Raw genomic sequence first — 524,694 nt, 5'->3', positions numbered from 1 at the left:
TGACCTGCTGCTCATGCTGTTGGTGATACAGCCCAGGACACAGGTGGTTTCTGGGCTCAAGCGCACGCTGAAGCCGGCTCATGTTCCCACTCCCAGGTCCTTCTCTTCAGGCTGCTCTGAATCACTTCTCTGCGCAGCCTGCAGCTGTGCCTGGCATTGCCCTGACCCAGGGGCAGGAGCCTGCACTCGGCCTTGTTGAACTTCATGAGGTTGGCCACCTCTCCAGCATGTCCAGGTCCCTCTGGATGCCATCCCTTCCCTCCAGCGCATCGACTGCGCCACACCGCTCGCTGTCGTCAGCAAACTTGCTGAGGGTGCTCGATCCCACTGTCTGTGTCACCGACAAAGATGTTGAACAGGGTCTGCCCCAACACCGACCCCTGAGGGACACCATTCATCACAGGTCTCCAGCTGGACATTCAGCCATTGACCGCGACTCTCTGCACGCAGTCATCCAGCCAATTCCTTGTCCACCGTATGCGTGTCCACCCAGCAAATTCATCTCTCCCGTTTAGAGACAAGGACGTTGTGTGGGAGGATGTTAAATGAAATTTATTTGCTCCAGAGAGCACGAATGCGGCGGGAAGGGCCGCGGGCAGCTGGTCACTTGCAGGTGGAGGGCAGGCCCCGGAGGTGGTAGATCCAGGAGCCCCCAGGGCAAGAGACCACCAGCCTGCTGCTGACAGGAGCCTGGCCCCCCGTGAAAGAGACGATGATGGTGGTGCTGCTCTTGGCGCGCAGCATCTCGGGGGCCCTGACGGTGAAGGCCGGGTGCTTTACTGCATACCAGAACGCCGTGGCCTTTGGGAAGATGTTCCTGAAGGAGACGGAGGTGGTGCCACCGGATGAGGAAGGGGCCCTGGGGTGCAGGGGGCAGCGCAAGGCTGATGACTGGGATGCAGTACTGCCCACCCAATGCGGAGCTGAGCTGCAGCGTGGCCTTGGCTTCTCCCAGGTGGCAGGGCTCAAAGGTCACTTCCACGTTCAGGTCTGAGCCCCCAGTGCCGGCAGGTGCCGCACTGATGGATTTTGCCATCTGGAAGTTGGCACGGTCGGTCTGCGCAGGGGAGACAAGAGACCATGGAGGGTGGGTCACAACAGCAGAGCCAGCACCTCGGGAAGAACACGATGGTCCCCTGGCCCTGGCCTCTCCCACCCACACCACACCCCTGGTGAGTGCCTGCCCTGAATGGGCACGAGAACTGTGCAAACGTGCCCAGCAGGGACAACCCTGCACCCAAGCCCCAAGACGCCTGACTGCCAGACCTGGGCTGCAAGGGGGAAACAAGCCCAGCCACCACAAAACCCAGCTTCCAACAGAGAGCACAGGACACCTTCAGCTTGGACAGGACCTCTGAAGGTCATCTCGTCCAACCTCCTGCCCAAAGCAGGGGGAGCTACGAGGGTCATGCCACGAGGGTCAGCACGCTGGCCCAGCTCACGTACCTGATGCTTCTTGCTCTCAGAGCTCATGCTTAGGGGTCTGTAGGTGACCTGGTAGGCCTTTTCTTTTTGCCTGGCCTCCAGACGGATAAATTCAGGCCCTTTCCAGTATTTCCCCTCAATGATGGGCTGCAGGGTCCAGGCCTCGCTGCTCAGGTTGGACAGGAGGATGGTCTGGCTCTGCCTCTCACGCACATTGCAGCTGAAAGTCAGGGTCTGGAGCAGAAGAGCACAGAGGCTGCTGGCTCACACCCACAACCCTTCCCACTCTTCTCACGCTGGCTCTACATCAGCACCTGGAGCACAGGGAGCAGCCTTCCCTTGTCACGTGCAAAAATTACACTTTGGCCATAGCTTTTGGAGTAAATCGAGCTGCTTGTTGTTGAAGAAGGGAGCAGAACAAGCCTTTTGCATGCTGGCTGAAAGGAAACGGGGAGTCCTGAAAGGAAACTCCAGTGCAAGGACAAGATCTGCAGCCACACAGCCCCTTCCTTCATGGGCAGGATGAAGAGGAGCTCCACGCTCTCTTTGGGAGCAAGAGCCAACAGCTGCCCAGTTGCCCGCTCCCAGGGGTTGGATGCAGATGCCTTGCCCCTTCCTACTGCTGAATGCCCTCCCCTGGCCCGGCAGGGGGGAGAAGTGTGGCTGCGGGTGCAGTGCTGGCATCCAGCGGGGTGGCTCTGTGGGGAGGGTCTCAGAAGAGCCCGGCAGGGTGTTCCCATGGCACGAGTGCTGCAGTGCAGAGCCACGACAGCCCAGCTGCTCACTGGAGGAGCGGCACCTTGAACAGGGGAGAAAGGCAACGACAGGGCTCAGGAATTCTGGCAATCCTGCCCAGCACTTTCTCTCTGGGATACCCCGGCACGAGCGAGTCTGTGCTCACAAGTGTCCTTCAGTTCCTGCCCTGGGAGAGATGTGGTGCAAATGCTGGCTCCAGGGGCCCATCCTGTCCCTGCTGCGTTACCTCTTTGGGGCTGGGGGCCTCCACGCAGGATCCTGACAGCGTAAGCCGCAGCGCCTCACTGCCCTGGATGAAGCACCGCAGCCCCTCGCACTGGACAGCCTGGCTCAGCTTCGAGGGGCGGAAGGTTACAATGAATGGGACATCCATCCCTGGGCTGATGTAACCCTTCGTGGGGCTGATGGAAAAGTCCGGCTTGAAGCTCTCCACGTCCCACGTAAACCTTGCCCAGGAAAGCACAAGCACAGGAAAGAAGGATTAGCCACGGGGAGCTCTGAAGCAGGGTAAGTCTCAGTGTGAGGCTCTAAGTCTCTTGCGGGCTTTCCCACCACATGTCAGGCCTGATGCTGAGCCACCTGGCAATAAGGCTTCAGGCTGGGCAGGACCCACTGCACCCATCCCTAAAGAAGCTTTGGCGTGTACCCCCTTGCTAACTGCTAGGGCCTGACTGCACGGCCACGGCTGCACGACTCTCCACCGGGATGGAGAAGCAGAGAGGAACTATCTGGGCACACTACGGCCCCACACAACCCTCATCCAAGCTCTCAGCCCTCAGAGGGGGCGGGCTTCTGCTTTACCTGACTCCTGTGTCGCCCACATTCCGCATGGCCACGCGCCGGCACGTGTAGCTCTGCTGCACCACGGCTCCAAAGCTGAGCTGCTCCTGGTCCAAGCTCACGAGGCTGCCCTGGCAGGAGCCCCGCACCACAAAGAGCCAGCCCGCGGCACTCCAGCAGCACTTCCCCGCTGGACGGCTGGATGCGGCGCTTCGGGGAGAAGGTCACCTGCATTTTGCAGCTGTCTCCTCTGGGCTTCAGCTTTAGCTCCTTGCTGGGCTTCAAGCACAGAACCTATCCCAAGAAATGAGGGGAGACTATTTCATTCTGTCCCCACCAACACTGCCCCAGTCCCACTCATTCCATCCCAAGCATTCCTAGCTAATACCAAAGGTGTTTTCTGCCATGTGTCCACCCGGTCACGCTGAGCTCAACTCTGTCTTCTAAAGCTTTCATGGAAGTTCCAACAGAGCTGTAAATCTCCCTCTTGCAAGATTCACCTCCCTCACCTTCCCACACCTAAAAATACATGGCTGCATCCTGATGTATGTGTCTAAAACAGCTTAGAGGAATTGTGCCGCCTTCTCCCTTGTGGCTCTCCGGGACTCCTGGCACACAGCTCAGCTGAAGCATTCACACTGCAAGCAGCTGCTGGCAGAGCAGCGCCAGCAGGGAAGCCAGGGCAGGCACGGGCAGCCAGGGCAGCCCCCAGCTCTCATTAGCTACTAGCTCCCACCCACAGCTCCTCACCGCCCCCTGCAGGCACACCGAAGTGCTCTGCGGAGAAGGAACGGGCCTTACCCCAGCCTCCTGCAACTCTGGCACGGTGGATGTGACTCTGAGCTGAAAGGCCAGAGGGGCTGCACTCTTGCTGGCTATGGTGACGATCTTCTTCACCGTCTGCCCAATGCAGACGTTTCCTAGCTTCACCACCTTTCCTGGTGGATCCACAACGTCAACCTGAGGCGGTAGGGACTGGTATCAAGCAAAAGGAAAGAAGGAGAAAAGGTTTTCTGCCACTCTCCTGGCAGAAACCCAAACCATGGTAGGCTGGGGAAGAGATGAGGAAATGAGAAAAACATGCTGCTTGCCACCTGGAGTTTTAGCGTTTAGATTTCATCTCACCTTCACTTTTAAGCCTCTTCCTTGGGCCTCACCAGTCAGCTTCTCAGCCGGGGCACACGGGGGCAGCAACAAGCTGTTGTGGCTGTTGTCATCTTTCGGTGTCCGTAGGAGCTGTGCGCAGAGGAAAGAGAAACCATAGACAGGATGAGTTTCTTGACCCTCACCACGTGAACAGACTCCCCAGCCAAGCCATTCCCTCCCACATTCTTTCCCCGCAATGGCAGCGATTATCCAAGTCCCTCGGCAGCCTGCCAGCAGAGCTGGCTAACCCTGCAATGCCACCAGGCTATGCCCTGTGCACTGCCCTCGTCTCCCTGGCACAAGCCTGGGAATGCTGGAGCGCTGGGAATCTACAGGAGTGTGCACAGACCTTCCCTCTCACCTGCTCCTCAGCAAGGCGCTGCTGGTCAAACTCCAGCGAGTAAACCTCACAGGGGGTCTTCACCGCCACTGTCCCCTCTTCCCCATGGCTCTGTGGCAGCAGCGGTCCCAGCTCGAGCTCTGCGGGGCTGAACTCCAGCCGTGGCTCCAGACCACGTCCCAAGACCCGCACCCGGAGGCGTTGGCTGCTCTGGCAGATCTGGATCTGCAGCTCGCCCCGGTAGCGCTTCTGCAAACAAGCAGCACAGAAAGGTCCTCCGTGAAGCCCCAGGTCACAGCGCCTCCAAGTCAACAATCGCCCCAGGGTCATCAGGGGTCTTGTCAGCACCTCTAAGCTGAACCCAGAACAGGTATTAGAGCAGGGGCTACAGCATCTGCATGGCTCGGAGTAACTGCGGTGAGTCCTGCTGTGGAGTGCAACTGGAGAGTTGGCTACCAGGTGGATCTAAAATGCGCCGTCAGAGGTTTTCACCTAGTCACGGGGGAGTGCAACGCTCATGAGAAAGGTCTGCTTTCTCAGACACAGTCCTGGCACTGCAGCACCAGGCAAACATCAGCTGTGTGAAAGAGGCAGCTGAGCTCTCACTGGACACAAATAAGGATCGTCTTCTCTGCTCAGTGCTCGGCTCTGGTCAAAGGCAGACACGAGACGGTGAAATCTCCACGAGCAATTGAAAGATCCCTGGGACTGTCCCCTGGCATGGAAGCACTTGCGTCCATCCTGTCACACGCTGCCAGTTTCCAAGTCACGGTGGCCACATGCAAACTGCCTTTGGCAATGCTCCATCATTTAAGCTGACTCCCGAACTGCGTGGGAACGTGCAGGGGAAACTGAGGCACGGTGGGCACAGGGCTGGCAGAAAGCTCCACGCGGAGGCAGAGCTCAACCCCCGCTCCCTCTGCTGGCCTCCCCTTACCACACTGCCCTGCCAGAACTCCTGGGGGTGACACCCTCCAATCTCACCTCTTCCGTGGGTGAAAAACGGACTTGGACATGGCACTGCTGTCCTGGGGCGAGCGTTCCAGCTGACGGCAGCACCTCGAAGCCACAGGGCACGGACTTCATCTCCTCGAGCAGCTTCTGATGCTCGCTCGCTGGCAGATGTTTGTCCACCTGCGCACAGAAACCAGTCGCGTGAGGTCTCCTTGGTCTGGGAGGACAGAGCCTCGGCTCCTGCAGTGCTCCGAGATGCTGGCACGGTGCAGGGAGCACCCTCATCCCACCCAGACGTGGCCACCACTGCCTAGAACTGGAGGGCAAACATGTTGGCAGGGCAGGCAGATGGGGAGGCAGTGTCCTCAGAGGAGGAGGAATGGGTGAAGATGGCAGGCAAGTGAAGCATCAGCTAGTGAACAGGCCCAGGTGAACCAGCCTTGCTCTGTACCCTCAAAAGCTTCCTCAAGCCAGCTGCAGCCCAAGTGCTCAGGCAGCCAGAGGGGCAGGAAAGGCAAGAGAGGCAAAGACAACCCACCCGAGAAGCTGCGTGTTACACCTTGTCCGTGCTTTACCTCCTTAACAGGCTCATTCACGCTGATGGACCATTGACAGGGGACCTGGAACGTGTTGTGGAGCTGGACGGTTTCTTCCTGGCACTGCCCACACTGGACAGCGGAGAACTCCAGCCTGTCCCTGGAGAGGCTGAGGGACGGCTCAGCCACGATGGCACGGAGGCGGACCTGCAATGAGTCTCTCTCCAGTCATGGAAAACCAGCCTTCTCATTGAGCAGATCACATAAGCCATAAACGTACTGCTGACGTGTACATCCCTTGGTGCAAAGGCAACGGAGACCTCAAGGCTTGCAGCTAAACTCCAAGGTGGGTCATTTCCCTTAAATTTGCTAGAGATGACAGAGCACAAGATCTTCAGTCTGAAAGCTGCTCTCAGCCACTGAAGCAGCCTAAGGTGCCTGAATCCTGGCTCAAATTTTGGATGAGGTCTCACTGCCATCCCATTCTACTCTGCACACAAGCGAGGAGAGAGCCACTCAACAAAGACTCATCTTGGAGGCAAATGGTCTACAGGGGCCTGGTGCTCCTTCACTAAAGCTGTGTTGCAAGTGCTGGCAAAGCCAGGGCAGGAAAGCTTATTCCTTCACTGCTTTGTCTCTTCCAGGATCAGGAAGCCAGAGCCCTGGTCTCGGACAGGAGGCCACCAGGAACCGCAGGGACAGCGGCATGTGCCAGCACTGCCCTCTTGAGCCCTCCAGAACTACATGAGATCCGAGCGGGCTGGAAGAGTGTTTGTACCTCCTCTGCGGGAACAGGAGCAGGAGGAAGGAGCTGTACCTGAGATGTCACAGTAGACTGTCTCTTGGTAGACTCTGGCTTCTTTGGGCTTAAAGATCACATTGATTTCAAGCGAAGAATTTGGCAAGATATCTCCCTCCTGAAACAGAAGTGACAGCAAACCTTTTTATCTTCAAACATCACATTCTTGTTTGCGCTACAGCCCTGTAAGCCTTTCTTTAGAGCATCAGCAAAGAGCGAGGAGCAAGCAACACTTGTCAACAGAATTTATAGGAGAGCTTGGAAGCAGCTGCAGAAACACCTTCCAAGTCCCTCGCCTTTACTGGCACCCGCAAGGAGCATTTTGCTACCCTCAGAAGAGATGGAGCTCTTGCTCAGGGATTTAAGTCTGGGCCACGCTACCAGTTTCTGCAACTGTCTGCTGCTTCCTCTGGGTCTTCTCTCTCTGCTGCTCTCCCAGAGGATCCTGGCACTGGTGCTCAGTCCCAGGAAGCCTTGTCGCACATTTCAGGAGGCATCCCTGGTTTCTATAGGCTCTCACTTCCTGCAACTGGTTTAAGCAAAGGCACCTCTTACAGCCCTTCAGCCCCTAGCATTACAAATACAGTTGACGTAAGTAGCTACACCTCTGGCAACTGTAAGAAGGCTCTACAGGAATTAAATATTTAGCTTACGGAAGCAGATGAAAAGAGCAGAGTCATTTTTCTATCAGCACAGCCAGGCTTTGATTCCGCTCTGCTGCTGGGTATTCTCAGGAATTTGTCCAGAACAGCCTCGAACTGCGTGGAGCCTCCAGCACTCGTGCAGCATAAATATTCTCTAGCTACGGTTCTTCCCACTGACATAGCACTTACAGCTTAGAGGACAGCCCCCACAAAAATTAAGGAACTAGAACACGGGAAGTTATTGGCCTGCAGCTGCAAGGAATTCCCTAATGCACAACCTGCTCTGAGTCAGGAGAACACAGGGAAGGACAGGTATGTAAGCGGCGAGGAGAAGCAGACAGGCCAACCCAATATGGGTGATAAGCAACTTCTACTTTATTTGTGATGCAGTTCACATATATAGAGGAGTGGTATTCAGCCACTCCTCCTTGGCACAACAGTATTGGTTAGCCCCACACAGCTTCCTCCACGTTCTCCTCCCATGTCCTGTCTCCGGTTACCTGTGGGGGCCACCCCCTGGCCTTGCCCGCACAGTCCTCCAGGGCTCTATGGTCCTGCTCTTAGAGTCATTCTGCAACAATTCCCCCCTTTTTCTTTGTGCGAGCAAGGGATTGTGGGTTATTCCGTTCACCTGTTGTATCACACAACTATAAGCAAGTCTAATAGCTACGATGATTAACCTAACAATGATACAAAAGTGCAATACTTTAAACAGCAGTGTTTGACTCAACCTGTAATGCCCGGTGAAGACAACCATCTAGTTATTCTTAGGATATTGCTCATTTACTATTGCCGGGTAAGCTGAGCCAGGGTTCTCAGCTGTGCGTGCATCGAATTAGCATAATCAGAGAGACTCATACAGCACATTCCATCAAATTCTTCACATCCATGTCCCTGTTCCAACAACAAAAGGTTCTGCAGTGTTGCATGTCTTACAGAGTCAACATTAAAACAAATCAGAAATTGCCTTTGATGTAGAATTGTCTGCTTAGCAACTCAGCAACCCAGTCTGCTTAGTTGAGCCAAGGCCCCGGCTGAAGCACTTACAGTGATTTGGCATATTATGATTGGATACATGTTTTGAAGACCCTTAGTGACTAACATATAATTGGTTAAACACAGGTGTGAGAACTCAACCTTGAAAGCTTGCCAACAGTCCAGAGTTCTCATTAACTTGGGGAATTCCAGTCTCTTATCTTGCTTGCTTAAGCTTCTTCGGGCCTCTCATGGCCTTGCTGTATCTTTCAGGACTATTCAGAGTTCATGTACCAATTATGCGTTCTCCCGTGAGAACACTGTCTCCACATCTTCCCCCTTTATGTTTTATATATGGTTTGGGTGTCCCTGCTGGAGCAGGGGATCTGGGCTAGATTATATCTCCAACATATGCCAACTAGAGGCTGCCTGGGCCTGCCCCTTTTTTCTGCTGTATGGCTCTCTGATAACAGGCTGTATAGCTCTCTGATCCTTCCCATCAAGGTCTGGCATGGCATGTGTCCCCACCGCTCCACGCCTGCTGGGTTGCAGCCAGCAGCGGAGCTAAAGGTTCTTCTTGGTGGCAAACACAGAAGCCAACCCAGTCTTGCCCTTGATTGTGGTAGCAGGCATTTGGTCAGCCTCAGTCCTTGCACCTTGTTGTCAATGCACAGTTTCACCTGCTTCATCCAGTAACAAGTCGCTACTACAGCAAGGCACGCACAAATTTACATTAGCAGAGTAACTATTACAGGGTGCAGCGGCATGTTGAAGATGCTGATGGCAGTGAAGGACTAGCCAAAGAAATTTCTTACCAGTGGAATTCTCCCCCCCTCTTAATTTGTTCCATCACCTGCTTTATAGCACTACCATTGTATTAAAATCTTTCTAGCTTTTGCCTTAGCATTTTCTAGCAGCTACTGCAAATTTCCATACTCTAACATCTCTTTTACAAGTGACAAATCTATACAATACAAGGTGCAATTTCTTATTAACAACTAGCTAGTAAATACAGGTGGTTTTATACACAAAATCACAGCCTCTAATAATAGCTACTTTACAAGCACACATATTCAGGATGTTACTTTTCAGTTGCCCCCAAGTGATGTTTTGCAGTTATTTGTTCTTTCTCTTCCTCTATCTCATTCTGCTTGGGGTAATCACGGTCAGCTCCTGTAGCTGAGGCATCAGGTTTATCCATTCGTCCGTCAAGCTCATGGCAGGGCTTCACAAACTTTGCAGGCAGTCGCCATGGACCTGTAGGCAGGAGGACACAAATGTACCCCCTCCCCCAGGTTATCAGTTCTTCAGTTCTTGAGAAGTAGACAGGTTAGGTGCAGCATCATTACTCTCTCTCCCCCCCTTTTTTTTTTTTTTAGTCCCTGCAAAAGCCATCATTACTCCCACTACAGTGGCCCTGTGGAGACTAACAGCAAACCAGCTCCGAGAAGCATCACTGCAGCGCGAGGTGGCAGGCTCAACCTTAGCGGGCGTCCCCGCAGAGGCTCTGCCTCCCCCACATCGTATGAGGCTTGGGCTTTTATACTGACCAAAATGCACACTCATTCCAACACAGGTGGCCAGCCTGTGCTGGAAGAAGTGGCCAGCAGTATCTACAAAGGTCTCCAAGGGTTGATAGAAACCTGGACATACTTATATTTACCAACTTCTAGTACATGAGTATCACAGAGAAACTGTATGGGCTCCCCCTGTCACTTGCAAGAAAAAATCATAACATATACAGCTTGAGTGTAAGAGGATTTTAACGCATACGCGGTCACTGTTTGTCAGGCCTCCTTAACTATTTTGAGATCAAGAGCTTCCCACTCTTTAGCCCCCTGCTGTGTGGTAAACACAGGATATGCAAAGATGCCCATTGCAGAAAATTCCCCAGTAATGATCGCATCCTTGGTTACCCATTGTTACAACTGAGCGTCTCCAGGGCCAGTGAGTCTGAGCAGACCGACCCGGGAGACGAAGAGTCAGGGTCTGGAAGCAGAAGATATAAATCTGGCTCGGATTCAGGGGATTCGGGGGCTGATCCTGCGCCGAACTCAGGGTCTCCGTTGCTCGCAGCTGTGTGTTTCTCATCAGATGTCTCTCGTTCGGTATGTAGCCATCTGCAGACCTGGCTCCTCCGTGACTGAGTTAAAATTTTTTTTCATTCTAGGGCGTAGTGGGTTGGAGAGGTTCGCAGTTCCTTTAAATCTCCCGCTAGCGCATGATCCCTATTTTCTACTGCGTGCTTCAAAATGGCGCCGCAATCGATCCGGCGCCGAGGCACCGCCCTCTTTCTTTCGGATTCCTCGACATTTATCATGCGTATACCTTCTAATGTACTTTCTCTGTCCTTTTCAAAGTCCCTACTTTCGGAACTGGGGTGGTGGGGGAGCAGGGGGTTACACTTCCTCCGCGGCACCTTCTGATGGAGGGGGAGAAAAGGAAGGGTGGGAAACCCTGTGCTCCCGCGAGTTGGGGGGAACGAGTTGTAATCTTCCCCCGGTTTCAACCGACCGGAGACGTCTGTTCCTAGTTTCTCCGTTGCTACCGCGGCAGGTTTCTTTTCCGCCTTGTAACTTTTTATGCAATTTATCACTTCTCTCCAAGGTTTACCGAGTTTCTTTGCCGTTCTATCATCATTAAGCATTGAGTCAAATAACTCATCGCCAAACTTTCGCCACTCACTCTCCTCAAATACTGTATTAGGATCTGCAAAAAATCCGTTAGCCTCCCCTACAGCCACCAGACCCGCTAGCTGCTTTAGAGTTTCAGGCTTAATTCCCCACTTTTCTAAAAAGCGCTGTAATAAGTCCAGGGCTACCTCTCGGTCCATTTTCATGGCGGCTTTTTCCGGATCGTCTTCTCCTGGATCGTCCTGTAACCTCGGTCTCCGGATGGGCCTCCCGACGCAGCAGTGTCTGGTTCGCCCCAGCGGCGGATTCCTTTTGGTTAGTCCAAGCACCCAGGTCCGTCACGCCACCGCAGCAGCATTGCCCGCGCTTCCCGGCCGCTGCCGCCGGCGCCGCTCACTCGCCGTTCCGGGTCCCTGTTAGCCGGGGCCCTGTATCCGGGTCCCCGTTAAACCGGTGCCCTGTATCCGGGTCCCCGCTAGTCGGGGCCCCGTATTCCGGGTCCCCGCTAGTCGGGGCCCTGTATTCCGGGTCCCCGCTAGTCGGGGCCCTGTATTCCGGGTCCCCGCTAGTCGGGGCCCTGTAATCCGGGTCCCCAGTGACTGGGGCCCTGTATCCGGGTCCCCGCTAGTTGGGGCCCTGTAGTCCGCGTCCCTGTTCGGGCGCCATTTGTAAGCGGCGAGGAGAAGCAGACAGGCCAATCCAATATGGGTGATAAGCAACTTCTACTTTATTTGTGACGGAGTTCACATATATAGAGGAGTGGTATTCAGCCACTCCTCCTTGGCACAACAGTATTGGTTAGCCCCACACAGCTTCCTCCAGGTTCTCCTCCCATGTCTGGTCTCCGGTTACCTGTGGGGGCCACCCCCTGCCTTGCTCACACAGTCCTCCAGGGCTCTATGGTCCTGCTCTTAGAGTCATTCTGCAACACAGGTAGAGAAGAACCCTTTCAAACACCAACCGACCAGGAACTGGAAAAGTCTGAAAGAATGAAGTCACTTGGATTCGTCTCAAAACCTAGAGAAACTCTCCATGTGGGACAGGAGACACTGCCCATGACACAAAGCCCTTGCTCTCCCGGCCTCCTCCCATTCCTGCATCCCCATTCCTCTTGCCAGGGCAGCTGGAGCTGGCTCAGTGCCTCAAGGCATCTGACTCTGCGTTTGATCCCGGCCCCACATAACCCAAACTTAACATCACAACGGTGAGCTGCCACTGCACCAAAAAGTACAGCTTCAGCAAGAACCCGCAGAACACTGCAAAGGTGCATCTCAAACAGTGAGGAGTGCAAAGGAGTCCTGGCAGGGTTACTCAGAGTGGCCAGGTCCCTGGGGGCATACCATGCTCCGTACCAAGACCACACTGATTGCTGGGATCGTTCTGTACACACTCTTTAACTAGTGCAGGAGGGAGCTTAGAGCTTTGGGCACGTGCCATTTCTTCCTTTACAAGCTAATCAGAGGAGGGCGCAGCACACAAACCCCCTTGCCAGGGATGATGTCTTGCCATCCACCAAGCCCCAGGAAGCCATCCAGTGATGCATCACGATCCTCACAAGGCACACATCTCCATACATCCAAGGTGCTGCTGGGTCCCAAGGCACAGCAAATGAAACTCCTCTAAGGCACCTGAGGAACAAGCTTATGGACTAGCACTAAAGCCTCTCCTTTTCCAGGGATCAGCACAGCTCTCAGGAACAATCCTAATACAGCACCCCTACTGGAGCCTTGCATTCATATCCTCGCTCCCAAGAGAACCGACCCAGCAGTTAACAGGCTCAGGTCTCTTGAGCTCCTGACAGGAAATCACCATCCGGCGGGATTCAGTGTTTTGGGGTGGAAATTTCTGGCAGTCCATCCACAGAGACCTTCCGTGCATTGGCAGTGAAGCTGTAAGCCAGAGCGTTTGACTCTGATGGCGGAAGGCCAGGAGAAATCATCACTTTATCCTACTATTATTATTATCCTATTTATCCTACTATTCCATGGCCAAACCACAGTCTTTAAAGACAGAACTATACTGGGAAACCCTTCGTCACTTCTCTCTTCATTACTGCGCTATGTCAGACTATAAAAGCAGAACGTTATTGCTCTTGGGAAATTCAAATAGGCTGTTGAAGAGGTTCTTCACATGCCTGCTACTCCCCAGGAAAAAGAACTGCTGGATAAAAGGATGTGCTTCATCACCCACCCTTGCACACTGCTGATACATGCGGATGAGCCTCGGGACACCTCAGGAGCCAGCGCTCTGCCCCCGACAGCGGGTTCTCTATAGGATGGCAGCTGAGGCAGAGTACAGAAAACTACCATGGATGCTACCCAGGGCAGCAATAAAGCTCTGCAGTGCTCTCAACGTGACACTGCAACACTCCAGGCTTCGCGTCAGGCTCAGGCTGCAACCGGCAGGGGGCCTAAAACACAGACGGTGGCTGCATGCTGATACAGCACAAACCCCTCAGCTCTTGTACCCCGGCTTTGCTGCAGCATAAAGCAACGTCACACAGGAGGGGCTGGCACACCACGACTCACAGCTACAGAAGTGATCCCTGTGCAAGAGCCAACGCTAAATACACACAGATCCTATTGCTCCTTCCTCAGCCCCTAAATGGTGAGAATCTGCGAGACTCCCACCAGGCTGCGTAAGAAGAAGCTGGCCTTGAAAAGCTGCCCACCACCAGCTGGGGTTGGCCAAGTCACTTGCTTTGCTTTGCAGAGGTGGAAGGTGAGCCACGGAAACCAAGCCAGTGCTCACAGCAGACAAAACCCAAAGACAGTGCTGGCAAAGGCAGTACCGAAATGACATCCAGAGCTCATCCTGTTAGCTCAGGGCACTCACGAGAAAGGCAGTGCCAAAGCCAACATCTGCCTCTTTCCATAAATGACTGAACTCTCAGCTCCCACTGAAAATGGGGCCTTTGCCAAAACCTGAAGGGCTCTGCAGGATCCTCTCGTTTGGATGGGGACCGGCTGGGCTCCTAGCTGAGGTGGAGATCTGCAGGAGCCAACAACGCCGCTACCTCCTGGCCCAGCCTCTGGATCAACAACAGCACCAGTTTCGCAACCTGGACGTCTGGAAGACCACCTCCACCAGCTCAAAGTTAGCACATGGCACTGGGGAGTCACTGACAGGCAATCCCAGGGCATGGTGTCTTGCCAAGGTCAGTGCCATGGTAATAAATCCTTGTCCTCCCTTTCCTCCGGTTTCCATTTCCAAGGAGTCAGCTCCCACGTGTCGCAATGTGACTACTCACAGCTAAGCTGTGGTGGGGAGGATGCAGCACAAAGCAAGGACTTTGTCCTGTGGTAGCCACCTGAGCTTCCACCACAGCTGCTTCTGCTGACATCTCGTGGGTATTTGCAGAAAGAAATTAAATACAACGTGAGATGTGCTCGGAAAGTCAGAGCTGCACACCAGCTCCTTCCCCACGGGCCTGGAAGCTGCTCCAAATGTTCCTGGTCACATGGCAAGTCCTAAGGCACTGCCTCCTCTCTCCTGTTCTGATCTGCAGCCGGGACTTAACACTAGATACGCTGAAGTGACCTGCTGCAGCTCCTGCAGATAGCAACACCTGAAATACAGGCAGCTGATGCTACACTTAGCAAAGCTTCTGCACAAGCCCTGCAAAGCCATCCTGCCCAGAACGCACTTTCAACACCACTATCCCTCCGCCAGTTTCCTAACCTCTGCAAGCAATCACTTCCTCCAGTCCCTTGTCACCAGGGTTTGATGATTTCTAGAGGGTGCTCCCAGAAACCATGGGCAATAGGTGCCAACCAGAGAGCAGCCGCTTCTGGCCAGGAGGTCCGAGGCAGCAAGGTCCCACCTCTGGGGGGCCCTCCCCAGCAGATTCAAGGGCAGTGCAAGAAGGGTACTGGTCCAAGCTCAAAGTTACAGGGCCATCGACAGACAACACGCTGTGGAAGTCAGTGGCAGGGGATTTTCAGATTCTACGTGTGTAAAAGAGGAGAAACTACTGTCAATTGGAGTAAAGACACTCACATGCCAGGGGGAAGGCAGACACCAGCGAGACTCTCAATGGGGAAAGGACTGTTCCATAAATAATGGAATTCATGGAAATCAAGAGACTGATAACACTGCACAAGACAGCAGGGGAGAGACCCGTGTAGGAGCCTGCTTTGATTCAGCCCTAGAGCAACTGTGTAACAGGAACACGGCCATTTAGGACAGGTTTCCACTCACAGCTTGGGGCCAAGCTACGCTTCATGTCTCTACAGCATCACATCTTGATGTGGACAGGAGTCAGCCAGAATTCCAGACCTCCCCTTAATGCACCTCAGGGGCTCAAGAGCAGGTTAAGCTCATTGTGGAGACACAGTGACTGTAATGAAGCAGGAGCCCTGGGGCACACTCCAGAACCGGAACCAGCTCTGACACACCACAGGACGCTCTGAATGCTCAGCTGAGCAGCTCCCACTCTCCCCAATATCCCTGCTGCTCTGACATAGTCTCTTGGTCACATTGTGCTGCTGCCAGCTACAGTGGTGGGAAACCACACTTGTGCTGCCACTGGTGGCTCTCAGCCTTACACGGCCTGCAGGAACAACCAAGAAGAGAACAGCAGCCCCTTCCTCGGAAAACAAAACAAATAAACTAGTTTCACCCACTGTAAAAGAAAGAAGCGGTTGGGATTATTCCAGGCTTTACTCCGAGATGAGAAGGGATGTTGCACTGCTCAGACAGCAGGCATTCTTCATCTCAGACCATGCAAACACTCAGAACGACGGCTCTGGCTGATTGAAGGACATGGGGGTTTTGCTTGCATCACCAGGAAAGGGAGCACTTTTCTCTACCTATCTGCAGTAGAACTCAAAAAGCCTGTTTAAACCTGCCAGCCTCGTGTCCAGGCTCACAGACGACACTGGAAGGGAGACTCAGATGTGGAATACATCCAGGTTTTAGGAAGGGATTGCTGTTCCCATGATTAAACCTGGGCTCAATTTGGCCTCCTTTCCACAGGGGACCATTTCGTTCTGCAGGTCAGTGTGTGAACTAACAGTGCACCAGTGTCCTTTCTTCACCCCCATGCGTGAAGTGGAAATGCGTCCTTACAGAGAATAACTGATACCTCTAAACGCTGTGAGGACACTCACAAAGTGCCCTTAATTCACAGCCCTTGCAGTAGAGCCCAGCCTGGGGTCGGCTCTTGCTGCTGTTCAGAAATGCTTTTGCAACAAGCGCCCCCAGCCTCACCAGAAACCTGATGTCTCCTCTCCTGGCACATCAAGCAGCTGACGTGGGATCTGCCAAGGGACCTCATTCAGAGATGAGAAGGAGGAGGAGCAGGAAGGGAGGTTCTCAGCCATCACTTACCATGGGCACAATGGTGAAAGTATCATTGCAGAAAGGCATGGAGCCTCCCTGCACCTCTGTCCCCTGGTTCTGGGAGGTGCAGATGGGAAGGGAAGGCTGTTCTCCGAGAGGGGGGACTACCCCGTGCTCCTTAGGAACACCAACCAGCTTGTCCTCTTCCTGCCTCTGCAGCCTGTGCCATGGGAGAGACGAACCAAGCAGATAAGTGAATAAGCAGCAGATTTGCAGAGCCTGTCGTGTCAGTGCACGAGCAGCAAAGCACTTGGGGAGGAAGAGCAGCAGCTCAGCACGGGGCTGACCCTGAGACACGGGCTCCCACATGGATCCCATTATTCCCCTCGTTCCCAGCACAGCAGGGAGTTTTACTCCTCACTGACAAGCTAACACGAGGTTTCTTAAAGCTGGCAGCCCTCCAGAAAAAGCCTCCTGCACTGGGAGGGGAGAAGCAACTGGGTTTCAGCTGCACGTTACCAGCATCACACTTTCCCCCTTCCATTTTGCAGCCACAGGGATGAGGAGACAGTATCTGCACTGCCTTCCACCAGAGGATCCCGGTGCACTTCCAAAGCAAATCAATGGATTTGGGAACCCCATCACTTCAGTGACATGAATGGGTTTCTGTGCATGAAAACAGAGGTGCCAAGAGAGGAAGGGTCTTTGCCCAGCATCACCCAGTAAAGAAGTCAGGACCAGCATATCTGAATGCAAACCCTATGTTGAGCCTTGAACCACCTCATCTTTTCCCTCATTTCGGCCTCCTCTGCAGAGCTGCGATGCAGTTAACCTCTCCCTCTCCCTTTATTGGTGCTTGCAGCAGAGATCACTTTAGTGTTTAAAGAGCACAAGCGGGAGATGTAGAGGGGAGCACTGCTGCAGAGCGGTTGCTCCTTGCTGGCACACTGCTGTCCCCCCTTCACGCTCCAGTCCCCTGGCCGTGAAGAACCAGCGGGTGACAGCACTGGGGGCCCAGGGGAAGGCTCCATGTGCAGCAAATCGAGGCAACGCCGTATGAACGATCATCACCCAGCTAAATCCAAACACAAAGAGAAAGGGAACAGGCAAGGACGTTACTTGCTGCGCACACACAGAGCCTCGCGCACATGCTGTGCATGACGAGGGCTTCCGCACCCTGGGATGAGCAGCCCTCAACTCAAGCTCCATCAGCAGGCTATAATTACATCCCCAAAAGTGCTGCAGGAGGGACACCTTCTAATGAGCCATGTCTTTTGGGGTCACATCCCAACACAGGCTCCTGCACCGCCTCCTCTCAGGAAAAGGTCCTCTCTCCTCTGAGATCTCAAAAGCTTCTCTGACAGCAGGACAGTGGCCTTGGAGCTACGACCATCCCCAAGACTGCCAGGAAGGAAGAACAAAGCGTCGTGGTCAAAGTCTAGGACAGAGACCGGCACGAGAGCAGATCTCATGTAAAAAATCAGGTTGAAGTGAACTGTGGGGAAAGCTGGTGGCTTCCGAGGGGGCAGAGGATCGCCCAGGGTCCAGTCCGAGACAGGCAGGTGGGGAGAGATGCTAAAGAAATCGTCCAGGGAAGTATCAAGGGAAGGTCATGAGATTTTCTTTTAACTCAGTGCGTTTGCACAGAACTCGCACACTCTCTCATTGAAAACAGACAACTGTGGAAAACTGGTTCTGGCCTTCAGGGCATTTCTGACCTAACTACGCTGAACTTGATGTGCTCAAAGCCCTTGAAAAGTGCTGCAGTTCAAGGCAGTTTCCTGATCAGCTCTGGGTTCAGACTAACTCCTCTATGCCTGCACCCATCCGAGCCTGAAAGGTCGCGCAGGGATTCCCCAAGTCACATAAGCTTTTAAGTGTCATTTCCAATTCATCCCCCCAGGCTGTGAGTGTTTCTCTGCTGCCTGAAATGGGAATTTCAAAGCTTCACCAGATACACTCTTGGAAGAACGTGCCCCATCTCTCACCACCAGGACGACACAGGTTGCTGAAGCCCAAAAGCACTTCCAAGTCCTGGCTGCCCTCCCTTCCCTGCAGAGCCCTCCCCCTCCACATCTGCCCAGCCTATGAGGAAGGGGAGAAACATCTCGTTGGGCCAGAAACCAGGACACTGAAAGGCAATTCTCCAGCCTACAGCAGGACGGCCTCCACCTTCTGGGCCAACCAAGCACTCTACCCTGCGTGTGACTGGAAAAGGAGCCTGCAAGCTTATCAAAGAAGAAACTGCTTGACTATCACAATAGTTGTGCCACCTGCAGCTCTTCAGTGCTACTGCTCAGTGCAGTCCCAGGTCCCGAGCGCTGACCCCTTCCTCAGCCTCACGGACCCTCCGTAGTGCACGGATCTCTGAATTTGCGGCTCCCAAATGTGAATTTGCCCTCTGAGGCAGCCCAGTGATTGCAACCAACCTTCTCTCCCCAAAACATCATCCTCAGCTGTAGCACGGGTGGGACTGGAATGGCAAGGGTTAAGCTCCACACTGTGCGTGGGTTCATGTGCCCTAATCCGTTCAAAAGCCCCAACAGCCCTCTGAGGCCATGTGTTAGTTTTCCCCTGGGGCATCTATCTTTCTGAGATGAATCTCTCGAACAAACCTCAGCTTCTGCCGCTCCTCCTCTTCCTGATCAACAAAACGCTTCCACTGGAAGTGGGCCGTGATGGCACTCTGATTGCGGATCACCAGGGATCTTTGGTTTGACAGCGTGAGGGAAGTCTTCTCAACTGTCAAGGAGCTCTTGTCAAGCCTGATGTTGACATTTACAGCCGTTCCACAAAGGCTTTTGTGAACATCTTCACCTGGAACAAAGCAAAGGCAAGTCTCGGCTCATCTCACTTGCTGATGGAAGTACAAGGAACAGAGCAATCTGCAGGCAACAGAAGGAAGAGCCGCAGCTTTGAACTGCATCAGCAGTTCCCCGGATCAGGACATTTATCATAACCTGACAGCTGCACGCGGTACAGCATGAGGATGTCCTGGCACCGCCTTAGGCACCTTATTTTGGGGGGATGTTTGTGGAGATTTATCCCCAAGGTGACAGCATTTACAGTGAGACTTTTCAGATGTGCCCGGGTGCCTTTGGGCTGCCATCCCACTCAGGTCACAGGGAATTCTACATCCAAGTCACTCAGTGACGCTGAGGAGCCTCACCTCAGTCAACCCTTGCCCCGGGTCTCCTGCAGGCAGGAGATGCCCCCAGTGTCGTGTCATCCTCGTCTCCTGGTCCTGAAATATTGGGCATAGCTCTGATCTCAGAACCCAAGCGGGAGCATTTGAAATGAAATGGAGAAGGGCAGAAAGAACAACGGAAAGTACAGAGCAGCTTCTGTGCTGAGCATCCGAGGGTGCTACTGGGCCCTCGGATCCATCTGCCAACTCCTTCTTTTGCTCCTGCTACTATCACAGCCAAGTGCCTCACCACTGCCAGCCCATTCTTCCTTGTCAAACGTGCTGCTGTTACCACTTCACCACTGGAGAAGTGAGTCCCTTCGCTAGGGTAAGTGTCCTCTGGAAAGCTGGAGACTTCCGGCACCAGAGCAACATGCACAGCAGCACAGCCATTTCAAAGCGTTTCCCCAAGGTGGTGTTCGCAACCTACCTTCAGACATCATTACAACCGCACATGACTGACTCCAGCCCTAGCAGCAGCTCGTTCATAAACCTCACCATTAAATAACTGCTGCTAACAAGAGGGTTTCTACAGAATCATTCCCAGGCTACAGCAAAGCTCAGAGCACCCTAATGGCTACCGCTGCCACAGTTACTGCTCCTCATGGTCGCAAGTCCTCAGCATGGCCCAGCTCTCAGCAGAGCACCCATTGTACCCATGCAGCACATCACAAGAAGAGGGTCTCTACCTCAAAGGCCTTGCCAGGAACTGTAACACAACAGATCGGGATGAAAAGCAATGACAGGTCAGGAGAGCTCTATGGGACAGGCTGCAGGCTCTTCAGACAGCTCTCTTGCACGTTAAAAGCCATCTCCTTTTCAATCAGGCTCCTTGCTATGCGTCCTTCTGCAATGGAGCACGCAGAATATTCGCCATCGCCCCCTGTGCACCGTGCTTAAGAAGATCTGCCTGCCTTGTTACAGGCTGAAATATTCCAGCACGGGAATATCTGGCAGCCAGCATGGAAGCTTTGCTCTACCCGGCGTGAAGGAGCCTTGCAGAAGGGATTCAACGGGACAATGAAGCCATCAGATGATGGCAGACAGCGCAGACCCCGCTCTGTTTGGAAAGACACACAGAGGGTGCACCACGCACTCACCTGTGTCATAGTGAACAATCATGGGACTGGAATAAACACCGGTCTTTGGCGGGTGAAATTCCACTGTGACTTGCATCGCTTCTCCAACGCCAAGAGTCCCAATGGAAGGATCCACAGAGAACGGGCTGCAAGGCAAAGAGAGAGATCGGGACTGTACGGGAGATCTGGGCCCTCCGTTAATTTTGCAGGCTGTTTCACTTCAGCTCACTTGTGCAAGCAAGGAGCAAGCAAACCACAGTCGGTACAAGAAAACCAGAACATCCGGGATCAGAAACAGAGCGGGTGACTCTCCCTGCTGAAGAGAACCAGACTTCAGAAGATCCCGTGGTATAACATGACCTCAGCCCCCCATACTCTGCACCCAGTTCTCAGCTCTTCACCTCTGCACACGTGCAATCCAGTTACTCAGAATTCTACTTTTTTGTGTAGTTCACTTAAAACTGTTGCAATGCTTCCCATTTCTTTATTGCAAATCGGGACTGAAATAGTTCATTGCTGAAGTTCGGGAACTCTTAAAACCCTTGTCAAGGAGCTCTCAACACACGCTCTATCACCCAATAGAGCAGCTGGCAAGTGCATTGCAAATAGATGCTACACTTCACTGGGTATTTATTGAGGTGGTGACAACTAGGCCTGGAAATCCCAGAAGGAAACTGTACAGTGATTTACAAGTTCCTGCCCATGTAGCTCCCTCCACAGGGAAAAGCAGCAGCCTGCTTAAATAGCATCCTAGAAGCCTGCTTAAACAGCCTTGCCAGCCTTTGGCAGAAGCTCCTCTCAGACCCTCGTGCTTCACTGGAGACAAGTTTAAAGTCTTCTCCTGAATCCCGTTTCCTGGAGAAGAAACTGAAGTAGCTCAGGTGCACCAAGTCAGACACAGCAGGTCTTTGCTGCGTTCTTAACCTCAGCCCATGTCCAGCACCTCAGATGCTCTGCCTCCTTTTTCTCACTGTTTACAACTCCATGACCACGCAACAGTGTCTGCACAAGAGATGAGCTCCTTTACCTCAGAGTGGTGATGCTGTAGCAAGCCTCCCGCTTCCCCACGTTGCGCACCAGCAGAGTTTTCTGGGTCCTGAACCTGACTGGACAGTCGGAGAAGTTCAGCTGATCAGGGAAGTCCAGGGTGGCTCGGGCACCTACGGCTCGGATAGGCACAAAGAACTTCTCCCTCTCTGTGATGATGGTAAGCTCGTCAAAGTAATCCTGCAGGGAAAGAAACAATCTCAGCACAGTGCGTTCAGCACCATGCCCATGGCAGAAGAAGAACTGCTGCTTTCTGTGACTCTCACAGTAGCACTCGCACTTTTTACCTTCATGGCCTTTCATTACAGATTATTTCACAAGCAGGGGCAGCCAGGGACCATGGGGCAGATCTTCTTTAGTTTTCTATAGGCATGCTGCTTGAGGATAGGTCAGAGCATTCAACTACATTTAAGCAGCAGACAGAAGGTGAGTAAAAGGCCATGCACAGGTAGCAGACTCTCAGTCCTGAAGCCAACAGACATTACGCTAAATATTCCACCACCGAAGGAGAAAACAGCCTGAAACAGGCAAGAGCCTCCTGCCTACGGAAGCACAACCTTCACCACCGGGAAAGAGTCTCCCTCAGGTCTAGATCCAGTGCAACCCCACTGAACCCAGGCCAGTTCTTCAAAACCCACACCAGATGCCTGGTTTGGAATCCAGCCCTGCACGTTCACCTTCCCCTCAAGGCGCCATCTCTCAGGACCTCCAGTCTCACCTTGTTCTCATCAGGTCTGAAAAGGATGCGGTAGGTTGAAGACATGCCCGGTGCTACCTTATAGTCCTCATCACTCGGGCAGATCAACTCGAAGTACGGAGAGTTCCCCAGGATGACGTTCAGCAGACGAGGAACCTGCAGGAAAAACACAGAACTATGATTTTGTCGCTTGTGGAAACATGAGAAGGGACCCGGACAGGCCACGTGACTTCCTTCCTTACCACCTTTCCAAAACACTTTTAGCTCTGAAGGTACACGCACGTAACACACAAGGGAGGACTTGAATCCCTTCTGCTGAGCTACATGGCTGCAGGACAGAGGCTGTAGGAACAACATGCCCTGCTGTGAAGGAAGCAGGAAGGAGATGCACTACCTCAAGTCATCTGCGTATTCAACAAGCCCAAAGAACATGCTTGCTTCTGCCTGCACACATCCATGCAATCATGCCTCTGGAGGGGGAATGTATTATCTGAAGGCAAACCAGCGTGTGTTATGTGCAGGGGGAAGAAAGTCACTTCTGACACACCAGGGTGGAGTGGGGTGGTCAAGCTGCGGTGCTAGTCGTGAGGGTGGACCAGCAAGAGAAGGAGACCACGAACACTCTGCCCTTCCTGAAAATAAAAGCTTACCTCAAGAGCAAAAGGACGAGCACAGGAACACAAAAGAACAACCCCAGGAAGAAGCAGATGGCTAAGAGAATTTAAAGGGGGCTGAAAAGCAGCAAGGGAGATCCATAATACAAGGAAAGGCTGGTGCAGAGATGAGAACACCCAACGTGCTTGTATGATGGAAAGCCAGACAACCCCCCCAGGCTGTGCCTATCAGTTATGGTCCTCAAAGGCACTTTCTGCTTTGAGATACGTGACCAGCACTGCCTCACAGCGTGGCATCATTACTGAAAGCCACCCTGATCTCCCTGGAGGCTCTTGCTGCCTGGTGACTGCAGCCAGGCCTCTGCCAGTGCAGGAGAGCCACATTTCTGGGTATCCCTCCTCATAGCCGGGCCTTCCTGCAGGCATTCTGCTGCAAGTGTCTGTCCTCTGGGATGCCACAGGCACGGAGACAGCAAACAGGCATGCTCTAGCACACAGGCAGCAACCCCGCAGCACCCAATCTCATCTCAGAGAGTATAACAGGGAGAGTTTGAATGACAGGCAGCTCCACTGATGAACACACGAGGCTTGCGCAAAACGGAGGTTCATTCTGCACCCCGGCCCAAGCGTGATAACCCATGGCCAAGGCAGCCCTGAATGCTCTAAACACCCTTTGCTCCCAGCAATGCCCTAGGGCAGCAAGCTCCAGGAGCCCATTTCCCACTGCAGCCACACGTTCTGGTCACCGAGTCCCTTGGTACGTGAGCCCAGGTGGCAAAGATCTTCAGCAAGAGCCACCCAGGACACCTCTGAGGGTGGGGAGGAGCAGCCTGAAGACAGGAAAGCAATTCGACAGCAAGTAGGCAAGAGCAGTAAGCATAGAGTGAAGCACTTCCATATCGGAGTGCTTACAGAGCACCTACTGGGCTCGATTACACTTTGCCTTTGTTACACTTTGCTGCTAGCTGCAGTTTTAGGGAGCAGACAACTTCAGCGACCATGCAGGATACATCAGTAGGATTCAGAGGAGTCTGGGAAACTCGCGAGACAGAGCACAATGTTCCTTTTCTCCAGGACATGACCAAAACCCAGCAAAATTAGAACATTATAAGCTCTCTTGGGATTATCATCTCTATCTTTGTGCATTGAAATATGCCAAGGGCTTTCCTTAGAGCTGAGCTTCCTTTTACACCAGGGCTGTCCAGTGCCTGAGGTCGTACTAGCTTGACAACTAATTCATTTTGGGTAAAATCAACAGTTCACACACTGCCTCCCCTTCACAGGGCATAGAAATCCCAAGCTGCAGCTGTACCAGCCTATTACGTTTTATTGGGAATGGCACCAACATCCATGCGGATGTTGTTGTCCACTTGGGAAGCACGAATAGAGCAAATTCACCGTTTGCCTCTTTGCTGGTACTTGGCAAAGGCAAACATTCTGAGGTGCTGCATGGATGAGGGAGCAGCTGAAGCCAAAAGACACACTGGGAATGAAGCAGAGCAGTAGGAAAAGAGAAACCGAGGCCCATTTTAATAAGCAAAGGGCACACCTACAGCAAAGATTGCCCAAAGTCACTGTGAACCACACCAGTGGTGTCCCTTGGGCACAGGTATCCGCACTGCAACTTCCCACTATTCCCAAGCTACACCAGGAATGACACACAACTCTCTGGGAGTAACTGAGGGACCGTACCTTCATCCTTCCTTGCCAAAGGGTCTTCCATGCTCTACCATGTCCCTGTAAAACCTGTTATCTCAGGAGATACTTTTGACTTCTCTTGCTCTTCTTCCCCCTACATTAAGGCCTGACAGTGTCACTCCTTTTGTCCCCTTCTTTCTTTCTCCCAACAGGGAGATTTGAGGAGGGGGTTAATTCACCCGCACACTTCCACCTCCCCCCCCGTGCCCTCTTCTCACGCACACATCTTGCTCTTTCTTACACAACAGGATCTTGAATTACGCCTGTTTCTGACCTTTCTCTGCTTCCCGCACACTTCCTGTTACGTACCAAGAGAATCCCTGTGCGGAAGAAAGTGCTCCGGGACAGGACATTGAACTCAGCCCCTTTTCCTCCCTCCTGTCTTTTCCCACCAGCTTGCTCTTGGCACATGCCTCACTGGAGCAAATGTTTCCCCAGCTGAAATTAAGAAGGTCTCCATTTCCCCCTTTACAGCAGAGCAGAACAAAATTGCTGACATTTCTCAACTTCTCCCTGATCAAGTTTCTCAAGAAATCTCCAAAGGATCACAATCTTTCCAGTTCAAGTTGGAGACCTTCAGGAGCACATTACCCTGCCCGTGCTGGGATTCTCCAAAGGGAAAGCACAGCCACGCTGGCTTAGAAGCGCCTGAGCAGAACTGAGCTAAGCTTAGCAGGAGCCTCAAGTGTCACCTCAAGTCCTCCCCTTTAACTGCTCCTGCTAAGCCAGCCTCTTTCCACTGCTCTTCCAAAACACCCAGCCTGGAGTGCTAATGCCAGCAGTTACAACTTACTCCAGCACAAAGCGGAGATGACTCAGCCCCTGTGCTTTGACAGGGAGCTGCACACAGGTGGCTGAACAGGCTGAGAGAGGGAAACATGCCCTGCCAGAAACCAAGATTAACCAAGGAGCCACCGGGACATGGTGCACACTCGAGGTAAAGCATGACAGCAGGCAAGAAGTGCACAGCCCCTGACATTCCCATCAGTCCAGGGCTTTCAAGGGGAAGCATGCCGGCTCAAAAAGCTCCTTTGGCTTAGATACCACCACTGCACGGCCAAAACCAGCAGGAGAATCCCCAGCACGGGAACATTTCCCCATCTTGCAGAATAACGCTGGTGAGACATTGGATTCTGCATGCGCTGTGCTGCAGCGGGTAACTTGCTCTGCTGCACACCATGTGAATTCCACTGCTCTTCTCCTCCAGCCCAGCGCTCAACCTCCACAGCCCAGCACTTACCCTGTCCACGTTCCTCAGAGCTAGCGCCGCTATGTAGAACTGGTGGGGAACGTAGTTCTCAAACACCACCTCGGATGGGAAAGGCTGGAACAACCTCTGGTCCAGGTCAACTGCTGAGAACTGCAGATGCAAGACAGAGCAGAGAGAGCTTCAGCTGCTGGCAGAAAGATTAACGAATGAAGATCCCACACTGATCTCCAGTAAATACAGTCTCTTGGAGAGTACATCTGCCCAGCTCACACTAGGAGATGGGAGCTCACCCACCTCTGCTCTCAGCTGAGCAAAGGTTTCTGGACCATGTTGAGCAGCCTCAAGCTAAGAAGCTCTTTTGGAGGCTGTTTCTCCAGGTTGCCTTCTCCAAAAGGCAAAGCAGCGCTCACCTCCAGCAGAGCCCTCTGCTAAGGTGCTCACTCAGCTCCAGACACTTGCTGGAACAGCCACGAGCACTCAGGGAGCAAGCAAAACCCACGAGTTTCCATGAGCCTCCACAGGAAACAATTTGCGGGTGAACTTCCCTCTGAGACAGCGAGACTGAGCCCCACACAGCCCAAATGTCTTTTTTTTTGACGTAGAGCCCAGAAACCAGTTGGAAGACACCAGTACCAGGAAGGAAAGGCCAACAAGAAAGTAACAGGGCAGCTGGGAAACAGACAAATGAGGTGAATGCTGGATGGGGATGAAGTTCAGCTCTTTCCCCTGCGTTACTGGGCAACTGGAGCTAGACTGCAATTCGTATCCCCTTTCCCCATGAGCTTTCAGCTTCACTGTATTCTATTACTGCTGGTTTATTTAATACCACTGCAGAAGCGGCTCTGAAAAATACACACAAAGACCAAACGCTGACCCAGCAGAGGCATTACTCGGACATAATTCCTCCCTGCTTGGTCTCCCCTCTCCCAGCTGCACTGCTGCCACTCGAGAGACACAGGCAGGTCTCCTGCTTCTCCACAAAAGCCACGGTCAGGCTGAGGCCAGTAGCTGTAGCACTGCCAGTTATTTGGGCGCCCGTCTTACGTGTTCCCACCTCGTGTGCTGTCTGGGGCAACCCTTAACTGATGTGCTACAGGTCTCTTGCTGGCAGCTTTCTGCTCAACAGCCTACCTCAGTCATGCACCCACCTGCACTGTGTGTTAGACTGAGCACTCCTGCAAGAAAAGCAGCTTTAAACATCCATCTAAGAGAACACTGATCCAGGTAAAGCGCATCCACTCTCCTCTGCCCAGGGCGATTCCCCTGGGTAGCCAGCAGCCTGAAAACTCAAACACCCTGGAAGGGTCCCACGCCTTCTTCCCACCCAAGGCATTAACGCAATTGGGTTTGTTACAGCTTAAGTAATTGCCACAGGCCCTCAGCCTCCAAAGGCCAGCACTGCCACCACTGAGGGAGTCCTGTGACCCCAAGCACGGGGCAGTTGACTACACCAAAGCAAGAGGTGGCTGTTTGAAGAGCAGGGTGAGGAACAGCAGCTCCTGCCCTTGTGTCCTGCCCCAGCCCTCCCCCAGTAGCGTGATTTAGCGACGGTAGCTCAACTCCAGCAAAACCCACCAACTGCAGCAGAGCTTCCATTGGCTTCGTGCAGATCAGGACTTCAATGGCTCACTGGAGAAACATGGTTTGCCTTTCCCCCAGCAGAAAGAAGTCCACCACCACCAGTTGGAAATGACAACAGGACCTAATCACCAAGCTGCTTGGGTGAGCTGGAGGCAAGCCTGCCCCGAGCACGTGCCCTCTTCAAATGTCACATCAAACAGCAAGGAAAAGGGCAGGGAACGGCTACCTTTTGATGGGAGACTTCACCCATGCCCCGAAGCTGGGTAGTCCGGGGCCGCCTCATCTCCCGAGGGCTGGCCAGCCTCTGCTTGGTGGTGAGAGACTCTTCTGCCTCTCTGACCACCTTCGGATTACGAGATGCTACCACTCTGCTCTGGAATCCATCCGCCCTTCTGGAGGACCTCGTGGGCCGGGGGGTCTTGCCACTGGCCATGGCGCAGAGGTCACCTGGAAGAAGCAACAGTTGGACAATCCACAACCCCAGAAGCTTAAAAACCTAGACCCATGGAACCCTGGAACCCCACAACCTTAGGCCCTTAAAACTCACCCAGTTCCAACCCCCTGCCACGGGCAGGGACACCTTCCACTAGACCAGCTTGCTCCAAGCCCCTGTGTCCAACCTGGCCTTGAACACTGCCAGGGATGGGGCAGCCCCAGCTTCTCTGGGCAACCTGTGCCAGGGCCTCGCCATTCCTGGCACAGCCAAAGGACACAGCTGTGTCTCCAGCCTCTGGCATCCTTCCTAAGCAGAGAACACCGGGCCTCCCCACCCTCACTCATCATTAGACCATATTTGGGCTCCATTCATAGACGTAAAACCCCACAGCAAACAGCCCCTGAGCCAGAAGAGCCTTTTGCTGTGGGTGCAGTCCCATGAGCCACAGAGACACTCCAGGGGCTGCTAGCACTTCTCACCCTTTCTGCAAGGAGCCTGCTGATTAAGAACTAGAGTTTCTCAAGGCTACTTTGCCTGCTTGAAGGTACGAAGATTATCTGGCAAAAACGGCTCCTTCCAGGCATGGAATCACCCCACTGCCCAAGAGCATTTCTCCATGCAGAAGGACGCCCTAATTTTCACTTGTTAACACCCAAACTCGAGGCTCCCTACAGGCATTCCAGGCTGCCACAGCAGGAAAAAAAGCAGGAAACCATCAAAGGCACATGAGCAATTAGCTCAAATCTAAGTAAAATCCAGGATGATATTCCCTCCTGCTTCCCTGTGTTCCACATCACCTCTGTTGCGTGCACTTGCTGTACACAGCAAGACAGCATCTAGGCAAAGATGGCCATTCCCTGCCCCTCGACTGTTCCCCACACCCGGCGAGGAAGGCAGTCACTACATTCCTTTACTCCCAAGGCAGCTACAGCACTGCACGTGTTTGTGGTGCTGGGCCCTTCCCAGCTTCAGGAAACAAGGCTACCGTTTCCTTTTGTTCTTGCAAGAAACACCAGAGCTCTGCACTGCCCTATGGACAGGAGGACCTGCTGCAGCAAGAGCTGGGATTTAAAGCTGGAAATAAGTACTTTTCAGGGGAGAAACCTAATGGGGACGATCCAACATTAATCTGGATTTCAGTGGTTTATTACCGGGTCTTAAGAACAACTGGCTTATTCGCTCCAATTCTCCAAGCTGTGATTTCACTTCACTTGAAACGAATCCTGTCGTCACCCCCATCAACGCTTATTTCCAGAGGGCTTCCAACCTCCACACCCCAGCCAGCCCAGCAGCTTCCCCCCGAGCCCTGGAGCAAGGCTCTTCCACAGCCCCAGAGCCCGCAGGGACCAGCCTCCCCGAGGAGCAGGAAAGGAGCACAACGGAGCAATCGGGCACATCTCCCTGCAGGGGCAGGACAAAGCAGCAAGCAGGACACAGCACCCCTCCAGCCCACCACCCCGTGGCTCCCTGCTCCCCACCTCAGACAGCCAAGGCTCCCTTTGCTGCAGGACCTACGGCCTAGCTCCAAGTCTCTACCAACACTGCAAGTTGCACGGCAATTGCAGAGCCCCTTCAAGCCCTTCTACCTGCCCAGCCCTGCTCTTAGGCCAGGGATGTTTAAATCCTGCCGGCTGTCACACAACTGCCCCATTCCTGCTGCCAACGGAGCTGCCTCCTCCCTGCTGCCCAGGGCCAGACGCTACCTGAGGACGGGTGATTCACGCTTCTCCTGGAGGATTCCTCCGTGCAGGGCCCAGCCTTGGCTCCTGAATGCCCTCACGCTGCTCGGCAGCCGTGGGCAGCTGGAGGGACACGAGCTGCCCAGGGACGCCTCGGTGTGGCTGTTGCCCACCAGCACAGCAGGTAACTGCTGCTGGGCTGCCAACAGCCAGGGGAACGCGGGCAGCAAAGGACAGGGCTGGCACCTGGGCTGCCCAGCCCCTCTGCTCAACGCTCTGGCTTTGCCAGGTAGGGCAGGGTTTCACCCGCGCCTCGAGGAAGCAGAGCTCTAAGCCTGACAGTAGCTCAAGCCTGCTCCTGTCTCAGCGGCTGAGCAACTCCTGCTCTGACTGGGCCACGGCTGCTGCTGGCACTTAACAGCAGCAGCTCCCCTCTACGTCACAATAGGCGAGCTCCACACGCGCCATAAAGAAGGTGCTCACCCCCCTGGCACCACTTCCACACCAAGTCCGCCACCACTTGTGCCTCTGGGATTTCTCCAGCTCCAGGCTGGGGTGGAGACTGTGCTTCCTGCCTTGAGCTCTCCCGGTATCACTGTTGGCCGCCTTGTCTCTCCTCTGGTGGGCTCCACGGCCACTGCAGGGCCTTGCTAAAGTTACAGCCTTGCAGATCCCTGCAGCCCCCCTACGCCTTCAATGTCTCCCCCGCAGCGAAGGGCTGCAGCAGGATTAAAGTGCACCTTACAGCAGCACTTGTTCACGCTCCGTGAGCGTCAGGTAACTTGGTTTATACACTGCAGATGAGCCAATAATTACTCTGCTTCAGGAGTACAGAAAAAAGACTCCCCACTGACTACGAAGCAACGATTTAATTCCTACTTCGCTGGCCCCGGAGGAGCCCAGTCACACCAGGACCAAGGCCAGGCTGCCGTTGGGGTGAACCCTGCTGCTGTCCCTGGTGAGCACCCATCGATGAGTTTGCACCCAGTAAGCCTGCGCACACGGGCACACGCACCAGCCAAGGCCACCCAACTTCCCGGGGCATCTCAGCTGCCAGGAGCTTCACACATTTTCAGCACAGCATTTGCCAGAAACCAAAGCTTCCTGTGAGACTCTCGGCCACAGGCAAAGGAAATCCTCACATCTGCTTGGCGGGGAACGTGGAGCCCTCGGTTTGAAACCAACACTCATCATCTGGGGGTTTACAACCCACTCAGGCAGGATATGAGCCCCGAGCGCTAACCGGCCCTCCAGGCAGCCAGCCTGTGGAAAGACTCCGAAACATGCCCCGCATGATGTCCAGCCACGAATCCAGGTGGAAACTGGGGAGCTCAGGCAAAGACACCTCAGGTGTGACACCCTTGTGTGCTGAAGGCACCAAGACAGAAGCTCTGGAAGTAAAGGAAACCTGTTACAAAAGCCCTACCACAGCTGAGATAACTAATAGGAGCCCAGTATTAGAGCTTCCTGCTATTTCTTTGATAACCTTCAACTGCCAGCCGACGCTGAGACAGCCCAAGCTCCCTTCAAGGGTCTGCTGGAGGCTCCCCAGCTCCACATGGCATCATTCACAACTGTGCCTCCTGCCTTCAGTCCTTACACTACTACTGTCCCTTTCCCACCTGCCTCTCCCAGCATCTGCTCTCTGGATCCTGACTTCGCAGCTCCCTTTTAACCTCTTGTTTTCTGGCATCTGGATGTCGTTTCAGAGACTCAAAGAGGGAAAAGACCCTTACGACCAAGTCTCACCCAGTGTTGTGGTTTAAGGACAGACGGTAAGTCAGACCCATGCAGCCGCTCACTCACTGACCCCCATCCCAGCTCAGGCTCTCCTGGGCCCCAGCTCCTTCGCACCCAGCACTGCCAAGTCCACCACTAAACCCTGGAGCACCGCATCTAGAGGTCTTTTGAATGCCCCCAGGGATGGTGACTCCACCACAGCCTTGGGCAGCCTGTTTAGGCCTTGACAGCCCTTTCTGGGAAGAAATTTCCCCTCATAGCCAATCCAAGGTTTTCTTTTCCCTTCACACTATGAAACCATTTAACCCAGCAGCTGCAACCCTTCGTGTAAATTTCAGAACATTCAAGAAGTTACTCACAGTTTGGGGGGAATCTCTGACACGAGCAGGGCAGCAACCGAGGCTGTGACTGCCAGGAGACAATGCACACAAAGATGGGTGCATTCAGGACGGAGGTTCGGGCCCAATTCAGCAAGGTACTGGCACCACGTCTCAGTTTAAACAAGAAAGGGGACAGATGTCAGGGGCACTGAGAACTCTGTGCTTACAAAATGGTTCAACAGTCGTTCCTGGGGCTGACACTGCCTTCATCCTAACTGCCTTGGCCTCGTGTCTCCACTGGCAGCTAAAAACCATCTAAGTCACCACGATACTGAGGACAGAAACATCCTACAGTACCCCTAACACTGCAGGACCAGGGCTTAGTCAAAGTCACGCAGGCAGAGCAGGGCTCAGTCTCTCTTCCCTCACACCCAGCTCTTCTCCCCCTCCTGCCAGGGCCTTCTCCATGCCACCCAGCACCACGGGACACCACAGGCTAGGGAGTACAGGGTCCTCCTCTCCTCCTCCCGACATACAGAGCTTCCTTCAGAGCTTGAGCACATGGCAGCTCTTTACTTCCTGCCATCACACACATTTGAAACCATGGTTACACCCCAGCCAGCACCCACAGCCCAGCAAAATCCTCCCATGGTCAGCTCCAAGGACCACACAAAGTGCCACAAGCGCTCCTTTCCCCCACCTTCTCCTGACCAAGACAAAAAACAGCCCTCACGTGCTTTACCTGGTCCACGACAGCTTGGTTGGCATTTGCAGCTTCAGACATCCCGTGGCAGCTCCATTTGCAGCAGGACTGCTCTCCTTGGCTCCTGCCTTCGCAGCAAGCTGCTCATCCACAGCAGGGCTACTACTTGTGCTGCGGGGCACCTTCAAACACCAGCATGTGCTTCTGTGATTGGAAGCAAGAGAGAGAAAGATCAGACCAGGAGACACAGGGAAGGGACAAGCCCAGCCCGGGACGTGCCTTTCAACCTGAGCCCACAGGAGCACCGGGCACAAGCCCAGCAGCTACCAAGCCCCACAGGCTCTTCAGAAGCTGTGAAAGGAGCAGCTTGGCTTATTTCTCACTTGTGAAGCACTGCAGGGACAGGCCCATCTCTTGCTGCTGCCAGGCAGCTGGGGCAGCTCCCTGCAGCACACACGCTGTGCTGAGAGCTGCTGGGCAGGCTGCAGGCACCAGCCCTGCTGTGCAAGGAGCTTCCAAACTGAAGCAGGCACCAAGAAATAAAAGCAAAGCTGAATGTGGCTTTACCTGCTGAGGGCAGGTGCCTTCACAGGCCCATTACAACCACGCGACAGCCACAACCCTCTCAACTCAAGCAAAACCCCAAAGCAATCGCTGCTCTGCTGAAGAAGGGACCACTGCACTGCCTTTTGCTTAGCCAGCTCTTTGACTGCATTTGTACCTGAAAGTCTTTTGCCAAAAGGACTGGGAGTTTTGTCAAAGAACAGCCCTGCAGAGGCTCTCCTGGGCTGGAACCCGAGCCAGGGCTTGGATTTTTAAACAGGGCAGCCAGTGCATCCCTTACAAGAGCGCTGGGAGTTGGCAGCACTGGGATCTGAACCCCCACCATCCCTTCAGAAGAGGTGTCCCCCGCTGGCACTACAACTGTCAGTCCCTATGCACTAATGCTCCGAGAAAGAGACAGCTCATTTCCTCTGCCCTTGCTTGGCACATCAATACTTAAGCGACAGATGCCTCTAAGACAGGCAGTTAAGATGACACCGCTCCCTTGAGGAGAAACAAGGAGAAAGAGAGAAAATGTAGGGCAATATACCTTCCAAAGAGTAAAAGAATAAAGGCTTCACAAAACCCATCTGTGTTGTAGACATTTGTACAGATGTGACTGTACTTGGAATGGCAGAACAGGCAAATCCATGGCACATGGAGAACAGAGAAGCTTTGGAGCAAACTCTTTAGGGCCAGCAGAGCACACCTCCTCCCGGGGGTGGACAGCTCTAATTGCCACATTGCTTCCCGGGAATGACAGGGGGAGAGAGTCAGCACAGCTGCAAAAAGTCAGTGAGACGTCTCCAAGGGGGAAAAAAGGAAAGGGAAGATAACCAAGAGCTTTTTACCATGTTATTTGTGACAAGAGCCATCAAAACATGAGTCGGTGATGGACAGCTGGGGAGAACAGTCAGGATTCCACAAAACAGTTCAGACAGCTGGAAACCAGGCTGAAAATTAACATCTGCCAAAAGAAAAATGTAGCGTTTCGCTCTGCCCTAGAGCTACCTCTAGGCAAACATATCATCCTGCTGCCCAGACCCAGACCAAGAGCATTCCTTCCCCAAAGGAGACTGTCTGGCCCCTGAGGCAGGGTGAGGATGGGACACCACCGTCCCTTTTCCAGCTCACACTTGTGTATGCTGGGATGGCAGTAGCTCATGGGCTTGGCAGAGCCACAGCAGAAGGGAAATCCGAAACTCAGTCACACCCACCTTCCTCTCCTGCTCTGCTGTTACAGAGGTATTCCGAGCTCTGAAAATAACTCCACACGACTCCACCTCTGTGCCACTGATCCCGTTCTCAGTGGGGTTTGCTCCTTCCTTAAGGAGCAAGGAAAGGGCAGGGGGCAGACTGAGCCAACTGTTTCCCTTCTGTGGGGAGCATTTGCTCAGCCCTCCAGCACTGGGAGGCAAATTATCCTCTGGTGCAAGGGCACAGAGCTCAGCACGGTTCTGCCAGCAGACAGCTCGACCCAGGGCTCCCTCTTGATTCCTGCTTTCTAACAAGCATCCCATTGCTGAGCCAGGAGTCCAATGAGGGGCACCCGCCAGGTGAGGAGACCAATGCTCCCACTCCCTCCTCCTGCAGACCTAACACCTAGGAGAAAGAAGATCTGGGAGTCACCAGCCATAACATCTCATGTACTCCTTACAGGTGCCACTCTTCTTTCCCCCATGTCATTATGGTCCAGGAACACAACAATTACAGCCCCCGCTGTGGGTACATTCTCCACAAGGTTTGCAGTGAGCTCTGAGGCAGACCTCCATCTCAACAGAGCCAGCTTTGAGATCTGCAGCCCAAAGCTCAGCAGGCAGTGGGCACATCAAACCTTGACAAAACGTCTGTTATAAATTCGGACCACAACGGATCATAATCCAATTGAAATTTTATTAATTATAGCAAGTAGAATATGAGCAAAGACAGCGCTGGACGACAGGGGAGTCTGCGCTCCGACAACTGCCGTACTGAACAGTTCTAACAGTCCCTTTTTATCAGTCCTCCAGTTCCGCATTCGTATCTTCAACGGAGTACTCTGCGCATGCCCCAGTTGCTTGAGGCTGAAGGCTTGAAGTCCTCCTCGGTTACCTTTAGATATCCTTTTCCATATATGGTCTTCAACTTGCTGTGCAATAATTTTTAGAATTGTTTTGCAAAAGCCCTTAGTAAGCGTCTTGCGGTTTGTAAATAATTTTGGTGTCAACTTATGCAAGTAAAGCACTTAAGCAAAGCAATAGTTGCCCCCACCCATATGTCTGCCAGTTTTTTTTTTTAGAACATCTTGCAGATATTTCCTCAAAACTTGCAGATGTTTCCTCAAAACTTGCGCAAGCGGTGTCTGGTTTAATCTGCACAAGCGACCACGGTTATCTTTTCTTTTGTTGTCTAATCTTTACATCAGGCTTAGCATAAATCTTAATAAACAATACCATAGTCCCTAGTTTTTCACACGTCCTTCTTCCCTCACAAGCCACCCAGGACACAGGTTTCCAGGCCCTCTGCCCTGGGCCCAGAAATTCGGTTTGCCTCAGAGGTCTGAGATACCTGATGGTGTCAGTTAACAAACTGCTCCCTCTCCTGGCTTCACAGCGCTCCTGTTGTCTGAGTATTGCCTCCAAAGGTTCCCAGTTCCCCGACACAGCAAGGCCACCCCAGCCTTTAAACATCAGGCAACATGATTAGACATTAGGAGGAAGTTCTTCCCTGTGAGGGTGCTGAGGCCCTGGCACAGGGTGCCCAGAGAAGCTGTGCCTGCCCCATCCCTGGCAGTGTTCAAGGCCAGCTTGGACAGGGCTTGGAGCAACCTGCTCTAGTGGAAGGTGTCCCTGCCCGTGGTGGAGGTTGGAACTGGATGAGCTTTGAGGTCCCTTCCAACCCAAACCAGTCTGGGACTCCATGATTCTATGTTTACCTGACGCTAAGGTACAGATCAAACCCTGCAGTTTGTGGTGCTGCTGGAAGCTGGGGGCTCCAGATCAGGTAGGTGTGCATTTAGACAAATCCCTTCTCCAGCACAGCCTCATCCCACCTGCCACAGCTCCCCACACACGGACCACTGAGCCTGAAGGCACATTCTTCACTGCACTCCAAGCCCCAAGCTCCAGAAGTTCCATTCTCCCCTTTCTCCAAGCATCCATGTGCCCAGGCACTTGGCGGCCCCCAGCACCTGAAACTGTCATTATCCACTCTAACTAACTGTTGGGCACTGGGCTCACATCTGGTTTAGAGCCTTCTCCTTTCCCCCAGCTTGCTACAGCCACTCTTCTAGCTTCCCTACAGAACAAAGTTCAGGCAAAAGCACACAGCTTTGACCATTTTCTTCTGCAGGGAAGCTGCACCTCAGATCCAGGCGTGACCCCACATCTTTACAAGACCAGCTGTGCTGTGACAGTCCAGAACTAGGCGTCTGTACCACACTAACCCACTGCGTGTCTAGGCCCCAGTCAGTACCCCCAACACACGGTAAGAACAGACAACTCTTCAATAAGCACATTTCCCATTTCTTCTTAGCAAGGAGCAGTGTGCTTTACACAGCGTTTTCCAGACAGCTCACTACAGCAGACCAGGGGCCTACACTTCCCTCACTTCCCAGTCCTTGCTGCCAAATCATGCTGGGAACAGATTTCCTGGGTCAGAAACACCAGAGCCAGGTAAGATCCACTTGCTTCTCATGTCCTGCCTCGTAACTCCTTGTGCAAGGACTGCACAGTTAAAACCAGGTTTGTGGCATGGGATGTCCCACCTGGGCACATAGGCAGGTGAGCAGCAGAGGCTATTCCCTGTTTCCAGAGCTGAGCAGGTATCAGGCAAAAAGCATCATAGTAGCATAAAAGAGACAATTCCATGCCCCAGCATGAGCTCAGATGAAGACATCATCAACCATGTTACCATGAAGGAGCACGAAAGTTGAGCAGACCAACTTCAGACAAAAGGCCAAGATTAGAAAGGAGCACTCTAGGGAGTGACCCTGGCTGTAGTGAGGGAAGAAAAAAATAGTCAACAGCATAACACCTCTTCCATTAAGTTTCCAGAAATCCTCAACAGCGGATAAATATTCCACTAACTAAAAGCTTTTCTACACAATTACCTCTGCAGCTTGCGGCAATGCAGCTGCACACAGGAGTATCTGCACACTCCGTGTGGCCACACTTGTAGCTGAAAGCCTTGCATCCCTCTCTCTTCAATGCTGCTCAAACATTTTGACTGCCCAGCCCTAAACTCTGCTCCTGCAATAACCGCCCACAGTGTCAAACTGCAGTTTCAGGCATATCCCATTACCTGCTGAGGGTGCCATCCTAAAAGTTCGACTTTTCACACTTTAGCTTTGCCCGCTAAGAAACAACAGGATGGAGAGGAACGTGTGCAGGCCCTTCAGAAACACACACAACCCAAATGCACAAGGATAGCACAGCGTGGACACATGGCAGATGGAGAGACAGAAGCTGTCTCTGGGCTTGCCAGCTGCCAATTCAACACCTGGGAATGACAAAGTAAAGGCAATTCTGCCTACTTTTAAAATACCAAGAAATGCCCGCTCACGTGCCTGAAGTTCAGAGTGGGAAATCCCTTCATAACGCAAAATTCACCTTCATGACCTCGCGGTGGCCCTGTCTGACCCACCTGCAAACAGATCACCATGATTCTGAGAGACCTCAGCTGCTTTACCCACGAGACTCAACACCTGATAAATCCTTCACTGCCAGTGCTCCTGCTGCCTCCTCCAATCCATTACATTGTCATCATCACCTTCAGATGCCTGCTGCTCACCAAGCTCAACTAAGGATGAAGGAAAACAGGACAGTGACAACAGCAACCAGAGCAGGGTATTAAACAGCTGACAGCAGAGCTCTGGAACACAAGTGACAGACAGCGAGGCATTACTGTGCACAAGCTTTCATACTGCAAATGCACTGCATACAGGGCAACAATCTGCTTCCAGCTCTGGGAAGCCCAATCCCCTCTGCAGGCGCAGCGCTGCTCACACTGCAAGCTTCCTTCCCTAAGTTTTAAGGACAGAGGAGCTCCACCTTGATCCAGCCCCAGCCCATCCAGGAGCTGTACTGCCCTGTTCAGCTGTTCTCTCTGCTACGGAGCAGTCTCAGTATCGAGGCACAAAAACCAAGATCACACCTATGCACGCAAGCTTGGGTGCAAGGCATCCAGACCTACTATTCCAAGAAAGTCTGTCATTCTCAGAGAGCTTCCAATAAGCATTAAGAACAGGTGTGCTGCCACTTTCCCTGCTTAGAGGAATCCTTCCCATCCCCACTGTCTGGTTCACTCAGAAAATACCTGCCCTGCAACAACCCCTCCTTATTACCTTCCTTCTCCAGCACTGCCAGGTCCAGGTTGGACATCATTTCTCTCCAGTCAGGACTTGTTGTTTTCTTTCACTTTTTACATTCTCTACTTGCTGTGGTACTCTCTGCTTTTAGGCTGGTGTTTTCAAATTCTTCCCAGCACTTATGGGCACTAAGTAAAAGAAAAACCAAACCAAACGGGTCCTTTAATTGTAACACAAACAGCCAGGAAAAGTCCAGTGCTGAAAACAAGTGAGGAAGATTTCAAAGGCTGCTTTTCTGCAATGCAGGCAGATTCCTCAAAAATAGCACAGCACAGCCATGGAGGGTCCCAATGAAACGTGCAAAACTCTAATTCACGCCTTGCTTCTTTTTAACCCTCAGCTTCACAGGAAGATCAGAATTCGTCTCCATGCCCACCACACCTCCTCAACAGAAGCTTTCAGATACATGTACCTCTTCCACTTGGTTTGCCAGCAAGACCATAGGCAAGCAGCGCCACTGCATGCTACTCTGCTACACTGGGTCAGACGTTACCAAACTCATCTGTCCATGTTTCTAAGCCCATTCTATACCGCAAGGACCTGGGAAGATTTCCTGGTACAGACAGAGCTCCTCTGCAATTAATCCATCTTGCATCAACACAGGCTAGGCCTTAACATTTCAGTACAACCAAGACTTCACATGTTGGCCCCAATCCAGAACCTTCTGCTTCCTACCTCACGTGCGCCGGAATCCAACAAAGCAGTATGGTTCAGTTCATTTTTTCTGCTCCATACACCTCCTCAGGCAAAAGAAACAGGCTCCTGAAGTTGAAATGGAGCCTCTGAAGTTTCTGCAGCGCTTCACTTCCCAAAAAGACAATATTTATATCCACTAGCACTTGCTGCCTCTTTTCTCCTCCATTTCATCACCAGATGCGTTTTGGTACATCTGCTCTATTAGTGAAAACTGATTTACACAAGACAAAAAAGAATCCTTAATACAACACTGCAGTGGAAACCAGTGACATCTAAAATTGCACCAACACCTCCCAAAATTCTCGTATCCCATTTTCTTACCTTTGCTGCTTGAAAAGTGTTTTGCTCTGTTCAGATCCGCAGGGCATGTCTATAGCTGAAAACAAGACAGCCCAGCCTGACTCTCCTAACTCGCTCCTGGCTCCTGCCATCCATGAGGAACACGGTGGGGCTGAGAGGAAGGCAGATGCTCTTTGGTTGTTTGTTTTCATGATCTGACCATCTCTCAGGCTCTTCTTCACGAGACCAAGGAGTGGTGATGGAGTTTGGCTTCTGACCTCAGCTGCCCTTCCAGCGCTCAGCAAGGCATCAACCAGCAAGTGACTGGTAAAGCGAAGCACCACAACAGGTCTGGGGACAAAGCAGCTTCGCCACTGTGCACCACCACCACCACCACCACAGGCATCCTCTTCCAGCAGAGAGTTACTGGCCTCTGGCTCTGGGGTTTGCCTGCTGCTGGTAACCCAGTGGTAACTTCAGCTCAGAGAGTTACTCAGCAATCCTTGCCTTCCATTCTCCCAGTATTGGGAAGAACTTGGCATCTTTCAGACACAGCCCAGAAGGGCTTGGGGTGGGAAGGGGAGGGAAGAGAAGATAATACAGAGAGAACAGCCTCAATCTGTACTACCTCTGGAAACAAGACAAAACCCTCCTGCAAACTACAGAGGAGGTTCTGTCCATGTTTTTCCCAGTTCCTCCCAGATCCCAACACCTCTCTGAGACCTTGCTGCCTGTTGTGCCCAAACCTTGCCCTCCCAATCCTCTGCAGGATACACCTGCCACAAAGGTTGTCTCAGTCCCCATATCTTAATTCCAGCTTCAGTTTAATCTCTGTGGTGAAAAGCCACAGAAGCAGACTCCTTAAAACCCCATCTGCCTCCAGGGAGGGAAAATAGGTGTACAAGTTGCTCTAAGAGCAGATGGTGTCTAAAGAAAATGACGGTAAGTAAGCTTCAGGGTTGCAGCTTCCCAAGGGACTGCTTCACCCCAGTAGCAGACCTCTAGGCCAATGCACCAGTTAGTAAAATTCTAAGTCCCACCACCTTTCATTAGTTGCTATTTACCAAATCACTACTTCCACTCATGCTCCCGAGACTGTATTTTACTACAGACCTTCCACAAAACTAGTCACAGAATCACCAGCCAAAACACTTATACAAATATATACTTACGGGCCTCTAACCCCCTCTTGTGGAATGGAAACGGAGCCTATTTGGGGTTTATTCAGTGCCAGTGCTATTAACTGTGGCTCTTAGGCATAACTGGACCTCTCTATAAATCTAAATTTCATTAATTGCCCCAAATCCATTCCTTAGCTTTATAGTTAAGGCCACAGCACTGACAGTTGCTAACACCCAGCCTATCTTGGTATTTCAGTGCAAAGTGCAAGCTCAGCCTAGTTGAGGACCGGCCTCCCCAGTGCTCCCACACAGCAAAGGTTAAGTTTTTGAACCAGCTCCCCTCTGGCTCCCAATGAGTCAGCTGGCTCCAGTCCCATCCAGTCTGTGCTAACACCCAAAGCCAGGGCTCTTTCCACATGCAACAGCAAGCCTCTGCTGCTGAACATCACCATTTCCACCAGCCAGGATCCTACAGCCCTGCCAGTCCCAGCTGCGCCAGTCCCAGACACCTCCCGTGCCACTGATGGATGCCACACAGGGCTCTCCACGCTGTCTACGCAGCTTGCAGCCTCGTTTCCTCAGCCTACATAGCTGGGTACCACCAGTGCTGGGGCAGTAACACACGCCGGGAGCCCCGGCTGCTCAGAAGGCTCCTGTGGTTCAGATGTCCTCAGCAGTCCTGCCCCATACCCGCACTCCTCAATTGAAAACTCATCTCCCAGGCAGCATCATTATCTGAGGGAACGTGTAGCTACTCAGCAGCCACCTTGGGGTTCAGTTGAATTGTGACCCCAAGACAGATTTCATTACATTTCCACTCAAGGGCGTCGAGTTGTGCTCTGTCATCAACCTGGGGCACTCAACTCATTCTAAAGCAAGGATTTAATCACCTTAACTCTCTAGAGACCTACATTAAGGCACTTCACCACAGTCCCTTTGTTCCTTAGTCTTAACTGAGCTTTCATTACCAACTGGCTACTGGGTCATAGTTTTGATGCACAGGTATCTGACAGCTTAAGACCTTGGGGTACCTCCGTATGAGCTTTCATGGGTATGGGGCAGCATTTGTCCAGTCACCTCTTCACTACACAGACCATGACCTCTAGCTGCAGCAACAACTAAGATTTGAATATCGAGTCTCTTTCTCCCTGCTGTCCCCCACTCTAGACAAATCAACTCACCAACAAGTAACAGTCCTTCTCCCTGCTCTCCCTCGCTTGAGGCAAATCAGTTCTTTACCAAGCGACAGTCACCCTCATTTAGTAAAGCCCTACGAAGAGGCACTTTCATAAACAAGTTCAAGCTGCCATATGGCAGAAAAACAGCGTTTCAATAAACAGTTTCATACGATCGCTGTAATAATGACCTAGTTCAAGTGGGACTTGCATTACGGGTTAAACTTCACCTCCCCAGTCTTGCTGGGGGACACTGAGGATGTGACACAACCCAGAACAAAAGAATTTGCCAAATATCTGTTCAGGCAGGGAGAGCTGGTTTGCTTTGCGCTCAGGGACTTGGCTTAGCTTTCAACACCAGCTACTTCAACTCAGAAACTGGCAGCCACGCCAGCATATTAAGCTCTATCCAAATTCAGGTACGACACACAAGCAACATCATGCCACGTCTAAATTGACTTTAAGGCCTGAAAAAGCTACATACGCAGTTTTCTAAAGTCTGTAGCAGCAAAAGGAAGACACCCATGTTTCCTCTTTACTTTTTCATCTGCCGTATCATGTTTTCAGATAAACTCTTCTGATACTGTTATACTGGAAATACAACTATGTCATAGACCTTTTTATGAGTCTGAATACAATCCCAAGCATTTACATTTCCCTGTAATTCAGTAAAACCACATTAAATAATAATTTCCACCAAAATCAACCTGACAATTCTTCTAACAGGCTCGTCCATCCCTGCCCCCCATTCCAAAGACCATTCGCTTCCAAAGCCCTCATGTCCCCTAAAGTACGTTTGGACATTAACAACCAAAGCTTAGTCTAGAGCTCCACTAAAAGCAAGTGAGACAACACCGTCCCACATTTCATCCCACATTCCACACCACTTATAGTTTAAACATGTCCCCACCAAACATCCACTGCTATAAGGGTCAGTAAGGAGCGTTTCTTGTGTCGTTGCTTACCTCTCAGACACAGAATGATCTTCCCCAGCTCTTTAATTTGGAGTTCACTTCCAAAAACAAAGGCAATGAAAAAAACACCAACCATTAGCATTAATAATTGCAATCAAAATCATTTAGCAGTCTCAACACAAATGGGAGAGCCAAGCCAAAGACAACCAGCTGGAACCCATGTCAGTATAGCAGAGCCAACCCTGAGGAATAAGGCTCACTTATTCTCGTCTTAAAGCTTATTTTCAGCTTTTTCTTAATTGCACCATTCAGTGAAGGCAAGCACTTAGTATAGAAAAACATTTGGATAAGGATTAAGAACAGACTCAGTGACAAAAAGACAGTGTATAACAGCCGTGTCCTACCAGAGTGCCTGTCACAGCCAGGAGAAACTGAAGATCCTTAGGACAAAAATCTTCGCTGGTCAAGAAGGCCACAGCAACCATGCAAGGGGACACAGACTGCAAGGCTCGGTGGCAAGGCCAAGGGCACTGTGTGCAGGCTTCCAACACACTGCTGTGACGATGTTTGCAACTGGAGTCTCTCTGTGAGCTGGTAAACTGCAAAGGGAAAGAAAGTTAAAGCAAGTGAGAATCAAACACCACCCCCACTGAGCAGGCTGCTCCTGTGCCCCTCTATCCTTCCCTCGGTAAGGATGGAGCAAAATGGAAAGATGATGAAACCCTGGCACAAAAATACAACAACGACAAAAATTAAACCTCCCCAGATTTCTCTCTGCTGTGTTTCATTGTCTTGTTCCATATTTGGTAAAGAAACGTGTAAATGGCAACATTTAAAACTTTAAAGACTTTATTTCTTCCAAATATTTATTTCCTTTTCTTTTTAAAAAAATGATCTTCCATTACTCACTTGCAGGATAAATGAAAATAAGCAATAGCCACATATATCCAGCATCCTTCATCTCCTTAGAAAAACATCTCCATCTTTCAAAACAAAAGCACGCAAGGATTAGCTACGGAGCAAAAGCTTCAGTGCTCTACAATGAGGGGATTCCATGCTGGAAACATGAATATACCCATCTATACAGGAAAAGCAGCATACAACTGGTGAGCTCTCTGTTCAGGTGCTTATGCCTCAAAGCCTTTTTTTAAGGAATTTTTAGCAAGGAAGGGCTGGCAAATCCCATCAACTGCATGTTACATGAGCCTCTCCAGGCTGGTGGAAAAGCTTCCTGCATTTAAATGTCTCCTACAGGTTCTGCTTGTTCTGAGCGTCTACAGGCAATGGCTAATTCTTTGAGCAAATGTCCTTCTGAAGACTTCGGAGCCACAAGGAGTCACAAGAGAGGGGTCGATGGCAATCCGAACCATGGCCTAAGGAGGAACAGCACCAGGCTGAGCATTCTTCTGGCATCAACAGCTCCACCTGCTCTGTCTGTCAAGCGACTGAAGTGCACGAAGAGCTGCAACTGAGGAGATCAGCACGGAATTCATGAAAACAGTTGCAAGAAGGAGATGGAGCAACAAGTACCACATTTTGGCAAGAAGTTTCCATCTCAGTCCCCACTCATCAAAGTGCTAAAAAAAGAGACTGAGATTCAAAGGCTACTAGGTGAAATTCAGAGGCGCTTGTTTAAAAATGAGGAATGGGGACAAGTACTGATAAACACCGTTTCATACCACCCAAAAGGGTTAAGACCAATTGCACAGGATTCCCTCAGCTTCACCATTAAGAAGTAAAACTACTGTAAATTAAAGGGATGTCAAAAGGCAGCTTTGAGAGATGGTAACAGGAGGCTCTGAGGCTTCAGCCTACTGATCAACCCTTCCTTCCAGTGAATCAAGGATTCAATGCTCTTCTGTATCCTAAAGCACCCAGTTTAGCGGTCAGAAATCAAGGCGGGGTTTTCTTTTCTGCTGCCTTCTCCGTGGGCAATACTAATCCCTTCCCATTAAGTCCCAAGTTGGTTTCCCAACAGAATACAATTCTGCTACATATTCTACATTTACAACTAGTAGTTTGATAGATCCATCTTAAATCAAGACAAAGAGACACCAGTTAGTGCCGTCTTAACAGACGACCGGACTTCATAGGACGAATCTCTGTTTTGTAGAAATTCAACTGGAAAGCCAGTGGCAAGATCACAAACAATCTGCGCACAGCCAAATGAATCTAAATACGACACAAAATCAGTGAAAATAAGCAGCACATCTCTTAGCTTTAATGGAACTCAGAAAAAAATCCCCACAGCATTTTCACTCAGAGGAGCACCCAATTCATCCAAGCCTCAGGCAACTGATTTCAAAATGTTACGCTGGCTCCAAAAAAGTTTCAGAAATATCATGCACCTCACAGCTGATCACCAGGCCTACATATCTGTCCTTCACTGGAAACCTGCAACAGCAGGGCTGCAAAACTAAACTGACCTCAAGTTGCATGACTCTCGGGAACATCATAACCAACTTATTCCCTCCACCCCCTTTATTTCCCACAGTGTGCAACCTGAAAGCTCCCAGTTATGAAAACCAATACCCAGTTCATCTTCCAACAGGTCAAAAAAATCAACTAAAAACAGGCAGGATATTGAGACATTTCATTGGGTTCCACCCAAATCAAATTGGTCAAAACCTGACAGCCTCAATGAAGGCAGGAATCATCAGATGCTCTCCACTAAGTTTAATATGCTCTTCCCGCTCTTTCTTACATATCCCAAAAGTCACAACAGAAATTAAGTGTCACTTCCCTCCAAAACCTGTAGTCAAAAGACAGACAGGACAAGGAAGGATTCTCACCATTAAATGGACAAGTGTCATTCCTAACTTTGAAACTCCTGCCATTAAGTCAGCAATAATAATAAGACTCTCCAAATCACATCCTTTATTATTAACAGAAGGAGCAGCTGCTATCAAAGCATTTCTCTCATCATCTCACTGTGTCTGCCAACAAAAAAGCTCCAGCATGTATCAGGCATCAGGACCCAATAGGACATGGATTTCCTTCAGTTTAGAGACCTGCCTTTGCAGAAGGGCTCGCACACATTTTTGGGGGGATACCTCCAAACAGCTGGATTACAGTTCCCCACTAACTCAGTCCATGGGATCTTGAAGTACACAATCCTAACTCACCCCAAAGTTCTGTGACCATCTAAAAGCTTTTCTCCTAAAAAGATTATGAAGACAGGGGGACTGATACCAAGGCAAACAACGGGACAGAAGGAACCTCAAGGAAGTCTACAGAGTTTGTCAGATGTACAGAACAGATCAAGGAAAGTCTGAAACAATAAATGCATTTTCTCTCTCACGGTCCACCAGTCACCTCAGGGTTTTACTTCACCTATAAAATAACTTTTAAAAAATATTAACCTTAGTGAGGAAAAAAAAAACAAGGTAAGTACCTGCTAGAGGAGACGCTTCTGCCCACTCACAGCTCCGTGGAGGAATACCACAGTGTAACCACAGCCAATGCACTCAAAACACCTCATCTCCCCAGCTTTAAGAAACGGCTTTCCAAATGCCAAAGCTCAGTGGGACTCCCAGAAGTGTTAATCGCCTCCGAACAATGGCAGAGACATAGAGGTGCCTGTGGTAGACAATCCCCTTACCATACTTTCTGTTTCAGATAACGCAGGCTTTTACAGGCGATCTTTGACACTCTCTCATCATCTATTCTTCTGCAGTTTCTTCCCCCTTAGTTTGTTTTTTAGCCTTTCTTTTTTATTCTTCAGTGAAATGCACCTGCGGCACTGCTTGCATTCTTCCATTTACAGGTTCAAAAACTGATTCACAGGAAAAGCTCTCACTGCATGTATCTCCCAGCCTGCAACCTCTGTTTCTCACCTGCCTGGTCAGACAGAGAAAGCACAACTCAGCTCACAGCAAAAAAAGCAAAGTAATTTTAATTAATTAAAATGGACCATGGCCAACCCCAGAAGCTTTTGTGTAGGGCAGCTTCTACTTACAGGCAAACATAAAAAGCAAGATTTTCAGACAATGTTATGAATGAATCAGACCTGAGACACCAACTCATTCACCTCTCAAGTTCTTCAATGAAAAATGAACTGTTAAAGGCATTAAACTCTGCCCCAACCAAAGCGGCAGGAAAGGCAATTCAATGGGCACCACCTCCAGACAAAGCATGTTTTCAGCAGTGCCTTTAATCCCTTACCAGAGATCAACTATCCTTCAAGCTGCCACATTCTATAATGACAAGTGCTTCCAGAAGGTGGCTGGTAACTCATCAGGAGACTACATTTTCATTCTTTTGACGGTTCTCTACAGGATCATGCACATAATGACAGCAAATCCATGTCTCCTTTAAACATCATTTCTCCCCAAGCAGGTTTTTCCATATATGCTACAAACTCAAAACTGTTAAGATACACAACTTAGGCCTCAAAACTTAGCTCTCAAAGGAGCAATGTCGAAAATAAAACTGCAACAGTCAGTTACCAATTTCATCATTTTTATCTTTAAGGGGAACCTACTGCCGGCAACATGGACAGTGGGATCGAGCATGCCCTTTGCAAGTTTGCTGACAACGCCAAGCTGTGTGGTCTGGTTGGCAGACTGGAGGGAAGGGATGGCATCCAGAGGGACCTTGAGAGCTGGGCCAATGCCAGCCTCACAAAGTTCAACAAAGCCAAGCACAAGGTCCTACACCTGGGTCAGGGCAATCACAGACAGAGATACAGGTTGGGCAGAGAAGTGATTCGGAGCAGCCTGAGAAGAAGGACCTGGGGGTGTTAGTCAAATATAAATGGAACACGAGCTGGCTTCAGTGTGCACTCGCAGCCCAGAAACCGAACCACATCCCGGGCTGCAGCAATAGAAGCGTGACCAGCAGGCTGCAGGAGGTGATTCTGACCCCCTGCTCTCATGAGACCCCACTTGGCGTACTGCATACAGTTCTGGTGTCCTCAGCATAAGGACATAGAGCTTTTGGAGCCAGTCCAGAGGAGGACCATGAGGACGCTACGGGGGATAAAGTACTTCCTGTATGAAGACAGGCTGAGACAGCTGGGGCTGTTCAGCTTGGAAAAGAGAAGGCTGTGTGAAGACCTCATAGCAGCCTTCCAGTATCTGAAGGGGGCCTACAAGGATGCTGGAGAGGGACTCTTCATCAGGGACTGCAGCGATAGAACAAGGGGTAATGGGTTTAAATAGAAACAGAGGAACTTTAGGTTAGATAAAAGGAAGAAGTTCTCTACTGTGAGGGTGGTGAGGCACTGAAACAGGTTGCCTAAAGGGTGGTAAATGCTCCATCCCTGGCATTGTTCAAGGCCAGGCTGGATAGAAGTCTGCTCTGAGGTGTCCCTGCCCATGGAACTAGATGATATTAAGGTCCTTTCCAACCCTAACTATTCTATGATTCTACGATTCTATGATTCTATGAAGTCTTCACCATACTTTCCCAAAGACAGTTATCACAAACTCCTTCAGCTTATTGTTCCTCCAATGGTACCCAAAGCATTTCTTGATACACAGAAACACGCATGATCACATTTTCAGCCTGAAAAACATTTGCAGCTTCTTGTTAATAGACAGATGGAAGTCTTCTTTGCTCAGGCATCTCAAACTATTCTAAGGAGTCTGAAATTATTAGAATAATTATTCTAAAAAGCCACACAAAACCACACCACTCAGCGTTCTGGCCCAAACCTCATGTTTCAGATCCTACAAACCCTGGAAAAGTACCTATGTGTCAAAACCCCCACGGTTTGCTGGATCAATAGAAGAGGGCTAACGTCACAAAACAGGGTCCCCCATCATCTGGCCTGATGTTACAGGTATAATGCACCACCACACCTACCATCACAGAATCACAGAATCACAGAATTATAAAATTATAGAATGGTTAGGGTTGGAAAGGACCTTAAGATCATCCAGTTCCAACCCCACTGACATGGACAGGGATGCCTGACACTAGACCATGTCACCAAAGGCTCTGTCCGACCTGGCCTTGAACAATGCCAGGGATGGAGCATTTACTGTTTCTCTGGGCAACCTGTTTTAGTGTATCACCACGCTCACAGGAAAGAACCACTTCCTTGTATCTTACCTGAACTTCTGTTTTAGTTTGAACCCATTACTCCTTGTCCTGTCACTACAGTCAATTCTGAATTAGATGGCACACAAAGAAACTTGCTCAGAGAGAGCCGGGACAGAAAAGAAACAGTTTCTCCACTTTATTCATTGTCCCTCCCATGTCCCCTACATTTGAGATTAAGCCTCAGGTTTCTGTACAACAGGCAAATGTGGTGCAAGTGGGACTGATAGCTCAAAACATCCCCCCAGCACTAACATCACACCAGGGGTTTTTGCAGTAACATCACCTTCACATTCACAATGTTTTTAACACCTTCTACCTGCCTGTGAAAGAAGGTCTAGCAGCAGCAACTTGCTCAATTCTAGAGCTATTTTAAAGTGAAACATCACTAGTCATTTGCTGCTGCTTAGCTTCCACAATCAAGTGAAGCTGTCTCTTGGCAATGGCTGTGTTTAAATCCCACAAGAACTCCAACAGCTTGCCCTGGAGGAGAACCTCCATGGGCACAAACTGCAAAACTTGCTGGGGAGAGTCTGTGTCAAGCAAAGAGCTCATTAGCTCCTTCAGATGCTGCAGGTATAGGACAACGGGATTTGGGAGGCCTCGGTAACCAATGCACAGCAAAGCAGCGCTGCTCCTCAAGGGCTCAGGGCAGGCTGGACAAGTGAATGTGATGCGTCTGAAGCAGCAGTGCAATATAAATACCAGGCCAGCTGTGAAGCGTGTAAAACAAGAAAGAATAGGCAAAATCAATGCATCTCCCACTGTCAGCTGATCCAACGAATGCAGAACACAGTCCAAAAGCTGCTGCTGGTACTTTGGTTCTCCATCATAAAGCAAAGAGAGGCTGAATGTCAGCAGTGTGGATGAGTCCAGGAGCTTTGTTTCTATGTTGGGCGGGCTCTCAATATCACAGAGGGATGAGAAGTCTACCACAAGGCACGTGAACTGGTCACCACATCTTCCCTTTAGGACTTCCTGGCGACATCTGGAGAGATCAGACACTTCTGCCAGTATCAGTTCCCCAGGAAGCACTTCACACGACTGACACGTCTGCAGTATCTTTCTGCTCTTCATACTCCCCCCCATCAATGTGTTCAGCGCTTCATTCAGATTTTCCAAGACTTGACTATCACAGAATGGGGAACATTTTATCACTGGTAATCTTTTTCCTTCCAAAACATACCACAAGCTACACTCGAGGTCAGAAGACAATCCTTCCAAGACACACATTTTCCCAGCAGTATTTAAACTATGCTCTTCAGCCCAGTGATTAAAATAGCCCTTTGCCACTTTATCATTCCACGTGAGGGTTTCCAGCATCCTCCTTTCATTGTACGTACTAAAATATTTGCTTCTTTGCCCAAACCATTTTGTATTCATGCTGCAACCAGTCCGAGATTTCCTGACAAGCCAGTTCTTTCTGGAAATGGGTTTCAGACAAAGTCTCTGCATGAAGAACTCCACTGCACAATCTCTTAACTTGTTCAGTTTTGTCTGCTCCGCTTCTCCCATGCACTCAAAGAGACGGATGTTCTGAGAGATAGTTTCTACCTGGCACTTGTGGAAGAACATGCAACACTCTTCATGTAGTTTAAGAAAAGACTCTGGCAGCACATGCTGGGGGAAAAGTGCTTTGTTGACCATTTCTGTTCCAAAGTTCTGTATCATCTTAGAAAGCAGCGGATGGATGCTCTCTCTGCCCATGTAACGAAGACAAATCACATAGGCCTCCGAGTTGCCAGCTTTGCTAGTGGCTGGCTTAAAGACATGGACCTCCTCAAAAGAGCAGTTCAGCAGAAAGAGCAGATTGATAGAACAGTGTTCAAACAGCGTGAACATTTTCAAAACAAAGGACCCTCCAGTGCCCAGGATCATTAAAGCACTGACTGTTTCACAGTAATGAAGGGGTGAGACAAGAGCCTCCTGTTCTCCCGGATTCCCCTGGCAATCAAAGCTGCCATCAGCAGTCACCAAGTGAACTATGGCCATGTTACTTATAAAGTTCTGAAGTCCTGTTAGGTGTTTCAGTGTCATCACGTCACCAGTGTTATCTGGGCCAAAGTACCACCAAGGCAAGGTATTTGCTATGAGACGGTCGTCCATTATCATCATAAGAGTGTCATTGGCTTCATGATATGGGTTTAGAGTGTTCGCTACCCAATTCCAGTCACATTGGACATGGTGGGATTTCAAGTAGTGGTTGAGGCTGGCTATGAAAGCTCCAGGTGCTTCACAGAGGTGGACAGTATTCAGTTCTCTGTCCTGAAGAGCTTCTTCAGGGAGAAGAGGAAAACTGCACAGGATCTCATGGAACTTGCACCACGCCTGGGTACACAGCTCAGCATTCACCCATTTCTTCACATGAGGAATTATTTTCCCTGCTTTATTGGTAAACGAGGTGTGCTGATGCCATTCATCCAGGTTCTTATCACTGAGTTGATTCTTCACGTCATTCATGGAGATCTTCAGAGCCAGAAGTGAGTCGAATTCCTTGTGATCACTTGTAAAAGCATTGCTGGGATCTGGAAGCTGCCACTCATTATTCACTGGCTTAGTGTAAGTAAACTTCTTTGCAAAGAGCTTCTCAATTTCAGACAGAATTTCAGGACTGAACTTGTCAAGGTTTGTAGTCCGGTTAACATAAGACTTCTTACATTTGTTCATTCTTGGATCGATTCAAGACCTGGAGAACAGCACAGAAGAATAAACACTGTCATGCCAGTCACATATGTATGTAAATAGGCAAAGCTCTTCTTAAACAATAAAGATCTCTCCTGCTTAACCTCTGTATTGCAGAACATGAGAAACTCTTCACAGAATCGTGTATGGGTGAAGAAAGTAAATGAGGGTTCTCCTGAATGAGGCTATCTGGAGATCAGGAGATTCACGGGTTCAATCACCCTTCATGCTATTTACATAACAAGTGAAGAAGAGTTAGCTGCTGCTTTGGCTCTTCACTGATCTCAGAATGCTCTGCTCACTCTGTAGGTCTGAACACTTAAATCCAAGTCTCTTAGTCACAAAAGAAACCATACCACAAGCCATACAAATTAAACAAGTGCCCAAAAAATCTTTTCATCTGATTATGCAAGTATTTATCCAGGAGTTCAAAGTAAGGAGACCAGAGAGCCACAAGGCAAGGGAGCTTGGAAAGGGAGCCCAGCTTCTCCTCCTCTTTACCAACTGCTATCCCTCATACCTCTTCCACAAAACCCAGCGTGATGCAGAGCGAGCCCCTCACCAGCACCCAGGCCCTTTGCTTAGGAGACCCTGGTGAGAGGTTGAAACCCAGCCTGCAAGCAAAACCCTGTTTCTGTGCTCAGCAGTACAGCCTTACTTCCCCTACTGGAAAACAGAAATAAATCCAAAGCAAGAAGAGACTTTGTTGCATCCACAGTCAATCTTAAATCATGCTTTATATTAAAGGAGGAAGTAGTGCGAAGTGTTGTGCTTTGAGTGCATACACGCAGGTATCAGAAGCACACTCTGCACAAAGCTAAGGAGCTCTGTAGCCATCCGCTCCAGCACACAAGCAGAAGTTAGGTTCACTAACCAGAAATCTGCCTGCAATCTATTCAAAACTAAGACGCTCATTTAAGTAAAACAATTTAATCAAAATTACCACAAGAGACGGGGATCACAGAATTGTTTAGGATGAAGACCTTTGAAACCACAGAGTCCAACAGTTACACTGGAATTCTTTGTTTTCTGAGACTTTTATTATGGATTTTTCAAGCAGCTTCAAATGGTCTAGCAGAAAGCAACCACTCAAGCCACACAATAACTGAGCAACTTCTCAACAGACACCAACTTCTCTCACATGTAGTTACAAGGTGCGCAGACACCACCGAAACTCAGGAATCATCCTTGTCACCAGAGACACAATGACAGAGAACTGCCTGTCAGGACTTAACAGTGATTGTGTTTACTTCTACATCATTTTACAACCTACAAAGGTGTAAGCCTCCAACAACAGAAAATACAACCTGCTCCTTTGTGGGGCTGACACTGGAAAATCCCTCAGCATATTATTTTAACCACCCGTCTGCCTCAGAAGCAAATAACAATCTTCAGTGTTACAGTTCAATGTAATAGAATACTGGACTAAAATTGAAACAGTTGAGAAACTTTGGAAGCAAACAGAACAAACAATAGTCAACTGAAACACTTTTCCCCTTGAAACTATGTAGCACCTCAGGCAGCAGCAACAGGGCGACAACAGCTCCTCTCATAAGCACCAGGTCTCCGACGGCTGAAGTTTCACCTCCAATTTCCACAATTCCACTTACTTTCAATGAGCATACTTAGTTTCACTTTCCTTTACAGATATTCTGCAGCTTTAATTTCGTCCTTTCTCACAAGCTGTGCTGAGGGGACGAGGAAAGCTGAGGGAAACACTTAAGACTGCTGTGCCCTAAACCAGTTTTAAGTCGTTTTTAAACACGATCCCAGAGTTCACACCAGCAAACCCCTGAACAAGCCATCACCCAAAGCACGACAAGGAAAAAGCGATAGCCTGTTTTTTCCGGTTTACAGTTATTTCAGCCCCCACCGCCTGACTCGAGCCGCTGAAGGGCGCCTCCGGGCTCTTCCCGCCCCGCAGCTCCTCACACATTCCCGGGGACTGCACACCAGCTCCCGCTCGGAGCTGCCGCGCAGCCAGACCCGGCACACGCGGGGATCGCAGAGCCCCGGAGAAACACGCCCTCCGAGCCAGCCGCAGCGGCCCAGCCGCCTGCCTCCGCCCCAGCCTCTCGCACAGCCGCGGCCTCTCTGCACCGCCCGCTTTCTACGCGAGACCGCGGCTCCCGCGCGGCGCAGATACGCCCCAGCTCTTACCCGGCGGGCTGCGGCGGAAAGCAAGGCAGGCCCCGCCCCCGGACCCTCGCCTCGGTGGGGCGCCGGAGGCAGGTGTCACGTGACAGGATGCGTGCTGCTGAGTTCGTGTAGGACGTAGGGAGAGGGTTCCGCGGGGAAGGCCCAGAGCCTTACCGTGCGAAGAGACGGCTCCTGGGGCCGGGCAGGAAGCACGGCAGCCGTTTCATTCGCAGGAGCAAGGAGGCTGTTTTTCACCAGGAAACCCTGCTCACCTGAGTGGGTTGTGCGAGAAGGGAGCAGAGGAGCTGCCTCCATCGGTAGTGCGGCCCAGTAGGGACGATAAGCATTCGTAGACGTTATTCAGCTAGCACTTACCACATGATCATTCATACATACATACATGATCAGGTTGCTCAGAGAAAAAATAGGAGGAGCACCATCCTGCTCCAACCCTTCGGAGAGGAAGGGCTGGGGCTCAGGGCCTTGCATCCTTTTGCCTGCAGACGTGGGACATGAGCCCTGCAGAGCCAGACACAGCTGACCTAGGAGCGTGGCCAGGGCAAAGCACCATCCTCGCGCAGCACTGCAGATGCCACATCTCACACACACTCCCTAGGCCAGCCTTTGTCTCTGGAGGCATCAGTGATGCTCCTCCAGAGTTTGCTTTGGTCTCTCTAACCCACAGGCAGACACTTCAGAAGTCTCTTGCACTTGATAACCCTTTCTAAATCCCCAGGAGACTCATTACACCCACCTTGGCTTGGCAGGAGACAAATACTAGTTGAAATACTAACGGAGCAGTAATGAGTGGAATCAAGTGAGCATTGCAGCATCCCTGGAAACGCACTTTCTAGACAGCAAAACAGTATCTAATCTGCAAGCAGAGGCAGGAAGGTCAAAGCAAATTAATTATTACAGCAGACAGCAGGTGTGAGCTGCTATTGAGATTTTAAACATTGCAGGGATTTTCCTGTGCATAGGTTAGAGAATGAGGCACTTGCCAGCCCTTTTGGAAACAAACAGCCAGCAATATAGCATGAGTTAGCATAAATCCTTTCACTTCAGTGCCAGGCTTTCTGCTATTGACTTCTGTACTGTCACAAATTTCTTCTTGATGATGCTCAATCCAGCCCTAAATCCAGAGTAACCTTAGCATAAAAATTCATTGCCATGAATACAAGGGAGCCCCAAACTGATATAACAAGGGGATTTTTTTCTAGAAGCTCAGTAATTGGCAAAGAAATCTTTTCCATCTTAAGGACATAATAACAGATAGGTAAATAATCTTTTCTTCTGTTGTAGGCAGAGAATTCCTAAGTTAAAGTCTTAACTGAGAATATAAAACTATAAACAGACAAGTTCCCACACATGCACTTTTAAGCTACTTGCTTGTTTTCCAAAATGAAGCAGTAACTGCTACAAAATAGAAAGAGTCTTAAACAGAAAGAAAACTACTTCTATGAATAAGTACAGGACTAAAACTTTTTAAATCCCCTAGGGGGTGATATTTTTAAACTTAAAATTGCCATACTCACCCTATTCAATAACATTACAAAAAGATACTGGCTACCTCACAGCAAAAAGTTTTACCCGTGGAGGGAAGTTTTACATGTAAATCTGCAATGCCTCTTCACCCTTGGATTGGCCTGTTTGAAAATCACCTCCCAGTCAATCAACATCTTTGGCTACTTAGGGATAGGAGGCAGAGTGGGGACAAATTAGTTAAAGCAGCTGAGTAGTCTGTGGGTAGTTGAGGGTTTTCCAGTGCATGATGTGGTTTCTTTGATTGTACTGGGTGTAAAGTAGTTGTATTGCTAAAATGTTTAGCTTAAGAGGATTTGAAGTTAATGTGTATTTCATTCTGTAATGCTTGCTTTTTGTCTTTGTAGTAAAAGCCTGGCCACATCTTTCCTTTACTTCTGGCTCTCTGATATCTCCAGTGATGCTCTGGTGTTTCAATTACTTTTCTTTTCTTATTCCTGCTACACAGCAGTTGCAAAACTTGTACTGAGTCCTGTGGAAAACAGGCTATTTAAATCATTGTGTTTAAGAGATGGATTTTTGTAATCTCCTCTTAAACACGTAACTCACCTTTTTATGTTCTGTTGGGTTCTTAAGTGTTTGATTATTATCAGTAAGGGAGCAACAACAATTAAGCATGTAGGGGAAAGCTATATGTAAGGAATACTCTTACCTTTTAGCATTACCCTGCTAAGCTTTTACTATAGCTTATAGCTTCTCAGTGTCGTAGTCTTCTGCGTTACTGAAGATAAGGCTTCCCCAAAATACAGGGGAGAACAACCCATCACTGGTCACGCAACACTGCAAGATTCCTAGCTAAAAGAAATGTAATCTAATAGCAGGCTTCAGAAAAACATATTTTTTTCCTGAAATTAAACCTTCAACTCAGCTTGTGAGCTTCAGTTTCCTCCTTGATTTTCCTAAATCTTCATGTTAAAGCAGAAGTCCAAGTAGATATGTCAAAATGCTGGTTATTGTCTTTTCTGTCAGTATGAGACACTCAAAATGGGAACACAGCACTTTCTTCCTGGATTAGTCCTGCTTTTGTGGAACTAATCTGTTGGTTGATAGATAGCTGAATTTTTCCCTCGCACATCATGAGATGTGTGCACAGCTGTGGCATTATTATAAGCTTCAAACAGAAGCATCTGTCTTTAAAGGAACATTGTGCAGGTAAACATTGGAAGCTAATTAAGAGCAAAGTAATCTCGTTCAGGCCTCTGACTTTTTTTTTTTTTTTTTGTAATTAAAATAGCAGAATGCATATGCAGTAAAAGCATGCTATGTGATGGAGCTGTGGAGTTGCTGGTGTGTTCAGGAGCTCTTTTCATCATACTGGCTATGCAGGAAGTCTGCTGGGAGGACTATGCTGAGCCCTGGCAGAATTCTGTGTAGAATTCATAGATGCTACAAGGCTACAATCTGTACTTCTCACGCTGCTTCTAAAGATAAACCCCAGAAATGTGTAATTTTGCATCAGATCTCACCATAATTTTTGTTATCATTGTGAAGGATGCAAGAAACATTGGTCTCCTAAAGACAGGCAGGTAACAGCCTTTTTTACTTTTTGTGAAAGTGCAGCTGGAGTGCCAAGGGAAAGGAGACATTTAGAGATTTACAGAGATTCTCTTAGTTTATAGCTTCTCTACAGGGATTTGCAAAGGCCCATCACAAATCCCACCTTGCTTCAGCCTTCTTGAGATGTCTAGAGGGTCTTGCTGCACACTTACCTATCAGGCTGGCTATGCCAGCATGTTTTTAAAGCTCATTAGAGGCAGCTCTAGAAGAATACTCTGGATTAAAACTGAAAGGCCACCAAGGAGCTTCTGTGTTGGGGTTAAATTACGATATGGGTAATCTGAGTCTGTGCCAGCAGGAGGCAGCCATCCAAATGGGACAGTGAAGTTAATGCTGCTGGTTTGCCTAGAACCAGTTGCACAGATAGCTGAGTCCTCTCCTGCAACGGAGAGGGAGTACTATTATGGAGCCATTGCTGTCTCACATCCTTTGACCCCCATCAGGGGCCATGTCTCACATCTTATATACATCTCAGCTGTATCAAGGAACGTGTATGTGGTGCATGACACTGGGAGGGCCAATTGTCCTTAATGCAGTGGCTTCGTGAGACTCTAGGGACTAGTCCATAAGGGCTGTTGTTCTGCGTCTGGCCCACTGTCCAAAGTCAGGCAGGCTTGCCTTTCCCTTTCCTCACTGGAGGAATTGAAGCCAGTCTGTTACAGTGAAAGTGAGTTGTGAGACTTCAGTAAACAATTTCTAATGTAGGCAACTAGTACAATGATCTGCAGGTGTCTAATTGTTGCTTCTCAAAGCAAAAATCACTGAAATGGAAATGAAAAGGAAACCCTATAGACTATTCAGTACTGGAGCATTATTGCACCAGAAATGGGATAATGAGACAGTATTGATCCTATAGGAACAGCATAAATACACCACGATGGACTGTGGCTACAAGTGATAGTTTGTTCACCTCCAGAAGGCAGTGCTTTCCAAAAAGGGGATCTGTGGATATGGGAACATGGTCCTGGAGACAGGTGAAAGGTCTGGCCTCAAGCTCCACTGCGTGAAAGATACCTTAGAATGTCTCTGCTCTTTTCCTAATCACTGTGGTATCATTTGTTCACAGATGTAGTCAGGTTGCTTTCTCTTTCTGCCCAAGTCTTACAAAGGTGGGGAGTTGTTACAGAGATGGCATACAATTTGTGAATGCTAGGTCTACTTCCCTGCCAGTGAACCTGAGGCATCCCTTTACTTGAACTGATCTCCACCCTAAAAGCCTTTTTCCCCACTGCCTTTATGGAAGGGCTTTTCAGGATTGCACATTTTGGGTAGCTAGAAGTTTTTTTATGGTGTCTAGCTTGCATGAGAACCCATCTCCCCAATTCTCTGGTGCCTATCTTAAGTTTCTGTATTTCTCCTGCCTCCATGGCGACATTTTCAGGCTGTCATTGGAGCATTGCTTAGTTTTCATTTTCCTCAGCTAACCATGACAAGTTTTCTGAATATCTTGTTTTCTGTTTCTTGTTCATCCTTTCTCTGCATTCACTATGGCCAGAGGTCTCTTTCCTGCAGCTGTGTTACAAGCAGCACTCACATCACTTCAGGCAGATGTTCCTAAAGATACCCATTAAAGCAATCTCTGGGAAATAACTTCTGGTGTATAATTTTATTTTAGTTACCTAGTAATACTCCTGTGGCTATTAAAGATAAGTTTCCAAATTGCTGTGAAAATCCTGATGTTTCTTTAGAGTGTGTTCAGTAATTAAATCAAACCTTGAACCTGCACTTTAGGCAATCAGCAGAAAAGCAAAACCTTCCTCCAAAACAGAGGCAGAATCTTGGCTTGTCTAAGTACAGAATTCAGGGAGGTGCCCCAGACAGAGATGGTGAGCACTGCACCCATGAGAGCATGGTGATGCCTGTCGAGTATGGGGGCATGCTTTCTCCTGTACTAGGCTGAATTGAGTTTTGTAGACACCCTGTTTATCTCTCTGCAGCTGTTCCCTTTCCCAACAGGGTGATGTGCAGTACATGTGAAAAGACTACAAGATAATTTGATTCTGTGATAATGTGAGCACACAGGGAAGTGGAAGGCTTACCCTAAATCATTAACTGTGTCGATGAAGTGCTTGCAAAATACTTCATAACACTTGAGACAGAAATAACTGTAAGAATGTAAAATGTTGTTATAAAAGTCTTTCAAGTGACTGTATCTGCATCCTGTAGCAGTTGAAGTTCTAGCTGTAGAAACATGATTTGAATGACACCCAAGTCAATAATATCAGGTTTATAGATAAGTTTGCTGCAGACATACAGACAGTAAGAGGTGACTGAGTTTGTTTCAGGATGGAAGACTGTCAGTACTGTTTCTTAAGGACTATGCAATCTATTTGGTAACTTATTTGTTTTGCTGGATCTGCTTTGTGGAGTACTCTCCACAGTATTATTGGCATGAATGCCCTCAGTGCTCAAGTTAATCTTTCTAGTAGGAACCTTTATCTAGTACTTGTTCAGCCAGTGCAGCATTGCAGGTTAAAACTCAAGTAACTTTTGTTGCTGATAAATAACAGACACTGCAGAAAGACTGATAAAATGGCCCCTTTTTGGTAATCCTGTTTTCTGTGTAAATTGAAACTAGGGAGGAGATTGAGATGAGAACAAATTGGGAAGAACTTTCAGGCTGTCTGATCTCTCCTGTCTGCTTTGCAAAAAAAAGAATCAGATTAATGAATGTAATCAGATTAAGGCTAAACAAGGGAGCATATCTGGGGGGCATCAGAACTCTGCTGATACCAAAGAACTGTATGGAAAAATCAGTGTTAAGGGCCTAACATTGCTCTATCATTTAATTTAATGGCTTTCAAAGAAGTCCTGAGTGCTGGCAAGAGGGACATGCTTTTCCAGAGGGCAGAAAACCTTGAGGGAGCTGGGAAGTGGTTCTGAGATCCTGGCTTTAAGCAGGTGTTGTTGGGGTGACAGCAACTTTGGCACATTGGCTCATGTAGAAAGGTAAGAGGTAGGGGTCATCTTTGGACACAGGATTTGATGCAGTTAAATCTACCCTAAACATCTCTCAGCCTGCTGTGTTTTGTATAGAAAAACGATGCTGAAGGAAAAGGAGAATGTTCATGTTGCAGCAGGCAGAGATGGACATGAGTGAGGTTCAGAAAGACAGGAATGAGAGAATGATAAAAAAAGGGTATATCTGAAAAAGAAGGGGAAACGTAGAAACAGAATGAGAGAGAGGGCATAGAAAGGAAAATGATTCATAGAGCAGTAGTAGACCCTCTGATTTTCACTGCCCACAGCAAACTGAAAGCAAAATGCACCGTGCCAGAGTGGCAGTGTACCGCTGGTTCCTGCAGTTTCAGCACTGCTACCTGCTGATCTTTGTGGAAAAGGCATTGTAAGTTTTCCAAGAGAAAGTAAATAAGAAGCAGAAATGCAAACATGAGGGGGAAAAGGAGAAGCTCAACAACTTGATGGGAAAGTGCACTTAAGGTTTCTATTTAAATCCGATTTCTACTTCTTTGGTGCCAGTTGTATCTTTCAGCAAATACCTGTGGTGCGCAGAATTTGGTGTTTAAATCCTGCTGGTTACCACCAGTGCTGGCATTGAGAGGTTCCTCAATGTGTGGATTTTTGTTTTCCAATATGAAGTATATCTCTCAAAATACCCAGGTTTTTCTTGCTGCATTTATTGCCTTGTTTGTATTTTAAGTTCTCTGAGAGAGTTTTCTGGGGCAGCCAAGGGGATGTTTGATGTGGTCTTAAAGACTAACAAGCAAACATGAATGAAAGTAATAAGAAATACTGAGATGTGAAACTGGTGCTGCCTGATTTTGTAATTCTTTTTTTTTAATGTCTGGCTGATTTGCCCTAAGAATTGTCAAGTTCTAATTGAGGTTTTCTTGCTGCTTGGGATGTCTATAAATTCTAGCCACATGTGTCCCTTCTGCATCTAGTAAACTGTGAGTGCAATATGTAGCTGTAGCCTTTTACCTGGGGCATGTAAAGTCTGTTTACTCATCACTGATTTTCTTGAAATTATTTTGGCATTGATTGTCTTGGAAACATCTGTGGCTGTGTAAAATGTGCTTCACATCAGCTGTCAGGATCGGCTGCTGTTGCACAGACAGACCCATATGACAAGGGTGTTTCAAGTTTTGTTTCCATAAGAAATAATGTGAGGACTAGAGAGGCAGATAGTGGGGCCCCTGATATTTTTTTTCCTGTCTTCCATAATGCAGTCAGCTGAACAAAGATTTAGCATATCTCATTACAATATTTTCTTTTGTGATGGGTAAGGCAAATAAATGTGAGGGAGGGGGAACCAAATGGGGGAAGCTAATAGGACATTACCTGTTGTTACCATGTGAGAATGGGAAGATGTGAGCTATGGAAGTGTCTCAGTGCAGTAGTAGCAGGTACAGGTTATCAGGCAGAGCTCTCACCATGCTCCCAGAGGTTTGACTTGCAAAGGAGCAGGTGACTCCTGTTGCAGCCTGGTTCCTAGTTGATGCAAGCATATTCTAATCTATGCAGACCCACTGTCAGCTGCTCTTCTCTGGGTGGCTGCTGGAAAGTTGTGTGTGTGCACATGTGAACTTTCCAGTCTTAATCTACATTATAAAACATGTGCGTGTGTGTAGGCTTTCTGCAGAGCTCTGGAACATATGTGTCATGAGCAGTGAAACCAGAAAAGCAGATGTCCTGAACATGCCCCTCCTACCCGGGGATTAGAGACGATCAGGGTAAAGCAGAGAGAAGCTGGGACACACCTCCCTGCCTCACCACCAGAGACAGCAGCAGTTCGTGCAGGTTCAATGGGCTTCTGCTCTTTGGTCAAATAAACCCCTGCAGCTCTAGCCAGCAACTATCCCCTTCTTTTGGTTAACCAGGAAGGAGGAGGATGGCCTATGCTGAGGAAGACAGGTAAGGTGCTGTGAAACGGGATGCAGAGACATCCAAGCTGGAAGGGGCTGATGAAATTACATCACTTTTTCTTGCCTTGTTTTCCTCTTCTTCCTATTGGGCACTCAATAAATGTCAGACAAGGCTGCTCAGAAGTAAACATCTTATTGCTGAGGAGGAGCCTGGCTGTCTGCCTGTGTCAGGTGCTGGTATTATGCAATACAGCGCAGAGCAGGTGACCCTGGGAGAAGGTTACGGCCCAGAAGAGGTAGATGTGGTGGTGTGGAGAGACATACACTGCACATATGTATGGTGGTGTGCCCCTCTGAAACATAATGCTTGCTTTCTTTGTTTGGATATGTCTGCTTTTTACATGGATTTGCTTTCAGCCATCCTGGAAGCATAATGAGGGTGGGGTTTTATATGCCATAAAAGATCTGTCATTGGTGACAGTCGTGTGTTTTGCAGCAGATGTGTTTCTGCAGTGGATGACAGCAATCACAATAAAGGGGATTGTGTTTTCAGCTCATCCTGTGATTTAATCCAAACTGAGCACTGTTATTAGGTGTGCATTATTGGAAACAGGGGAGCTATAGGGAGCTTTGTGCTACATGTATTAATTCAGTCTGCCAAAAAGCTTGCATAAACTTCAGATTCTTGCAGTTCCAGGCTAAACATTGCATTTGATGTCTCACAGGTCAAACTTTTCCTCTGTTCCTCTAGAGCAGCAGGTATCTTTTCACATTCAGGAATTCTCTGTGCCTGCCAGTTCCTTTGATGCTGTGCATCTGGTAGATTTCTGAAAACTAAACAGTGCAAGCAGGACACTGAAGATGAATTTTGACATCACTGTGCTCTCAGCACTGTTGTACCCAAAGTTTTTGGGATGGAGAGGGCTCTGCAAGGCCCCTGCCTGCCTGCTGAAGCTCCTTTCAGGCAGGGAGGGTGACACAGAGCTGCAGATCTACTGCTTTGGTTAAGAAATATTTTAACATCATCTGTTTAGAAGGGAAAGATATTTCCCTGAAACCTAGCACAGCTCAGTCAATCCCAATGTCTTCAGCAGGCATTGAATGGGATTCATCCCACACTTCTAAAATTTATGGGGATACAGGAATAATATCTCTAATGTTATTTTGCAAAGGTGTATGCACCTTAAAAAATACTGATCAAGAGGAAGAGCAGATCCTGGTGACCTCATTCAGTTCTCATGCCTGCTGCAGGTACATCAAAAGCTCAGATGTTACATTTAAATTCTCTTGGTTCCCTCTAATTTCTAAGTAAGGCTGAAAGTTACTCAGCAGTGAAATTGGTGGGAATCATTCATTCATGTATGTAAAGCTCTTTTAGAGCTTTTATCTGGGAGGAAGGGATAATATAGTCAGTTAAGTGCAGGCTGTACTAATATCACTTCCATAGCTTTTGCTTATTTCAGGAGCTGCTCATACACTTGGCAAACTCAACAGCATGTTATGCTAAATAAACTTCCTCATTTCCAGCCTTTTCTTTTGACAAGTATTTCAGCTAAGTGTGACTCTTCATTTTGTGATGCCTATGGAAGTTATTTCTTCTCACTGGATTGCAGGTTTATGACATACTCAGGTATTTTTGATATTGTAGTTTGTAACAGGGAGCATAAGTTTGATGTATCAGGCATTGGAAAGGCCTAACAGCAGGAGACAGACAGCTAGGAGATGAAAAAACACTTAGCTAGAAGATGCCCGTGCAATAACTACCTGCCTTGTCAGTATAAAGAAATTAAAAAAGTAGAATTGAGGTCCTTTTTTTGAATAGCTGTTATATCAGTCAGAGGAACCAGCAGCACATTGACAGTCAGATCCTCTCCATCAGTGGTCTGAGACCTCCTGGGGTGTGGAGCAGCACTTTGACAGCTTTTCTGTAGGTGCTGTAGACAGCAGAATCGCAACACAACCAAGGTTTGCACCTCTGGAAACAAACTTGATTCCAAAAATAAGAAACATTCATGAAGTGACAGTTTGTCAGCATCTCCAGTCAATTTTACATTACCTTCAGCCTTGAAGTATCCAATTCTCTCACCCCTTAATAAACAGATCAGGTTTTTGTACAGAGAAAATTCTGCCCCTACCTGTGTTGCTTCACTCTGACCATATAGAGTCATGAGTTCTACTCATCAGTGGTAATGATTGAGTCACTAACAAGAAACGCTGTCGCTGCCCTTGCTTTTGAGGAGAGTTTGCAATCAAGCTTGGTGTTGCCTTTTGGAAAGTACCTATGTTTTTCTGTTGGAAACAGGATTATGGGATTATTCTGCTATTGACTGTGTTTCAAAACTGACTAATGCATCTGATGCATACTGGACTGACAGGCCTAAAAATTGAAGTTGTCTCCCTTGGCTGTGCAATGCCAACTTCTATCCTGCTTTCTAGCAGTGTGCCTCAGTGCTGGAAAAGACAATTTTTTTGCCAATGTGTTTGAGCAGTCCCCCTCTTAAATCAGACAGGAGCAGGAGCACAAATTTCTGGTTTTCACTTGTGTTAACGAAAGCTGATCTCATTGATCCTCTTGACCCACTACCCATCCTGTGGGAGAGGATGAATAAAATCTATTCAGCCTTCTGTACTGAAACCACAAGGGTTTGAGAAGGTGAATATTTGACATGTGGTACCAGTCCGGAAAGAAAGCACTATAGAATGAAATTAGTAAAGAGGATTCAAATGCTTGCCTGTGTCCAGGAGTAAAATATGAGATTAAAAGTGAAACCTCTTCAGTGATAGCAATGAAGCCCCTATTATTTTAATCTCAGTGAAACTTCTTTTTCCTTGCATCTTTCTAGGACTCTTACCCTTTGAAGCTTGTTCTTTGGATGGGTTGATAGACTCATTGACCTGTTCTCCTTCTGCAGAAACAGCTATGAGATGTGTAAGGAAACAGCAGATTGGTTGCATGCCCGCACTGCCCACTGCCCAAAGACTGCCATCATCTGTGGATCTGGACTGGGAGGCCTGGCTGATGTGTTGGATAACAAGACAGTCTTTCTGTATGAGGACATCCCTCACTTCCCACAGAGCACAGGTTAGTACATTCCAGGGTATCAGAATCCCATGCATCAGCAGCCTGCAACAGCCCTACAGAAAGATTAGTCAACATGCACCACTTGGCATTGGTCTGCAAACCAGCCTCTGGTGAAATGTGTGTTCACAGTAAAAAAGTAAATTAGAATACGTATTCCTGTGCTATGCTATTTAGTTGACATTCAGCTCTTAGCCCTGCTGTAATGCATAATCATCAACTGACAAATGCTTCTAAAGTCAAAGACCTTGCGACCCGTAACTGAAATGGCAATATTAATTTCCAGTTGCAGGGCATCTTGGCAGATTGGTGTTTGGGGAGCTGAATGGACAGCCCTGTGTCTGTATGCAGGGACGTTTCCACTGTTATGAAGGATACTCTGTCAGCATGGTGAGTTCTCCTTGAAATCACCCACACAGGGGGAGGTGTGCTGTAAAAGATGCAAAAGGGACTGCTTGCTTTGATATCTAGCTGCAGGAGGTTACCTCTTGCAGTGAACTTACATTGCTCTTGTAATTGTGCTTAGATTTGAGATTTCTCCCCCCCCCAAAAAAGAAGTAAAACTGGGAGCTCAAACCAAGAGGTAGGCAGCTTCTGCTAGGTGAAGGTGATGTGCAGCCATGCAGAGTGGCTAGCCCTGCTGTACTTTAGGGGAAAATGGCATATCAGACAAGGCAGATTAATATACACAATAATCTTGTTTTACTGGCTGATAGTTCTGTTTGTTGTTTTATTTTGGTAGCTTTGAGATTTTACTTGTGGCTGAAGTCAGTTTGCATTCAGATCTAAACTGTAATACTTGGCACTGCTCAGCTTCTTGGCAGGGTGGAGAAACTATTTTAAATGCACTTGACACAAATCTAGGTTTACCAAGACACGTTTGTCTATTAAAATTAACTAATTTCTTGAAGAAGGGATGTCCATAGTTAGGAAATATTTCTGCTCACAGCTCCATTAGCATTTCAGAGGTAGCAGATACCCCTGATTTCTTCTTGATTCCTTGAAATCAAGCTTCTCTTTTTTTTTTCCAGTTCCCAATTGTTTCTTAATTTTGGATATGCATTTTATTCACTCATGTGAATAAAATGAAATTAATAAAAACTATATGGTGCTATAAAATGGCATCAGTGCTGTAAAAAGCTGGTTAATCAATTACCTTCAAAGTATTGAGCTGTAGTGTTGAGTTTAACTACTTATGCACAAGTCCATGTGCATAAGTAGTTACTTCAGTCACCACAGTGGATTGATTTCTGCAAGACCTTGGCAGCAAGGAAAAACTATCTGCATATTAGGGTTTTAGTTTGGTTTGGTTTTTTGTGTGATGTTTATTTGACCACAATGAAACTCTAGGAAATATGGGCTTGAATTTTAATGGTTTTCATTTAAAAAACAGGTTTTAGTATGTTTAAAAACACTAAAATTCTTTCTATTAAAATTAGAGGAATATTTAAAATTGCAGAAAGTTTTGTCTTCTTGTAGCCTTATGTAGAGCCTTCTCTGCATTATGAATGCTATCCACAACTTGTGATAATGCTGATGTAGCAGTAGCTGTCTAGTAATTGTGATACTCATGGTATATATGCCTCTGGCTCGTGCAGGTTACTTTTCCCATCAGGGTCTTGTTTCTCCTCGGGGTGGAGATCTTGATTGTCACAAATGCTGCTGGGGGACTGAATCCCAACTTCCAAGTGGGGGATATCATGTTCATTAGAGATCACATCAGCATGTTTGGCTTGGGAGGGCAGAATCCACTGCGTGGGCCAAATGATGAGAGGTAAGAAGGCATCAGCTCTACTACCAACTAATCCTTTCTTCCTCTGGCTGCAGGCTAGGACTGCCAGCTGTGTCTGCTGGCAAGTGTTTACTGAGAGGTAGAGTGTGGCTCCGGGTACACACAAGGGAAAAGTTAAAGCAGAAGCAGTAGGTTTGTGTGCTGTATCACCTCCCCTGTCTTCCACAAGCACCCTTCCTTGCTGTTGCTTACTCTTGCAAGCCTCTAACGAATTTATAAGCAAGCCTCCAGAAGGTTTTGTTTTACAAAAGAAGGCTTGTGATCCCTCTCCTGACATGGCCAGCCATACCATCTGCTGTAGAGACCTGCTTCTTTCTCTTCTTGTCAGTCCCCCTGTGTGCCAATTCCTCATAATTGAGCAGTCTGAACTGCAGTTTCCAGCCTGCATTTATCAACAGCCATTTCTGGTGTGATGGAACTGATACAAGAAAGGCCAGGCAGTAAGCTGACCTCAGAGCAAAGATAAAAATTCTAGACATCCTGATAACCACCTTCGTAGCCAGGTCATTAAACTGGTGTGCCTTTGTTAACATATATTCACTGAAGGCATCGGTCTGAGAGGCGGTTGTCTTGTCAGCTTCGTAAGGGACCTCTAGATCTGAGATTGACCTGCTGCTGGTTCAGCTGGGAAATCAGGTTTCCTATAGTAGCTGTGTAGTAGGATCTTTACCCTGTGGATGGGGCACAGAGGCTCTTTTGGCACATCCTCACCCCTGGACTGGTGTTGCCACCAGAAAAGTTGCTTAGAGCAGAAGGTTGGACTAGATGACCTTGAGGTCTTTGCCAGAATTAATCTGTAATCCTAAAATCTCTTTCAAAGGCACCTTTCAGACTGGCAGGGTGGAAGGCAACCAGTACCCTCAAGGTCATAGCAGTGCTGGGGGACAGATGGACCAGTGTTTACAAAAAAAAGCCCGTTGGCACTTTAATGGGGCTAAAAAGAGCATCAGGACGCATCCACTGGAGACTCAGGCTGAGGAAAGGAGAGCACATCAAATGTCAGGGTTGTCAAAATGTAAGCAGTAAAGAGCCAAGGCTGTCAAGAGCCTTATGGAAGGAAAGAAAGAGGCTGGACTGTGAAAAGTTGGTAAGAATAGCAAGAATTATTTCCTAACAAGCTGGCAGGAGAGAAGCCAGATGGAAGCCAGGTTTGTGAAGTCAGAGGATGGGTGAAGGAGGTGGTAGTTTATGAAAAAAGAGTGAGCTTAAATAACAATATGGTTAAATCTGTTATTGGGTTACTGCCTTCATTTGTAAAAAGAACATATTTACAGGACAGGCATCTGGAACTTCCTGGTTTCTCTCCAAAAACTTCTGTCCAAGAACAAGGTGATCTGCGTAGCTTCCTTTTACAATCAGTTTTCTGGATGTAATGCCAGAGCTGGTTCCTATTTCTGAAGAAATAGGAAAGGTGCTAGCAGCTGCCTCAGAGATAAACACTGTTCTGTGATTCAGATGTCAAGAGAACAGTACCCATCTGAAGAGGATTACCTTTACATCTTCATAGGTATTGGTGTGGTTTGAAGGAAAGAATGATAAAAAGCACAGAGGCCACATGGAGGAGTTTTTAAAGCTGTCTGGACTTGCATAATTGATGTGGAACAGAAGGAGAAATACCAATCAGTTGCACCTGGACAGCATTCAAAGGAAGCGTAGCTGTGGTGTTGCCTCTCCAAAGCAGCTTCCTGGTGAAGACTGCAGTGCTCTGGAAGGTGACTTTCGTCCTGCTGACCAAAATAGGCAAAAGGTCTTTGTGAATCAGCTTTCAAAGTATTGCAGAGCTTTAGCAGAGCAAACTTCTCCTAAAATCCAGTCCAGCTCAGCTACAAGGAAGGGTTTAAGCCCAACAGAGTAAAATCAGACACAGTATGAAGTGGAAAGGGAATGTACCACAAGAATCTGAGGACTGACTTCAATGAGTTGGAGATTGGCTTCTGCATTGCTGGCCTTCCTTCAGGAAAGAGAAGCTATTTTCATGGTTATAAGTAGTCACTGCCTCAGACCAAATGGGAAAGTTTTATTTTGTTTATGTAATACTTAATTCATATAAATATAAAATAAGCCACCTTACTGCTCTAAACATTCAGCTGGAAAAATATGGAAACAGCAGGAGATTTAATAGCCCAGATGAGTGACTGGTCCACTCCTATGGAACTGGGTTGGTGAACATGGCTGGGAGCTTATTTTCTAGATTTCCTCAGGAGCAGCATGTCAGTCTTCTACTCTGGGGCTGGCACGTGCAATGTAAGACCTACAGGATGGATGCATACTCTGGATGGGCATCTCAAATGGGCAATTTAATTGTACTTTCATCCTAAAGAAGCTTCCAAGCTTGTGCTTGGTGTGATTTTGTTATGCCAGTAATCAAATGCAGAAGTGGATGCTCTTTCCTGGGATGTATTTTCTGGCTATGAAACTTGGTTCATCTTCCTAAGAGAATCTTTCCTTGAAGTCCCTTCAAACTGGTCTAATGTAAACAGTAAAGTGGAAAGATCTAAATCTCATCTGATTTATCCAGTGCATCCAATTCTTTGTTTCAAGCATACGGCTGTCAGTGTGGGGACAGGACAGCCCTTGCTGCTATGGTACAGACCATCCCTGCTGTGAGCCTGGTTATGTAGCTGCCTGCTGCCATGAGCCCTAATTGTGGTAACTGATACTCCATCAGGCCCTGCTCAAACCCTCTCACTGGGCTGTTTTTTGTACCTTGGTGCTACAGTGACCCTATCTGCAAGCTCTTGTGCAGGAGAAGCAAAGAGCAGCATCTGTCTGATGAGCAAGGTTTAAAAGCCACCATGGGCAGTTACTGGGGAGACAGAACTAGCTGTCAGTGCTCCCTGGAGATGGAAGTCTCTTGGAAGACTATTCCAGCAGGGTTGGTGCAGTAGGAAAGCAGTGCCAGACCTTCCAACAGTCATAACCTCTGCACATTGAGTGTTTTGAGTTATTAGATCTAGGAGGAATGCCATGATGGCAGAATTACCTGATGGTGAGGCTGGAATGAGAGATTGCATCCATGGCAGGTCTGTCCTTTACATTTCCCACTTCTCTAAAGGATGAGCATCCAGGATCTCTGATGGAGGGAAGGTAGCAGTAGCAATATCTCATGGCTACGCCCTTTCCTGATTTGCAGGTTTGGAGTGAGGTTTCCCTGCATGTCAGATGCTTACGAACAAGACCTGCTTGGCCTGGCAGTAGAGAGTGCTCAGGAGCTGGGCTTTGTGAGCTTCACCCGAGAAGGAGTGTACTGCCAGCTGGCTGGTCCCTCCTATGAAACCATTGCTGAGTGCCGTGTGCTGCAGGCCTTGGGAGCAGATGCTGTAGGTAAGATGCCTGGGCTGGGAAGTTTGGTTGGGCACATGGATTGAACAATTCTGCTCAACACTGAGTTTCTTCAGTCTTTGACTTTCTAAGTCTCCTGGGCCCAGAGAATGAGCTCCGTGTTTCTGCTTAGTTTTGCAGTGTCTTAGTGCAGCTTCTCGGGTGGATCTGCAGAAAGCCCCTATGCTTATGGCTGCCCAGGTCAGGGATCTGAGAATGATGTTTTATTTCCCATGCTCAGATGGCTTAACTTCAGCAGGACTGAGTGGGCCCCATCTGAAATAGTCATATTCTTTTTTTTTTTTTTAATCCTGATACTGAAGATTTTCACTGTCTCCCTTCCCTACAAAGCAACCCTCTGCAGCCTTGGAGAGATCTTGGTTTTGTGGAAATCCTGCCTCATTCTGCTCCTTTTCTCTCCTACCATAGGCATGAGCACAATCCCAGAAGTAATTGTAGCCAGGCACTGCGGCCTCCGTGTTCTTGGGATCTCCCTCATCACAAACAAGGTGGTGATGAGCTACAACAGTCAAGAGAAAGCCAACCATGAGGAAGTGCTGCGCATCTCGGTGGTCCGGGCTGAAGCCTTGAAGAAACTGGTCACGCACCTCCTTGGCAAACTGGGGGAAAGCACAAACCCTTTGTGACCTCCACCCTTTTGTTGCTTGTATCCTAATGTGTGAACACTAACAAATGGTGTTGGTGAGATTGTTGTCTGATGTTGAATAGACCTGCTGATTTTTGTACCTGTGCTTTAGCTGTTCAGGTGCAGAGGCTTGCTTTGCATTTTGCCAGACTGATCCCCTTGTTAGTAGCCAGTGACCAAAATGGCTTTCTGGGACAGAAAGAGTTGGACCTCTGTCAGATTCCCAAGTCCACATCAGCAATGAGTCCCTTGGTGCTGTGAGCTCCATCTCCCCCATCATTTTGCTGCAGAGCTGTTTGTGTTTCTTGCCCATGGTACCGCCTCTCTCAGCGCAGCATCTTCCTTGCCTGAGTGTTCGCTCCCCCTATGTCATGGGCTGGATTGAGAGCTGGTCACAAGGCTTGGTGCTGCTGCGTATGTTTCAGTAGGGCCTGATCTGAAGCCAGTGGAAGACCACAGAAAGACTGAGTTTTGGGTGAGGACCTGGATACAAGCCATGCTGTAAAGCAGGTGAAGGATGCCGCATAGGGATTCTTCTATCAGTGACTGCAGCAACAGGACAAGGGTTAATATATTTACACTTAAACGGGGGAAGTTCAAGTTAGATATAAGGAAAAAAAGTTCTTTACTGTGAGGGTGGTGGGGCCCTGGCACGGGTTGCCCAGAGAAGTGGTGAATACCCCATCTTTGGCAGTGTTCAAGTCCAGGCTGGTGACATGGTCAAGTGTGAGGCATCCCTGCCCATGGCAGGGGATTGGAACTAGGTGATCTCAAGGTCCTTTCCAGACCAAACCATTCTATGATTCTATAATCACAGATGATTTTTCCAGCTTGGGAAAACACTGCATCCCCACGTGCGGGTTGGTGTTTCCTTTCCCTCCCAGAAGGCCTCCCCTAAAAGCCCTCTTTTTACCCTCTTTTTGGCTCTTCATCACTGGTTGACAGAGCCTGCTGCCAGCATCCCCTCACACCTCTCTGCTCTATTTTGGGCCTTGTTGCCCCTTTTTAAAGGGGGTGAAAGCAGCATGACTTATCCATGCACCATATAAAATTAGCCAAGCTGGAAAGAGGATCCAGGTCCAGCTTGGCCTGGTTTTGTTCCTTCTGTTTCTGAATGACTTGGAGACCAGCCGCTTGGACCGCTTGCACTGGGTACCAGTTACATTTTGGTGTCTCAAAGAAGAGATCAGTTTGATCCAGTGTTTCACCCCAGCTTTGCCCTGCTGCAGTACCTGAAGCACCAGATTTGTGTTGGAACACCAATTGTTTATGGGGTTTAGTGATGTGAGATTACAGTGGGGATTATTTTGGAACAGGTATGATACCTTTCTGACTATCCCACTCCCCTTACGTGGAGAAGTTGAGCCTAGCAGAGAGTAAAAGAAAAGCAGGAGAGGCCACCATGATCTTTTTTACCAGTGTGGTGGTGGTCTATCAAGGAAAGGTGAATAGCACCAGGACGGTGTGTTATACATTGTTGCCCAAAGGTCAAGCTGAGCTGTGGATGCAGCTGGATGTAAAACAGCAACTATAATTATTAGGTAACCTTTTCCCCTTCATTTATCTTGGAGCTCTCTGTAAAGCCCATCACTGTCATAGTTAAATGTTTTCAGCTGACACAGTGGTCTGAACTGAAGACACCTAACTGGTCATGGGGAGCTCCAGTCTGCCTTCCTAAATTTAGCTGATCAGTTGTTTACCACCGATACTTTGCTCTCCATCGCAGCCTTCAGACTTCTGTGACATTTCTTTAGGACATTGTGGCCTGGTGAGTTTTTATTCCAGATGGGTATTTGCTTGAAGCCCTTATGCTGCAATTAGTAGCGTGAGCTGTTGTATTAACAATGCAGATGTTGCCTCCAGGAGGAATAGAGTTGTGCTATGCATGTTTTTTCTTAAATGGTAGCACCTCAGGTACAGGAGAAACCTTGGATTGGCCACTCTATTCCCTTCTCTCCTGGGCAGGGCTACCTGTGCTCAGACCCAACAAGAATCTGCCCAGACTAGTCTTGAGGACTTGTGAAGGGGAAGTGTTCCTTGCCTGTGCTCTACTCACTAGCCAAGTAGCTTGATCAGCAGCTCCTAGCACTTGGAGGAACCCTCTGACACAGCAACTCTTCCTATTTGGTGGGTTTGACTGTCAAGGCAGTCTCAGGGCCCAGACCTTTGGTGGTAGTATGTGAAGGGAAAGAAAGTCCACCTCCTTTTTCCATGAAGCTTTTCAGATCTATCAGCTCTGAAGTGCTCCTCAATAGTGGCTGTGAAAGCAGTGAAATATGAAAAATGGCAGATGTGCAGAGCAAGAAGGAACCACTTCTACCTGCTCCCTTTTCAGACTTGTTCCCAGTATGGACTTGTTACAGAATAGAGAGAGAGCAAGTAATTTCCTGTTCCTAGAAAATGGTGCTTCATATTCATTTAATACTTGGTAGATACAGAGTCTCTGAAGGCTGAGTGGAAAGCAGCTGTGCAGCTAGAGAGCAGGCAGAGTAGCTGAGGCTGGGATTTGAGCAGCCTCCATTCATTACCCAGTCAGGCTGGACTGCAACGTGAAGGGAAGCATCCAAAACATCTGCTTTTGCACTGATGAGGAGCTCAGCACCTGCTTTTGGTCTGCTGGATCTGCTCCAGCTGTGCCAGAGGCAGTGTGGAACCCATACCATACAACTTAAATACAGCTGAAAACTTGACCTGAACATTGCCCTGTGATGAAATCTTTGGCAAATTGTGTCTGGTTTAAAACCTATTTTGTAAATAGCATTTCAACTCTTAAACACTTAAGGGCTCTTCTTTCTGCTGTGCAAGAGCAACTTGTACAGTTCAAACTCTGCATGAACATCTTGATTTTATCCCTATAAATGAAACGGAAGATGCCCTGGGCACTTTGGAAGGCGTCTTGCCATGGTTTAGGGGGAGAGAGGGGTCATCTGGCTTTGGAGATACTCCTAATCCAACTGTTAGTTGTTTTTTACTGCTAATGCGTTTCAAATGCTGACATACAGTGATGCCAGGGAGAAGGAGAAACTGGGAGGAAATAAAACCTGCTGTGCTCCTGAAACTGTTTTTGTTTGCTATGCCAATACCTTGGAAGGAAGGATTTCCTTGGCTATACACCTGTATCCACACACCACCCTCACCCGCCCCCCTCCCCCCCCCGCCCCGTGCTGAAAGGCAGCCCTGAGGGACTAGGGCTCAAAGTTCAGCATCAGCAGGACCAGCATTTCCCTAGTGCTTTGCACAGGTATTTCTTACTGATCCCACTAAGCCAAGGAACTCTTGGAAAAAAAAAAACCTGGAGGACCAAAGGATTACAACTAATTCTTTAGCAGCTGAAAGGTGCGATGGGCTGTGGCAGTGCCAGTGCAGCTGGTCATCTGTGCTGGAGGCAGGACACAGTTTCTTTGGTGCTGTGCCTTTTATTTTCTGACAGCATCCGTGGCTGAAATTAGTAGATTTTGAGACAACCTCAGTTTTTTTTTCATTCCTGTATTCTGTGACATTTATCTACTGCTGAAATTCAAGTTGTTGTGGTCATAGGAGTAAGTTGGAAGATTCAAACAAAGCTAAAAAAAAGTGGAAAGTGCAGAAAGAATCCCAAATTACATGACTGATCCTGGTACTGTGGGTACCAATAAGCTCAGGTGCTGCCTGCTTAGTGAATGCCAACACTGTAGGCACTCCCTTGATGCCGTACCCATGGCAGGGGGATCCGTGAAAGCCTTGTTGAGTGTGATCAGAGCTGGCACAGCTCCACCTTCTCTCTCTCTCTCGCAGCCATGGTTCTATGAGCCACCCCTTTCCTTTTCCTTGCTCATCAACCCACAGAAAATTTCTCAGGTCATGGGGTCCTGCTGCTTCCAGTCCCTGGAGAAGATGGAGATGTTCTAGTGATGCCCTTGTCTGTGATTCACATAAAAGGATGATGGCAAGAGGAAAAACATCTGATCCAACCCTTGGCTGGACGATATCATAAAATCACCAAATAAATGAGGTTGGAGAAGACCTTTAAGATCACCAAGTCGAACCATTCCCCAGCACTGCCAAGGCCACCACTAAGCCATGTCACAAAGGGCCTCATCTGCATGGTTTGTAAGCACTTCCAGGGAAGGTGACTCCACCACTGCCCTGTGCAGCCTGTTGCGATGCCTGAACACCCTTACGGGAGAAATTGTTCCTTGTCTCCAGTCTAAACCTCCCCTGGTGCAACTTGAGGCTGTTTCCTTTTGTCCTACCCCTTGTTACGTCAGAGAAGAGACTGACCCCCACCTCATTACAGCCTCCTTTCAGGCAGTTGTACAGAGCTGTAAGGTCCCCCCTAAGCCTTCTCCAGACTAAATCCCCCCAGGTCCCTCATCCATGTGTTTTTAAGCAAAAATCTGCCGTTATCTGAGAAACAACCCTGCAATCTCCCTAGAAGGTGTGACCATGAGATCCATCCCATTTCCTTTGCACTCATTTCTACATAAAGGCAAAAGAGAAAGCTTTTAAAAATGGTGTTATATTTCTCACCTCAGCAACTGAACATATGCTAAGCTTCAAGTAACCAAAATTTCCTTAGAGGTTTCTCTTTACTGAAAACCTGCAGTTGAATCAAGGAGTTTTTCCTATGGTGGTGAGATGTTTTGGGTTTGGGGTTATTTTTTGTTCTTTTCAAAAGCTTAAGATTTTCACTGCTGGTATTTCATATGCTGGAAAGAATTAAGCTCCTCCCTGCCATGCTGAATAGGCAGGGCAAGGGGGAGCAATGCAGGGCACAGCAGTGAGATGGTCTCGGTTTGTTCCCGAATTAAAGCCTGACACTGAAAGCAGTGAAATAGTCTATTCTTTCCAATATCTGATGGCACTTGCAGCTAGGAGCTGGTTTAAGAGCCAGGACACAGGTGAAGGCCAGATGAAACCATCCAGCCTGTTCTTTAGCAGAGGGAACATCCCCTCCTGCCCCTGGCTATGCCTGGACACCCATGCAGGGAGATGGCAGGCTTCTAGGTGCCAAATTGAAGCAACTTCGGGTCTTCATCAGCAGAATTGGGTGTCCTGGAGCAGCGTGATTGTGATGGGCTGTTGATCCAGACAGACCCCTGCTGTGGGTTGGGGCTCTGCTCCCTGCAGACTGGGTGATGGACCAGTAATGGGGACCCCTCTGCCCCTTCTCTCCCCTGCCCAAGCACAACTGGGGAGATGTCCTTAAACCCTGCAGTAGCAGTGAGTGTCTACCCTCAGCTCCAGGAAAACTTTGCTCTGGAGGGAGTGGGACAGCAAAGAAATGGGTTCTGCTGGGGAAAATCATGCTCCAATAATAAGAAAAAGAAGATCTGGGGGCTCATCTCCATGCCAGACTTCAGTAAATGTCAGCTGAATGTCTAGTACACCCTTTGAGCGTCCCTGTGTGTGCTTGAAGGCTGTGCTGTGCAGGAAGAAGGAGCCATCCCATTGCTCTTTGTCCCAGCATAGCTCTCCTCCCATACCCAGAATCAGGCATCCTGCCCTGCTGCAGCTTCCTATGGTGTTAGACTGAGGCTTGGGGCCACCTCCGTGGCAGTAAGCCCTTCCACTCTCCAAGCCTGCTCCCTCTGACACTAAGGGGGCACCGAGCACCCCTTTTTCTCCCAGCCAAGAGGCACCAGCGCTGGTACTACAGCAGCTGCCTGCTGCCAATTACATACCTGCATCCAATTACACCCCTGAAGCACATTGCCAGAGCCTTCACACTGGATCTGGATTTATCAGTTCCACACACGCTCATCCCGCCCCGCCCCCCCCCCCCAGTCATGGCAATGCTTGCCTTGGGCAGGCTGCACTGGAGCCGGTGACAAACCTCAAATGTGGCTGTTTGCTTGGGCCTGGAAATTTCCCTGCCATCTGGGAAAACTTGGGAAAAGAAATTCCCCCAATGAACTGGGAGCCAGGGTGAGAAATGTCCCTTTTTTGGGCTGAGCATTGCTCCCATCCCTCCAAGGAGACACCCTCCAATAGAAATGGCAAAACCTTGATCTGAGTGCTCCTTGGGTTTTCCTCCAAACGATGGGGGAATGTCCTGGGGGTGGTGTCCTAGTTCTGTGTCCTTGCCCCAGCCATGGGTTGGGGTTGACAGCCCTGCTGTGGCCATCGCATGGCCCCTTGGTGGCACTGCCTCTGACCGGCTCATCCTGCTGGGACCAGCAGATCATGTTCTATGAAGCTGCAGTCAGAAGTCCAGGGGGACAGTGACAAGGCACACAGATGCAGTGGCGCAGGGCACAGATGTGGTGGCAGGGGTAGGGCTGGATGATGGGCGTGAGGACTGGGTGATACGGGCAGGGCTGGTGGTTTAGGAAGGGATGCAGGGACTTGGGAAAGAGATGGAGTGACAGGCACCAGCAGGAGGCAGCAGGGTAGGGTGACAAGGCAGGGCTAGGTGTCAATAGAGGGGTAGGTGACATCGAGCAGAGCAGGTGACATAGGACAGGGGTAGGTGAGAAGGCAGGGCAGGGAGCCGGCTGCTAACACTGTGAACTGTGCTGTCCCGGTGTCCCGATACCCGCCCCCGTGGTGGTGCCGGTGTTCCGGTCCCGTCTACCCCGCGAGGTTCTGTTGTCCCACTGTCCCGGTGTTTGTCGTCCCTCTGCGCCGCGGTGCTGATGTTCGGTGTCTGGGTGTCCCGGCGCCCCAGTGTCCTGTCAAGTCCCCCCTCACCGTCCCGGTGTCCTCGTCTCGGTCCCCCTTCCCTCCCCTCTGTCCTGGTTTCCGGGTATTCCTGTGTCCCGCTGTCCCGGTAAGTCCCGGTACGTCGCGGTCCCCCTCCCCACTGTCTCTCTGTTCCGCCGTACCGGCCCCCCCGCGCTGTCCCGCTGTCTCTGTCTAGGTCCTGTTGTCCCCCTCCCCTCGCCGCTGTCTTGGTGTGTCCCGGTGTGTTCCCGGTCCTCTCTCCCCTCCTCTTCTGTCCCGGTGTCCCTCTGTCCCGGAGCGCCCCGGTGTGTCCCTTCCCATCCCGCTGTCCCGCTCCCCCCCAACCCTGTCCCCCTGCCCTTCCGCTGTCCCGGCTCAGCGCGCCCCCTGGCGGTGGTGGGCGGCGGCGGCGGTTATAAAAGGCGGAGGCGGGCAGGGGCGGCTGCGGCGGCAGCGGCGCGGCGGCAGCGGGAGATGGCCGGCCCGCAGCAGGCCCTGCACCTCCACCTGGCCGAGCTCACCGCGTCCCAGTTCCTCGACGTCTGGCGACACTTCGACGCAGACGGTCAGTCCCGGGGCGCGGGGGAACCGCCGTTACCCGCCCCGGCCCGGAGAGCACCGGGCTGAGCATCCCCCTTAGCGCGGGCGCGGGCCGACACGATGTGTAGTCCCAGGTTACCCCGTCGGGGGTAGTTCAGAGGGGCAGAGCCCGCGGAGCCTCCGGGAGCAGCCACGTCGAGGGGAGCTCCGGGATCGGGGAGGCTATCGGCATCCCCCGGGACCGCCCCGTCGGGGAGGGATGCAGAGCTCCGGCACCGGGCCCTGCGAGAGGCCCCCGCCCGTGGGCCCCTGAGCCCGGGGGTGCCACAGGTCCGTCGCACATCCCCCAAGAGCCGGGGTTCGCTCGGGGTTGGTGTCACCTCTGCGTGCTGGTCGGGGGGTTCTGCCCTTCCAGGGGTGCCCCCCCCCGCTTCCGCGGAGCCCTGTCCTTGGCACCTGGGGTGCCTGGAGGTGGGGGTGGGGGTAGGGAATAACAGCGCGGCTACCATCGTGGTCCTGGCCCCCTCCCCTGTCCTGAAGGATGGGAGTGACAGAGGGTCTGGGTGAGGAGCGGCCACCCCATGGCTGGAGAGCACCGTCCCCCTCATCCAGCTCCACAAAACCTCTTCCCGGGGAGGCTGTGGCAGCGGCCATATCCCCAGGGGGGATGTCACCTCCCCAGGGAGTCGCAGCTGGGCATGCCACCTCCCGGTTCCCATTGCTGCCAGCCCCCAAAAGAGGGGGAGGGGGGCAGAAATACCAAAAGCAGCATCGTTTTGGTGGGAAATTAGTTTATTCCAGTGCTCTGGTGCCATGAAGGAGACTTATCCCGCTGGGACGAACAGCCCAGGGGAAAGCTCCTTCCCCATGTCCTTATCCCTGGGGAGGGTTTGGGTACCAAAATCCTCCTGGGAACTGCATCACGCAGCACCCCTGGCTGTGCTGCTGGAGCCAAAGCTCATCCTGTGTTCAATGCCCTTCCGGCCGCCCTGTCGGGTCCCTCCTGCAGCCTCGGGGACCTGGGCATGGCTGTCCCTGACACCGCTGGAGCTGGCACTGCAGCAGGTTAGGGCTTAAGGATGGTGGGACGGTGGCAGCCAGTGGGAATCGGCAGCTCCTGGAGTATGTGTCCGGCTGCCTTCCTGCAGCGTGTCCCTCAGAGGTGCTCTGTCATCTCCAAAACAGAGGCAGGCATGGACCCAGCTTGGCATGTGTCCCACGGCAAGGCGGGTGCCCAGGTGAGGAGGGTCTCGGGAGCCACAGGAGATGGTGGTCTTGGTGAGGGTGATGCTCTGCAACACCGGGTGGGAGCTCCAGCAGCCCAAGCTGCTTTCCTCTGCCAATGGGAAGGGGATGATAGAGGGACCCGGTGTTCATTCCCCTGCTGAAGGGGCTCTCACTCAAACACTTCCCTGTACTTAAGCTCCGATAGGGCTTTCACTTCCTTCCTGTAAGGCTCCAGAAGTGTCCCCTTGGGTGCCTTTGCTGGCAGGGAGTCTCCACAGTGCAGCTGCATGGACCAGACATAGCTCTCCAGAGAGGATTTTCCATGCACCCTGCCACTCCACAGACATGGGTCAGACCTGTCCAAGCTGCTGCTTGGAGGAAATCCAGCTGCCTGCCGTGGCTTTTCTTGATGTTATCCTTCTTCCCAGCACTGAACTGAAAGGAGCTTGTGACTCTCCCACACCTGCAGAAGCAAAGCAGAAAGCCGAGCCCCACTGCAGTTCACACCAGCACCCAGCATTGCCCGAGCCCCTCATCCTCTCCTGGGAGGGATGTTGCTTATTTGTCAGGATGCAGTCATCAAGAGGAAGGTGTCCTGGGACTTCCCGAGGCGCTTCCAGATGGGATGTGGATGGGTTGGTCCTAGACACTGCATTGCAGAGGGAAGAAGGGTGCTGGGGAGCCTGAGGGTGTTGACGCTCAAGGTGAATGAAGAGATTTAGTTAAACCACATGGTTAAAGCAGCAGATGCAGAAAACACACCGAACACTGGGATGGAGATGGGAACAGGGACAAAGTCCCCTGTGCCCTTCAACTGGGTGTGGGGAACATGTCAAGAGCTGTGTCCCCTCGAATGGGGCTCTCTGCAAATTCAGCCACCACCATGTTTCTACCACACTAGGCACTAGCTTCTTTGCTGCCTCAATCACCGTGAAGCCATGTCCCCTTGCAGAGGGGAAGAAGCGCTGCATCCTCCTGAAACATCCTTCTGACACCAGAGGAATATTACTGTATTCTTTTCCTTCCCCAGGAAATGGCTACATTGAAGGCAAAGAACTGGAAAACTTCTTCCAGGAGCTGGAAAGCGCAAGGAAGGGGGCGGGAGTGGTAAGGGCCTCTCCTGGTTTTGCTTTCTCCCTCCCCTGTTCCCTCTTTCCTGAAGGTTCAGGCTCCCATCAGTCCCATCTACTCTGGGAACGGCACCTAGGAGAGGGATCGGGGCCCCTCCAGGAGGAAATAGGGGCAAACACCAGCATAGGGAGGGGGATAAATGCTCCCATCTCTGCTCCTTGCTGTCAGGACTCAAAGAACGACAACTTGAGTGACAAGATGAAGGAGTTCATGCACAAGTACGACAGAAATGCTGACGGCAAAATTGAGATGGCAGAGGTGAGGGGAGCTGGTCTCATGACCCATGGGGTGCTTGTGTCCCCTCCCCCCCCGATGCTTGTACCCCCCAGATGCTTTTATCCCCCCCCAGTGCTCGTATCTCCTGTGATGATGCTCGTGTTCACTGCAGCTGGCCCAGATCCTGCCCACGGAGGAAAATTTCCTGCTGTGTTTCCGCCAACATGTGGGCTCCAGCTTGGAGTTCATGGAGGTGAGCAGGGCAGGCTGTGCCAGGGTTCACTGTGGGATCCACTTCCCTGATGCAACTGGGAGGAGGTATTGCCCAAACCTCTCCCAGTCTACCCCAGAATCTTGGCTTTAAGTCAGCACTGGGAGGTGGTGCTGGTTTGGGGAGCGTGGTGAGTTTTCCCTGTCCTCATCGTCCCGTCAGCACTCCTCAGGGCACCTGGGACCTCATCCCAGTCTTCAGGAGGGGTGACCTGCAAGGATTTGGAGCTGTTTCTTTAAACTTCCAATCTGGGGTGGTTGGTCCTTAGCACCCAAGGGATGTGCTGAAGCAGACAACACTGCTCTGGGCCACCCCAAAACCTCACTCTGCCCTTACATGGGGTAATCCCATCTGCAGGGTGGGAGAGAAGTTGCCCATGGTGACTGAAATGTGGCTGGGGTTTGGAGTGGGATGAGCAGCATCCCAGGAGGCGAGAGCTTGTGCTTGGAAAATGAAACCAGGGTGGAGGTGATGGCTAAAAGAGGAGCACCCAATGGCATGGAGGGAGTTAAGTGGGTGCTATTGTTTAATTGGGGGCTGCAATTAAATATTAAAGACTGGTCTTCCATGCTGGGGTGAGGATAATAGCACTTGAACTCTTGGCATGGCTGTGGACAAAAGTATCCAGCTCCGATGTGGCACTGGTGAGACCACCACCAGCCAAGAGCTGACTCCAGCTCTGCCCGGGTGGTGAGAGAAGCTCCAAGTGGGGCTTAGCGGGGTTCGCATGTGTTGGTGGGGAACATGGGACACAAGCCCACAACAGCATTGGAGATGGTTCCTTCACAGGCTTGGCGCAGGTACGACACAGACCGCAGCGGCTACATCGAAGCCAATGAGCTCAAGGTGGGCTATGGGCAGGAGGTGGGCTGAGCTGGGTCCCTTGTGGTGGGATATCACTGCTGGGACCACTGGGGATGGGGACAGCCAGCACAGCCCTCTCCCTTCAGAGCTTCCTGTCAGACCTGCTGAAGAAGGCAAATTGCCCCTGTGACGAGCCCAAGCTGCAGGAGTACACACAGACCATTGTAAGTGGGACCTCATCCCAGGGGACCACAGCTCTCCTGACACAGGGTGGGTGCCCCCCAGGGGTCTTGGCACCACACAATGTGTGGGGTGAAGGGGAGGAGGAGGCAATGGTGACCAGGTGCTGCTTGTGTCCCGGCAGCTGCGGATGTTTGACATGAATGGCGACGGGAAGCTGGGCCTCTCGGAGATGTCACGGTAAGGTCATGGGTGACAAAAAGGAAGTGGTGGTGAAGAAAAGACACCCTGAAACACTCACAGTGGGAGCTCCAGCTTCCGAGGAGAACAGTTTTCCTCTTTAATTTGCTCATGTTTTGGAGTGAAGAGTCATGGAACACTAGAACAGTTTGGGTTGGAATGGACCTTCAAAGCTCATCTAGTCCAACCTCCTGCAGGAAGCAGGGACACATTCAACAACTAGACCAAGCTGCCCAGAGCTACGTCCAGCCTGGCCTGGGATGTCTCCAGGGATGAGGCATCCACCACCTCTCTGGGCAACCTGGGCCAGTGTTTTATCACCTGCAATGCACAAAATTTCTTCCTCACATCCAGCATGAATCTCCCTCTTTTAATTTAAAACCATCATCCCTCAACCTATCCAAAACACATTTGGGTTTTAAAAGTCTTTTCCTGGCTGCTTCCTGCTTATCCCTGAACCCTCTTGTCTTTCAGACTTCTGCCTGTGCAAGAAAACTTCCTTCTGAAGTTTCAGGTAAAATAAAATTAATAAAAATATAATATTAATGACATTAATTATAGTAATAATAATAAATTAAATCCTGTTCCCTGCTTGCACCTCATCCCTCCCTCATGCCCTGGTGTCCCATGCTGCTTCCCAGGGGGTGAAGCTGTCCTCGGAGGAGTTCAATGCCATCTTTGCCTTCTATGACAAGGTAGGGGGCTGGATCCCAGGAAACTGCCCCAAATAAATACAACTTGGGGAAAAAAAAACATGTGTTTTCAGTTGGGTCAATTCCCTGCTTCGATGTGGGGTGTGAGTGCTGGTTAATGGTCTGGGGGTGAACCCTGCACCCATGCCCAGGGTGGTGGGGCTTGCTCGTGTCCTTCTCCCTCCTGATGTCCCTCCCTCCTTATCCAGGATGGAAGTGGCTTCATTGATGAGAACGAGCTGGATGCACTTTTGAAAGACCTGTATGAGAAGAATAAGAAAGTAAGTGGAGGACAGAGCCCAGGTGGCCCCCCCTCCCCCCACCCATGCTCCCCAGTACATCTTCTTCCAGCAGCATTTGGAGAGGTTTAGACTGGAGATTAGGAACAATTTCTTCCCCAAAGGGTGTTCAAGCATTGGAACAGGCTGCCCAGGGCAGTGGTGGAGTCACCATCCCTGGAAGCGGTCACAAACTGTGTAGACGAGGTCCTCAGCGGCATGGTTTAGTGGTGGCCTTGGCAGTGCTGGGGAACAGTTGGACTTGAAGATCTTAAAGGTCTTTTCCAACCTGGCTGATTTTATGGTTTTATTATCTCCCACCTGCTGTATCCACACTGCCCAGTGACCAGGAGAGATGCTTGGTGATCACAAGCTGGGGGTGCTCCCCAGGGAGAAACAGGGTCCCCAGCTCCCACCACCTCCCTCCTCTCCTCCTCTGCAGGAGATGAGCATCCAGCATCTCACCAACTACAGGAAGAGCATCATGAACCTGTCTGACGCCGGAAAGCTCTACCGCAAGGAACTGGAGATTGTGCTTTGCAGCGAGCCCCCTGTGTAGGACCATGTAGAAACATCCCACCCCATCCCACCCTACCCCACATGCCTCCTCCTCCCCACAACCAAGCACAACAGGGGAACACCCATCACTGCAGTGCTCCCTCAGCAGCTCTTGAGGTTGTTGTAGGTCACTAAAGCCCTAATTCTGGGGGGAAACTTAATTTCATCCCATTATCCTAGTTGGCATCATGATCTATATTATTTTGGGGGATTGTTTTCATTGTTTTGGTCTTTTGTTGGTTTTCTCTGGTTGACCAAAGAGAGTTTACAAATAAAGTTAAGTACTGGTACAGCAAAGCCTTCTCCTGCTGCAGCAATGGGGCTGGGGGGAACAGGAGAGGTGGGTCCTGTACCCTGACCCCCTACCTGGATGATGGGTGGGAGAGTCCACAAGGCTTGTGGCCCCTCCCAGTATGGCCCAGTGTCGTGGTTTAAACCCAGTCAGGTAACTTGTTCGCTCACTCCCCCCCTTCTTTCCCTCCCCCTACTCCCGGAGGGATGGAGAGGAGAATCAAAAAGAATGCAACTCCCACAGGTTGAGATAAAAACAGTTTAGTAACTAAGGTATAACACACATCACTACTGCTACTACCAATAATAACAATGAGAAAGGAAATAACAAGGGAAGAGAATACAACACCTCACCACCAACCAACCAATAACTCGCCCCCCAGCCCAACCAAGCACCAACCGATACCTCCTCCAACCCTGCAGTCCCCCAGCCCTTTCGGCTAACTCCCAGTTACATCCTGGGCATGACGTGCTGTGGTATGGAATACCTCTTTGGTCAGTTTGGGTCAGGTGTCCTGTCTCTGCCTCCTCCTGGCTTCCCCTCCTCCCTGGCAGAGCATGAGGCTCACAAAGTCCTTGGCCAAACCAAAACATCCTTGTTATCAGCTCTGTTCCCAGGCCGAAAGTCAAAACACTGCACTGCACCAGCTACCAAGAAGGAGAAACATGACTGCTACTGCTGAACCCAGGACACCCAGTTAAGCCCTGTACAGCCCAGGATAGTGCAGTGCAGTCCTATATGGTGCGGTGCAATCCTGTATGGCCATGTATTACCCAGTACAACTCTATAACAGTGCAGGATAACCCAGTTCAGGTCTGTACAGCCCAGTATGGTGCAGTGCAGTCCTATATGGCCATGTATAACCCACTACAGCTCTGTACAGCCCATTATGGTCCAGTTCAGCCCGGTATAGCCCAGTGTGGTGCTGTACAGTCATGTACAAGCACATATGGTACAGTAAAACCCTATGCAGTCCAATATGGCTCAGTACAGTCCTGTACAGCCCAGTTTGGGTCAACACAGGCCCATATTATGCTATGTAGTCCTATACAGTGAAGTGCAGCCCCATGGAGCAATACACCTGCACAGCCCCAATAGTCTTGCATATAGTCCTGCACAGCCCTGTGAAATACGAACTCACTCCTCTAAACGAAATATCAGAGTTTTATTGAGGGGCAAGGTCAACGAAGCAAAACCCCCAGCGCTGGGCGCATGACCGTAGCCAGAGGCACAAGCGATTAGCATTTGTTACAGGTTTATATACTTTCCCTATTGCATTAGTGACATGCATATTCATAATTCCCACGTATAGGCAGGGAATATTATAACTAACTCCCGGAACTTCCTATCATAAGCCTCCTCCTCTTGGCGTCTGCAACTGCTCTCCGGTGACTGTGGGCGGGGGTCTTGAGGATGACGTAAGCAGCCTTCCTCGCGGCGTACTTTTCACCTTTGGCACAGTCGGACGCCCCAGTAACCACACAACTGGCTGAAACCAGCCATATCTGTAATTCTTCTGACAGCTGGCAAAGATTTAAAACAGCGTGACCTTCCTGCAAAATTGATTGCAGGATAGGCAGACGAGGAGCATCCCAAGCTAGCAGATGTTTGGGAGGCTCTATCTCTTAACTGATAACTAGAAGGATGGTGTGAAATAACTCATTCATGTTTAGTGGGGCCGCTAAATCCCGTTGTCTCATCACAGGCTTACAACACAAACATTCCTCTTTAAGGCTAAAGATACTTTCAAAGACTAGTGTGAAACAATTAACTCATGTTTAGGGGGGCCACTACATTCCACAGACTTACAACATAAACACTGCTCTCTTTCCACAACCTAAGTTAAGCTAAAAAGTGCTTTAACTCTATGTTCTCCAGGCACTAGATTTTCTTATATCGAGTCTTCCTGGCCCGTCCCCTCCTTCCTTTTGCCTTTACAAATTCTTTTGCTATGTGACTCCGTTTTGCTCAACAGTTCTGGCCCTTTTTAACTTGTTGTCTAATCTTGTGTCTTTAGCGAGCTTTGTTTCTGTTATTGTAAACTGGTACAGTTATATCCACATAACCACACCTATGATTTGCGAAAACCAATACATTTATGCGTTTATCACAGCCCCATATGGCCAGGTACAGCCCAGGATGGCCCACTACAGCAATATGGCTCAGTAGAGTCCCATGCAGTCCAGTATACTGAAGTGCAATACAGTACAGCCAGCACAGCCCTGTATGGTCCTGTACCTGCACCACTCGTCTGGGGCTGTACAGTCCTATACATGTGAGCACAGCCCACTACAGTGCTGTACAGCCCAATATGGTTCAGTACAGACTTCCATATCACAGCCCAGTACACCCCACTGCAGCCCAGCACAGCCCAGTACAGTCCAGCACACTCCAGTACACTTCAGCACACTCCAGTACAGCTCCATACACCCCAGTGCATCCCAGTACACCCCAGTACAGCACAGTACAGTCCAGTACACCTCAGAACAGCCCAATACCCCCCAGTGCAGCCCAATAGAGCCCAACACACTCCAGTACAGGCCAGTGAAGATCAGCATAGCCCAATACAGCCCGGTACACTCCAGTACAGTCCAATACAGCCCAGTATAGGCCACCGCAGCGCAACACCGGACGGCAAGGCTGCAGAGAGCCCTCCCGTCTGCCAGGGGGCGCATATCGGCACAGCAGAAGGTAGGGCGGCGCATGCGCGGGGCGGGGCGCGGGGCCGCAGCCGTCGTGTGAGGTGTCCGCTTGCCAGCCAGCCCGTTCGCCGCCATGGCTCTGCTGTGCACCGGCCGGCTGCTTGCCTCCCCGCGCCTCGCCGCCGCTGCTACCCGCGCCAGGTGAGGGCTGAGGGGAGGCCCAGCCTCTGGAGCCATCCTGCGATGCCGGTGGAGGGGCTTTCCCGCCGCCGTACTTCGCGCTGTGAGGCGGCAACATGGGGGGAGGGGGGAGGGGGGCGGGGGGGGGAGTGAAGTGGGGAGGGACTGTGAGCCCTTCGCGAGGGGGAAGCATGTCCCTCTGCGGAGCCTGTAGGCGCCGCGGCGAGGACCGGGGGTTGCCGGGGTGACGGCGCAGGGATTGGCTCGGGAGCGCGGCCTCCTCGCGATCTGATTGGCTGCGGCCGCGACAGACGCCTGCAGCCTGCCCTTGAGGAGCCACCGTGGAGGGCGCGTGGGCGGGGGGGAACTGTGACCCGAGAAGGGGGCCCGGGTGCGCCCTGTGCACTGAGAAATGGGGCTGGGGGGTGTGCAGTGGGGCATGAAGGGCCTCATGCGCTGCAAAATGGGGCTGGGTTGCTGTTACCTTGCGTGCACCGTACAGTGGGCGCAAAGGGACCTTATGCACCATGCAGTAGGGCTGGGGTACCGCTGCTAGAGACATGCTTTTAGGTGTGCAAGCCCTGGTGTGAACAGGATGGGAGTAAGGATGTTCCTGTGGTCAGCTCTGGGCTGCACTGTGTCTGAAGCCAGGGAGGAATGGGCAGGAGGATGTAGGGTGCAGCTGGAGCCCTGAGGAGAGCCCAGAACAGCCCCACACAGCACAGCTGACCCCAGACACACAGACCACTGACTGGTAACACCACTGTGACCAGTGTGGAGAAATCTGGGCAAGAGCCTTGCTGCATGTCTGCAGAACCCTTTGACTCCTGGACCACACTGGCTCTGAAAACTCTTAAGGAACAACTCCCAGCCCTTGTCAGAGCAGGAAAGTGGTGGGTTATTTTCCATTCCAGTAAATAAGGCTTTTAGCTATTGATTAACCCTGTTCTGTCAAGCACAGTCCCTCACTGCCTTGTGAGACAAATACTCTCAGTGCCTGCTTCTTCTACAGCGGCCTCTTCTCACTGGATATGGAAGACAGCTGCCTAGAACGTGTTTTTTGCCCCTTGAACTGTAGCAGGCCTGTGAGAGGTGTGCAAGATCACTGGCAATAGCTTTGCTTTTCTCAAGCTTGTTACACAGCAAAATATAAATTAACAAATTGAGGTCACCTAAAAGACATGTGAACTATCCGTTTTTTACTTAAAGAACCTTTGTGCACAGCCACTGTTGTTCCCAAAGAGTGGCTCATCATCCCTGGACAGGGAATGCCAGGCAGTGATTAGCAGTTTCTGTGTGCTTATCTTCAGCAGCTTTGGTGCTCTGTGCTGGAAATAGTCTTTCTGAAATCAGGATGGAGGTGAAGAGGTACTGACCAAATGATTAAAGGCTCCCTTGACACACAGATGCTAATGAAGGTGATAACTCACCTGCTGCTCTGGTGTATCACTAGACAGCTATTTTAAATGCTTTTCCTGGTGGGAAGCTTATCACAACTCACTGGGGCAATGAATATTTAGGCTTGAAAGGACCTTAGGAGCCAGCTAGCAGCCTGTTGGCTTTGTACTTGTGTAAATATTTGTGTTAGCTGTGGTATCCAGAGAGTCGCCTTTGGCCCCTTACTGCTCTGCTCTGGCTTGTAGAACTGCTGTAGGGGTTTTGGAGGAGGTTTGAAATCCAGTATCTTACCTGGCTGTACCACAGGGAATGTGGACTGGCCTCTTCCCAATGGAAACCTTCACTGGGCTTCTGAACACTTGTGTAGTTGCTCTCTGGGTTTGGCTTGAGTCTGTAAGCATGCCCGTGGGTCTCTGCAGCTCAGGCCATAAGTTCCACATACATTTTTGAAGGGTGTTACTGTTTTTTGCAGTTCCTGGTACATTTTCCTGCCCTCTCTGTCTCATCTGTCACAATGTGCTTGCAGCTGGGCATTAAACTGGCTCAGAAGATAATCCTGGCTGATGAGTACAGAGAGTACTTGAATACCAGCTCTCATCAGCATCTAAACTCCGACTTGGGCCACCTCTGTTCTGGTCCTGTATATGGAGGATGTGCGTTCTTTGCCCTATACCTAGGATCCCTCAGCTCAGACTTCCCTCTGGTTAGTTTTATGCACTGGAATACCTCCAGCCTGGTAGAGAAGACGTGCAGTTTATAACTTTGACCTTTATTTAAGACCAGTGCTCTTTTAATTGCTCAAAGTAAAATATAACACGGTGGTAACATAGGGGTAGCAGTGTGTCAGGACTTGTGGCTTTGGATCCGTGGTAGATCCCTTTTCCCAAACCTCTATCTGGAAAGGTTTGCCTCTGTGATCTTCTGGGTGTCCTGATGTGTGTGGACATCTCAGTCTGGGCTTTCTTCCCCTGTCTCCTTGAAAGCTCACTGCCTTGGAAACAGCAGTCTTTCTTCAGCCTTCATCTGAAAACCTCCAGGCTGAGAAGGGGAAAATCAAGTCCTAAACCTCACCCTTCGCTGCCTTAAGCTAATGGAAAGACCAGCTCAGAACAGAAGTACTTAACTCAGTAGTGCTATAGCTTAGGTAAATGCCCACAGGATCAGCAGTAGTTGTAGCAGTATATTAGAGCCCAGTGACATGCTTAAGTTTTTGAAAGATTGGGCTCTAAATACCCCAAACACTGTAAGCTGCTTAGTGACAAGCTGAGCAGAAAGAAAGTGCTGCCCCACCTCCAGAGCAGCAGCAGTTTGAAATGGATGGCCAGGCTCCTGCATGCCTCAATACCAAAATAATCCTAGACGAGGTAAACTGCAGTGGGATGTGCTCCTGTGCAGTGTGTTTCTCTTTCCTCACCTCTCCATTGCCAGGAAGGTGTTGGGAGAGGTTTTCCAAACCTGCTGCCTGAACCTGCAGCAGCATTTTGCCCTGTGCGCTGTTCAAGTTGGCTCCCCAGGCTGCTCCCTTCCCGCTGGCTGCAGCCCATCTTCCTTTCTGAGGAGTGTTGTTGGCACGACTGACTCATCCTCCTTTCTAAGTTGATCCTGTACTTTACTGGAGAGGTAATTAAGACTTGTTAGTGGTCTAGAAATGCTAAGCACATCTTCCATTTTTAAACTACCCATGATGGTTCAGCCTCGTATGTATTTGCTGCTCTTTTTGCCTGTCAAGAGGAGAAATGGAGGCTTTATTTTGAAATATTGTACTGATGGAAGAGCAGCTACGTCTAAAGAGAGCAAATGATGTTAGAAGCTCCGTGAGATGTGATCTACATACATGACAGTGCAAAGTATGTTTAGTGAATAGTTAGCTAGAGCAAGTCCAGAGGAGACCACAGAGAGCTGCAAGGGCTGGGGCAGCTCTTCTCTGGAGATGGGCTGAGAGAGCTGGGCTGGTTCAGCCTGGAGAAGGCTCCTTAAGGGGAGACCGTAGAGCAGCTCCAGTGCCTAAAGGGGCTACAAGAAGCCTGAAGAGGGGCTTTGGACAAGGGCCTGTAGGGACAGGACAAGGGGGAATGGCTTTAACCTGACAGAGGGGAGATTGAGATGAGCTCTTGGGAAGAAGTTCTTCCCTGTGAGGGTGCTGAGGCCCTGGCACAGGTTGCCCAGAGAAGCTGGGGCTGCCCCATCACTGGCAGTGTTCAAGGCCAGGTTGGACAGGGCTTGGAGCAACCTGGTCTCATGAAAGGTGTCCCTGCCTGTGGCAGGGGGTTGGAACTGGATGACTTTTAAGGTCCTTTCCAACGCAAAACATTCTGGGATTCTGTGAACAAGTCGGGTCTAAATAGACCCAAAATTGGGATAGATTAGAGGGAGAAAATGATTTTGTGAGTTCTGCTGATCACATTAGTGCTTCCTTAGCCTGTTTGGCTCTACTGACCCTGGTGTCTCCAGGCTGCCAGCCTTGCCTGAGGCAGGATCCAGTTCCAGGACTGCATTCCGAAGTTGAAAAGGTTGTTATCTTCAGGTGAGGTAGGTGGCCTCCTCCAGGCTTCAAAGCTTTGTGAAGCTGGTATGTGGAGCCATCAGACTATGAGTTTTTCCTTCAGCAGTTAAGACTAAATCCTGCCCCAGAGGAGATAAACCCAGCCTACCTTTTGCTGGGTGCTTTGTGCCCTGCTGAGCTCAGGCGTCTGCATAGGTCGGGATGCTCCCAGGATGTGCAGTTATTGTCTTTAGTAATCCTACGTTCAGGAGGGGGCTGTCTGTCAGGCAGGTTACAAACTACTGCAGTGCTTCTCTTGCACTATCTACAAGCCTGCAAGGCCAGGAAATGGGACTTTGGCTGTGGCCAAAGAGAGAAGAACAGGTTTCTTTTTATAGCATGGTCTGGTCTGCCCTTGACATTAAGAGAGCCTCTCCATCTTCAGGATGTCCTACCAACAGGACGGAGGCAGGTGGTTTGTAGAGCAGGTGCTGTAGAGTGGGGCACAAAGCTTCTCCTTGGCAGCAAGGGAAGGGGCCTTCACATCGAGTTTCACTTGTCACACCAGGAAGAAAGTGTTCTCTGATTTCCATGAAAAACAGCATCTGGCAGAGTTTGTAGGGCAGGGAAGGGTAATGTCTGCATTGGCTCAGCCGATGTTGCAGGAAGAGCAGATTAGTCTTCATTTACATGAGCCCTTCCAGGAGTTGGGAAGCAGCCCTGTATTGGTGCAAAGGCTTCTGTTTCCTGGGGCCTTCCTGATGTCAGCACATGAGACAAACAGAATGTCTACATGTTAATGACTTGCAGGGAGTCAGTTAATCTTCAGGCACAGTGAACTAAAGCTCTTTGACCATTCTGCAACATAAAATGCAGTGCCAGCTCATGGAGCACAAAGGATTGGTTCTTTTTTGCCTTGGATATTTCTCTTAGCACTTCTTGTTCCTCTTCCAGGGGTTTAAAATGAAGATTTCTCTCTAGCCATGTTGATGCACATCCCTGGCCAATTCTCAAGCCTGATTCTTAGCTTCTTTTCCTTTGCCTTCAGCTCGTGGTGGTCCCATGTGGAGATGGGTCCCCCCGACCCCATCCTGGGTGTGACAGAAGCTTTCAAGCGTGACACTAACTCCAAGAAGATGAACCTGGGAGTGGGGGCTTACCGGGATGACAGCGGGAAGCCGTATGTCCTGAACTGTGTTCGCAAGGTGAGCCTGGTGCTGCTGTTGGGCAGGGCCACACCCAGGTCTTGGACACCTAGGGTTGTCAGGGAGGGGGAAGGCTTCTTAGCAGGGGTTGCCTGTTGGCCCTTAGAATAAGCTTTGTCTCTAACAGAGCAGGACAGTGTTCCTGGATGTCTTCCTTAGCAGTCCTAATGCTTTTGAGATACAGCAGAGCTGTTAAGTAGTGGGGGATAAAACAGGGAACACATGGCCTGTTCCCATCCAGGTAAATCTGTTTGTTGCTGATGTCCATGAGTCCTCCAATCCAGCTGTCCTCTGAACTTCAGTGTTTCTTCAATAGGCTGGTGTTCCCTGGGCCAGCCCACATGGTAGGAAAGAGCTGACACACTGTCCCCTCTGTGGGTTAGTCTTAGAAATTCTGCTGAGTCAGTGTTAGCAGTTTCTCTGTAAGCCAGGCTAAAACTCCAGCTCAGGGAGCTGGATGGGGACACTGCCCTTGAGGGGATTCCGGAGCCTTTCAGGGCTGCCAGCGAGGAAGGGAGGATGTGCTGTTGATGTTCCTCATCACTGTCAGGTTTAAAGCCATCCCTTGCCCTTGCTCTCCTCATGTCAGCATGTACTGCAGCTGGGTCACAACCAGAGAACCTTGATCGTGGCACAGGAACAGTTTCCTGGTGGTATGTGAATGTTGCCAGTGCCTGTTCCACTGCTCTGGGAGCACAAATAGGGTTCCCAAAGTGCTCCAGATATCTCTATTGCTCTATTTTTCCTGAGCATTGCTCCTTGTGGCTGTTCTTGCCTCCACTCTCTGATATTTGTTAGGTAGGGACTTGGACTGTTTTCTGAACAGTCTGTTGTCGTCTTCCTGCAGGACAATTCCTGCTTGGGCAAAGAAACATGTTCCTTGTGTAGCAGCATTGACTTGTGACGGGCTTGAAGTGATGCTCTCCTCTGGTGTTGGGTTTCTGGGCTCTGCTATACTGACAGTGGCACCCACTGATGGCTCTGGTAGCCACTGGGCACCTTGCCCCATGGTGAAAGGGCTTAATCTGAAATGCTTACTCCTGCCCTGTGCTTGGAACCAGCCCTGATCTCTGAAGGGAAGGTCCTGTAAAACAACCTTAGCACCTTTTGAGCTAGCAGATATGAAGTAATCTTGAGCTGTCCACCATCCTCCCCACAGTGATGCCTTCCTTGCTGACTTATGTGTCCTCCTTCCCAGGCAGAGGCCATGATAGCATCCAAGAAGATGGACAAGGAGTACTTGCCCATTGCGGGGCTTGCAGATTTCACTCGGGCATCTGCAGAACTGGCTCTGGGTGAAAACAGTGAGGTTCTCAAGAGTGGCCGGGTAAGGAGCAGGATGGGAAGCAGGGGTTGGCAGCACCTTCTGATGTATGGTTGGTTAAGTAGGTTCCCAGCAAATGTGGAAGAACCAGCAGGGTACTTATGCCTCTGAGCTGCAGGCTGGCTAGCCTGGATAAGTAAATGCTTCCTCTGAAAGCTGAAGTGGGAAACAGCCCTTTCCAAGGAGGGAATTTGACCTTGTCCCAGCTCCCTGCCTTGCAACTGGAGTTGCTGACCCGTGTGGTCCCCTCCAGCCCCATGTCCCTGTTCTGGTGTGCTTCTGCCAATGCTGATGTAGTGAGTGGCCTTTCTCTGTATCATACCATGGCTGCTCACACTTGGGTACTTGTTTATTCCTTTGCAGTATGTCACTGTTCAGGGTATTTCTGGGACTGGATCTCTGCGGATTGGAGCCAGCTTTTTGGTGAGTCCCTGGCTGGTGCAGGAGAGAAGGGACCAGAGCTGAATCTTTGGGGTTTTCTAACAGTCTGAAGCTGTTCAACATGTTTCAACACTTTATGTCTTTGTCTTGATCAGCAACGGTTCTTCAAGTCGAGCCGTGATGTGTACCTACCCAAACCGTCCTGGGGCAATCACACACCTATTTTCCGTGATGCTGGCTTGCAACTGCAGGCTTACCGCTACTATGACCCCAAGACATGCAGCCTTGACTTCTCTGGAGCCATGGATGACATTTCTGTGAGTTGCCTTTCATGCCTGGAAGCAGGGATGAGATGTGAGAAGATGGGCGATCTTCTTGCTTTAGCCTGTGATGTGTGAAGGCCCCAGATCAAGGCTAGAAGCCCTGCAGAGCTCATATCGGCTGTCTGGGGCAAGAGTCTCATCTCGGCTGCTGAGGAGAGTGCTCAGATGTCATTAATAATTCATGTTTTCTAATATCTTCCTTAGAAAATTCCAGAGAAAAGCATCATCCTCTTGCATGCTTGTGCTCACAACCCCACTGGGGTGGATCCTCGGCAGGAGCAATGGAAGGAGGTGGCGGCTCTGGTGAAGGTGAGCAGTACAGCGTCCCATGGGTACTGTGCTGTTCCTGGGAACACCATCTCTGGGTCATTGCTGTGCTAAAGGTTATTCCTTTCCGTGAAGCCAGGATGGGTGTCCTGTTCCTGTTCTGAAGACAGGGGCCACACAAATACAGCCATATACTTTCTAGCTGACCATCAGACTTTCTGCTGACACCTTCCCAGGTAGGGAGACCTGAAAGGAGAGCAGCAGGGTTGAAGGAGTGAGCTGTGAGAGCTGGAGGGGTGCTCCCAGTGCTGATGTATTAAAACTGCTGCAAGATCTTTCATATGCTTGGTATCCTCTCACAAGGTTCAGCTGAAAACAGATGGGGCTGGTTCTACCTTCATCATTCTCCTCCTCCCTGCTGCTTCCCCAAGCTGTAGCCAGTGAAATTTGGCTTTGGGATGCCTGCCTTAGTCACAGCCTGAGCACTGGTCAATATCAGTGGCCTACAGATGGCCTACAGATGGCTGCAGGTCTCCTGACAGAGGGGCAGTGTGGCTGGGTTGTCTGCCTGGAGGCAGTGGAAGGGCTGGCATCTGCCTAGAGAGTTCCCGCCTGGTTTCTGTGGAAACTGATAGTACAGGAGACACAGAAATGGAATAATTTATCACTACTGAATCTGCTTCTGTCTCCTGGGCCAGACTACACATCCCATAAATGCACCAGGAGGGTCTTTACCTGCTGTTTTGGTGCATGATGGGTAGCTGTGGATTTTGGGCTGCTTTCCCTGTGGCAAAGGGGAATGGCTCTACTTCTGGAGTTGCAGTGAGCAGGCTGATGCCTGCATGGCTCTTTTCAGCCTGCTGCCCTGCTCCCTGGAGGGGTGTCCAGCTCCTCTGATGCTCTCTCCCCTCTCTGCTGCAGAAACGAAACCTCCTTGTGTACTTTGACATGGCCTACCAAGGGTTTGCCAGTGGGGACATCAACCGGGATGCCTGGGCTGTGCGCTACTTCATCGACCAGGGCATCAACGTCCTCATATCACAGTCCTATGCCAAGAACATGGGGCTGTATGGTGAGTAGGGCAGTTGGCATGGAGATGGCTTCACCTAGGCTGGCTCTGGGGTTTAGCAGCCACTGTCCTTCTGCTGCCCATGTTATTCTGCAGTAGTGATCACGGCACAGGAGATCACCTGCTGGGAGCTGGTGAAGGCCCTGCTGGAGAACAGGGCTCTACTAAAGCTGGGTGGCACTTGGATAAGTCCTACCCCAGCCCTGAGTATCTAAGGGCTGAGTCTGAGACCTGATCACCTTCTTTCAGGAGAGCGTGCAGGTGCCTTCACAATGATCTGCAGCAATGCAGAGGAAGCCAAGAGGGTTGAGTCACAGCTGAAGATCCTCATCCGTCCCATGTACTCCAACCCACCCCTGAATGGAGCCCGCATTGCCTCCATCATTCTCAACACCCCTGACATACGGAAGGAGTGGTAAGAGGGAGCCCCTAATGCTCACAGCAGCAAGATGTGAGGTCTCTGTGGCATCCCTGTGCTGTGCTTACTCCCTGCTGCTGTCCTGGGCAGCTCTAAGCTTCAGGGTTGCAATCAGAACCAGGGGTCCAGTCAGAACCATGTGCTGCCCCTTTCCTCTGGAGACATTGCTGCTCATGTCTTGGCATCAGCTGGGATTGGTCCTGCCTGACACAAACAGGTTTATCTTGTGTTGCCAAGTCAGAAAAAAGGAGGGGATAAAGCTCCCCTAGGATTGAGAGCTGCAGGAGCTGCCTATCCAAGCAGTGGAAAGGACTGAGGCATTGGGGGAAGTGGAAGCATAAGCCCCTGGGAACAAGACCCGGGAATGTAACCCTCATGCCCTAAGCCTGCTTCCTGGTGTCATGCTTTCTGGTGTCATTCTGTTGGTGTCAGTCCCTGTGGGCAGCTGGCCTGGCAGAACAAAGGCTGGCAGTGTGCTGTGGCCTCACTGGTAGCAGGGTTCCATTGACAGGCTGATGCTTGTGCCTGATCCAGGGATAAGCAGAGATGTCTCCTAGCTGTGCTGCCTTGGAGCAGGGAATGTCTGCTTGCCCTGGATGTATCCCTGCACTCTGTCAGCAGGTGCTATTTTATATGGGTTTGGGCAGTGCTGCCATCCGGCCTCCTGCTGACCCATACCTTTCAAAAGAGAGATGCCTAAACTCCATTGTCCAACAGCTATGGAGTAAATAATAAATAGCAGTCATCTTCAGGTAGCAGGAGAAGGAAGCAGCTCCCCAGCTGGAGCTGCAGGCTCACAATCCCTGGTCTTGGCTCATCTGCAACCCTGAATGAGGTCTCTCCAGGTGAAGAGAGCTGATTCCCTGTAGTTGGGAATGGGGGGCGGTGTGGGTGCATCCCAGCCCTGCTCTGAGCTGTTCCTGGGTTGGCTTTTCAGGCTCGTGGAGGTGAAGGGCATGGCTGACCGAATCATCAGCATGCGGACTCAGCTGGTGTCCAACCTCAAGAAAGAGGGATCCTCCCACAACTGGCAGCATATCACTGACCAGATTGGCATGTTCTGCTTCACGGGGCTGAAGCCTGAGCAGGTAAATGTAGTTCCTGTGGACTCAAGGTGTCGTTTGCAGTCCTTGTCAGTAAGATCTAGACTACAGGTGCCAGACTGAGCTCTGATAGGCGGTTGTTCCTCCAGGAGGAACATCCTCCAAGCCCTTGGCATTGGAGTGTCATGGGGACCCAGGTCGTGCTCTGTTCCTTGCTGTGCTTGTGCAGGTTGAAAGCAAACAGCCTGCTTATTTGTCAAAGGAGGCAGTCACGTGGTGCCACTCTGAGGTGACCTTAAAGTCAGCTCAAGTGAGGTGACTGTCCTGGCTGAATGTCTGCAGCATTCATGTGTTGCCGAAGAGTTGAGCAGCATCTCTCCTGGTTTACAGGGCTTGATGCTGGCTTCCCATTAGAGTCATAGAATCACAGAATGGTTTGCGTTGGAAGGGATCTTCAAAGTTCATCTAGTCCAACCCTCCTGCAATGAGCAGGGACATCTTCAACTAGATCAGGTTGCCCAGAACCACATCCAGCCTGGCCTTGAATGTTTCAGTTATTGTGCATTCCACCACCTCTCTGGGCAACTATAGTAGCTCCAAGCAGGTGGATGCCATGTCTGCTGGCACACAGGCTGAGCTCAGTTCTGGCAAGCTTTGTGAGTTTGCCTTCTGTTGACACTGTGGAGGTTGGCCTGTGGTTTGACCTGTGCTCTTTCACCCTAGGTGGAGCGGCTGATCAAGGAGTTCTCCATCTATATGACAAAAGATGGGCGAATCTCTGTGGCAGGAGTTACGTCGGGCAACGTAGGGTACCTGGCTCATGCCATTCATCAAGTCACAAAGTAAAGACGCAGGTGTGCCCTGGAGCTGGGGGCTTTCCCTTCCCTACCAGTCAAAGATGGGGAGGGAAAGAAAAGAAGCAGAATACTTTCAAGCACAGCACTCAACGCCGCTGCTGAATGTATCTTGTAGATAAGTTGTTGTAGAAGCCTAGTGAAAACCACCCTGCAGTGTGGAGCAGGGATGTCGTTGCTGGCTCCTGCTTGTCACAGCCGTTTTCCCCTGCTGTCCATCAGCCCCAGCACCCTCACAAGCTGGAGGAAGCTGCAGCTTCACACTGCCATCCTACCAGCAGAGGCATCAGAGGCTCCCCCATGCTCAGTTCCCCAGGAGAAGGCTTTGTGAGGCAGCAGGAAGGGGATATGGGAGGCTGAGTGGAAGGGCTGCTCAGACCTGCTTCTCTGACCTCCTCACAGTCCCTGCTGCCCGCAAGCTTCATCCTCCTTTATCCCCCTTCATCCTCTTCACCCAGGGCTGGGCAGCACCAAAGCTCTGAGGACTGCTTGTTATCAAAATCTGCTCAGTCGCTACTTTGCTTTCCATCTGGGAATCAGGTGTAACTCACAGAGGTATTGGTGTGTGGGGCAGAGCAGCATCCCTCCTCTAAATCTGCCCAGTTCTGACTTCAGTCATGTACCCTGAGGTGAAACACTTGCTCATCCTCTATTCCCAGTAAGAACTTTCTCTGAAAGCCACTGTCAGTCTCTGCCTCTCCCATTTCTGTCCCAACCCCAGCAGCCCTCCCTGAAGAGCAGAGGCCTTTGGTGGGCCCCAGAGCCATGAACCAAGGGGTCCACCTTCATGGTGGGGTGTGGGATGTCCCTCTTCTCTGCTTGGATCGGTCAAACTGCTGGTGACACTATAAAACGGGAGGGAAAGATCCTGAGTGAGTGAGGTCTGAGAGCTGACAACTTGAAAACCATGCTGTCCTAAGCTGAGTGTCCCTCAGGCCTGGTGCCTGGACTCTATGATTTTTAATTCAAATAAACTGATGCATGGGTGTATTGAGCTGGGGACTTTATCCTGTCATCGCACAGTGGGATCCTGTCCCTGCCACACACCAGATGTTCCCTCTCAGGGGCATGCCAGTGCAGAGGATCTGGTCTGGCCAATGAAACACTCATTTCCTGAGGATCCCATGTGTGCCCTGAGAGCATGGGGTGGGTGGGCTGTGAGTGCCCAGGGTGGGAATTGGTGTCACAGAGTGGAAGTTGAAGTCTACAGGTTTGCATGTAAGTGGTGTATGTGAGTTCCCAAAGGCTTTCAACGCTGCACTTGGCCATGGAGCACGATGGAGTTTCTCATTCATCTGAGGCTGAAATATGGGGGATAAACTCTGTGTCTGTCTTAGATTTTTCCATCGACTGGCACCTTTCCCCTTTGCACTAGGGTCTTGTGGCTGCCCCATCCCTGGCACTGTTCAAGGCCAGGCTGGGCAGGGCTTGCAGCAGCCTGATCTAGCGGAAGGTGTCTGTGCCCATGGCAGGGAGTTGGAACCGCAAGCATTCCTTAGAATGGCAGCATGATTCAGCGGAGCAGTCCTCATTCCTGCCCAGAGCCGTCGTGTTCTCACAGCCGAGCCGAGGGGAGCCACTCCCACATCACGAGATGCGCCGGAGCCTCCCGTCTCTCTGGTCGGTTTGAGGACGGTTTACACAGCCCCGTGCCCTCTGCTTGCTCCGATTCGTGCAATAAACTGCTTTCCGTGCCGCTGCCGTAGCTAACGATGTTCATGCTGATGGTGTCCCCGGTGCCGCGGCCTCCCTTTGTTGCACCGACCCCTCGCATCTCGCTCATGCCCTGAGCAGCGCTGCCTCCCCGTAGGCCTGCCGCCGCTTCCCGGTGCGGGCGGAGCCGCAGCTCCAATCCCCGGCGTGCCGCGGGAGGGGCGGGGTTGGCGCTGCGCTGCCGCTGAGCTGGGAGCGGGGTCGGAGCGGAGCGGTCGGTGAGCGGGGCCGGTGCGCGGGGGGAACAGGAGCGGGGGGTGCGGGGAGCACAGCGACCCGCTGCGGCATTCGCGGGGTGTCCCCCACCGGCTCAGGGACCCGCCGCTCCCGGCGCGGGGCCGATGGGGAGCTGCGGAGTCACCCTCTGGACGGCACTGGCTTGCAGGGTCGGGGTGTACCGGGGTCGTCGCCTACCCACGGGGGTGGCGACTCTGCCCCACAGGTCTGCGGGGTTCCGCCCCCCCCTTCCCCGAAGGCTTTGAAGAGGATTCCCGGCACTAGCATGGTGTTTGAGAAGCCTAGAGGCAAAAGGCGGGCTGGTCTGGAGGGTTTTTTGGAGACGTCTGGAGGAAAAAAGGAGATTTCCCTCAGCTGCTTTGGTCCGCCCTGCCAGGCTGTGAGGGTTGTCTCCAGCTGGGAGGCGTTCGGACAGGCTCAGGGCCGCCCAACCCCGGAGGACTGCGGTGCTGAAAACACCAGGTCGTCAGGTCCAAAAGCTCCCAAAGACGCCTCATGCTGGTGGGAGCATGGTGTGCGCTGAAAGAGGCCAGCCTTTTTTTCGGTGACACGGTGTTTATGCTGCAGGCCTGGTTTGTCCAGTTGAGTTCAGCCTTGACCTTTATCCAGGAGCACGTGCACTGCGGCTCTTGCAGTGCTTGCAGGAATTGGGGTTGGAAATGGGGAAGCAAGAGCTGTGACGCTGGGTCTTGTGCCTGCAGGAAGGTGAGTCCTGCTGCAAGGCTGCAGCTGCCAGGCCCCACAGCCACAGCTCAGTCTCCATGCCATCTGGTGGCAACGATTTCCTCACCCTGCATTCGGGGAATGAGAGGTGAGTTCTTCTGTATCTCTGCTGGCGTGAGGACACCTGCGTGCTGTGACACTGAGCTGAGACCCAGGGAACTCACTTCCACTGTGCACCTGATGCTCAGGTTGTCCCTTGCTAACGTACTTTAACACTTACCATGTCTTTTGCCTCTAGAAGCAGTGAAGTACCTCACACAGCTGCTGCACCCAACCTGTCCATTCACTGCCTTCCCCACCTGATGGAGCTGGCACTGGCACAGGACCCTCCTCAAGGCAGACAGTTGAGCCTGGTGCAGGAGCGCTAGTGGGACGTGGACGGTGGTGTGTGTGCCACCCTGGGAGGGACAATGGCTCAGGGCACCAGGAGCATCAACAGTGACTACAACGATTGGGAGTGGAGCACTGATGCTGGGGAACGGGCCAGGCTCCTGCAGAGCCCCAGCGTGGAGACGGTGCCAAAGAGTGGAGAGAGCCAAGGGAATGGTCTGGGGCCCACGTCAGCTTTGGGAGCTGTCTTCATTGTGGTCAATGCTGCCCTTGGGGCTGGGCTGCTCAACTTCCCTGCTGCCTTCAGCATGGCCGGTGGTGTGGCAGCAGGCATCGCGCTGCAGATGGTGAGAGGTGGGGAAGGGACAGTCCCCTGTCCCACCCTGAGAGGGGCCTGGCGTGCCATGTGGAGCCCCAGAAGGGGCTGGGGAAGGGCCTGGCTCCTGGGAAGAAGAGCTGTGGGGTGATGTGCAGCAGAGATGCTCAGTATGTCAGGGGTGGCTGCCTGGTGTGGCTTTGGGACCTTATCACACTGTTGCCTCAGTGTCCCCTCCTTGTCTTCCCCACTGCAGTGCATGCTGATCTTCATCATTGGAGGCTTGGTCATCCTGGCATACTGCTCGCAGGCCAGCAACGAGCACACCTACCAGGAGGTGGTGTGGGCTGTCTGCGGGAAGGTGCCTGGTGTGCTGTGTGAAGTGGCCATCGCTGTCTACACCTTCGGCACCTGCATTGCTTTCCTCATCATCATTGGAGACCAGGAGGACAAGAGTAAGTGTGTCCCTTGGGGGAACAAATCCAACCACTTGCTGTCCCTTCAGCTGGAAGGAGACAACCTGATCGCTCCGGTTGTCCCCACAGTCGTTGCTGCTCTAGTGACAGAGCCCAAGGAAGCTGGGAGCAGCCACTGGTACACGGACCGCAAGTTCACCATCAGCATCACGGCCTTCCTCCTCATTCTGCCCCTCTCCATCCCCAAGGAGATCGGTTTCCAAAAATATGCCAGGTGGGTGGGGAGAGCCCTCTGGGGCTGGGGTCGGCCAACATCCATCTAAGCACCATCCCAGGGGATCAGGAGTGGAAATGCTGTGGTTCTAGTGCTATATCTGCCTGCCACAAGCCCCTGAGGAGCTGGACATCTCCTTCACATTCTTGTCCCTCTGTTTCCCAATCTGGGAAGTACAGAAGCTGCTGAGTACTGTGTGGCCACACTGTCGTATATCCGGGCATTGTGTCCCTCCTTTCTGCTCACTAGAGGATGCAGGGGGAGCTGCTTTCAGCTGCCTTGTATCCTGTCTTTGGAGGTGGCTATCCAGCAGAAAGCAGAGCCAGTAAGGGTCCCCAGGATGGGGGTCTGCAGGCCAGCCCCACCAAGCATCTCGGTGTAACCTGGCTGCTGGAGCTGGACCAGGACTACCGAGGAGTGTCACTTCTTTAACACTCATCTCTTTCTCCTGCCCCAAACCTAGCAAGCCCATCCCCTTGCTGGCAAGTCTCCTGCTCCCAGCACAGTGGGCTTGTATCAGCATCTGCTCTGGGGACAGGGGTGATGTTGGTTGGCATATTCCCATGGGAAGGGAGATCAGGGCTGGTGCTGATGGGAGGGCTGGGGTGGCTGTGCAGGGAAGAAGATGAGGCTGGAGATGCTGGGACAAGACTCTCCATGGAGCAGGGAGGGAGCATGCTGACAGCCTCCTGTCCCCTCTCGCAGCTCTCTAAGCGTGATTGGCACCTGGTATGTCACGGCAGTCATTATCATCAAGTACATCTGGCCCGACAAGGAGCTGGTGCCTGTGGAGATTCCCACCAGGTGAGCACAAGGAACACAGTGGTGACGGTGGCCATCACAGCACTGCAGAGCCAGGCAGGGGTGCAGGAGCGAGGGCTGCAGAGGCTGGTGACAAATCCTTTGCAAGTCCCATCCCTGCACCTGGGGATGCTGCACATTGCTGCTAGAAGCTCCCAAGTGGTTGCCTCACTGGGTGCTTCAGAGGAGGTGATGGAGGAGGAAGAGTCCTCTTGGAGATCTCCAAAGCTCCATCACAGGTTTTGAGGAGCACAGATTGACTTTTAGCTCTGGTGCAGCTGGGTCCAGAGTTCTCTGTTCAGTGCTTGTGCCCAACAACAATGGCTGTGCCTATTTTAGGATGATTTTGGTTATTCCCTTGGTCACCATAGACCCTGTGGTTTGTCCCCTCCTTTCTGGTGTGGGGACATTTCTGGACCCAGTGCAGGCAGTGGGAATTTTAGGGCAGGCAAAGTTCAGACCAATTCTTGGCACTGCCCAAATAGTTCCTTGTTTATTTACTGATACTTTTATTTTTGTGAGTCCTCAGTTTTCACTGGTTCTCTCAGTGAAAGGTCTTGGTCTGCAGGGAGTGCCAAGTCATCCTGGCAGGCGGGGACGCAGTAACAGAGCCCATCACAGAGCACCCCCAGTAAAGAAAAGGCTCAGGGGGGATATTGTCACTCTCTGCAATTATCTGAGAGGAGGATGGGGCAAGGAGGTGGCGGGTCTCTGCTCCCAAGGAACAAGAGGTAACAGCCTCAAGCTGCACCAGGGGAAGTTTACACTGGATATTAGGGACAATTTCTTCCCCAAAGGGCGCTCAGGCATTGGAACAGGCTGCCCAGGGCAGTGGTGGAGCCACCATCCCTGGAAGTGTTCACACACCGTGCAGATGAGGCCCTCAGTGCTATGGTTCAGTGGTGGCCTTGGCAGTGCTGGGGAATGGTCGGACTTGATCTTGAAGGTCTTTTCCAACCTGGCTGATTCTGTGATTCCATGATCCTGCCCTGGGGCACTGGGGAGGGCCCTTGTCTGACTGGTGAGTGTTTCCCTCCCACCAGCCCCTCCACTTGGACTGCTGTCTTCAATGCTGTGCCCACCATCTGCTTTGGGTTCCAGGTAAGGCCACAAGCCTGGTGCTCCCCTTCCCACCCCATGGCTGTCTGTCTCACCACAAGTGAGATCCTGTGTGGCACCCCATGACTCTGGCTCAGCCCATGTCCCCGCTCTCTCTCCATGTCCCCTGCAGTGCCACGTGAGCAGCGTGCCTGTCTTTAACAGCATGAAGCAGCCAGAGGTAAAGACCTGGGGGGCAGTGGTGACAGTGGCCATGGTGATCGCCCTCTTTGTCTACACGGGCACTGGTAAGTGAGGGAGTGCTCTGAGAGTGTGGCATGGTCCTCAGAGGGGCTGTAAGCTTCTGGAGGCAGGGAGATTGAGATGAGCTCTTAGAAAAAGAACTCTTCTTCCCTGTGTGGGTGGCAAGGCACTGGCGCAGGTGGCAAGGCACTGGCTCAGGCTCCCCAGAGAAGCTGCAACTGCCTCATCCCTGGCAGTGTTCAAGGCCAGGTTGGATGGGGCTTGGAGCAACCTGCTCTAGTGGAGGGTGTCCCTGCCCATGGCAGGGGTTGGAACTGGATGAGCTTTGAGGTCCCTCCCAATACAAAACATTCTATGATTCTACGACCCTTTGGTCAAGCAGAGGGACAAAGCAGAAATGGAGGGGAGTCCATCTACAATATACCCTGTTCCAAATTCATCCAAGTCTTGTCCCTCAAACATACATGCAGGAGGCTTGTCCCCAACCCCCGCTGACTGTTCCCTTCCCATCAGGTGTCTGTGGCTTCCTGACCTTTGGAGCTGGTGTGGAGCAGGATGTCTTGATGTCCTACCCCTCCAACGACATCCCTGTTGCCCTTGCCCGGGCCTTCATCATCCTCTGTGTGCTGACTTCCTATCCCATCCTGCATTTCTGTGGCCGGTGAGTGCCGAGAGAAAGAAAGTGGCTGGTGGAGGCAGGAGGGGAAGCATGGAGAACTCCCCTGCCATGGGTCTGTGCCCACAGGGCTGTCTTGGAGGGTCTCTGGCTCCGCTACACCGGGGTGACGGTGGAGGAGGATGTGGTTCGGGAGCGGAGGAGGCGCCTGCTTCAGACCATCAGCTGGTTCCTCCTGACACTCCTCCTGGCTCTCTTCATCCCTGACATTGGAAAAGTCATCTCTGTCACTGGAGGCTTGGCTGCCTGCTTCATTTTTGTCTTCCCAGGTAGAGCACCTGGGGATGCTAGGGGGCCAGCAGAGGTCTCCTGGCCTTGTGTCTTGGGGAGGGAGGGAGCAGGATGGAGACGCAGGAACCACGAGGTCTTTAAAGAAAGACAGAACTGTGGTGTCAGGTCGGTTAGCAGCCCAAATATTTTGCCCAAAGTCTCTGCTCTGTAATGTGCAGTGTGGCTCTCTGGCTTGTAGGGTGTCTGCTCAGTCCTCAGCTGGGTCTCATTTGACTCCCCTGCCTTTCAGGGCTCTGCCTGATTCAAGCCAAGCTCTCTGAGATCCAAGAAACCAGAGCAATCAGGTAAACAAAACATGCTTCCTCTCTCTTCTATTCCCTCTTGGATATTGGGGTGAAGGTCCCATGTAAACAAGGCCTGTCCTGTGTTTACAGCTGGTGGGCCCAGGTCAGCTATGGGGTGTTCATGGTCACCTTCGGAGCCTTCATCTTTGGACAGATTACTGCCAACACCATCTTCATGGATCTCACAGCCTGACAACTCCTCCACGTTCAACCACACTGCTGCTGCTGAGGGGATGCATATTTCCCCTAGGACCAAAGGGAAATTAGAAGAAAACAGGTTATCATGTTGGGAATATCCAAGAGGAACATTGTAATCTGGGGCTTGGCTGACAGAGCCCTGTAGTAGTCTGCATCTCGTCATCTTACGATACCAGGCTGTCAGACTCCTCCTCTCAGGCCTCACTCCCTGGTGAAGCCAGAGCATCACTACAAGGAGACCTGTAGTCAAGATCAAGCCCTTTCTGCCCCTTTGGGGTAGATATCACTACCTGAGACATCACTAAGGGGTCACGGTTGGGGTTTGCAAGGCATGCTGCTCTCCTCCGTGTATCCCCATGCTGATGAGGCTCCTCTCCACAGCTTCAACTCCTCCCAGCACTGGAGGGAGACTGTGTGTCTTCATAAAGGGAGCTAGTAGCCATGTTTGTCAGACAGGGCACCACTCCCTAGTCCTCTTGTGTCAGTGCTTGGTCTGAACTCTGCTTTCCTGTGGCCCACCTTGCCCGTCTCCTGCCCTTATTCTTACATCTCCCTCCTCCTGGCTGCACTTTCTGTTACTAAGTGGGATGTTGCCTTCAGCCTGCATCTTTCTTGGAGGATCAGTACAATCCTGGACATGCCAGTGCAATGTTCTCCTTGCCAGGGGTTGCTCACTTGCTGGAGAAGGTGCTGTTGCTGTATGGACCTACTAAAGATACTATGCAAGAGCAAAAGCTCTTCACCAGATTTCCAATCCTGTTCTTCCAGGAGTTGTCCAGGGAATGGAACTGGGCCATATGTAGGTTTTAAGGGATGCTTTGGGGATAAAGCATTCAGTATTAATTCATTTTATATCATTCCCTTGGTGGTTTACACTCTCTGTGGCTGGTGTTGCTCTGAGCTGTCCCTCTGTTGCCTGTCTGGATGATAGTTTCACATCTGCTTTTGCTGAGTTGAGCAGTTCCTCCAGCTGAAGATTCAGCTGGTGGAGTTAAACCTCAACAGCAAACCATTCTTTTTCAGTCTTTAAGTTTCCTTGTTCCTTGCTTGGCTTCTAAAACCGTGGGGGAGGGAGGAATTCACGTATATCTATTGCTGCATCTGTGATGAGGTCCAGCCCATCTTAGTGCAAAACCTGGCTTGGCCCCTCCTAGGAGAAAGAGGAAGAAAAGCCCCAAGCACAGCATGAATGTTTGAGGGATGCTGTGAAGGCTGCAAGCTTCTTGTCACCCAACACCACCAAGTCCTCCTCTGGGCTGCTCTCAATCCAGTCTCCCTCAGCCTGTGTTTGTGCTTGGGATTGCCCCGACTCAGTGTATGATTGTGCACTTGGCCTTGTTGAACTCCATGAGGTTTGCACTGTCCCATCTCTCCAGCCTGACCAGGTCTCTCTGGATGGCAAAATAAGAGGATGAGCACCCCACCTGCAGACTACTCCTCCTGGTCAGGGGGAGCAGAGCGCCACCTCCCATAGAGCCCAGCAGCAGCTGCCAGTGCAGAGGTGCTTTTCAATGCCCATCCTCTATCAAGATAGAGTGGTGTTTGTTAGCCGGTGGGTCCTGTGGCTCTGGTTTTCGGTCCCATGTCTGAAGTGGAGTCCCACAACTTCGGTTGTCACCCTGGGAGCCACTGGACTCCTCAGTCCCTCTGAGGAGTCCGTGTGGCTGGGGGCAGAGGGGTAGGGAGGTGCTGTGGCTGTTTCCCTGCCTTACTGCTCCCCTTGCTGTTTACAAATGATGGCATTTTTAAATGTATTTTATATGTGCAGAAAGCAGAGGGACCTCAACTCAATAAACAGGATGTTGTGGTGCACCAGGTGGGCATGAGGTGGTTTCTGTGGGGCTGCGGAAGGGAGAAAGAATCACAGAATCCCAGCCTGGTTTGTGTGGAACTGCTCACCCAGTTCCAACCCCCTTCCACAGGAGGGACACTTTCTGTTAGACCAGGTTGCTCCAAGCCTCATCCAGCCTGGCCTTGAACACTGCCAGGGATGGGGCAGCCACAGCTTCTCTGGGCAACCTGTGCCAGGGTCTCACCACCCTCACAGGGAAGAACTTCTGCGTAAGAGCTCATCTCAGTTTCCCCTCTGTCAGGTTAAAGCCATTCCCCCTTGTCCTGTCCCTACAGACCCTTGTCCCAAGCCCCTCTCCAGGTTTCTTGTATCCCCTTCAGGCACTGGAGCTGCTCAAAGGTCTCCCCTTAAGGAGCCTTCTCTTCTCCAGGCTGAACCAGCCCAGCTCTCTCAGCCTGTCTCCAGAGCAGAGCTGCTCCAGCCCTCACAGCATCTCCATGGCGTCCTCTGAACTCACTCCAACAGCTCCACGTCCCTCTTGTGGTGTTGCCCCAGAGCTGGACACAGGAGTGCGGGCGAGGGGGGGGGGGGGGGGGGGGATTTCCCCCGAAAAGGAGCAGAGGGGGAGAATCCCCCTCCCTCCACCTCCTGATCATGCTCTGGGGGTGCAGCCCCGCACACGGGGGGGTTCTGCACCGCAAGTTAAAGTTGTGTCGGTTGCTGACTCGGATCTGCGTGAGAAGGAGCACGGTTACACCTGAGTTCTCTTTTGGGGGAAGGGATAATACCCCACCGACAGCTTTATCTGTCACCAGGGCGCGCCCAGCGGAAGTGGCGCTGCCACAACCGGTTTCTCCCCAGTTAATGCTCAGCCGGGTCCTCAGGGGGGTGCGGAACGGCGGGGACAGAGTCCAGCAGGGGGCGGGCAAGTGCCGGCGCCGGGCTAGAGGGAGGCTGGGAGCGGGCGGGGGGAGCAGGTGTCGATGTGAGCGCGCCAAGCCCCGCCCCTCGCTGCATAGGCCACGCCCCTTCCCATTAGCCGAGCCCGCCCCCCCCCCCCCCCCCAATCGAGCGGAGCCGTGCCGCGCCCGCTCCTCTTCTCAGGGCCGAGGAGTCGAGCCGCGCCGCCTGCCAATGCGCCGTGCGCAGCCTCCCGGCCACGGACTATGAAGGCAGCGTAGGTCCGATATCGCCGCGCTGGGCCCAGTCCGGCCCGGCCTGGCCTAGCGCGGCCGTCGGTAGCGTGGTGGTGGTGGGGGTCAGCCTCGAACCGGCGTCAATATGGCAGGAGGTGGCGGCGCCCCCTGCTGGGCGGGCGGGCGCCCCCCGCCTTTCTTGGTGCTGCTGGTGCTGCTGCTGACGGCGGCTGGAGAGGACATCGATGCGGAGGTGAGAGGGGTGCGGGGGGATCCCATGGGATACCCCATTCCTGCCGGTATCCTGCCTGCATCCCTGCCTGCACCTGTAAATGACGGCGCTGTCTGCCCGCGCCGTCAGGGGCAGGCAGCGCCGTCATCCGCAGGTGCAGGCAGGGAAGGATGGAAGGAGGTTTGTCCGGGTCACCCCGGAGGCAGCGGGCAGCATCCGACAAGGGAGAGGAAGAGCTTTGTGCCGCTGTAGGGGGAAGGGGGTGAAAGGGCCTTTGATAAAAGTCAGTGCTCTGCCACCCCGCCTGGGGATGGGGGTAAAATAATGAATGAGTAAAAGATTATATTAAAAAAAATCAGAATTAAAGCATTCAAGATTAAAAAGAATAAATCAGGAAACGAGAAATTTAAGCAGGATTTAGAAAAAATAACAAAAATATTTTAATATTAAAAAGGGGGGAAAAAAGGAAAAATACCATAATTGGGAAAAAAAAGGAAAAAATGTAAGAATGAAAAGTGATATTTTTATTAAAAACAATAAATTTGAAAATGAAAAATAAAGTGGGATTTAGGAAAAATATTTTAAAATAATTAAAAGAGGAAAAAAGGGAAAATTTGGAAAAAAAAAAATACAAGAATTAAAATTGATGTTTTTAAAAGAGACACTAAAGCAGGCAGGAGGAGGCAGGGGTTGTGCAGGAAGGAAGAGTCCAGACCAATCTGTCCCACATAATAGAGGGGCATTCTGGGTTGACCTGGGGGTTCTGGCCACTGCCAGCTGCCTTCTGCACCCCCCCGAGACTGGAGGATCTCCAGTATGGAGGATCTCCCCCACTATGATATGGAACAGGGGGGGCTCTTCCCTGTTTCCCAGCTGCTGCTTGCATGCTCTGGCTTGCCTGTGCTGCCTGCCTGGGTGCAGGCACAGATGTTCCGTGATGGGGGGATAGCGCTGGGCGGGAATGGGTCAGGTGCTGCCCCACCAGGGTCTGAAGGAGCTGTGTGTCCCCATGTCCCCCCCTTCCTGCTCACTTCCTGGCGCAGGCATGGCTACGGCTCTATGGGTACCTGCCACAGCCCAGCCGGCACATGTCCACCATGCGCTCGGCTCAGACCTTCTCTGCGGCCCTCACCGAGATGCAGAAGTTCTACGGCATCACCATCACCGGTGTCCTGGATGAGGAGACCAAGGCGTGAGTTTCTCCATGTCCTCCTGCTCTGTCAGCAGGCAGCTCTGCTCCAGGCCGTTTGGCTCTTTCCCAGAGCATTGCCTGCCTCTGGAAATGTGGGTGCTGTCTCCTGTGGGAACTGGGACAGTTTTGGGGGCTGCTCCCCTGCAGCCAGGACCCACCCTTGCCCTCCATGGCCACGGTGGGCTCACCCTGGCTCGATGTTCTCCTGGCAGGTGGATGAAACGTCCCCGCTGTGGGGTCCCGGACCAGTTTGGAGCGCGGATGAAGTCCAACATGCGGCGAAAGCGGTACGCACTGACAGGGCGGCGCTGGAGCCAGAGTCATCTCACCTTCAGGTACCAAACATTTCCAGGCAGGGCTTCCCACTCCCCCAGCCCGTGGGATGCCATGGACCCCCTCCGGGAGTGAGCACTGTCCCGCGCCACCCCACAGTGAGCTCTGTACCCCCAGCATCCAAAACTACACGGAGAAGCTGGGTCGGTACCACTCATACGAGGCTGTCCGCCGAGCATTCCGGGTGTGGGAGCAAGCCACGCCGCTGGTTTTCCGGGAGGTGCCCTATGAGGACATCCGGCAGAAGCGGAAGAAGGAGGCCGACATCATGGTGCTCTTCGCCTCCGGCTTCCATGGAGACAGCTCCCCCTTTGATGGTGTCGGGGGGTTTTTGGCTCACGCCTACTTTCCCGGCCCTGGCATGGGGGGGGACACGCATTTTGACTTGGATGAGCCCTGGACGCTGGAGAACACAGATGTATCTGGTGAGCTGAGGGCCAAGGAGGTGGTGAAAGCAACCGGAGGAGCCTGTTTGAGGGCAGGGGGATGTATGCCCTGGTATGGGCAGGAGTGGCAGGAGAACAGCTCCCACCAGAGCACCCTCATCGCAAGGTGCTGGGGCCAAGGACCCACCCCACACCTTGTGTCCTCCACCTCATGTTGCTGATGTTGCCTTTCTCTTTAGGAAACAACCTTTTCTTGGTGGCCGTGCACGAGCTGGGGCACTCGCTGGGCTTGGAGCACTCCAGCAACCCCAGCGCAATCATGGCCCCCTTTTACCAGTGGATGGACACAGAGAACTTCCAGCTGCCCGAGGATGACCTCAAGGGCATCCAGCAGCTCTACGGTGAGGAGCTGGGTGGGGGTCGGCTCAGGGGTGGGATGCTGGGCACATGTGTGGAGAAACTGAGGCAGGATGCTGCTGGTCTGCATCACCCCAACCCTTCTTTCACCCACCCCATCCAGGTACCACGGACGGGCACCCTCAGCCCACCAAACCTTTGCCCACCGTGACGCCCCGGAGACCTGGCAGGCCAGACCAGAGACCCCCCAGGCTGCCCCCCCCAGGGAAACCGGACCGACCCCCCAGGCCTGGCAGCCCGGACCGGCCTGACCAGTACGGCCCTGACATCTGTGATGGGAACTTCGACACGGTGGCGGTCCTGCGTGGGGAGATGTTTGTATTCAAGGTACCTGTCAGGACCCCCTACTTCTCCCTCCCCTGGGGATGTTGGGGATACCTGGGTGGGACAAAGCCCCTGGCAAGATGCCTGGTCCTGGGGCTGGCCCCTGTGTCCTCCCCGTTCTCTGCCAACACACTTGTTTCCTACCAGGGTCGGTGGTTCTGGAGAGTCCGGCACAACCGGGTGCTGGACAACTACCCCATGCCCATCGGGCACTTCTGGCGGGGCCTCCCTGGGGACATCGATGCCGCCTACGAGAGGCACGATGGGAGGTTCGTCTTCTTTAAAGGTGAGCAGGGGAGCGGTGTGGGAAGGCCAAGGTGGAGAGGGGGTGAACCCAGTGCTCCCCGTCCCCAGGCTGCTTAGAGCTGGTTCTCTTCACCCCATCCTGATCCACATACCCAGCCAGAGCTGCTGCCTGGTCCTAGAGAGTGGCCACAGGCATCGTATTCCCATCCATATCTCTGTGTGTACCTACAGGTCACTGCTGTCTCACTCCTCCCTTTTCCATCTCCTCCCAATCCAGGTGACCAGTACTGGCTCTTCCGAGAAGCCAACCTGGAGCCTGGGTACCCACAGCCCCTGGTCACCTATGGACAGGGCATCCCCTATGCCAGCATTGACACAGCTGTGTGGTGGGAACCCACAGGCCACACCTTCTTCTTCCGTGGGGACAGGTCAGTGTCTGTGGGGTCTTCCCTGCTCTGCTGGGTCCAGGCCCCAGCAGGGGTGCTCATGGCAGGTATTGCAGAGCCCTGTGCTTCTGCCCGGCTCACCACCAACCTCCCCAGATACTGGCGCTTTAATGAGGACACCCGCGCTGTGGATCCCGGGTACCCGAAGCCCATCTCTGTCTGGGTGGGCATACCTCCCTCACCCAAGGGCGCCTTCCTCAGCCCGGATGCCTGTAAGTAGAGGAGAAGAGGGGTGGGATGGGACCAGAGGGGATGTGGTCACCCCTTTGGTGGCCTGACCTCGAGAGTTGGAGGCTTGGGAGGGTGCCTGGGAATCAGCAGTGAAGCCCTTGCAGAAGGGTTTCACTGGTATCAGAGCAAAACCTGCTGTCCTGGGCATCTGCAGGGGTGAACCTGCCCTGAACCTGCTTAGTTAGCCCTCATCTTCATCTTCTTCCCCCTCCCAGCCTCCACCTACTTCTACAGAGGCACAAAGTACTGGAAATTTGATAATGAGCGGCTCAAGACGGAACCAGGTTATCCCAAATCCATCCTGCGGGACTTCATGGGCTGTCACACGGAGCTGGTCCCAGACCCCCATCCCCACTGGCCCAACAGGGACCAACCCCCCTTCAACCCTGATGGGGACAGGCAGGCCGAAGGTGACGAGGAGGAGGAGGAGGAGGAGGAAGAGGATTATGGTGAGGGTGGCCACCAGCCGGGTAGGGACGTGGATGTGGTGGTGCAGATTGACGAGTACACACGCACCATGAGTGTGGTCATGGTGCTGGTGCTGCTGGTGCTGCTGCTCTGCATCCTCGGCCTCATCTACGTCATTGTCCAGATGCAGAGGAAGGGCACACCGCGGATGCTCTTGTACTGCAAGCGCTCCCTGCAGGAGTGGGTCTGACCCTGCTCCTCCCCAGACCTCCCTACCACCATGGTGCTAACGACGAACCTGACCTACCCTCCCCTTGTCCGCCCCCATGGCCTTGGTCCCGCTGCCCCTTTGTTGCTTGTGCTCCTCCAGCCTCACAAAAGGGGATGTGTCATGTCCTCCTTCAGGTTGGGAACAGGGGATGGTCATGGTGGGGCTGGAGGCCATCCACTTGCCTGTGCCCCTGCCCCAGGCTGTGCCCCTCAGGTTGCCCCTGTCATGCTGTGGCTGTGCCGCATGGGGGGAGCAGGCTGGGGCTGATGACACGTGCTGGCAGGTCTCAGCTGCCAGTACTGCACTGGCCAGGAAGCGCGAGGGGAGGGGGGATGCCGAGCTCGTGGACATGTTTCTTCTTGAACCATGGGGATACAGGAATGTGCCTAAAGATGTCGTGAGGGGGCAAGATGCCACCTTTGCAGCTCCTCTTTGGGCTCAGCTCATCCTGGGCCCTGCCAGGACACAGGGTCCTGTGGGCATGGCCGCCTTGTACGTGTATTAAATGGGTTGGGTGCGTGGAGAGCTGTGGTGCGTCCTTTCTGGGGGACAAACAGATTCGGGGGCAATGTAGGGCCTGCCTGGGGCCTGGGACAGAGGCCAGTGGTGTCCTTGCAGCAGCACCCACTCTGGAGCTGCCACTCCTGGGGCAGTCGGTGGAAGCAGTTTCCCCAGCGGGGAACAGAGCTGCCTTTCAGCAGCTCCCACGGCAGCGGGAATGTTGCTGGAACACAGCTCTCCTTGTTCTCACCCGGCTGGGTGCCCCAGCCCCGGGGTGGCCAGGGCCATTCCCTGCGCAGTGCATGGTGCACGGTCCCTTCTCAAGCGATTTCACTGGGTGCTTCGGCTCCTGGGCCCTGCAGCTGTGGATACTGGGAATGAGCAGTGGAGTGGGAAAGATCAGACCAAGTGGGAGGCGGGGGTAGGGAGTTGGCTTTATCCAGGGAAAAACGTTGCTCAGCTTAGCAGGGTGGAAAACTGAACTGCAGGGGCCTGTGGTGGTGGTGATGGAGATCTGCTTCCCTGGTTCTGCTGGTGCTCAGCAGGGTGGTGAGCCAGGGCTGGGGCTCTGGAGCCATGGGGCAGCTGTGGGGTGGGCAGTTGATACATGGGTGGTGTGGGTCTGACCCATGGAGGGGGTGTGTCTCCTGATGGGACTGGATTCCAGTCACCATCCTCTTTCTCAGGCTTCTTCAGCTTTACCCTCAGCAGGATGGAGCCAGCACCCAGGCCTAGCCTCACCTCCCCATGCAGCTTGGTGCAAGAACCTGACATGGCTTTGCCCAGAGAAGCTGTGGCTGCCCCATCCCTCGCAGTGTTCAAGGCCAGCTTGGATGGGGCTTGGAGCAAGCTGCTCTAGTGGAAGGTGTCCCTGCCTGTGGCAGGGGGTTGGAACTGGATGAGCTTTAAGGTCCCTTCCAACCCAAACCAGGCTGGGATTCTGTGACCTACTCCCCCCCCACCCCTGGGGTTCTGGCTGCTCCTCTGCCATCCCCACACTGCGAGCCCTCATGCAAAAGGATCCTCCCCTTCGAGGGTGAGATGAATCCTTTGTACCCCTCTCCATCCTTCGCCCTCCATGATCCAGAGCTGCTGGCTCAGTGCCCAACTGAGCTACAGCCACTTCCCAGCACTATTACCCTGAGCCACTCATCAACTGCTAATCACTTTAAAAGGAAAGGATCAATCCCGCCTCCTGCCCTTCCCGGAGCTGCTGGCACTGGGGGCATCCCATGGCCTGGGCCACACATCTGCTGCCCTGGCCACCATCCTTTCCCACCCTGGGCAGCAATTCCAGCCACTAGCAGACTCCCTGGGAAACACGCTTGGCTTTGACTTGGCACATCACTGCAGTCAAGCGAGAGGCGAAATCAGGGACAGAAAAACCCTGAAGAATTGTGGGGGAGGTCTCCAGGTCTCCATCTGGATTGTGTTCCATCAGCCTGGCTGTATTGCTTCACATTCCTTGGCTTTAATACATTCCAATTCAGTTTTGACCATTCTGCCCCTGTTCATGCCATGTGGGTTACACACCAATAGCCCTGCCATGGGGCAGGCCCACAGCCAGCACGGGAAGCAACCAGACAGCACGGACCTGGCCACAAGGTAAAGCCAGAGGAAAGCATGGCCGGGATTAGACGCTCCCACCCCCCTCACTGGAGCTCAAGTGCATTTCCCACAGCACATGCATTTCCCATACTAGATGCACTTCCCAAGGCAGATGCATTTCCGGCAACAGCTCTATTTCCCACGGCAGCTGTGTTCTGCCTGCCTCCTGGGCGTGCTGGGGCTCAGCAGGTTGCAGGGCTCACAGGGGAAGCCGGCCGAGGGTGCCCTGGGCCACATGTGGCAACCCCCTGCCTGGGCAGGGGTTGGGAGCAATTCTCCAGGGGGTAATCAGCAGCACTGGGAGCAGAGGCCTAGGCTGCTGGGGTTGGATGAGTGGGGACATCACTTCCCAGCCCCCTCCTGCTTTTGTCCGGATGCTGCTGCAGTGCCAGGAGCTTCGGGGCCATCTGGAATCACTCATGGACAGCGGCGAGGGATCCCGCGGGAGATAGCCCAGCGCTGTGACAGCGCTGGAGGCTCCTGCTCTGCCTGCAGCAGGGGTACCTCTGACACCCATGGGTGCAGCATCCCAGAGGGCAGGGATGCACCTGCAGCAGGGCACAGCACTTTTGGTGGCTCAGGGGCATGCAAGTCCCTCTCAGCGTGGCCCTGGCAGCCCTATCAGATCCACCCCCAGCTCCCAGCTTCTCAAAAATAGGCTGCAGAAGCCCAACCTGGAAAAGACCCTTGGAAAAGAGCGAGGGGCTTCCAGGCAGAATGAGGCTCCACACACCACTGGAGCATGAGTGATGGGGTGACCAGGGCTGGCAGGGGCTCTCTCTGCCTGCTTGGTCCCATCACAGGAGAAAATGCACTTCCTTCTGCCTCCTCCTCTTCCTCTGCAAGCCAGGGCACAATCCCTGTGTGCATTTGAGGAGAGGACCCGGAAAGCAAGGAGGAAGCCAGGTTCTGTGCAGAGGAAGTACGGGCTGGGCTACGCCAAGCAGCGACCGGCAGCTTCAAGGCCGGAGGAAACGCCACTGGGGATGGAGCAAAGAGCAGTGGGGCCCTGGCAGGGCTCAGACCTGCTGCCTGTGCCCGCTGCAGCACAACCAAGGTGCTGCTGGGCAGGGGCCGGTATCAGCACAGCCCTGATGTGGGGGAACATGACTGCCACCAAGCCTGGCACACGGAACCTGGCACATGTGTGCTCTGCTCGTGCCAGTCACCTCCCTGTGCAACCCTGGGGCAGCCACCAGCCTCCTTCTCTTGTCCCACAGGGAGGAAAGTAATTTCTGGGGCCTCAGGGCCAGCACAGGATGTGACAGTGGAGCAGATGCTCTGCAGGTCTGCTTCAGTAAAGCACAGCATCCATCATCTTACCTCTAGTGGCTCTGAGTCTTTCCCCACCCCATCCCAGGGCACCCCTCAGCACACAGCCGCTCCTTTATCCACATAAAACCTGGTTTGAGTGAACCTGTTTTGCAGGCTGTCAGGGGAAGCTTCACCTCTCTCCTGCAGGCACCAGATTATCCCTCCTGCATGCAGAAGGGGAAAAAGTCCCCACTATGGTCACTCTTTTCCTGGGCAGTGGCCAATGGCAAAACTCAAACTCAGTATTTTCCCTTGCCTCCAGCAGTGCCTGCACCACACAGAGGATCAGCATCAACCTGGAGGTGCAGTCCCTCAACACAGATGACTACATCTGTCCCCAGCCATCCATGGAGATGCAGGAAGGGAGGCAGAGAGGGCAAGGAGCAGTTGGGCTCAGATTTTTTTGATCCTTGCCTATTACCTCTGTGATCAAAGCTCTGTGCTTTGTGTCAGGATCCACTTAGTAGGAAGGAGAGACAAAGAGGGAGAGAACAGCCACATGCAGGGACAGGAGCCTGTATCAAGGCCTGACAGCTTCTGCCCCAGCATGGAGCAAACAGATGGGAAGCTCTCCAGGAAAACCCTGTGTCTGCTCCCTGCCACCTGCACAGCAGAGCCACCAGTGCCGAAGGATGCCCCAGCCTTGGATCACCCTGCACAGCGCCCATCAGCTGCCCCAGGTTGGTCTGCGCCCATGCCTTGCTCCGAGGTCCTGCAGCAGCCCAGATTTCAAAGAGAAGATTTGCCTTTGATGTAGAAAGCGGGCTTCCAGCACTTAGGTCCTGATCAAAGTGCTTAAGTGAAGGACCTTGCCCCACCCAATGGAATAGGAAGGTGAAGAGCCAGCAAAGGCAAGGAAAATACACCTTTGGGCAGGCCCCAGGTTGAATCCAGTGCTCCCCACAAAGAAAGATTCCTTTCTCTCCCACTAGACATGAGCTGCAATAAGGTCACAGGCAGGAAGGAAAGAGCGGGCAACCCACAGAAAGGTGAACAAGTTGATATTTAAGACTTGTTCCCTATAGGCTGCCTGCACCCAACCAGGATTGCCCCTCTGCTCACCCCATACCACACTTGGGCAGGCCCAGAGCATACAGGCAGCCTCCCACCTCCGCACCCACGTCCTTCCTGCTCCCCCCACTCTTCCCATGAAGGAGGATGCTGTGTCTCAGTCAGGGCAAGAGCCATGACCAAAGCAGCAAGAAACAGGGTGCTTCATCGCAGGAATTCTGCTTGTGCTCATTTACTCTGGAAATGGCTGTGGACAGGATGCCTGTGACTTTCTGGCCTCTCCACCAAGCAGCATCCTTTTCTCCCACAGGAAGAGCATCCAAACTTCACTCACCTTCAGCAAGATAGTTAAAGTTTTGATGGCAGATGGCAAATAGGAGAGGAAGATTTCTTTATGAGCCATCATATAAAACCACCACAATCTGGCCCTGAACAAAAGAGCCAATATGTGATGATGGTCCACTTTGTGCAGCAAGTAAACAGGAAGGTTCGGTATTTTGTTTCCCATTGAAAAATAGACAGAGGGTCCCCACGGATGCAAGGGTTTGTGGCTAGGAGTTTACTCCAGCAAATCCGCTGGCACAGCTCCTAGAGGCTGGGCAGGAATTGGCAGTAGGGCTCATCTAATCTCTCCATGGAGGCAGCCAGCTCAGGGCCCCCGAGAGCACAGTCCCTCTTTAACGCATTAAGGTCACTCGTTCAGAGCAAGGCCAGCTCCTCAGGGACAAGGAGTGACTCCAGCGGGGCGGGAAAAGGCAGCGGCAGCTCCTGGCGAGTGCTTGGCCACCACTGACTGCCAGGAACACCCGCTTCTGAGCAAGGGCTTGTGGGAAAGGCTGCTGGGATCTAATGTATTCCCTCAGCAGCTCCCTCAGCCCTGGCAAGCTTTGCAAATGTGGCAGGAAAACCTTGCCATGGGCTTCATTAAGACCAATCCTTGGCCCACAGCACCACGCAATTCCACTTAACTTAATCTCAAATCCAGCCAAGCCTTGACAGATGTCAAAGCCCACGTGGGCTTCCCTGTCTTGGCTCCTTAGAGCCACCATGCTACTCAGCTGCTATAAAAATTGGAAGGGTCTCCTCCAGCAAGCCTTCTGCAACTGCAATCCAGCATCACATGGCAGCACATCCAGGTCAAAGCCCACTAGCTTTAAAGGTGCCACAGAGATAAAGCAGGGTCCGTACAGAGGAGCTGCTGATTGTAAGGGTACAGACATACCAAAACTTTAAACCAGGTGGAGAGTCAGTGGTCAGGATTAAGCCCAGATGTCCCACAACAGGCTCTCTTGCTCCTGAGAGAGACTAGCTTTGTCTTATGGACAATAGTGACAGTGAAGTCTTCCCAAATAACTGCACAGCCCAGCACCAGGGAAGGATCAGGACCTGCCTTCGGTACCTACCCCTAAGAGTAGCTGGGGGAGCCTCGTCCAGGGACGAAAGGCACCAGCTGCTCCCAGACTCTCTGTTACTGGAGGAGGGCTGCAGCTTCCCCTCTGAAAGCCTTTCCACAACAAAGGCAGATTGGTTTGAGGCAGGGAAGGGCAGCTTCAGCACAGGAAAAGACTTCCGCTCCTGTTATGCTGCTTTGCTAAATCTCCCCTTTGATCCCTGGGGAAAAGGACAATTTGGCAGCTGGAAGACTATTGTGAGCCTCTTGCTATAAGTAGCTGCAAAAGGCTTGGATGAGAGCTGGGCTGAGTTGGTTAACTACACAGCCAGCAGAGCTGTGCCCTAATAGGCAGATTAAGACCAATTTGTCACTGCTGCGACAACAGCTTCAAGAAGGGAATGAAAAACCCATTCCCATGGATTAGAAGTTAACGGCATGAGTTTTTGTCATAGGTAGAGTCCCACAATTTTCAAGACAGATTCTTCCTCCTCTGTGGAAACCTTATTATTTTTCCTCTCTCTAGGTTGCTGCTGTTCATGTCTGTGCCATCCCTTGAACAGTGAGGGTGCCAATCAAAGTCACATTCAGAGGCAAATTCTAACATCTGGGTTCCTAAAGAAATTCTTCAGCACTTTCTGAAGGGCTAATATGTGCAACTTAAAGGATCCATCAAAAGAGAAAAAAGCCAGAAGCAGACTTAGAGTCCAGTGTTTAATAACTTTCCAAGAGTCGAGTATTACAACCATATTGAGAGCACATATAAAACAAGAGATGGAAAACAATGGAATTTAAAAAAAAAAAAATAACATTGGTGTCTTCAAGAGGGCACACTTAACCCCATAATTCCTGCTGAATCTCCTCCTTGGAGGCACAGTGGCCACTTGGAGCAACCCCTCTGTGCAACACAAGATCAGTAACAGGCCACTTGCAGTGTTGGAGCTCAGCACTTTAGGAACAGCTGAGAAAACTCTGATTCTGTACAATCCACACACCAAAAAGTAGTCCCAGAGCTGTTACATGGTTAACTGTGTGCTGTCCAGAAGAGGGATACCAGCTGAATCAAAGTTACCGTAGGCAAGGTGAGCTGATCTAAAACTTGGTCTCAGTAGGGCCTTCTCTTCCACCTGCTTTTGTTTTGGGACTGACCCCAAACATTTCTCACATCTCTTCCCAACGTGGTCTTATTGCTGGACAGAGCAGGGAGAAGAAAGGAGACACTTAGCAGACTTGGCAACACCAAGACAATGCTACTGGGAGGGCCCCAAGCACTCGCCAAACACTCCTGGGAGGCTGCACTGCCAACAGGGCAGTGACAGGCTCCCCAAAGGGGTGACGTACAGTCACAGTGTTAACTCCCTTCTACCTCCCACTGAGACCAGCATCCAACATCCTCCCTCAGCTCCTTGAAATTCTGTTCAGAAATCTTCTCTGCTAAAAGCAGCACCTGCACTGGGACAAGCTGGTCTTGGCAAAGAGAGTGCTTCCTCACAGTCCTCGAGAGTGCTGCCAATATGCCAGGGACTCCTCTCCCATCACCAGTGGGGCACAGCTTGGCCTCTCCTGCTGGGCAGCCACAACCTTGCTTATTCCCTTCCCTCTTAGCACCACCATCTGCACTCAGTAGGGAAGAGATGAGAGGGGAGTAATGTGAGACACAAACAGCATCTCTCTTGGAATAAAAGTGTGGAGCTGCAGCTAGCTCTGAAGAGCAAAGCTGCTGTGCTGAGTCACCAGTGAAAGCTCTGAAGAGGTGCTGGGAGGCTGCCACCCTGCCCAGAGCCCTCCAGCATGAAAAGGAAGGACATGGGGAGCAGCTGCACAGCTCACCCTACTCCTAGATGGGAATGACGTCTATGTGCTTTGACAGGAAAGTCACTCAGCGAGGCACGCCGACACATGGCTCACCCTGCCAGCAGTGACGGTCCTCCTGGGCTGATGGCTAAAGCTGTAAGGGTTCAGCTGCTAGAAGGAACTCTGGATTGCGGAGGCAGTGGGAGGAGGAATAGGAATGCTAGCCTGGCCCAGCTGGTGCTCCCACCCTGCCTGCACAGGGCTAGCTCACCTTGGCCTTGTTCTGGACTGGCAGATACAGCTTGAACTCAGCTGGGAGCTCGTCCTCCGAGTACAGCCGGTCAGAGAAGTACACCCGTCGGATGCGACAGTTGGCGTGGATCTGAGAGTCAAAACAGAGTCAGTCCATTTTCCATGTGGTATCTCCACATCCAGCTGTGTTGTGATGCAACAGCCTGGGTTCCTTGGTTCAACAGATGGAGAAGAGACCTCACTGCCTCTCTCTGAATCTGACAGGGCATCACAGAAGAAACAGTGGCCCATGCCCCCTATTTTGCGCTAGATGATCTCCAGTGATGGAAACTGGCTCAAGAGATTTGGCCAAGCTCTGGCATCTCTTCAAATTGATATCTGCCTTAGTTGCTTAGAGGGTCCTTTGCTGTGAACCCACCTCTGCTTCTCTCCTGACAGCAGGATTTGCCAGAACACTCCTAGCCTCCGCTTGCTGCATTTTTAACACTCTCTCCTCACGGCCTCCCTGAGGTCAGGAATGAGATTGTCCAGTCTGTACTGCCTCCACGATCAGCTGGCAGCAAAGGAGTCACTCCAGTCCTCCTCATGGCTATGTGAGAGGACAGGCATTTCACAGACTGCCTGTCCATCTCAGAACTGCAGCAGTCCCACCACACTAAGAACAGACACATGCTGCACATGGGCATTCCTCAAAGTAATGCATACCTCTGGACACAGGGAACATGAATCCCTAGCCTATGGAACTTCATGCCCTCAGCAGGAACAAACATTGTGTCGGCTCTTGTCCAGGGTGCTCAGTGAAGGCTCCATACACACTAGGAAATAAACTTGACCAGGGATACCTACAGCCTGTGACACTCTGGTTCTATACCAGCCAGGCTCCCACTCCTCCAGTGGCTGTCTGGATAGTAAGGCAGCACACAGCTAATTCCCAGCAGACCTTCCCCCAGCAGGATACGTTGCACACTGCTGTGAACTTTAGGTGGACTGCCACTCCTACCCTAACCAACATCCAGCAAGAAAAACAAGATGGAAATGGGCTTCTTCATCCCAGTCTAGTCCAGTGAAGTGACACAGCACCAAGACCTCCGCTGCCTCAGTCAGGTCTTTGCTTCCTTCCCACACTGTTTTGTAAAGAGTACGACTGACAAAGGATCAGGTCAGGGCTAAGCCCAGATTCCCAACCTACAGCAAGGCAGCAAGACTACCAACCATGGGTGTGTGTGGGCAGGCCATGCCTCTGCTCACCTGAACTCTTAGGGTCTCAATGTAGTTTGTCCCATAGGCCCGGCGTGTGAAGTCTGACAAGTTGAACTGGATTTGGTTCCAGCCATCATCCAGCCGCATGGGCATGGTGCAGATGAAGGGCTTCACCCGGGTTGTGCTCTGGTAGTTACTTGCTCGGAAACGTCGGCGAACATTCTTATCATCCAGGACCTGGGGTGAGGAAGTGAGGCTGCTGAACCTGGCAGCTGGGCCCCCAGCTCCCCAAGACAACAGCTCTTCCAGACTCAGGCTCTGCCCATCTCAGAGGGGGCTCTCCCCCACCTTCATGTCACAGCAGAAGTATTTTCAACTCACAACAGACCCTTTTTCAGTAATAGCAGCAACATGCTTGAGAGCTGAGTGATGTCCCCATAGCAGATCTAACACAACAGAAGAACATGGAACTGCTCAAGTGAGTCCAGAGGAGGCTACAAAGATGCTCCAAACACTGGAGCAGCTCTGCTCTGGAGACAGGCTGAGAGAGCTGGGCTGGTTCAGCCTGGAGAAGAGAACGTTCCAGGAGACCATAGAGCAGCTTCCAGTGCCTAAAGGTGCTACAAGAAATCAGGAGAGGGGCTTTGGACAAGGACCTGTAGGGACAGGACAATGGGGAATGGCTTTAACCTGACAGAGGGGACACTGAGACAAGATCTTAGGAAGAAATTCTTCTCTGTGAGGGTGGTGAGGCCTTTGCACAGGCTGCTCAGAGAAGCTGTGGCTGCTCCATCCCTAGCAGCGCCTAAGCCCAGGTTGGATGGGGCTTGGAGCAACCTCGTCTAGTGGAAGGTGTCCCTGCCCGTGGCAGGGGGTTGGAACTGGATCAGCTTTAACCCAAATTATTCCATGATACTATGATCACATGGTCAAGGAAGCAAAACTGTTTTGGAGACTACTCGCTGTCTTGATTGAGCTCCAGAGTAAGACTGCAGCCTTCTGGCACCTTCCTCGCCTATCCCTGGATGGGCCTCCCCACTGCATGTTCCTCACCTGCACTTCAAATGTGAAGTATTTCTTCAGGTTCTTGATGATCATCACTAGGAAAGGTAGTTTGATGCCTAGGGTCTTCTTTGGGTCCGCAGGGCATGTGATGTAGGTCGTACTGAGAGGACAGAAAAACGCTTTAGGATCTCACACAGCACAAAGCACACAGCCCAAGTCACTCCCTTGACCTAATGCAATCTTGGAGGGCAGGCAAAAAGAGATAAGATCTCAGCAAGAACCAGCGCTTCCTTTAATGGGAGGCAGAGCTTCAGAGGTAGCTGCACGGAAAGCGAGATAAAAGGCTCAAAGAATGCATTTCAAATCCCACTTTTCTCACCCAGGGCATGAACCACCTTCCTGGACAGCTTCACCTCCCCAGTTTCACAGCCATGTCAGTGCTGTTTCTTAATGCAACCTTCTCCTCCCCTTGACTGAACAGGTAGAGCCCTCCAGAGCACAGCAGAGGCCCCGTGTGCCCTATGAGTCTGGGAACACAGAAGTGGTGAGCCCTAGCTGCGCACATCACTCCTGGCAAACTCTGCATCAACACGTCTCGGGAGGAAGGGAAGCACAGTCTCAGCCTGGCTGCATAAGAGGAGCCTCCACTGCCCTTATAAGGAGCTCCCTGCTCCAATGGCCCCTGGAGAAGCCCTGGAGAGGCTGAACCCACTGGCAGAGCTGGAGTCACTCTCCCCAGCTGATGAAGACGAGGAGCGAAGCACCACAAGCAACTCCCCTCATACATCTGCCTTTGATATTCCTGCTGTCACATGGGGAGAGCAGCAGAGCAGGCCTAAGACAATAAAAGATGCAGCATGCAGAGTGCTGCTTTCTCAGTAATTGGCAGCACTGACAGGGGACTGGGATTCAAATACAGCCTTTTCCCCCCTGCCAAGTGATGGAAAAATAATGGGATTTTGTTTTTATTATTTTTCCCTTAGCCCCACTGAGGATGACAGAGAGCTCTCCAAGCACATCCAGGGAAAGGCACTCTGGTACAGTGTGGTACAGTGCCTTACACAGAAGGGTAGCAGGCATCTGACCCCAGAAACTATTCTTCAATTTATTGAGAAAGAGACAGAAGTCAAGTCTGAAGGAGATGTCTGCTGGGCACCACCATCTTTCACTCTGCTCCAGGGCCAAGCCCCCAGGGCACATTAGGGCAAAATAAGATGCCTTCTCCTACCTGACGTTAGTTCCTTCAATCTCCAGCACCAAGGACTGAATGTCATTGTCAGTGATTCGTTTGATGTGGCCATTGCGCACCTGGAAGAAATCAGGGCAAACAGCACAGGTTTCCTTTACTTGAGAGGGAAACAAGAGGCACCCAGAGCTCCACTGAGAGAGGGAAACATCCCAGGAGGACCCATCTATGTTCACTTGGCTCCCATTGTTTTGGCCATCCCTGTTTCCAAGGCTTTGCTCACTGCCTCAGAGTGCCAGGACTCCAAGCAAGAGTTTAGGTCCCAGCTTGCTGCATGGAGATAAAGTCCAAGACTTTGGTCTATCCAGACATGCTACAGTGAACACCACTGACTCCAGCCTCATGTTAGATGCCCAAATAAACAAACATTAAAGTGTCAGAGGAAGATCAAACTAGAGTGGGATAAAGCGTAAAAATAAGTAAAAGCAATACAGAAGCAAAGGGAGTCACTAGAAGCCATGGGTCACCAAGGGGGTCTTGGTCCATACTGCTGGCATGCTTGGCTGCCTCTGTGGAAGAGCAGAGCCAGATGAAAGCCTGGCTAGAATTCATCATAGTTCTAGCACATACAAGTGCAGAAGCATCGTCTGCTCTGCTGAGGGGCACAGGCATTTGGCTACTTGGATGCAGCCAGCTGCCCACAAAGTTCAGGGAGGCCAGGACTAACACAAATTCATTTTTCTCCACAAGCAATGTGGCTGAATCCCAGCGGCTGAGGATTTATTGTTTTAATGAAGCACCTCACTTCCCCTCGAATTTATCTCCATTTAAAAGCACTTTTGCTAATTAAGCCCTCTGCTCTTTCCCAGTGCTAGATCAGCAAATGGTAATGCTCCTTCCGGCTCCATGAATTAACTTCTGCAGTACCTATCACCACTGCTAATCCATAGGATGCATTAAATTTCTAATGGGATGGTTTGAGTGATAAGGTACAAAATGATTTAAAGGTTTAACAATTCATCTTCACATTTCAGTTCTTCAGAGGGATGTACGTGGGCGATACTGCACAAATCTGCTGGAAGAAAGAGATAAGCCCTGTGAGCAGCCCACAACCCAACCTGTCTCTACATGTGCTGCTGCTAAGGATGAGAGTCAGCTGAGCATGCCAAGCTGCTCTTAACACTGCCTCAAGCGCGACAGATACTTCCAGAAAACATTAAGCTCACAGGGAGGATCCTTAGGATAACCAGATCCCTCCTTTGTAACAAAAGCAACTCCCAGGGATTTATAGGTCTGTTGAGGAGAACACCCCCACACCCCAGCGCTGCATCCTGAGCGTGAGCAGCAGGTGAGGGACGGGATCCTGCCCCTATGCTCCTCTCTGGGGAGATCCCCCTGCCCCCGCAGTCCTGCATCCAGCTCTGGGGCAACAACACAAGACAGACGTGGAGCTGTGCACAGAAATGCTGCAAGGGCTGGAGCAGCTCTGCTCTGGAGACAGGCTGAGAGAGCTGGGCTGGTTCAGCCTGGAGAAAGCTCCTTAAAGGGAGACCTTAGAGCAGCTCCAGTGCCTAAAGGTGCTACAAGAAACCTGGAGAGGGGCCTTGGACAAGGGCCTGGCAGTGTTCAAGGCCAGGCTGGACAGGGCCTGGAGCAACCTGCTCTAGTGGAAGGTGTCCCTGTCTGTGGCAGGGGGTTGGAACTGGATGGGCTTTAAGGTCCCTTCCAACCCAAACCAGGCTGTGATTCTGTGATCCTGTGAAACACCCCAGCTCAGCCTCTCGGCTCCCTCTGGAGCCCAGGTCTGTGACACACGCTGAGCTAACCTGTCTGCTGCAGGAACCACCTCCCTGACAGGGCCACACTTGGTCACAGCCAGAGGAGCACTTTATCTTCCTCCTCTAGCTCTGGCATCCCTTCTCAGTGAGCTCTCACAGCAAAAGGCAATGTCCAGCTCCATCAGGCAGAGCTGCCAGCCCTGCGCAGTACAGGGTATGAGGGACAGTCATGACATGCTCACAGTGTCTACTCAGCAAGAGCTCCTGGTCTTCAGCGGCTTCCTCCTACCTCATGGAAACTCAGAGAGAAAAGGCTGCAGAAAAATTTAGAAGTCTAAGTGAAAGATTCTGCATTTCTACTTGGCCAATATTCTCTAGCCATCCTAGGCCTAAGAAGCTGTATTTCTGAAGCTGGAAAAAAGGGTAACAGACTTCACAGAAAATAAAAGTACTTCAAATGCCTAATAGCCTCTGAATCAGGATAACTGGGAAGTTACCCACTGTCTAAAGACAAACTGAAAAAGCATTTTTTTGCAGACACAAAGCTCAAACCTTGAAGAGTTTGGAGAGAGCAGCAGCTTCAGACATTTGTGTCTGAAGACATACATTTCTGGCGGCTGCTGTTGGTGCTAGCAACACGCGTCACATATAACAAAGGCCAGAGGAAGAGCAGCGAGGAGCCATCCTCCCCAGGCCCAGCCACCCACCCCAGTGGACGGGACACCACAGTCCAAGGCCGACCTCTGGAGGCTCACTCCTGCATTGCTGCCAGCAACCCCAGTTAAGAGATTGCAGAATACCAGACTGGTTTGGGTTGGAAGGGTCCTTAAAGCTCATCCAGTTCCAACCCCCTGCCACGGGCAGGGACACCTTCCACTAGACCAGGCTGCTCCAAGACCCATCCAAACTGGCCTTGAACACTGCCAGGGATGGGGCAGCCACAGCTTCTCTGGGTAAGCTGTGCCAGTGCCTCAGCAACCTCACACGGAAGAACTTCTTCCCAAGATCTCATCTCAATCTCCCCTCTGTCAGGTTAAAGCCATTCCCCTTGTCCTGTCCCTACAGGCCCTTGTCCACGGCCCCTCTCCAGGTTTCTTGTAGCCCCTTTAGGCACTGGAGCTGCTTTAAGGTTTCCCTTTAAGGAACTTTATCCAGGCTGAACCAGCCCAGCTCTCTCAGCCTGTCTCCAAAGCAGAGCTGCTCCAGCCCTCACAGCATCTCTGTGGCCTCCTCTGCACTCACTCCAACAGCTCCACATCCCTCTTCTATTGTTGTCCCACAGCAGGACACAGGACTGCAGTGGGGGTCTCCCCAGAGTGCAGCAGAGGGGCAGAATCCCCTCCCTTGACCTGCTGCTCATACTCTGGGGATGCAGCCCAGCACACGGGCGTAGTTCTGGGCTCAAGCACACACTGAAGCCGGGTCATGGGGAGCTTCTTATCTTCCAGCACCCCAAGTCCTTCTCCTCAGGGCTGCTCCATTCAGTGTATGCCCAGCCTGTGTTTATGTCAGCAACAGCAAGCTGAAACAGGGCCAGTGCCATCACCCAGACTACTGTAGGCATGGGTACAGCGCTTCACTCAGGACAGGCCAGCACTTCTCAAAGCCACTGCTGCATCCAGAATAGGCACAAGGCTCTTTGTGCCAACCTCTGTCCCCCAGGGAGGGAGAAGGGGCATAACAAGAGGCAAAAGCAGGAGCTACCTGGCTCTGCTGTAGCACTTGATGCACACAGGTTCAGGAATGAGCAAGCAGCATGGCCTGTGTTTTCATGATGCAGAGATCTGGGGCAGCCCAGACAAGGATGCTGTGTGAAAGAACTACAGTCAGACGAAAGCTGCAAGACAGACCCTGCCACAGCATTTCAGGTACTTGATCCTGGCCATGCTCATCAGGGAAACTGCTATCTACATCCTGGTGATGTTTGATATTCAGGCAGGTGAACACTAGCTGACCCTGAATTCTCCCCATAGCATCAGAAATTGCTGATGACACCGCACATCAACACGCCAGCAGAATGAACATGGAGAAATCAGCAAGAGGATCAATGGGATTGACAAGTTCCATCCAAATGCTCCCCCTCTTTTCTCTGCAGAAAAGTCTGCAAGTCCCCTGGAGACTGGTCAGTGTGTTACCAAGCACTGTGGAGGGGACCATGGTGACAGGATGTGGAAGGAATTACAGAGGACTCAGAACAACACAGTGCTGGAAGGCAAACAGCAACCACCTTGCACACAGGTCTCCGTAACAGACACTGAAGGCAGGACAAGAGAGCACAGCCCAGCAGCTACTGGTTCTCTGCACACAAGGCTGGAGGAGGAACCTCTGCCTGCAGAAAGAGTGGGACAGTCACCACACTCTTCCCAAGGCCTGGACACTTCAGTCCTGCAAGAATCCCCCGGGACAGCATCCCTCCTGCTGCTGCAAACACACCAAAGGTGTCAGAATAGGAATGCCCAAGCTATTACAAACCCACCAACCCAACTCCTTTAAATGGAAAAGTGAGGTAAAAGAGCAAGCCGTGCCAATATCTACAGGCAAACTCATCAAAAAGCCCACTCTGGTTTCACACCACACTTTTGTGAGCATGGCAGTCCTCACAACAAGCTTGCCTAAGCTGGCTGTGCTTCTTCAGGCTGTGAGTGAGGAAGACTACCACATGAAAGCCCTACAGCAGGCAGTGGAAACAGCCTGCACACCCAGCTGCTGCTTGAGGACCTTTCTGACTGTCTTTTTGACCAACCCAGGAACTACTGCACCAGAGCAGAGTGTTGCCCATGTCCACCCTGCAAGCAGAACTCCTGCTGGCAACCCCACCAGCTGCACATCGCAGCCACGTCACCCTGCACAGCACAATTCATTTTGGAAGGTACCTCAGAAAGGTACCCAGATTGCTCACGGCCTCATCCAGTCTGGAGGCACACTACATCGCTTTCGTCTAAGAGTCTTTAATGCATCCCATCCTCACACCACCCAAATAAGCTGCTGGCACTCTTTTAAAGTCCCCAATATTGGTGCAAAAGCCCTACTGCATGCACATGCACCCAGCCAGGCTATGACAGGCAGCCCAGCTCTTTACAGAGCTGCATGGGTACCCCACTGATGGGAAATGGGGTGGGTCTGCGCTGCCTGTCCCCTATTCCATGACCTGTAAATGCTCCCATGAGCCCATCGAGGTCAAACAACATGGCTGCCTGCTGAATTGCCTCAAAAGCCTTCACTCCTGCTGAAATCACAAGAAATTCAGGTCAGGTTCAAGCAGAGGTAACTAAACACAGCTCATCATCTCAGAGAGGAAAGCTTCCTCTCAGAAGGTGCAAGAAGCACTTTGCAGAATCCCTTTTAGGCAGCAACACAGCCATGGGTGGTTTGTGAAGGGGAGGAAGCAACAGGTCTCATCACCTCCAAACTTCCTGATCAGGGCTCCCCGATGTGAGATACCCCAGGAAAGGCAGGGGACCCTCAACAGAACCCCTTTAGAACCAGACAGAAAGTGAAAAAACAAATAGCTGAAACACTCATGACTTCTCATACACCCCAAAAGCCACCACACAACCCACCTCTGAATGCCTTTAGTAAGCCTGTTTAAAGTGTGTCAAGCAGGAGAGCAGAGCCCCATGGCAGTTACATCCAGCTTCCTGGGGAAGCCGCTGCATAGAATCATAGAACAGTTTGGGCTGGAAGATGGTAAGGGTTTAGGGTTAAGGGTTAGGGTTTAGGGGTATGGGCCAGAGATCAGTCCACCATCTAGTCCAACCCCTGCAACACACAAGTTCATCTTCATCTAGATCAGGCTGATGAGATCCACATCCAGGCTGCTCTTTAATGTCTCCATCAGTGGTGCATCCACCATCTCTCTGGGCAACCTGGGTCAGGGCCTCACCACCCTCAATGTAAAGAATCTCTTCCTGATGTCCAGCCTGAATTCCCTCTTTCAGTTTAACACCACCACCTCTCATCCTGTCACACAAGCCCTGCTAAAAAGCCTCGCCCCATCTTTCCTACAGGCCCCTTTTAAGAATGGAAGGCTGCAATAAGGTCTCCCCAGAGCCTTCTCCAGGCTGAACAAGCCCAATTGTCTCAGCCTGTCTCCAGAGCAGAACTGCTCCAGCCCTCGGACCCCGGCCTGGCTGCTGCCCTGGCAGCGCTCTGCTCAACAACGGCAGAAGACCCCGTGACGCGGACACATTCTCCTCCACAACCAACAGCCCGGGGGTCCCGGTCACCTCGCACTGGCGGCTCAGGCACCGGCGGCCACCCGAGCGCGGCCCCATCAGCTACAGTGCCAGGCACGCCCTGGGAGGCTGCTCCCGCGGCCCCACCTCACCTTCTTGTCCCAGATCTGGAGCGGCTTGCTGCCGATGCTGTACAGCACCGAGAGGAACCCGCTCTGGAACGTGTTCTTGAACATGGCAGGGCCGCACCAGCCGGCGGTACTTCACACACAGCGCCGTTACCGCAGATCCCTCCGCACCGCCGATCTGCACTTCCCGCTCTCAGCGCCGCCGTCACCACGGAACTACTTCTCGTGCCGTAGTCCTGCCGCTGGGTCTACTTCCGCTGAGTGGCCGGGGTTTGTGGGAGCGCGGTGCCATGGCAACGGCGGCGGGTGTGGGCCGGTGGCGGCAGTCAGCCGCGCGAGGAGGGCGTGGGTTGCGCCCGAGCAGAGCCGGCTGGTCCGCAGCGGCTCGCTGGGCCCAGCGCCTGGCCCCGCCTTGGAACAGCGGCGGGCACGGTCCTGCCGAGGGCTGGGTACCCCCCCGGGCGGGACCGTGCAGGCACCGCTCTGACCCTCCCCTCATACGCTCGGCAAAGGGCAGCCCCGTTGGAGGTCATACGGCCGTAGCTGTGGGAACGGCTGGTGCTGCATCCACTGAGCACTTGGGGCATGGGTGCGTTTTGTCCCTGCACGTGGAAGGAGTTGGAACCGGATGAGTTTTAAGGTTTCTCCCAACCCAAACCAGTCTGGGATTCTGTGGCTTTTAAAACGTCCCAGTTCTCCCCCTGCAGTTCACAACTATAAGACAGAAGGCAACGTTCTGGTTTTCTGTTCCTGCCGCTACACTTGCTCCTGGAGTGTTTCTCAGTTCTAGTTCTCCTGGTTTCTCCTAGGAGCCTCTGTGTCTCTCCATGCTGGTTTTAAAGGACTGGAGCACCCAGATGGTGTTTGCTCCACTTTGCTGCTTCCTTTATCCCCAGACTTGCTCCCAAGCTTCACTTGCCCAATGAGTGCCATCCATCCATCCTTGGAGCAGCAAATGCACATCAGCAGGTACACATGCTCTTTGGAAGCCTGTGTGACCATTACTGCCAGCATCTCCATTAAAACATGTGTGACACATGCTCATGGCTTAGCCCTGTGCCTGTGGATCTACAGTTTCGGGTAGCAGTACCACAGTGCGAGTACCTCCTGGCACTCCCAAGCTGTTTCCTTTCCTGGGTCTTCCACACCATGGCCAGGCCCTTTCATGTAGTTCTGTGGCCAAGAGAACACAAACACCTTTGGTGGGAGTGGGAATGAAGAATGTTTCAGTCACACAACAGGAGTGGCACATCCCACTCTTTGTCGAGCCATTTCCCACCGTGCTGGTGCCCTGTGGCTGGAGCTGGCTTGCAGCCCTGTGCTCCAAGCGGCACTAACAGGTGCACCAGTGCCAAAGGCTGCTGCCTCATTACGTCAGAAACCTCTGGGAATCAGCCTTTCCAGCGGAGCCTCCTGCGCATTGGCTGGCACATGCCTCATGCTGAGTGGCACCGTGGCATTTCCACAGCATTTGAGAACTGGGCTGCATCCCCAGAGTGTGAGCAGGAGGTCAAGGGAGGGGATTCTGCCCCTATGCTCCTCTCTGGGGAGACCCCCACTGCAGTCCTGCATCCAGCTCTGGGGCAACAATGCAAGAGGGACATGGAGCTGCTGGAGTGAGTCCAGAGGAGGCCACAGAGATGTTGCAAGGGCTGGAGCAGCTCTGCTATGGAGGCAGGCTGAGAGAGCTGGGCTGGTTCAGCCTGGAGAAGGCTCCTTAAGGGGAGACCTTAAAGCAGCTCCAGTGCCTAAAGGGGCTACAAGAAACCTGGAGAGAGGCTTTGGACAAGGGCTTGTAGGGGGAATAGCTTTAACCTGACAGAGGGGAGATTGAGATGAGCTCTTCAGAAGAAGTTCTTCCCTATGAAGGTGGTGAGGCCCTGGCACAGGTTGCCCAGAGAGGCTGTGGCTGCCCCATCTCTGGCAGCGTTCAAGGCCAGTTTGGACGGGGCTTGGAGCAACCTGGTCTAGTGGAAGGTGTCCCTGTCCATGGCGGGGGGTTGGAACTGGATGAGCTTTAAGGTCCCTTTCAACTCAAACCAGGCCAGGATGCTGTGGTTCTATCTCCAGATGTAATGCGCAAGGACAGTGTTGGCAAATGCTCACCTGCACCACTCACAGGCTTTTTGGAAGGACGCACGCTGCTAGGACTGGCTGCAACCAGTACCAAGTGATTCTGTTACCAGCAGGTGCACATGGGTTTTCGCACTCAAGCTCCCTTCCCTGGGACCAGCAGCAGTGATCTCTGCCAGGCTTGCCCCAGAGGTACCTTTAGCCTGGGCAGCTTCAGTATAAGGGAAAACTGTAGGGAAAAGCACACAGGCAGTGAAGGAATGGGATAGTGGAATTGACCACAAATAGTCATACAGAGTCCAGCTGAAGGTTTTTAGATCAGAGTTTGAAGTGTCCCATTAACATCTAAGAGCAAAGCACAGCTCAGACAACCACTAGGATCGCAGTCAGGCTCTCACAGAGCTGCCAGTGAAGCACCATGTCTGTGGGGGTGCTCCTGCAATGAAGAGGCCCATGGGCAGGAGCTCCAGGCTCAGTGCTTTGCAGTGGTGGTGCTATGAAGGAGAAGGGGAGTCTCAGCCCAAGAAAGAGGAAGAGATGGAAGCTACTGCAGTGCAAACACAGCCATGCCCAAGCTCCATGGGCTGAGTAAAGCAGGCACCAGCATCAGCACTCAGGCACCTCCAGAAGAGCGTGGGGGCCTTATGAGTGATACCCAAAAGGTGGCAACAGGCTCCTTTGCCCATGGTGATCTTGTGTACAACTAGTTCCTCCTGCTCTCCTCAGCCAACCTGTCCTAGCAGGTCCCAGCATTCCCCAGTGTGCCTGGTCCTGCCCCACAACTCTCTCCCCACTGAATACTACTCCTCATGCTTCTTTTAAAACTTTTATTCCACAATATAGAATTCTTTTAATTATAATCTAGGGCCATGTCCATTGTGACAGTATAGCCCCTGCCACCTCTGTGCCCTGCCAGGGACAGGCGTGAGCTGGCTGACCATGGTCTACCAGAGGTTTAGGGGAACAGCCAGAATGGATTAAGAAACAATAAACCAACTGCTTTGCACACCCTTCATTCATATATCCATGTTTTCTGGGTCAGAAAAGTTCCACAAGGAACCAGAGGCAGAAAAACCACTCAAACTGCAAGAAAGGGCTGTGGTCAGAGGTGGGTGGCAGCTCTCAGCCCTGCCCACACTACACAGTTGGCCTGCCATCACTCTATACATGCTGACAGGACCTTTGGTTTGGTTCTCATTCTGCTATAGAAAATTGGGAGCAACAGCAGTGGACCTGAGGAGACGTTGGAGGAGAGAAGTGTGAGCATCCAGAGCACTGCCACTTGACATAGCTCCTCCAGCACCAGGGGATAAGGAGACAGCTGGGCAAGGTGCCCCATGTCCTGCTACCTGGCCACCCTCTGCATGTCCCTCACAGAATCCTCCCCTGCTATGTAAGGGATGGGAGGGGAGAGGAGAAGGCAGGGTCCAACAAGGCAAGGGGAGACATGGTCCAGCAAAGTGGCACTCTTTTCTCTCCAACCTCCTGAGTTGTCTCTGTCCACTGCCACGAGCATCTCCTCTAGTCCCACTAAAAGCTCTCATCATGCCATAGCACAGTTGCAACAGGCACAGACAAGCTAAGGAAGTTGCTTCCTGCATCTCTCTCCCACCACTTCTCTCAGTGCCTGCTATGGGTCTGGTTTTGAGCCTTTCCTCCTACCAGGTGTTTGGCCAAACCTGCGCTCTACCAGTTGAAAAGCCAGGCCAGGACTCTCCCAGCTTTCTCCAGGAGAAAGCATATGAAGACACATGTTCCCCAGTCTTCTGAGGACATGACATGATCTGCTCCAGTTCCTGGCTGTCCTACAGGCAGGATGACACTCTGCTGAGGTCCAGAGGAGAACAGTTTCCTGCCCCAAGTGCTGGGTGTGAAAAACAGGCTTTAGCTGCAGGCTTGTCCAGACTGCCGTTGGGGTCAGGAGACCCCACAACCCTCCTCAGCCCCAGGCTATGCCTACTCAGCTCCTATGTCTCCCTCAGGATGAATCTGTTGCAGCTCATCCTACTCCAGAGCTGAAGTAGGATATGAGGAGATAAAGGACAGGTTGATCCAGCCTCTCTGGTTACTGCAACCAGGGAAAGCCGTTTACCCACTCCACCGTCTGGGAAGAGCATCTCTTTCTCTGCTTGAGGGCACCAGGGGAGATTTGCTGAGTCAGGTTTGCAGAACTGAGACTTCCTGAAGCACCACCATGAAACTTCACCATCAGGTTTGTCACTGTCAAGCACTTGAATACAATAATGATCTCTTGTGTGTTGGCCCTCTCTGGAAGCTGGGAATGCCAACACAAAAGAGCTGGAAAACAAGCAGGCTCCTCCCACAACTTGGACAGGAGAGGAGAAACACCCAATCCTGCCTCTCCTCAATGGAGCAATTCAATATATGTTTTAAATCAGTGCACAAATTGATGTTAAAACCCCAAACCAACCCCACTGGCATTAGCACAGCTTAAGGGCACCCCCACGCCCTCACGCCAGGCAGCTTGTAAGGAGGGCAGATGAAAGAACAGGGCTGGAAACACCAAAGCCTTCAGCAGCATCTGCAGACTTCACGTCAGTGAGGGCCCCGTGGGGTGGCAGCACCAGAGCTGCTACTCAGCCCAGACACTGACAGCTGACTAAGCTCCTGCACTGGCCACAGCCTGGATGAAAGGAAAGAAGAGCTCCTTCCAGCTCAGCATATCCTCAGGAAGAGCCATCCACCCAGACTGAGAGGAGACAAGCATGAGGGTCCGCACATGAAGAGACCCCAGCTTCTAGCCAAGTGTCAGTTACTGACCAGCCATGGAACAGAGAGAGATCAGTACCTGAGGCACCAGCTGCTTGAACCCAATGTACCAAAGAGCTGACCCCAAACCCTTGCACCTCCTCTGCATCACCGTTCAAAGAGAGACAACCTGACAGCACGAAGAACTGCAACCAAAGACTAACTGACCCCAAAATACTCAGACAAGAGAGGCTGGAAGAGCCAACCAGGCCTCCTCAAGCAGTCCATGCCTTCAGCTCTCACTCTTTATGGCTATTCCATAGACTGGAGACTACAGACGTTCAGATGTGAAGATATTTATTGGTTTCAGTGAATTATACAAATGGATTGACCTGCTATTGATGCCAACAGAACTTTACTGGAATATGGAATGTAAACAGATGTTTCAAATAGAAACATTGCAACCTTATAAAAAAATCAACTCTTTCGACAATGCCGCAGAGGGAAATTCTGTGTTTAGGTGCTGGTGGGAAAACACTATCTCCAGCTTCTAGGTTTGAGTGTCACCAGAGCCACTTGATGAAGTCACACACAGAACAAGTAGAGGAGGCAACTGTGAACTGTGGGGCTATAAAGCCATTGAGGGATCTGATGGAAGAACCCACAAGATGAACCCCCCACCCACCGCACAGGATTGGCACCCCAGAATTCAACAAATGGCTGGCTTGGTTAAAACAGGAGGTGGGATCCCAAGTCCTGGATCAGCAGCTGCACAAGCCCCTCACCAACAGACCACACTGCTGCTTGCTGATCCTTCCCCCTCCCCGCACTCTCCTCTCCTGGCCTCATCCTGCGGTGCTGGATTGAACTGCTCCAGAGCTGCGCTCTGGCACAAGTCTGCATCTGGCACAAATTCTCATGGGAGCCACGTCATGAGGTACGTGGTTGCACACCTAGCACAGAGAAATTTTACAACACTGACTTTCCTGAGCTTGGTGGGAAAGTCTGGACAGTCCCTCCCCTCTCCTGCCTCAAGAGCAGCCCTCAGGTTCACAAGTTTCCAAAGCAGGTCTATTGCATTTCTTCTCAGAGAGCCTTTGTCAAACACACCTGGAGGGGGGATCTCACCTCTCCCCAGCAACTTGGATCAGTGCCTTCTTTTTAATGCTCCAAACCAACCCTGAGATGCTGCTGGGTTTGTGGGGCTGGGTTTTGTTGAAGCTCCCCCCGGCTGCCACAGTATTCACAACTGAAACTGGAATTCAAGGACCAAATTCAAGCCCCAAGGGAGCAGTAGGACTTCGACCTCCAAACAAGAGTTGCACCTGCTGACCCCAAGCCTGAATTTGGCTCATCCAGTCTACAAGTCAGAAAGGCATGTTGAGAAAGAGGCATGCTAAGGGCTGATGGTGGAACAACCAATTTGTCCGCACCAGCGCGGTGGGGAAGGCTGGACTGAGAAGGAGGAGAAGGATCCATAGAGATGTGAATAAGAATCAGTTGTGTTGAGCCCTGGGGATATCACTACATGTTTAGCTCTTGCAAGACCTTCTGCCCAGGGCTTTGGTACCACAAGTTTAGAGTTACATTAGCCACAACCACCAGAGAGGAACTGAGGTTTATGACCCCCCCCGCAAGGTTAGGTTTCTGCAAGTATAAAGGGGAGGGGAAGGAGGGAGGGTCCTTGGTTCTTTTCCCTTCACCGTGTGACTGGAAGTTTTGCTTTTATTTGTAAACATCTTGAATTACCCGTTGTTTTCCAGACTTCATCGTGCTGATGTCAGGCCACTGGAGAGCACAGCATTTTCTGAGCTGGGCTGGGACTGCTCCTTCACCACTGGATCTGCAGATCAGGACCAGGCAGGAAGGGGAAACAGCATTTAATAAAGCGGAAGCTCCACCCTGGCAAACCCTTCCAAGAGAAACTGCCCTCAAAACCCACAGAGCTGCCAAGGCTTTCACAGAGCAGGGAGCTGGAATGTGCCCCACAGAGATAAAGACCCCTCTCCATCCCAGCTTCCCCACACTCACAGAAATAGGGGTGCTCCATCGCCTCCTTGGCAGTCAGCCTCTGTTGATGGTCATATCTCAGCAGCTTGTCCAGGAGGTCTAGAACTTCAGGACTGACCAGGTGTCTGTTCTCGCTGTGGATAAAGTTCTCCCAGCGCTTTCGGGAATGCCTGCAAAGGGACCAGCAGTCACTGCCCAGCTCCCACCAGCACACCCCTGCCACCACTATCCACCTCTGAGAAGACTCTGCTACAGCTCTTCCCTGCACAAGCAAGCACATGCCAAAGGGTGAGAACCCTCTTCTTTAGGTACACCATCATGTGGATGCCCTACATCTGCAGAAGGCCCAATACTGCATGTTCTCTTCTGTCTACAGGGCCTAAACAACAGTATGAAGCAGGCAGGGTGACACCACTGGAACCAGAAGTGCTTTGCCTGCCAGCCACCTCGTTGGGAGCTGTCCTTGTTATGCTATACCCACCTCTTGTCCTCTTCAGAAACCTCAGCTGCGAGATGTTTAGCCCCTCAGCCTACATTCAACCCCAGCATCTACATCTCCATTTCTAGGATGTCAATGAGCAGGAGAAGGGAGTAACAGGGAATGGCTTGTGGATCATGGGAGAGGCAAAAGCAAAAAATCTGCATTTCAGTGACCTTCTAAGATAACATAAGCAGCCAGACAGAGGCCAGCAGGCAGCACTGTGACCCTGAAGATCAAAAGAGGCCTTTGCTGAGAGTCCTTCAAGGGGATGGACATCAGTTTATTTCTCTCTGTGTTACAAAGGAAAAAAGCAGCATTTCACTTCTCTACTTACTGGCCCAGGATATCATTGAAGTGTGGGTCCAGTTCTATGTGGTACTTCTTGAGATAACCATACAGCTCATCTGTGCCCAGGACCTTTGCAATGCGAACCAGCTGGAACAAAAGATAGGGTGAGAGGGAGCAGCACAGGCCACCATTCTTTTGCAGAAGCAGAGCCACCTAAATCTAAGGAGCTCTCCTCTGGAAACATCCCAGATGGAAGGAATATCTCCCTTGAATCTTGTTTTTGCAACATGTGCAGAAAACAAGTCTCTTACAGAAGCCAGTGAAGCATAATCCCACATGGCTTAACTAAGCATGCAGCAACATCCTCCCAGCCTGGTGGTCTGATCCCCAGAACCTCCCCACTGTACACACAGAAATGAGGTGCTGACAAATATCTCATGGAATAAGCCAGGTAGCAAAGTCCTTACTTGGTCATAATTGTCCTGCCCGTGGAAGAAAGGCTCCTTTCGGAAGATCATGCTTGCCAGCATACAACCCAAACTCCACATGTCTAAGCTGTAGTCATACATCTGAGTGGAAAAAAAGAAGCTGTGAGAAGACGCATGCTCACAATCCAGTTCTCCAGCTGCACAGGCAATCTCAGCCTTTTCATTTCACAGCCAGCCTCTTCCCCACCCAGGCAATTCCCTGGCAGGCACAACCAGACACCCCAAAGGTGGTCAAAGTGCAGCCACAAGTGGTATCACTGGCTAGAAAGGAGGAGGCAGATTCTTACTTGGTAGTCCACAAGCAGCTCTGGTCCTTTGAAGTACCTAGAGGCCACGCGAACATTGTATTCCTGAGCTGGGTGGTAGAATTCAGCCAAACCCCAGTCTATGAGCCGCAGCTGAACATGCAATAAAGAGACACAAAGTCAGGAGTCCCAATACGAGCCAGTTAGGTGAAGCCGCACTGGCCATCCCTCTCAATGCTGCAATGCTTGTGTGGAGCCTGGGATTCAGGCAGGTGCTCTGAGGACAGGAAATCTCTCAGCAGAGCTCTGATCAGGCTCTTCCCCCTCTCACCAGCTGCCGGGGCAAAGCCAAGGTTTGAGAGCTTCTATGCCGGAGTTCAAGCACACTGGTACTGCTGGGCATCTGGGTCCTCACCAGCACCACCAACCACAGCGGACAGGGAACAGGCAAAAGCCAGATGTCTTATCCTGCCATTTAGAGGGGCTGGCCCAAAGGCAGTGTTGATCCTAACAATGGGCTGAAAGCAAGAAACAAGGTAGGAGGGGGGCCCATCAAGCCAGACCATATCCTTCAAATTACTGCAAGACAGGTCTAGTAAGGGATGCACCCTTCATAAACCTCAACTTGTTTGTACAGCCACCACTGTACTACAAGAGGAGCTTATGTCCCCTAGGGAAAAACATTCACATTGATTTCAGACAAGGCCACCCTCCTTCTGCAGCCTCCCCTTGTGGAGACTGATGGCCCAGACCTGCTCCTCTCAGCAAAGAGAGGAGTTTTTGTGTGTGTCTGCTTGGCTTGGGTGATGAACAGCCTCCAAGCCATGGACTCCCACTGTGGTCTCCCTGTGGGACTTTGGTGATCTCCTTCTGTGAACAGTGGAGGGGAGGCGGTAAAGAAATGTTACGGGCTAAGTCCAGCTGCCCAGGCTACAGGTACAGAGGTGGCAGAGTTTCCAGTTTCCCTGGAAAACCTCTGCTTGTGAGCCCTGGTGCTACAGTACCTTCTTCTGTTGGTGGTCTATCATGACGTTGTGGGGCTTGACATCCCTGTGCATGATCCCCATGCTGTGGCAGTAATCCAGGGCCTGGCAGACACAAGCACATACACCAGACAAGTCTGTAACCACGGGCACAGCAGTAGAACAGTCAGTTCTCAGCCAGCAGCACAACTGCCCCATGCACAGCAAGTGCTTGCAACCCTAGCACAAAAAACTGGCATCTTCACCTCTTATGTTGTATGTGAGGAATTGACAAGCTGGCAACAAGACTATTGTTCTTGTGTCCTACTGCAGTCTCAGCTCCTGGAACTGTGCTCCCTACACAGTCCTTGAAGGACACAATGCAGAGAGGCATCCCAGTGCTTCAGCGGTCCTGCTCTATTCCCCAGAAGAGATCATTCTTACATTAACAGACTTTTATGGCCTTCAAGTGGCGCTTTCTACCTATCCCACAAAACACACTTAAGCTATAAAGTCAACTCTGCCCTGCTCCTTTAAGCCAAACTTGGCTTACAAAAGGCAAGCGACAGCACGTGAGGGCGAACAAAGCTGCCCAAAGCTTCAAGGCAGGAGAACACATGAGCTCTCCAGCTCCATGACCTTGCATCATTCACCTCCCTGCAGCTGTTACATTGAGCAAAGGGGTGAGAATGTTGTTTTCCCATCTCCAAGGGGGAGGGACACCCATCCATCAACATCTATCAGATGCTCTGAGATCTCAGCAGCACAGAAGGAGGGTACAGCCTACAGTCATTCAATATCCAAGTCATCAGTGCCAGGGATGTAACATTGCCCTTGGGCCCCAGCTGCAGTGGGAAGCAGAGGAGGCAGCAGCTTCTATCACGGCAAGGCCTCAGGGATATCCCTGCACTGACATGTGGCCTCACAGCTAACAGGAATCACAGCAAATGGCTATCCTGGGATCTCCAATACAGGAAATCTGTAACAGGTTGGACAAACTGCTTCTGGACAAGCTGTTCTAGTGTCTTGCTTGTCTCAGGACTGGATCATCTAAACCTCATGACCCTTCCCAATCTAATCGGGGGGGATTAGAGTGGGACCTCAGTGGGAAGGTCCTTCCCTTGCAGAGAGGTACAGCAAGCTCAGGCATGCAGAGAAGAAAGCTTTCCTCAAGGCCACTTAGTCTACTGCAGGAAATCTCCTGCAGTCACCAAGCCCTGAAGCACAAAAGGCTTTCCTTAGCCTGTCCTACGTATTTTCAGAGGCAGGGGGCCTGCAAAGTGTGAGCCCAAAGTCCCAAGGCGCTGCTGGGACTTGACACAGCCCAGCTGCTGCTCCATCAGGTCAACACAGAACAGCCCTGGGATCAGGTGAAAACTGCAAGCTCTCCCTATGTCCTGCTGCCTCCCAAGGCCTGTGGCTGAAGACCCCAGAGGGGCACTGCTGCAGACCTGCAGCCATGCGGCTCCGTGAGCATTTCCACTGAGAGCTGCAAACCAGGCTAGTCAAGAGGAAGTATTTAGGGCAGTCCTTGCCCTTTGTCAGAGGGGCAGAGAAAACTTTGGACGGGAGGTCTCAAAGCAGAATACCAGCGTTGTATCAACACATAACAGCCAGCATAACCAGAAGCTTTGTTCCCCAAAACCACATTCATGGGGTTCTGTGACCACAACACAGAACTGTCTTGAAGTGCCCTAGATAGCCCTCAACAGAGACACAGGAATCTAAACACCAAGTGGGCAGAAGTCACTTTCTATTTGAATACTGTGGCAGAAGCAAGCCTGGAGCTGGCAATCAATTCATTCTGCTCTCCCCAGCATGCCCAGGAGTCCCCAGTTCTCCAGCCCTGCAAACACTTCACAATGGTTGCACTGGGTCTGGCTGGAAGTGAGATGATTTTCTTCACAGCAGCCCAGTGGTGCTAGAGACATAGGGTCCAAGCACAGCCCTAGCTGGTATCTAATAATCACAAATGCTTCACAGGAGAGGAAGAGACTCCAGAGAATCGGACATTTTTGGAAGTGGCCAAAGGTTCCCAGTTAGGCTGTAATACCTCACAGCAATAAGTCACATAACCATATCTTTTCCCAAACCTTCCCAGGTTATGAGACATGGATTGTGCATTGAACATGAAAGGTAAATGCTTAGTAGCAGTGTCCCATGAGCCCTGCTACTGCCTCTCTCATTCCTGGCGCCCCTATCCAGATTGCTACACACAGTGCTACTCACCTTCAGCAGCTCATACATATAAAACCGAATATCATAGTCTGTCAGGATCTGGTACAGTTGCTGAAACAGATTTGGGGAGGGAGGAAGGAAAAAAAAAAAGAAACAAAAGTGAATACTTGAGATTAATAAATACAAGATATTTGGGTTAGTTTTATGTCCTGCACCCCACCTGCCTTCAATCACTGACCCCATTCCAGATCCCTCGTGAGTGCTGAAGCTCCCAAGGGCTTGTCCTCATCTCAGACCTGCCAGGTCTACATGCTAGGGAGTCCAAACAGAATGTGAGAGCTCCCATGAAATACTACCAGGATCATTCAGCCCTGCCATGACTTCTTTCCAGCAGAAGGCAGGCAGGCTGCCTGTTCAAGGAGGAAAGAGCAAGCCCTTCAGAGCATGCTGGGTTGGCACAGATGCTCTCAACTCTCAGTTCACATGCAAAGTTACCATGATGACTTTACAACATCAGTAACTCCATTCAGAGGAAGCAGGCTGGGAATACATGGGCAGTATTTCCAAGTGCTGAAGGTGGGGAAGGGAGAGGAAAATATTAACCTAAAGGAACATGGGGTGGGGAAGCACAAAAGGTAGAGGCAGCCTCAGGGGCTCCCCTCTATCCAAGGATAAAAGGTATTGCAACTCAACAGCACAGAAATGCTTCTGGGGCGAAGAAGAGCTCAGCTTGGGGTCTCAAGGAAGTGCTTGCTGGAAGCACATGTTTGCCGCTATCCTCCTCTGCTCTGTGTCCTTCTGCAGCTACTCCTGCACTTTAACCTGCATCATGTTGCCAGTACTGTCAGTGGAGACCCCATCACCCTGATGCTCCCATGCCAAGTCATAACTGGCTCCAGGTTTGCCAGCTGCTCTGTCACTGGCAGCAGTGCCAGCCTGAACGCTGGACTGTGCTCTCACTCAGGAGGGGCAAGGTGAGATGCCAGCACAGGGCAAGGAAGGACAGTCACAGGGCTGCTGCAGGACCAGACCTCTTTGCCCTTCTTAACAGACAGGGATCATCCCACAGCTCAGTCAAATCACTGGCTGCACTGGAGCCAGCTGCCATCATGGCACCATTTGGCAGTTTCAGGAAAAATCCCAGAGCAAGGGACTGAAATTTACATTCCAAGAAAGTAGCTCTGGCCCTGGATCCCCTCCAGGTCCATGCTGAGATCCCAAGGATCCTGCCTAACTGTCCTGGGTTCAGCAGTAGCAGTCATTTTTTCTCCTTCTTAGTAGCTGATGCAGTGCTGTGGTTTTGACTTTCAGCCTGGGAACAACGCTGATAACACCAATGTTTTTAGTTGCTGCTCAGTAATGTTTACTCTGACCAAGGACTTTGTGAGCCTCATGCTCTGCCAGGGAGGAGGGGAAGCCGGGAGGAAGCAGAGACAGGACCCCTGACCCAAACTGGCCAGGGGGTGTTCCATACCACAGCACATCATGCTCAGTATATAAACTGGGGGGAGTTATCTGGAAGGGCAAGGTCACTGCTGGGGTCAGGCTGGGTATCAGTTGGCATGTGGTGAGCAGTTGTATTCTCTTCCCTTGTTATTTCCCTTATCATTACTACGGTTGGTGGTAGCAGCAGAGTTTTGTGTTATACCTTAGTTACTGGACTGCTCTTATCTCAACCCGTGGGAGTTACATTCGATTCTCTTCCCCATCCCTCTGGGAGTGGGGGGAGGAAGAAGGGTAGGGAGTGAGCAAGTAGCTGCGTGTTTCTGGGTTACCAGCTGGGCTTAAACCATAAAGACATAGCCACAAGCTATAGCAAGGACAGATTTCCTGACCTGGGTGTGCATGGCTGTGATGCATGACACAGGGCCAGAAGAGGACAACTGAACCCTTCCAGGACTTTAAATGACTTGCTCAGGTAACAAGCACTACAGGGAGACAGATGCTTAAAACATGTTCAGCTTCACCTGGCAACACCAACGCACCTAAGGAAGGAGTAAGGCTGAAGAGGCAGTGGCAGAGCAAGGCCAGATGCCATTTTCCCCATTCCCTGGCTCCTTTGCCTCTTGCTGCCTGTAAACAGGGAGGGACGGAAGGGAACTCACTGATGCCTTTCTTCCCAGGCCCATGATGCTGTCACTTCTCCAACTCACAGCCTTCAGCAGGGGCAGCTGTTGGACAACCAACTTTAAACAGGCCTCCCTGGAAGAGCTGCCTGTGAAACCCAGCACCTCTGATCTGCACGCTGTGCAGACAGCATGATTAGCAGCAGTCAGGCTCCGTGTGCTGTGGGGAACAGCCTTGAACGCACAAGGCTCTGAAGGACAGAGCCAAGGTTTCCACTGCAAGTAGGTCCCACACAGCAGCTGCCCCAAGGCTTTGACAGTGGGCTCCAAGTCCCCTTTGCCAAGACTAGCAGGACAGAGCAGATGCCTCCTGTACAGACACGTCCCATTCTCTGCTCCTACAGCTGGCTCTTTGGAGCAAAATTACCAGAAACATCACTATGGGCATCACTCAGACCCAGCTCAAACATCTGGCCAAGTAGCTGCCAGCACTCAGGATGACACAACGTTTCTCCAAACAGAGCAGGAAGAAAGGCTAAACTCACCCAACAGGCAGCCTCTACTCTCCAGCTTTCGGTGATATTTTGGCACACATCACGTAACTAATTGTAGACTGATGCCACTAGTGCCTGAGGAGGCAGAGACATGCTTCCCCTCTCTGTGGGGCTGACAGAAGTTAAAACCTTTATTCTCTGTGAGTGAGCAAACAGCTGACTATGTGCAGTGAGCAGCATCTGCAAAGCAACAGGGTGGCTGCAAGGAGCTGTCAAAGAGAGATAATGCTTTGAGGTAAAGCATCCCAGGATCCCAAAGCATTCCAGCCACAGCAGCTACCCAAGGGAGGAGAAACTCTCATACTGCTGCATCAACTCTTTTTTGACTAACCTTGGATATACAAGGATAAAGCACACACTTCCCCCACAGGAATTTGGCCTGATAATTTCCCGAGTTGCAGGGAATGTGGAAGATTTGACTCAAAACCCCGCTTGTCCTCACAACTCCAACAGGCTGAACATCCTGAAACAACCTTTCATCACTCACTTTTTTTGCCCATCTCCTTCAGCCGCAAACCTGCTAGCATGCTTTAAGACCAAAACAGAAAACCCAGTACAAAACTGCTCCTGAAGACCTGGTTCTGCTCCCTTCTTTCCCAAGGGAATTGCCTCTTTGGGACAATGGAAGGTGCAGTACCTGGTATGCTAATAGACTGCGCAAAACATGAGAACTGCTGGTGGTTGAAGAACAGACATCTCATTGCTAGTTTAAAACCAATTAGCCAAAGACATTTAATTTCACTGATGGTTACTCAATTGACTGCATGGTCCTGCAGTGCAGCTCTCATTTAAAGCAGATGACTGTGGGATAGCTTGAGTGCTACCAGATGACAAGTAATAGAGCAGGTCTGAAGAGAAGCACTAGCCCTGCACACAAGCTGCTGTCCCCACGCTGCAGCATACACATTTAGTGTAGCTCCAACTCTTATCCCCTGCAAGTACAGAACTATCACTTTCAGACAGGAGCCAGTCAGGCAACTTAAGAAAATGTAATCAGCTATGAGGAGGTATCTCATAAGTCTGCTGTTTATACTACCATTTAAAAATAGCCAAACCATGTGTAATACAAGCTGGTGCTTCTGATCCAGAATCATCCCCAGCCATGGCTTAGGGCCCACAGAACTGCAGTGTCTGTCCATGCACAGAGAGCTGAGGAAACCCAGCGGTCGTTTTTCTGAGTGCCCAGACATGAACAATGTCACACCATCTGAATGGGCAAAGGGGTGAAGTATCACCATAGAATCATAGAATGGTTTGAGCTGGAAAGGATCTTGAGATTATGCAGTTTCAACCCCACTGCCATGGGTAGGGATGCCTCATGGGTCACCATGTCACCCAAGGCTCCGTCCAACCTGGCCTCAAGCATTGCCAGGGATAGGGCATTTACCAGTAAGCAAAAAATAGTAACATTGAAGGAAAGAAACTGCTAGACAGGAGACAACTGAGGAGACATGCAAGCTTGTGAGCAACTACTGGCAACAGGACGGAGAAAACCACAATCCTGTATAGCAGTCAGAAACCTGCTGCACACAAGCTGCCCTGCAAACCCCATCATGCACCCTGAAGAGGATCTGCCAGTGAGATGCAGGGTACTCGTCAGTACTGCTGAATCCAGAAGTTAATGCAGAGATGGGCAGATAAGCAGCAGCCACCTCAGAACAAAGACAAGAGGTCCCTGTTGCCAGGATTAGCTGCTGTGGCACTTCAGCAGAATTTGGCTGCTCAGGGAGATCACGACTGTGGAGCAGAAGGGACAATGCCTGGAGCTGCGTATTTTCCAGATCCTTCATGTATAGAGGTATACTGTAAGCCAAGAACTTCAACACAAGACCTCTCATTTACCCTATGTGCTTTCTGCTTGGCAAGGGAACTTCAGAGCACGAGAAGAGACAGCTTGGGAGTCTCTACAGAAGATGTCCACAGGTACCCATAAGCAGCAGCCACTCTGTAATCTGCCAGTTAGCTGTAGCCCCAAGAACCTACACCAAAGAGGCAGCAGAGGCTATGTGAGTGTAGCTTCAATAACCCACACCTCCCATATACAGCTAGTGAAGTTGAGGATACAAATAAGCTCTGAGCATGAACAGCCACAATGTCTGCCCTGGGGGACACGTGTGCATTCCGAAGACAAGTTATTCCTGCTTTGTACCAATCAGCATCAAAAGCATCAGTACCTTCTGTCTTAGACTTGCACAACTATGAATGTGGACTTCCTTGAAGAGCCAGGCTCTCTCCCAAAAGCCCAGAAATGATCTGCTGCAAACTCATAGAGCTGTTTCTAATGCAATAGCCAGAGCAGAGCACTGTTACTTCTGCTGAGGCCACACCAGTGGTGCCTTACTGACTGCAACAGTGCCCATGACAGCTCTCAGCATGGCTGCGACAGCTGAACTACTGTGGACACCCAGCCCTGCATTTTGCAGTTCAGAGTCCCTGCTGGCCATCAGCCTCAAGTTACTACTTACCACTCCAATCTGTGAACGTATTTCGGTTATTGGGTGATATCTTTGATGATAATTTCTTCCTCTAAGGACATTACAGAGTGACGGAAACACATTTTGACTAGGAGACATGCAAAGCACTCCTCAGCAAGGTGTGCTGCTGCCCTAGCAACCTGTTTATCTCAAGCCATGTATGCAAAAATTAAAATACATATATTTTTAAATAGCAAGTTAAATTATGAACAGTCCCTGGGTTGCCAGAAGCATAGGGACATGCTCCCAACATACATGCTCCACTGGAACAGCCCAGCTGATGTCAGTGAAGACCAGGCAAATCAAACCTGCTTTAATTAGCCTTGAAAATCACCACGGAGCACTCTCCTCATAGCTGTTTATTTGATGGAGGCAACATTCATCTCCCTGCCTAAAGCTGTCAGGGCAGATGCTTCTGCAGTAAGTCTCTACATGAGATTAAGCAGCACTAAGACTACCACAGTCAGCAAGGCTGCACTCTGGCTATGCGCAGGGTCCCACCCAGCAGAATCTAGCCCAATCCCAGAGGGACAAGCATCAACATGTACTGCTTTGCAGCATGAAGGGCTGCAGTTGAGATGGTCCATAGGCCAGCTACAAGCTGCCTTATTTCCACCAACACCAACCAAGGGTCCTTCCCTGGGTGTTTGGTCTATCTGCTGAAGCTGCATCCTACAAGGCATGTACCTACGGAATACTCTGGCACAGGCAGGAAGCAAAAAGCACTGTCCCACAACATGGGATGAAAGAGATCTCTGAACAGTGGGTGGAACAGGACGGGAAGACTGATGGCTTTCTAATGGCAACTGGTCAATTAATTCTCCACCACTGACTTAGTGACTTAAAGATTCACATGGAGGAAGCAAAGATACCATTAAAATAGGTACAGCTGCTAATTAGATATTCTTTTTGTGGTTCAGCTCACTGCTGTCAGCCAGAAGCATTTCAGTCACACAGGCAGTGGTAGCTGCACTCAGACAGAAGGACCCACTTCATTTTGGGAAGGAGTTATACCCCTTGGAACTCCCCAGAAATCAGAAGAGCCATGGAATATGCTGCAGGCTCAGGCAAGCAGAAAAGCTCGTAAGATGTATTCAAGACAGCTCAGTCTGCTGCTACCAGACCCACAAGCACTGGGAGCTGTTCTCTCCAGCCTCTGCACCTACAGTCCTCAGGTCTGAAAGATTCCAGCACAAACTGGTGTCACCTGCTGCATCAACTGCCCTGCTGTAAATAGAGCAGCACAGGGATTAACTTGAGCTGAATATATAGCACAGCAGTAATTACTAAATTGAGAGGGGAGTAAGAATATCTAACCTGTTGAACTTACTGCTTCAAGTTGAGAGGAGATTCAGCACAAGCTTTTTATTCCTTTCCATCTAGAACCTGTTTAGAGGTTTCTGATTTACAGGGAGAAAGGAAGGTAAAGCTGACAATGAAATCCAGTGAAAATCCAAACTCCCTGCAGAGTTCCCAAGGAGTAACCAGCAGCCCAGGATCACAGCACTCAAGAGAAATGGGAAGCCTCCCCTCTCCACATGCAGGCAGACTCACCTTGAAATCTGTGTTATTGATGTACTCAAACACCAGAGCAGGGGTCTTTGACTGCAAGAGAGAGAGAGTCATGGTTTAAACACCCTCTTAACCTTCCTTTGCTCCAAGAAACCCAAGGAAACTTTTGTTTCCTGCCCAACCCTTACTGCAGAGAGTAGGATGGAAGCAGAACAGTGAGAAAAAACACAGCCCTGCTCCCCACAGCAGGCAGAAATCCACTGAGACCCCCCACACCAACCACAAACATGTCCAGTGCTGCTCTTCCTCCTGTCCCAGAGCAGAGACAGCAGAGACAGAGGCAAGGCAAAGTGTGTTGCAGGCCACCACAAAAGGCTGGTCACCCAGGACTGCCAACGATACAGCAGTGTCATTTCCTCTCCATGGCTGCCAGCAGGCTGGAGTCACAGACCTCAGCCAGCTGCTACTCAGATAAACTTCCCAGGAATAGGGTAACTGTGGCAATGCAGACAAAGGATATGACTCTAGTCACTGGGCTGGACAGCAACCAGAAGGATGGAAAGTGCTTAATATCCAATAGCCCGAGGATACTCTTATGTTCCGGATGCCAGACAGAAGCCGCAAGGCCACAGGCTCTGCTTTCTTACAGAACATCTGTAGGGCTACAAAACTTCTCCCCTCATGGAAAACTCAAAGAAGGGATTTAAAAGAGTCTGGGAACATGGAAAGGAATATGAACCCATCCAAACCAGCCCACCTCAGGAGACCCTGATGAGCTGGTCACCACTCATCCCTGGCTGCACAAAGACACAGGCAGCACCTAATCCGAGCTGACAGCAAGAGCTAAGGGGCAGCCCCTCATGCCTGAAGCTGATGGGAAGGCAACACACAGGCACCTACCACTGGATCCTTGACAGTGTCAACCAGATTAATGATGTTGGTGCCACCACGTAGATTCTCCAGGATCTTAACCTCACGTTTTATCTTCTTTTTCTTCACTGGCTTAAATAGACAAAAGAAATTAGAAGTGAGAGCTCTTTCAGAAATGAACATAAGATTTCTGCCACTGTTTTTGACTGGATCCTGTCACCTCCCCTCCTCTCTCTGCTCCCACCCCCATCTTTAGCATGAATTGGACTTCCATCATCAATGAAAGCTTTCTGCTCATCAGGGGAAAATCAAACCACTCCAGACAAATGTACCTGTGACTCCAGTAACTGTGGTTAAAAGCATCCTAGACTCCTCCATGGAAATCACAGCACACTCATTCTGTGTTACTCATCTAGAACCACAGGACAAGCACAGTGGACCTCATATCTCATCTTTTGTTTACCAGCACAAACCAGTTTTTCACTCTTTAATCCCAAACCATTTTCCAACAATTTCTTTAATCCCATGGAACAACAACCTGAGAGTCTCCAAACTAAGACCTCTAGTAAGTTCAGATACTGCTATACCTATGTGCAACCACCCCAAGAGCATACACCAAACTGCTTAGCATGCCATAGCATCCATATGCTAGGATTAGTTTTAAAACCTACAGACATTTGAAACAGTTTTGACTCCTCAAATCTGCACAGACCCAGGAACTCCCTTTACAAAGTTAACTTTTTTCTGGTCATCACCCTGCACAGAGTGACAAAGACCAGCTGCTCCCAAGGCAGGGCATCCACTCCCAGTACAGCTCTAGCTCTGTGCCTGCTTGGAAGGAAAGGCAGCTTAGAGCAGCTAATATGTGAGTCTTAGTTACTGAGTGGTGTGGCCATCACTGGTTGCAAGTCACTGGGTCTAGCAGCCCTTCACTGCAGAGCTGAAACATCCCCTCCTGCACAGCCGCTACCACTGCAGATCCATCCTGCAGGAACTGGGAAAGCCACAGCTCTATCTCTGAGGTTTGCTGATGAAAACCTTCCTCTCCAGATATTTTGGTTTCCAAAATATTCACCATCCAGCACGGAGTCTGCTGTGTGAGGACGGGAGTAACAGGGAAAAGCAAAGAGGTACCAGGCACCTTACTGAAGTGATATACATTATCAGATGTGTCTACACGAAGGACAAGGAACCACAAGAGCAAAACAGCTTGTGCTCACCACCTCACCTCTGCTGCAGCCTCCCACTTCAATAAGGGAGGCACAGTGACAATGGGGCAACTCACAGTCCCACCACAGGCAAATCCAAGGCAAGCCTTGGTTTCAGACCCTTCACAGGAATGTACAAGCAGATGGGAGAAGGAACAGAAGCTTTTTATATAGTGGGAAATAGGGTGTTTATCTAAGTGATAAAACATGCTGTCTTTCTAGGCTCTTTCAGGTGGCTGAAACGTTCAGATTTGAATCCTGCCCTTCTCCTCTTCCAAGTTAAAAGGCATGAGCTAGACTTTCAAGCCAAAAGATGAGAATCTCAGCCTGAAGCAAAGTGCCAAAAATAACATCGATGCCAGCATGGGGAGCATGAGCACCTCATAAAGCCACTGTGGAAAACAGCAGCAAGGCCACCAGCTGTCAGCCACAGATGGGGTGACACAGGGCAGAGTGTGCTGTGAGTAACCAACAGCCCAGGGCAGGACCCAGGCATGGCTGGAGTCAGTGGGAAGACAAGCAGACAGGGAGAAGCAGCCAGAGCAGGGGAACAGAAATCAGAAGTGAGAGGACAAGGGAGAATGGCTTCAACCTGACAGAGAGGAGATTGAGATGAGATATCAGGAAGTTCTTCCCTGGGAGGGGATAGGTTGCCCAGAGAAGCTGTGGCTTCCCCATCCCTGGCAGTGTTCAAGGCCAGCTTGGACAGGACTTGGAGCAAGCTGCTCTAGTGGAAGGTGTCCTTGCCCATGGCAGGAGGTTGGAACTGAATGAGCTTTAGGTCCCCTTACAACCCAAACCATTTTTCAACTCTAGGATTTCTGAACCAAGAGGAAGATGCTTCATTAGGGACTAATTTAATTTATGTCAGCACAGGGACAGACACCATCCTTGCATCGCTCACATGCACTGATCTTACCAGAAGGCCAAGATGAAATTAGAGGATGTAATTCAGTTACTCTGCTCACCCAGCAAGGCAGATGCACACACAAGCTGTTTTCCAAGGAACTTCAAAGAGGGAAGTAGAGTCACTGCTGTTCTGAAGGGGCTCACCGAATGGCCTGGCTATCAACAGACATGCCTCACAGCCTCTCTGCTGTGACACCTGCATCAGGAGCTGAAACTGCCTAGAACAGCCAGGAAGACCCAAAGCCCACTTTGAAAAACATTTTCCTTTGTACTTCAGTTATTACAAGAGCCTTCTGCATCAGCTGGTAGGGGAGGATATCTCTCTGAGAGTTCCCTTTCTCCTTCCATAGCAACCACCACTCCCACTGGGCAGAAGATGCTGTCTTCCAGTCACTTCCCCATGTTTCCACCTTTTTCAGGACAAGAAAGTGATGCCCTATGAGATCTCCTACCAGAAACCTACCCCTACCCACAACACATTTATTAAAAGACTCAAGCAGACAGCATCATCACGTTTTGGAAAAAAGGAGAGAAGAAAGTTGGTCTTTTTTCCAATGAAATGCCTGCAGATCATCCCCAACATCACTGAGGGAAAACTCTCCAGCAAATTCTGTCTCAGCAAGAGGGCGAGTTCAAAGTTGCTCACTGTTTGCATGTTTTCCTGCTTAGCGGCAGTAGCACAGAGCTCAGGCTCAGTTGTCTGCACAAATGTACAGTGCCTCCTCAGTGGTGTGAGCCCTGGGCAAGGTGGGAGCACGGGAAGCCCTGCTCATGGCTCAGGGGTAAGCAGTGCATCCTGACAGAGCTCTCCCCGGCTGCAGCCAGTGCTCAGGATGAGGTGTTCTGCACTTAGCAAATAGGGATGAGGTGGGCACAGATAAACGCCATGGGCTGAAGCAAAGTCAGCTGAGAGGAAAAGCTATTGCCTGGGAATTTCCTCAGGGAGCAATAAAGTGGAATGGAGGATTTCCCCAATTTAGATCTGCAGAAGAAAACAGTGGTGATTGCTGGCCTCCCCCTGCCCCAGCTTTCACCCACCAGCCTACCCAGCCACAGGCCACCTCCTACCCAAGTGTTGTCCCACCACTGCTTCAGCCACAACTGCAGACACTACTACCCAAAACCCAAAAACTGGGGCTCAGGTTTTGTCTGGCAACTGATTCCAAGGCCAAGCTCTTGCATCTGGCAAGTCAAACACGATGCCAGCACATGGCCAGTACTTCACTGGAGCTAACTGTTCACAACCAAAGAAACTCTGGTAGCTCCCCTCCTGTCCCCAGACACCAGCATTGCTGAAGCCACAGGCAATCAGCAGCATATCCTCCAAGCACCAGGATTAAGCCTGTGTTGCTACAACTGTCTCTCAGTCACCTGATCTGTGTCTCCAAGGATGTTGACTCCAAACACACATGGATTAAATGTGAACTGAAGCTATAATGGCCTCCAACCATCTGCCTCTCCCAGCAGGGGTAACTTCCAGAACATCAGCCCTTGCAGCCAGAGTATTTTTAACAGTACTCATTTAAGGCTATTTTATTAAACCAGGCTATGAACAGCAGCATTTCAGGTTGTGTTTCATACACAGTTCAGTCCCCCTGCCCTGGGAGGAGGATTTCCAGCACAGAAATGGAGCAGACACCTAGACAAAATAAATTGCTCCCAAGTTTGATCTGTCTGTTTGCAAAGCAACATTTTATACCGGGGCAGGCACCAACTCCATCTGTTCTCATGGCAGAGGCATTTCAAAGCTTGCCTCCATGCTGGGATTCTCTAGTGACCAGTATGAGTCAAACCCTCACTGCAGCCCTTCTTTCAAGACAGGCTCCAGCAGTGTCCCTCTGCTTCATGCAAACACCCATTTCCATGGAATGTGTAGAAACTTGACAGCCTGGAGACTTCTGCTGCATTTGGTTGAAATTGGCCAACCAGTGCAAAAACTACTTGGGGGGGAAGGAGGGGAAGAAAAGCTGACAGACAGCAGGATTGCATAAGGCTTGTTTCCATAGGAAACGAGGCTAAAAGACATGTCTCAGTTTAACCGTGTCTACACTGGGAGGGGCTTAATTACTTCAACTGCAGCAGTACCCTCAGAAGAACATCACTGTCTAGCACAAGCCAGTTTCCCAGGAAATTGCTTCCTTCCTCAGACAAACTGGAAGTGAGGTGACTGTGGATAATGAAGACAAACATACAGCTCATGGCTGTCCACTGTGCAGAGGGACAAGGTGACCTCCAGCCATAGGAGGATGATCTCTGCTGGACACAGCGGGTCTCACTCAGCTGTCCCCTACCAGCTTCCCTTTGCTGCAGGTTTCCTACTGTACCACCCCAAAGAATCCCATGAGGGGGCCTCAATCCACTACAAGGTCAGGCATAGCAGGCAGTGACAGCAGCCAGTCCTATCCCAGCTACCTCTGACCAAAGCTTGGGAGGCACCATGTGATGCCATCCCTCTGCAGAAAATGAGGAATGGAGTCAGTTGTTGCTTTGCAGCCAGGTAGATGCAAAAGAAAACACCTTTCTCTGACTCAGAGATCAGATCCCAGGTCATTTTCCATTAGATCATGTAAACTTGTAAGCAGGGAAGGAGTCCAGCTGCAACAAACACCAACTGGGAGAATTAACATTGTTTGCTAAAATAAACCTTTAAATACAAGGCTACAACCATCACTTCCTGTCTCCAAGTAATAAACAGCTGCCCAGTTAATAGTCTTTTTTTACTTGGTTTCTAAAGCAAAGGAAGTACTCTCTTTTATCAAATGCTTCAGTTCCAACCTTCCCCAGTGTTTCCAAACTTAAGAGAGAAAAGTAGTCACCAAGAAGACCTGTGAAATACGAGTAAAATCCAAAGCATAAAAATTATTTTACATTAGCCAAAGGCACAGCTGAGGAGCACACTGTTCTGAAGGAGTCACCAAAGGCACTGGGTTCTGACCAGCAGGTACTCTGAAAAAGAACTGGGTTCACCCAGTAGGGAAGAAGGTTTAGCAGCCTAAAGATACAAATCCACCACAAACTAAAGTCATTTATTCCACCACCCCATAAAGAAAAAGATCTATTTGCTCATCAAACCTGAATAGCCCAGAAACACCACGGTGCTTTCAGTGAATGAGCAGGGAAATCTAAATACACAATGTCCAGGAACAGCAAAAGGTTGGAGCAGCATCCTTATGACAGGATTTAAACATTTAAAAGCTGGCACTAGAAGCTCATTCGTCTCTAGCAAGTATTATCGAAAGGATCACAATAATCAGCCTATAAAGCCTGATGCCAATTGCTCAATAGGAAAATTGGCTTCAGAGCAGAATTGCTTCTTTTGCCAACCATCATCTGGGAAACCAAATAATTGTAGTCAAAAGAGCTACAAAACAAAGAGTCTACTTGTGTTAATACTCTGTCAGTTGTTTGCATCTTACAACTTCCATTATGGGAACTCAAAACTTGCCTGAGCTGCTCTTGAATTTTAGAAAAGAGGAGGAAGATGAAACCTACCCTAAAATTACTAAAGCACTTCTGATTTTTATTTAAATTTGGTGCACTACACCAGGAAGTGTTTTGAGGGTAGCATCGTTCCTTCCTTCAGAATGCCTTCCCTCCCTCCACAGCACATCCCAAAACAGCCCTCTGGGGCTTCAGGTCTGCCCACATTGTATCAAGACTTCCAGTCAGCTAAAAGGGTGCACAGGACCAAGCCTCAATTTCCATCACCACCGTTACAAGCCATGAGAATCATTCATGCAGGCTCTGCCCTAGGCCACTTTGAACAGCCACAGCACTGTAACTCACCCTCCTCTTCGCTGGAGCTGCAGCTTTGCAGCTCACCAGTCTCTTGGTGGTAGAACACCACCATGAAAGTTACCAGCTGCATCTCCAGGCCTCTGCAAGACACTCAGTACCACCTCAGTAGGTCTCAGCTACAAACAAGGCTGGACTCCAGCAGCCGACCGTGCAAAGCCCAGTGTGGACAACTGGTGTTTAAAACTGAAGAGCTGCCTACCATGCTCTCTTGCAAAAGGACTCAAGACTGCCAGAGGAGAAAGTGAGCCAGAGAGTGTGGATTCAGTGCATGCAAACGCAGGAGGAGCAAGAGATGAACAGCTAGAGCAGGAGCAGGCATCAAACAGCTTTGACAGAAGGAAGGTCACTGATGAAGTCAAAGCTCCAGCCTGAGGGACCAACACCAACCAGTCCTATTTCCTTGCGCAATCCCTTCTGCACACCAGCGCAGGAGTCATTTTAACCCCCATCTAGAACATGCTGATGCATGTGGGCCCTAAAGCTTTTACAGATATAACATAATTTACCAGAGCCACAGGGATACTTCACCCAAACGGTTTTCTACATACTAGAACAACAATTTGAGTTCAGCACTGGAAGGATCTTGCAGCAGTGCCTGGTATGAGCAGCAGCTCTGGAGGGTTCACAGAGCCCAGAAAGGGGGAACAGGGGAAAACCAAAGTCAAACAAACCAGAGTGCACTTGTGAAACCACGTACATGGTTGAAAGTTCCAGCTTGTGGACTCAGCACAGAGGGACAAAAGCCACCAAAGGAGAAAGGGACTATTTCATCATGCTGCAGAACCTCCATTTCACTGATTTCTCTCCTTGTAACTGCATTCTTGCCCTAAGCTCTGCATGGGTGTTATGCAGACAGTAAGACAAGCAGGCAAAACAGTCTGTATGTGATGGGTTTAATGCTTTGACACACATGTGCAACAGGAAAGCAGGAGGACTACTGCACAGAGCTGACAATATGGATGCTATCATCTCCATCTTGAGCGGATACTCAGATCCCAGAATCAGAGAATTGTTTAAGTTGAAAAACACCTTTAAGATCATCCAGTCCAACCACTTACGCAGCACTGCCAAGGCCACCATTAATCCATGTCCCTAAGTGGGACTTCTACATGTCTTTCTAAAGATAGTGGTATTCGGTACAAGAAGGATGTGAAGGATGCTGAGGTACAGCTGAAACTTACCAACAGCCACAGCTGTAGGTAACTTTAACAGCAGCGCTCTTACCACAGAGAATCACCCATAACAGTTGCAGCAGTGTGGAAAGCTTATGTTTGGCTTTTAGAGTGGCAACTTGGAGCACTGATCACATCCCCCAGGAAGCCTGTTACTCCAGAATAGAGGATTCACCTCTAAGGCACTTTGAAGCTGCATTAGCAGAAAAGCAAAATGAGAAGTTCATCAAAGAGACAGCTCAAAGGTCGCAGACTGACCTCAGCAGTCCACCAAAACTCTAAATCTATGTGATTGGATATGAATGAGCAGAGCTGTGCTTTAGATACCTGCTAAAGCACTGAACCAGCTTTAGCAGGGGGTTGGACTAGATGATCTTCAGAGGTCACTTCCAACCACAACCATTCTGTGACTGGTTATAGATGATATATGGCTCACTGGAAACAAACATGACTTGAACGTCCTTCGTATATGCTGAGGAACATCAGACCCCGTCCTGGGAGTCAAACCTTAGCATCAAATTAAAGCTAGACACAAAAGCACATACAGGACATGTTCACATACTCCCTCTTCCTGGGCTGACCTACCCCTAAGCATGCAGGAAGCATGCCCACAGCTGAACCCAGGCCAGCCAGATCAAAAAGCCCACAAGGGACTTCTACACCGGCCACAGACTGGGGGAGCACCACTGCTGGCTAATATTGCCTATGAGAAGTAGGAAGGTCTGTACAGCGCAGATTCCTCCACTACTTTAAAGATAACTTCAGCCCCACAGCTTTTTTGGCTGAATCTTTGCTCCCCAAACAGGTTTCAAAGGTGTGGTGCTGCTCTCTGCCTCACTTCTCAAGACCAAAGCTTTTTGGAGGACACTTGGCAGTGGGTCTGTGTGGCATACCAGGGCTCCTGCCCTGCTGATTTGCACTCACTGTCCTACACAGTATATCCTGATGGGCTGCTGCAGTGGGGTGAGAAACAACCTGCATGTTTGGTTTGCCTTCTTCTAAAAGGACTGCAGAATTTTCCTGGGAAAAAAGTGACACCAGAAGCATCATATATGCAAAGAAAGAAACTTGACCCATGAAGTGGTAATTTCAGTGTCACCTGCATGATCTTCATTCTGCTGCTTTGTTGACATGTTTATAACCACAACTAGTTGCATGACCACATCCTATTTTCCTGCAAAATTAGGCCTGGTCCTGCACTTGGGGTAGCAGAACTCAAAGGCAATTTAGGGTACTGGCCAGGAAAATGGGCAAGCCCAAAAGGCCTGAGGCACTGTACTACCAGTCAGAGCCATTAGCTCACTGTCCTTGACCAATGCTAAAGTCTTCATAGGGCTCTTAAACAACCAAGGTAAGTGGCTGGCAGAAGAGGAAGAGTTACCTCCTTCATGCAGCACTAGACTAGGACATACGCTGTAGCTTCAGCTTTGCTGATGATAAGGGACTTGCCCAAGGTCACACAGGAAATCTCTGTGGCTCAGTTCTGCATCAGAGAAAGATGATAAAATTTCCTGACCTCTCTGGAGGATGGTACAAGATGTTCAGGTAGCACAAGAAGGGAGGAAAAGCAGGGGAAGTACTTGTTACATGCTAACTTGAGCTTGGCAATGATAAGATGCTTCAAAGAGCAAGACTGGCAAGAGAGACCAGTCACCTCCCATGAGGCACAGATATTAAAACAGTGACTCTTGCTAAAAAACACTCAATAGTTCTCTCAAAAAAAACTTAAACAGAAAGGAGCAACTGTAGTAGAGTCATATCCATCGCCCAGAAACAGTCTTCCCCTTTGTCCCTGCTCTAGAGCCACACAAAACCCCAAAGACTTTTGGTTGCATTTCCCACCTCAGAGGATCCAGCCCGAATTCAGAAGAAGAGAGACCCAGCCTCTTTGCTAAGGCTCCACTGTAGATACATGCAATTACATTCACAATTAAGTTTGAGTCTAGCTGCAGGAAACCAGAGGCACTTTCCACAGATAAGAGCAATGTTACTGCCACACTTCACCGGCTTTTGTAACGTACACACCACAGTGCTCTGAAACTCACTTTTCACTGACCCACTTTCCACTGAGAAGGAAGTTCACCCGATTTATCTGGACTTTCTGCTTTTCCTTGCTCACTCTCAGGAATGCTGTCTGCATGTTAATGCAAGTGAGGGGAGCCAGGGGAACTGTTGGCAACACCATCCACTTCAGATCTGGGGCAATACGCAGTATTAAGACAACACATTCAGGCCCTAAGGAGAAGGAGCACCCAAACACCCTCAGATGACTCTTGCCAGCTGACTCCCAGTCCAACACTGAAGAGCTCCCTAGACATGACAGAGTTTGGCTGCTGCTGCAGGGAGAGAAGCATTGCTCTAGGGGAGGCTCTTTAGGCTGGAAAGAAGCAAGGAGATTCCTGACAACTTTACCCTCAGTCTCTTCCCAGCCTTGTGATGCCTTTCTACATGGGACAAGACCTAGGATCTCAACAAACCACAGCAATAGTGAAGAGACCACCAGGAGCTTGCAGAAGAGCAGCATGCAGAAGAGCAGTTTCCTCAGCCTAGCCACAAGCCATCCTGCCATAAAACCCAGCTCTGCACTACCTTTGACTACTTTCTCAGAGAAGAAACTCCCACCGGCCCCTACTTTAAACAAAGAAACTAACCTTCAAACCACATAAAGCATCCAAAGGAGGAGAAGGCCCTAACAGCATGCCAGAGGTACTCAGCTTAGCGAGGAGATGTAAGCCTCACTTCACTGCCCTGATGTCAGGCTCAGCCACAGGGGGTCTTTCAAAAAATTTCACCTGGGCATCACCTTGATCGCAGCCAAAGCAGGTGTGTGCACCTCCTCCCAGAGACAGGCAGGAGGTCAAACCTTCGCTAGGAGTGGTGGCTGCACAGCCCATGACAAGGTTTCTGGGAAACCAAGGAAGATCCCAAAGAAGGCACTGTGAGTGGGGTATCAGCAGTGACAGCCAGCTGCACTATATGGTGGATCTAGCAAGTGCCTTAAGGCTACAAACCTGCAGAGTTGTGTCCCAGGTAGCTGCAAAGGCAGGTTAAGCTCAGCACCTCCTGCACACTGCGGATCAACATGTGCCCAAATTCTTAGCACATCCATGGTCAGACACCAGCTTCCATGTGCTCTTTGAGGAACAAGTGACAAGTGCTGTTGGTCCAACAGGTGACAGCCAAGCCAAAAACAAAAGCACCTCCACACTAACCTTTTCTTTCGTCTTTAACATCCTTGTTCATCCCCAGATCACCAACACAGACTGCTGCTAGTATAGTTACCACAGCTCGCTGTGAGCCTGCTGCTTCAACTAAGGCATGCCTTGCAGTGGCTGAGCCATGCTTTTAGCCAATGCAAACTACAACCTGTTAAAGCTGCAGGAAGGTCGTCACAGCCCGATACACCAGAACACAGGTCACTGGTGCTGCCAAACTCCACATGGCCTCTTTCAGTCTCCTCAAGCATCTAAGGCAAGTTTTGGCCTGTCTGGTGAAGTTCTTTTCAACATCAGATCCTCCAAAGAACTCTACATTTTGGCTTTTTTGGCTCCTGAGCATCCCACACACTGGCTCTGAAAAGGTCCCATGCCAGCTATCTAGACATTAACAGAAGGAATCCCCACTCCATGTTTTGCATTCCTGTTAACAAGTCAGTTCCTGGGCTGTTTTAAACCATCATTGCCAGACACAGTTTACCAAACAGAGGCAGCACTTGCAGTGCTGTTTAAATGTCAAGACTCAAAGCTCTCCTCCTCCAGAGGGGCTCTCAGCCCAGAGCTATGCTGGACAGGAGAGGGGAACACACCTAAACATCACTATAGCATGCAGGATGCCAAACCCACTTCCAAACCCACCACCCCAACATCCTTAATGTGAAAACAAGAGGTTTTGTGTGAACGAAGAGACCCAGCAGTCCTGTGGCCCTGCCAACCCTGCTCCTCTTCCCCTCGCTTCCAGCCATCTTTAGCCCCTACACCACCAACGGGACACTCACCTTAAGAATCTTCACGACGACCCTCTCGTTGTTGGTGATGTTGATGGCCTCAAAGACCTCACTGTACTTGCCCCGCCCGAGCTTGCGAACCAGCTGGTAGTCGTCCTGATTGCTGCGGGCACCAACAGGAGAGATGGAGGGAACGGTAACTGATGGGACAGCAGGCCGGGGCTGGGGGGGGCTCTCCCGGCTACCCCTTAGTCCCCCGGGGACACCCCAAACGGGGGGGGAGGGAATCGGCCACGGAACCCTCTCGGTGGGCTGAGGCCCACAGGAGGGTGCGGAGCGCGGGGGGAAAGGGATGGCAGAAAAGGGTCCCCGCGGGGCGCTTTACCCCCAGCTCGGGACGTGCGCCTCGTAGTCCCAGTACTCGCGGCTCCTCAGGCTGTTAACCTCGGCGTACACCCGCGCCCGGCTGCCGGCGGCCGGGCCGGGCATGGCGACGCCGGGCGGCGGTCGCAGGAGGAGAAGGAGGACGCGGGGCCGGCACGGTAGGCCGGCGAGGCGGAGCGCGGCGCGCAGGGGGGCGGCAGCGGGAGGTAGCAGGGCCAGACCGGAGCGGGGCAACACGGCGCTGCCCGCGGCGGGGCAGGGCAGGGCAGGGCAGGGCGGGGCGGGGCGGGACCGGCCCGGGGGCGGCGGGCTCGGGGCCCGCACGGAGCTCGCCGAGGCCCAGGCCCGGTGCCGGCAGCTGCAGCCTGGGCCGGCCCCGTGCGCCGCGCGGCCAACCCGGAAAACGCGCCTTCGCGAGAGGTCTGCACAACCGTCCGCCGCGCAGCGCCCCCCGGCGGCCCGGAGGTCCAGCCCGCCCAGCCGCCCGTCACAGCCCCTGTCGCGCCATGGCAGCCGTCAGTCACCCGTCTGGACCCTGCCATCCCTCCTGTTACCCCCGCTCATCCCCTGTCAGACTCCTCCGGTCCCCATCACGGCTCCGTCACTCCTGCACCGGCCACACCCTGCTCAGCCGCTCGTCACCTCCTGTCACTCTCAGGGCAGGACCTGGGGCACGGGGGAGGGGGCGGGGGATGCACACCATGCTCCTCTGGAGATGCTGCACAGACCCACAGGGTGAGTTGAGGCTGCTCCAAACGCTGCCCCTGCAGGGCCACCCAGAGCAGGCACCCTGCACCGTGTCATGGGGTCACAGAACCCCAAACTGTTTTCGGCTGGAAGGGACCTTAAAAGCTCACCCACTTCCAACAGCCTGCCATGGGCAGGGACACCTTCCAGTAGACCAGGTTACTCTAAGCCCCTGTGTCCAACCCGGCCTTGAACACTGCCAGGGATGGGGCGGCAGCCACAGCCTCTCTGGGCAACCTGTGCCAGGGCCTCAACACCCTCACAGGGAAGAACTTCTGCCTAAGAGCTCATCTCAATCTCCCCCTCTGTCAGGTTAAAACCATTCCTTTGTCCTGTTCCTACAGGCCTTTGTCCAAAGCCCCTCTCCAGCGGTTTTTGTCTGTACAGAAAGATCCAGCTGTTGGTCAGTCTGATTCCCAGGGCAAAGTAAATGAAAATACGTTTTTGGCCATTAAAACCAGCTGGAGCAGCTGGACAGAGCTATAAACTTCTTAAAACCTGCACCCCACTTCCTGCAGCTGCAAAACCTCTGGCAAAACATTGCGGAACCCTCCAGTTATGCCACCCCTGCCCACCATCCCACCTGGGCACTCAGGTGCGTCTCCTCATCCCATTGAATGATGAAATACTGGCTGTCTCAGGTTGGAGCATTCCAGACTCTGGGCCCATGAAGGGACCTGAGTTTATAATCTCTGTGGTCTTACTCAGCTACCTCACACTAGCAACTGCTTTTAACACAGCTTTTTATTCATGACCCCATGTCATGAATTAAACCCCATGTTAAGCCCCATGAAACCCCCTGTTAAGCTTTTTCATGGGAACCCCATCCCACCCTGCATACAAAGAGGACATCCAGGCTGTGTCACATATGTGCTATCCTCTTCCTCCTCATCTCAAAATGCTTGATTTCTGGCATGGAGTTGTGTATGTTACGAAGATCCTTCAATGAGGGGTGTTCATCCCTGCACAAAACGAGGCTGGGAAGCATCCCATGGTTCCTCCCATGGACTAGATGTGGTTATGACTCAAAATGTTTTGCAATCAACTTTTGACATCTTCTGGCCAGAAATAGGACTGTCATTGCCAGAACATCCATTTTTCTCTGTATATAGAATTAGGTTGACTTGCATCCCTCACCCCAGAAAAGCTGTGGAGATGCATGATGGGCGACATCATCAGCTTGCAGGGGAAGAGGTGCACATCTAAAAAGACCTGCCACCCATCACTGTTGGTCCTGAGCATCCAGCACAGGGAAGTCCGAGACACATTACTGGGCCATGGCCTGGATCCAGCAACAGGAACACTTAGAAATGATATTCCACACCCTCCCAAAGCTCATAAAATTAGACATACTGTGGGGGCAGCTGCCTTCAGGACTGGTGCTGCTGTTACCCCTGGTTTTACAACCAGATCATGATAAAGCAGAATCTGTAAGAATGCTACAGCATCCACAGCAGAAAAACCCCCACCGAGGTGCAGATGCATCCCGACTGTGAGCTGGAGGCTCTCAGTGGCCTGTGCCTTCCCAGAGCAGGGCTGCTTTGCTGGAGGTTTGGTGGTTGGAGAGGGAAGCTGGCCCATGCGGGGACCAGCGGTGAGATGCGGGGTCAGCAGTGGTCTGGAGATCCCATCCCCAGGAGCGGGTGACAGTTCCATGGACCTGAATGTCAACAGGATGCTCATACACACAGCTCAGATGGTGCCTGTGCACTTCCCTCAGTTGGAATAGCCATGCAGCTTTCTGCCTCCTGTTTGGTGATTACAGCCTGACCTTCAGGGTGGGGATCATCACCTGGCATACACACAGCTATGGGTTTAGGATTTTGTTTGTTTTGATTTTTTTCCTGGCTGCAGAGAACCTAATCTGCCTGGAAAAACAAGGCAATTTTTCATTATTTCATTATTTACTTTGAGTGTGTTGAGGTGCTGGCACAGGTTGCCCAGAGAAGCTGTGAAGGCTCCATCCCTGGCAGTGTTCAAGGCCAGCTTGGACGGGGTCTGGAACAACCTGGTCTGGTAGAAGGTGTCCCTGCCCATGGCAAAGGGTTGGAACTGGATGAGCTTTGAGGTCGTTTCCAACCCAAACCAGTCTGTGATTCCACGATTCTATGTTGCTGCCTTCTGCAGGGGATGCGTGGTGCTGCAGAGCTATCTCGGGAGCTGAGCTCCTGCATCACCACCTGAGACCAAGCTGAAGGAGCAGAGGGATGGCTTTGGAGGTGGCTGGGAGGTGCTGCTGCACCCCCTGATGCTATTCTCATGTTCCAGATGAAGCTGCAGGATGTCATGGAAACATACATGTCTCTGATGAAAGACATCTCCCAGATGAAGGAGCTGCTGGTCAAAATTGAGAGACACTGCTCTCATGGAGGAGGTGAGACAGCAATTTGGGAGGCCCTGAGGCTTCACCTGGGAGGACTCTTCTGAGGTATTTTTGTGGTGTGGTGGATACTGATGCCCATTTGAGGCCCAGCAATGAGCTGTGTGCCTTTCTGGGTCTGAGCAAGTCCCAGGGCTCCTGCTGTGCTTGTGAGCATGGGCAGGTTTGCAGAACAGGCCATGTTGTGGATTTTGGTCCTGGCTCCACAGGGACTGCCACTGGCTTCTTCAAATTCTGTTTCCTTGAACTTTTCATCAGCAGTGTTGTCCCCAGGGAGCAGTGGCACTGCTGTCACACCAGCCTGGGGACACATTGCCTGGAAGAGATGTGGCAGGTACAACTATCCCGATGGAGTCCTGACAAAGCCCTGACAAATGAGGAAGCTGGGTCCTGAGCCCACTGGGGTTATGTGACTATTTCTGACCACAGACTGGACTAGGGTATAAATGGAGCTCTACCAGACAGCTGTTTGGAGTTGTTCCTCATTGAAGCAACAGGTCTGCAGTAAGGGATGCTGTCCAAGGAAGCAATTTTGAGATTGAGAGCCATCCATTTTTAGGTGAGGGATTGCACATTTTGGATCATTGGCCATAAACTTTAAGAATCAGCAATGCAGTGACAAATCCATGTGATTTCCTGAAGCTGCAGTTGCTGTTGGTGGAGCTTTAATTGAGTTTGAGCAATAAATGCCGTTTAGCCTCAATTTATTGGTTGCATGGCAGAGGGAATCACACCTTTGGGCAGCAGGTTCAAGGGGCTCCCTAGCAGTTCTGCCTGGCAGGGATGAAGGCACTGGAGATTGATTCCACTGCTCCGCTGCAGGGCCAGGAGGTTAATTTATCCTGCCTGCGAGCCTGCTTCCTGGAGGACTGGCCACCAGCTGGCAAAGGGACTATTCCCTAGGATCATCTTACCCTCTGTCCCTACTCCTCCAGTAGCAACGAGCCAAAGCTGAGAGTGTGGCAACTGTGGAAGCAGCTCTCAGACCAAAGCATTACGCCTGTGCTGAGCTATGTGCAGAAGGAGATGGCAGTTTCTGAGCTGAAAACAGCCTCAAGACCTGGGAGAGGAAGGTGGCACTTGCTGAAGCTGGGCTAGGTGTGCAGGAGCCTGAACGTGTTCCAGCTGGGTGCTGGTGGTGCAACGTCTGTGCCTGCACACCCTGGGCACCAGCGCGCTCACTCCAGACCAGCAGGCATCCGTGCAGGAGTCCTCGCACTGCGGTTTCACCGGTGCTGGCAGAGCTGGAAGCTCTTCCTGTTTATGGAGGAGTGATCGCTCTGTGCCCAGAGGTTGGAGGCTGAATTTCAATGACTGAGCTCAGGGCACAAGCCGAGGCAAGGACACAGCTTGTAATTTGACAGGAAGCGCCATCTGGCTGTTGCTGTGCTGAAACCTGATGTATATTAGGAGAAGGGAACCTATGGCATCCCAGTAATTTCAGGTTTGCATATGCAACCTGCACCGGGGTCTTTTCCAGTGCCCCAACAGCTCCACAGTGCTTGTAGTCCTCTTTGATGACCTCAGACATTTCTTACTCACATGTATCTTGACTCCTCCCTGATAAGGACAGGCTGGCCAAGATACAATCATGGTTGCATGGTGAGGTTGCAAGAATGTCTTTGACTCTTCTACTGCCCAACTCCTGCAGCCTGGGAGGAGATGGAGAGATAACACAGAGGAGCACAGCCAAAGCCTGCAGGTAGCAGGACATGTCTGTATCTTTGCCCCACGTGCACAGCAGTGTGAGGAGAAAAGTGGAGGGATTGTGTGGGATGAATAGTGAGGTCCTGTTCCTTGATACCCTGTGGTCCTCAAGTGGAAATGGCTTAGCTGTGGCTGGGACAGGGAAGGCCAGCCCAGCACTCAGCACCTTAGCACACAAAACTGCAAGGCATAGGGCTTCTGTAATCCTGCCTTTCTCAGAGGTTAGAACTGTGTGGATTTGGGCTTGACCCAGTGCTCTGAGCTCAGAAACAGGGGTCTGGCTGAAGGACAGCGGGCTGTCTTTGCACAAGCAGATTCCCTCTCACACAGCTGCTCCCCTTGGCCAGGAGAACCAGGCTCTGGCTTGCATGCAGCAGTGCCCAGGGTCCTGCCAGCCTTACAAGCTGAAGAGCAGCGGGGGCTTAGGGGACTAAGGAATAAACCTGTAGCTGTCCCTGAGGTAAGGGTGAGCCTTCTGGCCCCTCTCAGGCAGAACACATCCAACACCCCTCTGTCATGCAAGGACCTGTAGGTTTCTCTACAGTGCTGCTGTCTGGGGTCTCCAGACTTCCTGTGGCATTCAGGGGAGCTCTCCTTAGCATGCCACAGCAAGCACCCTTCTCAGAGAGGAGCAGGAAGATGGAGGAGCATCCAGTACAGCATCTCAGCCCAGGCTACATGCAGCTTTCTCCACAACATATCACTGCTGTCTGAACATATTAAGGCCTTTTCATTTCTCCTCTTGAAGATGTCCCTGCAAAGCTACTGCAGAGCATAGAACCACATCAAGAGGCCTGGTAATGAGCACTAGGCTTGTTTGATGCTGCAAGGTGGGCAGAAGAAGTTGCAGAAGCCAATCCTATAGGAAAGTTTGCTGTCAAGTGTCTGAATGTAGCACCCTACAAGCTGCAATGATATGAAACCACTTCTGCATTAAATAATAAAGAGACCTGTAGCTGTGTTGTGAGATCATCTCACAATAGAGGGGAGATCATCTGTTGTGAGACCAATCTCACAGAGGGGAGATCTGAGGCAGAAGTTCTTCCCTGTGAGGGTGCTGAGGCCCTGGCACAGGGTGTCCACAGAAGCTGTGGCTGCCCCATCCCTGGGAGTGTTCAAGGCCAGGTTGGACAGGGCTTGGAGCAACCTGCTGTAGTGGAAGGTGGCCCTGCCTGTGGTGGAGAGTTGGAACTGGATGAGCTTTAAGGTCCCTTCCAACCCAAACCAGCCTGGGATTCGGTAATGCTCTGGTGATCAAATCTGACATGTTCACACAAACTGTCCTTTCTGTCTGGGCAAGTCCTGGTAATCAATGTGGGAGGAACCAGAGGCGATTCCCTGGGAGACATGGGAGTGCAACATCTCCGGCTGTGTACTGGCCACAGAAGAGAGCAAAGCAATGTGAGCATACAGGGCAAATCATTTCAACATGACATGCATGAACCAACCAGACCTTCTGATCACAAAAGGATACTTCATTTACCTAAGGAAACAACAAGATGGGAGCTGTTACCCCTTTCCCATGCAGCTGGTGCAAGTATAAGTGTCTTTTGGACTTTTGTCCCCAAGCCCGGTTCCCTGTTGTGAAGCATGTCTCTTCAGTCCTCTCCTTAGTATTGTGCTTCTTTTGTGTTTTCAGGTCACAACACTCCCCTTGCTGCCAGACTTAGCACAAAGGTCCTGATCGGCCAGATGTCCAACAGGAACAATGCACCTTGTCTTTGCTGAGAAACACTGAGAGAAAACAGCTTTTGACCACTGGTGCCTTCAAGTCTTACAGGATTACTCACTGGTGGTTTAAATCCTGCCTTGGAGACAAAGGAAGGCAGAAGGCAGAGGGCAACTAGGTTTGGGGCAGGTCAGATGACAAAGTCTCGAAGCTGAGTCCTTCTAGTGGTAGTAGTCCTGGTATGTATGATGTCCTGGAAGTACAGCAGAACCTTTAGCAGAGGGTCCAGGGCACGGCTGATCCCACACAAGAATGTCACTGTAGCTATCAAAAGGCCATTTCCGTAGGCAGAACAGTGGCATCTGTCAGGAAAAGCAAACAGCAGTTAACAGGAAAAGTCTGGTCAGTCGGTAATGCCATTCTCTAAGGGATGTGCATGCCCTTAAATGGAGGATAGATCCATACTGAATTAACTTCTCTATTGTAAGGATGATGACTCGATTTATTTCTAAAGGGTGCCCTTGCCAAAGGACTCTGTGCCTGTATGCTTCATAATAAAACAATTTAAAACCCTGTTAATGCTGAAATCTTACCAGGCTAGCACAGGAAGGATAAAGAAAGGGTCTTCCCACAGAGCCAAGAGCTGCCAAGTTTACAGTCACCATGGGAATGGAAAGTTTTAAATTATTTTTAAAGGTTGGAAGAGATTTAATGGGAAGGATTACAGAGGACCACAGGTTTTGCGCTCAGAAATCACTGCTGTTTGATCATTACCTGAGGAAATCTGCCTGAGGAAATCTGCCTCCTGACAATGCTCAAAAGCTTTCAAAGTAGTGGCAGGCTCATTGTGGATCATGTGGCTTAGTTTGCCCTCATTGTGCTGGTTACAAACCCCTTCCAGCTCTGGTCTCACTTGCTGAGACTGGAAGTCCAGGTACAAATGTCTCTGACCTGTGTTTTCTCACCATCTCTAGATGTTCAGCAAAGCCTCCAAAGCCTCAGGAGTTACCTTCCTGATGGATTTACAAACAAGGGATGCTGGATGCTTGACTGGCTTTTGTGACAGAAATGAAGGATGCTCTTCATGACACAGTAGGAATTACACTGCCATGGACCCTGAATCTAGAACACAGCCTTGCCTGGTTTATCCATGTTGGAAAATCAGAATTGACAGTTTTAACTGCCAGCCTAAAACTACAATCTTTGTACCTTTAATTGTTAAATACCATTAACATAACAGTAGCAAGAGCTCTCATCAGTGCCCTGATGGATTTCTGTTTGCCGGCACATTCTGCATTTTAATGCCAATCTTCCCATACCTGAAAAAGCAGAGCAGTAAACATCCTAAATGGAGCATCTTCAATGAGATGCCAGTTAATGGAAAAGACAGGATCAAGAGCCTGACATGCACTGTTCTGTATGTTTATGTCTTGTACTGGCTCTGTACAACAGCAGGTAGAGGTATAGTTGAGTGAGCATGAAGGACCCAAAACTAGTGTGACTTAGTTGACTGGTTTTCTTCATAGTGGTGAGAAACTTAAGGTAAGGGAATTCAAAATGGAATTCCTGACTGAATTACCCCTTTTTTAGTTTAAAAACATTACCCCTTATGCTATCGCAATGGGAATACTTGAGATTCACAGCTTCTGCCAGGCCAGCAGTCTATGGCACCATTCCCACCAGCCAGGACCTCTGTCCTAATTATGATTTTTCCAGTTTTGATCATCTGTTTTCCTGAAGGTCCCATCTCTTTGATCTTAACAGCAAGGGTTGGGAGCATGCGAAGAGAAGTCTCCTTAACACTCCAGTCCCTGCCTTTTATCGGAGCACCACTGGCTTCTCAGGGCTTCCCCAGAGCAATAGCTGGAATTCACAAAGCAACATTCTTGATTTAAGTGGTAGTGTAATCTGTGCTACAAATTCTTCTCTCCTAGGAGGAGACACCATGCAGACCAATGGCTCTTACAGTTTGTGCCTTCATCCCTGCCTACATCCAGCTATCCTGCCTTATCTATGTGAGGATGTAAAAGCACGCTAAAATTTTCTGGTGTGGGAACTGGGCTGTTCTGCCATCTCCAAAGCTGCAGGACACCTGAAGACACTGACCTGAAAACCTGACATCCAATGGCTAATGCAGTAGTTGGCACTGCAGAACAGGGTCATACTTAATGGCCTGGGACAGAAAGCTGGACCTGAGCCAAGATGCAGCACAGAGATACTTTTATGAACAACTCTGCCCACTGGGTACTGGGCACTTTGCAGTGGGAGGCAGACCCTGCACAGCCTATCCACATTTGTGGAATTGCCACAGTGCCACTTGCCTCCAAGCACACTTACCTTTTACCTGACCCCACGCTCTTTCCCAGACACCATTTCCAAGGTCGTGGGAAACTAAAAATTCTCTTCAAAGGTCAGCTAAAGGTCTCTCCTCTAATCATGGAATTTTCTGGCTTAATCCAAAGCTTACTTTGAACCCCAGCTAACAGACTGTCAGCATGGGCAGAAGGTCAAGAGCTGCAAGCACTCAAGCTACTAATGCAGTGGGGACCTGGGCATTAATACAAGTGTGCTGCTGTGCTAATCTAATCAGTTTGTGAAGCTTGAGTGTTATTTTGCAATGTGACTCCCCTCACTAGAGCTCAGATCAGTATTTCAAACCATTTGCTAGCTGACTCACAACCTCAAACCTTACTGCTTTGGTCTAGCTGCCGGTCTGGGCACAAGGCACACAGCGTAGTTGGGGATCTGTAAGCAACTTGAGCAAATCTCAAAATCTTGTCTGCTTAACATAAACCTATGAGCTTATGTGAAGGAGAGGGCATGGCTATCACCAGGACAATGGCTGCTGTGATTTACCCTGCAGAAACACACAGGGAAAAAGAATGAAGTCACTTGTCGTAACTGTGCTGCAGTAAGGGCTTATAGACGTGTCTGTTTACAGAGCTCAGAAAAATGGGAGGAAGCTTGATAAATTGTTCCCAGTGCTCTGCTAGTCATTAACATGAGGAGGAGGACTTGGGGGTGCTGGTGGATGAAAGACTGGACATGAGCAGGCAATGTTAATGGTTCAAACTGAAACAGGGGAAGTTCAGGTTGGATATAAGGAAGAAGTTCTTTACTGTGAGGGTGGTGAGGCACTGGAATGGGCTGCCCAAAGAACATCAGGATTAATCTTACAAAGCAAGCTAATGCAGTTTGTACCAATCAGCCCTGCAAAGCCAAAGGAGTCACTCCAGATGCACACACAGATGTGTGAGGGAAGCATCTTGCACAGCAGCTGAGGTGACTTGTGGAAACACAGCTTATTTCTACAGCCATCACTGAGTGATGGAGCTGGGGAGGATGCTGCTCTGAACTGCTGCCTGCAATGGAGTCTAAGCCTTCACACACTGCCCAGACCTGCATGCTTCAATACAGGATCTGTTTTAACACATCCTTTGCATCTTTTACTCTGCACACATCAGAGGAGGAGGACTTAAAAAATGGGCTTCTCAAATCAGGGTCTCTGTCCATACTGAGGGCACTGAAAACATGAACTTGCTTCTGATCTTCAGGAGTGCTGAATACTTATTTGATGCCATGAAAATATCTGAGGCCATTTATTTGGCTTCAATGTATCGGACTCAGGAACCTGATTTTATGAACTGCATTGGAAAGTTCAGCAAAGCTCTTATCCCCACAAGATTGAGACAAGGGTCCTCCACAAAATGCTTATGACTTTGTAGGGCATGAGTCATGGTCAGAGTATCATAGATGCTGCCATTCCTGCCCTCTTCACTTAAAGGGCTTGGTATTTACATTGCTGCCTTCTCAACACTGCCCAAGCAGTAAGTATCATGCCAGCAAACCTGACTTGCGCACCTACTGTTGGGCACTGCATGACCGTGCCTCTCTCCTGGAGGTTTCTGGACTAAACAACATCACTCTTTACCTTTCTAGATCTGCATGTGATGATGAACAGCTTCCCAGAGGCACTGACAGGAAAAAGACATATTCTGATATTTATAGATGTCAATAAGGTCTAGTTTCCAGCTGAAATAGTAAGCAGTGGTTTGGAATCTGTCTACTTCCTAGACAGATGTTCATGGCTTGGGCTTCCTGGACCTTCCCAAGATTTTAGGGTGAAGGAGAAAGGCTAGTGTTGTATGATGTATTCCCTGATGGGCACTACTAACTCCCAGACTGTTTCTTGTAGCAGGACTCCCATCATCGAGCCCTCATTAGGGAAGGACCGAGATTTAGATTACATGGGCTCCAGTGATATTTCTGAAGAGCTTATTCCCCACACTACAAACCACATGCTTATAGAAACTTTGATGCTTTTAAATTAACAGTTATTTCATTTCTGTCAACACCCTCCTGTTCCTTTGAGACTATGCTGAAATATAAAGCTTGCTTATTAATCACTTCAAGATTTAATTACAATGCCTCCAAGTGAAATTTCAAGCCAGCCAAACTTTCAGAGCCACAGAAGAGACAGACAGGCATACCCATAGCAACTTATTACTTAGAAAAAGATTATTATGAACATGATTAATGTTACTGATTTCCCAGTGGCATTATTTCATCTGTCAGATACAGAGCGTGTTAACTAGAGTGTGCAGAAGCCAGTGTTGTACCTGTTGAGCCATCTGTGGGCTGGTGTATTCCACCCAAACCACAACTGCAAGAGTCAGTCTGTATTTCTGCAAGCACAGGAGGAGGAAAGACAGACATCATCATATAGCTCCAAAGAAAACATGCACCCATCCTGCTGGATGGACATCCTTCCTTGTGGTTGAGGTACAGGTACATTAAAAATCAAATTGCCTATGGGCTAGTAATCACAGCACAGCTGGAAGCCAGAAATGAAGGCAACGTTTGCTGTTTGTTGGAAACCACAGCAACTGGAATGTCAGGCTTACTACAGCAGTATCCCATATTTTTTCCTGATTTAGAGCTTAGAGACCATGACCTCAAACACAATATGAGTATTGATGTGGTAAATCACCTAGCTTAAACCTGATAAATAATTCTTGGCCCTTCTACAGCTATGAAAGTGTATCGTTAGTTATTGAAGTGTTACTCAAGTCCTGGGAGCAGAGCAAAAGTCCCTAAACTCAGCAACTTTAGATTTCAGCAAAATTAGGAGCTGGGGGTATTATGGGGAATAGCTGCCAGCTTTAGATACTTCCCAGGAGGACAAAAGTAAGCACCTCTCTTCAGCCTCTACCCTGACCTGTAATGCTCATTCAGTGCCACTACTGCAGAGCTGGAGGTTTCAGTCTCACATCGATGGCACCAAGTCCCCATTTCCCTTTGAAAGCTGTGGCAGTGTGAGAGGACCAGAATGGCTGGTCAGAGTGATGGATGTCTGCTAGACAAGAGCGACAAGCACACTTTGCCTTGTCATTGACTTCACCAGAACATAGAAATTTCATCTTCCTCACAATGCTCTCACTGTTGGAAGAGGATGAAGCATCCAAAAAAAGCATCTCCTGATTATACGCGGGTGACTGTAATCTTGCTGTTCTCTTAGATGTTGTGTCTGTGTCACAAACTTACATTTAGTTTATGCTGTCTTAATAACTGGCAGGCAGGAATCAGAAGCCTGTGACATGTTTTTGTCTTGTATTATTTACTGGCTTCTTTAAAGCCCCAGCTCTGGAGCCAGGTTTCAGTAGAGGAAAAAAAACTAGTACTTACTGCAAACTTAAAAATTGGTAAGAACTAGGTATCAGAAGAATATTAAAAAAATTTTAAAAATTTTAAAAAATCTAAGATCTGCTGAAAAAAATCTAAGACTTCCAAGTCAGCTTCATGACTTTTAGGGCCCAGTTCGTTATTTTCTAAAATAAATTGTTGTCAAAGCTGTAATTTAGCTCATAAAAATGTTTGCTGTTCTACGACAGTAATGCATCCTGGGGTTAATGAACTCTTATCACCTACCGTGTCTCAGTTGTTTTAAAGATCAGTGACTGGCAACCAGGTGGAGAGCAGTCTGTTCGCGAGCATCCCTGAAGAGCAGACACTGAACATTTGAATCCTTGGGGCTGAGAGGAGATAGAGCAAGGACACAGAGCTCCTCACTGCACTTGTAAAAATGAGAGAACAACAATGACAATAATAAGGAACAACAAACCCTGGAGAAGAGGAGGCTCCATAAGACCTTAGAGCAGCTTCAGGTGCCTAAAGGGGCTACAAGAAAGCTGGAGAGGGGCTTTGGACAAGGGTCAAAGGGGCAGAACAAGGGGGAATGGCTTTAACCTGACAGAGGGGGAGATTGAGATGAGATCTTGGGCAGAAGTTCTTCCCTGTGAGGGTGCTGAGGCCCTGGCACAGGTTGCCCAGAGAAGCTGTGGATACCCCATCCCTGGCAGTGTTCAAGGCCAGGTTGGATGGGGCTTGGAGCAACCTGGTCTAGTGGAAGGTGTCCCTGCCTGTGGCAGGGGATGGAACTGGATGAGCTTTGAGGTCCCTTCCAAAACAAACCAGACTGGGATTCTAGACACAACCTAAAATGTGGGGTGTAGCATCCCACTGACACTTGCTGCCTTGTTTTCCCCCATCCCACATTTTCCCCATGCCACTGCCACCACCATTGGGATCTGACCCACGCCCTGCCCTCATCTATGAACTGCTGCATGTGCAGTTGGATTTTATTTTTCACATAAAGTAATACTGCAATATCAACATTAACAAGTTCAAATGTGTTTTACTAATTTTTAATGATGTTTAAATGCAATGGGCTGTGTTCTTGACTAACATGGCAGTTGTTGAGGGATCAAAATTTATTTTATAAATATCATGTCTTCCATAAATATCTCTCTGTATATATATGTGGTCAAACTCCAGCCCTTCAATATGTTGCAGATCCTGTTTCCCTTTTAGGTCAATATATGTTCCTGTTCTCTCTGGAAACCACGTTATAACTTCTGAGACATCAGCATTTAACATTCAAATGTAATTTTTTTCAGTAGAATAATTAGTGATATATATGGTAAATACTTATATAAAGAATGTGTAAATACATAATATATATACATATATAAATAGATATATATAAACTAGATGTGTTGGGGGAGGGGGGCATCATTCCATTCCAACACACCCAGTCAGTTGCCAGCACCTATAATAAATGCTTGGAGCAATGTAGAGATATCCCAGCCGCTCCAGCCAATGAGCCGGCTTCAGTTGTAGCTCGGCTCAGATGCCTCTATACAAATGCCCATAGCACGGGGAACAAACAAGAGGAATTAGAGATGTATGCACATCTACGGGAGTATGATATAATAGACATCACAGAAACATGGTGGGATGGCTCCTATGACTGGTTACAGGCTCTTTAGAAAAGACCGGCCTGGCAGGCGGGGAGGGGGAGTTGCCCTTTATGTTAGGGATAGGCTTGAGAGTATGAAACTCTTGGGACAGGTGAGCAGTGAACAGAGAGTTTGTGGGTCAGGGTTAAAGGGAATATAGCTATGGGAGACATTACTGTGGGGATCTGTTAGAGACCGCCTGATCAAGGAGAACCTGCGGATGAAGCACTCCATAGACAGATAGGAAAAGCCTCACACTCGCCCTTGTTCTCATGGGTGACTTCAACCACCCTGACATCTGTTGGAAGGACAGTACGGCCCGGCACAAGCAATCCAGGAGGTTCCTCGATTGTGTAGAAGACAACTTCCTTCTGCAAGTAATAGAGGAGCCAACAAGGAGAGGTGCCGGGCTTGACCTCGTGCTCACCAACAGGGAAGGGCTGGTTGGAAATGTGACTCTCAAGGGCAGCCTTGGATGCAGCGACCATGAGATGGTCGAATTTGAGATCCTCAGGACAGTGAGAAGAGCGTGTAGCAAGCTCACTGCCCTGGGCTTCAAAAGAGCAGACTTTGGCCTCTTCAGGAACCTGCTTAGGACGGTTCCATGGGATACAGCCCTAGAGGGCAGAGGGGTCCAAGGCTGTTGGTTGATATTCAAGGATTACCTGCTACAAGCTCAGGAATGTTGCATCCCAACCAGAAGGAAGTGCAGCAGGAGGGCCAGGAGACCTCCTTGGGTGGATAAGGAGCTCCTGAGGAAAATTCAAGTGAAAAAAGAGGCTTATAAAAGGTGGAAGCAAGGACAGGCGGCCTGGGAAGAGTACAGGGATGTTGTCTGGGAAGCTAGGGACCAGGTTAGGAAAGATAAGGCCCAGTTAGAATTAAACTTAGCTAGAGGTATTAAAGATAACAGGAAGGGATTCTACAAGTACATAGTAAATAAAAAACAGACTAGGGAGAATGTAGGCCCCCTCAGGAAGCTCTCAGAAGAACTGGCTACACGGGATTTGGAGAAGGCTGAGGTTCTGAATGACTTCTTTGCCTCGGTCTTCACTGGCAAAGGCTCTGACCAAACCACCCAAGTCTTGGAAGGCAGATGAATGCAGGGACTGTGACAATGAAGACCTTGCGCCCACTGTAGGAGAGGAACTGGTTCGAGACCATCTTAAAAATCTGAATGTGCACAAGTCCATGGGTCCTGATGAGATCCATCCACGGGTCCTGAAGGAGCTGGCAAATGAAGTTGCGAAGCCGCTGGCCATCAGATTTGAGAAATCATGGCAGTCAGGTGAAGTTCCCGACGACTGGAAAAAGGGAAATATAACCCCCATTGTCAAGAAGGGGAAAATGGATGACCGGGGGAATTACAGACCAGTCAGTCTCACCTCTGTGCCTGGCAAAATCTTGGAGCAGATTCTCCTGGAAGGCATGCTAAGGCACATGAAAATCAACAAGGCGCTTGGTGACAGCCAGCATGGCTTCACTAAGGGGAAATCCTGCCTGACCAATTTGGTGGCCTTCTATGATGGGGCTATGGAACTGATGGACAGGGGTAGAGCAGTTGACGTCACCTACCTGGACTTGTGTAAAGCGTTCGACACTGTCCCACACGCCATCCTTGTCTCTAAACTGGAGAGACATCAATTTGATGGATGGACTACTCGGTGGATAAAGAACTGGCTGGATGGCCGCACACAAAGAGTTGTGGTCAATGGTTCAGTGTCCAGCTGGAGACCAGTAACGAGTGGCATCCCTCAGGGATCGGTGTTGGGACAGGTTTTGTTCAACATCTTCGTTGCTGACATGGACAGTGGGATTGAGTGCGCCCTCAGCAAGTTTGCCAATGACACCAAGCTGTGTGGTTCGGTTGATACCCTAGAGGGAAGGAATGCCATCCAGAGGGACCTTGACATGCTTGTGAGGTGGGCTGATGCCAACCTCATGAAGTTTAACCATGCCAAGTGCAAGGTCCTACACCTGGGTGGGAGCAATCCCAGGCACAGCTACAGGTTGGACAGAGAAGAGATTCAGAGCGGCCCTGTGGAGAAGGACTTGGGGGTGTTGGTTGATGAGAAAATGAACATGGGCCTGCTTCAGTGTGCGCTCGCAGCCCAGAAAGCCAACCGTATCCTGGGCTGCATCAAAAGGAGCGTGACAGCAGGTCGAAGGAGGTGATCCTGCCCCTCTACTCTGCTCTTGTGAGACCTCACCTGGAGTATTGTGTGCAGTCCTGGTGTCCTCAACATAAAAAGGACATGGAACTGTTGGAACAAGTCCAGAGAAGGGCCACAAGGATGATCAGGGGACTGGAGCACCTCCCATATGAAGACAGGCTGAGGAAGTTGGGGCTGTTCAGCCTGGAGAAGAGAAGGCTGTGTGGAGAGCTCATAGCAGCCTTCCAGTATCTGAAGGGGGCCTATAGGGATGCTGGAGAGGGACTCTTCATTAGAGACTGTAGTGATAGGACAAGGGATAACGGGTTAAAACTTAAACAGGGGAAGTTTAGGTTGGATGTAAGAAGGAAATTCTTTCCTGTTAGGGTGGTGAGGCACTGGAACAGGTTGCCCAGGGAGGTTGTGAATGCTCCATCCCTGGCAGTGTTCAAGACCAGGTTGGACGAGGCCTTGGGTGATATGATTTAGCATAAGGTGTCCCTGCCCACGGCAGGGGGGTTGGAACTAGATGATCTTAAGGTCCTTTCCAGCCCTAACTATTCTATGATTCTATGATTCTATATACATATGCCTATATATACATACATATACATATGTCTATATATACATGTGCAAATGGTATCAACATATATTAATGGGGATTTACTGGCTAAAGTATGAAGGTATAATGAATTCATCTACCTCTAAAGAAGATCCAACCATTCATTTGAGAATTAAATAAACCTTTCAAGATCACACAGACAACAAGGGTAATGACAACAGATTTTGGAGGAAGTGTTGTCCCACGTTTTTAAAACTCTCTATCAGAATTGGTTTTCCCCTCAACATGCAAGCTTCTGAATGACCTCAGCTCTAGTCAAGGAAGCAACAGTTGGACATACACTCGTTTAGCTGCTGACTCCTTGTCATCTGTTAGTGGCACCAAAATATCTGGCTTTTCTTAGCCAATTGCACTGAAAAGGGAGCTCCCATTATAGGAAACCCAGGAAAGGGTAAACTGTAACTTCATTTAGAGTCTTCTGGCAACTTTTCTCACAGATATACCTCCTTGTATGGGGATGTTAATGGAAACAGGAAACAAGAGGCTAAAATAGTATTAGATGCAGCAGTACACACTCAGCTAAAATAGGTAAAGAGTTGATACTTTTGGATCATGTCCAGACCTTACTTGCATAAATCAAGTGTCTGTTTCTGAGGTAACAGTATTGAAAGCAAAACTTTATGCTTACTCTTAATGTGAACAATGTATATTAGTTGCAGTCATTTATCCCACAATAGGTATGAAGCCGCTTTCACCCTGTCAGTGACGTTTACTGCCTTCTCTCCAACCGTGTAAATGGCAACCCTCAATGTGAGATACACAAGGTGTACGGTTTTGTTTTCTGAAAGCCTCTGGAAAGATGTGAAAGACACTAGTCCAGGTAAAATTGCCGGACTCCAAATTGCAGCAATTCTGGAGTGAAAGTACCACTTAAAAATAAATGAGCCAGATGAAATGATTTGCCTTTTACAGGAAAAGCAGGTAAGAAACAATATTTCCCTTTTGGTTCAGTTCCACTCCTTCTGCATAGCTTGAATATAATCTGGTATAAATGTGCCCTTTCCAGAGAAATGGTTGCTATAGAGAGATTTACCTTGGCTTGATTTGAAGTATCCATTTGCAGGCCAAGCACAATAAGAATCTTTTAAATATGACATTAGTATGAAAGATGACAAATAAAAACTGTTCAGATATAAATACATTCACAGGCCAATAGAGGGCGAGGTCGTACGAGTAGATTACAAAACTGTATGGGTCTGTGGTGCGTAATGAGATAACTTCAAGGGAACAGGGCTAACTATGATAGCTTTGGTCTTTGGCACCTTCTCCAGGCATGAAGGAGAAGGGGTGTTCTGAGATGATGGCAAATGTGTATGCAGTTTTTCATTCCAAACAGAAAAGCCCTCAATAAGTGAACTGGATAATGGCAAAGATGTCTACCCAGGCTCTCTACTACATAAATGCTAATGCACTAATCACAGCATTACCTCCAAGGAGAGTTATCAACATGAACCTTGCCCACATTAAAAGTGGTAACACTTCAATTATCATTAACTATACCAGTAATACTCTCCTAGAATGAACACTGTTACACAAGACTAAAGATACTACTTGTATACTAGTAGCGGTGACAAAAGCAGAGGAACACAAGAAACAATATAAAACCCATTTTCTAAATGGAACAGGAACAGGAAAAGCAAACGGAGGCATTGGGCCTCTGGGCTTTAAACTCAGGCTTCCAGGGAATTCACAGTCATTCCCCTGACACCTCTGCATTTGACAGGATTTGCCCAGGTGATATTTTGAACCCTCTATTGAGAGACTGCCCATGCTCGGATAATGACCTGAGCATGTACAGAAGACACCTTCTGTGTGGGAGTCATGCAGCCATGTAAGTGTGGCAATTAATCATGGAATAATTTGGAGGTCACTGGCCTCGGTATCATACCCAAAAGAGGCAAACTTTGAAGTTAGAGCCAGTCTGAGCCAAACGGTGACATTGGCTTGAGCTCAGCGCTGTGTAATGCAGGATTAACACGAACTGAGGCATGTCTGGCAGGCTTTGGGTATGGCTGGGGCTGGCAGGTAGCTGTCTGCACCTCGCAGTATTGGTATACCTGCAATCTCCTACGAATACCCTGAAAGGGTTTGCAGTTTTCTGCTCCTAGGCTAAACAGGGAAAGAACTTGGCATTGGGAAAGAGAAAAAGTAACACAACCAAAACCAAACATCTTTTAAACACAAGTCACATGTTACCCCTCTGAGAAAGTGGTAAATATGGACCTGTTGGAGAGGGTGCAGAGAGGGGCCACAAAAATGATCAGAGGGTTGGACCACCTCTGCTCTGGAGAGAGGTTGACAGAGCTGGGCTTGTTCAGCCTGGAGAAGAGAAGGCTCCAGGAAGACCTTATTGCAGCCTTTCAGTTCTTAAAAGGGGCCTATAAGAAAGATGGGGAGAGACTTTTTAGCAGGGCCTGTTGTGACAGGACAAGGGGTAATGGTTTTAAACTAAAACAGGGAGATTCAGAGTGGATGTGAGGAAGAAATTCTTTACACTGAGGTGGTAAAACACTGGCCCAGGTTGCCCAGAGAGGTGGTGGATGCACCATTCCTGGAGACATTTCAGGCCAGGCTGGGTGTGGTTTTGGGCAACCTGATCTACTTGAAGGTGTCCCTGCTCATGGAAAGGGGTTGGACTAGATGAGCTTAGAAGGTCCTTTCCAACCCAAACTGTTCCTAGATTTCTTGATTCTGTGTTCTAAGGCACTAGAGGCTAATGCCATGACCAACTACCAGTTTGGAAAATGACTTTAGCAGGTACTGTTAGATCCTATGATAACTTGGCACAAACAAAAGAAGTGAAAGATGTCATTAAAAGGTTAAATGTCATGAAACTGTAAGGAAGCAAAGAAGGAGAGATACTGAAGAATTGCCATTACCAGAAGAATGATAAGCATCATCTAGTTTTTCAGCAGAAACATGGGAGCAGGAAAATCCTTCAGATAAGGGGAAAATGCCACCAAAATCAAACTGACATTAAGAAGGGTGCTTCCCTTTGCAGGGCTGGGCAGGATTCTCCACTGAAAGCCTCATGCACAGTAAAGGAAGAAACTGAGGCATTGTTAAAGAAAGAGCTAGGTAAACTGCAGACAGAAAATATCTGCCATACTGTCACTGTAGAACTAATAGTTCAAGAAAGCAACAAATGGTAAAAGCCACTCCTGACAACCCTCAGAAGGAAGAGTATTCCATATCTTTCCTATTACAATCTATTCTGGACCATGCTGAAGCATTATATTCGGGCAAGGAAAACAACATGCAGTCAAGATGCACTTTGCAGAGTTAAAGTAAACATGCACTTCGGTGGATACTATAAGACAAACACTGATGTGAGACAAGGTCCTCTCACTTCTTCTGCCTGATGCCATCATTGGCTCAGAATACCCATCAATGGATGCAGCAGCATGGGGCTCAACCTTCATGCAATGAAAGATCTGGGTTTTGTTGGTATGATTCACAGTACATGCCCAGCTTGAAAGGCAGGCAGCAGCAAAGGAAAACAGATGAAACACAGTTGTGACAACATGTGTATAATGACAGTCTCAGCTCCTTTGAATTCCATCTGCGTATCAGGGCACACAAATGCAAATAATTCTCACATCTTGAAAGTGGTGTACAAGGTAGCAGGGTAAAAATATAGAAGCCAAAGGTGGCATCTGCTTCCCCAAGTTTAACAAGACTTGTTCACTGAAGGTCTACAGCCCTCCAAGGCAAACCTTTAGTGCCAGTCATCTTCACATCTGGGTGTAAAAGCTGGGAGCTTTTACCTTAAGAGTAAGGACAAATGTGTCAGGGTCTATCCAGTCACCTATAAATGAGTCCTCCCAGTGAGTAGTGTTTCACATTGCAACGGGGATAGCAGGTGATGGAGGCTTATCCAGGGAAGCTGCCACATAAGAAGTCAGTGTTTGGCAGCCCCACATGCAGTCTGGATGCTGTCCTATACACCCTCACAGCTAGGCACGACAAAATGAGCCATTCTGCAGTACATAAGCATTAAGGTAGTCGCAGAGGTGATTAGGAGACTAAAGTGGTCAAATCAGCCATTAATTTCCTCAGCTGTTAGATGCTGAGAAATGAATCCCAGCAGTTGTTCTATGTGACAACTGAATCCCTGGATTTTAGCATTAAACAAAACAACAAAGCCTGGTTGAAATAGAACCAGCATTAGATGAAAGAGAAATATCTCCAAAGAACACCAGAAGATACTTCAAATGCCTTCATTGATTCCCTCACACTAAAGTCACCATGTCCTGATATATCATTACATATATTATTATATATCAATATATATCATTATATATTACATCCGCTCATTCACTCTATTTTGTGTTTAGATATCACAAAGACCACAGTGTCTTCAAGTGTAATTAACTGACACTCAGTTTGCTTATGCTTCAGCCACCCCTAGAAGTCTGGGAGGCTGGCACGCATCCCAGCACATTACTCCTCTAACACAAGATGTCAACATCTCAGTGCAACGACTCTTCTCACTGTCAATGTTTCAGAGCACTCGCCGTGTACAGTGCCTGCACTGACAATGGCCAGTGGATCTGGGATGAGCTGCTAGACCAGGGAGCTTAATTTGATGTAATGATATCATTGTGCCTGCAGTGTGAATTTGTTGGGAAATTCAGGTATAGTGTGGGGACTCCCAGACTTGTAGTCTGAGAGGAAAGAAAGGAAATACCACATCATTTTCTTACATAAAGTCTAGTGAAAAATCAATCTGCATCCCTTGACAAAGTTGTAGCTGGGAAATAGATGGGGGTCATTGCGTTGTTGAAATCCACATAGATAAACCAATCTTAAGCAGAGCCTTGGGCTTTATGAAGACCATTCCCAGCCCTGAGGCACGTACATCCTCTTGTGACTGCACAGAACCATGACCAGCAGCAAATCCCTAACAGAAGTTAACCTTGCATAAAAACAAAAGCAAGGACTTTAAGCTTCCCTTCAGAACTAATAATGTGGTAGTAAACAGAATGAAATGCAGATGATGCCAAGTGTAGAACCAAAACATTGATGGAGTGATATTGAACAACATGAGTAGAGAAAATAGTATCTACGCTGTATTGACATAGGGTGATTGCTGGCTTGTTGAAGTCAGTGAAAATGTTCTTGATATTAAAGGGTGGAGCAGTGAAGGATCTGTTCTCTATTTTTGCGTCTTCTAGTTGCCACTCATCAGATTTATAATCTTCATCCAAGGACAAAGCTGAAAGAGCTTCATAAGCCCAAATTGCACTGCATGGCAGATAAAGTTCGCTGCATCTGTAAACTGGACTGCCTTTCTGCTGCCTTGTCATGTTTAGTACAGAAGCTTTTGCAATATGTGAAGGTATAGCACCCCAAAGCCTCATACGAAAAAGCTGATAGGGTGTTTGTTCAGTGGAAAATAGCAGACACACAGCTCAAATCTCATAAATGAGAGAACCCATCAAAAAGAGTTTCTTAGGTAAATACATCCTATTAGCAGGGTTTTACCACTGTGCTGGTAGATCACAGAGCACTCTCACAGCTCTGCAATGTGCAGGCACTATTACTAGTCCTCTAAAAACCAGACTGGCTGGATTGAGACATGCATCACACATGAAACTGATGATCAAGAGTTTGGGTCTTTTTAATAAACAGATAGAGTTAATGTTAGACTTAATGTTAGGTTTAGGAACATAAATTAATACCCTGACTTTCAGAACACAAAAAACTCTACAGCACCCAAGGAGTCCAAGTGAAGGGATTTTTTAAAGTTACAAATTAATTTTATCAGCCACCAAAAAATCACACTCAAATGATCTCAAAATTAAATTATTCTATGATTCTGTAGTTCTGAAAAGGGATGATATAAAAATGTGTTTGAACACATTTCCAGGAGCTTCATGTGCCCTGAACTACTGACTATCCCAAATACTGCTGATTTTATAAAGATGCTTTCCATTTGAAATGTTTTTTCTATGCCTCCATTGCCTATTGAAAGACACAGACACACAAGACAGACTGGACAGGAGGAAACAGCAGCACTTCTTGTTCCTGAAGTTCTGTCAAATATACAACATCAAGTTTGACAGTGACCTATGGCAATCTTAGGTCACTTTTAAAACAGTAATTTCCAATGAGGGTTTGACTTTGAAGGAATAATGTCACATCTAAGATATTTTGAAAGCAATAGTTGTTCCTTTGATGGATGCAGAATCTACCCACTTGCAAGCCTATCTCAGCAACTTGATGGAGGGTTTGTTCTAAAATCCTACTCTACTGACAGAGAAGGCGTAACTGCTGTAGAAGAACAAGTAGTCAGTTACCTTTTACTTTCAGGTTCACTGCATACATGATCTGCTCTGATTGTCCTCTTCCATTCCTCTGGAGCAATTTCTGGAATCTTCTGTTGCAAACAAAAAGCATAAAGGGGATCATGATCAGGTGAATCAAAGGCCACAAACCGCATTCCCTAACCAAGAATGGCTGATCCTGTGCCAGTCAACTTCTCATAAAGTGATGGTATCAGCATGATGGTATCAGCATGAATATTTTATCCCCGTCTGCTTTTGCTTTGATCCCTGGGCAGTCTTCAACAGACTGGGTCAGGGATCCTTTCCCACTGTCTTCTGGGATTTAATGGGCCCTTCCAGCATCCCCGACTGTGCACACAGAGTCTCTGTGCTTAACCCCCTGGGAACTGGGACATGCTGCTGTCCCCTGCTGTAAAGCAGGACACAGATTCCTAATTGTGTTTTGGTGTTTGACTAAGAGCTGCTCCTCAGCGTCACTGTCTCTTGTATCTGAGATTTCATCTTTGAGCTAGGCACTTGGGCACTCTTTTGGCTTCTGGCATAAATGACTTCTTCAGGGCCACATGCAGAAAACATGGGAAGCCTGGATCCAACATTGTGATTCTAGAGCTAATTTAAAAGGAGATCCTGTCATGAAAAACTCCACTCTGCGATTATATGCCTACCATACTGGTAGGGCAACCAGAAAGAAGGATTTTCTTGCAAGATTATGTACTACACTGAAAAATAATCATATGTTCTAAGAAGAGAATTTAAAAAGCAAAATAAAATGGGAATGTTTTTACACTGAATTAGTTATCCAGCTTAAAACAGGCACGTAGTGCATACACTTCACCTAACGTTTAGTTACATGATCCCATGTCTGTCTTCCATAGAAGCTCTGCTTCTCTCAGTCCACAAGGAAGAGATGCAGAGGAAACTGCTCTGACTTACCAGATTGGATGAGTCCTACCAGTTCTAAGTCCAGAGCACAGAATGAATCAAAGAGCCTTTTTCAAGCTCTGCCAGAAAGAACGGTGGGAACAAACAATGCTCAGGAGGAAATTGAGCCTGAACGCTGAGGAGGAATATTATTAAGTTAAGAAGAAAAGTAAACAGAGAGGTTTGGAGGAGAGAGGGGAAGGAATGTATGCATTAACTTGCCCCATCACCGTAGGGTTTGTCCATTCGTAGGCATTTGGACCAGAGTCCTCCTCCCATCAGAGTCAATTGTAAACCCTCTCTTTGATGCACTAAGGCAGGGTCTGGCCCTGCATAGCAATTAATGCCTTCAAATGTGCAAGTAATTAATCCTTCCAGTCTTGGTGAGCAAGAGATGTCTACATGGCTCAAAGACTCTTTACTGACACAGAAACTGAAAAAGCAAGAAGTGATGTTCTCAAAGTCACAAAGTACATCCTTGGCAGAACTGGGAAAGATTCAGAGAAGCATAGGGTGCAGAAATGCCAGTTCTGTGCTCAGGTCACACATAAAAAGATCATAATTTTCAATATCTGATGCCAGTCACACTGACAGAGGAGCTATGGACTGACTTTCCTGGCAGTTCCTCTGATAGACTTGGTGCTCCCCTTCCTATGCCATAGATCCACATGATAGTAGGAAAGCAGTTTCAGGGTAATGATGACACACACAAGGGGTCAGCAGCCATCCAACTAAAAGTAAGGAGAGAAAAAAACATTAAAACGGAGCAGGACCTAACACACCAAGTTACCACAGCTTCCTAAGTGTGGACAGTATAAGAAACTCCTCTCTGTTTGCTAATCAGATAGCAGATATCTCTGTATATACAGCCTGATAGATGCATCCAAAATAGCCATCTATCAATGGCCATCTTGTTTAAAATGAGATGCAATGACACACAACTGTGCTTTCTGTGCTTGTATGACTGTATTTTATTTTTATATATACTGGGAACTAAACTCAGTCAAGTTGCATGTCAACATAGATATAGTGTCTGCCATGGTGGGTCCTCCTAGAACTGAAAGGATGGGAGCAGTCAACCTCATCCCAGTCTGAATTTGTTCAGCAGTGAGATACAGGGACCTTAATGTGATACATACTCTGCACTGGAAAGGGCAAATGGGACATATTGTCAGCTAGTACGTCAGTAACACCACCGATAAGTGATCATTTGGCAACAAACGAGCACATAGAAGAGCATGCCAGAAGAGCTGTCATCTGCCACTGGATTTAGAATAGGAAGTAACTGTGGTAGGGTCTGTTTGTACTTTTCACTAGCAGCCAGTATAGATAGTTAAAACCATAGAACACAGGAGAAAGAAACCCCTTCACTCTAATACATTTCTCTCTTCCCAATCATCAACTTTACAATTTAAATGGTGCCATTAAACCTTTCTTGCACAAAGCAAGCCCTACACAACAGCCCATACGGCTGGGAAACTTGGAAAATTACTTCATTCACTATCATCTATTATTCCACTTCACTGAATGCCAGTCATGTCCATCTCATCCCTCTGTTGGGTGGGCACACAGAAACAAAGAAACTGCAAGATCATAGAATTACAGACTGGTTTGGGCTGGAAGGGACCTTAAAGCTCATCTAGTTCTAACCCCCTGCCACTAGAGCAGGTTGCTCCAAGCCCCGCCCAAACTGGCCTTGAACACTGCCAGGGATGGGGCAGCCACAGCTTCTCTGGGCAACCTGTGCCAGGGCCTCAGCACCCTCACAGGGAAGAACTTATTCCTAAAATCTCATCTCAATCTCCCCTCTGTCAGGTTAAAGCCATTCCCCCTTGTCCTGTCCCTACAGGCCCTTGTCCAAAGCCCCTCTCCAGCTTTCTTGTAGTGCCTTTAGGCACTGGAGCTGCTGTAAGGCCTCCCCTTAAAGAGCCTTCTCTTCTCCAGGCTGAACCAGCCCAGCTCTCTCAGCCTGTCTCCAGAGCAGAGCTGCTCCAGCCCTTGCAGCACCTCTGTGGTCTCCTCTGGACTTGTACCAACAGCTCCATGCCCCTCTTGTGTTGTTGCCCCCAGAGCTGGATGCAGAAGATGTTCTTAGTCTACTCTTAAGTAGCCCACCCTAGATACAGAAACACAGTAGCATAGACGTTCGGAGAAAGAATCCCATTTGCTGCAACCTCCTGAAGTTTGCAGTGATTTAGGAGTTGTTTCAGCAGAGGGAGCCATTGCAGTACACACCACGAACTGTGAAATAGGCCAGTTCAAGGGTAAAAACCTTTTTGCCTCCTATAAGCATATTTTCAAAAGAATCCTTGGCTGTATCCAGGCAAACGTGTGCCATCCAGGCAACTACATGCACTTACAGCAAATGCACTGGCTTGCCCTGAATATCCTATGATCGATCTTTAAACCTACAGAATCATTAGTAATTACATTTTAGTATCATAGCCTAAGCTTACAGTTTTAACATGCATTAGAAAGCTGGCAGGTCCTCAAGTCATGCCCACTCAGTAATTCTGCTACATAAGGACCAGCCTTTTCCATGATAATCAGCTGGTTCCCCTTACTGGTGCCCAAATCCATTATTTTAAAGGCCAGATGTCACGACCACAGAAATGGCTGTGCCTGCTGAATTGTTATGTTGCAGGATAACCCTGGGTGATGGAACAAGGCTTTCAGAGTATTTACACACACACATATTAAGGAAAGTACTACAAAAAGAGAATACCACAATGTAGGTTTCCAGAAATATATTCACTTATGAGTATGGCTCTTTAGAGGTTCTAGGAAGACAGTTATAATCATAAATTTAGGCATAAGCCAATGAGCATTTCATGGTACAATTAGAATTCAAGATAAATGGATTAATAATCCCCTGCCCAAGGATCTAAGTAAGAAGAAACTGCATTCAATCAAAGGCTTCTGTTGACATTATACATTACTAAAGGGGAATTGGGATTTTGTATCTGCTTAGTATGCAAACTCATTACCATGTTCCCTGATGGAAGCTACACACATATACAAGCGGCAGAAATTATTACACTTAATACAGAAAGACAGAATGCCTTCAGGAACTGGTGCCTTGTGTTTTGCATGCTGCATAAGACAGTCTCACAAGCCACACCAGAGTAACTTTGCAAGTCTGCCCCATATACTTTTAAATGCTTTGTAATTTGGAGTTAAAGATCTCTGACAGTGACAATCACACAAATTCTAGGACATGTGGCCATTGTATTCCTGGTCTGATTGTAAATCAGGGTAATAATTCTAGCCCAAAACAAATCTCTCACCTGGAGTTACAGCCTGGATTCTACAGACCACCACAGCAGGGAATATGACACTGAAAGCAAGTTAAGAGGCTGCACCACCAAGTCTATGCTTTCAGCACCATGAAACTACAAAAGACACAAATAGTAGGTTATTAGATTATACAGCTTAGCCTTATGAGTAATATGATCATTAGTTTAGAATTTAGTGAAACTGATTAAATTTAAGTGAAATCGAGAGCTCACAGAAGAGCTAGATAGAGACCAAAGTCAGGCACGCAAGGAACTTCTGCCATGCATTTCCACTACAGGCTGAAGGTTGAGCTTCCACTACATCACTCAGTCCCAGCCTCCAAATCAATGTCTTTTCATTGCAGTAATTCCTGTGGCAGTTTTGGATTGAAGCCGCTATTGAAATTGAGGCCACAAAATCCTTCCTATTGGGGAATAAATCTAAATTTAGACTCATCTTCAAATGAATGTATGAAGCTGATCTACCTCACTGCATTACTAATGTTCTTTACAAATATATCATGTCTTGAAGGCATTTTGTTTCCCTCATTGTCTATTTGGCAAAGAGTTGGATTCAATGCTAATTTAGATGCAGTATTTTTAAGGTGTCATTCCTAATCAGCTCTGCAGAAGCAGCTAACTGTTCTGGTGTGTGCAGTCAGAGAGAACTGTGACGAAGACATTACCTCCTCAACTAATTATATGGAAGGAAACTGAATGCAAGGGAAAATGAAAAGTAGAGGAATATTCTGGATTTAAAATGTAAGCTCATGCAGGGAAACAAAATGAGCAATATCTATTAGGAGCAGGAGCTGAGTGTCTATTTTCTAGTGCTTGTTGTGGGTTGACTTCAACCAGCAGCCAAACACCCATCTAGCCTCTCACTCATCCCCCTTTTCTGAAGAATAGGGACAAAACAGAAGGAAGGTAAAAAGACTCATGGCTGAAGTTTAACAGGGAAAGGAAAAGCAAAAAGAAATTAATTCACTACTTCCCATTGGCAGGCAGATGTCCAGTTACTGCCTGGGAAGTAGGGTCTCAGCACTCGTAACCATTGCTTGCGAAGACAAACACCCTTCCACTTCTTTCCCTGACCTTTTATTGCTGAGCACAATACCATATGGTACGGAACATCCTTTGGTCAGTTGCTCCAGTCATGTCCCTTCCCTATCTCTTGCCCACTCCCTGCCTACTCCCTGGAGGAGGGAGCGGAATGTGCTTTGCCACTATGCAAGCACTGTTCAGCAACAGCCAAAACACTGGTGCACTACCAACACTGGTTTAGCCACAAATACAAATCAGAGCATCATACAAGCTGCTATGAGGAAAGTTAACTCCATCCCAGACAGACCCATACAGTGCTCTGTAATAAAATAATTCTTAAAGTTTAAAGCCAAAGTATGCTTGAATGCCAAGGATGTTATAAACAACATGCTGCCATTTTAAGCAATTGCATGAGACCTTTATCTTCATGGTTTGACTCACTTCATACTTCACATTATTCAGATCTGCTAACTATCTCTGTGTTTCTACTCTTTGTGGAAAATGGGCACCAAACTTCTGTGTGCACCAAGAAGTCCCCAGGCACATCTGAAACCACCAGCTGTTCTGACACTGGCCCAACTGTCTCTGCTGGGACACACCAGCATGTCTCACCTGGTTGAGATTTTAATTTCCTTCACTTGGTTCTATGTACCACTAATTTTTGTACCACACGAACACAAGTCATCCATGCAGGAAACCTACAAGCCATAGCTACAGGAGCTGTGAAGCCCATCTTTGGTACCTCATGTCCCATTGATAATTACCTCCTAACAGAGTTGGGCATCTAAGAGCTGTTGCAGATTAAGCCTTGGTCTGTGGAATGAGGTCATTAGGATCCACACATGCCATCATGTTTCACCTGAAGTAAAAATGGCTGTCATCCAGTCTGATCTCTCTACCAGAAACCACAGAAGTGCAGGCATTTAGAAACTGTTCTCAGCCTGGAGAAGAGAAGGTTGAGTGGAGACCTCAGAGTAGCCTTCCAGTATCTGAAGGATGCTTTCAAGGATGCCAGAGAAGCACTCTACACCAGGGACTGTAGTGATACACACCACATGCCTGAGTTTCAGTTGTGCACTCAGGATTGTTAAACTAGGATTAGACAGTGACATTTGGGTTCCACTGAAGTCAGTTGTGTCATCTAAGGATCTTAAGACAGAGAAAAACCCTGCCAGCGTTCCTGATTACCTGATAACAAACACAAATAAGAGAAGCAAGCCATACTATAATCCTATATGGTATTTGAGATGCTAAATGAGAGAGGACAAAGCCTTAATATCAACCCTAGTTTGTGAGGGTTTAGTCCAATATGTAGAGATTGAAGATTCCTCTGTCACTTTGACCTTAAAAAGTAAGGTAAGAAGTCACAGCGAGTGGTGCTTTGGGCCCCCATCAACATCCTGCAGCTTCTTCAGTTATCTTACTACATGTATTGAATGTCATTTAAACTACTCACAGTGGCTGTATCACCTCACTCTGTTGTAAACCACATACACATGCTGCCATGACACATCTCAGCAACTGTGCAAAACACACATAAGCCTGCTCTGGTCAAATTAAAATCCCTAAGAAGAAGCAGGTAATGTTTTCCTTTCCTGAATTTATTTGATATATTCAATTGGCTGAATTTTGTGGTATTCAATGTTTAAAGAAGTACACTGATGGGAGGTAACAACTGTCCCTTGACTTCCAAGTTTTCATTCTTTCCCATACTTTGCAATCCTATCGTATCTGGAAGTAATTTGGATTTTACCCATCACACAGATTTAACTTCTGCAATATTTTGCAATAACTCAGTTTTGGGCAGATGTCTTTGCCTCCTTCCCCTTTTTCTCCACCACCACCTTCTCTCAACACATCTTTCCATTTCTTCTTACACACTTTTGATCCTTTCTTTACTCCGGTTATAACGGATGCTGTTATTCCTTGTCTCTGTAAAGCTACAGGGTCTGATTCGGCCCTCAGACTACATCTGTTAGTGTAGCTCCATGTGACATAAAGGGTTGTGACTTTACGCAAATGCAGGAGGTGAATTAAATCTCCAGTTTACAAATCCTCCAAGTACAAACAGACTCAGTTATGACACAGGACATTCCTTTTCTTTCAGGTGATACCAGGGAATAAAGGTTTAACATTGTGCCTGCTTGCTTAAGCAGTCATTGTGCTTGGTGAAGCAGAACCGTAGGAGTCAAAGTTGCTAGAATGGTGCAGCAGAACTGTAGGAGTTGCAGCTGCTAGGCAGAATTATAGTAGATAAGATTCATAACATTTAAGACATTCTTGTTTAAATAGTATCCATAGAAAGAAAAGGAACAAAAGATAACCAGAGTAACAAAATTTGCAAACTTGACAAGTTTCTGCTTTAAGATACATAAAACCGGCTTGTACCGAACCTGAGGTTTGGATAGGAGCCGAAACCCTATTGAGTCTGTGTGAAAGTAAGAGGTTACTTGCGGTGATGAAGAGGAACTGCAGGCCTTCATCCTCACGACCCCGAACGACCACCACCAGGAGGCACTGCACAAGCACATCCGTGGGACAAATGCCAGACCAATTATAATACTAGACGGGATTAGGTTTTGCATATGAATTAGGTGTGAAGCAATCTCATGTTTATGTAATCATTATATGTAATATAAACAAACTGAGTGGCAACGGAAAGGTGCACATGCCTTTGGAGGAGCAATCCCCCATGCGCCTCAGTGCTGAACAAAGAATGCCTACTTTACAACTTTAATGAGTTGTGGAGTCTATCCGTGTATCACAGGAAGGTCTTGAAATTCTATTTATGAAAGTATAATACTGTTTAGGATGCTGGGCTCGTGATGCATATGACTTCCTTCTGCACCTGAGAAAACGCGCACTTTCCATTTGAATGGCTGTCTTCCTGCACACACTGCAAGCTTCCCTGTTTAGCACAAAGGTGTGTTTCCTAAACCTGATTAAGCAGAGACAGAACAAGTGGCAATGGCTTTAACCTGCCAAAGGGGAGATTGAGACACCCCATCCCTGGCAGTGTTCAAGGCCAGGTTGGACGGGGCTTGGAGCAACCTGCTCTACTGGAAGGTGTCCCTGCCCATGGCAGGGGCTGGACCTGGATGAGCTCTGACACCCCTTCCTACCCAAACCGGGCCAGGAGACTACGAATACCAGCCTCTAGGCGGGCTGCGACAGCAAGGGCGGGCTACTCCACGGCGCATGTGCGATTTCGCGCACAAGGGGGGAGGGTGGAGGGGGGTGTGTGTGTGACGGGCTGGGCGGGAGCTGGTGCTGGTGATGTTCCTGTTCCGTTTCCCGCTCATCGGCCATGTCTGAGGCGTATTTCCCTGTGGGCCCCGGGCTGGGGCTGGAAGAGAGTTTTCTGTCGCTGGACGACATCCTGATGTCGCAGGAGAAGCTGCCGGGCCGCGCCGAAATCAGCCTACCGCGCCTTTGTTTCGCACTGGGCCATGGAGGGGACGCCATTACGGAGGTAACCGGCGGGACAAGGGCAGAACTACCACTCCCGACAGACCCCGCGCGGATGGGCTGGGGTGGACGGCGGAGGCGAGGCGCAAGGGACGCTGGGAGCTGTAGGCTCTAGGCCAGGGGGACTTTAGGGTTAAGGACAGGCTGACGGCCTTTCATAGAATCTCAGACTGGCTTCGGTTGGAAGGGACCTTCAAGCTCATCCAGGTCCAACCTCCTGCCACAGGCAGGGACACCTTCCACTAGAGCAGGTTGCTCCATGCCCCATCCAACCTGGCCTTGAACACTGCCAACATACACCACTGCTTTGGGCAACCTGTTCCAGTGCCTCACCACCCTCACAGTAAAGAACTTCTTCATATCTAATCTGTCAATTATGAGGTTCTACAACATTAATTTTTTTAAAAATTGTATATCTTTGCAGTAATAATTAATGCTTATAAAGCGTTCCTGGGTTTTATGACAGTTACAGTAGACTGCTTGGAAAACAAAATAGACTTTTTGTAATACTGAATCTTATTAATAAAGCTCACTGCTGTCTTTGGGGTTAGGTTTTGTGTTTTCATGGCAGGGACAACTTTTGATTTTTTTTCCCTGTCATGCAGGGATCAAAACTGGAAATCCCTCTGTGGCTTGCTAAAGGTCTGCATGACAGCAAGCGAAGAATAATTTCTGTGGAACTGCCAAAGATTTACAAGGAAGCCTGGAGGACAGTGTTGAGCGCTGATGCCACTGTGGTTGATCTGCATAAAATGGGGCCATACTATTATGGATTTGGCTCCCAGCTCCTCAATTTTGACAATCCAGAGAACCCTGAGATAGCTCAGGCTATCCTGCAGGCAAGTATCAGAACTAAGTCTTGAAAAGTGATTGTACATTTTTCATCTTCCTCTTGTTCCCAGCTGTTTTGCAGTCTTCAGGAGGAATAGCCATTTGTTTTAATTGATCTGACTGCTGTACTGATGATGGTCCTCTAGATCAAGCTGTAGGATGACCTTTTTGGCAACTGCACAGTCTGGTGGTAGAAGCCTCAACTGTGCACCCAGGAGTGTAATTTTAGCTTGGACTTTCCTCACTGTCAATATGGCATTTCATAAAATCCTGTAAAACTAGAGGAGACATAAGATTATCTAATTGTGCCCTGCAAGCCAGGATTAATTCACCCTCTATACTTTCTATTTTTCTACTCTGTTTTTAAAGCTCTGTAATGATGAGACTTGACACTGCTCTGGGCAATCCATTTCAGTGCTTTGCCATCCTAATCATAGAAAGTTTCCTCTCATGTCTAAACTAAAGCTCCTTCACAGCAATGCAAGCTCTGTTCTGTTTGCCTCATCCAAAGTAAACGCTGAGGATGGATTATTCTCTTCCTTCTTGCAGCAGTCCCAGCTCATTTGCCATCTCTTTGTGGGCCATGCTTGCTAACCTCTGATTGTCCTTCCCGTTGATCTGCATGCACTGTGATGTGCAGTGCCCTGAGCAGCATACAGTAACCTGCTCAGGGCTTGTGCTGATGGAAACAAAAAGAATACTGTGTGAATTTTGTAGGCTGTGATGCTTCTTGCTCCTCATAGTGCAGCACCTTTTTTTTATGATGAAGTGACATTGCTAGGTGTTTGATTTGCAGCCCACAGTAAGATGGTACAGACTGCATACACACAGAGATACTCCTTTTATTGTATACGTACAGTTTCCCATTTCTGCCTTAATGTAAAACTTTCCTTAGCCTCAGCTGAATTGCCTCCTATTGTTTTCACACCATGTTTTTAATTTGTCAGAATCTTTATGAATTAAGAGTTTTGCTATCTAACATGCTTGCTGTCATCCCATCTCCTTCTCCTACATGTTGTTTGCTAATTTAACAAGTGTAACTTCTATTCCTTTGACAATTAATATATCAAATAGTACTTGGTTCCAGATAGACCCCTGTCGAACTCCATCCAATTTGTTCTTCCCTCTTGGTAGGGAGGATGTGTAATTGTCTTCACTGACCACCCATAGTGACCATGGGTGCCCCATGACAGGTACCAGTGTGCTGGTTTTCTTCCCTTTGTAAGGCCTGTCCTCCTGTCAACATAGGAAACTAGGGTGGGCTCTCAGAGTTGGTTCCTGGCAAATCTATGTTGGCTGTTACTCCTCTGTTTTCTCGCAGAAGTTTATGTATACTTCATTTATTCCAGTACCTTTCCAGAAATTGATACTGATGGATGTGTAATTTCTTGGCTCTTCCTTCCTCCCCCTCCATCTCCCCTATCTCTTTTGAAGAATAGATAACATCTTTGCCAGTTTCTAGACCTCTGTTCTCCTTAAGCTTTTAAAGATAACCACTAACAGCTCTGAGATTTCTTCCACCAGCTCTCTAAGTAGTCTGGGATGATTGCTATTGGCTTTTTTTTTTTTTCTCTCTTATTTCTTAGATGAAGGCCGAAGCAGAGAGGCTTTAAAGCACTACTGCTTTCTTAGAGTTGTCCAGTGAAAGCTTTCTTTCTGCACTGGAGAAGGTGACCACACCTTTTCTTGTCTTTTTGCTTTCTGCTAATGGACATCTTGGGGAAAAGAGCCACATTAGCACACATTACTGACAGAAAAATCGAAGTACACAAGGTATGCTTCCCCCTGATTAAAAGCAAACAAGAGGGGAGTTGTGCTGACTTAAAAAATAAACAAAACGTAAAAAAAAAAAACTCTCTCCCAACCATTTAGGGACTACATATGTGAAGGGTAACTATTCGGTAGCAAAGCCAATAAGAGAATTGTTAATTTAGAATGTATCATTTTATAAATCTCTAAAATTGTACAGCTCTGATGATTAAAATCAGCTTCTGAAATAATAAAATACAGTTCTCAAAGACTGTCAGCCTTTTTTTTTAATTCCCAAAGGCAAAGATAAGGCAGGAAATAAAAATCCTTAAATATGTCTTGTTGCTTAGCTTTTCAAAATTTATTAGTTGTAGATTTGATTATTTTTTTTAATTTGATTTTTTTTTTTCACCTATTTCATGGCTTAGTGTTTTTTTCAGTATATTGAAAGTTCTACAGTGGCAGCTTGGCTGAACTTCCAGGCCCTTTCACAAGTTGCCATTTGAATGTTCCTGCAGCAGCTGCTGTGGCATGAGATCTGTCTACCTTCTCTAAAGCAGTGATTGCTTGTAAAGTGAGATGAAATAGATTGTAATTGCGTTATACCTTGTGCTGTGCTCAAGCCTGTCATTAGGAAGGAGCCAAAGTCTGATAGTGTGCTTGCTTCCTTCCCATCCAGTAGATCAGGCACTGATCTCCCAGGTCAGTCAAGAAAAGTTTTGTCTGTGTAGCCAATGTTAATAGGTGCTATGCTGTTTGCAGACCTTTGCCCAGTTGGGAGCTTACACCCAAAAGTAAGATTCTTAGCATGTGAGAAGCCTGTGTTACCTGTCAGTAATTCTCCTTATCTTCTTCAGACGTTTATTAGCCGATTTCGTCATATCATGGACTCCTCTCAGAATGCCTACAATGAAGACACATCGGCACTAGTGGCTCGGCTGGATGAACTGGAGCGAGCCTTGTTTCAAGCTGGCCAGAAAGAACTGAATGACTTCCAGAGCTGGGAAAAAGGACAGGCTTCTCAAATTACAGCCTCCAGTCTGGTCCAGAATTATGGAAAAAGAAAGTTCACAGAGGTGGATGGTTAAAAGCCTGAAGAGTGTGCAGCTACAGTGAGGAACACCAAGAGATTTACAGTCTCTCTGTCACAGAAGATAAAGATGAATCAGCTTTGGGGAAGGACAGGCTCACTCTCCATTAGTGGGAATTCTTCTCTGTAACATCTTCAGATCAGACTAGTGCAATTTTTAAAGGCAGACAGCAAGGATATAAGAAAGGGATGGCATCACATTACTGGACAGCTTTACAGCTTGCTCATACCACTCCTGAGGTTTTGCATTTCAAGTGTGTGCTAGGTGGCTGAAAGGATATGAGAAGATTTTCTGGGAGGGTCATTAATATTTATTATTCTTTATCTCCCCAGCTGACACTTAACAATACTGGATCTATCTAGAAAAAAAGTGTAATTCAGTGTATTTCATCTTGCCCTTCCCATTCCAGCCTCATGGGAATAGCTAATGCCAGGTTCCCTGTTCTTTGGAGAGCCCTAGTGATGTGGGAAAATGATATAAACCACATGAAATTTTATTCTATTTCTTGAGGCAGGAATATTTTTCTTTACTGACTTTTGTACATAGGGTTAAGCGCCCCAGAGAAAAATGCCGCCTTTAACCCATGGAGCAAGTGAAGAGGCCATGCAGGTCTTACATGCTGCCTCATCTTTTCTCTCCCTGGGTCACTGTGGTCTTGATGCTGCATGAGTTGAAGAATGTTCTTGTTTGATGCAACTAGCTTGCATGATGGATGTGCTGGGTGTTAAGTTCTCTGCTTGTTTTACAGGAGAGGCAACAGAAGACAACAAAGAGTTAGCCTTGACTGGATCAGAAGCAGCAACTTTCATGGAACCTCTCCCCCATTACCAATTTCTGATCCATCTGTCTGCCCATGGAAAACTGTTCTAATTCCTAAATTTGGTCAGTAGAAGGAACAGAGCAAATTTCCTAATTTCCTTCCTTTTGATTCATCTAAATGATCCTAGCAAAATGATCCTAGTAAATGTCATTCTTGCCTGTTGGCACCTTGCTGAACAGCACAGTGGTTGTCATCCTGTGTGGGTGCGCTTAAACCTACATTACTTGAAGTCCTGTTGAATTGGAGTCAGAAAGCACATGGCTATCTCTGTAGGACTTAGTTCCTGCAGTCATCAGGATGGTTGTCCTTTGGAAGCAGGTATGGGATGTGGGTGCTTCTAAGCATCTGTAGAAGGTGCACCTAAGTTGAGGAGGCAGACAGGAGTGATATGGTGTGCTTTCTTTTGTATGGCATTACCGGGAGGTGACAGCAAGATCCGAATCTTGGGAGATGTTGCTGGACCTGCGGATGCGCTTGGATATTGGGGACTTCAAACTGGAAACCTCAAGTGCAAAGGGTGCATGGCTATTTCTTGGCCAGAGGAGTGAAAGCTCTGCCTCTGGAGGTGGTGAGAGGAGACAGCATGCTGGTGTCACTGACATCTTGGTGCTCTGCCTCAGCAGCTCAGGGCCAGCTGTCCTGCCAGAGAGCCTAACGGGAAGCTGTGCCTGACAAAGTAGTTGAAGTATGTGCAAGATAAATGCTGCTGCACTTAAGAACTTAATGGCACATAATAGCCTGTGCATTTTAATGAAGCTTTTGTCTGTTGTCCATTTCTGGATTTTTATGATGAATAAATATTGTGTAAGGGGATGTTTATAATGTCAAATGTCTATTGTTAATTTCCCTGCAGCAGGAAAATCAGATATAGATTGGAAAGTGCAGATCTCTACAAAGCCATGGCCATGATGGATAACGCAGTCCTGCTTGTGTCATTTTTCCTCTTACAAGTAACATGCTTGGAGCTATGTTCGTGCAACCATGCGAGATTAGAAGTAGTTCCTGTCTGCTTTGTCCCATGTGGATGAGAGCTGTTTACTGAAGTCATAAGAGACACTGCCAAGCAATCAATAAGCTATTGATTTTATAAATTGCATTTCTGTGAAACATGAGAGGGTGATTTTGTGTTTTCTTGACTTTGGTGTGGAGTGGTGGTGGCAGGTGGAAATTCACAGTCTCTATATTCGTACCCTGTAGCATAGACTTCATGTAGCACATCAGAAGCTGTGATGAGTGCTTCAGCTCCAAGGGGGACAAGTTTAGGTGCATCTGTGATTGGATCTTGTTTAGTGGTGGACTTGGCAATGCTGGAGCAAAGACTGGACTTGATGATCTTAAAGGTCTTTTCCAACCTGGTTGATTCTGTGATTCTATGATTGTGTGATGAGAAGCATTTTTTAATGGAAGGTATATTTTAATGAGATGGTGTTTTTGAGATCTAGTGAATTTATAAGCATAATAACTAGATCATGAATTTCCTGCATTTGTAACAGCATTTTTCTTCTCTGTGCTGGGTGCAGACAGTTGCTTATTTGCCAACATTTCGTGCAGCTACTCTCAGAGTGAGGACAAAAGAAATCCCTGGAGTAGTCCTCAGTGTCACTGGGTTTTTGTAACTAGGCAGTGTCACTTTTAGTAAACCTGAGTGTTTAGGAGTGAACACCAGTAAAACCCTTAAAAATCTGATGCTGTAATTTTAAGTGACAGTATTTTAGTTAGTCAATTTGATGTTCTGTGGATTTTTTTTTTTTTCATTTGTTGCTGGCTGGAGTGTTTTTTTCTGTTCAGAAATACAACAAAGGGGTCCCCTGTACTTTTTACAACACAAACTGCCCTTTATAATTGTGCTGTAGCAAACTATATAAGATAGAGGAGTTGGACCTTGTGTGTTTGCAGACTGGCACAATAAACCCTCATTAGAGAGGTCTAAAAAGGACTTAAAAGTGTCATTTCTCCCTGTGTCCCTTGGCTTTTAAACTGGAGGACTACTGATCATGAGAAAGCAGTCAATAGACACCCTTTACAGGATTGCCACAATGGTTTTCGTTGCTTGTTTTTTACTGGATTGCAAAATTTGAGATGTTCATTAGTTATGCATTCACAGGGAATATTTGTTTGGGTCTTAATGGCTTGTTTTTGAAAAGATGTATGAGCTGACCTGGCCTCCATTTCCCTGAAGTGAGGAGCTGGACTCGATCCTTATGGGTCCCTTCCAATTTGAGATATTCTTTGATTAGCCCCGCCTAACCCATTTCAGGATGATGTTTGTCCAGCCAGGGCTTTAGGAGATACCTCTGCAGGAGAGCCCCTGGACTCCCTTCACAGTCTGTTTCCATGCCTGTCTGCCACCTATGATGAGCAAAGTCGAAGCTGTGCATTTACTGACACCCCTGAAGACAGGGTCAGACAAGCTTCCTGGTGGTGAATTCCTGCTGGAATGGTTAGTGAAACCAAACCATTTTCTTCACCTAAGTGTTACATTAACTTCTCATAAGACTCTAAGCTCCTCTTGCTTATCTCTTCAGTGTATTTTCTTGGAGCAGGTGAGGCAGCATAGAGGGTGGACCCCCAGTTAGATACAAATAGTTCTGAAATGTAGCTCTCAAACAGCACTTTCTCAGCTGTCTAAATTACCCTTTTACAAAACACCCATGTTTCTTCCTTGGTCTTCTTTGCTCTAAACAATGTCTTTGTCCTCTGGCACTGGTTTATTTTCGCTCAGTCAAATGAAGGGTTTCGTTGCTTCTGCCGCCCTGGAAGCCGTTAAGTTGTGTCATTCAGATCCAACAGCAACCAGGAAGAGCAGCAGCAAGAAATGTTTGGAGAACTGATACACTGTAACACCACAGATTGTAAGAGAAACCTCAGGAGCCCAAGCCTCTCTGATCGTGATCAGGGATTCTTCTACACAGTTTTTGATGACCAGCTATTACAAGAGCTGCATTCAAACTTTTTGGTTGAGCCAGTTGCTTAACAGAGATGTGATGTAATGCAGTAGAGGCACAGTGTGAATGCTTTCTTCACACAGAGCCACTTCTGTTCCCAAATGTGCTTTTTATAAAACGCATTGTCTGATAGCACAGCATATGGCTCATGATTTTGTAGCTTTTTTTAAGAACTTACTATTCATCTGGCTCTGCCTCTGTCTGGCAGGAAGCAACTCAAAGCTCTTCCTTGCCTCAGTTTTCTTTAATGACAAATGAAGGTAATACTGCCTTATTAAGAGTGTGTTTTGTCCTCTGGATAAAGCCAGTATCTTTGTTACAGCAAATATGCCAGCCAGATTATCCCACCACTGCTACATCTGCCAGAGTTCATGTTCTTACTTGATAAGTGCTTGTCAGAGCTAAAATACTCTCCTTTTGAGAAATCACTCTGGTTTCCTTCATCAGTTCCATTAAACCCTTACTGCTGAGCTTCCTCAGCTTGCCACTTACCCTGTAACTTAGAAGAATAAGACCTAGTCTAGTGGAAGGTGTCCCTGCCCATGGCAGGGGATTGGAACTGAATGAGCTTTAAGGTCCCTTCCAAGCCAAGCCAGCCTGGGGTTCTATGAAGTGCTTTTCCAGCTCTCTGTTCTTCTTTTCTACCTGAACAGCCACTTGGCCCTGCAAAGTGGCTGAGTGTGCAGTGCCAGTTCCTATCCAGGCCCCATCCAAGCTGGTCTTGAATACTGCCAGGGATGGGGCAGCCACAGCTTCTCTGGGCAACCTGTGCCAGGACCTCACCACCCTCACAGGGAAGAACTTCTTCCTAAGATCTTGTCTCATCTACCTTTATTCTGAAACTAAATTTGACATGGTGTCATAAGGACCCTGGGGATGTGCTGACACACATTGTCACGTGCGCATTGCTATGGAGAGGATGCCAGCGTAGTGTGGCTGGGCAGGAGCTGAACATACATGTTACTAGTCTAATGAGTTTTTATCTAGTTTATAGTGTCCTCTGACCCATCTGTGTGCACAGATCTCTTCAGCATGAAGATACTTCTGCAATGAATTGGGGTCAATGAAGCTGGAAGCTTCACATTGGGCTCTGCTCAAATAATACTATCATCTCAGCCTACATTAGATATACGATTAGGTTGGACTTTTATATCCTGCTGGTGTTATGCAGTTTAGAGACATTGTCTCCCATCTTGCCTTCCAGAGGCTGCAGCAACCTCTGCTGCTGACTGAAGGGCAGATATTTTGATATCCCAGTAGTGGAGTTTGAAACAATGGTTACAGGAAGGCTGTTGGCCTGGGAGCACATGTGCATGCACTACTTGTGGGCAGCCAGGAGAGGGGCACAGAGCTTCAGACATTGTTTTTGTGCAGGTCCTACTGTAACTGCTTTAAGTTGTAGGTAGGGAGAGCTCTTGGCCTGTAAGATCAAACTAGGTGTCTATGTGACATTCTGTTGTATCTGTCAGGTGAAAACACAAGTCAAGGAGATTCAAAGTGGTTTAAGTTGTGCTACCTTGTCCTAGATTTGAGCATACAAGAGGAATGCATGTTATGGTTATAGAGGCAATGAAAATCATAGAATCATTGAATTATTTAGATTGAAAAAGACCTTTAATATCATTGGGCCCAATCGCTAACCCAGCACTGCCAAGCCCACCGCTAAACCATGTTCCTGAGCACCACATCTACACATCATTTAAACACCTCCAGGGATGGTGACCACCACTTCCCCGGGTAGCCTGTTCCAGGGCTTGACAGCCCTTTGGGTGAAGAAATTATTCCATGAGGTATTATTGCTGATTGCTATGTAAGGAGAGAAGTGGGGAGAAAGCTGCCAAGAAAGATAAGCAGGGAAGGATATGGACCAACAGTTGGCTGTGCCATGTCAGGTGACGTGAGGTGTGCTGGGCACTACCTGAGTGGGTGCAGGACTGGCATTGTGCTGAAGCAGTTAGTGCCCCAAGGGCTCCTGCAGCCCTGCTGTGAGTTGGAAAGGGGCGAGCTTCAGGAGTTCTGTCTTCTGCTACTTATTTCTCAGCTGGAAAGCCTGGGAAGTAGAGTTAGAATTGACTGCGTGTGTGTTTAAAGCTGTAATTCACAGAGATCAGAAAGGGAAGAGACCAGCAAGTCATTCACATGTGTGTTCTCTGCCATCCTGAGCCCAGTGCTCCACACATACTACCCAGAAATTCAGAGCCCTTCTGCCAAGCACAAATTTGCCATCATGTGAGTCCTGGCTGTGGTAGATAGAGCTGAGCTCTGCCTGTGACTGTTCCCTTTCTACAGTATGGCCTCATGAATTTGCTGGAATAAGAGTCAGGGACAAAAAGTAAAGGTGCATCTGCCACCTTCTCCCCATCACTTGCTGGAGGGAGCTCTCGTAGCTGCCATGGAGCAAGAAAATCAGCCTTGGAGAAGTTGCCACACACAGTAGCCCTGGAGCATCTGGTCATGGGAGCAGCGTGCCTAGGAAGACAGCCAGCCACGTGGAGCACGGCAGGGGGCCAGCTGCCCTGATCCCTTTGGGTCTGCTGGGGCAGGAGATAAGAGGTGGGAAGAGACGATGGGAAGAAGAGCAGAAAGGGAGAGGAAGGCTCTCGGGAAGCAGGTCAACATTCAGTGTGGCTCTCCCTCATTTGAGAGAAGTGTTTCCATTCTAAGCAGTGTGACACCTCAGGAAATAAAGTGTAGAACCCCTTCCAGGCTGCACGTCATTGCATGGCTTGTCTGAGACTAAAGACTGGGGTTAAGAAAGGTGGGAAGGTAAAGGAGAGGATGAGGAGAAGGAGCTGGAGAGGGACCTCAGGGAGTGAAAAAGAATGCAGAAGGAGCTTGAAACAAGGACTGAAGACAAGAGGGAAGGGAGAGACTGTGAGCTTCCACTTCCCCTGGGCACTGTCTCCATTGAGTATGTTTAATGGCTTTGGCTTCCCAGAGGAAATTGCTTCTGAGAGACTTTCCTGGGTGCTGAAGGCTGGCCAGTCTCTACCACACCAGTGCCAAGCTTGCTGGGAACCAGCACAGCTGACCCCGTGCTGTGAGCAAGAGAGCAGAGCAGCAGAAGGAGAGTGAGGAGCAGCTCCTCCACTTTGGACCACTGGAAAATACAAGGGACGGCTCAGCCCCATAAAGCCAAGGCATTTGTTCTGGTTTCCGAAACACTTCATTAATGTCATTGACAGTACCAGCAGGTTCCTGAGATTAGCATGCTTCTATTTTTGAAGAGTTATTTGTTGGGGCAGGCTGCCAGGCAGTGCCAGCAGCCTTAGGATCCTTTCTGTCTGGATTGGCAGGACACACTGGTCTTTTGCCTTTCATAAGCCTTCGTGAAGCCATGTAGCTGCAGCTCTTCACAATGCTTCTCCACACCTCTAAGGGGATGTTTCTTTGGGGTTTGCAGCTAACCCTGTGGCAAGACACAAATCCCTTGTGTGCTAGGACAGAAACCACTTTTCCTCTAGTGCTGCATCACAGGCAGCACCCAGGCTGAGCAAGGTTTGGGGTGCAAGGATCATGCAGAGACAGAGATGAAGTGTGTAGGGTGTCAGGGTGTTCTCTGGCTGTACCTAGGTCTTGGTGTGGAGTTCCAGGCACAGCTTCTCAAGGAGCAGCACATTGTGCTGATACAGCAGGTGAGGGATGTGGCTGCCTCATGCTTGTTCCTGGGCACTGCATCCTGCTGTGTCAGCATGTGTCATCACTGGAGTCACAGAAAAAGGAGCTGGGGGAAGGTAAAGTTCTTCTGCTTATCAGCTTGGGCCCCTTGGAAATACAAGCAATGGGACCTGCTTCTCCCCAGCTCCAGCTGGAAGGTGTAAGAGCACAGCAGCACCCCAGCCCCAAATCCATTTCATACTGGTATTCTCTCCTAAGGGTGTCTTTAATGCCTGATGTTCTGATCTGAGAGCTGTGCTTGAGTCACAGCACTCAAATGCATTGTGATCTGTTCTTGCCCGTTTCTGGCTCAAGTGCTCATTGAGAACTGCATTGAAAGCATTTTACTTCCAGTTAGCCTATGAAATAGAGGGTGAGCCCCAGGTGTGAAGATTGTTTTAAAGCTTGGAAGCTATCTTCTGTTTATGCTGGGATCCTGCAAGATCAGAGGAAAACAGCTTTACTGAGAAACTGCAGTTCTAAAGACAGCCTCAGCCTTGGCCCCCTCCAGTTTCCTCTGTGCCTAGAAATGGGTGCTGGTAAGGTGATGCCTCCTGAGGGTTGTGCTGTTCCATCTCTGCTGTGATACTGCCATACAAAAAGCATGGCAGAAAGCCAGAGGAGTTTGCAGAGGCCAAACCTGTGCTCTCAGCTTAAGTGGCTTTTAAGATTGAGCCTGTCTTTAGCTGTCCTGTTGTCCCTCGAGGACTCTTGGCTCTCCCTAGCTAAAGCAGAAGTACAAGGAGGATTACGACAGATGCTCAGGAACAGGAGGCTTTTCCTGGACGTAAAAGGGAAGATTTTCCCTTGAGACCAAGAAGCTGCCAAATGCTTAGGATGCAGTGTGGCTTTTTTGTTCTCAAGCATTAGAGCACAATGGGAGGGAGGAGACGACCATACAACAGTCCTGTAAGTGGGGTCTCGAAAGCTGGGGAGGAACCAGTAAAGCTGATGCAGAAATTAAGCACTATCAAAATAACCTTCAAATGTGCTTATTGCCTTGCTGTGGGACCACACTCTGCAGGCTGTGTGTATCTTGGTGGGCAGGCTCCCAACCCAACAATGATTTAAGATGAGTTTCTTGTCTTTGGCTCACAAGATTTGCGATTTGTTTGGGTGTTTAGTTGATACCTTTGGGAGTGGGAGCTAATGGATCCTGCAGTCTCTTTCCTAGTACTTCTTGTGCTAGGGGGGCTGAATGGCCGCTGTTACTGCTGGGGACAGTTCTGTGGCTAGGTCAGGAGCAGAGTGCAGGTCCTGGTCAGCATTAACTGAACAACTGTTGTCATCGCACCATTTGCAGAGGCTTTCAAAGGATTCCCCCTCACTTATGCTGGTGGAGACCTCTGTTTTCCTGGCCAGAGCTGTGCTGTGTTGTGCTTCTCCTGGGTTTACTGCAGTCAGGGTGGATTTACTCAGCCCTGGCTGGAGGCTGAGCTGTGAGTTTCCCTTTCAGTTTGGGCTCTCAGGTGCACACAGGTAGCTTTAGCTGTCCATGCTGACACAGGCAAAATGAGGTGAGCAGACCATTGCCTCCCTGAATGGCTAGGCCTTTTCCTGGCCATGCTGCTCTGTTCATGAGCCCTGCTCTGCATTTACACAGCATTCTTCATGTGAGGCCCTCCCTGGGCAGGCCATGGTGGCATCTAACCTGATGTATCTCTGAACATCTTGGCAAGGCAATTCCACCCTCAGCCCTGGATCCAAGTCCACAGCTGGCCGTCAACTGAGTCAGCAGGGCAGGATGGCACAGGGAAAGGAAAATATTCCAAATCAGGCCTTGGGAACAGCATCTGCTCGTGGCAGAGACTGGTTTAATCTCCTTAGCAAGTGCCTCAATCATAGAATCAGCAGGATGCTAATTAATTGAGAGGCACTCAACAACAGACATTGAGATCCCTCCGGGCTTTAAGTGGAACCCTTTTGGGTTTGGCAGTTGTAGCTGTCTGTTCTCCTAACTAGTGAGTCTACCCTGGGGCTAAAGCCCTGTGTGGGGTGTCTCAGCTCCAGTAACCCTGCATCTACCCATCCTACTTCTGTTTTGGTAGGGCTGGGCTGTCCACATGCGAGGGAGAAGCCATATCTCTGTGCTGACACAGAAGCACCCACAGAAGCCTCCTGCCCTTGGCTCTTGGCTGAGGGAGCCAGCGGACAGGGTGGCTGTGATCCACTGAAGCCCACACCCTGCCTCTCCTGAGCCCGTCTGTTCTGGAGCTGCCCCCCTGATCTCCACTCTGGAAGCCCACAAGCAGGTTAAGCCCAGCATTTTAATTGGCTGTGACAGCTCAGTTTGTTATCTCGTGTTTAGTTATTGACAGGGGTGCACGTGACTGGATTCACAGTGAAGGTCAGTGACAGGCTGGGCCAGAGGCCCCTGTTTGGTGCACCGCAGGATGTGGAGTGGGACTCCAGAAGCTCTTCCAGGACCAGCTGTAAACCAGTGGTACTATCACACAGCCAGCAGCACGTCAGAGATGACTACACCAGGGATGTGTGACACCCTATTGCAGAGGATGTGGAGGCTGGAAGAGAAGTGGGTTTGAATGAGTGTCTGGCAGCCACATGAAAGCCACTCTTTCCAGGGCTGTTTGAGACAAGGACTGGATGTAAAGCCCCCAGTCTGGGAAGATGCCCCAGCTTGCATAGCACTGATATCCAGCCCTCCCCAAACCAGTTTGGTGTCTTCATCTTAGTTTTGTCTTGTGCTTTTCCTAAAAGGGACAGGGCTAAAAAAGGAAGAACATGATGAGTGGGGAGGGAGGTGTGCGCTGCATGGCTGGGTTGGTGCTCCCACACAGTCCCAGCAGTGCTCCTGGGGGGAGGTCCTTAACGGGAAGCTGCTGCAATTCAGTGCTCCAGCTCAGGCAGGAATGGCTGGGACTGAGGTAGTCAGCAGCAGGATGACTACCTCAAGGGACTGGACCTGCAGGATGGATGGATGGATGGTGGCTGTGTGCATGGCCAGGGGGGCATGTTCAGCTCCCCACTGTTAACCAAGTGCCTGCTCTTTCATCCTGGCTAAAAGTTCAAGAGAAGGACTCCAGAAATGTTGGCTTCAGCTTCTCATCACTGGTGGGTTAGAATGTCCTCAAGTCCCCCCATCTCCAGACAGGCTCAAGGAGCTTGATGGGGGCTCTGGAGAGGAGCAGTTGCTGGGTGATAAGGCAATGAGGGACTGTGAGCACATGTTGGTGGGTTTTGGGTAAGAGCTCCAAAATCCTGGCTGAGGCATTAAGACATGTTGAATGTGCCTTTCCAAGGAGCTGGAGAGCTGAGAGAGGAAGGTTTATGGTCTTCCAGTGAGCCACAAGCTGTGGGAGGAAGGGCTGAAGACCTGCTTCTGTGGTGGAGAGGGTTATGTGGCAAAGGGAGGATGCTAAGAGTTAGCCTGCTGTCCTGGGACAGCATGTGATGGTGCCTTTGGCCAGCCCTTTGCCTCTGTCCCAGCACCTGCCAGGTCCATGGCTCAAATGCAGCACAACAAGCATGCATTAGCGAGAAGTGGGATGAAATCGTTAGTGCTGATGGATCCCTCCAGAGCTAGAAGTATTGATCAGCCACAGGACAAGGAGAAGGTCAGGGGGAGAGATGGAGAGGTGAAGGGGTGGAGGCAAGGGGAGCTGGGTTTCTGGCTGTTCCCATGAAGGCTTTCAGGATGAAAAGGAGGAAAGGCTGCGGGTGGCTGATCAGGCCCCTCCACATGCCTTCTCCTGCCCTTGCACTGACTGGCTGTGCTGGATCCCTCTTCATGTGCTGCTCTGCTTCACTGCCTTCCTCTCCTAACCCAGGCACCCCACAAAGAAGCTGATGCCTGTAAAATGCCTTCACTGTGCTCCAGTCTCCTCTCTTTTCATGACTGTGACCCTAGGGAGCCCCCAGCTCTTGGGGCAGAGCTGGCTCCACTCCTGCTAGCACCCTGCATCCAGGCACAGGGAATTCACTCCCTTGCTGGTTTTGCCCAAGGCTTTGCTGCTCCTCCTGTGTGACAGCCTGCCCTTAGCCCTGCCACCCGTCTAGGAGCCTGGCTCCATCTCAGATGTGCTGAGGAGGCCCCGGGAGTTTGGTCAGCACAGGTGGAATAGAGGTGGTGGGTGCCCATCCCACTACTGCTCCCTGCAGTTTGAGCTCAGAGGGGAAAACCCAGATCCAGCCTTACGCTGAGATCAGCAGCATCTTGCTGTCTCAGCGAGACAGTTGCCAGGCTGACCTGAGCTTGCTTCTTGTTTTACCAGTGTTAGAAGCCAAATAATCTGCTTTAAAAAATCTATCCTGCCAGCCCACAGGAAAGTTGGACTCAAGTGCCCTCAGCTGCTGACATGTCCTGGTCACGGGAATCACAGAATCCCAGGCTGGTTTGGGTAGGAGGGGACGTTAAAGCTCATCCAGTTCCAACCCCCTGCCACGGGCAGGGAAACCTTCCACTAGAGCAGGTTGCTCCAAGCCCTGTCCCAGCTGGCCTTGATGGGGCAGGGATGGGGCAGCCACAGCTTCTCTGGGCTACCTGTGCCAGGGCCTCAGCACCTTCACAGGGCAGGATATCCAAATCTAAATCTCACCACAGGTTGACCTTGAATGGAGCTCATGGGGCTCCCTGGTACCCAGCTAGGAGTGGGAGCCCCTCCTCACCTCCAGGCCAAGCTGCTCATAACCAGCCAGTGGAGAGGAGCAGCTTCATCCTGTGTCCCGAAACACAGCTGCTGGGGGTGGGTGAACTGTGGAAACTCAGAGAAAAATCAAGTCTTTTCACTCCATCAGCCTCCCCTTAAACCATCACAGCAGCTCACAGCCCTTGGAAGTGGCATTATCCTGCTCTCCCAAGGAGGGTAAGAGTGACCAGCTGTGCTCCATGAGGGTGGGTGGTACCTTAGAGAATGTGCCAGTCTCTGGCCTCTGAGGAAAGAGACCCTGCTCTCTCTGCTCTGCCTCACGCCTGTCAGCTTGCTAAACACAGGCAGTTATTGAACAGTTTGGCTCGGCTCTGCTCTGCTCAGCTCCACTCTGCTGACAGGATTTTATTTAAAGCCTGGCTTTGCTCTGGGAGGGGGCTGTTGCAGGAGCAGCACAGCAGGGTTGGGAGCTGTGGATGCTGGCTTCTGCAGTGGGGAGGAGTCAGGCAGGCATGGAGGGTACTGCTCAGGAGAGGTGGGCCTGTGGCAGCCTAGAATGTCACTGCAGGTGAGGACTTGGAGAACGGCACCTTCTAAAGGGGTGTCTCCTGGTGGTGGGAGAACTCTTCCTGCACCAGCCCTCTTCCCACAGCCATCTGTCTCCTGATGCATCTCTATACCAGGAGAGTTCAGCTACCTCTAGTCCAAAGCAACATGTTTGCTTGTTCTAAGACATCTTGATATCCGTGGCAGGGGGTTGGAAGTAGACGATCTTTATGGTCCCTTCCAACCTAAACTATTATGTGATTCTGTGATTAAGCATCCTGCATTTTGCATGTGTGATTGGAGTGCCTTTGTTCCTGGTGCAGCTACGAGGGGTGTTGGAGGGGTGGACACTGCAGTGGGGGTGAAGTTTGCACATGCTTTGGTGCCTGCAATACCCAAGGGAGTTAGATGAGTGAGCCCTTCTTTAGAATGCACATACTTTGATCCAGATTCTAGTGCTCCGGGAGATGGTTTGAGACTTTTGAGGTGGAGACTCTTGGATGCACAGCTCCTCCCTGGCTCCCTGGCTCCCAAAGCAGCAGCGAGCTCCCCTCATTGCCTTTAACCTCCACTCTGCCCTACTGGGACAAGCTGTTCCTGTGGCAGTTAAGTGCATGTGGATCCCTGCACTCTCTGCCAGGCTCTGGAGCAGCAATAGCAAGTGCTGGAGTGATGCCTGGTCTCATTGTCCCTGCTGGGCTGGTGGAGGAGGAGGAAGAGAAGGAGGAGAAAAACGAAAAGGAGGAGGAGGGCCAACCTCTCTGTCTTCTGCTCACTTAGGAGCAGGTTATCTCCCACTGGCTCTCCAGAGCCATGAAATTCACTATCTAAGCTGAGATCTAAGTCAAGCAGCTTCATTACAAGGAGAAGGGAGTCCAAGGCAGCACGCTCAACACACACTGTGTTCCAGGGCCAGATTCCTCCCTCTGTAAATCAACTTTACTCTCCCATCCTCAGCCAATCAATGCAGCTGATGGACCCAGACCTCCAATACCAGGCAGGAGGTGCCTGTGCACAGGCAGCTTTGGGAATGACTGTGATGGCAAATCCCAAGGGCTGCTTGTTCCTGGACTAAGAGTGCAGCTGAACCATGGGAATCTTTCTTGATGGGTTGGTGGGCTTTTTTCCCCTCCTGTTTTCAGGACAAGATCCTCTCATTTGGCTGAGACAGAAGGGCTGTGAGCACAGGGAGAAGCAGGGCTCGAAGGAGCAGCGTGTTTCATAGCTCAAGCAACGAAAGGAGGGGACTCATGGTTTGAATGAACAGAGGAACTTGAACGGGGCCCAGCCCTATTAGAGGGACACAGGAGATCATCTCGTTAAGGCAGAGCCTGCAGCCAGGATGGAAAATTACTGGTAGTCCCATGGTGGGAGGGCAGGAGGTGGCTGGGGGGGGCTGGCAGCTTGCCGGCCCCAGCACATGCTTTGTGCTGCAGCAGGGGAGCAGACAGGGCACAGCATATCCCTGCCCTTTGCCAGGTCCTGATGGCAACACTCCCCATCCCAGGCTGTGTTGCAGGGAGAGGATGCTGATCTCCCTGCAGGATTGCATCTTCCCAAGCAGCTTCCTCATCTCTGCTGGAGAGTAGTGTGGCTGGCTCCTGCCTGTTGCCTGCAGCCCAAGACCTAAGCTCATTCTACATAGCAGCCTCCTCTTGTTCTGCATGAAACCCAGCAGTTCTGGGAGAATCAAGCTGTCCCTGAAGGCTCTAGCCAAGGTTTGAGGGTTCTGTTTGGGGTGTCCAAGGTCCAATTGCCCTTCTGTCATTCTGGCCCTGATTGTTTTGGAGCCAGCAAGCTGTGGGGCTTTTGTTGCCCTCTGAATGCAAGGCTGGGTCAAATCATACCTGCCCTAAGGTGGGCTGGCTATGGGATGCAGAATGGAGCCCATCACCAACAGACAGTGCTCCAATATCACTGTCCTAAGGCCAAGCCAGCCTGGTAGCCTCCTTGCTCTTGCCGTGGCCCCAGAGCACACAGTCCCACACCCATGGAGCAGCTCTACCTGGCAGACACCTCTACCTCAGCACAAGGACACTCCCATGGCCACCAAGGTCACCCTTTCACCGCTTTGTACGCACTGCTGGTTTCTGAGAGTTGGCTCCTGGGCATTTTTGGAAATAGACCCTTGGGATTATATCTCACCAGCTGCTAATACTCCTTTTTTTCTCCCCTTTTTGAACAGCTTGGCTATCAAGGATCCAGGGCTGAGCCAGGCAGGGCCAGCAGCCACATGCTCCAAACGCTGTCTTTAAGGGCACCAATACAAACATCACACTTGCGCACAACCAAGGCTAAATTTAGCTCCGGCTTCTCTGCACGTCAGTGGAACGCATGCTCCTCAGGGTGGGACCTGCTGCACTGCTCAGCTGCACTGCTCAACTGCCAAGGTGGGCAGCCAGCACATCTGCCCCAGGCTGCATCCCCTCGTGCCGCCTCAGTAGCCCCATGTGCATGCATGTTCGCCATGCCTCAAACCCTGCCCTACCCCAAACCCTGCCCTGCCCCAGAGCTTGGATTCAGACCTCTGCTTCCCTTGCTGCTCATCTGAACGTTCCCTCTCTGCTGGTGATGGCTCAGTGCTTCATCCATCACCAGCCATCCTCCACCATGGATCCTCATGGCATCACCAGCACTGGGTGCTGCTGCGGAAAGGTGGCCAAGGGGTGCAAAGGTACCTGCAGCAGGGATGAGGGTGCCAGCTTGCATCTGCCAGGTTGAGATAGCACTGTGGTCCTTGCAACAGCAGCTTTGGAGAGGAACAGGGCTGTGCTGGAGCATTTTTGTTAGTTTTATGGCCTTTATCCTCTTTTTCATAATATCTCTCCAGGTTTCTTCCAGAGGTGGGGGAAATGAAAGGTCCCAGGGCCTTGTGTCCTGCCATCTCCCCTCTGCCCACAGCATCATTGCTGGGTTCAGCAGCTGCAGGCATGACATTGGAGCTGAGGCAGCAACAGTGCTGGCAGTCCCAGCTGGTAGAACAGCACATTGCTCTTAAGCTGGTCTTGTTCAAGAAAGGAGACTCTTGATGGGTGGAAATGCTGCTGGCTTTCCTCTGGAGCCCCAGCAGCATCCCAATCGCAGTAACCTTTTCCCCATCCACATGCCCCACTTTCCGCCATGCTGTTTTGATAGCAGAGCTGCCATAAGGCTGCCTGTGGAATAGGCTTGTGAGCCTGGCAGCCCCTGCCAAGGCCCAGCTGCTTCGTGCCTCAGTTTCCCTACCAGCAAATCCCACAGGATGGCTTCCTGCATGGAGATATATGAAACATGGATGTTTCCATGGTTGGGGTAATGGTTGGACTTGATGATCTTAAAGATCTAGTCCAACCTTGTTGATTGTATGATTCTATGATTCCAGCTTGCATTGGTGCTCAGTACAGGCAGACAGTGTAAAACCCCATCCCCAACCCTGCACATAATCCTTCAGCTCCAGGCTTCCCTGTCATTACATGGCATCACCTGGATCTGTTCGAGGACCTGGTACCACAGGTCCATGTCTGTCCACTGTGCTCTGGCTCTGGAGCCATTAGGACAGAAAGGCTCCAGCCAGGGGACAGAAAGGAGCTGCTACTTTTGCACTGGTGATGACAGTTCCCCACACTGCTGCTGGTATTGGCCATGCCATGGAAAATTACCTGGTGCTGCTGCTGCAGGAATCAATCTGTGCATGGGGAAAAGAGGGGGGTACAAAATGAGGCTGGCTGAGGTGTGTGCTTGGGAAACACACCAGAAAGCTGATTTGGAGGGCTTCAGCACCCAGCCAGGAGGCTTAAAATAGCATCTCCTGCTGCTTGCTTGGCCCTGTGCTCACTGTGGGCTGGGGATGAGGGGGTGAATGGCCCTGGGGTGGCAAACTCTGCTTCATCCCGGCAGCCCACAGTGCTGGGGCAGAGGCTTGGGTCTAGCAAGCAGCACTATGCTTCTGGCAGCCATTTGTGACCTGACTTACCCCGCAGCATCCAAATGCTTCCTCCCACTTCTGGCCCTTATCCCGTTGGAGCTGGTGGCTCCCAGGATACTCAGGCTTTGCAGGAGCCTGGCCAGGAGTCCCTGTGCTGCTGGCTGGTTGCTGGCTGGTGGGGCCCCAGCCCTGAGCAGCAGGGGCGGATGGTACAGACATCCGCTCATCCCCTCAGACCCACTTGCTTTGGTGAACTGAGTGTGGGGTGCCTGCCTGATAGCCAGCCTTGAGCCTGTGTCCATCAACTGCTCTGGTATGTGTGGCAGCACAATGAAGGTGGGAATCTAGGCCCGGTCCCAGGAGACCATAGCAAAGCCCATCTGGGAGAAATGAAGGGATTTGGATGTGGCAGCACTTGGTGCATCCTCTGTGCTTGACATCCTCAACAGGATCACCCCTCTTTGGCACAAGGAACAGGACATCCCTTAGCTGCGGCCCAACTTCAGCATCATCACTGACATCTCTGGGAAAGAGGGCTCCTCGGGTCTTTGGGAAGTGCTAATGGAAATGAGCATTGGGGTATGTGACTAAATGCTAGGAGATGACACAAGGCTGCAGGCAGCACCCAATCCTGCAGCAAGGTCCTGGGGAGTCCCTGTCTGGGGCTGTGACCTCCCTGATACCATTTTTGGAGCCAGACCTTTGTTCATCTGGCTTAGTGTCACATGGCTGGGCATGTGGAAAATGCCACATTGACCTGCATTAGAAGTGCAATGAAAAATAACGTGGAAGATTCTGCGCTGTAGAACTCCCTTGCTTCCCCTTAATCACACAATTGAAGGTGCAGAAGGCTCTATGTGAAGGTGATTTCTGAACCCCTACATGGGGTGACACCCCAGTCGTCCCACCTTAGAGCACAGAGAGGTTGTGCTCTTCTCAAGCCTAATTGATCATGCAATTATCTCAGTACAGGGCTCTGCTCCTTTGGCAAGACAGCCTTCTAAAAGCTGTCACTTGATAAAGTCGAGCTTCATGTGGAGAAGGTAAATCCCTGGTGTGAAAAATCATTTATTCCCAGAGAAATCGTTGGCAGTTGGAGGAGGAGGTGGAGGTTTAAATTTGCAAGTTGTCAGAAAGATTTTAATCCAATCCTGACACATCCCTGACCAGTTCAGAGGAAACTCCTTGGCTGCTGGACACACAGGGGGGCAGCCCTGAAGGCAGGGAAGATCTGAGCCCATTGGAAGTGTTGGGCTGGTTCCTAGCTGAGAGATTGAAGGGTCTCTGCGCTCCCTGACATCTCTCCAAGGTGGGAAGGTGAACAGAGCCTTGATGACTCAGCAGGAAAGGCTGAAGTCAGCTGAAAACTGGTTGCCATCCAAAAAGCCTGGAACAAGCTGTTAAAACAGATGTACCCGGGATGGAGGTGAATATCTGTATCAGCAGACATTCCTCCAGCCCCTCAGGAAGTGTTTGTAGGATGAGTTTTCCATGGCCGTTCTCAAGGCAGCCCATGGCCCAGCAGTTAAAGGTGCTATGAAGCACAGAGCTGTGTAGGCCACTGGCTGAGAGGTGATGAGGTTGAGGTCTGGGGTACCTGTAGGCACCTGCTGCCATCCTGGGAATTTAGGGTTAGGGCAAACCTGGATCTCTGGATAAGAGTGGTGCTAACAAGACCCTGATTCAACCTCCCTCAAAACACCAGCACTACTCCTATGGGTGGTGGTTACAAGGAATGCCAAGAAATTCCTTTCTAGGGCTAGCTTAGATTCACAGCTGGGTAGGACCTCCAGAGATAGTCTCTAAGATCCCTACCCTCTTGCAGCATCTTGCATTGTGTAGGAAAACCTGAGCCTCACACAACCTACAAGAAACCTTGGTTTTCCCATGCTGACAAGTAAGTAGCACTGCAAAGCAGGATGGAGCAGCAGCAGGCCCTGACTCATGTACACTGTCTCTACAAGGAAGATCTGGAATGTTTTCCCTGAACTCTCCTGCCAGATACGCCCTGCAGGAAAGAGGAACAAGTGCTAGCCTGGACACCAGACCACAGCCCTGCCCTTGAGAGTCCTCCTAGGTGAACAACCCTGGGGCTGGGTTGATGAGGAAACAAGCCCATGGGGACAGGTGATGGGGTCCTCAGAAGGTTCTGCACAGAAAGATTTTCGGAAGGGCCAGTTCTGAATGGCATGTCTTGTGCAGTTTGTGAATGTTCCATCCCTAGCAGTGTTCAAGGCCAGGTTGGATGGGACTTTGAGCAACCTGTCTAGTGGAAGGTGTCCTTGCCCATGGCAGGGGGGGTGGAACTGGATGAGCTTTAAGGTCCCTTCCAACCTAAACCAGGCTGGGATTCTGTGATTCTATGAACGTGGGAGCGGAGGCTGTTGTATCCCCAAATGTGGAAAACATGAATCAAAGCAGTACTAAAGAAGTACAGGGGAAGGAATGGTGGTAGGATGAGCTTGCCTGGCTTGGAGGCAAGTTGGAATCAGCCCTTGCTCTAGGGGAGGCTGGGGCCCTCTGTCGTTGCTGGACAAGCTGTACCAGTTCAGGACACAGACTTGCTTCATACCTTGGGAGCTCCAGGCTCCTTTAGAAACTTGGGCACTATTATAAGGGTGGTGGGCAAACCTCCTCAGACTGGCTGCCTTGCAAAGCTGGTGGCCTCTGACAACTCAGGATCAGGGCAGAGGGGGCAACTACCAGCATCTACACATCACGCAGAAGATGAAGGTCCTGCATCTTCCCCACTGTGGCACCAGCTCTCTCTAACCCTCCCCATGGTGGTGTTCACAGCCACTGGTTTTGCCTCACCCAAACAGCCACCCCACAAACCTCCTGCTCCAGGCAACGAGCTGCCACCCCAGCATCAATATGTGGGGGGATCGAGACTGCTCCAGTCACAGCCTCCAGTCCCCAGTGGTAAACCACCTATGACACCACAGCTATCACCATCCTCACTCCCTGGCACCACCCACGGCCCTGCTGTGAAGACCCTCATTGCACAGTTGCTCCTTATCCTGGCACCACCTGAGGCCCTTGACCATGACCATCCCATGCTCAGGGGAACTTTCACCCCCATGCTCCAAGAGGACCCTCAGGTATCTTGTCATCCTTAATCTTGTTTCTGGATGTTCTCAGCTCCTTTGGCCTACATGCCCCCACTCTCCAGACTCCCTAGTCCTCTTAGCCATAATTACCCAGTTCTAAGTAGCACAGGCCCCTTCCTGCCCTAGAATCCCCCCTAATCATCACCTTCCCCTGATTTTAGGGACCCCCAGACCCTCTGGCCATGGCCCCATACCTTGGTCTCCCCAGGGGTTCCACTGTCCCCTGCTCCTGGGACTCCATGACCACAGGGACCCCCCCGGACCCATTTGCCATCATGGTCCAGTGCTGGGACTCCCCCAGTGCTCCATCTCCTTATGTCCCCCCCTAATGCTTCATCTTCCATTTACCCCCCCAGTGCTCTATTTCCCGTGAACCTCCCTAGTGCTCCATACCCCGTGTACCCCTCCCAGCGCTACATCTCCTATGTCCCCCCCCATCGCTTCATCTCCCGTGTACCCCTCACGCTTCATCTTAAGTGTTCCATCGCCTGTGTCCTTCCCAGCGCTCCGACTCTCTTGCAGCCCTCCCCCCCCGCCCCAGCAATCCATCACCCGTTAGAACGGCCCAGCGCTCCCTCTCCCGTTTAATGCCCCCATTCCCGGGCCGGGCCCATTGTCCTCCTGGCATTCCCCGTTCCCGGCCCCGTTCCCATCCTCCGGCCTCGACGAGGGGAGGAACCGGCCCGGCGGCTCTGTGCCCAGCCTCGCCCGAGCGCCGCCCTGCGCGCCCCGCACCGGCACCCGCTTCGCTCGCTCCCGCCCGCCGGGTCCCGCCGCCGGGGATGAAGGTTCTCCGCCACAAGATCGAGCTGCTGACAGGTAACGGCCCGGCCGGGGCGTGCTGGGAGAACGCGGCTTTCTGGGGTCCGGGAGATGCAGGGCTGCAGCGGGGGAAGCCCAGTCCGGTGGTGCGGGGTGGGGGGGGTGCGAGCACGGAGCCGGGAGCCTCCCGGCACGTGGGGCCCACCAAGCAAACGGCGGAGGGTGGGGGGGGATTGTGGGGTGCGTGCGGGGCTGCTGGAGCATCCGTGCGGCGCCTGCACCCCCCGCGCATGGGGCCGCGGTTCCCCTTAGGCCCCGCTTCCCCTAGAGCCCCAGCTGCTGCTCCCCATGCCCGCGGTGCTCAGACCTTCACCGATGGCACTGGATCCCCCCGGCTGGGTCCTGCCCACTCCAGCGCCCTCCGCATTGGGCTAGTTTGGGGGGGGGAGGGGGGGGGTGTGTGCTGGAGTGCAGACCTATGCCCCTGCCATGGGGGCAGAGCAAGCTGGGGGTGTTCATCCTGCACCCCTGCTCCAATCGGGCATGCTGCCTGGTGGTAAACCCTTCCCACAGCCTCACGATGATGATAATAATAATAATTATAATAACAGTGTATTTCCTTGCCATAAGCTGGTTCTCCTCCAATAAGCTGCAGATCCCTGGGGAAGGTAAGCCAGTGTGGCTGTTCCCATCTAGGTCTATTATGTAGTGCCACGGCTCCAGCAAGGCAAAGTGCTTGTCCCAGACAGAGCACTGGGTTTGGGACTGATTTGGGGTTAGGGAGGAGGCGTGTCCCAGCTGTGCCCAGGAAATGGTGGCGTCGCAGTGGGAAGGCAGGGTGGGACCAGAGATGGGCACGCTTGGAGCAGCACCCTGGGGATGGGTGCTGTGGAGGAGCACTGGGGCAAGCTGGAGGGAAAAGGGCTTGTTGCCAGTCACACTGCCCCATTGTGATGAGAACCAAGCTGTTTTGGCCAGGAGATCCAGAGCTGTGGCTTACCCACCAGCCCTCCACGATGACAGTGGCCCAGCCGGGCTTGGTAAGGCTGCCCACAGTCCCACTGCTGCCCTGGCAGGGGCAGGGACAAGAGTACTTGTGGAGTACCATGGGAAGCAAAGCATCCACAGAAATCCTGCTTGCAGGCTGTTGAACCCATGGGACTCCACGATGTACCGATCCCTGCTCCACTCCCACTCTCAGTGCCACGCCAAGGGGCCCATTCACCCTGTGCTGAGGATGCTGGTTGGTTCAGGGCTCTGCCCCGTCCCTTGTGAGCCAGCTCTGTCCCCGCCATCAGCAAGGTCATGGGGCCTTTCCTCATGGCTGGGCCACCCTCCCTCCCTCCCATATTAGCTGGAGGCTTTAATTACTAAAGGCACTCACCCTACACTAAGTGCTGTTTCCAGCCGTGCCGGGGGTTGCGGGCACAGGGTGGGTTCCCGCGCTCAGAGTGGGACGCTCCTGCTTGCTTCCAGACCTGCTACTGGTGAGGCTGATTTTCTTCCCATTTTTTAACCCTAGGATGGTGTCACAGGGCATCAGGGGCTGTCAGTCGGTGGCTTTGCAGGGCTACATCGTCCAGGCTATGCTGATGGGCTGCAGGCGAGGGCTGTGCCCTTGTGTAAAGCCATCTGCCCAGCAGCAGTTCAGCCTGGAGCAGCATGTCCCAGGCAGGTGCCCCTCCATGGGGCTGTTGACACCTCTTCCCACTAGGGTGTTGTGCAGTGGGGCCCTTGGTGCAGGGGGTGATGTGGACACCCCAAGTGCTGGGTGCCCTGAGTCTCCCTGGAGGCTTTGCAGTGGTGTTTCTTCCTCCAGACAGTTGTGGTCTGTTGGGTGGCTCCCAAGGAGCAAAGTGCCATGTGTGCAGAGAGCAGCCAGGTGGCACTTGGGTTTTGCTTGGAAAACTCAGCTTGGGTTTTGAATGGAAAACTCAGCTGGATGAGCAAATCTGGCTTTGGAAGGGAGCTTATGACCAGCTTCAGTATTCCTGGTGGCATTGCAATGCTCGTGCCATTGCCTGGCCTTTCCACATAGCTCAACCTAAATGACTCAAGTTTGAAAGTGGGTAAAGGTGGACTGGGCTTGGCCAAGGCTGTGGATGAAGCAGGGTCTGTGCCTGCTGCAGTGCTAGCACAGCCCCATTCCATCCCTGGTGCCTCTGGGGACATTGCAGAGGGTGGACAGCCGGTGCAGGGGCGGTAGGGCTGGTGCAGGCCCGTTCAGAGCAGCAGTTGTCTGAAGGCTTGGCCTTGGGGAAGGGGTGGAAACAGAGGCAGTGAAGGCAAATGCCTGAGGTCCAGATCCTGCCTGAGCACAGACAACCCCCTTGCACTAGGATGTGCCAGTTACCCACCCCACCTATACAGGGGAGCCTGTCTGTCACCTTCTGTGTGGAGCCAGCTGCTAGGAGCACAGGCATCCCCTTGCTCTTCTGCTTTTCTAAGCTGGGTTTGTACCTGAGGGTGTTTTGGAGATGTTGGTGCTGGGGGTACAAAGTCCCTGGTCAGCAGTATCTGCTGAGAGGCAGCACCATGGTAAAGTCTGTCCCTGCAAGCTCTGGGATGAGCTGCCCACTGGCCAGCACCTGGTTCCCAGGAAAGGAGAAGAATTTGAGGGTTCCACATTTGGTTTTCTACATCGCTGCAATACAAACTTCAGGCTGCCTCTCTGCTCCCCTGCTGCTTGAAGCATCCCTCTGCCTCCCAGCGCAGCTGAGAAACATCACCACTCACCCTGACTGCAGGGAGAGCTCCCTCTGTCCCACCAGTATCTGACTGCAGCCTAAACGCTGCAAAAACGCTGGATTTTCTCTCTCCAAGTGGTGCTGGAAGGTGGGGTGGGAATTGGGATGTTCTTGCCGTGAATTGAGTGCTTAAAGGGTGACCACCATGGATAGACCAGGTTGATCTCCCAGTTTGCCTAGGACTGTGCCCTGGAGATTGGTCTGCTCTTAACTGGAAGAACTGGACCTCTGGGGATTGCCTGCCCCGTGCCTGCTCCCAGCTCCCAGCAGAATGGCTCGCTGCAGCCTATGGACAAGCTGCATCACCAAGTCCCTGTGGTAGATGTTTGGAGTGAAGCTGATTTGGATCCTGTACCTATGAGCAGGGAGACCTGGGGGGCTACAGGGGATGGAGTGAAGGGGGTGGAAGCAGAACCTGCCCTGACACCTCCACTGCAGGGCTGCTGCTGCAGGAGATGACCATGGCAGGGCTGCATGAGCTGCGCTTTACTGAGGAGAAGCCACTGCTGAGGAGCCAGGATGCCGAGCTGGTGAGTCTGGTACAGATGCTGAAGTGAGAGCTTGGGGAGGTGTGTGCATGCTGGTATGGAGTGCCTGTGTGGCATTCAGTGTACATGTGTGCAGATGTGTGCTGATATTGCAGGTGTGTGGGTGAGCACAGGTTCTGGGTTGGTGTGATCACAGAACCATAGAATCCTAGCCTGGTTTGGATTGGAAGGGACCTTAAAGGTCATCCAGTTCCAACTCCTGCCACAGGCAGGGACACCTTCCACTAGACCAGGTTGCTCCAAGCCCCATCCAACCTGACCTTGAACACTGCCAGGGATGGGGCAGCCACAGCTTCTCTGGGCAACCTGTTTCAGTTCCTCACCACCCTCACAATAAAGAACTTCTTCCTGATATCTAACCTTAATCTTCCCTGTTTCAGTTTAAACCCATCACCCCTTGTCCTGTCACTGCAGTCCCTGATGAAGAGTCCCTCTCCAGCATCCTTGTAGGCCCCTTTCAGATACTGGAAGGCTGCTATGAGGTCTCCACGCCGCTTCCCTTCTCCAGGCTGAACAGCCCCAATTTTCTCAGCCTGCCCTCATACGGGAGGTGCTCCAGTCCCCTGATCATCCTTGTGGCCCTCCTCTGGACTTGCTCCAACAGCTTCACATCCTCCTTATACCGAGAACACCAGAACTGCACACAGTACTCCAAGTGGGGTCTTCCCAGAGAGGAGCAGAGAGGGAGAATCCCCTCCCTCAAGCTGGTGCTCATGCTCTGGGCATGCAGCCCAGCACACGGCAGGGTTCTGGACTGCAAGTGCACACTGCTAGAGATCGCATGTGCATGCAGATGTTGCACATACATGCTAATACACACAGTGTGCGCACACACTGGCTGGTAACGTGTGTGTGTGGTATTGTAGACGTGCATGTGTGTGTGCATGTGCGTGCGCATCGTGTCCCCCTGCAAGCCAGCGCTGCCCTGGGAGCAAGCGCTCATTTAGCTAGGGGTCTTCATGAGTTGGATGGAAGGAGGGAGGATGTCTCTGTCCCTAATGGCTCCTTCTCTCCCCAGGACAACTCAGATGTCTTCCTCTCCACAGAGGACACGGACTGGAAGGTAGGACCAGCCACAGGGGGTGTGTCCACCTTGGGTCCTTTGGCGGACCTGAGGCCGGGGAAGACTGCAGGGTGCTGAACAGATCCAGGGGTGCTGCTGTCCCCCTTTCCCCTGAGGACACAGTTCCTGGGCAGTGTCTGTACATGGGGCTGCACATCTATTGCATACGCCAGCAGGAGGGGATGGTGCCAGGCGTCTCTGTGCTGGCACTGAATGCGGCTGCGGGCACTTGGCGAAGGGCCGGGGACAAAATCTCTTTAAAAGAGTCGATTTCTTCTCAGGAGGGCTGAGCTGCTTTTCCAGCCCCTTCACTATTGCCATGGCAATGGTTTCCCAGGCAATGCCAGCCTCTGTCTTACATAAGGATGTTTGAAAGCCTTTCTTTTTTGGAGGCTTTGGCATTGCCCCCTCTTTTGGAGAGCAGGGCCCTCCACTCCCTGGCTGGAACCTGCTCACCTTGTACTTTTCATTTCACCTTTCTGTAGGAGCCCCTTGACATGACCTCGGGGCCTGTGGGGCTCAGCTTTTGTGGGCTCCTGCTTTGGTAGGATTTACCATCACACCCAAGCTCATCCTGCACTGGGCTTCCCCCACAGACCAGGGTGCCGGTAGATGGGGAGGGAGGGCAGTGACACTGCCACACCCCAGCTTGCTGCCTGTCCCTCTCCCAAAACATGCCCCCTTCCCAAGGGACACCAGTGACTGGCTTCAGGTTCTATGTTACTGCTTTGCCAGTGGCTGGGACCACCGGAAGGGTGGGCTTGAATGGTGCTGTCTGAGCCGGGTCTGGCACTGAAACACCAACACTTGCAAGGGTGAAATGAATCAGGATTTCATTCATCCTGGGAGAGGAGCAGGGAAGCCCAGGTCCTTCTTTTGGCAGACTCAAAGTGGTGCCCAGGCTTTTGGGGCTGGCCTGCTGAGTCTCCATCATCCATGCGAGTGGGGACCAAGGAATTCCATCAGGATGGAATGCAGAGTGGGAGATTTTGGGTGTCTCTCTTGGAGGCCACAGAATTATTAAAAGGTGGCATTGGCAGAAAAGAAATTCCAGTGTTTCCAGCAGCCCTAGAGCTGGGGAGGTCCTGGGGCTGGGAGTGACATGCTGTGTGGGTCTGGGCTGCTCCTTACTCTGCCTGCTCAGGGTTCTTGTTGACAGCTGAAGGAGAAATGAACCCTCCTGGTGTTGTGACTTGAGGGTAAAGAGATGAGGAACACAGCATGAGCACCAGTATGGCCCTCACTTGCCTGTGCCAGGGCAGGGCTTGGTTGGTATGGAGGGGATATTAAAGAGCAACAACTTCCCCAGGACAACCTTTGCATGCCAGTATTTCAGGGAGTGGCCCACAGTGATGCTGACCCATGTCCCTGCTGGTGCCCATTGTAGTGGGACCAGACAGTAAATGCCCCAGCCATGCACCTTGGTACCTAGAGAACGACCCAGGCAAGGATCAAAGCAGCATTCCTGAGCCAGCCAGGCCGTGAGCCCTCCTGATTCCCCTCCAAGAGCCTCATGGTGGGATGGGATGAGCTCCCCAGGCTGTGCAGGGGCAACATCCCCTTACACCCCACCCCGGCACTTTTCCCTCACGTCCTTGGGGTATTTAATCCAGCCCCAGCTGAACTCTTGGCCATCCCTCTGCTCCTCACCAGAGCCATTACTGCTCCCTCCCCAAGATGCTCTGGCCCGTGGGGGAGTGATGGGGAGCAGGGGTCCCCCATTCCCACACCAGCCATAGTAAAGCCCTTGGAGCTGCTGGAACAAGCCAAGTTGTTGGAATGCAGGGGGCAGGAGCCCCTGCCCTGTGACCTGGTGGCCCTGTCCATGCTGAAGGTCTGGGCCACGCACCAGCGGATGGGCTCATAGCCAGTGGTGTGGCAATGCCATTCAGTGCCATTCAAGTGGAGTCAGCCTTGCTCAGCCCTCCTATGTCCCTGCATTCATGTCTTGCTTCGCCTCAGCTTTTCCACCCCTTCTCCCTGTATTTTGCCACCATCTGTCTTTTCTTGCCTGCTCATGACTCTCTGCAGCTCTAGCTTTTCCCTGAAGGCTGTGGCTGCTTGTGCTCTTTAACTCCACAGGCAGCAGAAATTCCACTTGGACCCATGAACAGCTTTGTACCTGTGCCAGGACTCCCTGGAAGCTGGGCTTACCCCTCACATGGTCCTTCATTAACAGAGATGGAGCCTGGGCTTGCCTCTGAGCAACCTGCAGGACAAAGCAGTGCAGAGGAAAGCTTCTTTGGGGAAGGCAAGGTGGATGCTGTCCTTCTGCCCGTCTGTCCATCCTTTCTCCAACATCCAGACCCCCTGACTTGTTTGCAGGACACCACATTCAGTGGCTCCCCACATGCTCTGGGTGATCATTTGCCCTGGTCAGGGAAAGGGCTCTCCCTAAGGAAAAGGGTCTCAGCCCTGTTATTAGACATCAGAGACTCTATGAGAACAAGCCTGCTGGGTGAAGCTGAGCTCATGGGGCTTTGCCATGGGGGGAGGCCCGTACGTGTGCTGGCGCTGGCAGTTGGATCTCTGGCTGTGGGGTGTGCAGGCCATGGTGGAAGTGAGCTATGGCCAGGGTGGGCCATGATCCATGATGCAGACGTGGTGACATGCTCCAGCATGGCGCATCCCTGGGGTGGGCAGGGAGGCTGGAGGGTCCCCACTGAATGCTCTTGTGGTCCAGCACTGCTTGTGGCTCTTCAGCCCATTTGAGGGACCACAGAACTCTTTCTCCATCCATGGTTGCCCAGCTTCATGCTGGAGTGGCTCTGGAGGTGGCTGTGCTGAGCTGGACTGGGCAGGAGCAGGCAGGATAAAGGGGATGGCACCCAGAGGCTGCCCATCATGGGGTATGAGGCCACCGTGGGTGTGAGCTGCAAGGAGCCCTCATTGGAATCAGGGCAGAAAACATCTGCCTTGTGCATGTGCACACAGAAATACACACGTGTGCATGTGCATACGCAGCACGTGTCGGACAGGATCTGATCCCTCAGAGCTTCTGGGTTGTCTTTCCTCCTGCTTTATTTACCTGCCACTGGTGATGGACAGACTGGGACTAAATCCTGTGCATCCCCTGCTTGCCAGTGTCCCGCAGCTGGCAGGATGGCTGTGCTGCTGAGTAAGGTGACACACATTTCTGGGCACATGTGTGTGCCCCTCCATGCACATGTGCACAAAGTTCTTCATCTGTGCAGATCATTGTGCATCCATGAGCATGAGTGATAGACATGGCACATGTGGGAAACACAAAGGAGAAGGATGCAGTGGGTGTGCTCCTTATGTGCATATGACCATGCACATATATGTACAGGAACATGGACCAACACAGACACACAGGGGCCAGCCCCCATGTGTGGGTATGCATAAGCATTTTGTGGGGTTGTGTGTGCTCCAGCATGGCTCATTCTCTTTATTCTCCTGAAGTTTCCATACACAGAAATGAGAGGGGAACATGACACAGTGTGTCTTGTGTTGGTGCCTGTTCCTGTGTAAGCATGCGTGTGATCACATGCATCTGCAGCACGTGCCTGATGTGATGTTCTGCTGTGTGTTTAGCAAGTGCCCATGTCTGTGAGTGTGTTTGGGGGTGATTCCTGATGCGTGTATGCTATTGCAGGCTGCAGATCCAGCATGATTCTGCATGTTTGCATGTGGCTGGAACCACACACGTGTGCTGAGTGCCCAGGCACCCTGGCCTGTCCCACTGTGCCCAAGGAGGGAAGATGGAGAAGGTTCTGCATGGTGCCAGGCAGTTTTTCTTTCATAAACAACGATATTTGGGGCCAATTGGAGCATGAATAATTCCGCTGGCAGCCAATGGCTGAATGCTGGCTCCATCGCAGCACTCCTGTGATGGAGCCCAGCCTGTGTCGAGGGGGAAGGGAGGCAGAGGCAGGGCTTAGCGCAGGGCTGGGGCTCCACTATAAAGCCAGGCGAGGGGCTGAGCCAGTGCAGAGCTCTGCTTCACCCAGCCCACTGCACTGCTGTGCTCTGCACCGGGAACTGGTCTTGGTCCACCCTGCCTGAGCATCCTCGTCCTCCCGGTTCCTCACCATGCCTGAGTGCTGGGATGGGGTAGGTACCACCGCTCCGTGCTCGCTGCCCTCCCTTCACTGAGTTTTGCCTCAGGTGCCTCCCCTCCTTGCTGAGGCTGAACCTTTGCTCCCAGCAGCGCTTGACGTGGGGCAGGCAGGGGTTGGTGAGTGGGGACCTGGTGCTGGGGAGCTTTTTCTTCTCACAGCCCCCCTGCCGCATCTCTGATGTGCCACAGGCTTCAGGGACGCAGTGTCCTTGAGCATGTCCTCCCAAGCCCAGCCAAGATGCTGCAACCTGGTTTGAGTGTGGCTGCAGAGGCTGCTGATGGGGTGATGGATGGCACGTTGCCCCTTCCCCACCCCAGATCTGCAGAGGGAGAGGGTCTCCTGCTTTTCTGTAGCAACCTCCTGGATGCTTTCTGGTCTCGGCAGTGATGGCAGCAGGCTGGTGCAGAGGAGGCTGAGCACTGCAGTAGTAAGTGGGTGACCTGGACAGGGCTGGGTGCCCGAGGTACCTATGGGTGCTGTGACACCCCCCTCCACCTCACCCCACTTTTGCTAGGGCCATGGGTTGTCAGTGCCCTCCGCTCCTTGCTGCCTGCATCCCCTGCATCCTTGTCCTTCCCTCCCCTCCCCCCGGCCCCAGTGAGCATCCTTGCAGGAAAGGGCAGGGCTGTGGTACCCAGGAATGCTGCAGACGCTGCACCATGAGCAGGGACGTGCCTGGCTTGGGGCAGGGGAACGTGAGGTGCTGGGGAAGGAGCCACACCTTGGGCATGTGATTTTGGGGTGGGAATGCAGCCTGAGCTATTGGGGCTGTGACAGGCACCATGAGCATGATGATGGCAAAGAGGCAGCCCTGTGCCCAGGATCAGACTACGTGGACGTCTCCTGCTCTGTGACCTTGGGCAGGCCCTTCCTCTGCCTCAGTTTCCCCATCCATTTGTGCAGGGGGATGTCTTTGCTCATTGCCTGCTGCCTGATACAGCCCTGGGAAGTGGAGGGGCCGCTGTAGATGAGGGCTGAGGTCGGGGTGCCCTTGGGGAGTGGAGTGTTGCCTCCTCAGAGCACTGGTGCTGCCTTCAGGCACTGCATCCCCTCGAGGACAGCGGATCTCAGCGAGGGGAGGCACTGCAGTGAGGACACTGTGTCCTCAGGAGTTCCTCCCACCTCAGGCCTGTGTCCTTCAGAGTCCTTGGCAGCACATAACCCACGGGAGAATCCATGTACTTGCTCCCCTCCTGCCAGACCATCCATGGGGCTGCCAGTTCCTGCAGTGAGAACTGTGCCCACACCCCCTGCCCAGCCCATGATGTTCCTGCACCCACCAGATCCTAGCTTCAAGGTCACTGGCTGGCAGGGATGAGCATCCGGAGGGGACCCTGGTCCCTTGTCCCCAGGCAGCATTTGGGTTCGCAGCCTCAGTTTCCCTTGCTGGCTGGGGACAATGGCTGTGAGGCCTCCCAGCCAGGGAAACTGAGGCACAGGGCAGCCGTGATCTCTCTATGGGGGCACAGCCATGACACACCAGAGAGGTTTTAAGTTAACTTTAGCTGTGATTTCAGGGTCGGGTGGCTGTGCTTCCCAGGGCAATGTTTGGGGTCCAACCTCTGCCTGTTTGTCCCAGGCACAACGAATCCAGGCCAACTGAGCCATGCTGCCATTTTCACCCTGTTGCCAAACTCCCTCAGTCTCAGGCCCTTGAAGATCTCCTGTCCCATGCTGTGGTCTACCTGTCCTGTTCCATGATCCTTATCTCTGCCTTGGATCATCCCATCCACCCCATTCCATCCCAAACTTCTATCACTTCATCCTATCCTATGATCCCATCCCATGATGCACCATTTTCCTAAATCCCATTATCTTATCCCAAGTCCTCCCTTTCCTTCCCTGTGATTTACCTACCTTCTGCTACCGCAGGGATACCCAAAGCTGGGCTTCTTCTCAGGTTGGCTTCTCGTCTTTCCCATGTGCTTCCATGGGACCAAGCTGCCCAGGGAAGCACTGGTGAGGGTGTCTTGGGGCAAGACAGGCACCACCCCGTCTCTTCTCTTCCCCCAGGAGCATGACATTGAGACCCCCTATGGGCTGCTGCATGTGGTCATCCGGGGCTCTCCCAAGGGGAATCGCCCGGCCATCCTGACATACCACGACGTGGGCCTCAACCGTGAGTCCTTGGGCCATGGGGTGCAGGGGCAAGGGGGAGCAAGTCTGGGGCTGCATTGGGTGCAGGACGTCAGCCATACCCCAGCTCAGCTCCTTTGCCTCCTCCCATGAAGGATTCCCAGGCTGCATTGTGCATCCCCAGGTATCTGAAAGCACCAGATGCTCAGCACAACTCAAAGCCCAGGCCAGGAGTGTTTGACCACCCTACTGCTGGCCACACCAGGAGGGATGGGACACAGGGGATGCTGGATGGGTCCACATGCCTGTTGGAATCCAAAGCATGGACCTGGGGGATGTTGTGAGGGCTGATGGATATGGGAAAAGTAGGAAAGGAGGAACCTGAGCTGGGGCTCTGGATGTGGGGATTCTGTATTATCTGGTTTAGAGTGGATGATAGGAACAGTTTCTCCCCAAAAGAGTGCTCAGGCATTGGAACAGGCTGCCCAGGGCAGTGGTGGAGTCACCGTCCCTGGAAGCGTTCACAAACCGCATAGACGAGGCCCTCAGTGACATGGTTCAGTCATGCTGAACCACGTCACTAAGTGCTGGGGGGCAGCTGGGCATAGTGATCTTGGCAGTGCTGGGGAGCAGTTTGACATGCTGATCTTAAAGGTCTTTTCCAACCTGGTTGATTCTGTGGTTGGATCTGCAGCCCAGACCATGGGCTGTGTCCCTGAGCTGAGCTGGGATGCCCAGTGCTCTGTGTGGGGAGGAGCATCTCCCGCTCCACGGAGCTGAGGCTGAGTCACCATGGGTGGAAATGAGCACTCTCACTTCCAGGGATGCCTCATGTTGGCTGCAATGGCTCTTACAACGTGCCTCACCCTGACCTTTTAAGAGGGGTGTCCTGGCACCAGTGCCATGGGGCAGAACCCCTCCAAGCCCTGGCAATGGCTGTATCCCACTGCAACAGTGGTGGCCTGTCCACAGCAGCACCAGTTTCTTTGACTGTTTCTGAGCAGGGAGATTTGCATCCATTTCTCAAATCCCACGTTTGCTTGAGGCCCTGCTGAGGATTTTGGATAGGGCTGAAAACACCCCAGGCTGCTGATCCTGCTGCCCAGGGTTTTGCAGCTCATGGCTTTGCAGCCCCCAGTCACATCCCTCCAAGCTGACAGGGCTCATCCCAAACTCCTCATTCTCCTGGCTGTGTCCATCCATCATCATGCCCCCAGCACCAGCAAGGATACAGGCCTGGCCAGCAGTGGCTGTGGGGATGAGGACCCTGGCAGGAAAGGGATGGGAGGGCTTTGGTGACATGTCACCTGGTTGAAGGATAGTGGGAGGGTAGGTAACATATCTCCATGCTCTCTGGCCCTCATGCCAGAGAGTCTAGTGTCTGATCCCTGCTGCCCTTTGACAGACAAGCTTTGCTTCAACACCTTCTTCAACTATGAGGACATGCAGGAGATCACAAAGCACTTTGTGGTGTGCCACGTGGACGCGCCAGGCCAACAGACAGGAGCCTCACAGTTCCCTCAGGGGTAGGTGCCAGCTTCAGGGGCTTGCTCTGCCCTCTTGTCACCCCCCTGCCCCCGTGGATGTCACCCTCCTGCCCCCAGGCTGCTGGTGCCTGAGCAGTCGTGCCCTGCTTGCAGGTCTCTGAACCATGTCAAAGCTCAGGGCAGCCAAACACGGTGGTTTGTGGGTGGATGACAGTTCCTTGCCTACTCCAGGCAGCCCTGTCCCAGCCTTCCCATTCTGCATCCTGTAACATCATACTATGCCCTCCTGTGCTGCAGGTACCAGTACCCATCTATGGACCAGCTGGCTGCCATGCTCCCCAGCGTGGTGCAGCACTTTGGGTAAGTCACCTCCCCTCCACACTGCTGGCTGGGGTTGCTGGGAAGGGAGAGGGGCAGTGGGCAGTGGTCTGAGGCTTCAGAGGTGTCTCAGTAAGCTGGCATCCTGCCTGTGTCCTTGTGCTGCGGGTGGAGGGGTGCCCCAGGGAACCTGTGCTGGAGCCTACTGGCCCCTCATATGCACCTCTCCACTTTCCAGGTTCAAGTACGTGATTGGGATCGGTGTTGGGGCAGGAGCCTACGTGCTGGCCAAGTTTGCGGTGAGCTGAGGCTAAGCTGGGCTGGCCCTGTGTTGCCCATGGCAGCTGTCAGCCCAGGGCATGGGGAAGAGCTGACACCCTTGGGCAGGCTGTTCCTGGAGAAATGGGGGGCCACAACAGCAGTACCATGGCCATGGTGGCTGGGTCTTGCCACAGGTCTCCGTTGCCCCCAGTGCAGTGGGCAGTGGCACTGGTGAGGGCTGCCTTGGGCACATCTCCCCTCCCTGCTGAGTGCTGCCCCTTTTGGTCACTGCAGCTCATCTTCCCTGACCTGGTTGAAGGACTGGTCCTCATGAACATCGATCCCAATGGCAAAGGCTGGATTGACTGGGCAGCTGCCAAGGTGGGCAGAGCCCTGACCCTCCTCCCTGGGGCAGGAGCCAGCCAAGTGGTGCTGTAACTCCCTGTGCTCCCTCCACAGCTCTCTGGCCTCACCAGCACACTGCCAGACACTGTTCTGTCACACCTCTTCAGCCAGGTAAGGGATCATGATGCATCCTGATGCATCCCGTCACCAGCCCCTCACCCTGTATACCTGTGGGCTATGCCCTGCCATGTGCCACTGGACCTGCCCCATATCCACAAGGATGGGGTTAGTCAAGCCCTGCCTGTATCCTTCCTGCCTGATCTGAGGCTTAGCCTTGACAAGTGTGCAACTCATGCCCGCATCCTGCCTGCAGCTCCAGCAATGCCCAGCTGCATGGCCCAGCATCCTCCCTCCCTACCACTCTGTCTAGCATGGCATGGGCAGGCTGGGGAGAGCAAGGGTGTCTGTGCGGCACCAGGCAGTGTCTGCCCTGATCTCTGTCCCTGCCCTGATCCCCATGCCTGCCCTAACTCCATCCCTGCCCTGATCCCTATACCTGCTGGCACAGGAAGAGCTGATGAACAACACGGAGCTGGTGCAGAGCTACCGGCAGCAGATTGGCAGCGTGGTGAACCAGTTCAACCTCCAGCTCTTCCTCAACATGTATAACAGGTGAGTGCCCTGGGCTGCCCCCATCTGCATCAGGGTGGCAGGCTGCAGTGCTGGTGGGAGCCCTGGCCCTGATGGGTGCAGAGCTGGCTACTGGTGCTGGCCAGGGATGCGGGAATGATGGTACCTGTGCCAGACCCTTGCCATGTCCCAGAGCCCAACAGCCGTGGGTGCATGCCCTCAGGCCTCCTCCTGCATTGAGTGCAGAAGGGGAAGGGGGCAGAGGTGCTGTCCCATTGTGCAGCGGTTGGGAGCCATTTTACTGCACTGGGTGCTGCATTCCTTCTCAGGTCATGGTGGAGATGGATGTGGGGCTCTCCATTCACAGCATGCCAGGGCAGTGGGGCTGGGTGCTGCTTCCCAGAGCTGGCAGTGCCGCAGCTCTTGTGCTATGGCATCAGTGGCAGCACTGGCCCATGGGCTCACACTTGCCCTCTTTCTCCTCCATCAGCCGCAGGGATCTGGATATCAACCGGCCTGGGACTGTGCCCAATGCCAAGACGCTGCGGTAGGAGTTGCACTAGCATGGCAGGGGGGGTCCCAGGGCAGTGGAGTCCTCTCAGGCTAAGCCCTGACCATGCCTTTTCCTCCTCTCACTTCCAGCTGCCCTGTCATGCTGGTGGTTGGAGACAACGCACCTGCTGAAGAAGGGGTGGTGAGTGATGGGAAAGTGCCTGCAGGGTGGTAGTGCCCATCACTACATGGGTGCACACACATGTGCTGCCTGCTCGGACACAAGTGTGCTGCTGTGTGCAGGACCATGCTCATGTGCAAACCCACCTGCTCATGCGTGCGTGTGCCCGGTGACACAGCTGGAAACCTCCCCTTCCTCAGATGCCCAGATGCACTCACAGTGTACACACTCGGATGTGTTGGCACACAGTCACCCTCCCCCCTTGGCCACAGTCACTTAAAGAGCTGCTGGCACAGGCATGTGCTTGCACACACCCATGTGGCTGTCCACGCTTACACAGTCAGCCTCAGGTACTGTGCAGGTGACCACGTTTGTATGTATGTGTAACTGCATGCACAACCCCCTCAGCATGTGTTCCTCTGTGCTCGCACACACGTGACACCCAGGATGCCTGCCAGGAGGAAGGTCCCCTCTGTTCCACGACTGCGGGCTCAGGACTTGCCTCCCTGTGGCCACCTACCTGCAGTGGGATGGTCCACTGCAGTGCCATGTGCCAGTGGCACTACCCACAGGCAACTTCAGTGCGGCTCAGGGCACCCCCAGGGTGCTGATACCACCCCTCTTGCTCGCAGGTGGAGTGTAACTCCAAGCTGGACCCCACCAACACCACCTTCCTGAAGGTAGGCCGGTGGCAGGGGCAGCCAGGAGGCCCCTGCTGCCCATCAAGTACCCATTCCCCAGGGTTGCAAGGTGTCTCCATCTTCCCATTCCAGGTCCATCCTGGCCTTGGGGCTGGAGGGTGCAGGGAGAGCAGGGTGGCCCCCAGCAGTGCCATCCTGGGTACCAGGGGACAGGGTGGTTTGCAAAGCTCTCTCCCAAACTAAGCAGGACCTTCTCTCTGCAGATGGCTGACTCTGGTGGGCTGCCCCAGGTCACACAGGTGAGCCCCCGTCCCCAGACTGGGTATACTTGGCCTGAGACATGCCCTGGTGCTGTCCCTCAACTGTGCTCTCTCCTACAGCCTGGCAAGCTGACTGAGGCCTTCAAGTACTTCCTCCAGGGCATGGGCTACAGTGAGTGCCGGGCTGGGCATGGGGCTGGAGTGTGCCCTTGTGTACATATGCGTGTGTGCCCATGTGTGTGTGCTGACCTGGCTGTAGTAGAGAAGCCTGGTACCCTGGTGTATCTGCCCTGAGGGAGAGCTGCATATGTGTTTGTGGTGTATTTTCCATGTGTTCATAGGGATGTGGGGTGTATAGGCTCCATGTGCACACAGATGTGTGTACAAGGGCTCTGTGTACATACATGTGTGGACAGCACCTCTGTGTATGCATGCACACATACGTGTGTGTGAGCATGCACAAGAATGGGCTGTGTGTGCACATATAGACACACAAGAGTCCATGTGCACAAGTCTGTGTGCACATAGGTGTGTGTAAGTCCATGAAGAACTGTGTATGTCTGTGGGTGTGCAGGTCTGTGTGCTCATGCATGTGTGTATGCAGGTCTGTGTGCATACTTGTGTGTGCGTAAGCTGAAGGTCCATGTATACACGTGTGTGTGCAGGCGTGCAGGTCCACGTGCATGCACACGTGGGACTGGGGGGGCTCCTGGCTGATGGTATCTCTCTGCCCTCCCTGCCCCTCTCACACCCTGCCGCTGCCAGTTGCCCACCTGAAGGATCGGCGGCTGAGTGGAAGCTCAGGTACCGCTCAGTGCCTGCTGCTGCATGGTGCCGCATGGCCTGTGCCCTCAAGCTGCCTGGGCACCTTTGGGAGCAGCCTGGGTGCTGGAATGGCCCTTCCCAGCCAGATGCCCTCTGTCTTGCTCCGCTTTGCCCAAGATAAGCTCCCCTGACCCAGGGTTGGGGGCTGAGAAATGAGATTCAGAGACATTCCCCACCAAGTGGGCAAGTCTTGGCAGTGCCCACTGTGCCCTCCTCCAGCTGGGCAGCCACTGTGCCCACTGGGCATCCTGGCTGCAGGAGGGTTGGCACTGTCCCTGCACACTCTGGTGAGCCCAAAGCACATCCAGCTCACTCCTCACCCAGAGCATGGCAACCAGGGTCCCGACTGGCCTCATGCCCAGTGGTCACATTCCCAGGAGACATTCCCAGCGTGCAGCCTGTCCAGAGACCCCTGTCCCTGCTCCGCTGTTTTTTGCCAGCCTGGAGCTTGGTCGTGTTGTCGTAACACCGCATGCTGCAAGATTGTGCCCAGTGTCATTTGCCCTGGGGAGTGGGACCTGTGGCTTTGCTTGTGTGAGCCGCTGTCGGCTCAGATGCTGCTGGGTTTCAGAGGGAACTGAGCAGCCCATTCATGTCTGTGTGCCCGTGCAGTGCCATCTGCCAGCATGACCCGGCTGGCGCGCTCCCGCACGGCCTCCCTCACCAGCACCAGCTCAGTGGATGGCACCCGTCCGCGTGCCTGCACCCACTCAGAGAGCACCGAGGCCATGGGGCAGATCAACCACACCATGGAAGTATCGTGCTGAGGTCCACACCTGCTGCCGACATCTTCTCCAGAGCCATCTCCTATCCATCAGCATCCCACCAGCACCTGCCTGCCCTGTGAACATCCTCCACCAGGGCCCTTGCTCCTTCGGGGTCAATTTGTCTTCTTGGCCATTGGCCTCATCCCCTTGTCTGGTACCAGAAAAGGAGAGGGGGTTTTGCATCCTGGCTGCCAGCTCCTGCCTCTGTCCAGCAGTCACCATGGTTCTGCACTGGTCCTCACCCTCCCCAGCATTGGCCTGGCCCTGGCTTGGGAGGGTGGATGGTGGAGGGAACAGGATGGGGGAGCAGGCGCCATGTGGTGAGGTTTGGATAGGATGGCGGGATGTGATGGGACAGCAGGACATGGACAGGACACAGGAGGTAGGTTATTGCCCCAGTATCAACTGGTATCTGGCCAAGCCAGAAGGAAGATGGGGCAGAGAGTGGTGCTCACTGGGGGAGGCCACTGGGCCCTTCCCAGGAATGCAGCTCCCATTTTCCCCACCAGTCCTCCCTGAGGAGAGCTGGCAACAGGATCCCCAGCACACCCAGGACCTAATGCCCTGGAGCTGGCCCAGCATTGTGAGAAATCACATCCCAAACTGTCCCTGTGCCCTGGTCATGTACCCTGAGGGTTGCCTTGGAGCAGTGGGCTCAGCCCTGCTCCAGAAGCCTCCCACCTCCTCCAGAGGCAGGAGGGTGGCATGGGGGGAGGTCCCCCTGCCTCTGCCTATGCTCTTGCCTGTGGTGGCACTTTCTTGGTTCCTTGTTGCAAGAAGGACAATCACCACCTGCCACCACCACCACCCTGGGGTTGGGGATAAAGGGGAGCTCTGTGCTCTGTCTAGCTCAGTCCCTGCCACACTGGCACTTCCACTAACAGCTCTTAGTCAGAGGCCACCGTGTTTGGGATGCGACATGGCAAATCCCCCTCCAGTTTCACCACAGCCTGTGTGTGTCACTGCCGTGGAGCCATGAGCAATAAGATGAGACACTCCCACCCCCTCTGCAATGCTGGGACCCATCAGCACTCTCCGCCCCGCAGGGTGCATCACTGCAGGATGCTGGCAGTATGACCATGGATGTGGGGAGCTTGTCAGTGGCTGGCTTTGCCCACAGAGCTGGCCAGACCCATCATGGCCACCCTTGACTCCCACACCCCTCCAGTATCTTGCCTGTGCACTGAGCAGGGCGTCTCACAAGGGCTTGGCTCTCTCCGAGCTTGTGGGGCCCATCCAGCCGCTGGCTCCAGTGGATCCAGTCTGTGCTGGGCATGGAGAGCTGTGTGACAGCATAACCTACCTGGCCTCTGTTGCCATCCCTGCCCTGCGCAGAGCCTGGGTCCTCCCTCACCAGGGGCAGTGGCAAATGGGTGCTCAAGCCTTCGTGGTGATTCCTGGGGACTCACTGGGTGCCACCATTGAGGTGAGCAGAACCAGCCCAAAAGTTATGTGCCCTCAGGCCCCATCCCCACTCTGCAGCGAAGGGCATGGGGCTCCCAGCACACATATGAGAGCTTTTGGCTGTAAGACCCATGACCTGAATCCCCCCCTATAGAATGGCCACCCCAAAACACCAGTGTCCCCATCTATCCCCCACTTGGTTCTGCCGTGTGCTTCCTTCTCAGTGTCACTCTGAAAGCTGCGTAGCTCCTTTTTACTGCAGATACTGCTGTGACCTCGTCTTCTCAGCATGTCCTTCCAGATGATATATATAAAGATACCTATATACATGATACATATAAGGGTTGGTGCAGTCCTTGACCTTCCTGGGTTCGTCCACCCTTGCATTCTTGTCTCAGCAGTGCCGTGTGGTTCCCCTGGAGGTGGTCTGGCTGTGCTTGCCTTCAGTTCCTCACCCTGGTTTTGTTGGTCAGTTTGGTTTTCTCTGGTGGTTTGTTCTTTCAGTTTTTGTTGGTTTTCCCTATTTTCCCCAGTCACAGCAGAATTTAATGCATTTTCCTGAGTGCAACCTGGGCTTGTCATCAGGGCCGCAGCACTCACAAGACAGCAGTATGTAAACCAGATTAACTAACTTGTTGCTGTAGAGAGGATTTACTGTGTTGGAAAACAACAACCAAGCAGCTAATAAAGATGTTAAGAACCTGCTGTGCTCTTTCCAACACGCTGCAGGGAAACAGTTCTGAGCTCATCCTGGGCCTGTCTGCAGAGATCAGGTGGGCAAGGAGGACAATGGGGACACCACGGACACAAACCCTATCAGGGGCTGCACTGCTGAGGGAGAGGAATCAGGGTGGCCATGGGGTGCTTTGCCATTGGGGCAGCCACAGGCAGAGTGCCCCATATGCTGGGACTGGATGGAGACTGGAAAGCTGCCACTTGTGGCCCATAGAGATTGGATTCAAGTGGTGCCCAATGGAGAAGGGAAGACCTTTGGCTGCACAACTCTGGCAGGGGATGAGCAGTGTCCTCGAGAGCTCCAGCCTCCCTGTCCTCTTCCAGTATTATAGGCTTCTCTCTGTCCCCCCTTAAAGGTTTGAATGTCCCAGGCCACAACCCTTTCCAAGTGCAGGAAGATCTCCTTGGGAAAGATCCCCTTCTGTTGTGGTTTAACCCCAGCTAGCAGCTAACCACCGCACTCACTGCTACCCCTTCCCCAACCCTAGTAGGATGGGGACAAGAACTGGAAGAATGTGAAACCCACAAGCTGAGATAAGAACAGTTTAATAATTGAAATTAAAGTGTAATGATAACAGAAATTGTATCAACAATAACAATGTTGATGATAATAATGGGTGAAAACAACAACAAACAACAGCAACAACAACAACAATTGGAAAACACACACACAAAAAAAAAAAACAAAACCAGAAATGGAAACTCGGAAAACCCATGTGATGCACAGCACAGTTGCTCACCACCTGCTGACTGATGCTCAGCAGCAGTGCGTGCCTCCCAGACAACTTCCCCCAGTTTCTATCCCAAGCATGATGCTCTGTGGTGTGGAATACCCCTTTGCGTGGTCTGCGTCAGGTGTCCCTCCTCACTGGCAGAGCAGGAGACTGAAAAATCCTTGATCAGGGTAAGTGCTACTGAGCAATAACTAAACCCTTGGTGCATTACCAGCATTATTCTCAGGCTAAAGGTAATGTGTACTGCCTCTCTGGGAGCTCTCTCAGAGCCCCACATTGAACAGAGCGTCTAGCTCCTGCTCCCACACCTGAGGTGCCAGGACAGAAAGCTGGTGCTGGGCATCACCTACACATAGTGAGCTCTGGAACACCCAACAAGGGGATCTGCTCTTCCTTAGCCGCCTGCATTCTGTCTCTGTGGCAGCTCTTCAGGCCACGTGCTCCACAGGGGCATCACAAAGCCCCTCCTCGCTCTTCCCACTCCAAAGCCGAGGTCTCCAACAGTTCCAGCCCAGCCCACTCTCACAAACTGCTGCTTTAGAGCAAACGGCTCCGTTTCCAGTCCTGCTCCAGCAGGAGGCACGCCCCCGACCTCCAGCAGCATGGACCATCAGGGTGATCCTTTTGCTGCCTATATTTAACTGATGGAGCTTTGTTTGATCAGGCGTAACTTCACCGGCTTCCTTCAAGAGCTTAAACGGCTCAGGATTTAATAAGGTAAAAAGCAGTGAAAAGCAATGTGCAGCACCAGAGTCTTCAAGCAGCAGGAGCTACTCCACGAGGAGACTCCTAAACTGAGAGGCAGTGAGTCCCTTCTCACTCCATGCCAGAGACATCCAAGACACTGCTGCTACTGTTCTGGGACGGGTTTTAGCTCATCTAAACCTATGTACCTGTATAAAGAGTTGGCCTTTGCCCTCCTCCACCTCACACCCTTCCCAAATTGGGTTTCCAGCTCAACCAGCTCAACCATCTGACCCTGAATCCAACTTTATTGGTATAAGCCAACCACAAAACCCTAATCCTGGGGCAGAGTAAGCCAAAGTAGAGCTGCTGGATAAGACAAAGAGTATCACCACTTACAGTGGCAACTGCTGAAGTATCCCTGGAGTTATGAGGGCAGTGCAGCACATTTGCCACAACCCACCCTTATGAAACTATTCTTATAACAAAGAGAGAAGATGAGGGAAAGGTAAACACACAAGACACAAAAAAGTACAGGTTGGGTTGGGTTTGTACCCGAGCAAACACCCTGTCCCAAGAGCCACTTCCTCTGCTGCCCATGCACAGCCATAACCACAGAAACCTTGACATTTGAGGCACGTGGCTCCCACCTCAAATCCCTCCCACATCTCCCACTCAATCCTCAGTAGAGCAAGCTCTATCCCCATGGCACCAGCTGCTCCCCTCCAGGCTTACTGTAGGTATAGCTCCCACCTGAAACGCATCGTCCTGCCTGGGTCAGCCCTGTGCTGGGCTGTCCCGAGGGGATGCTCTGGCTCTGCTCCATGAGCTCAGCTCTCAGGCAGTGCCCAGGGAGGACAGCGTCTTTCCCACGCAAAGCAGAGGACTGGAGCAGCACAAAGCACCCAGCAGAGAGCAACACACAGCCCAGGGAGAACCTACGGGCAACGCTAGAGGGGGCACAGCTGTGCCAGCAGACGCCTGCAGATCTCCGCCTGGGAAAGCCCCAGCTCTGCCCAAACAGCAGCGACACAGGAAGAACTCCAGGAACACCCAATGCCCGGGGTTGAATCAGCCGCTTCCCATCTCCACAGCCAGAACTAGCAGGGGATAAGCTTGGGAGACCTCAGGGAGCGATGAGATAACCCCAGGAGCCCAGGCTGACGGGACACGGGCCCCGCACGATGGGCACGTCCTGCTGAGGCTCCTGCCACTGTCCAGCGACACCCCCGTGTCCCCCAGCCTCGGTCAGGGCTGGCCCGGCCGGGCCACCTCTAAGAGAGCCGCAGCAGCGTGTCCAGCGACTGACTATAGCTCCACCTCGCTGCGCCGGGCAAGCACCGGCAGACCGGCCTTAGCGAGGGGCCCCGGCCCAGAAGCCGGTGGGCTCTGAGATGAGCTTCAGGTGCGGGTGGTGCGGGGATGGGAGACTATGAGCTGCTTCGCGGCAAGGAAGACTAGAGCTCTGACGGTCACCGTGCCTCCCGAGCCCTTCCCAGCGCCCCGGGCCTGCACAGCCCTGGGCCGCGGGGTGACCCCTTCACAGAACCCCTCCGGGAGCCCCCCGAGCACCGCTGGCCGAGGCCCTCACCTCCCCGCGCCGCCTGACCCTGCCCTCCCCGTCCCGGCCCTCCCCGCTGTCACGTCTCGACTTCGAGCGCCGCCACCTTCCTCTCCTCGCACAAGCCGTCGCTCAGCTCCCGCACAGCACCAAGCGCCGCCGCTCACACCCCCGCTCCCGGTCAAGGCCTTCGCGGCCCGGCCACCCCCCACATGACCCCGTCACACGTTGCAGAGCGCTCCCTGGTGGCGCGGCGGGCCGCCCTCTCGCGGCTTGTAGAATCCCAGCCTGGTTTGGGTTGGAAAGGACCCTAGGGCTCGTCCACTTCCAACCCCCTGCCACAGGCAGGGACACCTTCCACTAGACCAGGTTGCTCCAAGCCCCATCCAACCTGGCCTTGAACACTGCCAGGAATGGGGCAGCCACAGCTTCTCTGGGCAACCTGTGCCAGGGCCTCAGCACCCTCACAGGGAAGAACTTCTTCCCGAGATCTCATCTCAGTCTCCCCTCTGTCAGGTTAAAGCCATTCCCCCTTGTCCTGTCCCTACAAGCCCTTGTCCAAAGCCCCTCTCCAGGTTTCTTGTAGCCCCTTTAGGCACTGGAGTTGCTCTAAGGTCTCCCCTTAAGGAGCCTTGTCTTCCCCAGGCTGAACCAGCCCAGCTCTCTCAGCCTGTCTCCAGAGCAGAGCTGCTCCAGCCCTCGCAGCATCTCCATGGGCTCCTCTGGACTTGTTCCAACAGCTCCACGTCCCTCTTGTGTTGTTGCCCCAGAGCTGGATGCAGGACTGCAGGGGGGTCTCCCCAGAGAGGGACAGAGGAGAAGAATCTCCTCCCTCAACCTCCTGATCATGATCTGGGGGTGCAGCAGCAGCACACATGCGGGGGGGGGGGGGGGGGGGGGGTGGTGTCTGGGCTCCAGCACACATGACTGTCATGGGGAGCATCTCATCCAGCAACAGCCCCAAGTCCTTCTACTTTCTACTTGATACATTCCCAACTGCCCATTGCTTCCAGATTACCAATGTCCTGCATCACCCTGTGCTCAGCAGAATCCAGTGGGACCCTGTGATCACAGACACTGCTGCACATGTGGGTGTGTGATGAGATTCTGGTGTTCAGTACCCACCTGGGACACCTCCAATACTACCAGTGGGCACGTGGAGGTATGAAAACAGGCATGTAGCTTCTCAGTATGCCAACAGCTCCTTGAAGGGCCCTGCAGACCAGAGTCCTCACTTACCTTTGCCCTGAAGACTCCTTCTTTGTAGGAGAAGAAGGTGAGCTGGTAGTCCTTCTTCACAGAGCTTGGCACGTCGATGTATGAACACCCCTGCAGCACAGAACTGCTTTCCATGTTCTCTGGTTTGAGCATGTCAGTAACCACCAGGAGCCTGTGGGTGAGAAGGATGCAGTGAAGGTCAACAGGAAGGACCCCCATAGGATACCCATCATGCGGGGGTACAATACAGCCCCTCTCATCCTCAGTGCCTCAGGCACGGGGCGCCAGCTCTCACCCCCTTGGAGGAAAGCCCTCCAGGATGGCTCTGCACAGGCAGAACGTGGGGATGGCCAGACATGGCCAAGGAGAGGGAAAAGCTTTCAGGAAGGCGCTTCCAGGCACTGGAAGCTTCCTTCCTTGTGCTGCTGCAGGGATTGCTGATGGGACCAGACTTCCTGGGCTGGACTCACCTCTGTGGTCTGAGCAGCCAGTTGGACACATGGATGAGCTCCGTGTGGGAACTCCTGCATGGAACCTGCCAGGAAATGGCCCCTGAACACCGGGGGGCTTCAGCAGTTCCTTCCAGGTGGTAGCATAAGCCTGTCCCGTCCTGCAGGGGGAAGAAGATGGAGCCCTACAGACAACGAATAGGACAAGTCGGCTCTGCAGCACCCCGGGACAGTTCCATGCCTGAGGCTCTCACTGGAGCAGCTTTCAGCACTGCAGCCCTGTCCCGCGCAGGAGGAGACGCCAGCGTCGCACCTGCTCACAGCTGGTTGGGAGCGGGTGCATGGCCCACAGGACATGGCACAGCTACAGGACACAGAGGCATCATCTCTGGGCAAAGCAAGGAGACACGGGCCCTGCGGCAGAGCTGCTCTGCACATCCCAGCACTCCCTTACTGGCCTCACGCACCTGGGCACGCCCCTGCCAGCCTGTGCTCATGCAGCGACAGCCGTGGGCAGGAGGTGGCTGTTCCTGATGAGCTCCACTGCCTCAGTCCTGCTGGCCTTAGCCCCAACAGCACTGCCCAGAGAGCAGCCTGTGAGCTGGCACAACAGGGGCCCACCAGCCATGGGCCATGGAAAGCTCATCTCCATGCTCATTCTGGGTGCCCGTGGATCCCAGACACTTGCCTACACTGACAGTCCACCAATGCCCTTTCTTCACCCCCATGCACTACATGGAAATGTGTCCTTACAGAGAATTACTGATACCTCTAAACGCTGTGAGGACACTCACAAAGTGCCCTTAATTCACAGCCCTTGCAGCAGAGCCCAGCCTGGGGTCGGCTCTTGCTGCTGTTCAGAAATGCTTCTGCAACAAGCGCCCCCAGCCTCACCAGAAACCTGATGTCTCCTCTCCTGGCACATCAAGCAGCTGATGTGGGATCTGCCAAGGGACCTCATTCAGAGATGAGAAGGAGGAGGAGCAGGAAGGGAGGTTCTCAGCCATCACTTACCATGGGCACAGTGGTGAAAGTATCATTGCAGAAAGGCATGGAGCCTCCCTGCACCTCTGTCCCCTGGTTCTGGGAGGTGCAGATGGGAAGGGAAGGCTGTTCTCCGAGAGGGGGGACTACCCTGTGCTCCTTAGGAACACCAACCAGCTTGTCCTCTTCCTGCCTCTGCAGCCTGTGCCATGGGAGAGACGAACCAAGCAGATAAGTGAATAAGCAGCAGATTTGCAGAGCCTGTCGTGTCAGTGCACGAGCAGCAAAGCACCTGGGGAGGAAGAGCAGCAGCTGAGCACGGGGCTGACCCTGAGACATGGGCTCCCACATGGATCCCATTATTTCCAGCACAGCAGGGAGTTTTACTCCTCACTGACTTCTGAAAGCAGGCAGCCCTCAAGAGAGCCTCCAGGCTCACAGCCACTGCCATGGCCAATGGAGATTCCACCAACAACCCTGAGTGGCTTTTCCTCTCATTCTGACACCTTTTTGATACATCTACAGATGGCAGGACACAAATCTCACTCTGCAATCCCAACAAAGCAGTGCCTGGACCTGAAACTAAAAGCTATACTTGCTTCAGGTTGTGTACTCCTGAAAACATACAATAAACACCACTCTTATTTTATCCCAGTATCCATCCCATGACTGGACATGGGTATCTTAGCACATGGTAGTGACTTTTCAGTCTTTTGAAGTAAGAAAGCTAGCACTGGGTCATCGCCTGTGCAGCCTGTTGTGCAGGGAAAAAGAGGGCATTTACAGATGAGCTAAAACATACAAGTTCTTCTACAGGACAAGATCATCCTGGTGCAAGAGGGAATAGTTTTCAGAGCAGACATCCCAACCTACACCCCACCTCACTCCATCCTCCTGTCAGGCAGTTGCAGATAGCAATAAGGTCACCCCCGAGCCTTCTCCAGATTAAACCCCCCAGTTCCCTCAGCTGTTCTCCATCACACTTGTGCTCCAGGCCCTTCATCAGCTCCGCTGCCCTTCTCTGGACCTGCTCCAGCACCTCAATGTCTTTCCTGCAGTGAGGGGCGCAGAACTGAACACAAGATTTGAAGTGCAGCCTTATCAGTGCGCAGTACAAGTACAGGGAGGTGATTGCTTCTCAGCCATTGGCCTTCTTGGATGGATGGGCACAAGCTGCTCATGTTCAGCTCTATCAATCAGCACTCCTGGGTCCTTTTCCATGAGTGGCTTTCCAGCCTGGCATGTTGCATGGGGCTGTTGTGACCCAAGTGCAGGACCTGGCACTTTGCTTTGTTGAACCTCATCCCATTGGCCACAAGCCATTGATCCAGCCTGTCCAGAGCCCTCTGCAGAGCCTCCAGATCAACACTGCCTGACAATTTGGTGTAATTTGCAAACTTGCTGAGGCAGCCCTGAAGCTCCAGCAGCAGAGGCTCACTTATTGCTGCCCCAGGATAAGAGAAACAAGCTGCACTTCCCGACATTTGTCAGAGCATGGGCACTGAAGGTGCCTTGCTAGCAGTGCCCTTCCTCAAGCAGTAACAACAGCTCAGGAAAAGCATACAATGACCACAGCAAGCAGTGAAACTGCCTCCTACACATCCACCCAGCTTCAGCACAGCCACATCCCTGTGTGTGCTCTCCTGAAACAGAGCAGCGGTTGGAGAAATCCATGGCAGAATCCAAAGTGTTTCTCACATGTCTAGGAGAGCAAGCTAGTGAGCAGGACTAGGCATGAAACAACCACCCACCACCTCAAACACCCAGTTTGTCAATAAAGCCTAAACATCAAGTTCCACACAACCACCCAGGGGTGCCAGCACTGCCCCCAAAAGGGACTATCTGCTCCTCCCTCCTGCTCACTTGTACCTTGGACAACAGGTGACCCAGATCACCCAACTCCCAGCCTGCCTCGCCCCCAGGAAAGCACTGTCATGAATAAGCACATGATAAGCACAGCCTAACAGACAGCTGTAAGCTCTGCTCTAAACCCAGGCTCCCCTTTACTCGCTCCCAGAGGAGCTCCAGCACTGTGCACACCTGTAATCCATTCAAGCAGATGCATTCCACCTGAATGTCACCCTGCCCGGTGCTCTGGTGCAGGGCCTAAGATGGAGCTGAAGGCAGTTCAGGGCTTGCTAAGTTTTGCTACAATCCCTCATGTTCATTTTAAGGCCAGAGATGCTTCTGCAATGAGGAAAATGGAACCAGTTGGTTGATGAGACCATAATGGAATAATGAAGCTGCATGAGATGGCAAGCCAGAGCTCTTCCGAATCAAATACCTGGAGATTAATTCCTGCTTTATAGTGAGCATCACTGGTATTTCGTTAAGAATTCATTCAGGACACCTTAATCTTTGAGCCGTGGGCAAATGCCATAGGACTGCAAAGTGTGAGATAACTAAAAGGTCATCATCTCTTCATCCTCCCCACACTGTCTTTCAAACAAAACAGGCTTCTGCCTAAATAACTAGACCCATGAAGAGCCACAGTCAATAATGCCCCTCATGTGGGAGCACACATATAGTGTTCCTGGGCAACAGGCAAGGCCAATCCTGTGCCACAGGGAAGGTACACAGCTGAATGTCCCATTCTCAGCACAGTCTCTTCCAGGGACCAAGCAACAAAGCAGGAATACATACAATAAAGTCACCCCAAATTGCAGCACATCATGCTCTGGAGCCTTCAGCATGAGCACAACCTGCACTCATCCTCCTCCCACCATACTTTGACTTCGGAGTTATATGCTGAGGCCTATGGGCCGATTCATTTTTCCCTCATGTTCCCTACATTGGGACAGAGATGAGCTGGTTGTGAAGGGATAGAGGGAAACAAGAGCTCTGAGGTCAGGTCAGCAGGGCAAGGTACGACCTGCAGTGCTTCCCAGACACTTTCCTTCATCAGCCTTGGATCAACAAAGGGCAGCTTATTCACTCCCATTTTACCAGGTGGACACTGTGAAGTAGTTATTTCACTCTCTTTTTATATCTAAATTAAGACCCATCAAGGTCTTACATATGTTGTACAAAGTTTAGGCAGGCTTTTATTCCTAAGCAGGTTCAATCCAAAGTAAAGCAGCAAGCCCCATCCAAGCTGGCCTTGAACACTGCCAGGGATGGGGCAGCTACAGCTTCTCTGGGCAACCTGTGCCAGTGCCTCAGCACCCTCACAGGGAAGAACTTCCCAAGATCTCATCTCAGTCTTCCCTCTGTCAGTTTAAATGCAGCAGCCTTTCAGCCCACTTCCATGAGCAGCATTTGCATTGTGCAGAACATACTTTATTTATCATGATGCACAAATATTCAAAGGTTACAACAAATTCAGGATAGTCAAATTATTTGTGTAACAACTGGTGACAGACACAGCACAAAATCATCTCCAGAAAACGTCGACCGCTCACTGCCCCACTGGTTACTGGTAGAAAACCATTGCACGGAGCAGTGCCAGCCATCAGGCATCTTTTCACAGCCTGCAGCTACTGCTGCGTTTAATTTCAGGGATCACTTTATTTCCACTCACAGCAACTGGAATCAGGAGCTTTCTATAATCCAGAGGGAGGTGATGCTCAATCAGCACACGCAGAGGTATCTCATCTGTCACCAGCCTTTGCCTTGGTTCAGAAAGAGGAGAGCAGAGAAGACAGTCGTTAGTGAAAAGTGTTTCTACTCAAGAGTAAAATTTGTAAAGTTTCTTGCAGTGGCTGTTTTGCATTTCACAGCTGAAATGCTGTGGCTGCTGCGACAGATACAGGCTCCTACTTGCAGGCAATTCTCCAGGTCCTGCGCACAGCGCAGAACCCAAGCTCACCTACACACACAGGGACACAGCAGCTAACTGCAGGAGCTCCCACAGAGCTACATTCTCACCATGGCAAGGGCCAGCACATGGACATACACCTCTGCCAGGGCCTCAACACCCTCACAGGGAAGAGCTTCTTCCTGAAGTCTCATCTCAAATCTCCCCTCTGTCAGGTCAAAGCCATTCCCCTTTGTCCTGTCCCTACAGGCCCTTGTCAAAAGCCCCTAGACATCTACAAAAAGGTAAAATATGTGTTCAGAATCCTCAACCATGGCCAACAAAACCAAGTTTCTCAGCCTGTTCATACTAACATCAGGACACACCTCTCAGGTGGGAAAATTAAAATCTCCAGATCAGGACAGCAACAGGTGATTATTTCTAACCAACAGCCCCAGGTCCATCACACAGGCCCATGCAAAACCAATGCCCTCAACCAGGCATGCCCTGCACAATCCCTCAGATGACTTTAACATCCCATCTGAAACTCAGTGGAAACAAGGAATAATAACCTGGAGTGATGACTTGAAATGCGTGATGACTGTTTTGGGCCCCTCTGAAGAGGGCTCCCAAGCCAAGAGCATGTTCCTGTGTTTTGGTAACAGCACAAAGTAAATTCAGGCATGAGATGGTGCAGCTGAGGGAGACCCCAGGGAAGAACAGCAATGAAGAAGCTCTGAGAACCATCCCTCCAGGCTGCTGGCCAGGGAGCACCACTGCCAGGAGAGGCCAGCCCTGGCCTCCCAGGCCAGAGGTTCCTTCTGCTCTGCAGAAGAGCTGCCAGGTTGAACCCCAAGTACCAGCAGCTGCAGCAGCAGGGAGAATGGGGTGTTGTTTGTAAGAGTTAAGTGATTAGATCAGAGCAGGACATGTGGAAATGCTCACACTGTTTCCATTGCAAGTACTTTTAGCAGAAGTCACTCAAGGATGCAAACGATGCAGCCCAACCTCACACTTGTTGCTACTCTGCTTTATGACTAACACTACCTATTTTGCAGCTGTAACTGCTTCACCCCTGCATATGTGGCCCTCCTCTTGCTACTAGTTTCTCAGATGACTCCTTGTGCTCCCAACCCTTCACTACTTACTCTTGCCCTTCCACCACTGTGGAGTATAAAACCACAAGTCCACCAATTCCCTCCTGGGACAGAAGGCCAAGTGGCATTGTAAAGAGTAAATACACAATACCATGCTTACTGCTGAAATACTTAACTGCTAGTGCACACTCTGGCAATGACTGTTTTACTGGGCTATCAAAGCACTACATAAGATTACTTACAGGTTAAAGACAACCCTCCTGTTACCTTCTCATGAGGACTTCTACGTCAGACACTTCCACTGTCTTCCTTCCGGCATGGCTGGCGAAAGCTGCCAGATCACTCCAGAGCTGCTTGAAGTATTTCTTGGTGCTGAAGGAGGATTGAGGTCAGGCTGTGGAGTGTGTGAGCACCAGCTACTCACCCACTTCTGTAGGGCAAACTGCACCAGAGCTGCTCACTGTGCAGGTCACAGCCTGCCACTGAAAACTGTGGGAGAAGAAACTCCAGCCCAGGAACAAAGTTTGGCTTCTTAGTCTGGGTGCCCTGGAACTTTACAGCCAAGACAGCTGCGAATGAGTTGCAGAACTGCATCCAGAACCCCTCCCAAACTGCCCACACGTGCAAGAACAGGGGTTAACCCCAGGGGAAAACCAGCACTGAGGACCAGACTACTGGCTCTTGCAGTATTGCTGTTCAAAGAACCCACAGGTCTTACTCATGAAGGTAACATGGTCCATGAATTCAAGAAACTGAGAAAAAGAGATCCCAATGTAACAGTGCACAAGTGGGACACGTTCACCTTGCCCAGCACAAGAAGAGTTTTCCAGAGCCACAAGGAGACCAACATCACCTGCCATGTTTCTGTCCTGCTGATCAGAGCTCCTGTGACTGTCCCCACCTGAAGAGGGAGGGCTCCCTGCTTGCCAGAAGCCCTCCTGATGTGTTTGTTATTTCACGAGAGGACGAGGAGAAAACCAAACCAAACCAAAAACAAAACAAAAAACCACCACAACAACAAAACACCAAAAACACAGAGACCAAAAAACCCAAAACACCAAAAAACAAAACACAAAAAAAACCACTAAAATGAGTGAGAATGGAAGCAGTTTGTTGCCACTTACCATTTTTCAACAATTCTGAACGATTCTGTGGCCACTCGCATTTTTGCATAGTCCTTAAATACCCTCTTTATCAAACTACTTGACATTTTAGGCTCCGATGTTTGTTTCCATGAGCTCTTTAGAACTCGCTTTGTCTGCTGTGGCTGCAGAGGAGGCCTTTGAGGCAAAATGAAAATGCACACATCAAATGAACAAACACAGAGTAGAGGGAGAGAACACAGTGCTGATTTTGGGCAAACCTTATGCTGAATTGAAGGTCAAAGAACTACTTTGAGCTGTTAATTTTTTTCTCTCTCCCAATTCTTCAAATCCCCCATGCCCATGAAGTTCAGTTTGTGAACAGTTCACATGGCATCATGACCTTGGGAGAAGCAATCCAGCTTGAATTTCCCAAGATAAGCATGTCAGTATAACAAACAGTTGGCAAACCAGAGTTCTCTCCAGTATACCAATGAAGTTTTCATTGCATCCCTGTAGGACGTGTAGCAGGAGTGGACAAAGTCTGAGGCATCCGCAGGTCACCTCTATTCCACTGTCATAATTTTAACATAGTTCCACTTCAGTAGAGTATCAAGGACTCCTTTTTCTAAATATATTTTACTATTCATGATTAGAGCAATCATCCAGCAACTCTGGAAGCATTATTCATCTCTGTTCCCAGCAGGAAAGGGCACAAGAATTTGGTTTTACCATTTACTGCTTCAATAAACAAAAATATAAAGTCAAGGGCTAGAAAAGTTCCCCAGGCTCTATCAGTTGTTCTGATGACATTTGCTTGATAGACCTTTATTCAGTTGCTAAACAGTGGCTGGACTCTCTGCTCCCTGCTGCAGCTGATAAACCACAGAACAACCAAGGCAGCAGGGCTCAACTCACTCCCCCTGGCATTCACGCCTCCCAGAGACACTTCTACCAGGCCACTGCTGAAGGTTGCTCATACTTACTCAGAAGCAGCAGGTTTTGCAAATGATGGAGTTAACAGTGGTGGCTTGTAGGCTGCAGCATGGACAAATGGGGGTGTCTTCATGAAATCCTCTGTGGACAAAATGTACTTAAGGAACTGGACTCTACTTTCAGAGCTCCTCAGTGGGCAGTGCTGTAGCCGCAGACAGAAGCCCAGCCAGCTTTTCACACACCAGCTCTGGTGCCACACTGCCTGTGCCCAGGCTGTGGCTCCACAGCACACTGAACCAGAGCAACTGCCTCCTGCTGCAATGCCACCCACCCCACCTGCTGCCACATCAGCTGGTAGCTTCCCTCGTGTGCTGGACACGCTCAGGGTCAGGCTGCAGGGGCTGTTGGCTGTGTGGACTGAGGCTGCCAAAGCTGCTGCCTCTTTTCCCATAGAGAGCTTCAAAGTCTGCAAGCTACCTCCTTACCATCCTGCTAAATCAGTGTCAAATTGTCATTAACACAGGGATGTGTGCAGAGCAACAAAACCACATTACAGGGGTCAGTCAATGAGTATCACAGAATCCCAGACTTGTTTGGGTTGGAAGGGACCTTAAAGCCCACCCAGTTCCAACCCCCAGCCACAGGCAGGGCCACCTCCCACTAGATTAGGCTGCTCCAAGGCTCTGTCCAACCACTTCTTTGGGCAACCTGTTTCAGTTCCTCACCACCCTCACAATAAAGAACTTCTTCCTGATATCTAACCTTAATCTTCCCTGTTTCAGTTTAAACCCATCACCCCTTGTCCTGTCACTGCAGTCCCTGATGAAGAGTCCCTCTCCAGCATCCTTGTAGGCCCCTTTCAGATACTGGAAGGCTGCTATGAGGTCTCCACGCCGCTTCCCTTCTCCAGGCTGAACAGCCCCAATTTTCTCAGCCTGCCCTCATACGGGAGGTGCTCCAGTCCCCTGATCATCCTTGTGGCCCTCCTCTGGACTTGCTCCAACAGCTTCACATCCTCCTTATACCGAGAACACCAGAACTGCACACAGTACTCCAAGTGGGGTCTTCCCAGAGAGGAGCAGAGAGGGAGAATCCCCTCCCTCGAGCTGGTGCTCATGCTCTGGGCATGCAGCCCAGCACACGGCAGGGTTCTGGACTGCAAGTGCACACTGCTAGAGATCGCATGTGCATGCAGATGTTGCACATACATGCTAATACATACAGTGTGCGCACACACTGGCAGGTAACGTGTATGCTGAGGTTGGCTCTGGCCAACACTCCAGCATGTCCAGGTACCTCTGGATGCCACCCCTTCCCTCCAATGTGTCAACTGCACCACACAGCTCGGTGTCATCAGCATACTTGCTGAGGGTGCTCAATCCCACTGTCTGTGTCACCAACAAAGATGTTAAACAGGAAGAGATGCTACTCTTTTTATTTCACCCAGCCAGCACCAATCTCTTGAGACCTTTCCTTCTCTTCATATAGCTGTGTTAAAAACAACCACACTGACACACTGCTGTGGACACCCTAAAAACCCTTATAGCTTTCCTTGTGGCAGAATTGTGCCAGCAAAACAGTCATCTTTGTGCCTTCCACACTGCACAAATACATACAGGCCTGATATCTCATTACAGCTGAATTTCCTCACAATGCCTCAAATCCTGGTAATGGGATTCTTTTAGGATGTCCTTAGTTCAGTTTTATGGCAGGGTGTATACTGTATGTCAAAAGACTTTAAGACCAGTGCCAAAACCATCACAAAACACACTCTGGACATTCGTAAACATGGCCTCGATCAAAGAGAAGTCAGTCTGATGTACGAGCTCTTCCAAAGGTCATAAGTACTCTTGGGGCAACAGAACAGACTGATGCAGTGTCTGAATGACTGTTTAGGAACAGACGTTTCTAGCTTTCTGGAAAACCAGCCTACTTTTTTGGTTAACTGGAAAGGAAATCTGTGGCTGCACATACAAAATATGGGGTTCTATATTAGCTTTCAAGTCCAGACTCATGAACGGCTGTGGAAGCAGCAGTTCCATGCTAAGACATTACAAAGTTCGTATGAAGTTAGGAGTCAGGAAAGAAGTAATAAAAGAGAAGGCTGCGTGGAGACCTCATAGCAGCCTTCCAGTATCTGAAGGGGGGCTATAGGAATGCTGGAATGAACTATTCATTAGGGACTGTAGTGACAGGACAAGGGTAACGGGTTAAAACTTAAAGAGGGGAAGTTTAGATGGGATATAAGGAAGAAATTCTTTACTGTAAGGGTGGTGAGGCACTGGAATGGGTTGCCTAGGGAAGCTGTGAATGCTCTATCCTTGGTGGTGTTCAAGGCCAGGTTGGACAGAGCCTTGGGTGACATAGTTTAGTGTGAGGTGTCCATGCCCATGGCAGGGGGGTTGGAACTAGATGATCTCATGGTTCTTTCCAACCCTAACTATTATTTTATTCTATGATATCCCCATGTCACTTCTATAAAACCACTTTACAATGTTTCATCTATTTGTGCACTTCCATTACTTTCAGCTTAAAATTACAAGATGATCTAGGTCCCTGAAGCACCTGATGAGGCAGTAAAATCTGGCCCTAGGAACAGCAGCCAACAGCTTACCCTGGACTACTTGATGGACTAAACAGTTAATAATGTTATTATCCTATATTGTTCCCTAATCTATCAAGAAATAATGGAAAAATTTCTCCAACTGCCTCTGCTACTGCTGAAGGTACTACTTACCTTCATTCTCAGTGTCTTCAGCTGCATCCTCAGTAGGCTCTTCTAGACTATCCAATTCTATCAAAATAGCCTGGTCCTCTAGTTCACCTGCTTGTTCAACAGCATCCTTCAAGGGCTCCATCTCAGATTTTTCAGAGAAGGTCGGATTAGAATGCTTACTCAGACTTCCAGCTCCAATACCTTGGGCAATCTCACACTCTAAATTTCCAAACAGGAAAAATACATCACTGAAACAAGTATCTTAGCCAAAATTTCAGAGCACTCATAAGAACAAAACCCAGCTTTCCATTCCTGACAATGGAAATGCCGCCAATTATATTCCTATCTTCAAGGATAAAGCATCACCACACTAAACTAGACAAGCTAAAGCATTGAAAACCCTCAGCTTTTCCCTCTGGTACATCTAGGTGTCAAACAAAACAAAACAAAAAAAACAGCAGTTGGTAATGTGGAGCAGACCATGAGGTTTGAGTGCAATTTTTATCTGAGCTCCTTTGGAAATGAACTCCCTTTAGTAAGTGCTTTTATCTCAAAAAAAGTCTTACCAAAGCCTTAATACAGTATGTTGAACACAGAAGACCCAACAATTCAGGGAAAGTAACTTGGGAGTTCCTGATTTGTGAACACACTCAGAAGATCTCCAAATTTTATCAATCTCTGCCTGATTCTAGAACTTCCAGTGGTAAATTTTAACTGAAGATGCCTTCTGCAATTATATATTTCTAAACACTATTGCCAAAGCAATTTTGATTCCCATTTGAGCAGAATGTAATCTTTCAGCTTAAAATGCTTAAAATTAGTTTGCTATTTTCCCAGTATTTAGCCCAGATTCCAGAATACAAACAGAGTTAACAAGTATCTCTCCCAGCAATGATGCCAACAATGCATCTTGAGACATCTCTGGCATTACAGATTCAGTATCAGAGGTTGTCCTCACCGGCTTCAGGAGAGCCGTGGTATTCAATGCCTCCTTCTGCTATTCCCTCTTCTTCTGAAGGGGCTGCTTCTGTGAAAGAAACAATGGAAAAGACTTAAAAAGGATCCTAAACTGGATCTTCATTACTTACTAGAAGGCACCCTTCAAGCTCTTGTCTAAAGAGAAAAAGATGCTGGTTAGTACTGAAGAAAGATAACAGCCAACATGGCTTAAATAATTATAGTAAAGCATTAGAATGTATACAAACCAAAAAGAATGATTAGCCAGATGCATTCCTTGCCAGGAGGGAGCTATTCATCTTTCCTTTGGGAAGATGATCAGTACTATGGACCTATCAAAACATATGAACCTATACTTCATTTGCAGAACTGTGAACAGAGAAAATACTGACAAGAAAACACATGAGCAAGTCACAGCCTCCTTTGAGAAAGCTTGTCTGGAAATGCTCACACCATCAGTCTCTCTCTGATGAGACTTCAATTACTTTATCTCAAGCATCTACTGCACAATTAAATCTTGATTTCACTCTGTGAGTCACCTAAAAAACTCTTAATCAGATTAAAGCACTGCATTCCCTTCTAACACTGAAAGCACTTCTTACCCTCTCTGAAATTCTCTTCCTGATCCACTCTGTCAACTTTCTTAGCTATCTCTTCTTCTGTATCACTTACATCTATGACCTTAATTATATGGGCCACAACATCTCCCAAAGACTTGCTGAAAGATCTCTTAGGGTTTCAAGTGACTGGGGACCCCAAACATTTACTTGAACTTCTGGACGACAAAGAGGAGCTCCGTCTATTAACAGCTAGTAATCGAGAGCATTAACATGCCCCTAGTCTCTTTTTAAACTTTCTTTTCATTTTCCTGCTAAGTAAAAAAAAAAACAATCACACAGAGAGAAGTGCACACAAGAAAACATTCCTTCTTTACATGGAACAGCTCAGAGTTCACACTGAATCTCAGGAAACAGTTGGAGAAGTCCTTGCAACTATTTTTCCAGCTCAAACTGTGGAGCAACACTGGCATCAGCTACCTTTGGTAAAACAGCAGAACTAGGTAACCATTTACATTTGACCGTAATGCCTTATAACCTCCAGCATCTTTCAGATACACTCTTAACCTCCTCCTCTTCCTCTCATTTGATCCAGTCCCCTATTCCATGTCCTCCATACTTACCTCCATGTTATCTATCCATTTGTCCTCACAGTGCCTACCACTGGACTCTTCAAAGCAACCAACTTTTTTCTGTAGATCTCTTCTCTTGTCCCTTCAACACAACCTTTCCCTCCAGCATGCCACAGACAACCCTCCAGAAGCAGAGTATGTTGCAACAGTCCACTAGGAATTAATTCATTTCTAAGGTTTCCAGGGTAAGAACTCTTCTCCTGGCTTGAGCAGTACTGAATTCACCAACCATTTTTTAAATACCATGGCCCTTTTGAAAAAGGATCATAAAAAAACCCTAAATGAAACATCAGCTGTCCATACTTCATGGAAAGCATAGGGAGCTTTGACTGACAGCGTAAAGGAGATAGAGCCTGGCTCTTTTTAGTGGTGCCCAGTGCCAGGAGAAGAAGTAACCTGTACAGACTCGAACACAGGAGGCTCTGAACATCAGGAAACAATTTTTCCCTGTGAGGGTGAATGATACCTGGGCAACCTGCTACGGGTGACCCTACTGGAGCAGAGGGGTTGGAGAAGATGACCTTGAGAGGTCCCTTCCTATCTTAACCATCCTGTGATTTCAGATATTACCTGCTAAGCCCCAAGTCCTAACCCATAGTACTCACTGCCAACCACCACTTCTTCTGAAACAGAGAGCTGATCCATTGAGTTAGTCCACTGGGAATGATCTTGCTTACTTTCTTGTGGGTTTTCACGTGATTTTGAAGATACAGGAGTCATACTGTCAACATGCTCTTGATCAAGGACTAAGTCCTGAGAATATCCCTGGGTCCTTCTCTTGCATGTACCCACACTTGTCAGCATGGCTGTCTGACTTCCAGGTGACATTTCTGAGTCCACAAGATAGCTCTGTGCTGTTCAGAAAGTTTTAGAACAAGTTTTATGTGAAAAAGTGTTTAAGGTCCCAGGAGATACGTTTACTACCAGGACTTGCATAATACAAAATTGAAATCATTCAACCAAATTTTATTAATCCTCCACAGATCAAAACCTGAAATGTTATCACCACACTTCAGTGTCCCAAACTTTCTCCACTAAAGTGTCTCCCCAGTACCCGCAGTTACAAACATGATATCAAATGATTCCTGGTATAAATCACTAAAATGGGTAGAGCACATACTTAAGCACATAGAATCAAAGCAAGTACAGATACAGAGCCTCATTCTAATCTTGCTTCCAAAATTATACTGGATTTTGTGAGCGTGCTAGTACCCTTTAAACCATAAAATACAGACTGCACTTCAGAAACTGCTTCTACAAGCCACGTTATAGAAGGCACTCCCTCCCAAAACAAAAGGAAGAACATGAAAGAAACCTTTTCTCCTCAGTATGTCCTGTTCCACTTTGTCTTCAAAAGCTTTTATGTCAACAGGTTTGCGATTATTTGGCCTCCGGCGCAGGTGTCTCCTTTCAACAGTGTCTGGCTGGACCATGTATCCAAGAGACATGCTAAGAGATCTGTCAAAAGAGGAAGGAAAAAATTTTCCAAGCTTACATACTCCTTTTTACTCTCAGATTACTAACATGGTGCCAGTAACAGCAAGACAATTATTATCATAATCATTATCAATTATTATAATCATTATCACAATTATTATCAGTTATTATCACAAATCCCTTAGGTAAGAGAGATTTCCCCCCCAAAACCTTGAAGATTACATGCCAGCCAACTTTAAACAAATAGTTTAATTCCATGATACCGCATAACATCAGGATGTATGTTAGAGATCAGGAAACAGCCTGCAGCCTCAAGAGGGCTGCAACAACACATCTGATGAAAGGTTCAGGAATTTTAGAAGTTTTAAGGAGGACTTCAGACCAAGTCTAAGAAGCTGCTTAGTATCAGTATTCACAACTAAGTGCAGCTACCAACATACTGTAACTTTTTAAGACAGGAACTAAGATAGCAACCTGCAAAGCACAGGAAGAGATGTACCTCATTGTAAATTTTTTGCATCATAAAGAAACTGGCCATGCTCAGCTACCTTTGTTCCCTCTCTCAAGGCAGCCTAATGAAAAAGGGGGCTCAAGAGGATTCATAGGTACATACACTGAAAGGCAGGAAAGGTGCTGGTGCACCACCATGACACAAATGGCATGGAATAGGTGGGTAGGTAGGCAGGCACTGTCCTGGTTTTGGCTGGGACAGTTATTTCTCTTCCCAGTAGCTGGTGCAGTTCTGCGTTTCTGCTTTAGTTTAAGAACAATGCTGACCATAATGATGGTTTAGTTATTGCTCAGTAGGGCTTCCCCTGATCAAGGACTTTTCAATCTCATGCACTGCCAGTGAGGAGGGGCACAAGAAACCAGGAGGGACACCTACCCCAAACCACCCAAAGGGGTATTCCACACCACAAAGCATCATGCTTGGGATAGAAACTGGGGGGAGCTGACAGGAGGCACTGACTGCTCCTGGGGATTGGTCAGCTGGTGGTGAGCAACTGTGCTGTGCATCACTTGAGGTTTGGGGGGGGGAAGTTTATTCCTTCCTCTCTCTTTACCATTATTATTGTATTATTATGTTTTACTTTTATTTCAATTACTAAACTGTTCTTATCTCAACCCATGGGATTTTAGAATGTAGCCCTCTGCAACAGCCTTGTGTGGGGCCACAGACAAGGGCTGCAGTGAGAAAGGTGAATTAATTTGCTAATTATGCCTAGGATCATTAGCAAAGTGCATGGGCAACACAGCAAAAGAAGCTTTCTGACTTGCAAAGAAGCTTTTAAAAGTTCAGGGAAGCTGGACTAAAGATTGCATAGATGCAACTTATGTGATGAGACAATTAACAGGCAGAGATAATTAAATATGCTAAGGTCTACTACGTACTGATTTATTTTTGGAAACATGAGAATGAAAGGAAAGAAGCAGTGATCCTACTGAGTAGAGACGAGCGATAGCAGCAATTCGAGCTAGCCCAACCTGAGTATACAAGGCAGAACCACAGTTTCTGAAAATCACAAGGTGTGTAGTGTGACACGTTCAAATGCCATCACTGGGGGAGGGGGGAAAATATGATTGTGTATTAGTGACACAGGTCTTCATCATGCACCCAGGTGTCTATACTGCTCTTCCCAACTACAGAGATGATGAATCAAGGCAGCTATAGTTTGGACAGCTAGGAGTAAAGACATTTTAGTTTAAACTCACCCAGCCACAGCGCTGTCCAGCAGTGACGGAGCTAGAAAACATCGGTGATATGTTAGCTAAGAAAGCACAGCAGGTGAGAAATTACTCTCTACTCTACAGGCTACAGGAGCAACCCAATGGTCCTCCTTCTATGTGCTACAATTCTCAGAAGTTTCATTTTAGAGAGAACAGAATTAAACGATGGGTTCACTTTACAAATTCTGTCTTCATTTCAGAACTGTGTATGAGAATTCTAATAAGCAGGTTCTGAAAGGGTAATAAAAGTTATTTCAAAGAAAATTGAATATGGGACGTGCCCTACCACTCAATAATATTATTCTTACATTTATAGCAAGATGCTAGGCTAGGGCCTCAGTCATAACCACCCTGCAGCAACACAAACCAAACATTAAAGCGTTTGAAAACTTTAGAAGTAGATTATGTATAAAACTGTAACACAAACTTGTTCTACTCATGAATTCCCCAAAATATGCAGAAAGCAGATCTGGAGAGCAGTGACAAAATCACACTCATGCTAGAAAATACTGGAGCATGCAGCGGTCTGCTTTTCAGAGCTGCCTACATTTTACCAGAACATGTTCAGATCAGGTACAAGGCTAACGACAGACAAGCTGATTTTTTTGACCACAGGTGAGTCATGGTGGGATTCATCTCCAGATTAAAGTATCCAAACACAGGTGTTTATGGTCCCATTACAGCCAAGCACCATTAATCAAATGTAGGTGTCTACTTTAAGGTAGGCTAAATCACCCTCCATATTCCATTGACCAGACCTCCTCTAAACTTCAGGAGGACTCCAGTTACCTTATATACACACAGGCACAGAGCACCTGTAATTTGGCCCTGAGGTCTCTAATTTGGAGTTGAATCCCATTCCCAAATTCTACTCCGGTTGCTACTGCCAATAGGATATGTAAACTAAGGGGAGATGTTTTAACTGTCCTTGTTAAACTGCAACTAAAATTAAAATTTTATTTACCAAATTTTGCATATTTGTATTTACATGGAAGACTCGACCCAATATAAAACATTGTATCTTTTATAAAGCTATAAGATCCTTCTTTCCCAAACAAGAACTTTATAACTTATTTGATGTAACTGCAGTCAAGTTGGCAGCTTGCTGTATTTTCAAGTTTCTGGAACTGAGGGAAAGATAGGGATTGCTTTCTGTGGAGATACTTCAAAACTCAAAGAACACCCAGCTGTAAAAACAGTCAAGAAGTTACAGTCAAGGCAGAGTTTGTAACTGCTCAAAAAGGCTTATTTTCAGTTTGATAGGAAGGGATTTCCGTTCTCTGCTATGCCCTTTGCACAAGATGCTGCAATCTTGCTTTCAAACGTACAGCTGCTTAGCTGAGAAGTTACTAAGAACTAAACTGTAGCAGATGAAAATCCACTGACAGCAAAAGTAGTGCTGAACAAGGCAGTTTTTTGTGGATTGGCTAAGGAATGATGGTCATTTCGTGACCAGCCCAGACGTCTTAGCCTTAGGAGATGGCGGTTATGAAGAATACAGCTGAACAAGAGACATGTGAGCCATCCCAGCTGTTTGGTTTTAGTCAAACTCTGGGTTAAGTTGTAAGGCCTGAACTCAAGTTACCCAGGCTGCAAGGCCTAACCTTAGGTTACTAAAGGACAGCTATGTGCAGTAGAACAAGGAACTTGGCGTTTGCTCAAGGTTAACAAGACGTAGAAGCGGGATGGGAAAACTGTAAGATGTGTGCAAAAAGTAACAAATGGACAAGCTTTCAGCTAACCTATTATCTACTTCGAAAATGTGTGGATGGCACTTTTGAGCCAATCAGAATCTATATTGGTTACATCAGCTAATTGGCAATCGCTTGATCACATTGATCACCTCTACGTTGTCCGTGACTCCCGCGTCACTTTTTCACTGTGGCCTTACCTTGGTTCTGGACAATTTGTTGGCTTACTGCTCTCTCAAATTCAGAAATTTTGAGTTGCTTTCTCTTCTTATTCATAAGAGGTGTGAAGACAGCTCTCTCCTCAGGAACAAGCTCTGGCAGCTGCATTTCCTCCCTGCCAACACAAACCAAGCCTTTAACAGAGGATGATATTATCACATAGCTACCCTAGAAAGGCCCCTGTAATGCCACTGAAAATCAAATTAAAATATTTTGACCCTGCTGCAGCAGAATTAAGGAACTAAGTGATCAGTTTGGCAAATGCAGGAACATGTCATTCCCTCCTACTAAACCAAAGTAAATTTCACAAGGAGAATCAAAACTTGAGTGTATATTCAAAACAGCAAGGTTCAGAAAGATCAGAGTAAAAGCTTGAAAAAGCTGCTCCATAGCACTCTCCTCCTAACAGCCCACAGGAGCAATTGGGCTTGGCAATCATTACAATGTAAACCACAGAATCCCAAATTGGTTTCGTTTGGAAGGGACCTCAAAGCTCACTCAGTTCCAACCCCCTGCCACAGGCAGAGACACCTTCCACTAGACCAGGTTGCTCCAAGGCCCATCCAAGCTGGCCTTGAACACTGCCAGGGATGGGGTATCCACAGCTTCTCTGGGCAACCTGTGCCAGTGCCTCAGCACCCTCACAGGGAAGAACTTCTGACAAAGTTCTCCCCTGTTTAAGTTTCAGCCCATCACCCCTTGTCCTATCACTACGGTCACTGATGAAGAGTCCCTCTCCTGCATCCAAAGAGGGATGAAATGAAAAAGCCATCATCACGAAACAACAGTAGGTACAACAAAGCACAGTGGTACATGGAATGGACATGTCATATCCCAGCCAGGCAGTGGGTCAAGATCAGGAAGTAAGTTCCTGTTTTGTTGTCCCCCTTTTGTGGTAAGTTACAAGAGTCTCCTTCTCATGAAGGTCACGTTCAGGCAGTGAGCTGCTGACAGCACCCCACCGAATTGCAAGACCATCACGTTCACAAATCTGTTCCCCTTACAAATCACATTCTCTACCACTCAGAAGTGTAGCCAAGTTTCATTTCTTATAATGTAAGCCTAAAGTGTTAGAATTAACTGGCTTGTAATGGGGAAAAGACTGTGCTTTTTTTTTTTTCATATCTCTCCTGGAATCTGCTATTACAGCTAAGGAAGGCAGTGCCTGTGCAAACAAAGGAAAGCCCATATCAACTAAAGGAAGGTTGCGAGAAAGGAATTAAAACAAAAAGTCTACATCTATTTACATTCTGTGACCAGCTAACACATGGAATATAGAACTCTACAAGGATCAGCTGGCTTGGCTTTTCAATTGAGAAAGGCTGAGGAAAAGCACAAAGAGGTTCAAGAACTACAACAAGCAAAATCAAGAAGGAACTAAAATAATATTGCTTTTTTAGATTTAAGAAAAAAAGGAACAAAATACAAATCAACAAGCTGCTACACTTACAGAAAACTAAGGTGTTTCTTCCTCTATTAAAATATCTATAGAAGTTCACTTAGTATTTCGCATGACCTTATTTAAGGCTGCTTGTGGTCAATGTAAAGAGTTTAGCTATAAAGACAAAGGAAATCACATCATTTAGAACAGTCTGTTTTGCAGTAAGCAAAAATGGGCACCAGTGTTGTGACAAAACTGGTTGAAGCAAATTAAGACTTACCATCACTACTGGCTTTCTTCTGTTTCATAATGAAGTCAATGAACCATACTTTAGCCTCTGCAATTCAGCCAGGCCTAGTAACTTAAAACATTAATGGAAGCTAATGACTAAAAGCAGCTGAGCTCCAAACCACTCTACAGGAAGAAAGTTATCCTGAGCAGTCCAAAACAAGGACAATCAAGAAGCAGCAAAACTGTACAAAGCTACAGAAGCCTGTGCTCTGAATATAAGACATGGCAGTCACTCGTTAAGAACTAGAACTGTCAGCATGCAACTTGGAGCCTCGAAGAGATCCAAGAACTTCTTTAGTATGTCACAGATAACTGAGGAAAGTACATTCCCACCAAGAGATTTTTGATCTTCAGACTTGACAGGCTGAGAGAGCTGGACTTTTTCAACCTGAAGAGAAGGCTCCTAAAGGGGAGGCCTTAGAGCAGCTCCAGGGCCTAAAGGGGCTACAAGAAACCTGGAGAGGGGCTTTGGACAAGGGTCTGTAGGGACAGGACAGGGGGGAATGGCTTTAACCTGACAGAGGGGAAACTGAGATGAGATCTTAGGCAGAAGTTCTTCCCTGTGAGGGTGGAGAGGCCCTGGCATAGGTTGCCCAGAGGAGCTATGGCTGGCACAGGCTGCCCAGAGGAGCTGTGGCTGTCCATCCCTGGCAGTGTTCAAGGCCAGCTTTGACAGGTCTTGGAGCAACCTGCTCTAGTGGAAGGTGTCTCTACCTGTAGCGGGGGGTTGGAACTGGATGAGCTTTAAGGTCTCTTCCAACCCAAACCAGTCTGGGATTCTATGATTCTCCTGACCAGCACTTCCACTGCAGAAAGATATTCGAAGTCTGTATTTAAGAAGGTGGACTAAGCACAAGCCCACAGTATTTGCTTCTCAGTCCCTCAGTTCCAGTGATTCCTACGTGACTTTCAAAGCTGGAAAGGTATTCACGAAAATCTCACTGGACGGAACGCAATTCTGATCACTGAAACAGAAGCAGAGAAATCCTGTTCCCCAGTCCCATCATTGGAACTGCAGCTATAGTGTACAAAAAAAAAAAAAAAGGAGAAATCAAAGTAAAAATGTTAACAATTAGTTACATGTTGGAAAGCCTCCCAGTTGGGAGTTCTGCTTGAGCTTCTTCTGCTGCCGCTTCTGGGTCTTCATGTTTTGCTATGTCAGGTACCACAGGTGAAGCTGGTGGAACTGCCAACAAACCAAAACATTATTTTTCACAGTTCAATCCAGCAAGAACACCAGAATGCAGCAGAGTGACAAACTTACACTATATTCTGTAAGTTACATGTATTAATGGGTTAAAAGAACTGGTTAAAACTATTGGGTTCTACTCAGAAGGATGGCTTGTACAGTGATAAAGCCAACAGAGTCCTGTATGCTGGAGTTTGTGATAGTGTGTGCTTCTGTGATTTATTCATGGTCCTAAAGGTAAAGGCAGCACAAGGATTAGGTGCTTGGTCCCAGGTTAATTACATTAAGTAAAGAGGGTTTTCAGGAATATGACTTTGCCAGTGCAAGACCTGGTCTCTGAGACAGAGCTGCATCACCTGTCCTCATTCAGCTGCCACTGAAGTGATTCCTCTTTCACACTGTTGTGGTTCAAGCCCAGCTGGTAACTCAGCATCATGAAGCCACTTGCTCACTCCTTCCTCTTCCCCTCCCACCTCCAGGTGGGATGGGGAGGAAAATCTGAAGAATGTAAACCCCACGGGTTGAGATAACATCAGTTTGATAACTGAAGTATAATATTAAACTACTACTAATAATAAGGGAAATAACAAGGGGAAAGAATATAAAACTAAAAGGGAAAGGGGAAAAAAAACAATAAATACAAGTGATGTCCAACACAATTGCTCAGCACTTGACCTATATCCAGCCCAACCCGAGCAGCAATCTGGGCCTTCTGGGTGACTCCCCCAGTTTATATACTGGGTATGACATGCTATGGTATGGAATACTCCTTTGGTTAGTTTGGGTCAAGTGTTCTGTTAGTGCTTCCTCACGGCTTCTTGTGCCTCTCATCACTGGCAAAGCATGAGACTGAAAAGTCCTTGCTACTGAGCAACAACTAAAACATTGGTGTGTTACCAGCATTGTTCTCAGACTAAACCCCAAACACAGCACTACACCAGCTACCGGGAAGGAAAAAGATAACTGTTACAGCCAAACCCAGGACATACATACATTGGCCATACAAGGGTCTGTATTTCTGTTCGATGTAACAGGGTAAGAACAAGCTACAGAAGAACATCTATTCTCAGCTCCACCAAAATATTGTCCTTCTCCTCTCTGCTTTCCTGAAAATAAAGGATACTTACAGATGTGGATGATTTTCTTGATCAAAGTCCGTGGTGTGTCACTGATATTATCACACAACAGCGGCCCCAGCCCCACCAAAGTACTTCTGCCCAAATTCTTCTTTCCTGGATCAGCTCTGGTCTAAAGAGAGACATTAGACAAACACAACTCAAAAACTGTATTTTTATCACTAGAGATGACCCTTAGCATCAAAAGCATTCATCATGCATCCTCGAATAACAATCTAAGCTACTTAACACATCTTCCAAATTCCCAAACAAGTTGGAACAACGAAACACATTTGCTTTTTTAACAGTACTGTCATGTTGGTTCTGGACAGGAGACAATTCACAGTGATGCACAATCCCATCATAGACCAAAGCCTGAGAGACTTGAGGGCATGGCCTATGGCCCCTCATGTGAACCCCACAAAAAAACATAGCAGAACACAACCATAAGGGAGATGCAAGGCTCTCAGGGCCCTGGCTACTTGTAAAGTGCAGAATTCAGGGTCTTCAGCCCGTTTTACACATTAAATGGACAAGGAGTGATGCAAAGGGTTAACCGATGTACAAGGTGGTTAGGGTTAAGCCCCTTGCTTAACAATGTTACTGCTTACTCAACAAATGCGTGCTCAACACTTATCGTGCTTGCTGGAACAGGGTGGGAGGGCCAAGGCTATTGATAAGAGGAAGGAACAGTAATGTGGTTCCTGTTCTCTGGACCCCTAAACTGGCTGAAATCACCTCTGCGGTTTGGACAGTGACTAAATCACCAGGGAACATGCGCAATGACTGGAGATGAAAAGTTCAGGGAAGACTCATTTACTTCATCTTGAGACCCTCGCCCACAACCACCAGGAGACACTACGCAAGCAAGGACCTTTTACCTCATTACAATACGAAGCGGGGATAGGTCATGAATATGTATAAGTGCGTTGTGTAATCTAATGCATATGTAATAGTTTAATAGATAGATAAGTTTAATAGATAAATATAGAGGTGAACAACGCTGGGGTGCGCATGCTTTTGGAGGAGCGATCCCCCATGCGCCTCAGCGATGAATAAAGCATACCTACTCTACAACTTGCAATGAGTTATGGAGTCTACCCGCGCATCAGGCGCACCCTGGGCTCACCGGCCCGGCCGCGGGGTCCTCGCTCCTCTCGGGAAGGGCGGGCAGCGCGCGCCGGCCGGTCCCACCTGTGCTTTCTCTCCCTTCTTTCCATACCCTCTCCCCGGCCCCATCCATCACCTCGGCTGCCGCTCCGGTAGTCGAGCGGCGGACACGCACACCAGCAGTTCCCGTGGTCGAGCGGCGGGAGGATGAGCGGCGGACAGACACACCGGTCGCTCCGGTAGTCGAGCGGCGGGACGATGAGCGGCGGGCGGGAGCAGCGGCCACTCCCTTGCTCGAGCGGCGGGCGGATAAGGGGCTGGCGGACATGGCGGGCGCTCTGGTGGTCAAGGGGCAGGCGGATATGGCCGCAGCTCCGGTGATCAAGCCGCCAGCAGACACGGCGACCACTAAGGCGGGCGGTCACGGCAGTCTAAGGCGCGCGCGCGCGCGCGGCGCCTCACGGGAGCGGGCGGGGCCTTGGCAGGGCGGGTAGTTCCGGCTCGGCGTTATCGCCGTGGTGCATTGTGGTCCGCGTAGTTCCGGTGCGGCCGCGGCGGGCGGTGTCGGCCGGCGGCGAGAGGCCGCGGTTGGCCTTGTGGGAGCTGTAGTTCGGCGGCGCCCCCCCCCCCCCCTCCCCCTCCCGCGGCCGTTTCCCCCCCGCCCCGCCATGCCGGGCTTCACCTGCTGCGTGCCGGGCTGCTACAACAACTCGCACCGCGACAAGGCGCTGCACTTCTACACCTTCCCCAAGGACGAGGAGCTGCGGCGCCTCTGGCTGAAGAACGTCTCCCGGGCGGGCGTCAGCGGCTGCTTCAGCACCTTCCAGCCCACCACGGGCCACCGCGTCTGCAGCGAGCACTTCCAGGGCGGCCGCAAGTCCTACCTAGTGCGGGTCCCCACCATCTTTCCGCTGCGCGGCGTCAACGAGCGCAAGGCGCAGCGGGCCGCCCGCCGCCCCCGCCCCGCCGCCGCCGCTGCCGCCGCGCAGGGCCCCGCTGCTGCCGCTGCCGTCGCGGTCCCGGCAGGGGGCGCGGCCGAGGACGTGAAGCCTATCGACCTGACGGTGCAGGTGGAGCTCGGGCCCGGGGCCACCGTGGGGCCCGGCCCCGGGAGGCTACCGGCGGCAGGGGAGGAGGGCCCGTTGGAGGGCGGTCCCCCGGACCACTCATACTCGCTGTCGTCGGGCACCACGTCTGAGGAGCTGCTGAGGAAGTTGAACGAGCAGCGCGACATCATCGCGCTGCTGGAGGTGAAGATGAAGGAGATGAAGGGCAGCATCCGCCGCCTGCGCCTGGCCGAGGCCCAGCTCCGTGAGGAGATCCGCGAGAAGGATCGGCTGCTCCACGCCGCCAGCGCCGGAACCCGCAAGCGCCACGGCCTCTGAGGCTGCCGGCGCCCGGCGCGGGGCTCTGCACTTCGGAGCCTCCGCCGCCCTCGGGGAGGTGCCCTGGCAGAGCGGGGACGGCGCAGGCTGCGGCCCCCATCCCAGCCCTCTCTGCCTGGTTCCTCCTGTCTCCACCGAAGCATACCCGCGCCATAGGGATCTTCCTTCCTAGACGGGGCGGCCGCTGTCGCCTCAGTGCCAAGCCCCGTTACCGTTCTCCCCAAGCTTAGCACTGCGGGCGCCTGCCGGCGTCCCGCCTACAGCGGGCCCATCACCACCCTCCGTGCCGACAGTGGCAGAAACCGCTTCTCGTAGTGCGGATGGGATCCGTGTCACCACCAAGTGGAAGTAGGGTGTCGGTTTTCAGCAAATAAACTCGCCCGTGGTAAGTGAGGTAGCAGCAACACTACCCTGGAGAAGGCGCAGCTGGAAGCGTGGTTGGCACCGAGCCCTTCATAGAATGAACAAGGATGTCGTGTTTGGCCTTGCATAGCAGAGGCATGAGGAAAGCTTTATAAACCCTCTCAGGGTGATGTGTTTCTTCAGTAAATTACTGATGCCATAAAAGACTGCTGTTTCTAGAGTGACAGGATCCCTAGGTTAAAGAGTGCTTGTCGTATGTAGTTTCTGCTTACTCTGCAGTGCACATGTATTTGTTACAGATGTCTCAACACTGAGTAAGGATTACAGTCTGGTACAGAGTCCAGTGGCATTTGACAGCTGTAGTTTTATCTCATCAGCTTAAGAACTCCTCATGAAACGGAGGCTTTGTAACACACTGGGATTGAAATCCTTGGCTTTCGTTCAGGATGGAACAGACGCAAAGCGAGTTTATCTGCAGTGGTTGCAAACCCTTGCTATCTAATCCTAAACTAGTCAGCATGACTAATAATCTGTACATTAGGCAAGACCTTACTGAAACATGCTTGTGTATTCTAAACTGAGATTTATAACTATTATAACAAACCATGTGAAATGATTGTGTAGTTTCTGGTTTTAGCCAGCGTTAGTCACTTTCAGCAACAGGAAACCAAATCAGCGTTGGCTAGTTAGAGGGTGGCATGAGGGCAGCAAGGCCGCTCTTTGGGCTTGAATACACACTGCTGGTTAGCTGGTGGAACAGATACCTCAGCACTTCAGAGTAGGAAGAGGGGTTATCTGATGCACCTCTGTAGCTCAGTGGCAGTGTGTATGTAAGGGGGTATGGCTTTACTAGCAGTGGGTGTTGAGAACAAGTGCAGTTCACCACAGTGTGCCCATAATTGCACTAGAGGGAGGAACACCCAGGGGCCCCCTGCCCTATGAGATCTTTCTCCCATGACCAGAGCACATTACACTTGCGAGGTCAGGATGCCAGTTTTGCGAAATTTTCTGGAAGTATTTTCTAAATGTAAGAAGTTATGTTTAGTTTGAAAATATTGTAAGCTTTGTAACCCTGGCTAACATAGCTTTACAACTGTGGGTTTTCTGACTGAAGAAAACGGCACAGTGGGATTTGGTCTGGTGATGGTGCACCCCAGTCAGCTACAGGTGGCGGTTGTCACAGCCTGCTATGTGATGCATGGCTCTTTTTTCTATTAATGTGTACCAAGTTGGATGGTTGACTGTAAGGATACTACACATCTCTTTATGTGCTGTTTGCCATTATTTCATTTTAATTTATTTTTTCTGATCTGATATGTAGCTCTTAACTTCAGCTCCCTGATATCCTGATTTTCCTGTGAGTCAAGTAAAGCAGCAAGGTTTTGGATTAATTGGTTGGTTTGTTTTGGTTGGTTTTGTGTGGAAAGAAGGTACCTGATACACCATCTGATTTCACATATGTAATTAGTCCAGCAGATCTATGTGCTTCCATCAGGACAGCAGGCAGCACAACCTCTCTCCTCACAAATGAGACTGGTTGTATGTCCCAGCTTCTTGAGAATGTGTGTGGCACAACACTCGTGGTACTTTTTCTACCATTGGAATGCACTTCAGGACGTTCAGCCCTTCAGCCCTGCTGGACTGGTTAACTGCCGGACTCTTGGACTTCTCCAGGTTACACTGAGGTGCTAACATGCTTAATTTTAATAAAATATATTTTGTTTTCATATGTCTCCTGTTTCTCTGCTGCATGTGTATATATATATATATGTATGTGTGTATATATATATATATATATATACATATTTCTCAAAGGTTGTGGCTTGTCTTCTCTTTTGCAGTGTTTTTGTATTCCTCATGAACTCCACAGCTGCAACAGCATGAACAGCTTTACATTCATGTAGGGCGAGGAAGAGGAGTTTGAAGTCTGTCAGTACGTTACTGCCTGCCTACACAGGGGTTGGAGTTGGTTTGATGAGCAAATGGCTGTTGGGGCAGGGGAGCCCTAAACAGCCAGGAGGGATTTGAGCTTCCCTGCAGTGCTTTGGCTGGAGGGACAGTGCCAGTAGCCTCCGATGAGGCAACCTCGTGCAGGGAACAGTGTGTAGTGGCTTTGGATTTTTAATCCCATTTCCCAAAGCTCCTAATGTCTGATTGTTTAGAGCTACGAGTCTCAAATCACTGTAAGCTGGAAAAAAAAAATAAAATCAGCTGTGGCTCAAACATCATATTTTTGAGTTAAACTGGAATGTTGAACAAAGCAGCATGACAAAACTGTACACTTTCTCCCATTTGCTGCTGTATCAAGCAAAGGAGCAGTCCTGGCAGTGAATTCAGAGGCTAACTCTGAATGAAGGCACCTTACTGTGCTAATAAATAAACTGTTACTGCTCAGTGCAAATGCTTTTTCTTCAGCTCTTCACCTTTCTGCATCCTGTATCTAACTGATGAACATGTTTCCTCTGCCAGCCTTGCCACATTCCTCTCTGTGTCTATTACCAAATGTTAGCATTATAAGACTTGAGTAATGTTTATTTGAAATGACTCTAAGGGAAAGCCTTAATTTCATAAGTCACTCCTGGAGATAAATACAGCTCTGTTTCTGGGTCCTGTAACTATTTTTAAGTTTTTCTGTAGCCTTTAACCCAGAGGGTTAATAATTTTATTTTACTTAAAATGATGCATTCTTGCTTAGCATCAGGCTGTGGAGCTCAAGCACCAACAACTCATGTATTCCCTAAGTGTTATGGTCCAAGTTCACCAGCTCAGCTTTCCAGTAACTCAAGGAATCTAGAAACAAAACTCCAACCATGGCATATTTGGCCATGCAATCTTAAAATCTGACAGCATGGATGAAGACAATGCAGCCTGCCCAGAACACGGAACGCTGCTAGACAGGCTGCCAGGTGGCTAGTGGCATTTTCACCATCTGCAGAAGGTTTCTGATTGTTCCTTCCCTGGTTTCTGAAGCTAGCTGACAATACCACACCAGGACTGGTTGAAGCTCAGGCTAGACTGAGTGAAAACAGCATTTTAACGTGCACACTCCTCATCTAACAGCTCTCTGCATCTGTACAAACCATGTGGTCCCCACCTCTGGGTTACATAACAAAGGTCATTTTCTGAAGGTGGTGCACCTAATCACTTGTTTCTACCCATTGTTTGCATTTCCAAAGACTACCGTTTTCGAGCTTTAATAAGATAAAATTAGTCTTTGTGAGAAGGGAGCTTTGGCCACAGAGCCCGTGTGAGAGACCAAAGTAGCCTGAGCTCTATGTTGAGTTCTTCACTATCTACGGGTGGATAGGGACAGAGTGGCTTGTACATGATGACTATAGGTAACAAGCAGAACCAAAAAGGAGAAAGGCAGAGAAGCTACTCTCCAATGCAAGCCCTCTCCTCTACGTGAAACCCTGATTTCTCTGTATATACACCAGGCTTGCTCACTTCAGTATTGCTACCATTAAGTTACTGAGCAGATGACTTTTTCTGACTGTCCCATCCCACTTGGTGAGTGTGGGGGGAGATGATCTGTTACAGTACTCAAACCACAGGCCTTCCAGAGAGCAGTCCCAGCTCCAATGCCTAGATTTTTCTCTGGTTTTTAGATTGCACATTGTCTGGTGTAAAAATTGTCCCTGTTGTCCACTTGCACACAGTGCCCAGGAAAGCAGGGCTTCAGTGCTGCCTAGGCTCGTCAGTGATAACCTTCTTAATAAAAAAAAAAAAAAAAAAGGATGAGCATTATTCAGCTGCTGTCCAGTCAGTTCTCACTTCAAAGGGCTGACTGCTCCCAGCATAAATGGAACAGTTCAGACGGGCATGCTGGGCCAGCAAGTGCTGGTCCCACAACTCATCTGGACATCACCAGGCAGGAAAAGAGCAAAAATGGTGTGCTGTTGTGCATGTGGAGGTTACCATCTGCTGACAGACCTTCACTCCTCTCTGGGTAATGTACTGACTTTCTGGTGAAGTATGAGTTAGGAATGGTTCTCACACAAGCAAAACATCCCCAAACCCAGTTCCCTCTGTCTCAGGATGCTCCATTCAGCTCTCACCATCTCAGTTCTACTTTTCCTCCCAGATCACACAGAAATTCTCATTCACAGAAAGGGACTACGTTAGCTGGGTAGTCACATCCTAGCAGATCCTTATCCCACCACAGTGGCTACTAGAGGAATAGCAGAAGGATAATTAACACCATTTTATCTGAAAGTCTGCAAGTTCCAGGCTTAGGATCTATGTTTGGAAATGACTCCACATCACATCAGCTAAGATGAGGGACTCCATGAAGATGTCATGGAAATCCTTCCTTTTTGTCTTTCTTCATGAACAACAAACGAGAAGTCACTTTTTCTGTATGTTCACAGCTTTGCATTGGTGTGAATCAACCCAGTTCCTCCACCTTCTTAGAGAAATCTGCCAGGTCATGCCCACTGTGCAGAAACTGTTTACTCATGTAAGAGTGTCACAGACTGCACAATTTAAAAAATAGGTTTTGTTCATGACACAAATCCTTAACCTGAGTCCACAAAGAACTGTGATCAGGATGGTGCCAGTCATTCCACTGACATCTTTCCCTCCCCCAGGGCAAAGAGACATCAGTGGCAGACACAAGGTGAAGAAAATATGAACACATCTCAGGCTGGCAGCTAGAGATCTGAAAACAGTATGATAAAGGCAATGAAAAAGCTCATCATGTTCTCTCAGGCATGAACCAGTACCTCAGCCAGAAAACAAGGGGGAGAGAGGGGACGAAAATCACCCCTTTATTATTCAGCTACTCTTCATCTGAACTTAGTGGAGTATCAGCTGCCTGCAGTCTCCATTTCCAGGCCACACAGGCTAAGAAGCCAGGAGACAATGAGCGACACAGTACTAGCACGCAGGTTTGCCTTTTTTAAATGGAAGAAACCTGTTAAAGACATTGTTAGTTCAACATTAGAGCTAAGGAAAGAGGCTCAAATCAACTACCTTTAATGCCTTTCCTAATACTCAACAGCAAGCCCAGGGCAAGCCCAGATACACATTGTGGACACATCTTGTTCCACAGATGTGCAATGTAGTCTCTCTCTAGGAAGCAAAAAGGTGACACAGAGGTTTGCCAGCAGAGGACTGGGAACCTTCAGAGCTGACCCAAATGTCAAGCTGGGGATGGGACAACACTGAGCTGTCTTTCAGTCTCAGCCCTATGGTTTAAATTACCTGATGATGAAGACTTCTGCACCCTTGCAAGTCCTCCCTGCTGCCACTTGACTGGAGGTAATGTGGGCCAAACCACTTACCTGTTTGCAAGTATTTATTTGAAGGTGTTTGTCTACCACTCCGTATCTTCTGTGCCAACTTCTTTCACTGCAAACAAGCTGAGCAATTACTTAAAAAAAAACCAAAATATTCACTGTCTAGCAGCTAAAATTAAAAGTCAGGATCTGTGATAGTTTGTGTTGGAAGGGACCCTAAAGCTCACTCAGTTCCAGCTCCCTGTCGTCCTGCTGTGGGGTGGCAGGAGGTGGCCAGGGAGCTGGAGAGATACCAAAGTGATGGTGACATCAACATGCACCAAACTGCGCAACTTTGATCCAGCCGGGAGCTTGTGGGTGCCTGGGAAGACCCACAGATGCCCACCAAATGCTCAGTGTGTTTGGTCCTGCAGGCAGAAAGATGGGCTGCACATATAGTCAAGTGGGAAGGGACCTTAAAGCTCATCCAGTTCCGACCCCCTGCCACAGGCAGGGACGCCTTCCACTAGACCAGGTTGCTCCAAGTCCCATCCAACCTGGCCCTGAACACTGCCAGGGATGGGGCAGCCACAGCTTCTCTGGGCAACCTGTGCGAGGGCCTCAGCACCCTCACAGGGAAGAACTTCTGTCCAAGATCCCATCTCAATCTCCCCTCTGTCAGGTTAAAGCCATTCCCCCTTGTCCTGTCCCTACAGGCCCTTGTCCAAAGCCTCTCTCCAGGTTTCTTGTAGCCCCTTTAGGCACTGGAGCTGCTCTAAGGTCTCCCCTTAAGGAGCCTTCTCTTCTCCAGGCTGAACCAGCCCAGCTCTCTCAGCCTGTCTCCAGAGCAGAGCTGCTCCAGCTCTCGCAGCATCTCTGCGGCCTCCTCTGGACTTGTTCCAACAGCTCCATGTCCCTCTTGTGTTTTTGCCCCCGAGCTGGACGCAGAACAGCAGAGAGGGTCTCTCCAGAGATAAGAAGAGGGGGAGAATCAGAGAGAGATCTGCAGCTCTGGCTGCAGGTAATGACCTCCTTCCTCGCTCGGGGTCCATACCCGTCTCAGGGTGCAACCCCTCCTCGTCTCCCTCTCCTGGGTGACATCCCGTCCCGGTTACAACCCCGGGACAGCTGCAGCGAGAGCCTAGGGCCAGGGCGGGCTGAGGAAGCTCTCACCCATACCACCGCGGCCACCTCTCAGGGTCGCGACGTTCCTGCCGCCGGCCCGCGGGAGGACAGGGCCTCCTGGCGACGCCTCTGTGGCGGCGGGCCGGGCAGGGCCGCTGGCTTGTCTGAGAGAGGCCCCGGAGGCACGACGGAAACTTCCGGGCGCGCACCACTAAAGCGTGGTACGCCACCCGCCTTTCCCGCCCCCGCCCAGCTGTGTTCCGCCACTATCCCAAACTGCTCCGCGGCACCGCCTTGCAAGGCTAGCGCCGCGAGGCTCCCGTCATTTCAGTTAAAATAGCCACGAAGGGCGGTGTCGCGGGGTACGCCGGGAGTTGTAGTCTTCCGCTCCCCTCCAGCAGCGCGTTCTGGCACCGGCGGGACTCGCTCTCCCGGCGTGCCTCGGGGCGGGGACGGCCGCGCGGGGTGGGCCGGGGTGGACCGGGGAGCGCGGGCGAGAGAGGGTAAGGGGCTCGCGCCGCGCACGGTGCTGCTGCCGCCATAGTAGGAGCTGAGGGGTGAGTGAGGGCAGGGGGAGATCGGAGTGGCACGGGCGAGGACCGGTCACCGGTCTCTGGCTTTCCCTCAGCCCGGCCGCCGACCGGCACATGGTGCAGCCCCACCCCGCGCTTGCCGGCTTCAGCCCCATGGTGCGGCCGCAGCCCCGCCGCGGGCCGGGCTGAAGTCGGCGGCCACAGCCGCCCTGATCTTCCCCGTCTTTGAGGCGCTGGTAGTGCCGTCCCGGAGGGGCGGTGGTCGGGGCCTGGTGCCCTCGCTTACCGGCTGAGAACGATGAGGCGGTGACGCTGCTGGGGGCTGAGGGGGCCGGGTGCGGCCCCGCGGGCGGGCGGTGGTGGAAAGGGAAAGACCCGGTTCCGCTACTGCGGGAGAAGCGAGGGGTCTCAGCCCTAAGTGTGCAGCTCCGGGCGGCCGGATGGTGACGCCTGCGCCTCCGTGCCGCCGGAGCGCCGGCCCTGCCTGGGAGAGCGGCCGTATGAGGCACCGGGACTTCGCCCTGGTTCCCGCCGGTGCTCCCACCTCAGTGTGCGGTAGTTTGTTGTCCTGGGGGTGGGCGAGTGTGTGTGGGGAAGGCAGGGTAGAGGGGCTGAACTGTCAGAGCTGATTTGTGTAGCCGAAAACTGCATTGGAGTGCTCTTCGGGTGTTCTTGATGCTCTTACTGTATTGCTGCCTTGCAAGGAGGTTATGCGAGGACTGAAGTGGTGGAATCGCTTTGTCACATAGGTTCAGGCTTCCTTGGAGGAGAGCTACTAAAAGTGTATGTGCTTGGGCATCTGCTGCAGCTGGGTGGGTTTTCCTTTGAGTTGCCAATTTCCGGTGTGATTCTACAAGAGGTGTTTTTTTTTTTTGTCTTCTTCAGCTGTTGTCACCCTTTTAGCTTGAAAAACAATCTAAACCTACAATAATTTACAGCGGCAAGGAGCGTGTTGCATTCTGTTGATACGGTACAGGTTTCTGAAGACATTAAGTACCCAAGATGCTGTTCCTGCAATTCTCATTTAACTTCCTGTTGAACGCAGGCTGTGATAATACTTCAACTGATTGTTCTCATTTGAAGTCCTACACTGTAAGTGTAAATATGTCTTTTAGAGCTGGATTTATGGCATACACAGTGTTGCAGTTGAAGTGGAACAAAGCCCACGTAAATGCTTGTGTAGGAATTGGTTGCAGGACTGCTACTTGAAAGTTAAATCTCATTCCTTAATCAGCCATCTTCTGAAGTTGATCCTCTTTTGATTTCTTTTTCTGATGTTCGAGCAATGCTTTCTATTTGATGACTTCGAGTTTTCTTTTAGCAGCAGCAAAACCAGGCATTTCACAGATCTCCATGTAGAAGTACTTACCGTATGTAGTTACCATTACCAGTGAAACACATAATCTAAAGTGCAATGGTATTTTAGCTCAGTTTTGGACTATTTAGCAGTGTTCTAACTGGGGTCCTAATTGTTATTTCAAGTTCTTCTCAAAATGATTGCAAGTTATTTAGTAGATGAGTTGAAATAGGTTTGCTTTAACATCTGTGTTTGTTCAGTTCTTTCAAACAGTGCAAAGTGGGAACAGCTTTCTGCAGTTCTCTGATGGGATTTCTTTTGTCTTTGTCCGTAATAATGAGGTTGTCTAGTTAGTGGTGATACAGAATACGTTTTGTGTGAGGACTATGATATATACTAATAGCATTGTAAATAATGGTTACATTCAGTTGTTCTAAAATTTCTGACTTGTGGCTTCACAGACAGTTTAGGTATTCATATTTGTGGTGTACTTACTATGTTTCTTGAAGCAGGAGTGGTGTTAGTTGCGAGGAGGGGAAAGGAAACAAAGCAGGAGAGAAAATGTGTAGGTTTGGAAGTGTAAGACAGGTAGACACTGTCAGACAACTCCTGGTGACTTTTTTTTCCCAATTTTTTTTTGTAAATTTGGATCTCAACTGAAGACCTGATCCCAGTCAAATGGAGATGAGGTACAAGCAGCCTTGCATATGCATGTGAAAAGCTTGCAGATCATAAAGCATATTAGAGAAAATTTTCTATTTTTGGAATGACGCCGGTCAATAATAGAGGAATACTGGGGTGAAACTTAAAATTATGGGGCAGTATAATGTGAAATAGCAATGTTATCGTGGTCCTCTCACATTTAGTACTGCACAAGGGTGATTATTTTGTGCTGTCTTCATAGTATCATAGAATGGTTAGGGTTGAGACATTGTCTGGTACATCTAATTCAGTGCTGTTATTTACACAACTGGCTGCTTTGACAAACATACAATATTGGTTGTTTTCAAATGTCCAAAACTTCAGTTGAACCTCAAGAAAACTTTCAAGGGTCAGATTGCAGTTGTTGGTAGAAGTTCTAGTTGGAATGAAAATTATCACTGAATGTTATTTTCCTACTGAGTTCATGAGTGAACCTGGTTAAGTTTGATTTGATAGAGAAGAATGTATAACTAAAATCTGGTGCTTTTGCTTCTATAACTTAAAAATCAGCTTCTGTTTTTTTCTTAACTGGAAACAGTTATCATGATAGAGAAAGACAGGTAGAACTATCTTATATTCTGCTGTTTCTTGGAGATTTAATGTTATGTTGCAATGCCTGTAAGGTGAACTATAAAATACAGTGCAGCAGTTCTCCCCTCCAATTCCCCCATGCCTCCTCTGTTGCTTTAAAACCGAGCAGGCTTGGGTTCATCCTGGGGAAAAGAAATAGAAACTTGAATTCAGTTTTTGGCTTGCATAAAGAATATTATGCCGAAAAAAAATGGCAGATGTGTTAACAACAAAATATTGTGTTTGCCTTTCAGTTACGTGTAATAGATGTCTCTATATTTGAAAATCACCGTGACTGATGCTTTGTCACTCTACTGGGTTGTCAGGTTGCAGAGAAGACAAGCGTCAAGCTGTAGGCACAATAAAGCTTTTCCAGAGTCCTCCCCATGTATTTTGTTTACTAGTGGCCTAGTACATGCTGACATCTGTAACCAAAAAACCTGTCTACTTCAGGTTGTCATAATTCCTGCATTAATTTCTTTTAATGAAATTGAAGTACAGGAATGAAAAGACTGAGAAGGGGAAAGTCAATTTATTTTTCATATTTTTTGAATGAAACAGACTGTGTGTTGTCACTTTTCCCCTCTTTCCCTTTCCATCCTTCTACTGCTCACACAGCTAGACATAAGTACTTTTAGATCTGAAAGCATAATTAGAATAATGTAATTCCTTCCACTGTGCAACCCATAGCAATTACTTGATGAAGGTCTCTGTTGGAATCAAAAATTTCTGATGGTCCCAGAGCGGTAGTTTCCAGATTGTTAACCTCCATGGATCAGTCAGCTGCTGTGAAGATGATAGCGAAGGTACCTAGGGGAAGCACTTCTTTTCAGTCTTTGCCTGAAATTGCCTCTCAGTGGGAGGTTTTTTAGTGGAGAAAGATTGATCACTGAATTGGCATTTATCAGAAAGAAGTACAGTGTGTTTAAGGTAAATGACCTGTGGTACATGATATCCCTGAGTAAATTCCAGTATTCAGTCATCCCTGTGTTAATGTACCTGCCACCTGGCCAGGGCTTGCTTAGCCTGGGGAGGAGCCAGCTTGAGCGGGGCTTAGGCCTAACCTAACTTGTTAGGCCATTATCAGGAACATGGAGCCAGGCTTTTCACAGGGATACTGGGTGGAGGGATAGAAGACACGGGCATATACTGGAACAGGAAGGACATGGGAGAGCTGCCATCTGCATGAGGACAGTCAAGCATTGGAACAGATTGGCAAAGAGGTTATATAGTCTCCATCATCAAGAGGTTTTTGGGATCAAGGTGTGGATAAAGGCATGGGTAAGCTTGTGTTATCTCTTAGCTGACTCAGCTTTGAGCTGGAGGAGATCCCTTACAACCTGAATTATTCTGTGGTAATTTGCATGGTTTCTTCTGTTGAGAGTGTGTGCCTTTGCTAAAGGAAGGTGACCTGTTACAAGTAATTCTGGGTGTAGTTGAACAGATGATCTGGTTGAGAGCAAATTAAGTGGTCCTGTGATGCTGGTCCCATTGTGTTCCTAGAAGTGTGCATAGGAGATGCTCATATCTCAGTTTTAGCGGCAATAGAAAAGATATTGAAGGAAAAATAGTCTAAAACATGTTTGCTGGTTTAGTTTTTTGTTTTTTATTGCCATCTAAAGTCTGCTCACCATTTTTAATCTGAGCAATCAAAAATGCATGTTAGAAATTTGACGAATGACAGGAACTGAAACAGCTTGAGAGCTCTTTCATTGTACCTATTTACTCTCGTTAATCAGTAGTGAAGGGTGCAGCAACTGATGGTCTAAATCGTGTTTGCTATGGATTCACATGTACCCCAGGACCAATAGCACCGATTTAAGGGCAGCATTGGTGCTAACTTTAAAACCTTCCAGAAAAGAAGCTTGAATTCAGTGTTAAGAGAGTTTAACTTTAGTGCAGTGGTGTATGGGGCCAGCTTGAATATCCAGGGAGTATGGTTTATTTATGCTCTGATTACTTATGGAATAAGCATAGTCATAACTGGATAGTAAATGTTTCGGGTTTTTGTTCACTTCACTAGCACGTTAGATGTATTGGTTTGATTGTTTTTCCTCTTTAAATTCAGTTGTTTCTTTCTTGGTGTTCTGCAGATCAGCAAGTCTTTACTGAGCTTACTTGCCTGTGATGGTTGTTCGTTGATACTTTGAATCCAACTTGCTTTTTAAATGTGGTCATCCCTGGGAGACCGCCTTTGTTTCCTCTAGCGCTTTACATTATACTTTACTATTGCTCATACTAGTTTTTGTTGACTTCTTCAGGGACTCCTTAGAAGTGCGGGTCTGCCACTCTTGAATTCAAAAAGACTTAATTTTTTTTAATTGATAGCTGTCAGGTTGTATGCGTCCAGGTCTGATAATGCAGCAAATGTAACTGCTGGTTGAAACAATTATTGTGTTTTTCTCCATATTGCAGAGATGTGCTGGTAGCCTATGTGCTCCAGATGTCACTGATGCTTATATATTCCTGGGAAAGCCATCTGTCTGTCGGCAACCAACTCTTCGTACTTTGTCAGGTGAAAAGGTGAAACCCTTAGGTTACACCTCTGAGCAGCTTTGGTGATTTCACTTGAGCAGAAGATTGGACTCTGTGCTGAAGCTGACAGAGGATCATCTCCAGATTGTTCTGTGGTCCCTTATTTGTGAAGGAGGCAATGGGAAGAGGTTTCCTCCAGACCTTTTTGCAGAAATGAGTCTTATAAGGGCTGTGCTCCCCTTAAGGAGTTATGGGCAGTCTTGGTGTGTTTGTGCTGATCTCTCATGCCCAGAATTCTTACAGAGAAGAAAGAGGGATGAGTGTAGATAAGAACTTAAAAGCTGGGTCTAGCCATGGAAGAGATTCTGTGGACAGAAAACCTGCTGCCTGAGGCCAGTGTAACCCTGGTCTAATACAAGGTCACTCATGGCTGTTGAAGGCTCCATTCTCTTCTAGTCTTCTGCTGTTTCACACATTTGTGCATCTTCCTCCCTGGTGCTAGTGCTCTCTGGGTCATGCAGCTTCCCATGCTATTGTTGCCATCTACCATGTGCCAAAAGCAGGTGAGGGGGGAACTTAATTCAGGCAGGAACTTAATTCTCCCTCCTGGACCAGCATGGCTGGTGGCACAGGACAACCTGGAGGAACCTATGGGGAAGTGGGGAGAGAGGCTTTGTTGTGTAGCGTCACCTTCGATGATTTGGCAAGGTTGAGGAGCAACAGAAGCACTGGGCAATATAGACTGTGCAGGCAGGGCTGCCGGGATTCTGGGGCTATGGAATCCATTTGATGTTCGAAGTTTGTGACTGCGTGTAGGAAAGCCTGTGGTGCTGGGAAATTGGGAAGTTCTGCGTGGGTTAGGGCATGAATTCCCTCTCCTATAATGTGGGATGTTGGACACAGGAGCTTTGCTGTGTGTGCAAGGATGCTGTGTACCCCAAGGCATTGTGCAGCAGTGGCAGTGCCAGGCCAGGGGATGGGCATGGAATGAAGATACTCGGGATACCATGGTAACTTTTATGCTGAGGTTTGTAGGAAGTGTGGTGAGAGATGTGTGGAGGACTGGAGTTCACCCTTGAGGATGTGTCAGTGTGTGGCCTGGCAAAGGTATTGGAAAATGTGTTTTAGATGTCACTGTGGAATAGTCCACTGTGGAGCAACGGTTCTAATTCTGCAGTGTCACCGTGTACCTATTGAAGAGATTGCTGCTGGCAGCTGCAGCTTTTGTGCACTGGATTGGGTTTCAGTTCGAGCACTGACTGCTGGGTGGTATTTGAGGTGAGAGATAAATACTCTAATATGAGCATATTCGGGAAATTGAGTGAGTAATGTGAATTGAAGTGTTATACTCCATGAAGGTAGCTCAGCTTTGCTGCTGTACTTCTGCGTAGAAGCTGTTAATCAAATTGACTGTGATGTTCTGAAGTGGATGTGATGAGGTATCTTTGCAGTGACAAAGGAAATTAATTGGCTAAAGGAAAATGTCTCGTTTTCAGTAAGGAATTAAGGTAGAATATTCCATAATGCACTTACACAGTGGTAACTTCCAGCAGGTGCCTTTAGAAGGACAAATATAGCACGTCTTAGGTGCTTTGTAGCTTATTGAAGCTTCTTTTATATGCTTTAATGTTAGCTGGATATTCTTGCCTCTGTAACCAAACTTTGAGTGAACCACAGATTCGGCTGGATGGCTCTGAGGCACATCAGTGTTGTCTTCATGTTTGACAAAAATAGAACATCTGCATTCTTCCTAGTGTTGGAATAGATGTTAAAAGCCTTTTATATTACACTTACATTTATTAGGCTGTTTAACAAGGTATCATGGATAGTGTCTTATTGAAGGGGACTGGGCTTGATGACATGCAAGAGTATTTCTATCTTGTTCTTTCTTTAGGTACATTACTAAGCTTCTTGTGTCTGTGATGGCAGGCAGAAGACATGAGAGCATAGAGGAAAAGGTGGCAAATCAGAAAAGCAAAATAAAAAACCCATCTGCGGAGAGTGAGAGCGTTCAGCAAAACCATATGAGTGGCACAGGAAAGAGGGCAAGGTTGTAACGAAAGAAGAAGAAAAAATCAAGGAACCGCTTCTTTGTGTGTGTGGTTCCTTCTGCAAAATCAACACTATAACTGGTCAAATTAATGCTGATTATTATTTGAGGATATTTTACTTGCCAAAGCACAAATACATTTTTTTTAGAAGGAGGTAGCAAGGCTAGCATGCTTTTAGTTTTAGAAACCATAATACTACTCTCTGTATTTAAAGTATTAGTTCCTTCATTTCTTGCAGCCTCAACGGCTTTCTCACAGTTGCAGGATTTAACAGAATGCATCTGGTGCTTTAGTGGGACTCTTGTGCCTTGAGGAGTTAAAAGCCTCAGGTCTAAATGAGGTGCAGTGCTAGCATACAACTTGATCTTTGCTTGGTATGATGGTACAGTGAGCTGCTGAGGGGGAATGCACGTTGTGTGTATGTAGTTTAATGTAGGAATAGCTAATTTGCTTTAGCTTCAGGAGAATAACCTGTGGATTTTTGTTGTTCTCTACTTCATCTCAACATTAGATGTGTGGCAGTTTAACCTTTATGCTGTCAACTAGATTTGCACTGGAATATTTAGAAAGTATATATGATAGTGGTGTGAGTTCATGGGTTGGAGTTGAAGTTACAACCATTCATAAAAACTGAAAGTAAGTGATTTTTCACTTTGACTGCTTGTTGGTTCCACCACTGCCATCCCAAGCTGCACACCTCTAGATACCTTCAGGTCTGGAATGGAAACAGCAGACATCAAGACTAAATACAAGTATTGCTGGTTTTCCAAAAGAGACATGAGTCTTCCTTGACAGCAGGGTGGGCATCCTGCAGTAAAGTTTCCAGGTAGTTAGTGTGATGATTTTAGGGTGATTTTCTTTCACTATAAATCCTGTAATACAAGCGGAAGTTATTTGATTTCTACATCTGCTCTAGGTTAGGCTAGTATGTGAGAACTGTGGATGTGCAAACAATCCAACTTTTGTGAAGAAGTAGGTTTAAGTTGTTTGGTGGGTGTGTTGTGGTTTTTAAATCCATTGTACTTGAATGGCTTTTTAATTTATGATCTGTTTTCCCAGAGGAGTGACCACACTGGGTAGAACTCCTTCAGACCAAGTCATGTGTTGCAAGTACTAGTGGAGCACTTGGGGTGGTGACTGATGCCAGATTGTAGATCTCCTTGGAGAAGTTCAAATATAAGTTATGTGGCAACAAGTCTTTGAATTTCTAGTCTGTGTTAGTGTGCAGGGCTGCTGAGCTTGATGTTGATTATCAGGTGGCTGATAACCATAAAATCCTAGCCTAGTTTGTGTTGGAAGAGACCTTAAAGCTCATCCAGTTCCAGCCCCCTGCCATGGACAGGGACACCTTCCACTAGACCAAGTTGCTCCAAGCCCCATCCTACCCATTTTAAAATGGAATACATATGTTTAGCTCATCTTTGACCTCATCCTTGAATAAAGTTGAGATTCTGAAGTGCACTAGAGAGCTGGCATGCAGCCAGCATTAGTTGGAAGTCAAAACTCACAGCATGCTTTTGGGGTGCACTGTCCCACCAAAGCTCCTCCTGCTGAACCTCTCCTCTTTCACAGGTTACAGAGCATTCCGTTCTCAGCAGGTTCAACCACCTTGCCAGCTCTCTGTGCTATCACATTCTCTGCTCCATAGATGCCAGCCATTTTCTCCCACAGGTAGTTCTGAGTATCTAAGCTCTAGCGGTTCTTGGTTTGTATTTTATTTCGGTAATTGAATTAACCACCCTGAAAACTTGTATGCTGTCTTCTGTTACACCGTTGGTCTTATAAAATATATTTGCTCTTCTGTAAGTCTGGCCAAATTTGTGTAATCCTAATACTGCTGGCCTAAAACATGAAAAGAGCTTTCTTGTCTGAGGCACAGAAAGTTAGGCCTGGTGATACTTGATGTGGAGAACTTGGTAATATGGTATTTTGCTACTTTTAAGAATTTGTCAAATCTTAGGTATGTAAGTAATTGACATCTAAAGGAAGCCAAAATAGCTGTCATGTCTTGTGTCCTGAACCAGAATTTCACCCCTTTGCACATTCACAGTGCAACACAGACCTGTGGTTAAAGGGTTACTGGTCAGGGATTGCAGAGAGGATCTAGTGGCTGGCAGATCTTGATGTTTAGCAACTATAATTTAGTTTGTTTGAAGTAAACTCAGATCTTGAAATGTAATGTCTATTATTTTTAGTGCAGTGGTGTTCTCTTTTGAATTTTAGCACATTTCTTCAGTCTTTCAAAGAGATAACATGATAAAGAAAATTGCTGTCTTGAAAAGCTCGCTGGCATGGTAAAGCAATCATTTGTACTGATACTGCGTGATCATCTGCCTGGACTGTTGCACATGCTGTATGTCTAATCCCTCTAAAATAGAGGGACACTTGTTTGGAAGTGTGGGATGCCCCTAAGCTTCCAGTACCTACCCTGGGACCTGCGGGCTCTCACCACTGTGAAATAATCATGGTTTGTATCTTGGAATTGCTGCAGGCTCATAGACAAATGCCAAGTGTACTTCACCTTTAGTGACAGAAGAGGGAAGTGTGTTAAGCAAAGAGCTAGTGAATTAACTCCTATTGTGTACCATTGATAGAACACTCTTCCTTAGAGTGGCCTGGGGATGGTGAAGTATTGAGGAGCTGAACAGATAAATCAGTTGGTGTAAGGCAAGTGCAAACAGTCCATATTAACATATCAATTGTTTACAGTAAATGAGATCAAGTTGAAATGGCAAGTGCTTGCCGGCTTCTTCAGCTGGTATAATTATTGAAATATGTGAATATAAGGTGGTAATGATCAGTTTTGTTTTCATTTTCCACTTTTGTATGTGAGTTGTGACTTCACACTGAAATGACTTTAGAAGTCTCCAAATAAACTTGGATACCAATTGGTTGAATTCCTTATTTTTGTTTACAAGTCTGGAGTACACAAGTGAGGTTTGTCCTACTTTTTCTAAAGACAAATTCTGGCCACTTGAGAGGACCTGTGTTTATTGCTGCCTAACACTGAAGCAAAGTGTTATGATTATTTCTGTGACCTTTTTGATGATGGCTTGTTTTGTTTCTCTTTTTTTTTTTTTTTTACAGTCTCTGGTGAGGATTCAGAATGGGAGACAAGCCTATCTGGGAGCAGATTGGGTCCAGCTTCGTACAACATTACTACCAGCTTTTTGATGCAGATAGGACTCAGTTAGGAGCAATATATGTAAGTATCTACACAATGGGGGTTTGGGCACTCTCCCATTATCTGTTGAGGTTTCCCTTCATAGACCATGTGGGAGCAAACAAATTTTATAGCATGTGGGAATGCAACAGAGAGCTCTTGGATTTACTTTGCATTCCTGTATCTACTTCACCTGAAGGTTCAGTTTTCTGCTTTAGTGGTGTAATCCAAGTCAGTTGAGCTTTTGTCACAAATTCCAGGTAGGGATGTGGGCCAGTCATTTTTGCTGTGAATTGCTTGAACTATGAATCAGAGTACCAAGCCAAAGACTTGTTCTGCAGTTACCCCCTGCAGTTGTTTGTCAGGAAAACGCTGCAGCTACTTCTTTCCTCTGTTTTGTATGTGTCACTACCTATAATGAAATACTTTGCTATTTTTTTATGCCATTTTTTAATCTGTAAGGCTTTGGGATAGAGGAGGAGTTGCTATTTATTTTTGAAGCAGTTGCTCCCAGATTCTTGATACAGCAAGTGGCTGTGAAGGTAATCCGTAGCAACGAGTCAGGTGGACACTAATTAGGTACAGTGTGAAGCTCAGTGCTTTTCAGGAAGAGCAGGTTTCCTCACCAGCTTAATTTTTGTGTGCTGCTCTTTGAAACATCAGGAAGGTCCTGCATCACTGTGTGCTCACCAGCTGATTGCTGAAGTGGTTTCAGTAAGGCAAGTTCTGGGTCCCTTCTGCTTTTGTGGCTTTATATACTTGAACTCAATAGTACTTGAAAGGTAGCCTCTTTCCCTGGCCTGGCTTCTCAACTGGTCAGCATCAGGTTGATGTCATGTAAGATGTAAGTGGCATCAGCCAGGTGATTTGCTGTGTGACCTCAGGTTACACAGTCTGTCTTCTTAAAAGAGCCTGTCCAAACTCAAGAGCTTGAGGTTGTATTCAGGGGCTCTTCATACTGCTTTTGGATGCATCTGTGACCCTGAAATGCTTCATGCTGTGGCCCCAGTTCCCTTCTTTGTTCTTTTGGCTCTTGCTGTACTGTATAGTTCCTCTTGATGATAAGTGGAGGACCAGAAGCTTTTTTCAGAGTGGTTGTGATGTTCTGCAGGTTCAGCACAGTGTGGCTGGAAGAAGCGGCTTTTTGATATGGTGCGAGTCAAAAACAGGCCCTGGAAAGTCTACCTGAGAGCATGCAAGTGGAGTTCTTAGGAATCTGCCATTTTCTGCTGAGGCATTCAGAGCTTCAATAAGAGTTAAAAACTGGATGGGAAAGAGTTGGGAATTGTGTTCCCGGAGGTATTTAAACTCAAAAAGGTGGAAGGAATTCCCATCTGTGATAGGGTGCACAAGAACTTGGGCTATTAGGTGTACGCTGAGGATGCTGTTTGGAGATGGCAGCAGGCATACTTTGAGTTCAGTGGAAACCAATTTAAATGTCTATTTGCCATGGTTTAAGACTGAATTTGAAAAGGCAGAGCTGTGTCAGTGATTGAATATTTTAGTTTAAACAGAAGATCCTAAGCTGAGCAGAAAGCTTCTTGTCTGTTGCTGTTGCACCTGACAAAGCGTGCTCAGAACACCCTCCCTCATATCCTGGAAGTGCCTGTAAGCTGAGCCATCTCAGTCACTTCATGCCACAGAGAGCAGTCTGTTAGAAAACCTTTAGAGGCACATTCTATGTTTCTGGGTGAGTAGGATATACAAATTGGTATCTGAGAGGAAAAAAAATTGGTTGAGAAACTCATTTTGCCAGATTTCTTAATGTTTTTGTCTTTCTACATGCTTGACTTCGTGTCCATAGGTTTATTATTATTTGTTGTACCCTTTAGATTTGTTTCTGAGAGCTAACTTTGATATAAAGGCAGAATTTTCTTTGCTGGTAGAATCATGATAATGAAATTTAGTCTATTTAATTTCTAGTTGATTATTCCAGACTTTTTCAGTTGCTCTTTGTAGCTTCTTTCTATCTTCCTTGGAGGTAGTTTTCAAATAGCTGGCTCCTAAGGATCTGTGCCAAGTAAACCAAGTCCCTCACCAGGCTTCTTTAAGGGTTACCTAAGCAGGCTGATGATTTTTTTCTTTCCCCCCCCCCAGATTGATGCATCATGCCTTACGTGGGAAGGACAGCAATTCCAGGGCAAAGCAGCTATTGTTGAAAAACTCTCTGTAAGTCTCTAATCCTTCCTGAATGCTTTGGGAAACAGTTCTGAAGACTCTTTAAGTGAATGGCTTCTGAAAATTTGAGTTAGACTTCAGCCGTTTAAAAATATCAAATGCGGGACTTGTACTTCCAACTTCTGGTCTTCAAAAAACATTATTTATGATTAATTGTATGTAGTGTGGTGTTCCACTGGGGGCTCTACTGGTGGAATGTTAACTGACTCCCTTAGCATGTGAGATTGTTTTGTGACTGTAATTACATTTGACATTGTTAACTTACTTCTAAAGAAAGTATAGTTCATAAAGTGACCTTGTGATCTAGAGGAATAAAAGGTGTTTTTTGCTCTTTTAAAGCATGCCAAGGAAGTAGCAATAGCAAACTTATTTGGATCTGCCTGTGACAGGCTAAACATTATTACAAGGAGCCATTTGCTTTCTGGTACATAACCTGCAAATATTTTCTGCAGTGGAGAGCCTGACTTCTGGATGCATCATTTCTCAGCTCTTCAGATGTGAGCAGTTATGGTTATGACTTTGAAAGCAGTGTTTCCTCTTCAGCAAGTGACAGGAGAACATTCCATAACTCCATAGAGACTGAAATTCTGTGTTTGTTTAGTTAAACTTGGAGAAGTTTTATTTTTTTGAGTAAATCTATGCTTCTGTTATAAAACTGGGTGTACTTACAAGTTGTCATGAGACTTGAAAGTTTCTTTCTCTCGCAAGATGTGGAGGGCATGCTTTAGGTCAGACGTTCTGCTCAGAGCATGGTATATCAGGCAGATACACCATTTTTATTGCAGATTGAGAAGAAAAGGCCTTAACTTGGATACTTGTCTTGTTGCACAGCTACTGCTCCTGTGTTTTGGAATCACTGCTTTCATACAGGACATTTTGAACTGTGAAGGCTGAGGTTTTCCCTCAGGTCTGTATTTTAGGTGCCTGCATTGCCTTTGAGAAGGTCATTGCTGGTGCACCTGTACCTTGCTACAGAGCGGGAATTAACACTTGATCCTTCTTTCTTAATTGGTGCTGGACTTCAGAGTTGTTTCTAATAGAGTGCCTGTCCTAATCAGTGGCAGCCTGATTTTTGTTGAGCATTTGAAGTAATTATCCTGTAGTTCTATTAACCTCCTGGACCAAGGAGGAGGGTGGGACAGGTAGCTTTGTTGCCAGGAGTGAGGTTTCAGTTACTCAACTATATTCTTGCAGAATTTCTCTTACCTGGCTTCGGTGAGGTTTCAGCAGTTCTGGTGGTGAAAGCACAGACAAGTTTTAATGTCAGAGGACACAAAAGCCTTGGCTGTTGTGTAGCTTCTCACGTTAGTTGCTTTTTTGTACTCTTGAGATCAAGAAATGCTTCCCTCCAGTACAGATGGATGTCCATAAGCAATCATCCTTTTGAGGTAGCCTCTCTATTGTAAAAATTGGTGATCTCTCCTATCAGGTAACCCTACTTTTTCCAGTGGGATTTTCCCCACTGCATCACCTGAGTAGCTCACTTGGCTGGCCAGCCATTGGGGTCCTTTTCTCTGAAGGGGACAGTCAGGTACTTGAAACAGGCACTGTCTTACCCAGCCTTGTCTTTGGTTCATTGTCACCATTTTGTAGCACTCTTGACTCCAAAGCTGGAAAGTTTTCTTCCCCTGGTCTCACCTCTCATTGGCATCTTATCATACTGACAGCTGAGTTCTGGGTACAACTACATTAATTCCCCTTCATCCCTCTGCCTTTTCAAGAGACTCTTCTTGCAGGATTTGTTCAACAAGAAGCTGTTGTGCTGAGGTGAAACCAAGCTTCATAGTACTCTTTTCTCAAAGGAAGGGTGTGCAGTGCTCCAGCCTGTGTTTGTACAGGCCATGTGGGCACATTGCACATTAAAGTTTGGGATAATGACCCTGGAAGATACTCTGCAGGTGCTTCAGGAAAAAATACTCACTTTTTTTTTTTTTGTTCCTAAATGTCTATTCCATATTACAAACAAGTTGGCTCACTTTGCAGTTCATAGTAGGTTGGGATTCTTCTCCCAGCCAAGCGGAAACACTGCAGGCTTTAGTGAGTGTTCTTGAATTGTGTGCCTCTGATTAGAGGGCTGTTCCCTACACTTCCTTTGCTTCCTCAGGTCCTGATCCTTCCACAGTTTCTGTGTTATCTCTTATCTAAGGATTTAGCTTACTGGTATTCTTCCTAGTGCCTTCAGCTTGTACAGGCAAAACTGTACTTCACATTCTTGACACTGGGACTCAGGTCTCCCATTCTTGTACCCTAGGCCTTCTAGGAAGTCTTTCAGGCTCCTTCTGCTAGAATGAAATGCAGAACCTGTCAAAGAACATGTTTGGGTCTACTTGAGCCTGTTAACAAACCAGGGAAATGAAGCAAAGCTATTGAAGTACGCTCTGAGGTTTAAATGACCACATGCTGATGTCCTCTGCAGTGCATGGACTCTGGGTTTTGTGATCTCTCAGAGCTCCATTGTGCTGAACTGCCTCTTCTAAAGCATCAGCATTAACACAGCTTTTGATAGAGTAGTGCCAAAATGTCATTTGTATGACAGGACTCTTGAGATCCCCTAAATATTTTATAGTCATAGCTTGGAGTCGTCCATGGTTGGAATATGAGAGTGGTTTTGGTTGAAAGAGAGGAATTACACCCCAATGTCTGGTGGTTTTCAGTGTGTGTTCCTTGCACATGTAATTCCAGACACAGTTGCACTGGCTACATGAGCATTAAGGGAAGAAAAAAGGGGAGAGGTGGATATGTGAATTTCCAGTCTTGGAAACTGGTTCTGGGTCAACCATGTTTCCTTTCTGTTCATAGCCACTTGAACAAAATAGTCAACTGGGAGTTGTCTGGTAAACCCCAGTATGGGATCATACAGTCTTTGAACACTGTTCAAAGCACTATTTGATCATGTTTGTGCCTTCATCATGTGGACTTTCCGCTTCGAGTTGATCTGAAACTCTTCAGGCAGTGTAATTAGACCAGGAAAAGATGCTGTTTACTGTACAGGGTGACATTATTTCATGTCTCGGTATTTGAAAAGCACAGTTGTTGTGATCAACCCAGCCCAAGTAGTGCCGAGTTACAGAAGTACTGCCAAAATAGTCAAATGCTTCATAATGTTGGATTTGCTTGATCTTTGTTTTGTCATCATGCAGTGACTGTACACTTCCTTATTTTGCTTTCTTTTCATTGCAGAGCCTCCCTTTCCAAAAAATACAGCACAGCATCACAGCACAAGACCACCAACCTACACCTGACAGCTGTATACTCAGTATGGTAGTGGGACAGCTTAAGGTAAACTCCTTCCATGACAGGCTAACAAATGCTTATGCTGTAGGTTTTATTTTCAAGATTCTAAATAATCTGATCTCTGAAAACATTAAAATGCTCTCTTGGTGGGGAAGGAACACCAGTAAGCTTGTATTGGGGCATCATTCTCCTGCTCTTCCAGACTGTCAAGAAACTGCCTATCCCTTCAGATAACTAGCATTAGGTAAACCACCTGTAATTTGACAGCCCTGTGTTTTCTGCCAAGCAAAGTGCCATGGTTTTTACTGTGCATCCAAATATCAGAAGTTCTGGAAACATCAGTATTTCCCTTACTCTGCAGTAAGGCTTCAGTGTCTTCTGTTGTGTTTAAAAGCATTATTACAGTGTTCTTGGATAATATAAGCACATCTCAGTTAATGTGCTCTTTGATGTAACATGTGGATTGAACTGTGGCTTTGCAGAGACTTTGTTAGCTGTCAACCCTTCAGTAAGACCATGCTTTTTTATTTGTTATCACTGTACACAAGAACATAGTCCTGGTGTTAATGCAGTGCAGTCCCTCTGTGGTCAAAAGTGGTTCAACAATGGGAGTGTGGCCTCTCAGATCAAACACTGTTTAAACAGCTGCTTCTTTGAAGAAATCAGATTATTTTTCAGGCTGTAGTTTGATAACATTGTGGTTATTGTTCAGTTACGCAGCTAAACTGTGTAAGCTGACCCAGTCCTGTTCTTTTGAGGACATGTTGCATCTTATACCAGGGTCACAGATTTGTAAATTGATAGGACTACTTGTGAAAGAAATTGTCCTGGAATCTGCAAAAAATATCCTGTATATGAAGTCAGCTGAAGGCAGAACTTGCTCACAGTGGGCAGTGATTATTTACAAAGTGTGAAATTACATAACAATAGTTAAAATTACTGGAGGTAGTTTTGTCAGGGATTGGTCCAGCCGCGCAGTCAAGTCAGGACCCTAAGGCCATCCAGTCTTTAGAGTTACTTGATCCCAGTTTCTTTTAAAGTAGCTGTTTAGGCTTCCTTTTCCTGTTAACTCTGAATGGCACCTTCAGCATCAGTACATTCAAACTTGCACTGACTGAACTATTAACTAAGCAAACGTAGGACTGAAAGTCTGAATTCCTCCTGATTGTTTTGGGCTGGTACTTGAGAAGAGTGGTTCCCAGTGTATTGCATCCATTTCTAAGCCTAACATAGATAGCTTTGGCTCTCACCACAGCTGCTCCTCTTCCTAGCTGGAAGTTGGGTTCCAGCTTTCTTGTTGCTCAGTCCCACCTGCACACACTCTTGAGGAAAGACAGCAACACATGGCCATGGAGCACTAAACTGCAGGACAGGCATGAAGTCAGATGTGCCGAGCTCATCTGTTATAATCTTGGGTGTGCACAAAACTCAGTGATGAGCCCAAGACTTTTTGACTCAATGTCTTGGGTCATTCATATCTGCACCTGGTTTTGCACTGTCATATATCTAAGGTTGTTGCAAAATCGTCAAGCAGATGGCTGCTTGCAACAGTGATTGTGTTGAATCCTGTGTCAAGGTACCAAGTTCTGAAAGATTGTGTAAAGCTTTTGGATTTTCTTATGCTTTAGTATAGTCATTAGGGTTGTAGATGCAATCTGGCAGCTTTCCATAAATACCATGGCTTGGAGTAGTGCTGTTTTTGTTCTCTGAATAACTTTCTTGGTATTATCCAGAATAATTCAGGGATCATGTGTTAGTGCATCTGTATTTGGAAAGAACATAGTGGATGAAAGTATTCCTATTGCCATGATCAAATCTAATTTGTTTGTGAGTTTTTAGTAGGAGAGGCAACATTTTTCCACTCTTTTATGTGTCTCTAGTTTGAGCTTTAGAAAGCACATTTCCATCCTCACCAGTGCCCAGTACAGGGCAATCACTGCCCTGGCCCTGCTGCCACACTGGTGCTTATACAGGCCAGGATGCCTTTGGCCTTCTTGGCTGCCTAGGCACAAGCTGCTCATGTTCAGTTCCATCAGTCAGCACTCCCAGGTCCTTTTCCATAAGCAGTTTTCCAGCCATTCTTCCCCACACCTGGCGTGTTGCATGGTGGTGTTGTGACCCATGTGCAGGACCTGGTACTTTGCCTTGTTGAACCTTATCTCACTGGCCAGAAGCCATTGATCCAGCCTGTCCAGAGCCCTCTGCAGAGCCTCCAGCAGATCAACACTGCCTGAAAACTTGGTGTCGTTCACAAATTTACTGATGTTGAACTCCATCCCCTCATCCAGATCTTCAGTGAAGATGTTAAACGGCACTGGCCCTAACACCGAGCCCTAAGGGACACCACTAGTGACCAGTTGCCAGCTAGACATGATACCATTCACCACCACTCTTTGGTCTCGGTCATTCAACCAGTTTCCAACCCAGCAAAGAATCCACCTATCCAGGCCATGAGTAGCCAAAGCCTCCCAGAGAACGCTGTGGGAGACAGTGGCAAATGCTTTACTAAAGTCCAAATAGACAATGTCCACAGCCTTTCCCCCATCAACCATGTGGGTCACCTTATGGTAGAAGGAGATCAGGTTGGTCAAGCAGGACCTGCCCTTCATGTACCCTGGTGTTGAACTCAGTGCTCAGTGGTCGTGATCCCTCCTTTTTCCCACACTTGCTTTTGATCTCACTTAGGATCATCTGCTCCATGACCTTCCCTGGCACTGAGCGCAGGCTGACAGGCCTGTACTTCCTGGGCCTTCCTTCCTTCCCTTTCTTGGAGAGGCTTCATGTTGGCCAACCTCCAGTCCTCTGGGACCTGCCCAGTAGACCAGAACTGCTGATAGATGATGGAGGGCGGCTTAGCAAGCTCCTCTCCCAGCTCCTTTAGCACTCTTGGGTGTAACCCATCTGGCCCCATAAACTTGTGTAATTTGTAAGTGGAGCAGGAGGTCACTAACCATTCCCTACTGGATTATGGGGACTTCAGTCAGCTCCCCATCTCTGCCATCCAGCTCAGGGAACTAAGTACCCTGAGGATGACTTGGTGTGACTATTAAAGACTGAGGCAAAAGCAGCATTAAGTACCTCAGCCTTTACTTCATCCTCAGTCACTAGGTTTCCCCTAGTGTGCAGGAGAGGATGGAGTTTCTGCTTTTATTGCTAATATAATTTAAAAAGTACTTTTATTTATCTTTTATGGTAGTGGCCAGATTTAGTTCCAGCTGTGGCTTTGCCTTTCTGACTTTCTCTCTACATAATCCAACAACATCCTTGAACTTTTAATGGGGTAACAGTCCCTTTTTCCATAGGTGATCAATTTTCTTTTTCCTGCATTCCACCACTATCTCCCTGTTCAGCTAGGCTTGTCTCTTCCCTGCTGGTTTGATTTTTGGTACATAGGGACCACCTGCTTCTGCACCTTAAAGATTCAACTTTTGAAGAGTGTCCAGCCTTCCTGGACTCTTTCGTCCTTCTGTAGCGTTTCCCAAGGAATTCTGCTGACCAGTGGCCTAAACAGACTGTAGTCGTCCTCCTGGAAGTCTAAGGTGGAGGCTTTGCTGACCTTCTTCCTGACTTCTCCAAAGATTGAAAAGTCAGTCATTTTGTGATCTCTTTGCTCAAGGTGTGTTCATGACATGAGCATGAACCTCGTTGTCATAGGTAGAGAATACTTGTGTGACTAGATCCTCATTGACAGCCATTTTAATGCATTGTAGTGCTGTTCTAGATGCAGTACTGTAACTGGGAATAACTGGGTTCAGTTAGTGCCTTGTAATGAGTGGTTCTTCTGTAGCTCCAGTTGAACAGGGTGCACTTCAGCACACAAACATGGAGCTGCATACTTACTTTTGTTTAAAAGTTGCTTTCTTAATGGTGTGGTAGTTCAGCTTGCACCCATTGGTCTCAAGAAAAACTGAAGAGAAAGCTGCACAAGGGGAGGGCGCTTCCAAGACTGGCAGTAGTAGAAGGGAAAAGCAACGCTTACAGTTATCTTTTCTATGGCCCTGTGAGCCAGATTCTACAAAGCCCAGTATAATCAGTGTATATGCTTTTGAATCCTCTGCCGTTTTTCAAAACTTGCATCATTTTACATAACGAAGGAGCATGCATTAATGCTTTTAATAAGTAATCTAAGAAAATAATAATACTAAAATACCTGTGACATGCCCTTTCTAAGGAGTTGTTATTGGTATGATATTTAAATGGATTTTCTGAGGCCTTTGTTGCTTGAGTTCCTAGTCCCAAAAATTCAGTGGAAACTCATTCTTAAGTCAGCTGGGCACATCTTGCATTTCTTTCTTAAACCATTATATTTTGATATTGTTTGATTTTTAGGGGGAGGAGAAAAAACTCAAAACCAAAGGAACCTTCTACTCTCCCTGCATATGTTGTGGGGTGAACTGCTATCAAACTGTCACAAAGCCTCAGCTCTCTTCTTAACTACTCAAGGAGAGTTCTGAAGAAATCACAGGGCCAAGGACTATTACTGTCAGACCCTATTTGTTTTGCCAGAGTACTATGCCTTAAGCAAACCTGCAGGTTTGAGTTCCCTGTTAGAGGGGAATTTAACTGGGTCAGTAGAAATCATTACTGCTGTGTGACCAGGTCAGGATGTGTTATCTGTTCCAGCCCAACATGCTAATACCAGTATGAGCTGTAAATTAAAACAAAGCAACGTATTCTGCAGCAGAATAATCATCTGCACTGAGGGGACTGGGCACAACAGCTTCTTGAAGATGATGTTGGAGAATAATAGAGCCTCTAAATGGGGTGCATGTTACCAGCAAGGATCTTACTGTAATTCTCTTGTCATGTTTTATTACTATTCTTTGTCTGGGTGCATGTTTGCTTGCTTCAACTAGGAAGAATAAGCACCAGTTTAAGCCTGTAGGTGTGAGTTTTATTTGGTGTGACCCTACTTTGCCAGTGTTCATCCAGAATGTTACCCAGTGTGTTTCACCTCATAACGTATTTCTCCTGTCATGCTCAGGCAGATGATGACCAGGTTCTAGGCTTCCACCAGTCATTTTTGTTGAAAAATTTTCAAGGTGCCTGGGTGTGCACCAACGAAGTCTTCAGGCTAGCCCTCCACAACGTCTAACCCTCTGCCTTACCACTCTTCCATGCAGTCCTCGCTGTCCTGGTTGAGTAAGAAGTGCTCTCTTCTCACTCTTCTGTCACTTGAGCTCGGCTGAGAAGCATGGTTGTGGCTTGGGCCTTCTCAGAGCAACCTGGCAGACCTGTGGCTCTCCCACAGAGTGTGGATTTTGAAGTGGTTGTTGCAGAATTAATTGTGAATAACTAATTGTTGTGGAGTGTTTCCTAGCCTTAAAAAGGAAAGGCAGTTTGCAACTAAAATCACTGGCTGGTTTTGTAATGCATGCTGAACACTTAAAGCAGTGCTTAAAGCCTGTTAAATGAGGCTTAGCGTTTGAAAGAACCTGCTCTCTTAAGTAATTAGCCTTTCCTTTGAGATAAGGATAGTTGCAGCCCTACAGTTCAATCAGCAGATGCTGTGGTGTGCTAGTGGAAGAGTAAAACTGTCTCTCGCCAGAAAAGAGAAGAGCTGTGCAGCTAAACTTGAATTGCAGAGTAGTGTTGCATCTAATACACTGACGTGACCCATGGCTCTCTGAGGCGAGGACTTTGTACAGTTTGAGCCTGCAGGTCAGAAGGGATGTACTAAAACTGGAAGTAGTCAGAAAGCTGCCAAGATTGTCAGTGTTCCATACACAGATTGTAGAGCTGGGAGAGGAGAGACTAAGGGCTATCTGCCCTGTAGGTGGAAAGTAATTGAGTACTTAACCTGAAAGCAAATTTTCTTCGTGGTGCCACACAGCATAACAAAGGACAGTAGTTGCAAACCAGAACTTGGGAAGTTCAGACTGAGCACCAGGGAAGATTCCCACTGGAAGGCTAAAACCGTGGTGCCTGTACACCTTGTGAAATGTCTGTGCTTGGAGGCTTGGAAGACCCTGCTAGACAAAGCTGTGCCTGATCTACTGGGAGGTGTTCCTACCCATGGCAGGAGTGCTGGAATAGATGACCTTTAAAGGTCCCTTCCAACCCAAGCCATGCTGTGATCATGCAGAGCGTGAGGCTGGCCTGGAAACCAGAGGATCCTTCCAATCTGCTTCTGCTTTTGTTTTAATTGAAGGATGTCATGAAAGAATTAGAACTGCATAAAGGAAAGCTTTGTGGGATAAATAAAGCCCCTGTGTTTCAAGCCTTACATCTAGAAAGCAAGTTTGAGTTGGATATAGCTGATTTTGGATGGGAAACTAAGGGTAAAGAATTTGTGATGTTATCTGAGCTGTGGTAAAGATGGGATAGAACTAGTCTATGCCTTCTAGAGCATTAGTCACTCAGCTGTGGGTCTTTGCTGTGTGTTAGTAGGACATATTCAGAATTTTGGGAACAGACTATAATTTACTTTGCCTTAAATATAGCCTAGGATTTTTCTTGTTTTTAAAGTATACTGCTCCTCTGTGCTGTGAAGATACAACATGAAGGGAATGAAGAAAGCAATAATGTGTCTGTATTGAGGAATTTGCCATCTGAACAACAGCAAGTATTTGAGGAAGAATTCCCTTTTATTTATTTTTTTTTCATGTGTCCAGTCCTGAATTGTGCAAGAGAGTAGGAAATTCTCCTCGAGCCAAAGCACTAAGAGCTGCAGTGCAGCTGGGCTTAGCAGAAATGGATGAAATCTATGCTAAAACCACTTTGGTGGTGGTATCTTTTTTCCAGAGGCATACTTTTAAATTGTACTCATGTCAGTAACGACATGCTCAAATTTGGTATACAGACTACTTACAAAACTTGTAATAGATGCCCCAGTGACCCTAGAAGACCATGGAGCAAATGAGAGTATACTAAATGCTGAGTAACAGCTGTGATCAGAAGCAATTCAAGCTGAAATGATTCTGCCTGCCTGGTTTAAACTAAGGCATTAGAAAGGAGCTGACATGAATATGAATTCATTCCAACTTGGTCATGGCTAAAAGAAGACACTCTCCTTTTATGAGGAGTCACATGGAAAAGTAGGACCTTGTTCTTTCTTTTTCATTAGCTTAAGAGCTAAAACTGGAAATTGCCCAGAGAAGCTGTGGCTGCTCCATCCCTGGCAGTGTTCAAGACCAAGTTGGATGGGGCTTGGAGCAACCTGGTCTAGTGGAAGGTGACCCTACCCATGGCAGGGGGTTGGAACTGGAAGAGCTTTAAGGTGCCTTCCAGCCCAAACCAGTCTGGGATTCTAAAAGACAAAGGATAATGGGTATAAATTACTCCTGAGGAGATTCCAACTGGACACAAGAGGAAAATTTTTCACACTGAAAACAACCAGCCACAGGAATAATCTCCCCAGGGAAGTGGATTCCCCAGTGCTGGACACTGTTCATTTGGCTGGACAGTGCACTGGGCCCATCTAGTCTAGATTGTGCTTTGCCTAGAAAGGTTGCACCTGATGATCCTTGAGGTCCCTTCCTACCTGGTACTCTGTGATTTTGTGATTAGTCAAAAGGGATAGCATTAGTAAGATGGTTTACAAAGTCATGTCATAGAACCATAGAATGGTTTTAGTTGGGAAGGACCTTAAGATCATCCAATTCCAACTTCCTTTCACAGGCAGGGACACCTCCCTCTAGATCATGTCACCCAAGGCTCTGTCCAAGCTGGCCTTGAACACTGCCAGGGATGGGGCAGCCACAGCTTCTCTGGGCAACCTGTGCCAGGGCCTCAGCACCCTCACAGGGAAGAACTTTGCCTTACATCTGTGAGAAACGAGCTCACCTTTAGAAAAATTTAACTGGGGACAAAGTCAGTGGAGCAAATGTTTATTTACAGCGCTGGCTGCATGCCTTTGTATCCTGCATGCACACTTGTGAGTACAGTCAAATTTTCTTATAGTCAAGCCTTTTACATATTCGTAGGACTTTCAGGAAGACAAATCCCACCTCCCAATGGCTGATGCAATCTTCATTCTTTCTTCTGCGCATATCCAGGAGGGTCTTTTAAGAGCAAATTGATAATGGCCAGTAGTCTTCTTTGATATGGACTTTTGACCTACTTAACCCCATGCATGTGCCTAAAGCCCTTGTAACTTGTTCTGTTATTTCCAGACTAGATGTTGGTTTGATCAAGCATGACTGCCATATATCCTATGTCTGGCTGTAAAAGTCCCCTGTTCCTCTTTGTTTCACAGTTTCAGGAACTTACATTCTTCTCATCTGCCTATATGATTGTGCTTAAGCAGGGTACAATGCAAAAACAAAGATAAACCAAGCTTTTGTGGAAGCGAACTATTTATGTTGTTTATCACATATCTAACCTGAACTTCCCCATTTAAGTTTAAACTCATCACCCCCTGTCAGATTGGTACAGTCCCTGACGAAGAGTCCCCTCTCTGGCATCCTTGTAAGCCCCTTTCTGATACTAGAAGGCTGCTATGAGGTCTCCATGCAGCTTCTGTTTTCCAGGCTGAACAGCCCCAGCTTTCTTAGCCTTTGATAGTACAAGCTGTGCTCCTGCCCGTGATCATCCTCGTAGACTCCTTTGGATCTGCTCCAGCAGCTCCATGTGCTTCTTATGTTGAGGACACCAGAACTGTACACAGTGCTCCAAGTGGGGTCTCATGAGAGCAGAGTAGAGGGACAGGATCACCTCCCTTGACCTGCTGGTCATGCTGCTGGGGATACAGCCCAGGACACACAGGTGGTTTCTGGGTGCAGGTGCATGCTGGAGCTGGCTCATATTCTGTTTGTCATCAGCCAGCCACCCCCAAGTACTTCTCCACAGGGCTGCTCTGAATCTCTTCTCTGCCCAACCTGTAGCTGTGCCTGGGATTGCCCCAACCCAGGTGTAGGACCTTGAACTTCGCTTTGTTGAACTTCATGAGGTTGGCATTGGCCACCTCTCCAGTATGTCCGTCCATGCCCCTCTGGATCCTGTCCCTTCCTTCCAGCGTGTTGACCACACCACACAGCTCAGTGTCATCAGCAAACTTCCTGAGGGTGCTTGGTCCCAATGTTCATGTCACCAACAAAGATGTTGACACCACTTGTCACCAGTCTCCAGCTGGACATTGAGCCATTGACTGTAACTGTCTGTGTGCGACCATATCTCAGACTTTAATGTACGGCTTTAATGCTACTCAGTTTTCTTAAAGATTCCTTCATGGCCAGAAACCTACCAACTATCAAGCAGCAATTGAGGCCATAGTGTAAAGCTAAAAGAGGCATAAACACACAGGTTTTGGTTCACAGGCCAGCTCTTCAGCATGGATAAGCAAGCATCTCTTCTTAGCAGCTGTAACAGTGGTAATACTTCCCCTGAAATAGTTGGCATGACTGCTGCCATGTGCTAATTAACAAGATGGATGGTGGGTTTAAGTCAGCATTATTGCCTGCATTCAGACTTTGCTGATATTGTTAGGGAGCCTCTGCCTAATGCAACAGAAGGTATATATCGATGTGACAAAAAGCTGCCCAAGTTCATCACCCTGTTGAAGAGTGACTTTATTAACACTTGTCTTGCTTGAGGACTTTTCTTTCGTTTGTCTACTGAAAACTTGAGTTGCTCATACTTCTGGCCTTGTTGCCTTCTTAAATTCTGGCTGTATTTTCCTAATTCATTTTGTCCTGTATGGTTTTATAGTTATTTATCTTACCTGTTCCCCTCACCCTGCTTACAGTTTTGCAAGCCAGAGAGTTAGACTCTTGTTGACTTTCTTTGGTAGGAAGCTGTCCTGTAGCTGGATCATCTTTCTTTCCTTCTCTGGTCTTTCCTTATTGTATAATATTTATTTTTTTTAATACTAAGAAATGCATGCAGGATTTGGTATGTGGGTGTTCTCTGTGTACTTATGCAGTTGCCTACTGCAACTGGTTTGGTTTGGTTGTCTATTTGGTTCTCTATTCCTTTCTAATAATTGCTAACCCTGTGCTTGCCCTGATAGCTTTTGCGCTCCCAGCTGGTTTAAAAAATAAATAAAACCTGTCCAGTGTGATTTCAGCTGAGAGGTCATAGCTAATCTGGTTTTCCTTTGTGGATTAGCATACGCTTACTGAAACTGCACTTCATCTACACCACTTTACTTCCTAGGCAGTTGTCACTGTGAAATCCTCACAGTGGTTTTAGAGCTGAATGCTGCTTTTACACGCACTTGATCCTGCCAGTGCTTTGGCAGACCTGCTGGTTTGTGGTGTAACTGATGGCCTTAGCAAGTTGCTTCCCAAAGCTGACTTGTTTCCCAGTCAATTTACTATTTATGTATTACTTCTTAAAGTAAAGGTATTTTTGTGTATTCTGTAGTCTGCTTTGTTCTTCCACTTTTCATGTGCTGGACATTGGTGGAGAGCAGTAGAGCATTATGAGTAACTATTCAGCTCTCTGACACGCTGTTTCATGTGCTGCTCTTCCTTCTGCTTTTCAGTGCCTTGTTTTTAATGCATTTCCCCCTTTTTCTGAAGCTAAATGGCTGTGTGCTGAAAGAATAGAGCTTAAAATCTCCCAAAATGCTGAATAGATTTGTGAATGTGAATGACCACACTGTGGTCACTATCAGAAGACTGTTTTGTAGCTTGGTCCCATGCTGTTCCGATCATGTCCTGTTGTGTGATTTCCAGCTCATCTGGGAATCATTTCTGTTGTTTTCAGGCTTCAGTTCCTGCATGATGTCTCTGAGAAGACTGGTAAGCATTAGGTCGGAGAACTAGACTCCCTCTAATACTATGTTCTACCTTTGTAGTAAATAGCACATAGCACAGACCCTATGCTAGTGCATGCAGGTGAATTGTCAAAGGCAGGAGTTGAGGCTCTGCTGCAAAGATTCCCTGGGCTTGGAACACCTTCTTGCAGCTATAGCAGATACTTTGATCCTTTTGAGCTGTTCCTGGTGGCAGAGGTGTAAAGTACAGTGTTGCTGGCCAGCTGAACCTACTCTGGGAATGCTTTCAAAAGCCTCAATTAGTGCCTAGGTCATTGAGGCAATATTGATACCAACTTTGGCAGAAACTCCCTTCTGTCAGCAAAGCACAGCTGAAATCTGACTTTGAAGCACCTTGGTTTATGCCTGGTTCCCAGGCAAGGCCCAGAGCAGATGTGTGATTCAGCACTGAGGCAGGCATGCTCTAATCAGTGTGGTGAAGCTGCAGGAATGGCATGGCACTGGGTCTTCCAGAAAACCCCAACTTCAGATCATTGCAGGAGTTCTGTGTCCTTAGGCCCTCAGTGTTTGTCTGCAAGGTGCCCTGGCAGAACTTCTAATTGTATTAGTGTCTCTCTCAGTATTCTGCATCTTACAGCATGTGACATCACTGTGAACATCAGCTTTTCAGTTGTCTTATTGTGAGTTTTGGAATACATTTTGCAGTAAAAGAGCTTTTTGAACTTTTTTTTTTTTCTTCTCTCTGCAGGCTGATGAAGATCCTATCATGGGATTCCACCAGATATTTCTATTAAAGAACATCAATGATGCCTGGGTTTGCACCAATGACATGTTCAGGCTAGCACTGCACAACTTTGGCTGAGCTGGCAACCCTGAAGCACCCCAGCTTTATTTTTGATGGTTTGGTTGTTGGGTTTTTTTTTTCCTTCTCTCCTCTTACTGGTATTATTCACACTCACAGAACATTCCAAATATCATACACAAACCTGCAGCACTGCAGAGTGTGAGCAAAGCAAGAGCTGTGACCTGCCCTTCTGCTGAGTTTACATTGTCAGAGGTGAATTTCTTGTGCATGATGTTTGGAAGTTAGACTTAGCTGCATTTGACAAGAGAAATTTGTGTTGTACCAGCATGCCTCAGAAAGAAGTAATAATGCAAAAGGTTGTTGTTACGTACTGACAAGATGCTGTATAACCCAAAGACATGAAAGAACAGCAGCCTGTACAGCCCAGATACTGATTTGTTCAGATGTTCCAATGCTACATTACACAATAAAACCTTGAGATTTTCTTAACAGTTTAAATTGTTTTAGTGAGTTGGATATGGAGTAGGTGATAGTACTTGCTGTGGATGTCCTGTGTCTGCCTGGTGTGGAAATGCTTACAAACTTGCTTACAAACTTACAACTTGGACTGGAGAGCACTTGGCAGTTGTACCAGGAGAGGCAGTTCTGATATGCCCTTGGCCATACAACTTCTTTCTCCCTCCTACGCAGCAGCTTTTATGACAAGACTTCTAGACAGGTTAGTTCTCATCTGCTGGATTTTACCAGGACAGATATTTCAAATAACACTCAAGGATGCCAACACTCACAGCAGCCTGTTAATCTTCATGACTGTCATTACATTCACCCTCAAAGTGGAACAGGCCAGTTGTATTTTCTTCACAGGCAGGACATCATTTCACCACTGCCCTCCTGCAGCTTGTATCCAGCTCTGAAGCTCCGACTAGATCCGTGCTCTGCCGGGTTTTCTAAGCATCCCTGCACTGTCAAAGGAACCGGTGGGTAGTGCAGCCTTTGCTTTGCTGGTTGCCAGGACATAATCGGCTGTTGTGTGTCCTCCACCCTGCAGATGGCGGTGTTCCACCACTGAAGGAATTTACTAATCACAGAATGGCTTGGGTTGGAAGGGACCCTAAAGCTCGTCCAGTTCTAGTCCCTGCTACAGGCAAGGACACCTCCCACTAGAGCAGGTTGCTCCAAGCCCCGTTCAGCCTGGCCCTGAACACTGCCAGGGATGGGGCAGTCACAGCTGCTCCGGACAACCTGTGCCAGGGCCTCAGCAGCTTCAGAGGGAAGAACTTTTTCCCAAGAGCTCATCTCAGTCTTCCTTCTGTCAGGTTAAAGCCATTCCCCCTTGTCCTGTCCCTACAGGCTCTTGTCCAAAGCCCTTCTCCAGGTTTCTTGTAGCCCCTTTAGCCACTGGAAACTGTTCTAAGGTCTCCATGGAGCCTTCTTCAGGTTCTGTCCAGCAGATGAGGTAGCACAGGAGCAGAACTGCCTTCACTTTGCCTTCAGATCTCACTGAGCTCTTAAAACCCAGTTTGAAAGGGATTAACACGCCTTGCGGTGCTTGCTTTTAAAGTTTATGACCATGGCATTGCCCTTTTTCTGAGGAAAGCCTAGAAAGGAGCATGCGCAAGCCAGTTATGATTCAAATCTGCCTGCTTTGGCCTTTGAATGGGAACAGAGCTTTCTTGGAAGCTGATGTTAGGACCCTCCTGCTCACTGTTGCGGCATTCTTGTATGTTCTTCATTTCAAATTCAGAACTCCTGTCACTGCTGCTAAGCAATAAAAGTTGTGTTCAGAATTCCTCACCTGAAGAGATCAGCTCTTTCAGTAGGAAGAGGCTTTTCGTGTGGTCACTACTAAGCAAGGATCCTTGTGCTGGGGCTCTGTTTCCAAATGGAGCCCGGCAGGGGAAAGAGGACCTAGGAACCTTGCTCTGCAGAAGGATCTTGCTCTGCAGAAGGGATCACAGAGCAGAATGCTCTGCAACATAAGGTTATTCCTCCACATAAGGAGCTCAGTAAGCCAGGAGAGAGCTTGCTTAAAAGTCAGTTTCAAGGAATGATACACAGAGCAGATGTTAGTCTTAGAACTATGTAAAATGAGATTCTCTTAGGCCATTAAAATTTCAAAGCATGGAATTTGCCATGTAGTTAGTTCAGGGGTTCTTCCTCCTGCCTTTCTCTACACAGTCACTCCTGGCTTCTTACTCGGATGAGACAAACACTGCTGTTTCTAAATCGGTATTGGTTAATATTCTTGACACCTACAGGTGAATTTTGAGGCCCAGTGTATTTGCCGTCTCTTTGTTTCTGGTGCCTGTGTTTAGTGCCAGCATTAGGTTGAGCCCCAGTAGTCCCCTCAGAGCTGGTTGACCTGTGAGGGGGGTGTAGCCAAAGTGGAGGAGGCCTGGGAGGCCTCAGGAGATCACTGCCTGAGCATAACCAACATAACCAGCCTGCCTGAGCCTTCACAAGTGAGGTTTTACATGTCCCTCATGGTACTAGGCCTGGCAGGAGTTTGTATTGGTGGTACTACCACAGGCATGGCTGAAGTTGCCTGACAAAGGAAGGGCTATGGATGCTGTCTGTCTGGACTTCTGTAAAGCCTTTGCCACAGTCCCCTACAACATCCTTCTCTAAACTGCAGAGATACGGATTTGATAGACTGATGGATGAGGAACTGGCTGGATGGTCATAGCCCGAGGGTCATGGCCCAATGGCTCAATGTCTGGATGGACACCAGTGACAAATGATATCCCTCAGGGGTCCATGCATGGAGACCTTCCAGTATCTGAAGGGGGCCTATAAGGATGCCAGACAGGGGCTGTTGTGACAGGACAAGGGGTGATGGGTTTAAACTGGAAGAGGGGAAGTTCATGTTGGATATAAAGTAGTTCTTCCCTGTGAGGGTGGTGAGGCACTGGCACAGGTTGCCCAGAGAAGTGGTAAATGCTCCATCCCTGTCAATGTTCAAGGCCAGGTTGGACAGAGCCTTGGGTGACATGATCTCATGTGAGGTGTCCCTGCCCTGGACAACCCGCCTGTCAGGGGAGTTGGAACTAGATCTTTAGTCTTTTCCAACCCTAACTATTCTATTATTCAGTGATTCTATGATACTAATATCTTCATCAGTGATGACTGAGTGCATCTTCAGCAAGTTTGCAGATCATAGAGCTGTATGATCAACCAGGTTGGGAAAAACCTTTAAGATCAAGTCCAACCGTTCCCCATCACTGCCAAGGCCACCACTGAACCATGGCACTGACGGCCTCATCTACACGGTGTGTGAACGCTTCCAGGGTTGGTGACTCCACAACTGCCCTGGGCAGCCTGTTCCAATGCCTGAACACTCTTTGGGGAAGAAGGTTTTCCTAATAGCCAATCTAAATGACAATCTAATATCTACATGACACGAAGCTGAGTGGTGCAGTTGACAAACATGAGGGACAGGATCCCATCAAGAGGGACTTGTACAGGTCTGAGAGGCAGGCCCATGCAAACCTCATGAGGTTCAATGAGGCCAAGTGCAGATGGGTCAGGGCAAAACCCCAGTATCAATACATGCTGGAGGAAGAAGGGATAGAGAGTTGGCCTGAGGGGAAGGACTTGGGGGTTCTGGTGGATGAAAGACAGGATGTGATTGGGCAATGTGTGCTTGCAGCCCAGAAGGTCAGTCGTATCTCGGGCTGCATCCAGAGGCGTGTGGCCAGCAGGTCAAGGGAGGTGATTCTGCCCCTCTGCTCTGGTGAGACCTGAAGTACTGCGTCCAGCTCTGGAATCCTCAGTACAGAAAAGACATGGAACTGTTGGAGAGGAACCAGAAAAGGACAACAAAAATGATCTGAGGTTGGGAGCATCTATTCTGTGAGGAACGGCTGAGAGAGTTGGGCTTTTTCAGCCCAGAGAAGACTGGGGAGAAGTTATTGCAGCCTTTCAGTTTTTAAAAGGCGCCTTTAAGATGGGGAAAAACTTTTTAACAGGGCCTGTGTGACAGGACAAGGGGTGATGGTTTTAAACTGAAAGAGGGAGATTCAGGCTGGATGTGAGAAAGAAATTCTTTACCATGAGGGTGGTGGGTCCCTGGCTCAGGCTGCCCAGAGAAGCTGTGACTGCCCCATCCCTGGCAGTGTTCAAGGCCAGGTTGGACAGGGCTTGGAGCAACCTGGTCTAGTGGAAGGTGTCCCTGCCTGTGGCTGGATGAGCTTTAAGGTCCTTTCCAATAGAGATCAGGCTGGGATTCCATGAGATGCCTCGAGGGGGCCGGAGTGGGCCCTTGAGCCCTGCGGCAACTTGGCCGGGTTCCGATCCCGGCGCCGCTTTCGCTGAGGGGAGGGGCCGGGTTAGGGCTCTTCCCGCGCCGCGCCCGGAACCCTCTATCCCGGCGGCGGTTTCCGCCCGGCGCGTTAGGAGTCGGGCCGGAGGCGGAAGCGCAGGCGGCGGGCAGGGGCAGCCCGCTGGCAGTGGTGCGGGAAACAGTTGGGCAGGCCGGGCAGGGTCGGGCACGGCACGGCAGGGCAGGGGACGGCTGCGCTGCTCCGGTGCTCTGCGCGGGCCGGGCCCCATGGCCTCCTCCTCCAGCATCGACATTGAGGACGCGACGCAACATCTGCGGGACATCCTCAAGCTAGACCGGCCGGGAGGTGAGGGGCCGGCACCGGCGGGAGCGGGAGGCCGCCGGCTGCGGGCCTGAACGGGGCGGGGTCGCCGCGTAGCGCCGGGGCCGCGCTGCCTTGTCCCGGGCCTGCGGTACTCTCCCAGGCAGGGGCTCGTTTCCCTTCAGGGTGCAGGGGCCATCGCCCTCCGCTGGCTCCCCCTCGCCCAGGGCGAGGGACCTGCTCGACCCTGCTGCTGCCCTCGAGGTGTGCTTGGGGAGTGCAGCCGGGCGAGGAGAGAAGCAGAGATCCGGTGTGAGGGGCTTTACTGGTGCGGGAGGACTCTCGTGGCTGAGGAGAGCGGGAGCAGTCGGGACACAAACCTCCGTGCTGCTGCTGCGGGTCTCTGGGCGCTTGTTGTCCGGGAGGTGTCGCCCTGGAAGCTGACAGCGCTGACCTCCACCCAAGCCTTCCTTCGTTATTAAGAACACTGAGTTTTCCCGAAGTGTCTTCGCTGGGCTCAGTGGAAGGAGCTGCCAGGCCTCTCTGGGATCAGTGCGATCTTAATCATAGAACCCTGGAATGGTTTAGGTTGGAAGGGACCTTAAAGCTCATCCAGTTCCAACCCCCTGCCACAGGCAGGGACACCTTCCACTAGACCAGGTTGCTCCAAGCCCTGTCCAACCTGGTCTTGAACACTGCCAGGGATGAGGCAGTCACAGCTTCTCTGGGCAGCCTGTGCCAGGGCCTCAGCACTCTCACAGGGAAGAACTTTCCACAGGGTTTTTGGTCACAAATATCTCTCTTAAAGTGGCTGTGATTGTTCTCCCTTTGCTTTGTGCTATTCTGCTTCTCTGCTCAGAGTTCAGTAGACTTCCTTCTGCCTATAAAACACTTGTGGTGAACAGCAGCAGGCTCAGGAATCGGCTGTGGAGGGCTCTGTACTTAAAAAACTGAAAGAAGTCAGAGCAGTGATGGGGAGCACCTGTTTTCACAAGCAGTTTCTGAGCTGAAGAAATGCGTGATGTTTGTGAAATGCTTGGAGTTGTTTCTATTCTCTCAAGGTGATTTGCCTTTCCCTGGAGCAGCTTCTCTTGCTGGTTGAAGGAAAGGTATTTACTGAGTGTGGCTTCTTTCTTTTAATTTCTCTTCTTTCCTATTGACTCTTGTTATATCTTCTCTGTTGTCACTAGTGCACAAGACAATAGAGAGGACAAGGAGCTATTGGACAGTAAGTCAGGCGGTAAGGAACCCGTGCTTGTTCTCAGCAAAAATCACTGCCTGGGTGATAGCAGATAGATTTGAAAGAACTGGACATAAGAAGATAAAGAGCAAGAGTACATGTGTGTTAACTGAAAGCCTCTGAAAATCCTATTAGGATGTCAGAGGAAAGGGAAACTGGGTGGTCCTTCAAGACTTATGAAAGAGAATAGAAGCATCCTCATGAATTGCATGGGTAGAGCTGGTCTTGTCTGGCATCAAGTTGCTGCAACCAAGGTTCTCTCTAGTTGTGGTTTCTGTTATAGCCTGGATTTCACTTACAGATATAATACCCAGCAGACGCTAGTGTAGCTGCTTGCAATGAAGAAAGGTTTGCAGTGCAGGTGGCTGTGAACAGTGTTATGTTACTTTGGGTGCTCTCTAGACTGGTGACAAGAAACACACCCTGCTCTAAAAGTTTTAAACTCTCAAAGTGCTTTGTTAGTTCTGCTGGGTTTGGCGATTGTGAAAATGTTATCTACTACCCATTCTCTCTTGATGCAGTTTTCTCCCAGTTTTGCAAATATCACCCATTGCTTTGATAGCTCGTTGCCATTTTCCCATGCCATGCCCTAAGCAAGGAGGAGCTGCATGGTCAAGCCATGGAGCTCCCAGCTGAGGCACGTATACAGGCTGCTGGTGACAGTCTGCTGTGGACGAGTGTCCTTGCTGTATCCTTCAAAGCACACTGAAATCTCTGCTGATAACCAGGTGTTCCATGGGCTGCCCCTGCTCATGTGGTGTTTATCAGGGAAATGTTTTGTTTAGTGCAAAGTAGAGTCCCCTGGTGCAGGTGGTCGTGAGAGTAGGAGTTCAGGATCTCAGCTCTGATTATTCCTCTGTTCCTGCTCTTTAAAAAGGCACTGAACACAGTTGCACTTCTTTCCTTTTGAAGGCCTAGATCTAGATCTACCAGGTTAACATTTTGGTTTTGTTTATCTACCTACTAAACATTGAGCCCCTTCACTTTTTTTATGCCTTCAGGATTGTGTTCAGGCAGCACCTGCACTTTTCTGGCTCCCACTAAGACAGAGTGATGGGCTAAGCCCATTCCTGAACTTTGGTGCACTGTTGTTGTGCCCATCAGCCTCAAGAGAGTTTTTTCTCCTTCTCTTCTGCATGGAGTGAAAGTCACTGTCCTGCTGTCCATAAAAGAGCAGAGATACTTATGTGAGGCATTCCTGTTGCTGCAAATAGAGCAAAGAATGCATCATCTTTCTCTGATGGCCTGGATGCTGCTTCTGTAGTGAATGTTTTCCTCTTTTTCTAACAAAGGATAGATTGCAGTTGGTTGAAGTAGCTGCAACAGGGCAAGCGCCCACCATATGCTATAGGAATAAGGGTCAAATCTTAATCTTGTAGGCATAACACAAATGTGTTAGGTGGTAACAGGTTCATGTTCCCTGGCCCGTAGTTTCCTTGTGGTGAGTGCTGCTGCTGTTGTCTCCATGCAGTGAGGTGAGCACTCAAATGGACTCTGCAGTGGGATATGCTGTCTCTGCACAGGCTTTTTGTGAGCGCAGTCGTTAGTGATATAATGACTCTCTTCATAAACAGGCAAGTTTTAAATATTCTTCTGGCAAATGAGTAATGGCAGTTATTTCTGTAGGCAGCAGCACTCAGTCTGCTATGTTAAAGCCTATTTGGTAACTGAAAGCTTGCCTTGCTTTCAGAGGATGTGCCTCTTATGTGCAGTCATGTTGGGGTTTGTTGAGTGTGCTGGGCAGAGTGGAGCTCCTGGTCTTGAAGCAGCCATTTTGCAAGAGCTCCCCAGCAGTCGTTACCTGGCAACAGTATTCGAAATTTCACTTTTCAAAACCAGTGTAAATTTCAAGCCAGGATTTTGCTGAAATGAGAAGCTTTGACTTCAGTGTGTAAGCACTGATGGAGTGGGCTCCTCTGTGTGGATCATCAACTATTTACCTTGCTAGTGAAACAGCAGAGTGTCTAAACTCCTGTTACATCTATCTCTTTCTAAAAGCCTTCAGAAGGCACAGAGGACACCAGTCAACTTGTGCTGAGCCAGGTTGCAGTCAGGGCACATGCACTCTTCAGAGCACAGCTGAAATGCTGAACAAGGGGTTGAACACAGAATTTGAGAGCTGTAAACTTCCAGGTGACTAGTCAACCAGGGGAAAAGTATAGGGAATCCTATAGGCACAGCTGCACATTTTCATAGCTAAGGTACTCAAACTGGACTTTGAGGTCAGGTCTCACTCAGAAGCCAGTTTTGGGAAGTGACGAGTGTATTGCGTCCAGCCAACCCTAAATGCTGCAGCTAACTACTTCACTGCTGGACTTTGGATATCTCTCTGCAGGCATCAGGGTTGGAAGTGACCTTTGAAGAATGTTTTGGTCTGGCACTTGTCTCAGTAATCTGAATTGCCAGCTTAGTCTTCCTGATCCAAGACTGTTTACTCCTTGAGCCTGGCAAGTTCCTTGTACATGTTCTTTGGTGTTTTTTCTGGTCTGTTGGAATTGCTTGTGTAAGAAAAGAGCCACAACTTCACTTTCTGTAGAGATAAGTTTCCTACACAGGAGGTCTCTTAACACATCCTTTTTGGAGAAGAATACTTTTCCCAACAAATTTAGCATATTCTACCTGATAGACTAGAAGAACCTGACAAAACCCATCTGGAGATAATGTATTTCACACAGTGCTATTTCTTTTGAATGGATATTGTGCTCAGTTGGTCATGCTTCTCCCTAGGTTCGGTGAATGAGAACCAGAGACCATCAAATTCATATAATGGAGACCTGAATGGACTGCTGGTGCCTGACCCTGTAGTGGCTGGAGATGTACCTTCTCTGGCTAAGCCAGTGCATCGGACCATTTCTCTGGGAACCCTGCAAGAGAAACAAGTCATGTAAGTTTTCATGGAGTCCCAGACTGGTTTGTATTGGAAGGGACCTTAAAGCTCATCCAGTTCCAATTCCCTGCCATGGGCTGGGACACCTTCTGCTAGACCAGGTTGCTCCAAGTCCCGTCCAACCTGGCCTTGAACACTGCCAGGGATGGGGCAGCCACAGCTTTTCTGGGCTACCTGTGCCAGATCCTGGCACCCTCACAGGGAAGAACTTTCTTATATCTAACCTGAACTTCCCCTGTTTAAACCTATTACTGCTTGTCCTGTTGCTACATTGAAGAAGGGCTGAGAGTGACTAGAAAATGATGAAAAATTGTTTCTGGTGAGCCTGGACAAGCATACTGGGAAGCTGACACGCTTCACATTGAGTTCAGGTGTCAGTTGTGGGTCAGTGCTGATGGTTAGAGCTTTTGTAGCTATTGTGAGGCTGATGGGTGCAGCCTGCCATCCTTTCAGCTCAGGAACTGAAGAGTTTTGGTAGAGCTGTGTAGAGAGAAGGGCAATGGGACTGGTTGTATGGTGGACATCAGGAGTAAGGATGGAGGTTAATTAGCCGGGCACTGGGTGAAACTGGGCATTCTCATGTAGACCTCCAGCTGGACTCCTGGGCCCCAAGTTACCTCAGGGGTGACTTTCATCAGTCTGCAGTGTGGTAGACCTTGCACTTGTCCAGATATTTTTCTCCATATAACTTAAAAGAGGACAAGTCATCCTGAGCTAGAGTTCTGCCTAACCGTTTGCTGACTCATGGATATGTCCAGTGTGTTTTGGACAGTACCTGTGCTTTTACTGCTTATATGTTAGAGAATATATGCATATCAAATACTTTGGATTTGTCATGTGAGTAATAATACAAATCCACATCAGATTAATTAGTGTAGTGCTTGGCTTCACATACTGACTTTTAACATTAGAGCTCATGTGAATAGCTTTTGCTTGGGTTCTCTGCTCATGGTTTTGAGAGAGGATGCTGCATGCACTGTTGATGAGGTTCAGCTGCTTAGCTTTGGTCTCTTTGCACCTTCTAATGTTTGGTAGTACTCAGGGCTACCTCAACCAAATGTAGGTTTGTGCTCAAGTCCAATAGACTGGAGGTTTTTAAGTTGAACAAACCACGTGTTTGGTGCTCTCAAACCTGTGGCACATGGGGAGGGGACACTCCTAACTCAAAGAGTTTCTTTTTATTTTCAGTTGTTCTGCTCAGACTTCCTAGTTGCACAGATACTCCTCATTGCTGTTAAAGTTATGAGTAGCAAATCTCTGACCTCTCTTCCTGTGAGTCCTATCTGATTTTTTTTTTCCCCTTTGTTTTAATTAAAGCTGCCTTTCTGGTGATGACAGTTCCACTTGCATAGTGATAACAGCAAAAGATGTGGAGATAGTGGCCAGCAGTGATTCCAGCATCACAAGCAAGGCCAGAGGGAGTAACAAGGTAAGGAGGAAGAGAAAGTATGGTTCTATTTTTTTTTCTTGGTCACATCAGCTCATGCTTGAATATTTTTTAAACTGTAATTACCATCTTTCCTGTGTTACAGGAATCTGTAATTGGGTAAAAGTTTGTCAAAGAGCCTAACAAGGGGGAAAAATTGGAGGTGAATCTCGTAGCTGATTGTTACTGTTACTCCAGAGTCTGGCGAAGTTTTCCTCTAATCTTCCTCCTTCGCAAACAAGCTCTTCCTGCTGATTGTTTCTATCTTGGCACATCTTCACTATGAAGGGAGGGTTGGTTTTGATGGTTTGCTAGCCTTAGTCCTGCTGAGAGCTCCACCCGGCAGTTCAGGGCTGCAGGTTCTGCTGAGATCAGAGCTGGTGCTGTAGCAGAGTACTAAGATGTGCTCAGAACAAATGCTAGGAATTAGGACAGAAAACTCTGGTCTTGATATCTCAGCCCTTTTCTGTATTATACCATTTTGTTCCTTACTTTGCAGTGAATTAAGGGACCACAGGGACAGTAAATGAATACTGTACCGTGTAAGCATATGAAAAACGTTGTTTTTCATGGATAATATTGGTGAAAGGGAGGATCACTGCCATAATTCTCATAGTATTTCATAATTCTTTGCTCACAGAGGCAATATTTATTGAATAAGACTGGGACTGTGTTTCTTGGAAAGCAGTATTAAAGCTAAAAAGGAAGTGTCCATGCAGCAAATGTGTTTCTATATTTCAGAAAATTTCCAAGAACTGGGAATCCAGACCCAGTTCTCATAAAGAAGTAAAGTCTGCTTTGTTGTAATTGCAGGATAGAGTAGTGTTCTGCAACATAACAGCTTCAGTGAGCTGTGTTCCTTTTTGCAATGGAAGGAAATACTCATCTGCTTCCAGAACTTTGAATGTTTAGGGCTCTGCTACCTGGCATTCAGTGTGCAGTTCTTCCTACCAACTCCTGCTTCCGTCAGTTTCCTGTTAAGCATTACAGATTTTCCCTGAAGGAAACGTATATTTGGTGGGTTTGCTTCAGGGAAAAGTTAATTCCAGACATTTCTCGTGTTCTGTTTTGTTTTTTTATCCTGAGCAGGTGAAGATACAGCCTGTTGCTAGGTATGACTGGGAGCAGAAGTACTATTATGGCAATCTGATAGCAGTTTCAAACTCTTACCTGGCTTATGCTATTAGAGGTGAGATATCTTCATGTCTTGGGTGTGATTTGTATTCTTTTGCTCTGCATAGCTCTAAAAGAGTTAAAGTTTGCTTCAGGAGGCGGTAACTTGCAATAATTGAAACACATCTTGTGATACCCAGTTCAGGGTGCTGTTCTAGTGGGAATATAAGTGAAGCTGGATCTATAGGGGAATGAAGAGTTGGTTGTGTAGGAGAGCTTTCAATGATAAAGAAACCTTCTGTGACGTTAGAAATAAAAGAAAGAGAAGGACTCCGTGAGGATGGAGGAAAGGTCAAACTACATTGGTTTCACTGGACAGTAATGATGTTCAGCATACTCATCTGATTAAATATTTCTGCAGCGAACAAGCTCCTCAGTAGCTAAACACAGAAACAGCTCTGTGGTAATTTGAGCAGGTAAATGTTTGTGATGGATTTGCTTGCATAAATTTAGAGTTGAGTTTAAGGCTAAATTTAGAGGAGACAAAGAGCAATGCGGTGTATTTTGCAGTGGAAAGGGAGAGAAAAGCAGAACCATGCAGGGGAAGATTGTTTCACAACATATATGAAGCAAATGAACACTTGGTCATCTGCAGTGTCTCTTTCTGCTCTCATGTACAAACACAGCGTTTGGGGCTCCATCAGCTTTTCACTTTCTTTTAGTGCTAGCACCCATCAGTTTGGCCTTCTGTGAAATCTACTACTCTGCTGCTGTGGTTTTTCCTAGCTTGGGTTATTTTAGAGCAGTTTCAGGGTGTTTCACCCTTTTTTAAAAGCATTAAAATTTGGGTGCAGTACCACAATGGAAAGCTGGATGGACTGCTTGCATTATAGTACTGTTTGTCTGAAATGGGGAAGCTGGAAACTGTGCTTGCTGTGTGCATGCTCTAAAGCATAGTCTTTTCAGTCATGCAAGCTAAAGAGCAGTGCTTTTTGCTAGGTCAGTGTTTGTGCCTTTTACATTCCTCTTACAGAACATGTATTTGAGCTACTTAACTCTCAGTGACTCCTTTTTTCCAGTTACTGAAAATGAAATTGCAATTAAACTTAATTCACTGCCACTGAAGGTCAGCCTTGGAGGTTGGTAGCTTTATCATGAGCTCACAAACAAGATTTAGGCCTTACATTTAATGAAGGCATCTTTATGAGAATAATTGTGGGAATCGTGAGAAATCCATTTCTATTGCCTTCTTTTTAAGTAGAACAACTTAGAACATGCAGTGCTTTAGAAACAGATGAGGCTGAGAATTAAGATGCCCCTTGCAAGGCAAGCAAAATCCCTCATGATGCTGCCACTGCAATCTTCTGCACCAGAGGAATAGTGCAGTGAATATTTGTGCCTGTCTTGAATGTGCTTGTTAGCATGGTACCTATTGTTATGGGTTTTCAGAGTGCTGCCAGGCACAGCTGATGACAGGATGGGGGCTGAAAGCAGAGGCAATCCTGGAGGGAAACTGCATGGATAAGTGGTGACTTCTCCTTCTCTTTCCTGCAGCTGCCAGCAATGGCTCTGCTATGGTGCGGGTCCTGAGCATCAGTGCTGCTGAGAGGACCTTGCTGAAAGGATTCACAGGTGGTGTGGCTGATCTGGCTTTTGCTCATCTTAACTCCAACCAGCTGGGGTGCTTGGATGAGGCTGGCAACCTTTTTGTCTGGCGCCTGACCATGGATAAAGAAAAAATCCAGTATCCTGTCAAAGTAGACCTCATTTCAGTCTTTATGTAATGGGTAGATGTGAATGCAACATCAAAATTACAACTTCTGTTGTAGCCTTTCCGGAAGAGCAGCTTGTAGAGGAAATGTTGATAGTTTTGCCCCTTCCAGAGTATCAAATCAGTCAACCTGTGCCTGTGCTTGGTGCAATCATCATCTGAAATTGCACCCAACTTGAAATTCTGGGAGTGCACCTCAGTGCTCCTTCTGATCCAGACAAAAGTAGTCAGTGAGAAATGTCAGTCTTTACAAGCTGGCCTTACACATGGACAGTGTCACCTCAACTGTGACAGTTTTTTTACTCATGTTTATCCAATTCTAGCTCTTTTCGGTAGTTACTTTTCAGAGGAAGGGTATTTAAGTATGTATATTTCCACTCACTGTCTTCTTTCCAGATCTGTCATCCTTCATTTGTGGTTGTGAAATTTATTTTCTGTGTTTGATTCATTGCCCTAAATAATTTAATTGCTAGGAGGGACTGCCCAGCCCTTCTGGGAAGCATGTCAGTCTGTGGAATATGTCATCATAGGTTATAACTTCTTAATTGTGTATCATAATTTCAAAAGCAAGTGGAACAAGAGTGGTTGTAGTGTAAGATCTGATCTGGAGGGGTGGACTAGGGGGCTCAGCCTGTGCAATGTTGTAGCTTTGCTGTCTTTCTGTGGTAGTGTTGTGATGCTAGCTGCACTCATTTATTCTGTCCGTCAGCAGTTGTGCAGATTGCACATTCAGATTGTGTGCCTGTTGTGCTTATCCTGTCCCTGTCTGCAGCCTGCAAGGGAAAATGGTGAGAATCTGTTAACTTTTGTAAGCTTAACGTCTCCTGCCAGTGAAGAAACACCAGCTTGTCTGCTTTCTTAGCAGAATCTTTTTGCCTGCTTTCTCTTTGAATCACAGTGATCAAAAAACTCTTGAGGTTTAATAGTATTTAACAGAGGACAAAGCCTGAATAGGTTACTGCTGAGCATTAGTAACACAGCCAGTATGTTATGTTCCTTAACCATGGTGATCAGAGAGGAGATCCTGGTTAACATCAAGCGGCCTGACAATACCCCACTGAACACCTCTCGAAGAATCATCTGGTGCCCTTTCATCCCGGATGATAATGAGGAGAGTGGTGAAGAGGGAAGTCAGACGTTGGCCTTGCTGCATGAAGACAGGGTAAGGAAACCTACTTGAAATGTTATCCCTTATTATCCTTAGAGGGAGAGAATCTGTTGAAGGGAAGAGGTGATACTGCTAGAGTTGTAAAGGCTGTTGTCTAGTCCACGCTGGGGATCCTACTGTAATATTAAATGTGGGATTCCTCTCTTCCAAGGAGAGGCCATAGTGATCTTTCTCTGGGCTTCAGGAGGGTAGAAAGTGGTAACTTCTGCTGGACATTGGATAGCAAGGACCAGTAGAAACAATGCAGAGGGCCAGAGGCATCACTCGTTTGTTCAGGCTGAGCCAGTACCTAGGGGAGGGGTTTGTTGAGCAGCAACTACAGCTGCCACAAGCAGTCAAGCAGTTCCCTGTTATGTATGTACAGCTAGGTGCCAGGGAAGCATCTAATGGCCAAATCAGGTGGGAACAGGAAGGTTTATATCACATACTTTTCATTGGGCTGGTATATCAGGATATACAATAAGAAATTCTCCGGTAATTGTAGAAATAAACCTCTGTGCCTGCATGTTTGCTTTCCAGGCAGAGGTGTGGGATTTGGATATTATCAGAACGAGCAACAGCTCCTGGCCAGTGGAAGTGCCTAATATCAAAGAAGGCTTCATCGTAGTGAAAGGCCACAGCACGGTATGAACCTATTTTGTTTTCTTTACTGTCATCCTGTAGATGACCGCTACAGGTGAGTAGCAGTCAGTCAGGTTTTCTCTGGGTTATAGTGTCTCAGGAGCTGCAGTTCTTAGGACACTTGGCTGTAAAAAAAAAAAAACAGTTTCTTACCCATCCATACTCACCACAACCTGCTAGCTGTGTACACTGTACACATCCTATTGGTACGTAGCTTCTGTTTAAAGAGCCAAGGTGAATGAGTAGTCATTTGCTTTCAAAATGGCTATTGATAAAAGTAATCTGTATTTCCAAGAGCCTGTTTGACAACCTGGGCTGTACTTCAACTATTTTCTCATACCTCCTAGTATATGAAACACTTAACACTGCTGTGGTTCACTGCTAGATGAGAAGGGGAAAATTAAGCCCAGTGTCATCTTTATTCTTCTGATTTCCCAAAGAATGCAGTTCTATCTGTGAATACAGTGCACCAGGACTGCAGCTGATCTTCAGTAGGTGGTATTTTGAATATAAAAGAAACAACTGGAGAGAGCCCAATTTCACTTCTTGAACAGGATGATGACAGAGTATCACTTAAATAAAACAATGATTATGAAATTATAATGATGGTGAAAAGCCAGAAGATCCCAAACCAAAGTGCTCATAATATGAGTAACAGTGGGAAGAGCAGTAGCACAATCCATTGTACTTAAATTTGCTGTCTGGAAAACGTGATTATTAATTATTATCAAAACAACACAATGAAGTCCTCACAGTTCTGTGAAGGTTTAAGCTGCCTAGTGACATGTCTTGTCAGAAATCACTCTGACCTATATTGTTAAACTGTTAGTCAGATTCCTGTTTGAAGAGACACTCTAGGTGTCTTCCTGTGAAATAGAAATGCTATAACATGATTTTCTGTGTCTGTTTTTCTTTCTTGTGTAGTGCCTGAGTGAGGGAGCACTTTCTCCAGATGGAACTGTGCTGGCCACAGCAAGCCATGATGGTTTTGTCAAATTCTGGCAGATCTATATTGAGGGTCAGGATGAGCCAAGGTAACTGGAGAATTAGAGAATAAAGGATCTTGGAACAGAGAGCAGCATTTTCTCTGTGAGAATTTCCTTGTTACAGAGTCACTTGCAATGGTCATTCTCAGCACACTATAAAGATACAGGGTGAACTTACTTTACAGGGTGTTTGTGAAGTATTTTGATTCTGAAGAGTTGTGTCACAAAATATCACACAAGGTTTGGTGAGCTTCTGGAAAAAGCAAGGAGCTGTGTCTGGCAGCAAGCGTTCTGTGCTTTGGACAGCCTGTACGCAAACTCTCTTGTACTGTTCCTGTAAATGCAGAGAAGTTCTCTGAGCTGTTCCTCTCAATGTTGAGTTCTTTCATCTATTGTACCTTTGTTAAGACACCAAACCAAATGGCAACATTTATTTATTTACTGGTCACAATTCTGTCTGCATGGGTTGTGATCTTCTTATTTTATAAGGCTGTGTGCACCTACAAGTTGATAACTCTTGATAGCTGCTGACTTAATGCAGGTTTTGGACAAGGAGTAGTGTGTTCAGCGCCGACATATTATCTTCCTTGCTTACCACTTGCTGCACACTTGACTGTTTTCTCTGGTTCTCTGCTAGGTGTCTTCATGAGTGGAAACCCCATGATGGTAGGCCTCTTTCCTGCCTGCTCTTTTGTGACAATCATAAAAAACAAGACCCAGAGTAAGTCCCCAGTCCTGTACTTTGGAGTATCAAGGTTTGGTAGTGTCTTCTAACTCTGCCTTTGTAGGGTTCCTTGTAACTGCATTGTACTCATAAAAATTTAGCTTTGTGTCAGGAGCAAGTCCTGTCCTCTTTGTAATCAGCTTTCTGGTGATGGAGAAATAGATAAGGCTGTGAAGCACAGCCTAAAATGACAGTTCTAGTGTCAGTTCCACGAAAGCAACAAAAATTGTAAATTGATGCGCCCTTTCAGGTTTATGATATGGTCAGTTCAAACTGGTCTGTTATCCTCCAGATTTCAACTGCAGTTGATTAAGAGATAGGTTTATTTCTGGATTTGTTTCTTTAGGGCTTTTTTGTGTTTGTGTTTGGGGTTTTGGGGTTGTTTTTCTTGGGGGGAGTGGGGGTGGGTTTTTTTGTGTGTGTGTGTGTGTGTTTAATTTTTATTCAGTAGCAGTTGGGGCCTTAGTGTTCTTGAGAGCTGTGGTTGTGCCTCAAAAGCAGAAATTTTCTGTGAACTTTAAGACACGGTGGGGCACAATCAGCTATGGGTGGCTTATAAGGAGCTCTTCTGTGAAATGTCCTTAAGGGAAGGACCAGACTTTCTTTAAGAGAACCTAATTCTGTGGTGCCTGCAGGGTTCCCTTCTGGAGATTTCTCATCACAGGAGCAGATCAGAATAGAGAACTGAAGATGTGGTGTACTGTGTCTTGGACCTGTCTGCAGACTGTTCGGTAGGTGTTGATGTGCTGACTCCCCGAAGGGTTGGATTTACTTTGAGCAGTGGATCTTAACAAAGCTCTCAATTTCAGGTATATTTACTCTGTAGAGGTGATCCTTGATCCCCAATGTAGTCTTCTCTAGCCCCAGTTAGAGCCTCTTCCTTAGCTTTCAACAGATAGGAGAGATGGCAGTCAGGGCGGTGGCAGATTGAGCATCAGGTTGGTGGTGGTGTCAGGTTGACCTTTGGCAAGGCCGCAGACATTGATCCTTCGATACACTTTCTTTGGCGTTGCCAAGAGCTGTTGTCTTTGCAGAGCATAGACAGACCTGTAGCATAAGAAGAGGCATGCCAAAATTGTACACCTTGAGTGCTTCTGTAAAAATACTAGAGATTCAATAACCAATCTAGGATTTTTTCCCATTATTGCTTTTTCTGATTTAAATAATCAGAAGCTGCTATGTTGACAGACCTTAAGCAATTATACAAGTCTTATTTGCTGAGCCATATACATCCAGAAGTTTAAATTTTGCTTTAGTCCATTCTTTCACTCAACTTATGTTCACTGCTTTCTCGTTTCTGATGGTGGATTGTGGCCTCTGATCACAGGCACACTTAAGGCCACTTCTGAATTGCCATTCTAAAGCTGAGTGCTGCTTTTTCCACCTTTTACTACAGAAGGTCCAAAGCATGTAGATGGGTTATTTTGGTTTCTGGAATATGTTAAGTAAAGACAAACTGTCATATTTGATTTAAATGTTCAAAATCCTTAACTAGATCCTATTGTGTGATGTCCCTCTTAGCTGAAGTCTGCACTGATGTTGGCAGTGTGGGTGGTTGCACTGTAAAGTGGCTGTAAACTCCTTAAGATGTTTGTTTGTTTGAACTAATACAGTTTCATCGCAGTTCTGGTTGCGCTAATCTACCTTGCTTTCTGCACCACCCTCCATCCCCTTTTATTTGTGGATCTAGCTTTTCTCCTGACATCTTCAGCTCCATGAGTATTCTTCCCAGCCTGAAAGTCTGCCTGGACCTCTCAGCTGAATATCTGATACTGAGTGATGTGCAGAGAAAAGTAGGTGGTTCATTCTATTGCTGGCTGGGGGGTAATGACAACAGAAGGAGGAATGGCCTTCTATCTGATTGGTTCTGCTGCTTAGGTCTAGGAATTTTACATTAATAGCTAAAAATGGAGAGGCTGGCCTCGGCTATTTCAGTGTAAGATGGCAAATGGTAACAATTTAGCCAGTTAATCCTGAGGAGCCTTCAGGTTTATTTCTTACTCTGTAGTAAAGCTCTCCCTTGGAGAAACCTGTGTCTGGCACAGTAGGATTGAGTCCCTGATCAGCATTGACTCAGTAGTGTGCTTGATGAAGTTCCTTTGGGTGTTCTGTTTCAGGTTTAAATGGCACAGGCTTTATTCTTCATGCTATTTCCATTGTTCCAACTTTAGTTCAGATGCTAGGCTTTGTAGTCCACACACATGTATGCATGGTCTGCTCTGAAAGTTCAGTGACTTCCTGTTTCTGATTCTTCCAGGTTTTGTATGTGATGGAGCTGATGCAGAACCAAGAGGAGGGCAAAGCTTACTTCAGCTCCATCTCAGAGTTCCTCCTTACACACCCAGTCCTAAGCTTTGGCATACAGGCAGTGAGCCGCTGTCGGTTAAGGCACACTGAGGTGCTCCCACCAGAAGAGGAAAGTGACAACTTGAGTGTAGGTAGGTGGGAAGAGATTTGGCTGCTGTGAGATCAGGTTTTTTTTTCCTGGCTGGTTCTGGCTTTCTGCTGAAAGGCTGGTCTCTTCTCCCTGTAAATAAGTGATAGGATAAGAGGAAATGGCCTCAAGATGTACCAGGGGAGGCTTAGACTGGAGGTTCGGAACAATTTCTTCACTGAAAAGGGTTGTCAAGTGTTGGAACATGCTGCCCAGGACAGTGGTGGAGTCACCATCTCTGGGGATATTTAGAAGATGTGTAGATGTGGTGCTCAGGGATGTGATTTAGTGGTAGTCTTGGCAGTGCTGGGTTAGTGGTTGGACTCTGATGCTAACCTAAGGTCATTTTAAGGCCATTCCCACAGAATCACAGAATGGCTGAGGCTGGAAGGGACCACTGGAGGTCGTCTAGTCTAACCGTCCCTGAGCAGGCTCACCTAGAGCACATTAGTCAGTATTGTGTCCAAACAGCTCTTGAATACCTCCAGGGAAGGAGACTTCACAACCTCTCTGGGCAGCCTGTTCCAATGCTCAGTCACCCACAGAAAAGTTCTTCTCATGTTCAGGTGGAACTTCCTGTGGTTTCATTTATGCCTGTTGCCTCTCATCGTATGACCTGGAACCCCTGAGAAGCATTTTTTCAATCTAAACAAATCCATGGTGGTTATTCTCTTGTATGAAATACACCCTGTGCAGCTACAGTACTTCAGGGAAGCAGAGTAGAGCTGTGTACAAGGGACCTCTGGAGGTCTCTCATCCAACCTGCTGTGTGAAGCAGGGCTAGTGGCTAATCAGGTCACCTATGGCTTCACCTGGCTGCATGTTGAAGGACCCCAGATGTGACATCTCTGACTCTGCTCTGGTGCCCTGTACCAGGGCTGATCCATTCGTAAAGAAAACACTGTGAACCTGAAGTCCCAACCCAGATCGGAGCCATTGCCCATTACCACTCAGAAACTTGACTGAGGTGTTTTTGTTACTGAAGAAGCATTCTAGAAGTGTGCAGGCTGAAGTGAGTGCAAGTGAGGCTTTGGTTAAGGTGCAATATCAGCTGCCTGGTATCTGAGCCATGATACAATCACATAGTATTTCATAGTCATTGCCCTCAGCAGAACACAGGGCACAACTTCTGGCAACACAGGGCTGAGTCTCCCTCACTCCACCATCCTTTGCAAGCTCACAGGAGCAAAAGAGTTCCTGGAAGAATTGGCAAGATATGTCCGTGACTGCTTGTCTGAGTAATTAAGACAAGCTTCTCTCTGTGTTATTAAACATCAGAGGTGTGAGTGCATAGTCAGAGAAACCAATTGGTTGCCTCTGAGCTGTGTCAGATGTGAAGACAGTGCACAGTCGGAGCTGAGGGAAAGGGTGGGATTCTTTTCTGTTGCATCTGGAAGGCATATTTTTCCAAATCGAAATCTTGCAACAAAAACGAACAAGAGAGGTTTTAGGGGAGAGGTTTCTGAAAAACACAGAAGATACATTCTTCTGGGTGTTACTATAATGAATATGATACTGAATCTTCTGGAGAGCTGTCCCCGCAGCCATTCTTTGATTGCTGCCTCTCTTTAACTCTAGGCTTGCCCCTGGTCTCCTACCTTTCTGTTAGTAGAATTTGGAAAGATGCTTTGAGTAACATCTTTCCTGTTAGAAAGAATCCTTGACCATACCTTGAATCATGTATTCAGTTCTGGGCGCCTCACTACAGGAGAGATATTGAGGTGCTGGAGTGGGTCCAGAAAAGGGCAGCAGACCTTGTGAAGGGCCTGGAGCACAGGTGTGATGAGGAGCGACTGAGGGAACTGGGGGGTTTAGTCTGGAGAAGAGAACGCTCAGGGAGACCTTATCCCTCTTTACAACTGCCTGGCAGAAGGATGGAGCCAGGACATGGCTGGTCTCTTCTCCCAAGCAACAAGCGGCAGGACAAGATGAAACAGCCTCGGGCTGCACCAGGGGCAGTTTAGACTGGAGACTAGGAACAATTTCTTCACCAAAAAGGTGGTCAGGCATTGGAACAAACTGCCCAGGGCAGTGGCGGAGTCACCATCCCTGGAAGTGTTCACAAACCATGAAAACAAGGCCGTTCGTGGCATGGTGTCCTTCACAGTGCTGGGAGATGGTTGGACACTAAACACTAAAAGCATGTTTCAAGAGAATCAATTCCATGAGGATCTGAAAGGTCTTTTCCAACCTAGTTGATTCTGTGTGCTTCCCTATGCCTGTTATTATATGTAATATGCTAATAACTATTATGTGCAATAGCTAATTCATGTTGTTGACAATACTGGTGCCATATTGCTCTGAAATGCAGAAGAAAAATAACTGATACAAGTAGCAAGTCAGGAGTAGCCTGCGACCAAAATATCAGGTCCCTGATTTGTGCTTACATGATGAGGACAGCTTACATTGGAGTGCCAGGTAATTTTTTTTTTTAATGGGGTTTATCTTTCTACACAGCTTTCTTAGCAGTGAGACTGATACTGGTGTGGAGTGAATGTTGACAGTGCTGGCTGATGTGAGGTTATTGCAGAGCTCTTCGTAACCAAAGTTGTTTGCAGCCAGGAAGGATATCTGGGCCCTAGTCTGAAGTTTTGTTTGACATAAGCTAATGTATCTCTCTTAATATATGTCCAACCAGTCACTTCCACAGCCAGAACAAATTGCTGGCAGTTCCAGACCTCTCCTCTTAACTAATGAGGTATCCTTTTTTTTTCCTTCTTTTTTTTTTTCTTCTTCTTTTTTTTTTTTATCTTTCTTGAGGCTTGTTTGGCTGAATTAGAGCAAACTTGAATGCTCTCACGTTGAAAAGTATCAGGAGTGCAGGTTACATTTTACCTTAACAGGGTGAATCACCTCTGAAGTGAAGTGAGGAAGCTCTATTGTGCTGGTGCTCTACTGCTGCTTCTACTTGCTATGATGTTTTCCTAGTACTTTGTAGTTTCCATCCAACTTCCTGTTTAACTTTTGTTTCATTTCCAGAAGGTGCTCAGGGAGCTGGTGCTGTTGAATCAGCAGCAGGTGTGCTGATAAAACTCTTCTGTGTACACACCAAGTGAGTATGTGTAGCAGCTGTGTGGTTCTCCTAACTGTTCACTGACCTGTAGAAATTTAACTTATCAATTCCTTTTGTTCATAACAAAAGCTACAAAAGCTACTTGGCCCCATAGAAACTTCTAGTGGTGTGGTTAACATGGCATTACCAGGAAGTAGCCCTGCATGATGTGGCAGCCTAGTATTTTTGTCATCATGAGTACACAATGACTTAAGAGTTGTGCTCATGTGTAAGTGCTGGGAAACATCTAATACCCTTGGCACCAGAGCAACTTGGTGACGCAGCTGAATGAGGATCAGCTTCCACCTATTCTTTCAGAGGCAGAAAAACATATTCCAGGAGAATCAGTTCCATGAAGAGAAATCTTCTAAGCTTTTGACTTTCCTTGGTGATTCATAAACTAATCAGAGATGCCTGTTTCTTTTTCAGGGCCCTACAGGATGTGCAGATTAGATTTCAGCCTCTTCATAGCCCTGACACAAGTACATCCATGCCTTCCCATGGCTCACAAGAAGAATTTGGTGAGGATTTGAGTTAAATTTATCTTTGAGCCTTTAAAGGTGGTTGTTGTTGGGGAGGGAGGCAGTGTAGGTGCCTCTTTGTGATAGTGGTTGTCATTTCGTAAAGGGTTTTGAATATGAACTAGTGGTGAAGCACAGTCCTTGATTAAACAAATGTGTGAGGATGGAGCATAGGGACATGTTAGGCTAGGAGTGCTAATGCTTTGTGTACGCTTGAGTGCACCTTCCTAGGTGATTTTGCACTTGTGCCAGCAACTTGATGTTTGTCTCTTGTCAGGCGGAAGACATTAGAGTGACACCAGAGCTCTGGGAGCAGAGGGGACTGGATGGTGTGTAGTGTGCTCTTTCAGTTCATTCACCATTCTGGGATGTGGCTGTTAAACTGGCCTTGCATTTAGGGAAGAAAGGAATCTTGGATCTCTTATTATCAAGGCCTGATAAAATCCACTCTTCAGCTTACTCTTGTAAGCATAACACAGCATCTGACTGGGATGTTGCAGGGTCTTTTTGTTTGTTCTTTTTGGAATCAAGTATGTCTGATAATGGCATAAGTTCATACTTTGTGGAATTAAAGCTTTAGCTTTTGGGGGAAGATCCTGTAAATTGGTTTGTATTTCTCCCTTGGAAGCATTTCCAGACCACATGGCTGATCTAAGCACAGAAGAGCTGGGATCAGAAAAAGGATCAGTGCATGGCTCTCAACCAGACCTGCAGCACATTGCTGATCTGCCTGTACCAGCAGACTTTCTTTCTCTCTCAAATGATGCCAAACCTAAGCTGATGACTCCAGATGCATTCATGACACCAAGTACATCTCTTCAACAGGTAACCAGAAATCAGAGTTGCTGTTGGTGGTACAAAGGGTGGTTTTGGATTTTGATGCTTTTGGGTGCTTTTTCTAGGCTGCAATGACACTGATAAGCTATGTCAGCTGAATGCAGAGCACGCAGAAAACTCTGTGCATGTAACCGAACTGAGTAAAGACATGTTGGCATGCCTAAAATGCTAAACTGGCCTAAGCTTGTGTTCCAAGTGCTGTGTTCAGCAGCACACCTGCTAATGTAGCTGTGTGGTGTAGAAATACGGGTTTGGTAAATAACTGTGTCTGAGCTGGCAGTCTGTTCTTACTGGTTTACATGTCTTGTTTGAAGCTGTGATATAATGGAAGAAAATGGACAAAGAACTGTCATGTTTTGAGCCCAGCCATTAAATCAGAACCATGCATCCGCTTGCTCAGTCCTCCCCCTTCTCCCCCTATGCCCACAGGGATGGGGAGGAGAATTGAAAGAATGTAACTCCCATGGGTTGGGATAAGAACAGTCCAGTAACTAAGGTATAACACAAATCCACTACTGCTACCACCAATAATAATAATAATAAGAGAAGTAAAAAGGGAGGAGAATACAACCACTCATCAGCTGCTGACTGATACCCAGCCTGACCCAAGCAGTGATCTAGCCTTTCCCATTAATTTCCCCCAGTTTATACACTGGGCATGATGTGCTGTGGTATGGAACACTCCCTGGCCAGTTTGGGTCAGGGGTCCTGTCTCTGCTTCCTCCCGGCTTTCCCTCCTCCCTGGCAGAGCATGAGACTCAGAAAGTCCTTGGTAGGAGTAAACATTACTGAGCAGCAACTAAAAACATCGGTGTTATCAGCGTTGTTCCCAGGCTGAAAGTCAAAAACGCAGCACTGCACCAGCTACTAAGAAGGAGAAAAATGACTTCTACTGCTGAACCCAGGACGGTACCCACCTCTTATTCCATACCATTCACATTAAGGTCAGATCCCACATTTTTCAATATACACCATTGCTTGTCTCATATATATATATATATACATACACATACATAACACACAAAGAGAGAGATATCATTCCTTAGTCCCTTGACCAATCCCTGTAAAGCTGCTGAATTCATCTGGTCTATGATGTCAGGCTCCATCTCTTCTAACAGTCTTTCAGAGCAGGAGAGGCAGTGTGCGGTGTTGGATTGTTGCCCGCTGATGACACTGCGGACCTTGTCTGGTCACTGCTGAGCTCGTCTGGTTTTGTCAAAGTTCGTTCTTTGTTGGGATGATGGTCAGAGGGAAGTCAGGGCCAGTCACTGGTGACCTGAAGACATTTAATTGGTGGGCTATGAAAGCGTTATATAGCAGGCAATAGCATACAATTGAGTTCATTGGCTGTTTTCCCCTAAAATCAAATCACCTTCAGGTACGCGTCGGACTTCCCCATTTTCCCTTTTTAGCAACCAAGTGTATTCGGGTCCCTGAGCAAAAAGCAGTCCCACGAGTGGGTTTGCCTTTACCTGAAGCAGGAATAACCCAGACTGTCTTCCCCAGCAAATTCTTTATGTACATCACAGGAACTTTATCCTCTTGTACAGTATGTAAAAGTTCCTATTGGGCTGGGCCAGCCCTGTTAGCAGATCCTCTGGTGTTGACCAACCAGGTGTCCTTTGGTAAATGTGTATCCCAATGTTTGAAAGTCCCACCACCTGTTGTTCTCGGTGTGATTAGTGCAGCCCACTTACTCTATGTAGCATCGGTTGCATGTTGTGTAGAGGGGACCCTGCCTTTGAACATCCAGCCCAGCACGGGCAACTGGAGTGCCAGGAGGAGCTGTGCTTCAGTACCAGTCACTTCTGAAGCAGCTCAAACCCCTTCGTAGGCTGCCAATATCTCTTTCTCAGTTGGGATATAGCTGGCCTCAGATCCTTTATATCCCCGACTCCAAAAGCCAAGGAGTCAACCTCGAGTCTCCCCTGGAGCTTTCTGCCAGATGTTCCAGGTAGGACCATTCTCCCTGGCTGCAGTGTACAGTACATTTTTCATGTCTGGCCTGATCCAGACTGGTCCAAGGGCTACTGCATGAACTATCTCATTTAATTTGTTCAAAGGGTTGTTGTTGCTCAGGACCCCATTTGAAATCATTCTTCTTCTGGATCACATGGTAGAGAGGTCTTACAATCAAATTTGGGATGTGCATTCTCTAGAACTGCACAGAACCCAAGAAAGCTTGTGTTTCTTTCTTATTAGTTGGTGGAGACATTGCTGTTATCTTGTTGATCACATCTTGGGGATCTGGCAACATCCATCTTGCCATTTTATTCCCAGAAATTGAATCTCCTGTGCAGGTCCCTTGACCTTACTCTGTTTTATGGCAAAACCGGCTTTCAGCAGGATTTGGATTATTTTCCTCCTTTTCTCAAAAACTTCTTCCGCTGTATGGCCCCACACAATAATGTAATCAATGTATTGCAGGTGTTCTGCAGCTTGCCTCTGTTCCAGTGCAGTCTGGATCAGTCCAGGGCAGATGGTAGGGCTGTGTTTCCACCCCTGGGGCAGTTGGTTCCAAGTGTACTGGGTGCCCCTTCAAGTAAAAGCAAACTGTGGCATGCACTCTGCTGCCAAAGGAATTGAGAAACATGCTGTTGACCATTCTGCATCCAGCTGTCATGTTAAAGCCACTCAGATGTTCTTGCTTTGTAGCTTGCCTTTCTGCCTCTATACTGGATTTCTGGTGGTGGAGTTTTCTCTGTGTGCTTTTAGAATGGGAGTAGACATAAAGGATGCACTTTGAAAAATACTTTTTAATTTAAGAAAAGTGACCTGCATCTTAATGACAAGGTGTGGACAAGGATTCCACTGGTGAGAAGCTGTGCTTTTTGTGGTTACTCTGCCTTCCTGTGAGAAATTAACTGTCAGCAGTTACTTGCTGTGCTGATATGATCCTTACAGGGAAGGAGGAGAGTGCCTGTGGGCAGCCCTCCACGTGCACATCCTAAGGCAGGGCTTCCCCCACCAAGGGAGGATGCCATGGTTGTCACCACAGCTGGAATGTGTACTTGAGGAGGCTGGATGAGGACAGATGGCACATGGACATATGTAGAAAGGGAGGTCATGCTGAGCTGACTAATGAGAGACCACGCTGGTGACAACTTAGGCACTAAAGAATAAATTAAACTTCTCTTAAAGGTTTTGCTGTTGCTGGCAAAGTTGCTGAGTGCAGGAGTTTATTTCATGCCTGTTGGTGGGTATCCTCAATGCAAAGATGTCCCAGGGGAAAAGTTGTTGCTGGAGTGATGATTGCATGTACTCTTTACTGCAAGGAGCAGCTCAGTCTTCGGTTTGGACAGTGTAATTGTTCAGTTTAAACCTGGCTTTTCACTGCTGCTTGTCTCATGGCAGGCTTTTTCTGGCTGGCAACAGCACCTAGGAGCACTGTAGGTTTGACACAGCCTTTAATTTTGCTCATCTGTGCTCTCTGCCATGAGTACTGTCAAGCCTAAGAAGCTTGGCCACTCCAGCTTTCCCAGCTGTTTGTGTGCTCTCTGTATGTGTATTGACAGCCAGAAGCAGCAGTTGGGGCCAGCATGTCCCACCATGCTCTTCACAGGTGATAAGAGCATTCTGCCTCTGTGTATCAGCAGTGGAGGACCTAAACCTTGTACAGACTCTGGCCTCACTAGACCTTGGCAGAGCAGCCTAAGCTCAAAGAGCAAAATGGGAATCTGGGGCAGAGCCCTGCAAAATGCCATTTTTGGGGAGAACAGTTCCTCAATAACAGCAGTTGTGGTTCATGTAATTGGTGTGTTAGGGCTTGTCTTCTACCAGCACCTGAGCGCTCTAGCAGTACCACTTGACCTATTATGTTTTCTATTCCCTCTTCACCCAAGACTCTAGGAATTCTGGAGCCAGTACCCTCAGGCAAAGTTCTCTTGAACTCTTCTGTGACACCCTGACTGCTGTGTTCTCTTCTAGATTGCTGTGTCTCCAGGCAGCAGTGTCAGTTCCTTGACTTCAGTCACAGCCATGAGTAGCACTTCTGTCACAGATGCCTCTATGCCCAGGTAAATAGCATGTGTATTAAATAATATATCTGCAGGTGAACTGATACAGTCCTTCAGGGTGGCACAGAGCTGTAGTGCACCTTGTACAAGAGACTACTAACTTGAGTTAGAAACTGGCTTGAGTCCCAGCGTCCCTGCATAGGCAACTGTTTGCATCTCTAGTGCAGCTTGGAGCATGCCTGTTGTCATCCAAGGGACCAACAGTAGTGTTTCATTTGTGCCTCAGAAGGGTTCTCTTATTGCGTCTCAGTTTTGTTACTTTACATGCTTCTCCCAAAGGGCTGTTCTTTACAGGTAAGAGCACATGCAGCCACCAAGGACAGAGAGATAATTGGGGCTGTTAGGAAAATCTTACTAGTGTTGCAATGGGTTGGGCTGCATACCAGGTGAAAACTTCACCTTTGGGGATGGGAAAAGGACAAAGACCTATCCAATAATGTCCTGGTTCTCCCTAAACTCCATACAATGGGCACGGAAGATATATCTGGTCTATCTGGTCCCTTCTTCTACTGACACCTCAAATTTAAAAAATTGCAATCCTCTCTTTTTTTTTTTTTTTTCTCCTTTGTTTTGCTTGTTTTTTTTGACCTTTCTACCTAGTATCTCCTTGGGCACTGGGAGTTGCAGATGCTAGTTGAGAGGGAGTAGCTAACCATGGTGGAAGGAGCCAATGGCTTGGAGAGCACTAGTGCTGTTTGTGTTGGGCTCCTCCATTTGCTTGTGGGTTCCATTTTCTCACCTTGAGTGTCTGATGCAGATCTGTACCATTAGGTTGGCCTGCTTGATTTGTTTGTGTCTGTTTCCTGCAGGCCGTCGGAAGACTTAACTGTGAGCCCCAAGATGCAGCTGGACACCAGCCTCACACTGAGTAGCAGTAGCAGTGGTCTCCAGACTAGTCCTAGGAGCCATTCAGTTCTTATCCCAGGCCTTTCTGACAAGCTGGCACCAAAGGCACCTCTTCCAGTAAGGCTCCTTTTAGCCTCCTCCTGGGACAAGAGATTACTCTCTCTGGGCCTATACAAGCTGAAATTAAACTTACTTGGATATTAAGAGGGCCAGTGGCTACCCTCTGGAACACAAGTTTACCTGTGTAAAGGTCCATTAGGACCTTGACCTCATGTAAAACAGCATTTCTCTGAAAACTAGAGGCAGCTCTAGCTTGTGCTGTCACTGTTGCAATGGTTGAATGTGGTCAGCCTTTGTGTTAGGAGACAGTGCTACCTGGAAAGTACTCTCTTCCTCCTTGTTGGCCTTACTGAAACAATCATTTCCTATTCCTGAATCTTTCTTTTCAGGTATGATGTAAAACAAGTTATGACCAAAGCTTGAAACTGAAATAAGCTGTTTAGTCCAGGAGATACTCATTGTTAAAACTAACTTTTCCTCACAAAGAGAAGGGATCCTGGAACAGAGCAGGGATGTAGAACTGGTGTTCCGCTTTCTTTTGAAGGTGTGTTCAAACTAGCATTAGTTAAGTGTGTTGTTAGCCCATCTGAGAGCCTGTTACAAGTCTTGGGGCCATTCTCCTTCTGACAGAGTGGGAGCACAGAAATCACATGAGGAAAGGATAAACCTGGCTGTTCCCAGAGATGGTTGCTGTAAGGCACCAGGGGCTCTTGGAGTGTCTCCACATTATTCTGAAGGCTCTTTTTTGATTTTTGTATTCAGGTCTCACCAGGAAACCCTTCTCTAGCACTGGAACTGCAGGAGGTGGAGCCCTTGGTGATGCCCCAGGCTTCTCCCACCCGTGAACGCTCACCAGACGTCATTTCCTCTGCTTCCACAGTCATGTCCCAGGATATTCCTGAGATTGCTTCTGAGACCTTGCAACGTAGCTTTGCGGCAGCTCCCTCTGGGCTTCCTGCAGAGGTGCTGGATTCTGGCCATCATGCAGACAGTATGGCATCTGCTGCCTCAGCCTTGCATTTGCTGTCTCCAGGCACCCGGCACAATTCCGAGCACAGCCACCACTCGTTGGACATGCCTCCAGTGGAGGTGGACAGGCTGAATGCTCCATCGCTACTGGAGACTGCTTTAACTCAGGACAATGCATCTTCTGACAGCGTTGTGAGTCAGCCATGGCCAGCAGCTCCTGACATAACCAGAGAAACCCGGAATACCATGGCAGACAGGTAATCACTTGGGTTTGTCTTCCTTAGAGCAATTTCTTTGCACTTGCCAAATTGCTTGCTTAGTGAAAGCTCTTATGTTGGGGTTAATCCAGAGCTGTTCTCCATCCCTCCTTTCCTTAAGGGATCTGATAATTCAACCTTCCTGTGTGCTTGGTCTATGTATGCTGTGCCCTGAACTTCCCAGGCAAGCTCTAACAGTTTGCCCTTTCCAAAACCCCTTGTAGCATAAAGGAACTCTGTTAACAAGGTGAAAGTCTGCTTTATTTGCCTTCATGTTCACCTGAAAATAGAGACATGGGATGGGATTTTTTTTTTTTTTTAAATAAAACCCGGTACAAGCTAAATTCTGCCCCAGGCGATGCATTCCTGCATGCTCTTGTTGAATCAATTAGCACATAATTGATTGCCAGGTTTGATTATAGGTTAATCATACATCTCTCTTCCAGGATTGGCTCTGTGCAGCTAGTGTTACAAATAAAGTACTTTAAAAGTCAGAAACAAATGGTGATGTCTCTGTGGAGCAGGCATGCAGAATGGTACAACATTACATATTCCTGCTTACCAGGAGCAAACTATGACACTGGAGCGGTGCTAGGATTCATCACAGAATTCATGTCCCTGTCGTGTAGTGGGATGGGAGCAGCAACAGGCACCTGTATCTCCAGAGTTTCTAGGCGAAGGCTGTGTGCGAACACCTCTCTCTTCAACGGGACTAGCAGGCTGAGAGCATCAGTGTTGCCCCTCAAACTATCCAGGACTGTTCCCTCGCATCAGAAAGAAAGGCCTTGCTTTGTGCCTCCATGCTTGAGGATTCTGCTTCAGGAAACAGTTCTGACAGCTCTGGAGAGGGCACTGAAGCTGTGTCTCTACACAGTGCTTTTGCTCTTGATTTAAAGTTGAGAAAATACCGGAGTTTGTAGTCTGTCTTTGAATTTTTCAGGACTCCTCATATCAAAATATCTCTGAATCTGAGAGACTTCTGATTGGTTTGTTGGGGTTGGTTTTGGCATTCTAGCTCAGTGAAGTCATAGGATCATAGAAGGAGCCCTAGAATGGTTTGTGTTAGAAGGTACCTTGGAGTTCATCCAGTTCCAACCACCTGCTATGAGCAGGGACACTTTCTACTAGACCAGGTTGCTCCAAGCCCTGGCCAACCTTGAACAATGCCAGGAATGAGGCAGCCACCTTTGTGAAAGTAACAACTATTCACTTCTGTCTAAAGATCTTCCTGCAGTTGAATTCACATAGACTTAGTTTACAGCCTAGAAGAGCATGCCATTTGCTTTCAAAATCTTTATGAAACTGGGACTGGAATCACTGCTGCAATTCTCTTCTGTTTGGTAAAGCTAAACCATGTAATTCACACACTTCTTCAGACACTTGAAAGAAGTGGGAAGCACTGTTTTTTGTCCCAGAGATCAGTATTCCCTGAGGAAAAACAAATCCAAGATGATGCTATTCACTGAAGTGCACTGTACTGCCCACTTTGAGTAGTGGCTTACCTGTCTTGCATGAATGTCTGTTGGGAGATTGTTGTTGGTTAGTGCCTGAAGTGTAGCTGAGCTGCTTATCCCTTCTTAAGTCCCCCAGAAAAATACTTGGAGAAATTAGTTTTAGTGGCTCTACACAGCACCTGCTGCTTTCTACATCTGTGCAGATAGGTGTGGGGATTTGTTTCATTTAGACCTTCTATCATGATCTCTCATGAGAAGTGGAGTGAGCGAATATCCAAGCTGAAAGAGACATTCATGATGGTAATTTTTTTTTTCCTCCTTTAGCCCGAGGGATGAGGTTGAAGAAAAGCACAAGAGCACTTCCTATCATCGACACAGCTACCACCTGCTTCAGCATGACAGCCAGGATGCTAGTGCAGAACAAAGGTACCAGAGTGCCTAGACCCCTCTCTCACCCTGCATGGACTCAGTTCAGGCTGCATTTGTGCTTCTGTCCCCAGCGAGCCTCCACGTGTGGGGTGAATGTCTTTGCTTTGTTTCCTGACTTCATGTGTCTATGCAGTCCAGCTTCTGTAATATTCTGATGACTTCAGCTGCTCACCAGATCAGGCCCTGGGCACTGTCCAGTTTACTCTCTGCAGGGAAAGATTTGACTGTGCTGCTTCAAAAAGCATGTACCAAGCTTGGTTTAATTACCAGTGAAAATGTATTAAAGGATCAGTTTCCAAATACTGTGCCTTAGATAAGATAGTGAGGGTGTATCAGGAGTTAGTTTCATAGAATCATAGGATGATTTGGGTTTGAAGGGACTTTAAAGCTCATTCAATTCCACCCCCCAACCACGGTCAGGGACACTTTCCACTAAACCAGGTTGCTCCAAGCCCCCTCCAACCTGGCTTTGAACACTGCCAGGGATGGGACAGCCACAGTTTCTCTGGGCTACCTGTGCCAGTGCCTCACCACCCTCACAGGGAAGAACTTCTTCCTGATAACTCTTCTCAATCTCCCCTCTTAAAGACATTAAAAAGGCTTTAAAAGGTTAAAGCCATTCCCCCTTGTCCTGACCCTACAGGTCTTTGTCAGCTCCTCTTCAGGTTTCTTGTAGCCCCTTTAGGCACTTCAGCTGTTCTGAGGTCTCCCTGGAGCCTTCTTTTCACCAGGCTGAACAAGCCCAGCTCTCAGTCTGTCTCCGTAGCAGAGGTGCTCCAGTTCTTGAATAATCTTATGGCCTCCTTTGGACTTACTTCACATCTTTTTTGTGTTTGAGGCTGCAGGCCTAAACACAGTACTCCAGGTGAGGTCTCATGAGAGCAGAGTAGAGGGATAGTTTCTTGCTTTTGACACCTTCTCTCACTCATGAGCCACTGTAAAGCTCTGTGGGTACATTATGTATGCCTAGGAAGCTCAGCCCTGTTTGACAGCTGGGAGTTTGTTTATATGGCACACTGAAATTCAGACTGACACAGCCAGCCAGCCAGTATTGGGTGGCTGGTCAGCAGCTGAAAGACTTCAAGGTACTGCGAATCATGTACTTCGTAGGCTCAACCTGATTCTCCTCTGTTCCTGAAATGCTTGCTGTGTGAAATGTTTTCTGTCTGTAAAGATATGCTGTGTGCTCGGCGAGTGTCACATCCTTGTGTGTATGCAATGAGAACAGTTGTTATTTCCCCACCTCAACTACACCTTCCCCTACCTCAACTACAATTGTTCCAAATGCACATTAAAGTCTTGTTGTGCAGCATCTGAACTCAGCCTGAGCAGGCCTGAATCAGAACAGAGCAGCACATGTTGAGATCTGTGGAGATCTCTTTGTTAAAGATCCTAGTGGAGAGCTGCTTAGCTGCGTGACTGCCTGCGTGTGGATTAAGAGCTGAGTGTAAATCCCCTCCCATTAATGAAGGCTAATGCTGTCAAGTATTGCAAGTGAAGTTCTCTCTCCTGCTGTTCCTTTCTAGTGACCATGATGATGAAGTTGCAAGCTTGGCTTCTACATCAGGTGGGTTTGGTGCCAAAGCATCTACGCAGAGACTGCCTGTGAAGGACTGGAAAGCCAAGACATCCCCACAAGCTTCCCCAAAGCTAAAGAGGAAGGGCAAGAAAGATGACAGGTACACTGGGTTTGCCAGTACACATGTCTGTGGGACCAACTGTGCAGGGCCACAACCTGATAAGCCATTAGCAGCAAGGCCAGGGTCTGAGGCTGAGGAGTGAATGGCCAAGTGCTCCCAACTCTCAATCACCCTTTTTTGCAAATGGCAGTAACCCCACAGAAGGTGTTGCTGGTTATTCAGACACTGGCTACCACCCAGGGTTTGAGTATATCTGAACATGGCCTCCACTTTTAATTGCCTTCTGAATGCTGGCACAGTGCCTTTGTTCAGCAATATCTGTTGTTTGTTACCTGCTTGCTACTTTAGTTATTTCTCAACATGCCCATATGAATGTCTTGTAAGTGAAAATTTATAACTGGAAAGTCTGCCCTTGAGCCAAGGTGTCTGCATTAATGTGAGGAAAGCAGCACAAGGTGCTCTCCTTTTATTGTGTTCCATGGTGTGGAAGTCTAGCTGTGCAGATTACAATAAAGATGGGCTATGGCATTAAATCTCTTGACTGTGGTCCTGTGCTGTGACATCCAGAAACTCGGCCTCTGAAATGACTTTCATTTTTCCTGCCTCAGTCCTTTTTAAGGTTCCTGAATTGAAGCTGGCTGGGAACAATAAATGTTTACTTGGCTTCTGGTAGCATTTGAATATTCTTAGATGTGTGACTTTGATGGAGACATGCAATATTAGTGGATTAGTTTAGTGTTTATTTTGTTGTATATGCTGGAGAGCATCACTAGTTTTTTCTCCTTGGGAGCTGGAATCGTTCTAGATGATTTGAAGCTCATTAATTCTATATTTAACAAGTGGGCATTTGATTTTAATTTGGAAAATATCAGGAGACCTTCAAAAGAGCTGTTTGGCAAAGCCTTCCCTGGCTTTGAATTTCAATGAAATTGAAAAACCAGCATGTATTTTATGTTGTAACGGTCTTCATTAAGTCTTAGTTTAAATCTCCTCCCTGCCAAGGGATCAGTCTGTAGGGAACTTCGGAGCCTGTGGATAGTGTAAATGATGAAGTGTCAGTGCTGTAAGGACTAGGATTCCATCACTTTCACCTCACTTTTCACGTTATACTAGGCAAACAGAAGTATAGAAGTATGAGCTAGAGTGTAGAAGCTAAAGCAACTGTAAAATGTGTGATCTATGTTGGCAGAAGACTTGGCTAATAAGAGCAGTTAATTGATGTATTACTACTTTCTCTCTTTTTATTTCCAGGGATGTGAGCCAGTCGCCAAGATCATCTAACAGCCTGGTGAGTCAAAGCTGCTCTGAGTCTGTCCCAAGGGCCTGATACTTCAGCTCTATTTGCTGTCCTACTAGAGACCTGAGAGAAAATTCATCCCAGTTCCTTGAAGCCCTGTGTGCCCCTGCTATCCCCCAGCAGGCTGAGATGGAGCTGTGCCAGGACTTGGCATTGCTCTGCTCTCTGGCAGTGAATGAGCTGCTCAGAGCTATTGGGGCAGGTGGCTCCCTTGTCACCTCTGCATAGCTTGTGAGAACACAGAGATACCCAGTATAATTGAAGACGCTCCCACTCATTCCCTCTTCCTTGCCGAGATGATTCACATGCATTGGCAGCAGGAGAAACTGTTCCCAGAAAAATAAGGTTTACACTGGGACTGGCCTGTTGGAATTTCTTATCCCTGTTGATAATACCCTCATATCTGGCAGAAAATACTCTGTGAGATGTGTAGACTCCCTAAGCTGTCCTTGGTACATATGCCTCCTTTAGATATTTTGAGTATGTGAAGAGACAAACTATAAATGTGTATTTCTCTAGTTGTTTGGTTATTCATAAATAAGCAAAAGAGCTGAAAAAGTGCCCTAGGAAACTTCTTCTTACTCTTACTGATTGCGCAGCACTTTCCTAAGTATTTGAGGACGTGATTTACATTAGGAAGCCTAAACATGCTCTTAGTATGTGGTCAAAAGTTAATAGTATCTGTTTTCTTCTGTTTCCTTTTAACTGCCAGAGGTTTGAAGCGAGTCTTGAATCTAAAGAGTTGATATTCTAAGCAACCATTTATGAATTCCGTGCAGGGACCTTGTGTACCTTGCTTTATCAGTTTATTTATTGGGACAAAAGCCTTAGAAATGGGCATTAAGCTGCTTTCTGTTTTCTGCTTTGTGTGCTATGCTTCAGCCCTTGGTACAGGGGTTGACTTAGCTAGTGGAAAGCTTGACTGCCTTCTGATCCTGTTAGAAATGAATCCTTGTCCTCGCACAGATTACACCAGAGTTCCAGGAGGAGGTGATGTGCATATTGAGGAGGCAACAGCAGGAGCTCTCGCGGCTGCGTCAAAACCAGATGGAGCTGGTGCAAAGAGTCATGGATCACATCAATGCTATTCAGAGCAGCCTTATGGGCCACATGGAGAGGCTGATTAACTCCCAGCAAGAGCAGAGCCGTATCCTTGTGTGCAAATGTTGGGTTGTACATAAGAAGTGAAAGTCTGTGGGGAAGGTTAGAGGCATGAAGGAGGCTCAGAAAGTTCAAGCATCTTGGTAGAAGGGGTAATCAGTGCAGTAAATTTCTCTCTCTGCAGTGTAACTGTTTCAGTTCCTCTCAGTCTCTTCCAAAGGGCAAGAAACTCAGAATGGGGAAGAATTGTCACTTTCTCCATGCTACTAAATCTCCTCGTTACCCTTAGGACCATAAGCGCTGCAAAGCTGGAGTAGACTAGAGGTGCACATAATATGTTAGTGTATGTCAGGCAGTGGCCAGTTGCACAAAAGTAATTATGGCATGATCCTTTCCTTCCTTTTCTCCTTAAGGCAAATCAGTACTTGCACCAGAAATAGCATAGAAGAATAGAAAATTGTCTTGCCTGTACCCCTATATACTTCTGGTGGTCCACAGGTCCCTTATGTGTTGTCTGAAAAGTAGTTTATTTTGGTGTTCTCAAACCTGATATCTAATTATTTTTGTTGTATGGTGAATAGTGAGTTCCTTCATCTTGTACTACACTGAATTTGGTTGTGTTCCCCATGCTAAGAAGCCCTAACCTGTTTCCAGGCTGCAACCACTCTTAATTTCTATGGCATGACAATGATTTCTGTTTTCTCTGTTAATTAGTATTGGATTTTCCTTTTTGACCATTAGGCTGATATTTTCAGAGGTATTTCAGGTAGCCTTCTACTGAAGTTGGGAGTCTAGAGTTATACTGTAATATTAGGATAATTTTTCCCTGCCTGCACTGAATTCTGTCAGCAGATGAATTCTTTTCACTGTTTGTTTTGGAGGGTTGTTTTTAGGTTTTCTTCTTGTTTCATGTTTTTTAAGATGCACATACATCTCAGTGTTTGTATGTTGGCTCCTTCAGGGAGCTTGATTGCTTCATGAGGTGTGACTAGCTTTTATAATTGATGGAGTAAGAAAGTTAGGGCTGTTCAGCAGGGAGAAGAGACGGCTGCATGGAGACTTCGTAGCAGCCTTCCAGTATCTGAAGGGAGCCTAAAAAGGATGCTGGGGAGGGCCTCTTTGTCAGCAACTGTAGGGATAGAACAAGGAGTGATGGGTTTAAACTGAATCAGGGGAAGTTCAGGTTAGATATAAAGAAGTTCTTTACTCTGAGGGCTGTGAGGTACTGGAGCTGGCTGCCCAAAGAAGTGGTAAATGCTCCATCCCTGGTGGTGTTCAGGGCCAGGTTGGACAGAGCCTTGGGTGACATGGTCTAGTATGAGATGCTACCCATGGTAGTGGGTTGGAAGTAGATGATCTTAAGGTCCTTTCCAGCCCAAACCACTCTGTGATTAAGCCTGGATTGCTCCTGTGCACTGTGTCGCTCATGGCCACCAATTCCATGCTGTAGAAACATTTTTACCAATTTGCTTTTTATGGGTATGGGACTTCTTACTCTGGATTGTCCTGGCTTTGGCTGGGATGGAGTTAATTTTCTTCATAGCAGCTCATCTATGGTATGTTTTGGATTTGTGACCAAAACAACATTGATAACACACTGATGTTTTGGCTATTGCTGATCCCTTTCAGACCTCTGTTTCTCATGTTGCTCCACTAGTGAGTAGGCTGGGGGTGGGTAAGAAGTAGGGAGGAGACACAGCTGTCCTGAACTGACTAAAGAGATGTCCCATACCCTACGACGCTGTGCTCAAGAGTAAAAGCTGTGTGAAGGGAGGAGCAGGAAGACGGGACTGATTGAATTTTCTTCCTAAGTCACTGCTGAAGTGCTGCTGGATGACTGAACGCCCGCCTGCGATGAGTAGTAGTAAATGAATTCATTGTTTTGCTTGGCTTGCATGTGTGGCTTTTGCTTTACCTATTGAACTGTCTTTATCTCAACCTGTGAACTTACTGGCTTTTACCTTTCCTGTAGTCTCTCCCATCCTACTGCAGAGGAGTGAGTGAGTGGCTGCAGGGGACTGAGCTGCCTACAGGAGCAGCTAAGTTAACTCACAGTATGTAGGGAATGCTGCTGTTGAGCTTCTTTCAGCTATATTGCTTTTTCTGTCATGCTTTCCAGAGCTATTCTCTCACCCTGATAATTTATTTAAGAGCATGCTGTTGTTTACTGGAATGAGCAATATTTAATTAGACCCCTCTTTCACCAGAGCTGTAAATTTGCTCTTGCTGAGCCTCTGGAGGTATGGCTAGTGTCCATCTCTGGACAGGGGTATTGAGGATAGAGGAAATCTGTTGTTTGTGCTCCTTAACGTGCATTCTTAATAGAGAGGAGACTAGACCGACTGCTGACGGAAGTACAGCAGCGAAATGGGCAGCTCCAGGAGCATCTGTCTCAGCAGCTCCCTCAATCCCTTTCCACTATGGTGTGTAACCGTCTGGAGAGGACCGTTCGTGAGGAGATGAAGAAGACCGTACCCCAGTGTGAGTCTTGCTGCCTTGCTTTTGAAGGTGGAGGTCCCCTAGGGTTTCCAAGCATGCTGTGTATGTGTTGGCATTAAATGAAGTAGGAGTTCAGTTACATGAAGACTAGTCACTGCACTTCAGACTATTGTGAGCCCCATTGTTGTGTGAGAAGAAAAGTTGTGGTTTGAAAGGAATGTGAGACTGACAGAGGGGGATGGCTTTCCAGGGGTGGGATCTGGCCTGCCACTGTAATCCATAAAGTTTCTGGAGTTTGTTCAGTGGAGGTAAGCAAAAGAGGGTAATGAGTCTGGAAATGCTGAGAGTTGACTGGAGGAAAGTTAACTTGTCTTTGCCCTTCCTTGACATGCTAGCAGCATCCATGTAAGAAAAGCTGGAGGGAAAGCCTTCTGCAGCCATTAGTGTCCTGCTTGAAGCAGGGCTACCCACTATTCTAGGTCAGGTCAGCTGTGACTTTGTTGGGGCAAGTCTTGAAAACCTTCATAGTTGGAGATTTCACAGCCTCTCTGATTCCCAGAGCTGTAGCACCTTCCTAGCAAAAAGTCTCTCCTAATATCCAACCTTAGCTTCCCAAGCTAGAGCTTGTGACCATTGCCCCTCATTGTGTCATATCCAAGAACAGTTTGACTCTATTTTCTTTCTTCTGGGTTTTGAATGCGACTCTAGGCTTAAAGCTGCAACTGTGACATGTTTGTTGTGTCTAGGCATTTCCAGGAGCATGGACTCTATTGCTGGCCAGCTAAATAACACTATTGCTGCCAAGTTCGCTACTGTTGAGGGGACGCTGAAAGAAAATATCGCCAAGCTAGTGAAATCAAAGGTAAGGAGAACCAGAGTGTAGCTTTTCCTGAAACACTGAGTTGTCACCTGCCTGGGTAGCAGCTTCTCATACCTTTTCCCCTTACCTGTATCTCCAGGTAAGGTCAGTATAGCTGCCAGGGGTCAAAGTTCCTTCCTGGTCTCATCAGAAGAGTAAGCTTATTGTATACTCCCCTCTTTGCTTTGCCTCATTAGCCCTTTCTTTCATTTACCAGGCTGTTCATTTTTTTTACTAGACTAGAGATTCTCACTATAGCAGTGCTTTCTAAGGCCAGCTCAATCAGCCAAGTGGTGAAATGAAGTGACTGGCTCTTCTGCTTTCCCCTGTTCTCCATTTCTACATTATGTAGGAAGCAGAAGCTTGTTACTTACCCTAGCTTGCAGAGAATGGTGGCTGATGGGAGGGAAGCAGGGGAAGGGGAAAGGAGCTATGCCTGACTGTGCCACCTTCGCTTGTGTACAGCTGAACTACAGGGGTATGGTGATGTTCTCAGGCAGCCTCTCAGCAAGCAGATCTGCCTGGGGGAAGAGCTGAGGGAATACACACTTCTGACGTTTGGCTGTCCCTATCTGCTGTTGGGTGTATTAGAGAGACCTCTAGTGTTTAGTCTGCAGCACGCTGCTGTTAATTTTCTGGAATCTCTTCTGTGTGCTTGTTAAGAACCTTACAGATGCTGTTGTGAGGACAATGACTGATACACTGCAGGGACAAATCCAGTCATCTTACAGGGAAGCATTTCAGAATGTTGTGTTGCCAGCCTTTGAGAAGAGCTGCCAGTCCATGTTCCAGCAGATTAATGACACCTTCAAGGAGGGTACACAGGAATGTGAGTAGATTTCCTTCTCAGAGTTTTCTCTGCACAGTATCGTTGCATTAGTGGCTGACAACAAGTTGGCCTCATGCCTTTGCCTTTCAGAGTTTCTCTGGTAACTGTTTAACCTCTTAGCCCATCTGTGTGTTCCATTTTGCACTTGGGAAGTGGAAGTGAGGAGATTTTTTCAGTGGTACAACTGGGACAGAGATTCACCTCTGGTCTTTGTAGCCCATGCAGTAAAACACTTGGCTTCATTATGTGAATCTATGACATCATCAACTGAGTAGTAAAGTCCAACTGTCAAGATGGGACATCCTGCCATCAGAAAGTTGATGATGGAGTGGGTAGCAGTCCTGCAGCTAAGCCCTCATCTCAGAGGGGTAATGGCTTGAGGAAGGTTTAGAGAAGGGTATGGGGACGATCAGAGGTTAAACAGTGGCTGAACGGTGACAGGCATGGTCAGGCTGGAAAAAAGAGAAGTATATCCTTAAGTAAGGAAAACTGTGCACTGATGTACTGAAGGTCTTTCCTGTTACCATGCTTGAGATCCAGTTCCTTGGCCTGGGGGGCCTGGCGGGCCTGGCAGGTATTACTCCACAGAGCTGGTTTCTGAGGGCATATGAAGTTGGCTAGTGCTAGCGCAGCAACTTGTATTGCTCCTGGATTTGCAGAGTGTCTCCAGATGCTCTTTGTTTTGCACCCTTCCGCTTCCTCACAAGTTTCCCACCGGTATGTAGAGCTTACCTTCTCCCTTTTGATCAGACCAGTTCATAAAATACTTTAAAATACAGCTTTTTGATCTCTGCAGACATGATTTTTCATTGGTCAGAAATGTTCCTCCTCTTTCTTCACTGATATTGAACTCCATCACTAATGTAGATCACTGCTCATGCTGTGGATGAAATGAAGGTGGGGGTGAGGGTATTTTGTCTTGCCCTGAACAAAGAGCACCTGTAAAGGTCTGTCATGAGAGAACTTACAGCTTTGTTATTGCATCTCATAATAGAGAAACTGGAGACGGGGTTTCTTGGTTAGTGTAATGAGGCCCCAGACCAGGCTTGTATGTTCTCCTCTATCCTGTTCTTGTACAGGGGCCCAGTAATTGTTTCTGCTGGAGAATATGTAGAGCCTGGTAGCTGGATTACTACCCTGACCATCTCCACAGGTATTGATGGCATAAACGTCTTCCTCCCTGCTTGTTGCAGATGTCCAGCAGTTTGAGGCTCACTTGAAGAACAAAAATGAACGAGAACAGGAGGCCCAGGACCTGTTGCTGAATCAACTTCGACAGCTCACCAGCAGCTTCCAGAGCACCACAGAGCAGCTGGCTTCCTCTATCACAGCCAGCATCAGTGCTGAGGTGGAGCATCAGCTGCGTATCTTTATGGGCAAGTAAGTTGGCAGTTGGGCTTGTGGAAAGAGATGTCAGTAAGAGGTACATGTGTTCATGACAAAACCCTCTCCCTTCTTGGTTGTGGAAACAAGCCATTCAGCACAAGTACTGTGGGGCTGCTTCTTGGCTCTGCACAGTGGGGTAAAGCACATGGGCTGGTGTGTCTGTTGCCCTGTAGAGCACAAAAAAAAAGACTATACCTGTGTTGATGCTGCGTGTGGGAGCTCAGGGTCTGCTTTTCACAGGGTCTCACACACATGATGGAGGACAGGAGGACCTAAGGAAGCCCTTAAGTACACTCAAGTCTGAACAATTCCTACAGATCACTTCAGAACAGGCCTTTTGAAGGCTTTTCTTCTTAGCACTGTGTTCTCAGACATATCAACAGTTTCTGCAGACTACTCTGTCCTCCCAGCTGCTCCGCAGCAATTCATGCTTGGCCATTCTGGTTCCAGGGTGTGATCCCAGTGGTGTCTTCACTACCTTCACACCGTGAAGCTGGTGGCAGGTTGCCAGGCATTAAGATTGGCTGATGGTCTGCTGCAGGGCAGAATGCCCCTGTCTACTTTAACACGTGTCTGAGCACACTGGGATCTTTGAAGCAGACCAGATAAGCCAGGAAGGCTACCAGATGAAATTCTGGTCTTGCATGGGCTATGCTTGTTCCCAGAGAAGTCCTGTTATTTTCCTTGTGGTAGAACAGGTTTGATGCTTTGTACACTTTTTAAGAGGGGAGGATCCAGGTCTTGGCTGGGGGGGGGAAAGGTGTAGCAACAATAAAGCTTGTGCTGTGAGCTGGTCTTCTGTGGAGAAGTCACAGACTCAGTGAAAGTGTTTTCTCATTCTAAAGGTGTCATCTGCAGGTGAGGAAGCTGCATGTAACAGATCTGATGTGGAACACTGAGCCTGTTTGGGGGTGAACTTAGTAGCTTAGCCTTGTTTGTAACCCAGAGCCATTAAAGGTGGCTGTATAATGAAAAACTTACTTCCCTGTAACATCGATTTCCCACGCAGAATCCCAGCATCTTCCACATGCAGTCTGGGCCATTGTATTGTTGGTCACAGAGCTACCTTGGCAGCATGGTTCCAATGCCTGTGCCTCAGAGTCACTTTTATTAACTCTTTGGGAGCCATTCTACAATAAATAAGTAAGCCGGTGCTTTCTCACCAGGACAAGCCTTGCGCAGTGTTGTCTCTCAGTTCTTTGTTTTCAGAAATACCTTTGGTTTTTGTTTTTTGGGGTTTTTTTAGCATGCAGGAGTCTACTTTGTCTCAAGTACAGCGAGTCATTAAAGAAGAAGTGAGCCTGGCTATGAAGGAGCAGCAAGCAGCAGTCACCTCGAGCATCGTCCAGGCAATGCGCTCGGCGGCTGGCACTCCAATCCCCTCCACTCACTTAGATTTCCAGTCTCAGCAAACTCACATTCTCCAGCTGCTCCAGCAGGGACGCCTCAACCAAGCCTTCCAGCAGGTACATAGGCTGCCTGGCAGTAGGCATTGCTGCTTGCTGGGGAATGGTGGTGGGGGGAAAGGGCTCCTTGAGGTGGGAACATAATCCCACACCAATTTATACAGAAGTTGCCTGAAAAGACCCATGGCAACAGACTGTTTGAGGGGTGTGGTTGCACTCTCATGCAGATCAAGCCAGAGCCATGCAGATTCTGTGATTTGTTGGCAGTTAAGTTTTTCTGCTCTGCCTATGCCCTGTTAGGACGGTGTCAGTGCTCCAGTAAGCCAGAGTTTTTTTCATCAGCAGTGGCACATGGTGCACCCCTGAAGAGCAGCAGCTTCATAAGCTTCTCCAGGCAGATCTGTCATCTGAGACCTCACCTTGCCTTTGCCTTTGAATATGTAGGCAGATCTGTTTGAGCTGTTGTGGACAAACTCCTCTGGAAATAATGGCAAAACGGGCTGGCAGGGAATGCAAACATGGCCCTGTTCAGAGCTGCTAACTGTAACTTGCTCCCCTCTGGGTGGCTGTAGTCTGCTCAGCTTAGCACAGACACAGGGGTCCCCTGAGAGCCTGAACACACTCCTGCTTCCATGTACAGCAGGATTCGCAGAGAATTCTCCTAGAAGAAGCTGGCAAGCCTTTGAACTGCCCCAAAGCAGAGGGCTGTCTCTTCTCTGTTCTGTGTCTCTCGTGTGCCTGCTGTTTCCTCTGTATTTCTAGCTGTGTTTTCCTTGCAGGCTCTAACAGCAGCTGATCTCAATCTGGTTCTGTACGTCTGTGAGACTGTGGATACTGAGCAAGTATTTGGGCAGCATCCATGCCCACTCACCCAGCCTGTGCTGCTCTCTCTCATTCAGCAGCTCTCCTCTGATTTGGGTACTCGTACGGAACTGAAGTTGAAGTGAGTATGATCAGGGTGCCAGGTCTGAACCTGTGCAGACCGTTTCTGGCTCTGGCTTTTAATTCACTGTCTGAAAGGGAAAGGTGGTGCTTTGATGAAAGCTGGAGCTTCTGTAGCTTGTTACTGGCTTGTGAACAACCAATAGTGACTTGGGAAAAGCTGGAGTCATTGCCATAGAGAGCTTTGCTACCCAATAGTTAGTGGAAGGGGTACCCAGCTGTAGGTGTTGTTACCTCCTGCATTGTAGTCTGTGAATATTTGCAGTCTGTGCAGTAATCCACTTTTACCAAGGAGCAGTTCCACTGTGGAGGCAAAAGGAGGGACGGTGCTATGTTTCCTAGGTAGTTTTGTATCCAGAGCAACTTTGCTCTGTCCTTAATTCTTACAGTGTTGCTGAGCTTTGTGTTGCCAGTTTTTTGCCGTGACTGACGGACACATTCTGTGGGAGGTGGCAGCAGGAGCTACTGGCAGTAATGTCTGTTATATGCTTTAAACAAAGCTTGTGTGACAAAGCAGTGGCTCTGCTGATGCTTGCCATGAACATTTTTAGTTAATGAGTCAAACCTCAGTTACCTAAAACACCCTAACTTGTTAAAATACCTGCAGGTTTTGACCATGGCTTATATGGAAAAAATGACTTAAGTTTCTAACTCAGTTTACAATAGGAATAAAGCAAGTTAGAAAAACTGAAAAAGAGCTTGAAGTTACAGATGAGCTGCTGCTGTAAAGTTTGAGCTGATCACTTAGCGCAAACCTGTTCAAGTGACTGCATTGCCTTGTGCTTAGGCTGTGGTTTGAATGTTTATGGCTTGTTGGAAGTTCAGAGCAGCTAGCTGGTAAAATTTCTTTTTCCCCACACCCTTCCTGCATAACATATTGGAAGAAGACCTTAAATATATCCCTACATAAACCAAGACTCATTGCTGAGGATTTTTACTGTCTAATCCCAGGCTGGTTTGGGTTGGAAGGGACCTTAAAGCTCATCCAGTTCCAACCCCCTGCCATGGGCAGGGACACCTTCCGCTAGACCAGGTTGCTCCAAGCCCCCTCCAACCTGGCCTTGAATATTGCTAGGGATGGGGCAGCCACTCTGGGCAACAGAGGATGTCATTAATGAGTGACTAGTTCTGCTTGTGCTAAAAAGGCACCAAAGAAAATGCCTACAGATTTTTGACCAGGTGCCACCTCCTGCACTGCAGGGAGCTCTGACTTGCTAGTCAGTGTGCTGGCTTCAGCACAGGCAGCTAGGTTATCTGGCACATACTGCAGGCTGGAAGGTATAGGCTGCCCTTACGAGTTGAAGAAGAGATAGGTGGACTCTGCTGTGAGTCAGGAACATTTGTTTTCTGATGGGTGAACATGCTGCACTGAGCTTGGGTGAGTGGGTGAGCAAAATTGTGCAACTTCTGCCCTAAAATGAACCAAATCGGATTGGGATCATGTGCTGGGTTTGGTTCTCACCCTCGTCTCTCTCCTTCAGTTACTTGGAGGAGGCAGTGATGCACCTGGATCACAGTGACCCCATCACCCGAGACCACATGGGGTCAGTCATGAACCAGGTACGGCAGAAGCTCTTCCAGTTTCTGCAGGTGGAGCCCCACAACACGCTGAGCAGGCCTGCCCGTCGCCTCACAATGATGCTCCAGGGCCTGCTCGCTCTGGAGCAGGTCCAGTAGTCACTAACCACGTATGGGTTATGTTAAGAGCTCTTGCCAGGAAATCTATCAACGTGTGTGATGTCTCTAAGGCAAATGCCATCTCTGTATAGTTCCAAATAGTTACTGAAAGCTCACTTGGCTTATTTTTCCTAAATAGCCTCTTTTTAAGTCTGTTCTTCACCTGTCCATCCATCCCTGCGGCCTGCCTGGCAGCCTAAGCTGCATTTAGCAGGAGCTGGTGGGTTTCTTATCCCTTTAGTTTGGAATCTGCTCCCATGAGTGCAGGAGAAAGGAGGCAAATGCTGAGCCCTGAGTGAAGGGACAGCTGGGGATCTAAGCGCCTCATTGACCAGAAACTTATACCTATATTTTAGTTGGGGATTCAAAACTCCTGCTCCCTGGTGGGGTGAGTAGCTGAGAGGACATCAGCAGAGCACACATGGCTTTTATTAACTCCAGTTCTGTAGCGCAGGCAGGGCTGGGGCTGCATCTGTGTGTGCTGGAGATCCTCTGTGTTGGGAGAGTCCAGCAGCAGGAAGCTGCACAAGTCCCTGGGCTACTATTGTTTTGGAGCAGATGTTCACATTCATCAGTTATGGGTATACACCAGGGGTTTTCTTGTTACCTAAGTTTTGGATTTCTTTTTTCTTGAAATAACATTAAAAACAGTTCAATAAACACCTTTTTGAGGAAAAATTGTCAAGTGGGGATCTGCTTCTGTTGCACTGTGGAGGGAGGAGTGGATGGGCTGAGGCATGTGCTTGAGCCTGGACTGGCACCTGAGCTGAGAAGCTGTGTGTACCCTTTCTTTCTGCCAGCAGTGTGAGTCTGTTCTTAGATCTTCCCCATGGTCTCTGGTTAAGTTCGAGGGGTGTATCAGTCAGAGGTGGCTTGGGAGCCAGTGATGCTCTGCAGCACCTAAGGAAAACACCTGTGAGTTCTGCTTGCAACTCTCTCTTTGACAGAGCCAGGAGCAGGTTTCCTACAAGGTTTTGCAGAGCGGTAGCAGAGGTGCTTTGCCCTTCTTTGCTTTCTCCTTCCTTGCCTGCCTTGCCCTGCCCTGCCCAGCTTCTTACAGGGGAAACTGGGCAAAGGGGACGGCTTGAGCCTGGGAGGCCAAAGCCCAGCCTGAAGCAGGGACCAACCAGTCAAGAGCCCACATCTGCTGCTCCTACCAGCTGCTGTGTCCCTGGGCTGGTTTGGAGATGCGCTTCTCTCACTGGGTCGAAAGAGGAGCAAGAGATCCCACAGTCGATACCTGTGGTACGTGTGACCCATGTACCTGGTGTGAGGCTGACACTCGGCTGTGCTCAGAAGGTTTCTCATCGTGAGCACCTCCTGTGCTCTGTGATGGGCTGAGGTTTGAGGCTCACCCTCGATGTTGCTCACAGCATGGGGCCTTATTTCATGGGACGGCATGTGGCTCCCTGGAGCCACCCTGGGCGCCTCAGCAGCCACGGGGCAACTGTCCACTTCTGGGTCACCTCCCCGCAGGGGATTCCTCCGAGACTCCTCGCCCCTTCTTAGCGCCCTCAATGCAGAGACCAACCGGTGCGTGCCCGTGGCACTTCCCAGCGTTTTACAACTCCCGTGGCTTGGCCTCGGGAACCGGGCACTGGGCGTTTTGCTGTGACCAGCCCCCATGCGGCTCTTTGGGCCTCCCTCCAGCTGTGGGTGCAGTCGCAGGCGTTGCCAGGAGGTGGATCTGAGAGGGACGTGCTCCGCACACCCGGCTTCCGCGGCTCCTCTCTCCGGGACCCTGGTTCTCCGCCGAGGGAGGGCCGCGGGGTGGGGCCGAGGGCGGGAGGCGGGTCCGGGGCTGCTGGTGGCGGCGGAGCGTGGAGCCCGCGGCGGGAACCGCACCATGGGCGGCGGCTGCTGGCGGCTGCTGCGGGCCCTGTGCCCGCTGCTGCTCCTGCACCTCGGTGAGTGCCGCCGGCGGCTGCGGACCGGACAGAGTGGGGGGAGCGGGGCGGGGGTTGGGATCGCGCCTGCGCGGAGCGGGCCGACCGGTTGCCCCGAGGCTCCGCTACCCACCGCGCCTCGTCCCCCGGTGCCGGGCAAGGGGGACGGCGGCTTCGCTGCGCTGCCGGTGTCCCGCTGCTCAGCGGTGCCGGGCTCTCCCTGCCCTCCCGCCTCCAGCCGGCGTCTGACTTGCGGCACATCCTGCACCTCCAGCGCATCCCGCCGCGCTCTCCGGCTCCTCCCGGAGCCCGTGGAGGCACCGTCCAGCTCCGGGCAAGCGGTGCCAGGTGGCAGCCCTGTTCCGAAGAGAGATGCAGAGTTCTGGAGATCCCGGCCCGGAGAATCAGGGCCAGGACCAAGCGCGGGGCGTTTTTAGGGCTCGGTGGGGGGACGATGGAAGCTCTTTCCTCCAGAAGCGGGCTGGCTGTGCTGGTGCTCGCTTGGGACTCAGCGATGCTCTGCAGCACCCCAAGGAAAACTCCACCCGTGTGTTCCGCTTGTGATTCTCTCGTTCACGGAGCTGGAAGCAGGTTTCCTACAAGGTTTTGCACAGGTTTAACAGAGGTGATTTGCTCTCCTGGTTTCTCCTTTGCGTGCCCTGCCCTGTCCAGCTTCCTACTGAGGGAAGGTCGAAAGAGGAGCAAGAGATCCCACAATCAATACCTGTGCTAGGTGTGACCCATGTACCTGGTGTGAGGCTGACACTCGGCTGTGCTCAGAAGGTTTCTCATCGTGAGCACCTCCTGTGCTCTGTGATGGGCTGAGGTTTGAGGCTCACCCTCGATGTTGCTCACAGCATGGGGCCTTATTTCATGGGATACCAGCAGCACGGCATGTGGCTCCCTGGAGCCACCCTGGGCGCCTCAGCAGCCACGGGGCAACTGTCCACTTCTGGGTCACCTCCCCGCAGGGGATTCCTCCGAGACTCCTCGCCCCTTCTTAGCGCCCTCAATGCAGAGACCAACCGGTGCGTGCCCGTGGCACTTCCCAGCGTTTTACAACTCCCGTGGCTTGGCCTCGGGAACCGGGCACTGGGCGTTTTGCTGTGACCAGCCCCCATGCGGCTCTTTGGGCCTCCCCCCCAGCTGTGGGTGCAGTCGCAGGCGTTGCCAGGTTGTTGGCACTGGGATTTGTCCAGTCCCAGGGGTGAATCCTTTGAGGAGCAGAGCAGGGAATTGATGCTTCTCAGATTGAAGCAGAAGGAGCTGCCTTTGTTCCTCTTCCCTTTGTCCTTCTCCTCTGGCTCTGTTCCCCCACTCCTTCCCCTTCTCTTTATCCTTCCCTGTCCCCCTTCTCTCCCACCCAAGCATAAGCAGGGAGTCCAGCTTGCTGAGCCTTGTTTTTTTCCCTGCTATAGTCACAAATTAATCTTCGCTGTTGGGGGATCAGGCCAGGGACAGATGGCTCCAGGGAGGCTGGGGCAAAGCAGCTGGCTCCCACTCTCCCCCTGTGGGGAATGGCAGCATCGCTTGTGGGGTCATCACCTTGTTCCCTGCCGGGCTCCTGGGCAGGAGTTATGGTCACTCTGAGGATGGTGTCACTGCTGCCCAGTGACACCCACAGCAGGTGATGACTGTCGGGGGATCTGTAAGGGCTGAGCTCCGCCTCTTTCTCTCACCCGCAGCTGTGAGCCAGGAGCCCCTGAGCAAGGCTAGGATGTGCGACACCATCTACAAGGGCTTTGCCAGCTGTCTCATCAGCCTGGGGGATAGCATGGTCCAGAGTGTGCAGCGCCAGCAGGATGAGGGTGCTGAGGAGGTGCAGGAGTTGGACAACATCTGCAAGTGAGTGCCCCAGTCCCTGTGAGAGCTGCTGGGATGGTGACCCAGCATCATCATCCGGTCACCCAGATGGTGACTGGCCACCAGAGGTGGCCCCAACTCCTGCCCATCTCCCCAGGTCCTGGGATGACTTCCACACTTGTGCCAGCGAGGTGCTGTTGAGCTGCCCTGAGGAAGCAGCTGCCATCTGGGAGTCTCTGCGCCAGGAATCCCGCAAGAACCAGTTCCAGGTGAACCTGCAGGAGCTGTGCAGTGCCCGGGGACGCCTGGCCAGCACCCGCAGCTCACCAGCTGCCGAGACCAACCAGGCCACACTGCAGGGCTTGGGCACCACCCTCTGCCCCCCATTCCTGGCCCAGGTGGTCCTGCTGCTGCTGGTGCCCCAGCTCTAGCCCTGTGCTCGTCCTGGTGCCAGGGACATCCTGTGTCGGTCCTCCTGGTGCTGGCTGCGGTCCCCGCAGAGCCCACCTTACCCCCAGGCATCCCTCACAGGGCATGGGCTTCTCCAGCAGCCCTTCAGACAGATTTATATTTATATTAAAAGATGCTTTTACATTTCTCCTCCTTGCCTCTCACTAGGGATGCCCCTCATGCCCTTCCCAAGCTCCAGGTTTGCTCCCTGGACCAGCTCCCCAGGGAGGGTCATGGTGGGGCTGTGACTCTGTCCCCCCATGCTGGGAGCCCACAGGACTGTGACAGCCTTGGGAGGGGTGTACCAGGGATTCCCATCATCCCTTGTTCCCTGAGAGCTGCTTTTCAGGGGCAGGCATAAAAGATATTCCCTTAGAGCTGGGTCAAGTGTTTTCTTTGTTTTAAAGGGAAAGCACAAACTGCATCTCTTTTTTCCTTCTGGCAGGCGCTAGCCTGTACTCCGATGGGCAACTCCAGCAGCACCAGGCAATTTTCTGAAAGAAATCCTTTTTTTCATCCTTTTATTTTGGTCTGTCTATGTTCAGTCCTGTGAATGGTCATAAAGGAAACTGGGATTTGAAGGGAAAAAAAAGGGGGTTCGTTTAAGCCAAGATGATACAGGTGAAAAAAAAACCAGGGAAGTGGAGCTCATATCCAGGTCCAAGTGGGATTTAGAATCATAGAATCACAGACTCATTTGGGAGGGACCTTAAATCTCATCCAGTTCCAACCCCCTGCCACAGTTAAGGCCACCTTCCGTTAGACCAGGTTGCTCCAAGCCCCTGTGTCCAACCTGGCCTTGAACACTGCCAGAGATGGGGCAGCCACAGCTTCTCTGGGCAACCTGTGCCAGGGCCTCACCACCCTCAGAGGGAAGAATTTCTTCATTATATCCAACCTGAATCTCCCCTGTTTAAGTTTAAACCCATTACCCCTTGTCCTATCGCTACAGCCCCTGATCAAGAGTCCCTCTCCAGCATCTCTGTAGGTCCCTCCAAACACTGGAAGGCTGCTATGAGGACTTGCTGAAGTTAAACCAAGAGGATGTGCTGCAGTTTAACTTGTGTCTCTCAGTAACAGGTGCTGTTATTCCCATCCCTGGTGCTGGCATATTTCACATATTTTTTTTCCCTACCATACTAAAACCCATCATGGAAAACCAGTTCCCCTGAACTGGGATTGGTGAAGTGACCCCCCTTCAGGGCACAGCCACCTGCCCCTGCCTGCCACACAAAGCAACATTAAAATTGCCAATGGCCACCCCATCCGGTGCACAGATCAACAGCTCCTGTCGGTGGTGGTGGCAGTTCTGGCCGGCATGTGGGAAAACCATCCTGCTTGGCAGAGGCAACAGCACCCTGCCTGCCAAAATCCTCCAGCCAACATGAGCCCACCGTGCCATGGCCCACACAAGGCTCAGCTGCTAGCAGGATGATGAGGAAGGCAGCAACGTGCTGTGAGTAGCAAGTTGCTGCTATTCCTTTGATTCCCAGGGTGACATCAAGGCTGTTCCAAAAACATCCTCATGCCCAGACATGGGACACAGTCAGGGTGTTGATCTGGGAAAGCCTTTGTGCACTGGCTCGTGTCTAAAAGCTGTCAGCCTGTGAGTGAGAAGCTCAATTATCACTGTTCTCCTTGATCCAGTGAAAATTACTGTTTGTTTCATTGCAGAACCTCTTCCTGCGAGGTCGGGTCACTTACCTGTGTGATCCCCAAGCTCTGGGATGTCACCCTGGTCCCCTGACAGCCTCTGAGTCTGGGAAATGCTGTCTGGATTGTTGTGTCACGGTACATCCTGGGGGGCTGAGCAGTTGCTGCTGCTCCCTCAGCTTTAAGGAGGGACCCTGTATTTATTTCATGTTATTTATTTCATTAACCAGCCTTGAGCTGGCTGGGGGGAGTGTCACAAAACATTGCAGGGGAGGAGTGGGGCCATGCTTCTGGCAGTCTTTGCTATGGAAGGATATCACTGAGCCTGGGGGCTGGTGCCCCATGGGACAAGGCAAACCCCCATCCCAGCTCCCCTCATCCAGCAGCTGCTGCTCCCCCCCATGTTAAATGCCAGCACTGGGAGGATGGATAATCCTCCAAGTCTTTCCTTCCCAGTTCCTGACAATCCTGTATTTAAGGGTGAATTAGTGCCAGATCCCCGCAGGATGGCTAAAGAGGATAAACCCAGATGGGCACCGGCCACACACGCACGGTGCCCAGCACCCTGCTGACAGCTCCACAGGGCAGAGAGCAGGGGGTCACTGCTCCCCATCATCCTGCTGCTCCCCATTGTCCTGCTGCTCCCCTTTGTCCTAATGCTCCCTGTCATCCTGCTGTGGGGTGGCAGGAGGTGGCCAGGGAGCTGGAGAGATACCAAAGTGATGGTGACATCAACGTGCACCAAACTGCGCAACTTTGATCCAGCCGGGAGCTTGTGGGTGCCTGGGAAGACCCACAGATGCCCACCAAATGCTCAGTGTGTTTGGTCCTGCAGGCAGAAAGATGGGCTGCACATATAGTCATGGAATCAAACACTGATTTAAGTGGGAAGGGACCTTAAAGCTCATCCAGTTCCGACCCCCTGCCACAGACAGGGACACCTTCCACTAGACCAGGTTGCTCCAAGCCCCATCCAACCTGGCCTTGAACACTGCCAGGGATGGGGCAGCCACAGCTTCTCTGGGCAACCTGTGCCAGGGCCTCAGCACCCTCACAGGGAAGAACTTCTTCCCAAGATCTCATCTCAATCTCCCCTCTGTCAGGTTAAAGCCATTCCCCCTTGTCCTGTCCCTACAGGCCCTTGTCCAAAGCCCCTCTCCAGGTTTCTTGTAGCCCCTTTAGGCACTGGAGCTGCTCTAAGGTCTCCCCTTAAGGAGCCTTCTCTTCTCCAGGCTGAACCAGCCCAGCTCTCTCAGCCTGTCTCCAGAGCAGAGCTGCTCCAGTCCTTGCAGCATCTCCATGGCCTCCTCTGGACTTGTTCCAACAGCTCCATGTCCCTCTTGTGTTGCTGCCCCACAGGTGGACACAGGACTGCAGGGGGTGTCTCCCCAGAGCACAGCAGAGTGACAGAATCCCCTTCCTAACCTGTTGCTCATGCTCTGGGGATGCAGCCCAGCACACGGGGGCTGTTCTGGGCTCAAGCACACACTGAAGCCGGGTCATGGGGAGCTTCTTATCTTCCAGCACCCCCAAGTCCTTCCCCTCAGGGTTGTTGGCATATGTCACTGCATGTATCCTACACCCCTGGCTATGTCATCAGTGTCCTGCACACTAGCACATATCACCACACATGGCCTGCACCCTTGGTTATGCTACCATGTGTGTCCTGGAAGGTATACACATGGTAGGTGTTGCCACATGTGACACCAGAATATGTTGCTGCACAGCCTGCACACACTGATGGTTCCAGAGAGCCAGGGCTGGGATTTAGGAATGCTGGGCTAGGATGGCCCTAAGGGTCACCACTGCTTGGTAACCCCCATGGTACAAGGGCTCATAGCAAAGCATTGCCCTGAACTCACTATCTCTGTGTCATCCCTAATCATCCTTCAAGAGGGTGCCTGCAAGGCTGAGGGTGGCAGCAAGGAGAGGCACACCAACTGCCAGGAAAGCAATTTGGGTGCTCCAAAACTGGGACAAGTGTCTGTCCTCCCATTGGGTTCAGGGTCTGTGGCAAGGGTTTGTGCCAGTCCTGCAGCCATGTCCTGCCATGAGAAGGGTCAAGGTCCTCGTTCCTGGCTCCCCACATGCTGGCCAGCATCTTAAATCAACTGCCCAGGCTGAAACCCGTGGTTGCTGCACGGGGGGGGGAAAGGGACCGGTGGCTCCCAGCACCAGGAGCCTCCTGAGCACGTGGCGTGCTGGGAAAACCCATCATTCTGGTTACGAAACTCCTGCGACCTACTTTAGACTCCCTGCTTTTGTTCTTAATTCTCAGATATGGCCGCTCTCCAGATTTTGCCCATCAAGGCAAATTAATTGGAGTAGATCCTAATTTGCTCTCTGCTATTCTTTGGGCAGAAGATTAAGTGCTCTGCAGACATTATCTCCCTCTCTTTTCTAAGAGACAAACCTGAATTATAGGAAAGAAAAGGGAGGGGGATAAAGGAAGGCCAAGTTAGGTTGGGCTGATGTTGGAATTTTCTCTTTGTAATCGCAAAAGGGGCTGGGCAGCTGGAACCAGATAGTGTCACTATTCTGGGCAGCTCTGTGAGTGAGATGGCACATGTGGCACAGAAACACGAGGGCTAACCTCCTGTCCAACGCCTTCACCATGGAATGGTTGAATCCTCTGTTCCTTTGATGAGGGAAATTCCTCCTTGCGAAGCTGCCGGTTGGGGAACAGTTCCTTGTCTGTGGGAATGCACTGGGGTATCTCCAACAGGACGGGCTGAAGCTGTGCCAGGATGGGCTGAAGCTGTGCCAGGGCCACCAGTGGAGGTGAGATGGCTTGTTGCCTTCCCATGGTACCCAGTGCTACTGTCCAGGTCTGGTGTCCTCATGGAGATGAACACCCAAGGCATCCCAGAGCTGCCACCAGCATTGCTGGCTCCTCAGTTTATCAGGGTCAGGGGGAGCCTTGGGACCGTGCATAGCCTGGAGGACACTGTGTTGCAGGGCTGGCTGCTGTGCTGCTGTCTGAGCTCCTGTGGGGATTTCTGCAGAGCCAAATGTCCAACTTTCCATAAGGAAACACCAAAGGCAACCTCAATCCCTGTGCATCAGACACAGCTGGAACAGCTGAGCCAGAGTCACCTTTGTCTGCAGTGCTCAGCCCCCAACCTGGCACCCCATCTGCACACAGCTTTGCAGCTGTTTTGTCTCCAGAGAGGCATATGGGAAGTTGGATTTCTTTTCTAAGCAGCTTTAATTGAACATCCCCAGGCTCCGACCTCTGCTCAGCCTTGCTGGGACAACCTTAAGCTCTAGCTCAGCATGGCCACTGAGCCACAGGCTTACTGCTGTGTAAGGCTGGGACGTGGCTTGGAGGAAATCTGTGTTTCCTGCTTCCCTTTGTGCCTGTTCAACAGCAGGTGAGGGACTCTGTTCTCCGTTTCTGGCTTCCTATGGCCTAGCACAGCAGGAAGGCACAGGCTCCCCAAATTGCCTCGTGCCCTTGACATACAGCCATGCCCCAGCAGCTTGGGGGTGCTGGGGGATGCTGGAAGTGATGCTGGCCATTTCCATCACTCCAGAGGAAATCACAGCTCGTTACACAGCAGGGAGACTCTGGATTCAGATGGCAGTGCTGCAGGCAGGTGGTGGATGCAAAGGGAGCTCTGGAGGTTCATTATTGCAGCTTCTGATCCTTGCAGGATTTACCTTGGCACTGGAACTGGCTGCTCAAGGCTGACTCCAGGGAGCTGTGCCTCTCCAAGGAGGGAAGATTCTCTACCTCTCTGGGTACCTGGCATTGCCCTGGTGGTCTCAGACTGCATTTAGCAGCTTCCACAGTAGAAGCCGTGAGGAAGCTGTGGACCGGAGATGTAAAACCCTAAGAAGAACCCATCCTTGCAGAGGGATGGTGATTCTCAGGAGGGAGCAGCCAGGCTGTGGGGCCAGCTCTGCTGCTGCTTCTTCCTAGAGATCCCTGTCTTGATGGCCTGGGTCCTTTGCATGGCTCCAGAGGCAGGCTTCAGGTCCAGGGTGGGGGTTAAGAGCTGGCATAGGATTTCTAAAAGGGCAAGCAAGGAGGAGCAGGGTGAGGCTCCTCTCCTGGGAGAGCCACATCTTGGAAGGCAGAAGACAGAATAAGGTGAAAATCAGTCAAGAAAAAAACAGGTGACATTCTCTCTGGCAGCAAAACAAGCTGTTAGACCATGCCCAAATACAGCACCACTGTATAAGCATGCCAAAAACTATCAGGAGTTAAAGTCATTGGAGTTTGGCCGGATCAATGCTGGTAGGACAAGGGGCTGAAGAGCTTCCCAGAGGGCTTGGGCCTTCAAAGCCTGTTCCCTGTGCTAGACGCTTACTCTGCTGATAAAACTTCTTGCTGTAGCTGAAGGAAGGACCTAAGATTGAGTAAAAGGCTTCAGGGGTTAACTGACGCTGACCCAGAACTCAAAATGAGTGCCCAAACCAGTGGGCAGTACACCGTAGATGAAAGGATGGTTCACTAAGATCTCTGCCTGCTCTACAGCTTTGTCACAGGTTTCACACTCCTCCCAGACCTCCTGCAGCAAGCTACCAGCCTTTCCTGGCCTCATCCCTATGTAGTTTGCTGCATGGATGTGTTGGCTTTGTGCAGATGCCTGGTGTGACACTCTCTTGTCTCCAGTGGCTCCCGAAGCACTACCACATTGTGTGTGAACAACACAAGGAAGAGCTGCTCTGATTGCAGTTCTCAGAAGTCCATGGTTCTGGCTCAAGAGTTCGATAGGTGTTGGCTCTGACATTGTGCTGACAAGTAGTGACTGCCTCGTTTGGTGTTCTCAGGAGCTGGTCAGGAAGCAAAGCTGAGAGGAAGCAAATAATAGAAGATGCAAAGCCCTGAGAGAAACCCATACTTGCAGAGTGGTTGCTCGTGTCCGAGCAGCTGTGGGCAAGGTGAGGCTGCCTACTGCTGGACTCTCATCTGTAGCAGCTGAGCTGGTGAGGAGAGGCACATGCTTTTTAATTTTCTGGTGACACCAAGCTGGGATGACCTTGAGAAACAGCCTAAAATAAGGGGATCAACTTTAATAGGGACACGTGCAAAGTTCTGCATGTTGGGCATGGGCTAAACCACCTCCCAGGGACAGTGTGGGAATGACTGGCTGTGGAATTATCTCCAGATAGAACATGGAGGGGTTATAAAGTTGGAAATGTACCAACTGATGACAACAGCAGGTATAGCGTTTGATATAGTATGGCTTTCTGAGCATTTTAAACAGTCAAAGAGCCCAGGAAAGTTAAAATAAAACCAGCTAATTTGAAAGGCATGGGAGGAGTGTGACATAGCCCCTCTCCAGCTGAACTGTGTTGGGAATGATGCAAGAGCTGGGCTGGAAAACAAACCCAGTGGTGTTGTGTTTGTGTCTTCCCCAGAGAATGAAGTGTCATACTTCCCTTGTCCTGCTTCAGGTCATCCAGGGCTGAAGCATGGAGTGCCTGGTTTAAGGATGGGGAAAAGGTGTGAGGAAGAAAGTCCACCAGCTGATACGAAGCAAGCTGTATGGGTTTTGTGGCACTTAGTAGCTGGGAAAAAAAAAAAAAAAAAAAAAAAAGAACACAATGTGCCTTGTTATTCTCTTATGCACAAAAGCTAGCCCTCAGGGACTGGGTTTTACCTGCCAAGGAAAAGGGCTGATGCTTCCTGGTGATTTTCTTCCAAAGGGATTGTTTTTCCAGAGCCCTGCAGGCCAGCAGGAAGCCCCCCCGTGTGAGCAGCAATCCCAGGCACTGCTGGAGATCTGCTTGGGCTGGGTTTGGCTGCAAGGAGGCGAGGAGTTGTCTTTCCTCAGGCAGCCCTTCTGAGGCAGGAGTGTGGGGAGCTGAGTGTGTGCTTGCCCTGTCAGGGTGGACTCCTGCTCAGCCTGGGGGGCTGAGGGGATCCTGGCAGCTCTGGGGTTGAGAGACTCCCAGGTCCCGGGGGGGGTGTGGGGTGTGGGGGGTGTGAGGTGGGTCCTGAAGCACTGAGGGGGTCAGAGTCCAAGGAACTTGTGAATGACCTATAGAATCACAGAATCCCAGGCTGGTTTGGGTTGGAAGGGACCTTAAAATTCTTCTGGTTCCAACCCCCTGCCATGTGCAGGAACACCTTCCACTAGACCAGGTTGCCCCAAGCGCCTGTGTCCAACTTGGCCTTGAACACTGCCAGGGATGGGGCAGCCACAGCTTCTCTGGGCAACCTGTGCCAGAGCCTCACCACCCTCACAATAAAGAACTTCTTCCTGATATCTAACATGAACTTCCCTGTTTAAGTTTAAGCCCATCACCCCTTGTCCTATCACTACAGTCCCTAATGAAGAGTCCCTCCCCAGCATCCCCATAGCCCATCTTCAGATGCTGGAAGGCTGCTATGAGGTCTCCACGCAGCCTTCTCTTCTCCAGGCTGAACAGCCCCAACTTCCTCAGCCTGTCTTCATACGGGAGGTGCTCCAGTCCCTGATCATCCTTGTGGCCCTCCTCTGGACTTGCTCCAACAGCTCCATGTCCTTACCATGTCCGTCCCTGGTACTTCAAGCTCCTTCCCCGCACCCGCCACCAACCCCCAAGTCGGGGCGGGCTTCCCGGCGGCCCCGGCAGGGGGCGGTAGAGTGCGCGCTGCCCGCCTCCCTGGAGCTGCGAGGGCAGCGTCCCTCCCGCTTCGGGTGTCTTCGGCGCTCGGGGATGACGTCAGGGGGCGGTGCGGAGCCGCGGGCCGGAGCGGGCGGAGGTGAGTTTTGGGGCGGCCGCCTCCTCAGCCGGGGGGGGGACGACAGTCTCGGCCCCGTCCGCCCCTGCCTTCTCCTGCCTTGCTGCCGGGGTGCTGGCGGCTCGGCATCGCGATGCAGCAGCGGTGCGGCCCGGGAGGCGCGGGTGCGCCGGGCCCCGGCGACTCAGCCGTGCCGCTGCCTGGGGTGCTGGGCGGCGGGTACGGGCTGGTCAGGGAGGGAGCCCTGACCACTGGGCCGGGCCGGAGTGGGCACTGTGCTTCCAGGCCTGGAGTCGAGCCTGCCGCGGGACGAGCTACCGGCCCGGCCCTGGGTCCCCTCGCTGGAAGGGATGGGGAAAACCGGCGTGTTTCGGGATGAGTTGTGAACAATAGTCATAGAATTATGGGTGGTCTGACCGACTCTGGCCTGCGCCGGCTCCAGCATCGCAGGCTGCAGTGCTGCAGCAGCCGCAGCGCCGGATTTCCCTGTCAGCCAAGCGGCTGCTCACACCAGGTTCATGTCAGGCAGTAAGAGGCCCGTTTAAGGTTTATTAGTAACACTAAAGGAAGGTGCTGTGTGTGAGCATCTCATAATGCAGTTAAGAGTTGCTGTCTTAAAATTTCCTTTGTGGCAGCTCATAGAAAAGCTAAGTTAAATCACTTCAGGTTGTGAGATAACCTAATTGTTGGTGGAAGGCCCGCTCAGCCTAGGGTGGGTTAGTCAGTGCCTGACACCGCTTACCACAGGGCCACCCCCAGGGAGTCAGAGCTGAAGGAAGCTTCTGGATCAGTAAGAGCTGAGGTGCTGTCCTGCTGAGCTGTGGGATGTGATGTGCTGGTGGCGATAAGAAGAGGAGTGGGTGGACACTGAAGCATAAACCCTCTATTCCTTCTCACATCTGCAGCTTGGGCATGGTGTCCTCTCCCATATCTTGGCACCTGTCAAGTATTTGATGTCCTACTTGGATAGGGCTTGGGATGTTCCATTTCTCCGGTGCTTTTGTTCCTTCCTCCAAACTGCTGGTGATTATTACACAGGAGAATTTCCACCAGTGCTGACACGGACTTAAGCATTTTGTTGCTGGCTGTGGCATTATTCTTTCGGCTTCACCGAGATGCTTACACATACAAGGAAGAGCCACAGACATACTGGTAGTTGCTGCCTGATCTCAGTTAATGTTATTACTGGATTTATATATGATGTTTTCAAGCTCAGCATTTGATCCTTCTTCTTGGTTTTATTTACAAATGGGACATTTTACATGAATGCTCCTCTATATGTGGAATTACTCTGTAGTAATCTGTTTCTTGTTTCTCTCATTTGATGTCTGTTAATTTAATCTGTTTTAAGGTACAACAATGCTGGGAAGAGCTCTCAGAGGCATTATTCAGGGCTAGCTGTAGTTCTTGATTTCTTTATTGTCATGGTACTTGAATCTGAATGAGCACCCAGTTACAGGACGGTGCTTGGTGAAAGTCAGTTGAGCTTTCTATGAAGTTGGGTTTTATTTCTACTGCACTGTTTGTGCATGTTCAACTTCCATGAGGAGTTACTTTGATGATGTCTGATTTTAAAAATCTTAACAAAGCCTTGTTTTCCTTCCAGATTGGATGTAGAGACTAAACTTCTTCCAGGTGTCCCTCTAAAACATGTATTTCTCCATGTAATCCTCCTGATGGAACACCAGCCGGGGTTCCCTTCCTGCTGTTCAAGCTGACTGGCTGCTTGTAGAGGTGGTGAATGGCGAGCATATTCTCGGTGATGGCAAGTCCTACAATTACATTTCAAGTCTAACGGCATCTCCATAGCCTTCTGTGAATGCTCAGGCACCATATTCCTGGGATCTAAGCCAAAGAGCGGAATTTAAATCTGTCTGGCTAACTGCCACAGCACAGACAGGCAGTTTCTCCATCTCCTAAACCAGCCATATTGTTCTAATCAAGACTTGCTGAAGTGCATCTGATTTGGTTCTGTTGGAATACAGTGTGGTGAGCAAGACCTCCTCCTAGTCTGGAACAGCTGGTAGAAATTCCACTTGCACTTCCTACATTCAGCCCCATATGAAAAAACAGAAGTGAAGCAAAACTAAGTCTAGAATCATAGAATGGTTTGGGTTGGAAGGGACTCTAAAGCTCATCCAGTTCTAACCCCCTGCCACAGGCTGGGTCACCTTCCACTAGACCAGGCTGTTCCAAGCCTGGCTGGCCTGGCCTTCAGCACTGCCAGGGATGGGGGCAGCCACGGCTTCTCTGGGCAACTTGTGCCAGGGCCTCACCACCCTCACAGGGAAGAACTTCTTCCTAAGATCTCATCTAAATCTACTGTATTTCAGTTTAAAACCATTTCCCCTTGTCTTGTAACTAAATGCTCTTGTGAAAAGCCCTTCTCCAGAATTTAATTATTATTAAGAAGTTGTGCCTGGACAAGAGGACCTCCAGAGGTCTCTTTCTAGCTCAGCCAGTCTGTAACTCCATGCTTCAGTGCTCAGCTGGGAGCAGTAAACAAGCTGTGCTTTATATAAAGAGATACTGTGTGATTTCCAGAACTATCTGTTTTGACCATGACTCTGGGTTTACAGGCACTATTACCAGTAGCTTATGATGAAAGGATGAAAGCAGCAGAGCTTTTGTCAGAGTACGTAAGTACGGCAGAGTACTTTACGTGCTCTGTAGTAAAGTACACAGAACATTCCAGACTCCTTGTTTGTGGTATTTATTTGGTTTGTCTCATTCTTTTCCTAAGGTTCAAATGTGGAAATTGCCCTGGATGTGGTTGCTGCTGCTGCTCTGGGAAAATGCCTTGATAGGAAATTAACACCATTCAGTGATGGGCTGTGGGACAAGCAAAGTGCTTCCCGAGCCCCCCAGAGATGTGCAGTTAGATCTGGTGAAAAAAGTTGAACCTTACACAGGCCACAGTGAGATATACAAGCATTTCATCAAGGATGACTGCGGGATCAAAGCTGGCTCTCCCTCACCTCCACAGCATGCTAACCCGTACCCTGGGAACCACTTGCCTATCCACTTGGACCAGCCTGAGCCCCGCAAGAACAAAGTGGCTAAATACCGTGCCAAGTTTGACCCCAGAGTGACAGCAAAGTATGACATTAAAGCCCTGATTGGGAGAGGGAGTTTTAGCCGCGTTGTACGGGTGGAACACAAGGCCACCAAGCAGCCCTACGCCATCAAGATGATAGAGACCAAATACCGGGAGGGGAGGGAAGTGTGTGAGTCGGAGCTTAGTGTGCTACGCCGGGTTCGCCACACCAACATCATTCAGCTCATTGAGGTGTTTGAGACCCAGGACCGTGTGTACATGGTGATGGAATTGGCAACTGGAGGAGAACTGTTTGATCGAATCATTGCTAAGGGCTCCTTCACTGAGAGAGATGCTACACGCGTGCTGCAGATGGTGTTGGATGGTGTGAAGTATCTGCATACGCTGGGTATCACACACCGGGACTTAAAGCCGGAGAATCTGCTGTATTACCATCCCGGAACAGATTCCAAAATCATGATTACGGACTTTGGGCTGGCGAGTGCTCGGAAGAAGGGAGATGACTGCCTGATGAAAACCACGTGTGGGACCCCGGAGTACATTGCTCCCGAGATCCTGGTCAGGAAGCCATACACGAACTCTGTGGACATGTGGGCGCTGGGTGTCATCTCCTACATTCTCCTCAGTGGCACTATGCCCTTTGAAGATGACAACCGCACCCGCTTGTATCGGCAGATCCTGAAAGGAAAATACAGTTACTCAGGCGAGGTGAGTGTGCTAGGGGTTATGGTGAGGGGAAGGCAAGCAAGAAGATCTTCGTAGATGTTTCTTTGTGATGACCAGAACCTGGCTGTTGTGTGCAAGCTGGTAATATCACCAGGGTTAAAAAAAAATCTGTGATTCTGGCTTTTAAAATGCTTTGCTGTTTTCTGTCTGCTTTTCAAAACTGCTTCCAGTGCAGCATAGACAGCGCCTTTTAAAAATGTGTGTGTAAAGAAAGAAGAGGTCTCTTCCTGTAGAACAGAGCAGGGATTCTTGTGGGTCAAAAACCCAGAATAAATTAATGATTATTCTCATATGCTTAGTTGTGACAGGTATATTGGCATTTTACTGATGGATGGAAGGACTCTAACATGTTAAGGCTTAAACATATTAAGCTTTTGGATTGTGTTTTTTAAAAAAATGAATCACTTTCTGCAGGTTTTCAGAGGTGTCACGAAGTCTTTTCTGCTTCAAAGCTGTCGCGCCAGCTTGTGTTGATAGATGGAATATCCAGTTACATGAAACTGAGGAACATTGGCATTAGCATAGGAGGCCACTGAGGAAAGCCCAGATTTGACACCTTTGTGAGTTTTGTTATTTCTTCCCGTGAGCCCTCCTCAGAAACTCCCTGTGTGTGCAGAAGAGGCACGAAAGTGAGAAGTCGTAAAACCCAAAATTTGTTACTTTCTGGACCAAGTGCATTGCTTCCTTCAGGAACTGCAGTACTTGATTCATTTCTTGCCCAAAGTATTCTATCAGCTGCTTCCTTGAACTCCCAGGAACTGCTTACTTGCTTCCTTGAGCTCTAAGCTCCTGCTGACTTTGGCAGCCTTTGCTGCTTGGTTGATTTGGTTAATAGGATTTGTTAACCAGTTGGAGAGTTTTGTGGATGCAGTCAGGTTACCCTAATGCAGAAACAGATGAATTACCAGCCACATGTAACATCTGCAGGGTCACACTGAAAGACAAAGTCCTATTTACTGTATAACCAGTGGTGGCAAATCTGTCTTGAGCAACCTGGTCTAGTGGAAGGTGTCCCTGCCTGTGGCAGGGGGTTGGAACCGGGTGAGCTCTAAGGTCCCTTCCTGCACAAACCACTCTGTGATTCCATGATTCCAGGGCATGTTCTGCCTGTTATTGCAAAATTTGGTAATTCTGGAGTCTTAGAAGCAAGCGGTGGCATACAGGTTTGGCACCTAGTTAAGTTATACTGATGCTACTGAGCTGCTGAGGTTAAAAACAAAGCTGAGGAAGTAGTGAGAAACCGTGTGATAAATCGGCTGATGTTTGGTGTGGACAAACTTGAGCTGGTCCCATGGGAAGACTGGGACAGTTTGCATTTTCTGTAAATGGTGGTGGGTCTTGAAGGTGCTTCTTGCTCTTCAGAGGAAACAATCTGAGATTAAGCACTTCTAAATATCATCTTGATACTCATGATCAAAAGCCATCTCATGTTAGGAGTTAGTGTTATTGTTGCAGGTATCCTTGCTGTGCCATGGAGTGCTGTTCTGTTTCCTCTGGAGAATAAAATACAGGATTGAAAAGCACACAAGGAATGGTAGTGTAAATAATCAAAGGTATGGGCTGGCTTCCATTTGAAGAAAGAGTGACCAGACAAAGGCTTTTCCTTCAAAAAAATCAGTGAGGGGGCAGTCTGACCAAACTCAGTACAGCCCCGGGCAGAATAGAGAGAGTGAACAGAGAAGCAACTGTTTTGGGTGTTCCCTGGGGTAACTTCATTTGATGTTCTCTGGTCCTTGTGCCAGAACTCAAATTACCTTGAGAAATTTAATGACTTCGTTGCAAGTAGGCCACTGGATGCTTGTAGGCTAAGTACATTGCTGTATAGATACAGAATATATGTGTGTGTGTATATATATAGTGTATATATATAGTGTATATACAAAGGCAGCACATGTGCCACAGCAAAAACATTAGACTATATGTTTAGAAAGTGCCTGTGCACAAGCCTGAAGCATTTTACTTGTTATCCCACCACAAATTACATACTTCAGGAAGCTGTTACAGATCCTGTGTATGACATGAGTGGTTGTTTTGGAAAGCTGTAGATGTTTTACTGCTTGGAAAGCAAATATGTGTCAGCCAGTAGCCAGTATCTTTTGCCCAGATGCTTTCTGTTCTTCTGGAGCCAGGGAAATGGATGCTTTAATTTTCCAGTGTAATTAAATGTGTGCCTGTAAATTGCAGGCATGTTTGACTCTAGCCAGGTATTGGCAGGAGATGCAGTAGCGGGCTGCTCACTTTGTGGATCAATTTTAGGTGAAAACAAAGTGAGCCAGAGATTTAGAGAAGCCTGTCATGTTACCCATGGCATCTTAAAGCCATCTTCTGGAGTTATAAATGCATCCAAATTCCTGATGTTCACAGAAAATTGCTGCTTTTTCTTTTTTTTTTTTCGGAGTGTTTTCCACTGTAAGAAGTGGAAAGATGTCTGAAATGAGGCTATTGATAAATTCATCACAGTAATGGAAATGGCAGGAGCTGTAAGTCCTGGTTTATTTGGAACAAGAATGGGCATAATAACTGACTGCATTGCAGAAGCAGAGATTTCATGGGAACGACTGCTTTTCTTCTCTGTAATGTGAACTTTAAAGATGTGAAACGAAGAGGAAATGTTAAAAGCAGTCTGTGAAGTGCCCAGAGCTGACAGTCTGAGTTGTGAGGCTCAGACCAGTTTCAGTAGGGAAGAAGGGAGCTGTCTTCCCAGCGGTGCTGCTATACGCTGTCACACAGCAGCAGTGCCCTGAGTTTGCCAAGAATCAGCTCCAAGCCCCACTTCTTGAAAGGTCGGGCATCAATACCTGCTCAGAGAGGACAAAGCTGTATTGAGAGAGGAACAAAAGCCAAGGTGCATGCTGACCTGAGAAGTAGCTCCATGTTCTTGAAAAACAAGCAAGCTCATGGCCAGCTAATGTAATTGCTTTCTGACTGGGACCCTCTTACCACCACTTTCCTGTTCCTGGAGTGTGAAGTCTGTTTGAAGAGGCTATTAGCAGATCAATAGGAGAGATCCCCATAATAGGCTATTCAGGTACTGCTGACATCAGTGTTCTGATTCTCTTGTATCTCCTTCTGTACATTCTGAGCTGCTTCAAATAATGGGTAGGGTGAGGAGTGAAGGAAAGGTTGGCTTTGTAACTTGACATGTTTTTTTCCTGAACATTTCTGAGCAAGGGTTATGTTGGTTATTGAGACTGTGTTTGATGTAGCCTCCTACAAAGTCACTTGTTTTGTTAGAACTCACCAAAAAGAACACTTGGCAATATTTTAATTGAAATCTTGGGGCTAAAACTGATTTCTGGGATCTCTTTGTAGTTTAAGAAATTGTCTGAGGAATAAAGCTGGAATTCCATTCACAGTTCCCTTTGAATTTGAAAGTGCAGAGATGAACATTGGACCACCATTATCCTGACAGACTTGCTCTGGTTCTGTTTCAAAGCTTATCCTTCTTTTGAATACTGGATGCTTTTATGTTGCTTTACACACCTGGGAAGCTTGCTGAAGAAGTGGAAGGTAATACATGTTATGGTTAAATTGGGAAACTGAGCTGGGGTGCATGGATTGTTCTGGTTTTAATACGTTAACTGGGCAGATATTTTCCCCGTGGTCTGTTTTGCTATTCATAAACCAGAATCACTGTTTTGTGGTATGTTCACTGTGAGTGAGGTTGGTGTGTGATGGTGTGGGAACATCTCTCAATAAAACAAACAAAAAGCTTATTCTAAATATTGGTGCTAGTGGAGGTGTGGATAAATGGGATATAAGGTGAGGCATGTTTGATACATGAAAGAAGCTGGGCGTTTCAAGACTGTAGGATCTCTGCTATGCAGACAGATGATCTGGCTTATGTGGCTTGCTTAGATTTTCCAGTGGTGTTTAATAAAGTTCCTCACCAAAGACTCCTGACAAAATTTTGCATCTGTAACACAGTAGCAGCCTTTGCATGGACGAGCAGTTTGCTGGAGATAAGCACAAAGCTGAAATACGTGGTCAGTCCACAGGGAAGGGAGAAAGAAACAGTGAAGTTTGTACAATCTGTTCCCTTTTGCCCAAAACTTTAAGGAGAAAGTTTGCTAAAAAGGGATACAGTCACTGATGACAGAGATCTTCAAATGGCAAAAGGAAGAGCTGTGGACCTTATAAGTTTTGCCTGAGTTTGAAGAACAGCTGGACCAATTCATCGAAGATAAATCAGTGGAGAGAATGACACTAAAAAGTCCCAAGAATGGATAAAGAGGTGTCTAAGCCACAAATTCTTGAGAATATGGGGGAAGAATTTTAATTGCAGTACATAGGTTGTTTTCTTGGGCTTTCACTCCTATCTGCTGTTGGCTGATGGTGGAGACACCACACTGGACTGGATGGATAATAGAATCCCAGACTTGTTTGGGCTGGAAGGGACCTTAAAGCTCATCCAGTTCCAACCCCCTGCCACAGACAGGGACACCTTCCACTAGACCAGGTTGCTCCAAGCCCCATCCAACCCAGCCTTGTAAACTGCCAGGGATGGGGCAGCCACAGCTTCTCTGGGCAGCCTGTGCCAGGGCCTCAGCACCCTCACAGGGAAGAGCTTCTTCCCGAGGTCTCATCTCAGTGTCCCCTCTGTCAGGTTAAAGCCATTCCCCCTTGTCCTGTCCCTACAGGCCCTTGTCCAAAGCCTCTCTCCAGGTTTCTTGTAGCCCCTTTAGGCACTGGAGCTGCTCTAAGGCCTCCCCTTAAGGAGCCTTCTCTTCTCCAGGCTGAACCAGCCCAGCTCTCTCAGCCTGTCTCCAGAGCAGAGCTGCCCCAGCCCTTGCAACATCTCTGTGGCCTCCTCTGGACTCACTCCAACAGCTCCGCATCCCTCCTGTGGTGTTGCACCAGAGCTGGATGCAGGACTGCAGGGGGGGTCTCCCCAGGGAGGAGCAGAGGGGGAGAATCCCCTCCCTCAACCTCCTGCTCACCCTCTAGGGATACAGCCCAGCATGTGGGGGGGTTTGGGGAACAAGCGTGCACTAAAGCTGGGTCCGCAGGAACTTAACATCATCCAAGACCCTTACTCTGTCCCCCTCCAACACTGGATGTTTGATCCAGTTACTTTCTGTCAAATAAGAGATTCTAGTCTTTCCTTCTCCCATTTCTTCTCTCAGTAGGGGTCTTCATCCACTCCCAAGAGTTATTGAGCTGAGCAATATGCAGCCTGCAGAGCAGGAAGTGCTTCAAGGTTGTGCATGCAGCATTTGGGACGCCTGTCTGTGTGTTAGGGCTGTTCAGCGGTCCCACACTGGACATTGATGGAGCAGATATCACATATATCATGTGTTTTTGACTTGAGGTTTGGAGGCAGTATTATTTCAGCTGAGTTTGAGAATGGAAAATCAATCCCAATGCTTATCAACTCCTACGCACTGGCTTTGCTTACTGTGTAATACTGCTTTGGGAAGGCTAGACGTGTAAGAAGTGAGGAGGGTAAACATCTATTCAATTGAAATGCTCTTCAAGTCTTTAATTACTCCCTGGCGCTGAGTTCTTCTATAGATAGGTGGAAAAGCAGGCAATGTATGCAGACTAAGTGATAATAAAAAGTGTATTTTGCAGATGATAAAATCAGTTGAACTTCCCCTTCTCCTGCAGACTATGTTTGTTTTTTTTTTCTTCCTTGGAAGAAATGAGTCTGTCTTGACATTCTACATCTATAAAGGAAAATGTGGTGTGAATTGCATTCTCCTTGTGACTTTGCCTTTCTCTGTTCAGTGACTCAGATTTGAAGCATGAAGGCAGTATCCATCTAGTCATCCTGCCTGGCTGCCTGGCTGCCTTCCTCCCTGGTGCCCTTAAGATGATGGCTTCATTCTTTGACGACTCTCCTTGCTAGTTAGTGTTGCTGTTTAGAGTTACTTCCATCACACTTCCAGCAACATCCCAAGATGCTGTCTGCCCTGTTGCTTCTGCTGTCAGATGTGCAAGGGTTACAGCAGTTGGGAAATGGCTGCCAAACCCCAGTGTCTTAAGTGTTGAAGTGTTTCTTTCTGATCCCATACAGTGCTTTTCCTCACTGACTTCATGTGGAATCTAAAGCCCTCGGTAGCTTCAGAAACAGAAGTGCCTTTCACATGAGGGCATGTTTAGAAACATCCCCTTCAAGCTGAAGGGTTCTTGTGGGTCTTCACCGAAGTCTCATTTTTATGTATTGCTCGTTGTTCATTTAAAAACTGGCTTTTTGTCTTTATCCAGCAGCAAACTCTTCAGCCAGGCTACTGTTATTCTCCTGACCTGACAAGTACATTCTTGCTCTATGTTCACACATCTAGATCTCTGCTTCACAGTTTTCTGTTGCTTGTTTCCTTGGCCACGTCCACCCAGGTTTGGTCTTCTCCATCTCTTTACCTGGGTTACCTTTGCTTTCAGCCTAAGTTCACCTGATCTGTGGCAGCTTGATAGCAGCTATGGTACTGCTAAAAGGGAGTGCTGTGGTCTGATAGACTTTCCCTGACATGGATGGCAGCTTGCTAGGGTAACCAAGCCTGAAGAGCTGTTCATACACATGGCCTCCAAGTGCTTGTAATATGGCAAAAGAACTGAGATGCACATAAAAATACTGTTACTAGCAATTTTGTAATATTTTTGTAGGAATGTCATCTTTAGAAGTTAAGTCAAATAAAGAGTATCTCTCTCTATATGCCATTATTTGAGATATATTTATGAAGAAATTGATAGCATTCATGAATTCATTTTTCTTTTTATTATGCAGGAGACTGGCAAGTGTCAGTCCAGGCAGCATCAACTGCTGGTTTGGAAGATTTAGGCACAAGGGGACATCAGGAAGTCTCTGATTCACATCCCTGTCTAGAGGAGGGCTAAATGTAAAAATAAATGAGGTTGCTTATCATGTAGTTCACTCAAGATTTGAAACTTTACAAGAATGGAGATGTAATGACCACACTAGACCCTGTCCTGGAGCAATCCCAGTCTTGTCTGAACCATGTGTTTTCTTTATATCCTGACAGAATTTACCTGGTTGCAGCTTGACAGTCACCGCTTGCCTTTTCCCTGAGCATCTCTGAGACATCTGGTGTGGTGGTGTCCTCTCTGTAACTGCCCTGACAGTACTGACAGATGCAGTTAGATCCCGTCCCATTTCTCCAGCTAGTTGAGGGCCTTCTGCATGATGGTCCTGCTCTCCTGCATATTAAATCTTGGTCAAAGGCAACCAAGAAGCAAGTACTAAAAAATTTAAGGGGAAAGAGAGGCTTTACATGCAGGTTGTATGTGCATAGCATTTCTCTTTTTTTCTCCTCTTGAGCATTCAGCATCTTAATGATCATCTCTCCTAGCTTGGAGTTGAAACCACCAAGTTAAAATGCAGGTATTGAGTAAATTGCAGATACTGCTATGGAGAGATTAAGGCTTGAAGAATGGCCTTAATTACATAAGAAACAAGTTACCCTAGTAGGTGAGTGGAGTAGTGTGAATGGTGTTCCCATAGTAGGACAGAAAGTAAGTAAAAAACTGAAAGACTTTCTCCCTAAAGAGTTTTCCCTGCATGTGCATGATACCAGAGGCAGGGAAATTGCAGCATGCTGGAAGTGCACTATCAAACCAACTGTATGCCTGTGCTAAATGTCAGCCAGCAAGATGAGAACGTGAAAAACTATTTCAAAGCAGCTGATGCATGCTTATGGGATGAGTCCTTACCCCAGCAGTACTTCTGCAAAGCATTTCCAAAGTGTTTTTCCATCATCCTTGTTGTGGAGGCTGGTTAAATACTGTGGAGGACTTGTAACCCCTCAGATCCCTCACAACGTGTAATGGAGGAGACAGATGACAGTCTTGTCAATTTTTAATACTAATTTTCTGCATTTATTCAACTTTCTGAGAAAGGTTGGCATAGAGTTTAAGCCCAGACTGCTTCTGACTCCATTGGGAACTGGTTACTGAACTGCCCATCCCTCTCCAAAGGGACTGGTCAGTAATTGTGTTAGGAGGACTGTTGATGGATTTTCTATCAAATGACAAACTGACTGTAAAAAAAGGCACAAGCATTAAAAAGAAACAGCAGTTATTCTTGATAACTTTCCCCTAAAAGTTGCAGATGGAAATGTGTAGTGGCAGAGATCCACAGGGTAAAAAAAAACAAAACCAAACCCAAGCAACATAACTTCCTATTTTTTCCATACCTGTTTTTTAGTGTAGAAACAAATTTTCTGTAGGAGAGGAAGAAAATTGAACTTGCATGTCACAGAAAACAAGCTCTCCACAATCCCCATTGCTTTGTAGAGTTCAGTGGGTATAGGACAAACCTTCTCAAAGGTTTTTAAAAACCAGTAAGTTTTGCATTAATGCTGCTGCAGATCTGATGCTTGACTGTCTGGCTGCCAGTCCTGGAATGGCTCATGCATATTTGTGCTTCTGGTAACTTAGAACTACTTATATGTGCCTCTGTAATTGAAAAATAAATCCATCTTTTGTTGGCTTGATGACAAAAAGTATAACCACTTCAGGAAAAGATTCCAACTTAGAATAAATTGTGTGTTTCATCGTGTATTAGCTTTATTTTCTATTTTATACTTTGTTTCCCCCAGAGATTTGTCCAGGTTTTTTTTCATACCCATAGTTTTGTTACAGATCATAAAGCTTTGTGCAGTGGGTTCCATAATGAAATTGCTTGTTGGTAGCAACTGCCTTGAAAGGGGGGAAATCACTCCCTCTGGTGATGTCCTCCTAGTAGGTCTCCTGGTTAAGATGGGCAGTGGGGCTGCCCAGTCAGGTTTTTCAGAAGACATACCAGTTTGGATTGGAGTATGTCTTCTGGAAAACATTCAAAGCAGAGTTAAAAAATTGCCAGGATCAGAGAAGAGCCACTGCCCTCTAATATTCCTATTGGTCCTGTATATATGTGTTTTAATACAGGAGGTAAAGTGATGTATCTACAAGAGGCCAGGAAAGCTACTATGTGTCTCCAGTTACTGAGGCTTTACCTTTGCAGGGTGTCCTGTGCTGCCTGTTGCTGTACCAGGAGCTCCCTGCAAAGCCATGTGATTCTCCTGGGTGTTCTCTATGGGCTCGGTGCCTGGGAAGGTCCGGATGCAGCAGGACCCCTTGCTCATGGGGATCCTAGCCAGTGGCACTGACTGATGGTGTTGCCCTCCCTGGCTGTGCCAGTCAGTCTGCAGACCCATTAGAGGCTCTTGCAAGACACAGTCCTCACCTTGGCTTCTGATCTCCATGCCAGGAGAGAGGAGAGATCTCAAACCAATGGTTCAGTCTCTTCCCTGGAGTCTGAGTGTCGCAAGCTGTTGAAATACAGCGTAACAAGGAAACAGGCACAGGGCAGCTGAAGGCAAGGTTTTAAACCACATTTGTGGAGCTTATTTGCATGATCATACAAGTCTCTGGGACCATGTTTTAGCCTTCTTGGGTGAAGAAAGACTTTTTTATTTGTAGCAGCTGCTTTGCTTTTTTTGTTTGTTGGTTGGTTGTTTTTTTTTTCTGTGAGCCACGTTAGATGGTAAAAGTGATTTACAAGTCTTGCTGTTAGATAAATCCATGCATTTTATCCTAAAAATTAAAGATTTTTTTTTTCCATGTAAGGAAGAATTGTTCTTTATATAAATTGCTGAGCCCTTTGCCTGCAAAAGGGAAAAAAAGAAATCTTAATTTACAGAGGAATGTGCTTTTGCATTTCATACAGCTGTGAGAAGGCAGTGATTTGTAAGTAGAGTAACGAGTGTTGGCAAGATGTAGTCAGCTGACTGTCTGTTGACAACAGCACTATGCTCTGCTTTGAAGAGCTGAAACACTTGAAGAGGATGAAAGTGTGCCTCTCCTAGCCTGGCACAAGCACCAAGGCCAGCCATAAATGCACTTCTCTTAGCTTCTGCTCTTTCTTTTTCTTCTAATGTACCGGCTTAACGTCTGAGAGTAGAGGTGCGGTTGTGTTGACCCATGTGTGTCTGAGAGCTGAAATGTTTGTCCAGATCTTTCCTGCTGCAGGAGCAGACATCTTGGGCTCTCTGAAACATGATAAGCTAAATTAAAACCTGGAAAATCCTCCAACCTCCTGAATGTATCAGTGACCACACTCGTGGAAGAAATTATTGCACTATATTGTGGAGAAACACTTCATTTACAGGTATAGAAACACCTTTTTCAGTTAAGGTGTGCATTTAAAAGTCAATTCCCCTTCACTTTGGCTGCTGCTTGAGTTTTTCTTGAGGTTGTTTCCTCAGATGAAATTTGTGTGTCACAAGGACCTTTCTCAGAATCATTCTTTTTGCTTTTTTTATGATGTACTTCAGCTTATGTTGTAACTCAGCTGTGAAGGTAACTCCAAATCCTAGGGCAGGGTTAGCAGGGAGAGGGGTGATCTTTCTCTGCATACATCTCTTCTTTCCATACCACTACGGCCTGCCCCCCAGGAAGAGTTTTTAGTTCATAGAATCGTGCATGTCATTAGGTCAGGGGATTTTCTGTGTCAGTGACTAGTGGCAAGTGAGTTAGTTGGGCCTTCTTTTGGTTTGGCTTTGTGGTTTCTGCAGCTGGAAGCAGCTATTGAAACAATGAGGTGGAGACAGCAAGTAGAGTCATAGAATAGTACGTGTTGGAAGGGACTTTAAAGATCATTGACTTCAAAGCCCTTGCCTCAGGCAGGGACACCTTCCACTTGACCAGATGCCTTGTTTGCACTGTAATGCTTGGATTCATTCTGGTGTGTCCAGAGGAAGAGCCCAAGGTAGAAACTGTCTAAGCCTCGAAGCTCCTGGAAACAAAGCAGGGAGTGAAGCTCCATAGAGAAGAGGAATGTGTTTTTTCCCAGTAATTTCATTCACAGCCCCTTATCTCTCAGGCTGCTTTCCACACCAGTAGTACCTGCAGGTTCAAGGCAGGGTGAAGGGCAGCAGCAGAATGTTTTGGTTAAGATTTTTAAGTGAATGGGTTTCGGAAAGTGTTGCACAGCATATGCCATGGAACTGTTACAAGGATGGAAGAAGGCAGGAGTCACATCTGTGGGAAAAGGACTTGCAATAATACTGTGATTTGATGAATTATCTTTTCATTCCTGCATCCCAGCACCTATAAAATCCTGTTAATGGCAGAACAGTATTTCTGCAGAATTAGGGATGGAGGGTAAAGGGACATTGGTAGGGTAGAAAAAGAATATTAAGCTGCCTCTGTGCAGAATATACATTATTAACAGAAAGGATTTGAACTATTGACTAACTTTTGTGTCTTTGATTTCTTTACAGTTCCTTAAAAATAGACAGTGCAGTTTTCTCTTTTACCTTTGGCTGATTTAATCCTTTACTTTCTACTTGCACCTCATCTGTGTGTTTTTTCTAATACCTTAGTGGAGGTACTTTTTGAGTGTCAGAATGTGCTGTTACACAGAATCCCAGACTGGTTTGGGCTGGAAGGGACCTTAAAGCTCATCCAGTTCCAACCCCCTGCCACAGGCAGGGACACCTTCCACTAGACCAGGTTGCTCCAAGCCCCATCCGACCCGGCCTTGAAAACTGCCAGGGATGGGGCAGCCACAGCTTCTCTGGGAAACCTGTGCCAAGCATTTCAGCACCCTCACAGGGAAGAACTTCTTCCTAAGATCTCATCTCAGTGTCCCCTCTGTCAGGTTAAAGCCATTCCCCCTTGTCCTGTTCCTACAGGCCCTTGTTCAAAGCCCCTCCAGGTTTCTTTTAGCCCCTCGGTTACCTGTCGGTAGACCCTGGTGCCCCCTGTAGGCACTGGGAGCTGCTCTAAGGTCTCTCTGAGCCTTCTCCAGGCTGAACCAGCCCAGCTCTCTCAGCCTGTCTCCAGAGCAGAGCTGCTCCAGCCCTTGCAGCATCTTTGTGGCCTCCTCTGGACTCGGTCCAACAGCTCCACGTCCTTCTTGTGTTGTTGCCCAGAGCTGGACACAGGACTGCAGGGGGATCTCCCCAGAGAGGAGCAGAGGGGGAGAATCCCCTCCCTCTACCTCCTGTTCATGTTCTGGGGATGTTTGGCTGTCTGGGCTGCTGTTCCAGCTGCTGTCCCTGCAGCAGGTTAAAATCTAGTTTTATTGAACAAAAACTGAGTTCTGCAGAGTAGGCCTGTTAACACACACCTCGTTGCAAATGATTTTGTGGCCTATAGTTGACCCTTGGAGAGAGGCAGCTGGACCTGATATATTTGGAACAATCTGTAGTTAAAAGATGTCCTCAGTTTCTTCAGAACCAGAATTTGGGTTCTCCCTAGCAGTTGCAGCATTCTTATGCCCTGGGATGAGACAACAGAGGAGTTAACCAGCATATGTGACATGGGTAGGAAGTCAAGGTCTTGATTTTAGGTAGTTAAGATCTCTTTTCAGCTGCATAAACTGTTTTGGGGAGCTTCCATTGGTGAGGAAGACAAAAAGGTGCTTCCTAAGCTTGGAGTTTTTCTTGGTAGAATCTTTACCCAATCCTTGAAATCCCTAAACTTCAGAAGGTTGTGATTGAAGCTTTCAGGCTGGTAGACACAAAGAAACTGTGTTAGTTGTTTTGAGTTGGAAGGGTAGATCAAAGGCATATGAGTTCCCTGGTTTGGAGTGTGAGCTTCAGGGCTGGCTCTCCTACCCCTCTCACTACCTCCCTGCTTCACCCTCCTGCTGCCCGAGTGTGTGCTAAGATAGAAATCCCAGGCATGTTTTCCAATACATTTGTTATTTTAAGTGGATGCTTTTATGGATTTTCCTGAAAACTGAGCTTCTACTAATACAGCAAATTAGTGTTGATTGGTGAAATGCAGGCTGTGTGGATGAGTTGAGGAGAGGCAGAATGTTCTTGTGGTGGTTACTAAGAGATACCTGCTGTTAATGGAGTGTCCACCTAACTGCTGGTGTGGATGTATGCCTGGCTGTGCGTCCATGGCGTGGGAACTTCCATCAGCATGGTACACCCTAGGCATCAACTGCACCCTGCATTTCAGGCCTTTGGAGCAATGAACTGAGGAGTTTGATTTTGTATCTAACAAAAGGTAGAATTGAGCTCTCTGAGGAGGAAAGTATGTGCATGTTTCCTAGCTTTGTCTGTGTCTGAAGAAGGATTTTTAAGGGATTCTTTTACAGTCTGATCATTTCAAGGATGGATGTGTAGCTCAGGCATAAAGAAAGGTTTCTCATTATAGCTGGGATGTACTGTTATATCAGATGCTGATAGGAGTGCTGGAGTTACAGTTTCTTATATCTTTCCACTTAGATGTTCATATTTTTTTTGTGTGCTTTTAGCCTTACAAGCTTCAGGAATTGTTGGTGGCATTAAGTTACCATTTTACTCAAGAGGCTGGTATTGCAAAATTAAGGAAAACTTGCTTGGCTCTGGAATGAGAGTGTAAAACCATTTCATGGCATGCTCATCTCTCAAAATTCATGGGAGTTCCTGTACTTCCAGTGTTTGTCACAGGGCTTGGCAAGGATGGATCTGACATTGGTGGTATCTTTAGCTATTTCCTGAAACTGCTCCATGGTCTCTGAAAAAAATCCCTGGTTGGAAATGAGCTGGAGCAGTAGACAGACTTGCATTGGAAACCTATGTGCACTCAATGTGCACCAGGCGCATGGAGCTCCCCAATAGGCAGTATGGGCAAATCCAGTAAGTTAGTATGGTAGCTGTTGTTAACAGACAGAGATAGTGAATTACCCACATCTGCAGGCAAAAAAAAGAGGGCAGAGGCCATGGAGATGCTGCAAGGGCTGGAGCAGCTCTGCTCTGAAGACAGGCTGAGAGAGCTGGGCTGGTTCAGCCTGGAGAAGAGAAGGCTCCTTAAGGGGAGACCTTAGAGCAGCTCCAGTGCCTAAAGGGGGTACAAGAAACCTGGAGAGGAGCTTTTTCTTTTTGTCCTAGAAACTAGGACAGTAAAGCTGTCTAGTCCTTCTGTCTTCTCCAGTCCTTCTGGGGGCAGAAGCCAGCAGGCAGATTTTGCTGTATACGCTTTTAGGTTGTGCCACAGGTGAAGCAGGGAGAGCATGGAGACCAAATCTTTTATTTCCCTGTGGCAGCTGAGGCATGGACTCCAGTTGTGGTGCAACCAAAATCATTTATTGAGCAAGCTTATGGGCTTTTTATAGACTTCTGCCTAGCGGTTAGTAATTGTTAGTATTGGTTAGTTTCTTTTTAGTACCTTTTGCAACATCATACGCTTTTCTCAACCAGTCACATTGTTGTTCACACACCTTTGCTTGAACAACTTACTTGTTCTCAGATGTATGAACACATTTCTCTGTTACCACTTTCTGCTACATTATTACTTTCCATTTTCCTTGAACACCCATTCTTTTGTCCCCTCAGTCCACATTGGAGACTTTCATTAGCTCCTGGGAAAGTCGCGGGTACAACATTACATCTGTATCTTCACTAACTTCTTTGTTTCAATATCTGCAGTTCTCGGAGATTATCTTGGTGCTCTAACTTTGACTCCTCTTGACTCCCATGGTTTGCAGCTGATGAGGGCCAGGATGTTTGTGCTCTCATTCAAGTCTGCTGGCACAGCTTCTTGTGCAGCATTCCCCGCATCTCCCAAAACCTGTTTTGTTAAAATTGGCCTTTACTTAGCGGTGGTTTACTGGCAAAGTAGGCTAATTAGTGACTGTGGTTCTCTAAAAATTGCAAGTGGTGGTTGGGATTTGATAGAATAGAATCATAAAATCAACTGTATTGACGAACACCTGTTAAGATCTTCAAGTCCAACCATTCCCCAGCACTGCCAAGCTCACCACTAAACCATGTCACTGATGACCTCATCTACAAGGTTTGTGAACATTTCCAGAGACGATGACTCCACCACTGCCCTGGGCAGCCCGTTCCAATGCCTGAACACCCTTTGGGGAAGAAATTCTTCCTAACATCCAGTCTAAACCACCCCTGGTGCACCCTGAGGCCATTTCCTCTTGTCCTATCCCTTGTTCCTTGGGAGCAGAGACCAGCCACCTCCTGGCTCCATCCTCCTTTCAAGTAGTTGTAGAGAGCGATAAGGTCCCCCCTGCGCCCTCTCTTCTCCAGACTAAACCCCCTTCAGGTCCCTCAGCCATTCCCCATCACACCTGTGCTCCAGGCCCTTCACCAGCTCTGGTGCCCTTCTCTGGATCTGCTCCAGCACCTCAATGTCTCTCTTGTAGTGAGGGGCCCAGAACTGAACACCGGATTTGATGTGCAGCCTCACCAGGGGGACAATCACTGCCCTGGTCCTGCTGCCCACACAAATGCTGATACAGGCCAGGATGCCGTTGGCCTTCTTGGCTGCCTGGGCACAAGCTGCTCATTTCAGCTCTGTCAGTCGGCACCCTCAGGTCCTTTTCCAGGAGCAGAACAACAACCCAGCTGAGGGAAGGGGAGGAATGTTCATTATGTTTGCAAATAGCTTTAAATTGGAAGGGCTGCAAAGTGCATTGAATTCCAGAGTGCCCTAATAAATTTGGGCAATTTAGTATCTGGTGCAAAGATTTGAAAAATAAAAGTAGTCTAGTGCACAAAACTAGGTGAAGAGCAGATTAGCAGGTGTTGGCTTCTCAGAAGAGGATCTGTCTATGAATCACAAACTATTACGAGGGACAGCAATATGATACTCGTGGCAAATATGAACATGATGTGTATGAGCAGAAATACAGGCTGCATGTGGTGTTTTTAGTGGCTGGTGCTACATGCCAAGCTGAAGCTCCAACACTTCTGGGCAGTGGACTTAAAAAATGCTGCAGGGCAAGTGTGGGGACTTGACAGAAGAGTAACAAACCACAGTTTGCAGAAGACTGAAATGGTTTCAGCTCTGAGGCTAAAGGAAGGTGTTGGCGTGGTGGTTTGCAAATACGCAGAAGGCTGCTTCCAGGAGGAAAAGGAATAATCACTTTTCCAGGTGATGTCAAACAAGAGCCTTAAATTGCACTTAGAAAGGTTCATATTAGGCCTTTTACAACACTAGTGGTGCCTGCTCCTGAAAAAAAAATTACCCAGAGGATTGCTGAAGCTGTCTTTAAGACAAGTTAGGCTTAGTCAGGAATGATGCATCTGTGGTGGACCCTTTGGGGACTGTGGATGGACTGGATGATCCCTGGATGTCTATCACAACCCTGTTTTTATCCTGATTTCCCAGGGAAGCAAAGTTTATGGAACTGTGCTACCTGCCTTTCAGTCTCCCACAATTAACTATGTAACTCCTAAGCCCAGTTTGAGCAGTGTGGATGATTCAAAGGCCTGGAGTTTCTGGGAATTTTCTAAGTCCGTGGCTTGCTCTCTGTAGGAGAGGGAACTAAATTTCCATCCTCGCTGCAGGAAAGGTAATTAAATATCAGTCCAAATTTATCCAGAGAGCTGATGAGCACATATTTGTTTCTGAACCATTCGTGGTACATTTGACCCTATTAAGGGTGTGGGATGGAGCCTGGGCAGTGCTGTGTGTAGGCAGGAGGGATGTGCTGCTGCCATGGAGATGGTGGTACTGGTCAGGGACAGGGAGGAGAAGCACTAGAATCATAGAAACCAGGTTACAAGAGACCTCTGGCAGTCTCTAATCCCATTCAACTTGAGATAAGACTGTTGCCAATACTGGATCGTGCTGGCTGTGACTTTGTCTTCCTCAGTCTTCAAAGATTTCAAGAATGGAGATCCCCACCTCCCTGGTGATCTTTTCCAGAGGATTGTATTTTTCCTGATGTTTCCTAGTATGAACCTTCCAAGGTGCAACTTCTCCCTGTTGCCCCTTGTATTATTTAGAGCTGCTGTGTGGTTCTCTTATCATAGAATCATGTAATGGTTTGGGTTGGAAGGGACCTCAAAGCTCATCCAGTACCAACCCCCAAAACCTTTCACTAGACCAGGTTGCTCCAAGCCCTGTCCAGGCTGGCCTTGAACACTGCCAGGGCTGGGGCAGCCACAGCTTCTCTGGGCAGTGTGTGCCAGCACCTCAGCACCCCTCACAGGGAAGAGTAACTACTTCCAAATACACACAATCTGCTGTTAGATTGCCTTTAGACTTCTCTTTGCCAGACTGAACAAACCCAGCTCCTTCCACCCCTTCTTGAAGGCCATGTACAATCCCTGGCCATCTTGTCAGCCCTCACCCAGCTCTTCTTCACAGCTGCTTTAAACTTGGGGGTTGCCAAATTTGGCAGTAGCTAGTATATGATTCCACATAGCAAACTGAAAACTTGTGGGCATCTTTTTGAAAACAACCCCAAAACACACCCCCACACCCCCCCACACCCCCCCACCCCCCCCCCCGCAAAAGCACAAAAAACCCAATATAGGATATGACAGTGTAGGATATAACAAGGGCAAATATCACATTCGTATAAGATTATAGGTGTGAAATTGAATAAGTGTAAAGAGGGGTGTTTGAGTTGTCCTTGCTGCTTTAATTTTTCCTTCCTGTTTATGTAGTTGGGTGCAGTTTCAGTGACATACTTTGTTGTTGAGCAGGATCTCTGTCTCCTTCACTGAATAGTTTCAGTAAGCTGAAAAGAGACTGAAAAGGTAATATGGAGAAACACAGTGAAGTGAGTTCCAGAACAGTTGTCCTGCTCTAGATTGTAACAAAAACATCCCAAATAGTGCCAGGAAAGACAGCTATAAACCAGTAACCCAGGACTAAACTGTGGTCTAAACCAAGCAAATCTACTTTAGTGTCTCCTGATGCTTTATGCCTTTAAAATTTTCAAAGTGGCAATAGATTTTATCCTTGGCTACCCAAACCAGTGCTTTCTTGGGGAGAAACAGGAGTGTCATTAGACTGGGCCATACTGCCTGAACTTGGGAAGCACTTAGATACCTAAACCTGGGCTTCCGGGCAATGCTTGGATGAAGAAGGGTTATTTACCTACACTGACCCATGCCTGGGTTGGATTCTATTTCAATTGAAGGAGTGGCTATGAGGAAGAAAGGAAAGTCAGGATAAGCAGTGGGGCAGGTGCTGCCCTTCTGCTGGGGCCTTGGCACATCTGGTGCTCACAACACATCTCACCTGCATGCTGCAGGACTTGCTTGGGCTCCAGGAGGTTACTGGATCCCCCATGCTGTCCTGAGCAGCAGAGAAGAGCTCATGCCAGCCAGGGTGGACTAGCAACTAAGGCTGTCTTCAGATTTACTCCCCGTCCCTCATTCTCTTGTGCATCAACAGCTTGAAGCCCACAGGAGGGAAGGGGTGTGTGTGTATATATGTGGAAGGTTGTAAGATTATCTGTTCTTCCCCTTCTTCTGCTGCACTAATCGGTGTGATATAAGATATTCTGCCTCCCTGGGGAAGATTTTTCCTTCCTGTCAAGGACCACCATTTCTTAGTTGAACTGCTACTGTGGATTGGCATATAGAATTACGTACTGTGCTAGCTCCAGTTCCAGTTCTCAGCCAATACATCTCTTAAAGTAATAGTTCAGTATGAGACAGCACTGTTCAGATCATAGTTGAGTTTTCCTTTTGAGAATAAAGGCGGTAAAGGTGTCAGGACACCCAGATGTTATGAATGGATTGGGGAGAGGTTATTTCCCACTTTAGTTACTGCAAATACTGGTGTGAACTAGTCCTATAGAGATTTACTTTGGAAAGTTCTGGTTCTTTTCCTCTTGCCTTTTTGGTGGTAGTCTCCATGTCGATGTAGAATCACAGTTAACTGTTTTGGAAAAGACCTGTAAAATCATCAAGTCCAACCATTCCCCAGCACTGCCAAGGCCACCACTAAACCATATCACCAAGGGCCTCGTCTACACAGTTTGGGAACACTTCCGGGGATGGTGACTCCACCACTGCCCTGGGCAGCTTGTTCCAATGCCTGAGCTCATCTTCTCACCTGTGTTCTTCCAAGTGCATGTCTCTTGACCCTGACTTTCCCAATATATAATTCGTCAGTCAGACCAGCAGTTAAAGTCCCCTATGTCTAACTGTAACTTGCTTGTCCCTGCACATGGCACAGGGCTGGAACTGGATGAGCTTTAATGTCCCTTCCTACCCAAACCATTCCATAATTCTATGACACATTTTTAAGAGCTGGAGGTGAAGCAATCCAAGCTAAAATGTGGTATCACCGCATTTTAACGTACCAGTTATTTTTCTTGGCATTACAGTCAGAAGAGCCAGTCCTGACTCTAGAGAAAAGTTTTGTGTTTATTGGTTTTGTAGCTGCTGTAATCTTACTGCATGATCCTAATTGAATACTTGGTGTTTGTACAGGGAAAATGGGCTGTCTATTTCCATTCAGAAAGCTGGGTTATGGAAATTCACAGTACCACATGGCTGTGCATACTTATAATGCTGTGGATTGTTAAAGGGCTGTTGCATTTTCCTCTTTCTTCCTTCCTCTATTCCTCCTCCCCACATCAACAAATTAATGCTGAATGCTTGGGAGTCTCTCCTGTGCAGTCTTTAGTACATGACATCTTTTCATCAGAAACTTTGTGTTCTAGCTCTTTTGAACTGCTTGAGTTTGATCACCTCTTTGCAACTGCTTGTGGGCTGAACAATGCCTGGGACATTCCTGAGCCACAGCATGGTGGGTGGTTTACCACACAATAGCTCAGAGCTGCTGTCCTCAACCTGTTCCTTTGGAGCTGACACTTTCTATCTGAAGTCATGTGGGAAGCTCCTAAATTAGACAGAACTACGTTAACACTGATTGATTCGGAGAACTTTCCAGGAACTCACCAACAAAGTTGAAGTTGACAAGCAGGTATTCTTTACTGTGATGCCAGGAGACACGGGGGATAGCTCCTCCTAGCCTGTCTCTCTGAATTGCTAAACAAACCGTCCTTATATAGTCACTAAGCATGCATATTCATTACGCACAGGCATACATATTCATGAGGCTACTTATGTATTACATCATTCTTCTAGAAAGTTTCCAGACATACATACAAAAACGTGATGGTGGTCTCTGAGGGTTGTTTACTTCTTCCAACAATCTTCGTCACTTCTGGCAGACTCTGAAGCACTTACAGTAGATAATGCTTACAGCAGCTTAATTGGTTCAGTAACACTGCAGACATAATCATCCTGTCCTTCTGCTTATCCGTTAGATTAGCTGCAGCCCATCCTGGACATCTTCTAGTTTCAGATACTCTCACTTCCTGCTTTTCTGTCCTGTTTTTCTTACGCTTATTTCTGTACTGAGGTCATAAGGACCTAAAACTACGCCAACTACAAAAGTTTATATTATACAAGGATTCTCAGTATGTTCTCTACCTGCACTCTATTTTTTTTTTCTTCTCTGAAACATGTACCTCAGTTATTTTCTATTGCTACTGTTACAAAGCCATCAAACTTGACATTACTTAGAACTTACTCTACTTATTTACAAAGGTTTGCATTTCATTTTGTGCCTCCTTGCCTCAGTGTACATGTGTGAAAGAAGCAATGCAAAGAATACTTGAGGACCTACAGTTAGTTTCATTTAAAAAGTAACAGTGTGTCATTTGTCTACCACAAGAGACATCTGAATCTAAAAATGCAGCTACTCTGAAAAATTATAGAAGATGGAGAGATGCGCCCTGCCTCCGGCACTGTACAGATGTGTTAGACTAAGCACTTTCTGTGGGGGAAAACAAAGCCTTTGCTATTTATACTTGTGATACCAGGGGGTCATTGGTGTCCTGACTGACTTTCTTCTTACTGGTTTTTAATGGTCCAGATTACTGACTGGTTTGGGCTGGAAGGGACCTTAAAGCTCATCCAGCCACAGACAGGGACACCTTCCACCAGACCAGGTTGCTCCAAGCCCCGTCCAGGCCATCCTGGCCTTGAACACTGCCAGGCCCTTGTCCAAGGCCCCTCTCCAGGTTTCTTGTAGCCCCTTTAGGCACTGGAGCTGCTCTAAGGTCTCCCCCTTAAGGAACCTTCTCTTCTCCAGGCTGAACCAGCCCAGCTCTCTCAGCCTGTCTCCAGAGCAGAGCTGCTCCAGCCCTCGCAACATCTCTGTGGCCTCCTCTGGATTCACTCTGACAGCTCCACATATTTAATGCAGCTGTGAACAGCTGCAGTCTGATTTTATACATGTATAGGGACACACTGACAATTCCAAGCAGTGGCATGGCCAAGTGGGTTTATAGAATAGAAAGCAACTGTTGTGAGCCTTGCATCCCTCATAGGCTCTTCAAGAAGGGCTTGTCCTGATGCACGTAATTAACATCCTGATCTTTTATATCCTTTAGAATATCCTTTATATCCTTATTAATCCTTTATATTAAAAATTCTGGCTGCCCAGGGCAAGGCTGGTCTTTTAAGCTTCTGGTGTCTGCATGGCTTGTTCTTGTTAGGGGCATGAGTGTGCATGTGGGGGGAAGATGCACTACTGAAATCTAGACTCTTCTGAAAGCTGATTTGAAAGAAAAAATTATTTGGGGGGAAGCAACTTAGAAACCTGAATATAATAGAAATAATTTAAAGAACTAGTGTCCAACAGGAAAATAGATCAAAACCATCTTTGCTGTGTATTTTAAGGTAAAAACAAGTAAAAAGCATAAACCTGTTTTCTTGTTGGCTTGTTCACAGTGCACATTTTGGTGACGGCTTGACAGCAGCATGTGCTCCCATCACAGGCAGGGTGAAATTCAGGGCCTCTGCTCTGATATCTGAAATCAGCCCTGAAAGCTGCTCTGCCTACCGAGTGCCAGCTCCCACCCCCACCTGGGTTTAGTGAGATGAGAGAGCTCACGTTCATAACACAGGTCACTCTTATGTCAGAGGCTCAAAATGAGCTGGGAGCTCTCTGTGGGGTACACCAGGACTGCACTCACTTCATCTGGAAGTGCAAGAGGTGGGTTGGTGGCTCAAACCAGAGAACAAGTTGTTTGTTCCCCACATACGGGTCTGGATGGCAGTAGCCTTTCTGCTGATGTGAATAACAGACAGGGGTGAGAATGGGGTTTAATCACAGAGGTCCTAGCACTGCACGTGGCCGCCTAGCCTAAGTGACACTCATAGGAGTATCTCCTGCTTTTCCTTCAGACTCAGAGCCTGAGTCTGAATAAAACATAGGGTACTTGAGAGCTCTTCAATGCATCATCAGTGAGGCTTCTTTCCCCTGAATATGTTACTTAGCAGGGCTGGAGTTGCAGGTTGGCAGTGTGTCCTATGCTCTATAGGGCTCAAAAGTTCAGAAGATGCTGTTGTAGGAAATGCTGGTGCACCTCAGAAGCAGTAGCTGTCATTCCTGAGGAGCCAGAGCTAGAAATCTCCACCACAGGAGTTTCTCTCCTTGTCATTAAAGCTGTAAGGCAGACTTAGGCACAGGTTTTGTTCTTGGTTTAAGTTCTGCTAATTCTGGATTCTGCCAGTTGCTCACTTTAACTGATGTAGCTGCTTGATGACTCATGACAAGGAGCAGTGTCTGAAAACCGCAGCAAAAAATTGATATGAGCTCCCTGCTTTGGCTCACTTTGGTTGCATACACCAAAGCATCTGCCAGCATAATGAGGAGTGGAGCATCAAAATGGGAATGAACAATTATTGAATAGCATGCTCATCTTTTGTGGCATGCAGCATTGCTGTTGGCAGCAATAAGAGCATGGTATGAAGGAAGTTCCTTTGACCAAGTTAACATGTTCAACCAGTCTATCTGTTGGGGCAAGCTCATTCCCAATAGATGTTTTTTGTCTTGTAAAACTTAAGGTAGCCATCTGATGGTTTCCTGTGGGTGAACGTGCAGGCTACTGTAGGCAGCCTCCCTGGTGCTTTGAAGCTTCTCCAGCACTCATCCTAGTAATAAGTGGGACTGGGATACGGTATTTTTGACCTAAAAGTGATCTGTTGCAGCTGTGGTAACATGCTTTGTGCTTCATGTTTTTGTAAAGACTGACTGGCAAAGGAGAGTCAGGCCTCTAGGTGTCCCTTACCTTCCACTTAACATGGTTTTAGAGCTCACGTCAGTTCTCCTGAAAACCACACGTTAACTTGGGTAGGTATTGGGAAATAAGCATGTATTTTTCCTTTAGAGGTGCTGTGAAGACTAAAAGCAAAGCCAGGCAGTCAGATGACTGGTTTTGTTTGCGCAGGATTAACCCCTCTGCGGCTTTGTGTCTCTAGTGAAATTGTCAATGAGCTTTGGAGGAGGGGAGAGTAGGCTTGTGCTGAGTCTATGGAGTCAAGGAAACTCCTCAGGTAGTCATGGGGGAGTTGCTCTTAACTTGGGGAATGCTGTAGCCAAGCTCAAGCAGGTCACCTGTAAGAAATGGGTCTCTGAAGTTTGCCAGGTTGCCATCTCAAATTTCATTCATGATTTCACCAGGCAGTGAAAGCACAATAAGACTTCAGGATTTGAGTGTCAGAGTGACCTTGTAATCCTCCTCTAGGTGGTCTGTGGGGGTGCAGGGTGATAAAGGGTGTCTCCTGGGCCTGGAGGGATGCAAGGGGGCAGGCACTCTGATGACAAGAGAGTTTTGCCAGTAACTGCTGTTCTTGGATATACAGTGTCCGTATACATCTCTAAAGCCTGTCTTCCTTCCCCTCTTCTTGGTGGCCTCTTAACCTCTTAGATTCAGTTGTTGGATAGGGTAACTGCATGAAAGATGGAAGTGAGGAATGAATGCATGCACAGCTTATCTCAAAGGAGTTACTAAGAGCTGGTTTTCATACATAGTCTCTAGAGAAATTTTCCTGCCTGCTATGGATCTCCACATGTCTGAAGGTTTGTGCTAGTTAGTATGTAGGGCATGGTTTTGTTAGGGTTTTTTGTGTCTGTTTTGTTTTAGTTTAAGGGTCATTTACAGCTTACAGTAATATTAAGCTTTACTGTATCACATCTATTCTGGACTCAGAAGCCTGGTGAACACTGGGAAGAGCACCTTAGGGCTGTTGTCCTGTAAGCACAGGCTGGTAAGTCTTCACTAGTGTTTTCTGATGGTTAGATAAAGGACAGCAAAATGATGGCATGACATCCTCCTTCACACTCTGCTGAGCCTGCAGATGAGAGTAAAGATGTACTGTTGTTTCCTTTAGTGGTTGCAAGGACTCTTATTAATTCTGCGTTAGGATGAGCTATTCAGATTTACTTACTGCAGCTCTTCTGCTCCCCTCCTCCCTTTCTTTAATTTAGTTCTGCTGGATCATGGTTTTAGCCATTCTGCTAAATTCTGGAGTTAGATACAGTACTTTTCAGAGGATGTTCAGCTCTCCAACATGAGGGCCAGTATCTCCAGTGTTAAACTAGTCCATATCTGGTGTTTTTCTCGTGAGAAAGGAGGTTTGTGAAGTGGATGCTGCACCAGCTATTGCAGACAGAGGACTTGCTTGCAGTTGTTGGAAAAGCTGGTCACCCGTGGGAAGTCTGTTTTGGCATTCAGCAAGTACTGCTGAGGTTCTGCTCATGATATGACTATTTACCTGTTTTGTTAAGGTATGTAGAAAGACAACAGATCTATAGTAGTATGTTTCTCTTCTGGAGAAATGCAGTCTAACAGAGAGAACAGCACAGAAGTTACACTCAGACTGCATTAGGTTTGAAATCAGTTCACAGAGGAGCAGGAGTGCAAGGTGAACAAGTATTGGTGACTTATCTTCATTTTTTGTGGTATTTTTGCTTCACAGAAGAGGGGAATACTGCAACAGTAAGATTAAATGCAAAGCCATCTGAAAAAATCTTCACTATAAGGGCACTGAGGCCCTGGCAGAGGTTGCCCAGAGAAGCTGTGGCTGCCCCAACTCTGGCAGTGTTCAAGGCCAGGTTGGAAGGGGCTTGGAGCAATCTGTTCAAGTGGAAGGTGTCCCTGCCTGTGTCAGGGGGTTGGAACTGGATGAGCTTTAAGGTCCCTTCCTGCCCAAACCAGTCTAGGATGCTATGATGGCGTTTAGCTGATGCAAAGTTACATGGCCACTGGGTGGGAGCATTCTCCTTCCAAGCCGTTATAGTTCTCTTCAGAGAAAGAGAGGGGCAGAGCCTCCTCGAGATCGCTTCAGTCCTGTTGTGTGGGTGCACCTCCTGTCTGGTGCTCATGTCCTCCAACCAGTGTTGACCATTATCAGATCTCACAAACTCCTCTTGCTGCCTTGTGTTATTAATCCGGAGGGTTCCTGGAATTTTGCCGAGTTAAAGCTGCTGTTTTGCCAACTGCTGCAAGGTTTCTGGTGAATGAACGTATTTCTTTAGGGTCTGGGGTTGAAAATTGCTAAATTCATGCCACTGAGTGTTTCAGTACAATGTAGCCCTAACTATTTTTGATAAAAGGTTTCAGTGAAATAAACCCAAAGATGTGCATGGTGCAGCAAATGAAACCTCCAGCTGCTTAAACAGATCAATAAACTGATTTGTGTTTGCTGACCAGAAGAAAAATCTAATTGCAGGTACTCCATAGTCAATGTTTGTGGGGAAACTAGAGTAACTGCAATAATCAGAAATCCAGTTTGCTTTTGTTTGGAGTTTATTCTTTAGGTTTCATTAAACTGGTCTGGTGCAATGCACAGCCCTCTCAAGGCTTGGGCTGGTTACGTATTCAAGGTCTCTACATCTTCAGACTGGTAAGCTCTTCATGGATTTCTTCATATTCTAAATTATCTCATTTGGCTTTTTTTAATATGAGTTAAAATGATTGAAGTAATACTGTTCCTGGTGTTCAGAGGTTTGTTCCACCTTCCAGAATCTCCTGCTCTGTGTTGGCCAGCCATTAGTTGACTGAAGTTTGAATGCATCTGAACATCAAAAATAGCTCTGAGGTTGCCCCAGGTTCCAAATCTGTGCAGTTACTAACATCTGCAAGAGGAAATAATGCTTTCCTGCATGTTCTGAAGATAGGCTTCCAGGAAAAGTATTGTGTCAGTCCTCAAGTATTTCTCACCTGAGTGCATCTCTTACATCTCCTTGGATTTAGGTAACAAAGAGAGGATGGAGATCCTGCCATGACTGTATCTCCATGAGTGACAATATTCAGAAAGGTAAAAGAGTTTAGATAGAAGGGAAAAAATACACAGGAAAAACAGTACAGTTGGAGTCTTGGGAATCTGTTTTCTCCATTTGAGTGGGACAAAAGCTGTCTCAAGGTGTCACAGTCGTCTCAATTACTGGTAGCAGTAATGAAGATGAAGAAGTCAAGAGTTCTTGAAAAGCTACTAAAGGAGAGTAGAATTGTCACCAGCTTTTATTATCACTTTGAATTAAAGTTGGTAAATTGGGTAGACATTAGCTTGGACGTCTCATTAGTGTTATTTCTAGAGCAGAAAATGAGTCCTCTATGAAGGAAATGGACTGGGATGAGCTTTGTCTGCAAGGAGGAGGACAAGGAAAGAAGTGATTGGAAGTTAATGAGGTGTAGACAGGTCATGATGACTTTAATGAGTTTAACTGTGTGAATAGCTGATAACTTAAATGAGTCTCAAAAAAGGCTACAGAAAATTGTGTTTTTAAAGTATTTGAAGGCAAGCCTGGTGAAAGCTGAGGGAAAACCTCTTGTAGCTGGATTTCGTTTGGATCTGTCTGTCTGTGGAAGAGAGAATCCAAAGGTCATCTGTAACTAGAGATCCGGAGTTTAAAAGGAACATGATGTGTTGACCTGCTGATGGACATATGGAATGACTCTGGTATTATCTGAGATTATGCCAATGAAGACCGAGCTCCACAAATTGATGCCCTTCACCGTTATTTAACAAAGAAGCCTTACCCAGAAATGTGGTAGGAAGCCAGTAGCTTGAAATGGGATTTTTATCTCCCTGTGGCAGAGGCATATTTTGCTTTTTTTTTTGGATGTATTGCTATCAATAGCATAACCAAAGAGTTACACCATTTATAACACAGACCAGTATGTTCATTGAAAATTTTCAACGTTATTGTGGTTTTTGCTACATTTGGAAATGGTTTTTGTTATTTTGTTTATCCTCTGTATAAACAAACACTTTAACAAGTCTCTGATCAAAGATTGTCCTGGTTCTGTTCTAACAAGCGCCTGTTTTTTCCTTACCATTCATGTCAAGATGCATTTCATCAGCAAAAAAAAACTGATTTAAGGCTGGTCATGACAAACTATATGTGAAAGCAGTAGACAGAAAAGCTAGAATTTTAAGAAATCTTTGCGTTAGCTGATTTTATTCTTGACAGGGAGAGGGAAGTGGATTTTGGATGTGGTTTCACAGTGCAGAACTGGTGTCTGATCCGTAGAAGGCTGTGCTTCCTCTCCTGAGCACCCTGGCTCGAAGTATTTCCATCTCTACCCTGAATGCATTCAAGGAACATTTATAGGTTTTTATTCATATACCAGGATTTTCTTTCAGTTCATATCATCAGTTCATATCATCTTCACTCTCTTCTCTTGCATAGTTACATCCCATTTTAGCTGAGCATGCCAGGCTGATTTAGTCATTGCTTTAAAAGAAGCACTTCCTGCAACCTTTTTATCCTAGCAGGTGGTTACTTGGCTAGAAGTTACTGCTGGAGAGGTGTTTGAGTCTGGGGTTGACCAAGACTGCGTGTGTGTCTGTGCACATCCATGTGTAGGTGTATGTAGGCTTGAGGCACCTGGGAAGACCTCTGAGATCCAGGGTAATCTGAGTGCCCAAACCCAGCTGCTGGAGGCATCCATGCTCCACCTATGCACATGTAGACATTCCCCCTAACTCAGCCTCTCCCCCTAACAGTCTCTTGAAGATAGTGTGTCTCATTCTGAAGACACAACTCATTCTTCTCATCCTGAAATCATTCATGTGACTTCTTGTCAGGGACTGTAGTGACAGGACAAGGGATGATGGGTTAAAACTTAAAACAGGGAAAGTTCACGTTAGGTATAAGGAAGAAGTTCTTTCCTGTGAGGGTACTGAGGCCCTGGCACTGGTTGCCCAGAGAAGCTGTGGCTGCCCCATCCCTGGCAGTGTTCAAGGCCAGGCTGGACAGGGCTTGGAGCAACCTGGTCTAGTGGAAGGTGTCCCTGCCTGTGGTGGGGGTTGGAACTGGATGGGCTTTAAGGTCTCTTCCAACCCAAACCAGTTTGGGATTCTCCTTGGACAGATAGTGTTGGTCACAACTTGGAAGATTTGAGAATAAAAGACAGCAAAAGCACCTTTTGGGCATGGGAAGAATTAATTAATCAGCAAAGCTATGCCGGGATGTTTCATTGTAATAATCTCTTTTGTGTTTCAGCCCTGGCCCAGTGTTTCCAACCTGGCCAAGGATTTCATTGATCGTCTACTCACGGTGGACCCCAGTGACAGGATGACAGCCCTTCAGGCACTGAAGCACCCATGGGTGGTCAGCATGGCAGCCTCTTCCTCCATGAAGAACCTACACCGTTCCATCTCGCAGAACCTTCTCAAGAGGGCGTCTTCCCGCTGCCAGAGCACCAAGTCCGCCCAGTCCACCCGCTCCAGCCGCTCCACCAAATCCAACAAGTCACGGCGGGTTCGGGAGCGGGAGCTGCGTGAGCTCAACCTGCGCTACCAGCAGCAGTACACTGGCTGAGCACTGGGCTGGGACCTGCCAGGCATCTTCACACATGTCTTCTCTGCAGTGTAGGTGTGCAGCATCCACACACTCAATGAGGAACATCTAGGTTCCTTCTTCTCTCCCTCCAGGTGTCCCCCGCCATGAGGAGGTGTCCTTACCATGAGGAACCTCGTCATGGCTATTACCCTGCAAGCTGTGCCACAGGGGTCTCGTGTCTGAAACGGGGGAGCCCTTGTGGATCAGAGCACAACTCAAGAGTCTCAAGTAATACACAAATTAAGGAGCCACATAGGGAGAAAAGCTCATTCTGTAGTCCAGGAGCTTGGTTGTTCATAGTTATTTATTAATTCCAGAGCATTAAGTTTCTCTCGCATATAAAAAAGGAAGGAATCACTTTTAAGTGGATGCACACACACCTTAAGTGTGTGCACAGACACGTGTGGGTGTGTATCTGGTTTGAAAATGATACATACACAGAGTTGGAGCAGGTTTAGTTGGATCTGTGGTGCCTTGGTAGTGAGGCTGTTACGAATCATAGCATCAGAAGTAGGATAGCTCTGATTCACTAGTGTGCTGCACACCAACTCCTCGCTGAAGTGATGCCAGTTTTCTGGGATGTCTGGGAAGCTGTGAGGTTTCTCCAAGGGCTGCCATCCACTCACAGCATTGAGGGATTACTGGAGCTGCACCAGAACTGCTGTGCAATTTGGGAACAAGGCTGAAATGCTGTGAGCTCGGAGCTTAGAGTCTGGCTCCTTGGATCTGGACAAGGGGTGCTACTGGTGGAAGGGTGGGAAGATGATCATTGTCCTGCAGGAACTTAATGGTACACAGAGAGATGTCTTTGGCAAGGCAGGATTTTGGGGGGTTCCTTGCTGTCTCTCTTGAATTAGCCCTCCCATATTTGCATCAAGAACAGTGCCTCCCAGGCAGGGTTTGTTCTTGCCGTGACCTGCCCCTGTCACATGTGTTTTTTGCCCCTAACACCAGCATTACCAACTGTGTCACTTCACCAAAGCTTTAGTGGTTCCAGGTCTTGCTCTCTGCAGGTTTTACAAGGCTCCCCTGCTTGCATGCCTACTTTGCCCTGGTACTGCTGTCCCTCCTCTGGGACAGTGAAGTGGTGGTGGGAGATGTTGGGATAGCCATAGATGGCTCCATAGCATCAGGGTAGGGGTTTGAGTATTGGAGGCCCAGTCCTGGAGTGTCAGCAGTGACAATACCCTGGAGATACTATGTTAACACTTTAGATCTGCTGGGGGGTGACTTAAATTCAACAGGAAAAAAGCTGCCTTTCAGTTTTCTTGGGCTGTGTGTCCGCTGTGGGGGCCTCTTGTGAAGGACCTTGCAGGGGAGGTGGGAGCTTTAGAGCTGAGCTTTGTGCAAGCCTGCTGAGATACCTCCCCAACTAGTTAGAGCAGTACATTGGGGCTGATGGCACAGTGTCAGGGTAGATTTGGCCTCTTGTGGTAGCAGATACAAGACATGCAGTGAAGGAGAATGTTGGCTTGGAAACTTTTCATATGAAACCCTACAGTTTGCTTTATGCTGTGCACTTGGAAGTGCTTGCTTGGCTCTGAGCTGGAGATACAGGCTATGCAAGCTCAAGGGCTGGTGAGCATGGCCTCTCCACCCAAGACTGATGTCTGTGCCACCACATTTTACTGTCAGCAAGGTTTTAAGTGGTTGCTCACAGGGAGCTTCAAAAGCAGCTCAACCTCAGTGGGGGAAAATTGAGTTTGCTGTGCTAAGATGGGCTATAACCACTGTGAGCGCAGCCTGTGAGCCTAGGTGATGGGGAATACAGCAGAGGACACCTGAGAACAGGAGGTGTGTGTAGCAGTGGTGAATTCCAAATCCTTTGCATGGTTTTGCGTATTATTCTTAGAACTGTGCATCCTTTGCAGGCTGCCCTTTCTCTGAGTAGCTATCCTATGCATGGTCTTTCTTCCATCAGCTTTAGCAGATACCACAGAATTACCTAAAATTGGGGAGGTTTTTCAGCTCTGTGGATTGCAAAAAAAAAAAAAATTCTTCAGCTTCTTTTACCTTCTCGCATAGTTTTTCCTTGGTCATTATTATGAACTGTAAGCTGGATGTGATTTCTGATACCTGGCAAAACAGGCAGCTTGCCTTGTCTTGTTTCATAAACAATTCAGTGCCCCTCAAGATGACTCTCCAAAAGCAGCAACCATGCTACAACAAGTAGCAACTGGAAAATTCTTCTTTCCCTGTATGTTAAGAGATGACAGGATGCTCCCAGAGGGCTTTGAGCTTATAAGAGTCTTGGAGCATCTCACAGGCACTGTGCTCCCTTTTGCCTCCTGGGTACTCTCAAGGCCATCCCCAGATTATTTTACACCATGTGTAGCCTTAAAAGAGGTGTTTTGCCTGTATGAGGTCAAAGTGATGAACTGAGCCAAGACCTCTAGAACCTGAGACCCTTCCCTTTAACCATTAGGCTAACCAAAATGCACAGGCATTGTACAGGTGTCTGCCCATACTGCTCCTTCATGTGTTCTCTTGTGGGGTGGGATCCATGAAGATGGAGATGAGGTCAGGATGTTGAGTTCTGCTTTGACCATGCTTGTTTCTCCACCTTCACAAACAGAAGAAGAATCTCATCTGTGTCAGTTCTTGCTTTGTTGCTCTTTTCAGCAGTTGGTGGAAGGAGGAGTTCACAGTGATGTCACTGGAGGTGATTTTGGGGTGGAATATGTTTTGGGAAGCACGATATTGCTATGTAGCTTCCTAACAGTGTCAAGTCATCAAGTGATGATGGTCTAGGACTGGGAAGTGAATTGGCAGAAGGGAGGATCCTTCACTGACAGGAGCAATACTGGAGAGCTGCAACCCATCTTCTTGAGATGTGGAGATGTTTGTGGTCCTCAGGCATGCCTCTGCTAGGGAACTGCACCAAAGAGGACCAAGTCTATCCCATAGGGGGCTTTGACTTTTATATAAAGATAACTCTAATTCTCTTGACAAATGCAATGTATTCTTATTTGCATGGAAAAATCAATATAAACATAGGGAAAATCTGTATGGGCTTTCCTTAGATCATTTTATTATAACACTCCTGTCTCAATCCCTCTTCTTTTTCTAAATTCAGCATTTTCAGGACCTCTTGTACCCAGACAATGACATGTGTGGTCAGAGGTGCACTAGCAGAGCTCCATCCAACTGACCCTTGGAGTCCTTGGTGATCTTTCTGTTTTCACTCTATCTGCAAAGCTGGAGTGGTCCAAATGCTGTCCAGCTTAAGGGCAATTTTTCTGGTGCTTGTACCCGTGCAGTTGTGGCACATTTGCAGCTGGATCGGAGGAGGCGCACACAGGCAAAGTGCTGTGATTTTGAGCCATAGTTCAAGTGCCTTCAGTCTTCTTCTAAGAAGCTCTTCACTGTGAATTACCTTGGTCATCTGTTTTCCATATATATTCCACAGGAGCATCTCAGTGCTCGGCTTATCTCAAGTCTCAGGAGTTTACGCTTTTCAGGAGTGCCTTGTTTGGGGATTTTAGAAGCTAAAATCTGATGTGATTTTTTTTTTCCTGCTCTTCTGTTAATTTTTAAATCTCCTTGTTTGGCTCTTAATGGTGGCTCTGATTTGACTGGCAGGGTTTTGGGGAAGACTTCCTCTGCTGCTGAATTAGCTGTGAGGAGTCAGGTAACAAACAGATGTTCCAGCCCCTTAGCTGGGGAACTAAGCTTCATCTTAGCTGGGGTGCAGATCTCCTGACTGCTTTTGTTTATGCAATGAAAATGAAGCTGGAATGACACCTAGTGGCAAACTGTATTGTGTCCATGTACAGCCCTCTCCTGGTTTCCTTCCTCAGTTCCTGGGTGACATGCTCTTACAAAGAGAACTCTGGGTTTGGTGTGCTGAGTGATGGTCATGGACCACACCTGCAGTACTTATGTTCAGCAACCTTCTCAGCATGGCACAGTTTTATCCTGAAGTGATACAGTGATCCTGAAGAGCAATTAGACAACACAGGGGTGAGCATGTGCACCCACTGGAGCTTATCATCCCCCGGTGTCTCAAGGAGATGCTCACCAGCACCCTGCCCTGGGGAGGCATCTTGAGGGACACTAAGAGAAAGAAAAACCTAAAGATACCAAGGCTGGAATCACTAGGTTTGGGACTTTCTCCCATCATGAGACACTATGGTGCAGCTCAGGGTGTTGCTTTCCAGCATATTCTATTTCAGGGGAATGCGGTTGTAAGTAGTAGAGGGAATGACGGTTGGTTGTCTTTTGGAACTTAGCAGTACTGTGTAAGACATCCCCATCGTTTTGCCCTGGGAGTTTGGCTGCTTTCTTGGGGGAGAAATTTATGGCTTCAAAGCATGTGGCCTGTCAGATGCATGTTTTTTATATACTTTTTTTTTAAGGGTTATTGGAAAGGAATGTGGAAAGGGCTTCCAGAAATAACATTAGGTGGTCTGCAGCCTTACATTCATGTATTTTTCTTTGCATTTTACTAAAACAGCAGTTACTTGTTCATGTTTGATTTACTTCTCACCCTTCTCAGGCTTCTAAAAACCTAACATGTCAACCAAGTGGTGGTAGAAACCTCCGTTTCTTCAACCCAAGGGAAGTCTGTGCTATTTGACACTGAGCTTGTGAGCATCCAGAGGCTCCTGCCAGTCCCTGGACTGCATTGTTCTTGGAAATGCACAACTGGATGTGAAGGCTTTATAGCCATGATTGGAGTGCAAGGGCTCTGACCTGGCTTTGGTAGTGTTGTGGAAACCAGCTGCAGGGTGGGGACTCTGTTACAGATTTATGTTGAAAATTATAAACCCTCAAACTCTTAACTTCTTTGGAATTTGTTTATTTTTTCCTTGTAGTCTTTTCTACTTCGGTAATTTACTGCTCAGTTTCTCAGTCCTGTTTTTCTATGTGGATGTTTGGCTGAAGTACTAATAAGGTCAACTTTGATGCAATGCACAAGCTGGAATAGGAGGCATGGGCAATGTGACCACTTGGCAGCAGCTCTGGATTTGGCTCTGCAGGAGCCATGGTGAGTCCTGGAGTGAGATAAAAGCAGCTGTACAGTGTCCTGCAGGTGTGAGAAGGCTCTCTTTGGGGGCCCTACAGCGCAGGCTTAGCAAAAGATGTTCTTGTACAACACAGGTCAACTAGTGTGTGGCTGTTAATAAGCCTCTTATTAGACTGCATGGGACCATATTCTTATTTCAAGTGATGATACTAAAGATTTGGAGGGTTTGAGGTGGGTTAAATTGAAATCTCAAATGTTTGACTTAATTCAGTTTTCTAAATGAAAGAGAGATTGGCTTTTTTTGGGGGGGAATCACACCCTCTGGAGGAGTTGGCAGCCTGTTGTCTGGCAGCAGCGGGAGCCCTGGGACTTGCAGGAAGGGTGATTCTGTTCTGGCCTCTCACCAGCTTGGCTTTATCCTGGAAAATACCACAAAGTGCCTGTGCCACTTAGTGCCAGATGCCAAGTTGCCTACACCACTCTGGGGAGGTTTTTGGTGCTTTTTTTGACTGCTCAGTGTCCTGTTTGAGCCTGGACAAAGATCACAGCTCCCGGGTGCTCCAGAGGCAGGTGCCTGCAGGTCACTTGTGCTTTACTGTGCAGTGTATTTGCCACAAAAAGAAATGTGAAGCAGAAGGATGCATGGTGGCAAAAGCATCATGGAGCTTGGTACCTTCCACCCTTGGTGTCCCTTCAGGGGAGGGAGCTCTGCCTGCATGAGGGCAGCTCTTTCTTCTCCCACTATGCTCCCCTGTGTGGTGATTCCATGGGTCCCTCGTGTGTGATGTGACTGTTGTACTGTGTTTGTCTGCTGAATGTGGAAGGGATCTGTGGCCCTGGCCAGGTGGGTTGGGAATGAGGAACTCCTGTGTGGATGCCCAGATGCCATGAGTTTTCCTGTTGCCTTTCACTACGGAAAGACACCTCCCAGGACACTGTTAGGCTGGAGATCTGCCAGCACTCACTGTTATTTTTGGTTGCTGAATTTCCGGTACTGGCTTGAAATGATTTGGAAGTAATTCTGGTCGCATCCTGTTCATCTCCTTAAAGGGCTGTTTTGAGCAGCATCCAGTTCTGTGACATGCCTTTTGAATCTTTACCCTGAAAACTGTCTTGTTAGGATGAAGTCTGAACCTTTGTAATTAATCTGTAACGTTACAATTAGTGTGTACAGAATTATTTATTTTGTGTACTCGGTCTGCTAAACATGGAAGTGTATCTGTGTACCCCATCGCCCTGCTGTCATTACATCTGCCTCCTAGAACCAGAAACTAGGTTGGAAAGGACCTTTAAGATCATCAAGTCCAACTGTTCCCCAGCACTGCCAAGGCCACCACTGAACCATGTCACTGAGGGCGTCATCTACACGGTGTGTGGACACTTCCAGGGATGGTGACTCCACCACTGCCCTGGGCAGCCTGTTCCAATGCCTGAGCACCTTCTGGGGAAGAAATTGTTCCAAACATCCAGTCTAAACCACCCCTGGTGCAGCTTGGGGCTTGTCCTATCCCTTGTTCCTTGGGAGCAGAGACCAGCCACCTCCTGGCTCCATCCTTCTGCCAGGCAGTTGCAGAGAGCGATAAGGTCTTCCTGAGCATTCTCTTCTCCAGACTAAACGCCCCCCAGGTCCCTCAGCCATTCCCCATCACACCTGTGCTCCAGGCCCTTCACCAGCTCTGGTGCCCTTCTCTGGACCTGCTCCAGCACCTCAATGTCTCTCTTGTACTGAGAGGCCCAGAACTGAACACAGGATTCAAGTATCCATGGGTTACCACGGGCTGATTTGCTGCAAGGAGCCACTTTGTGGGCTGTGAACGATGGTCTGGAAAGGCAGGAAGGAACTGCTCAGCCCTCTAGTACGTTGCACAGCAAGAAGGTATCAGAGAGCCCATAAAAGAGTTTGCTGGGGTCTTAATTGCAGCAGCCTCAGAAGGTGCCTAAGGGAGACCTGGTATGGGGCTGGGATGTCTACAGGGATGCTCTGGGGGAATCGGGTGCTCAGCCTCTTGCTGGAAGGCAGGGTTTGGAGGCTGAGCAGGCACCTGGGGACAATTCCTCCCCTCTTCTTTGGCTTGCAAGGTGGCAAACTGGGCCAGTGGAATACCCTGGGTCACCCCCAGCAACTTGTCATCTCTCCAATTCCACCCTGAGCAGCTTCTGGGGACCAACAGGGAAACCTGCCACACCAGTGAAAAATGCACACCCCTTTTGAACCATCCCCTCCTGGAAAGGTGAGTTCTCAGGAGCAAGGGACCCCATCCCAGCAGGGGTGTGGGGGGGGTGACATTGGCAGAGGTTTTATATCACATTCACATCACTGTTAAAAAAACACCCTCTGCCTCACTCTGGGACGGTCTGATCCTGCTCTTCTGGACCAGCTCTATTTTGAGCTGCCAGGAACCAGGTTTCCCTTGGTGTGTGTTCCCATGTAAATTATGGGTCTAAATAGCAAGCAGGGAACTTTTAAGACCTTGTGCACACACCAGCACCCACCTCCCGTGGCAAGAGGAGCTGTAGCTCCACAGGCCCTTTCCTGGTAGGACTGTGTGGTGCTGGAGACCCTGCGCCTGGATCAGTGAAGAACCATCACAGGCACTTCACCCACCCTCAGTGCTGGGGTGGTCTCTGGGCTGGTGCTGCCATGAGCAGCCCTTGAGCTGCATCCAGCCCTGCTCCCCCTCTGCCTGGGCATCGTGTCCTGGCTTCCCCCCTTTCCAGCAGGTCCCAGGTGTCACCAAGCTCCAGCTCTGAGAAGTGTTGAGCTTCAGGAGAGGAGCAGAGGGTATCCCAGGCTCCCTGTGGTCTGCATCATGAGAGGAAAGGAGCCAGAGGCAGTGCTGGAGAATGCTGACGCTTTATTCCAAAGCGGATTGCTTTGCTCCCAGCCCTGCTGAGCTCCCTGTGCTGGGAGCAGCCACCAGTGACGGGATCCATCCACCACCGGCTCTAAGCTTGAATAACGTTGTTGATCCAGTTTCGGAAGTGGCTTACACGGGTGTAGGCAGCTGGTGTGTTGACATTGCAGTTGCTGCTGCCCCAGGAGACAATGCCAATTAAGGTCCAGAGGCTCCCATCCTGGTATACCAGAGGTCCACCAGAGTCACCCTGCAGAGAAGACACCTCCAGCTTAGTGGTCCTACCACATGCTCCAAACTGGTCCTTGCCAGCCCCAGGCACCTGCTCCCCTGGACATGGAGCTCCATGTCTCTGGCCCTGCCCATACAAGGATGAGGAGGAGGAGCCCATGTGTCCTCTTCCTCTGGCCTCCCTGTGCTCAGCAGGAGCAGCTCCTTACCTGGCAGGATGAGGCACCGACGCCACCAGCACAGACCATGGAGCTGGTGATCTTGCTTCCCCAGTACTCTGCACACTCGCTGGAGGAGATCAAGGGCAGGGATACCTGCTGTAGGCTCTCTGCCAGCACGTAGGCTATGGGAAAGAAGCACCATAAAACACCCTGGTGTCAGCAGCTCTTCTGGGGCCTTTGGGAGTGTACAAGGCACCCTGGGCAGCTCCTGAACACACAGGTGCTGCCATGCAAAGCGCCTTTCCGTCCATGCCAACATATTCCTTCTTCCCAAGAAAATGCCCCATCCCTGGCAGTGTTCAAGGCCAGGTTGGAGGGGGCTTGGAGCAACCTGGTCTAGTGGAAGGTGTTCCTGCCCATGGCACAGGGTTGGAACTGCATGAGCTTTAAGGTCTCTTCCAACACGAATCAATCTGTGATTCCACGATTCCCCAGGAGAGATCATCTTGGCCAGACAGCCCTGAACAAGGGCAGGCTTGTGCCCATTCTCAGTTTGCACCCATCCACGTCCTGAGCACACACACCTACACCCGTGCTTGCACCACCGCACACGTATTCACACTTGTACGTGACAAGACAGGGTCACACACTGCCCAGCTCCCCTACCCCATGTGCAGACAAGGTGTCATCCCCCAAAGGTGCCACCAAGCACACTTAGACCATGCAGGGCCCTCCCCAAAGCTGCAGTTATTTACAGTTGACACTGGTGCGTCCCCAGCCGGTGGTGACACACTGGAGGTTGTCGGGCAGATGCAGGTCAGGGGGGGGCAGGCAGACAGGGGACACACGGGGTCCCAGCTTGGCAGGTGAGGCGAGCTTCAGCAGGGCGATGTCATTGCTCAGGGTGTACGGGTTCCAGTTGGGATTCGTGACGACCTGCCAAAAAATACCAGAATGTGAGAGGGGCTTTGGACAAGGGCCTGTAGGGAGAGGACAAGGGGGAATGGCTTTAACCTGACAGAGGGGACACTGAGATGAGATCTTAGGCAGAAGTTCTTCCCTGTGAGGGTGCTGAGGCCCTGGCACAGGTTGCCCAGAGAAGCTGTGGCTGCCCCATCCCTGGCAGTGTTCAAGGCCAGCTTGGACGGGGCTTGAAGCAACCTGCTCTAGTGGAAGGTGTCCCTGCCCGTGGTGGAGGTTGGAACTGGATGGGCTTTAAGGTCTCTTCCAACCCAAACCAGTCTGGGATTCTGATTAATCCCTGCCCTCCAAGAGCAGCTATTTTGCAGAACTGCAGCCCCATCCCAGCACCAGGGCTGCCCAGCTCACCCTGACCACATTCTTCACTTGAACAGAGTCAGCCCTGGAGGTGCGGTCATATCCCCCGAGGACGACGACATGGAAGAGTGGCCTGTGAGAGGTAAGAGGGTCAGTGGGACACATGGCAGCCAGCACCTGGGGTGGGAGCAGTGCTGGGAACATGCTGCACTGAGTGCCCAAGGGAAGCCACCGTGGGGACAGTCTAGGGGGAAGCCCCTGGCTGCTCAGTTCCTTGGGTGCTGGCCTTAAGGGCTGTCCCAACTGCCACTCAGTGATGCCCAGCACGACCCAAGCCCCTCGTGGCACCAGCATGGGCTGCTGGACATTGCTCCTCACTTGAATTCGCAGTGGGCAGCGGTGACAACCCAGTTCTCGTTGATTAAGGAGCCACCACAGAAGTGGGATCCGAAGCGGTTCTGGGGAGGAAAGAAGGAGGAAGAGCTAGGGCTGGGCAGGCTGAGTTCCCTCCTGAAGTGGGGGACACGCAGAGGGTGTCACAGGGCCTCTTGGTGCCTGGAGGAGTCAATGCAGTACCTGCAGGGAGACCTGCCAGGGCCATGATCCAGGCACTGCATTCTGCCCATTGATGATCCTCTCGGTGTGGTGGAGCAAGGGGCTGATGCTGGGCTCCCCACAGCCTGTGGGAGAAGCAGATGGGCATAGGGGTGACCCCAAAAGCTCAGGGCTCACACATAGGGGCCGCCTGTGCAGGTGCAAGTGGCTCTATGTCACCATCCCTGGGGTGCCTCGGTCCTCCCCACACCTGTCAAAGCGCTTACCTGAGACCGTGCTGGCAAGGGCCAGGCAGGCAACTACCCACAGAAACGCCATCCTGGGAGGACTCGGCTGTGCCACTGAGGCCACCAGCTTTATAGCAGCCAGGAGCTGCGTGGCTTGTAACTGGGCAGGGTAAAGTCCCTGCTGTGGGGACCTGGCCAAACCTGGCACCTATCATTTCCCATGCAAGTGCAGACATGGGAACAAGCTGTCAAAAGCACTCTGGGGTGCTTGGGCTGTGATAGCTGTGTTTGTGCAGTGGAGCACTGCAGGGCAGTGCTGGGGGCACAGAGCTGGGGTGGCAGTGGGGCTGGGTGTGCTGGGACAGATGCCAGTGCCCAGGCTGGGGGAGGTTACCCCATCCCCTCCCCTGTTGACGTCTGCTGGCCCTAGAGCTCTTTTCCATGCAAGCCCTGGCCTGGGATAGCGCCGATCCCAGCTGGATGTTCCCAGGGCACAAGGACAGACCATGAGCCGTGGCTGGATGCAGGTGAGTGTGTCCCAGAGCCGGTGGGGCAGGTGGGGTGTGCAGACACCTTCCCAGGCAGGCAGCAGATGTGGCCAGAGCTGTAAAGACACTGCAAACCCCAGGGAGGATTGGAGCACCTACCCTGGACAGGGGAGTACACAGTGTCTCATCACCCCCGGGCTGATGCTGAGCACAGGAATGAATCCCCCTCTCCCTTCTGTGCCACCCATATGCCCTGTCCCTTGCCCTAGCGCACTGGGGAGCAGAGCCTGGATGCTGGTGAGTGATTGCTGAGCTCAGGCCTTTATTTCTGGCAATGGTGCCATGCAAGGAGAGCAGGATCTGGCCCGCCACAAGGCAGGAAATGTGGAGGTCCTACAGGGTGCTGCAGGGGCAGGATGCAGGAAGAGAGACAAGGCTTCGCTCCTGATCTCCACATGGCACCTGGGGAGGACATAACTGATGGCTGGACAGCAGTGGAAGATGGAGGAAGAGCCAGTGCCCAGGGCAGTGCTCAGTGCTGCCCATCATGAAGGAAGCTTGTGACAGGGGGATGCTGAACACCAACACAACAGTCTTGGACTCAAGTCCTGTCCTGGATGTTGGCAAAAGAGCCAGGCCAGGAGCTGGGCAGGTCAGAGGAACTCAGAGCTGTCCCTTCACACCAGCAGGGACAGGGTTGACAGCACTACCCCAGGTGCTGAGACCCCCCTGTGCCCTTCTCCTCTGCATCTGTGAGCCACAATGAGCTGGCTAAGCTGCTCTCCACTGTCCATGCAGGGCCCAGCCTGGTGGAGCAGCAACAGCAGACTTCTGGGTTGAGCCAAAACAGATCAAGTCATCCCATGGCTAAAACCCTCCTGCAAGCTTGGGTCTAGCAAGCCTCCAGCCTGCCTCAGAGCTGAGGTGGTAACAGACTCCATGGTGGGATGTGCTGGCTCAGAGATTTGGGGAAACCCAAATACCTCTAGCCCCACGGAGACGTGGACTAACCCCAGCTGCAGACTCCTGTCCTGTGCTCCGTGTCTCCTCTCTTTCCTGCAGGCAATAGGCCAACCCTGAACTCCTGCCCCAGCAGTTCGGCACAGCAGCTACAGGCTGGTTTTCTCCTGACCCGGATCTCCTGGGACTGGTGCTTGCAGCAGGGAACAATCAGCCCAGCAAGGCAGAGGAGGATGGCACATATCCAGACTATCTCCAACACAGGGCAAGGTGCTGTGTAGGGGATGCCATATGGCATCTCCACTCTTCCCTCATGCAGTCTTAGCAGTGTCCTGCACAGTCCGTATGCCTGTGGGGCAGTGGGAGCAGGCTGTGGGCACAGTGTCAGGCACACTTGCCCTTGCGAAGGCAGAAGGGCAGCTCCTGCATGGGGACCAGGATGGTGCTGAAGATGGGCCGGTAGCTCTCTGGCACGACCTGGGGATGCTGTGCCATCATGTCCAGCACCATGTGCCGCACCTCCTTGGAGACATCACCCCGGATATCCAGCAAGGTGGAGATGTGCTCATCGCTGCGAGAGAGCAAGAGGTGAGTCGGGTGCTGCTGTCTCGCGGCACTGTCCACAGTGTCCCACAAACCACCCATGATCCAGAGAAGCTGAGCTGAGCCCAGTGGAGAGTTGGTGCCTTGCACCAGACAAACTTTAAAGTTTACTTGAAAATAACCCCACAAACCTTATAGATTTGGTTTTGCCATTTCATGGGTTTCAGCTGATTCTGACATTTCCAATTTGGTGGTTTGTGATTGCTCACACTTGATTTGGCCACCAAATACAGGTAGGTGAGTGCCACAAGCAGAACTGCTTTTTCCTTTACATCTTTGCCCATGGGACTCTGCAAGAACCCCTCAAATCTGGAGCATGGGAAAGGGAAACCTCAGGAACAAGGGGAAAAAGCTCAGGTTGGGGCCTGCTCTGCAGCGTAACCTCCCAGGGTCCATCCCAAGCACCTGCCGTGGGCAGACTCACACCTTCCCCTTCTCACAGGAGGCCAGAGCCGGACTTTTACCTGACGTCAGGGTACTTGGTGATGAAGCCCAGCACCTCCAGGCTGAGCAGTGCTGGGTCTTTGAGACAGATAAGCTCCTGCAGGGCAAAGACGGCCTCCAGGCTCTGCTGATTCTGGTCCAGACCCTGGGAGGGAGAGCAGCCACATGTGGGACCACGACACCACCACAGTGGCCATGAGATGCCGCCCAGTCCTCAGTACCCACATGGGGACCTGCCCCTTCCACCTCCCCATTCAGCATGTCCCACTGTGCAGCCTCAGTGACCACCACTGGACAAGGTGGATGGTCCCCCGAGTCCCTGATCCAGCCAGTTCCTCCCGTCCTGGCCTCCCAACTGCCCAAGTGTAATAGCCATATCTTGTTCATGGGCTGATGCACCCAGCTCCATCCTAGAGGGCAGCAGGAGGGTGATGGAGTGGAGCTGTGAGCTCCCTGCACCGACCTCATTGTGTGGCCAGCCCCAGCTCCCCAGCACACCACAGCACCTCTCACCAGCCCGCAGAAGAGCTCGCGGAGCTGCATGGCATCCAGCAGCAGGCGGGCACAGAGCTGGCCCCGCTCCTCCTCACTTTTGCACACCACCTTCTTCTGCATGAGCGCCCGCAGGTACTGGCTGGCCACCAGCAGCTCGGTCTCCATCAGCAGGAGCTGGGCAGGGAGAGCTGTTAGCACTGGGCACCAACTGGGCGTCAATCCCAATGGCCCAGGGAAAGGCAGAGGAAAACGGATTGCATACAACACCAAGCCGTGAGGACAACCTGCTGGGAAGACCCCTGGCTGGAGGGACAGAGAAAGGAGCTGAATTTGGGGGAAACCCTGAAGACCTCTGCATGGCGGTGCCCTCCAGGCTGCTCCAGAGGATACAGGCTCTCCAGCAAACCCAGCAGTGACTGCATCCTCTGGGGATCCTGCACTCCAGTGTGGCACCCAGCCACCCACCCTCCTCACCCTACAGACAAAAGCCATTTGAAAGACACCCCACAGCAACTATACCATGAAGACGGGTCTCCTGACATGGGAGAAGTCCTTCGCATACTTGTCGATCACTTCACACATGCTGCTGACAAGCTGAGACCCCAAGAGCCACTTGCGGGAATGCAGCTGCAGGCAGAGGGGCTGGAAGAAGCAGAGGAGCAGCCTGTGGTGCTCTGCTTCCACTCACCCTCACAGCCACAGGGCACCTTGACATCCCACCATTGCTGCCTGCTCTGTCTGCAGTGTCCCCCCAGCCCCAGCTGCCAGCCAAAAGTCACCATCAAACTAGAGGAGTGCTCCAGATTAGGAAATAATGGAAACATACAGGGTCTTCCCCTCTCTCACACCCAGAGAGCCGCTGGTTAGGGCTTTATCTAGGTCCCAATGCCCCATCGTGAGCAGCACCCAATGTCTGGGCTGCAAGCTACTCCTTTTGGAGCTTTTGGCCTGACCTGCTGTGATTTTCTTCTTAATCCCCACTCCACTTCCCTTGTGTACACGTAACATGTTTATGGCCGAGGGCTTTGATCTTCTCCTACTCCTGCACCACTGTCCTTGCCTGTCCTCCTGCCTGCAGGCAGACATTTCCTCTGTGTCTGCTGGGGCCAGAGCAGTCTCTACTCTGCCTGCGAGCATTTCACCCTTTAGCTGCTCCTTTGTTTTCATGGCATTCGACCCCTAAATAGCAATGCCATTCATTATTCCAGATTTTAAGTCCAGGAAAGCTAAATGTGATTACGCTGGCAGGAAATGACTCAGGCAGCATATGGGCTCGTATCCTCTGCATGACATCGCCTCTCTCCTGTTGGTTTTCTGCCATGGAATAGACATCAAAAGGAGCACTGGGCAGCCGGGGGGGCTGTGGCTCCTAGTCTCTGTTGGAACGTGATTTGGGGGCCAGGAGACATTTGCCCCAGCGTGTCTGGTGACACATGGGTGAGCTGTGTGTGGTTATCAAGGTCTGGGAGACAGATGGTGGAGATGTCCGCAGGATGATAGCAGGGCAGGGGGTAGTGGTGGGGATGCTTGGCAGGAATGAACCCCACCCGGGGTTGTAGCTGTAGGGCTATTCTTGCTGGGGACTGGTTTGTTGCAGCCCTGCCAGCCTCTGTGGCTGTGGACAAATGTACCTGCAGGTCCAGGAGCAGCTCCTCCAGCAGCAGCTGGCAGGCCTTCTTCTGTGTCCTGTCAAAAGCAGCACGGAGGGACAAGGGGACTTCTCTGGAGGCAGTGTTGGGGTGCAGGGAGGAGACAGAGGAACTGGGAGAGAGAGCAGAAGGGAGGATACAGCTTCCTTTTGCGTGGTGGGATCACTATAAGAGCTACAAGGTGCTGGAGCACGTTACCTGAGAGCCAGGTTGTTGTTGAGTGTGGCTAGTAGGTAGGACATGTAGTATTTGGGTATGGAACGGTCCTTCTGGTGCTCCTTCCCACACTGCACTATGGCTTCCCGCAGCCTGCAACACAGTGAGTCAAACATGGATGGGCAGAGCTCTGGATGTCTCGCCGCAAAGACCTGGAGTCGGGGTGCTCCTGGGGGCATGTGGACGTCCACAACCCCCCCCAGCTTACATAGCTCTTTCCAGCTCCAGCCACCAGGTTGGAGAGTGACAGGTTACTGGGCAGGGTGGGAAACTGGACCCCCTTGGAAGAGGAGACTGGTGCTACCAGAGAAGCCCCTGGGGCAGCAAGCCCAGAGAGTTGATGCCCCATGAGGGCTGGGACAGTTGTTCCATGAGTAGGCAGGCTGCTGAGCCTTCTGTGACCTGGATGAGCACTGGGTGCTCTGCAGCAGATCTCCATCAGCCTATGATGCTTGGACATGGCACCCCAGGTTTGTGAGGATGGGCAGGGGTGTGAGTGACTCCACTGACCGGCCTAGAAATGCCTCAAGCTCCTCTAAGGCCATGTTGTAGACCTTCTGCTGCAGAGACTCAGTAATCAAGGAGGCTACCTGGATATTCTCTTTCAGCATCTGCAGAGGGAGAGGCAAGCGGAGTCAGTGAGAAGCTGGAGGCCATGACCCCCTTCCTGGCGGCTCTCATCATGGTCCTGCACCCACAGTGCTGCGGACCCACCTGCATGACAATGATGGGCAGGGCTGACTGGAAGAAGCCCTGATGGTCCGTCTCAGGTTCCTCTTCCCTGAACCATTCCTTGAACTCCACCTCCAGGGTCCTCTGCATCCACTCGAGCACACTGGCCTGTGGGATGGGTGCCTACCACTGTCAGCCCAAGAAGTCAGGTACTGACTCCCTCTGAGACCCAGCACAGCTCAGCAGCAAGTTCTGGGCCTTGTCCCACAGGCTCACAGTTTTCTGCTGCTGTTAGAGCAGATGCTGGTTCAGCGGTGGCCACTGGGTCCTCATACCTATTGACCGTCCAGCTCACTCACCTTGACTTTCATCACGTATTTCCTCTCTGTCTGATCCATGAGCTCAGGGGACATCAAGGGACCCAGAGCAGAAACATCCACTTCTGGGAGAAGGTCGGGGTGACCCATCATCTCTGGGCTGCAGGGCAGAGGTGGGACAGGGCTGGGAAGACCTATGTTTTTCAGGAGTTCCCACCTCTACCCACTATGATCCCCAAGCAGCCAGAGCCACTCTCCCAACCCACACGTGCTGGTGGACAGCCCGGCTCTCCACAACCACCCCTCCTGGGTCGGTGCTGACCTGTTGTACACACAAAGCGCCCACTCCAGGAGGAGGAAGAGTGCCTGTTTGTCCAGGTCCTCCCGGAGGATGTCCTGGAGGTGGCTGCTGAGGGCCTGGTGGAAGGTGGCAGTGCAGACACTGAGGATCTTGTAGTGAGATGGGACACACTGGACCATCAGCTCCTTCACCACACGCAGCTCAGACACAATGCCTTTCTGCAGTGCTGCCAAGTGCCTGGCCAGCCCTGACCCCTCCGGGTCCATGCGGGGGGCTTGAAAGTGAGATCCTGTGATGGTCTCCTGGAGAACGTGGTAGAACTTCTGCCTCCAGCCCTTTGGACGGCCAGGGGGCAGGAAGGTGGCCTCCAGGAGCAGAGTATCATCTATTTTCTCCTCCCGCTCAATGATCCTTATAGCGCTGACAAAGAGAACTGGGTCCTCATGAACCAGATGCAGGCTGCTGCCCACGATGTCCCACAGCTGCTTGGCCAGGGTCTCATTGAGCTCCTGGAGGCCACTGAAGTAGGACAGTACAGTTGTCTGGGCACTGGAGAATCCGCGGAGGTGCAGCTGGGAGAGGATGTCATCCCGGAGGTGCTCCATCATCATGAGCTCTGCGTGGGCCTCCAGAAGCTGCTGCCCATGGAGCAGCTGCAGTGTATGGGAGAAAACCTCTTGGACTGTGGGAAAGGGAGGAGAAATGCCAGGACTGAGTGCAGAGAGTGCAAGGGGTGGCCACAAGGGTCATGGGTGCAGGGTAGCAGGGAGATGGTGAGGGGAAGGGCCTGAAATCCAGGACTTTGGGAACACCATGCTGGAGCAAGCCCTGGGGATGCAGTGGCATCTCCATCCACAGAGACTTTCCAAACCCAACCAGCAAAGCCCAAGCAACCTGCTCCAGCTTTGCCACCAGCCCAGGGCTGGACTGAAGCTCTCCCCAGTGCCTTTCAGCCCAAAGCCATGAGGACCAGGCCAGTGTCTTACCTGAGAAGAGCTGAGGCAGCACCTGGACCACCGAGGCCAACTGCACGTGCTCTGCCATCAGCGCCCGCATCTGCTGGAGGCCCTGGAAGCGGTCTGCAGTGTTGAGCAGGGCCCATCGTGCAGCCCCCAGGTCCTGGCACAAGCTCTGCACCTCTTGGGCTGCTGACCGCAGCTGCTCCAGCCCTGCACTTACCCCCTCCAGGTAGGACTGGACAGTGGACTGGGGAGCAGAAGAGGACGAAGTGGCAGTGGAGCAGCTCTCAAAGGCTGGAGGACTCGCACATCATGTGCCCCATCCCTACAAGGTCCTTTTTGCATCCAGTTTCGCAGTCTCACAGGGCCACACCTGCCTCTGCCATCACACCATTACATCCCAAACCCTTCTGCGATGACCCCATCCCACCCACCTCCAGCACTCATGCACAGCTGGGAGACAGGCATCACTTTGAGTAACCAAGGCAGCAGGGTGAGCTGTAACCAGATGTTTTTCAGTTTTAAAAGACTACTTTGCTTCTGCAGAACACTAACAGGCCACAGGATCCCCATGTGCCCCCGCAAAGGGGGCATATTAATGGCATGAAGCACCTCAATGGCAATACAAACCCTCCTCCCATCTTTTCCAGCTGGCACATCTCCGTGCCCCGTCTACTCATTCAACTCCCAGCTCCTGGTGCCAGTAAGCGCTTAACCCAGCATCACCAGAAGCAAGTTGTTTCTGAGGCCACATTGCTTAAAATGTGTCACCTCCTGGACAATGCACCCACATTCCAGGTAGGATAAACTATCTCCAAAATCATCAGGAGAAGGTCGGGGTGCTCAGACCTTAAGGTCTGAGGTTAATTATTCCTTGGGTTATGCAAAAAGAGTTGCCCTGAGCAGGGAGCATGGGGAGCCCCTTTGGTTGTGTGGAAATGGTGCTTCTCCTGTGGGAATCTGCAGGCAGGGGTATACTCTAGCTCTTTGCCTCCTCCTGGCCATGGTGTACAGGAACCTTGGTGCTGGGATGGAATGGTACGATGTGCTGAACACCCTTGGTGGTTTGTTTTAAGGAGGGGTAGAGACACGGGAGACTCGTTTTAGGACAAGATCTTGACAGAAGTGGATACAGAGATGATTCAATGCACAAGGGGAAATGCTGTCTGGGGTCTCTGCTTGAGGAGGCTGTGGGTGTCCCTGGGGTGGGCTGTGCTGAACACCCACCTTCAGCCGGGACTGGATGGAGCTGTTCCTCTGTGTCTCTCGGTTCCGGTACTGCCCCAGCCCCTCCAGTTTCTCGGGGCGGTAGAACACCCCTGAAGCCCATTTCAGAGCAGCTCCTCTCGCCAACTTCTCAGCCTTCTCTGCTTCCGGCCACTCCTGATCTGGGGATGAAGCCAGGGGTTAAGAAGCACAGTGAAGCCTCTCCTGGCAGGGCAGGAAGGGCCCCTGTGGCGGGAAGCTGCCATCAGACTTCCAAGCACACCCAGATGTGTGAAACAAAGACTGCAAGTGGGTTCACCTGCGAGGGCCCCTGAGACACCACCACGGGCTGAAGTTGTCACAGTGGCTGTGCTGAGGGGCTGCCACCCACCCCCACAGCTTGCGCTGTCCCCCAGGCCCAGCACAGGACCCCACCACCATCCCGGCGCAGTGCTGGGCTCTCTGAGGAGGGGCTGATGCCACCAGGAAGCCCATGGCAGGGCTGAGGCTTTGGCAGTGAGTCAGCAAGAGGGGTGGCGCGATGGCAGCTCTTGCATGAGGGAAAGCCAAGCCGAGGTGAGGAGGTGGGGGGCTGCAGTGTCCCCCTTGGCACAGGGTCCAAAGCCATGAAAAGGACCTCTGGCCAGAGCAGAGCAGAGCTGAGAACCAGTGCAGTTATCACACGACAGCCCCAGCTGCAGATTTGTTTCATCTTGCCCTATCCCCAGCACCTCCCTGCAGCCTGTGGGGATATCACCATCAGGCTCTGCTCTGCTGTGAGCCTGCCCGCACGGGCACTAGAGGCTTCAGAGGAGGCTGGTGGCTTTGAGGACAAGCCGAGTGATGAGCAGCGCTGCTTTGGGCGCAGTTATCACCATCAGGAAACAGCCAGGCTTCACCCTCACCAAGAGCACAAGGACCAGCCCCGGCACAGGGAAAAGGTCCATGGGGTGTTGAGGCAGAGGGCAGGGGAGACCCCGAATTGTGCTGCAAGCCATCCCTCCCTGCCCACCGCCGCCCCGGGGCTGGCTGCATCCTCCCGTTACCTCTGGGGCTCGCAGCGCGCTCATCCTCCGCAGACAAGCCCATGGTGTCCTGGCTGTGCGGGGCTAACGGAGCCAGGGCAGGGCTGCGCGGAGGAAGCGGCGACCGTTTCCTCAGCCTCAGATCCCCATTGTGTTCTCGCAGCTCAGGACGTCAGGCACGGGGGGCGGAGGGGAGGGGGGGCACGGAAGAAAAGGCGTCGCGGCTGCCGCAGGGCTCAGGTCTCGAAATCACGCCCTATGTGCCCCGGGCAGCCCCGCAGCCCCTCGCTGGGCCCCGCAGCTCTGCCCGGGGAGCACAGAGCGAGGGGCGCCGACCCTCGCTAGCGCTTCCAGCGCACCTTGTCCGTCCATTCCGGGAGCACAGCCAACCGCGGGGGGGGTGGGAGGGGGGAGTGGTGAAGGGGAGAGAGAGCGGGGGGGAAGCGGCGATGGACCATCCCCACCGGGGACGGACTTTTCTCTCTGGGAACGGACCATTCCCGATTGGAGACGGAGCCTTCCTGGCCGGGAATGAACCCACCGGCGTCCCTCCGCCAGACACAGCCCTCCCGGGGCGCGGGACAAAGCGTTTGCCCTCGCGCTGGGACGGAAGATGGGCACAGCAGCAAACCGCGTGCTGCAGGGTCTAACTGTGGCCTCGGTGCCGCTGGGAGCGAGGGGAGGGACGCCCCAGTTTTACCCTGGACTCTTCCCCGCCGCGATCGGGGCAGGCGGCGCCCGCGGCCCCCCCGTGTGCCCCCAAAGAAACAGCCTCGACCCTTCTCCCGCCCCGGAAGCTGCCGCATTGCCCCGCGGCCCGGAAGCGGAAGCGCGGCGGTGCCGGAGCCGGCGGACGGCGGGCAGATGGCGGAGTGCGGGCCGCAGCCGTCCGGTGGTGGGAGCGGGTCCGGGTCCGGAAGCGGCGCTGCGCCGAGCCGGCACGAGAAGAGCCTGGGGCTGCTCACCACCAAGTTTGTGTCGTTGCTGCAGGAGGCCAAGGACGGCGTGCTCGACCTCAAGCTGGTGCGGGGCTGGCCGGGGGGTGGGTTGGGACGGGACTGGCTGGAGGGGGGTCGGCACTCGGGGCAATGTCGGGCAATGTTTTCGTGGTTAAAATGTCCCTTAAGTGGGTTGGTGTTGGTTAGGGTGTGATTGGGTAGGTGACACTATGAAGGCTGGAGTGCCTCTGCTCTGACAGGCTGAGGGAGCTGGGCTTGTTCAGCCTGGAGAAGAGAAGTCTCCTTAAGGGGAGACCTTAGAGCAGCTCCAGTGCCTAAAGGGGCTACAAGAAACCTGGAGAGGGGCTTTGGACAAGGGCCTGTAGGGACAGGACAAGGGGGAATGGCTTTAACCTGACAGAGGGGAGACTGAGATGAGATCTCGGGAAGAAGTTCTTCCCTGTGAGGGTGCTGAGGCCCTGGCACAGGTTGCCCAGAGAAGCTGTGGCTGCCCCATCCCTGGCAGTGTTCAAAGCCAGGTTGGATGGGACTTGGAGCAACCTGCTCTAGTGGAAGGCGTCCCTGGGTCGGAACTGGATGACCTTTAAGGTCCTTTCCAACCCAAACCATTCTGTGATATGATCAGTTGTGTGGGTGTAGGGTTGCCAAAATCCTGGTCTGTTACTGCCAGGTGAGAGGGAACATCATTCCTGTGCTCTGTGTGTGCTGCTGCTGCTGCTGTTGGTCCTGGCTGTGCTGGTGCAGCACACATGCTCTCTTGCGGTGCTGGGTTGCTGGGTGGTAATGGAAACAGGCATATTGATGCGGTCTGACATGTCCCGAAGCCTGAGGGGAGTAATATTGCATGAGCAAGGCAGAAAGTCGCAGGGCTGCTCTGGAGCTCCTGCCGTGCAGCCATGCTTATGCCTCTCCTGGCATTCTGTCTTTCAAACAGAGAAATCTCCCTCTTGAAAGGTGCTGAAGTTCTATCAACTGCATCAGTTCCAATTTAGAAAAGACCTTTGAGTGTTGAGTTTGCTAAACCATTGTCAGTTACAGAAACAGCTCTGCATTCTTCTTCCCATCCCCATCTCTTCCATCCTGAAGGAGCACTGAATTTTCAGGCTGCCAAATTAGTATCTTCTAGCACTGCTTTGCTGCTGTGGAATGATAATTTGTGGATCCACCATGAGCTGAATGGCTGAGTTTGTTTTGTGTTTAGTGAGGAAATTGCAAGAAAAGGGACAGAGGGTCAGCAGCTTCTTTTCTCATGGTCATAATGACATTGGGAACATGGCTTTGTAATCTGAGGTGCTGGAACAACACAGGAACAAGATGGTGAGCAGAGTGCTTGGCCAGGAATTAACCTGACATGCAGGAAGGAGTGAAATATGACTGAGAGTTTGGAGTTAAGTGCCTAACCTTTTTGCAGGCTGCAGATACCTTGGCTGTGCGACAGAAACGACGGATCTACGATATCACAAATGTCCTGGAAGGCATTGGGTTGATCGAGAAGAAATCCAAGAACAGTATCCAGTGGAAGTGAGTGACAAGAGGTTTAAATTGTTCACAGGTTCCTTCTAGGCCAGGTCTGAGTGACACTGGGATTAAAATGTGCAGCTCAGACCAGGGTTCTTCAGTGGTCTGTATGTTCTAGTACTTCCCCAGCTGGGCTATGGTGATGGTAGTAATGCGGAAAGCTGAAATACTTATGTCTTTTTTTTTTACAATAGAGCTGTTATTTTGACAGGAACTGTTTGAAGCACTTTGGGCTAGAAAAGATGCCTGTCATGGGACTGGAGATGGGCAAGAGTCCTGCCAGTCTGCAGGATGTAGGCAGATGTACCAAACATTGCAGTGCTGGGAGATGGGGATCTAGAGCAGGTACAAAGGAGGCTTTCTGGGTGATCTGGCCTTTGGCGTGTGATAGGGGTAGCAGTAAGGGAGGTGGCAGCCTCTGAGAAGTTGGGGCTGGTCTGGGTGCCTGCAGGGCCTGATGCATGTCACTCCTTTTTATATTCCCCAGAGGGGTGGGTCCTGGTTGCAATACTCGTGAAATAGCTCACAAACTGATAGAGCTGAAGGCAGACATAGAGGACCTGGAGCAGCGGGAGCAGGAGCTGGAGCAGCAGAAGATGTGGGTGCAGCAGAGCATCAAAAATGTTACAGAAGACATGAAGAATAGTCAATATCCTTTGTGTGAACCCATTACTGTCTCTGCATTTGCTTATGGGGCTGGAAAGCAGAGACCTGAGGACTGGGTTTGTGTCACCCTGCTCATGGTAGAGGAGTGGTGGTGACCTGTTGCTGCTGGAGGATCTGCACTGAAAGGGTCAAAAGGCAGTGCCTGGCTTTGGAATTGGGGTATCTGTCCAGCCTGGGAACCAACTTTCTCTGGCGTGCATGGCTCCTTGCCTGACTTTTTAAAGTAAAAACCACTGTAATGTTTACCATCGTGAGAAAAGTGCTTCTCTCTGAGTCACAGGTACCACTTCTTGGAGTGCAGAGCTGCTCCTGTGGCTTGCCTCTCTTAGGATGTCAGCTCTGACGAGCATATAGCTTGCAGACCTCACCTGCAGACCATTTCAGAGCGTGTCACAGGGAGCCTTCTGGGAATGGCATTTCTTGTGCTCAGGAAGGAAGCATCAGGTGCCCATTGAGTTCTCCAACTGCACAGGAAGCTGCCGGCTTTCTCCTTAACATTGGAAACATTAGCATATGTGACACATGAAGATCTCTGCAGGTGCTTCACAGGTGAGGAAGTGACATTCCATCACAAAGATGTAATGCTGCAGTCCTAGCAGTCTGTCCCAGCTGCTTCCTCCAGAGAAGAGGAGGCAGGGAGCCACAGGCTGCCCAACAGCATCAGGTTAAATGTAGTGTGAGCTCTGATGCCATCCTGGGTTTATGTAGCACCGAGTTGTAGCTTTCTTGTCACCATCAGAGCAGGCAGGTGGTTTCTGTTACTGGAACATGGCTGCTATTCCTAACAAAGTCTTTTTGCTGAGTGTCACTATGTGGATGTGCACATGTTAAGTTAGAAGCCTGTCTTTTAGAACACTGTCCACCCAAGCCCTTAAGTTTTAGGGGCTTGGGTGGACAGTTTTCTAATAAGGCAAATTTTATTTCATGGTAGAGATCTGGGTGTAAGCAGGAAGACAGCATAAAACATGGTCCCCCAGCTGCATAGTGACCTCTACCAACAAGAATGCAAGAGGGAGGTAGTGAAGAGCAGGATGGAAGGGAATACACTGCTGTAACCTCACTCCCTTCTGTACTGCCTTCATAAAGCTGTGAGGTCCATGTATGTTCTCTGTGGGGCAGAAGTGAAGAAGACCCACAGGAGCACAGGAGTGTCTCTATTGCCAATTTTATTGACAGCTGTAGGACCAAAACTAATCAGATAATTCCCTGGTGGCCGGCGTGCAGCTCAGCAGCCTGCAGGACATCAATTGTTTTGCTGTAGTGGTGTGGAGTCACCTTTCTGCTTCAGTGGACACCTCGCCTTTTCTGACCACGAGCAGCCTGCATCTGCTTGAAGCAGAGATTGAAGCTGCTTACCCTGACCTCCCACACGTAATCTCACCCTTGTCTTTTCCAAGCAGTCTTCTCACCCTACACTTCATCAGCTCTTCTGTTTTTCTTCTTTGCCTTTGTGTGCTTTCCTTGTTCACCACCAGACTTTATACTGCTCAAGATCTTGCTGGTACTATATGCAAGCACCCTCTTTGCTTTCCTGTTCCTTCTGACTGAAGCTAGTGCTTCTGGGGGCAGGGATTTTGTTTTCAATTTGACAGTGCCTGGGGCCAGATAATTCTTCCAGATTGTTCTGAGTTTACTGGAGACCAGCAGACAGCTTGTTGCTTGGTTGATTGAGTGTTTTGCATCTTATTGCACCTGGTTTTTGTAAAGCAGCTTGTGTTTGAAGTTAGACCTCACCAAAACACACAGAGATTAGAAGGCAGATCTGAATTCCCTCCAGAAGAGAGGTTTGATTCATGTTTTTCCATTGTCTGTTCAGTTTTCTTGTAGGAATGTGCCTTACGTGACTTTTAATTTCTCTCCTGAGCATATGAGCGTTGCAGAGGTTCCTTGTCATACCACTTGTGTTCTTGTACTTTGGTCAAGTTTGAATTTCAGCTCTTGTTTTTCTGATTAATTGGTATTGAACTGTCTCTCACAAAGTGAGTTAGGGGTTGAGAATTTCCATGCTTGGACTCTTGTCAATGAATTTGTTACTTGGATTAATTAAAAGGAAAATAATTAAGAATATATTAGTTTTTAGTGACATTGAAATGTAATTTTCCCATCTGTTACTGCAGACTCAAAGAGGAAATGGAAACACACTGTACACTGTTGTGTAAAAGTATTTGAGATGTAGCTATCAGGGGAGGTACAAACACAGCACCTGTATTTGAAACTAACAGGTCTTAAAGCTTGAGCTTGTGTGCTTGAGCTTGTGTCTTTGAGCTTTAATATGCATCGATATCTCTTAACATTTTTCTTCAGTGCATATTTGTTAAAGGAATCCCATCTTACTGACAAGTCCTGTGTTATTTTGAATCCCTGTAATCTTAGAGGATCTGACCTTTGCCTGCCTGCCTGAAATTACAGGCTGTGCTCCTCTGCTCTCCATTCTCTCCCATTACTCCGAGGATCTTCCATATTACAAGTGAAGCTTAATGCAGACTACCAGTGAAGTGCAAATACTAACCACACTAAAGCTGAAACATTCTAAGTGAAAGCTGCTAACTGCTTAGTCTGAGTGTGTCTAGTGTTTACAGCACTGGTATTTCTCTGTTCACATTTCTCTAAACCCAAATATAGACTGGAAGCTGCTCACCTGTGATTGTGTTATTAGGGAGACAGATCTTAAGGAGCTGCAGAACTTGAAAAGATGTCAGCTGGGATCCCAGCCCTGTATGTGCTGGGCTCTGCAAGGTCCAATACAACTAGCACCAGGCAGCTGTCTTGCCAGTATTGACTGTGGAGTATTGGTTTTGGGTACTGGGTCTCCAAGTATGAGGTTGCTATGCTGTTGGCAGCCTGGCTCCTCAGCCTAGTTCCACACCATCTCTCTGCTGGCAGTGCAGCTCTTGGAGTTGCGTGTTCTTTTGATTCTAATTCACATATAAAAGCTTGTGACAGTAGGAGGAAAGATCCTTCCTCCAATATTAAGGTCTTCTCAGAAGTGAATTTAAGCCAGCCTTTCTGAGGAAAAGAAAGGTTAGTCCTGTTAAGGATGCCACTAAAACACTAGTATTGCTTTAGGAGAAGTTTTGCATGTTCTCTGGGCCTTGAGCAGTTGGGCATGTTGGGAGCTGTTTGATATGCCTAGCAGGTCAGGTGGGTGTAAATGGCAGTCCTCTCGAGATGGGGAGCTTTGAGGAGGGGCTCTTTGTCAATGCTTAATGATCATCAGTCTGTTTCTACAGGAGACACCCTCCTTGCAATTCGAGCCCCATCAGGCACACGTTTGGAGGTGCCCATCCCTGAGGTGAGCAAGAAATGCATGGGCAAAGTGCAGGAGTGTGCTTGTGTGTGTGTTGGGGCAGGGGTTGTTGCTGGATTGACCAGGCTGAGAGTCATAAGTCAGGGATGTTGATGGAGTCAGAGAAACTGACAACCCAAGGAAAGCTCCAGATACTAAATTAATTGCCAGGAAACTGTTATTTGGAAGTATCTGAGTATTTGCAGGAGCAGCGGGGGAGAGGATAGTCCTGAGAGTCAGGGGAGTTGTATGTGGAACAGTGCCGAACTGCCTGGACAGCATGTCTTGGAATCACGGCATGGTTTGGGTTGGAAGAGACCTTAAAGCTCATCCAGTTCCAACCCCCTGCTAGAGCAGGTTGCTCCAAGCCCCGTCCAAGCTGGCCTTGAACACTGCCAGGGATGGGGCAGCCACAGCTTCTCTGGGCAACCTGTGCCAAGCGTCTCAGCACCCTCACAGAGAAGAACTTCTTCCTTAGATCTCATCTCAATCTCCCTCTTTCAATTTAAAACCATTTCCCCTTGTCCTGTCACTACATGCCCTTGTAAAAAGTCCCTCTCAGATGTCTTGCCTGTGTGAAATTCCTGTTCTGTTTGGAAAGGGCATGTCATGTACGGTTTTGTTTTGCTTTTGACTTTTCTCAGGGCCTAAATGGGCAGAAGAAATACCAGATCCATCTGAAGAGCACAAATGGTCCCATTGATGTTCTCTTAGTAAACAAAGATACTTGGAGCTCTCCTCCTGTTGTACTGCCTGTTCCTCCACCTGAAGATCTCATTCAGTGCCAGGCAGTTGCAGCCTCAAAACCGCCGATCTCACCAGTTGCCCACTTCCAGGAGACATCCGTTCCCAGCAGCACCAAGCCCTCTACACCAGCATCTACCAGCAGTCAGGAGCACAGCCCTCCTGCACAGAATCCCACAAGCACAGGTGAGAGGGAGGCTGCAAGAGGCAGAAACAGGATGGGGGCTGACAAGGAGAGTACATTCCTCAGCCTAGATGGGGCTGGCACTGCTGGTCATGCAGCTCTGTCAGCTCCTGGCAAAGGGGGCATCTCTGAATTTGCTGCAGTGAGCCTCTTCTGTCTTCATTAGTGGAACTGGCTGTGGTAATGGAAGAAAGACACTTGGCTTCAGGGGGTGGTGCCAAGCTGAAGGAGCAGTGGTGGAGAGAGACTGGTCATACAGACTGGCAGAAGTTTGTAAAAGGGTCTTTTTGAGTCTCAAGTTCAACTTTCAGTTTGAAAAAACACTTTGTCAAAAATACTATGTTAGGTTGGTTGCAGCTTTGTCCAGCTAAATTTTGAAAGCTTCCAGCAGTGGAAATCCCCAGCTTCCTTTGTGAGCTCTTCCAGAGCTGCAGCACTCTCTCAGCAAATTCCTTTTTCTGGATACCTGGATGCTTTGGGCTGCATCTTGTGCCTGTTGTGCATGTTAATGTTATTCAGCACCACTGAGAAGTTCTTAATTTTTGTACCTACCTTTCAGGTAGCTGCAAGATTCTGTTACATTGCCCTTAGACTTCTCTTTGCGTGACTGAACAAGCCCAGCTCCCACCCCGTCCTTGTAGGCCATGTGCCCTATACCCTGGCCAACTTGGTAGCCCTCAGCAGGATCTTCTCCACATCTTTCTTGAACTGGAGGATGGCCAAAGCTGGATCCCAAGTGCAGTGTCGGCACCGAGCAGGATAGTAACTTCCCTCAGTATGTTGGCCACACTTCTCCTGGTGTAGCTTACTGTTTGGCTTGTATTAACTGCTCTGAGAGCATGCTTTTGGCTTATCTGCAGCCTGACATCACCATGACTGCTCTCCAGCAGAACTGGAACAGGTTGGTTTTCCTGGGTGAAAGCAAGAAGACTTCTTCCTATGTAGCTTGGCCAGCATTGCAATGAGGATTGAATCTGCTGCAGCTTGCTTTGGAGCTGGTTGGAGATGACCTTCCTATGTGTGTCTGTGGCTCTTCTCAGAATGCAGTGTCTCAGCAGCAGAGTCCAAGATCAGCGATGACTTTGATCCCATTGGGAATGTGTCCGTGTCACCCAGCCAGCCGGATGGGTTGGACACCCAGCCGCTCCAGTCCTCTGCCTCGCTGGACAGCAGCTCCATCCTACCCAGCCCCTCCACTGCCTTTGAGCCCATCAAGCCTGACCCCACAGAGAGTGAGTGTTCACCCTTGTTTCATGTGTTGTTCCAAAAGCATCAGGTTTGAAGTGAGGGAAGGGCTGCTGAGCCTGGAGGAAGGAGCTGAACTGCATTCTGCGTTTGCTGTCAGCCACAGTCTGCAAGGGATGAGTAGCCACTTCCCTGTGAGGTTGCAGGGGAACCTAGTGAGAATGGGATTGTATTGTGTCTACTGTCCAGCCACTTTTCTGTGATCATAGAATCCCAGCCTGGTTTGTGTTGGAAGGGACCTTAAAGCTCATCCAGCTCCAACCCCCTGCCATGGGGCAGCCACAGCTTCTCTGGGCAACCTGTGCCAGGGCCTCACCACCCGCATAGGGAAGACCTTCTGCCTAAGATCTCATCTCAGTCTCCCCTCTGTCAGGTTAAAGCCATTCCCCCTTCTCCTGTCCCTACAGGCCCTTGTCCAAAGCCTCTCTCCAGGTTTCCTGTAGCCCCTTTAGGCACTGGAAGCTGCTCTAAGATCTCTCCTGAGCCTTCTCCAGGCTGTCAGTACTAGAAAATATGAAAGGAACACTTGCATGAAACACATCTCTACTGTTATGTGTAGAATTATTCGTTTTCAGTCCCTTCTGTGCACAATTTCCAATTTTTGTGATTGCGTGAAGCTATAGAACTTGCAGACATCACTGAGAACACCTTTGTAACACTTGGGGAATTTTCAGTAGTAGAGCTCTCATCTGTGTTTTCCTCGTTTACTTGGGAATACTTCCTCTGTCTTTAGTAATCTTGTGGGTTTAATGATCTTGCAATGTAGATTTGGGGAGCTTCTTGGTGTGCTTGGTGAGGTGAAATGGGCTTTAAAAAAGGAACATTAGAGCTTTATGCCAGGAAATGGCAGGCTGGCCCAAGGAGAGAAAAGCGTTCTCTAGGTAAGACACACTGCTTAATGTTTTGAAGCCTACCTTCACTGCAGAAATACTCTAGGTTAGAGGGTTATGGTTAGAAGAGGAAATCTTACCAGTGCTTCTTTCACACTTCTGCTGCTAGCATATCCAGGAAGGATGAACTGTCTTTATCTTGGAGTAATCTTAATTGTGAAATTAGGCCTTTGATGTGCATATAGTTTACCATATTCCAGCAGGCCTGTGCTGCCTCTCTAAAGGCATCTCCTCATCCTACACAAGATAAATCAAGGGGGTGCACACAAGCTGACACCATGTGAGGCATACGTCCAGGCAATTACTCTGGAGATGGTGACTGTGATAACATGTTCATGTCCTGGGGCTCCTATAGGTTTATTTTAAATTGGTCAAGCTTTAAGTATTACACTGCTTATCATTGCAGCAGAAATATGTAACACTGGGTGTGGGAGCAGAGTTCTGGATGGCATAGGATGATTTGGGTGTGTAAGGAGTACAGTAGGATAGTAGGTGATTATGCCTTAAAGCTTCAGACTTCATGTAATAATGCAAACCATTTGGTTGATTGTATTTGCAGTCTTGGAACTTCCCAAAGAGCTGTTAGAGATGTTTGATCCAACAAGAGGTATGTTCACTCCCTGACCTCAGCTTTGTTCTGCACCCATCTACCTACAGAAGTGGGACAGTTTGTTTTATTCACTCCCTTTTGGATTATTTTGGATGTGTTTTTTTGTAGGGTGCCTCTGGCCTTTGGTGGCTGCTGGCTCTACTCTTAGTTAGACACTCTTAAAATTGCTGTTTTCTGTATGTATTTTCCTGTCTTTGTGTTGCCAGCAACCTTTGCTAGAGTTTGCCCAACAGCGTGCACATGAGGGCTTTCCTGTCACCATGCCAACACAGATCTGGGCTCTGGCTGCTCATGCTCCTTCTCCAACTCATCTGTACCATGTAAAATTAAAAATCCCTGTTAGTCCTGTTTCAGCTCTAGCCTGCCTAAGGCTAATCCAAGCAAATACTCTAGGGAGATAGCTGCCTCTCATCTAAACCCCCCTGGTTTTGGTGATGGTGGTAGTTTTGGAGCAGTAGGGGAGGGGATACTGTACTTGTGTTAGGAGTTCTGCCCCTCCCCAAGGAATGTCTGGGTGTTGCTTCCTAATGGCGGGATGGACTTGTGGCTAAGGGTAGGAGAGGTGAAGAAATTTGGTCTGACATAAGCCTAAAGTGTGAAACTCTTTTTGTCTGCACATTTATTTCCTTTCAGTGCTGGTGGAATACTTTCTAGCCTTGCTGCTAGGCAGAGCCAAGCACACACCAGCACTTCAATGGTGGTCCCAGGATATATACAATAGACCCTAGTTCAGTGCTCTAGCATGTGCTTTGTGAAAGTGCTGCTTTTGTGTAAAAACTCCTCAGTCCCAAATTCAAGGCTGCAGCCCATGTGTGAGGAGCCCTGGGTTCTACAGTCAGCCTGGAGAACTCCTTTCCTCCTTGCCCAGCACCCAGAGTGGATGAACTCTTGGTAATGCCTGAGTACATCTGATGAGTGAGTTTGACTTTGCAATGTGAGACATAAACTGCTGCAAGGCCGCAGATGATGTAGAAGATGTAGCTTAACTCCAGCTGATGCTACTAAAAAGGTGTTTGCTGTCTGCGGTAATTTGTGTTGTTTTATGGAGTATTCCTCCCAGTTTGGAGGAGGAAGATAGAGATCCAGGCATGAAGGACAAAACAGAGTCAGTAGCTGCAGAGGCAAAGCTCAGGACTGGAAAAAAAAGCCAAACTACAGAGGTCAGAGAAATGGGCCTTGCAGAAAGCTCCATGCAGCTTCTGTCCTCCCAGTAATCCTAGTAACATTGCCCAGGCACTAATGGCTGCTTTAAGGCAATTTAAGCTGCAAAAGCCTGGAGTTCTTCTTTAGTGTTTTGTATTGGAATTACTTTTTTAGCATGCTTTTCTCTGTCTTTTAAATGGGTGCTTAAAAACTGCTTGTTTTAAACTCATATCCTGGAAAAAATGTGAATTGCAACACACACAGGTACACACCCTCCTGTATTATCAGACCTAATCTAAAAAGGCTGGTTCTGCATTTAATTGTTATTTATTGAAGCTGGTTTTAGTCCTGTCTAGTCACTTGGTGTTGGAATTCTCTCATTGCATGGCACAGAATTAGACGAGTGGGTTCTTGTCTTCTAGTAAGTGGGCTCCTGTGGATTAGTGTCTTGAAAATGGGCTCATCTGAGTTTCTTCTTTGAAAGCTTATTTCAAGTGCAGGTGATAACAACTCAGTTAAATTGAACTGGAAGTTCTCTGGGCAACCTGTGCCAGGACCTCACCACACTCACAGGGAAGAACTTCCTAAGATCTCATCTTAGTCTCCCCTCTGTCAGGTTAAAGCCATTCCCCCTTGTCCTGTCCCTTTAGCCCTTGTCCAAACCCCTCTCCAGGCTTCTTGTAGCCTGTTTAGGCACTGGAGCTGCTCTAAGGTCTCCCCTTAAGGAGCCTTCTCTTCCCCAGGCTGACCCAGCCCAGCTCTCTCAGCCTGTCTTCAGAGCAGAGCTGCTCCAGCTCTCGCAGCATCTCCGTGGCCTCCTCTGGACTTGCTCCAACAGCTCCACATTCCTCCCATGTTGGGCCCCCAGAGCTTGGTGATCCAGGAAGGCCATGCAGAGTTCAGCTGTGCAGTCTGTTTGGCAGCAGGCAGCCACTGAATCTGCCAGGGCATATGGCTGGATTAGGCCATGGGCCAAGGGGAGCAAATCAGGGGGCCAAAGAACAAAAATGTGGAGGAGGAGACAGGAGGCTTATTAGTTTTCCTGCCCTTGGACCATTTCATTTGGGTGTTTGTTTTCTTTCTTCTCATGCTTAACAAAGTTGGTGGGTAATTGAGGACTGTGAATATGGGCTCTATCAGCTCCATTTCAGATGCCTGTTGAAAAGTTGCCTATGGGGGGAGTTTGAGGCACCAGCTAGCCTGCCAGTGCAGAGGTAGGGCACAGTCTGTCACCTGAAGGACACTGGTGTATGGTCGAGCTAAAACAGGCAGAAACCTCCGGCAGATTTTTTTTATGTAGCTTGAACTGTCTGTCACCAATTTACCTTTGCCCATGGCCTTTACTACTGCCTGCTGCACACTCTGTGCCTTAGGGAAGGGACAACAAGGGTGAGGAGCATCCTGGGAAGGGTGGGGAGAACTATACAGCAGCACAGTATGACAGCAGAGTGTGTGTCTTAACCATGCTTGTTTCTTCCCTAGAATGTATGAATTCTGACCTGCTGGAAGAGCTGATGTCATCTGAAGGTGAGTCTTTGAGCCTTGCCTTCGTGGGGTGACCTCTCCAGGAGAGGAAGACCATGCTGTGGGACTTCAGCCTTGTGGCGGCAGACTTACTCATCTTTTCTGGGCTCTGGACACAGCCTCTGTTCTCACTGTCCTGCCAGTCCCTGAGAGAAGTGTAAGAACCAGGAAAGCCTGTCTCTTCCATATCACAAGGCTGATTTGAAGCAACTTCAGCAACTTACTGTGAGGTGGCCTCATGGCTCCACAGCTCCATGCCCACTGGCAGCTCTTGGCTAGGTGTGGGAGTGCTGGGCTTTGTAACCAACTGTGAGCTTCTCTTTCCCCAGTGTTTGCTCCCTTGCTCCGCCTCTCCCCTCCACCTGGAGATCATGACTACATCTACAACCTGGATGAGAGCGAAGGCGTCTGTGACCTCTTTGATGTGCCTGTCCTCAACCTCTGACTCGTCAGTGCAGCTGTGAGCCTCACAGAGCCTTTTGTAACTCTTTTGGAAAGTGTCTATTTTTGGATTCCTTTTGTGCTAGAGCTCGATAAGTGAGTGATTCAGAGATGCTCTCTTAATGGACTCAGAACCAAGAGATGTGGACTTGCAGGCTGGGAGCCTCCCTATAGCTTCTTCCTCTGTTGCATGTGCAAAGTGCGTGTGCAACTTGCCCTGCACATCTCCCTCTCCATTGGATTCTGGACTTCCCTTCAAGGGGTCTGTGTTTTGAGTGTTCCTAGTTCATCTGTAGAGTTTGCCCACGTGCCTCTCTGAGCCTCCTCAGATCTGCATGCCTTGTTTTTTTCCTGCACTCCCAGAGGCACTTTGCACCTCCTGGGTGCCACAAGGAGCCCTAATAGCATGGTCAGTTAACAAACCCGGAGGTAGTTAGCTACATTTTTCAATGTGAGCAGGTCAGATTGGGGTGGCTGCATTTCTGAATGACGAGGGGAAAAAAAATGGCACCAAAGTGTCCATTTCTTTCAGTGACTCCAGACCAACTAGTACGTTTTACAAGAAAAAGCACTTTTTTTAGCCAGCTGTGCCTCCTAGTGGGACTCAGGAGTTGAGCACTCCTGGGAGGACCCAGGAGCTGAGTCTTTCCCTGCTTGTGCATCAGCAAGAATGCTGCTTCTGCGTTCCCCAATCTGCTGAGGCATCAGCCTAGGGTTCCAGCTCCTTGTACACAGCTGTGCTGTTTCTACAGGTCTAAAGAAGAAGTGTCAGTATGGTTCATTTTAGATTTTATTTGGTTTTGCCTGACTGAAGAGATGTTGGAAAGGATAAGGCTGCTCCAGTTGGTGCATGTAAGTTACTCCAGGTACATCAGAGCCTGCTCGTATTTGCAAATAGTTATCTTCTCCAGCCATTGCACTTGAGCCTTCAACTGTCTAAAAGGCGACCAAGCAGTAACCGTTCAGTAGTACTTTGCTGTGACAAGTTATATAGATGTTGTCATAATAGTGCTTTCCCCTCCCCACTTTTTCTCTCTCAGAATCTGTTCAGGATCAGGCTTTCTTGAAATTTGATTTCCTCCTTTACTGTTCATACCCACACTTCCAGTTCCTCATCCTGTGGCAGGACCTTTACCTACCATGATGCTTTCTCTGCATCATTTTTCCTCAAGATGTTCTTCCTTGTTTGTAATGGAAGGTCTGCACTTGGGTTTGTTGTGGTGATTGGGTGGTACTAGTCTTGGACCATGGGCAGTTTAGGTGGAGTAAAATGCCCTGATGGATTTGAGCTGTATTTTGAAAGCTCCAGTTTTTGGGTTTCGTTCAGGTTCTGCATTTGAGTGTATTCAGTTTTGCACATCTTCCTGCCAACAGAGTGGTAGCAGCTTTCCTGCCTTTCCTCATCCACAAACTGTGAAGAGAGTTCCAGGCCAGGAGCATGGGCCTTGCAGAGAGGGTGCTTGCAGCTGACCCTGTAACCTGCTGGTGTTTAACTTCTCCTGTTAACCAGAACCACAGCCAGCTGGAGCACCACCATTAAGGGATGTCAAGTCTTCAATTCTTGGAGCCCACAGGGGTGACAAGAATGTATGTCTGGGACCTGCATCCCTAAGGTGGCTCCTTGGGCCACCCATGTGGGTCTCCTCCAGAAGAGCTGGGAACAGGATGGGTTCCAGGATCATCTCTGCAGCCCCATCCTCTTTGAGAATGGCATGAAGAATCCAGGAGGAACAAGGGGATGCTCCAGTTTGAAGCAGGCAGCAGCTGCCAGCGAGGCAGCTGTGGTGTGGGACCCAGGCAGTAAAATTCCAGCATGTAGCCAGTCCTTGAACCTTCCGTCCTTGGCATGGAAGCCGGTCGGGATGCCCTAGACCTGTGCGCATTAGCTAGGCTCAGTGGCTTTGGTGTAGCTCGAGCTCTTGGCTTGGCCCTTGCCCTCCTTTCCAAGCATTTGTGTTAAGACGACCCTTGGGAAAAGGATACCTAGGGAAAAAAATGTACTGAACTTTTCATATATAAAGATTATTTTTATACTTTTTTTTTCTTTTTGCAAGAAAGTTGCCTGTAATATTTGTACAGTGTTCTTCTCTGAGGTGAATAAACAAAAACACTTTCCAGAGACTCCTGTGCTGGCCTTTCTCTCTGCTCTCTCAAGGCGGTGCCGGCCCTTCCGTGGGGCCGGGCACTCCTGGGAGGTGGGTCCCACCGGGCCCGCGTCAGCTCAGGTGAGAGGGACGGGCCTGCTCGGAACGGGGGTGGGAACTGGGCACAGAACAGGGCTGGGAAGTGGCGGCAGCAGGGCCTCAGGGCCCAACGGGAGGCGGCGGCGGCTGCAGTGACCCGGAACTGCGGTGCAGCGAGAGCAGGGAGCAGGCAGGAGCCATGCCGCCGCCCAAGGACGTGGTAAAGATAGCCATCCAAATGGTGGGAGCCATCCCGCAGCTCATCGAGCTCCACCAGGTACCACTCGGCACCCCCGGATCCCTCCCCCTGCCCCCAGCGCCAGCTCTCAGCAACCCTGTCGCTTGCAGACCAAGCCCCTCGCCTCCGTGCTCAAGGACGTCTGCGATGCGTGAGTATCGCACCCGCCGCTTATCACCGCGGCGACCGCCGGCGTGGCGGGCACCGGCCCTGTCTGCACGGCGCGGTGACCAGGCCCCCGTTGGCACAGGTGGAGCCTGCCCAACGCCGAGCACTACGCGCTGCAGTACGTGGACGGGCGGCAGACCTACATCACCGAGTCGGTGAGACACCCTCCGCCTGCCCCAGCGCCGCAGCCGTGGTGTTCCCTGCCTCACCGCTGCCTTTCTCCTCACAGAACCGCGGGGACATTAAAAACGGGAGCATTTTACGGCTGACCACCTCCCCGGTACATCCCTCTGCTCCCCCATAGTCCCCCCCTTCTCTGCTGTGTGCTCTGGTGAGATGTCCCCGCTGTGACTTCTGGCTCCTCATGGTGCCCCAGACCCAGCAGAAGTAACATGGGAAGAAGACCTGTCTCAACCTTCATTCTCCCTCAGCAGAGCTTGGGGGAGTTTGAAGGGAAACTAAATCATTTTGAGATGCTTTGGACATGTGGGCCAACTCATCAAGTGTTCCTAGCATAGCTCCTTCCTCAGCTCTTCCTCAGCTCCTCTGGTGGCTCTCTCTCAGTCCAGATTCTCACCAGGGCTGCTGTACCCTAAGCCTCTTTCTAAAACTTGTGCTTAAGCTCTTCCGGACTTCTCCAAGCTCCTTGCTGTCTTGATTCTGTCCTTCCTGGTAGGACCAAGAAGCAGAGCGTTTATACAGTGGGATCCAGAGCAACAACTCAGACGTAAAGACTGACTCACTGAGGAAGCTTGCAAGCCTCTCCCAGGACGTGACCTTTGCTCAGGAGTTCATCAACAGGAATGGCTTGAAACAAATCTTCTATATAGTGGAAGAAGGGAATGAGTGAGTATCGGGAGAGGACTTCCCTTGCTGTTCTTGACTTTTTTTCCTCCCTCGGTAATGCTGTGTGAGTGTTAAGCTGGGTGTTGGCCTGGACTCTGTTCATGTTCCTGGCCTGTTGCTGGTGCTGTGGCATAAAAGGCAGTGGTTGTTGCAGGGCACTTGGCTCTGCATGCTCCTTGCCTGCAGGTATGTGACTGTGTCCCCTCACACTGGCAGCAGGTGGAACATCCCCATGAGTCTGTGGTCCTCACTCCTTGTGAATGTGACCAAATTTGAACCTCCCATCCCTTCAGTGGCTGGGTCATCTGCATCCTCATGGGTTGTTCTATCATCTCTTGTGATGATCCTAGCTTCCACTGCTGTTATTCCTGCCATACCAAATAATTCGTCTGCCCTGGGGCTCTGTCTGAGCTGTGAGAGATCTGCAGGCAGCTCGAGAAACACCTGGCTGACAAATACTGGTGTCTGCTTGACTCTTCCAGGAAGTGATAATGCATCTCCTCTGAGCTCCTGCCTCACAGAGGATGTGGCCTCTAAACCCAGGCAGCGCAGCATGTGTTTTGTGGAAGCAGGGAGAGGGATTTGGGTGGTGTGGTTTGGTTTTCCCGAAGGCTTGTCTGTGGTATGGTGGTAACACAGCTTTCCGGAAACTGTTGAACTTCCCCTGGATCAACTTCATGACATGGTTAAGTGAGAGCTCCATTTCTTACCCAACAGTGGCTCTTTCCTTTTTTCTCCTGCTCGCTGCTTCTCCAGGTGTTTCTAACTACCCACCAGTGCGCAACTGCACTCCCATGGTGGTGACTGTGGAGTGTCTGGAACTGTCCTCACTGCATTTGCTCATCTGTCTCTCCAGTACAGGGGAGATGCTGGCTCACACCCTGAAGGCCTTCATGGAGCTGATGGAACATGATTTTGTTTCCTGGGAGACTCTCAGTGCAGCCTTCATTAAGAAGGTAAGTGTCTTCTGCAGTCTCCACAGCCCGTGCCCTTGGGATTCCTTGTTGCCCTCGTCATCCAGGCTCAGCCTGCTGTCGACGAATGGTTTTGTGTCTCATAGATAGTGAGTTACGTCAATATGAGTGTGGTGGATGCATCCATCCAGCAGCTTTCCTTGTCTGTCTTGGAGAACATGGTGCCTACCAGTCGCCTCCTCTTTGAGCTAGTCAAAAAAGAAGTGACGTTGGATCGTCTTCTCGCCCACCTGCAGGTGTAAGTGGAGAGGCCGCAGCATCATTTGTCCGCATCACAAAGCTGGTGGGGATGAGCTGGAGGGGATTTCTCCAGGTCTCACTGATTATCTCTGACACAACATTGTACTGTCCCTTCCTCAAACAACTTGTGGGGAAGGGATGTACTGTCCTAAAACCATCCTTTATACAGGGTAGATTCCTTCATTCATGGCCTGTTCCATTCAGATATTTCAGTTCTTTAGCTGACCTGCTGTTGTACTGGCGCTGGCTCTTCCTTCCCTTTTCTTGGTGTATTTAGGAGCAGGAGTGAACACCCTGTAACTCGGGTGGTGGTGCAGTACTGTTCGTTAAATCCCTTGGCTAAGGCGAGTCCTTTGTTCCCTCACCCTGCTCGCATCTCTGCATCTCTTCAGTCTGGAGTTGTTTGGTTTGCTGCTAGAAAATGGAGAGGCTCGTGCCAAGCTCTCCTGCCAAGCAGGAGTCTGCTGCTCACCCTGGGTTTTCCTGCTGCTCCAAAATGCTGCACCCATGGGTGTGAGCAGAGCAGTATCTGCCCCGTCCATGGGTGCTCTGCACTGTCAGCTGTGGGCACCATCTCACCCTTGGCCCTATTGTTAGCAGCTGCTCACTCATGGCTCTGGCCTCTCTGGGTCTCCCAGCTCCATGCAGTGGGGTCTGGCAGTGAGGTGGGGAGAGGTCTCTGCTTTGGGGAGGGAAAGACCATGCTCAGAGCTGGTGACTCTCCTCCTCCTCCTCCTGCAGGACAAACGTCCAGTTACAGCTGAAGGCGATGGCCCTGCTCATTGCGCTACTTCTGGCTGCGACTAATGCTGAGCGGCAGGTAAGGGATGAGGCAAGAGACAGGACCAGATGGTGACAGGGTTGGTGACAGTGCCCCATGATGGACTCTTAGGCAGCTGGGTCCTCTGCAGCAGTGTTTGTGCTCTCTGGGATGGTGAGAGGTTTAAAGTCAGCGTCCTCACTCTGCCTCTTCTCCTTGACCAACACAACCTGCCGTGGCAGCTGGGTGGGGCAGGATCTCTTTGAGCCCCATTGAGGTGGGCTAGTCCTGGCTGCCAGAGCAGTGGGAGCTGGGGGCAGGTCTGCTCACCGGTGTCACTCCAGACTGCTGTTTCCTTTCCGTCATCACCATGGCTGTGGCCCAAAGCCAGGCATAGCAGGGAAGCGAGGCTGCAGAGGGAACAGTGGCTTTTCTGGAGGGAAATGATGGTGTGCTGAGCTGGGGAGCATCTCACAGCCTCATCCCTTCATAGGACATGATGGAGTACCTGAGGGGGAAGAACATCAGGCAGTTTATCCACAAGGTGAGGAGCTGGGGTTGTGTAAGGGTCTGCTCTGTGCTTCATCCTCTATCCTTCCTCCCCAGCCTTTGGTGACAGTGCCTGGTTGGGTTGCTTATGTGCCTCACACCCCTTCCTTGATGCCTTCCTTGATGGGTGCTACTGCATTTGCACCCATGTGCCCAGAGTTGCACACCTTGGCAGAACCTGACAGGCTTTGGCTGTTGGGCCCTGTGGTTGGAGGAACTGGGAGAAGCAGCCTGGGGGACCCTTCTCACTTACGGTCTCCTGTAGAACATCATCCACAGCTCTGAGCCGCTGGGGGACGAGATGGCCCATTACCTGTATGTGCTGCAGTCTGTCAGCCTCAACCTGTGTGAGCGCCGTATGAGGACCTCCATGGATCCCTACTCCCAGGTCTGGGAGCGTTCTCCTTTTGAGTGTGGCCCTGCACTCCTCCACCTGTGGAAGTAGAGGCGGGTGAAGGTTCGCCTTTGGGTGAACCCAGCACATGATTTCATTGTCAGTTTGTCCTGAGAGAACCTGTTTCCATGAGGCTCCCCTGCATTCCCTCCACTTCGCTCTCCCACCAGGAACAGCGGGACCTTCTCCAGTGGCTGCGTCAAACTGCCTTTGAGTCAGAGAGCGAGGTGCCTGCCAGCAGCTTCAGCACTGAGCGTCGACGATCCCTGTGTGCCAAGGAGTTCCGCAAACTGGGTTTCATGGTGTGTTCCCCTGCATCCCTTCCCCAGCCTTGTGCTCTGGAGCACCTTCTGATGGCTCCCCTAAGCCTCATGTCCCTGCTGATCTGATAGGCCCCCATGCAGCACCTCCCTCAGCTCCTGTGATACTCCTAAACAGCAAGTTTAGCTGCCAGGACTCAAAGGCAAACTCCGTGGCTGCACTAGGAGGACTCTACTGCTCTAACAAAGCAGCTGCTAAATTGCATCCTTCTGTGTCCTCCTAGAACAACAGCAACCCAGCAGAGGACCTCCGCCGTGCCCCACCAGGTCTCCTTGCCCTTGACAACATGGTGTATTTCTCCAAGCACACCCCTAATGCCTATAGCAGGGTGCGTACTCTCTCCTAAAGAACTCTGGTGTAGACGTGCTGGTGCATCTCCTTCTTTTCCTTTCCCTGTGACCTGTCCCTGGCCAAAGCCAGGCAAGGATGTCCCTTTTGGGCAAGTGTCCTGCTGCCCTGTTTCAGATGGAGCTGAGTCCTCCTTGCGGGTAGGAGCAGCTGTTTGAGGCTGGAGTCACTGATGGCTCCCCATAAGGTTTTTTTGTTTCCAGGCCTTGTTCATATTTGAGCAGACTAGGACAATTTGGATGAAACTAGCCACTAGCCATGCTGCCACACACTTTGCCTGTGATCAGGTCCTACACAGCAGCAGGGGAAGGAGGAGGATGGGGCTGTTTTTTGGGGAGAGCTAACTACTTCTCTTAGGAATGGCTTAACCTGGGGGGAGACCTTGACTAGGAAGTTCAGGAGGAGCCCCACTGTTGGGGCTGCCCTCTGAGTCCACTGCCTTCTCCTCCAGTTTGTCCTTGAGAACAGCAGCCGGGAAGACAAGCATGAGTGCCCCTTTGCTCGAAGCAGCATCCAGCTCACCTTGATCCTCTGCGAGATCCTGCACATTGGAGAGCCGTGTATGTGTGCACCCTGGCTTTTCTTCCCTGCCCTGCTGCCTGGCAGGAGTGGGGACAATCTGCCAGGGCAGGGGACTGTGAGCCCAGGGCCACCAGGCACTGGTGTGGCCTACAGCAGGGAAAGGGTCTGGGAAATGTCCAGGTTCTCCTGGACACTGAAGTCCCCTGGCAAAACTGGGAAGTCTGGCATCATCTGTCCTTTTCACCACAGGCTCGGAGACTGCTCAGGCCTTTTACCCTATGTTCTTCGGGCAGGATCATTTCTTTGAAGAGCTTTTCTGCATCTGCATCCAACTGGTGAACAAGACCTGGAAGGAGATGCGTGCTACCCAGGAGGACTTTGACAAGGTGTGAGGGAACACTAGGGTCCTGAATGGGAACTGTGCACCAATTCAGGGTCTCTGGGGAGCATCACCAGACTGGGGGTGACATCCTGGGCCCTGTAGGTGCTGCAGGTAGTGCGGGAGCAGATCACCAGGACCCTGTCCCTCAAGCCCACCTCCCTGGAGCTGTTCAAGACCCGAGTGAATGCACTGAACTACAGCGAGATCATGAAGCTGCGGCAGACAGAGCGACTGCACCAGGAGGAGACGCTGGCTGTGCCCGTGCTGTGAGTGAGCTGTAGGCGGGGCTGGGGGCTGTAGGGACAGATACTGTGGGGTTGCTGAGGAGGTCAGTGAGTGCCTGGTGAAGCTGCCATGCTCCTGTTCTCTGGTTCGCACCCCAGGGAGCTGCGCGAGAGGCTGAAGCCAGAGCTGCTGGAGCTGGTCCGACAGCAGCGCCTACTGCACCTCTGTGAGGGCACCCTCTTCCGCAAGATCAGCAGCCGCCGCAGGCAGGGTGAGTGCAGCCCTCTGCTCCTGGATGGGGGTTCTGGGAGGGAACAGATGATTGTGCCCATGTCCGCTGCCACCGGGGATGAATCTGCACAATTAATCTGTGGGGAGTAACATGCCTGGATTGCTAACGTGGGGTAACCCACAGAGTAGGACCAAGTAGGGTATCCACCCGGGAAGGGTCCCTCAATGGGAGAGGCTGAGCACTTTCTGACATCCTTTCTGCTGCAGACAAGCTCTGGTACTGCCGCCTGTCACCCAACCACAAGGTGCTGCACTATGGGGACGTGGAGGAGGGGGTGCACTCTCCCCCCATTGAGAGCCTGCTGGAGAAAAGTAGGTGATGGAGAGGAGAGGGTGGGAAGGAGGGAGGGAGCCCTCTGCCCACCCTAGTTGTGACATGCTGGGGATGCCTTAACGTAGGAATTGCCCCTCTGCATGGCTGCTGCCTCCTGGCCCAGTGCCCACTGGTGTGTGCTGGCTCTCCAGTGGGGCTTTATGGAGCCTCCTTCCCTTCCCTGAGCTGTGGATGGCTGAGTCCCCATACCTGGGCTCTGCTGGGCTCTGGGGACCTGGGGAAAAGGAGAGGAGAGCAGGCACTGACAGCTCCTTTGCTTGCCCCAGTTCCCATTGCGGACATGAAGATGCTGCTCATGGGGAAGGAGTGTCCGCACACAAAGGAGAAAAGCTCTGGGAAGCAGAACAAGGTCAGCACCTCCCACTACACCCTGGCTCTGCACAGAGGACTCAGTGCGCTGCCCTCCACATTTGGTGATGCGTTTTGGTGGTGGGTGGATGGCGTCAGGTTGGGTGGTTTCCTGGAGGAAGTGGCTTGAGACTGGAGACCTCTTGGATCTTCTGGGGCACAGAGGAGGTGGCTGGGAGGCAGCTCCTGCCCTGAACCCCCGCCAGGGCTGGAAAGAGCGCAGCTGAGAGGCCGTGTAACCCCTGTGCAGGATGTCCTGGAGCTGGCCTTCTCCATTGTGTACGACATGGAGGAATACTGCCTCAACTTTGTTGCCCCAACCCGGTATGAGGTGAGCTCCATGGGCCTGCTGTGGCCAGTTGTCCCTGCCAGGGGACAGCAGGGAAGGAAGGGATTTGCACATGTGTGGCCCTGGGATGGGAGCCACACGAGAGGAGAGGTGGCCTCTTGAGCTGCTACCAGAGGTGTGTGTGCTGTTTCTCCAGTTCTGCCTCTGGACAGATGGGCTGAACGTGCTCCTCGGCAAGGAGATGACGAGTGAACGAACACAGACGGACCTTGATGTTCTGCTATCCATGGAGCTCAAGCTGCGGCTCCTGGACCTGGAAAACATCAGCATCCCTGATGCCCCCCCTCCCATCCCAAAGCCCCCCAGCAACTTAAATTTCTGCTATGACTTCAGCCACGCAGAGCAGTGAGTTCCTCCCTGTGCCTAATTCTCCCTTATGCCCCCTAAAATCAACTCCATTCCTCTGTTCTCTGTCCCTCATCTCCAGTCCAAAGGGACATGCCCAGGCACTGACTAGGGGCTTGGGCACATGCTGCCTGCATCTTGCCTATCCCGGGGTGAACAGCCCACCCTTTCCTACCTGTGTCTTGCCCTCCTGTGGGAGCACAGGGATGAGACACCAAGCATCAGGCTCTTGTTTAAGGTGGGGTGACCTGTCTGCTTTACCCCCATGCCACAGGCAAGGCTATATACCTTGCAGGCAACCGAACACCTCTGGGGTGGTGCTGACCCCCCACCACTGCCACGCTTTGAGCAGAGAGGGCAAAGATAGGGCTGGAATAAAGGTGCTGGCAGCTCTGGGACAGCTGGGGGGGGGGGAGGTCAGCACTACAAAGGTACGAATCCATGCTGCCTGACTCTCCCCATGAGTGCAGGGGATCCTCTCTTGACAAAAACATGGTTAGAAAAAGGAAAAAGCCCCTTTCCCCTTGGTTTGGTGAGCAGATGTCATCACCAGAGCAGCCAGGCCCCTCCTGCACTGAAATGTTTTTTCACTGAGCCCTGTGTGTTCCCTGTCCTGGAAGGGGGCCTTTAGGGTACAATCTCCCTCTCCCCAGCACCTCATCAGCTGGGGAGGGGTCCACTGCCACCATGCCTGGTGCAAGGAGACTCTGGTCTGTACTCGCTGCTCAGTGCTTTGGCATTGTGCCAGTTCTGGTGCCTTCCTCTGCCTGGGGCAAATACTTGCACACTTCAGCCATGCTGCTGCACTACTGCACCATGACAAGCTACCTCCCGCTACGGTGCCCCATACCTTCTCGTGCCTGCAGCTTCTCCAGGGGTGCTGCGGTCACAAGTGGCTGCTGCAGGGCACCAGGGCTTGGCTGTGCCTCTGCTCCCCATGTACTGGGACAATAAACACGTGTGGAGAACTCACAGCTGTGTTCTTGCCAAAGGTTTGGGGTAGGGCTTGCGCAAAAAGTGATCCTGGTGATCTTGCCCCTCTGCTCTACTCTTGTGAGACCCCACTTGGAACACTGTGTGCAGTTCTGGTGTCCCCAGCATAAGGACATGGAGCTGCTGGAGGAGGAGGGCCATGAGAATGATCAGGGGACTGGAGCACCTCCCGAATTAAGACAGGCTGAGAAAGTTGGGGGCTGTTCAGCCTGGAGAAGAGAAGGCTGCGTGGAGACCTCATAGCAGCCTTCCAGTATCTGAAGGGGGGCTATAGGGATGCTGGGGAGGGACTCTTCGTTAGGGACTGTAGTGATAGGACAAGGGGTAACGGGTTTAACCTGAAACAGCTGAGATAAGGACAAAATTCTTCCCTGTGAGGGTGCTGAGGCCCTGGCAGGGGGTTGGAACTGAGTGGTCTTAAGGTCCCTTCCAGCTCAAATCAGTCTGGGATCCTATGAAAAGGGTCAAAGCAGGCAAGAGCAGGATGCTGGTGTGGGAGCTGCAGCACTGGGCATGAAGACTGGAGGGCTGGCAGGTTCCTGGTGCTGAGGTGCAGGCATGGAGTCCTGTCACCATTCCTCACCTGAGGAATCATAGAATCAACCAGGTTGGAAAAGACCTTTAAGGACAAGTCCAACCTTTCCCCCAGCCCTGCCAAGGAAGGACTTTTACCAAGAAGGTGGCAGTGGGGCTACAGGTTCCATCCCAGGAAGGCTCAGGCGTGCTGCAGGGAGCAACTTGGACAGTCTCAGCTCCTGCAAACAGGCCACTGCTAGGTTTGAAGCTTGAAGAGCAGCGTCCCTGCCATACAGAGCTGTTACCGGGGAGCTGAGCCTGGTGAGGGCAGTGTGTGGGAGGCCGCTGCCACGCAGGGCTCTGCAGCCCCTCCATGCACCCCACCACGTCTCGGGAGTCAGCGGAGCTCCTGAGGGAGCAGGGCCCTGACGCGGGTGGATGCTGCGGGTCCCGAGAGCCGGTGACGGGCACGGAGTGGGGAGGGAAAGGGGGCATCTAACCCCGAGTCTTCACAGTCCCGGTGTGCACTGGGGCTAGCAAGCGGAGAACCCCCGCCCCGGGGAGGGCAGCGGGAGAAACGCCTGGCGCGAGTCCCGTTAGAGGCCCCGGCCGCCATTTCCGGGTCCCTTCCGGCGGCTCCGGAAGCGGAGTGCGGAGCCGGCGCGACAATGGCGGTGAGTGGCGGGGCCGAGGCGCGGGGTTCCGGGGATGCGGGGCCCGGGGAGGCCGCTGACCTTGGCCTCTCTTGGCTCCCCAGCCCAAGGGGAAGGCAGGCACCAAAGGCAAGAAGCAGATCTTCGAGGAGAACCGAGAGACGCTGCGCTTCTACCTCCGCATCATCCTGGCGGCCTCCGTGAGTGCCTGGGCGGGCGGGAAGGGCCGGGCCGGGCCGTGCTGTGCTGTGCTGACGCCGGCTGTACTCTCTCCGTAGGCGCTTTACGCCGTGGTGAACTTCGTCATCTTCTACCCCACCGCCTCCGCTTGGACATGGGTGAGCTGCGGCGGCTCCGCGGCTTTTCCCGGCTGTGCCGCGGGAGGGTGGCGGCTCTGGCGGCTGACGGCTGTTCCCTTGCTGCAGGTAGCCTTCATCTTCAGCTGCGTGGTGTACGGCACGAGCTACCGGTCCATGAGCTCCATGGCAAAGCCGTCTTTCACAGATGATGGCAGCCTTGCCGACGGGGGAATTGACCTGAATATGGAGCAGGGGATGGCAGAGTGAGTGTCCACACGAGCCCAGGTGAGCAGGACCTGCTGCCTGAGCGTGTTCATAGAGCTAGGAGAGCCCTGGGGGAGAGCCCACGCCTCTACTCCTACCTTAGCTTGCCCACAGGTGTGAGGGGAGCTGGAGTTGTTTCATCTGAGAATCATAGAATCACAGACTGGTTTGCATTGGAAAGGCCCTAAAGATCACCCAGTTCCAACACCCTGCCACAGGCAGGGACACCTTCCACTAGATCAGGTTGCTCCAGCCTGGCCTTGAACACTGCCAGGGATGGAGCATTTACCATTTCTCTGGGCAGCCAGTTCCAGTGCCTCACCACCCTCGCAGTAAAGAACTTTTCCCTCGTTAGCTGAATGCTTTGCCTGGCGTGCACTAGTCACCAGCTGCTGTGTAGGTACGTCAGCCTAGAACAGTCACTGCCTGAAGGGCTGAGGCGCACAGGTAAGAGATCTCAAATGGTTCAGCTGGAGCAGCTTACAGACATCTTTCAGTACAGAAACAATGCTGATACTGTCCATGCTTCTGCAACACACAGATACGTACATTCCTTTTTAAACCAGCACTGCAGGTAGTGCTCGACAGAGCAGAAAGGCTGCTAGTTACCCCATCCTCGTTGCATCTAGAACTGTTCTACACACTAGCAGACCTCCTCTCTGTCTTAGAATCACAGAACCAGAGTGGTTTGGGTTGGAAGGGACTTTAAAGCTCACCCAGTTTCAACCCCCTGCCACAGGCAGGGACACCTTCCACTAGACCAGGTTGCGCCAAGCCCCTGTCCAGCATGGCCTTTAGCAGCTTCTCTTGTCTCCTCAGCCTTTTCTTCTCCCTATGCTTGTGAATGCCTCATGTCTGTCTGCAGACAGCACCAAGTGTTTGCATGTCCAGTGTTCTTTGCAGTGCTCTAACGCTTGGTCAAACAACACACAATGGCAATTCCTGGAGAGTTCTGTTACATAAAATAAGGAGACAGCAGTACTGAAGCAGCAGAAACAGCTTCTAGATTTACGTGTTTTCTAATAGTTGCCCTCAGACTAGTTACGGGAAACTGCCAGGCAGTTGTGGACACATGGCTTTGCTCTCTGTCTCCTTGCCCTCAGCCTCCATCTGCTGGCCCGCCTTGTGCTGGGGTTCTTAAGTGTGTGCTGAGTGAGGTACCTGGAGTCCTTGTCCCCTTCCCTCCCACATCTCTGGCTTATGATTTCAGGTTTACCTCCATCTTCTTGTTGGCAGGCTTTTTCAAGGGTGCTTCCAGCAGAGCCTGCTGCATCACATCAAGTGCTCTCATGCTGGAAGGGCCATCTATTGAATAATACACTTCGGTTTTTTTTAACATGAGCTTTGTTCCTGCAGCTAGCAGGTGTTACCAGCAGACAGACCTGCTTGTGCAGCACAGAACTTGCTGTCTGCATAGAATGAGCTCTCATCTCTGGTTTTGTTACTGGAATAGTACATTTGCTACTTGCAGCCAGAGAGACTTGGATGCCTGGTGTAAGAGCCAAGGAATGAGGTGGCCAGGAAGAGGGAGTTATTTCTAGTGTGACTTGTAAGCTGGGTGCTTTATGCCGCCTTCATCCTATAGTGATTTCTCTTTCCTGACGGTCAGCTGAGCATTTTTCTCCCATTTTACACTGTTGTGGCTCAACCTGGTCTAGTGGAAGGTGTCGCTTCACGTGGCAGGGAGTTGAAACTGGATGAGTTTTAAGGTCCCTTCCAACCCAAATCACTCTGGGATTCTGTGTTTTGGGTACCTTTTTTTGTGAATGGCACCATGGGACAGTTGAATAAAGAAAATACAGAAGTTTGGTGTCATCCAGGGTATCCTGGTTGAGGGAGGTACCTTTCGGAGATGTATAAGGCACTAAGGCAGGGTGGGTGCGCTGATACTTGTCCCATGCAGATGTGTGATGGTGGTGCCAAGGGAAATGACTGACAGGAGTTGGCAATGGATCCCGTTACCTGCTGTAAAAAGGTGACAGGTACTGTGGTGCTGAGGTTTTTCTGCCTGAGCAACACACTGTTGGGGTGAGTTTTATCACACATTAAAATGAATTGATGTTTGTCCAAGGCACAGGCTGTGCAAAGCGCAGGGAGGATGAGCTCTCAAAAGCTATACAGCCCAAGTTCCCATCCTTACCCTGTGCCTTTGTACCTGTGCAGAGCCCTTAGCCCTGAGAGTTTAACCCTGCTGGTACATCAGCACAAAGTGTTAACAAACACTCAGTGCTCCTCCTGTTGGCTGTATCCGTTTGTCAGCTCTAAATTGCCACTTTGGGGATGGTGGAACTACTCCAGGCAAGTGGTTACTTCCAGAACGCAGGGGATTTTTCCTGCCTCTCGGCTGAGTGTGCTGCAGCAGATGAACTTGTCCTCTTTTGGAGCTGCTTCTGGAATGCCGCGGATTTGATGGTGTTTGCCTCCTGCTGTCTGTAACTGAAGCAGATTTTTGTGTTGCTCTGGGCTTGAGGAAGGCGACATTGCTGGTCCCTGGGAGAGCTGGTTCTGTGGGGTCTCTGCCATCACCCCTGTGTCCTCTGGTGATGCATGAGATTTCCGCACCTCAGCGTCTGGTCATGGAGCTGTTGATGGTGGATTCTGCAGTGTCTTGAGCTGATGATGGTGTCCCAGCCTGAACCAGCTGTCTGTGGTCACTTTGCTGCGCTGCCCAGAATGAGACAAGCTGTTTGATTATTTTGCCTTTGTCTTCTTGACCCCATTCTTGGATTTGGCTCAAGTGTTTCTTGTTCCAGCAGATAATGATTTAATGGGAGTGAAAGTTGGTGTTTTCTAACCCTCCATGACACATCCCATGACTCCTGTTGTAAAAACTAATACTTGCTCACTTCTGCTGGGTGTCAGGTGTCCTGAGAACAGTAGTTTAAGTGTGGGCAGCTTGTTTGCCTCCATAGCTGCTCTTGGCTCTGCCTCAGGCTGGTGTGGAAGATCCCAGGGTTGGATAAGCAGGAGGGCAGAGGGAGCCATCTTGCTGTAGCTCACCACGCAGGCCATGGTGTGCTTGTCCGTGCAGCACCTAGCCCTTTGGTGACTCTGAGTGTGAAATGGCATAGGGAAGATGCATACTTCCCTCAGTGCAGCCAGCCGTGAGCAGCTCAGCTTCATGCCATGATGTGTGTCAAATCAGCAGGCACTGGCTGCTGCTGCATACTGCGGGGGAAGTGGTTTTGCTGCTGATTTCCACACCCCTGCATTCCTCAGCTTTCTCAATGTCCCTTTTCATAGGAAGCCTGGCTCTTCAGCTCATCAAATCCATTTATGTTTGTTTACTGCTCTGATTCTTCTAGATTACCCTGTGTGGCCAAGCAAACCCACAACGAGCAGGCAGAGCTGCTCCCTGAAGGCAGCACAGACAGGCTCTGGTGCCAGAGGAGCTGGTGTGTGCAGCAGGGCCTGGAATGGAAGGTTCATGTTTTGCTTTTCTTCCCTTAGGCACCTCAAGGATGTGATCCTGCTGACAGCTATAGTCCAAGTGCTGAGCTGCTTCTCTCTCTACCTCTGGTACTTCTGGCTCTTGGTAAGCCACTGTGGTTGTCCTTGTTGCTCTACATTGTTTATGTCTTAAAGACTGGGAACATTATTTATCCATTTCATTTAAGTGTCGTGTTTCAGGCCAAACCTGTTTTCTGATAAACGTTTTAATCTCCCTGTGAAATCTTGTTAAAAATGAGGCCATACAAGGGAAGGAAGTCGTGATCCTTCTGGATATTGCTGGCCCTGGCCTTCCTCTCTGGTCCTGTGAAAGGGCAACAAGAAAGAGGCGGATCAAAGCCATCTTTCTGTGTAGAGCCTTTTTGTGACTGTGACAAACAGACTGTGTTTCTTCTTCTTTGGTTTTCTCAGTCATTCGCCAGCACAGTCTGAGGCTGGGAACTGCTGGACCCTGGGTTGCTTGGTAGATAAAACGCTGTAGGCTTTGATTTCCCCTTAACACACCAGACTCTTTCTACTCCTGACACATTTGTCATGTGCCTGTAGATAAAACTGCTTTTGTGGAAGATCAGAAAATCTCCAGTTAGTTAAAAAATCCCAGATTTGCTTTGACTATATTCCACAATGGTACGTAAGGCAATCTTATCATAGAATCATAGGATGGTTTGGGTTAGAAGGGACCTTAAAGCTCATCCAGTTCCAGCCCTCTGCCATGGGCAGGGACACCTTCCACTAGACCAGGTTGCTCCAAGCCCTGTCCAGCCTGGCCTTGAACACTGCCAGGGATGGGGCAGCCACAGCTTCCCTGGGCAACCTGTGCCAGTGAATCTTGGAAAGTTTCTCTTTTTAGTACGTACTCACATGTTTCTTTCTAACTGATCTGGCAGAGGGCAGTCTAGACCCTGACTATCCCCTGGAGTCCATCTGGGTAACATCTGTTTAATTCAGAGAAATGTGTGTGTTTTCTGAAGGAGAGAGAGGCAGAATGTTTGAGCAGATGGAGCTAATTCAGACCTGATGCTGGGCTTTCCATATATGAAGCTTAAGTGCTGGATACGTATGCAAGTTCTTAAACAGTATGAAATCAGGCCATGAATATTGGATGCCTGCCTTTGATTTCCATGCATCCTGTGATCCAGCCTGGAGAATTATTCCAACTCCTTTGATTTCCTCAGTGGGAGCAGCCCCAGTGTGACCGAGTTTGTCCCATGTGTGTGTTGCAGGCTCCGGGGCGCGCTCTCTACCTGCTGTGGGTGAACATCCTGGGGCCCTGGTTTACAGCTGAGTCTTCACCTGCCGGTCAGGAACCAAATGAGAAGAAGCAACGCCGCCAAGAACGCCGCCAGATGAAGCGCTTCTAGCCCTGCTGAGGAGAAAGATTAACCCTTTCTCTCATCTCCATGCTGTTATATCATCAGGGATGCAACCCAAACCACCGCAGTAGCTACGCTGCCCTTTGTCATTGCTGCCATTTCCACTAGAAAGGCCGCAAGAGTCTTCCCTTGGTTCTTAGCACCGCAAGAGTCTTCCCTTGGTTGGTTCTTAGCACCACAAGAGTCTTCCCTTGGTTGGTTCTTAGCACCACGAGTCTTCCCTTGGTTGGTTCTTATTGCCAGTTGAGGCCTTACTCCTTGGGATGACTAGGGGGGTGGTGCTGGGGTGTGTGGCAGGACCTTCTTAAAGCAGTGCTGCGTCGCGTTTGAGGTTGGGGATGGCAACGTTGAAAGAAATAGCACATTAAAGAGCAGAGTCTAACTGACCATGTTAGCAGTGTGTTCAAACGGGGGGAGCTTTTAAAAACAGCAGTGTGATATTGGAGACCTGACCAGAGGGAAGCAAAATCCCCTCCAGTATAAGTGATCTTATCCCTTCCCAAGCTTGCTGTGTGCTACCACAACATCTGCACCTTGCAGAGGGGCTGCAGCTCCCCTGCAAGACCTGTGGTGTGAGGCAGCTGGAGGTGCTTTGAGGTGGGCTTGTAGTCAAACCTGGAGCTTTTGTGATTGAGCCTGGGCTTCCTGGAGCCACAAAGTAGCCTGGGCTCCCTTTGCAGGAGCTCAGTGGGATGAAAGGTGACAAGAAGCTAAAACCAAATCTGGTTTTTTTTTTTGTTTTATAAAGAAAGGGCCCTCTTATGGGTGGCACAACTGCAGTAGAGATCATATGTTAGAGATCAGGAGCAGCGCACGGGCAGCTTCTGCATTTGCCTGCTGTGGTTTATACATGTCCCTGCCAACTTGTTTTACGCACTCTGGTGAACCCATCCAGCTCCTGACACAGCAGTTTGGGGCTGTGCAGCTTTGCCATGACCTATTGTCCACTCGGTGTTTCCACGACATCAGTTTTATTACATGCTTTTTCCTAACAACAAGTCCAATGCCCACCCCGAGTCCTCAGAGCCAGGCAGTGGCTGCAGGACGATGGTTAATGGTGGGCAAATACCTGTGGTGGAGAGCAGGGATTTGGAGAGGTTAAAGTCCTTTCTGCTGCACGAGGGAAGGAATAGGGAGGGGAAACACATGCACAGGGTTATCAGTTGGTATGGGCCAGCCCTTATTCCCTGCCAGCACAGCCTAGAGACCCAAGCCCTTAGTAGGTGCCCCCCACTCTACTGGGAGCACCCCATGTACCTTAAGGACATACCCCACCACTACAACTGCCCCACGTAGACTCATCTCGGGTGCCAGCAGATGCTGCAGCTTTGCCCTTGCTCCCTCTGAACCCTCTTCTCCAGATCCCCAGAGCCATGTGGAACCACACAGCTGTCCCCGCAAGTGCAGAGGGGGACAGTGTGGGGGACACGACACATCAACACGAACCACACCAGAGCTACCCTACACAGCAGAACATGCACAGTGGCCATCTTGGTGCAGGGGGAGGCCCAGGCTCTGCCCGCTCCTCCAGGCTCCAGTCCTAATACATATCACATAAATCCCAGCAGTTACACCCTTGGAGTGCCGGCTTTGGGGGTTTGCTGCTCCTCAGTCAGGCAGCAGCTGCTGCAGCTCCTCCTCATTTAGGCAGTTGGTGGTGATGATGTGGTCCAGCTGCTTCATGTACCGCTCCAGGTCCTGCATGAAATGAGGGATGCGGGCTTTCTCCAGCACCCCAAATTTCTTCAGCCGATTCACATCTTCATAAGAGACCTGATGGGAAGCAGGGAGGTGGGGTTAGCCCCCCACAACTCATCCCAAACCATCCCAAGGAAGGTGTCTGTCCCAGCCCCGCAGCCCACCAGGGATGGGGCAGCCACAGCTTCTCTGGGCAACCTGTGCCAGGGCCTCACCACCCGCACAGGGAAGAACTTCTGCCTAAGAGCTCATCTCAATTTCCCCTCTCTCAGGTTAAAGCCATTCCCCCTTGTCCTGTCCCTACAGGCCCTTGTCCAAAGCCCGTCTCCAGGTTTCTTGTAGCCCCTTTTGGCACTGGAGCTGCTCTAAGATCCGTCCTTAAGGAGCCTTCTCTTCAGCAGGCTGAACCAGCCCAGCTCTCTCAGCCTGTCTCCATAGGCTGGGACAGGGCTCTGTGACTGGTGTTTCCCACTTTCCCCCTGGCTGTTACCTTTCCAAGTGCAGCCAGCAATGGGAAGTCAATGGTCTGCCGATGGCGCAGGATGCGGAGAATCCCGTCCAGGTAGACCTGGTCCTTACTGAAACAGCCTGGAAAAGCGGGAGAGGCCAGGGAGCAGGAGCCTGGGTCCACACCACCCTCCACTCACCCCAACGCCTGCTGACCACTGTAACCAGAGCAATGGCACTGGGCTGGGGTGATATGAGTGCACCAGAGCTCACGTGTTGCTGGTCCATGGCCAGGACTGCTGGGTCCCAAAGGTTGAGCACTGGGGAGCAGCTCCGGTGACCAAGGAGGCAGCCAGAAGCAGTGAGAGCCCCAAACGTCTCCCTGGGATGTTTTCACCTTTCCTCCCAATTACTTGTCATTTTTCTTTGCAGCCTGCCTGCCCTATTACTTTACCCCCGGTCAGCTTTGTGTCACTTCCAATCTGTATTCCCTAGAAAGCAGCCATTAAAGCCCCCCCCGCCCCCATCAAAACAAACATCAAGAAGAAAGCTTAATAACCTTAAGCACGTCATAACTTTAGATGCTAAAAGCTGTCATTACATCTTCCTCCTTAACATATTTTTCCATTTACCATTCCAATTTTCACCAGTTTTTTTACCTTTACTATTTTTTTTCATGGTAAGCCACTGCAAGAATTTAAATTGTGTCCAGAAATGCTCATTTTATCTCTCTTTTGGCTGCTGCCTCCTTGTGTGAGTCACTCCCATCAGACTGGAACCACCTGATGGGAATGGGAAGTGATGTGGGTTGGGCAGAGCCACCCTTTCCAATGGGGCCATGGCCACAGAACCAGCGATGCCCAACCCACCCAGGTGCAAAACAAACCCATCACTGTTTTTACTTCTAAAAAGAATATAAAATCCCTTCCAAACCCCAAAAGCTTTGCACATACATCCGCCCCCCCGGTCCTGAGCATTACCTGGTTGTGAGGTGTCGGTCTGGCCCCTCTTTGCCCGCACACAGTATTCCCACCGGATGCCAGCATCCTGGACATACTGCTCCAGGTCCTGGAAGAGGGCGGAGAAGGAGAGGCGGCTGGCGCGCTCGATGGTGTAGTAGAGCAGGGCTGCCCGCCACAGGAAGGGCTGCTTGCGGAAGAGGACGCTGTGCAAGCTGGCCAAGCCTTCCTCCGTGGGGTTGGCAGGCTTCAGGCTGTACTGCTTGCGGCCCTCAGAGCTGTGCCAGGGCTGGTGGGTGTTGTTCACCCCCCGGATGTAGTGGGTGCCTGGGGAGGAGGGTGGGAGTGAGCACCAATGGCCACAGCCTCCAAAAATCTCAACTCGCAACACCCTTTGCCAAGTCACATCCATGGGTACTGGTTCCAGTCCTGGCTGGAGACGCTACCATGGGATGTCTGCTTGCTCTGCAGCCCGGGCAGGCACATGGGTACACAGGTGGGTGCTTGACACCCCCTGGCCCTGCATGCAGAGAAGGACCCAGTGGCCTCACACCTTTCCAAAACCTGCCTCCAGGATGCCTCCTGCAAAGACCCAGGGGGTACCACCATGTCCATAGTCCCCACAGCCCCCAGGCCGTTACCAGCCAGAGAATGCTCCCAGCATTGCCCCTGCTCTGCCCATCACCCACAGCCACTGTACTGCTGACCGATCTCATGGCGCAGCATCCCCTCCAGCCAGTGCTGCCGGGCCCCAGCCAGATTGATGGCCAGCGTTGGCCGGCTGTCCTCCACCATCATCACCGCCTGGGACAGGAGGTCATCAGTGAGCTGCACCACCACCTGCAGAAGAAAGAGGCAACCTCCATCAGCACTGCTGCAGGAGGAGATGCTCAGTGGGGTCTTGGCTCTAAGCAGAAGCTGATGGGGGTGGATGATAAGAAAAAGTCACTAACAGTGTGTCCAGCACTGCTGCACCATCACCAGCTTGTGCTGCAGCTCCTCAAAGAAACCACAGGCAGCAGGAGCAGGCAGGGAGGTCACTGAGAGGAAAAAGATGATCCCACACATGGATGAAATAACTCCTTTACCTCTTTACAGCCTCCTCCAGCAACTCTGCCTCCAGTATTCCCCCTCCCACCCCCAGCTCATTCCTATCGGCTCCCCATTGTTTTATGTCCACACTGATGGCCATCCTTGAGACCTGCCTGGTCCCACTCCTCCATCCCCACTAGCAGTTGGATCGCTCAGTAAAGTCAGACACCAAAACAACCAACAGCACCTGCTTTGTTGTGGGTCCAACCTCTAGACCCCCAGTAAATACCCCATGAGGGAACGAAGGCTCCAGCTTCATTTTCATGGACTCTCCTGTGGATTCTCCCTTTCAAGGCTCCACAACAGGAGCACTGAGGACAGATTCACACCAGCCCAGCCTCGCAGAAGGATCCGCATGCGCCCACTGCAGGGACAGGCAATGCATGCAGAGGACTGGTGAGTATCTTTATAAAGAAATATCAACTATTTTGGAAAGTGATGGAGACAAGACAGCTGTTCTGTGTTAACAGGAGGTAATGTGCCAGCCAAGCAGCACTTTCTGATCATCCAACTTTAGACCTGCAGCAACTGAAAGCCACAACATCAGCAAGAGGAGGCAGCCCGGGAGCTCCCACATTCAAGGTTTGCTCAGGACGTAACAATTTCATCTCAAAACTCATCCCCCACATACACATTAACTCTAAACCCCATCTATTATTGCACAGCTGACATCTTTCAAAATGAAAACGTGCACACACATTGCTACAGAACAATTCTTTGCATTGTAAAACAAAAATGAGGAGACTGAGTTGATTGATTGCTTTAACTCGTATTTATTATTATGCCAAGCTGCTCATGAAAACTGAGGTGCAGCAGAACAGAGCATACCACCAGACAGAAAAACTGGCATCAAATCCTTACAGTGCAGTTTCTTAGCTGTATTAAAATACACCAGCATGAAGTACAATCCCTCCATCTCTGAGAAAAGACTTGCCAGTTCACTCAGGAGTTGTGTGCACTCTTGAGCTCTGTTTCTGCTCCAGTGAGGAGGACAAAACACGTAAAGATGCAGTTTTGCTGCCTTCTCCCATGTTTCGCCATGGACCTTGCTGACCTGAGATAAACTGAGGCAGGGAACTGATGCAGAGTAAAACCGGTTTCATTGCCAGCAAGATCATCACGACCAGCCTCATGAGTTTTCATGGGGTTTTTTGGTGGGGAGAAAACTTCTGGAAACAGCAGCAGCTTCTGTTGTCAGCAATGACAGGCAGGAAAGGTTTTAGCTTCACCACAAGCAGAATTAAGGAGGCAGGAAGGGGCCAGGTTTTGGTATGACTTTAACCAATTCCCATCTCATAGGTCAGCTCCATGTGACGGTAATACAATCCTGGATATCTGACATGGCCATCCCAACTGCCAACTAGTGGAGGCTGAAATCCTGGGATGCAGGAGGTGAGAGGCAGGGGCCAGACTTTAAACCTTTAAACAAAGAATCATGGAATCCCAGTCTGGTTTGGGTTGGAAGGAACCTCAAGGATCATCCAGTTCCAACCCCCTGCCACTAGACCAGGTTGCTCCAAGGCCTGTCCAACCTGGCCTTGAATGTGAATTAGGCATTTTTGTTCTCCTGAGCCTTCGCTTAGGACAGAAGGCATTTCTGCAAATCTCTTTCTATAATGCCCCATCACTGGCAGTGTTCAAGGCCAGGCTGGATGGGGCCTTGGGCAACCTTGTCTAGTGGAAGGTGTCCCTGCCCATGGCATTGGATGATCTTAAGGTCCTTTCCAACCCAAACCATTCTGTGATTCTATGGTGATGTTCTGGGGTACTGGCTTGTGTTCTTTTATCTTTTTCCCGTTTTTGGCAATGAAGTATATATTTTTCTCACTAAACAGAGGTGCCAACAGTCCCCCCATGCAGAGCCAGCCATCAGAAGAGATGGGAAGGGACTCTCCACAGCTTTGCACACTCCTGTGACACAGCCCACAGCCCTTCTCCAGCTGGAGCCACCCATCCACTCACTGAGCAGCAACACTTGCCTTATCTTGGGACTCCCCAGCTTTGCAGATGCTGTTACAACAGGGTCTGTGACTTCATCCAAAGTCTTATTCCTGGAGCAGCAATGAGCAGCTCTCCGCATTTGTGACCTCTTGTGAGCTATGCAGGTTCCCCCAGCACATTCTCATGGTCCACAAAGCTTCTGCTCAGGTTTTGTGGACACAATGGAGAAAAAGCTTGCTCCCAGATGGAAGACTGCTGATGGCACCAGGGCACAGGCTCCTGCCTTACCCCAGCTCCCTGGAACTGCTCAGGAACTCGCATGCCAGGAAAGCTCCAGCACTGAGCAGCTTGAAGGTGGAGGGGCACCCATGATGGGATCCAAGATGATGCCAGCTACCACTACTGAAGTAACAATACTTCACAACCCCAGAGATTGCCACACAGCACTTACCAATGGGGTCAGGAGTTTCTCTGCTGCAAGCTGCCAGCTCGCTCCCCAAAATCCATATGGAGACCTCTGAGCTCCGGCAGCGCCAGAACAGTTCTGAGCCAGAGAAAAGCAGAAGAGCTTCAGGATCTGCACCTTGGACCCAATAAAAAAGCTCTTGAAGGTGCCAAGTTAATAACTGTGCAAATACTTACTCAGGAGCACACTGCCTGCAGTGCTAGTAAGTGGGATCCTGCCATCCCCTGATGGACGCTGGGGACAAAAGGCAGCTGCCTGAACTGAGTGTCACCAGCCCAACCACGCTGCCTGCAGTGAGTGTCAACAGTGCAGCCATGCTGCCCGAACTTAGTGAATGTCACCAGTGCAGGAACACTGCCTGCAGGGAGTGAGTGTCACCAGCCCTGCCATGATGCCTGCAGCAAATGAGTGTAACCAGTGCAGCCACACTGCCTACACTGAGTGTCTCCAGTGCAGACATAGTGCCAGAAGTGAGTGAATGTCACAAGTGCAGCCATGTTTCCTGCAGGGAGCTAGCGTCGCAGTGACTGAGAGTCACCAGTGTAGCCATGTTTCCTGCAGTGAGTGTGTGTCACCAGTGCAGCCACAGTGTCCGAATGTCACGAGCGCAGGCACACTGCCTACAGTGAGTAAGTGTCACCAGCCTGACCATATTGCCTGCAGAGAGTGTCACCAGAGCGGCGACGCTGCCTATAATGAGTGAGCGTCACTAGGGCAGCCATACCACCTGCAGAGTGTGTCACCAGTGCAGCTAAATTGCCGAAGTGAGTGAATCTCATGAGTGCAGCCACTCTGCCTGCAGTGAGTGTCACCAGCGCAGCCACACTGTCTGCATTGAGTGAGTATCAACACTGCAGCCTCACTGCCAGCAGTGAGTCTTACCAGTGTGGCCACGCTGCTTGCAATGAGTGAGTGTCCTCAGTGCAGCCACAATGCCTGCAGTGAGTGAGTGTCACCAGCGCAGCCATGCTTCCTGAACTTAATGAATGCCACCAGTGTGGCTTCGCTGCCTGCAGTGAGTGTCAGCAGTGCAGACGCAGTGTCACCAATGCGGCCATACTGCCTGCCGTGAGTGTCACCAGTGCAGCCATGCTGCATGCAGTGATTTAGTGTCACACTGCTTCCACTATGCCTGCAGTGTCACCAGTATGTGCACTCTGCCTGCAGTGTGTTCACCAGAGAGTAAGTGTCACTGGACAAACCACACTGCCTATATTGAATGAATGTCACCAATACGGCCATGCTGCCTGCAGTGAGTGAGTGTCTCCATTGTGGCTACGCTGCCTGCAAGTGGCTGGCACATCAGGGGGTCAGTCTGGGGCTAACAGAACCACCACTGCTAGAGTTTCTCCTTCATCTGAAGAAAGCCATCACAATTAGTACACATCAAGGAAGTGAACAGCCTGGGGCACAGCAGGTGGAAATCAAGAACCATAGATAGAGGTGTGGAGTGGGGAATACACATCTGAACCACCCCGCTCCCCAGCAGGGTGTTAAATCGTCAGTGATGCAGAAATTGCAGCAAGTTTTTGTCCAGTACAAGGAACGAACTTGGCCAACATTGCTATACCAAAAGCACATAAAACCCTTCCCTATTCCCTGCCCCAGAGCAGCTCAGCAAAATTCCTGGGTAACAATAAATAAATCAATGCTTTAAAGTTTTTAAAAGCTCTTATCAAAAATTCTGGATAAAATAGCCACAGATCTCACATGTTGATGTGCAAATGTAATTACTGAACACCGCACTCCTTTGAGCAAAGGGAAAGTTACACAGGGCTGGAACATGTACATGAACATGTAAGGAAAAAGTTGTCTTTCTGCCCAGCCAAAGCATAATTTGGGTTAGACTAATTGAGAAGAGGGGAATAGCTGAATTTAGTCAATAAAATCAAGGGAGAGACAGACCACAACAAGCAAGTCATAAGCGCAGATCTGTTAAGTAAGACTGGCCAGCTGCTAGGCTGGGTACTGGAACTGGTTCCAGGTACTAAAAGGCAGCTGAATTAGAATCATAGAATCACAGAATGGCTTGGGTTGGAAGGGACCTTAAAGCTCATCCAGTTCCATCCCTTGCCATGGGCAGGGACACCTTCCACTAGCGCAGGTTGCTGCAAGCCCCATCCAACCTGGCCTTAAACACTGCCAGGAATGGGGCATTATAGGAAAAGATTTGCAGAAATCCTTCTGTCCTAAGCAAAGGCTCAGGAGGACCGAGGTGCTCAATTCACATCCTAGGGCCACTCCCAGGAGGTATCAAGGCAAACCAAGGAGGCTGCTAGAGGAATGTCCCCTGGCCAGGTGGGACCTCAGGAACTGTTCCCTCCTGCATGAAATATGCTGGGTAGCACCAAGCAAGTTGGTGCTTTAGGGAAATGCTTGTGAATGACCCTGTTTGGAAATGGAGGTGAAAAATCAGAGCTAGGAAGAACAGCCTGGTCACAAGGCAGTGGTGAGGAAACTCCCATGCCAGTCAGCACTTTGTGGCCTCCTGCCCTGTGGCCAACAGCTGAAGGGAACGCCAGGAGCCAAAGAAAGCAAAGTCAGGTTCAGAAGTCCTCAGTGCTTGAATCCAGGATGGTGGAAGTGTTTTGCTCACACCTTGCTGGCAGAAGGGGGAAAAAATGCCCCTTAACCAAAGCTGCAGAACATCCCACACTGAATGCTGCTGGGGTCACTGAGAAACCAGATGAAGAGATGCTGAACTTCTCCCCATGCTCCATCCCACATTGCTACTGTCAAATGTGCCCATGTATTTCCCAGCCTTAAAACCAAAGTGTGGAGTTTCAAAGTACCATTATCCAGCACAGCCCACAGGAAATCTCTTCCCTGGCTTTGCTTTTGGCTACGTCAATGAAGGCAGCTGTTGAAGATGTTTGCCATACCATTCCTAACAGCAGGAGATTTCCTGATGGAAATTGATACCGCATGCAAGCAGCAAAAGGCTCCTTGCATGGCCATGCAGACAAGCAGCAGCTCCTCTCTCTACTTCTCAAGCATAAAAGGGACATAAAGTAAAAAAATCAAGGGAAATAGATGGGGAGCCAGCACTCATGTCCTAGCACCAGGGCAGAACAAACATAGCCAACATGGAAAGGTCACCATGACAGAAGAAAGATTACCTCTTTGTACCTGAAACATTTCTTCTTAATGAGTCCTTTTTACCAGAAACTAAGTATTTGTATTTTACAAGCAATGAAGCAGGGACACAGATTACCTCTCCCACACAGCCCTCCTTCTGCATGTACTTTCGGATCACAGACCAGATCTGGCACTTGCTCAGCAGCCTCCCGCCTGTGGCAACTTCAAAGCACTCGTAGGTCCCATACTTCTCCAAGACAGCACGAATGATCCTGATTGCCTGTTGCACAGAGAAAGAAAATATCAGTGCAAACACCCTTCTGTTTATAAACACATTTTAGAATCCCACATGCCATAAAACCCAGCAGACATAATCCCACTCTGAAGTGGTTCTGCAGTATCTAAAGACCCAAGGAGACTGAGCCAGTTGTATGTGGCCACCAGGACAGATTGACACTCAGTGCAATCGGCATGACCCACAGGATACGCTTGCTGCTTTTTATCACCCTTGCAAGCATCTGGTATAGGAACAGGGCAAAGCAGAAGTGAAAGAGCATTGTCACAGCACGCTGCTTCAGGAGGCTAAAGCCAGAATTATCTTCAACTTTTCTGCTTTCAGTTCTCCTTTCCAATCCTAGTGCTTGCACAAAGAGGTCCAGCTTACCAGCTTGCTTTTTACTCCAAGAGTTTCATAGTCATAGAACAGTTCGGGTTGGAAGAGACCTTAAAAGCTCACCTAGTCCAATCTCATGCAGTGAAGAGGGACACCTTCAACTAGATCAGGTTAATCAATTAGATCATTTCTCACTGCAGGGCTGGACTGCAAGCCCAGCAGCAATACTGCCTCCGCCTCTTCAGACAGGGTTCTGGGCACAAACAGCCTGCTGCACACCAACAGCTTTCTCACCTTGGTTAGAAGCAGCACGTGCTATTTTATTAGCATTATCATTTATGAAGCGTCTATAAAATAAGAGCATTTAACAGCACGTTTCCTTCCCCAAAAGAGAGTTTTCATTGTAGATATTTTTAAGCAATTACTTTCTCCATCCTACTCATACATATTCCAAAGCAGACAATGATGACTTTGAACCACTCCTGGAGTTTTTCTAGCAGTTTTATTGAATCTGTAAACCTGGCTGAGCTGCTGCTGAGCTTCCCAGGCCAAGGCTGCTGCTCCTGAATGGTGCCTATTTACCTTCCTCCTGCTGAGCACAGAATCATCAAGTCACAGAATCAACCAGACTGGAAAAGATCTTTCAAATCATCAAGTCCAACTGTTCCCCAGCACTGCCAAAGCCACCACTAAATCATGTCACTAACACCCTTGTCTACACAGTTTGTGACCCCCCTTTGCTCTCATATGGGCTCCAGGCAGCACCTGGAGCCCTGCAGAAGAGGTCCCATCCCCTCCTTCATCTCTAAGATCTCCCAGGATCAGAAGATGGGTGCTCAGCACCACCTCCAGCACTCAAACCATCCAACGCCATGTTAGAGGGGCTTCATGGTCTGCACCTGGTGAACAGCCTCCTCCACCCCTGATTCTCCTTCCCTGAACAGTCTTCTCTGCACAGCTGGTTTTTATTCTCCAGTCACTTACTGTGTGAGAAGTTGTGCAGGTTCTCCAGTTGCTGAGGTTTTTACTGTTGGTTTTGTTGGGGGGATTTTTGATCTGGGTGTTTTATTTCATTCACTGAATATTCAGGATGGTTTTTGCAGCATCACAAGGTACCTGCTGCTGACAGCTGCAGAAAAAGGATCATTTCTTCCTCCCACCTCTGCTGAGACTCCTTGCTCTGTAAAGCACTGAGCCAAGAGAAACCCAGTACAGCTGGTGCCCAGGAGTAGGAGGACCAAAGAACTCCAGCTTGTCCTAATGAGCAAAATTCCTAAGATCTCAAGTTTAGCATTCTGAGAGGCACAGAGCATCCCCCTGGGCAGCCTGAAATCACATACCCACCATACGCAGTGGCATAAATCCTCCAGCTCCAGTTTTGGGCTGGTGCTGCTCATGATCCCATGACAAACCAGGGATGTGATTTCTATGGTGATGAACGCCCACCATGGGGCTAGAAAAATCCTCCTGGTTTATTCCTGCCCCCCACCACGAGGCATGTGTAAAGGAAGTGGTGGAGCAGTAAGCTGGAAGAGGGTGTTGGTTTCATAGAATCATAGAATCATAGAATGGTTTGGGTTGGAAGGGCCCTTAAAGCTCACCCAGTTCCAACCCCTGCCATGGACAGGGACACCTTCCACTAGACCAGGTTGCTCCAAGCTCTATCCAACCTGGCCTTGAACGCTGCCAGGGATGGGGCAGCCACAGCTTCTCTGGGCAACCTGTGCCAGGGCCTCAGCACCCTCACAGGGAAGAACTTCTGCCTAAGAGCTCATCTCAATTTCCCCTCTGTCAGGTTAAAGCCATTCCCCCTTGTCCTGTCCCTACAGGCCCTTGTCCAAAGCCCCCTTCCAGGTTTCTTGTAGCGCCTTTAGGCACTGGAGCTGCTGTAAGGTCTCCCCTTAAGGAGCCTTCTCTTCAGCAGGCTGAATCAGCCCAGCTCTCTCAGCCTGTCTCCAGAGCAGAGCTGTTCCAGCCCTCGCAGCATCTCTGTGGCCTCCTCTGGATTTGCTCAACAACTCCATGTCTCTCTTGTGTTGTCCCCACAGCTCTTGTCCAAGGATGCTGGCTTAGCAAAATGTCTCATTTATTTAAGCTCCATAATTAATGCAGTTTTTTTTTAAATAAAAGCAGTTTATAGATAATAGCTGGCAAGGCAAAAAGTTTCCCAAAATAAAAGAGACTGGAAGGAGGTCACTGCAGGGTACAAGCAAAGGAACAGCAACATGAGAACTGTCCCATGGCACTGTCAGTGGAGAACTTGGAAAAACACTGGTAGAAACTCAACACTACATCTCTTGCAAAGGGTTTCAGATTCAGAGTAAGACTGCTTATACTGGTTAGGAACATTTAACTTCATCTTTTACTACACTGTAAGTCAAAAAGATAAAGCAAGTGGAGAAATAGCTCTAAACAACTCATTTTACTGTATTACTCAGAGAGTGAAAAGCACTTAAATGCAGGAAGAAAACACTGAGAAGCCACCAAGGTCTTGATGGGGGTGAGAGCATCTCCCCTGCCACAGCACCACTGACAACAGTTTACCCAGGGAAGATGCACTGGAAATACTAAGTGCTTAGAAACCTGGCTATAGGAAGAGCCTCAATTATCTGCATAATAATTCAGGCAGATATGTGGGAAGTAATGGAAAAATAAGTAAATACCAAAAAAATCACAATAAATAAATTGGTGAAGCAGTTGTTACATGAAACCAGATGTAAGCTCCAACTTGGAGGTGGAAACAAACGCTTCTGGGGTGCAAAAATGAACTCAGGGTAAGAGGTTTTATACCTGCTCCTACATACACAACTAAAATAGGTCTGTGTGGTGGAAAGGATGCTCTTGCAGAGGTGGGATGCCCTGTCCGAGGACTGAATTGGTTCTGGGGTATGCCCCAAGCACAGAGTGAAGGGATGGAGCAGTTTCATTCCCTGCCTGCACCTATGAAAGGCTCGTGTGCAGACAGAGCATCTGGATCGGTCGTGCCTGCGTGCTCCCAGTGCTGTCTGCACCCTACATCCACACAGCACTACTTACCTGTAGCAGAGAGCCTGTCAGGACTATTTCAGTAGCGTACGAGCAACAGGTACAGTTAAGCAAAATAACACAGCCTCCTTAAGAGAGTCTACATCAACTGTTACCATTACTGACAACATTTGGTGATGCTGTAAGGATGCCACTCCACTGGTCAACTTTCAGGACTTCCAGAGAACAAGCCAGACTTAATCTTCAGGATAAGGACTGTTTCCCACGTGGTCACCCACGTGCTCCAGCTTCTCAGCTGTTATTTCTACAGCAACAAGTGCCAAACAAAAACACAAATCAAACACCAGCGAGGAGCCCTTGATGGAGCACCAGCTCCTAACCACCGCCGTGCATACATTAGCACGAGCCAGGCTAGGCGTGGTGCTGGCGGCACCATGTACGTTCACCACGGTTCCCGCAGGCAGGTTTGACATCTGGAGTTTAATAAATCACGGAGGGCGCTGCAGGCAGGATGTCAGAGGTGAGAGCCGAGAGGGAAGGCGGGCAATGGGGTTCCACATGGCTTACGGACCAGCCATGAGCGGTCCCAACGTGACCCATTCCCCATGGTATCACCCAAAAAGAAGGGTACCCACACCTTCACAGCACGTGGCGGGAGGAAGTCGGGGAACAGGGGCCGGTCCCTTCTCCTCCTCCTTCCCCTCCCGCGCAGCACCGTGTCGCTCGTCCCCCGCGGGCACCGGGGGCGGGCAGCTCCCCGCGTCGTCCCCGCCTTACCTGAGCCACGAAGCGATCAGAAGCGGCCGCGTACTTATCCAGTACAGCGGCGGGCACGGGCTCGGCGTACTCGAACTGCGGGTCATAAGCGAAGCTGGCGCGGAAGAACCGCTCCCGCTCCGCCTCCACATTGCACGGCCGCAGCGCTACGAGCAGGCAGGGGCTCCGCCGCCCGCCGCCCTCCTCCCCGCGACCCCGCGCGATATGGGGCAGGGACGCGGCGGCGCGCAGACCCCCGCGCATCCCCGCGCCTTCGCTCCTCTGCATCACGGCCCCGGTTTCCGACAGACGCCGGGTTCCCCGCGGGCAACGGAGCGCAGGTGATGGTGTCGGCGGGGACGGGCAGGAGCAGAGCGGTGGGCCATGGCGGGCGGCCAGGGTGGGTGCCGCACTGCCACCAAGCCCCGCAGTCGCCGCCGGGTCCAGCACCATGGCCTCCGGCGCGACACCACCACAACCCGCGCCGCCGCCCCGGGCAAGCGCCGCCTCCCGCCAATCGGCGCCGCGCCAGGGGAGAAAGAGCCAATAGCAGCGCAGCGCTTGCGGAGAGCCCCGCCCCTCGGCGCCGCTCTGCGGCCCGCCCGGCCTCGCCCCGGGCTCAGCGGTACGGAGTGGGGAGGAGCCGGGCACGGCACGAAGCCGCGCGGGCCGCTGCGCTCCGTAACGGGGCCTCGGGGTGCATCCCAGCTGTATCCCCAGCCCAGGTGCATCCCCACCACGGATGCATGCCCTGCCGTGGTTGTGTCACCAAACTTGGCTGCGTCATCAACCCTCTTTCTGTCACCATCCCAAGTCACATCATCACCCTGGTCATGTCACCAACCCCAACCACTTGTCACCCCAATCATGCTGCCAGTCCTCTCACATCACCAATCCCAGCTTCATTGCCAAGCACATGGCTTTTCCCAAAGCCCTGGCTCCTGGGGTGCCAGCGACTGCTCAGTGTTGGCTGCTGGATGGTGTCACCCACCCAACAGGTAAGGACCAGGCAGGCTCAGAAGCAAAGTATATTTATTATTTTGGCAATATGCTGATTCTGAGCCGGTCTTGCCCAGGGCGCCTGACTGCATGCAGTGGCTGGCAGAGCTGTTCTTGAAGGCTATACCTGCTGTAACACCCTCATGCCATCTCCGTGACCACCGTGGTAAGCACAGCCTGCTCTTATGCAAGATGATCTGTCCCACATGAGCAGAGGCTACAGCCCCGTGTGCTCCACAGCCTCCAAAGTGCCTAAACATGGCTTGCTAGCGATGAGGTTTTTTGCATACAATGTAATTTACAAGTGGGATGAGCTGGCAGTGCGGTTAATTATCCACCCACTAGTGGGAAGTGACAAGCCTCTGTAGTATAATTAATTGTCATTCCCCCCCCCCCAAAAAAAAAACCCCACTCAGAGTGGAAGTGGGTGCCAGCCCATCCACTTGAGCTGTAGGTCTTGCTCCTTTTCCTTCCAAATTCAGCTCCAAGTCCTTTGCCCCCCTGCATGACAGCTTGTGGTGGCTACCAGCATGGAGAGAAGCTGTCCCTCATTCCTTTCAGTTCTTTTTGGGCTCCTTAAGGACTTTGTGCTCAGGTAGGATCTTCCCCAGTTTCCTGGCCTCTGGCCTGGATCTCAGCTCCACTGGCTCCCCCTGCTTCTGTGCTTTCCCCAGCAGGATTTCATTGATGGAGCTGAGCGTCAGGTTGCTGAAGACCATGTTGAGGTGGTCAACGCCTTGCAGCTCCTTGACATGCACCTTCTGCTTTTGCTGGTCACGCCATCGCTTGCACAACTCCGAACTGCGTGTGTTGACGGTGTCATCCCCATCACCATAGATCATGTCCACAGGGTCCTCATAAGGGAAATGCTCATCATATATGTAAGTCTCCACAGTGGGGTAGCCTGTGCCGTAGAGGCAATATGTGTCCACCCCGGGAGGGGGCAAGTCCTTCAGCAAGTCCTTCATGTCCTCCCACATGTACCAGCCATCCTCCAAGTTGACATCGGTGAAGAAGCGTTTGTAGTCCTGGTAAGTGTAATTGTAGGAGGGCGTGGAGATGAAAACATGGGTCTCGGGCCAGGCCAAATTCGTTGGGAACATCCAGGGGCTGGTGGTGGTCATTCGCTGCTCTTCACGCAGCTTGATGTTGGACATGAGTGGGATGCCCTGATTGTCACCTGCAGGACACACAGGGGCTTGTCAGCAATAGCACTGAAAGGTATCCTCACAAATGCAGCTCCTTGTGGGGCTGTGTTGGGATTAGCCCATCCATCTGTGGCTCACATCCATCTCCTGGTCTGGAGTATGACTCCACCTCAGATCTTTCCCTACTGAGCACCCTCCTCACCCCTCTGGCTGCAGATATCCAGAGTAACCTTCCAAATCTTATCTGGCATCACATCTCTAGCTGTTGGAGGGGCTGAGTGTAGACAAACCTGGACTTGTGATGGCCCTGACCAACCCAGCCCTGGACATTCCCTTCAACCCCGGCACCTCCACACCTGCCTGCAGGGACAGGAGAGAGCTGAGCCTGGGGAAGGTGCTGATAGTAGGTGGCCAATGTGCACGTCTCCTGCAAGCCTTCGCTTTGTTGCTATGTCTGGAGTCCTAAAACCACACAACAATCCCAGATTACCTCTGGACCTTGTGCCAACAGAGAAAAATATGAGGAGGTGACTTAAGGGTGATGCAGGGGGCCAGATGATAACTCTTCAAGCACGTGATTTTTAACCCCATGCATTTTTGGAGGCTCAGCTTGTGACCTGGAGATATTCTGGGTTGTCAGCATTAGGCAAGTGGCTGTGGCTTTCTGGGCTGCAAACAGGCTAAAGAGGAACTGGGCAAAGGGAGATTGAAGCCTGAAGATGGCAAAGGGAGACTGAAGCCTGAAGATAGCAAAGTCTATGGGGGATGGCCTCCATGTCCTCTACTGCAGAAGAGATGCAGGGTTTGCAGCAAAAGTCCAGCAACCTCACTGTTCTGCATGGACGGAGGTGGTGCTGATGCCTAGGGAGGCGGTGGGATGGGGACAAGCATGACCTGCGCTGCTGCTGTAGCCCCAAGGTTTGTGGATGGGTGCTTTGGCACCCCTAGCCCATGCTGCATGGTGCAGGCTGTGCTGCAGGATGTCTGGCAAGAACTGTGCAGAAGGAAGGATATAGCCAGGCTGCAGGTGGACCCAGCATTTTTCCATACACAAAACCCCACCAACTCCAAACATGGAAACCAGAGCAAGCTCTAGAGTGTGCCCTGGGCCACTCTGCTGCTGCTGGAGCTGTGGTAGGAACCTCCATGGTGCCTTCTTCACTGCAGGATGCAGCAGTATCAGCACCAGAGCACAAATACTGCCTCCACAGACCCTTCAGCCGTGTACCCCTCACCACCACTGTGTCCCTTCCTGCCCACCACCACCCTTCCGTTTGTGCAGGAGGAAAAGAAAATCAAGAAGTGGCTGCAAACAGTCACCCACCAGATGCCAGGACACGGAGGGGCTTGACAGACCCTCCCCATGGGGCACCCAGGGAGATGAAGCCCCCAATGTACTGGTCTTTCCAGGCTTGCGTCTGCTGCAGCAGGAAGTAGAGAATGTTCAGGTTGCCCATGCTGTGTGCGATGAGGAAGACGCGGCGCTGGTACTCATCATGCATCTCCTCGATGAGTGCTTTCAGGTTCTGGAAGTATTCAGGCTGCTCCTCTGTCGACAAGAGAGACATCAGCTCTTGGCCACCTTATTTATGGCCACAGGGTTCTAGGGCTGGCCCTAGGAACCCTGACCAGGCAGATGTGTCTGTGCAGTGGCCATACATGCCACCAAGCATTCACATGAGAGCACCCACTGTCACCGGCATCAACTACTGCCCAGGGGTTTCCCCCTACCAGCAGCTCACCCAGCCCATGACAGCCACCCTGCTTCCCTCCCCAAAACCCAGACTCACGGGGCCCAACCCTCCAGTCATAAGGAGCTGCTCGAACCGTCTGGTCCCTCACATAGCCATTGTTCACCAGGTTCTGCACCAGGGTGTGCAGGTAACCTATGGGCAGAGAGAAAGGTGGGAATGAGGTCTGTGTTCTGTTGATTTTCTCCGCCCTGGCTGTGATCATGGCCACAGTGTTCTCTCTTAAGACCTGTAGCTTGGTGGCTCCAGCCAGAGGTGGTGGCCCCACATGCACTGGGGTCAGTGATGCACGGTCCCTGCCAGCACTCGAAGGGAGTGTGTCCCGGAGGCCAGTGTCCCTCACTTGCATGTGCACTGGTCTCTCTATAAGGGCAGGGAGCATGTGAGATCCCTGGACACCATGGGACTCTCCTCCTCTCACCTGCCAGCTTGCTCTGATCCAAGTATTCCACAGAATAGGTCTTGCCAAAGCCAGGCACGCGGATGTGCACCCCCGGGGCATTGGACATTTTCCGAGAGGTTCGGTTGTACACCACCCTGAGGGGACAGGGCAGAAAGTAGTAGAAGAGCCACATCCCCGGCAGGGCAGGAGCACCTCCTGTATGAAGACAGGCTGAGAAAGTTGAAGCTGTTCAGCCTGGAGAAGAGAAGGCTGCGTGGAGACCTCATAGCAGCCTTCCAGTATCTGAAGGGGGGCTGTAAGGATGCTGGGGAAGGACTCTTCATAAGGGACTGTGGTGATAAGACAAGGGGTAATGGGCTTAAACAGAAATGGGGGAAGTTCAGGTTACATGTAAGGCAGAAGTTCTTTACTGTGGAGGTGGTGAGGCCCTGGCACAGGTAACCCAGAGAAGCTGTGGCTGCCCCATCCCTGGCAGTGTTCAAGGCCAGGCTGGATGTGGCTTGGAGCAACCTGCTCTAGTGGAAGGTGTCCCTGCCAGTGGCAGGGGTTGGAACTGGGTGAGTTTTGGGTCGTTTCCAACCCCAACCACTCTCTGATTTATGACATGGGGCTGAGGTGGACATCACTGGTGGCAGCTTGGACCTGGACAACTGTTTCTAAACCAGCATCCATGCTGATGGCCTGGCATCTCAGGACAGGAGGTTCTGATGGAGTAGACTGCAGCAGACCTCTCACTCTGTGTCCAGGCAGGGTGGCAGCATCCCCATTGTGCTGGGCATGAGCACATGTCACGGGAAAGGTCTGGGCACTTGGAGCAGGAGCCAGCCAGCTTGTTCCCAAACAATCCTGGTGTTCCCATGGGTTTCTATGTGTGCTAGGTCATGGCCAGCAGGGGAGGAGAGGGAAGGGAGATCCCTGGTAGGTCATTTCCCTGGGAGCTCTTGGGATAGGGGTGAGCATTACCTGGTGTTATCGATCCAGCAATCAACTCCCACTGGCAGGAAGGTGTTGAGGTTGAGCCAGATGGTGAAATAGTCCTCGGTTTTGCGGTAGCACATCCAGTTCACCACATCTGGCTTGTCCAGCTTCGCTTCCAGCTGGTTCCCGAGACACCCGGGCACTGGAGGCACCGCAGGAGGAGAGCAGAGACAGCTACAGACCCCATCCCACTTCTCCCTGCCCCAGGAAGGACTTCCATGGGGATGCTGCCTGGGGATACCTGGGCTGGAGCAGCATCCCTAGAGAATGTCCTGCTCTGGGTGGGAGTGAGGGTGTTCAGACCCAAGATGCAGCTGAGCATGGAATGGACACTAAAACACATCCTCAGGGACTCCTTGAGCTGCCTTTCCCACACTGTGACCCCCAGAGCTGCTGCCCTTGGTCCAAATGTGCCAATTGCCACCAGCACAAAGCGTCTTGGATTATTGCCCCTGCCTGGCTGGATTTCGATCTCCTTTCCCAGCTGTAGCCTGGGGAATGAGTCAGTGCTGCGTGGGGCTGCCCAGCTCTGCCACATCTCCAGCACTGTGTCCTGGGGTGGCAGCACAGCTCGAGGTGAACAGAGTCCCCAGGGAGGTGAAAGTCACGCTGGTGCTGGCTCCTGAGGCCCACACACTGTTTTTCTGAACTTTAAACCCTCCATGCAGGCTGCACAAGGTCTCTGAAGTGGTTTGGTGCTGAGTGGAACCGTATCCAGTGGGAATTAGTGCAAATAGTGTGTGGTAAATACAGTGTGGCTTCAAGCAAGTTCACAGCTTGATGTGTGTAACCTGTGCTCTCTCAATGGAGGGTGACTATCACCCAGGTATTTGGTCTGCCTCAGGGAGCTTCATTGTGGTTCCCAGCAGGGATGGGACACGCATCCCAGTGCCACCCCAATATATGTGCCTGTGCCAGGGGCAGACACCATGGAAAGCATTCCCAGCTGGTGTGCATGAACCAAGAGCTGGCTCCTGGTGCCAGCGCTGGCCCTGATGAAGAGGACGTGAGGTAAAAGGACTGCAAGGGACTGGTGGGCTGGGAGCGCCCTGTGGTGACTCCCATGGCCCCAGCAGGTCTGAGAACTGGCCAGCAGTGCATAGCTGGGGATGGGGTGGACCTTCACTGCTGCTGCAGACACTGTCTGACAGATGACCCATGTAAGATGCCTCTCCCAGGGACACCACAAGCTGCTTCATGGCCTAAAATCCCTGTAGATGCCTGCCCTGTGCTGCTCTTGGACCCACACTCAGGCTTTGCTGTGGCTTTGAAACCCCAGAAGCATGGTGGAGTAGAAGCCATGCTGCCTGGTGTTGGGGCTGAAGGATGCAGGTGAGTGGCATCCCTCGCCTGAGCAGGATGGTCCCCAACAGCCTTGAGTGTCCCTACACCCAGAGATCTACAGCTGCTGGTGTTTTGGGGTGCAAAGGCATCCTGGAGCTTTTCTCCCATCTCACCCTGGCGCTCACAGTGTGGCACATTCATGGCCAAGGGGTACAGGGGCATGGCTGCAGGCTCTGAAACCCTTGTCCCATGCGAAAGGGGAAGGAGATGTAGAAGTTGCTTCCCTCAACCTGCTTCACAGCTTCCTCACCTCTGTGTCATCTCCTCAGGGATACAGGGAGGGTATAATCCTGACTTCAAAGCACATGGCTGGGGATCAGGCTGACCAGTGGACCCTGGCACAGGAGATCCCAGGCCAGGAGTGGGCAGAGGGTAGCTCCCTGGCCAGAGAGAAGAGTGGGATGACAAACTGGTCTGATGGCTCCCAAGGGTGCACAGCCACCACCCCCGGCCCTGGCACACAGCCTGGGCTCTGCTTCCCCTTCCAGAGGACATTAGGTAATTATTAAGGGAGTTCCTGTGTGGGCAGAGGGGTTATCGGTGATCCCAAGGGCACTGGGGGCTTCTGGGACACCCGCTCCAGGGGGATGGGCTACGTACGGATGCTGAGCGGCACGTGGGGCAGCCAGACACAGCTGAGCATGGGGCAGGGGCTCAAGGAGGCAGTAGGGGCATGGAGTGATGCTCCGACCATCACAGATCACCCTGAGAATAGGTCCCTGGTGGCAGCCATCCAGGTATCCATGGCTGAACAGGACCCGCCTCAGGACATGAGGGCTCCAGACACTGTCCCCGGCTCTCTGGTGCCTCTTGGAGGGCAGTCGGCAGGATCAGCCTTCAGCATTGCAGCAGGGCTGTTCTGCTTTTTCTCTTCTCCTTTTAAAGGGGAAACTCAGCTCGATTCAAATTAAAAAAGAGTAAAAACCTCGACTCTGCTCAGCAGAGGTTTCATGGCAAAACCCCAGGTCCTGTCCCCAGTGATGGCACAAAGGGCAAACAAAGGCAGAGCCGTGCAAGACAGAGGGACCAGCTGGTGCTGCTGCTTCCACCTCCTCGAGGTGATGCCCCAGCCTCTCCTTTCACCTCCTGGCTCAACCTCCTCTACACCATCCGCTGGGCAGGGTGGACAGTGGGTGGGATGAGAGATGGATGCCCTTCAGTTAACCATTGCCAGGGGTGGTGGGTGACATTGGATGGGGTGAGATTTGGGGAGCAAGGGGTGGTGGATGCACTGGCAGCAGCAGCCAAGGGAAGCAGCAGATGAGGGTGTGCTGCAGCCTCCATCCCACTGCTAGCAGAGTCCCCCTAGAACCAAGCAAGCCCTAAAACACATTCTGGGCCAGCTTTGAGATATTAGAGCCCCACTGGCTTTCTGAGGTGCTTGGCTTGTCCTCCTACTTCTGGGCAAGCATAGCCAGCCCTGCATCCCCAGCCCGGTGGACTGGAGGGGACCTGGGAGCCATGTGTCACCTCTCCTTGATGGCTCCCACTCCAGGCTGCAAAGGGCCCCCTCACCCAAGAGCCACTGAGCCGCTGGCATGCCAGTGTCACTGCTGGGTCTGGGGGTGCCCACCCATACCCCATGTGGTGCCCATGCCAGTGTGACCTTACCAAGTACCACGGGTGGCGTGCTGTTGGTCGGGGGAGCTTCTGGGGTGGTGGTGGGTGGAAAGAGAACGTTGAAGAGCCAGAACTGGGACGCGGGCTGCAGGAGCAGTGACAGCGTCAACAGCACAAGCCTGGTGCTGCTGCTCCCCATGGCCGGGATCCTCCGGACGTCTCCAAGCAAAACAGCCTTTTGATATTTTTTACGCAGGTCCAGCCAAGGCCTACAGGGGAGGGGAGAACTGCAAGGGGCTGGCGCTTGCAGACAGGGGAGGAGGAACGGGGAGGGACGAAGGACTGGCCTTGGGGGACATGCCATGAAGTCCTGAGGTGCCCAGGGGCTCTTCGTGACCCGAGGGCGCTGCTCGGAGGTACCGGCAGAGCGGGCATGTGGATTTAGGAGCTTCCTGGTGCCTTGGTGTCCCTCTGCTGTGTGCTGGCGTTGCGCACTTCCCCATGCACGGTGCTCCCCGGGTGAACCCACGGGGCTGCCGGCTCCCTGCCAGCTCCTCCTGCTCCTCTTGCTCGTCCTGCTCTCTGCCTGCTCCCTGCCTGCTCCCTGCCTGCTCCCTGCCTGTTCCCTGCCTGCTCCCTGCCTGCTTCTGCTGCTCCTCCTGCCCTTGGCACGTGGGGCTGATGCTTCCACTAGGGCACTGATGGGAGCTTCTGGCAGGTCCCCAGCGACCCTGGAGCACAGTCCAGCCCCATGGGGAGGAAGAAGAGGGTGACACCTCAGCTTCAGTTGTTTCTGCAGTTCACGGCCACAGTGCCTCCTCTGAAAATGTCGCTGTGCTGTGTTTCATAGGGAAGGGTTACAAATCCATGTGAGGATGCAGGAATGCTCTCCATGTGACCACACAACCCTCACTTACTCCACTGGGAGACTCCATCACCCCAACTCAGCCAGTCTCCTGATGCGCCCAAGCCTTGGTGTGCCCAAGGAAAGCCTTACTAATCTCACAGAAGCTGAACAAACTGGCTGTGGAGATAAGAAGGTTAGATACAGGGTGTGGGGGCTCCTCATCCCATCTCAGTGCTCAGTGTCACCCTTGGACTGAGCTTGGTGGCACCAGCTGAGTGTGCAGGACTCAAGGGAGAATGGATCTGCAGATGCATCTTCATTACCCTCTACTTGTTGGATAGAAACCTGAGGAGCCTCTATGAGCATGAACAGGAGCTAAAAGAAATCTCTGCTCACCCTGAGTCCTGCCCATCCTCTGCCCTTATCAGGCTCTCTGCCCTCCAGCCCTTCTCTAGGCAGACCCTTGCTTGAGGGATGTCTACTTAGCCCAGAACTCATCATGGTATAATTTAACTTTTCTCCTTAAAATCACTGCTGTTGGCTCTCAGCCTGGCAGAGCCGCCTGTGTGGGGCTGGGGCTGTGGGCAGTGGGGATGGTCTCCATGCTTTGGTTTGCCGTAAGGACCACATGTAGGGGTGTGCCCAGGAGGGGGCTGTGAGATGGGAAAATTAGGGGTTTAATTTTTATTTTTTAAATGTGTTTGCAGAAAGTCAGCGGAACAGCATGGTCATGTGTCTGACCAAACCTTTGCCCGCTGGACCTGATGATGCAGTCAGGGTGAAGAACTGCTCCTTGTTGGGGTGGCCAGAGGAAAGCATTTAGATGAGGTAAATGGTGCTGAACCATGGTGGTGGAGCAGAACCCAAGTGCTCATGGGCTTGCCCCAGCCTTCCCATTGTGCCGCAGTCATCCCAGTGTGATTCATCCTTTCCAGTGTGCTCTAACAGGGCAATGGGCTGGTGCTGAGCAGAGGATGCTGTGGAGGGAGTCACAGCCCACCTGCAGTGCGGCCTTTTGATCTTCTGCATGCAAATCCTTGCTACCCAGTATCTTCTCTGAACCTGAGCTCTGGGGCAGAAAGCTGCTGCTTCCCACCTCCTCACACCCTATGGGAAAGGGAGGAAGCCACAGAGCCTTTCCAGGGAGGCTTGCCTTCCAGCTTGACCAGGATGGGAACATGTAGCTCCAGCAAAGTGGGTTGGCTTCAAGAAAGCTCTAATGGTGGGAAGATGTCTTCTGTCTTCCGGGGAGGATGAAGCGCGCGGTTGAGTCTGCGTGGGGAATGAGGGCACTGGTGGGTGCTGGGCTGGCCCGGTGGATTCCCTTGGAGCAGAGAGGGGCCCCGTCCTGCAGGGCTGGAGAAGGAGAAGAGCAAACCAAGGCCTGGCTGTTGGCGAAGCTGCTGCTGGGACTCGGGCTCGAGCCGCGGTAGCCGCAGCCCCAGCGCAAGGCACTGAGCGCGGTGCAGCCCCGGCCCCAGCGCGCCCCCGCGGCCGCTGCTCTTCTGCGGCCGGATCCCCCCGGAGCCGGCGGGGCTTCTCAGCCGCTCCCAGCTCCCTCTCGCTGCTGCCAGCGCATCCCTGCGGCACCAGCGCTGCCCGGGCGCATCGGGGGTCGGTCCCGTGGGAGCGCGGCCCGTGTGCAGATCCTCGTCGCTCTCCTCCCCCTTCTCCTTTGTGACTCTGGCTTCTGGCTGTCCCCAGCAGGGCAAACCCGGTGTTTGTGCCTGCCAGGGCAGGGTAGAGGTCCTGGTCCTGGTCCTGGCGATGCTCCTCATCGCGGGAGGATGCCCTCCGCTGTGGTGGCTTTGTTGGGGTGGAAGAGGCCAAAGCAAGTCCCCACATTGTCCCTCCACTGCCACAGTGAAGTGGGGTCCTCACCGCCTGTCCTGAGCATCCCCCAAAACCCTAATTGTGAGCCTGGATAGCTCAGCTGGGAGAGCATCAGACTTTTAATCTGAGGGTCCAGGGTTCAAGCCCCTGTTCAGGCAAAGGCTTTATCCTTTAGGAGCCCATCCTCCTGCTGGGGCAGTCCTTCCTGGGAGAGCTGAGGTGGGAAGACTGTCTCTTCTTGCTCCCTTTCTCACTGTTGGGTGTTCAGGTGCCAAAACCACCCATCTTCAAGCAGCTTTCTCAAAGGCTGGGTTCCTGCTGTCACCCTCTTTTTCTATGTGACGACCTCCATGAAGATGCTGAAGGGACTGAAGCATCTCTCCTAGGAGGTAAGCCAGGCTCTTGCCAGTGGTGCCTAGTGTCAGGACCAGAGGCCACAGGCACAAGCTGAAGCACAGCAGACTCCATCTGTACATCATATGCTTTTTTCATTGTGAGGGTGATCAAGCACTGGCACAGGGGCTTGTGGTTGCCCAGCAAGGCTGTAGAAACTTCATCCTTCAAGATACTCAAAAGCTGCCTAGACACAGACCTGGGCAACCAGCTCTGGGTGGCCCTGCTCGAGCAGAGGATATTGAGCTGACCTCCAGAGCTCCCTTTCTACCTCAGCCATCCCGTGATTCTCTTGTCTGTCACCCCAAACCCACTCCAATCAAAGCCTAGCCCTGAGTCGTTTATAGGGAATTTCATGTGAGAGCAGAGGCTGCAGTGGCCCTTGGGGCCACCACACTGCTTCAACCAAGCCCTGAATTGCACTGAGTGTGTGTACACAGTGTTGTTTTTGTGATACAGAAACTCTTTTACCAGAAAATGGAGTAATTTTGGATGAAAAATATCCCCTTTGGGATTTTGACGTTTTCCAGCCTGAACATACGGCAATTGCTCAAGCACAGTACGTTATTCTTCATGTAGCCTAATGGCTTTGTAAACCCAAACTGACTTTCTGGGGGAAGAAAAAGACACGGGATGGACAAATTATGTATTTCCTTGTGGTTTTGCTTCTCATCTGTGTAAAAGTGGGATAGGTACTGCTGATGCTAAAGGCCTGGTTCTCTAGATCTTTGTTTCCCATCCTTCTGTACTATATTTAGAAGGGAAAATTCCTTTTGAGCTTTCTCTGGGTAGAGAAATAAGTGTTTTCAGTGCCCTTGAGACACCTGATCCAACCTGCCGAGTGCTGCAGCCCTTTGCTGCTCTCCGTTCCTCCACAGTGGTGAATAAATTGAAACACGCTGTGAGACACCTCATGCAGCTCGTTGTCATGGCTTTATTGAAAGCTGCCGTCCAGGGTGAGTTTTGCACAGCCGTCAGGAGAGGGCACCATGACCAACAATCAGGGTGTCCATAGTGTGAAGGCTCCTGAAGAGTAAAAGCAGTGTTTTGAACAGCTTCCTTGCTGGAGAGACCCTGTGCACTGACTACAGGTCAGGAAATCATCACAGGTCACTCTTAGGAGCAGACAGCACATAGAATCACACCCTGATTTGTGTTGGAAGGGACCTTAAAGCTCATCCAGTTCCAACCCCTGCCACGGACAGGGACATCTTCCACTAGACCAGGTTGTCCCAAGCCCTGTCCAGCCTGGTCTTGAACACTGCCAGGGATGGGGCAGCCACAGCTTCTCTGGGCAACCTGTGCCAGGGCCTCAGCACCCTCACAGGGAAGAACTTCTGCCTAAGAGCTCATCTCAATCTCCCCTATGTCAGGTTAAAACCACTCTGCCTTGTCTTGTCAAAAGACCCTCTCCAGATTACTTGTAGTCCCTTTAGGTATTGGAAGGGGGCCTAAAAGATGTATGCAAATGTGCACAGGGAAGAACTTCTTTCTAGGATCTCATCTCAATTTCCCACCAGAGATATCTAGTATCTAATCTAATGCTCACATAAGAGCTCATGGCCCCCTTATAGGGCATGTCCCTTTGCAAACCAACCTCCTTGCAGCTGTCTCCCTCGCATCTTTATCCTGGATTGGCAAAACGGATGCTGTGACTCAGATTCGAACTGAAGTTGCTGCAGACACAGCGCAGAGTACTGACCACTGTATGATCACAGCAGAAGTCCTGCCACATGTGGGGACCACCGGGAGGAGAGCTCCTTCACCATCCCCTTCCCTGGTATGGGGCACCCAGCACAGCCCAGTGAACAAAATCACACTATTTCATGACAGTGGCTACAAATGGACTTGGCAGCTGCTGCTTGGAGCTGCAGCAGTCTGGAATAGGGCCCTAAATACTGCAAAATGCTGGTAGTGCTGAGATTGCAGCAAGGGACCAAGGCTGCTGCACAGGGCAGTGCTGCTGTGGAGATATTGTACTGTGGGAGCACTATGCAGAGAGGGCAATTCAGTTTAGTATAACACAATGGGGAGCTGAGTGATGCTGCAGGAAAATTGAGGCAGGGAGGTGCAGATAACCCAGGGTGTCCTCAGAGTCCCTCATCCAACATCCCCAGGGCTCCACTGTCACTCCCTGCTTGGTCATGGTCCCTGCAGGGGAATCCTTCTCTGGCAGCACTGCTCAGGGAAGCCCAGGGCAGCTGACATGGTTGAACTTGGCTGTTCTGAGTAATGATTGAACTTGATGATCTTAACAGTCTTTTCTGATCCAGTGAATTCATGATTCTGTGATTGACTGAGCCTGTGGCAGGGGTGATGGAAAACTAGATGGTCTTTATGGTCCCTTCCAACCCAAACCATTCTAGGATTCCATGATTCTATGAGACGAAATTCTCCATCAGGGCAGAGCGCATCTCCGAACCATGAAGATGGCTTGTTGGAGGAGTTGGAGGGACCTCAGTCACCCTGTCCAGCACCCCTGGGACCTCCACCCACATCCCATTACAGCTTCTGCCAGAGCTGATCCAGACTCTGACCTGTGGGCTGGTTTCCTGGTGTGATGGGGATGTCCTCTTTTTCTTCCTGAAAACTGGAAGTACAGTTTGAGGTCTGATGCTGAGAGTTTGCTTGTGCTTACTGTCATTTCACCCATCCCCACCCCACCCACCCCCCCGCCCTGGAGAAGCTCTCCTGACTTCTTGGCAGAAAGCTGAAAATACCCAAGAGGGTGAGCTGACGTTAGGATGGGATGATGCAGTTCTCTGCCTTGTGCTCATGAGCAGCTCAGTGCCGGGCTCTGCAGAAAACCTTGGTGGCACTTAGTTTAACTCTAGCACCCACATGCTAGAGGAAACAAAGAGAGCAACAGTGTCTTTTGCAATAACCAGAGCCTGGAGGGACCATGACTTCCCTTCTGTGAATTGCACTGTGGTGGTCACACACTAAAGGCTGTGTTTTGGGGGCACTCAGTGCAGGAGAAGGAGGAAGTGTTTGAGGGAGGAAAGCAATGTTGGTGATTATCTCTCTCTGTCACTCCTTCTGTTCCATTTCTCTATGAGCCTCACCTGCCAAGTGACCTTCTTCCTTTGCCTTTTCCACTCCTTTCCTTTCTTCAACAGACAGAATCATAGAATTGTCAAACAGTTTGGGTTGGAAGTGACCTTCAAAGCTCATACAGTTCAACCCCACGGAGTGAGCAAGGACGCCTTCAACTAAATCTGTTGCCCAGAACCACAGCCTGTCCTTGAATGTCTCCAGGGATGAGGCATCCACCACCTCTCTGGGCAACCTGGGCCAATGTTTTACCACCTACCTCATTGTAAAGTATTTTTTCCTCACTTTCAGCCTGAGTCTCCCTCTTTAAATTTAAAACCATCACCCCTTGTCCTGTTGCACAGATCCTGTTAAAATGTCTCTCCCCATCTTTCTTATAGGCCCCTTTGAAGAACTGAAAGGCTGCAACAAGGTCTCCTCAGAATCTTCTCTTCTGGCTGGAGACCAAGACTGGTTTCCTGGAAAAAGGAGGCATTCAGTAGGACTCTCTGGAACTATACAAGGGCAAGATCTTCAGAAAGCATCTTTGGGGCTATTTAGCAAGAATGACAGGCAGATCCCATCCGATCTCCTCCTCCTCTCTGTCTTGTGTGGCCTTCAGAGGTCCTACAGAGGGACATCCCAGGGCTTCTTTCTCAGGGAAAAGCATAAAATTAAACCTGCAAATGAGAAGACACCACATTCCTGTTGCACCTTCCTTTAACAATATTGTCATGAAGAGTCTTGAGAAGGTCTCTTAAGGCTGCTGCTTTCCAAAGCAGAATATGCAATGTCCTTGAGAGCTCTATTATGAAATGGGGTGGCACAAGTCCTCCATGGCCTGGGACTCCATCAGTCCGCTCTGCAGCTTCTGGTCCTAAACTCTGAAGAAGTTGATTCCCTTACTGAAGATCATCTCTTGCATCTTCTTCCTGCTCATGGATATGTAGAACTGGCTAAGTTTGGTTTGAATTCTAATCCTGCCCTGTAGCTTTCTTGCAGACCCTGTCAGGCTCATGTCAGGGCATCTGTAATGCATAGCCACACTCCCCATGGCCATTAAGGACACTACTGAGCAGCCTCAGGCTCAGATCAGGGATCTGAGGAACTCCTCTCAAGCACAGGAGGTAAAACCACTCGTGACCCCAGAAAGTTGGGGAACAGGCATTTAGGGACACTTGGGGCCTTCAAGTGTCACTAAAGGCATGGCTATGTCACAAACTTAGGACTTGTATGAATCTGGTATCCTCTCAGGGATGCTTTTCCTGTATCACCCATGTGCAGGAAATTCTGGGGTCCCTCCAGTTTAAAATTGCCCCAGAAGGAAGAGAAGAATCAGTGGAAATCTTATGGAAAACTTTGCCTCAGCTCCTCACCCAACAAGAAGCCAAGTACTGTGGCACCATGAAGACACTGCCAGGACCCACGTGAAAATTAGGACTTTGTCTGATCCTACTGCATATCTCCTCCTTGGGGTCTGAAACAGAGACAGAGTTATGTGACAATCCGGTGACATTTTTACCTTGTTCATAAATTCTTTCTTCTGCTCTGAGAAGTCATGGCTACTTTGACATCCTATAGCAAAGTTTTCTTTGCTAATATGAGCCCCTCAGCTTTAGACTAGAAGCTGCACAGCTCAGAGTTGACAAGGAGCAATGACAAGAGTTGACAAGGAACCCTGTGCAAGCTGCAGGTTTCCAGGTATGCAATGATGCAACAAACATGTCCCCACATCTTGGACTCTTCCTGTAGACAGGGTCTACTTTTAAACACATCAAAGGCCCACCATTACTATTTCTAGGACAGACAGTGTGATGCTAGGCTAGGTAAAGCCTTGATATAACTCTAGGTGACTCTTCCTGGATTCCTCTATGTCAACCATACTACTGTGTAGCAGAGCAGGACACAGCAGAATTGACGCTGCTTGTCAGGGGTAGGTGCAACACAGGAGGACCAACTGACACTGAGCAGGGCTCCCAGCAGCTTTCCAGTGCTGCCCACAGTGAGGAGAAAGTAATCAAAAAAATCTCATGACTTTCCTGTTTTGTATGGGAAGGATGCCAATGGACTTGGAGACAAAGTCCTTGTCCTGTCTTTTAGAGGTGGCCTGAAAGGATGATATCACGGTCTTGTGTACACAGAGTTGCACATGTGTGCTCCTCACACCACAGAAGGATGACTCTTACATCAGCAAGAGAACAGACAAAGGGGGACAAAGTCACCTCTGCAGCACAGCTCCAAGAAAGTGTCAGCAGCTTCAGACAGGATATTGCTCCAGGGCAGCCTGCTGAATCCCATGCCGACAGCTCCTAAGTGTCCCTGGGGGATAGGTGCTGTGGGAGAGCAGGGAAGACAGGTGTAGATCCCACAACAAAATCCGTGGTGCTTGGTCACAAGTGAGTGCACTCCAGCCAAATCTCTGCCACACTCATGGAAAAGCAATGGAGAAGCAAAACACAAGGAGTACGCTTCTGTACCCCTACCCCTCAAACCCATGCACGCATCAGATGTTTCAATCACACGTGGTCAGGTGAAAGATATGGGGTCATGTGAAAGAGAAGAAGCCCTCCAAACACAGATTCTTGTCCCCATCTTTGGTTCTGCTGTGTCTACAAGTGACTTTTATACACTTTGCTCTAGAAAGAGTCAGCAGAAACTCTGGTCTTTTCCCTCAAGACCAACTAAGGTGAGCAAGGCCATAAAGGTGGACCATGAGCTTTGTCTTTAGAAAAAAACAGCTCCAATAAATTACAGTTCAAAAGCAGTAGTCCAAACAACCTGTGAATGGCATGGAGTCAAGAGTGAATGCAATTAAAGAAGAGATCCTCTAGCTGAAGGGTCCTCAAAAAAGGACATTCAAGGGGTCTTTATGAGAAGCTGCTTCTTGGTGGCCTGTTAATCTTAAACAACCTGAGGTTGCTCTCAGGACATGTAGAAGCATTTGGTCATGCCTTAACAGCAGTTAGCATACACCTCAAGGGTGGTGCAAGGGCAGGCAGAGGTTTTAATCCATTTTACCAGGAGCATCTTCTTCAGCGTAGCTGTGGGTGCATTCATCTGCAACAACCTTGGACATCTGAAACACAGGTCTTTGAACAACTGAAACCTCACTGTTTACAGCGCAGTCTTTAAGAACGTAGAATGTCCTGACTACTAACAATTGAACACCCTGAGAACAGGGGAGGTAAAGGAAGAAGGGTTGGAGGCTCACTGCAGGGACCACTGTCAGACCTCTCTGTGCTCATCTGCTCTGCATGGCCACTGTGGCTGGGAGTGCCAGATGGGCAATCCCCTCTGCAAGGAGGTCAGTAACTCTTGGTGGCAGGGGATTCTAGCTGGGAAGTGGGCAGCAAGGCAGAAAAAGAGGAAGATTTTCAGGAAGAGAACCCAGGATTCCTGGCTGCCAGTCTGAGCCAGAAAAGGATGATCAGGCTCTTGTTGCACCCATCAGATCTGCCCATTCCTCCCCAGCCCCCCTGATTCTGCAGTTACTTTTACAGCTGATGTTGTCTGCAACATTCAGAAAACTCATGGAAGCATCACCAGCTGGGGTGAGATTCTTGAGCACTGGAAACACATACGCACACAGATTCGCCATCCTTGTTCACCCTGTGGGTGTCCATCCTTTCATCCTCCTCACTCTCTGGTTTAATTCCAGCAGCAGGAGGTTGAGAAGAAAACGTCTCCTCCACAATGGCCACATCCTTCTCTGACTTCGCCCAAAGGCCTCCAGCTCCATCCTGACATGGGATGTCCCACTGTGACCCCAACTCTGTCAAGGAGGGCTGTGAGGGCTCCCCAGCCATCCTCAACCACTCAGATCCTGCCAGGTTTTTCAGTAGAGGAGCAATGGGATGAGCCCCTCTGTGCACAGGGACAAAGCACTGCCAGGATGACAGCCAGATCCCCAGTAGGAGGAGAACCAATCTTCAGACCAACCCAGCTCAATTACATGCAGAAATAACTCTGAGAAATTCTCTCAGAGTGTTACTGAAGACTCTCACAATGAGAGTGAACCAGAGACTAAGAGGAAGGCTCAAACAGTGCTGCTCATTGTTCACAGACACACATTTATTAAGGCTTGGGCACAAGATGGTGCATCAGCCAGGATCCCGGCTGGCATCTCACCAGGGAATGACCTTCCCTTCCCAGCTGAGGAAGGTGCCGGTGTCCTTCTCGGAGAGGGAGGAGAGCACCTTTAGCATCCCTCGCACGCTCTCATCCACTGTCAAGGTTGGCTGCAGGGGCAGAGGGAGAAGAGTGGGGAGAGGCCAGCACAGGGCAAGGAGAGTTCCCCATCCCTCATCTGCTTCCCTCACATGCCTGCAGCTCAAGGCATCTGCCAAGGAGCTCCCCCAGAGCCCAGCATGTCTGGGACTGTTCACTGGAACCTAAATGAATTGGTTCTTCCAGACCCTGGTCAACAGCTCTCTTACCTTAAGTGATCCTGTGTCCTCTATGTTCCCCAAGTCAGTTTGCACCCATCCAGGGTGGAGAGCAACACAGAGGACACCATCTTCCTTGTACCTCAAGGACTGGCACTTGGTCAGCATGTTCAGAGCAGCCTGTGGGGAGATGCAGCAGGGACAGCATTGGAGGAAAAGGGTGGCTGTACTGAGGTCTAGGCACAAGACTGTGACCTGCAGGACCTCAGTCACAAGATGAAGAGGTGCAGGAATCAACAGAGGAGACATTGAGGGCTTGACAGTTGTTTGCTGAGAACAGAAGGTTGAACCCGTATTTACCACAGGACATACCTTGCTACAGCGGTACGAGACAATCTGTGCCATATCAAATAAAGTGACTTCCTCAATGGAGCCTCCACTGCTGGACATGTTGACGATGGCTGCCCTGCTGCAGCTCAGCAGTGAGCCTGGGCTGCCCTGGACAGCCTTCTTCAGCAAGGGCAGGAATGCCTGCAGGTCAAGGACAGCAAACAGGAATGTGCATGGAGGTGGCACAGATACAGGACCAAATTTTGCCACAGCGGTCAGCGCCGGCACCAGCACTGGAGCATCCTTCCTCCTCTTCCCACTGCCCCAGCCCACCAGGCTCCAGCTTCTGTGCTCCAGCCCACAGCTCCACAAGCTTCTCATCACATGGAGCAGGGGCAGGACCCCCTCCCACCAGTCTTTGGTGCTGCCACGGGACAGCTCAGCTTGGGCGAGGGTCTCACCTGGCCCATCAACAAGGGCCCAATCGTGTTGGTGGTGTAAACGTGGGTCATGTCCTCCAGTGTCTCCTTATCAAGTGTATTCAATATCGCCATTCCTGCATTGTTGATGAGGAGGGTGAGCCCCGAGCCCCCCAAGCGCTCTCCGACTTGGGCTGCAGCCGCTTTGATGCTGGCAGGGTCGGTGACTTCTGCAGAGCCGACACAGGGAGCTCAGACCCTCACATCCTGGCTTGGAGATGGTAGCACTGGTGTCCCCAGAGGAACGGCTGCCTCCCAGCTCTGGGTGCACAGCACCAGAGCACTCGCCAGGTCTGTGGTGCTGGGCAGAGAGGGGAACCGGGGCAGGAACCGGCTCGGGGCACCTACCGAGCGGGATGATGACCAGGTTCCGGTGCCTGGAGGCCAAACGCTGCAGCTCCTGCAGGAGAGGGGGTCGTGTGGGCATGGAAGGGCAGGAGGGGCTGCGCACAGGCTCAGCCTTCCCCAGGCACAGTTCGTGTTGCTACGGCTCCATCCCTGCTTCGCCTCGCACCCAGCTCCCTGCTCCAGCTCCTGCCGACGGATGGTGAGCGCTCCATGCCTCCTGCTCACACCAGGGGCCACTGTCCCCTCAGCACATCCCATGCACGGACAGTGCCACCGTGTCCCACCCCTGCCCTGTGCCACCGGTGCTGGAGCCCTTCCTTGGCAAAGCCCCTGCCTGCTCCAGCCTGTGCCCCGTCCCCAGCTCCCGTCCCCAGCAGCGCCCGCTGCGTCCAGCCCAGCTTCACCTGCGCCCGCTGCTCCGTGGGGGCCCGACAGGCTGCAAAGACCCACTGGGGGGGGGTTGGCATCCCCAGGAAGTGCTGGACCAGCCCCAGGCCGATGCCCCGGTTGGCCCCAGTCACCAGCACTGAGTGGATCCGAAGCCCTGCCATGCTGCTTCTCCTCTTCTGCTCCAGGTGCATTGTTTACTCAGCTCACTCATGCTGCTTTATACCATGTTCCACCCCTCCCACTATGGGCTTACACAAACTCTTGGCTCCAGGTACAACCTCTTTAGCTCTTTGAACTCTCCAGGCCCTATTTCCAGCCTGGGAGCCAGTCTCCATTATTGAAGGGCAAAAATCATTTGGTTTTCCAGGAAAGCTCAGTTGGCCTTGGCAAAGCTGCCCGATAATCCATGAGCTACTGGCCAGTCTGGCCAGGAGAGGCTGTTGTGGGTAAGGAGGGAGGGATCAGCATGTTGGAGGCATGTAACATGCCCCATGGCTCATGTAGGCTTTACAGCTTCACTAGTATCCTGTGGGCTAGATGGGCTTTCCACACTGGACCATGTTGTGCCTCGGATGTCCACCAGCAGATGTTCTTTGCCTTGTTCTTGCCTGTTCCAAGCCAATGCCCGTTACTCATTGTTGTATGAACAATCCTTTGGGTGGCACAATCCCAGTGTTTTACCGGCAGAAGGAAGTGGCCCTGCCACTTCCTTGGGCAGAAACTGTTCACACATCTCATATCTGGTGGTCATGCACTCCATCCCTTCAGGTGCAGTTCTAAGTTGAGCAGTCCCTCTGACAGCACCACAGAGGACTTAGGTGCCCAGTACATCCTCCTGCAAAGAGATATGCGTTGGCAAAGCCCTGTTCTCCACACTGCCCATACAAGGGGCACTGGCAGTTCAGTGGTATCACCAGTGAAGCCTCATCTTCCCACTGCCTCAAGTGAGGCATTACAGATGTGCAGGGCTGGGGTTTGTATGCATACACATCCTGTGTTCCTGCCCCCTGCAAGTGAAGACATATCCCCAGGAACCTCATGCCATCTCCTTGTTTTCAAGTACCAAGTCCCAGAGCCATTGCATGTGCTGCTGGGCAGCAATGGAGACACTGACACTGCTGACATGTCACCTTCTCCCCCAGGATGTCTTGACATTCGTGTTAACCTCAGGCAGGTTGCATGGTCACCACAGTGATACCAAACAGGCAGTCCTGTCCTGCCTCACACCCATCTTATATTCGGGCAGCTGCCCCAAGGGCTTAGCCATGGACATGACCTCTGGCTGCTTCTAGCTGCCACCAGCCAAATCCAAAGTAGGGGTGTAATGGGGCAAAGCCCTGTTACAGTGGAAGTATCCAGTGAGCCTCTTCTGTGTCTGATATGGAAGGGTCGTGGACCTCATGGACTGAGTCCAGAGGAGGCCATGGAGGTGGCCTTCTCCAGCAAGGGCTGGAGAAGCTCTGCCTGAAGACAGGCTGAGAGAGCTGGGCTGGTTCAGACTGGAGAAGAGAAGGCTCCTTAAGGGGAGACCTTAGAGCAGCTCCAGTGCCTAAAGGGGCTACAAGAAACCTGGAGAGGGGCTTTGGACAAGGGCCTGTAGGGACAGGACAAGGGGGAATGGCTTTAACCTGACAGAAGGGAGACTGAGATGAGATCTCGGGAAGAAGTTCTTCCCTGTGAGGGTGGTGAAGCCCTGGCACAGGTTGCCCAGAGAAGCTGTGGCTGCCCCATCCCTGGCAGTGTTCAAGGCCAGCTTGGATGGGGCTTGGAGCAACCTGGTCTAGTGGAAGGTGTCCCTGTCTGTGGCAGGGGGTTGGAACTGGATGAGCTCCAACACAAAATGTTCCATGATATGATATGTTCCTATCTTCCATCTGTGTGAGGGATCAAGCCTTCCATCCTTACCTGCCCTCCCCAGGTCATGGCTCGGGTGGTCACACTGCACATTGACTCAGCACAGGATAGGTCAGTGGTTTTTATCAAACCAGCACACTCCTCATCTAGATCTGGATGTCACAACTCTGAGAAATGTTCTCATCAATAGCCATGAGTTCTTTCAGATATATTTTTAAAACTAACTAAATGTATACAAATCTGTTCCATTCCCAAAAAGCATGTTTACCAAATAGCAGTGTCTTATAGAGAGTTTTTGCAAGTAGAGACATGACTCAAATCAGAAGGGAAAACTTCGCCTTTTAACACAGAAATTTGCTGTTTCTGCATGTTGGTGTTTAACTATCATCACCATGTAACTGTTTGAGAGAGAACTGGATTTTGCACATTCCATCACAGCCTTTCAGCAGGAGAAGCTTAATCCCCTTGATACGCCTGCTCTGCCAAGTGGACCTGGCACGCATATCCCTCTCCAGCTTGAAGGGGTTTTGCAATTCCCCCTGTACTCTGGAACAGCCCCAGTGTTCCTCTGCTCCCATAGTGAGCTTTTCAGAGGATGCTCATTTGCTCTCACACTCTTGGAGTAAAATTTACTATTTTGTTTTCTTAGTGTGAATCCTGAGATAAAGTTCAGAGCACGTGTCTGAAATGCACACAAACACACATGGATTTCTGGCACAACAAAGGTAATATAACCTTTATTTGGCAGGTGATGGCCAATTTTCCCCCTTCTGGAACCTGTGGGAAACATTCCCTGATAACATCTTCATTTAGTTCCTCTGCTGATATTTAGACTTCTCCTACAGGTACAACATCAGCACATTAAACATATATTTCACTCACTTGGACAACTTCATGTTGGGGCCAAGGCTGTTGATAAGAGGAAGGAACAGTAATGTGGTTCCTGTTCTCTGGACCCCTAAACTGGCTGAAATCACCTCTGCGGTTTGGACAGTGACTAAATCACCAGGGAACATGCGCAATGACTGGAGATGAAAAGTTCAGGGAAGACTCATTTACTTCATCTTGAGACCCTCGCCCACAACCACCAGGAGACACTACGCAAGCAAGGACCTTTTACCTCATTACAATACGAAGCGGGGATAGGTCATGAATATGTATAAGTGCGTTGTGTAATCTAATGCATATGTAATAGTTTAATAGATAGATAAGTTTAATAGATAAATATAGAGGTGAACAACGCTGGGGTGCGCATGCTTTTGGAGGAGCGATCCCCCATGCGCCTCAGCGATGAATAAAGCATACCTACTCTACAACTTGTAATGAGTTATGGAGTCTACTCGCATATCAGTTAGAAACCTCCACAGTGCCTCAGAACCAGACAGCATCAAAATAAAAGAATCAACCTCTTAAAATCTCACATTTTTGCTGTGTCACCACCATTTTGCAGCCTTATACTGTTTTAGAGTCATAAGTTCATAACACTGACTTTGGGGTCCTGTGCTGCCTTGTTGAGTTGAAACAAACACTGCTTCTCCAGGAGCTGATTCCAACCTTGTGCCAAGAGGCAGAGAAAGCAAACAGACTTGTCTGGCTCATGACCCAGTCTCTTCCCAAGTGCTGCTGCTGTCCCCAGGCCACTCGAAGGGACCTTGGACCAGCTCCAAAGAAGGGATTCAGATGGTTCTTTTGGTCTGAACCATTCTTGCAAGGTCTAAACCTTAAGCTGAGCATAAGCTTCTGTGCACTCCTCTCCTATACCTCTCAGAAAGCTGTGTTTCTTGTATGGACACTTTTCATCTCAGCACACCAGGAAGGCTCAGAAACACCTTTCCAAGGGCAGCCACACCTCCATTCTCAGATGCTGAAAGCTCCAATGCGCTCAGGCTCCTCTCAGTGTTTGCACAATGACACTCCTCCTTACAGAAGTATTGAGAAACATGTTTTTATTTGCTAGCCAGCGGGATGTGTGCTTGGCACGATTTTCTTCAGGAAATTTAATCTACCATGTAAATAAGAATAAACTCCTTTCTATTTAGCAAGCCTACTTGCTTCAGGGTATATTCAAGCTGCCTGGGACCTTGTCATAGTGGATTAGTGACTTGCTGAAGAATTAATAGCGATGAATGAACTACTAATCAAGGGGTGGGGTGCAAACGACCCACCCCTGTGACTGCTTGAACATGAGCACACACACCCTACCTGACTCATTTTCTTTTTGGCTGAAGAGGACCGGTGACACCCCATTGGGAAGGGATCATGCTGGCACTAAGGGCAAGAGCCTAAGCTTAAATGCAAGCCTCCACTTGCATGTAAGTAGGAGCCCTCATTCCCCATCAGACTGAGGAGGTCCCAAGAAAGTCTTCTCATGGCACTGTTTCAGAGCTCCCAGTAGAGTGATCTGGATTACACCTGCATTATGTCACTGTATATTCTTTGAGCCCAGGAGCCCAAACCACTGAGGACAGATGCAAAGCACTCAGGACCCTGGCAGAGCACTGCTGTCTTAACATTAGAAGAAGGCAATGCTGAGGCAGATTTCCAAGCAGCCTCTGCCCAGTGCAGAGGACAGCTACAGGAACTCTTGGCTTTTATAGGACCTAGATCAATCTGTGGGGACCCACGTGCCACTTGTGGCTACCTCAGGCAGGGAGTAAAGACACTCCTCTTTTCCCAAGTTTATGCCAGCTTCTCTGGTCCAGACTCCAGTGAATCCCACCAAAGTCCCTGAGCCAGGGTTTTCCTCTAAGCAAAGCTTTCCCAAAGACCTTAAACCAGCTCATTAGAAATAGGAGGCACAGAGGCTTAGATGGGAGCTCGGTGGATAATTAGTGGTGGTGGGAATTGAACATGATGCCAAGAGTGGCAAAAAGTGCAGAAAACACCTTCACTCCCCACACTCATTCAGGACACCCAGGGACAAGCGGGTAGAGCAGGATGGGGAGACTCTACCTGTGGGATAGAGCACAGAGAAGCCAGTTTTCCTTTAATGCTGCTGGTCTTGGATAGGGTGGAGGGGTACAACCACCTCCTGCCCAGAACAGAAATCCCTATCATAGCTGAGCTGGTGGTGGAAGCAAAAAATGTTGACCAAGGAACTATTCATAGTCCAAGAAAACAACAGATTCAAACTGAGTTTCAGAGCTTGATTCAGTTGCCCAAAGACAGACACTGGCTAAATGACTGTGGAATTCTTCTAAGGTACTGGACTGTACTGGTGCCGTTTTAGGACTGTCAGGAAAGGTACATAGAGAAAGTGTGGAGAAAGAGGCTTCCCTGCAAAGTCTCTATTAGCATCTCTTTAAAGAGATGGCTCCAGCCAGGTCTCTGCACACTGGTTTCACAGGAGCTGGTGTCTCATTGCAAGGAAGGAGTAATGAAAGCAAAGGTGGTTTGGGTGCTGTTGACTCTGCCTTGAGCTTGCAGAGTCCACACAGCCCTGTTCTCTGCTGGATTCCTCCATGCAGCCTGAGAAGGCTCCTGGACACAACTGCCACCTGGTCTAATGCCCAAGTCTGAGGGGTATCGAGGATAACAGAGAGCCCACAGCCTTGAACCGCTGTTGGACTTCAGCAAAAGGACTTTTTTCCCAAGTAAATCTTTCTGAGGAGATGTAAAACACTCCGACTCTTCACACAACCTAACTTGGGCCGCAGCATTTGGACTCAATGCCAGCTAGGGTCCTCAGACCAGGATCAGAACCACATTTCTGGGGATATTCCTCTCACAAGAGCAGTCAAGATGCCTCAGCTCCCCAGCTGCAGCAGTGCTGGCAGCTCTGGTAGTTGTCCACGGGAACAGAGCCACATTTCTGGGACCCATGGAGAGACCTCATATCCCCTCTAACCTCTTTTCTGCCATCATCTGCAGGCAGTTGGGTGGGTTATCCTTCCTGCTTCTGTGTGATGTCATGAAGAGTGACCTCAGAACCACCAAACAAGACAAATGTGGTTTCTGTCTATGATATTTGTTATCAAGGATGCAGCAAAATGGGTTGTCATACGTGACACAGAAATGTGCCCCATCTCAGAAACACTAAGGCACAGGCTAAATGACCAGGTTGTGTATGGCTTGGTTTGACACCCATGTCCTGGAGTGAAAGAAAAAGAGCATTTTATCCCCTGATGCAACAATCAACAACTTCTTTCCAGCTCCTCTTCTTTTTTAAAGACATAATATATGACCTGCTTCCTAAATGCCAGGTTGGACAGGGTCTTGAGCAACCTGGTTTAATGTGAAGTGTCCCTGCCCATCCAGGGGGCTGGAACTAGATGATCTTAAGGTCTTTTCCAACCCAAACCTTTCTATGATTCTATGGAACTGTGCTACCTACAAGTCCATACCAGCTGCTCCACAATGAGACTCAAGCCTCTCAACCAGTGTGTGACCTGGACTTTTGACTGGTGCCCTAATTCACACACCAAAGACATAGGGAAAATTCTTAAGCCAGCAGTGGGACTTGTTCTTCTGTCAGAAACATCTCAGCTTCAAGTTATGGGATGCAGCAGAACAGAACATCCGTCATCAGGGTCAGATGAACCACCCCATGGTCCATCACTTGTGGCATGGAAATGGCTGCTATGGTGGACAATGAGAAGTCTGCAGAGATCAGCAACAAGTCCCCAGACAGGTGAAACATGCTCATATTTATACTCTCAAGTGCTCAAAAATCCAGTGACATCAGAATCCAGCTTTTCCAGACAGCAGGGAGATACCCAGGCCTCTCACAGAGAGACTAGAGCACTTTGTGGGTTTTTTTTGTTGTTGTTGTTGCATTTCTCTTTATTACTTTCTTGGAAACCTCACAATATTTAACTAACAAAATTTTCAAGGAATTGATACTCCTTTATTTGGACTTAGGGAATTGAAGCATAAAAGCAGATTGAAGCAATGTCCACACTGAAAAGAATTCAATTACAGCTGCTTAAAGCCTGCCTTTTCTTCACAGTTTAAATTTATAATAGAACAGGCTCCTACTGAACTTAGCTGTGGCTGCACATTAACTCTTCCTGCAGAGCAGATCACAGGGCATCCTTGTATCCAAGAGTTTTGGAGACAAGACCCTAGGAAGAGTTTGTTAATGTAATTCACCTGCAGTAGACAGGATCTTTGTGGAATAGGTGCTCAAAACCCCACTCCTCAGCATGCTTCGCCATAACTGTAGTGATAGGGCAAGGGATGATGGGTTTAAACTGAGAGCGAAAGTTCAGTTTAGATAGAAAGAAGAAGTTCTTCCCTGTGAAGGTGCTGAGGCCCTGGCAGAGGTTGCCCAGAGAAGCTGTGGCTGCCCCATCCCTGGCAGTGTTCAAGGCCAGCTTGGACGGCTTGGAGCAACCTGGTCTAGTGGAAGGTGTCCCTGCCTGTGGCAGGGGTTGGAACCGGATGAGCTTTAAGGTCCCTTTCAACCCAAACAAGCCTGGGATTCTATGCTTGTGTGTTTCTACCACTCTATCCTTACTTGCTACTTACCTGCCAATCTTTGCCACAAATAGAGCAGCATTCTGGTGACCAATCACCTAATAAATGGTCTGAGCACAGAATGAGGCAGGAAAAGCAGAATGGGGCCTTTATGCCAAATATATGCTATAAGGGAGGCTTCTGCTTCTTAGTATTTAGTAAATTCCAATTTCTCTGTCATTGTTCAAATACAAAATGCTCTCAAAACATTTTTATATCTGTCATGGAACCAGCAAATTCAGGCTAAATGAAATCTATAGTTCAAACTCAATTAAAGCTCAACCAACATCAACTACAGCTTCAGGAAGTCACAGCAGAACTGCAGTGGAGCAGGATAAAATTAGCCCAAATCACCTGATGCTATCAGCAGATTAATATCATTGATTAGTTTCTGATTTGATTCTGAATCCAGGAGTCTCCTCAGTTGTGCGGAAGACAACTTCCTCTTGCAAGTAATAGAGGAGCCGGGCTTGACCTCATGCTCACCAACAGGGAAGGGCTGGTTGGAAATGTGACTCTCAAGGGCAGCCTCGGCTGCAGTGATCATGAAATGGTCAAATTTGAGATCCTCAGGACAGTGAGAAGAGCGTGCAGCAAGCTCACTGCCCTGGGCTTCAAAAGAGCAGACTTTGGCCTCTTCAGGAACCTGCTTAGGACGGTTCCATGGGATACAGCCCTAGAGGGCAGGGGGGCCCAAGGCTGTTGGATGATATTCAAGGGTGACCTGCTCCAAACTAAGGAGCATTGTGTCCTGACAAGCAAATGGGACAGGAAGGCCAGGAGACCTCCATGGATGGATAAGGAGCTGATGACAAACTTAGAGGTGAAAAAAGAAGCTTATAAAAGGTGGAAACAAGGACAGGAGGCCTGGGAAGAGTACAGGGGTGCTGTCTGGGAAGCTAAGGACCAGGTCAGGAAAGATAAGGCCCAGTTAGAACTGAGTTTGGCAAGGGATGTGAAAGATAACAGGAAAGGCTTCTATAGGTATGTAGTAAACAAAAGACAGATTAGGGACAACGTGGGCCCCTCTGGAAGCTATTAGGAGAGCTGGCTACCCTGGCTTTGGAGAAGGCTGAGGTTCTGAATGACTTCTTTGCCTCAGTCTTCACTGACAAAGGCTCTGACCACACCACCCAAGTCTTGGAAGGCAGACGCAGGGACTGTGAGAAGGAAGACCTTAGGCCCACTGTAGGAGAGGATCTGGTTCAAGATCATCTGAAGAACCTGAACGTACACAAGTCCATGGCACCTGAATGAAATCCATCTGCGGGTCCTGAAGGAGCTGGCAAATGAAGTTGCTAAGCCGCTGGCCATCAGATTTGAAAAATCATGGCAGTCAGGTGAAGCTCCTGGGAAGCTATAACCCCCATTTTCAAGAGGGGGAAAATGGATGACCTGGGGAATTACAGACCAGTCAGTCTCACCGCTGTGCCTGGCAAAATCTTGGAGCAGATTCTCCTGGAAGGCATGCTAAGGCACATGAAAATCAACAAGGTGCTTGGTGACAGCCAGCATGGCTTCACTGAGGGGAAATCCTGCCTGACCAATTTGGTGGCCTTCTATGATGGGGCTACAGAACTGATGGACAGGGGTAGAGCAGTTGATGTCACCTACCTGGACTTGTGCAAAGCGTTCGACACTGTCCCACGCAACATCATTGTCTCTAAACTGGAGAGATATCAGCTTGATGGATGGACCACTCGGTGGATAAGGAATTGGCTGGATGGCCCTATGCAAAGAGTTGTGGTCAATGGATGAAGAACTGAAAAAGGGGAAGCTTATGTTGGATATAAGGAAGTAGTTCTTCCCTGTAAGGGTGGTGAGGCACTGGCACAGGTGGCCAAAGAAGTGGTAAATGCTCCATCCTGGGCATTGTCCAAGGCCAGGTCTGACAGAGCCTTGGGCAACATGGTCTAGTGTGAGGTGTCCCTGCCTATGTCAGAGGGCTTGAAAGTATATGTTCTTAAGGTCCTTTCCGACCCAAATCAATCTGTGATTCTATGATTCTATTTAATTCTTGTTATCAGAGATGTTTTGTCTAGGGTTTGTCAACCCAAATGAAAATAAGCAAAATAAATGATGCTTACATAGATCAGAGCCGCTCAGCCATTACTTCACTGTTGAGCTCCAGGTTGTGTTCTCACTGTATTGGGATTTTAATGTTGTTTGTGCATATAGTTTTCTATGTAATAGCTGAAAATAAAACATCAATACCCTCCTTGTGGCAGGCAGCAGAGCTGGTACATGGAAGTCCCCTCCAGCTTATGCTTATGGTTTCCCTAACATCCAGTTTTGGCATCCCTAGATGCCACCAATTATTTTCCTTACTTTACTCCTTTCCACACCTTTGGCTGGTCTGTTGAACCAGGTACCTGACACCTATCAACAAAAAACAAGAAGAATCCCCCCAGGCACCCTCATCCCCACGCCACAGCCTATCTTCCCAGTTCGTTGCATCTGATTGTCATGGAGAGAACCAAAATCAGGTGCATTTCTGGGCAGGCAATAAAAACAGTTGTGAAGGGCTTGAGACCGTCTTGATTGTCCTGGTTTCATCTGGGATAGTTGATTCTCTTCCTAGTAGCTGGTGCAGTGCTGTGTTTGGGCTTTAGGAGGAGAATAATGCTAACAACACACTGATGCGTGGGTTATTGGTTAGTACTTACCCTATGTTCAGACTCATGCTCTGTCAGTGAGGAAGCAGAGACACGATACCTGAAAAGCCAGGAGGAAGCAGAGACACGATACCTGACCTGAACTAGCCAAAGGGATATTCCAAACAATGGAATATCATGCTCTATATAGAAACTGGGGGGAGCTGCCCAGGAAAGCTGTGAACCTTCCCTGCACCCCAGCCTTGGGAAGAGATGGGGGGTCCGCTGTACCCTCCGAGAGCATGTGCTGCGCTGTCGAGGATGCCGGGCAGGCAAGGACCGCCGGATTGGGCTGCGGTTGCCGGTTTTGTACCGGGCGTTACATGGAAAGGAATGAATACACCAGCGCGCTTCCCGCGCCGCAGGGTCTGGAGGCGGTGCCTGGCGTGCCCCGCCCCGCAGCCTTGGGGATGGCGGCGAGTGGGGTGCTGCTGACCGGCTCCAACCGCGGTATCGGGCTGGGGCTGGTGAAGCAGCTCCTGCGGACACCGCGACCACCCGCCTGGATCTTCGCGACCTGCCGGGACCCCGCGGGGCCGCGGGCCCAGGTCAGCGCGGGAAAGGGCTGGGGTTTCGTCTCGTGGGTGCCGGTAGCAGCCATGGGTGCCGGAGGATGCCGGTAGTAATTCGCTCGGTGAACTTTGCCCGAGCGAGAGGAGCACTGCCGTCACAGCAGAGCTTTCGGTGTGCCATGTCCTGCACGGCGAGACAGCCCTCTGCTTGTCTGTTGTGCTTTAGGCAAAGGATCAGCCATGTCACCCCCTGACAACAGCGCTGCCGGGCTATTTGAGACCACCTCGGCTGTGTCCCAGCCGGCCTTCCCGTGCCAAACCTTTGCTCGTGGGCTGTGGCACAGCGCCGCCTCGCGCGGTGTTGGGGCTGAGGAGGGTCAGCCTGGTGTGAACCTCAGTGGTTCTGCTCCGGCTGGTTCTGCAACGTGTCGCCGCTTTCCAAAATCCGGGGGGTCGTTAACTGGTGGCCCGTGGAGCTCTGGGATCTTCCTTTCCCTGCTTTGCACTGCACTCAAATGGGAGAGACTCACACGTGAGGAATCACAGGAACAAAGCATCCACAAAGCTCCAGCTTTCCTTAGCTCCGGCTTTGGTTTTCTTCTGCTTTCTGTGACCCACCGCAGCTTGCCATACAGTGTGGCGTGTGCCTTAGGAAGCCCTTGGGATGCTGTTTGTGTACTTGCTGCTGGTGTTACTCCAGTTTGTGCAGTGAGAACTCACCCTGCTGCCAGCCTGGGGTGCCCAGCTCCTGCTGCTGCTGCTGCCCAAGTTCAGAGGGTCAGAATGAGCTCAGATTTCTGGGTTGGATGAGACCTCAAAGCTCATAGAGTTCCAACCCCCTGCCACAGGCAGGGACACCTTCCAGTAGAGCAGGTTGCTCCAAGCCCTGTCCAAGCTGGCCTTGAACACTGCCAGGGATGGGGCAGCCACAGCTTCTCTGGGCAACCTGTGCCAGGGCCTCACCACCCTCACAGGGAAGAACTTCTGCCTAAGATCTCATCTCAGTCTCCCCTCTGTTGGGTTAAAGCCATTCCCCTTGTCCTGTCCCTACAGGCCCTTGTCCAAAGCCCCTCTCCAGGTTTCTCATAGGCCTTCTTCTTCCCCCCACAACTTTCTGGACTATGGCAATGATGAGCTCAGAGGACTATCTGCAGGACTGGACTGGAGCCAGTGTCCCCCAGAGTAGTCCATGCACATTGCTTTCCACTGGGGGATGCTTCTCTAAGCCTTGTACAGCCGTGTGGTTGACAGTTGCCTTTTTGGAAAGAGCATCTGAATCCTTCATGTTTGGTAAAAATAATAAAAACATGCAAATAAGTGGTTCACTTTTCTTGGGGGGGTGGGGGGGTGGGGGTGGGGAGAGATGGAGTATCCAGGGCAGAGTGAATGGGATTGGGCTATTGGGATTCAGATGTGATTTCCCTAAACATCAACTTGGCAATCACAGCCATTCCTCCTCCATCTCACTTACAGCAGTCAGTGGGAGACACTTCTGGCTATATCCCTGGCCAGTTTGCATTACTTCTGCAGGGAGCTGGTCCTTAGTAGTTGCTCTCACCCTTTGCTGTGGCTCTGGCTGGGTTATGAACATAGACCTTTTGGGAGAGTGGCCACAGTACCTTGCAGTTTTGGCCATGTAGTGCTCTGAGCACATGGACATTACTTTGTGGAGACTAGCAGAAGCCTGAGGACCTCAGCAGGCCCAGCCCAGTGTTCACAAGCACTAAGTAACATCTGGAAGACGTTTCCCTCAGGGTGGCACCATTGCTGGTGCTCCAGCATGGTGCTTTGCATTGCCTCTGCCTCTTGCTGATTGTTTCCATGTCTCTTTTTGTAGGAGCTGAGAGATCTGGCATCCAAACACCCAAACTTGGTTCTTGTGAAGCTGGGTAGGTGTGCTCTGCCTCTGAGTTGGTAAATTTGTGGCTGGTAAAATGGGGCCACACTTGCCCACTTTTTCTTCTTCCCTCCCTACCTGCCTTCAGGCTGTATGTGGGGATTCAGCTCTTCAGAGCTGCTTCAAGTCCTGCTGGCAAAAGCCCAGCTTCTCCAGACCTCTCTCAGCCCTAGTACCCTGTTCCCTGAACCCTCCTTGCCCCGTGGCCACAGGACCAGGAGGTTCTTAAGACCTATCTTTGGCAGCCTCCAGCTCCTCCAGGTGAGTGGCTGCATCCTTGCTCTGCCATACAGCTGAGCTGCCTTGATCCCAGGTCCCAGGTGAGACCAGGAAGGCAGCTCCTATGGAAATGCTGTGAGATCGGCCCAGAGCCTGGGCAGGAGCTGTAGGACCTGGCAGAGTCATCCCACAGCAGGTTCCAGAGCAGCCCGTATAGAGACCATGTCCCTGCAACCTCCCGAGGCTGCCCTGGTTTCTCCAGAGCTTGTTCAGCCATGGACTCTGCCCACTGGCAGAGGCTGACACAGCATGGGAGCCCCAGCAGTGCTTTGCCACCGTGGATTGTCCCCAGCTGTCTTTGCCCCATGGACTGCCCCAGGGCAGGGTCCTTCAGCTGCTGGCAGCTGGGTGAAGAAGGAAGTTTTGGGGTGAGCTGGGGCTTGTGGGTGCCAGGGTGCCCTGAGCTGGTTGCAGAGCACCATCTGGTGCTCACAGATGGACGACCACACAAGTCAGGGTGCATGGATGTTACTGAGCATCATAACCTCCCTCGTCTTCCTGGGTGGACCCTGTGGGTCTCAAACCCTCCTCTCTTCCACTGCAGATGTTGCAGATCCCTCCACCATTACAAAGGCAGTGAAGATCGTGGAGGAAGAAGCTGAATGGCACAGGCTTGAACCTGCTGATAAACAATGCTGGCATCTACAAACCGGAGGCATCGCTGGAGACAGTGGATGCTGAGGAAATGATAAGAACATACAAGACCAATGCAGTGGGGCCACTGCTCATGGCCCAGGTATGGATAAAGCTCTGGGGGTAATGCTTACCATGGAGCAGGGATTTGACCCATCTGGAGGGTAGCTGGGGCTGACTGCGGTTGTGAGGCTGCACCTCGAATCCTGTGTTCAGTTCTGGGCCCCTCACTACAGGAGAGACATTGAGGTGCTGGAGCAGGTCCAGAGAAGGGCAGCGGAGCTGGTGAAGGGCCTGGAGCACAGGTGTGATGGGGAATGGCTGAGGGAACTGGGGGGTTTAGTCTGGAGAAGGCTCGGGGGTGACCTTATTGCTATCTGCAACTGCCTGCAGGAGGATGGAGCCAGGAGGTGGCTGGTCTCTGCTCCCAAGGAACAAGGGATAGGACAAGAGGAAACAGCCTCAAGCTGCACCAGGGGTGGTTTAGACTGGAGATAAGGAACAATTTCTTCCCTAAAGGGTGTTCAGGCATTGGAACAGGCTGCCTCGGGCAGTGGTGGAGTCACCATCCCTGGAAGTGTTCACAAATCACGTAGATGGGGCCCTTAGTGCCATGGTTCAGTGGTGGCCTTGGCAGTGCTGGGGAACGGTTGGACTTGATGATCTTGAAGGTCTTTTCCAACGTTATTTGGAAAAGATTCTATGATTCTGCAATGGAGATTTCAGAGGGCTTTGCCATGTTTCCCAGGGCTGCAGGAGGGATGGGTTAGTGCTGGGGCTGTGCTCCCAGCCCAAGCCCTCTATATCCCTTGTTTTGTGTTGGGCTAACTGGGAGCACTGAAGCAAACACCCAGCTCTCTTGGCTTCCCACTGTTCTTCCTCCTCCACCCTCCCGTAGCCAGACTGGGGTGCAGCTGCCATAAGTAGGGCTGGCTCAGGGCACAGGTTCCCACAAGGTTGCTTCCCCCCAGGCCTTCCTGCCACTGCTGAAGAAGGCTGCTCAGGAGAGCACAGAAAAGGGGCTGAGCTGCCACAGGGCAGCCATCATCAACATCTCTACTGTGCTGGGGTCGATTGAAAAAACTCCTCAGTGCTTCTTCAAGCCTGTCATCTCCTACCGCTGCAGCAAGGTATGGAGACTGGGAATCGTGAGCTTGGTGGGGGTCAGAGCTGCCTGATGTTAGTGAAGCACCTGAGATTATGAGATGGAGGGACTGATCCATGCTGATCACTGCCCAAGCTTCCTGGGCATCCACATGCCCAGCTGCTGCCCTCCTAAGGCAGAATACAGTCTCTCGAAGACCTGGCATTGCCTTTTCTCCCATGGGAGGGGAGCCTTGTGCATGGAGCTTTCTACTGCCCGTGGCTAACGCTTCTTTCCTCCCCAGGCTGCCCTCAACATGCTCACCAGGTGCCAGGCTCTGACCTACAGGGAAGCCGGGATCCTCTGCGTGGCACTTCACCCTGGCTGGGTGAAAACCGACATGGGTGGCCAGGAGGTGGGTCCTGGCTGAGAAGGTTGAGAGGGACACAAGCCTACAAACATGCACAGGGGTGCCTGGGGTGGCTGAGATGGATGGCTCCCAGGAGCAGGGGTCCATGTGAAAATGAGCTGCCTCTTGGGCTCCTGGTTGCCTGTGTCTGTGCTGAGTCACTGCAGAACATGTGGGTGCTGCCTGGGAAATAGCACCAGCACATGTCCACTGTGAGCAGGAGGACGTTCAGGGGGATAAGGGGTTTTTGCAGCCTGGAGATGTGCAGAGAACCTGAATCTGACTGAGCGGGGAGGGGAGGAGCAGCACCATCCCGTCCTCTGTCCCCTTCCTCAAAGAGCTGCAGGTCCATGACATCTCCTCTCATCCTGCAGGATCCCTGTTTTGGGGTGGGGGTGGCTCCTGCAGCACTGAGATCCTGAGAAAGCTGCACGTAGCATCCCACTTGCAGCTGGGATCTCTTATGCGTCCTGTTGGGTTAAACCTGTAGTTGGCTTCCCAGCCCAAGCCACCGTCATCCAAGCCACCAGAAAGCATGCAGATACCCAGCCATCCTCCCATGTAACAGACTCTTCCCCATGTAACAGACTCTTCCCACCTCCTGTGGCTCTCTGCATGGTTTGGGTGGAAGGAGCCTTGCTGATGATGGGCATGAGCTGAGCCGGTGATGGTGGATGGCTGGGAATAAAGGGATGGGATCCAGAGAGACCTTGTCAGGCTGGAGAGATGGGACTGTGTGAATCTCATGGAGTTCAACAAGGCCAAGTGCAAGGTCCTGCCCCTGGGCAATCCCAAGCACAAACACAGGCTTGGGGAGACTGGATGGAGCAGTCCTGACGGGAAGGACTTTGGGTGTTGATTAATGAGAAGCTCCCCATGACCTGACAGCGTTTACTTGAGCCCAGAACTGCCCCCCTGCGTCATAGAATCAGAATGCTTTGGGTTGGAAAGATCATCCAGTTCCAACCCCGCTTATGCGGGCAGGGAAGCCTAATCCTAGACCAGGTCGCTCCAAGCCCCATCAAACCTGGCCTTGAACACTGCCAGGGATGGGGCAGCCACAGCTTCTCTGGGCTACCTGTGCCAGGGCCTCAGCACCCTCACAGTAAAGAGCTTCTTCCTGATATTTAACATGAACTTCCCTGTTTAAGTAAGTTTAAGCCCATCACCCCTTGTCCCACCCTTACAGTCCCTAATGAAGAGTCCCTCTCCAGCACCCTTGTAGGCCCCCTTCAGATGCTGGAAGGCTGCTATGAGGTCTCCACGCAGCCTTCTCTTCTCCAGGCTGAACAGCCCCAACTTTCTCAGCCTGTCTTCACACAGGAGGTGCTCCAGCCCCCTGATCATCCTTGTGGCCTCCTCTGGACTTGTTCCAACAGTTCCATGTCCTTTTTATGTTGAGGACACCAGAACTGCACACAATACTCAAAGTGAGGTCTCACGAGAGCAGAGTAGAGGGGCAGGATCACCTCCTTTGACCTGCTGGTCACGTTGCTGGGAATATAGCCCTTGTTTCTGGGCTCAAGTGGGCACTGAAGCTGGCTCATGTTCAGTTTCTTGTCAACGAACACCCCCAAGTCCTTCTCCTCAGGGCTGCTCTGGGTCTCTTCTCTGCCCAATCTGTAGCTGTGCCTGGGATTGCCCCAACACAGGGGCAGGAGCTGGCACTTCACTTCATTGAGTTAGATCCTTTCCTACAGTGGGCCCAAGGTCTTCATTCTCACAGTCCCTGCATTTGCTTTCCAAGTCTTGGGCGGTGTGGTCAGAGCTTTTGCCAGTGAAGACTGAGGCAAAGAAGTCATTCAGAACCTCAGCCTTCTCCAAAGCCAGGGTAGCCAGCTCTCCTAATAGCTTCCAGAGGGGGCCCACGTTGTCCCTAATCTGTCTTTTATTTGCTACGTACCTATAGAAGCCTTTCCTGTTATCTTTCACATCCCTTGCCAAACAATTCTAACTGGGCATTTGTTTTCCTGACCTGGTCCCTAGCTTCCCAGACAGCACCCCTGTACTCTTCCCAGGCCTCCTGTCCTTGTTTCCACCTTTTATAAGCTTCTTTTTTTTGCCTCTAAATTTTTCATCAGCTCCTTATCCATCTATGGAGGTCTCCTGGCCTTCCTGCCTCATTTCCTTCTAGTCAGGCGCAATGCTCCCGAGATTGGAGCAGGTCACCCTTGAATGTCAGCAGTCTTGGGACCCCCTGCCCTCTAGGGCTATATCCCATGGAACCTTACTAAGCAGGTTCCTGAAGAGGCCAGAGTCTGCCCTGCTGAAGCCCAGGGCAGTGAGCTTGCTGCACACTCTTCTGTCCTGAGGATCTCAAACTCTACTGTCTCATGATCACCACAGCCAAGGCAGTAACCTTAGAGCAGCTCCAGTGCCTAAAGGGGCTATAAGAAGCCTGGAGAGGGGCTTTGGACAAGGGCCTGTAGGGACAGGACAAGGGGGAATGGCTTTAACCTGACAGAGGGGAGACTGAGATGAGATCTTAGGCAGAAGTTCTTCCCTGTGAGGGTGGTGAGGCCCTGGCACAGGTTGTCCAGAGAAGCTGTGGCTGCCCCATCCCTGGCAGTGTTCAAGGCCAGGCTGGATGAGGCTTGGAGCAACCTGGTCTAGCGAAAGGTGTCCCTGCCCGTGGTGGGGGTTGGAGCTGGATGAGCTCCAAGTTCCCTTCCAACCCAGAGCAGTCTGTGACTCTGAGAATGACAGTGGTATCTCAGTCCTGCTCCTCACTTATGCCCATTGCAGGCTGATCTGACGGTGGACAGAAGCGTGCAAGGGCTGCTGTCTGTTCTGCCGATCCTCTCTGAGAAACACCACGGGACTCTGCTCAGCTGGGAAGGTAAAGCTATTCCTTGGTGACCACTCTGTCCCTGTGAGGGACCCTGCAGTGTGGACTCTTTGGGTGCCCTGGAGCACATGGATGCTTAGCTGTCCATGACCTTAAAGGGATCTGTTTGGGACTTCACCAGGCATGCAGGGAAGCCTGTGATCCTGCCTTCACTCTGCCAATAAAATTAATTAGTCCCTGTGCCTTCTTCTAGCAATGCTCCATGAGACTGTCTCTGCCCCTGGCCTGGAGCTGGCCCCTGCAAAAAGCGCATCACCAAAGCATGGTGTCTTTTCTACAGATTTCCTGGAGGGGGCTTGGTGCTGGACATGGTGTCCTTGGGAGCAGTCTTGAGGCTGGAATGGAAGGGCCAAGAACCACAGACTAGTTATGCAATCTCATACAGCCAACTCCTCCCATAATGAAGACCCAGCGGGATATGGTACCCCTAGGTGGGAGAAATCTGGTTTGTTGTGGAGCACAGGAGGGGAATGGCACTTCTGTGGGATGGAGAAGCTGAGAACCTTAATAAGATGGGCTGGCCAGCACTGGACTGCATGGGTTTGCCCAGGAGGTGATAACAGCCTCAGAGAAAAGGACTTTGGGGTGGTGCTGGGTTTTCTCAGGAAGGTTCTGCTTCTTCTGAATAGAAGTTCTCTTTGAGGAGCATGTGGAAAAGGAGACAGGGCTCCTGTAAAACCAAACCTGGCCTCAGGTGGGCAGAGCAGCCTGGCTCGTAGGAGAGGCAGACCTGCTGCTCCTTCCCTCAGAGATCACCACCTCTTCTTTCTCATCTGGAAGATCTGCAGAAGCCCCTCATTCCTTCTGGAACTGGCCCTTTCTGGGGTCATACCTTTCCCTGAACCAGGGCCTTGCCTGCCAGCACCAGCTTTGCTGGGAATCTTGAGGCCATGTGCTGGTCTCCACAGGAGCATTTCCCATCCTGGAGCACAAATGCTGTGGTCCCCCCACCCCAGGCTTCACCCCCTGCCCCAGGCAGACAGAGCATCAGGCAGACCGCTGGGCTTGGCCATGTTTCTGTCCCACCAAGGCAAGTCCTGGCACCCACAGCCTGGTAAATCACAGGTACTGGTGACTTTTTCTTCCTCACCTGCTGCAGTTCCTCCCCAGCCAGTGGCATTTTGGTAGCCAAGACTTTTGAAAGGAAGGGGACAGCAGGGGTCATCTGCAGCCTGGCCACCAGCCTGGGCTCAGGGACAGGGTGCCTGCGGCTGGAGGTGGCTGTCCGAGCTTGTGAGCTTGGACCCCTGACTCCTTGTACCGCCTTCTTGGTGGTCCCAAGTGGCACAACACAAGTGCCCAGCCAGGGATAGCAGAGGCAAATGCCCCTGTGAAGTTCAGGGGTGCTGGGAGCATCCCCACATGAAGAGGGTGTCTTTTTCTCCACAAACATATTCCATAATGAATGGGCAGGTCCTTTCTGGAGTGATTGCATTAGCAACCTGGTTCCAGCCTGGGTCGTGCTTCTCTCTTGGAGCTGGGGTTTTGCTGCCCCATCCCTGGCATGGGGGTGATGCCAGCCCCCACTGGCTGTGCCAGAGGAAGTCATGGCCTGATCCTGCTGCTGTGTGGCTATGTGACACTGCCAAGACTCCACTGAGTGCCCTTCCTGCCCCTTGGCAGAGGTTCTCCTGCTCCAGTTGCTCCACACAAGCAAGCTGGAGCCTGTCGAGTCACTACAGGTATGGTCCATGTCCATATCTCTCTGTGTGCCTCCCTTCTCCCCCATGTGCCGAGCATCCCACCACTGCTTGCAGGTGGTTTACAGCTCCCACCATGACTATTGCCAGCCCCATGAGATGGACGCAGCTGCTCTTCTGGGAACACAGAGAGAAAAGCAGACTGGTGAAAGCTGGGAAAAGCTCCATCAGCTTGGCTGGTGGTGTGCAGAGCTAGGACACAGGATGGTTGCCCACCTACTGTGGCAATGAGGTTTTGACCGAGCTCGGGAGGCTGATTAGTGTGTGAGCATCTTCCTCCAGCCCCCTGGGAATGGGGACATAACAGCATGGGCAAGCCTCCCAGGATGTGGGAAGCCCTGTGTGCCCCTGGCGGTGCAAGGAGGAAGGGGAAGCTCTGCAGGTAAAGAACTCTTGACATTAGTAGAAGCCCAGCTGTGGGGATGAGAACAGGTGGCTTTAGCATCTCTGTTCTGAAGCTGGAGGAGAGGTGCCAGCTGGACCAGCACATTGGTGCAGGAGGCTGCTGGGCCCCAGCAGTAGGGAAATCTGCACAACCCCTTGGGGACCTTTCACACAGGGGCTTCACAAGAGCTTGGAAACATGTCTGGGGACTTCCTGAGTGGGGAGGTTGTCACCCAGAGCTTCTCCATCTGCCTCTATCAACCCCTGTAGAGCCATAGTAGCACCTGTGGGCAAACATGTTATCTGCTCTGGAGAGCCCAGTAGCACTCCAGGGATTGACTTCAGGGCTGGGAAGGGCCCATATTTTCCATGGTCTTCCACCAGCTGCTTTCTTTCAGACCAATAGCCACAGGCAAAGACTTTTGCACCAGCATTTGAGGTCAGGCAGGTCCATGGGTTAGGACAGGAGTGGGGATGACATGAGGAGTCCTGGCAGGACTGGGCAGAACCAGGACAAGACCCATTCTGAGAGGCAACCTCCCATGGCAAACAGCAGCAGGCAGAGCCCTGGTGAGAGGCAAAGCCCACCTCAGGAGAGGGCCAGGAGAGGAGGCTGGGAGGGGAAAAGAGCTGCTCCTGTGACACAGATGTGGCTGAGGAGGTGGAGCAGGAGGCAGGTCACAAACAGCCAGCACACGAGATATGCCAGGATATCAGCCAGTGTGGTCAGGGTGGCCGCAGCAGCCCTGGTGCAGCAGACCTACACCGGCCAGGAAAGGACCAGGAGCAGAGGCAACCAGGACTGCAGGGACCTCAGCCAGGACCTGGGGGTCCCTTGATCAGAAGCCTTCTTCCAGCCAAAAACACCTCTTCATTCTGAAAGGTAATGACACTGTCCATGGCACAGGGGGATGGGGTAGCAGGGTGCTCACAGTGGGGACAGCTTGGCCCCAGGTGACCATTCCCAAAGCCACCAGCAGTGGGGTAGACTGATGCTGGGAAGGATGGATTGTCAGAGAACTGCTGCTCTATGCGGGTTGCTGGGGTCCAGGGCTGCCATCAAAGTACCAGGAATCAGCCTGGATGCATGAGAAATAGGGCTCAGGAGGAAGCTCATCCCAGAACCTGCAGCACAAGGGCTGCCAAGGAAGACAAGTGGGGCCAGCAGATAATGTGCCGAGGCTTCCTCCAGCAGCTGCGGGGCTGGATTGCTCCATCACTATCTGCCCCCTGCAGAGCCCGGTGCATCCCTTCTCCCTCTGCTCTGTTATTGTTAGCCAGGAGTAAGCAGCTCAACAAGTCCCACCTCAAGCTTTTAACTCACTGCTGCCCCTCCTGCTGCTCTCTGCTCCAGTCTGCTTTAGCTGGGAGGGCTCCACAGCTGGTCTAGGAGAATGGCTTGGTACTGGGACCTTCCTGTAGGCTTTACCTCTCTTCCGGGGACCAGTAGCACCTCCAGAAGGTCTCCCCCAAGCCATGTTGTCTCCCATTGGTCTCGCACACCCACTCTTGCAAAGGATGGACGCTGGCATTGCCATCTCTCTGTGTGCAGAAAAGGTTGTGAAGGCTTCTAGCTGCTGCTGATTCCCTCTTTGCTCTCTCTTCCTCCTTTTAGTTGGTGGGATTCCCCCTGGTCTGCAAAGGTGGGACCATGGAGGTGGAAGCTTTGCACAAGTTTTAGCCCAAATACCTAAGGAAGTCCATTTTGTGGAAGACAATTGCAGCACTTCACTGGCTTTGTTTGGTGAGCCGGGGTTTAACTGAACCTTGCGGTCTCTGGAGGTGCTCCTGCTGCTTCTTTGGGAAGTGGAAATCACCCAGACATTTCAGCAGCCTCCTCCAGACTGTCGTCTTCTCCCACACCTGAACTTTGCCAAACTGCTTCTCAGGCTGGGGCTGCATCCTCCAAGGCGATGACCACCGCGGGACGCCTTCCCTGAGCACCAGTGTCCATGCAGGATCACAGGTAGGTCAGCCAGCCTGCTGGTGATGCAGAGATCTCCTGCAAATACACCTCATATATTGACATGCCCATCACCCCATCACACGCCAAGGTGCCCATGTGCACCCCCAGCATAAACCAGCAGTTCTCCTGGGCCAGCCTGCTCCAAGCCCTCGGGCTCTGGTACAGCCACACACATGGATCTTCCAAGAAAAGCCTGTCTGGGAGCAGAGCAAGCTGTGCTGTTACCTGAACTTGGCACAGGAACATGGGTTCCAATCAGAGCTGGGCTTCTGCCCATGCCTGTACCCACAAAAGGGGTGATCCTGCCTTACCCATAGGGTCCTCCCGGGGGGGTTGGAGCAGGTCAGCCTCTCCCTGCCTGTCCCCCGGTACCAGCTGGGCCTGAATTTCCAGCTCTTGCAGAACAAGTTCCCAGGAGCTGGCACCGGGAGCTGGCATAGGGCCAAGCTGCTGGTGTGTCTGTCCTGTGCCAGGAGCCTTCACTGGGGCTGCAGGGATGGTGGAGGGGGTGAAGCACACCAGAGGGGTTGTCCCATAGGTCCACAGCACATCAGCACCCAAATGCATCTGTGAAATGCAGTGAATGGCACAGGAACTTCAGGGATGTCTCTGGAGACCCCAGGTTCCCATCCCATCCTCTGCAGCTACATGGTTTGCGTCCCAGCCTTTGCCAGCCAGGATGAGTGACATGGCCAGGATGTCCACTCAACTCCCAGCCCTGATTCCCTGGAGAATCCTTCCCCTGTTGTTGGCTCTATGGAGTGGACTGAAACCCACTGATGGTAAGAACAAGGATCCAAGCTCATTCTGATGAGTTCTCTCCCCCATGTCACTCTCCTTGGAGCCAGGGAAGTGACGCTGGGGAGGAACTTGGCTCCTCTTGTTTGTTATTTGAGGATAAAGTTATCCTTTAAAGAAGAGCCAGTGCTGTCAAGGCTGCATGCCATCCAGGATCATCACTCCTTCCCAGCGACTCCAACACACTTCTTGTTATTGTGCTCGCAGAGAGCAAGCCCGCTCCCAGCCCTGGGAGGGCGATGTACACTAGCATCCAGAAAGGATTCAACAAGGAGTATGGAGGCTCTTTTCCCACCCTGGGAAATCTGGAAGCAAAGGGAAAATAACCTCTTTCCAGAGAGAGGGAGCTCTTCTGTCTCTGGGAAAGAAGGAGCAGAAAGCAAGAGCTGGAGCAACGGAAGAGCAGGGGGGCTGGATGTGGCTGGGGTATCTGGGAATGTCTATGGTCCCCACCAGAGAAGAACCAAGGGTGCTGCCACTATTGTGGCTCTGCTGGGGACCCTGTTGAGGAGGCAGACCACTGGTTCCCACTGGGAAGACTGCTGTGCATGGGCTGGGTGGTGGCATGTGGCTGGCACCCATCTCCCCACCCTTAGAGTCCAGCACCAGCTCAGCATCTCTGGGTGATGTACAGCAAGAAAGAGGGCCGGCTTCTCCTTCCAGCTCCAGCATCTCTCTCTGGTGGTCCAAAACCCAGGTCACCCCGTTCTCCTGTGAGCTATAACCTCAGGGCATACCTCAGCACCCCAAGACATGGAGACATTGGGGTTCCTCGGCAGTGCCATGGCCATCCTACCCATGCTAGACCCTCTGGAGGGGGCTGGGGCCTTGCTTAGGGCTTGACCCAGCCCGCACTGAGCCATGACGTGCCTGTGGGGTAGAGGGGAAGGAAGCCTGGTGGAGATGAGCCAGGGAGAGCTTCCTGGCAGCGTGCTCCAGCCTTTCCGTGCTGCTGCAGATGGCTCTGAGTGGGATGGGAAGCTCGGAGCTTCACATCCTGCATGAGGCTGCGTGAGCCCTTCTCTGGCATTCCCGAGCCTGGATCCCTCCGCTCTGTGCAGGGTGGGTCGGCAAACAATGCTGGTATCAGAGGGAAGCCCTGATTCATGCCAGCAGAAGATGGGACTTGCACATGTCAACAGAGCTGGCCCCAGCACCAGGGCATGTGACAGGTACAGGAGATAGTGGCTGGAGCCACGGCCTGGGGATAGTGGCATCCACACATATGTTAGAGGTGTATGAGGGTAGCTCCTGTCCCATCCTAAAGCTCAGGGGAGGATGTGGCAGGATTTGTGCTATCAGCATGTCCTCCGCCTGCTACCCCTACCCCACTGGTGTCATTTAGGAACCAGATTTACCCATTTCTGCCTGTTTGTCTGCTGCTTTCCTCCAGAGGCACGCTTCCCAGCAGGTACCAGTTTGGACCAGCAGCTCAGGATAGGCAGAAGAGGTACAAGATGAGGGCAAAGCTCCTGAGATGCCATTTTGTGGTGCCAGCTCAGGAGCAGAGTGCAGCCTGTGGTATCAGGAGGTCTCCCTGCACCTTCTTTTCTGCAGGGATGGACTGAGCATGGAAGGGCCAGGCTTAGAGCATGGAAGCTCACCAATTCCCGTCCCAGGAGCAGGGATAGTTCAGAAGCCTCCTAGCTGTCCGATGTGCTCTCCAGCACATTATTTCCCCTTGGGTTTATCTGTGCCTTGCTGCAGGATCCGGGCTGGGAGAGCTGCAGGCCAGCAGGGAGAGGAGCTGATTACAGCCACTTCCTATCCTTGCTTACTCTGCGCAGCTGGTTTCATTTCCTTAATCCCCAGCCCAGCATTTCCTTTGTTGTTTTGTTTGGAGGGGAGGGATCCTTAGCTGCAGGCTGGTGCTTGCTGCAGAGTGCTTTCGCGCTCCAGACCAATGGAGCTGCCGACTAGCTGCCCCTGCATGGACCAACTCTGCTTTTGGGTGCAGTGAGTGCTGCTCATGAGGGGACTGGGGCCTCACCTCGGTGGTGGCCTGGGACTGCCACAGAGCAGATCAGGGTACACATGGAGATTCCTGCACTGCTCAGGGAGGACCATGTCTGCATGTATTTGCAAACAGCTCTGCCAAAGCAACCTGTGTTCCAAATTGCCTTCTTCTCTTGCATCCCCTATGGCACTGGGATGCCTGGCCTGGGCCAGCTTTGGAGCAAGGAATGCCAACCCCATGGCTGGTGTGGAATCCTCGGGCTGGTGATGCCACGGTCCAGCCGTGTCACCTCCCTGTCATTTGTGTGCTGAGCTGGGCTGGTTGCTGGGCTGGTTGCTGGATTTGTGCATGACCTCAGCTTTCCTGCTCCATGTCCGGACAGTCCCCTAGGGAATCTTGTGAGTCATGAATGCTTATGGAGTGATTCCTCCAGTTTGTGCTTGAGATGGCTTCTCCTGTGCTGAGATGGGGATGGCTGCCTGCTCATGGGAGGTAAGGTGGTCCTAGGGGACACCCAGCCCCCCAGGCTGCGCTGGAGTAGGGGCTGGACAGGCTGCCTGCCACAGTCCCAGGGTGGAGAAGGGAGTTTGGAGAGGGGGCAGAAGGTTGGTGGCTGGAGAGCCTGGACTAGCCCATGGTGCCCTTCGGCAGCTCCTTGCCCTCCTTGGCCTGTTTTGAGACTGCATCTCCAGCAGTTGCAATCTGGATATTCTGGTTTTGCTGCTAATCCCTGAGTTGGGCATCTGCTTGCTGGCCAGAGTCTGGGTAAGCTGGCTGGCACCTCATGTCACTTCATGTGGTCCCTCCAAGGATGTCCTCACCTCCTTTGGCCCAGCCCCATGGGCAGGCAAAGTGCTGGGATAGGAAGCTCTGCCCCATGGAGAGGGATGGGCTGGGCCAGGGCTGTGTCTCAGGCTGCTGATGCTGCGAGCTGGCTCCAAGCACACTAGGGAAGGGTTTCCAGCAGAGCTCAGAGGACCAGACCTGCTGGCACAGCTTTTCCCTGCTGCCGCCAGCTTCTGAGCATGGTTGTGCCCTGGTGAGTCAGCTGGAGCCACAGCTCACATTGCTCACACTGCACCACCTGGTTCCCTTAGCTTTTCCCAGGCTGTGTTTCCCAAAATCATGCAGCCGGAGGGATGAGGAGCCCAGTGGCAGGACACTGGATGCTCAGCTCCAGGCTCTGCTGGGCTGAGGCCCATGGGGATGACATTCAGGCTCCAAGTGTGCCCGGCACACATGTGGCTGTCCGAGCACAAGGCTGGAAGCTCTGGCCTGTACTTGCTTCCTTGTTCCAGTGCTGAGCAGGAATGCTGAGCATGCAGCAGCGCCAGGGCAGCTGTGGAGCGAGGCAAGCCTGCAGCCAAGGGCTGGCATCCTGCCCTCCGGGGAGAGGCGAGAGGAAGACGTGGCTCCAGACCTAGCCAGCAGTGAGAAGAGCAAATTGGTCAGACACCCGCAGTGCGGGGCTGTGCTGATGGCTCAGGCCTTCCTCTGCATCATGGCAGGCAGCTGGCAGGGAGCAGGGAATGTGCTCTGAGTGCTGCTGGGTCACCAGACTCCAGCGAGGTGCTGGGTGATGCCAGACGGTGCTCAGACAGGGAGCCCTTGTGCACTGGAGCTGCAGCCTGCACCAGCACCCAGCTTCCCAGCATGGGCAGGGACTGCCGGGAAGCCTCTTCTGGAGGCTGTGTTCCAGGAGCGTCCGTACCCATGCTGAAAGGTTAACCCTTCCCAGGAGGAGGCTCTGGGGAGCAGGCAGGCTGGGGGTGCTGCAGGGTGTCAAGCCTGTCCTTGCTTTTGTTTGCAAAGCTGGCCTGTCCCCAGCAAGCTCCCACTGACCTGGAATAGCCCATGCAGTGTGCCAGCCCCAGCCTTGGCACTGGTGGTGTTTAGCTCAACGTTCTCAGTCTGGCAGGGCAGGCAGGCAGTGGCTGAGGGGAGGAGAGCTGCAGGCAGCCCCAGCCTCCCTGCGGTCCCCTCTCCTGAGAGCTGCACAGGGATAGAGTTGCTCCCCATCCCACTGGTGGCTGGGAATGCTGTTTTACCTTGAATAGTGGTGGGGTGGCTCAGACCAGCTCCAGGTATGCCAGACCTTTACCAAGAGGGTGTTCAAACCCTGGCACAGGCTTCCTGGAGAGGTGGTTGGTGGCCTAAGCCTGTCAGTATTGAAGAGGCATTGGACAAAGTCTTTAATAACATGCTTTAACTTTTGCCCAGCCCTGAAGTGGTCAGGCAGTTCAACAAGACTGTTGAAGTTCCCTTCCAACCAGAAATATGCTATGTTATGCTATGCTACGTCATGCCATGCCATGCCATGCCATGCCATGCTATCCTGTTGCATTCTACTGGAGTACTGTGTACAGTTCTGGTGTCCCCAGCCTAAGAAGGATATGGAGCTGCTGGAGCAAGTGCAGAAGAGGCCACGAGGATGATCAGGGGCTGGAGCAGCTCCCACATGGAGACAGGCTGAGAAAGTTGGGGCTGTTCAGCCTGAAGAAGAGAAGGCTGCATGGAGACCTCATAGCAGCTTTCCATTATCTGAAGGGAGCCTACAAGGATGCTGGAGAGGGACTCTTCATTAGGGACTGTAGCAATAGGACAAGGGGTGATGGGCTTAAACTGAAACGGGAAGTTCAGGTTAGACATTAGAAAGAAGTTCTTCCCTGTGTGAGTGCTGAGGCCCTGGCACAGGTAGCCCAGAGAAGCTGTGGCTGCCCCATCCCTGGCAGTGTTCAAGGCCAGGTTGGACAGGGCTTGGAGCAACCTGGTCTAGTGGAAGGTGTCCCTGCCCGTGGCAGGCAGGTTGGAACTGCATGAGCTTTAAGGTCCCTTCCAACCCAAACCATTCTATGATTCCATTCCATTCTAAATGCTCAGTATCTGAAAATCCACCTTGCTGTGAGGGAGCAGGTATGGTCAGTTTGGTGTCTTCAGTTGTGGTGGGTGAGCCCAGACAAATGTGGTGGGCACTGGGCAGCCACTCACCTGCAGGCTGGTGGCCCAGGGAGGATGAGATGCACACGTGCAGAGCAGGATGGGTGTGTGGGTCTGCTTTGCGGTCCCCATGGTCACCTTGGTGGTGTGGTGGCAGGTTGGCAGTGAGCCTGCAGAGATGTTGTGTTGGTGGGCCCAAGTGCTGACCCTTCGTATTGCTGCAAGGACTGTGTGAGGGTTCCCAGGACAGCTTCCTTTGAGTGCTGCATGGGACCAGCTTCCTCCCCGTTTTCTCAGTGGGAGCCCTGCAGGGATGTTGGCAGAGCACCTTCATGGGGCAAGGCCCAAGAGTTCAGCACAGCACTTCTGCTTGGACTTCGACCATACAAAACCTGTTCAGTGGTGTTAGTAGATGAGGTTTCCTCTGACAATGCAGCACGACCTGGCTGCCCTCGAAGAGCTTTTGTGGTGACACCATCCACAGGGTACGGATGGGATCCAGCCTACCTTGATCCACACAGAATGTTGGATCAAGCACGGCTCAGTGGTGCTGACCACACCAGGCATGTAGTGCGTCATCCTGATGGGACAGGGACCATGAGGCACTGGGACCAGCTGGCTTGATGGATCCCTCTCTGGCTGTCTGTGTTGGCCCTTTGGTCTGTCCTTCCTCGGTGGCCACAGGACCTGCTGTCCTCTCTCCCACCTTTGCATCACTTCTTCTTCCCTGTAACCAGGCCAGAAGCTGGGACGCCCTGGTTCGCGCCGGGTGTCCTTTGCAGCAGTGCTCTGCTCCTTGATGTAGCCCCAGGAGAGCAACAGTGGTGCAATGATTTCCTCATCACTGATACTGCCCTACTCTACTGAGCTCTGAGACCTGGTGATGGTCTAATTAGTGCTTTTGCACCACAGGGCTGGCTGGAGCGCTGTGTTGTCCTGTCCTTCCATGGAGGATGTCTCACTGGGGCTGCAAAAGCATTGGTCCTATTTAAAACTGGGTTGATTCTGTATGATCTAGGACAGATCTGGGAGAAAGATGGGCTTGGAAGAAAGGAGAGGGACATAGTGCATCACCCTAACAGTCACGGTGCTGGGAAAGGGTGGCTACCTCCTTCCCTTCCACCTCCAGGGATGCTCAGAGGTGTCAGGATTTAGGACTTGGTCTGGCAGGATAAGGTCTGGTCCGCCGAGCCACAGTGATCCATATGATGGTCCATAAGGAAGCACTGCGTAACCATGGCATCTGTAGGGGTGTCTGCCCATCTCAGTCCCTTAGCTTTGGCTGCTGGAAGTGCTCCTCTGCTGCTTCCCTACAGCAGCTGGTGGCTAGTGGGGATGGGGAACATGGGTTGGTGCCTGTGCTTTATTCTCCCAGGGTGGACTTGCTGCTCAACAGAGGACTTAGCACAGCTCCTGCTTTCCACAGTCAGGATTGAGAAGTGGAAGGGAAGCAGTGTAGAGCGCTGGGTACCGCAGAGCTGGGAGTAAGGATGCTTGGGGGCTGCTTCTGCCTCTGCCACTGGACAGCCTTGATCATGTCACTTCACTGCCGTTCGCCTGTCAGAGGGCTGTGCAAGCTGCCCGGGGTCTTTCAGGGAGAGCTGGAGCCTGGGAGGCTGCGGTGGGGTGTGAGGGGTGGTGGTGGGGCTCCAGCCATTGCTTTCTTGACAGGAGGACAAGCACCAGGGTCCCGCTTCCCGTTGCAAGGCGGGTTCTCCCCGACAACGGCAAGCGGTGGAGTTGGTGGACCCCTGGGGGGTGCCGACGGAGCGGCGGGCTGGGATGTTGGGGATGGGACCCCTGCATGGCCATGGCGGTGGCGGGGTCAGCAATGGCGGTATCGGCAAAGGCGGTGTCAGTGATGTCGATGTCGGCGATGTAGATGTCGGCAATGGCAGTGTCGGCCCTGTCTCCTCGGGAGGGAGGCGCTCCCGGCCATGCAGCCGCCATTGGCGCTGGCTGCTCCGTGGTTTCCTGCCGAAATCACATGGCTCCCGCGTTTCCATGGAGAGAGCCGGGGTGGGCGCTGCCAAGAGCCTGCACGAGCTCCCCGCTTGCTCCCGTCCATGGGAGTGGAACAAAGGGGATGCACCGAGCCAGGACCGCTCTCGCCCCGCGCCTCGTCCCCCGCCTCTCCTGGAACATGTGAGTGACAGCGGCACCTCCGCGCCGCCGGGGGGACACCGGTCACAGTGGGGTCAGTGGGGAGCGAGGCTGGTTATCGGGGTTACACCCTGGGGCGGGGGGACCAGGTCGCAGCTGCCACCGCCGCCGCCTGCCACCAGCCCCGGGTGGGCACCCACAGCTCGGTGACAGCGGGAGAGTGGGGACGGGGACGTGGCCGAGGGGCTCCCCTGCTCCGACCCGTCGCCCTGCGGCTCCAAGGGCAGCTCCGCACCCTGCTGCAGGGCCCGGATGCACCCGGAGAAGGAACCGGGATATCGAGGCGAGCATCCCCCACCCAATGTCACACAATCCCACGCCCAGTGTCGCCCCGCGTCTCGCCTAGCCCCTGTCCGGGGCTCACTGCTCTGCTCATGGGTTTGGGATGGGGCCGGTTGTTTGCAGAGGAGCCGTGCCCTGCCCTCCTCGTATCCCTCCGGAATGCTGGGCAAGGGGAAGCTGCCCGTGTCCATGTAGGGCCGTGCCCGAGCGTCTGCCCGACGCCAGAGCCAAAAGTCGCAGGGGAGAGGCTGCATCCATCTCCCCGCCATCGCCCCTGCGGGGTGACAGGACCCCAGGGTGGGGGGTCTCCTGAGGGACCTGGGTGCTCGGTGTCAGCTGCCTGCTGCCTCCTCCTCCTGGGTGACAGAGGGAGGAATGCTCAGAGGAATTAATGAGACAGATCTTGCTTTGTTGCTGGCCGGATCCTTCTATCTCCCAGCCCTCCTCAGCCTGCCAAGAAGTGCTTGGGAAGGCCTCACACCATTAACTCCTTCCCTGCTGCACCTCCAGCCATCCCAGGGCTTGCAAACAGCCTCAGTGGGTTTTAGCTTTGCCGGATTTCCAAAGGAGACTACAGGGGCCACTGGGAAGACTTGACCTTCCTGTAAACCCTGTGTTAGCCAAGGACTTAGCTCCTGGCTGGTGGCTGAGGAGCAGCCTTGCTGTGTCCCCAAGCAGGGCTGGGGTGTCATGCTATGACGCCACGCAAAACAAGGCACCGCAGGGCTGGGCGTCAGCAGCGTTGCCTGTTATCGGTGGGTGGAGGTCCCCAGTGCGTCACCACAGCCCCCCCAGAGCTGTGGTGGGAACTGGTGTGGTAGCAACTGAGCCCCCAAGGAGGACACAAGATGATGGGGCTAAAGTGGGAATGTGGCAGCCATGGGCAGGGCAGGGACAGGGGTGCTGGGATGGGCAACAATGATGTGGGTGTTAGGCTGCAGTCGGGGGGATAACTGTTAATCTGCAGCAGGGACAGTGGTCAGGGTGGGGGCATCTGTTCCCAAACCCTGCCTGAGACTCCTGGCCAGCACTCAGGAGCTTTGTAGTCTGTGTTGCTGTGGGGTGCCTGGGTCAAGCACCGTCCAGTGCCTGCTGCTACCCCAAGAAGAGCTGAGCAGTGGCACAGGGACGTCTCACAGGGATGCCACCACGCTGAGCTCCAGCCTGCACAAGGGGCCATGGCTCAGTGGGCACTGGAGCTCCTGCCATGGCTCTGACTTAGAGGACAGGACCTGGCAGACCCATCGTGTGAAGGGAGCTGGCGTTTGGGGTCCCCAGGGAACAGCGCAGGCAGCTCAAGGCCTGGCTCAGCATGGGTTGAGGCTACTGCCAGGCTGGGACGAGCTCACTGCCTCGTGCTTGGGTTTATTTATAGGGCTGCCATTTATATTGCTTCTATTTCTGCTGCCATGTGGGGATGCTATGAAGGGGGAGGGCTGGAGGCTGCTGTGGCCCTGGTGCCTGGATGGCAAGGGATGCTGCCGGCTGCCGTGGTGCCAGCCCCACTGGGATTGAGCCTGACTTGGCACAAGGGCTGGTCCTTCTCCAGCCCTCGGGGCATCAACCCTGTGGACAGAACTCCACACAGGATCTGTGGCATTGGGCTGCCAGGAGGTTTTGGAGCTGCTTTGCTGCTTTCTGCAAAAAAAGTCAGAGGTCAGCTGCAGCCCTGTGGTGCAGGATGAACAACTGCAGCTCTAGGACCTGGCTTTCCCAGACCATGAATGGCTCTTGCCTGGCCCCAAGTCACTTGGTCATTCATAGTGGTTCTACTTCAAGCCACGGCGGTGGGTCTTTTTCGGGGGAGACATTATAGCAGGGCCTGTTGTGACAGGACAAGGGCTGAGGGTTTTAAACTGAAAGAGGGAGATTCAGGCTGGAGGTGGGGAAGAAATTTTGTACATTAGGGGTGGTAAAACACTGGCCCAGCTTGCCCAGAGAGGTGGTGGATGCCTCATCCCTGGAGACATCCCAGGCCAGGCTAAATGTGGCTCTGGGCAACCTGGTCTAGCAGAAGGTGTCCCTGCCTGTGGCAGGGGTTGGAACTGGATGAGCTTTAAGGTCCCTTCCTACCCAAATCAGTCTGGGATTCTGTCCTCTTGACAGAATTGTCACCTTGTGCCCTCTCCTAGGTCTCTGCCTTGGCCAGGAGCAATTTGGCTCCTCACCAGCCTGGTGCCCATGTGCTGGCACTCACCTCCCCACCTGCTTTTGGCCATCAGTGACTTCTGCCCACCGTGCACCCGCTGAGGCTGCCTGTGCCCCGCCATGCCACATTCCCAGCTGCAGTGATGCTACCAGTCACACACGCATGTGCGTGTTGTGCTTGTCCATGAACAGCCTGAATTAGCATCCACATCATCTTGGTCTCTGGTGCTGGTGCCAGCAGGGGAGTGTACTCCTGGGGCTGGTGGTGGCTTCTTCCTGGGGTGGGTGGACACAGCCTTGGTGCTGGTAGTCCTGGGGCCACCAGGAAGGTGTTGGGGAACCTCCCCAGGAGTCAGTGCTGGCAGGATGTGGGGTCTCAGGGACACGAGTCCTGAGCCCCAGAGAGGGCAGGGAAGTGGGAATGTCCTTCTGGGGTGCCTGGATTTTCCTTCTGCATGGCTGGAACATGCATATCCAAGCACGGCTGCCCATGGAGGTTTTTGTTTGCATGTTCAGCTGTCACAGTTAGGATGCTTGGGGCAGTTCCCCAGGCCTGGTGAGAGGAGGGGCACGACATGGAGGACACCATAAAAAACATGTGCTTGGGGTGTTATACCCACATCTCTGCTGCATGGGACAGGTGGGGGCAGGCACCAGAGGTGGTGGATTATCCAGAGAAGTCCCCTCAGTTGGGAGAGTGACTGGCACCCAGTTGTCCCCTTCCCTTCATCCATTCTCTGTCTCCACCCAGGCCATGGATATTCATTTAACTTTATTACTGCCCAGGACCTGGCAGTGCTGCCACACCTCGTGCCCTTCCTCTGTCCTCCCTTGGCAGGGTGTCCCAGCTGAGGGCCCTGCAGGGGGCTGCTGGGTGCTAAATGCCCATGTCCTCCTCCAGCACTCTCTGCACCTTTTGAATACACAACCCTGACCTCCTGCCTGTTCCTGGTGGTCTCCCCATGGGTGATGGCCAGGGTCGTGCTGTCCCATGCAACTTGAATCCACTGCCTGCACTGGGGCTGCAGGCAGGGCTATGGAGAGGCAGAGTCCCCGTTAGCTGCTTCCCCACTGGTAGGGAAGCCTGGACATCCCTTCATGGCACTGAGGAACAGCTCTGCCACGGCTCTGGCAGCTTTAGCAGAGCTTTCTCGTTAACCTTTAATGAGAACAAATGAGCTGGCATGGGCCGGTGCTGCAGCAGAGGCTTTGCAGAAGGCTGGTCAGTGCCAGGATTACTGTTTTTCCCTAGGAGAAGCAGCAAGAGGTGGAAAACTGGGCGGTGGTTCCCTGCCCATGGCAGCCACTGGGTTGGGACTCTTCCCATCAGTGGGGAGAGGCAGGGGCATGCATCCTGACCAGGCAAGGGAGGAGACACAGTCTTCATGTAAGTTCTTGAAGGCTGGGGTGGAGATGGGTCCCCCTCACAACATGCTTTGCAGTGTGCTGGGCTTCTGGCTCCCCTCCATGACACACAGGCCAGCTTGGGCAGGGCTTGGAGCAACTTGGTCTAGTGGAAGGAGTCCCCACCCGTGGCAGGGGGTTTAGGACTTTGTGGTCCCTTCCACCCCAAACTGGTCTGTGATTCTATGACATTGGCATGGAGGCTGCAGGCAGGTGGGTGACAAGATGCCGCCCTTTGCCAGTGCTGATATGTTTTTTTCCTTGGATGCAGCTCACCAGCTCTTCCCCAGTGCTCTCCCAATGAGGCTGGTGGTGTGCAGCCATGTGATCACCCACTCAGGCACCCACCCAGGCACCAGGAGAGAGGGTGTCCTGGGAACAGCACTCTTTGGTGGCAAGCCTGACTGTGGCTGGCTATGCATGGGTGCCCATGGCAGGGGAGCCATGTCACCCTACAAGGGACCCCAGGCAGGCACCAACTCCTCCCCTGCAGTGTGCTGGGCCCATACTTCACAGGGACCAGTGAGGAGTGAACCAGCTCTGGGCTGGGGGAGCAGCGGCATGGCTGTCTCACCCTCTAGGCAGGGGAATAACTGTGTCTGGGAGCACCCCATCTCTGTGAGCACCCCCAAGCCTCTGCCGAAGTGCTTTTCCTCTTGAACCTGGCCTGACCTCACTCTAAAAGCAGCAGCAAACAGGAAAGGAGCATGGAGGGAGGTGGCTCTTCCTGCTCCAGTGACGTGGTGACGGCAGCTGGTCCCAGCCTGCATGGAGTTGGCTGCTCCAGCCTCCTGCATCTGAGCTGGAGGGGGTGACAGGCCTGGGTACCCCAGGACTGGGACCTGTACGGGGACCAATAGTGTTGGAGGGCGGTGACATCTGTGCCACAAAGTCCCCTGGTTGCTTAGGGCATCCCTGTGCCCTAAACAGAGAGCTGTGGGGCTGGGAGGGGCTGATGGGTTGGCATGGAGGGCAGGTGGCTTTGCCATGCTGCCTCATGTGAGCTGCATCCCCTGGGTCATGTAACACCCTTGGTTCCATGTGGGAATGGCACTCAGCATTTTGAAATGCCCTGCGAGAAAGTCCTGGCTGAAGCCAGCCCCTCCAAGGCTTTGGAGACCCTGATGACACAATCTGGGGACATCTGAGCAAGGAAACCCTTTTCCCAGTGTTACAGGTTTCCCGTGGGTGTGCCAGGGGGATGAAATGCCATGGAAAACTCACAGCAAAGCCACGGCAGTCTTGTATCCCCCCATCCCGGGGTCTGACAGCAGCCCTGCTCTTCACTCTGCTTTAAAGCAACCTGGAGAGGGGGTGGGGGAGAGTTTGCACCGCAGTGACCTACAGGGTGGTCCCCAGCCTTGCCCCCGTGCCTCAGTTTCCCCAGTGGGGTGGTGGGAAGGGAAGGATGGGGAACCACAGGGTGCCACTTTTCTGGAGCAGCCAGTGCCAGTGGACGCCCCTCCCTCCAAGGGGGACAGGCATCCATCCCTCCCGTCCTCTGTCCTCCCATCCCTGATTCCCGTCTGGAGTTGCGGCGCTTGGCAGTGATGTCAGCCACTGGGCAGGGGAAGTGTGGGAGGAGACAGCCCGGGGGGGCCCTGCACATGGGCGGACGGACGGCATGAGAGAGAGGCAGGCGGGACGCTGACCCCAGCCCGAGAGGGACCTGCTGCCGCAGCCCGCTATGAATGGCAAACCCAAAGGTACGGAGCTTCCCAGCAAGCGCGGGGCATCTGGGGACCCCTGGTTGTGACACAGCTGGGCTGGGGGTGTGGGTTTTTTAGGGTGAGCAGCTTCCTCAGGAGGAGAGCTCTCCCTGCCAGGGGCGCCAAGGATGTGGGTACCCACCACCTGCAAGGGACGTGGTTGTCACTGCAGGATGCAGTGCAGGGGTGTCCATGGCAGGGTAGGGCCCAGGCTCTGCATCTCAAGGCAGGAGAGGGGCCACGGATGCCTGGCCCCCACGGATGCCTAGCCCCCACGGATGCAAAGCACCCCCAATACCACAGCATCAAATCAGTTTTCTCCTCCTTGTGCTCCCATGTCTTATGTGTGGCCACGCTAATGAAGACAAACAGCCTGGCTCCATGTTGAGCATCCCCAGCATGGTATTCCCAAGGAAACTGGGCAGAATGGGGGATCCTGGGATGGCTTTCATACACAGGGACCAAATTGCCCAGGTAGGATTTGTGGAGGGGAAGCTACTGGTACCCAGCAGAGCCCCCTGAGGTGAGCAGGCAGGGGTGAAGGTGGAATGTGGGACCTTCGCAAGGTTATGCCAACCCCAGGACCCTTCCAGAGGATCTCAGCGTCTATGAGAGGGGTCACAGCCCACTCAGGAGAAGGGTCTTGTCCCCGTGTGAGGCTGCAGTCCCATCTGGTAGGGCCTCCAAAGCCATTGGATCCTGGCTGGGTGCTTGATCTGTGCCTTTGGTCGTGGGGGACGCATTTCACTGGGACCATGGTCGTCCTGGGCTGGTTCTCAGGAGCTGTCCTAGAAAACAGGGCTTGAGCTCAACAAGGCACTGGGGAATCCCCCAGCTCCAGCAGTGGCCATGTCCTTGGGTCACAGTTTGGGGCTTGCAGACTACTCTGTTAATGGGATCCCATGGGATGGGTGGTGGGGTGGGAGGCGGAGAGGTGGCTGTGAGTGTCTGCCTGCGCCATGCCCTGCCCTTCCTCAGGGATACTCCGTGGGGTAAATAAGCACTTCCTCCAATTCTTCCCATTCGCAGCTCCTTCCCTTTCCTGCCGCCCTCCCACTTGGCCCAAGGAGCCAGTGGCCTCCCACAGCTGTGAGGGTGGATTCTGCTGCCATGGCCCCAGTACCCCTCCAGCCCCCAAACCACCATCCCCTGCTCTGGTTGGGGCTGCAACTTTATGGCCGGGAGTTTCTCTCCTGGGTGAGTAACAAGGAGCTGGGATTCCCTTCACTGACTCATCCCATTCCCCAAAATCCCCAGTCCCCCTCCTCAGCCGGCCCTGGAGGATGTCTGCCTGGAGGAGAGGCAGAGTGTGAGGAGGTCAGGGAAAAGGTGGCTCCCAGGCTCCCTGTGACCATGGCGTGTGTCCCTGGATGCTTGTGTCCTGCATGCCCAGGAGGGATGAGAGGTGGTGGGAGGGAAGAGCTGCTTCAGCCCACACCAAGAGCTGGCCAAGCGCTGTCCTGGGGCCGGAAAGGGCTGGCAGGGGGCCTGGGTCAGGGCAGTGGGGACACAGCTGTGCAAACACGGATGCAGTGGCCGGGCTGTGCCGCAGGACAAATTCACAGGCTCCCGAGGTCATCCTGACCATGCGCCCAAGGCTCACCCAAGGATCATGCTGCTGGTGTGGGGTGGTGGGACCCCAGCTTGACACAGACACCGCAGGCAGGATAGACCAGCCCATGGCTGCTGTGCTGTGTCCTCACTGGGTACACTGGTACCTCACTGTGGCTGGGGAGGTGGCCACAGGCCCATCAGTGTGGGGACAACAGCCCAGCCTCTCTTGGGGTGCTGCTGGCTGGTTGTGGGCGTTGCTTCCCGGGGTCAGGGGTGGTGGTTTGGCCATCCCATGCATTGTTGTCCTTCGGTGAGTGATATTACTGGAGATGCTGGTCCCAGGGCTGAGGCCGGAGGCTCAGGGGGAGCCAGTCTGGGGTGTCTCCGACCAGGGCAGTGTTGATAAACCCGCCATAGCGACCTGAGGCTGGTGTCTGAGTGTCGGAAACAGAAACCAGCTGGGACCAACCCAGCCGGTCGGACTGCCCCCTCCACCACTCCGACCAGCATTCTTAGGATCCCAATCATCTCCAGAGAACCAGGAGTAGGAGAGAGGAGGGAGCCGGCAGCCGGGCTTGGGGAGCCCCGGGGTGGGCTCCAGCACCCTGTGCCGTGCTGCCCATCCAGTTGCCCACATCTGGGTGCTGCTCTGTCCTCCTGGCCAGTGCCCACAGGCAGCGCTGGCCGAGCACGCACAAACAGCCGGATTCCTGGGATTGCAGCGCAGGCACAGCAAGGTGAAAAGCTTGGTTGGGAGGCAGCTTTGTTAGCACCAAGGTCCTAATTAAGGTCTGAGGGTGGTGGGGGTAGCAGGGACTGGACATTTGGGGCAAGACCTATGGAGCTCTTTCTCAGGAGAGGGAGGGATGTGTTTGGGGCTCAGCACATGGCAGGGACATGACTGTGCCAGTGCTGTGTGCAGTGCCAGCTTCCCGGTAAGCCTGGGTGAGACATGGTGGTCAGCAGCCCCTTCCAAGTGTACCCCAGGCTCTGCTTACCATGGGAATGGTTGTGCTGCCCGTACCAGGTACCTCTTATCTTGGTAATGTCAGGAATGCACCATGCCGGGGTTTTTCCCTCCACTATGAGCCCAGCGTGCCAGTAGTGGAGACCCCACAGCCTGCATACCCTGCCTCATGCAGGCAGCGCTGCCCTCTGGCACCCAGCTCCTGCCTGCCTGTGTTCTCCTTCTGGAAGGGGCTTTGGGGTTCTGACACAGGGGGTGAGCTGCAGGGTGCTGACCAGGGATTGCAGGGTGCTGTGGAGATAGGCTGGTGCTCGCAGGACCTGGCACTGGGCTGTGCCATCTCTTGCTGCTGACTCAGGTCTGCATCCACCGGCTGCTGGTGGGGTTTGGGGGGTGTTTGGGGGAGAGTGGGGTCCTGTGAGCAGGCTCATGGCACTGCTTCCTGTGCCAGCCCAGGAGCCCCGGCGGCCTTGGAGCACAACCCAGCCTCCAAGGTGCCTGGGTGAGTGGCTGGGGATTGCTCTGGCTCTCCTGTGGAGCTGTGCAGGGGCATTGGTCCCTTGCAGCCCCTCCAGCATCCTTGTCCCCCTGAGATACCCTGTGATGCTCTCATATCCTTTTGCCCTGTGTGGGCTCCCTCTTTTGAGCCCTCTGTGTCCCCAGACTGTAACATGGATTGGAGAAGAATGGTCTGGCAGGGCTGTGCTCACCCTGTAGGAGCTCTGACCTGCTCCACTTGTGGAGCGCATGGTCTCAGGGGTGGTGGGTGCTTTCCTTTCCCTATAGATGGTTGGCTGTAATGCCCAGCTGCGGCCACAAGCACCGGTGCCACAGGCCTTGCTCGCTCAGTGGGGAGCAGATTAAAGAGCCCTGCAGAGGGTAATCTGCCCAGGCCCTGCAGGTCAGTTTGGCTGCCAGGGATTACAGCTTCTTATAATGAGCTTAACTGGGACAGCGTTGTCCTGGAAACTAGATGGACTAGCACCAGGATAACACCAAGGCAGTGGGACACACCAAGCAGCTCCTTGGTGCTGTGCTAGGACTCGAGTGCCAAGGAAGATCTAGATGGATCTGCTGAATCCCAGTTCTGCTGGGATAGAGGTTCTTGGTGGTGGTTGGCTTTGACTCCAGACCCCTGGCTCATCCTGGGTGCTGTGAATGCCTGTCCCAGACTGGTGTGCAGGGAGGTGACAGCATGGCTGGAGGACACTGAGTAGCACAGCACCAGAGCAGTGCCCACCAGCAGCTGAGCAGGTCTGTCCTGATTTGAGTTGGGCTTATTCCTGTTGTGCCAGAGGAAGGAATGGGGATAGCAGTGGGATGCAGGGCAATGCCTGCATCCCTGTGTGGTCCCTGGTGCTACTAGGGCTGGGCCTCATTGCTGGCCATGCTGGGGTGGGCAGCTGGGATGCTGTGTGTCTGAGCACCCTGCCTGAACTTCCCTGGCATGTTATGTGACTGCCGGGCACAGTGTGGGATCATACCTGTCAGCTCCTGGCTCCCAGGCCCGCAACTCGGCTTTAGGAGGTTGGCAGGGACAAAGGGACTGAGTTGGTGTCAAGCCCTGTGGAATGGGCTCCTCCATGTGCCCAGCTGGCACTGCTGGGGGTGGCAGGGCCAGGAGGATTCCCAATCCCCCTGCTCTTGCTTTGGGCTTTGGCCTGCAGGAATGCTCCCTGTGTTCACAGAATCACAGCCCGGTTTAGGTTGAAAGGGACCTTAAAGCTCATCCAATTCCACCCCCCCTGCCAAAGGCAGGGACACCCTCCACTAGACCAGGTTGCTCCAAGCCCCATCCAAGCTGGCCTTGAACACTGTCAGGGATGGGGCAGCCACAGCTTCTCTGGGCACCCTGTGCCAGGGCCTCACCACCCTCACAGGGAAGAACTTCTGCCCAAGAGCTCATCTCAGTGTCCCCTCTGTCAGGTTAAAGCCATTCCCCCCTGTCCTGTCCCTACAGGCCCTTGTCCAAGGCCCCTCTCCAGGTTTCTTGTAGCGCCTTTAGGCACTGGAGCTGCTCTAAGGTCTCCCCTTAAGGAGCCTTCTCTTCAGCAGGCTGAACCAGCCCAGCTCTCTCAGCCTGTCTCCAGAGCAGAGCTGCTCCAGCCCTCACAGCATCTCTGTGGCCTCCTCTGGACTCACTCCAACAGCTCCATGTCCTTCGTGTAGTGTTGCCCCAGAGCTGGATGAAGGACTGCAGGGGGTTCTCCCCAGAGAGGAGCAGAAGGTGGCAGCCAGGTCCAGGCCCCAAGGCTCAGAAATCTGATGGGTCTTGGCCATGGCAGAGGCATGCAGGCACCAGCAGTGACTGCAGGGAGCCTGGCTGGGTCTCTGGCAGCACCAGGAGCAGAGGGCAGGGCTGCAGCAGCCATGGGGCTGGACACGTGCTGCCTGTGTGGCCTTTCCAGGGTCTGGTAGGGAATGGCTTGGCGTTTCCTTCCTGACACAGAGCTCCTAGCAAGGCTGGGGACTTTCCAAAGCACTTTGTTGTCCATGGGCTTCCCTCCTGGTTGCTGAAGTCTCACTGGAAGCGAGCGTGGAGACAGTGAAGGGCTAGGCAGGCGGATCCAGCCCCACACCCTTCCTGCCCCTGCTGCGGGTGGCACAGGCGACAGCGGGACATGGGACGAGGTGTCTAGCAGGCAGGGGTTTGGCAGGGCCACAGCAGAGAGTTTGCCGTGTTTATGTCTGGGAAGGGCCATGGAAGGCGTTAGGCATCAGCCTTCCTGTGGCTCCCATGGGGCCCACCTGGGACCCAGAATCGTAGAATCACAGAATGGTTTGTGTCAGAAAGAACCTGAAGATAATCTAGTTCCAACCCCCTACCACGGGCAGAGGTGCCTCACACTAGACCATGTTGCGCAGGTCCCTGTCTGTCCTTGCTGAGTGCTCACAGTGTTCACAGCCCTGCTTCACCCAAGGCAGGGCACCTGTAGTGTCACTTAGGAACAGCAAGGTCCCGTCAGTGCCACCAGCAGGGTCCCTGGGCTGAGCAGGTGGGAGGGCTCCCAGCCCATGGGTGCTTGTGTGTGTTTCCCCACTCTGCTGCTGGTGACACCCCTTTCTTCTGCCCCCAGGGAGGCCCTCCAGGTCACACTCAACGATGTCACTGTCTGTGCGCCCGCAGCGCCGAGTCCTCATCGCCAAGATCAATAGGAGCCAGTCCTTTGCTGGAGTGAACTCAACAGCTGACCGGCCCTTCAGGTAGGAGATGGATGCTCATGCTGCCTAACATGAGGTATAGAGATGGGGACAGGCTTGGGCAGGGGGAGGTGGTGGGACCTGCTGTGCATCCAAGGCACCTTCCCAACCTGCTGTCCTGGCGTCTTCCTCAAGGGACCCTTGTGGTACCCAGGGGATGTTGCATGGTGGGGGCTGCAATGAGCATCGAGGTCAAACAGCAGGGAGAGCCCATCACCTGAACCCTCCACTGTACTGTGTCCCAGGCTGGTGAGGACCCTGCAGCCCACACCACCAGAGCACAGAGGGGCAGTGTAGCTCACTACCAGCTTTGAAGAGCCTCTCTGTGACCATCTCATCATGTTTAATGATGCAGTGAAGGAGCTGAGGTGCCTCTGAAGCATTGTGTCTTGATGGCCTGAACATTCTGCAGTGGCCGGGTTGGGGTTTGAGTGCTGGTGGGAATCAGAGGTTCCTCCAGGTCACTTCAAACCTGTTGCTGAAAGGTTTTATTGGCTGCCCATCAGCTGCATTGCCAGGAGCAGCCGGTCCTTCCTCATCCTGTCTGGCCACTGATCATGTTATGGTCCCACCATCCCCTTCCTCCTCCTCCTCCTCTCTGCTGAACCTCACATTGGTGAGAATCATCCCACGCACTGCTTATCCCCACCACCCTCCTCTGCACCATCTCTAGCTCCTGGCTATTCTCTCGCAGTGGTTCTTGAGAGAGGGGTGTTCCATGGCTTTGGGTTGCAGGACTGTGGCATTTTAATGCTTTTAATCCCTTCTCCTAGCACCCAGCCAGCCTTTTTACCTCCCAGTGCACCCACTGGCTGGGGAAAGCAGTGCCATGCTACCTTACCAGCCTATGGGCACCTTCACTGGGTGGGCACAAGCCCAGCTAGAGCCTCCCCCTGCCTAGGAGCAGACTTCCAGTCCTGCTTGGCTCCTGTCCTCAGGTTCTGTCCAGCCTCAGGGCCAAGTGACACTTTCCAGACCACCAGCACATCACTAGATCTGTAGCTGCCAGAGGGGCCTGCTTGGAGACAGGGAAGAGAGATTAAGTGGCTAGTGGGCAGATGTTTATGGGTGATGCCTTTGGAGCCCTGGAGAACAGAAATGAGGAGGGAAGGTGGAAATCAAGCCAGTAAGTACCCACTGGCTTGGGAAGAGACCAAGATATTAATTTCCCCCCCACCAGTGATTCGGTGAACTCTTGTGGCTCCTCCTGCAAAGAGCAGCACAGGATGGGAGGTCCAGTCCAGGGCTGGGAGCTGAGGAGTCCATGGTGTCTCCTGGGCTCCCATGCATTGGGAGAAAGAATGGAAGAGTTGGTTGGAGAGGGGAGTTGCTTGCTGGGCTGGGAGTGACTCCGTTGCACAAGGCAGGAAGGGTGGTGTTTGGGGCCCAGTGCTGGGTCGGCATCCTTTAGTGGGCAGCTCTGTGCTGCGAGTTTGGTGACATCTGTAGAGGTGTAGCATCCGTGAGGATATCCCTGCCCCACGTCCTGCACTGTGTGATGGGGTGCCAGGGCTGCCTGTCTGCAGGATGCTCCTGTGCTGCCACCCACTGGCATCCTTGCCTGTCCCTGGGAGCATGTCGTAGCAGGTCAACAAGCTGATGGTGGCATGTGTCACCCTGTCACAGTGCACGCACTGCAGGGAACATCTGCATAGGTCTGGCAACCTGGAGTGCTGGGTTGGAGCATAACATGGCCCCTTCAGAGGGTGGCCAGGGCTGAAGGTGTCTCCACGGGCACTCTGGGCACACAGCCCGGCTCCAGCTGCTCCCAGCTCCATTTGTTTTTGCTCCTCCCAACCTGGCACCCCCACACCTCTCAGAGACTACCCCATAGCCTGCCTCTTGGATCCTGCTGGGACAGTCTGACCTCTCTGCTCTTCACCACTGCCAGCTTTTCTGTGGGGTTTCTCCTTGTCCTTCCATGGCTTTGGGGCAGCCAATGCACTGGGGGGGTTGCAGGCATGCTGGCTATGCAGGCTGCACTGCCCAGCCTCACGGCCCTGTCTCACCCAGTCCCACTGGTTAGACCAAGAGTCCTGGGAGAGGCAGGCAGATCTGGGCAACCTGGCCTCCATCCCAAACCTCCTTCTTGTCTTGAGACAAGGTGCTCAGCAGGCTGGGGCACCAAGGAGGACCCCGGTGCTGTGTGCTAACCCCAGCCACCCCCATTTGCCTGCCTCTCTCCTCAGGAACCTCTCGCCCTTCACCCCTACCATCTCCCGCAAGACTGGCTCCAGGGTCAGTAGGATGTTCTCAATGTCCCACAAATCCCCACCACCCAAGGTGCCTCAGCCCAACCGCCTGGACGAGGTGTACGAAGCTCTCAAGAAGGGCCTGACGTAAGTGCTGTGGCTCCCTATGGCTGGGTAGTAGGAGGCAGGGAGCTCCTGAGGACCACGGGGACAGCCTGCCATGTGACTTGGGGTTGGCAGCTCTCTACTCTCACCAGGCAGGGACGTGCCAGGTCTTCTGGGTGCAGTCCTAGAGCTGTGTGGGGTCCCACATCCCACCACATCCCATGTAGCGGCACACATGGGCTCCCTTGCCTGAGTGCTGCAGCAGGGAGTGAGGATGCAGGGCCAGTCATGGTGGGTTGGTGTGGGCAGTGGGTGACAAGATCCCTGAACATGACACCCCAGCATGACCCCATGGTGTGGTTGCCCCCAGAGCCTACCTGGAGGTGCACCAGCTGGAACTGGAGAAGCTCAGCACCCAGATCCGTGAGTCCAAGAGGAATTCACGCCTGGTGAGTGTTGCTTGGGAAGACCCTTATAGGGCATGCTGCTTTGGGCAGATGATGGACACAGCCAGGGCAGCTCATGGTCCATCTGTATCCCTTCTGTGGAGATGTTAGGGGCCAGTCTGGGCTCTGTTTTAGGGCTGTCCTACTGTCATGCACTCCCCAGCCCTGACTGGGTGCTGGACATGCTATGGGTGGTGGGTGCAACGTGCTGCGTCTCCTTGGATGGGCAGAACTGGCTTTGTGCTGCATCTTATCCCTCTCCTCTCTCCTCCAGGGCTTTCTCTACGATCTGGATAAGGTAAGAGGGATCAGTACCCCCTCCCCTTTCTCTCCCCCATCCTAACAGTCAGGATGTGCTACTGCCAGCCCCTCTCTGCTTGCACTGCTCTGTAGCCTGTGGGGTGTGATGGGGCTCTATGGGCATGGTGGGTCTGGGCAGGGATGGAGCAGAGGCAGGCAGGGGCTTGTAACCTGCTTCTTGCAAGCGGAAGTTGTTGCTCGTGAGTGCTGAGACTGGATTAGCTCTGAAGATGGGAGAAGAGCACCCTGGAGCCTGGATTGTATCCTGGGTGACCCTCTGGAGTAGAGAAGGCTGGAGGATGCTGCAGCACACGGGTGCAAGCACAGCCTCTGCTCACTGCCAGGCAGGGCAGGAGGGCAGGAGGCCAGGAGGCCAGGACCTGTTCCAGCTACAGCACAGGCAGCAGGGCCCATCCTGGCCTGCAGCTCCTCTGTGGAGGGGTTGTGCTGCTGCTCACATCATCTCCTCTGCTTTTCCAGCAAGTGAAGTCAATCGAGCGCTTCCTGCGTCGCCTGGAGTTTCATGCTAGTAAGGTGAGAGGTAGGGACCAGGATCACCTTGGTGCAGCACTGGGATGGCCATGCTGTGCTCCCTGCCCTGCCCATCACCACAGCTCGGGCTTGTCCTTGCAGATAGATGAGCTCTATGAGGCTTATTGCATCCAACGGCGGCTCCGTGATGGAGCCCACAACATGGTCAAGGCTTACAGCACTGGCTCACCGGGCAGCCGGGAGGCACGTGAGAGCCTGGCCGAGGCCAGCAAGGGCTACAAGGAGTACACGGAGGTAAGATAGTGCTGGGCTGGGCTGGCAGGGTGCTGGGTCCCATGGGTGGCTGCTGATGGGTGCTGCCTATCCTTCTGTCCCTAGAACATGTGTCTGTTGGAGAATGAGCTGGAGAGCCACCTGGGAGAGTTCCATGTCCGGATGAAAGGTAACGTGCCCCACTCCATTCCTGGCCCACTGCCTGCCTGCCTGCTGCCTGCTCATGCCCCTCTACCTTCTCTTGCAGGACTTGCAGGCTTTGCCCGGCTTTGTGCTGGTGACCAGTATGAGGTTGGTGGGACTGTATGGGTTGGGATCTGCTCTTCTCTTTCCCTGTGGTCCTTGGGATGTCTGGGGGGCATAGGTGGGCGCTGGTGTGAAGGGCATATTGCAGGGCATTGCTGGGTAGCATGGCTCTCTGGCCATGCCTGGGGACACACAGAGAGCACCCATCACCCCAGTGATGTGTCTCCCCCATTCTTATGCCCCTGCACCCCCAGATCTTCATGAAGTACGGACGGCAGAGGTGGAAGCTGCGTGGCCGCATTGAGGTGAACAGCAAGCAGGTGTGGGACAGCGAGGAAATGGTTTTCTTGCCCCTTGTCACCGAGTTCCTCTCCATCAAGGTACCGTGCAGAAGGGGGCAAGGAATGATGTGGGCCAGCTATCACCCTGCAGGGCTTCCCTCCAGGACCTCACCTCAACCTCAGCCCATATGGGGTGGGAGGAGGACATCTGGTGGTGGTGAATCCTGGCACAACACATGGATGCAAACAGCATGTATAAAACAGAGCCCATGACTTGTCTCTTCCTCTCCTCCTTTTCCTTCTCCAGGTGACGGAGCTAAAGAGCCTGGCCAACCATGTTGTGGTGGGCAATGTGTCCTGCGAGACCAAGGACCTCTTTACAGCTCTACCTCAGGTAGTAGCTGTGGATATCAATGACTTGGGCACCCTCAAACTCAGCCTGGAGGTGACCTGGAAGTGAGTATCTCAGCAGGGATTGCTGGTGGCACATGGCAGGCTTTGGGATGCCTGGCACGGTATGAAAAGAGGTGGCCTGCCTAGGGCTCTCTCACATCCCAAAACTGGGCTGCAATTATGGAAAATCAGAGGTGGGCTGGATGGGGTCCTGGAGGACTGCTTGCTGTAGAGCAGCCTCACCAAGGATGGCACACAACCCTCACCTCCCTGATCTCCTCCTCAGCCCCTTCGACAAGGACGACCAGCCCTCAGCAGCCAGCACCGTCAACAAGGCCTCCACAGTGAACAAGAGATTCTCCACTTACAACCAGAGCCCGCCTGACACGCCATCCCTGCGGGAACAGGCTTTCTATGTAAGTGTAGGGCTGAGGGCTGCTCAGTGAGGTGCCCATGGAGGGGTCTGCGTGGGGATGTGACCAGGCTATATCCCAGTGGGTGATGCAGGGGTGGGCGGCTCCTCTCTAGTGATCCAGCCAGGGCACCCTGGCACCAGTGCCTGCTCCTTCCGTGTTCACAGCTCCTCTTCTCTCAGCCTGAGAGCCCTGGGCGGGTGGTCGACAAGCATGGTTGGTCCTTGCTGGACATCTTTCAGGAGACACTCTTCGAGAAGCTGTCTCAAAGCTGCTCCTGCGGCGATGTCTCCTCAGGCGAGCTCGGGAGATGGCCGCAGCAGGGCCGTGTAAGTGCGAGGGCTGGAGCTGGCCCGTAGCATAGCCAGTGCTGTGCCCATCCTGCAGTAGCTGTAGTTGCTCCTTATCTCCTACTCACCAGCCTTCACTGATGCCCAGAGACCTGATCCTACCAGGATGGGCTCTGGCTGTTCCAAGGGAGCCAGTCCCCAAGTTAGGGGAGCCTGGGCTGCACAGGCTGGCCCTGCTTCTGTCTCTGGGCACTAGAGAGTAGAAGGCTTGTCCGTGTCCCTGCACTGGTGGCATTGGTGTGCTGTAATGGTGCTGGTGTGACAGTGCTGGCATGGCACCAGCATGATGCTGTCATGGTGCTTGTGTGATGCTAACATGCTGTTGGCATGGCACTGGTTCAGCTCTTTTCTAATCTAGTTGATGCTGTGATTCTGTGATCACTGGCATGACATTAGCATGATGCCAGTGCTGTCCACCATGAGCTGGCACTGCAGCAGTTGCCATCCTTGCAGCCGTGATGGGTAGTGGCCTTGGCTCCAAGTGTTCCATCCCATCATGGCCATGCTGGAGCTGCTCACCATGTCAGGAAGCCACTGGCACCCCAGGGCTCAATAGGGTATGTGGCTGGGTGTGTGGAGCTGGAGTCACCGCTGATGCAGGGTGAGATGTGGGGCTGGAAGAGGCAGCCGTGGTCTGCCATCCAGCCATGCCGGCAGAGCCAGAGTGCCCGCGGTTGAAGAGAAGGCAGATGGAGGATCAGAAAGGTCTTGCCTTACACCATTTTCCCCCTCCCCAGAACATGCTGCGGCGCCAGGAGGAGCTGGAGAACGGCACGGCCTGGTCCATCTCCTCTGAGTCCTCAGACGACTCCTCCAGCCCGCAGCTGCCTGGCAGTGCCCGCCACGCTGTGCATAAGCCCATAGTGCAGCCAGAGCTGCAGGCCTCGGCACCCGCCATCGAGATTTCCTTCTCCCAGGAGCCGCAAGAGGCTGAGCCTGGCACTGGGGCCAGCATTCCCACTGCTGAGAGCCAGCCAGAGGAGCCAGGCAGCCACAGGAAGGAAGCGGTGGCCAATGGCCATGTGCCCTACTCCCGGACTCTGAGCCACATCAGTGAGGCCAGTGGGGACACCACAATGGAGGCCAAGGCTGCAGAGAGCCCCTGGGAGCTCGGACCCAGCCCACAGGACATGGGGACTGCTGAGCAGGACGTGGACCCTGTCCCTGGTGCCTCAGTGGCAGTGGTGGCACCAGCACATGACAGGGGTGCTGAGGCCAAGCCTTGTGCCTCTGTGGCATGGGCCACCACCAGCGAGGCCAAGCCAGTGCAGAGCCAGGCGCCAGCATGGGGCAGCTGCAGCGCTGGTGTCCCCATGGCACCAGCACAAGCGTCCACGGATGAGAGCCCAGTGACAACCACACCGCTGCCCGCCAGTGTCCCTGAGGTGCCCCGGGGGAAGGTGGTGGATTCCGGTCTGGAGGAGGCCATCAGCCTCCTGGGCTCGGCCCTGGATGACTATCGGGGGCAGTTCCCAGAGCTGCATCCCCTTGAACGGGAGCTCAAGCACCTGGAGGAGATGCTGCTGGTGAGGAGCTCCCTGCAGCACCCGGGCAAGCGGGGACAGGCTCGTCCTGGCTGGCAGTGCCTGGGGACTGGGGACAGGGCTGGCAGTGCCTGGAGACAAGGGCGATGGAACCACCTCTGATGGCAATCCCAAAGGATAATGGGAACAGGGCCATTTTGCTGTCAGAAAGCTGCAGAGGGGCTTTGGACAAGGGGCTGTAGGGAAACGACAAGGGGGAATGGCTTTAACCTGACAGAGGGGAGACTGAGATGAGCTCTTAGGCAGAAGTTCTTCCCTGTGAGGGTGCTGAGGCCCTGCACAGGTTGCCCAGAGAAGCTGTGGCTGCCCCATCCCTGGCAGTGTTCAAGGCCAGGCTGGACAGGGCTTGGAGCAACCTGGTCTAGGGGAAGGTGTCTGTGTCCGTGGCAGGGGGTTGGAACTGGATGAGCTTTAAGGTCCCTTCCAACCTCAACCGGGCTGTGATTCCGTGATTCCTGATGGTGATGCATGGGGATGCGGAAGGTGGGGTTGTCTGGCTGACGACCCAGGATCTGACCCCGACATGCCTTCCTCTGCAGCAGAAGCAAGGTGTCTTCCTCAGCCGGGCCTCCAGCATCAGCCTGACAGTGGAGCACGCACTGGAGAGCTTCAGCTTCCTCAACACCTCGGACATGGAGGATTCCGAGGGCTCTGAGGAAGAGCCTCTCCAAGATGAGAGGTGCACAGCAGGGTCTTGGGATGCGGCGCAGGGCAGGATGCAGCCCTGGGGCAGTTGGGATGGGGGATGCCCAGCTTTGCCTGAGTGGCCAAGCACATTTAGACCATCCCAGGCCCAGGTTTCCCATTCTGATCTCTGCCTCCATCTCTCCCTGGCTTGCAGGAGGGCTGGCAGAACGCAGCGCAGCAGCAGGGCCCCCAGCGCTGGTGAGACTGGTGCCGATGACACCAGCATGTGCAGTGGCTCTGAGGCCAGCACTGATCCCCTGAGCACTGGCAATGAGTTCCTGGATAAGGCCCTGGTGCTTCACCTCAACAACTGCAACCGCCTGCTGCTGGTGAGCACAGGGGCAGATGTGCTGGGGATGGAAGATCTGGTGTGGGCTGTGAGTTCCCCTTTGAGGGGTGTCTTGCTGCAGCATGTGGTGAGCTCTGTCCATGAGGTCCCCATTTTGGCTGTGCCTTGCAGAAACTGGGCACCTTTGGTCCCCTGCGGTGCCAGGAGATGTACGCCCTGGACAGGCTGCTGCAGGAGGCGCAGGTTCTGGAGATCGTGTGCCAGCTCACAGAGGAGCGAGCGGGAACAGCTGCCTCTGCCACTGAAGGTAAAGCCACACAGCCGCGGGGACCGCACTGGGGCTGCATGTAGTGTGGTGTCCTGGGATGTTTGACAGCACCTGTCCCTGCAGTGGTGCAGTTCTCAACGCGAAAGGAGGGTGTGCTGCCCCTCTGGGACTGCTGCGTGGAGGCCCCCAACGTCTACTCCTGCCCTGTGGAGCGGTTCCTGCAGGTGCTCAGCACGCAGTACGCAGCACCCATCAATGAGCAGCACCCTGGCCTGGCTGATGCTGGTGAGCACAGAGGTGTTTGGGGAGTTACCAGCCCCACACAGTGACCATGTGTGAGGGCCTATGTGTGCCAGGAGCCCTGAGGGGTGGCCATGGCTGCTGCACATCCTGAGCCCAGCCCTTTCCTGCAGTTTGTGTGAAACTAGTGGAAGATGTGCTGAATCGGCGGCTGCCCCGGCGGCCCGGCAGTGCCCAGGGTGAGCAGGTCACTATCTTCCAGTACTGGAGCCACTTCGAGTCGCTTGGCACCCTGGTGCTTGACACCTACATGATGGAGCTGGCAGAGGAAGGTGGGTGCCCTCTCATGCTCCCTAGACCCTGGTATGAGGATGTTGAGGATATCCCTGCTCACTGCAGGGGGATTGGGCTAGATGAGCTTTGAAGGTCCCTTCCAACTTGAACTACCCCATAATTCTATGGGGTGCTGGAGCATCACCACAGGGGATCACCCTGCAGTACCACCATGGTGGCCTTGGGGCATCCCCCAGAGGCTCTGCCATCCTTGGGATGGACAAGTTCTGATCCAGTGCATGGCCCACATCCGTGCTGCCTTCCTGAGCACCCTAGGCGCTTGCTGTAGATCTGCAGCACCTTGGCTTGGGTGCCCCCATGTGTTGGCACTCTGTGTGGGGTCAGCTCTATCAGGCATGGGTGCAGGGTTGCCTGAGCTGGGTTCCCTGTGGCAGAGGGGCAGTGCAGCTGGGCTCCCCACACCTCAGCTCAGCCCATGGTTCCCCACAGTGATGCTGGCACAGAACCTCAACTCGGACGACCAGGACGTGGTGCTGCGTGCCCTGAAGCGCATGCCGGAAGGCCGCCTCAAGAAGGAGGGACTGAAGGCATTGAGCCTGCTCATTGTGGAGGGCAACAGCAAGGTGGTGAGCGCCGTGTCAGCCCAGCTCCGTAGCCTGGCAGAGAACCCCCGCTTCCGACAACGGGTATGTGCTGGAGTAGCTAAGGATGAGGTGGGATGAGGTGGGTGCTGACCCCTGGCTCTGCAGGGTGGTGGCACTGACCCCCATGTTCCCCCCAGGCCCTTGTGTGCTACCTGGAGCAGCTGGAGGATGAGGAGGTGCAGACGCGCGTGGCAGGGTGTGCAGCGCTGGGCTGCCTGAAGGTGAGAGTGATGCAGGGAGCAGGCAGCGGAGCTGCATCCTCCGGAGCAAGAGGAATTGCATGTGGCCAGTGGCTTCAGACACACCAGCTCCCTTGAGAAGAGGAGCTGGGGCTGCCCCACATATGCTGGAGAAGCAAGCAGGGGCAGGGCAGGCAGGGATGTGGGGAGGGAAGGAACAGGACCAGGATTTTCCTGCACCATGGGGCTGCAGCTCCCTGTGCTGCCTTCCCCTCTGCTGTGTCCCTGCTGCCAGACACACTGAACCCCTTGTCCCTTCTCCTGCAGGCCAAGGAAAGCATTGAGCAGCTGGTTTACTTGTGCCAAACTGACAAGGAGCCTGTGCGGGAGGCAGCCAAGCAGAGCCTGATGCTGTGTGGTGAGTGTCCTGCTGCTCCTCCCTGCTCCCTTCCCACTCATGTTATCCCAAGTGGAATCTCCTGGTGCCAGCAGAGCCCATGGGAGAAGGGTGTCTTGGGCTAGTTGCTGCCTACCCCACGCATCCTGGCTCATTGTGCCCCAAGTTCTGCCAGGCAACAGCAAGATGGCAGTGGGCAGCGAGGGCCAGGCTGCTGTGGCCATGGAGCACTAAGCCTGGTTTTCATTTGTTATTTGCTAGATGGCACTGAGAGAACCATCTGAGTGGGTTTCTAGGCCTCCAGGTCGCGGCAGCTGCTGCACAGGTTGGGACACATGAGCTGTCCTCATCCCCTGTCCCACTCTGGCCGCTTTGCTCACGAATGTCTCTGTCTTAGAGCCTGTCAGCCATGTCATGTTTGGATTCTGTGTGTCTTGGCTGTTCACAGAGGCCATCCCCGTGGCACCTAGCACACGTAGAAGCCTCATGTCCCATGTCCCAGAAGACTGTCCATGTCACCACATCTTGCTGGGGATGGCTGCTGTGGGTGGGGGTGCTGACTACAGCCAGCTTGTAGCATGGATGGATGGATGCATCCCTGTGTGTGCCTGGGGAAGCTCTTGGGATCCCTGGTCCAGGGAATCATAGAATCACAGCCTGGTTTGGGTTCAAAGGGACCTCAAAGCTCATCCAGTTCCAACCCCCTGTGACGGGCAGGGACACCTTCCACTAGACCAGGTTGCTCCAAGCCCCGTCCAACCTGGCCTCGAACACTGCCAGGGATGGGGCAGCCACAGCTTCTCTGGGCAACCTGTGCCAGGGACTCACCACCCTCACAGGGAAGAACTTCCTCCCGAGATCTCATCTCAGTCTCCCCTCTGTCAGGTTAAAGCCATTCCCCCTTGTCCTCTCCCTACAGGCTCTTGTCAAAAGTCCCTCTTCAGATTTCTTGTAGCTCCTTTAGGTACTGGAAGGGGCCTATAAGATGTATGCAGATGTGCATGGCTGTCTGAGATGCTGGAGCTGGCAGAGCCCCAAGCCCTGGCCTCTTTCTCCCAAGCCAGGCTCTCCCGCAGCCCATGGGTGATCCTTAATCCCTCCTCCATGTGGGCAGGGGTAGGGCAGGCAGCTGAAGAACAGGATGTGCAACATCCCCATCAGGAGCGCTGGGGGCTTTTTGAGCCAGATCCCAGCTGGGACCTGCCCAAGAGTGTACTAAGGAGGACAAGAGAGCTCTCCACTCTGTGGGCTTTTAGCATGCAGGCTCAGCTCTGCCTGACATTAGCCACGTTTCCCTGGAAAGGCCAAGGAAGGTGGCTGGGTATGGGAATAGGACAGAGCTTCCGGGGCCTGCTTCCCTGACCACAGCATGTGCTTGCAGGGGAAGATGGCAGATCAGCTCACCGGCAGCTGGAGGAGACCCTGGACAGCCTCCCGCGGATCTTTGCCCCAGCCAGCATGGCCAGCACAGCTTTCTGAGACACCATGCAACCCCTCTGCCATCCCTTGAGGGCCAAGGCACTGCTGGGCACCAGCCTGGCACAGGCTGGGGCTGCCTGGCCCATTCCGCTCCCGGCAGTGCACCATAGTGTCACCCACATGGCAGCTTGCTGCAGCCACACACTAATGGAGCACCCATGGCAGGGGAGTACTCGCTGCACATCCCACCCTCTGATTGCTATTTAAACCACACCGGGCACCCACCTGTCCTGCCCCCCTTGTTGGCTTTTGAAGCAGCATGGAGACTACCAGATTTCTGGAGCTGCACTTTGGGGAAACCATGCTGTTTGTTTTGCCTGGGCCATGGGGACTGCTGCCCTTTGCCACTCGGAGTCCCCAGACTTCAATAAAATGAGATACGAGATATTAATATATTCTTCTGGCGTTTCTTCTTTCCAGCTCCACATGCTCCTGTCCCTCCCTGGCTGTGGCTGTGGGGAATGTTAGTGAGATGGGGCCCCAGCCCAGAGCCTTTCCTGGTCTGCTGGGAAGTGCCATGGAGGGCAGGGGCAGGAGGAGCAGAAGGATAGCCAGACCCACAGTCACAAGCTGCGACCTTTTGTTTTTGTTTGATTGTTTATTTTTTATTTACAGATTTTTGCAGAAAAAAAGCAAAAAATTCTTTTCTATAATGTCTCTATAAATCTATATATAATGTAATTACAGAGAGCAACTAATTTTGATTTAAACCAGAAATAAACCAAACCTTTAATGAGTGACGGCATTGTTGTGCAGGTGTTTCTTTGCCCCCACTGCCCAGGGGCAGGGGAAGCTGGGGGTCAGTGCAGCAGGCTTGAGGGTGGTGGTGGGTCTCATGGGGTATAACTGATTTCTGACATCACCCGGGTGCATCCCTGCCCCCACAGCCCAGCCAAGTGTTGCCAAAATTTGGGTGCTGGGCATTGGAAACACCACCCCAGGTGACACTAGGTGGCTACACTGAGGCTAATTGGTTGGGATGCTTGGCACAGGCAGCCCTGGTTTCTTCTGTCTTCTGTACCTGTGGTGGGAAAACACCACAGCACCCAAGCCCAAGCAGGGATCCAGTGAACTGGGGACAGACCTCACACAGCTGAACTGGGTTTTCAAAACCCCTTCCATAAAGATCTGGCACCTGTTGGTGCTCATCTCATCACTGAGGCACACACAGATCAAAGACTCACAGAAAATAGTTAAGGTGGGTAGGCACCTTTGGAAATGCTCATCTCTCATCTACTCCCTGCTGCTGAAAGCAGGGTCAGCTAGAGCCTGGGACCACCTCTGGTTGGATTTTGAGTATCTCCAAGGGTGGAGATGCCTGAACTTCTCTGGCCAACCTGCCAGTGCTTAACCACCCTCACAGAGGAAGCTTCTCT

The 524,694-nt window shown here is 50.5% G+C and overlaps 28 protein-coding genes and 1 non-coding gene across 50 annotated transcripts; 18 read left to right on the top strand and 11 right to left on the bottom strand.

Annotated features, from left to right (window-relative positions):
* Positions 1 to 1,367: 1,367 nt before the first annotated feature.
* On the bottom strand, positions 1,368 to 6,645 carry LOC133277228 (hydrocephalus-inducing protein homolog). The gene is made up of 9 exons (XM_061468852.1): positions 6,565 to 6,645; positions 5,977 to 6,144; positions 5,432 to 5,581; positions 4,469 to 4,696; positions 4,087 to 4,197; positions 3,763 to 3,921; positions 2,983 to 3,255; positions 2,408 to 2,627; positions 1,368 to 1,659 (listed from the first exon to the last, which is right to left on the bottom strand). Exons 1-8 carry the CDS (start codon positions 6,643 to 6,645, stop codon positions 2,463 to 2,465), a joined length of 1,335 nt encoding a protein of 444 aa, XP_061324836.1. The 3' UTR covers positions 1,368 to 1,659; positions 2,408 to 2,462.
* Positions 6,642 to 29,900, bottom strand: LOC133277234 (hydrocephalus-inducing protein homolog). Its single transcript, XM_061468861.1, has 9 exons — positions 29,524 to 29,900; positions 27,611 to 27,831; positions 25,834 to 25,953; positions 22,303 to 22,437; positions 21,565 to 21,764; positions 20,559 to 20,683; positions 18,887 to 19,088; positions 16,320 to 16,491; positions 6,642 to 6,854 (listed from the first exon to the last, which is right to left on the bottom strand). The coding sequence occupies exons 2-9, from the start codon at positions 27,815 to 27,817 to the stop codon at positions 6,678 to 6,680; spliced, it is 1,338 nt and encodes a 445-aa protein (XP_061324845.1). The 5' UTR covers positions 27,818 to 27,831; positions 29,524 to 29,900; the 3' UTR covers positions 6,642 to 6,677.
* A 6,705-nt stretch (positions 29,901 to 36,605) lies between these two features.
* Positions 36,606 to 52,113, bottom strand: CMTR2 (cap methyltransferase 2). Of its 3 annotated transcripts, none has more exons than XR_009746140.1 (4): positions 48,702 to 51,696; positions 45,939 to 46,177; positions 38,116 to 38,280; positions 36,606 to 36,844 (listed from the first exon to the last, which is right to left on the bottom strand). XR_009746140.1 is itself a non-coding variant. In XM_061468859.1 (2 exons), the coding sequence occupies exon 2, from the start codon at positions 51,047 to 51,049 to the stop codon at positions 48,755 to 48,757; it is 2,295 nt and encodes a 764-aa protein (XP_061324843.1). In that variant the 5' UTR covers positions 51,050 to 51,068; positions 52,008 to 52,113; the 3' UTR covers positions 48,384 to 48,754. The 3 variants fall into 3 exon arrangements, 1 of the variants encoding a protein (XP_061324843.1); XR_009746141.1 differs by having other exon boundaries at positions 36,606 to 36,779; positions 38,129 to 38,280; XM_061468859.1 differs by lacking the exons at positions 36,606 to 36,844; positions 38,116 to 38,280; positions 45,939 to 46,177 and adding an exon at positions 52,008 to 52,113 and having other exon boundaries at positions 48,384 to 51,068.
* Positions 52,114 to 60,756: 8,643 nt separating this feature from the next.
* On the top strand, positions 60,757 to 70,161 carry PNP (purine nucleoside phosphorylase). The gene is made up of 6 exons (XM_061468844.1): positions 60,757 to 61,177; positions 64,041 to 64,210; positions 64,494 to 64,597; positions 65,806 to 65,981; positions 69,133 to 69,323; positions 69,750 to 70,161. The coding sequence occupies exons 1-6, from the start codon at positions 61,155 to 61,157 to the stop codon at positions 69,965 to 69,967; spliced, it is 882 nt and encodes a 293-aa protein (XP_061324828.1). The 5' UTR covers positions 60,757 to 61,154; the 3' UTR covers positions 69,968 to 70,161.
* Positions 70,162 to 77,045: 6,884 nt separating this feature from the next.
* Positions 77,046 to 83,038, top strand: CALB2 (calbindin 2). The gene is made up of 11 exons (XM_061468842.1): positions 77,046 to 77,176; positions 79,409 to 79,485; positions 79,678 to 79,767; positions 79,898 to 79,978; positions 80,786 to 80,842; positions 80,947 to 81,024; positions 81,165 to 81,220; positions 81,695 to 81,734; positions 81,862 to 81,915; positions 82,122 to 82,193; positions 82,633 to 83,038. Exons 1-11 carry the CDS (start codon positions 77,086 to 77,088, stop codon positions 82,747 to 82,749), a joined length of 813 nt encoding a protein of 270 aa, XP_061324826.1. The 5' UTR covers positions 77,046 to 77,085; the 3' UTR covers positions 82,750 to 83,038.
* Positions 83,039 to 85,744: 2,706 nt separating this feature from the next.
* Positions 85,745 to 97,307, top strand: GOT2 (glutamic-oxaloacetic transaminase 2). The gene is made up of 10 exons (XM_061468893.1): positions 85,745 to 85,883; positions 90,791 to 90,947; positions 92,146 to 92,274; positions 92,635 to 92,694; positions 92,808 to 92,969; positions 93,180 to 93,284; positions 94,164 to 94,314; positions 94,561 to 94,726; positions 95,667 to 95,817; positions 96,496 to 97,307. The coding sequence occupies exons 1-10, from the start codon at positions 85,816 to 85,818 to the stop codon at positions 96,616 to 96,618; spliced, it is 1,272 nt and encodes a 423-aa protein (XP_061324877.1). The 5' UTR covers positions 85,745 to 85,815; the 3' UTR covers positions 96,619 to 97,307.
* An 801-nt stretch (positions 97,308 to 98,108) lies between these two features.
* Positions 98,109 to 104,308, top strand: SLC38A7 (solute carrier family 38 member 7). 2 transcript variants are annotated; one of them, XM_061468890.1, is made up of 11 exons: positions 98,109 to 98,557; positions 99,538 to 99,976; positions 100,202 to 100,400; positions 100,491 to 100,635; positions 101,341 to 101,439; positions 102,480 to 102,537; positions 102,668 to 102,782; positions 103,252 to 103,399; positions 103,484 to 103,683; positions 103,935 to 103,989; positions 104,080 to 104,308. In XM_061468890.1, the coding sequence occupies exons 2-11, from the start codon at positions 99,710 to 99,712 to the stop codon at positions 104,180 to 104,182; spliced, it is 1,389 nt and encodes a 462-aa protein (XP_061324874.1). In that variant the 5' UTR covers positions 98,109 to 98,557; positions 99,538 to 99,709; the 3' UTR covers positions 104,183 to 104,308. The 2 variants fall into 2 exon arrangements, with proteins under 2 accessions (XP_061324874.1, XP_061324872.1); XM_061468888.1 differs by lacking the exon at positions 98,109 to 98,557 and having other exon boundaries at positions 99,029 to 99,976.
* Positions 104,309 to 107,228: 2,920 nt separating this feature from the next.
* MMP15 (matrix metallopeptidase 15) lies at positions 107,229 to 112,126 on the top strand. Its single transcript, XM_061468882.1, has 10 exons — positions 107,229 to 107,368; positions 108,391 to 108,539; positions 108,752 to 108,874; positions 108,990 to 109,297; positions 109,498 to 109,659; positions 109,779 to 110,002; positions 110,147 to 110,285; positions 110,523 to 110,673; positions 110,788 to 110,903; positions 111,138 to 112,126. The coding sequence occupies exons 1-10, from the start codon at positions 107,261 to 107,263 to the stop codon at positions 111,578 to 111,580; spliced, it is 1,923 nt and encodes a 640-aa protein (XP_061324866.1). The 5' UTR covers positions 107,229 to 107,260; the 3' UTR covers positions 111,581 to 112,126.
* Positions 112,127 to 115,410: 3,284 nt separating this feature from the next.
* EDC4 (enhancer of mRNA decapping 4) lies at positions 115,411 to 342,638 on the top strand. The gene is made up of 30 exons (XM_061468862.1): positions 115,411 to 115,417; positions 301,527 to 301,617; positions 305,540 to 305,696; positions 307,017 to 307,128; positions 308,215 to 308,314; positions 309,793 to 309,982; positions 311,024 to 311,171; positions 311,697 to 311,801; positions 312,723 to 312,832; positions 313,422 to 313,505; positions 314,144 to 314,239; positions 315,199 to 315,301; positions 315,766 to 315,946; positions 318,922 to 318,994; positions 319,424 to 319,515; positions 320,144 to 320,340; positions 324,280 to 324,368; positions 325,178 to 325,331; positions 326,037 to 326,500; positions 328,279 to 328,380; positions 329,910 to 330,062; positions 331,275 to 331,311; positions 332,287 to 332,467; positions 334,747 to 334,902; positions 335,607 to 335,722; positions 336,383 to 336,548; positions 337,742 to 337,928; positions 339,181 to 339,400; positions 340,120 to 340,283; positions 341,764 to 342,638. The coding sequence occupies exons 2-30, from the start codon at positions 301,539 to 301,541 to the stop codon at positions 341,957 to 341,959; spliced, it is 4,212 nt and encodes a 1,403-aa protein (XP_061324846.1). The 5' UTR covers positions 115,411 to 115,417; positions 301,527 to 301,538; the 3' UTR covers positions 341,960 to 342,638.
* CFAP20 (cilia and flagella associated protein 20) lies at positions 118,121 to 129,110 on the bottom strand. Of its 2 annotated transcripts, XM_061468900.1 has the most exons (6): positions 128,968 to 129,107; positions 122,905 to 122,984; positions 121,725 to 121,836; positions 120,720 to 120,908; positions 119,491 to 119,601; positions 118,121 to 118,615 (listed from the first exon to the last, which is right to left on the bottom strand). In XM_061468900.1, exons 1-6 carry the CDS (start codon positions 129,049 to 129,051, stop codon positions 118,610 to 118,612), a joined length of 582 nt encoding a protein of 193 aa, XP_061324884.1. In that variant the 5' UTR covers positions 129,052 to 129,107; the 3' UTR covers positions 118,121 to 118,609. The 2 variants fall into 2 exon arrangements, with proteins under 2 accessions (XP_061324884.1, XP_061324883.1); XM_061468899.1 differs by lacking the exon at positions 118,121 to 118,615 and having other exon boundaries at positions 119,482 to 119,601; positions 128,968 to 129,110.
* Positions 134,066 to 159,438, bottom strand: CSNK2A2 (casein kinase 2 alpha 2). Of its 2 annotated transcripts, XM_061468857.1 has the most exons (11): positions 159,269 to 159,437; positions 158,935 to 159,046; positions 147,884 to 147,985; positions 147,026 to 147,076; positions 140,429 to 140,488; positions 138,242 to 138,325; positions 137,280 to 137,390; positions 136,972 to 137,073; positions 136,551 to 136,651; positions 135,757 to 135,905; positions 134,066 to 135,568 (listed from the first exon to the last, which is right to left on the bottom strand). In XM_061468857.1, the coding sequence occupies exons 1-11, from the start codon at positions 159,370 to 159,372 to the stop codon at positions 135,492 to 135,494; spliced, it is 1,053 nt and encodes a 350-aa protein (XP_061324841.1). In that variant the 5' UTR covers positions 159,373 to 159,437; the 3' UTR covers positions 134,066 to 135,491. The 2 variants fall into 2 exon arrangements, with proteins under 2 accessions (XP_061324841.1, XP_061324842.1); XM_061468858.1 differs by lacking the exon at positions 138,242 to 138,325 and having other exon boundaries at positions 159,269 to 159,438.
* On the top strand, positions 190,643 to 195,007 carry GINS3 (GINS complex subunit 3). The gene is made up of 3 exons (XM_061468898.1): positions 190,643 to 190,845; positions 191,447 to 191,680; positions 194,279 to 195,007. The coding sequence occupies exons 1-3, from the start codon at positions 190,681 to 190,683 to the stop codon at positions 194,507 to 194,509; spliced, it is 630 nt and encodes a 209-aa protein (XP_061324882.1). The 5' UTR covers positions 190,643 to 190,680; the 3' UTR covers positions 194,510 to 195,007.
* NDRG4 (NDRG family member 4) lies at positions 214,669 to 233,695 on the top strand. 5 transcript variants are annotated; one of them, XM_061468883.1, is made up of 17 exons: positions 214,669 to 214,920; positions 218,049 to 218,140; positions 219,177 to 219,221; positions 225,317 to 225,422; positions 226,785 to 226,905; positions 227,164 to 227,226; positions 227,423 to 227,483; positions 227,740 to 227,826; positions 227,905 to 227,961; positions 228,359 to 228,462; positions 228,911 to 228,967; positions 229,063 to 229,114; positions 229,726 to 229,773; positions 229,998 to 230,033; positions 230,115 to 230,166; positions 230,760 to 230,798; positions 231,432 to 233,695. In XM_061468883.1, the coding sequence occupies exons 1-17, from the start codon at positions 214,689 to 214,691 to the stop codon at positions 231,584 to 231,586; spliced, it is 1,407 nt and encodes a 468-aa protein (XP_061324867.1). In that variant the 5' UTR covers positions 214,669 to 214,688; the 3' UTR covers positions 231,587 to 233,695. The 5 variants fall into 5 exon arrangements, with proteins under 5 accessions (XP_061324867.1, XP_061324868.1, XP_061324869.1 ...); XM_061468885.1 differs by lacking the exon at positions 214,669 to 214,920 and adding an exon at positions 216,332 to 216,350; XM_061468884.1 differs by lacking the exon at positions 230,760 to 230,798 and having other exon boundaries at positions 214,677 to 214,920.
* CENPT (centromere protein T) lies at positions 242,489 to 261,557 on the bottom strand. Its single transcript, XM_061468837.1, has 13 exons — positions 261,249 to 261,557; positions 260,132 to 260,252; positions 258,896 to 259,001; positions 256,125 to 256,258; positions 254,219 to 254,249; positions 252,384 to 252,517; positions 251,674 to 251,922; positions 249,881 to 249,949; positions 248,944 to 249,141; positions 246,257 to 246,347; positions 245,313 to 245,468; positions 244,456 to 244,560; positions 242,489 to 242,966 (listed from the first exon to the last, which is right to left on the bottom strand). Exons 1-13 carry the CDS (start codon positions 261,555 to 261,557, stop codon positions 242,819 to 242,821), a joined length of 1,851 nt encoding a protein of 616 aa, XP_061324821.1. The 3' UTR covers positions 242,489 to 242,818.
* On the top strand, positions 261,720 to 264,702 carry THAP11 (THAP domain containing 11). Its single transcript, XM_061468896.1, has one exon. It carries the CDS (start codon positions 261,898 to 261,900, stop codon positions 262,612 to 262,614), a length of 717 nt encoding a protein of 238 aa, XP_061324880.1. The 5' UTR covers positions 261,720 to 261,897; the 3' UTR covers positions 262,615 to 264,702.
* Positions 280,008 to 297,487, top strand: NUTF2 (nuclear transport factor 2). Its single transcript, XM_061468856.1, has 4 exons — positions 280,008 to 280,154; positions 282,210 to 282,281; positions 285,471 to 285,569; positions 296,933 to 297,487. Exons 1-4 carry the CDS (start codon positions 280,056 to 280,058, stop codon positions 297,044 to 297,046), a joined length of 384 nt encoding a protein of 127 aa, XP_061324840.1. The 5' UTR covers positions 280,008 to 280,055; the 3' UTR covers positions 297,047 to 297,487.
* A 1,111-nt stretch (positions 342,639 to 343,749) lies between the features above and the next one.
* On the top strand, positions 343,750 to 346,246 carry NRN1L (neuritin 1 like). Its single transcript, XM_061468841.1, has 3 exons — positions 343,750 to 343,866; positions 345,531 to 345,690; positions 345,806 to 346,246. The coding sequence occupies exons 1-3, from the start codon at positions 343,806 to 343,808 to the stop codon at positions 346,077 to 346,079; spliced, it is 495 nt and encodes a 164-aa protein (XP_061324825.1). The 5' UTR covers positions 343,750 to 343,805; the 3' UTR covers positions 346,080 to 346,246.
* Positions 346,247 to 357,143: 10,897 nt separating this feature from the next.
* Positions 357,144 to 389,780, top strand: PSKH1 (protein serine kinase H1). The gene is made up of 2 exons (XM_061468894.1): positions 357,144 to 358,196; positions 386,229 to 389,780. Exons 1-2 carry the CDS (start codon positions 357,258 to 357,260, stop codon positions 386,544 to 386,546), a joined length of 1,257 nt encoding a protein of 418 aa, XP_061324878.1. The 5' UTR covers positions 357,144 to 357,257; the 3' UTR covers positions 386,547 to 389,780.
* A 4,118-nt stretch (positions 389,781 to 393,898) lies between these two features.
* Positions 393,899 to 397,484, bottom strand: CTRL (chymotrypsin like). Its single transcript, XM_061468904.1, has 7 exons — positions 396,883 to 397,484; positions 396,638 to 396,741; positions 396,440 to 396,519; positions 396,113 to 396,194; positions 395,539 to 395,719; positions 394,832 to 394,965; positions 393,899 to 394,641 (listed from the first exon to the last, which is right to left on the bottom strand). The coding sequence occupies exons 1-7, from the start codon at positions 396,932 to 396,934 to the stop codon at positions 394,483 to 394,485; spliced, it is 792 nt and encodes a 263-aa protein (XP_061324888.1). The 5' UTR covers positions 396,935 to 397,484; the 3' UTR covers positions 393,899 to 394,482.
* Positions 397,485 to 397,633: 149 nt separating this feature from the next.
* Positions 397,634 to 406,765, bottom strand: EXOC3L1 (exocyst complex component 3 like 1). Of its 7 annotated transcripts, XM_061468872.1 has the most exons (14): positions 406,166 to 406,560; positions 405,175 to 405,335; positions 404,168 to 404,194; positions 403,975 to 404,056; positions 403,010 to 403,670; positions 402,730 to 402,847; positions 402,413 to 402,538; positions 402,209 to 402,309; positions 401,681 to 401,791; positions 401,465 to 401,594; positions 400,353 to 400,475; positions 399,852 to 400,007; positions 399,359 to 399,483; positions 397,634 to 398,862 (listed from the first exon to the last, which is right to left on the bottom strand). In XM_061468872.1, exons 1-14 carry the CDS (start codon positions 406,221 to 406,223, stop codon positions 398,676 to 398,678), a joined length of 2,166 nt encoding a protein of 721 aa, XP_061324856.1. In that variant the 5' UTR covers positions 406,224 to 406,560; the 3' UTR covers positions 397,634 to 398,675. The 7 variants fall into 7 exon arrangements, with proteins under 7 accessions (XP_061324856.1, XP_061324855.1, XP_061324852.1 ...); XM_061468871.1 differs by lacking the exon at positions 406,166 to 406,560 and adding an exon at positions 406,634 to 406,759 and having other exon boundaries at positions 403,975 to 404,194; XM_061468868.1 differs by having other exon boundaries at positions 403,975 to 404,194.
* On the top strand, positions 406,710 to 421,509 carry E2F4 (E2F transcription factor 4). The gene is made up of 10 exons (XM_061468903.1): positions 406,710 to 407,201; positions 408,549 to 408,658; positions 409,143 to 409,304; positions 409,827 to 409,870; positions 412,552 to 412,613; positions 413,252 to 413,537; positions 414,576 to 414,767; positions 416,230 to 416,277; positions 418,906 to 418,950; positions 419,277 to 421,509. Exons 1-10 carry the CDS (start codon positions 406,710 to 406,712, stop codon positions 419,390 to 419,392), a joined length of 1,557 nt encoding a protein of 518 aa, XP_061324887.1. The 3' UTR covers positions 419,393 to 421,509.
* Positions 421,510 to 421,621: 112 nt separating this feature from the next.
* Positions 421,622 to 429,902, top strand: ELMO3 (engulfment and cell motility 3). 5 transcript variants are annotated; one of them, XM_061468878.1, is made up of 20 exons: positions 421,622 to 421,848; positions 421,920 to 421,960; positions 422,060 to 422,132; positions 422,207 to 422,257; positions 422,654 to 422,823; positions 423,680 to 423,779; positions 423,884 to 424,035; positions 424,779 to 424,857; positions 425,291 to 425,341; positions 425,612 to 425,734; positions 425,911 to 426,042; positions 426,285 to 426,389; positions 426,861 to 426,969; positions 427,181 to 427,317; positions 427,416 to 427,579; positions 427,697 to 427,809; positions 428,037 to 428,141; positions 428,430 to 428,512; positions 428,762 to 428,842; positions 428,997 to 429,902. In XM_061468878.1, the coding sequence occupies exons 1-20, from the start codon at positions 421,771 to 421,773 to the stop codon at positions 429,207 to 429,209; spliced, it is 2,160 nt and encodes a 719-aa protein (XP_061324862.1). In that variant the 5' UTR covers positions 421,622 to 421,770; the 3' UTR covers positions 429,210 to 429,902. The 5 variants fall into 5 exon arrangements, with proteins under 5 accessions (XP_061324862.1, XP_061324860.1, XP_061324861.1 ...); XM_061468876.1 differs by lacking the exon at positions 425,612 to 425,734 and having other exon boundaries at positions 421,643 to 421,848; positions 428,997 to 429,763; XM_061468877.1 differs by having other exon boundaries at positions 421,815 to 421,848; positions 422,060 to 422,257; positions 423,685 to 423,779; positions 428,997 to 429,901.
* Positions 429,903 to 431,252: 1,350 nt separating this feature from the next.
* Positions 431,253 to 437,140, top strand: TMEM208 (transmembrane protein 208). Of its 2 annotated transcripts, XM_061468902.1 has the most exons (6): positions 431,253 to 431,388; positions 431,472 to 431,567; positions 431,646 to 431,705; positions 431,793 to 431,929; positions 435,381 to 435,465; positions 436,604 to 437,140. In XM_061468902.1, exons 1-6 carry the CDS (start codon positions 431,383 to 431,385, stop codon positions 436,739 to 436,741), a joined length of 522 nt encoding a protein of 173 aa, XP_061324886.1. In that variant the 5' UTR covers positions 431,253 to 431,382; the 3' UTR covers positions 436,742 to 437,140. The 2 variants fall into 2 exon arrangements, with proteins under 2 accessions (XP_061324886.1, XP_061324885.1); XM_061468901.1 differs by lacking the exon at positions 431,253 to 431,388 and having other exon boundaries at positions 431,395 to 431,567; positions 431,797 to 431,929.
* Positions 437,141 to 437,707: 567 nt separating this feature from the next.
* MATCAP1 (microtubule associated tyrosine carboxypeptidase 1) lies at positions 437,708 to 451,277 on the bottom strand. 2 transcript variants are annotated; one of them, XM_061468891.1, is made up of 7 exons: positions 450,810 to 451,277; positions 446,571 to 446,714; positions 443,342 to 443,434; positions 440,565 to 440,697; positions 439,879 to 440,184; positions 438,942 to 439,039; positions 437,708 to 438,526 (listed from the first exon to the last, which is right to left on the bottom strand). In XM_061468891.1, the coding sequence occupies exons 1-7, from the start codon at positions 451,239 to 451,241 to the stop codon at positions 438,362 to 438,364; spliced, it is 1,371 nt and encodes a 456-aa protein (XP_061324875.1). In that variant the 5' UTR covers positions 451,242 to 451,277; the 3' UTR covers positions 437,708 to 438,361. The 2 variants fall into 2 exon arrangements, with proteins under 2 accessions (XP_061324875.1, XP_061324876.1); XM_061468892.1 differs by lacking the exon at positions 443,342 to 443,434.
* Positions 451,278 to 451,803: 526 nt separating this feature from the next.
* On the bottom strand, positions 451,804 to 459,263 carry LCAT (lecithin-cholesterol acyltransferase). Its single transcript, XM_061468855.1, has 6 exons — positions 459,023 to 459,263; positions 456,053 to 456,209; positions 455,108 to 455,223; positions 454,726 to 454,821; positions 454,260 to 454,484; positions 451,804 to 452,967 (listed from the first exon to the last, which is right to left on the bottom strand). The coding sequence occupies exons 1-6, from the start codon at positions 459,168 to 459,170 to the stop codon at positions 452,345 to 452,347; spliced, it is 1,365 nt and encodes a 454-aa protein (XP_061324839.1). The 5' UTR covers positions 459,171 to 459,263; the 3' UTR covers positions 451,804 to 452,344.
* A 2,473-nt stretch (positions 459,264 to 461,736) lies between these two features.
* On the top strand, positions 461,737 to 461,809 carry TRNAK-UUU (transfer RNA lysine (anticodon UUU)). The gene has a single exon. It is a non-coding gene; the product is annotated as a tRNA-Lys (tRNA).
* A 7,375-nt stretch (positions 461,810 to 469,184) lies between these two features.
* On the bottom strand, positions 469,185 to 471,261 carry LOC133277246 (C-signal-like). Its single transcript, XM_061468895.1, has 6 exons — positions 471,024 to 471,261; positions 470,620 to 470,671; positions 470,254 to 470,441; positions 469,835 to 469,993; positions 469,514 to 469,642; positions 469,185 to 469,315 (listed from the first exon to the last, which is right to left on the bottom strand). The coding sequence occupies exons 1-6, from the start codon at positions 471,198 to 471,200 to the stop codon at positions 469,202 to 469,204; spliced, it is 819 nt and encodes a 272-aa protein (XP_061324879.1). The 5' UTR covers positions 471,201 to 471,261; the 3' UTR covers positions 469,185 to 469,201.
* A 10,089-nt stretch (positions 471,262 to 481,350) lies between these two features.
* Positions 481,351 to 488,817, top strand: LOC133277229 (C-signal-like). The gene is given in 7 exon segments (XM_061468854.1): positions 481,351 to 481,522; positions 483,324 to 483,375; positions 484,207 to 484,253; positions 484,255 to 484,398; positions 485,267 to 485,425; positions 485,684 to 485,794; positions 488,534 to 488,817. Coding segments are annotated over 7 exon segments (765 nt in total). The 5' UTR covers positions 481,351 to 481,384; the 3' UTR covers positions 488,648 to 488,817.
* An 11,337-nt stretch (positions 488,818 to 500,154) lies between these two features.
* On the top strand, positions 500,155 to 524,058 carry RIPOR1 (RHO family interacting cell polarization regulator 1). Its single transcript, XM_061468863.1, is given in 23 exon segments — positions 500,155 to 500,434; positions 500,437 to 500,523; positions 511,683 to 511,809; positions 513,996 to 514,145; positions 514,474 to 514,552; positions 514,824 to 514,847; positions 515,330 to 515,383; positions 515,483 to 515,635; positions 515,720 to 515,783; positions 515,862 to 515,905; positions 516,115 to 516,240; positions 516,449 to 516,597; positions 516,821 to 516,950; positions 518,035 to 518,823; positions 519,381 to 519,520; positions 519,683 to 519,857; positions 519,989 to 520,124; positions 520,209 to 520,370; positions 520,499 to 520,657; positions 521,109 to 521,305; positions 521,401 to 521,484; positions 521,770 to 521,860; positions 523,221 to 524,058. Coding segments are annotated over 23 exon segments (3,492 nt in total). The 5' UTR covers positions 500,155 to 500,160; the 3' UTR covers positions 523,319 to 524,058.
* Positions 524,059 to 524,694: the final 636 nt, after the last annotated feature.

This window comes from Pezoporus flaviventris, unplaced genomic scaffold (genome assembly GCF_033815535.1).
Source record: "Pezoporus flaviventris isolate CSIRO_AGI_PZ_B2104156 unplaced genomic scaffold, CSIRO_AGI_Pfla_v1 ptg000054l, whole genome shotgun sequence".
NCBI classification, from domain to species: domain Eukaryota; kingdom Metazoa; phylum Chordata; class Aves; order Psittaciformes; family Psittacidae; genus Pezoporus; species Pezoporus flaviventris.
The sequence above is the reverse complement of the archived record's forward strand: the minus strand, read 5'-3'. Positions and strand labels throughout refer to the sequence as shown.

Excerpts from the sequence above, each read along its gene's own strand:
- EXOC3L1 (XM_061468868.1), bottom strand. The coding sequence starts at position 406,223 with ATGAGCGCGCTGCGAGCCCCAGAGGTAACGGGAGGATGCAGCCAGCCC. Across the intron at positions 404,195-405,174 it reads CCATCCAGTCCCGGCTGAAG|TCCACTGTCCAGTCCTACCT; the intron begins GTGGGTGTTCAG and ends TCTGCTCCCCAG. Across the intron at positions 401,595-401,680 it reads AACAACAACCTGGCTCTCAG|TTCCTCTGTCTCCTCCCTGC; the intron begins GTAACGTGCTCC and ends TCTCTCTCCCAG.
- LOC133277246 (XM_061468895.1), bottom strand. The coding sequence starts at position 471,200 with ATGCACCTGGAGCAGAAGAGGAGAAGCAGCATGGCAGGGCTTCGGATC. Across the intron at positions 470,672-471,023 it reads CCACGGAGCAGCGGGCGCAG|GAGCTGCAGCGTTTGGCCTC; the intron begins GTGAAGCTGGGC and ends CCTCTCCTGCAG. Across the intron at positions 469,316-469,513 it reads AGGACACAGGATCACTTAAG|CCAACCTTGACAGTGGATGA; the intron begins GTAAGAGAGCTG and ends CTGCCCCTGCAG.
- CALB2 (XM_061468842.1), top strand. The coding sequence starts at position 77,086 with ATGGCCGGCCCGCAGCAGGCCCTGCACCTCCACCTGGCCGAGCTCACC. Across the intron at positions 80,843-80,946 it reads TCGAAGCCAATGAGCTCAAG|AGCTTCCTGTCAGACCTGCT; the intron begins GTGGGCTATGGG and ends CTCTCCCTTCAG. Across the intron at positions 82,194-82,632 it reads TGTATGAGAAGAATAAGAAA|GAGATGAGCATCCAGCATCT; the intron begins GTAAGTGGAGGA and ends CCTCCTCTGCAG.
- CTRL (XM_061468904.1), bottom strand. The coding sequence starts at position 396,934 with ATGGCGTTTCTGTGGGTAGTTGCCTGCCTGGCCCTTGCCAGCACGGTC. Across the intron at positions 395,720-396,112 it reads AAGTGAAGAATGTGGTCAGG|GTCGTCACGAATCCCAACTG; the intron begins GTGAGCTGGGCA and ends ATTTTTTGGCAG. Across the intron at positions 394,966-395,538 it reads GGGACGCACCAGTGTCAACT|CCTACGTGCTGGCAGAGAGC; the intron begins GTAAATAACTGC and ends TCTTTCCCATAG.
- LOC133277234 (XM_061468861.1), bottom strand. The coding sequence starts at position 27,817 with ATGGCCAGTGGCAAGACCCCCCGGCCCACGAGGTCCTCCAGAAGGGCG. Across the intron at positions 21,765-22,302 it reads TCAGACCTGATGAGAACAAG|GATTACTTTGACGAGCTTAC; the intron begins GTGAGACTGGAG and ends CTTTCCCTGCAG. Across the intron at positions 19,089-20,558 it reads GATTGTTCACTATGACACAG|GTGAAGATGTTCACAAAAGC; the intron begins GTGAGTGCGTGG and ends GCTTTGTTCCAG.
- E2F4 (XM_061468903.1), top strand. The coding sequence starts at position 406,710 with ATGAACCCACCGGCGTCCCTCCGCCAGACACAGCCCTCCCGGGGCGCG. Across the intron at positions 413,538-414,575 it reads ACAGAATCCCACAAGCACAG|AATGCAGTGTCTCAGCAGCA; the intron begins GTGAGAGGGAGG and ends GGCTCTTCTCAG. Across the intron at positions 414,768-416,229 it reads CAAGCCTGACCCCACAGAGA|TCTTGGAACTTCCCAAAGAG; the intron begins GTGAGTGTTCAC and ends TTGTATTTGCAG.
- NUTF2 (XM_061468856.1), top strand. The coding sequence starts at position 280,056 with ATGGGAGACAAGCCTATCTGGGAGCAGATTGGGTCCAGCTTCGTACAA. Across the intron at positions 282,282-285,470 it reads CTATTGTTGAAAAACTCTCT|AGCCTCCCTTTCCAAAAAAT; the intron begins GTAAGTCTCTAA and ends TTTTCATTGCAG. Across the intron at positions 285,570-296,932 it reads TGGTAGTGGGACAGCTTAAG|GCTGATGAAGATCCTATCAT; the intron begins GTAAACTCCTTC and ends TTCTCTCTGCAG.
- NDRG4 (XM_061468883.1), top strand. The coding sequence starts at position 214,689 with ATGCCCCCATTCCCGGGCCGGGCCCATTGTCCTCCTGGCATTCCCCGT. Across the intron at positions 228,968-229,062 it reads CCCAATGCCAAGACGCTGCG|CTGCCCTGTCATGCTGGTGG; the intron begins GTAGGAGTTGCA and ends TCTCACTTCCAG. Across the intron at positions 230,167-230,759 it reads CCTCCAGGGCATGGGCTACA|TTGCCCACCTGAAGGATCGG; the intron begins GTGAGTGCCGGG and ends TGCCGCTGCCAG.
- LOC133277228 (XM_061468852.1), bottom strand. The coding sequence starts at position 6,645 with ATGCCGCTGTCCCTGCGGTTCCTGGTGGCCTCCTGTCCGAGACCAGGG. Across the intron at positions 4,697-5,431 it reads GTTTTTCACCCACGGAAGAG|AAGCGCTACCGGGGCGAGCT; the intron begins GTGAGATTGGAG and ends GCTTGTTTGCAG. Across the intron at positions 3,256-3,762 it reads CAGAGTTGCAGGAGGCTGGG|GTTCTGTGCTTGAAGCCCAG; the intron begins GTAAGGCCCGTT and ends TTCTTGGGATAG.
- THAP11 (XM_061468896.1), top strand. The coding sequence starts at position 261,898 with ATGCCGGGCTTCACCTGCTGCGTGCCGGGCTGCTACAACAACTCGCAC.
- PNP (XM_061468844.1), top strand. The coding sequence starts at position 61,155 with ATGGCCTATGCTGAGGAAGACAG. Across the intron at positions 64,211-64,493 it reads TCACTTCCCACAGAGCACAG|TTGCAGGGCATCTTGGCAGA; the intron begins GTTAGTACATTC and ends ATTAATTTCCAG. Across the intron at positions 65,982-69,132 it reads CGTGGGCCAAATGATGAGAG|GTTTGGAGTGAGGTTTCCCT; the intron begins GTAAGAAGGCAT and ends CCTGATTTGCAG.
- LCAT (XM_061468855.1), bottom strand. The coding sequence starts at position 459,170 with ATGGGGAGCAGCAGCACCAGGCTTGTGCTGTTGACGCTGTCACTGCTC. Across the intron at positions 456,210-459,022 it reads CACGCCACCCGTGGTACTTG|TGCCCGGGTGTCTCGGGAAC; the intron begins GTAAGGTCACAC and ends CGGTGCCTCCAG. Across the intron at positions 455,224-456,052 it reads TGCTGGATCGATAACACCAG|GGTGGTGTACAACCGAACCT; the intron begins GTAATGCTCACC and ends CTGTCCCCTCAG.
- MMP15 (XM_061468882.1), top strand. The coding sequence starts at position 107,261 with ATGGCAGGAGGTGGCGGCGCCCCCTGCTGGGCGGGCGGGCGCCCCCCG. Across the intron at positions 109,660-109,778 it reads GGGCATCCAGCAGCTCTACG|GTACCACGGACGGGCACCCT; the intron begins GTGAGGAGCTGG and ends CACCCCATCCAG. Across the intron at positions 110,904-111,137 it reads CTTCCTCAGCCCGGATGCCT|CCTCCACCTACTTCTACAGA; the intron begins GTAAGTAGAGGA and ends TCCCCCTCCCAG.
- CMTR2 (XM_061468859.1), bottom strand. The coding sequence starts at position 51,049 with ATGAACAAATGTAAGAAGTCTTATGTTAACCGGACTACAAACCTTGAC.
- ELMO3 (XM_061468878.1), top strand. The coding sequence starts at position 421,771 with ATGCCGCCGCCCAAGGACGTGGTAAAGATAGCCATCCAAATGGTGGGA. Across the intron at positions 422,133-422,206 it reads AGACCTACATCACCGAGTCG|AACCGCGGGGACATTAAAAA; the intron begins GTGAGACACCCT and ends TTCTCCTCACAG. Across the intron at positions 426,390-426,860 it reads CCCCTAATGCCTATAGCAGG|TTTGTCCTTGAGAACAGCAG; the intron begins GTGCGTACTCTC and ends CTTCTCCTCCAG.
- CENPT (XM_061468837.1), bottom strand. The coding sequence starts at position 261,557 with ATGTCCGCCAGCCCCTTATCCGCCCGCCGCTCGAGCAAGGGAGTGGCC. Across the intron at positions 254,250-256,124 it reads ACAAATTGTCCAGAACCAAG|CTCCGTCACTGCTGGACAGC; the intron begins GTAAGGCCACAG and ends GATGTTTTCTAG. Across the intron at positions 249,950-251,673 it reads AGAAGAAGTGGTGGTTGGCA|AAGCAGCCCCTTCAGAAGAA; the intron begins GTGAGTACTATG and ends TTTCTTTCACAG.
- GINS3 (XM_061468898.1), top strand. The coding sequence starts at position 190,681 with ATGTCTGAGGCGTATTTCCCTGTGGGCCCCGGGCTGGGGCTGGAAGAG. Across the intron at positions 190,846-191,446 it reads GAGGGGACGCCATTACGGAG|GGATCAAAACTGGAAATCCC; the intron begins GTAACCGGCGGG and ends CCTGTCATGCAG. Across the intron at positions 191,681-194,278 it reads TAGCTCAGGCTATCCTGCAG|ACGTTTATTAGCCGATTTCG; the intron begins GCAAGTATCAGA and ends TATCTTCTTCAG.
- GOT2 (XM_061468893.1), top strand. The coding sequence starts at position 85,816 with ATGGCTCTGCTGTGCACCGGCCGGCTGCTTGCCTCCCCGCGCCTCGCC. Across the intron at positions 85,884-90,790 it reads GCCGCTGCTACCCGCGCCAG|CTCGTGGTGGTCCCATGTGG; the intron begins GTGAGGGCTGAG and ends CTTTGCCTTCAG. Across the intron at positions 94,315-94,560 it reads CAAGAACATGGGGCTGTATG|GAGAGCGTGCAGGTGCCTTC; the intron begins GTGAGTAGGGCA and ends ACCTTCTTTCAG.
- NRN1L (XM_061468841.1), top strand. The coding sequence starts at position 343,806 with ATGGGCGGCGGCTGCTGGCGGCTGCTGCGGGCCCTGTGCCCGCTGCTG. Across the intron at positions 343,867-345,530 it reads GCTGCTGCTCCTGCACCTCG|CTGTGAGCCAGGAGCCCCTG; the intron begins GTGAGTGCCGCC and ends TCTCACCCGCAG. Across the intron at positions 345,691-345,805 it reads GAGTTGGACAACATCTGCAA|GTCCTGGGATGACTTCCACA; the intron begins GTGAGTGCCCCA and ends CCATCTCCCCAG.
- CSNK2A2 (XM_061468857.1), bottom strand. The coding sequence starts at position 159,372 with ATGCCCGGCCCGGCCGCCGGCAGCCGGGCGCGGGTGTACGCCGAGGTT. Across the intron at positions 147,077-147,883 it reads ACACTGTCAAGGATCCAGTG|TCAAAGACCCCTGCTCTGGT; the intron begins GTAGGTGCCTGT and ends TCTCTCTTGCAG. Across the intron at positions 137,074-137,279 it reads AGCTGCTTGTGGACTACCAA|ATGTATGACTACAGCTTAGA; the intron begins GTAAGAATCTGC and ends TTTTCCACTCAG.
- TMEM208 (XM_061468901.1), top strand. The coding sequence starts at position 431,423 with ATGCGGGGCCCGGGGAGGCCGCTGACCTTGGCCTCTCTTGGCTCCCCA. Across the intron at positions 431,568-431,645 it reads GCATCATCCTGGCGGCCTCC|GCGCTTTACGCCGTGGTGAA; the intron begins GTGAGTGCCTGG and ends CTCTCTCCGTAG. Across the intron at positions 435,466-436,603 it reads TCTGGTACTTCTGGCTCTTG|GCTCCGGGGCGCGCTCTCTA; the intron begins GTAAGCCACTGT and ends TGTGTGTTGCAG.
- EDC4 (XM_061468862.1), top strand. The coding sequence starts at position 301,539 with ATGGCCTCCTCCTCCAGCATCGACATTGAGGACGCGACGCAACATCTG. Across the intron at positions 307,129-308,214 it reads AGGCCAGAGGGAGTAACAAG|GTGAAGATACAGCCTGTTGC; the intron begins GTAAGGAGGAAG and ends TATCCTGAGCAG. Across the intron at positions 315,302-315,765 it reads TGAGTGATGTGCAGAGAAAA|GTTTTGTATGTGATGGAGCT; the intron begins GTAGGTGGTTCA and ends TGATTCTTCCAG.
- MATCAP1 (XM_061468891.1), bottom strand. The coding sequence starts at position 451,241 with ATGGTGCTGGACCCGGCGGCGACTGCGGGGCTTGGTGGCAGTGCGGCA. Across the intron at positions 440,698-443,341 it reads AGAAACTCCTGACCCCATTG|GTGGTGGTGCAGCTCACTGA; the intron begins GTAAGTGCTGTG and ends TTTCTTCTGCAG. Across the intron at positions 440,185-440,564 it reads GATGCTGCGCCATGAGATCG|GCACCCACTACATCCGGGGG; the intron begins GTCAGCAGTACA and ends CCTCCTCCCCAG.
- PSKH1 (XM_061468894.1), top strand. The coding sequence starts at position 357,258 with ATGGGCTGTGGGACAAGCAAAGTGCTTCCCGAGCCCCCCAGAGATGTG. Across the intron at positions 358,197-386,228 it reads AATACAGTTACTCAGGCGAG|CCCTGGCCCAGTGTTTCCAA; the intron begins GTGAGTGTGCTA and ends TTTGTGTTTCAG.
- CFAP20 (XM_061468899.1), bottom strand. The coding sequence starts at position 129,051 with ATGTTCAAGAACACGTTCCAGAGCGGGTTCCTCTCGGTGCTGTACAGC. Across the intron at positions 121,837-122,904 it reads ATTGAAGGAACTAACGTCAG|TACGACCTACATCACATGCC; the intron begins GTAGGAGAAGGC and ends CTGTCCTCTCAG. Across the intron at positions 120,909-121,724 it reads ACTTCACATTTGAAGTGCAG|GTCCTGGATGATAAGAATGT; the intron begins GTGAGGAACATG and ends TCCTCACCCCAG.
- SLC38A7 (XM_061468890.1), top strand. The coding sequence starts at position 99,710 with ATGGCTCAGGGCACCAGGAGCATCAACAGTGACTACAACGATTGGGAG. Across the intron at positions 102,538-102,667 it reads CCATCTGCTTTGGGTTCCAG|TGCCACGTGAGCAGCGTGCC; the intron begins GTAAGGCCACAA and ends TGTCCCCTGCAG. Across the intron at positions 103,990-104,079 it reads CAAGAAACCAGAGCAATCAG|CTGGTGGGCCCAGGTCAGCT; the intron begins GTAAACAAAACA and ends CTGTGTTTACAG.